The sequence below is a fragment of the Mytilus californianus genome, unplaced genomic scaffold, assembly GCF_021869535.1.
Source record: "Mytilus californianus isolate M0D057914Y unplaced genomic scaffold, xbMytCali1.0.p SCAF_1, whole genome shotgun sequence".
NCBI classification, from domain to species: domain Eukaryota; kingdom Metazoa; phylum Mollusca; class Bivalvia; order Mytilida; family Mytilidae; genus Mytilus; species Mytilus californianus.
In genome coordinates, this window is record NW_026262581.1 from 1 (window position 1) to 576,716 (window position 576,716).

A 576,716-nucleotide genomic window follows, 5' to 3' on the forward strand; every position below is an offset into this window, starting at 1 on the left:
CAAGGCTGCAGCTAAACCAAAGAAGGCAAAGACCCCAAAGAAGAAGTAAATGGAGGAAGCATATGATGCTTTTAAAGCTTAAACAGCCCTTTTAAGGGCTACCAAAATTTTTCAAAAAGAGTCTGAAATTGTTGCATGGTATATAACTTGGTTACAAATAAAATCAAGCTCGTCCCCATATTCCATATCTGTCTTTCTATTCTTGCATTTTTTTGTCTTCTCTAAAGTGCATGTGAACTTGTTAAGTTTTACTATCTTCCACTCTGGATCGTGTAGTTTATTTATATTTTTATACCTGATAATTTTCTTATTTTATACAAATTCTGTCAAGAAATGCTAAATACACGACTTTCGGCGGTTCCTAAATTTATATATCAATTTTTTTAGCACTTTAGTGTCTACGACCATATCACGTTGAAAACACCGGTTCTCGTCCGATCACCGAAGTTAAGCAACGTCGAGCTCGGTTAGTACTTGGATGGGTGACCGCCTGGGAATACCGGGTGTTGTAGACATTTTCTTCTTTTATTTTTTTTACTTATAATTTTTCACTTCTCCCAAACATACGTTCTATCTTTTTTATTTCTTTATATGGATGTCTGGGGATGTAACATTCAATATAATATATCTAACTTTTGAAGGAAACAGAAAATATATCATTCATAATTTAATTTTTTTCATTACCAACCTGGTGAAATCTTTTAAACTATTTTTAAAAATAAATGCAAATCCAGTAATGCACACGTCGGGCCATATATAAGCTTGAGAATTTCACTCTTTTCACATGCATGTGGCTCAAAAACTTAAAACGAAAATCTTAAAAATACTGTTATCCGCCATTTTTGTCCTTTGAACTCGTCTCTTCCTTTTTGACCAGGGCTTATATGATTCACAACATTTCTGAAAGGATTGTGATTATCAAATATTCATTTCAGCAAAAACAAATAAAAAACAATAAATACTAATTAAAGCTTGTAAAACTCAAGCAAAAAAGTCGACTATTTGAAACTTTGTTCCAACTCAGTCAAGGAAGTCCGGTTTCGAATTTTGTCATCTTGGTGTGCTTTCATATCCAAGGCAAAATTTAAATTTCTGTGAAGTCTCTTTATTTCTACGTATATCTGAAAACAAAAACATATTAAGAAATGATTTTACTTCAAATACATACCATTTTTATAGCACAATCTAGTTTTTGTGAATAATACAACACGTTTTCTGATGAAGAATCGCACGAGTGAAATTGACAAGTTGCACATTAATCGTAAATATTTCTTCACTTGTGATATTTTGTTTAATTTTAATCACATATTCTGAAAGAAAAATTCCTGCTGAACATTTTCGTATATGATTTATATATCAAAAAGTACAATTTATTTGAAACAAATGGTTAAAACTTGTCGAACAAGCACACAGAAATTCTTGTCGATTTGTTTGAAATAGATTGTCATGAAAGTTTAAGGGTGCTCTCGTCGAGGTCCGCGTTATGAGATTAACTACCCGCAAACCGCAATTTTGCACATCATTGTTATTTGTCGTTCAACTCGCACACATCTTTCAACAACCAAAGTCGCAAAATGTCTGATGCACCAGTAGTAGTCAAGACTCCAGCTAAGTCACCAAAGAAGAAAGCTGCAGCTAAACCAAAGAAAGTAGCTACTCATCCAAAATACAGCGAGATGGTAGGGAAAGCTATCTCTGCATTGAAAGAGCGCGGGGGCTCTAGCCGTCAAGCCATCCTTAAGTACATCATAGCAAACTTCAATGTTGGTAGCGATGCAAAAACAGTCAACACTCACTTGAAGTTAGCTTTGAAATCAGGAGTGAAGAGCAATAGCTTGAAACAGTCGAAGGGTACCGGCGCTTCTGGAAGTTTTAAGATAGGTGAAGTGGCTAAACCAGCTAAGAAGCCAGCAAAGAAAGCAGTTAAGCCTAAAGCCGCTAAACCAAAGAAGGCAAAGACACCTAAAAAGACTGCCACAAAGAAACCTGCAGCAAAGAAACCAGCTGGTGAAAAGAAAGCAGCTAAACCAAAAGCAAAGAAACCAGCTACCAAGAAACCTGCTGCAAAACCCGCTGCCAAATCAATCTGCAAAGAAAGCCACAAAATCACCAAAAAAGACCAAGGCTGCAGCTAAACCAAAGAAGGCAAAGACCCCAAAGAAGAAGTAAATGGAGGAAGCATATGATGCTTTTAAAGCTTAAACAGCCCTTTTAAGGGCTACCAAAATTTTTCAAAAAGAGTCTGAAATTGTTGCATGGTATATAACTTGGTTACAAATAAAATCAAGCTCGTCCCCATATTCCATATCTGTCTTTCTATTCTTGCATTTTTTTGTCTTCTCTAAAGTGCATGTGAACTTGTTAAGTTTTACTATCTTCCACTCTGGATCGTGTAGTTTATTTATATTTTTATACCTGATAATTTTCTTATTTTATACAAATTCTGTCAAGAAATGCTAAATACACGACTTTCGGCGGTTCCTAAATTATATATCAATTTTTTTAGCACTTTAGTGTCTACGACCATATCACGTTGAAAACACCGGTTCTCGTCCGATCACCGAAGTTAAGCAACGTCGAGCTCGGTTAGTACTTGGATGGGTGACCGCCTGGGAATACCGGGTGTTGTAGACATTTTCTTCTTTATTTTTTTTACTTATAATTTTTCACTTCTCCCAAACATACGTTCTATCTTTTTTATTTCTTTATATGGATGTCTGGGGATGTAACATTCAATATAATATATCTAACTTTTGAAGGAAACAGAAAATATATCATTCATAATTTAATTTTTTTCATTACCAACCTGGTGAAATCTTTTAAACTATTTTTAAAAATAAATGCAAATCCAGTAATGCACACGTCGGGCCATATATAAGCTTGAGAATTTCACTCTTTTCACATGCATGTGGCTCAAAAACTTAAAACGAAAATCTTAAAAATACTGTTATCCGCCATTTTTGTCCTTTGAACTCGTCTCTTCCTTTTTGACCAGGGCTTATATGATTCACAACATTTCTGAAAGGATTGTGATTATCAAATATTCATTTCAGCAAAAACAAATAAAAAACAATAAATACTAATTTAAAGCTTGTAAAACTCAAGCAAAAAAGTCGACTATTTGAAACTTTGTTCCAACTCAGTCAAGGAAGTCCCGGTTTCGAATTTTGTCATCTTGGTGTGCTTTCATATCCAAGGCAAAATTTAAATTTCTGTGAAGTCTCTTTATTTCTACGTATATCTGAAAACAAAAACATATTAAGAAAATGATTTTACTTCAAATACATACCATTTTTATAGCACAATCTAGTTTTTGTGAAATAATACAACACGTTTTCTGATGAAGAATCGCACGAGTGAAATTGACAAGTTGCACATTAATCGTAAATATTTCTTCACTTGTGATATTTTGTTTAATTTTAATCACATATTCTGAAAGAAAAATTCCTGCTGAACATTTTCGTATATGATTTATATATCAAAAAGTACAATTTATTTGAAACAAATGGTTAAAACTTGTCGAACAAGCACACAGAAATTCTGTCGATTTGTTTGAAATAGATTGTCATGAAAGTTTAAGGGTGCTCTCGTCGAGGTCCGCGTTATGAGATTAACTACCCGCAAACCGCAATTTTGCACATCATTGTTATTGTCGTTCAACTCGCACACATCTTTCAACAACCAAAGTCGCAAAATGTCTGATGCACCAGTAGTAGTCAAGACTCCAGCTAAGTCACCAAAGAAGAAAGCTGCAGCTAAACCAAAGAAAGTAGCTACTCATCCAAAATACAGCGAGATGGTAGGGAAAGCTATCTCTGCATTGAAAGAGCGCGGGGGGCTCTAGCCGTCAAGCCATCCTTAAGTACATCATAGCAAACTTCAATGTTGGTAGCGATGCAAAAACAGTCAACACTCACTTGAAGTTAGCTTTGAAATCAGGAGTGAAGAGCAATAGCTTGAAACAGTCGAAGGGTACCGGCGCTTCTGGAAGTTTTAAGATAGGTGAAGTGGCTAAACCAGCTAAGAAGCCAGCAAAGAAAGCAGTTAAGCCTAAAGCCGCTAAACCAAAGAAGGCAAAGACACCTAAAAAGACTGCCACAAAGAAACCTGCAGCAAAGAAACCAGCTGGTGAAAAGAAAGCAGCTAAACCAAAAGCAAAGAAACCAGCTACCAAGAAACCTGCTGCAAAACCCGCTGCCAAATCTGCAAAGAAAGCCACAAAATCACCAAAAAAGACCAAGGCTGCAGCTAAACCAAAGAGGCAAAGACCCCAAAGAAGAAGTAAATGGAGGAAGCATATGATGCTTTTAAAGCTTAAACAGCCCTTTTAAGGGCTACCAAAATTTTTCAAAAAGAGTCTGAAATTGTTGCATGGTATATAACTTGGTTACAAATAAAATCAAGCTCGTCCCCATATTCCATATCTGTCTTTCTATTCTTGCATTTTTTTGTCTTCTCTAAAGTGCATGTGAACTTGTTAAGTTTTACTATCTTCCACTCTGGATCGTGTAGTTTATTTATATTTTTTATACCTGATAATTTTCTTATTTTATACAAATTCTGTCAAGAAATGCTAAATACACGACTTTCGGCGGTTCCTAAATTTATATATCAATTTTTTTAGCACTTTAGTGTCTACGACCATATCACGTTGAAAACACCGGTTCTCGTCCGATCACCGAAGTTAAGCAACGTCGAGCTCGGTTAGTACTTGGATGGGTGACCGCCTGGGAATACCGGGTGTTGTAGACATTTTCTTCTTTTATTTTTTTTACTTATAATTTTTCACTTCTCCCAAACATACGTTCTATCTTTTTATTTCTTTATATGGATGTCTGGGGATGTAACATTCAATATAATATATCTAACTTTTGAAGGAAACAGAAAATATATCATTCATAATTTAATTTTTTTCATTACCAACCTGGTGAAATCTTTAAACTATTTTTAAAAATAAATGCAAATCCAGTAATGCACACGTCGGGCCATATATAAGCTTGAGAATTTCACTCTTTTCACATGCATGTGGCTCAAAAACTTAAAACGAAAATCTTAAAAATACTGTTATCCGCCATTTTTGTCCTTTGAACTCGTCTCTTCCTTTTTGACCAGGGCTTATATGATTCACAACATTTCTGAAAGGATTGTGATTATCAAATATTCATTTCAGCAAAAACAAATAAAAAACAATAAATACTAATTAAAGCTTGTAAAACTCAAGCAAAAAAGTCGACTATTTGAAACTTTGTTCCAACTCAGTCAAGGAAGTCCCGGTTTCGAATTTTGTCATCTTGGTGTGCTTTCATATCCAAGGCAAAATTTAAATTTCTGTGAAGTCTCTTTATTTCTACGTATATCTGAAAACAAAAACATATTAAGAAATGATTTTACTTCAAATACATACCATTTTTATAGCACAATCTAGTTTTTTGTGAAATAATACAACACGTTTTCTGATGAAGAATCGCACGAGTGAAATTGACAAGTTGCACATTAATCGTAAATATTTCTTCACTTGTGATATTTTGTTTAATTTTAATCACATATTCTGAAAGAAAAATCCTGCTGAACATTTTCGTATATGATTTATATATCAAAAAGTACAATTTATTTGAAACAAATGGTTAAAACTTGTCGAACAAGCACACAGAAATCTTGTCGATTTGTTTGAAATAGATTGTCATGAAAGTTTAAGGGTGCTCTCGTCGAGGTCCGCGTTATGAGATTAACTACCCGCAAACCGCAATTTTGCACATCATTGTTATTTGTCGTTCAACTCGCACACATCTTTCAACAACCAAAGTCGCAAAATGTCTGATGCACCAGTAGTAGTCAAGACTCCAGCTAAGTCACCAAAGAAGAAAGCTGCAGCTAAACCAAAGAAAGTAGCTACTCATCCAAAATACAGCGAGATGGTAGGGAAAGCTATCTCTGCATTGAAAGAGCGCGGGGGCTCTAGCCGTCAAGCCATCCTTAAGTACATCATAGCAAACTTCAATGTTGGTAGCGATGCAAAAACAGTCAACACTCACTTGAAGTTAGCTTTGAAATCAGGAGTGAAGAGCAATAGCTTGAAACAGTCGAAGGGTACCGGCGCTTCTGGAAGTTTTAAGATAGGTGAAGTGGCTAAACCAGCTAAGAAGCCAGCAAAGAAAGCAGTTAAGCCTAAAGCCGCTAAACCAAAGAAGGCAAAGACACCTAAAAAGACTGCCACAAAGAAACCTGCAGCAAAGAAACCAGCTGGTGAAAAGAAAGCAGCTAAACCAAAAGCAAAGAAACCAGCTACCAAGAAACCTGCTGCAAAACCCGCTGCCAAATCTGCAAAGAAAGCCACAAAATCACCAAAAAAGACCAAGGCTGCAGCTAAACCAAAGAAGGCAAAGACCCCAAAGAAGAAGTAAATGGAGGAAGCATATGATGCTTTTAAAGCTTAAACAGCCCTTTTAAGGGCTACCAAAATTTTTCAAAAAGAGTCTGAAATTGTTGCATGGTATATAACTTGGTTACAAATAAAATCAAGCTCGTCCCCATATTCCATATCTGTCTTTCTATTCTTGCATTTTTTTGTCTTCTCTAAAGTGCATGTGAACTTGTTAAGTTTTACTATCTTCCACTCTGGATCGTGTAGTTTATTTATATTTTTATACCTGATAATTTTCTTATTTTATACAAATTCTGTCAAGAAATGCTAAATACACGACTTTCGGCGGTTCCTAAATTTATATATCAATTTTTTAGCACTTTAGTGTCTACGACCATATCACGTTGAAAACACCGGTTCTCGTCCGATCACCGAAGTTAAGCAACGTCGAGCTCGGTTAGTACTTGGATGGGTGACCGCCTGGGAATACCGGGTGTTGTAGACATTTTCTTCTTTTATTTTTTTTACTTATAATTTTTCACTTCTCCCAAACATACGTTCTATCTTTTTTATTTCTTTATATGGATGTCTGGGGATGTAACATTCAATATAATATATCTAACTTTTGAAGGAAACAGAAAATATATCATTCATAATTTAATTTTTTTCATTACCAACCTGGTGAAATCTTTTAAACTATTTTTAAAAATAAATGCAAATCCAGTAATGCACACGTCGGGCCATATATAAGCTTGAGAATTTCACTCTTTTCACATGCATGTGGCTCAAAAACTTAAAACGAAAATCTTAAAAATACTGTTATCCGCCATTTTTGTCCTTTGAACTCGTCTCTTCCTTTTTGACCAGGGCTTATATGATTCACAACATTTCTGAAAGGATTGTGATTATCAAATATTCATTTCAGCAAAAACAAATAAAAAACAATAAATACTAATTAAAGCTTGTAAAACTCAAGCAAAAAAGTCGACTATTTGAAACTTTGTTCCAACTCAGTCAAGGAAGTCCCGGTTTCGAATTTTGTCATCTTGGTGTGCTTTCATATCCAAGGCAAAATTTAAATTTCTGTGAAGTCTCTTTATTTCTACGTATATCTGAAAACAAAAACATATTAAGAAATGATTTTACTTCAAATACATACCATTTTTATAGCACAATCTAGTTTTTGTGAAATAATACAACACGTTTTCTGATGAAGAATCGCACGAGTGAAATTGACAAGTTGCACATTAATCGTAAATATTTCTTCACTTGTGATATTTTGTTTAATTTTAATCACATATTCTGAAAGAAAAATTCCTGCTGAACATTTTCGTATATGATTTATATATCAAAAAGTACAATTTATTTGAAACAAATGGTTAAAACTTGTCGAACAAGCACACAGAAATTCTTGTCGATTTGTTTGAAATAGATTGTCATGAAAGTTTAAGGGTGCTCTCGTCGAGGTCCGCGTTATGAGATTAACTACCCGCAAACCGCAATTTTGCACATCATTGTTATTTGTCGTTCAACTCGCACACATCTTTCAACAACCAAAGTCGCAAAATGTCTGATGCACCAGTAGTAGTCAAGACTCCAGCTAAGTCACCAAAGAAGAAAGCTGCAGCTAAACCAAAGAAAGTAGCTACTCATCCAAAATACAGCGAGATGGTAGGGAAAGCTATCTCTGCATTGAAAGAGCGCGGGGGCTCTAGCCGTCAAGCCATCCTTAAGTACATCATAGCAAACTTCAATGTTGGTAGCGATGCAAAAACAGTCAACACTCACTTGAAGTTAGCTTTGAAATCAGGAGTGAAGAGCAATAGCTTGAAACAGTCGAAGGGTACCGGCGCTTCTGGAAGTTTTAAGATAGGTGAAGTGGCTAAACCAGCTAAGAAGCCAGCAAAGAAAGCAGTTAAGCCTAAAGCCGCTAAACCAAAGAAGGCAAAGACACCTAAAAAGACTGCCACAAAGAAACCTGCAGCAAAGAAACCAGCTGGTGAAAAGAAAGCAGCTAAACCAAAAGCAAAGAAACCAGCTACCAAGAAACCTGCTGCAAAACCCGCTGCCAAATCTGCAAAGAAAGCCACAAAATCACCAAAAAAGACCAAGGCTGCAGCTAAACCAAAGAAGGCAAAGACCCCAAAGAAGAAGTAAATGGAGGAAGCATATGATGCTTTTAAAGCTTAAACAGCCCTTTTAAGGGCTACCAAAATTTTTCAAAAAGAGTCTGAAATTGTTGCATGGTATATAACTTGGTTACAAATAAAATCAAGCTCGTCCCCATATTCCATATCTGTCTTTCTATTCTTGCATTTTTTTGTCTTCTCTAAAGTGCATGTGAACTTGTTAAGTTTTACTATCTTCCACTCTGGATCGTGTAGTTTATTTATATTTTTATACCTGATAATTTTCTTATTTTATACAAATTCTGTCAAGAAATGCTAAATACACGACTTTCGGCGGTTCCTAAATTTATATATCAATTTTTTTAGCACTTTAGTGTCTACGACCATATCACGTTGAAAACACCGGTTCTCGTCCGATCACCGAAGTTAAGCAACGTCGAGCTCGGTTAGTACTTGGATGGGTGACCGCCTGGGAATACCGGGTGTTGTAGACATTTTCTTCTTTTATTTTTTTTACTTATAATTTTTCACTTCTCCCAAACATACGTTCTATCTTTTTTATTTCTTTATATGGATGTCTGGGGATGTAACATTCAATATAATATATCTAACTTTTGAAGGAAACAGAAAATATATCATTCATAATTTAATTTTTTTCATTACCAACCTGGTGAAATCTTTTAAACTATTTTTAAAAATAAATGCAAATCCAGTAATGCACACGTCGGGCCATATATAAGCTTGAGAATTTCACTCTTTTCACATGCATGTGGCTCAAAAACTTAAAACGAAAATCTTAAAAATACTGTTATCCGCCATTTTTGTCCTTTGAACTCGTCTCTTCCTTTTTGACCAGGGCTTATATGATTCACAACATTTCTGAAAGGATTGTGATTATCAAATATTCATTTCAGCAAAAACAAATAAAAAACAATAAATACTAATTAAAGCTTGTAAAACTCAAGCAAAAAAGTCGACTATTTGAAACTTTGTTCCAACTCAGTCAAGGAAGTCCCGGTTTCGAATTTTGTCATCTTGGTGTGCTTTCATATCCAAGGCAAAATTTAAATTTCTGTGAAGTCTCTTTATTTCTACGTATATCTGAAAACAAAAACATATTAAGAAATGATTTTACTTCAAATACATACCATTTTTATAGCACAATCTAGTTTTTGTGAAATAATACAACACGTTTTCTGATGAAGAATCGCACGAGTGAAATTGACAAGTTGCACATTAATCGTAAATATTTCTTCACTTGTGATATTTTGTTTAATTTTAATCACATATTCTGAAAGAAAAATTCCTGCTGAACATTTTCGTATATGATTTATATATCAAAAAGTACAATTTATTTGAAACAAATGGTTAAAACTTGTCGAACAAGCACACAGAAATTCTTGTCGATTTGTTTGAAATAGATTGTCATGAAAGTTTAAGGGTGCTCTCGTCGAGGTCCGCGTTATGAGATTAACTACCCGCAAACCGCAATTTTGCACATCATTGTTATTTGTCGTTCAACTCGCACACATCTTTCAACAACCAAAGTCGCAAAATGTCTGATGCACCAGTAGTAGTCAAGACTCCAGCTAAGTCACCAAAGAAGAAAGCTGCAGCTAAACCAAAGAAAGTAGCTACTCATCCAAAATACAGCGAGATGGTAGGGAAAGCTATCTCTGCATTGAAAGAGCGCGGGGGCTCTAGCCGTCAAGCCATCCTTAAGTACATCATAGCAAACTTCAATGTTGGTAGCGATGCAAAAACAGTCAACACTCACTTGAAGTTAGCTTTGAAATCAGGAGTGAAGAGCAATAGCTTGAAACAGTCGAAGGGTACCGGCGCTTCTGGAAGTTTTAAGATAGGTGAAGTGGCTAAACCAGCTAAGAAGCCAGCAAAGAAAGCAGTTAAGCCTAAAGCCGCTAAACCAAAGAAGGCAAAGACACCTAAAAAGACTGCCACAAAGAAACCTGCAGCAAAGAAACCAGCTGGTGAAAAGAAAGCAGCTAAACCAAAAGCAAAGAAACCAGCTACCAAGAAACCTGCTGCAAAACCCGCTGCCAAATCTGCAAAGAAAGCCACAAAATCACCAAAAAAGACCAAGGCTGCAGCTAAACCAAAGAAGGCAAAGACCCCAAAGAAGAAGTAAATGGAGGAAGCATATGATGCTTTTAAAGCTTAAACAGCCCTTTTAAGGGCTACCAAAATTTTTCAAAAAGAGTCTGAAATTGTTGCATGGTATATAACTTGGTTACAAATAAAATCAAGCTCGTCCCCATATTCCATATCTGTCTTTCTATTCTTGCATTTTTTTGTCTTCTCTAAAGTGCATGTGAACTTGTTAAGTTTTACTATCTTCCACTCTGGATCGTGTAGTTTATTTATATTTTTATACCTGATAATTTTCTTATTTTATACAAATTCTGTCAAGAAATGCTAAATACACGACTTTCGGCGGTTCCTAAATTTATATATCAATTTTTTTAGCACTTTAGTGTCTACGACCATATCACGTTGAAAACACCGGTTCTCGTCCGATCACCGAAGTTAAGCAACGTCGAGCTCGGTTAGTACTTGGATGGGTGACCGCCTGGGAATACCGGGTGTTGTAGACATTTTCTTCTTTTATTTTTTTTACTTATAATTTTTCACTTCTCCCAAACATACGTTCTATCTTTTTTATTTCTTTATATGGATGTCTGGGGATGTAACATTCAATATAATATATCTAACTTTTGAAGGAAACAGAAAATATATCATTCATAATTTAATTTTTTTCATTACCAACCTGGTGAAATCTTTTAAACTATTTTTAAAAATAAATGCAAATCCAGTAATGCACACGTCGGGCCATATATAAGCTTGAGAATTTCACTCTTTTCACATGCATGTGGCTCAAAAACTTAAAACGAAAATCTTAAAAATACTGTTATCCGCCATTTTTGTCCTTTGAACTCGTCTCTTCCTTTTTGACCAGGGCTTATATGATTCACAACATTTCTGAAAGGATTGTGATTATCAAATATTCATTTCAGCAAAAACAAATAAAAAACAATAAATACTAATTAAAGCTTGTAAAACTCAAGCAAAAAAGTCGACTATTTGAAACTTTGTTCCAACTCAGTCAAGGAAGTCCCGGTTTCGAATTTTGTCATCTTGGTGTGCTTTCATATCCAAGGCAAAATTTAAATTTCTGTGAAGTCTCTTTATTTCTACGTATATCTGAAAACAAAAACATATTAAGAAATGATTTTACTTCAAATACATACCATTTTTATAGCACAATCTAGTTTTTGTGAAATAATACAACACGTTTTCTGATGAAGAATCGCACGAGTGAAATTGACAAGTTGCACATTAATCGTAAATATTTCTTCACTTGTGATATTTTGTTTAATTTTAATCACATATTCTGAAAGAAAAATTCCTGCTGAACATTTTCGTATATGATTTATATATCAAAAAGTACAATTTATTTGAAACAAATGGTTAAAACTTGTCGAACAAGCACACAGAAATTCTTGTCGATTTGTTTGAAATAGATTGTCATGAAAGTTTAAGGGTGCTCTCGTCGAGGTCCGCGTTATGAGATTAACTACCCGCAAACCGCAATTTTGCACATCATTGTTATTTGTCGTTCAACTCGCACACATCTTTCAACAACCAAAGTCGCAAAATGTCTGATGCACCAGTAGTAGTCAAGACTCCAGCTAAGTCACCAAAGAAGAAAGCTGCAGCTAAACCAAAGAAAGTAGCTACTCATCCAAAATACAGCGAGATGGTAGGGAAAGCTATCTCTGCATTGAAAGAGCGCGGGGGCTCTAGCCGTCAAGCCATCCTTAAGTACATCATAGCAAACTTCAATGTTGGTAGCGATGCAAAAACAGTCAACACTCACTTGAAGTTAGCTTTGAAATCAGGAGTGAAGAGCAATAGCTTGAAACAGTCGAAGGGTACCGGCGCTTCTGGAAGTTTTAAGATAGGTGAAGTGGCTAAACCAGCTAAGAAGCCAGCAAAGAAAGCAGTTAAGCCTAAAGCCGCTAAACCAAAGAAGGCAAAGACACCTAAAAAGACTGCCACAAAGAAACCTGCAGCAAAGAAACCAGCTGGTGAAAAGAAAGCAGCTAAACCAAAAGCAAAGAAACCAGCTACCAAGAAACCTGCTGCAAAACCCGCTGCCAAATCTGCAAAGAAAGCCACAAAATCACCAAAAAAGACCAAGGCTGCAGCTAAACCAAAGAAGGCAAAGACCCCAAAGAAGAAGTAAATGGAGGAAGCATATGATGCTTTTAAAGCTTAAACAGCCCTTTTAAGGGCTACCAAAATTTTTCAAAAAGAGTCTGAAATTGTTGCATGGTATATAACTTGGTTACAAATAAAATCAAGCTCGTCCCCATATTCCATATCTGTCTTTCTATTCTTGCATTTTTTTGTCTTCTCTAAAGTGCATGTGAACTTGTTAAGTTTTACTATCTTCCACTCTGGATCGTGTAGTTTATTTATATTTTTATACCTGATAATTTTCTTATTTTATACAAATTCTGTCAAGAAATGCTAAATACACGACTTTCGGCGGTTCCTAAATTTATATATCAATTTTTTTAGCACTTTAGTGTCTACGACCATATCACGTTGAAAACACCGGTTCTCGTCCGATCACCGAAGTTAAGCAACGTCGAGCTCGGTTAGTACTTGGATGGGTGACCGCCTGGGAATACCGGGTGTTGTAGACATTTTCTTCTTTTATTTTTTTTACTTATAATTTTTCACTTCTCCCAAACATACGTTCTATCTTTTTTATTTCTTTATATGGATGTCTGGGGATGTAACATTCAATATAATATATCTAACTTTTGAAGGAAACAGAAAATATATCATTCATAATTTAATTTTTTTCATTACCAACCTGGTGAAATCTTTTAAACTATTTTTAAAAATAAATGCAAATCCAGTAATGCACACGTCGGGCCATATATAAGCTTGAGAATTTCACTCTTTTCACATGCATGTGGCTCAAAAACTTAAAACGAAAATCTTAAAAATACTGTTATCCGCCATTTTTGTCCTTTGAACTCGTCTCTTCCTTTTTGACCAGGGCTTATATGATTCACAACATTTCTGAAAGGATTGTGATTATCAAATATTCATTTCAGCAAAAACAAATAAAAAACAATAAATACTAATTAAAGCTTGTAAAACTCAAGCAAAAAAGTCGACTATTTGAAACTTTGTTCCAACTCAGTCAAGGAAGTCCCGGTTTCGAATTTTGTCATCTTGGTGTGCTTTCATATCCAAGGCAAAATTTAAATTTCTGTGAAGTCTCTTTATTTCTACGTATATCTGAAAACAAAAACATATTAAGAAATGATTTTACTTCAAATACATACCATTTTTATAGCACAATCTAGTTTTTGTGAAATAATACAACACGTTTTCTGATGAAGAATCGCACGAGTGAAATTGACAAGTTGCACATTAATCGTAAATATTTCTTCACTTGTGATATTTTGTTTAATTTTAATCACATATTCTGAAAGAAAAATTCCTGCTGAACATTTTCGTATATGATTTATATATCAAAAAGTACAATTTATTTGAAACAAATGGTTAAAACTTGTCGAACAAGCACACAGAAATTCTTGTCGATTTGTTTGAAATAGATTGTCATGAAAGTTTAAGGGTGCTCTCGTCGAGGTCCGCGTTATGAGATTAACTACCCGCAAACCGCAATTTTGCACATCATTGTTATTTGTCGTTCAACTCGCACACATCTTTCAACAACCAAAGTCGCAAAATGTCTGATGCACCAGTAGTAGTCAAGACTCCAGCTAAGTCACCAAAGAAGAAAGCTGCAGCTAAACCAAAGAAAGTAGCTACTCATCCAAAATACAGCGAGATGGTAGGGAAAGCTATCTCTGCATTGAAAGAGCGCGGGGGCTCTAGCCGTCAAGCCATCCTTAAGTACATCATAGCAAACTTCAATGTTGGTAGCGATGCAAAAACAGTCAACACTCACTTGAAGTTAGCTTTGAAATCAGGAGTGAAGAGCAATAGCTTGAAACAGTCGAAGGGTACCGGCGCTTCTGGAAGTTTTAAGATAGGTGAAGTGGCTAAACCAGCTAAGAAGCCAGCAAAGAAAGCAGTTAAGCCTAAAGCCGCTAAACCAAAGAAGGCAAAGACACCTAAAAAGACTGCCACAAAGAAACCTGCAGCAAAGAAACCAGCTGGTGAAAAGAAAGCAGCTAAACCAAAAGCAAAGAAACCAGCTACCAAGAAACCTGCTGCAAAACCCGCTGCCAAATCTGCAAAGAAAGCCACAAAATCACCAAAAAAGACCAAGGCTGCAGCTAAACCAAAGAAGGCAAAGACCCCAAAGAAGAAGTAAATGGAGGAAGCATATGATGCTTTTAAAGCTTAAACAGCCCTTTTAAGGGCTACCAAAATTTTTCAAAAAGAGTCTGAAATTGTTGCATGGTATATAACTTGGTTACAAATAAAATCAAGCTCGTCCCCATATTCCATATCTGTCTTTCTATTCTTGCATTTTTTTGTCTTCTCTAAAGTGCATGTGAACTTGTTAAGTTTTACTATCTTCCACTCTGGATCGTGTAGTTTATTTATATTTTTATACCTGATAATTTTCTTATTTTATACAAATTCTGTCAAGAAATGCTAAATACACGACTTTCGGCGGTTCCTAAATTTATATATCAATTTTTTTAGCACTTTAGTGTCTACGACCATATCACGTTGAAAACACCGGTTCTCGTCCGATCACCGAAGTTAAGCAACGTCGAGCTCGGTTAGTACTTGGATGGGTGACCGCCTGGGAATACCGGGTGTTGTAGACATTTTCTTCTTTTATTTTTTTTACTTATAATTTTTCACTTCTCCCAAACATACGTTCTATCTTTTTTATTTCTTTATATGGATGTCTGGGGATGTAACATTCAATATAATATATCTAACTTTTGAAGGAAACAGAAAATATATCATTCATAATTTAATTTTTTTCATTACCAACCTGGTGAAATCTTTTAAACTATTTTTAAAAATAAATGCAAATCCAGTAATGCACACGTCGGGCCATATATAAGCTTGAGAATTTCACTCTTTTCACATGCATGTGGCTCAAAAACTTAAAACGAAAATCTTAAAAATACTGTTATCCGCCATTTTTGTCCTTTGAACTCGTCTCTTCCTTTTTGACCAGGGCTTATATGATTCACAACATTTCTGAAAGGATTGTGATTATCAAATATTCATTTCAGCAAAAACAAATAAAAAACAATAAATACTAATTAAAGCTTGTAAAACTCAAGCAAAAAAGTCGACTATTTGAAACTTTGTTCCAACTCAGTCAAGGAAGTCCCGGTTTCGAATTTTGTCATCTTGGTGTGCTTTCATATCCAAGGCAAAATTTAAATTTCTGTGAAGTCTCTTTATTTCTACGTATATCTGAAAACAAAAACATATTAAGAAATGATTTTACTTCAAATACATACCATTTTTATAGCACAATCTAGTTTTTGTGAAATAATACAACACGTTTTCTGATGAAGAATCGCACGAGTGAAATTGACAAGTTGCACATTAATCGTAAATATTTCTTCACTTGTGATATTTTGTTTAATTTTAATCACATATTCTGAAAGAAAAATTCCTGCTGAACATTTTCGTATATGATTTATATATCAAAAAGTACAATTTATTTGAAACAAATGGTTAAAACTTGTCGAACAAGCACACAGAAATTCTTGTCGATTTGTTTGAAATAGATTGTCATGAAAGTTTAAGGGTGCTCTCGTCGAGGTCCGCGTTATGAGATTAACTACCCGCAAACCGCAATTTTGCACATCATTGTTATTTGTCGTTCAACTCGCACACATCTTTCAACAACCAAAGTCGCAAAATGTCTGATGCACCAGTAGTAGTCAAGACTCCAGCTAAGTCACCAAAGAAGAAAGCTGCAGCTAAACCAAAGAAAGTAGCTACTCATCCAAAATACAGCGAGATGGTAGGGAAAGCTATCTCTGCATTGAAAGAGCGCGGGGGCTCTAGCCGTCAAGCCATCCTTAAGTACATCATAGCAAACTTCAATGTTGGTATCGATGCAAAAACAGTCAACACTCACTTGAAGTTAGCTTTGAAATCAGGAGTGAAGAGCAATAGCTTGAAACAGTCGAAGGGTACCGGCGCTTCTGGAAGTTTTAAGATAGGTGAAGTGGCTAAACCAGCTAAGAAGCCAGCAAAGAAAGCAGTTAAGCCTAAAGCCGCTAAACCAAAGAAGGCAAAGACACCTAAAAAGACTGCCACAAAGAAACCTGCAGCAAAGAAACCAGCTGGTGAAAAGAAAGCAGCTAAACCAAAAGCAAAGAAACCAGCTACCAAGAAACCTGCTGCAAAACCCGCTGCCAAATCTGCAAAGAAAGCCACAAAATCACCAAAAAAGACCAAGGCTGCAGCTAAACCAAAGAAGGCAAAGACCCCAAAGAAGAAGTAAATGGAGGAAGCATATGATGCTTTTAAAGCTTAAACAGCCCTTTTAAGGGCTACCAAAATTTTTCAAAAAGAGTCTGAAATTGTTGCATGGTATATAACTTGGTTACAAATAAAATCAAGCTCGTCCCCATATTCCATATCTGTCTTTCTATTCTTGCATTTTTTTGTCTTCTCTAAAGTGCATGTGAACTTGTTAAGTTTTACTATCTTCCACTCTGGATCGTGTAGTTTATTTATATTTTTATACCTGATAATTTTCTTATTTTATACAAATTCTGTCAAGAAATGCTAAATACACGACTTTCGGCGGTTCCTAAATTTATATATCAATTTTTTTAGCACTTTAGTGTCTACGACCATATCACGTTGAAAACACCGGTTCTCGTCCGATCACCGAAGTTAAGCAACGTCGAGCTCGGTTAGTACTTGGATGGGTGACCGCCTGGGAATACCGGGTGTTGTAGACATTTTCTTCTTTTATTTTTTTTACTTATAATTTTTCACTTCTCCCAAACATACGTTCTATCTTTTTTATTTCTTTATATGGATGTCTGGGGATGTAACATTCAATATAATATATCTAACTTTTGAAGGAAACAGAAAATATATCATTCATAATTTAATTTTTTTCATTACCAACCTGGTGAAATCTTTTAAACTATTTTTAAAAATAAATGCAAATCCAGTAATGCACACGTCGGGCCATATATAAGCTTGAGAATTTCACTCTTTTCACATGCATGTGGCTCAAAAACTTAAAACGAAAATCTTAAAAATACTGTTATCCGCCATTTTTGTCCTTTGAACTCGTCTCTTCCTTTTTGACCAGGGCTTATATGATTCACAACATTTCTGAAAGGATTGTGATTATCAAATATTCATTTCAGCAAAAACAAATAAAAAACAATAAATACTAATTAAAGCTTGTAAAACTCAAGCAAAAAAGTCGACTATTTGAAACTTTGTTCCAACTCAGTCAAGGAAGTCCCGGTTTCGAATTTTGTCATCTTGGTGTGCTTTCATATCCAAGGCAAAATTTAAATTTCTGTGAAGTCTCTTTATTTCTACGTATATCTGAAAACAAAAACATATTAAGAAATGATTTTACTTCAAATACATACCATTTTTATAGCACAATCTAGTTTTTGTGAAATAATACAACACGTTTTCTGATGAAGAATCGCACGAGTGAAATTGACAAGTTGCACATTAATCGTAAATATTTCTTCACTTGTGATATTTTGTTTAATTTTAATCACATATTCTGAAAGAAAAAATCCTGCTGAACATTTTCGTATATGATTTATATATCAAAAAGTACAATTTATTTGAAACAAATGGTTAAAACTTGTCGAACAAGCACACAGAAATTCTTGTCGATTTGTTTGAAATAGATTGTCATGAAAGTTTAAGGGTGCTCTCGTCGAGGTCCGCGTTATGAGATTAACTACCCGCAAACCGCAATTTTGCACATCATTGTTATTTGTCGTTCAACTCGCACACATCTTTCAACAACCAAAGTCGCAAAATGTCTGATGCACCAGTAGTAGTCAAGACTCCAGCTAAGTCACCAAAGAAGAAAGCTGCAGCTAAACCAAAGAAAGTAGCTACTCATCCAAAATACAGCGAGATGGTAGGGAAAGCTATCTCTGCATTGAAAGAGCGCGGGGGCTCTAGCCGTCAAGCCATCCTTAAGTACATCATAGCAAACTTCAATGTTGGTAGCGATGCAAAAACAGTCAACACTCACTTGAAGTTAGCTTTGAAATCAGGAGTGAAGAGCAATAGCTTGAAACAGTCGAAGGGTACCGGCGCTTCTGGAAGTTTTAAGATAGGTGAAGTGGCTAAACCAGCTAAGAAGCCAGCAAAGAAAGCAGTTAAGCCTAAAGCCGCTAAACCAAAGAAGGCAAAGACACCTAAAAAGACTGCCACAAAGAAACCTGCAGCAAAGAAACCAGCTGGTGAAAAGAAAGCAGCTAAACCAAAAGCAAAGAAACCAGCTACCAAGAAACCTGCTGCAAAACCCGCTGCCAAATCTGCAAAGAAAGCCACAAAATCACCAAAAAAGACCAAGGCTGCAGCTAAACCAAAGAAGGCAAAGACCCCAAAGAAGAAGTAAATGGAGGAAGCATATGATGCTTTTAAAGCTTAAACAGCCCTTTTAAGGGCTACCAAAATTTTTCAAAAAGAGTCTGAAATTGTTGCATGGTATATAACTTGGTTACAAATAAAATCAAGCTCGTCCCCATATTCCATATCTGTCTTTCTATTCTTGCATTTTTTTGTCTTCTCTAAAGTGCATGTGAACTTGTTAAGTTTTACTATCTTCCACTCTGGATCGTGTAGTTTATTTATATTTTTATACCTGATAATTTTCTTATTTTATACAAATTCTGTCAAGAAATGCTAAATACACGACTTTCGGCGGTTCCTAAATTTATATATCAATTTTTTTAGCACTTTAGTGTCTACGACCATATCACGTTGAAAACACCGGTTCTCGTCCGATCACCGAAGTTAAGCAACGTCGAGCTCGGTTAGTACTTGGATGGGTGACCGCCTGGGAATACCGGGTGTTGTAGACATTTTCTTCTTTTATTTTTTTTACTTATAATTTTTCACTTCTCCCAAACATACGTTCTATCTTTTTTATTTCTTTATATGGATGTCTGGGGATGTAACATTCAATATAATATATCTAACTTTTGAAGGAAACAGAAAATATATCATTCATAATTTAATTTTTTTCATTACCAACCTGGTGAAATCTTTTAAACTATTTTTAAAAATAAATGCAAATCCAGTAATGCACACGTCGGGCCATATATAAGCTTGAGAATTTCACTCTTTTCACATGCATGTGGCTCAAAAACTTAAAACGAAAATCTTAAAAATACTGTTATCCGCCATTTTTGTCCTTTGAACTCGTCTCTTCCTTTTTGACCAGGGCTTATATGATTCACAACATTTCTGAAAGGATTGTGATTATCAAATATTCATTTCAGCAAAAACAAATAAAAAACAATAAATACTAATTAAAGCTTGTAAAACTCAAGCAAAAAAGTCGACTATTTGAAACTTTGTTCCAACTCAGTCAAGGAAGTCCCGGTTTCGAATTTTGTCATCTTGGTGTGCTTTCATATCCAAGGCAAAATTTAAATTTCTGTGAAGTCTCTTTATTTCTACGTATATCTGAAAACAAAAACATATTAAGAAATGATTTTACTTCAAATACATACCATTTTTATAGCACAATCTAGTTTTTGTGAAATAATACAACACGTTTTCTGATGAAGAATCGCACGAGTGAAATTGACAAGTTGCACATTAATCGTAAATATTTCTTCACTTGTGATATTTTGTTTAATTTTAATCACATATTCTGAAAGAAAAATTCCTGCTGAACATTTTCGTATATGATTTATATATCAAAAAGTACAATTTATTTGAAACAAATGGTTAAAACTTGTCGAACAAGCACACAGAAATTCTTGTCGATTTGTTTGAAATAGATTGTCATGAAAGTTTAAGGGTGCTCTCGTCGAGGTCCGCGTTATGAGATTAACTACCCGCAAACCGCAATTTTGCACATCATTGTTATTTGTCGTTCAACTCGCACACATCTTTCAACAACCAAAGTCGCAAAATGTCTGATGCACCAGTAGTAGTCAAGACTCCAGCTAAGTCACCAAAGAAGAAAGCTGCAGCTAAACCAAAGAAAGTAGCTACTCATCCAAAATACAGCGAGATGGTAGGGAAAGCTATCTCTGCATTGAAAGAGCGCGGGGGCTCTAGCCGTCAAGCCATCCTTAAGTACATCATAGCAAACTTCAATGTTGGTAGCGATGCAAAAACAGTCAACACTCACTTGAAGTTAGCTTTGAAATCAGGAGTGAAGAGCAATAGCTTGAAACAGTCGAAGGGTACCGGCGCTTCTGGAAGTTTTAAGATAGGTGAAGTGGCTAAACCAGCTAAGAAGCCAGCAAAGAAAGCAGTTAAGCCTAAAGCCGCTAAACCAAAGAAGGCAAAGACACCTAAAAAGACTGCCACAAAGAAACCTGCAGCAAAGAAACCAGCTGGTGAAAAGAAAGCAGCTAAACCAAAAGCAAAGAAACCAGCTACCAAGAAACCTGCTGCAAAACCCGCTGCCAAATCTGCAAAGAAAGCCACAAAATCACCAAAAAAGACCAAGGCTGCAGCTAAACCAAAGAAGGCAAAGACCCCAAAGAAGAAGTAAATGGAGGAAGCATATGATGCTTTTAAAGCTTAAACAGCCCTTTTAAGGGCTACCAAAATTTTTCAAAAAGAGTCTGAAATTGTTGCATGGTATATAACTTGGTTACAAATAAAATCAAGCTCGTCCCCATATTCCATATCTGTCTTTCTATTCTTGCATTTTTTTGTCTTCTCTAAAGTGCATGTGAACTTGTTAAGTTTTACTATCTTCCACTCTGGATCGTGTAGTTTATTTATATTTTTATACCTGATAATTTTCTTATTTTATACAAATTCTGTCAAGAAATGCTAAATACACGACTTTCGGCGGTTCCTAAATTTATATATCAATTTTTTTAGCACTTTAGTGTCTACGACCATATCACGTTGAAAACACCGGTTCTCGTCCGATCACCGAAGTTAAGCAACGTCGAGCTCGGTTAGTACTTGGATGGGTGACCGCCTGGGAATACCGGGTGTTGTAGACATTTTCTTCTTTTATTTTTTTTACTTATAATTTTTCACTTCTCCCAAACATACGTTCTATCTTTTTTATTTCTTTATATGGATGTCTGGGGATGTAACATTCAATATAATATATCTAACTTTTGAAGGAAACAGAAAATATATCATTCATAATTTAATTTTTTTCATTACCAACCTGGTGAAATCTTTTAAACTATTTTTAAAAATAAATGCAAATCCAGTAATGCACACGTCGGGCCATATATAAGCTTGAGAATTTCACTCTTTTCACATGCATGTGGCTCAAAAACTTAAAACGAAAATCTTAAAAATACTGTTATCCGCCATTTTTGTCCTTTGAACTCGTCTCTTCCTTTTTGACCAGGGCTTATATGATTCACAACATTTCTGAAAGGATTGTGATTATCAAATATTCATTTCAGCAAAAACAAATAAAAAACAATAAATACTAATTAAAGCTTGTAAAACTCAAGCAAAAAAGTCGACTATTTGAAACTTTGTTCCAACTCAGTCAAGGAAGTCCCGGTTTCGAATTTTGTCATCTTGGTGTGCTTTCATATCCAAGGCAAAATTTAAATTTCTGTGAAGTCTCTTTATTTCTACGTATATCTGAAAACAAAAACATATTAAGAAATGATTTTACTTCAAATACATACCATTTTTATAGCACAATCTAGTTTTTGTGAAATAATACAACACGTTTTCTGATGAAGAATCGCACGAGTGAAATTGACAAGTTGCACATTAATCGTAAATATTTCTTCACTTGTGATATTTTGTTTAATTTTAATCACATATTCTGAAAGAAAAATTCCTGCTGAACATTTTCGTATATGATTTATATATCAAAAAGTACAATTTATTTGAAACAAATGGTTAAAACTTGTCGAACAAGCACACAGAAATTCTTGTCGATTTGTTTGAAATAGATTGTCATGAAAGTTTAAGGGTGCTCTCGTCGAGGTCCGCGTTATGAGATTAACTACCCGCAAACCGCAATTTTGCACATCATTGTTATTTGTCGTTCAACTCGCACACATCTTTCAACAACCAAAGTCGCAAAATGTCTGATGCACCAGTAGTAGTCAAGACTCCAGCTAAGTCACCAAAGAAGAAAGCTGCAGCTAAACCAAAGAAAGTAGCTACTCATCCAAAATACAGCGAGATGGTAGGGAAAGCTATCTCTGCATTGAAAGAGCGCGGGGGCTCTAGCCGTCAAGCCATCCTTAAGTACATCATAGCAAACTTCAATGTTGGTAGCGATGCAAAAACAGTCAACACTCACTTGAAGTTAGCTTTGAAATCAGGAGTGAAGAGCAATAGCTTGAAACAGTCGAAGGGTACCGGCGCTTCTGGAAGTTTTAAGATAGGTGAAGTGGCTAAACCAGCTAAGAAGCCAGCAAAGAAAGCAGTTAAGCCTAAAGCCGCTAAACCAAAGAAGGCAAAGACACCTAAAAAGACTGCCACAAAGAAACCTGCAGCAAAGAAACCAGCTGGTGAAAAGAAAGCAGCTAAACCAAAAGCAAAGAAACCAGCTACCAAGAAACCTGCTGCAAAACCCGCTGCCAAATCTGCAAAGAAAGCCACAAAATCACCAAAAAAGACCAAGGCTGCAGCTAAACCAAAGAAGGCAAAGACCCCAAAGAAGAAGTAAATGGAGGAAGCATATGATGCTTTTAAAGCTTAAACAGCCCTTTTAAGGGCTACCAAAATTTTTCAAAAAGAGTCTGAAATTGTTGCATGGTATATAACTTGGTTACAAATAAAATCAAGCTCGTCCCCATATTCCATATCTGTCTTTCTATTCTTGCATTTTTTTGTCTTCTCTAAAGTGCATGTGAACTTGTTAAGTTTTACTATCTTCCACTCTGGATCGTGTAGTTAATTTATATTTTTATACCTGATAATTTTCTTATTTTATACAAATTCTGTCAAGAAATGCTAAATACACGACTTTCGGCGGTTCCTAAATTTATATATCAATTTTTTTAGCACTTTAGTGTCTACGACCATATCACGTTGAAAACACCGGTTCTCGTCCGATCACCGAAGTTAAGCAACGTCGAGCTCGGTTAGTACTTGGATGGGTGACCGCCTGGGAATACCGGGTGTTGTAGACATTTTCTTCTTTTATTTTTTTTACTTATAATTTTTCACTTCTCCCAAACATACGTTCTATCTTTTTTATTTCTTTATATGGATGTCTGGGGATGTAACATTCAATATAATATATCTAACTTTTGAAGGAAACAGAAAATATATCATTCATAATTTAATTTTTTTCATTACCAACCTGGTGAAATCTTTTAAACTATTTTTAAAAATAAATGCAAATCCAGTAATGCACACGTCGGGCCATATATAAGCTTGAGAATTTCACTCTTTTCACATGCATGTGGCTCAAAAACTTAAAACGAAAATCTTAAAAATACTGTTATCCGCCATTTTTGTCCTTTGAACTCGTCTCTTCCTTTTTGACCAGGGCTTATATGATTCACAACATTTCTGAAAGGATTGTGATTATCAAATATTCATTTCAGCAAAAACAAATAAAAAACAATAAATACTAATTAAAGCTTGTAAAACTCAAGCAAAAAAGTCGACTATTTGAAACTTTGTTCCAACTCAGTCAAGGAAGTCCCGGTTTCGAATTTTGTCATCTTGGTGTGCTTTCATATCCAAGGCAAAATTTAAATTTCTGTGAAGTCTCTTTATTTCTACGTATATCTGAAAACAAAAACATATTAAGAAATGATTTTACTTCAAATACATACCATTTTTATAGCACAATCTAGTTTTTGTGAAATAATACAACACGTTTTCTGATGAAGAATCGCACGAGTGAAATTGACAAGTTGCACATTAATCGTAAATATTTCTTCACTTGTGATATTTTGTTTAATTTTAATCACATATTCTGAAAGAAAAATTCCTGCTGAACATTTTCGTATATGATTTATATATCAAAAAGTACAATTTATTTGAAACAAATGGTTAAAACTTGTCGAACAAGCACACAGAAATTCTTGTCGATTTGTTTGAAATAGATTGTCATGAAAGTTTAAGGGTGCTCTCGTCGAGGTCCGCGTTATGAGATTAACTACCCGCAAACCGCAATTTTGCACATCATTGTTATTTGTCGTTCAACTCGCACACATCTTTCAACAACCAAAGTCGCAAAATGTCTGATGCACCAGTAGTAGTCAAGACTCCAGCTAAGTCACCAAAGAAGAAAGCTGCAGCTAAACCAAAGACAGTAGCTACTCATCCAAAATACAGCGAGATGGTAGGGAAAGCTATCTCTGCATTGAAAGAGCGCGGGGGCTCTAGCCGTCAAGCCATCCTTAAGTACATCATAGCAAACTTCAATGTTGGTAGCGATGCAAAAACAGTCAACACTCACTTGAAGTTAGCTTTGAAATCAGGAGTGAAGAGCAATAGCTTGAAACAGTCGAAGGGTACCGGCGCTTCTGGAAGTTTTAAGATAGGTGAAGTGGCTAAACCAGCTAAGAAGCCAGCAAAGAAAGCAGTTAAGCCTAAAGCCGCTAAACCAAAGAAGGCAAAGACACCTAAAAAGACTGCCACAAAGAAACCTGCAGCAAAGAAACCAGCTGGTGAAAAGAAAGCAGCTAAACCAAAAGCAAAGAAACCAGCTACCAAGAAACCTGCTGCAAAACCCGCTGCCAAATCTGCAAAGAAAGCCACAAAATCACCAAAAAAGACCAAGGCTGCAGCTAAACCAAAGAAGGCAAAGACCCCAAAGAAGAAGTAAATGGAGGAAGCATATGATGCTTTTAAAGCTTAAACAGCCCTTTTAAGGGCTACCAAAATTTTTCAAAAAGAGTCTGAAATTGTTGCATGGTATATAACTTGGTTACAAATAAAATCAAGCTCGTCCCCATATTCCATATCTGTCTTTCTATTCTTGCATTTTTTTGTCTTCTCTAAAGTGCATGTGAACTTGTTAAGTTTTACTATCTTCCACTCTGGATCGTGTAGTTAATTTATATTTTTATACCTGATAATTTTCTTATTTTATACAAATTCTGTCAAGAAATGCTAAATACACGACTTTCGGCGGTTCCTAAATTTATATATCAATTTTTTTAGCACTTTAGTGTCTACGACCATATCACGTTGAAAACACCGGTTCTCGTCCGATCACCGAAGTTAAGCAACGTCGAGCTCGGTTAGTACTTGGATGGGTGACCGCCTGGGAATACCGGGTGTTGTAGACATTTTCTTCTTTTATTTTTTTTACTTATAATTTTTCACTTCTCCCAAACATACGTTCTATCTTTTTTATTTCTTTATATGGATGTCTGGGGATGTAACATTCAATATAATATATCTAACTTTTGAAGGAAACAGAAAATATATCATTCATAATTTAATTTTTTTCATTACCAACCTGGTGAAATCTTTTAAACTATTTTTAAAAATAAATGCAAATCCAGTAATGCACACGTCGGGCCATATATAAGCTTGAGAATTTCACTCTTTTCACATGCATGTGGCTCAAAAACTTAAAACGAAAATCTTAAAAATACTGTTATCCGCCATTTTTGTCCTTTGAACTCGTCTCTTCCTTTTTGACCAGGGCTTATATGATTCACAACATTTCTGAAAGGATTGTGATTATCAAATATTCATTTCAGCAAAAACAAATAAAAAACAATAAATACTAATTAAAGCTTGTAAAACTCAAGCAAAAAAGTCGACTATTTGAAACTTTGTTCCAACTCAGTCAAGGAAGTCCCGGTTTCGAATTTTGTCATCTTGGTGTGCTTTCATATCCAAGGCAAAATTTAAATTTCTGTGAAGTCTCTTTATTTCTACGTATATCTGAAAACAAAAACATATTAAGAAATGATTTTACTTCAAATACATACCATTTTTATAGCACAATCTAGTTTTTGTGAAATAATACAACACGTTTTCTGATGAAGAATCGCACGAGTGAAATTGACAAGTTGCACATTAATCGTAAATATTTCTTCACTTGTGATATTTTGTTTAATTTTAATCACATATTCTGAAAGAAAAATTCCTGCTGAACATTTTCGTATATGATTTATATATCAAAAAGTACAATTTATTTGAAACAAATGGTTAAAACTTGTCGAACAAGCACACAGAAATTCTTGTCGATTTGTTTGAAATAGATTGTCATGAAAGTTTAAGGGTGCTCTCGTCGAGGTCCGCGTTATGAGATTAACTACCCGCAAACCGCAATTTTGCACATCATTGTTATTTGTCGTTCAACTCGCACACATCTTTCAACAACCAAAGTCGCAAAATGTCTGATGCACCAGTAGTAGTCAAGACTCCAGCTAAGTCACCAAAGAAGAAAGCTGCAGCTAAACCAAAGAAAGTAGCTACTCATCCAAAATACAGCGAGATGGTAGGGAAAGCTATCTCTGCATTGAAAGAGCGCGGGGGCTCTAGCCGTCAAGCCATCCTTAAGTACATCATAGCAAACTTCAATGTTGGTAGCGATGCAAAAACAGTCAACACTCACTTGAAGTTAGCTTTGAAATCAGGAGTGAAGAGCAATAGCTTGAAACAGTCGAAGGGTACCGGCGCTTCTGGAAGTTTTAAGATAGGTGAAGTGGCTAAACCAGCTAAGAAGCCAGCAAAGAAAGCAGTTAAGCCTAAAGCCGCTAAACCAAAGAAGGCAAAGACACCTAAAAAGACTGCCACAAAGAAACCTGCAGCAAAGAAACCAGCTGGTGAAAAGAAAGCAGCTAAACCAAAAGCAAAGAAACCAGCTACCAAGAAACCTGCTGCAAAACCCGCTGCCAAATCTGCAAAGAAAGCCACAAAATCACCAAAAAAGACCAAGGCTGCAGCTAAACCAAAGAAGGCAAAGACCCCAAAGAAGAAGTAAATGGAGGAAGCATATGATGCTTTTAAAGCTTAAACAGCCCTTTTAAGGGCTACCAAAATTTTTCAAAAAGAGTCTGAAATTGTTGCATGGTATATAACTTGGTTACAAATAAAATCAAGCTCGTCCCCATATTCCATATCTGTCTTTCTATTCTTGCATTTTTTTGTCTTCTCTAAAGTGCATGTGAACTTGTTAAGTTTTACTATCTTCCACTCTGGATCGTGTAGTTTATTTATATTTTTATACCTGATAATTTTCTTATTTTATACAAATTCTGTCAAGAAATGCTAAATACACGACTTTCGGCGGTTCCTAAATTTATATATCAATTTTTTTAGCACTTTAGTGTCTACGACCATATCACGTTGAAAACACCGGTTCTCGTCCGATCACCGAAGTTAAGCAACGTCGAGCTCGGTTAGTACTTGGATGGGTGACCGCCTGGGAATACCGGGTGTTGTAGACATTTTCTTCTTTTATTTTTTTTACTTATAATTTTTCACTTCTCCCAAACATACGTTCTATCTTTTTTATTTCTTTATATGGATGTCTGGGGATGTAACATTCAATATAATATATCTAACTTTTGAAGGAAACAGAAAATATATCATTCATAATTTAATTTTTTTCATTACCAACCTGGTGAAATCTTTTAAACTATTTTTAAAAATAAATGCAAATCCAGTAATGCACACGTCGGGCCATATATAAGCTTGAGAATTTCACTCTTTTCACATGCATGTGGCTCAAAAACTTAAAACGAAAATCTTAAAAATACTGTTATCCGCCATTTTTGTCCTTTGAACTCGTCTCTTCCTTTTTGACCAGGGCTTATATGATTCACAACATTTCTGAAAGGATTGTGATTATCAAATATTCATTTCAGCAAAAACAAATAAAAAACAATAAATACTAATTAAAGCTTGTAAAACTCAAGCAAAAAAGTCGACTATTTGAAACTTTGTTCCAACTCAGTCAAGGAAGTCCCGGTTTCGAATTTTGTCATCTTGGTGTGCTTTCATATCCAAGGCAAAATTTAAATTTCTGTGAAGTCTCTTTATTTCTACGTATATCTGAAAACAAAAACATATTAAGAAATGATTTTACTTCAAATACATACCATTTTTATAGCACAATCTAGTTTTTGTGAAATAATACAACACGTTTTCTGATGAAGAATCGCACGAGTGAAATTGACAAGTTGCACATTAATCGTAAATATTTCTTCACTTGTGATATTTTGTTTAATTTTAATCACATATTCTGAAAGAAAAATTCCTGCTGAACATTTTCGTATATGATTTATATATCAAAAAGTACAATTTATTTGAAACAAATGGTTAAAACTTGTCGAACAAGCACACAGAAATTCTTGTCGATTTGTTTGAAATAGATTGTCATGAAAGTTTAAGGGTGCTCTCGTCGAGGTCCGCGTTATGAGATTAACTACCCGCAAACCGCAATTTTGCACATCATTGTTATTTGTCGTTCAACTCGCACACATCTTTCAACAACCAAAGTCGCAAAATGTCTGATGCACCAGTAGTAGTCAAGACTCCAGCTAAGTCACCAAAGAAGAAAGCTGCAGCTAAACCAAAGAAAGTAGCTACTCATCCAAAATACAGCGAGATGGTAGGGAAAGCTATCTCTGCATTGAAAGAGCGCGGGGGCTCTAGCCGTCAAGCCATCCTTAAGTACATCATAGCAAACTTCAATGTTGGTAGCGATGCAAAAACAGTCAACACTCACTTGAAGTTAGCTTTGAAATCAGGAGTGAAGAGCAATAGCTTGAAACAGTCGAAGGGTACCGGCGCTTCTGGAAGTTTTAAGATAGGGGAAGTGGCTAAACCAGCTAAGAAGCCAGCAAAGAAAGCAGTTAAGCCTAAAGCCGCTAAACCAAAGAAGGCAAAGACACCTAAAAAGACTGCCACAAAGAAACCTGCAGCAAAGAAACCAGCTGGTGAAAAGAAAGCAGCTAAACCAAAAGCAAAGAAACCAGCTACCAAGAAACCTGCTGCAAAACCCGCTGCCAAATCTGCAAAGAAAGCCACAAAATCACCAAAAAAGACCAAGGCTGCAGCTAAACCAAAGAAGGCAAAGACCCCAAAGAAGAAGTAAATGGAGGAAGCATATGATGCTTTTAAAGCTTAAACAGCCCTTTTAAGGGCTACCAAAATTTTTCAAAAAGAGTCTGAAATTGTTGCATGGTATATAACTTGGTTACAAATAAAATCAAGCTCGTCCCCATATTCCATATCTGTCTTTCTATTCTTGCATTTTTTTGTCTTCTCTAAAGTGCATGTGAACTTGTTAAGTTTTACTATCTTCCACTCTGGATCGTGTAGTTTATTTATATTTTTATACCTGATAATTTTCTTATTTTATACAAATTCTGTCAAGAAATGCTAAATACACGACTTTCGGCGGTTCCTAAATTTATATATCAATTTTTTTAGCACTTTAGTGTCTACGACCATATCACGTTGAAAACACCGGTTCTCGTCCGATCACCGAAGTTAAGCAACGTCGAGCTCGGTTAGTACTTGGATGGGTGACCGCCTGGGAATACCGGGTGTTGTAGACATTTTCTTCTTTTATTTTTTTTACTTATAATTTTTCACTTCTCCCAAACATACGTTCTATCTTTTTTATTTCTTTATATGGATGTCTGGGGATGTAACATTCAATATAATATATCTAACTTTTGAAGGAAACAGAAAATATATCATTCATAATTTAATTTTTTTCATTACCAACCTGGTGAAATCTTTTAAACTATTTTTAAAAATAAATGCAAATCCAGTAATGCACACGTCGGGCCATATATAAGCTTGAGAATTTCACTCTTTTCACATGCATGTGGCTCAAAAACTTAAAACGAAAATCTTAAAAATACTGTTATCCGCCATTTTTGTCCTTTGAACTCGTCTCTTCCTTTTTGACCAGGGCTTATATGATTCACAACATTTCTGAAAGGATTGTGATTATCAAATATTCATTTCAGCAAAAACAAATAAAAAACAATAAATACTAATTAAAGCTTGTAAAACTCAAGCAAAAAAGTCGACTATTTGAAACTTTGTTCCAACTCAGTCAAGGAAGTCCCGGTTTCGAATTTTGTCATCTTGGTGTGCTTTCATATCCAAGGCAAAATTTAAATTTCTGTGAAGTCTCTTTATTTCTACGTATATCTGAAAACAAAAACATATTAAGAAATGATTTTACTTCAAATACATACCATTTTTATAGCACAATCTAGTTTTTGTGAAATAATACAACACGTTTTCTGATGAAGAATCGCACGAGTGAAATTGACAAGTTGCACATTAATCGTAAATATTTCTTCACTTGTGATATTTTGTTTAATTTTAATCACATATTCTGAAAGAAAAATTCCTGCTGAACATTTTCGTATATGATTTATATATCAAAAAGTACAATTTATTTGAAACAAATGGTTAAAACTTGTCGAACAAGCACACAGAAATTCTTGTCGATTTGTTTGAAATAGATTGTCATGAAAGTTTAAGGGTGCTCTCGTCGAGGTCCGCGTTATGAGATTAACTACCCGCAAACCGCAATTTTGCACATCATTGTTATTTGTCGTTCAACTCGCACACATCTTTCAACAACCAAAGTCGCAAAATGTCTGATGCACCAGTAGTAGTCAAGACTCCAGCTAAGTCACCAAAGAAGAAAGCTGCAGCTAAACCAAAGACAGTAGCTACTCATCCAAAATACAGCGAGATGGTAGGGAAAGCTATCTCTGCATTGAAAGAGCGCGGGGGCTCTAGCCGTCAAGCCATTCTTAAGTACATCATAGCAAACTTCAATGTTGGTAGCGATGCAAAAACAGTCAACACTCACTTGAAGTTAGCTTTGAAATCAGGAGTGAAGAGCAATAGCTTGAAACAGTCGAAGGGTACCGGCGCTTCTGGAAGTTTTAAGATAGGTGAAGTGGCTAAACCAGCTAAGAAGCCAGCAAAGAAAGCAGTTAAGCCTAAAGCCGCTAAACCAAAGAAGGCAAAGACACCTAAAAAGACTGCCACAAAGAAACCTGCAGCAAAGAAACCAGCTGGTGAAAAGAAAGCAGCTAAACCAAAAGCAAAGAAACCAGCTACCAAGAAACCTGCTGCAAAACCCGCTGCCAAATCTGCAAAGAAAGCCACAAAATCACCAAAAAAGACCAAGGCTGCAGCTAAACCAAAGAAGGCAAAGACCCCAAAGAAGAAGTAAATGGAGGAAGCATATGATGCTTTTAAAGCTTAAACAGCCCTTTTAAGGGCTACCAAAATTTTTCAAAAAGAGTCTGAAATTGTTGCATGGTATATAACTTGGTTACAAATAAAATCAAGCTCGTCCCCATATTCCATATCTGTCTTTCTATTCTTGCATTTTTTTGTCTTCTCTAAAGTGCATGTGAACTTGTTAAGTTTTACTATCTTCCACTCTGGATCGTGTAGTTTATTTATATTTTTATACCTGATAATTTTCTTATTTTATACAAATTCTGTCAAGAAATGCTAAATACACGACTTTCGGCGGTTCCTAAATTTATATATCAATTTTTTTAGCACTTTAGTGTCTACGACCATATCACGTTGAAAACACCGGTTCTCGTCCGATCACCGAAGTTAAGCAACGTCGAGCTCGGTTAGTACTTGGATGGGTGACCGCCTGGGAATACCGGGTGTTGTAGACATTTTCTTCTTTTATTTTTTTTACTTATAATTTTTCACTTCTCCCAAACATACGTTCTATCTTTTTTATTTCTTTATATGGATGTCTGGGGATGTAACATTCAATATAATATATCTAACTTTTGAAGGAAACAGAAAATATATCATTCATAATTTAATTTTTTTCATTACCAACCTGGTGAAATCTTTTAAACTATTTTTAAAAATAAATGCAAATCCAGTAATGCACACGTCGGGCCATATATAAGCTTGAGAATTTCACTCTTTTCACATGCATGTGGCTCAAAAACTTAAAACGAAAATCTTAAAAATACTGTTATCCGCCATTTTTGTCCTTTGAACTCGTCTCTTCCTTTTTGACCAGGGCTTATATGATTCACAACATTTCTGAAAGGATTGTGATTATCAAATATTCATTTCAGCAAAAACAAATAAAAAACAATAAATACTAATTAAAGCTTGTAAAACTCAAGCAAAAAAGTCGACTATTTGAAACTTTGTTCCAACTCAGTCAAGGAAGTCCCGGTTTCGAATTTTGTCATCTTGGTGTGCTTTCATATCCAAGGCAAAATTTAAATTTCTGTGAAGTCTCTTTATTTCTACGTATATCTGAAAACAAAAACATATTAAGAAATGATTTTACTTCAAATACATACCATTTTTATAGCACAATCTAGTTTTTGTGAAAATAATACAACACGTTTTCTGATGAAGAATCGCACGAGTGAAATTGACAAGTTGCACATTAATCGTAAATATTTCTTCACTTGTGATATTTTGTTTAATTTTAATCACATATTCTGAAAGAAAAATTCCTGCTGAACATTTTCGTATATGATTTATATATCAAAAAGTACAATTTATTTGAAACAAATGGTTAAAACTTGTCGAACAAGCACACAGAAATTCTTGTCGATTTGTTTGAAATAGATTGTCATGAAAGTTTAAGGGTGCTCTCGTCGAGGTCCGCGTTATGAGATTAACTACCCGCAAACCGCAATTTTGCACATCATTGTTATTTGTCGTTCAACTCGCACACATCTTTCAACAACCAAAGTCGCAAAATGTCTGATGCACCAGTAGTAGTCAAGACTCCAGCTAAGTCACCAAAGAAGAAAGCTGCAGCTAAACCAAAGAAAGTAGCTACTCATCCAAAATACAGCGAGATGGTAGGGAAAGCTATCTCTGCATTGAAAGAGCGCGGGGGCTCTAGCCGTCAAGCCATTCTTAAGTACATCATAGCAAACTTCAATGTTGGTAGCGATGCAAAAACAGTCAACACTCACTTGAAGTTAGCTTTGAAATCAGGAGTGAAGAGCAATAGCTTGAAACAGTCGAAGGGTACCGGCGCTTCTGGAAGTTTTAAGATAGGTGAAGTGGCTAAACCAGCTAAGAAGCCAGCAAAGAAAGCAGTTAAGCCTAAAGCCGCTAAACCAAAGAAGGCAAAGACACCTAAAAAGACTGCCACAAAGAAACCTGCAGCAAAGAAACCAGCTGGTGAAAAGAAAGCAGCTAAACCAAAAGCAAAGAAACCAGCTACCAAGAAACCTGCTGCAAAACCCGCTGCCAAATCTGCAAAGAAAGCCACAAAATCACCAAAAAAGACCAAGGCTGCAGCTAAACCAAAGAAGGCAAAGACCCCAAAGAAGAAGTAAATGGAGGAAGCATATGATGCTTTTAAAGCTTAAACAGCCCTTTTAAGGGCTACCAAAATTTTTCAAAAAGAGTCTGAAATTGTTGCATGGTATATAACTTGGTTACAAATAAAATCAAGCTCGTCCCCATATTCCATATCTGTCTTTCTATTCTTGCATTTTTTTGTCTTCTCTAAAGTGCATGTGAACTTGTTAAGTTTTACTATCTTCCACTCTGGATCGTGTAGTTTATTTATATTTTTATACCTGATAATTTTCTTATTTTATACAAATTCTGTCAAGAAATGCTAAATACACGACTTTCGGCGGTTCCTAAATTTATATATCAATTTTTTTAGCACTTTAGTGTCTACGACCATATCACGTTGAAAACACCGGTTCTCGTCCGATCACCGAAGTTAAGCAACGTCGAGCTCGGTTAGTACTTGGATGGGTGACCGCCTGGGAATACCGGGTGTTGTAGACATTTTCTTCTTTTATTTTTTTTACTTATAATTTTTCACTTCTCCCAAACATACGTTCTATCTTTTTTATTTCTTTATATGGATGTCTGGGGATGTAACATTCAATATAATATATCTAACTTTTGAAGGAAACAGAAAATATATCATTCATAATTTAATTTTTTTCATTACCAACCTGGTGAAATCTTTTAAACTATTTTTAAAAATAAATGCAAATCCAGGAATGCACACGTCGGGCCATATATAAGCTTGAGAATTTCACTCTTTTCACATGCATGTGGCTCAAAAACTTAAAACGAAAATCTTAAAAATACTGTTATCCGCCATTTTTGTCCTTTGAACTCGTCTCTTCCTTTTTGACCAGGGCTTATATGATTCACAACATTTCTGAAAGGATTGTGATTATCAAATATTCATTTCAGCAAAAACAAATAAAAAACAATAAATACTAATTAAAGCTTGTAAAACTCAAGCAAAAAAGTCGACTATTTGAAACTTTGTTCCAACTCAGTCAAGGAAGTCCCGGTTTCGAATTTTGTCATCTTGGTGTGCTTTCATATCCAAGGCAAAATTTAAATTTCTGTGAAGTCTCTTTATTTCTACGTATATCTGAAAACAAAAACATATTAAGAAATGATTTTACTTCAAATACATACCATTTTTATAGCACAATCTAGTTTTTGTGAAATAATACAACACGTTTTCTGATGAAGAATCGCACGAGTGAAATTGACAAGTTGCACATTAATCGTAAATATTTCTTCACTTGTGATATTTTGTTTAATTTTAATCACATATTCTGAAAGAAAAATTCCTGCTGAACATTTTCGTATATGATTTATATATCAAAAAGTACAATTTATTTGAAACAAATGGTTAAAACTTGTCGAACAAGCACACAGAAATTCTTGTCGATTTGTTTGAAATAGATTGTCATGAAAGTTTAAGGGTGCTCTCGTCGAGGTCCGCGTTATGAGATTAACTACCCGCAAACCGCAATTTTGCACATCATTGTTATTTGTCGTTCAACTCGCACACATCTTTCAACAACCAAAGTCGCAAAATGTCTGATGCACCAGTAGTAGTCAAGACTCCAGCTAAGTCACCAAAGAAGAAAGCTGCAGCTAAACCAAAGAAAGTAGCTACTCATCCAAAATACAGCGAGATGGTAGGGAAAGCTATCTCTGCATTGAAAGAGCGCGGGGGCTCTAGCCGTCAAGCCATTCTTAAGTACATCATAGCAAACTTCAATGTTGGTAGCGATGCAAAAACAGTCAACACTCACTTGAAGTTAGCTTTGAAATCAGGAGTGAAGAGCAATAGCTTGAAACAGTCGAAGGGTACCGGCGCTTCTGGAAGTTTTAAGATAGGTGAAGTGGCTAAACCAGCTAAGAAGCCAGCAAAGAAAGCAGTTAAGCCTAAAGCCGCTAAACCAAAGAAGGCAAAGACACCTAAAAAGACTGCCACAAAGAAACCTGCAGCAAAGAAACCAGCTGGTGAAAAGAAAGCAGCTAAACCAAAAGCAAAGAAACCAGCTACCAAGAAACCTGCTGCAAAACCCGCTGCCAAATCTGCAAAGAAAGCCACAAAATCACCAAAAAAGACCAAGGCTGCAGCTAAACCAAAGAAGGCAAAGACCCCAAAGAAGAAGTAAATGGAGGAAGCATATGATGCTTTTAAAGCTTAAACAGCCCTTTTAAGGGCTACCAAAATTTTTCAAAAAGAGTCTGAAATTGTTGCATGGTATATAACTTGGTTACAAATAAAATCAAGCTCGTCCCCATATTCCATATCTGTCTTTCTATTCTTGCATTTTTTTGTCTTCTCTAAAGTGCATGTGAACTTGTTAAGTTTTACTATCTTCCACTCTGGATCGTGTAGTTTATTTATATTTTTATACCTGATAATTTTCTTATTTTATACAAATTCTGTCAAGAAATGCTAAATACACGACTTTCGGCGGTTCCTAAATTTATATATCAATTTTTTTAGCACTTTAGTGTCTACGACCATATCACGTTGAAAACACCGGTTCTCGTCCGATCACCGAAGTTAAGCAACGTCGAGCTCGGTTAGTACTTGGATGGGTGACCGCCTGGGAATACCGGGTGTTGTAGACATTTTCTTCTTTTATTTTTTTTACTTATAATTTTTCACTTCTCCCAAACATACGTTCTATCTTTTTTATTTCTTTATATGGATGTCTGGGGATGTAACATTCAATATAATATATCTAACTTTTGAAGGAAACAGAAAATATATCATTCATAATTTAATTTTTTTCATTACCAACCTGGTGAAATCTTTTAAACTATTTTTAAAAATAAATGCAAATCCAGTAATGCACACGTCGGGCCATATATAAGCTTGAGAATTTCACTCTTTTCACATGCATGTGGCTCAAAAACTTAAAACGAAAATCTTAAAAATACTGTTATCCGCCATTTTTGTCCTTTGAACTCGTCTCTTCCTTTTTGACCAGGGCTTATATGATTCACAACATTTCTGAAAGGATTGTGATTATCAAATATTCATTTCAGCAAAAACAAATAAAAAACAATAAATACTAATTAAAGCTTGTAAAACTCAAGCAAAAAAGTCGACTATTTGAAACTTTGTTCCAACTCAGTCAAGGAAGTCCCGGTTTCGAATTTTGTCATCTTGGTGTGCTTTCATATCCAAGGCAAAATTTAAATTTCTGTGAAGTCTCTTTATTTCTACGTATATCTGAAAACAAAAACATATTAAGAAATGATTTTACTTCAAATACATACCATTTTTATAGCACAATCTAGTTTTTGTGAAATAATACAACACGTTTTCTGATGAAGAATCGCACGAGTGAAATTGACAAGTTGCACATTAATCGTAAATATTTCTTCACTTGTGATATTTTGTTTAATTTTAATCACATATTCTGAAAGAAAAATTCCTGCTGAACATTTTCGTATATGATTTATATATCAAAAAGTACAATTTATTTGAAACAAATGGTTAAAACTTGTCGAACAAGCACACAGAAATTCTTGTCGATTTGTTTGAAATAGATTGTCATGAAAGTTTAAGGGTGCTCTCGTCGAGGTCCGCGTTATGAGATTAACTACCCGCAAACCGCAATTTTGCACATCATTGTTATTTGTCGTTCAACTCGCACACATCTTTCAACAACCAAAGTCGCAAAATGTCTGATGCACCAGTAGTAGTCAAGACTCCAGCTAAGTCACCAAAGAAGAAAGCTGCAGCTAAACCAAAGAAAGTAGCTACTCATCCAAAATACAGCGAGATGGTAGGGAAAGCTATCTCTGCATTGAAAGAGCGCGGGGGCTCTAGCCGTCAAGCCATTCTTAAGTACATCATAGCAAACTTCAATGTTGGTAGCGATGCAAAAACAGTCAACACTCACTTGAAGTTAGCTTTGAAATCAGGAGTGAAGAGCAATAGCTTGAAACAGTCGAAGGGTACCGGCGCTTCTGGAAGTTTTAAGATAGGTGAAGTGGCTAAACCAGCTAAGAAGCCAGCAAAGAAAGCAGTTAAGCCTAAAGCCGCTAAACCAAAGAAGGCAAAGACACCTAAAAAGACTGCCACAAAGAAACCTGCAGCAAAGAAACCAGCTGGTGAAAAGAAAGCAGCTAAACCAAAAGCAAAGAAACCAGCTACCAAGAAACCTGCTGCAAAACCCGCTGCCAAATCTGCAAAGAAAGCCACAAAATCACCAAAAAAGACCAAGGCTGCAGCTAAACCAAAGAAGGCAAAGACCCCAAAGAAGAAGTAAATGGAGGAAGCATATGATGCTTTTAAAGCTTAAACAGCCCTTTTAAGGGCTACCAAAATTTTTCAAAAAGAGTCTGAAATTGTTGCATGGTATATAACTTGGTTACAAATAAAATCAAGCTCGTCCCCATATTCCATATCTGTCTTTCTATTCTTGCATTTTTTTGTCTTCTCTAAAGTGCATGTGAACTTGTTAAGTTTTACTATCTTCCACTCTGGATCGTGTAGTTTATTTATATTTTTATACCTGATAATTTTCTTATTTTATACAAATTCTGTCAAGAAATGCTAAATACACGACTTTCGGCGGTTCCTAAATTTATATATCAATTTTTTTAGCACTTTAGTGTCTACGACCATATCACGTTGAAAACACCGGTTCTCGTCCGATCACCGAAGTTAAGCAACGTCGAGCTCGGTTAGTACTTGGATGGGTGACCGCCTGGGAATACCGGGTGTTGTAGACATTTTCTTCTTTTATTTTTTTTACTTATAATTTTTCACTTCTCCCAAACATACGTTCTATCTTTTTTATTTCTTTATATGGATGTCTGGGGATGTAACATTCAATATAATATATCTAACTTTTGAAGGAAACAGAAAATATATCATTCATAATTTAATTTTTTTCATTACCAACCTGGTGAAATCTTTTAAACTATTTTTAAAAATAAATGCAAATCCAGTAATGCACACGTCGGGCCATATATAAGCTTGAGAATTTCACTCTTTTCACATGCATGTGGCTCAAAAACTTAAAACGAAAATCTTAAAAATACTGTTATCCGCCATTTTTGTCCTTTGAACTCGTCTCTTCCTTTTTGACCAGGGCTTATATGATTCACAACATTTCTGAAAGGATTGTGATTATCAAATATTCATTTCAGCAAAAACAAATAAAAAACAATAAATACTAATTAAAGCTTGTAAAACTCAAGCAAAAAAGTCGACTATTTGAAACTTTGTTCCAACTCAGTCAAGGAAGTCCCGGTTTCGAATTTTGTCATCTTGGTGTGCTTTCATATCCAAGGCAAAATTTAAATTTCTGTGAAGTCTCTTTATTTCTACGTATATCTGAAAACAAAAACATATTAAGAAATGATTTTACTTCAAATACATACCATTTTTATAGCACAATCTAGTTTTTGTGAAATAATACAACACGTTTTCTGATGAAGAATCGCACGAGTGAAATTGACAAGTTGCACATTAATCGTAAATATTTCTTCACTTGTGATATTTTGTTTAATTTTAATCACATATTCTGAAAGAAAAATTCCTGCTGAACATTTTCGTATATGATTTATATATCAAAAAGTACAATTTATTTGAAACAAATGGTTAAAACTTGTCGAACAAGCACACAGAAATTCTTGTCGATTTGTTTGAAATAGATTGTCATGAAAGTTTAAGGGTGCTCTCGTCGAGGTCCGCGTTATGAGATTAACTACCCGCAAACCGCAATTTTGCACATCATTGTTATTTGTCGTTCAACTCGCACACATCTTTCAACAACCAAAGTCGCAAAATGTCTGATGCACCAGTAGTAGTCAAGACTCCAGCTAAGTCACCAAAGAAGAAAGCTGCAGCTAAACCAAAGAAAGTAGCTACTCATCCAAAATACAGCGAGATGGTAGGGAAAGCTATCTCTGCATTGAAAGAGCGCGGGGGCTCTAGCCGTCAAGCCATTCTTAAGTACATCATAGCAAACTTCAATGTTGGTAGCGATGCAAAAACAGTCAACACTCACTTGAAGTTAGCTTTGAAATCAGGAGTGAAGAGCAATAGCTTGAAACAGTCGAAGGGTACCGGCGCTTCTGGAAGTTTTAAGATAGGTGAAGTGGCTAAACCAGCTAAGAAGCCAGCAAAGAAAGCAGTTAAGCCTAAAGCCGCTAAACCAAAGAAGGCAAAGACACCTAAAAAGACTGCCACAAAGAAACCTGCAGCAAAGAAACCAGCTGGTGAAAAGAAAGCAGCTAAACCAAAAGCAAAGAAACCAGCTACCAAGAAACCTGCTGCAAAACCCGCTGCCAAATCTGCAAAGAAAGCCACAAAATCACCAAAAAAGACCAAGGCTGCAGCTAAACCAAAGAAGGCAAAGACCCCAAAGAAGAAGTAAATGGAGGAAGCATATGATGCTTTTAAAGCTTAAACAGCCCTTTTAAGGGCTACCAAAATTTTTCAAAAAGAGTCTGAAATTGTTGCATGGTATATAACTTGGTTACAAATAAAATCAAGCTCGTCCCCATATTCCATATCTGTCTTTCTATTCTTGCATTTTTTTGTCTTCTCTAAAGTGCATGTGAACTTGTTAAGTTTTACTATCTTCCACTCTGGATCGTGTAGTTTATTTATATTTTTATACCTGATAATTTTCTTATTTTATACAAATTCTGTCAAGAAATGCTAAATACACGACTTTCGGCGGTTCCTAAATTTATATATCAATTTTTTTAGCACTTTAGTGTCTACGACCATATCACGTTGAAAACACCGGTTCTCGTCCGATCACCGAAGTTAAGCAACGTCGAGCTCGGTTAGTACTTGGATGGGTGACCGCCTGGGAATACCGGGTGTTGTAGACATTTTCTTCTTTTATTTTTTTTACTTATAATTTTTCACTTCTCCCAAACATACGTTCTATCTTTTTTATTTCTTTATATGGATGTCTGGGGATGTAACATTCAATATAATATATCTAACTTTTGAAGGAAACAGAAAATATATCATTCATAATTTAATTTTTTTCATTACCAACCTGGTGAAATCTTTTAAACTATTTTTAAAAATAAATGCAAATCCAGTAATGCACACGTCGGGCCATATATAAGCTTGAGAATTTCACTCTTTTCACATGCATGTGGCTCAAAAACTTAAAACGAAAATCTTAAAAATACTGTTATCCGCCATTTTTGTCCTTTGAACTCGTCTCTTCCTTTTTGACCAGGGCTTATATGATTCACAACATTTCTGAAAGGATTGTGATTATCAAATATTCATTTCAGCAAAAACAAATAAAAAACAATAAATACTAATTAAAGCTTGTAAAACTCAAGCAAAAAAGTCGACTATTTGAAACTTTGTTCCAACTCAGTCAAGGAAGTCCCGGTTTCGAATTTTGTCATCTTGGTGTGCTTTCATATCCAAGGCAAAATTTAAATTTCTGTGAAGTCTCTTTATTTCTACGTATATCTGAAAACAAAAACATATTAAGAAATGATTTTACTTCAAATACATACCATTTTTATAGCACAATCTAGTTTTTGTGAAATAATACAACACGTTTTCTGATGAAGAATCGCACGAGTGAAATTGACAAGTTGCACATTAATCGTAAATATTTCTTCACTTGTGATATTTTGTTTAATTTTAATCACATATTCTGAAAGAAAAATTCCTGCTGAACATTTTCGTATATGATTTATATATCAAAAAGTACAATTTATTTGAAACAAATGGTTAAAACTTGTCGAACAAGCACACAGAAATTCTTGTCGATTTGTTTGAAATAGATTGTCATGAAAGTTTAAGGGTGCTCTCGTCGAGGTCCGCGTTATGAGATTAACTACCCGCAAACCGCAATTTTGCACATCATTGTTATTTGTCGTTCAACTCGCACACATCTTTCAACAACCAAAGTCGCAAAATGTCTGATGCACCAGTAGTAGTCAAGACTCCAGCTAAGTCACCAAAGAAGAAAGCTGCAGCTAAACCAAAGAAAGTAGCTACTCATCCAAAATACAGCGAGATGGTAGGGAAAGCTATCTCTGCATTGAAAGAGCGCGGGGGCTCTAGCCGTCAAGCCATTCTTAAGTACATCATAGCAAACTTCAATGTTGGTAGCGATGCAAAAACAGTCAACACTCACTTGAAGTTAGCTTTGAAATCAGGAGTGAAGAGCAATAGCTTGAAACAGTCGAAGGGTACCGGCGCTTCTGGAAGTTTTAAGATAGGTGAAGTGGCTAAACCAGCTAAGAAGCCAGCAAAGAAAGCAGTTAAGCCTAAAGCCGCTAAACCAAAGAAGGCAAAGACACCTAAAAAGACTGCCACAAAGAAACCTGCAGCAAAGAAACCAGCTGGTGAAAAGAAAGCAGCTAAACCAAAAGCAAAGAAACCAGCTACCAAGAAACCTGCTGCAAAACCCGCTGCCAAATCTGCAAAGAAAGCCACAAAATCACCAAAAAAGACCAAGGCTGCAGCTAAACCAAAGAAGGCAAAGACCCCAAAGAAGAAGTAAATGGAGGAAGCATATGATGCTTTTAAAGCTTAAACAGCCCTTTTAAGGGCTACCAAAATTTTTCAAAAAGAGTCTGAAATTGTTGCATGGTATATAACTTGGTTACAAATAAAATCAAGCTCGTCCCCATATTCCATATCTGTCTTTCTATTCTTGCATTTTTTTGTCTTCTCTAAAGTGCATGTGAACTTGTTAAGTTTTACTATCTTCCACTCTGGATCGTGTAGTTTATTTATATTTTTATACCTGATAATTTTCTTATTTTATACAAATTCTGTCAAGAAATGCTAAATACACGACTTTCGGCGGTTCCTAAATTTATATATCAATTTTTTTAGCACTTTAGTGTCTACGACCATATCACGTTGAAAACACCGGTTCTCGTCCGATCACCGAAGTTAAGCAACGTCGAGCTCGGTTAGTACTTGGATGGGTGACCGCCTGGGAATACCGGGTGTTGTAGACATTTTCTTCTTTTATTTTTTTTACTTATAATTTTTCACTTCTCCCAAACATACGTTCTATCTTTTTTATTTCTTTATATGGATGTCTGGGGATGTAACATTCAATATAATATATCTAACTTTTGAAGGAAACAGAAAATATATCATTCATAATTTAATTTTTTTCATTACCAACCTGGTGAAATCTTTTAAACTATTTTTAAAAATAAATGCAAATCCAGTAATGCACACGTCGGGCCATATATAAGCTTGAGAATTTCACTCTTTTCACATGCATGTGGCTCAAAAACTTAAAACGAAAATCTTAAAAATACTGTTATCCGCCATTTTTGTCCTTTGAACTCGTCTCTTCCTTTTTGACCAGGGCTTATATGATTCACAACATTTCTGAAAGGATTGTGATTATCAAATATTCATTTCAGCAAAAACAAATAAAAAACAATAAATACTAATTAAAGCTTGTAAAACTCAAGCAAAAAAGTCGACTATTTGAAACTTTGTTCCAACTCAGTCAAGGAAGTCCCGGTTTCGAATTTTGTCATCTTGGTGTGCTTTCATATCCAAGGCAAAATTTAAATTTCTGTGAAGTCTCTTTATTTCTACGTATATCTGAAAACAAAAACATATTAAGAAATGATTTTACTTCAAATACATACCATTTTTATAGCACAATCTAGTTTTTGTGAAATAATACAACACGTTTTCTGATGAAGAATCGCACGAGTGAAATTGACAAGTTGCACATTAATCGTAAATATTTCTTCACTTGTGATATTTTGTTTAATTTTAATCACATATTCTGAAAGAAAAATTCCTGCTGAACATTTTCGTATATGATTTATATATCAAAAAGTACAATTTATTTGAAACAAATGGTTAAAACTTGTCGAACAAGCACACAGAAATTCTTGTCGATTTGTTTGAAATAGATTGTCATGAAAGTTTAAGGGTGCTCTCGTCGAGGTCCGCGTTATGAGATTAACTACCCGCAAACCGCAATTTTGCACATCATTGTTATTTGTCGTTCAACTCGCACACATCTTTCAACAACCAAAGTCGCAAAATGTCTGATGCACCAGTAGTAGTCAAGACTCCAGCTAAGTCACCAAAGAAGAAAGCTGCAGCTAAACCAAAGAAAGTAGCTACTCATCCAAAATACAGCGAGATGGTAGGGAAAGCTATCTCTGCATTGAAAGAGCGCGGGGGCTCTAGCCGTCAAGCCATTCTTAAGTACATCATAGCAAACTTCAATGTTGGTAGCGATGCAAAAACAGTCAACACTCACTTGAAGTTAGCTTTGAAATCAGGAGTGAAGAGCAATAGCTTGAAACAGTCGAAGGGTACCGGCGCTTCTGGAAGTTTTAAGATAGGTGAAGTGGCTAAACCAGCTAAGAAGCCAGCAAAGAAAGCAGTTAAGCCTAAAGCCGCTAAACCAAAGAAGGCAAAGACACCTAAAAAGACTGCCACAAAGAAACCTGCAGCAAAGAAACCAGCTGGTGAAAAGAAAGCAGCTAAACCAAAAGCAAAGAAACCAGCTACCAAGAAACCTGCTGCAAAACCCGCTGCCAAATCTGCAAAGAAAGCCACAAAATCACCAAAAAAGACCAAGGCTGCAGCTAAACCAAAGAAGGCAAAGACCCCAAAGAAGAAGTAAATGGAGGAAGCATATGATGCTTTTAAAGCTTAAACAGCCCTTTTAAGGGCTACCAAAATTTTTCAAAAAGAGTCTGAAATTGTTGCATGGTATATAACTTGGTTACAAATAAAATCAAGCTCGTCCCCATATTCCATATCTGTCTTTCTATTCTTGCATTTTTTTGTCTTCTCTAAAGTGCATGTGAACTTGTTAAGTTTTACTATCTTCCACTCTGGATCGTGTAGTTTATTTATATTTTTATACCTGATAATTTTCTTATTTTATACAAATTCTGTCAAGAAATGCTAAATACACGACTTTCGGCGGTTCCTAAATTTATATATCAATTTTTTTAGCACTTTAGTGTCTACGACCATATCACGTTGAAAACACCGGTTCTCGTCCGATCACCGAAGTTAAGCAACGTCGAGCTCGGTTAGTACTTGGATGGGTGACCGCCTGGGAATACCGGGTGTTGTAGACATTTTCTTCTTTTATTTTTTTTACTTATAATTTTTCACTTCTCCCAAACATACGTTCTATCTTTTTTATTTCTTTATATGGATGTCTGGGGATGTAACATTCAATATAATATATCTAACTTTTGAAGGAAACAGAAAATATATCATTCATAATTTAATTTTTTTCATTACCAACCTGGTGAAATCTTTTAAACTATTTTTAAAAATAAATGCAAATCCAGGAATGCACACGTCGGGCCATATATAAGCTTGAGAATTTCACTCTTTTCACATGCATGTGGCTCAAAAACTTAAAACGAAAATCTGAAAAATACTGTTATCCGCCATTTTTGTCCTTTGAACTCGTCTCTTCCTTTTTGACCAGGGCTTATATGATTCACAACATTTCTGAAAGGATTGTGATTATCAAATATTCATTTCAGCAAAAACAAATAAAAAACAATAAATACTAATTAAAGCTTGTAAAACTCAAGCAAAAAAGTCGACTATTTGAAACTTTGTTCCAACTCAGTCAAGGAAGTCCCGGTTTCGAATTTTGTCATCTTGGTGTGCTTTCATATCCAAGGCAAAATTTAAATTTCTGTGAAGTCTCTTTATTTCTACGTATATCTGAAAACAAAAACATATTAAGAAATGATTTTACTTCAAATACATACCATTTTTATAGCACAATCTAGTTTTTGTGAAATAATACAACACGTTTTCTGATGAAGAATCGCACGAGTGAAATTGACAAGTTGCACATTAATCGTAAATATTTCTTCACTTGTGATATTTTGTTTAATTTTAATCACATATTCTGAAAGAAAAATTCCTGCTGAACATTTTCGTATATGATTTATATATCAAAAAGTACAATTTATTTGAAACAAATGGTTAAAACTTGTCGAATAAGCACACAGAAATTCTTGTCGATTTGTTTGAAATAGATTGTCATGAAAGTTTAAGGGTGCTCTCGTCGAGGTCCGCGTTATGAGATTAACTACCCGCAAACCGCAATTTTGCACATCATTGTTATTTGTCGTTCAACTCGCACACATCTTTCAACAACCAAAGTCGCAAAATGTCTGATGCACCAGTAGTAGTCAAGACTCCAGCTAAGTCACCAAAGAAGAAAGCTGCAGCTAAACCAAAGAAAGTAGCTACTCATCCAAAATACAGCGAGATGGTAGGGAAAGCTATCTCTGCATTGAAAGAGCGCGGGGGCTCTAGCCGTCAAGCCATTCTTAAGTACATCATAGCAAACTTCAATGTTGGTAGCGATGCAAAAACAGTCAACACTCACTTGAAGTTAGCTTTGAAATCAGGAGTGAAGAGCAATAGCTTGAAACAGTCGAAGGGTACCGGCGCTTCTGGAAGTTTTAAGATAGGTGAAGTGGCTAAACCAGCTAAGAAGCCAGCAAAGAAAGCAGTTAAGCCTAAAGCCGCTAAACCAAAGAAGGCAAAGACACCTAAAAAGACTGCCACAAAGAAACCTGCAGCAAAGAAACCAGCTGGTGAAAAGAAAGCAGCTAAACCAAAAGCAAAGAAACCAGCTACCAAGAAACCTGCTGCAAAACCCGCTGCCAAATCTGCAAAGAAAGCCACAAAATCACCAAAAAAGACCAAGGCTGCAGCTAAACCAAAGAAGGCAAAGACCCCAAAGAAGAAGTAAATGGAGGAAGCATATGATGCTTTTAAAGCTTAAACAGCCCTTTTAAGGGCTACCAAAATTTTTCAAAAAGAGTCTGAAATTGTTGCATGGTATATAACTTGGTTACAAATAAAATCAAGCTCGTCCCCATATTCCATATCTGTCTTTCTATTCTTGCATTTTTTTGTCTTCTCTAAAGTGCATGTGAACTTGTTAAGTTTTACTATCTTCCACTCTGGATCGTGTAGTTTATTTATATTTTTATACCTGATAATTTTCTTATTTTATACAAATTCTGTCAAGAAATGCTAAATACACGACTTTCGGCGGTTCCTAAATTTATATATCAATTTTTTTAGCACTTTAGTGTCTACGACCATATCACGTTGAAAACACCGGTTCTCGTCCGATCACCGAAGTTAAGCAACGTCGAGCTCGGTTAGTACTTGGATGGGTGACCGCCTGGGAATACCGGGTGTTGTAGACATTTTCTTCTTTTATTTTTTTTACTTATAATTTTTCACTTCTCCCAAACATACGTTCTATCTTTTTTATTTCTTTATATGGATGTCTGGGGATGTAACATTCAATATAATATATCTAACTTTTGAAGGAAACAGAAAATATATCATTCATAATTTAATTTTTTTCATTACCAACCTGGTGAAATCTTTTAAACTATTTTTAAAAATAAATGCAAATCCAGTAATGCACACGTCGGGCCATATATAAGCTTGAGAATTTCACTCTTTTCACATGCATGTGGCTCAAAAACTTAAAACGAAAATCTTAAAAATACTGTTATCCGCCATTTTTGTCCTTTGAACTCGTCTCTTCCTTTTTGACCAGGGCTTATATGATTCACAACATTTCTGAAAGGATTGTGATTATCAAATATTCATTTCAGCAAAAACAAATAAAAAACAATAAATACTAATTAAAGCTTGTAAAACTCAAGCAAAAAAGTCGACTATTTGAAACTTTGTTCCAACTCAGTCAAGGAAGTCCCGGTTTCGAATTTTGTCATCTTGGTGTGCTTTCATATCCAAGGCAAAATTTAAATTTCTGTGAAGTCTCTTTATTTCTACGTATATCTGAAAACAAAAACATATTAAGAAATGATTTTACTTCAAATACATACCATTTTTATAGCACAATCTAGTTTTTGTGAAATAATACAACACGTTTTCTGATGAAGAATCGCACGAGTGAAATTGACAAGTTGCACATTAATCGTAAATATTTCTTCACTTGTGATATTTTGTTTAATTTTAATCACATATTCTGAAAGAAAAATTCCTGCTGAACATTTTCGTATATGATTTATATATCAAAAAGTACAATTTATTTGAAACAAATGGTTAAAACTTGTCGAACAAGCACACAGAAATTCTTGTCGATTTGTTTGAAATAGATTGTCATGAAAGTTTAAGGGTGCTCTCGTCGAGGTCCGCGTTATGAGATTAACTACCCGCAAACCGCAATTTTGCACATCATTGTTATTTGTCGTTCAACTCGCACACATCTTTCAACAACCAAAGTCGCAAAATGTCTGATGCACCAGTAGTAGTCAAGACTCCAGCTAAGTCACCAAAGAAGAAAGCTGCAGCTAAACCAAAGAAAGTAGCTACTCATCCAAAATACAGCGAGATGGTAGGGAAAGCTATCTCTGCATTGAAAGAGCGCGGGGGCTCTAGCCGTCAAGCCATTCTTAAGTACATCATAGCAAACTTCAATGTTGGTAGCGATGCAAAAACAGTCAACACTCACTTGAAGTTAGCTTTGAAATCAGGAGTGAAGAGCAATAGCTTGAAACAGTCGAAGGGTACCGGCGCTTCTGGAAGTTTTAAGATAGGTGAAGTGGCTAAACCAGCTAAGAAGCCAGCAAAGAAAGCAGTTAAGCCTAAAGCCGCTAAACCAAAGAAGGCAAAGACACCTAAAAAGACTGCCACAAAGAAACCTGCAGCAAAGAAACCAGCTGGTGAAAAGAAAGCAGCTAAACCAAAAGCAAAGAAACCAGCTACCAAGAAACCTGCTGCAAAACCCGCTGCCAAATCTGCAAAGAAAGCCACAAAATCACCAAAAAAGACCAAGGCTGCAGCTAAACCAAAGAAGGCAAAGACCCCAAAGAAGAAGTAAATGGAGGAAGCATATGATGCTTTTAAAGCTTAAACAGTCCTTTTAAGGGCTACCAAAATTTTTCAAAAAGAGTCTGAAATTGTTGCATGGTATATAACTTGGTTACAAATAAAATCAAGCTCGTCCCCATATTCCATATCTGTCTTTCTATTCTTGCATTTTTTTGTCTTCTCTAAAGTGCATGTGAACTTGTTAAGTTTTACTATCTTCCACTCTGGATCGTGTAGTTTATTTATATTTTTATACCTGATAATTTTCTTATTTTATACAAATTCTGTCAAGAAATGCTAAATACACGACTTTCGGCGGTTCCTAAATTTATATATCAATTTTTTTAGCACTTTAGTGTCTACGACCATATCACGTTGAAAACACCGGTTCTCGTCCGATCACCGAAGTTAAGCAACGTCGAGCTCGGTTAGTACTTGGATGGGTGACCGCCTGGGAATACCGGGTGTTGTAGACATTTTCTTCTTTTATTTTTTTTACTTATAATTTTTCACTTCTCCCAAACATACGTTCTATCTTTTTTATTTCTTTATATGGATGTCTGGGGATGTAACATTCAATATAATATATCTAACTTTTGAAGGAAACAGAAAATATATCATTCATAATTTAATTTTTTTCATTACCAACCTGGTGAAATCTTTTAAACTATTTTTAAAAATAAATGCAAATCCAGTAATGCACACGTCGGGCCATATATAAGCTTGAGAATTTCACTCTTTTCACATGCATGTGGCTCAAAAACTTAAAACGAAAATCTTAAAAATACTGTTATCCGCCATTTTTGTCCTTTGAACTCGTCTCTTCCTTTTTGACCAGGGCTTATATGATTCACAACATTTCTGAAAGGATTGTGATTATCAAATATTCATTTCAGCAAAAACAAATAAAAAACAATAAATACTAATTAAAGCTTGTAAAACTCAAGCAAAAAAGTCGACTATTTGAAACTTTGTTCCAACTCAGTCAAGGAAGTCCCGGTTTCGAATTTTGTCATCTTGGTGTGCTTTCATATCCAAGGCAAAATTTAAATTTCTGTGAAGTCTCTTTATTTCTACGTATATCTGAAAACAAAAACATATTAAGAAATGATTTTACTTCAAATACATACCATTTTTATAGCACAATCTAGTTTTTGTGAAATAATACAACACGTTTTCTGATGAAGAATCGCACGAGTGAAATTGACAAGTTGCACATTAATCGTAAATATTTCTTCACTTGTGATATTTTGTTTAATTTTAATCACATATTCTGAAAGAAAAATTCCTGCTGAACATTTTCGTATATGATTTATATATCAAAAAGTACAATTTATTTGAAACAAATGGTTAAAACTTGTCGAACAAGCACACAGAAATTCTTGTCGATTTGTTTGAAATAGATTGTCATGAAAGTTTAAGGGTGCTCTCGTCGAGGTCCGCGTTATGAGATTAACTACCCGCAAACCGCAATTTTGCACATCATTGTTATTTGTCGTTCAACTCGCACACATCTTTCAACAACCAAAGTCGCAAAATGTCTGATGCACCAGTAGTAGTCAAGACTCCAGCTAAGTCACCAAAGAAGAAAGCTGCAGCTAAACCAAAGAAAGTAGCTACTCATCCAAAATACAGCGAGATGGTAGGGAAAGCTATCTCTGCATTGAAAGAGCGCGGGGGCTCTAGCCGTCAAGCCATTCTTAAGTACATCATAGCAAACTTCAATGTTGGTAGCGATGCAAAAACAGTCAACACTCACTTGAAGTTAGCTTTGAAATCAGGAGTGAAGAGCAATAGCTTGAAACAGTCGAAGGGTACCGGCGCTTCTGGAAGTTTTAAGATAGGTGAAGTGGCTAAACCAGCTAAGAAGCCAGCAAAGAAAGCAGTTAAGCCTAAAGCCGCTAAACCAAAGAAGGCAAAGACACCTAAAAAGACTGCCACAAAGAAACCTGCAGCAAAGAAACCAGCTGGTGAAAAGAAAGCAGCTAAACCAAAAGCAAAGAAACCAGCTACCAAGAAACCTGCTGCAAAACCCGCTGACAAATCTGCAAAGAAAGCCACAAAATCACCAAAAAAGACCAAGGCTGCAGCTAAACCAAAGAAGGCAAAGACCCCAAAGAAGAAGTAAATGGAGGAAGCATATGATGCTTTTAAAGCTTAAACAGCCCTTTTAAGGGCTACCAAAATTTTTCAAAAAGAGTCTGAAATTGTTGCATGGTATATAACTTGGTTACAAATAAAATCAAGCTCGTCCCCATATTCCATATCTGTCTTTCTATTCTTGCATTTTTTTGTCTTCTCTAAAGTGCATGTGAACTTGTTAAGTTTTACTATCTTCCACTCTGGATCGTGTAGTTTATTTATATTTTTATACCTGATAATTTTCTTATTTTATACAAATTCTGTCAAGAAATGCTAAATACACGACTTTCGGCGGTTCCTAAATTTATATATCAATTTTTTTAGCACTTTAGTGTCTACGACCATATCACGTTGAAAACACCGGTTCTCGTCCGATCACCGAAGTTAAGCAACGTCGAGCTCGGTTAGTACTTGGATGGGTGACCGCCTGGGAATACCGGGTGTTGTAGACATTTTCTTCTTTTATTTTTTTTACTTATAATTTTTCACTTCTCCCAAACATACGTTCTATCTTTTTTATTTCTTTATATGGATGTCTGGGGATGTAACATTCAATATAATATATCTAACTTTTGAAGGAAACAGAAAATATATCATTCATAATTTAATTTTTTTCATTACCAACCTGGTGAAATCTTTTAAACTATTTTTAAAAATAAATGCAAATCCAGTAATGCACACGTCGGGCCATATATAAGCTTGAGAATTTCACTCTTTTCACATGCATGTGGCTCAAAAACTTAAAACGAAAATCTTAAAAATACTGTTATCCGCCATTTTTGTCCTTTGAACTCGTCTCTTCCTTTTTGACCAGGGCTTATATGATTCACAACATTTCTGAAAGGATTGTGATTATCAAATATTCATTTCAGCAAAAACAAATAAAAAACAATAAATACTAATTAAAGCTTGTAAAACTCAAGCAAAAAAGTCGACTATTTGAAACTTTGTTCCAACTCAGTCAAGGAAGTCCCGGTTTCGAATTTTGTCATCTTGGTGTGCTTTCATATCCAAGGCAAAATTTAAATTTCTGTGAAGTCTCTTTATTTCTACGTATATCTGAAAACAAAAACATATTAAGAAATGATTTTACTTCAAATACATACCATTTTTATAGCACAATCTAGTTTTTGTGAAATAATACAACACGTTTTCTGATGAAGAATCGCACGAGTGAAATTGACAAGTTGCACATTAATCGTAAATATTTCTTCACTTGTGATATTTTGTTTAATTTTAATCACATATTCTGAAAGAAAAATTCCTGCTGAACATTTTCGTATATGATTTATATATCAAAAAGTACAATTTATTTGAAACAAATGGTTAAAACTTGTCGAACAAGCACACAGAAATTCTTGTCGATTTGTTTGAAATAGATTGTCATGAAAGTTTAAGGGTGCTCTCGTCGAGGTCCGCGTTATGAGATTAACTACCCGCAAACCGCAATTTTGCACATCATTGTTATTTGTCGTTCAACTCGCACACATCTTTCAACAACCAAAGTCGCAAAATGTCTGATGCACCAGTAGTAGTCAAGACTCCAGCTAAGTCACCAAAGAAGAAAGCTGCAGCTAAACCAAAGAAAGTAGCTACTCATCCAAAATACAGCGAGATGGTAGGGAAAGCTATCTCTGCATTGAAAGAGCGCGGGGGCTCTAGCCGTCAAGCCATTCTTAAGTACATCATAGCAAACTTCAATGTTGGTAGCGATGCAAAAACAGTCAACACTCACTTGAAGTTAGCTTTGAAATCAGGAGTGAAGAGCAATAGCTTGAAACAGTCGAAGGGTACCGGCGCTTCTGGAAGTTTTAAGATAGGTGAAGTGGCTAAACCAGCTAAGAAGCCAGCAAAGAAAGCAGTTAAGCCTAAAGCCGCTAAACCAAAGAAGGCAAAGACACCTAAAAAGACTGCCACAAAGAAACCAGCTGGTGAAAAGAAAGCAGCTAAACCAAAAGCAAAGAAACCAGCTACCAAGAAACCTGCTGCAAAACCCGCTGCCAAATCTGCAAAGAAAGCCACAAAATCACCAAAAAAGACCAAGGCTGCAGCTAAACCAAAGAAGGCAAAGACCCCAAAGAAGAAGTAAATGGAGGAAGCATATGATGCTTTTAAAGCTTAAACAGCCCTTTTAAGGGCTACCAAAATTTTTCAAAAAGAGTCTGAAATTGTTGCATGGTATATAACTTGGTTACAAATAAAATCAAGCTCGTCCCCATATTCCATATCTGTCTTTCTATTCTTGCATTTTTTTGTCTTCTCTAAAGTGCATGTGAACTTGTTAAGTTTTACTATCTTCCACTCTGGATCGTGTAGTTTATTTATATTTTTATACCTGATAATTTTCTTATTTTATACAAATTCTGTCAAGAAATGCTAAATACACGACTTTCGGCGGTTCCTAAATTTATATATCAATTTTTTTAGCACTTTAGTGTCTACGACCATATCACGTTGAAAACACCGGTTCTCGTCCGATCACCGAAGTTAAGCAACGTCGAGCTCGGTTAGTACTTGGATGGGTGACCGCCTGGGAATACCGGGTGTTGTAGACATTTTCTTCTTTTATTTTTTTTACTTATAATTTTTCACTTCTCCCAAACATACGTTCTATCTTTTTTATTTCTTTATATGGATGTCTGGGGATGTAACATTCAATATAATATATCTAACTTTTGAAGGAAACAGAAAATATATCATTCATAATTTAATTTTTTTCATTACCAACCTGGTGAAATCTTTTAAACTATTTTTAAAAATAAATGCAAATCCAGTAATGCACACGTCGGGCCATATATAAGCTTGAGAATTTCACTCTTTTCACATGCATGTGGCTCAAAAACTTAAAACGAAAATCTTAAAAATACTGTTATCCGCCATTTTTGTCCTTTGAACTCGTCTCTTCCTTTTTGACCAGGGCTTATATGATTCACAACATTTCTGAAAGGATTGTGATTATCAAATATTCATTTCAGCAAAAACAAATAAAAAACAATAAATACTAATTAAAGCTTGTAAAACTCAAGCAAAAAAGTCGACTATTTGAAACTTTGTTCCAACTCAGTCAAGGAAGTCCCGGTTTCGAATTTTGTCATCTTGGTGTGCTTTCATATCCAAGGCAAAATTTAAATTTCTGTGAAGTCTCTTTATTTCTACGTATATCTGAAAACAAAAACATATTAAGAAATGATTTTACTTCAAATACATACCATTTTTATAGCACAATCTAGTTTTTGTGAAATAATACAACACGTTTTCTGATGAAGAATCGCACGAGTGAAATTGACAAGTTGCACATTAATCGTAAATATTTCTTCACTTGTGATATTTTGTTTAATTTTAATCACATATTCTGAAAGAAAAATTCCTGCTGAACATTTTCGTATATGATTTATATATCAAAAAGTACAATTTATTTGAAACAAATGGTTAAAACTTGTCGAACAAGCACACAGAAATTCTTGTCGATTTGTTTGAAATAGATTGTCATGAAAGTTTAAGGGTGCTCTCGTCGAGGTCCGCGTTATGAGATTAACTACCCGCAAACCGCAATTTTGCACATCATTGTTATTTGTCGTTCAACTCGCACACATCTTTCAACAACCAAAGTCGCAAAATGTCTGATGCACCAGTAGTAGTCAAGACTCCAGCTAAGTCACCAAAGAAGAAAGCTGCAGCTAAACCAAAGAAAGTAGCTACTCATCCAAAATACAGCGAGATGGTAGGGAAAGCTATCTCTGCATTGAAAGAGCGCGGGGGCTCTAGCCGTCAAGCCATTCTTAAGTACATCATAGCAAACTTCAATGTTGGTAGCGATGCAAAAACAGTCAACACTCACTTGAAGTTAGCTTTGAAATCAGGAGTGAAGAGCAATAGCTTGAAACAGTCGAAGGGTACCGGCGCTTCTGGAAGTTTTAAGATAGGTGAAGTGGCTAAACCAGCTAAGAAGCCAGCAAAGAAAGCAGTTAAGCCTAAAGCCGCTAAACCAAAGAAGGCAAAGACACCTAAAAAGACTGCCACAAAGAAACCTGCAGCAAAGAAACCAGCTGGTGAAAAGAAAGCAGCTAAACCAAAAGCAAAGAAACCAGCTACCAAGAAACCTGCTGCAAAACCCGCTGCCAAATCTGCAAAGAAAGCCACAAAATCACCAAAAAAGACCAAGGCTGCAGCTAAACCAAAGAAGGCAAAGACCCCAAAGAAGAAGTAAATGGAGGAAGCATATGATGCTTTTAAAGCTTAAACAGCCCTTTTAAGGGCTACCAAAATTTTTCAAAAAGAGTCTGAAATTGTTGCATGGTATATAACTTGGTTACAAATAAAATCAAGCTCGTCCCCATATTCCATATCTGTCTTTCTATTCTTGCATTTTTTTGTCTTCTCTAAAGTGCATGTGAACTTGTTAAGTTTTACTATCTTCCACTCTGGATCGTGTAGTTTATTTATATTTTTATACCTGATAATTTTCTTATTTTATACAAATTCTGTCAAGAAATGCTAAATACACGACTTTCGGCGGTTCCTAAATTTATATATCAATTTTTTTAGCACTTTAGTGTCTACGACCATATCACGTTGAAAACACCGGTTCTCGTCCGATCACCGAAGTTAAGCAACGTCGAGCTCGGTTAGTACTTGGATGGGTGACCGCCTGGGAATACCGGGTGTTGTAGACATTTTCTTCTTTTATTTTTTTTACTTATAATTTTTCACTTCTCCCAAACATACGTTCTATCTTTTTTATTTCTTTATATGGATGTCTGGGGATGTAACATTCAATATAATATATCTAACTTTTGAAGGAAACAGAAAATATATCATTCATAATTTAATTTTTTTCATTACCAACCTGGTGAAATCTTTTAAACTATTTTTAAAAATAAATGCAAATCCAGTAATGCACACGTCGGGCCATATATAAGCTTGAGAATTTCACTCTTTTCACATGCATGTGGCTCAAAAACTTAAAACGAAAATCTTAAAAATACTGTTATCCGCCATTTTTGTCCTTTGAACTCGTCTCTTCCTTTTTGACCAGGGCTTATATGATTCACAACATTTCTGAAAGGATTGTGATTATCAAATATTCATTTCAGCAAACAATAAATACTAATTAAAGCTTGTAAAACTCAAGCAAAAAAGTCGACTATTTGAAACTTTGTTCCAACTCAGTCAAGGAAGTCCCGGTTTCGAATTTTGTCATCTTGGTGTGCTTTCATATCCAAGGCAAAATTTAAATTTCTGTGAAGTCTCTTTATTTCTACGTATATCTGAAAACAAAAACATATTAAGAAATGATTTTACTTCAAAATACATACCATTTTTATAGCACAATCTAGTTTTTGTGAAATAATACAACACGTTTTCTGATGAAGAATCGCACGAGTGAAAATTGACAAGTTGCACATTAATCGTAAATATTTCTTCACTTGTGATATTTTGTTTAATTTTAATCACATATTCTGAAAGAAAAATTCCTGCTGAACATTTTCGTATATGATTTATATATCAAAAAGTACAATTTATTTGAAACAAATGGTTTAAAAATTGTCGAACAAGCACACAGAAATTCTTGTCGATTTGTTTGAAAAGATTGTCATGAAAGTTTAAGGGTGCTCTCGTCGAGGTCCGCGTTATGAGATTAACTACCCGCAAACCGCAATTTTGCACCATCATTGTTATTTGTCGTTCAACTCGCACACATCTTTCAACAACCAAAGTCGCAAAATGTCTGATGCACCAGTAGTAGTCAAGACTCCAGCTAAGTCACCAAAGAAGAAAGCTGCAGCTAAACCAAAGAAAGTAGCTACTCATCCAAAATACAGCGAGATGGTAGGGAAAGCTATCTCTGCATTGAAAGAGCGCGGGGGGCTCTAGCCGTCAAGCCATTCTTAAGTACATCATAGCAAACTTCAATGTTGGTAGCGATGCAAAAACAGTCAACACTCACTTGAAGTTAGCTTTGAAATCAGGGAGTGAAGAGCAATAGCTTGAAACAGTCGAAGGGTACCGGCGCTTCTGGAAGTTTTAAGATAGGTGAAGTGGCTAAAACCAGCTAAGAAGCCAGCAAAGAAAGCAGTTAAGCCTAAAGCCGCTAAACCAAAGAAGGCAAAGACACCTAAAAAGACTGCCACAAAGAAACAGCTGGTGAAAAGAAAGCAGCTAAACCAAAAGCAAAGAAACCAGCTACCAAGAAACCTGCTGCAAAACCCGCTGACAAATCTGCAAAGAAAGCCACAAAATCACCAAAAAAGGACCAAGGCTGCTGCTAAACCAAAGAAGGCAAAGACCCCAAAGAAGAAGTAAATGGAGGAAGCATATGATGCTTTTAAAGCTTAAACAGCCCTTTTAAGGGCTACCAAATTTTTCAAAAAGAGTCTGAATTGTTGCATGGTATATAACTTTGTTACAAATAAAATCAAGTCTCGTCCCATATTCCATATCTGTCTTTCTATTCTTGCATTTTTTTGTCTTCTCTAAAGTGCATGTGAACTTGTTAAGTTTTACTATCTTCCACTCTGGATCGTGTAGTTTTATTTATATGTTTTATACCTGATAATTTTCTTATTTTAAACAAATTCTGTCAAGAAATGCATAAATACACGACTTTCGGCGGGTTCCTAAATTTATATATCAATTTTTTTAGCACTTTAGTGTCTACGACCATATCACGTTGAAAACACCGGTTCTCGTCCGATCACCGAAGTTAAGCAACGTCGAGCTGCGGTTAGTACTTGGATGGGTGACCGCCTGGGAATACCGGGTGTTGTAGACATTTTCTTCTTTTATTTTTTTTTACTTATAATTTTTCACTTCTCCCAAACATACGTTCTATCTTTTTTATTTCTTTATATGGATGTCTGGGGATGTAACATTCAATATAATATATCTAACTTTTGAAGGAAACAGAAAATATATCATTCATAATTTAATTTTTTTCATTACCAACCTGGTGAAATCTTTTAAAACTATTTTTAAAAATAATGCAAATCCAGTAATGCACACGTCGGGCCATATATAAGCTTGAGAATTTCACTCTTTTCACATGCATGTGGCTCAAAAACTTAAACGAAAATCTTAAAAATACTGTTATCCGCCATTTTTGTCCTTTGAACTCGTCTCTTCCTTTTTGACCAGGGCTTATATGATTCACAACATTTCTGAAAGGATTGTGATTATCAAATATTCATTTCAGCAAAAACAAATAAAAAAACAATAAAATACTAATTAAAGCTTGTAAAACTCAAGCAAAAAGTCGACTATTTGAAACTTTGTTCCAACTCAGTCAAGGAAGTCCCCGGTTTCGAATTTTGGTCATCTTGGTGTGCTTTCATATCCAAGGCAAAATTTAAATTTCTGTGAAGTCTCTTTATTTCTACGTATATCTGAAAACAAAAACATATTAAGAAATGATTTTACTTCAAATACATACCATTTTTATAGCACAATCTAGTTTTTGTGAAATAATACAACACGTTTTCTGATGAAGAATCGCACGAGTGAAATTGACAAGTTGCACATTAATCGTAAATATTTCTTCACTTGTGATATTTTGTTTAATTTTAATCACATATTCTGAAAGAAAAATTCCTGCTGAACATTTTCGTATATGATTTATATATCAAAAAGTACAATTTATTTGAAACAAATGGTTAAAACTTGTCGAACAAGCACACAGAAATTCTTGTCGATTTGTTTGAAAATAGATTGTCATGAAAGTTTAAGGGTGCTCTCGTCGAGGTCCGCGTTATGAGATTAACTACCCGCAAACCGCAATTTTGCACATCATTGTTATTTGTCGTTCAACTCGCACACATCTTTCAACAACCAAAGTCGCAAAATGTCTGATGCACCAGTAGTAGTCAAGACTCCAGCTAAGTCACCAAAGAAGAAAGCTGCAGCTAAACCAAAGAAAGTAGCTACTCATCCAAAATACAGCGAGATGGTAGGGAAGCTATCTCTGCATTGAAAGAGCGCGGGGGCTCTAGCCGTCAAGCCATTCTTAAGTACATCATAGCAAACTTCAATGTTGGTAGCGATGCAAAAACAGTCAACACTCACTTGAAGTTAGCTTTGAAATCAGGAGTGAAGAGCAATAGCTTGAAACAGTCGAAGGGGTACCGGCGCTTCTGGAAGTTTTAAGATAGGTGAAGTGGCTAAACCAGCTAAGAAGCCAGCAAAGAAAGCAGTTAAGCCTAAAGCCGCTAAACCAAAGAAGGCAAAGACACCTAAAAAGACTGCCACAAAGAAACCTGCAGCAAAGAAACCAGCTGGTGAAAAGAAAGCAGCTAAACCAAAAGCAAAGAAACCAGCTACCAAGAAACCTGCTGCAAAACCCGCTGCCAAATCTGCAAAGAAAGCCACAAAATCACCAAAAAAGACCAAGGCTGCAGCTAAACCAAAGAAGGCAAAGACCCCAAAGAAGAAGTAAATGGAGGAAGCATATGATGCTTTTAAAGCTTAAACAGCCCTTTTAAGGGCTACCAAAATTTTTCAAAAAGAGTCTGAAATTGTTGCATGGTATATAACTTGGTTACAAATAAAATCAAGCTCGTCCCCATATTCCATATCTGTCTTTCTATTCTTGCATTTTTTTTGTCTTCTCTAAAGTGCATGTGAACTTGTTAAGTTTTACTATCTTCCACTCTGGATCGTGAAGTTTATTTATATTTTTATACCTGATAATTTCTTATTTTATACAAATTCTGTCAAGAAATGCTAAATACACGACTTTCGGCGGTTCCTAAATTTATATATCAATTTTTTTAGCACTTTAGTGTCTCAGTGACGACCATATCACGTTGAAAACACCGGTTCTCGTCCGATCACCGAAGTTAAGCAACGTCGAGCTCGGTTAGTACTTGGATGGGTGACCGCCTGGGAATACCGGTGTTGTAGACATTTTCTTCTTTTTATTTTTTTTACTTATAATTTTTCACTTCTCCCAAACATACGTTCTATCTTTTTTATTTTCTTTATATGGATGTCTGGGGATGTAACATTCAATATAATATATCTAACTTTTGAAGGAAACAGAAAATATATCATTCATAATTTAATTTTTTTCATTACCAACCTGGTGAAATCTTTTAAACTATTTTTAAAAATAAATGCAAATCCAGTAATGCACACGTCGGGCCATATATAAGCTTGAGAATTTCACTCTTTTCACATGCATGTGGCTCAAAAACTTAAAACGAAAATCTTAAAAATACTGTTATCCGCCATTTTTGTCCTTTGAACTCGTCTCTTCCTTTTTGACCAGGGCTTATATGATTCACAACATTTCTGAAAGGATTGTGATTATCAAATATTCATTTCAGCAAAAACAAATAAAAAACAATAAATACTAATTAAAGCTTGTAAAACTCAAGCAAAAAAGTCGACTATTTGAAACTTTGTTCCAACTCAGTCAAGGAAGTCCCGGTTTCGAATTTTGTCATCTTGGTGTGCTTTCATATCCAAGGCAAAATTTAAATTTCTGTGAAGTCTCTTTATTTCTACGTATATCTGAAAACAAAAACATATTAAGAAATGATTTTACTTCAAATACATACCATTTTTATAGCACAATCTAGTTTTTGTGAAATAATACAACACGTTTTCTGATGAAGAATCGCACGAGTGAAATTGACAAGTTGCACATTAATCGTAAATATTTCTTCACTTGTGATATTTTGTTTAATTTTAATCACATATTCTGAAAGAAAAATTCCTGCTGAACATTTTCGTATATGATTTATATATCAAAAAGTACAATTTATTTGAAACAAATGGTTAAAACTTGTCGAACAAGCACACAGAAATTCTTGTCGATTTGTTTGAAATAGATTGTCATGAAAGTTTAAGGGTGCTCTCGTCGAGGTCCGCGTTATGAGATTAACTACCCGCAAACCGCAATTTTGCACATCATTGTTATTTGTCGTTCAACTCGCACACATCTTTCAACAACCAAAGTCGCAAAATGTCTGATGCACCAGTAGTAGTCAAGACTCCAGCTAAGTCACCAAAGAAGAAAGCTGCAGCTAAACCAAAGAAAGTAGCTACTCATCCAAAATACAGCGAGATGGTAGGGAAAGCTATCTCTGCATTGAAAGAGCGCGGGGGCTCTAGCCGTCAAGCCATTCTTAAGTACATCATAGCAAACTTCAATGTTGGTAGCGATGCAAAAACAGTCAACACTCACTTGAAGTTAGCTTTGAAATCAGGAGTGAAGAGCAATAGCTTGAAACAGTCGAAGGGTACCGGCGCTTCTGGAAGTTTTAAGATAGGTGAAGTGGCTAAACCAGCTAAGAAGCCAGCAAAGAAAGCAGTTAAGCCTAAAGCCGCTAAACCAAAGAAGGCAAAGACACCTAAAAAGACTGCCACAAAGAAACCTGCAGCAAAGAAACCAGCTGGTGAAAAGAAAGCAGCTAAACCAAAAGCAAAGAAACCAGCTACCAAGAAACCTGCTGCAAAACCCGCTGCCAAATCTGCAAAGAAAGCCACAAAATCACCAAAAAAGACCAAGGCTGCAGCTAAACCAAAGAAGGCAAAGACCCCAAAGAAGAAGTAAATGGAGGAAGCATATGATGCTTTTAAAGCTTAAACAGCCCTTTTAAGGGCTACCAAAATTTTTCAAAAAGAGTCTGAAATTGTTGCATGGTATATAACTTGGTTACAAATAAAATCAAGCTCGTCCCCATATTCCATATCTGTCTTTCTATTCTTGCATTTTTTTGTCTTCTCTAAAGTGCATGTGAACTTGTTAAGTTTTACTATCTTCCACTCTGGATCGTGTAGTTTATTTATATTTTTATACCTGATAATTTTCTTATTTTATACAAATTCTGTCAAGAAATGCTAAATACACGACTTTCGGCGGTTCCTAAATTTATATATCAATTTTTTTAGCACTTTAGTGTCTACGACCATATCACGTTGAAAACACCGGTTCTCGTCCGATCACCGAAGTTAAGCAACGTCGAGCTCGGTTAGTACTTGGATGGGTGACCGCCTGGGAATACCGGGTGTTGTAGACATTTTCTTCTTTTATTTTTTTTACTTATAATTTTTCACTTCTCCCAAACATACGTTCTATCTTTTTTATTTCTTTATATGGATGTCTGGGGATGTAACATTCAATATAATATATCTAACTTTTGAAGGAAACAGAAAATATATCATTCATAATTTAATTTTTTTCATTACCAACCTGGTGAAATCTTTTAAACTATTTTTAAAAATAAATGCAAATCCAGTAATGCACACGTCGGGCCATATATAAGCTTGAGAATTTCACTCTTTTCACATGCATGTGGCTCAAAAACTTAAAACGAAAATCTTAAAAATACTGTTATCCGCCATTTTTGTCCTTTGAACTCGTCTCTTCCTTTTTGACCAGGGCTTATATGATTCACAACATTTCTGAAAGGATTGTGATTATCAAATATTCATTTCAGCAAAAACAAATAAAAAACAATAAATACTAATTAAAGCTTGTAAAACTCAAGCAAAAAAGTCGACTATTTGAAACTTTGTTCCAACTCAGTCAAGGAAGTCCCGGTTTCGAATTTTGTCATCTTGGTGTGCTTTCATATCCAAGGCAAAATTTAAATTTCTGTGAAGTCTCTTTATTTCTACGTATATCTGAAAACAAAAACATATTAAGAAATGATTTTACTTCAAATACATACCATTTTTATAGCACAATCTAGTTTTTGTGAAATAATACAACACGTTTTCTGATGAAGAATCGCACGAGTGAAATTGACAAGTTGCACATTAATCGTAAATATTTCTTCACTTGTGATATTTTGTTTAATTTTAATCACATATTCTGAAAGAAAAATTCCTGCTGAACATTTTCGTATATGATTTATATATCAAAAAGTACAATTTATTTGAAACAAATGGTTAAAACTTGTCGAACAAGCACACAGAAATTCTTGTCGATTTGTTTGAAATAGATTGTCATGAAAGTTTAAGGGTGCTCTCGTCGAGGTCCGCGTTATGAGATTAACTACCCGCAAACCGCAATTTTGCACATCATTGTTATTTGTCGTTCAACTCGCACACATCTTTCAACAACCAAAGTCGCAAAATGTCTGATGCACCAGTAGTAGTCAAGACTCCAGCTAAGTCACCAAAGAAGAAAGCTGCAGCTAAACCAAAGAAAGTAGCTACTCATCCAAAATACAGCGAGATGGTAGGGAAAGCTATCTCTGCATTGAAAGAGCGCGGGGGCTCTAGCCGTCAAGCCATTCTTAAGTACATCATAGCAAACTTCAATGTTGGTAGCGATGCAAAAACAGTCAACACTCACTTGAAGTTAGCTTTGAAATCAGGAGTGAAGAGCAATAGCTTGAAACAGTCGAAGGGTACCGGCGCTTCTGGAAGTTTTAAGATAGGTGAAGTGGCTAAACCAGCTAAGAAGCCAGCAAAGAAAGCAGTTAAGCCTAAAGCCGCTAAACCAAAGAAGGCAAAGACACCTAAAAAGACTGCCACAAAGAAACCTGCAGCAAAGAAACCAGCTGGTGAAAAGAAAGCAGCTAAACCAAAAGCAAAGAAACCAGCTACCAAGAAACCTGCTGCAAAACCCGCTGCCAAATCTGCAAAGAAAGCCACAAAATCACCAAAAAAGACCAAGGCTGCAGCTAAACCAAAGAAGGCAAAGACCCCAAAGAAGAAGTAAATGGAGGAAGCATATGATGCTTTTAAAGCTTAAACAGCCCTTTTAAGGGCTACCAAAATTTTTCAAAAAGAGTCTGAAATTGTTGCATGGTATATAACTTGGTTACAAATAAAATCAAGCTCGTCCCCATATTCCATATCTGTCTTTCTATTCTTGCATTTTTTTGTCTTCTCTAAAGTGCATGTGAACTTGTTAAGTTTTACTATCTTCCACTCTGGATCGTGTAGTTTATTTATATTTTTATACCTGATAATTTTCTTATTTTATACAAATTCTGTCAAGAAATGCTAAATACACGACTTTCGGCGGTTCCTAAATTTATATATCAATTTTTTTAGCACTTTAGTGTCTACGACCATATCACGTTGAAAACACCGGTTCTCGTCCGATCACCGAAGTTAAGCAACGTCGAGCTCGGTTAGTACTTGGATGGGTGACCGCCTGGGAATACCGGGTGTTGTAGACATTTTCTTCTTTTATTTTTTTTACTTATAATTTTTCACTTCTCCCAAACATACGTTCTATCTTTTTTATTTCTTTATATGGATGTCTGGGGATGTAACATTCAATATAATATATCTAACTTTTGAAGGAAACAGAAAATATATCATTCATAATTTAATTTTTTTCATTACCAACCTGGTGAAATCTTTTAAACTATTTTTAAAAATAAATGCAAATCCAGTAATGCACACGTCGGGCCATATATAAGCTTGAGAATTTCACTCTTTTCACATGCATGTGGCTCAAAAACTTAAAACGAAAATCTTAAAAATACTGTTATCCGCCATTTTTGTCCTTTGAACTCGTCTCTTCCTTTTTGACCAGGGCTTATATGATTCACAACATTTCTGAAAGGATTGTGATTATCAAATATTCATTTCAGCAAAAACAAATAAAAAACAATAAATACTAATTAAAGCTTGTAAAACTCAAGCAAAAAAGTCGACTATTTGAAACTTTGTTCCAACTCAGTCAAGGAAGTCCCGGTTTCGAATTTTGTCATCTTGGTGTGCTTTCATATCCAAGGCAAAATTTAAATTTCTGTGAAGTCTCTTTATTTCTACGTATATCTGAAAACAAAAACATATTAAGAAATGATTTTACTTCAAATACATACCATTTTTATAGCACAATCTAGTTTTTGTGAAATAATACAACACGTTTTCTGATGAAGAATCGCACGAGTGAAATTGACAAGTTGCACATTAATCGTAAATATTTCTTCACTTGTGATATTTTGTTTAATTTTAATCACATATTCTGAAAGAAAAATTCCTGCTGAACATTTTCGTATATGATTTATATATCAAAAAGTACAATTTATTTGAAACAAATGGTTAAAACTTGTCGAACAAGCACACAGAAATTCTTGTCGATTTGTTTGAAATAGATTGTCATGAAAGTTTAAGGGTGCTCTCGTCGAGGTCCGCGTTATGAGATTAACTACCCGCAAACCGCAATTTTGCACATCATTGTTAATTGTCGTTCAACTCGCACACATCTTTCAACAACCAAAGTCGCAAAATGTCTGATGCACCAGTAGTAGTCAAGACTCCAGCTAAGTCACCAAAGAAGAAAGCTGCAGCTAAACCAAAGAAAGTAGCTACTCATCCAAAATACAGCGAGATGGTAGGGAAAGCTATCTCTGCATTGAAAGAGCGCGGGGGCTCTAGCCGTCAAGCCATTCTTAAGTACATCATAGCAAACTTCAATGTTGGTAGCGATGCAAAAACAGTCAACACTCACTTGAAGTTAGCTTTGAAATCAGGAGTGAAGAGCAATAGCTTGAAACAGTCGAAGGGTACCGGCGCTTCTGGAAGTTTTAAGATAGGTGAAGTGGCTAAACCAGCTAAGAAGCCAGCAAAGAAAGCAGTTAAGCCTAAAGCCGCTAAACCAAAGAAGGCAAAGACACCTAAAAAGACTGCCACAAAGAAACCTGCAGCAAAGAAACCAGCTGGTGAAAAGAAAGCAGCTAAACCAAAAGCAAAGAAACCAGCTACCAAGAAACCTGCTGCAAAACCCGCTGCCAAATCTGCAAAGAAAGCCACAAAATCACCAAAAAAGACCAAGGCTGCAGCTAAACCAAAGAAGGCAAAGACCCCAAAGAAGAAGTAAATGGAGGAAGCATATGATGCTTTTAAAGCTTAAACAGCCCTTTTAAGGGCTACCAAAATTTTTCAAAAAGAGTCTGAAATTGTTGCATGGTATATAACTTGGTTACAAATAAAATCAAGCTCGTCCCCATATTCCATATCTGTCTTTCTATTCTTGCATTTTTTTGTCTTCTCTAAAGTGCATGTGAACTTGTTAAGTTTTACTATCTTCCACTCTGGATCGTGTAGTTTATTTATATTTTTATACCTGATAATTTTCTTATTTTATACAAATTCTGTCAAGAAATGCTAAATACACGACTTTCGGCGGTTCCTAAATTTATATATCAATTTTTTTAGCACTTTAGTGTCTACGACCATATCACGTTGAAAACACCGGTTCTCGTCCGATCACCGAAGTTAAGCAACGTCGAGCTCGGTTAGTACTTGGATGGGTGACCGCCTGGGAATACCGGGTGTTGTAGACATTTTCTTCTTTTATTTTTTTTACTTATAATTTTTCACTTCTCCCAAACATACGTTCTATCTTTTTTATTTCTTTATATGGATGTCTGGGGATGTAACATTCAATATAATATATCTAACTTTTGAAGGAAACAGAAAATATATCATTCATAATTTAATTTTTTTCATTACCAACCTGGTGAAATCTTTTAAACTATTTTTAAAAATAAATGCAAATCCAGTAATGCACACGTCGGGCCATATATAAGCTTGAGAATTTCACTCTTTTCACATGCATGTGGCTCAAAAACTTAAAACGAAAATCTTAAAAATACTGTTATCCGCCATTTTTGTCCTTTGAACTCGTCTCTTCCTTTTTGACCAGGGCTTATATGATTCACAACATTTCTGAAAGGATTGTGATTATCAAATATTCATTTCAGCAAAAACAAATAAAAAACAATAAATACTAATTAAAGCTTGTAAAACTCAAGCAAAAAAGTCGACTATTTGAAACTTTGTTCCAACTCAGTCAAGGAAGTCCCGGTTTCGAATTTTGTCATCTTGGTGTGCTTTCATATCCAAGGCAAAATTTAAATTTCTGTGAAGTCTCTTTATTTCTACGTATATCTGAAAACAAAAACATATTAAGAAATGATTTTACTTCAAATACATACCATTTTTATAGCACAATCTAGTTTTTGTGAAATAATACAACACGTTTTCTGATGAAGAATCGCACGAGTGAAATTGACAAGTTGCACATTAATCGTAAATATTTCTTCACTTGTGATATTTTGTTTAATTTTAATCACATATTCTGAAAGAAAAATTCCTGCTGAACATTTTCGTATATGATTTATATATCAAAAAGTACAATTTATTTGAAACAAATGGTTAAAACTTGTCGAACAAGCACACAGAAATTCTTGTCGATTTGTTTGAAATAGATTGTCATGAAAGTTTAAGGGTGCTCTCGTCGAGGTCCGCGTTATGAGATTAACTACCCGCAAACCGCAATTTTGCACATCATTGTTATTTGTCGTTCAACTCGCACACATCTTTCAACAACCAAAGTCGCAAAATGTCTGATGCACCAGTAGTAGTCAAGACTCCAGCTAAGTCACCAAAGAAGAAAGCTGCAGCTAAACCAAAGAAAGTAGCTACTCATCCAAAATACAGCGAGATGGTAGGGAAAGCTATCTCTGCATTGAAAGAGCGCGGGGGCTCTAGCCGTCAAGCCATTCTTAAGTACATCATAGCAAACTTCAATGTTGGTAGCGATGCAAAAACAGTCAACACTCACTTGAAGTTAGCTTTGAAATCAGGAGTGAAGAGCAATAGCTTGAAACAGTCGAAGGGTACCGGCGCTTCTGGAAGTTTTAAGATAGGTGAAGTGGCTAAACCAGCTAAGAGGCCAGCAAAGAAAGCAGTTAAGCCTAAAGCCGCTAAACCAAAGAAGGCAAAGACACCTAAAAAGACTGCCACAAAGAAACCTGCAGCAAAGAAACCAGCTGGTGAAAAGAAAGCAGCTAAACCAAAAGCAAAGAAACCAGCTACCAAGAAACCTGCTGCAAAACCCGCTGCCAAATCTGCAAAGAAAGCCACAAAATCACCAAAAAAGACCAAGGCTGCAGCTAAACCAAAGAAGGCAAAGACCCCAAAGAAGAAGTAAATGGAGGAAGCATATGATGCTTTTAAAGCTTAAACAGCCCTTTTAAGGGCTACCAAAATTTTTCAAAAAGAGTCTGAAATTGTTGCATGGTATATAACTTGGTTACAAATAAAATCAAGCTCGTCCCCATATTCCATATCTGTCTTTCTATTCTTGCATTTTTTTGTCTTCTCTAAAGTGCATGTGAACTTGTTAAGTTTTACTATCTTCCACTCTGGATCGTGTAGTTTATTTATATTTTTATACCTGATAATTTTCTTATTTTATACAAATTCTGTCAAGAAATGCTAAATACACGACTTTCGGCGGTTCCTAAATTTATATATCAATTTTTTTAGCACTTTAGTGTCTACGACCATATCACGTTGAAAACACCGGTTCTCGTCCGATCACCGAAGTTAAGCAACGTCGAGCTCGGTTAGTACTTGGATGGGTGACCGCCTGGGAATACCGGGTGTTGTAGACATTTTCTTCTTTTATTTTTTTTACTTATAATTTTTCACTTCTCCCAAACATACGTTCTATCTTTTTTATTTCTTTATATGGATGTCTGGGGATGTAACATTCAATATAATATATCTAACTTTTGAAGGAAACAGAAAATATATCATTCATAATTTAATTTTTTTCATTACCAACCTGGTGAAATCTTTTAAACTATTTTTAAAAATAAATGCAAATCCAGTAATGCACACGTCGGGCCATATATAAGCTTGAGAATTTCACTCTTTTCACATGCATGTGGCTCAAAAACTTAAAACGAAAATCTTAAAAATACTGTTATCCGCCATTTTTGTCCTTTGAACTCGTCTCTTCCTTTTTGACCAGGGCTTATATGATTCACAACATTTCTGAAAGGATTGTGATTATCAAATATTCATTTCAGCAAAAACAAATAAAAAACAATAAATACTAATTAAAGCTTGTAAAACTCAAGCAAAAAAGTCGACTATTTGAAACTTTGTTCCAACTCAGTCAAGGAAGTCCCGGTTTCGAATTTTGTCATCTTGGTGTGCTTTCATATCCAAGGCAAAATTTAAATTTCTGTGAAGTCTCTTTATTTCTACGTATATCTGAAAACAAAAACATATTAAGAAATGATTTTACTTCAAATACATACCATTTTTATAGCACAATCTAGTTTTTGTGAAATAATACAACACGTTTTCTGATGAAGAATCGCACGAGTGAAATTGACAAGTTGCACATTAATCGTAAATATTTCTTCACTTGTGATATTTTGTTTAATTTTAATCACATATTCTGAAAGAAAAATTCCTGCTGAACATTTTCGTATATGATTTATATATCAAAAAGTACAATTTATTTGAAACAAATGGTTAAAACTTGTCGAACAAGCACACAGAAATTCTTGTCGATTTGTTTGAAATAGATTGTCATGAAAGTTTAAGGGTGCTCTCGTCGAGGTCCGCGTTATGAGATTAACTACCCGCAAACCGCAATTTTGCACATCATTGTTATTTGTCGTTCAACTCGCACACATCTTTCAACAACCAAAGTCGCAAAATGTCTGATGCACCAGTAGTAGTCAAGACTCCAGCTAAGTCACCAAAGAAGAAAGCTGCAGCTAAACCAAAGAAAGTAGCTACTCATCCAAAATACAGCGAGATGGTAGGGAAAGCTATCTCTGCATTGAAAGAGCGCGGGGGCTCTAGCCGTCAAGCCATTCTTAAGTACATCATAGCAAACTTCAATGTTGGTAGCGATGCAAAAACAGTCAACACTCACTTGAAGTTAGCTTTGAAATCAGGAGTGAAGAGCAATAGCTTGAAACAGTCGAAGGGTACCGGCGCTTCTGGAAGTTTTAAGATAGGTGAAGTGGCTAAACCAGCTAAGAAGCCAGCAAAGAAAGCAGTTAAGCCTAAAGCCGCTAAACCAAAGAAGGCAAAGACACCTAAAAAGACTGCCACAAAGAAACCTGCAGCAAAGAAACCAGCTGGTGAAAAGAAAGCAGCTAAACCAAAAGCAAAGAAACCAGCTACCAAGAAACCTGCTGCAAAACCCGCTGCCAAATCTGCAAAGAAAGCCACAAAATCACCAAAAAAGACCAAGGCTGCAGCTAAACCAAAGAAGGCAAAGACCCCAAAGAAGAAGTAAATGGAGGAAGCATATGATGCTTTTAAAGCTTAAACAGCCCTTTTAAGGGCTACCAAAATTTTTCAAAAAGAGTCTGAAATTGTTGCATGGTATATAACTTGGTTACAAATAAAATCAAGCTCGTCCCCATATTCCATATCTGTCTTTCTATTCTTGCATTTTTTTGTCTTCTCTAAAGTGCATGTGAACTTGTTAAGTTTTACTATCTTCCACTCTGGATCGTGTAGTTTATTTATATTTTTATACCTGATAATTTTCTTATTTTATACAAATTCTGTCAAGAAATGCTAAATACACGACTTTCGGCGGTTCCTAAATTTATATATCAATTTTTTTAGCACTTTAGTGTCTACGACCATATCACGTTGAAAACACCGGTTCTCGTCCGATCACCGAAGTTAAGCAACGTCGAGCTCGGTTAGTACTTGGATGGGTGACCGCCTGGGAATACCGGGTGTTGTAGACATTTTCTTCTTTTATTTTTTTTACTTATAATTTTTCACTTCTCCCAAACATACGTTCTATCTTTTTTATTTCTTTATATGGATGTCTGGGGATGTAACATTCAATATAATATATCTAACTTTTGAAGGAAACAGAAAATATATCATTCATAATTTAATTTTTTTCATTACCAACCTGGTGAAATCTTTTAAACTATTTTTAAAAATAAATGCAAATCCAGTAATGCACACGTCGGGCCATATATAAGCTTGAGAATTTCACTCTTTTCACATGCATGTGGCTCAAAAACTTAAAACGAAAATCTTAAAAATACTGTTATCCGCCATTTTTGTCCTTTGAACTCGTCTCTTCCTTTTTGACCAGGGCTTATATGATTCACAACATTTCTGAAAGGATTGTGATTATCAAATATTCATTTCAGCAAAAACAAATAAAAAACAATAAATACTAATTAAAGCTTGTAAAACTCAAGCAAAAAAGTCGACTATTTGAAACTTTGTTCCAACTCAGTCAAGGAAGTCCCGGTTTCGAATTTTGTCATCTTGGTGTGCTTTCATATCCAAGGCAAAATTTAAATTTCTGTGAAGTCTCTTTATTTCTACGTATATCTGAAAACAAAAACATATTAAGAAATGATTTTACTTCAAATACATACCATTTTTATAGCACAATCTAGTTTTTGTGAAATAATACAACACGTTTTCTGATGAAGAATCGCACGAGTGAAATTGACAAGTTGCACATTAATCGTAAATATTTCTTCACTTGTGATATTTTGTTTAATTTTAATCACATATTCTGAAAGAAAAATTCCTGCTGAACATTTTCGTATATGATTTATATATCAAAAAGTACAATTTATTTGAAACAAATGGTTAAAACTTGTCGAACAAGCACACAGAAATTCTTGTCGATTTGTTTGAAATAGATTGTCATGAAAGTTTAAGGGTGCTCTCGTCGAGGTCCGCGTTATGAGATTAACTACCCGCAAACCGCAATTTTGCACATCATTGTTATTTGTCGTTCAACTCGCACACATCTTTCAACAACCAAAGTCGCAAAATGTCTGATGCACCAGTAGTAGTCAAGACTCCAGCTAAGTCACCAAAGAAGAAAGCTGCAGCTAAACCAAAGAAAGTAGCTACTCATCCAAAATACAGCGAGATGGTAGGGAAAGCTATCTCTGCATTGAAAGAGCGCGGGGGCTCTAGCCGTCAAGCCATTCTTAAGAACATCATAGCAAACTTCAATGTTGGTAGCGATGCAAAAACAGTCAACACTCACTTGAAGTTAGCTTTGAAATCAGGAGTGAAGAGCAATAGCTTGAAACAGTCGAAGGGTACCGGCGCTTCTGGAAGTTTTAAGATAGGTGAAGTGGCTAAACCAGCTAAGAAGCCAGCAAAGAAAGCAGTTAAGCCTAAAGCCGCTAAACCAAAGAAGGCAAAGACACCTAAAAAGACTGCCACAAAGAAACCTGCAGCAAAGAAACCAGCTGGTGAAAAGAAAGCAGCTAAACCAAAAGCAAAGAAACCAGCTACCAAGAAACCTGCTGCAAAACCCGCTGCCAAATCTGCAAAGAAAGCCACAAAATCACCAAAAAAGACCAAGGCTGCAGCTAAACCAAAGAAGGCAAAGACCCCAAAGAAGAAGTAAATGGAGGAAGCATATGATGCTTTTAAAGCTTAAACAGCCCTTTTAAGGGCTACCAAAATTTTTCAAAAAGAGTCTGAAATTGTTGCATGGTATATAACTTGGTTACAAATAAAATCAAGCTCGTCCCCATATTCCATATCTGTCTTTCTATTCTTGCATTTTTTTGTCTTCTCTAAAGTGCATGTGAACTTGTTAAGTTTTACTATCTTCCACTCTGGATCGTGTAGTTTATTTATATTTTTATACCTGATAATTTTCTTATTTTATACAAATTCTGTCAAGAAATGCTAAATACACGACTTTCGGCGGTTCCTAAATTTATATATCAATTTTTTTAGCACTTTAGTGTCTACGACCATATCACGTTGAAAACACCGGTTCTCGTCCGATCACCGAAGTTAAGCAACGTCGAGCTCGGTTAGTACTTGGATGGGTGACCGCCTGGGAATACCGGGTGTTGTAGACATTTTCTTCTTTTATTTTTTTTACTTATAATTTTTCACTTCTCCCAAACATACGTTCTATCTTTTTTATTTCTTTATATGGATGTCTGGGGATGTAACATTCAATATAATATATCTAACTTTTGAAGGAAACAGAAAATATATCATTCATAATTTAATTTTTTTCATTACCAACCTGGTGAAATCTTTTAAACTATTTTTAAAAATAAATGCAAATCCAGTAATGCACACGTCGGGCCATATATAAGCTTGAGAATTTCACTCTTTTCACATGCATGTGGCTCAAAAACTTAAAACGAAAATCTTAAAAATACTGTTATCCGCCATTTTTGTCCTTTGAACTCGTCTCTTCCTTTTTGACCAGGGCTTATATGATTCACAACATTTCTGAAAGGATTGTGATTATCAAATATTCATTTCAGCAAAAACAAATAAAAAACAATAAATACTAATTAAAGCTTGTAAAACTCAAGCAAAAAAGTCGACTATTTGAAACTTTGTTCCAACTCAGTCAAGGAAGTCCCGGTTTCGAATTTTGTCATCTTGGTGTGCTTTCATATCCAAGGCAAAATTTAAATTTCTGTGAAGTCTCTTTATTTCTACGTATATCTGAAAACAAAAACATATTAAGAAATGATTTTACTTCAAATACATACCATTTTTATAGCACAATCTAGTTTTTGTGACATAATACAACACGTTTTCTGATGAAGAATCGCACGAGTGAAATTGACAAGTTGCACATTAATCGTAAATATTTCTTCACTTGTGATATTTTGTTTAATTTTAATCACATATTCTGAAAGAAAAATTCCTGCTGAACATTTTCGTATATGATTTATATATCAAAAAGTACAATTTATTTGAAACAAATGGTTAAAACTTGTCGAACAAGCACACAGAAATTCTTGTCGATTTGTTTGAAATAGATTGTCATGAAAGTTTAAGGGTGCTCTCGTCGAGGTCCGCGTTATGAGATTAACTACCCGCAAACCGCAATTTTGCACATCATTGTTATTTGTCGTTCAACTCGCACACATCTTTCAACAACCAAAGTCGCAAAATGTCTGATGCACCAGTAGTAGTCAAGACTCCAGCTAAGTCACCAAAGAAGAAAGCTGCAGCTAAACCAAAGAAAGTAGCTACTCATCCAAAATACAGCGAGATGGTAGGGAAAGCTATCTCTGCATTGAAAGAGCGCGGGGGCTCTAGCCGTCAAGCCATTCTTAAGTACATCATAGCAAACTTCAATGTTGGTAGCGATGCAAAAACAGTCAACACTCACTTGAAGTTAGCTTTGAAATCAGGAGTGAAGAGCAATAGCTTGAAACAGTCGAAGGGTACCGGCGCTTCTGGAAGTTTTAAGATAGGTGAAGTGGCTAAACCAGCTAAGAAGCCAGCAAAGAAAGCAGTTAAGCCTAAAGCCGCTAAACCAAAGAAGGCAAAGACACCTAAAAAGACTGCCACAAAGAAACCTGCAGCAAAGAAACCAGCTGGTGAAAAGAAAGCAGCTAAACCAAAAGCAAAGAAACCAGCTACCAAGAAACCTGCTGCAAAACCCGCTGCCAAATCTGCAAAGAAAGCCACAAAATCACCAAAAAAGACCAAGGCTGCAGCTAAACCAAAGAAGGCAAAGACCCCAAAGAAGAAGTAAATGGAGGAAGCATATGATGCTTTTAAAGCTTAAACAGCCCTTTTAAGGGCTACCAAAATTTTTCAAAAAGAGTCTGAAATTGTTGCATGGTATATAACTTGGTTACAAATAAAATCAAGCTCGTCCCCATATTCCATATCTGTCTTTCTATTCTTGCATTTTTTTGTCTTCTCTAAAGTGCATGTGAACTTGTTAAGTTTTACTATCTTCCACTCTGGATCGTGTAGTTTATTTATATTTTTATACCTGATAATTTTCTTATTTTATACAAATTCTGTCAAGAAATGCTAAATACACGACTTTCGGCGGTTCCTAAATTTATATATCAATTTTTTTAGCACTTTAGTGTCTACGACCATATCACGTTGAAAACACCGGTTCTCGTCCGATCACCGAAGTTAAGCAACGTCGAGCTCGGTTAGTACTTGGATGGGTGACCGCCTGGGAATACCGGGTGTTGTAGACATTTTCTTCTTTTATTTTTTTTACTTATAATTTTTCACTTCTCCCAAACATACGTTCTATCTTTTTTATTTCTTTATATGGATGTCTGGGGATGTAACATTCAATATAATATATCTAACTTTTGAAGGAAACAGAAAATATATCATTCATAATTTAATTTTTTTCATTACCAACCTGGTGAAATCTTTTAAACTATTTTTAAAAATAAATGCAAATCCAGTAATGCACACGTCGGGCCATATATAAGCTTGAGAATTTCACTCTTTTCACATGCATGTGGCTCAAAAACTTAAAACGAAAATCTTAAAAATACTGTTATCCGCCATTTTTGTCCTTTGAACTCGTCTCTTCCTTTTTGACCAGGGCTTATATGATTCACAACATTTCTGAAAGGATTGTGATTATCAAATATTCATTTCAGCAAAAACAAATAAAAAACAATAAATACTAATTAAAGCTTGTAAAACTCAAGCAAAAAAGTCGACTATTTGAAACTTTGTTCCAACTCAGTCAAGGAAGTCCCGGTTTCGAATTTTGTCATCTTGGTGTGCTTTCATATCCAAGGCAAAATTTAAATTTCTGTGAAGTCTCTTTATTTCTACGTATATCTGAAAACAAAAACATATTAAGAAATGATTTTACTTCAAATACATACCATTTTTATAGCACAATCTAGTTTTTGTGAAATAATACAACACGTTTTCTGATGAAGAATCGCACGAGTGAAATTGACAAGTTGCACATTAATCGTAAATATTTCTTCACTTGTGATATTTTGTTTAATTTTAATCACATATTCTGAAAGAAAAATTCCTGCTGAACATTTTCGTATATGATTTATATATCAAAAAGTACAATTTATTTGAAACAAATGGTTAAAACTTGTCGAACAAGCACACAGAAATTCTTGTCGATTTGTTTGAAATAGATTGTCATGAAAGTTTAAGGGTGCTCTCGTCGAGGTCCGCGTTATGAGATTAACTACCCGCAAACCGCAATTTTGCACATCATTGTTATTTGTCGTTCAACTCGCACACATCTTTCAACAACCAAAGTCGCAAAATGTCTGATGCACCAGTAGTAGTCAAGACTCCAGCTAAGTCACCAAAGAAGAAAGCTGCAGCTAAACCAAAGAAAGTAGCTACTCATCCAAAATACAGCGAGATGGTAGGGAAAGCTATCTCTGCATTGAAAGAGCGCGGGGGCTCTAGCCGTCAAGCCATTCTTAAGTACATCATAGCAAACTTCAATGTTGGTAGCGATGCAAAAACAGTCAACACTCACTTGAAGTTAGCTTTGAAATCAGGAGTGAAGAGCAATAGCTTGAAACAGTCGAAGGGTACCGGCGCTTCTGGAAGTTTTAAGATAGGTGAAGTGGCTAAACCAGCTAAGAAGCCAGCAAAGAAAGCAGTTAAGCCTAAAGCCGCTAAACCAAAGAAGGCAAAGACACCTAAAAAGACTGCCACAAAGAAACCTGCAGCAAAGAAACCAGCTGGTGAAAAGAAAGCAGCTAAACCAAAAGCAAAGAAACCAGCTACCAAGAAACCTGCTGCAAAACCCGCTGCCAAATCTGCAAAGAAAGCCACAAAATCACCAAAAAAGACCAAGGCTGCAGCTAAACCAAAGAAGGCAAAGACCCCAAAGAAGAAGTAAATGGAGGAAGCATATGATGCTTTTAAAGCTTAAACAGCCCTTTTAAGGGCTACCAAAATTTTTCAAAAAGAGTCTGAAATTGTTGCATGGTATATAACTTGGTTACAAATAAAATCAAGCTCGTCCCCATATTCCATATCTGTCTTTCTATTCTTGCATTTTTTTGTCTTCTCTAAAGTGCATGTGAACTTGTTAAGTTTTACTATCTTCCACTCTGGATCGTGTAGTTTATTTATATTTTTATACCTGATAATTTTCTTATTTTATACAAATTCTGTCAAGAAATGCTAAATACACGACTTTCGGCGGTTCCTAAATTTATATATCAATTTTTTTAGCACTTTAGTGTCTACGACCATATCACGTTGAAAACACCGGTTCTCGTCCGATCACCGAAGTTAAGCAACGTCGAGCTCGGTTAGTACTTGGATGGGTGACCGCCTGGGAATACCGGGTGTTGTAGACATTTTCTTCTTTTATTTTTTTTACTTATAATTTTTCACTTCTCCCAAACATACGTTCTATCTTTTTTATTTCTTTATATGGATGTCTGGGGATGTAACATTCAATATAATATATCTAACTTTTGAAGGAAACAGAAAATATATCATTCATAATTTAATTTTTTTCATTACCAACCTGGTGAAATCTTTTAAACTATTTTTAAAAATAAATGCAAATCCAGTAATGCACACGTCGGGCCATATATAAGCTTGAGAATTTCACTCTTTTCACATGCATGTGGCTCAAAAACTTAAAACGAAAATCTTAAAAATACTGTTATCCGCCATTTTTGTCCTTTGAACTCGTCTCTTCCTTTTTGACCAGGGCTTATATGATTCACAACATTTCTGAAAGGATTGTGATTATCAAATATTCATTTCAGCAAAAACAAATAAAAAACAATAAATACTAATTAAAGCTTGTAAAACTCAAGCAAAAAAGTCGACTATTTGAAACTTTGTTCCAACTCAGTCAAGGAAGTCCCGGTTTCGAATTTTGTCATCTTGGTGTGCTTTCATATCCAAGGCAAAATTTAAATTTCTGTGAAGTCTCTTTATTTCTACGTATATCTGAAAACAAAAACATATTAAGAAATGATTTTACTTCAAATACATACCATTTTTATAGCACAATCTAGTTTTTGTGAAATAATACAACACGTTTTCTGATGAAGAATCGCACGAGTGAAATTGACAAGTTGCACATTAATCGTAAATATTTCTTCACTTGTGATATTTTGTTTAATTTTAATCACATATTCTGAAAGAAAAATTCCTGCTGAACATTTTCGTATATGATTTATATATCAAAAAGTACAATTTATTTGAAACAAATGGTTAAAACTTGTCGAACAAGCACACAGAAATTCTTGTCGATTTGTTTGAAATAGATTGTCATGAAAGTTTAAGGGTGCTCTCGTCGAGGTCCGCGTTATGAGATTAACTACCCGCAAACCGCAATTTTGCACATCATTGTTATTTGTCGTTCAACTCGCACACATCTTTCAACAACCAAAGTCGCAAAATGTCTGATGCACCAGTAGTAGTCAAGACTCCAGCTAAGTCACCAAAGAAGAAAGCTGCAGCTAAACCAAAGAAAGTAGCTACTCATCCAAAATACAGCGAGATGGTAGGGAAAGCTATCTCTGCATTGAAAGAGCGCGGGGGCTCTAGCCGTCAAGCCATTCTTAAGTACATCATAGCAAACTTCAATGTTGGTAGCGATGCAAAAACAGTCAACACTCACTTGAAGTTAGCTTTGAAATCAGGAGTGAAGAGCAATAGCTTGAAACAGTCGAAGGGTACCGGCGCTTCTGGAAGTTTTAAGATAGGTGAAGTGGCTAAACCAGCTAAGAAGCCAGCAAAGAAAGCAGTTAAGCCTAAAGCCGCTAAACCAAAGAAGGCAAAGACACCTAAAAAGACTGCCACAAAGAAACCTGCAGCAAAGAAACCAGCTGGTGAAAAGAAAGCAGCTAAACCAAAAGCAAAGAAACCAGCTACCAAGAAACCTGCTGCAAAACCCGCTGCCAAATCTGCAAAGAAAGCCACAAAATCACCAAAAAAGACCAAGGCTGCAGCTAAACCAAAGAAGGCAAAGACCCCAAAGAAGAAGTAAATGGAGGAAGCATATGATGCTTTTAAAGCTTAAACAGCCCTTTTAAGGGCTACCAAAATTTTTCAAAAAGAGTCTGAAATTGTTGCATGGTATATAACTTGGTTACAAATAAAATCAAGCTCGTCCCCATATTCCATATCTGTCTTTCTATTCTTGCATTTTTTTGTCTTCTCTAAAGTGCATGTGAACTTGTTAAGTTTTACTATCTTCCACTCTGGATCGTGTAGTTTATTTATATTTTTATACCTGATAATTTTCTTATTTTATACAAATTCTGTCAAGAAATGCTAAATACACGACTTTCGGCGGTTCCTAAATTTATATATCAATTTTTTTAGCACTTTAGTGTCTACGACCATATCACGTTGAAAACACCGGTTCTCGTCCGATCACCGAAGTTAAGCAACGTCGAGCTCGGTTAGTACTTGGATGGGTGACCCCCTGGGAATACCGGGTGTTGTAGACATTTTCTTCTTTTATTTTTTTTACTTATAATTTTTCACTTCTCCCAAACATACGTTCTATCTTTTTTATTTCTTTATATGGATGTCTGGGGATGTAACATTCAATATAATATATCTAACTTTTGAAGGAAACAGAAAATATATCATTCATAATTTAATTTTTTTCATTACCAACCTGGTGAAATCTTTTAAACTATTTTTAAAAATAAATGCAAATCCAGTAATGCACACGTCGGGCCATATATAAGCTTGAGAATTTCACTCTTTTCACATGCATGTGGCTCAAAAACTTAAAACGAAAATCTTAAAAATACTGTTATCCGCCATTTTTGTCCTTTGAACTCGTCTCTTCCTTTTTGACCAGGGCTTATATGATTCACAACATTTCTGAAAGGATTGTGATTATCAAATATTCATTTCAGCAAAAACAAATAAAAAACAATAAATACTAATTAAAGCTTGTAAAACTCAAGCAAAAAAGTCGACTATTTGAAACTTTGTTCCAACTCAGTCAAGGAAGTCCCGGTTTCGAATTTTGTCATCTTGGTGTGCTTTCATATCCAAGGCAAAATTTAAATTTCTGTGAAGTCTCTTTATTTCTACGTATATCTGAAAACAAAAACATATTAAGAAATGATTTTACTTCAAATACATACCATTTTTATAGCACAATCTAGTTTTTGTGAAATAATACAACACGTTTTCTGATGAAGAATCGCACGAGTGAAATTGACAAGTTGCACATTAATCGTAAATATTTCTTCACTTGTGATATTTTGTTTAATTTTAATCACATATTCTGAAAGAAAAATTCCTGCTGAACATTTTCGTATATGATTTATATATCAAAAAGTACAATTTATTTGAAACAAATGGTTAAAACTTGTCGAACAAGCACACAGAAATTCTTGTCGATTTGTTTGAAATAGATTGTCATGAAAGTTTAAGGGTGCTCTCGTCGAGGTCCGCGTTATGAGATTAACTACCCGCAAACCGCAATTTTGCACATCATTGTTATTTGTCGTTCAACTCGCACACATCTTTCAACAACCAAAGTCGCAAAATGTCTGATGCACCAGTAGTAGTCAAGACTCCAGCTAAGTCACCAAAGAAGAAAGCTGCAGCTAAACCAAAGAAAGTAGCTACTCATCCAAAATACAGCGAGATGGTAGGGAAAGCTATCTCTGCATTGAAAGAGCGCGGGGGCTCTAGCCGTCAAGCCATTCTTAAGTACATCATAGCAAACTTCAATGTTGGTAGCGATGCAAAAACAGTCAACACTCACTTGAAGTTAGCTTTGAAATCAGGAGTGAAGAGCAATAGCTTGAAACAGTCGAAGGGTACCGGCGCTTCTGGAAGTTTTAAGATAGGTGAAGTGGCTAAACCAGCTAAGAAGCCAGCAAAGAAAGCAGTTAAGCCTAAAGCCGCTAAACCAAAGAAGGCAAAGACACCTAAAAAGACTGCCACAAAGAAACCTGCAGCAAAGAAACCAGCTGGTGAAAAGAAAGCAGCTAAACCAAAAGCAAAGAAACCAGCTACCAAGAAACCTGCTGCAAAACCCGCTGCCAAATCTGCAAAGAAAGCCACAAAATCACCAAAAAAGACCAAGGCTGCAGCTAAACCAAAGAAGGCAAAGACCCCAAAGAAGAAGTAAATGGAGGAAGCATATGATGCTTTTAAAGCTTAAACAGCCCTTTTAAGGGCTACCAAAATTTTTCAAAAAGAGTCTGAAATTGTTGCATGGTATATAACTTGGTTACAAATAAAATCAAGCTCGTCCCCATATTCCATATCTGTCTTTCTATTCTTGCATTTTTTTGTCTTCTCTAAAGTGCATGTGAACTTGTTAAGTTTTACTATCTTCCACTCTGGATCGTGTAGTTTATTTATATTTTTATACCTGATAATTTTCTTATTTTATACAAATTCTGTCAAGAAATGCTAAATACACGACTTTCGGCGGTTCCTAAATTTATATATCAATTTTTTTAGCACTTTAGTGTCTACGACCATATCACGTTGAAAACACCGGTTCTCGTCCGATCACCGAAGTTAAGCAACGTCGAGCTCGGTTAGTACTTGGATGGGTGACCCCCTGGGAATACCGGGTGTTGTAGACATTTTCTTCTTTTATTTTTTTTACTTATAATTTTTCACTTCTCCCAAACATACGTTCTATCTTTTTTATTTCTTTATATGGATGTCTGGGGATGTAACATTCAATATAATATATCTAACTTTTGAAGGAAACAGAAAATATATCATTCATAATTTAATTTTTTTCATTACCAACCTGGTGAAATCTTTTAAACTATTTTTAAAAATAAATGCAAATCCAGTAATGCACACGTCGGGCCATATATAAGCTTGAGAATTTCACTCTTTTCACATGCATGTGGCTCAAAAACTTAAAACGAAAATCTTAAAAATACTGTTATCCGCCATTTTTGTCCTTTGAACTCGTCTCTTCCTTTTTGACCAGGGCTTATATGATTCACAACATTTCTGAAAGGATTGTGATTATCAAATATTCATTTCAGCAAAAACAAATAAAAAACAATAAATACTAATTAAAGCTTGTAAAACTCAAGCAAAAAAGTCGACTATTTGAAACTTTGTTCCAACTCAGTCAAGGAAGTCCCGGTTTCGAATTTTGTCATCTTGGTGTGCTTTCATATCCAAGGCAAAATTTAAATTTCTGTGAAGTCTCTTTATTTCTACGTATATCTGAAAACAAAAACATATTAAGAAATGATTTTACTTCAAATACATACCATTTTTATAGCACAATCTAGTTTTTGTGAAATAATACAACACGTTTTCTGATGAAGAATCGCACGAGTGAAATTGACAAGTTGCACATTAATCGTAAATATTTCTTCACTTGTGATATTTTGTTTAATTTTAATCACATATTCTGAAAGAAAAATTCCTGCTGAACATTTTCGTATATGATTTATATATCAAAAAGTACAATTTATTTGAAACAAATGGTTAAAACTTGTCGAACAAGCACACAGAAATTCTTGTCGATTTGTTTGAAATAGATTGTCATGAAAGTTTAAGGGTGCTCTCGTCGAGGTCCGCGTTATGAGATTAACTACCCGCAAACCGCAATTTTGCACATCATTGTTATTTGTCGTTCAACTCGCACACATCTTTCAACAACCAAAGTCGCAAAATGTCTGATGCACCAGTAGTAGTCAAGACTCCAGCTAAGTCACCAAAGAAGAAAGCTGCAGCTAAACCAAAGAAAGTAGCTACTCATCCAAAATACAGCGAGATGGTAGGGAAAGCTATCTCTGCATTGAAAGAGCGCGGGGGCTCTAGCCGTCAAGCCATTCTTAAGTACATCATAGCAAACTTCAATGTTGGTAGCGATGCAAAAACAGTCAACACTCACTTGAAGTTAGCTTTGAAATCAGGAGTGAAGAGCAATAGCTTGAAACAGTCGAAGGGTACCGGCGCTTCTGGAAGTTTTAAGATAGGTGAAGTGGCTAAACCAGCTAAGAAGCCAGCAAAGAAAGCAGTTAAGCCTAAAGCCGCTAAACCAAAGAAGGCAAAGACACCTAAAAAGACTGCCACAAAGAAACCTGCAGCAAAGAAACCAGCTGGTGAAAAGAAAGCAGCTAAACCAAAAGCAAAGAAACCAGCTACCAAGAAACCTGCTGCAAAACCCGCTGCCAAATCTGCAAAGAAAGCCACAAAATCACCAAAAAAGACCAAGGCTGCAGCTAAACCAAAGAAGGCAAAGACCCCAAAGAAGAAGTAAATGGAGGAAGCATATGATGCTTTTAAAGCTTAAACAGCCCTTTTAAGGGCTACCAAAATTTTTCAAAAAGAGTCTGAAATTGTTGCATGGTATATAACTTGGTTACAAATAAAATCAAGCTCGTCCCCATATTCCATATCTGTCTTTCTATTCTTGCATTTTTTTGTCTTCTCTAAAGTGCATGTGAACTTGTTAAGTTTTACTATCTTCCACTCTGGATCGTGTAGTTTATTTATATTTTTATACCTGATAATTTTCTTATTTTATACAAATTCTGTCAAGAAATGCTAAATACACGACTTTCGGCGGTTCCTAAATTTATATATCAATTTTTTTAGCACTTTAGTGTCTACGACCATATCACGTTGAAAACACCGGTTCTCGTCCGATCACCGAAGTTAAGCAACGTCGAGCTCGGTTAGTACTTGGATGGGTGACCCCCTGGGAATACCGGGTGTTGTAGACATTTTCTTCTTTTATTTTTTTTACTTATAATTTTTCACTTCTCCCAAACATACGTTCTATCTTTTTTATTTCTTTATATGGATGTCTGGGGATGTAACATTCAATATAATATATCTAACTTTTGAAGGAAACAGAAAATATATCATTCATAATTTAATTTTTTTCATTACCAACCTGGTGAAATCTTTTAAACTATTTTTAAAAATAAATGCAAATCCAGTAATGCACACGTCGGGCCATATATAAGCTTGAGAATTTCACTCTTTTCACATGCATGTGGCTCAAAAACTTAAAACGAAAATCTTAAAAATACTGTTATCCGCCATTTTTGTCCTTTGAACTCGTCTCTTCCTTTTTGACCAGGGCTTATATGATTCACAACATTTCTGAAAGGATTGTGATTATCAAATATTCATTTCAGCAAAAACAAATAAAAAACAATAAATACTAATTAAAGCTTGTAAAACTCAAGCAAAAAAGTCGACTATTTGAAACTTTGTTCCAACTCAGTCAAGGAAGTCCCGGTTTCGAATTTTGTCATCTTGGTGTGCTTTCATATCCAAGGCAAAATTTAAATTTCTGTGAAGTCTCTTTATTTCTACGTATATCTGAAAACAAAAACATATTAAGAAATGATTTTACTTCAAATACATACCATTTTTATAGCACAATCTAGTTTTTGTGAAATAATACAACACGTTTTCTGATGAAGAATCGCACGAGTGAAATTGACAAGTTGCACATTAATCGTAAATATTTCTTCACTTGTGATATTTTGTTTAATTTTAATCACATATTCTGAAAGAAAAATTCCTGCTGAACATTTTCGTATATGATTTATATATCAAAAAGTACAATTTATTTGAAACAAATGGTTAAAACTTGTCGAACAAGCACACAGAAATTCTTGTCGATTTGTTTGAAATAGATTGTCATGAAAGTTTAAGGGTGCTCTCGTCGAGGTCCGCGTTATGAGATTAACTACCCGCAAACCGCAATTTTGCACATCATTGTTATTTGTCGTTCAACTCGCACACATCTTTCAACAACCAAAGTCGCAAAATGTCTGATGCACCAGTAGTAGTCAAGACTCCAGCTAAGTCACCAAAGAAGAAAGCTGCAGCTAAACCAAAGAAAGTAGCTACTCATCCAAAATACAGCGAGATGGTAGGGAAAGCTATCTCTGCATTGAAAGAGCGCGGGGGCTCTAGCCGTCAAGCCATTCTTAAGAACATCATAGCAAACTTCAATGTTGGTAGCGATGCAAAAACAGTCAACACTCACTTGAAGTTAGCTTTGAAATCAGGAGTGAAGAGCAATAGCTTGAAACAGTCGAAGGGTACCGGCGCTTCTGGAAGTTTTAAGATAGGTGAAGTGGCTAAACCAGCTAAGAAGCCAGCAAAGAAAGCAGTTAAGCCTAAAGCCGCTAAACCAAAGAAGGCAAAGACACCTAAAAAGACTGCCACAAAGAAACCTGCAGCAAAGAAACCAGCTGGTGAAAAGAAAGCAGCTAAACCAAAAGCAAAGAAACCAGCTACCAAGAAACCTGCTGCAAAACCCGCTGCCAAATCTGCAAAGAAAGCCACAAAATCACCAAAAAAGACCAAGGCTGCAGCTAAACCAAAGAAGGCAAAGACCCCAAAGAAGAAGTAAATGGAGGAAGCATATGATGCTTTTAAAGCTTAAACAGCCCTTTTAAGGGCTACCAAAATTTTTCAAAAAGAGTCTGAAATTGTTGCATGGTATATAACTTGGTTACAAATAAAATCAAGCTCGTCCCCATATTCCATATCTGTCTTTCTATTCTTGCATTTTTTTGTCTTCTCTAAAGTGCATGTGAACTTGTTAAGTTTTACTATCTTCCACTCTGGATCGTGTAGTTTATTTATATTTTTATACCTGATAATTTTCTTATTTTATACAAATTCTGTCAAGAAATGCTAAATACACGACTTTCGGCGGTTCCTAAATTTATATATCAATTTTTTTAGCACTTTAGTGTCTACGACCATATCACGTTGAAAACACCGGTTCTCGTCCGATCACCGAAGTTAAGCAACGTCGAGCTCGGTTAGTACTTGGATGGGTGACCGCCTGGGAATACCGGGTGTTGTAGACATTTTCTTCTTTTATTTTTTTTACTTATAATTTTTCACTTCTCCCAAACATACGTTCTATCTTTTTTATTTCTTTATATGGATGTCTGGGGATGTAACATTCAATATAATATATCTAACTTTTGAAGGAAACAGAAAATATATCATTCATAATTTAATTTTTTTCATTACCAACCTGGTGAAATCTTTTAAACTATTTTTAAAAATAAATGCAAATCCAGTAATGCACACGTCGGGCCATATATAAGCTTGAGAATTTCACTCTTTTCACATGCATGTGGCTCAAAAACTTAAAACGAAAATCTTAAAAATACTGTTATCCGCCATTTTTGTCCTTTGAACTCGTCTCTTCCTTTTTGACCAGGGCTTATATGATTCACAACATTTCTGAAAGGATTGTGATTATCAAATATTCATTTCAGCAAAAACAAATAAAAAACAATAAATACTAATTAAAGCTTGTAAAACTCAAGCAAAAAAGTCGACTATTTGAAACTTTGTTCCAACTCAGTCAAGGAAGTCCCGGTTTCGAATTTTGTCATCTTGGTGTGCTTTCATATCCAAGGCAAAATTTAAATTTCTGTGAAGTCTCTTTATTTCTACGTATATCTGAAAACAAAAACATATTAAGAAATGATTTTACTTCAAATACATACCATTTTTATAGCACAATCTAGTTTTTGTGACATAATACAACACGTTTTCTGATGAAGAATCGCACGAGTGAAATTGACAAGTTGCACATTAATCGTAAATATTTCTTCACTTGTGATATTTTGTTTAATTTTAATCACATATTCTGAAAGAAAAATTCCTGCTGAACATTTTCGTATATGATTTATATATCAAAAAGTACAATTTATTTGAAACAAATGGTTAAAACTTGTCGAACAAGCACACAGAAATTCTTGTCGATTTGTTTGAAATAGATTGTCATGAAAGTTTAAGGGTGCTCTCGTCGAGGTCCGCGTTATGAGATTAACTACCCGCAAACCGCAATTTTGCACATCATTGTTATTTGTCGTTCAACTCGCACACATCTTTCAACAACCAAAGTCGCAAAATGTCTGATGCACCAGTAGTAGTCAAGACTCCAGCTAAGTCACCAAAGAAGAAAGCTGCAGCTAAACCAAAGAAAGTAGCTACTCATCCAAAATACAGCGAGATGGTAGGGAAAGCTATCTCTGCATTGAAAGAGCGCGGGGGCTCTAGCCGTCAAGCCATTCTTAAGTACATCATAGCAAACTTCAATGTTGGTAGCGATGCAAAAACAGTCAACACTCACTTGAAGTTAGCTTTGAAATCAGGAGTGAAGAGCAATAGCTTGAAACAGTCGAAGGGTACCGGCGCTTCTGGAAGTTTTAAGATAGGTGAAGTGGCTAAACCAGCTAAGAAGCCAGCAAAGAAAGCAGTTAAGCCTAAAGCCGCTAAACCAAAGAAGGCAAAGACACCTAAAAAGACTGCCACAAAGAAACCTGCAGCAAAGAAACCAGCTGGTGAAAAGAAAGCAGCTAAACCAAAAGCAAAGAAACCAGCTACCAAGAAACCTGCTGCAAAACCCGCTGCCAAATCTGCAAAGAAAGCCACAAAATCACCAAAAAAGACCAAGGCTGCAGCTAAACCAAAGAAGGCAAAGACCCCAAAGAAGAAGTAAATGGAGGAAGCATATGATGCTTTTAAAGCTTAAACAGCCCTTTTAAGGGCTACCAAAATTTTTCAAAAAGAGTCTGAAATTGTTGCATGGTATATAACTTGGTTACAAATAAAATCAAGCTCGTCCCCATATTCCATATCTGTCTTTCTATTCTTGCATTTTTTTGTCTTCTCTAAAGTGCATGTGAACTTGTTAAGTTTTACTATCTTCCACTCTGGATCGTGTAGTTTATTTATATTTTTATACCTGATAATTTTCTTATTTTATACAAATTCTGTCAAGAAATGCTAAATACACGACTTTCGGCGGTTCCTAAATTTATATATCAATTTTTTTAGCACTTTAGTGTCTACGACCATATCACGTTGAAAACACCGGTTCTCGTCCGATCACCGAAGTTAAGCAACGTCGAGCTCGGTTAGTACTTGGATGGGTGACCGCCTGGGAATACCGGGTGTTGTAGACATTTTCTTCTTTTATTTTTTTTACTTATAATTTTTCACTTCTCCCAAACATACGTTCTATCTTTTTTATTTCTTTATATGGATGTCTGGGGATGTAACATTCAATATAATATATCTAACTTTTGAAGGAAACAGAAAATATATCATTCATAATTTAATTTTTTTCATTACCAACCTGGTGAAATCTTTTAAACTATTTTTAAAAATAAATGCAAATCCAGTAATGCACACGTCGGGCCATATATAAGCTTGAGAATTTCACTCTTTTCACATGCATGTGGCTCAAAAACTTAAAACGAAAATCTTAAAAATACTGTTATCCGCCATTTTTGTCCTTTGAACTCGTCTCTTCCTTTTTGACCAGGGCTTATATGATTCACAACATTTCTGAAAGGATTGTGATTATCAAATATTCATTTCAGCAAAAACAAATAAAAAACAATAAATACTAATTAAAGCTTGTAAAACTCAAGCAAAAAAGTCGACTATTTGAAACTTTGTTCCAACTCAGTCAAGGAAGTCCCGGTTTCGAATTTTGTCATCTTGGTGTGCTTTCATATCCAAGGCAAAATTTAAATTTCTGTGAAGTCTCTTTATTTCTACGTATATCTGAAAACAAAAACATATTAAGAAATGATTTTACTTCAAATACATACCATTTTTATAGCACAATCTAGTTTTTGTGACATAATACAACACGTTTTCTGATGAAGAATCGCACGAGTGAAATTGACAAGTTGCACATTAATCGTAAATATTTCTTCACTTGTGATATTTTGTTTAATTTTAATCACATATTCTGAAAGAAAAATTCCTGCTGAACATTTTCGTATATGATTTATATATCAAAAAGTACAATTTATTTGAAACAAATGGTTAAAACTTGTCGAACAAGCACACAGAAATTCTTGTCGATTTGTTTGAAATAGATTGTCATGAAAGTTTAAGGGTGCTCTCGTCGAGGTCCGCGTTATGAGATTAACTACCCGCAAACCACAATTTTGCACATCATTGTTATTTGTCGTTCAACTCGCACACATCTTTCAACAACCAAAGTCGCAAAATGTCTGATGCACCAGTAGTAGTCAAGACTCCAGCTAAGTCACCAAAGAAGAAAGCTGCAGCTAAACCAAAGAAAGTAGCTACTCATCCAAAATACAGCGAGATGGTAGGGAAAGCTATCTCTGCATTGAAAGAGCGCGGGGGCTCTAGCCGTCAAGCCATTCTTAAGTACATCATAGCAAACTTCAATGTTGGTAGCGATGCAAAAACAGTCAACACTCACTTGAAGTTAGCTTTGAAATCAGGAGTGAAGAGCAATAGCTTGAAACAGTCGAAGGGTACCGGCGCTTCTGGAAGTTTTTAGAAAGGTGAAGTGGCTAAACCAGCTAAGAAGCCAGCAAAGAAAGCAGTTAAGCCTAAAGCCGCTAAACCAAAGAAGGCAAAGACACCTAAAAAGACTGCCACAAAGAAACCTGCAGCAAAGAAACCAGCTGGTGAAAAGAAAGCAGCTAAACCAAAAGCAAAGAAACCAGCTACCAAGAAACCTGCTGCAAAACCCGCTGCCAAATCTGCAAAGAAAGCCACAAAATCACCAAAAAAGACCAAGGCTGCAGCTAAACCAAAGAAGGCAAAGACCCCAAAGAAGAAGTAAATGGAGGAAGCATATGATGCTTTTAAAGCTTAAACAGCCCTTTTAAGGGCTACCAAAATTTTTCAAAAAGAGTCTGAAATTGTTGCATGGTATATAACTTGGTTACAAATAAAATCAAGCTCGTCCCCATATTCCATATCTGTCTTTCTATTCTTGCATTTTTTTGTCTTCTCTAAAGTGCATGTGAACTTGTTAAGTTTTACTATCTTCCACTCTGGATCGTGTAGTTTATTTATATTTTTATACCTGATAATTTTCTTATTTTATACAAATTCTGTCAAGAAATGCTAAATACACGACTTTCGGCGGTTCCTAAATTTATATATCAATTTTTTTAGCACTTTAGTGTCTACGACCATATCACGTTGAAAACACCGGTTCTCGTCCGATCACCGAAGTTAAGCAACGTCGAGCTCGGTTAGTACTTGGATGGGTGACCGCCTGGGAATACCGGGTGTTGTAGACATTTTCTTCTTTTATTTTTTTTACTTATAATTTTTCACTTCTCCCAAACATACGTTCTATCTTTTTTATTTCTTTATATGGATGTCTGGGGATGTAACATTCAATATAATATATCTAACTTTTGAAGGAAACAGAAAATATATCATTCATAATTTAATTTTTTTCATTACCAACCTGGTGAAATCTTTTAAACTATTTTTAAAAATAAATGCAAATCCAGTAATGCACACGTCGGGCCATATATAAGCTTGAGAATTTCACTCTTTTCACATGCATGTGGCTCAAAAACTTAAAACGAAAATCTTAAAAATACTGTTATCCGCCATTTTTGTCCTTTGAACTCGTCTCTTCCTTTTTGACCAGGGCTTATATGATTCACAACATTTCTGAAAGGATTGTGATTATCAAATATTCATTTCAGCAAAAACAAATAAAAAACAATAAATACTAATTAAAGCTTGTAAAACTCAAGCAAAAAAGTCGACTATTTGAAACTTTGTTCCAACTCAGTCAAGGAAGTCCCGGTTTCGAATTTTGTCATCTTGGTGTGCTTTCATATCCAAGGCAAAATTTAAATTTCTGTGAAGTCTCTTTATTTCTACGTATATCTGAAAACAAAAACATATTAAGAAATGATTTTACTTCAAATACATACCATTTTTATAGCACAATCTAGTTTTTGTGACATAATACAACACGTTTTCTGATGAAGAATCGCACGAGTGAAATTGACAAGTTGCACATTAATCGTAAATATTTCTTCACTTGTGATATTTTGTTTAATTTTAATCACATATTCTGAAAGAAAAATTCCTGCTGAACATTTTCGTATATGATTTATATATCAAAAAGTACAATTTATTTGAAACAAATGGTTAAAACTTGTCGAACAAGCACACAGAAATTCTTGTCGATTTGTTTGAAATAGATTGTCATGAAAGTTTAAGGGTGCTCTCGTCGAGGTCCGCGTTATGAGATTAACTACCCGCAAACCACAATTTTGCACATCATTGTTATTTGTCGTTCAACTCGCACACATCTTTCAACAACCAAAGTCGCAAAATGTCTGATGCACCAGTAGTAGTCAAGACTCCAGCTAAGTCACCAAAGAAGAAAGCTGCAGCTAAACCAAAGAAAGTAGCTACTCATCCAAAATACAGCGAGATGGTAGGGAAAGCTATCTCTGCATTGAAAGAGCGCGGGGGCTCTAGCCGTCAAGCCATTCTTAAGTACATCATAGCAAACTTCAATGTTGGTAGCGATGCAAAAACAGTCAACACTCACTTGAAGTTAGCTTTGAAATCAGGAGTGAAGAGCAATAGCTTGAAACAGTCGAAGGGTACCGGCGCTTCTGGAAGTTTTTAGAAAGGTGAAGTGGCTAAACCAGCTAAGAAGCCAGCAAAGAAAGCAGTTAAGCCTAAAGCCGCTAAACCAAAGAAGGCAAAGACACCTAAAAAGACTGCCACAAAGAAACCTGCAGCAAAGAAACCAGCTGGTGAAAAGAAAGCAGCTAAACCAAAAGCAAAGAAACCAGCTACCAAGAAACCTGCTGCAAAACCCGCTGCCAAATCTGCAAAGAAAGCCACAAAATCACCAAAAAAGACCAAGGCTGCAGCTAAACCAAAGAAGGCAAAGACCCCAAAGAAGAAGTAAATGGAGGAAGCATATGATGCTTTTAAAGCTTAAACAGCCCTTTTAAGGGCTACCAAAATTTTTCAAAAAGAGTCTGAAATTGTTGCATGGTATATAACTTGGTTACAAATAAAATCAAGCTCGTCCCCATATTCCATATCTGTCTTTCTATTCTTGCATTTTTTTGTCTTCTCTAAAGTGCATGTGAACTTGTTAAGTTTTACTATCTTCCACTCTGGATCGTGTAGTTTATTTATATTTTTATACCTGATAATTTTCTTATTTTATACAAATTCTGTCAAGAAATGCTAAATACACGACTTTCGGCGGTTCCTAAATTTATATATCAATTTTTTTAGCACTTTAGTGTCTACGACCATATCACGTTGAAAACACCGGTTCTCGTCCGATCACCGAAGTTAAGCAACGTCGAGCTCGGTTAGTACTTGGATGGGTGACCGCCTGGGAATACCGGGTGTTGTAGACATTTTCTTCTTTTATTTTTTTTACTTATAATTTTTCACTTCTCCCAAACATACGTTCTATCTTTTTTATTTCTTTATATGGATGTCTGGGGATGTAACATTCAATATAATATATCTAACTTTTGAAGGAAACAGAAAATATATCATTCATAATTTAATTTTTTTCATTACCAACCTGGTGAAATCTTTTAAACTATTTTTAAAAATAAATGCAAATCCAGTAATGCACACGTCGGGCCATATATAAGCTTGAGAATTTCACTCTTTTCACATGCATGTGGCTCAAAAACTTAAAACGAAAATCTTAAAAATACTGTTATCCGCCATTTTTGTCCTTTGAACTCGTCTCTTCCTTTTTGACCAGGGCTTATATGATTCACAACATTTCTGAAAGGATTGTGATTATCAAATATTCATTTCAGCAAAAACAAATAAAAAACAATAAATACTAATTAAAGCTTGTAAAACTCAAGCAAAAAAGTCGACTATTTGAAACTTTGTTCCAACTCAGTCAAGGAAGTCCCGGTTTCGAATTTTGTCATCTTGGTGTGCTTTCATATCCAAGGCAAAATTTAAATTTCTGTGAAGTCTCTTTATTTCTACGTATATCTGAAAACAAAAACATATTAAGAAATGATTTTACTTCAAATACATACCATTTTTATAGCACAATCTAGTTTTTGTGAAATAATACAACACGTTTTCTGATGAAGAATCGCACGAGTGAAATTGACAAGTTGCACATTAATCGTAAATATTTCTTCACTTGTGATATTTTGTTTAATTTTAATCACATATTCTGAAAGAAAAATTCCTGCTGAACATTTTCGTATATGATTTATATATCAAAAAGTACAATTTATTTGAAACAAATGGTTAAAACTTGTCGAACAAGCACACAGAAATTCTTGTCGATTTGTTTGAAATAGATTGTCATGAAAGTTTAAGGGTGCTCTCGTCGAGGTCCGCGTTATGAGATTAACTACCCGCAAACCGCAATTTTGCACATCATTGTTATTTGTCGTTCAACTCGCACACATCTTTCAACAACCAAAGTCGCAAAATGTCTGATGCACCAGTAGTAGTCAAGACTCCAGCTAAGTCACCAAAGAAGAAAGCTGCAGCTAAACCAAAGAAAGTAGCTACTCATCCAAAATACAGCGAGATGGTAGGGAAAGCTATCTCTGCATTGAAAGAGCGCGGGGGCTCTAGCCGTCAAGCCATTCTTAAGTACATCATAGCAAACTTCAATGTTGGTAGCGATGCAAAAACAGTCAACACTCACTTGAAGTTAGCTTTGAAATCAGGAGTGAAGAGCAATAGCTTGAAACAGTCGAAGGGTACCGGCGCTTCTGGAAGTTTTAAGATAGGTGAAGTGGCTAAACCAGCTAAGAAGCCAGCAAAGAAAGCAGTTAAGCCTAAAGCCGCTAAACCAAAGAAGGCAAAGACACCTAAAAAGACTGCCACAAAGAAACCTGCAGCAAAGAAACCAGCTGGTGAAAAGAAAGCAGCTAAACCAAAAGCAAAGAAACCAGCTACCAAGAAACCTGCTGCAAAACCCGCTGCCAAATCTGCAAAGAAAGCCACAAAATCACCAAAAAAGACCAAGGCTGCAGCTAAACCAAAGAAGGCAAAGACCCCAAAGAAGAAGTAAATGGAGGAAGCATATGATGCTTTTAAAGCTTAAACAGCCCTTTTAAGGGCTACCAAAATTTTTCAAAAAGAGTCTGAAATTGTTGCATGGTATATAACTTGGTTACAAATAAAATCAAGCTCGTCCCCATATTCCATATCTGTCTTTCTATTCTTGCATTTTTTTGTCTTCTCTAAAGTGCATGTGAACTTGTTAAGTTTTACTATCTTCCACTCTGGATCGTGTAGTTTATTTATATTTTTATACCTGATAATTTTCTTATTCTATACAAATTCTGTCAAGAAATGCTAAATACACGACTTTCGGCGGTTCCTAAATTTATATATCAATTTTTTTAGCACTTTAGTGTCTACGACCATATCACGTTGAAAACACCGGTTCTCGTCCGATCACCGAAGTTAAGCAACGTCGAGCTCGGTTAGTACTTGGATGGGTGACCGCCTGGGAATACCGGGTGTTGTAGACATTTTCTTCTTTTATTTTTTTTACTTATAATTTTTCACTTCTCCCAAACATACGTTCTATCTTTTTTATTTCTTTATATGGATGTCTGGGGATGTAACATTCAATATAATATATCTAACTTTTGAAGGAAACAGAAAATATATCATTCATAATTTAATTTTTTTCATTACCAACCTGGTGAAATCTTTTAAACTATTTTTAAAAATAAATGCAAATCCAGTAATGCACACGTCGGGCCATATATAAGCTTGAGAATTTCACTCTTTTCACATGCATGTGGCTCAAAAACTTAAAACGAAAATCTTAAAAATACTGTTATCCGCCATTTTTGTCCTTTGAACTCGTCTCTTCCTTTTTGACCAGGGCTTATATGATTCACAACATTTCTGAAAGGATTGTGATTATCAAATATTCATTTCAGCAAAAACAAATAAAAAACAATAAATACTAATTAAAGCTTGTAAAACTCAAGCAAAAAAGTCGACTATTTGAAACTTTGTTCCAACTCAGTCAAGGAAGTCCCGGTTTCGAATTTTGTCATCTTGGTGTGCTTTCATATCCAAGGCAAAATTTAAATTTCTGTGAAGTCTCTTTATTTCTACGTATATCTGAAAACAAAAACATATTAAGAAATGATTTTACTTCAAATACATACCATTTTTATAGCACAATCTAGTTTTTGTGAAATAATACAACACGTTTTCTGATGAAGAATCGCACGAGTGAAATTGACAAGTTGCACATTAATCGTAAATATTTCTTCACTTGTGATATTTTGTTTAATTTTAATCACATATTCTGAAAGAAAAATTCCTGCTGAACATTTTCGTATATGATTTATATATCAAAAAGTACAATTTATTTGAAACAAATGGTTAAAACTTGTCGAACAAGCACACAGAAATTCTTGTCGATTTGTTTGAAATAGATTGTCATGAAAGTTTAAGGGTGCTCTCGTCGAGGTCCGCGTTATGAGATTAACTACCCGCAAACCGCAATTTTGCACATCATTGTTATTTGTCGTTCAACTCGCACACATCTTTCAACAACCAAAGTCGCAAAATGTCTGATGCACCAGTAGTAGTCAAGACTCCAGCTAAGTCACCAAAGAAGAAAGCTGCAGCTAAACCAAAGAAAGTAGCTACTCATCCAAAATACAGCGAGATGGTAGGGAAAGCTATCTCTGCATTGAAAGAGCGCGGGGGCTCTAGCCGTCAAGCCATTCTTAAGTACATCATAGCAAACTTCAATGTTGGTAGCGATGCAAAAACAGTCAACACTCACTTGAAGTTAGCTTTGAAATCAGGAGTGAAGAGCAATAGCTTGAAACAGTCGAAGGGTACCGGCGCTTCTGGAAGTTTTAAGATAGGTGAAGTGGCTAAACCAGCTAAGAAGCCAGCAAAGAAAGCAGTTAAGCCTAAAGCCGCTAAACCAAAGAAGGCAAAGACACCTAAAAAGACTGCCACAAAGAAACCTGCAGCAAAGAAACCAGCTGGTGAAAAGAAAGCAGCTAAACCAAAAGCAAAGAAACCAGCTACCAAGAAACCTGCTGCAAAACCCGCTGCCAAATCTGCAAAGAAAGCCACAAAATCACCAAAAAAGACCAAGGCTGCAGCTAAACCAAAGAAGGCAAAGACCCCAAAGAAGAAGTAAATGGAGGAAGCATATGATGCTTTTAAAGCTTAAACAGCCCTTTTAAGGGCTACCAAAATTTTTCAAAAAGAGTCTGAAATTGTTGCATGGTATATAACTTGGTTACAAATAAAATCAAGCTCGTCCCCATATTCCATATCTGTCTTTCTATTCTTGCATTTTTTTGTCTTCTCTAAAGTGCATGTGAACTTGTTAAGTTTTACTATCTTCCACTCTGGATCGTGTAGTTTATTTATATTTTTATACCTGATAATTTTCTTATTTTATACAAATTCTGTCAAGAAATGCTAAATACACGACTTTCGGCGGTTCCTAAATTTATATATCAATTTTTTTAGCACTTTAGTGTCTACGACCATATCACGTTGAAAACACCGGTTCTCGTCCGATCACCGAAGTTAAGCAACGTCGAGCTCGGTTAGTACTTGGATGGGTGACCGCCTGGGAATACCGGGTGTTGTAGACATTTTCTTCTTTTATTTTTTTTACTTATAATTTTTCACTTCTCCCAAACATACGTTCTATCTTTTTTATTTCTTTATATGGATGTCTGGGGATGTAACATTCAATATAATATATCTAACTTTTGAAGGAAACAGAAAATATATCATTCATAATTTAATTTTTTTCATTACCAACCTGGTGAAATCTTTTAAACTATTTTTAAAAATAAATGCAAATCCAGTAATGCACACGTCGGGCCATATATAAGCTTGAGAATTTCACTCTTTTCACATGCATGTGGCTCAAAAACTTAAAACGAAAATCTTAAAAATACTGTTATCCGCCATTTTTGTCCTTTGAACTCGTCTCTTCCTTTTTGACCAGGGCTTATATGATTCACAACATTTCTGAAAGGATTGTGATTATCAAATATTCATTTCAGCAAAAACAAATAAAAAACAATAAATACTAATTAAAGCTTGTAAAACTCAAGCAAAAAAGTCGACTATTTGAAACTTTGTTCCAACTCAGTCAAGGAAGTCCCGGTTTCGAATTTTGTCATCTTGGTGTGCTTTCATATCCAAGGCAAAATTTAAATTTCTGTGAAGTCTCTTTATTTCTACGTATATCTGAAAACAAAAACATATTAAGAAATGATTTTACTTCAAATACATACCATTTTATAGCACAATCTAGTTTTTGTGAAATAATACAACACGTTTTCTGATGAAGAATCGCACGAGTGAAATTGACAAGTTGCACATTAATCGTAAATATTTCTTCACTTGTGATATTTTGTTTAATTTTAATCACATATTCTGAAAGAAAAATTCCTGCTGAACATTTTCGTATATGATTTATATATCAAAAAGTACAATTTATTTGAAACAAATGGTTAAAACTTGTCGAACAAGCACACAGAAATTCTTGTCGATTTGTTTGAAATAGATTGTCATGAAAGTTTAAGGGTGCTCTCGTCGAGGTCCGCGTTATGAGATTAACTACCCGCAAACCGCAATTTTGCACATCATTGTTATTTGTCGTTCAACTCGCACACATCTTTTAACAACCAAAGTCGCAAAATGTCTGATGCACCAGTAGTAGTCAAGACTCCAGCTAAGTCACCAAAGAAGAAAGCTGCAGCTAAACCAAAGAAAGTAGCTACTCATCCAAAATACAGCGAGATGGTAGGGAAAGCTATCTCTGCATTGAAAGAGCGCGGGGGCTCTAGCCGTCAAGCCATTCTTAAGTACATCATAGCAAACTTCAATGTTGGTAGCGATGCAAAAACAGTCAACACTCACTTGAAGTTAGCTTTGAAATCAGGAGTGAAGAGCAATAGCTTGAAACAGTCGAAGGGTACCGGCGCTTCTGGAAGTTTTAAGATAGGTGAAGTGGCTAAACCAGCTAAGAAGCCAGCAAAGAAAGCAGTTAAGCCTAAAGCCGCTAAACCAAAGAAGGCAAAGACACCTAAAAAGACTGCCACAAAGAAACCTGCAGCAAAGAAACCAGCTGGTGAAAAGAAAGCAGCTAAACCAAAAGCAAAGAAACCAGCTACCAAGAAACCTGCTGCAAAACCCGCTGCCAAATCTGCAAAGAAAGCCACAAAATCACCAAAAAAGACCAAGGCTGCAGCTAAACCAAAGAAGGCAAAGACCCCAAAGAAGAAGTAAATGGAGGAAGCATATGATGCTTTTAAAGCTTAAACAGCCCTTTTAAGGGCTACCAAAATTTTTCAAAAAGAGTCTGAAATTGTTGCATGGTATATAACTTGGTTACAAATAAAATCAAGCTCGTCCCCATATTCCATATCTGTCTTTCTATTCTTGCATTTTTTTGTCTTCTCTAAAGTGCATGTGAACTTGTTAAGTTTTACTATCTTCCACTCTGGATCGTGTAGTTTATTTATATTTTTATACCTGATAATTTTCTTATTTTATACAAATTCTGTCAAGAAATGCTAAATACACGACTTTCGGCGGTTCCTAAATTTATATATCAATTTTTTTAGCACTTTAGTGTCTACGACCATATCACGTTGAAAACACCGGTTCTCGTCCGATCACCGAAGTTGAGCAACGTCGAGCTCGGTTAGTACTTGGATGGGTGACCGCCTGGGAATACCGGGTGTTGTAGACATTTTCTTCTTTTATTTAAAAATTTTACTTATAATTTTTCACTTCTCCCAAACATACGTTCTATCTTTTTTATTTCTTTATATGGATGTCTGGGGATGTAACATTCAATATAATATATCTAACTTTTGAAGGAAACAGAAAATATATCATTCATAATTTAATTTTTTTCATTACCAACCTGGTGAAATCTTTTAAACTATTTTTAAAAATAAATGCAAATCCAGTAATGCACACGTCGGGCCATATATAAGCTTGAGAATTTCACTCTTTTCACATGCATGTGGCTCAAAAACTTAAAACGAAAATCTTAAAAATACTGTTATCCGCCATTTTTGTCCTTTGAACTCGTCTCTTCCTTTTTGACCAGGGCTTATATGATTCACAACATTTCTGAAAGGATTGTGATTATTAAATATTCATTTCAGCAAAAACAAATAAAAAACAATAAATACTAATTAAAGCTTGTAAAACTCAAGCAAAAAAGTCGACTATTTGAAACTTTGTTCCAACTCAGTCAAGGAAGTCCCGGTTTCGAATTTTGTCATCTTGGTGTGCTTTCATATCCAAGGCAAAATTTAAATTTCTGTGAAGTCTCTTTATTTCTACGTATATCTGAAAACAAAAACATATTAAGAAATGATTTTACTTCAAATACATACCATTTTTATAGCACAATCTAGTTTTTGTGAAATAATACAACACGTTTTCTGATGAAGAATCGCACGAGTGAAATTGACAAGTTGCACATTAATCGTAAATATTTCTTCACTTGTGATATTTTGTTTAATTTTAATCACATATTCTGAAAGAAAAATTCCTGCTGAACATTTTCGTATATGATTTATATATCAAAAAGTACAATTTATTTGAAACAAATGGTTAAAACTTGTCGAACAAGCACACAGAAATTCTTGTCGATTTGTTTGAAATAGATTGTCATGAAAGTTTAAGGGTGCTCTCGTCGAGGTCCGCGTTATGAGATTAACTACCCGCAAACCGCAATTTTGCACATCATTGTTATTTGTCGTTCAACTCGCACACATCTTTCAACAACCAAAGTCGCAAAATGTCTGATGCACCAGTAGTAGTCAAGACTCCAGCTAAGTCACCAAAGAAGAAAGCTGCAGCTAAACCAAAGAAAGTAGCTACTCATCCAAAATACAGCGAGATGGTAGGGAAAGCTATCTCTGCATTGAAAGAGCGCGGGGGCTCTAGCCGTCAAGCCATTCTTAAGTACATCATAGCAAACTTCAATGTTGGTAGCGATGCAAAAACAGTCAACACTCACTTGAAGTTAGCTTTGAAATCAGGAGTGAAGAGCAATAGCTTGAAACAGTCGAAGGGTACCGGCGCTTCTGGAAGTTTTAAGATAGGTGAAGTGGCTAAACCAGCTAAGAAGCCAGCAAAGAAAGCAGTTAAGCCTAAAGCCGCTAAACCAAAGAAGGCAAAGACACCTAAAAAGACTGCCACAAAGAAACCTGCAGCAAAGAAACCAGCTGGTGAAAAGAAAGCAGCTAAACCAAAAGCAAAGAAACCAGCTACCAAGAAACCTGCTGCAAAACCCGCTGCCAAATCTGCAAAGAAAGCCACAAAATCACCAAAAAAGACCAAGGCTGCAGCTAAACCAAAGAAGGCAAAGACCCCAAAGAAGAAGTAAATGGAGGAAGCATATGATGCTTTTAAAGCTTAAACAGCCCTTTTAAGGGCTACCAAAATTTTTCAAAAAGAGTCTGAAATTGTTGCATGGTATATAACTTGGTTACAAATAAAATCAAGCTCGTCCCCATATTCCATATCTGTCTTTCTATTCTTGCATTTTTTTGTCTTCTCTAAAGTGCATGTGAACTTGTTAAGTTTTACTATCTTCCACTCTGGATCGTGTAGTTTATTTATATTTTTATACCTGATAATTTTCTTATTTTATACAAATTCTGTCAAGAAATGCTAAATACACGACTTTCGGCGGTTCCTAAATTTATATATCAATTTTTTTAGCACTTTAGTGTCTACGACCATATCACGTTGAAAACACCGGTTCTCGTCCGATCACCGAAGTTAAGCAACGTCGAGCTCGGTTAGTACTTGGATGGGTGACCGCCTGGGAATACCGGGTGTTGTAGACATTTTCTTCTTTTATTTTTTTTACTTATAATTTTTCACTTCTCCCAAACATACGTTCTATCTTTTTTATTTCTTTATATGGATGTCTGGGGATGTAACATTCAATATAATATATCTAACTTTTGAAGGAAACAGAAAATATATCATTCATAATTTAATTTTTTTCATTACCAACCTGGTGAAATCTTTTAAACTATTTTTAAAAATAAATGCAAATCCAGTAATGCACACGTCGGGCCATATATAAGCTTGAGAATTTCACTCTTTTCACATGCATGTGGCTCAAAAACTTAAAACGAAAATCTTAAAAATACTGTTATCCGCCATTTTTGTCCTTTGAACTCGTCTCTTCCTTTTTGACCAGGGCTTATATGATTCACAACATTTCTGAAAGGATTGTGATTATCAAATATTCATTTCAGCAAAAACAAATAAAAAACAATAAATACTAATTAAAGCTTGTAAAACTCAAGCAAAAAAGTCGACTATTTGAAACTTTGTTCCAACTCAGTCAAGGAAGTCCCGGTTTCGAATTTTGTCATCTTGGTGTGCTTTCATATCCAAGGCAAAATTTAAATTTCTGTGAAGTCTCTTTATTTCTACGTATATCTGAAAACAAAAACATATTAAGAAATGATTTTACTTCAAATACATACCATTTTTATAGCACAATCTAGTTTTTGTGAAATAATACAACACGTTTTCTGATGAAGAATCGCACGAGTGAAATTGACAAGTTGCACATTAATCGTAAATATTTCTTCACTTGTGATATTTTGTTTAATTTTAATCACATATTCTGAAAGAAAAATTCCTGCTGAACATTTTCGTATATGATTTATATATCAAAAAGTACAATTTATTTGAAACAAATGGTTAAAACTTGTCGAACAAGCACACAGAAATTCTTGTCGATTTGTTTGAAATAGATTGTCATGAAAGTTTAAGGGTGCTCTCGTCGAGGTCCGCGTTATGAGATTAACTACCCGCAAACCGCAATTTTGCACATCATTGTTATTTGTCGTTCAACTCGCACACATCTTTCAACAACCAAAGTCGCAAAATGTCTGATGCACCAGTAGTAGTCAAGACTCCAGCTAAGTCACCAAAGAAGAAAGCTGCAGCTAAACCAAAGAAAGTAGCTACTCATCCAAAATACAGCGAGATGGTAGGGAAAGCTATCTCTGCATTGAAAGAGCGCGGGGGCTCTAGCCGTCAAGCCATTCTTAAGTACATCATAGCAAACTTCAATGTTGGTAGCGATGCAAAAACAGTCAACACTCACTTGAAGTTAGCTTTGAAATCAGGAGTGAAGAGCAATAGCTTGAAACAGTCGAAGGGTACCGGCGCTTCTGGAAGTTTTAAGATAGGTGAAGTGGCTAAACCAGCTAAGAAGCCAGCAAAGAAAGCAGTTAAGCCTAAAGCCGCTAAACCAAAGAAGGCAAAGACACCTAAAAAGACTGCCACAAAGAAACCTGCAGCAAAGAAACCAGCTGGTGAAAAGAAAGCAGCTAAACCAAAAGCAAAGAAACCAGCTACCAAGAAACCTGCTGCAAAACCCGCTGCCAAATCTGCAAAGAAAGCCACAAAATCACCAAAAAAGACCAAGGCTGCAGCTAAACCAAAGAAGGCAAAGACCCCAAAGAAGAAGTAAATGGAGGAAGCATATGATGCTTTTAAAGCTTAAACAGCCCTTTTAAGGGCTACCAAAATTTTTCAAAAAGAGTCTGAAATTGTTGCATGGTATATAACTTGGTTACAAATAAAATCAAGCTCGTCCCCATATTCCATATCTGTCTTTCTATTCTTGCATTTTTTTGTCTTCTCTAAAGTGCATGTGAACTTGTTAAGTTTTACTATCTTCCACTCTGGATCGTGTAGTTTATTTATATTTTTATACCTGATAATTTTCTTATTTTATACAAATTCTGTCAAGAAATGCTAAATACACGACTTTCGGCGGTTCCTAAATTTATATATCAATTTTTTTAGCACTTTAGTGTCTACGACCATATCACGTTGAAAACACCGGTTCTCGTCCGATCACCGAAGTTAAGCAACGTCGAGCTCGGTTAGTACTTGGATGGGTGACCGCCTGGGAATACCGGGTGTTGTAGACATTTTCTTCTTTTATTTTTTTTACTTATAATTTTTCACTTCTCCCAAACATACGTTCTATCTTTTTTATTTCTTTATATGGATGTCTGGGGATGTAACATTCAATATAATATATCTAACTTTTGAAGGAAACAGAAAATATATCATTCATAATTTAATTTTTTTCATTACCAACCTGGTGAAATCTTTTAAACTATTTTTAAAAATAAATGCAAATCCAGTAATGCACACGTCGGGCCATATATAAGCTTGAGAATTTCACTCTTTTCACATGCATGTGGCTCAAAAACTTAAAACGAAAATCTTAAAAATACTGTTATCCGCCATTTTTGTCCTTTGAACTCGTCTCTTCCTTTTTGACCAGGGCTTATATGATTCACAACATTTCTGAAAGGATTGTGATTATCAAATATTCATTTCAGCAAAAACAAATAAAAAACAATAAATACTAATTAAAGCTTGTAAAACTCAAGCAAAAAAGTCGACTATTTGAAACTTTGTTCCAACTCAGTCAAGGAAGTCCCGGTTTCGAATTTTGTCATCTTGGTGTGCTTTCATATCCAAGGCAAAATTTAAATTTCTGTGAAGTCTCTTTATTTCTACGTATATCTGAAAACAAAAACATATTAAGAAATGATTTTACTTCAAATACATACCATTTTTATAGCACAATCTAGTTTTTGTGAAATAATACAACACGTTTTCTGATGAAGAATCGCACGAGTGAAATTGACAAGTTGCACATTAATCGTAAATATTTCTTCACTTGTGATATTTTTTTTAATTTTAATCACATATTCTGAAAGAAAAATTCCTGCTGAACATTTTCGTATATGATTTATATATCAAAAAGTACAATTTATTTGAAACAAATGGTTAAAACTTGTCGAACAAGCACACAGAAATTCTTGTCGATTTGTTTGAAATAGATTGTCATGAAAGTTTAAGGGTGCTCTCGTCGAGGTCCGCGTTATGAGATTAACTACCCGCAAACCGCAATTTTGCACATCATTGTTATTTGTCGTTCAACTCGCACACATCTTTCAACAACCAAAGTCGCAAAATGTCTGATGCACCAGTAGTAGTCAAGACTCCAGCTAAGTCACCAAAGAAGAAAGCTGCAGCTAAACCAAAGAAAGTAGCTACTCATCCAAAATACAGCGAGATGGTAGGGAAAGCTATCTCTGCATTGAAAGAGCGCGGGGGCTCTAGCCGTCAAGCCATTCTTAAGTACATCATAGCAAACTTCAATGTTGGTAGCGATGCAAAAACAGTCAACACTCACTTGAAGTTAGCTTTGAAATCAGGAGTGAAGAGCAATAGCTTGAAACAGTCGAAGGGTACCGGCGCTTCTGGAAGTTTTAAGATAGGTGAAGTGGCTAAACCAGCTAAGAAGCCAGCAAAGAAAGCAGTTAAGCCTAAAGCCGCTAAACCAAAGAAGGCAAAGACACCTAAAAAGACTGCCACAAAGAAACCTGCAGCAAAGAAACCAGCTGGTGAAAAGAAAGCAGCTAAACCAAAAGCAAAGAAACCAGCTACCAAGAAACCTGCTGCAAAACCCGCTGCCAAATCTGCAAAGAAAGCCACAAAATCACCAAAAAAGACCAAGGCTGCAGCTAAACCAAAGAAGGCAAAGACCCCAAAGAAGAAGTAAATGGAGGAAGCATATGATGCTTTTAAAGCTTAAACAGCCCTTTTAAGGGCTACCAAAATTTTTCAAAAAGAGTCTGAAATTGTTGCATGGTATATAACTTGGTTACAAATAAAATCAAGCTCGTCCCCATATTCCATATCTGTCTTTCTATTCTTGCATTTTTTTGTCTTCTCTAAAGTGCATGTGAACTTGTTAAGTTTTACTATCTTCCACTCTGGATCGTGTAGTTTATTTATATTTTTATACCTGATAATTTTCTTATTTTATACAAATTCTGTCAAGAAATGCTAAATACACGACTTTCGGCGGTTCCTAAATTTATATATCAATTTTTTTAGCACTTTAGTGTCTACGACCATATAACGTTGAAAACACCGGTTCTCGTCCGATCACCGAAGTTAAGCAACGTCGAGCTCGGTTAGTACTTGGATGGGTGACCGCCTGGGAATACCGGGTGTTGTAGACATTTTCTTCTTTTATTTTTTTTACTTATAATTTTTCACTTCTCCCAAACATACGTTCTATCTTTTTTATTTCTTTATATGGATGTCTGGGGATGTAACATTCAATATAATATATCTAACTTTTGAAGGAAACAGAAAATATATCATTCATAATTTAATTTTTTTCATTACCAACCTGGTGAAATCTTTTAAACTATTTTTAAAAATAAATGCAAATCCAGTAATGCACACGTCGGGCCATATATAAGCTTGAGAATTTCACTCTTTTCACATGCATGTGGCTCAAAAACTTAAAACGAAAATCTTAAAAATACTGTTATCCGCCATTTTTGTCCTTTGAACTCGTCTCTTCCTTTTTGACCAGGGCTTATATGATTCACAACATTTCTGAAAGGATTGTGATTATCAAATATTCATTTCAGCAAAAACAAATAAAAAACAATAAATACTAATTAAAGCTTGTAAAACTCAAGCAAAAAAGTCGACTATTTGAAACTTTGTTCCAACTCAGTCAAGGAAGTCCCGGTTTCGAATTTTGTCATCTTGGTGTGCTTTCATATCCAAGGCAAAATTTAAATTTCTGTGAAGTCTCTTTATTTCTACGTATATCTGAAAACAAAAACATATTAAGAAATGATTTTACTTCAAATACATACCATTTTTATAGCACAATCTAGTTTTTGTGAAATAATACAACACGTTTTCTGATGAAGAATCGCACGAGTGAAATTGACAAGTTGCACATTAATCGTAAATATTTCTTCACTTGTGATATTTTGTTTAATTTTAATCACATATTCTGAAAGAAAAATTCCTGCTGAACATTTTCGTATATGATTTATATATCAAAAAGTACAATTTATTTGAAACAAATGGTTAAAACTTGTCGAACAAGCACACAGAAATTCTTGTCGATTTGTTTGAAATAGATTGTCATGAAAGTTTAAGGGTGCTCTCGTCGAGGTCCGCGTTATGAGATTAACTACCCGCAAACCGCAATTTTGCACATCATTGTTATTTGTCGTTCAACTCGCACACATCTTTCAACAACCAAAGTCGCAAAATGTCTGATGCACCAGTAGTAGTCAAGACTCCAGCTAAGTCACCAAAGAAGAAAGCTGCAGCTAAACCAAAGAAACTAGCTACTCATCCAAAATACAGCGAGATGGTAGGGAAAGCTATCTCTGCATTGAAAGAGCGCGGGGGCTCTAGCCGTCAAGCCATTCTTAAGTACATCATAGCAAACTTCAATGTTGGTAGCGATGCAAAAACAGTCAACACTCACTTGAAGTTAGCTTTGAAATCAGGAGTGAAGAGCAATAGCTTGAAACAGTCGAAGGGTACCGGCGCTTCTGGAAGTTTTAAGATAGGTGAAGTGGCTAAACCAGCTAAGAAGCCAGCAAAGAAAGCAGTTAAGCCTAAAGCCGCTAAACCAAAGAAGGCAAAGACACCTAAAAAGACTGCCACAAAGAAACCTGCAGCAAAGAAACCAGCTGGTGAAAAGAAAGCAGCTAAACCAAAAGCAAAGAAACCAGCTACCAAGAAACCTGCTGCAAAACCCGCTGCCAAATCTGCAAAGAAAGCCACAAAATCACCAAAAAAGACCAAGGCTGCAGCTAAACCAAAGAAGGCAAAGACCCCAAAGAAGAAGTAAATGGAGGAAGCATATGATGCTTTTAAAGCTTAAACAGCCCTTTTAAGGGCTACCAAAATTTTTCAAAAAGAGTCTGAAATTGTTGCATGGTATATAACTTGGTTACAAATAAAATCAAGCTCGTCCCCATATTCCATATCTGTCTTTCTATTCTTGCATTTTTTTGTCTTCTCTAAAGTGCATGTGAACTTGTTAAGTTTTACTATCTTCCACTCTGGATCGTGTAGTTTATTTATATTTTTATACCTGATAATTTTCTTATTTTATACAAATTCTGTCAAGAAATGCTAAATACACGACTTTCGGCGGTTCCTAAATTTATATATCAATTTTTTTAGCACTTTAGTGTCTACGACCATATCACGTTGAAAACACCGGTTCTCGTCCGATCACCGAAGTTAAGCAACGTCGAGCTCGGTTAGTACTTGGATGGGTGACCGCCTGGGAATACCGGGTGTTGTAGACATTTTCTTCTTTTATTTTTTTTACTTATAATTTTTCACTTCTCCCAAACATACGTTCTATCTTTTTTATTTCTTTATATGGATGTCTGGGGATGTAACATTCAATATAATATATCTAACTTTTGAAGGAAACAGAAAATATATCATTCATAATTTAATTTTTTTCATTACCAACCTGGTGAAATCTTTTAAACTATTTTTAAAAATAAATGCAAATCCAGTAATGCACACGTCGGGCCATATATAAGCTTGAGAATTTCACTCTTTTCACATGCATGTGGCTCAAAAACTTAAAACGAAAATCTTAAAAATACTGTTATCCGCCATTTTTGTCCTTTGAACTCGTCTCTTCCTTTTTGACCAGGGCTTATATGATTCACAACATTTCTGAAAGGATTGTGATTATCAAATATTCATTTCAGCAAAAACAAATAAAAAACAATAAATACTAATTAAAGCTTGTAAAACTCAAGCAAAAAAGTCGACTATTTGAAACTTTGTTCCAACTCAGTCAAGGAAGTCCCGGTTTCGAATTTTGTCATCTTGGTGTGCTTTCATATCCAAGGCAAAATTTAAATTTCTGTGAAGTCTCTTTATTTCTACGTATATCTGAAAACAAAAACATATTAAGAAATGATTTTACTTCAAATACATACCATTTTTATAGCACAATCTAGTTTTTGTGAAATAATACAACACGTTTTCTGATGAAGAATCGCACGAGTGAAATTGACAAGTTGCACATTAATCGTAAATATTTCTTCACTTGTGATATTTTGTTTAATTTTAATCACATATTCTGAAAGAAAAATTCCTGCTGAACATTTTCGTATATGATTTATATATCAAAAAGTACAATTTATTTGAAACAAATGGTTAAAACTTGTCGAACAAGCACACAGAAATTCTTGTCGATTTGTTTGAAATAGATTGTCATGAAAGTTTAAGGGTGCTCTCGTCGAGGTCCGCGTTATGAGATTAACTACCCGCAAACCGCAATTTTGCACATCATTGTTATTTGTCGTTCAACTCGCACACATCTTTCAACAACCAAAGTCGCAAAATGTCTGATGCACCAGTAGTAGTCAAGACTCCAGCTAAGTCACCAAAGAAGAAAGCTGCAGCTAAACCAAAGAAACTAGCTACTCATCCAAAATACAGCGAGATGGTAGGGAAAGCTATCTCTGCATTGAAAGAGCGCGGGGGCTCTAGCCGTCAAGCCATTCTTAAGTACATCATAGCAAACTTCAATGTTGGTAGCGATGCAAAAACAGTCAACACTCACTTGAAGTTAGCTTTGAAATCAGGAGTGAAGAGCAATAGCTTGAAACAGTCGAAGGGTACCGGCGCTTCTGGAAGTTTTAAGATAGGTGAAGTGGCTAAACCAGCTAAGAAGCCAGCAAAGAAAGCAGTTAAGCCTAAAGCCGCTAAACCAAAGAAGGCAAAGACACCTAAAAAGACTGCCACAAAGAAACCTGCAGCAAAGAAACCAGCTGGTGAAAAGAAAGCAGCTAAACCAAAAGCAAAGAAACCAGCTACCAAGAAACCTGCTGCAAAACCCGCTGCCAAATCTGCAAAGAAAGCCACAAAATCACCAAAAAAGACCAAGGCTGCAGCTAAACCAAAGAAGGCAAAGACCCCAAAGAAGAAGTAAATGGAGGAAGCATATGATGCTTTTAAAGCTTAAACAGCCCTTTTAAGGGCTACCAAAATTTTTCAAAAAGAGTCTGAAATTGTTGCATGGTATATAACTTGGTTACAAATAAAATCAAGCTCGTCCCCATATTCCATATCTGTCTTTCTATTCTTGCATTTTTTTGTCTTCTTTAAAGTGCATGTGAACTTGTTAAGTTTTACTATCTTCCACTCTGGATCGTGTAGTTTATTTATATTTTTATACCTGATAATTTTCTTATTTTATACAAATTCTGTCAAGAAATGCTAAATACACGACTTTCGGCGGTTCCTAAATTTATATATCAATTTTTTTAGCACTTTAGTGTCTACGACCATATCACGTTGAAAACACCGGTTCTCGTCCGATCACCGAAGTTAAGCAACGTCGAGCTCGGTTAGTACTTGGATGGGTGACCGCCTGGGAATACCGGGTGTTGTAGACATTTTCTTCTTTTATTTTTTTTACTTATAATTTTTCACTTCTCCCAAACATACGTTCTATCTTTTTTATTTCTTTATATGGATGTCTGGGGATGTAACATTCAATATAATATATCTAACTTTTGAAGGAAACAGAAAATATATCATTCATAATTTAATTTTTTTCATTACCAACCTGGTGAAATCTTTTAAACTATTTTTAAAAATAAATGCAAATCCAGTAATGCACACGTCGGGCCATATATAAGCTTGAGAATTTCACTCTTTTCACATGCATGTGGCTCAAAAACTTAAAACGAAAATCTTAAAAATACTGTTATCCGCCATTTTTGTCCTTTGAACTCGTCTCTTCCTTTTTGACCAGGGCTTATATGATTCACAACATTTCTGAAAGGATTGTGATTATCAAATATTCATTTCAGCAAAAACAAATAAAAAACAATAAATACTAATTAAAGCTTGTAAAACTCAAGCAAAAAAGTCGACTATTTGAAACTTTGTTCCAACTCAGTCAAGGAAGTCCCGGTTTCGAATTTTGTCATCTTGGTGTGCTTTCATATCCAAGGCAAAATTTAAATTTCTGTGAAGTCTCTTTATTTCTACGTATATCTGAAAACAAAAACATATTAAGAAATGATTTTACTTCAAATACATACCATTTTTATAGCACAATCTAGTTTTTGTGAAATAATACAACACGTTTTCTGATGAAGAATCGCACGAGTGAAATTGACAAGTTGCACATTAATCGTAAATATTTCTTCACTTGTGATATTTTGTTTAATTTTAATCACATATTCTGAAAGAAAAATTCCTGCTGAACATTTTCGTATATGATTTATATATCAAAAAGTACAATTTATTTGAAACAAATGGTTAAAACTTGTCGAACAAGCACACAGAAATTCTTGTCGATTTGTTTGAAATAGATTGTCATGAAAGTTTAAGGGTGCTCTCGTCGAGGTCCGCGTTATGAGATTAACTACCCGCAAACCGCAATTTTGCACATCATTGTTATTTGTCGTTCAACTCGCACACATCTTTCAACAACCAAAGTCGCAAAATGTCTGATGCACCAGTAGTAGTCAAGACTCCAGCTAAGTCACCAAAGAAGAAAGCTGCAGCTAAACCAAAGAAAGTAGCTACTCATCCAAAATACAGCGAGATGGTAGGGAAAGCTATCTCTGCATTGAAAGAGCGCGGGGGCTCTAGCCGTCAAGCCATTCTTAAGTACATCATAGCAAACTTCAATGTTGGTAGCGATGCAAAAACAGTCAACACTCACTTGAAGTTAGCTTTGAAATCAGGAGTGAAGAGCAATAGCTTGAAACAGTCGAAGGGTACCGGCGCTTCTGGAAGTTTTAAGATAGGTGAAGTGGCTAAACCAGCTAAGAAGCCAGCAAAGAAAGCAGTTAAGCCTAAAGCCGCTTAACCAAAGAAGGCAAAGACACCTAAAAAGACTGCCACAAAGAAACCTGCAGCAAAGAAACCAGCTGGTGAAAAGAAAGCAGCTAAACCAAAAGCAAAGAAACCAGCTACCAAGAAACCTGCTGCAAAACCCGCTGCCAAATCTGCAAAGAAAGCCACAAAATCACCAAAAAAGACCAAAGCTGCAGCTAAACCAAAGAAGGCAAAGACCACAAAGAAGAAGTAAATGGAGGAAGCATATGATGCTTTTAAAGCTTAAACAGCCCTTTTAAGGGCTACCAAAATTTTTCAAAAAGAGTCTGAAATTGTTGCATGGTATATAACTTGGTTACAAATAAAATCAAGCTCGTCCCCATATTCCATATCTGTCTTTCTATTCTTGCATTTTTTTGTCTTCTCTAAAGTGCATGTGAACTTGTTAAGTTTTACTATCTTCCACTCTGGATCGTGTAGTTTATTTATATTTTTATACCTGATAATTTTCTTATTTTATACAAATTCTGTCAAGAAATGCTAAATACACGACTTTCGGCGGTTCCTAAATTTATATATCAATTTTTTTAGCACTTTAGTGTCTACGACCATATCACGTTGAAAACACCGGTTCTCGTCCGATCACCGAAGTTAAGCAACGTCGAGCTCGGTTAGTACTTGGATGGGTGACCGCCTGGGAATACCGGGTGTTGTAGACATTTTCTTCTTTTATTTTTTTTACTTATAATTTTTCACTTCTCCCAAACATACGTTCTATCTTTTTTATTTCTTTATATGGATGTCTGGGGATGTAACATTCAATATAATATATCTAACTTTTGAAGGAAACAGAAAATATATCATTCATAATTTAATTTTTTTCATTACCAACCTGGTGAAATCTTTTAAACTATTTTTAAAAATAAATGCAAATCCAGTAATGCACACGTCGGGCCATATATAAGCTTGAGAATTTCACTCTTTTCACATGCATGTGGCTCAAAAACTTAAAACGAAAATCTTAAAAATACTGTTATCCGCCATTTTTGTCCTTTGAACTCGTCTCTTCCTTTTTGACCAGGGCTTATATGATTCACAACATTTCTGAAAGGATTGTGATTATCAAATATTCATTTCAGCAAAAACAAATAAAAAACAATAAATACTAATTAAAGCTTGTAAAACTCAAGCAAAAAAGTCGACTATTTGAAACTTTGTTCCAACTCAGTCAAGGAAGTCCCGGTTTCGAATTTTGTCATCTTGGTGTGCTTTCATATCCAAGGCAAAATTTAAATTTCTGTGAAGTCTCTTTATTTCTACGTATATCTGAAAACAAAAACATATTAAGAAATGATTTTACTTCAAATACATACCATTTTTATAGCACAATCTAGTTTTTGTGAAATAATACAACACGTTTTCTGATGAAGAATCGCACGAGTGAAATTGACAAGTTGCACATTAATCGTAAATATTTCTTCACTTGTGATATTTTGTTTAATTTTAATCACATATTCTGAAAGAAAAATTCCTGCTGAACATTTTCGTATATGATTTATATATCAAAAAGTACAATTTATTTGAAACAAATGGTTAAAACTTGTCGAACAAGCACACAGAAATTCTTGTCGATTTGTTTGAAATAGATTGTCATGAAAGTTTAAGGGTGCTCTCGTCGAGGTCCGCGTTATGAGATTAACTACCCGCAAACCGCAATTTTGCACATCATTGTTATTTGTCGTTCAACTCGCACACATCTTTCAACAACCAAAGTCGCAAAATGTCTGATGCACCAGTAGTAGTCAAGACTCCAGCTAAGTCACCAAAGAAGAAAGCTGCAGCTAAACCAAAGAAAGTAGCTACTCATCCAAAATACAGCGAGATGGTAGGGAAAGCTATCTCTGCATTGAAAGAGCGCGGGGGCTCTAGCCGTCAAGCCATTCTTAAGTACATCATAGCAAACTTCAATGTTGGTAGCGATGCAAAAACAGTCAACACTCACTTGAAGTTAGCTTTGAAATCAGGAGTGAAGAGCAATAGCTTGAAACAGTCGAAGGGTACCGGCGCTTCTGGAAGTTTTAAGATAGGTGAAGTGGCTAAACCAGCTAAGAAGCCAGCAAAGAAAGCAGTTAAGCCTAAAGCCGCTAAACCAAAGAAGGCAAAGACACCTAAAAAGACTGCCACAAAGAAACCTGCAGCAAAGAAACCAGCTGGTGAAAAGAAAGCAGCTAAACCAAAAGCAAAGAAACCAGCTACCAAGAAACCTGCTGCAAAACCCGCTGCCAAATCTGCAAAGAAAGCCACAAAATCACCAAAAAAGACCAAGGCTGCAGCTAAACCAAAGAAGGCAAAGACCCCAAAGAAGAAGTAAATGGAGGAAGCATATGATGCTTTTAAAGCTTAAACAGCCCTTTTAAGGGCTACCAAAATTTTTCAAAAAGAGTCTGAAATTGTTGCATGGTATATAACTTGGTTACAAATAAAATCAAGCTCGTCCCCATATTCCATATCTGTCTTTCTATTCTTGCATTTTTTTGTCTTCTCTAAAGTGCATGTGAACTTGTTAAGTTTTACTATCTTCCACTCTGGATCGTGTAGTTTATTTATATTTTTATACCTGATAATTTTCTTATTTTATACAAATTCTGTCAAGAAATGCTAAATACACGACTTTCGGCGGTTCCTAAATTTATATATCAATTTTTTTAGCACTTTAGTGTCTACGACCATATCACGTTGAAAACACCGGTTCTCGTCCGATCACCGAAGTTAAGCAACGTCGAGCTCGGTTAGTACTTGGATGGGTGACCGCCTGGGAATACCGGGTGTTGTAGACATTTTCTTCTTTTATTTTTTTTACTTATAATTTTTCACTTCTCCCAAACATACGTTCTATCTTTTTTATTTCTTTATATGGATGTCTGGGGATGTAACATTCAATATAATATATCTAACTTTTGAAGGAAACAGAAAATATATCATTCATAATTTAATTTTTTTCATTACCAACCTGGTGAAATCTTTTAAACTATTTTTAAAAATAAATGCAAATCCAGTAATGCACACGTCGGGCCATATATAAGCTTGAGAATTTCACTCTTTTCACATGCATGTGGCTCAAAAACTTAAAACGAAAATCTTAAAAATACTGTTATCCGCCATTTTTGTCCTTTGAACTCGTCTCTTCCTTTTTGACCAGGGCTTATATGATTCACAACATTTCTGAAAGGATTGTGATTATCAAATATTCATTTCAGCAAAAACAAATAAAAAACAATAAATACTAATTAAAGCTTGTAAAACTCAAGCAAAAAAGTCGACTATTTGAAACTTTGTTCCAACTCAGTCAAGGAAGTCCCGGTTTCGAATTTTGTCATCTTGGTGTGCTTTCATATCCAAGGCAAAATTTAAATTTCTGTGAAGTCTCTTTATTTCTACGTATATCTGAAAACAAAAACATATTAAGAAATGATTTTACTTCAAATACATACCATTTTTATAGCACAATCTAGTTTTTGTGAAATAATACAACACGTTTTCTGATGAAGAATCGCACGAGTGAAATTGACAAGTTGCACATTAATCGTAAATATTTCTTCACTTGTGATATTTTGTTTAATTTTAATCACATATTCTGAAAGAAAAATTCCTGCTGAACATTTTCGTATATGATTTATATATCAAAAAGTACAATTTATTTGAAACAAATGGTTAAAACTTGTCGAACAAGCACACAGAAATTCTTGTCGATTTGTTTGAATTAGATTGTCATGAAAGTTTAAGGGTGCTCTCGTCGAGGTCCGCGTTATGAGATTAACTACCCGCAAACCGCAATTTTGCACATCATTGTTATTTGTCGTTCAACTCGCACACATCTTTCAACAACCAAAGTCGCAAAATGTCTGATGCACCAGTAGTAGTCAAGACTCCAGCTAAGTCACCAAAGAAGAAAGCTGCAGCTAAACCAAAGAAAGTAGCTACTCATCCAAAATACAGCGAGATGGTAGGGAAAGCTATCTCTGCATTGAAAGAGCGCGGGGGCTCTAGCCGTCAAGCCATTCTTAAGTACATCATAGCAAACTTCAATGTTGGTAGCGATGCAAAAACAGTCAACACTCACTTGAAGTTAGCTTTGAAATCAGGAGTGAAGAGCAATAGCTTGAAACAGTCGAAGGGTACCGGCGCTTCTGGAAGTTTTAAGATAGGTGAAGTGGCTAAACCAGCTAAGAAGCCAGCAAAGAAAGCAGTTAAGCCTAAAGCCGCTAAACCAAAGAAGGCAAAGACACCTAAAAAGACTGCCACAAAGAAACCTGCAGCAAAGAAACCAGCTGGTGAAAAGAAAGCAGCTAAACCAAAAGCAAAGAAACCAGCTACCAAGAAACCTGCTGCAAAACCCGCTGCCAAATCTGCAAAGAAAGCCACAAAATCACCAAAAAAGACCAAGGCTGCAGCTAAACCAAAGAAGGCAAAGACCCCAAAGAAGAAGTAAATGGAGGAAGCATATGATGCTTTTAAAGCTTAAACAGCCCTTTTAAGGGCTACCAAAATTTTTCAAAAAGAGTCTGAAATTGTTGCATGGTATATAACTTGGTTACAAATAAAATCAAGCTCGTCCCCATATTCCATATCTGTCTTTCTATTCTTGCATTTTTTTGTCTTCTCTAAAGTGCATGTGAACTTGTTAAGTTTTACTATCTTCCACTCTGGATCGTGTAGTTTATTTATATTTTTATACCTGATAATTTTCTTATTTTATACAAATTCTGTCAAGAAATGCTAAATACACGACTTTCGGCGGTTCCTAAATTTATATATCAATTTTTTTAGCACTTTAGTGTCTACGACCATATCACGTTGAAAACACCGGTTCTCGTCCGATCACCGAAGTTAAGCAACGTCGAGCTCGGTTAGTACTTGGATGGGTGACCGCCTGGGAATACCGGGTGTTGTAGACATTTTCTTCTTTTATTTTTTTTACTTATAATTTTTCACTTCTCCCAAACATACGTTCTATCTTTTTTATTTCTTTATATGGATGTCTGGGGATGTAACATTCAATATAATATATCTAACTTTTGAAGGAAACAGAAAATATATCATTCATAATTTAATTTTTTTCATTACCAACCTGGTGAAATCTTTTAAACTATTTTTAAAAATAAATGCAAATCCAGTAATGCACACGTCGGGCCATATATAAGCTTGAGAATTTCACTCTTTTCACATGCATGTGGCTCAAAAACTTAAAACGAAAATCTTAAAAATACTGTTATCCGCCATTTTTGTCCTTTGAACTCGTCTCTTCCTTTTTGACCAGGGCTTATATGATTCACAACATTTCTGAAAGGATTGTGATTATCAAATATTCATTTCAGCAAAAACAAATAAAAAACAATAAATACTAATTAAAGCTTGTAAAACTCAAGCAAAAAAGTCGACTATTTGAAACTTTGTTCCAACTCAGTCAAGGAAGTCCCGGTTTCGAATTTTGTCATCTTGGTGTGCTTTCATATCCAAGGCAAAATTTAAATTTCTGTGAAGTCTCTTTATTTCTACGTATATCTGAAAACAAAAACATATTAAGAAATGATTTTACTTCAAATACATACCATTTTTATAGCACAATCTAGTTTTTGTGAAATAATACAACACGTTTTCTGATGAAGAATCGCACGAGTGAAATTGACAAGTTGCACATTAATCGTAAATATTTCTTCACTTGTGATATTTTGTTTAATTTTAATCACATATTCTGAAAGAAAAATTCCTGCTGAACATTTTCGTATATGATTTATATATCAAAAAGTACAATTTATTTGAAACAAATGGTTAAAACTTGTCGAACAAGCACACAGAAATTCTTGTCGATTTGTTTGAAATAGATTGTCATGAAAGTTTAAGGGTGCTCTCGTCGAGGTCCGCGTTATGAGATTAACTACCCGCAAACCGCAATTTTGCACATCATTGTTATTTGTCGTTCAACTCGCACACATCTTTCAACAACCAAAGTCGCAAAATGTCTGATGCACCAGTAGTAGTCAAGACTCCAGCTAAGTCACCAAAGAAGAAAGCTGCAGCTAAACCAAAGAAAGTAGCTACTCATCCAAAATACAGCGAGATGGTAGGGAAAGCTATCTCTGCATTGAAAGAGCGCGGGGGCTCTAGCCGTCAAGCCATTCTTAAGTACATCATAGCAAACTTCAATGTTGGTAGCGATGCAAAAACAGTCAACACTCACTTGAAGTTAGCTTTGAAATCAGGAGTGAAGAGCAATAGCTTGAAACAGTCGAAGGGTACCGGCGCTTCTGGAAGTTTTAAGATAGGTGAAGTGGCTAAACCAGCTAAGAAGCCAGCAAAGAAAGCAGTTAAGCCTAAAGCCGCTAAACCAAAGAAGGCAAAGACACCTAAAAAGACTGCCACAAAGAAACCTGCAGCAAAGAAACCAGCTGGTGAAAAGAAAGCAGCTAAACCAAAAGCAAAGAAACCAGCTACCAAGAAACCTGCTGCAAAACCCGCTGCCAAATCTGCAAAGAAAGCCACAAAATCACCAAAAAAGACCAAGGCTGCAGCTAAACCAAAGAAGGCAAAGACCCCAAAGAAGAAGTAAATGGAGGAAGCATATGATGCTTTTAAAGCTTAAACAGCCCTTTTAAGGGCTACCAAAATTTTTCAAAAAGAGTCTGAAATTGTTGCATGGTATATAACTTGGTTACAAATAAAATCAAGCTCGTCCCCATATTCCATATCTGTCTTTCTATTCTTGCATTTTTTTGTCTTCTCTAAAGTGCATGTGAACTTGTTAAGTTTTACTATCTTCCACTCTGGATCGTGTAGTTTATTTATATTTTTATACCTGATAATTTTCTTATTTTATACAAATTCTGTCAAGAAATGCTAAATACACGACTTTCGGCGGTTCCTAAATTTATATATCAATTTTTTTAGCACTTTAGTGTCTACGACCATATCACGTTGAAAACACCGGTTCTCGTCCGATCACCGAAGTTAAGCAACGTCGAGCTCGGTTAGTACTTGGATGGGTGACCGCCTGGGAATACCGGGTGTTGTAGACATTTTCTTCTTTTATTTTTTTTACTTATAATTTTTCACTTCTCCCAAACATACGTTCTATCTTTTTTATTTCTTTATATGGATGTCTGGGGATGTAACATTCAATATAATATATCTAACTTTTGAAGGAAACAGAAAATATATCATTCATAATTTAATTTTTTTCATTACCAACCTGGTGAAATCTTTTAAACTATTTTTAAAAATAAATGCAAATCCAGTAATGCACACGTCGGGCCATATATAAGCTTGAGAATTTCACTCTTTTCACATGCATGTGGCTCAAAAACTTAAAACGAAAATCTTAAAAATACTGTTATCCGCCATTTTTGTCCTTTGAACTCGTCTCTTCCTTTTTGACCAGGGCTTATATGATTCACAACATTTCTGAAAGGATTGTGATTATCAAATATTCATTTCAGCAAAAACAAATAAAAAACAATAAATACTAATTAAAGCTTGTAAAACTCAAGCAAAAAAGTCGACTATTTGAAACTTTGTTCCAACTCAGTCAAGGAAGTCCCGGTTTCGAATTTTGTCATCTTGGTGTGCTTTCATATCCAAGGCAAAATTTAAATTTCTGTGAAGTCTCTTTATTTCTACGTATATCTGAAAACAAAAACATATTAAGAAATGATTTTACTTCAAATACATACCATTTTTATAGCACAATCTAGTTTTTGTGAAATAATACAACACGTTTTCTGATGAAGAATCGCACGAGTGAAATTGACAAGTTGCACATTAATCGTAAATATTTCTTCACTTGTGATATTTTGTTTAATTTTAATCACATATTCTGAAAGAAAAATTCCTGCTGAACATTTTCGTATATGATTTATATATCAAAAAGTACAATTTATTTGAAACAAATGGTTAAAACTTGTCGAACAAGCACACAGAAATTCTTGTCGATTTGTTTGAAATAGATTGTCATGAAAGTTTAAGGGTGCTCTCGTCGAGGTCCGCGTTATGAGATTAACTACCCGCAAACCGCAATTTTGCACATCATTGTTATTTGTCGTTCAACTCGCACACATCTTTCAACAACCAAAGTCGCAAAATGTCTGATGCACCAGTAGTAGTCAAGACTCCAGCTAAGTCACCAAAGAAGAAAGCTGCAGCTAAACCAAAGAAAGTAGCTACTCATCCAAAATACAGCGAGATGGTAGGGAAAGCTATCTCTGCATTGAAAGAGCGCGGGGGCTCTAGCCGTCAAGCCATTCTTAAGTACATCATAGCAAACTTCAATGTTGGTAGCGATGCAAAAACAGTCAACACTCACTTGAAGTTAGCTTTGAAATCAGGAGTGAAGAGCAATAGCTTGAAACAGTCGAAGGGTACCGGCGCTTCTGGAAGTTTTAAGATAGGTGAAGTGGCTAAACCAGCTAAGAAGCCAGCAAAGAAAGCAGTTAAGCCTAAAGCCGCTAAACCAAAGAAGGCAAAGACACCTAAAAAGACTGCCACAAAGAAACCTGCAGCAAAGAAACCAGCTGGTGAAAAGAAAGCAGCTAAACCAAAAGCAAAGAAACCAGCTACCAAGAAACCTGCTGCAAAACCCGCTGCCAAATCTGCAAAGAAAGCCACAAAATCACCAAAAAAGACCAAGGCTGCAGCTAAACCAAAGAAGGCAAAGACCCCAAAGAAGAAGTAAATGGAGGAAGCATATGATGCTTTTAAAGCTTAAACAGCCCTTTTAAGGGCTACCAAAATTTTTCAAAAAGAGTCTGAAATTGTTGCATGGTATATAACTTGGTTACAAATAAAATCAAGCTCGTCCCCATATTCCATATCTGTCTTTCTATTCTTGCATTTTTTTGTCTTCTCTAAAGTGCATGTGAACTTGTTAAGTTTTACTATCTTCCACTCTGGATCGTGTAGTTTATTTATATTTTTATACCTGATAATTTTTCTTATTTTATACAAATTCTGTCAAGAAATGCTAAATACACGACTTTCGGCGGTTCCTAAATTTATATATCAATTTTTTTAGCACTTTAGTGTCTACGACCATATCACGTTGAAAACACCGGTTCTCGTCCGATCACCGAAGTTAAGCAACACTTTATTTACTGAAATCAAAGACAATTATCAGTTAATTTTATGTTTCATTTTGTATTCTGCGTAGGTTTCTAATATAAATTGAATGATTGAGCTGCATGAAAGATTAGTGTGAGGTAGCATGATAGTATAGGGACTTGATGTTTTCATAAATATGTTGTAAATTGATGTAGAAGATAATAATGATTTGTGCAATAAATTTTATCAAGATAAAAAAAAAAAAACCGGTTCTCGTCCGATCACCGAAGTTAAGCAACGTCGAGCTCGGTTAGTACTTGGATGGGTGACCGCCTGGGAATACCGGGTGTTGTAGACATTTTCTTCTTTTATTTTTTTTACTTATAATTTTTCACTTCTCCCAAACATACGTTCTATCTTTTTTATTTCTTTATATGGATGTCTGGGGATGTAACATTCAATATAATATATCTAACTTTTGAAGGAAACAGAAAATATATCATTCATAATTTAATTTTTTTCATTACCAACCTGGTGAAATCTTTTAAACTATTTTTAAAAATAAATGCAAATCCAGTAATGCACACGTCGGGCCATATATAAGCTTGAGAATTTCACTCTTTTCACATGCATGTGGCTCAAAAACTTAAAACGAAAATCTTAAAAATACTGTTATCCGCCATTTTTGTCCTTTGAACTCGTCTCTTCCTTTTTGACCAGGGCTTATATGATTCACAACATTTCTGAAAGGATTGTGATTATCAAATATTCATTTCAGCAAAAACAAATAAAAAACAATAAATACTAATTAAAGCTTGTAAAACTCAAGCAAAAAAGTCGACTATTTGAAACTTTGTTCCAACTCAGTCAAGGAAGTCCCGGTTTCGAATTTTGTCATCTTGGTGTGCTTTCATATCCAAGGCAAAATTTAAATTTCTGTGAAGTCTCTTTATTTCTACGTATATCTGAAAACAAAAACATATTAAGAAATGATTTTACTTCAAATACATACCATTTTTATAGCACAATCTAGTTTTTGTGAAATAATACAACACGTTTTCTGATGAAGAATCGCACGAGTGAAATTGACAAGTTGCACATTAATCGTAAATATTTCTTCACTTGTGATATTTTGTTTAATTTTAATCACATATTCTGAAAGAAAAATTCCTGCTGAACATTTTCGTATATGATTTATATATCAAAAAGTACAATTTATTTGAAACAAATGGTTAAAACTTGTCGAACAAGCACACAGAAATTCTTGTCGATTTGTTTGAAATAGATTGTCATGAAAGTTTAAGGGTGCTCTCGTCGAGGTCCGCGTTATGAGATTAACTACCCGCAAACCGCAATTTTGCACATCATTGTTATTTGTCGTTCAACTCGCACACATCTTTCAACAACCAAAGTCGCAAAATGTCTGATGCACCAGTAGTAGTCAAGACTCCAGCTAAGTCACCAAAGAAGAAAGCTGCAGCTAAACCAAAGAAAGTAGCTACTCATCCAAAATACAGCGAGATGGTAGGGAAAGCTATCTCTGCATTGAAAGAGCGCGGGGGCTCTAGCCGTCAAGCCATTCTTAAGTACATCATAGCAAACTTCAATGTTGGTAGCGATGCAAAAACAGTCAACACTCACTTGAAGTTAGCTTTGAAATCAGGAGTGAAGAGCAATAGCTTGAAACAGTCGAAGGGTACCGGCGCTTCTGGAAGTTTTAAGATAGGTGAAGTGGCTAAACCAGCTAAGAAGCCAGCAAAGAAAGCAGTTAAGCCTAAAGCCGCTAAACCAAAGAAGGCAAAGACACCTAAAAAGACTGCCACAAAGAAACCTGCAGCAAAGAAACCAGCTGGTGAAAAGAAAGCAGCTAAACCAAAAGCAAAGAAACCAGCTACCAAGAAACCTGCTGCAAAACCCGCTGCCAAATCTGCAAAGAAAGCCACAAAATCACCAAAAAAGACCAAGGCTGCAGCTAAACCAAAGAAGGCAAAGACCCCAAAGAAGAAGTAAATGGAGGAAGCATATGATGCTTTTAAAGCTTAAACAGCCCTTTTAAGGGCTACCAAAATTTTTCAAAAAGAGTCTGAAATTGTTGCATGGTATATAACTTGGTTACAAATAAAATCAAGCTCGTCCCCATATTCCATATCTGTCTTTCTATTCTTGCATTTTTTTGTCTTCTCTAAAGTGCATGTGAACTTGTTAAGTTTTACTATCTTCCACTCTGGATCGTGTAGTTTATTTATATTTTTATACCTGATAATTTTTCTTATTTTATACAAATTCTGTCAAGAAATGCTAAATACACGACTTTCGGCGGTTCCTAAATTTATATATCAATTTTTTTAGCACTTTAGTGTCTACGACCATATCACGTTGAAAACACCGGTTCTCGTCCGATCACCGAAGTTAAGCAACACTTTATTTACTGAAATCAAAGACAATTATCAGTTAATTTTATGTTTCATTTTGTATTCTGCGTAGGTTTCTAATATAAATTGAATGATTGAGCTGCATGAAAGATTAGTGTGAGGTAGCATGATAGTATAGGGACTTGATGTTTTCATAAATATGTTGTAAATTGATGTAGAAGATAATAATGATTTGTGCAATAAATTTTATCAAGATAAAAAAAAAAAAACCGGTTCTCGTCCGATCACCGAAGTTAAGCAACGTCGAGCTCGGTTAGTACTTGGATGGGTGACCGCCTGGGAATACCGGGTGTTGTAGACATTTTCTTCTTTTATTTTTTTTACTTATAATTTTTCACTTCTCCCAAACATACGTTCTATCTTTTTTATTTCTTTATATGGATGTCTGGGGATGTAACATTCAATATAATATATCTAACTTTTGAAGGAAACAGAAAATATATCATTCATAATTTAATTTTTTTCATTACCAACCTGGTGAAATCTTTTAAACTATTTTTAAAAATAAATGCAAATCCAGTAATGCACACGTCGGGCCATATATAAGCTTGAGAATTTCACTCTTTTCACATGCATGTGGCTCAAAAACTTAAAACGAAAATCTTAAAAATACTGTTATCCGCCATTTTTGTCCTTTGAACTCGTCTCTTCCTTTTTGACCAGGGCTTATATGATTCACAACATTTCTGAAAGGATTGTGATTATCAAATATTCATTTCAGCAAAAACAAATAAAAAACAATAAATACTAATTAAAGCTTGTAAAACTCAAGCAAAAAAGTCGACTATTTGAAACTTTGTTCCAACTCAGTCAAGGAAGTCCCGGTTTCGAATTTTGTCATCTTGGTGTGCTTTCATATCCAAGGCAAAATTTAAATTTCTGTGAAGTCTCTTTATTTCTACGTATATCTGAAAACAAAAACATATTAAGAAATGATTTTACTTCAAATACATACCATTTTTATAGCACAATCTAGTTTTTGTGAAATAATACAACACGTTTTCTGATGAAGAATCGCACGAGTGAAATTGACAAGTTGCACATTAATCGTAAATATTTCTTCACTTGTGATATTTTGTTTAATTTTAATCACATATTCTGAAAGAAAAATTCCTGCTGAACATTTTCGTATATGATTTATATATCAAAAAGTACAATTTATTTGAAACAAATGGTTAAAACTTGTCGAACAAGCACACAGAAATTCTTGTCGATTTGTTTGAAATAGATTGTCATGAAAGTTTAAGGGTGCTCTCGTCGAGGTCCGCGTTATGAGATTAACTACCCGCAAACCGCAATTTTGCACATCATTGTTATTTGTCGTTCAACTCGCACACATCTTTCAACAACCAAAGTCGCAAAATGTCTGATGCACCAGTAGTAGTCAAGACTCCAGCTAAGTCACCAAAGAAGAAAGCTGCAGCTAAACCAAAGAAAGTAGCTACTCATCCAAAATACAGCGAGATGGTAGGGAAAGCTATCTCTGCATTGAAAGAGCGCGGGGGCTCTAGCCGTCAAGCCATTCTTAAGTACATCATAGCAAACTTCAATGTTGGTAGCGATGCAAAAACAGTCAACACTCACTTGAAGTTAGCTTTGAAATCAGGAGTGAAGAGCAATAGCTTGAAACAGTCGAAGGGTACCGGCGCTTCTGGAAGTTTTAAGATAGGTGAAGTGGCTAAACCAGCTAAGAAGCCAGCAAAGAAAGCAGTTAAGCCTAAAGCCGCTAAACCAAAGAAGGCAAAGACACCTAAAAAGACTGCCACAAAGAAACCTGCAGCAAAGAAACCAGCTGGTGAAAAGAAAGCAGCTAAACCAAAAGCAAAGAAACCAGCTACCAAGAAACCTGCTGCAAAACCCGCTGCCAAATCTGCAAAGAAAGCCACAAAATCACCAAAAAAGACCAAGGCTGCAGCTAAACCAAAGAAGGCAAAGACCCCAAAGAAGAAGTAAATGGAGGAAGCATATGATGCTTTTAAAGCTTAAACAGCCCTTTTAAGGGCTACCAAAATTTTTCAAAAAGAGTCTGAAATTGTTGCATGGTATATAACTTGGTTACAAATAAAATCAAGCTCGTCCCCATATTCCATATCTGTCTTTCTATTCTTGCATTTTTTTGTCTTCTCTAAAGTGCATGTGAACTTGTTAAGTTTTACTATCTTCCACTCTGGATCGTGTAGTTTATTTATATTTTTATACCTGATAATTTTCTTATTTTATACAAATTCTGTCAAGAAATGCTAAATACACGACTTTCGGCGGTTCCTAAATTTATATATCAATTTTTTTAGCACTTTAGTGTCTACGACCATATCACGTTGAAAACACCGGTTCTCGTCCGATCACCGAAGTTAAGCAACGTCGAGCTCGGTTAGTACTTGGATGGGTGACCGCCTGGGAATACCGGGTGTTGTAGACATTTTCTTCTTTTATTTTTTTTACTTATAATTTTTCACTTCTCCCAAACATACGTTCTATCTTTTTTATTTCTTTATATGGATGTCTGGGGATGTAACATTCAATATAATATATCTAACTTTTGAAGGAAACAGAAAATATATCATTCATAATTTAATTTTTTTCATTACCAACCTGGTGAAATCTTTTAAACTATTTTTAAAAATAAATGCAAATCCAGTAATGCACACGTCGGGCCATATATAAGCTTGAGAATTTCACTCTTTTCACATGCATGTGGCTCAAAAACTTAAAACGAAAATCTTAAAAATACTGTTATCCGCCATTTTTGTCCTTTGAACTCGTCTCTTCCTTTTTGACCAGGGCTTATATGATTCACAACATTTCTGAAAGGATTGTGATTATCAAATATTCATTTCAGCAAAAACAAATAAAAAACAATAAATACTAATTAAAGCTTGTAAAACTCAAGCAAAAAAGTCGACTATTTGAAACTTTGTTCCAACTCAGTCAAGGAAGTCCCGGTTTCGAATTTTGTCATCTTGGTGTGCTTTCATATCCAAGGCAAAATTTAAATTTCTGTGAAGTCTCTTTATTTCTACGTATATCTGAAAACAAAAACATATTAAGAAATGATTTTACTTCAAATACATACCATTTTTATAGCACAATCTAGTTTTTGTGAAATAATACAACACGTTTTCTGATGAAGAATCGCACGAGTGAAATTGACAAGTTGCACATTAATCGTAAATATTTCTTCACTTGTGATATTTTGTTTAATTTTAATCACATATTCTGAAAGAAAAATTCCTGCTGAACATTTTCGTATATGATTTATATATCAAAAAGTACAATTTATTTGAAACAAATGGTTAAAACTTGTCGAACAAGCACACAGAAATTCTTGTCGATTTGTTTGAAATAGATTGTCATGAAAGTTTAAGGGTGCTCTCGTCGAGGTCCGCGTTATGAGATTAACTACCCGCAAACCGCAATTTTGCACATCATTGTTATTTGTCGTTCAACTCGCACACATCTTTCAACAACCAAAGTCGCAAAATGTCTGATGCACCAGTAGTAGTCAAGACTCCAGCTAAGTCACCAAAGAAGAAAGCTGCAGCTAAACCAAAGAAAGTAGCTACTCATCCAAAATACAGCGAGATGGTAGGGAAAGCTATCTCTGCATTGAAAGAGCGCGGGGGCTCTAGCCGTCAAGCCATTCTTAAGTACATCATAGCAAACTTCAATGTTGGTAGCGATGCAAAAACAGTCAACACTCACTTGAAGTTAGCTTTGAAATCAGGAGTGAAGAGCAATAGCTTGAAACAGTCGAAGGGTACCGGCGCTTCTGGAAGTTTTAAGATAGGTGAAGTGGCTAAACCAGCTAAGAAGCCAGCAAAGAAAGCAGTTAAGCCTAAAGCCGCTAAACCAAAGAAGGCAAAGACACCTAAAAAGACTGCCACAAAGAAACCTGCAGCAAAGAAACCAGCTGGTGAAAAGAAAGCAGCTAAACCAAAAGCAAAGAAACCAGCTACCAAGAAACCTGCTGCAAAACCCCCTGCCAAACTGCAAAGAAAGCCACAAAATCACCAAAAAAGACCAAGGCTGCAGCTAAACCAAAGAAGGCAAAGACCCCAAAGAAGAAGTAAATGGAGGAAGCATATGATGCTTTTAAAGCTTAAACAGCCCTTTTAAGGGCTACCAAAATTTTTCAAAAAGAGTCTGAAATTGTTGCATGGTATATAACTTGGTTACAAATAAAATCAAGCTCGTCCCCATATTCCATATCTGTCTTTCTATTCTTGCATTTTTTTGTCTTCTCTAAAGTGCATGTGAACTTGTTAAGTTTTACTATCTTCCACTCTGGATCGTGTAGTTTATTTATATTTTTATACCTGATAATTTTCTTATTTTATACAAATTCTGTCAAGAAATGCTAAATACACGACTTTCGGCGGTTCCTAAATTTATATATCAATTTTTTTAGCACTTTAGTGTCTACGACCATATCACGTTGAAAACACCGGTTCTCGTCCGATCACCGAAGTTAAGCAACGTCGAGCTCGGTTAGTACTTGGATGGGTGACCGCCTGGGAATACCGGGTGTTGTAGACATTTTCTTCTTTTATTTTTTTTACTTATAATTTTTCACTTCTCCCAAACATACGTTCTATCTTTTTTATTTCTTTATATGGATGTCTGGGGATGTAACATTCAATATAATATATCTAACTTTTGAAGGAAACAGAAAATATATCATTCATAATTTAATTTTTTTCATTACCAACCTGGTGAAATCTTTTAAACTATTTTTAAAAATAAATGCAAATCCAGTAATGCACACGTCGGGCCATATATAAGCTTGAGAATTTCACTCTTTTCACATGCATGTGGCTCAAAAACTTAAAACGAAAATCTTAAAAATACTGTTATCCGCCATTTTTGTCCTTTGAACTCGTCTCTTCCTTTTTGACCAGGGCTTATATGATTCACAACATTTCTGAAAGGATTGTGATTATCAAATATTCATTTCAGCAAAAACAAATAAAAAACAATAAATACTAATTAAAGCTTGTAAAACCCAAGCAAAAAAGTCGACTATTTGAAACTTTGTTCCAACTCAGTCAAGGAAGTCCCGGTTTCGAATTTTGTCATCTTGGTGTGCTTTCATATCCAAGGCAAAATTTAAATTTCTGTGAAGTCTCTTTATTTCTACGTATATCTGAAAACAAAAACATATTAAGAAATGATTTTACTTCAAATACATACCATTTTTATAGCACAATCTAGTTTTTGTGAAATAATACAACACGTTTTCTGATGAAGAATCGCACGAGTGAAATTGACAAGTTGCACATTAATCGTAAATATTTCTTCACTTGTGATATTTTGTTTAATTTTAATCACATATTCTGAAAGAAAAATTCCTGCTGAACATTTTCGTATATGATTTATATATCAAAAAGTACAATTTATTTGAAACAAATGGTTAAAACTTGTCGAACAAGCACACAGAAATTCTTGTCGATTTGTTTGAAATAGATTGTCATGAAAGTTTAAGGGTGCTCTCGTCGAGGTCCGCGTTATGAGATTAACTACCCGCAAACCGCAATTTTGCACATCATTGTTATTTGTCGTTCAACTCGCACACATCTTTCAACAACCAAAGTCGCAAAATGTCTGATGCACCAGTAGTAGTCAAGACTCCAGCTAAGTCACCAAAGAAGAAAGCTGCAGCTAAACCAAAGAAAGTAGCTACTCATCCAAAATACAGCGAGATGGTAGGGAAAGCTATCTCTGCATTGAAAGAGCGCGGGGGCTCTAGCCGTCAAGCCATTCTTAAGTACATCATAGCAAACTTCAATGTTGGTAGCGATGCAAAAACAGTCAACACTCACTTGAAGTTAGCTTTGAAATCAGGAGTGAAGAGCAATAGCTTGAAACAGTCGAAGGGTACCGGCGCTTCTGAAAGTTTTAAGATAGGTGAAGTGGCTAAACCAGCTAAGAAGCCAGCAAAGAAAGCAGTTAAGCCTAAAGCCGCTAAACCAAAGAAGGCAAAGACACCTAAAAAGACTGCCACAAAGAAACCTGCAGCAAAGAAACCAGCTGGTGAAAAGAAAGCAGCTAAACCAAAAGCAAAGAAACCAGCTACCAAGAAACCTGCTGCAAAACCCGCTGCCAAATCTGCAAAGAAAGCCACAAAATCACCAAAAAAGACCAAGGCTGCAGCTAAACCAAAGAAGGCAAAGACCCCAAAGAAGAAGTAAATGGAGGAAGCATATGATGCTTTTAAAGCTTAAACAGCCCTTTTAAGGGCTACCAAAATTTTTCAAAAAGAGTCTGAAATTGTTGCATGGTATATAACTTGGTTACAAATAAAATCAAGCTCGTCCCCATATTCCATATCTGTCTTTCTATTCTTGCATTTTTTTGTCTTCTCTAAAGTGCATGTGAACTTGTTAAGTTTTACTATCTTCCACTCTGGATCGTGTAGTTTATTTATATTTTTATACCTGATAATTTTCTTATTTTATACAAATTCTGTCAAGAAATGCTAAATACACGACTTTCGGCGGTTCCTAAATTTATATATCAATTTTTTTAGCACTTTAGTGTCTACGACCATATCACGTTGAAAACACCGGTTCTCGTCCGATCACCGAAGTTAAGCAACGTCGAGCTCGGTTAGTACTTGGATGGGTGACCGCCTGGGAATACCGGGTGTTGTAGACATTTTCTTCTTTTATTTTTTTTACTTATAATTTTTCACTTCTCCCAAACATACGTTCTATCTTTTTTATTTCTTTATATGGATGTCTGGGGATGTAACATTCAATATAATATATCTAACTTTTGAAGGAAACAGAAAATATATCATTCATAATTTAATTTTTTTCATTACCAACCTGGTGAAATCTTTTAAACTATTTTTAAAAATAAATGCAAATCCAGTAATGCACACGTCGGGCCATATATAAGCTTGAGAATTTCACTCTTTTCACATGCATGTGGCTCAAAAACTTAAAACGAAAATCTTAAAAATACTGTTATCCGCCATTTTTGTCCTTTGAACTCGTCTCTTCCTTTTTGACCAGGGCTTATATGATTCACAACATTTCTGAAAGGATTGTGATTATCAAATATTCATTTCAGCAAAAACAAATAAAAAACAATAAATACTAATTAAAGCTTGTAAAACTCAAGCAAAAAAGTCGACTATTTGAAACTTTGTTCCAACTCAGTCAAGGAAGTCCCGGTTTCGAATTTTGTCATCTTGGTGTGCTTTCATATCCAAGGCAAAATTTAAATTTCTGTGAAGTCTCTTTATTTCTACGTATATCTGAAAACAAAAACATATTAAGAAATGATTTTACTTCAAATACATACCATTTTTATAGCACAATCTAGTTTTTGTGAAATAATACAACACGTTTTCTGATGAAGAATCGCACGAGTGAAATTGACAAGTTGCACATTAATCGTAAATATTTCTTCACTTGTGATATTTTGTTTAATTTTAATCACATATTCTGAAAGAAAAATTCCTGCTGAACATTTTCGTATATGATTTATATATCAAAAAGTACAATTTATTTGAAACAAATGGTTAAAACTTGTCGAACAAGCACACAGAAATTCTTGTCGATTTGTTTGAAATAGATTGTCATGAAAGTTTAAGGGTGCTCTCGTCGAGGTCCGCGTTATGAGATTAACTACCCGCAAACCGCAATTTTGCACATCATTGTTATTTGTCGTTCAACTCGCACACATCTTTCAACAACCAAAGTCGCAAAATGTCTGATGCACCAGTAGTAGTCAAGACTCCAGCTAAGTCACCAAAGAAGAAAGCTGCAGCTAAACCAAAGAAAGTAGCTACTCATCCAAAATACAGCGAGATGGTAGGGAAAGCTATCTCTGCATTGAAAGAGCGCGGGGGCTCTAGCCGTCAAGCCATTCTTAAGTACATCATAGCAAACTTCAATGTTGGTAGCGATGCAAAAACAGTCAACACTCACTTGAAGTTAGCTTTGAAATCAGGAGTGAAGAGCAATAGCTTGAAACAGTCGAAGGGTACCGGCGCTTCTGGAAGTTTTAAGATAGGGGTAAGGCTAAACCAGCTAAGAAGCCAGCAAAGAAAGCAGTTAAGCCTAAAGCCGCTAAACCAAAGAAGGCAAAGACACCTAAAAAGACTGCCACAAAGAAACCTGCAGCAAAGAAACCAGCTGGTGAAAAGAAAGCAGCTAAACCAAAAGCAAAGAAACCAGCTACCAAGAAACCTGCTGCAAAACCCGCTGCCAAATCTGCAAAGAAAGCCACAAAATCACCAAAAAAGACCAAGGCTGCAGCTAAACCAAAGAAGGCAAAGACCCCAAAGAAGAAGTAAATGGAGGAAGCATATGATGCTTTTAAAGCTTAAACAGCCCTTTTAAGGGCTACCAAAATTTTTCAAAAAGAGTCTGAAATTGTTGCATGGTATATAACTTGGTTACAAATAAAATCAAGCTCGTCCCCATATTCCATATCTGTCTTTCTATTCTTGCATTTTTTTGTCTTCTCTAAAGTGCATGTGAACTTGTTAAGTTTTACTATCTTCCACTCTGGATCGTGTAGTTTATTTATATTTTTATACCTGATAATTTTCTTATTTTATACAAATTCTGTCAAGAAATGCTAAATACACGACTTTCGGCGGTTCCTAAATTTATATATCAATTTTTTTAGCACTTTAGTGTCTACGACCATATCACGTTGAAAACACCGGTTCTCGTCCGATCACCGAAGTTAAGCAACGTCGAGCTCGGTTAGTACTTGGATGGGTGACCGCCTGGGAATACCGGGTGTTGTAGACATTTTCTTCTTTTATTTTTTTTACTTATAATTTTTCACTTCTCCCAAACATACGTTCTATCTTTTTTATTTCTTTATATGGATGTCTGGGGATGTAACATTCAATATAATATATCTAACTTTTGAAGGAAACAGAAAATATATCATTCATAATTTAATTTTTTTCATTACCAACCTGGTGAAATCTTTTAAACTATTTTTAAAAATAAATGCAAATCCAGTAATGCACACGTCGGGCCATATATAAGCTTGAGAATTTCACTCTTTTCACATGCATGTGGCTCAAAAACTTAAAACGAAAATCTTAAAAATACTGTTATCCGCCATTTTTGTCCTTTGAACTCGTCTCTTCCTTTTTGACCAGGGCTTATATGATTCACAACATTTCTGAAAGGATTGTGATTATCAAATATTCATTTCAGCAAAAACAAATAAAAAACAATAAATACTAATTAAAGCTTGTAAAACTCAAGCAAAAAAGTCGACTATTTGAAACTTTGTTCCAACTCAGTCAAGGAAGTCCCGGTTTCGAATTTTGTCATCTTGGTGTGCTTTCATATCCAAGGCAAAATTTAAATTTCTGTGAAGTCTCTTTATTTCTACGTATATCTGAAAACAAAAACATATTAAGAAATGATTTTACTTCAAATACATACCATTTTTATAGCACAATCTAGTTTTTGTGAAATAATACAACACGTTTTCTGATGAAGAATCGCACGAGTGAAATTGACAAGTTGCACATTAATCGTAAATATTTCTTCACTTGTGATATTTTGTTTAATTTTAATCACATATTCTGAAAGAAAAATTCCTGCTGAACATTTTACTATATGATTTATATATCAAAAAGTACAATTTATTTGAAACAAATGGTTAAAACTTGTCGAACAAGCACACAGAAATTCTTGTCGATTTGTTTGAAATAGATTGTCATGAAAGTTTAAGGGTGCTCTCGTCGAGGTCCGCGTTATGAGATTAACTACCCGCAAACCGCAATTTTGCACATCATTGTTATTTGTCGTTCAACTCGCACACATCTTTCAACAACCAAAGTCGCAAAATGTCTGATGCACCAGTAGTAGTCAAGACTCCAGCTAAGTCACCAAAGAAGAAAGCTGCAGCTAAACCAAAGAAAGTAGCTACTCATCCAAAATACAGCGAGATGGTAGGGAAAGCTATCTCTGCATTGAAAGAGCGCGGGGGCTCTAGCCGTCAAGCCATTCTTAAGTACATCATAGCAAACTTCAATGTTGGTAGCGATGCAAAAACAGTCAACACTCACTTGAAGTTAGCTTTGAAATCAGGAGTGAAGAGCAATAGCTTGAAACAGTCGAAGGGTACCGGCGCTTCTGGAAGTTTTAAGATAGGTGAAGTGGCTAAACCAGCTAAGAAGCCAGCAAAGAAAGCAGTTAAGCCTAAAGCCGCTAAACCAAAGAAGGCAAAGACACCTAAAAAGACTGCCACAAAGAAACCTGCAGCAAAGAAACCAGCTGGTGAAAAGAAAGCAGCTAAACCAAAAGCAAAGAAACCAGCTACCAAGAAACCTGCTGCAAAACCCGCTGCCAAATCTGCAAAGAAAGCCACAAAATCACCAAAAAAGACCAAGGCTGCAGCTAAACCAAAGAAGGCAAAGACCCCAAAGAAGAAGTAAATGGAGGAAGCATATGATGCTTTTAAAGCTTAAACAGCCCTTTTAAGGGCTACCAAAATTTTTCAAAAAGAGTCTGAAATTGTTGCATGGTATATAACTTGGTTACAAATAAAATCAAGCTCGTCCCCATATTCCATATCTGTCTTTCTATTCTTGCATTTTTTTGTCTTCTCTAAAGTGCATGTGAACTTGTTAAGTTTTACTATCTTCCACTCTGGATCGTGTAGTTTATTTATATTTTTATACCTGATAATTTTCTTATTTTATACAAATTCTGTCAAGAAATGCTAAATACACGACTTTCGGCGGTTCCTAAATTTATATATCAATTTTTTTAGCACTTTAGTGTCTACGACCATATCACGTTGAAAACACCGGTTCTCGTCCGATCACCGAAGTTAAGCAACGTCGAGCTCGGTTAGTACTTGGATGGGTGACCGCCTGGGAATACCGGGTGTTGTAGACATTTTCTTCTTTTATTTTTTTTACTTATAATTTTTCACTTCTCCCAAACATACGTTCTATCTTTTTTATTTCTTTATATGGATGTCTGGGGATGTAACATTCAATATAATATATCTAACTTTTGAAGGAAACAGAAAATATATCATTCATAATTTAATTTTTTTCATTACCAACCTGGTGAAATCTTTTAAACTATTTTTAAAAATAAATGCAAATCCAGTAATGCACACGTCGGGCCATATATAAGCTTGAGAATTTCACTCTTTTCACATGCATGTGGCTCAAAAACTTAAAACGAAAATCTTAAAAATACTGTTATCCGCCATTTTTGTCCTTTGAACTCGTCTCTTCCTTTTTGACCAGGGCTTATATGATTCACAACATTTCTGAAAGGATTGTGATTATCAAATATTCATTTCAGCAAAAACAAATAAAAAACAATAAATACTAATTAAAGCTTGTAAAACTCAAGCAAAAAAGTCGACTATTTGAAACTTTGTTCCAACTCAGTCAAGGAAGTCCCGGTTTCGAATTTTGTCATCTTGGTGTGCTTTCATATCCAAGGCAAAATTTAAATTTCTGTGAAGTCTCTTTATTTCTACGTATATCTGAAAACAAAAACATATTAAGAAATGATTTTACTTCAAATACATACCATTTTTATAGCACAATCTAGTTTTTGTGAAATAATACAACACGTTTTCTGATGAAGAATCGCACGAGTGAAATTGACAAGTTGCACATTAATCGTAAATATTTCTTCACTTGTGATATTTTGTTTAATTTTAATCACATATTCTGAAAGAAAAATTCCTGCTGAACATTTTCGTATATGATTTATATATCAAAAAGTACAATTTATTTGAAACAAATGGTTAAAACTTGTCGAACAAGCACACAGAAATTCTTGTCGATTTGTTTGAAATAGATTGTCATGAAAGTTTAAGGGTGCTCTCGTCGAGGTCCGCGTTATGAGATTAACTACCCGCAAACCGCAATTTTGCACATCATTGTTATTTGTCGTTCAACTCGCACACATCTTTCAACAACCAAAGTCGCAAAATGTCTGATGCACCAGTAGTAGTCAAGACTCCAGCTAAGTCACCAAAGAAGAAAGCTGCAGCTAAACCAAAGAAAGTAGCTACTCATCCAAAATACAGCGAGATGGTAGGGAAAGCTATCTCTGCATTGAAAGAGCGCGGGGGCTCTAGCCGTCAAGCCATTCTTAAGTACATCATAGCAAACTTCAATGTTGGTAGCGATGCAAAAACAGTCAACACTCACTTGAAGTTAGCTTTGAAATCAGGAGTGAAGAGCAATAGCTTGAAACAGTCGAAGGGTACCGGCGCTTCTGGAAGTTTTAAGATAGGTGAAGTGGCTAAACCAGCTAAGAAGCCAGCAAAGAAAGCAGTTAAGCCTAAAGCCGCTAAACCAAAGAAGGCAAAGACACCTAAAAAGACTGCCACAAAGAAACCTGCAGCAAAGAAACCAGCTGGTGAAAAGAAAGCAGCTAAACCAAAAGCAAAGAAACCAGCTACCAAGAAACCTGCTGCAAAACCCGCTGCCAAATCTGCAAAGAAAGCCACAAAATCACCAAAAAAGACCAAGGCTGCAGCTAAACCAAAGAAGGCAAAGACCCCAAAGAAGAAGTAAATGGAGGAAGCATATGATGCTTTTAAAGCTTAAACAGCCCTTTTAAGGGCTACCAAAATTTTTCAAAAAGAGTCTGAAATTGTTGCATGGTATATAACTTGGTTACAAATAAAATCAAGCTCGTCCCCATATTCCATATCTGTCTTTCTATTCTTGCATTTTTTTGTCTTCTCTAAAGTGCATGTGAACTTGTTAAGTTTTACTATCTTCCACTCTGGATCGTGTAGTTTATTTATATTTTTATACCTGATAATTTTCTTATTTTATACAAATTCTGTCAAGAAATGCTAAATACACGACTTTCGGCGGTTCCTAAATTTATATATCAATTTTTTTTAGCACTTTAGTGTCTACGACCATATCACGTTGAAAACACCGGTTCTCGTCCGATCACCGAAGTTAAGCAACGTCGAGCTCGGTTAGTACTTGGATGGGTGACCGCCTGGGAATACCGGGTGTTGTAGACATTTTCTTCTTTTATTTTTTTTACTTATAATTTTTCACTTCTCCCAAACATACGTTCTATCTTTTTTATTTCTTTATATGGATGTCTGGGGATGTAACATTCAATATAATATATCTAACTTTTGAAGGAAACAGAAAATATATCATTCATAATTTAATTTTTTTCATTACCAACCTGGTGAAATCTTTTAAACTATTTTTAAAAATAAATGCAAATCCAGTAATGCACACGTCGGGCCATATATAAGCTTGAGAATTTCACTCTTTTCACATGCATGTGGCTCAAAAACTTAAAACGAAAATCTTAAAAATACTGTTATCCGCCATTTTTGTCCTTTGAACTCGTCTCTTCCTTTTTGACCAGGGCTTATATGATTCACAACATTTCTGAAAGGATTGTGATTATCAAATATTCATTTCAGCAAAAACAAATAAAAAACAATAAATACTAATTAAAGCTTGTAAAACTCAAGCAAAAAAGTCGACTATTTGAAACTTTGTTCCAACTCAGTCAAGGAAGTCCCGGTTTCGAATTTTGTCATCTTGGTGTGCTTTCATATCCAAGGCAAAATTTAAATTTCTGTGAAGTCTCTTTATTTCTACGTATATCTGAAAACAAAAACATATTAAGAAATGATTTTACTTCAAATACATACCATTTTTATAGCACAATCTAGTTTTTGTGAAATAATACAACACGTTTTCTGATGAAGAATCGCACGAGTGAAATTGACAAGTTGCACATTAATCGTAAATATTTCTTCACTTGTGATATTTTGTTTAATTTTAATCACATATTCTGAAAGAAAAATTCCTGCTGAACATTTTCGTATATGATTTATATATCAAAAAGTACAATTTATTTGAAACAAATGGTTAAAACTTGTCGAACAAGCACACAGAAATTCTTGTCGATTTGTTTGAAATAGATTGTCATGAAAGTTTAAGGGTGCTCTCGTCGAGGTCCGCGTTATGAGATTAACTACCCGCAAACCGCAATTTTGCACATCATTGTTATTTGTCGTTCAACTCGCACACATCTTTCAACAACCAAAGTCGCAAAATGTCTGATGCACCAGTAGTAGTCAAGACTCCAGCTAAGTCACCAAAGAAGAAAGCTGCAGCTAAACCAAAGAAAGTAGCTACTCATCCAAAATACAGCGAGATGGTAGGGAAAGCTATCTCTGCATTGAAAGAGCGCGGGGGCTCTAGCCGTCAAGCCATTCTTAAGTACATCATAGCAAACTTCAATGTTGGTAGCGATGCAAAAACAGTCAACACTCACTTGAAGTTAGCTTTGAAATCAGGAGTGAAGAGCAATAGCTTGAAACAGTCGAAGGGTACCGGCGCTTCTGGAAGTTTTAAGATAGGTGAAGTGGCTAAACCAGCTAAGAAGCCAGCAAAGAAAGCAGTTAAGCCTAAAGCCGCTAAACCAAAGAAGGCAAAGACACCTAAAAAGACTGCCACAAAGAAACCTGCAGCAAAGAAACCAGCTGGTGAAAAGAAAGCAGCTAAACCAAAAGCAAAGAAACCAGCTACCAAGAAACCTGCTGCAAAACCCGCTGCCAAATCTGCAAAGAAAGCCACAAAATCACCAAAAAAGACCAAGGCTGCAGCTAAACCAAAGAAGGCAAAGACCCCAAAGAAGAAGTAAATGGAGGAAGCATATGATGCTTTTAAAGCTTAAACAGCCCTTTTAAGGGCTACCAAAATTTTTCAAAAAGAGTCTGAAATTGTTGCATGGTATATAACTTGGTTACAAATAAAATCAAGCTCGTCCCCATATTCCATATCTGTCTTTCTATTCTTGCATTTTTTTGTCTTCTCTAAAGTGCATGTGAACTTGTTAAGTTTTACTATCTTCCACTCTGGATCGTGTAGTTTATTTATATTTTTATACCTGATAATTTTCTTATTTTATACAAATTCTGTCAAGAAATGCTAAATACACGACTTTCGGCGGTTCCTAAATTTATATATCAATTTTTTTAGCACTTTAGTGTCTACGACCATATCACGTTGAAAACACCGGTTCTCGTCCGATCACCGAAGTTAAGCAACGTCGAGCTCGGTTAGTACTTGGATGGGTGACCGCCTGGGAATACCGGGTGTTGTAGACATTTTCTTCTTTTATTTTTTTTACTTATAATTTTTCACTTCTCCCAAACATACGTTCTATCTTTTTTATTTCTTTATATGGATGTCTGGGGATGTAACATTCAATATAATATATCTAACTTTTGAAGGAAACAGAAAATATATCATTCATAATTTAATTTTTTTCATTACCAACCTGGTGAAATCTTTTAAACTATTTTTAAAAATAAATGCAAATCCAGTAATGCACACGTCGGGCCATATATAAGCTTGAGAATTTCACTCTTTTCACATGCATGTGGCTCAAAAACTTAAAACGAAAATCTTAAAAATACTGTTATCCGCCATTTTTGTCCTTTGAACTCGTCTCTTCCTTTTTGACCAGGGCTTATATGATTCACAACATTTCTGAAAGGATTGTGATTATCAAATATTCATTTCAGCAAAAACAAATAAAAAACAATAAATACTAATTAAAGCTTGTAAAACTCAAGCAAAAAAGTCGACTATTTGAAACTTTGTTCCAACTCAGTCAAGGAAGTCCCGGTTTCGAATTTTGTCATCTTGGTGTGCTTTCATATCCAAGGCAAAATTTAAATTTCTGTGAAGTCTCTTTATTTCTACGTATATCTGAAAACAAAAACATATTAAGAAATGATTTTACTTCAAATACATACCATTTTTATAGCACAATCTAGTTTTTGTGAAATAATACAACACGTTTTCTGATGAAGAATCGCACGAGTGAAATTGACAAGTTGCACATTAATCGTAAATATTTCTTCACTTGTGATATTTTGTTTAATTTTAATCACATATTCTGAAAGAAAAATTCCTGCTGAACATTTTCGTATATGATTTATATATCAAAAAGTACAATTTATTTGAAACAAATGGTTAAAACTTGTCGAACAAGCACACAGAAATTCTTGTCGATTTGTTTGAAATAGATTGTCATGAAAGTTTAAGGGTGCTCTCGTCGAGGTCCGCGTTATGAGATTAACTACCCGCAAACCGCAATTTTGCACATCATTGTTATTTGTCGTTCAACTCGCACACATCTTTCAACAACCAAAGTCGCAAAATGTCTGATGCACCAGTAGTAGTCAAGACTCCAGCTAAGTCACCAAAGAAGAAAGCTGCAGCTAAACCAAAGAAAGTAGCTACTCATCCAAAATACAGCGAGATGGTAGGGAAAGCTATCTCTGCATTGAAAGAGCGCGGGGGCTCTAGCCGTCAAGCCATTCTTAAGTACATCATAGCAAACTTCAATGTTGGTAGCGATGCAAAAACAGTCAACACTCACTTGAAGTTAGCTTTGAAATCAGGAGTGAAGAGCAATAGCTTGAAACAGTCGAAGGGTACCGGCGCTTCTGGAAGTTTTAAGATAGGTGAAGTGGCTAAACCAGCTAAGAAGCCAGCAAAGAAAGCAGTTAAGCCTAAAGCCGCTAAACCAAAGAAGGCAAAGACACCTAAAAAGACTGCCACAAAGAAACCTGCAGCAAAGAAACCAGCTGGTGAAAAGAAAGCAGCTAAACCAAAAGCAAAGAAACCAGCTACCAAGAAACCTGCTGCAAAACCCGCTGCCAAATCTGCAAAGAAAGCCACAAAATCACCAAAAAAGACCAAGGCTGCAGCTAAACCAAAGAAGGCAAAGACCCCAAAGAAGAAGTAAATGGAGGAAGCATATGATGCTTTTAAAGCTTAAACAGCCCTTTTAAGGGCTACCAAAATTTTTCAAAAAGAGTCTGAAATTGTTGCATGGTATATAACTTGGTTACAAATAAAATCAAGCTCGTCCCCATATTCCATATCTGTCTTTCTATTCTTGCATTTTTTTGTCTTCTCTAAAGTGCATGTGAACTTGTTAAGTTTTACTATCTTCCACTCTGGATCGTGTAGTTTATTTATATTTTTATACCTGATAATTTTCTTATTTTATACAAATTCTGTCAAGAAATGCTAAATACACGACTTTCGGCGGTTCCTAAATTTATATATCAATTTTTTTAGCACTTTAGTGTCTACGACCATATCACGTTGAAAACACCGGTTCTCGTCCGATCACCGAAGTTAAGCAACGTCGAGCTCGGTTAGTACTTGGATGGGTGACCGCCTGGGAATACCGGGTGTTGTAGACATTTTCTTCTTTTATTTTTTTTACTTATAATTTTTCACTTCTCCCAAACATACGTTCTATCTTTTTTATTTCTTTATATGGATGTCTGGGGATGTAACATTCAATATAATATATCTAACTTTTGAAGGAAACAGAAAATATATCATTCATAATTTAATTTTTTTCATTACCAACCTGGTGAAATCTTTTAAACTATTTTTAAAAATAAATGCAAATCCAGTAATGCACACGTCGGGCCATATATAAGCTTTAGAATTTCACTCTTTTCACATGCATGTGGCTCAAAAACTTAAAACGAAAATCTTAAAAATACTGTTATCCGCCATTTTTGTCCTTTGAACTCGTCTCTTCCTTTTTGACCAGGGCTTATATGATTCACAACATTTCTGAAAGGATTGTGATTATCAAATATTCATTTCAGCAAAAACAAATAAAAAACAATAAATACTAATTAAAGCTTGTAAAACTCAAGCAAAAAAGTCGACTATTTGAAACTTTGTTCCAACTCAGTCAAGGAAGTCCCGGTTTCGAATTTTGTCATCTTGGTGTGCTTTCATATCCAAGGCAAAATTTAAATTTCTGTGAAGTCTCTTTATTTCTACGTATATCTGAAAACAAAAACGTATTAAGAAATGATTTTACTTCAAATACATACCATTTTTATAGCACAATCTAGTTTTTGTGAAATAATACAACACGTTTTCTGATGAAGAATCGCACGAGTGAAATTGACAAGTTGCACATTAATCGTAAATATTTCTTCACTTGTGATATTTTGTTTAATTTTAATCACATATTCTGAAAGAAAAATTCCTGCTGAACATTTTCGTATATGATTTATATATCAAAAAGTACAATTTATTTGAAACAAATGGTTAAAACTTGTCGAACAAGCACACAGAAATTCTTGTCGATTTGTTTGAAATAGATTGTCATGAAAGTTTAAGGGTGCTCTCGTCGAGGTCCGCGTTATGAGATTAACTACCCGCAAACCGCAATTTTGCACATCATTGTTATTTGTCGTTCAACTCGCACACATCTTTCAACAACCAAAGTCGCAAAATGTCTGATGCACCAGTAGTAGTCAAGACTCCAGCTAAGTCACCAAAGAAGAAAGCTGCAGCTAAACCAAAGAAAGTAGCTACTCATCCAAAATACAGCGAGATGGTAGGGAAAGCTATCTCTGCATTGAAAGAGCGCGGGGGCTCTAGCCGTCAAGCCATTCTTAAGTACATCATAGCAAACTTCAATGTTGGTAGCGATGCAAAAACAGTCCCAGGAAACCAGCTACCAAGAAACCTGCTGCAAAACCCGCTGCCAAATCTGCAAAGAAAGCCACAAAATCACCAAAAAAGACCAAGGCTGCAGCTAAACCAAAGAAGGCAAAGACCCCAAAGAAGAAGTAAATGGAGGAAGCATATGATGCTTTTAAAGCTTAAACAGCCCTTTTAAGGGCTACCAAAATTTTTCAAAAAGAGTCTGAAATTGTTGCATGGTATATAACTTGGTTACAAATAAAATCAAGCTCGTCCCCATATTCCATATCTGTCTTTCTATTCTTGCATTTTTTTGTCTTCTCTAAAGTGCATGTGAACTTGTTAAGTTTTACTATCTTCCACTCTGGATCGTGTAGTTTATTTATATTTTTATACCTGATAATTTTCTTATTTTATACAAATTCTGTCAAGAAATGCTAAATACACGACTTTCGGCGGTTCCTAAATTTATATATCAATTTTTTTAGCACTTTAGTGTCTACGACCATATCACGTTGAAAACACCGGTTCTCGTCCGATCACCGAAGTTAAGCAACGTCGAGCTCGGTTAGTACTTGGATGGGTGACCGCCTGGGAATACCGGGTGTTGTAGACATTTTCTTCTTTTATTTTTTTTACTTATAATTTTTCACTTCTCCCAAACATACGTTCTATCTTTTTTATTTCTTTATATGGATGTCTGGGGATGTAACATTCAATATAATATATCTAACTTTTGAAGGAAACAGAAAATATATCATTCATAATTTAATTTTTTTCATTACCAACCTGGTGAAATCTTTTAAACTATTTTTAAAAATAAATGCAAATCCAGTAATGCACACGTCGGGCCATATATAAGCTTGAGAATTTCACTCTTTTCACATGCATGTGGCTCAAAAACTTAAAACGAAAATCTTAAAAATACTGTTATCCGCCATTTTTGTCCTTTGAACTCGTCTCTTCCTTTTTGACCAGGGCTTATATGATTCACAACATTTCTGAAAGGATTGTGATTATCAAATATTCATTTCAGCAAAAACAAATAAAAAACAATAAATACTAATTAAAGCTTGTAAAACTCAAGCAAAAAAGTCGACTATTTGAAACTTTGTTCCAACTCAGTCAAGGAAGTCCCGGTTTCGAATTTTGTCATCTTGGTGTGCTTTCATATCCAAGGCAAAATTTAAATTTCTGTGAAGTCTCTTTATTTCTACGTATATCTGAAAACAAAAACGTATTAAGAAATGATTTTACTTCAAATACATACCATTTTTATAGCACAATCTAGTTTTTGTGAAATAATACAACACGTTTTCTGATGAAGAATCGCACGAGTGAAATTGACAAGTTGCACATTAATCGTAAATATTTCTTCACTTGTGATATTTTGTTTAATTTTAATCACATATTCTGAAAGAAAAATTCCTGCTGAACATTTTCGTATATGATTTATATATCAAAAAGTACAATTTATTTGAAACAAATGGTTAAAACTTGTCGAACAAGCACACAGAAATTCTTGTCGATTTGTTTGAAATAGATTGTCATGAAAGTTTAAGGGTGCTCTCGTCGAGGTCCGCGTTATGAGATTAACTACCCGCAAACCGCAATTTTGCACATCATTGTTATTTGTCGTTCAACTCGCACACATCTTTCAACAACCAAAGTCGCAAAATGTCTGATGCACCAGTAGTAGTCAAGACTCCAGCTAAGTCACCAAAGAAGAAAGCTGCAGCTAAACCAAAGAAAGTAGCTACTCATCCAAAATACAGCGAGATGGTAGGGAAAGCTATCTCTGCATTGAAAGAGCGCGGGGGCTCTAGCCGTCAAGCCATTCTTAAGTACATCATAGCAAACTTCAATGTTGGTAGCGATGCAAAAACAGTCAACACTCACTTGAAGTTAGCTTTGAAATCAGGAGTGAAGAGCAATAGCTTGAAACAGTCGAAGGGTACCGGCGCTTCTGGAAGTTTTAAGATAGGTGAAGTGGCTAAACCAGCTAAGAAGCCAGCAAAGAAAGCAGTTAAGCCTAAAGCCGCTAAACCAAAGAAGGCAAAGACACCTAAAAAGACTGCCACAAAGAAACCTGCAGCAAAGAAACCAGCTGGTGAAAAGAAAGCAGCTAAACCAAAAGCAAAGAAACCAGCTACCAAGAAACCTGCTGCAAAACCCGCTGCCAAATCTGCAAAGAAAGCCACAAAATCACCAAAAAAGACCAAGGCTGCAGCTAAACCAAAGAAGGCAAAGACCCCAAAGAAGAAGTAAATGGAGGAAGCATATGATGCTTTTAAAGCTTAAACAGCCCTTTTAAGGGCTACCAAAATTTTTCAAAAAGAGTCTGAAATTGTTGCATGGTATATAACTTGGTTACAAATAAAATCAAGCTCGTCCCCATATTCCATATCTGTCTTTCTATTCTTGCATTTTTTTGTCTTCTCTAAAGTGCATGTGAACTTGTTAAGTTTTACTATCTTCCACTCTGGATCGTGTAGTTTATTTATATTTTTATACCTGATAATTTTCTTATTTTATACAAATTCTGTCAAGAAATGCTAAATACACGACTTTCGGCGGTTCCTAAATTTATATATCAATTTTTTTAGCACTTTAGTGTCTACGACCATATCACGTTGAAAACACCGGTTCTCGTCCGATCACCGAAGTTAAGCAACGTCGAGCTCGGTTAGTACTTGGATGGGTGACCGCCTGGGAATACCGGGTGTTGTAGACATTTTCTTCTTTTATTTTTTTTACTTATAATTTTTCACTTCTCCCAAACATACGTTCTATCTTTTTTATTTCTTTATATGGATGTCTGGGGATGTAACATTCAATATAATATATCTAACTTTTGAAGGAAACAGAAAATATATCATTCATAATTTAATTTTTTTCATTACCAACCTGGTGAAATCTTTTAAACTATTTTTAAAAATAAATGCAAATCCAGTAATGCACACGTCGGGCCATATATAAGCTTGAGAATTTCACTCTTTTCACATGCATGTGGCTCAAAAACTTAAAACGAAAATCTTAAAAATACTGTTATCCGCCATTTTTGTCCTTTGAACTCGTCTCTTCCTTTTTGACCAGGGCTTATATGATTCACAACATTTCTGAAAGGATTGTGATTATCAAATATTCATTTCAGCAAAAACAAATAAAAAACAATAAATACTAATTAAAGCTTGTAAAACTCAAGCAAAAAAGTCGACTATTTGAAACTTTGTTCCAACTCAGTCAAGGAAGTCCCGGTTTCGAATTTTGTCATCTTGGTGTGCTTTCATATCCAAGGCAAAATTTAAATTTCTGTGAAGTCTCTTTATTTCTACGTATATCTGAAAACAAAAACGTATTAAGAAATGATTTTACTTCAAATACATACCATTTTTATAGCACAATCTAGTTTTTGTGAAATAATACAACACGTTTTCTGATGAAGAATCGCACGAGTGAAATTGACAAGTTGCACATTAATCGTAAATATTTCTTCACTTGTGATATTTTGTTTAATTTTAATCACATATTCTGAAAGAAAAATTCCTGCTGAACATTTTCGTATATGATTTATATATCAAAAAGTACAATTTATTTGAAACAAATGGTTAAAACTTGTCGAACAAGCACACAGAAATTCTTGTCGATTTGTTTGAAATAGATTGTCATGAAAGTTTAAGGGTGCTCTCGTCGAGGTCCGCGTTATGAGATTAACTACCCGCAAACCGCAATTTTGCACATCATTGTTATTTGTCGTTCAACTCGCACACATCTTTCAACAACCAAAGTCGCAAAATGTCTGATGCACCAGTAGTAGTCAAGACTCCAGCTAAGTCACCAAAGAAGAAAGCTGCAGCTAAACCAAAGAAAGTAGCTACTCATCCAAAATACAGCGAGATGGTAGGGAAAGCTATCTCTGCATTGAAAGAGCGCGGGGGCTCTAGCCGTCAAGCCATTCTTAAGTACATCATAGCAAACTTCAATGTTGGTAGCGATGCAAAAACAGTCAACACTCACTTGAAGTTAGCTTTGAAATCAGGAGTGAAGAGCAATAGCTTGAAACAGTCGAAGGGTACCGGCGCTTCTGGAAGTTTTAAGATAGGTGAAGTGGCTAAACCAGCTAAGAAGCCAGCAAAGAAAGCAGTTAAGCCTAAAGCCGCTAAACCAAAGAAGGCAAAGACACCTAAAAAGACTGCCACAAAGAAACCTGCAGCAAAGAAACCAGCTGGTGAAAAGAAAGCAGCTAAACCAAAAGCAAAGAAACCAGCTACCAAGAAACCTGCTGCAAAACCCGCTGCCAAATCTGCAAAGAAAGCCACAAAATCACCAAAAAAGACCAAGGCTGCAGCTAAACCAAAGAAGGCAAAGACCCCAAAGAAGAAGTAAATGGAGGAAGCATATGATGCTTTTAAAGCTTAAACAGCCCTTTTAAGGGCTACCAAATTTTTTCAAAAAGAGTCTGAAATTGTTGCATGGTATATAACTTGGTTACAAATAAAATCAAGCTCGTCCCCATATTCCATATCTGTCTTTCTATTCTTGCATTTTTTTGTCTTCTCTAAAGTGCATGTGAACTTGTTAAGTTTTACTATCTTCCACTCTGGATCGTGTAGTTTATTTATATTTTTATACCTGATAATTTTCTTATTTTATACAAATTCTGTCAAGAAATGCTAAATACACGACTTTCGGCGGTTCCTAAATTTATATATCAATTTTTTTAGCACTTTAGTGTCTACGACCATATCACGTTGAAAACACCGGTTCTCGTCCGATCACCGAAGTTAAGCAACGTCGAGCTCGGTTAGTACTTGGATGGGTGACCGCCTGGGAATACCGGGTGTTGTAGACATTTTCTTCTTTTATTTTTTTTACTTATAATTTTTCACTTCTCCCAAACATACGTTCTATCTTTTTTATTTCTTTATATGGATGTCTGGGGATGTAACATTCAATATAATATATCTAACTTTTGAAGGAAACAGAAAATATATCATTCATAATTTAATTTTTTTCATTACCAACCTGGTGAAATCTTTTAAACTATTTTTAAAAATAAATGCAAATCCAGTAATGCACACGTCGGGCCATATATAAGCTTGAGAATTTCACTCTTTTCACATGCATGTGGCTCAAAAACTTAAAACGAAAATCTTAAAAATACTGTTATCCGCCATTTTTGTCCTTTGAACTCGTCTCTTCCTTTTTGACCAGGGCTTATATGATTCACAACATTTCTGAAAGGATTGTGATTATCAAATATTCATTTCAGCAAAAACAAATAAAAAACAATAAATACTAATTAAAGCTTGTAAAACTCAAGCAAAAAAGTCGACTATTTGAAACTTTGTTCCAACTCAGTCAAGGAAGTCCCGGTTTCGAATTTTGTCATCTTGGTGTGCTTTCATATCCAAGGCAAAATTTAAATTTCTGTGAAGTCTCTTTATTTCTACGTATATCTGAAAACAAAAACATATTAAGAAATGATTTTACTTCAAATACATACCATTTTTATAGCACAATCTAGTTTTGGTGAAATAATACAACACGTTTTCTGATGAAGAATCGCACGAGTGAAATTGACAAGTTGCACATTAATCGTAAATATTTCTTCACTTGTGATATTTTGTTTAATTTTAATCACATATTCTGAAAGAAAAATTCCTGCTGAACATTTTCGTATATGATTTATATATCAAAAAGTACAATTTATTTGAAACAAATGGTTAAAACTTGTCGAACAAGCACACAGAAATTCTTGTCGATTTGTTTGAAATAGATTGTCATGAAAGTTTAAGGGTGCTCTCGTCGAGGTCCGCGTTATGAGATTAACTACCCGCAAACCGCAATTTTGCACATCATTGTTATTTGTCGTTCAACTCGCACACATCTTTCAACAACCAAAGTCGCAAAATGTCTGATGCACCAGTAGTAGTCAAGACTCCAGCTAAGTCACCAAAGAAGAAAGCTGCAGCTAAACCAAAGAAAGTAGCTACTCATCCAAAATACAGCGAGATGGTAGGGAAAGCTATCTCTGCATTGAAAGAGCGCGGGGGCTCTAGCCGTCAAGCCATTCTTAAGTACATCATAGCAAACTTCAATGTTGGTAGCGATGCAAAAACAGTCAACACTCACTTGAAGTTAGCTTTGAAATCAGGAGTGAAGAGCAATAGCTTGAAACAGTCGAAGGGTACCGGCGCTTCTGGAAGTTTTAAGATAGGTGAAGTGGCTAAACCAGCTAAGAAGCCAGCAAAGAAAGCAGTTAAGCCTAAAGCCGCTAAACCAAAGAAGGCAAAGACACCTAAAAAGACTGCCACAAAGAAACCTGCAGCAAAGAAACCAGCTGGTGAAAAGAAAGCAGCTAAACCAAAAGCAAAGAAACCAGCTACCAAGAAACCTGCTGCAAAACCCGCTGCCAAATCTGCAAAGAAAGCCACAAAATCACCAAAAAAGACCAAGGCTGCAGCTAAACCAAAGAAGGCAAAGACCCCAAAGAAGAAGTAAATGGAGGAAGCATATGATGCTTTTAAAGCTTAAACAGCCCTTTTAAGGGCTACCAAAATTTTTCAAAAAGAGTCTGAAATTGTTGCATGGTATATAACTTGGTTACAAATAAAATCAAGCTCGTCCCCATATTCCATATCTGTCTTTCTATTCTTGCATTTTTTTGTCTTCTCTAAAGTGCATGTGAACTTGTTAAGTTTTACTATCTTCCACTCTGGATCGTGTAGTTTATTTATATTTTTATACCTGATAATTTTCTTATTTTATACAAATTCTGTCAAGAAATGCTAAATACACGACTTTCGGCGGTTCCTAAATTTATATATCAATTTTTTTAGCACTTTAGTGTCTACGACCATATCACGTTGAAAACACCGGTTCTCGTCCGATCACCGAAGTTAAGCAACGTCGAGCTCGGTTAGTACTTGGATGGGTGACCGCCTGGGAATACCGGGTTGTGTAGACATTTTCTTCTTTTATTTTTTTTACTTTTAATTTTTCACTTCTCCCAAACATACGTTCTATCTTTTTTATTTCTTTATATGGATGTCTGGGGATGTAACATTCAATATAATATATCTAACTTTTGAAGGAAACAGAAAATATATCATTCATAATTTAATTTTTTTCATTACCAACCTGGTGAAATCTTTTAAACTATTTTTAAAAATAAATGCAAATCCAGTAATGCACACGTCGGGCCATATATAAGCTTGAGAATTTCACTCTTTTCACATGCATGTGGCTCAAAAACTTAAAACGAAAATCTTAAAAATACTGTTATCCGCCATTTTTGTCCTTTGAACTCGTCTCTTCCTTTTTGACCAGGGCTTATATGATTCACAACATTTCTGAAAGGATTGTGATTATCAAATATTCATTTCAGCAAAAACAAATAAAAAACAATAAATACTAATTAAAGCTTGTAAAACTCAAGCAAAAAAGTCGACTATTTGAAACTTTGTTCCAACTCAGTCAAGGAAGTCCCGGTTTCGAATTTTGTCATCTTGGTGTGCTTTCATATCCAAGGCAAAATTTAAATTTCTGTGAAGTCTCTTTATTTCTACGTATATCTGAAAACAAAAACATATTAAGAAATGATTTTACTTCAAATACATACCATTTTTATAGCACAATCTAGTTTTTGTGAAATAATACAACACGTTTTCTGATGAAGAATCGCACGAGTGAAATTGACAAGTTGCACATTAATCGTAAATATTTCTTCACTTGTGATATTTTGTTTAATTTTAATCACATATTCTGAAAGAAAAATTCCTGCTGAACATTTTCGTATATGATTTATATATCAAAAAGTACAATTTATTTGAAACAAATGGTTAAAACTTGTCGAACAAGCACACAGAAATTCTTGTCGATTTGTTTGAAATAGATTGTCATGAAAGTTTAAGGGTGCTCTCGTCGAGGTCCGCGTTATGAGATTAACTACCCGCAAACCGCAATTTTGCACATCATTGTTATTTGTCGTTCAACTCGCACACATCTTTCAACAACCAAAGTCGCAAAATGTCTGATGCACCAGTAGTAGTCAAGACTCCAGCTAAGTCACCAAAGAAGAAAGCTGCAGCTAAACCAAAGAAAGTAGCTACTCATCCAAAATACAGCGAGATGGTAGGGAAAGCTATCTCTGCATTGAAAGAGCGCGGGGGCTCTAGCCGTCAAGCCATTCTTAAGTACATCATAGCAAACTTCAATGTTGGTAGCGATGCAAAAACAGTCAACACTCACTTGAAGTTAGCTTTGAAATCAGGAGTGAAGAGCAATAGCTTGAAACAGTCGAAGGGTACCGGCGCTTCTGGAAGTTTTAAGATAGGTGAAGTGGCTAAACCAGCTAAGAAGCCAGCAAAGAAAGCAGTTAAGCCTAAAGCCGCTAAACCAAAGAAGGCAAATACACCTAAAAAGACTGCCACAAAGAAACCTGCAGCAAAGAAACCAGCTGGTGAAAAGAAAGCAGCTAAACCAAAAGCAAAGAAACCAGCTACCAAGAAACCTGCTGCAAAACCCGCTGCCAAATCTGCAAAGAAAGCCACAAAATCACCAAAAAAGACCAAGGCTGCAGCTAAACCAAAGAAGGCAAAGACCCCAAAGAAGAAGTAAATGGAGGAAGCATATGATGCTTTTAAAGCTTAAACAGCCCTTTTAAGGGCTACCAAAATTTTTCAAAAAGAGTCTGAAATTGTTGCATGGTATATAACTTGGTTACAAATAAAATCAAGCTCGTCCCCATATTCCATATCTGTCTTTCTATTCTTGCATTTTTTTGTCTTCTCTAAAGTGCATGTGAACTTGTTAAGTTTTACTATCTTCCACTCTGGATCGTGTAGTTTATTTATATTTTTATACCTGATAATTTTCTTATTTTATACAAATTCTGTCAAGAAATGCTAAATACACGACTTTCGGCGGTTCCTAAATTTATATATCAATTTTTTTAGCACTTTAGTGTCTACGACCATATCACGTTGAAAACACCGGTTCTCGTCCGATCACCGAAGTTAAGCAACGTCGAGCTCGGTTAGTACTTGGATGGGTGACCGCCTGGGAATACCGGGTTGTGTAGACATTTTCTTCTTTTATTTTTTTTACTTTTAATTTTTCACTTCTCCCAAACATACGTTCTATCTTTTTTATTTCTTTATATGGATGTCTGGGGATGTAACATTCAATATAATATATCTAACTTTTGAAGGAAACAGAAAATATATCATTCATAATTTAATTTTTTTCATTACCAACCTGGTGAAATCTTTTAAACTATTTTTAAAAATAAATGCAAATCCAGTAATGCACACGTCGGGCCATATATAAGCTTGAGAATTTCACTCTTTTCACATGCATGTGGCTCAAAAACTTAAAACGAAAATCTTAAAAATACTGTTATCCGCCATTTTTGTCCTTTGAACTCGTCTCTTCCTTTTTGACCAGGGCTTATATGATTCACAACATTTCTGAAAGGATTGTGATTATCAAATATTCATTTCAGCAAAAACAAATAAAAAACAATAAATACTAATTAAAGCTTGTAAAACTCAAGCAAAAAAGTCGACTATTTGAAACTTTGTTCCAACTCAGTCAAGGAAGTCCCGGTTTCGAATTTTGTCATCTTGGTGTGCTTTCATATCCAAGGCAAAATTTAAATTTCTGTGAAGTCTCTTTATTTCTACGTATATCTGAAAACAAAAACATATTAAGAAATGATTTTACTTCAAATACATACCATTTTTATAGCACAATCTAGTTTTTGTGAAATAATACAACACGTTTTCTGATGAAGAATCGCACGAGTGAAATTGACAAGTTGCACATTAATCGTAAATATTTCTTCACTTGTGATATTTTGTTTAATTTTAATCACATATTCTGAAAGAAAAATTCCTGCTGAACATTTTCGTATATGATTTATATATCAAAAAGTACAATTTATTTGAAACAAATGGTTAAAACTTGTCGAACAAGCACACAGAAATTCTTGTCGATTTGTTTGAAATAGATTGTCATGAAAGTTTAAGGGTGCTCTCGTCGAGGTCCGCGTTATGAGATTAACTACCCGCAAACCGCAATTTTCCACATCATTGTTATTTGTCGTTCAACTCGCACACATCTTTCAACAACCAAAGTCGCAAAATGTCTGATGCACCAGTAGTAGTCAAGACTCCAGCTAAGTCACCAAAGAAGAAAGCTGCAGCTAAACCAAAGAAAGTAGCTACTCATCCAAAATACAGCGAGATGGTAGGGAAAGCTATCTCTGCATTGAAAGAGCGCGGGGGCTCTAGCCGTCAAGCCATTCTTAAGTACATCATAGCAAACTTCAATGTTGGTAGCGATGCAAAAACAGTCAACACTCACTTGAAGTTAGCTTTGAAATCAGGAGTGAAGAGCAATAGCTTGAAACAGTCGAAGGGTACCGGCGCTTCTGGAAGTTTTAAGATAGGTGAAGTGGCTAAACCAGCTAAGAAGCCAGCAAAGAAAGCAGTTAAGCCTAAAGCCGCTAAACCAAAGAAGGCAAAGACACCTAAAAAGACTGCCACAAAGAAACCTGCAGCAAAGAAACCAGCTGGTGAAAAGAAAGCAGCTAAACCAAAAGCAAAGAAACCAGCTACCAAGAAACCTGCTGCAAAACCCGCTGCCAAATCTGCAAAGAAAGCCACAAAATCACCAAAAAAGACCAAGGCTGCAGCTAAACCAAAGAAGGCAAAGACCCCAAAGAAGAAGTAAATGGAGGAAGCATATGATGCTTTTAAAGCTTAAACAGCCCTTTTAAGGGCTACCAAAATTTTTCAAAAAGAGTCTGAAATTGTTGCATGGTATATAACTTGGTTACAAATAAAATCAAGCTCGTCCCCATATTCCATATCTGTCTTTCTATTCTTGCATTTTTTTGTCTTCTCTAAAGTGCATGTGAACTTGTTAAGTTTTACTATCTTCCACTCTGGATCGTGTAGTTTATTTATATTTTTATACCTGATAATTTTCTTATTTTATACAAATTCTGTCAAGAAATGCTAAATACACGACTTTCGGCGGTTCCTAAATTTATATATCAATTTTTTTAGCACTTTAGTGTCTACGACCATATCACGTTGAAAACACCGGTTCTCGTCCGATCACCGAAGTTAAGCAACGTCGAGCTCGGTTAGTACTTGGATGGGTGACCGCCTGGGAATACCGGGTTGTGTAGACATTTTCTTCTTTTATTTTTTTTACATTTAATTTTTCACTTCTCCCAAACATACGTTCTATCTTTTTTATTTCTTTATATGGATGTCTGGGGATGTAACATTCAATATAATATATCTAACTTTTGAAGGAAACAGAAAATATATCATTCATAATTTAATTTTTTTCATTACCAACCTGGTGAAATCTTTTAAACTATTTTTAAAAATAAATGCAAATCCAGTAATGCACACGTCGGGCCATATATAAGCTTGAGAATTTCACTCTTTTCACATGCATGTGGCTCAAAAACTTAAAACGAAAATCTTAAAAATACTGTTATCCGCCATTTTTGTCCTTTGAACTCGTCTCTTCCTTTTTGACCAGGGCTTATATGATTCACAACATTTCTGAAAGGATTGTGATTATCAAATATTCATTTCAGCAAAAACAAATAAAAAACAATAAATACTAATTAAAGCTTGTAAAACTCAAGCAAAAAAGTCGACTATTTGAAACTTTGTTCCAACTCAGTCAAGGAAGTCCCGGTTTCGAATTTTGTCATCTTGGTGTGCTTTCATATCCAAGGCAAAATTTAAATTTCTGTGAAGTCTCTTTATTTCTACGTATATCTGAAAACAAAAACATATTAAGAAATGATTTTACTTCAAATACATACCATTTTTATAGCACAATCTAGTTTTTGTGAAATAATACAACACGTTTTCTGATGAAGAATCGCACGAGTGAAATTGACAAGTTGCACATTAATCGTAAATATTTCTTCACTTGTGATATTTTGTTTAATTTTAATCACATATTCTGAAAGAAAAATTCCTGCTGAACATTTTCGTATATGATTTATATATCAAAAAGTACAATTTATTTGAAACAAATGGTTAAAACTTGTCGAACAAGCACACAGAAATTCTTGTCGATTTGTTTGAAATAGATTGTCATGAAAGTTTAAGGGTGCTCTCGTCGAGGTCCGCGTTATGAGATTAACTACCCGCAAACCGCAATTTTGCACATCATTGTTATTTGTCGTTCAACTCGCACACATCTTTCAACAACCAAAGTCGCAAAATGTCTGATGCACCAGTAGTAGTCAAGACTCCAGCTAAGTCACCAAAGAAGAAAGCTGCAGCTAAACCAAAGAAAGTAGCTACTCATCCAAAATACAGCGAGATGGTAGGGAAAGCTATCTCTGCATTGAAAGAGCGCGGGGGCTCTAGCCGTCAAGCCATTCTTAAGTACATCATAGCAAACTTCAATGTTGGTAGCGATGCAAAAACAGTCAACACTCACTTGAAGTTAGCTTTGAAATCAGGAGTGAAGAGCAATAGCTTGAAACAGTCGAAGGGTACCGGCGCTTCTGGAAGTTTTAAGATAGGTGAAGTGGCTAAACCAGCTAAGAAGCCAGCAAAGAAAGCAGTTAAGCCTAAAGCCGCTAAACCAAAGAAGGCAAAGACACCTAAAAAGACTGCCACAAAGAAACCTGCAGCAAAGAAACCAGCTGGTGAAAAGAAAGCAGCTAAACCAAAAGCAAAGAAACCAGCTACCAAGAAACCTGCTGCAAAACCCGCTGCCAAATCTGCAAAGAAAGCCACAAAATCACCAAAAAAGACCAAGGCTGCAGCTAAACCAAAGAAGGCAAAGACCCCAAAGAAGAAGTAAATGGAGGAAGCATATGATGCTTTTAAAGCTTAAACAGCCCTTTTAAGGGCTACCAAAATTTTTCAAAAAGAGTCTGAAATTGTTGCATGGTATATAACTTGGTTACAAATAAAATCAAGCTCGTCCCCATATTCCATATCTGTCTTTCTATTCTTGCATTTTTTTGTCTTCTCTAAAGTGCATGTGAACTTGTTAAGTTTTACTATCTTCCACTCTGGATCGTGTAGTTTATTTATATTTTTATACCTGATAATTTTCTTATTTTATACAAATTCTGTCAAGAAATGCTAAATACACGACTTTCGGCGGTTCCTAAATTTATATATCAATTTTTTTAGCACTTTAGTGTCTACGACCATATCACGTTGAAAACACCGGTTCTCGTCCGATCACCGAAGTTAAGCAACGTCGAGCTCGGTTAGTACTTGGATGGGTGACCGCCTGGGAATACCGGGTGTTGTAGACATTTTCTTCTTTTATTTTTTTTACTTATAATTTTTCACTTCTCCCAAACATACGTTCTATCTTTTTTATTTCTTTATATGGATGTCTGGGGATGTAACATTCAATATAATATATCTAACTTTTGAAGGAAACAGAAAATATATCATTCATAATTTAATTTTTTTTCATTACCAACCTGGTGAAATCTTTTAAACTATTTTTAAAAATAAATGCAAATCCAGTAATGCACACGTCGGGCCATATATAAGCTTGAGAATTTCACTCTTTTCACATGCATGTGGCTCAAAAACTTAAAACGAAAATCTTAAAAATACTGTTATCCGCCATTTTTGTCCTTTGAACTCGTCTCTTCCTTTTTGACCAGGGCTTATATGATTCACAACATTTCTGAAAGGATTGTGATTATCAAATATTCATTTCAGCAAAAACAAATAAAAAACAATAAATACTAATTAAAGCTTGTAAAACTCAAGCAAAAAAGTCGACTATTTGAAACTTTGTTCCAACTCAGTCAAGGAAGTCCCGGTTTCGAATTTTGTCATCTTGGTGTGCTTTCATATCCAAGGCAAAATTTAAATTTCTGTGAAGTCTCTTTATTTCTACGTATATCTGAAAACAAAAACATATTAAGAAATGATTTTACTTCAAATACATACCATTTTTATAGCACAATCTAGTTTTTGTGAAATAATACAACACGTTTTCTGATGAAGAATCGCACGAGTGAAATTGACAAGTTGCACATTAATCGTAAATATTTCTTCACTTGTGATATTTTGTTTAATTTTAATCACATATTCTGAAAGAAAAATTCCTGCTGAACATTTTCGTATATGATTTATATATCAAAAAGTACAATTTATTTGAAACAAATGGTTAAAACTTGTCGAACAAGCACACAGAAATTCTTGTCGATTTGTTTGAAATAGATTGTCATGAAAGTTTAAGGGTGCTCTCGTCGAGGTCCGCGTTATGAGATTAACTACCCGCAAACCGCAATTTTGCACATCATTGTTATTTGTCGTTCAACTCGCACACATCTTTCAACAACCAAAGTCGCAAAATGTCTGATGCACCATGTAGTAGTCAAGACTCCAGCTAAGTCACCAAAGAAGAAAGCTGCAGCTAAACCAAAGAAAGTAGCTACTCATCCAAAATACAGCGAGATGGTAGGGAAAGCTATCTCTGCATTGAAAGAGCGCGGGGGCTCTAGCCGTCAAGCCATTCTTAAGTACATCATAGCAAACTTCAATGTTGGTAGCGATGCAAAAACAGTCAACACTCACTTGAAGTTAGCTTTGAAATCAGGAGTGAAGAGCAATAGCTTGAAACAGTCGAAGGGTACCGGCGCTTCTGGAAGTTTTAAGATAGGTGAAGTGGCTAAACCAGCTAAGAAGCCAGCAAAGAAAGCAGTTAAGCCTAAAGCCGCTAAACCAAAGAAGGCAAAGACACCTAAAAAGACTGCCACAAAGAAACCTGCAGCAAAGAAACCAGCTGGTGAAAAGAAAGCAGCTAAACCAAAAGCAAAGAAACCAGCTACCAAGAAACCTGCTGCAAAACCCGCTGCCAAATCTGCAAAGAAAGCCACAAAATCACCAAAAAAGACCAAGGCTGCAGCTAAACCAAAGAAGGCAAAGACCCCAAAGAAGAAGTAAATGGAGGAAGCATATGATGCTTTTAAAGCTTAAACAGCCCTTTTAAGGGCTACCAAAATTTTTCAAAAAGAGTCTGAAATTGTTGCATGGTATATAACTTGGTTACAAATAAAATCAAGCTCGTCCCCATATTCCATATCTGTCTTTCTATTCTTGCATTTTTTTGTCTTCTCTAAAGTGCATGTGAACTTGTTAAGTTTTACTATCTTCCACTCTGGATCGTGTAGTTTATTTATATTTTTATACCTGATAATTTTCTTATTTTATACAAATTCTGTCAAGAAATGCTAAATACACGACTTTCGGCGGTTCCTAAATTTATATATCAATTTTTTTAGCACTTTAGTGTCTACGACCATATCACGTTGAAAACACCGGTTCTCGTCCGATTACCGAAGTTAAGCAACGTCGAGCTCGGTTAGTACTTGGATGGGTGACCGCCTGGGAATACCGGGTGTTGTAGACATTTTCTTCTTTTATTTTTTTTACTTATAATTTTTCACTTTTCCCAAACATACGTTCTATCTTTTTTATTTCTTTATATGGATGTCTGGGGATGTAACATTCAATATAATATATCTAACTTTTGAAGGAAACAGAAAATATATCATTCATAATTTAATTTTTTTCATTACCAACCTAGTGAAATCTTTTAAACTATTTTTAAAAATAAATGCAAATCCAGTAATGCACACGTCGGGCCATATATAAGCTTGAGAATTTCACTCTTTTCACATGCATGTGGCTCAAAAACTTAAAACGAAAATCTTAAAAATACTGTTATCCGCCATTTTTGTCCTTTGAACTCGTCTCTTCCTTTTTGACCAGGGCTTATATGATTCACAACATTTCTGAAAGGATTGTGATTATCAAATATTCATTTCAGCAAAAACAAATAAAAAACAATAAATACTAATTAAAGCTTGTAAAACTCAAGCAAAAAAGTCGACTATTTGAAACTTTGTTCCAACTCAGTCAAGGAAGTCCCGGTTTCGAATTTTGTCATCTTGGTGTGCTTTCATATCCAAGGCAAAATTTAAATTTCTGTGAAGTCTCTTTATTTCTACGTATATCTGAAAACAAAAACATATTAAGAAATGATTTTACTTCAAATACATACCATTTTTATAGCACAATCTAGTTTTGGTGAAATAATACAACACGTTTTCTGATGAAGAATCGCACGAGTGAAATTGACAAGTTGCACATTAATCGTAAATATTTCTTCACTTGTGATATTTTGTTTAATTTTAATCACATATTCTGAAAGAAAAATTCCTGCTGAACATTTTCGTATATGATTTATATATCAAAAAGTACAATTTATTTGAAACAAATGGTTAAAACTTGTCGAACAAGCACACAGAAATTCTTGTCGATTTGTTTGAAATAGATTGTCATGAAAGTTTAAGGGTGCTCTCGTCGAGGTCCGCGTTATGAGATTAACTACCCGCAAACCGCAATTTTCCACATCATTGTTATTTGTCGTTCAACTCGCACACATCTTTCAACAACCAAAGTCGCAAAATGTCTGATGCACCAGTAGTAGTCAAGACTCCAGCTAAGTCACCAAAGAAGAAAGCTGCAGCTAAACCAAAGAAAGTAGCTACTCATCCAAAATACAGCGAGATGGTAGGGAAAGCTATCTCTGCATTGAAAGAGCGCGGGGGCTCTAGCCGTCAAGCCATTCTTAAGTACATCATAGCAAACTTCAATGTTGGTAGCGATGCAAAAACAGTCAACACTCACTTGAAGTTAGCTTTGAAATCAGGAGTGAAGAGCAATAGCTTGAAACAGTCGAAGGGTACCGGCGCTTCTGGAAGTTTTAAGATAGGTGAAGTGGCTAAACCAGCTAAGAAGCCAGCAAAGAAAGCAGTTAAGCCTAAAGCCGCTAAACCAAAGAAGGCAAAGACACCTAAAAAGACTGCCACAAAGAAACCTGCAGCAAAGAAACCAGCTGGTGAAAAGAAAGCAGCTAAACCAAAAGCAAAGAAACCAGCTACCAAGAAACCTGCTGCAAAACCCGCTGCCAAATCTGCAAAGAAAGCCACAAAATCACCAAAAAAGACCAAGGCTGCAGCTAAACCAAAGAAGGCAAAGACCCCAAAGAAGAAGTAAATGGAGGAAGCATATGATGCTTTTAAAGCTTAAACAGCCCTTTTAAGGGCTACCAAAATTTTTCAAAAAGAGTCTGAAATTGTTGCATGGTATATAACTTGGTTACAAATAAAATCAAGCTCGTCCCCATATTCCATATCTGTCTTTCTATTCTTGCATTTTTTTGTCTTCTCTAAAGTGCATGTGAACTTGTTAAGTTTTACTATCTTCCACTCTGGATCGTGTAGTTTATTTATATTTTTATACCTGATAATTTTCTTATTTTATACAAATTCTGTCAAGAAATGCTAAATACACGACTTTCGGCGGTTCCTAAATTTATATATCATTTTTTTTAGCACTTTAGTGTCTACGACCATATCACGTTGAAAACACCGGTTCTCGTCCGATCACCGAAGTTAAGCAACGTCGAGCTCGGTTAGTACTTGGATGGGTGACCGCCTGGGAATACCGGGTGTTGTAGACATTTTCTTCTTTTATTTTTTTTACTTATAATTTTTCACTTCTCCCAAACATACGTTCTATCTTTTTTATTTCTTTATATGGATGTCTGGGGATGTAACATTCAATATAATATATCTAACTTTTGAAGGAAACACTGAGAAAATATATCATTCATAATTTAATTTTTTTCATTACCAACCTGGTGAAATCTTTTAAACTATTTTTAAAAATAAATGCAAATCCAGTAATGCACACGTCGGGCCATATATAAGCTTGAGAATTTCACTCTTTTCACATGCATGTGGCTCAAAAGCTTAAAACGAAAATCTTAAAAATACTGTTATCCGCCATTTTTGTCCTTTGAACTCGTCTCTTCCTTTTTGACCAGGGCTTATATGATTCACAACATTTCTGAAAGGATTGTGATTATCAAATATTCATTTCAGCAAAAACAAATAAAAAACAATAAATACTAATTAAAGCTTGTAAAACTCAAGCAAAAAAGTCGACTATTTGAAACTTTGTTCCAACTCAGTCAAGGAAGTCCCGGTTTCGAATTTTGTCATCTTGGTGTGCTTTCATATCCAAGGCAAAATTTAAATTTCTGTGAAGTCTCTTTATTTCTACGTATATCTGAAAACAAAAACATATTAAGAAATGATTTTACTTCAAATGCATACCATTTTTATAGCACAATCTAGTTTTTGTGAAATAATACAACACGTTTTCTGATGAAGAATCGCACGAGTGAAATTGACAAGTTGCACATTAATCGTAAATATTTCTTCACTTGTGATATTTTGTTTAATTTTAATCACATATTCTGAAAGAAAAATTCCTGCTGAACATTTTCGTATATGATTTATATATCAAAAAGTACAATTTATTTGAAACAAATGGTTAAAACTTGTCGAACAAGCACACAGAAATTCTTGTCGATTTGTTTGAAATAGATTGTCATGAAAGTTTAAGGGTGCTCTCGTCGAGGTCCGCGTTATGAGATTAACTACCCGCAAACCGCAATTTTGCACATCATTGTTATTTGTCGTTCAACTCGCACACATCTTTCAACAACCAAAGTCGCAAAATGTCTGATGCACCAGTAGTAGTCAAGACTCCAGCTAAGTCACCAAAGAAGAAAGCTGCAGCTAAACCAAAGAAAGTAGCTACTCATCCAAAATACAGCGAGATGGTAGGGAAAGCTATCTCTGCATTGAAAGAGCGCGGGGGCTCTAGCCGTCAAGCCATTCTTAAGTACATCATAGCAAACTTCAATGTTGGTAGCGATGCAAAAACAGTCAACACTCACTTGAAGTTAGCTTTGAAATCAGGAGTGAAGAGCAATAGCTTGAAACAGTCGAAGGGTACCGGCGCTTCTGGAAGTTTTAAGATAGGTGAAGTGGCTAAACCAGCTAAGAAGCCAGCAAAGAAAGCAGTTAAGCCTAAAGCCGCTAAACCAAAGAAGGCAAAGACACCTAAAAAGACTGCCACAAAGAAACCTGCAGCAAAGAAACCAGCTGGTGAAAAGAAAGCAGCTAAACCAAAAGCAAAGAAACCAGCTACCAAGAAACCTGCTGCAAAACCCGCTGCCAAATCTGCAAAGAAAGCCACAAAATCACCAAAAAAGACCAAGGCTGCAGCTAAACCAAAGAAGGCAAAGACCCCAAAGAAGAAGTAAATGGAGGAAGCATATGATGCTTTTAAAGCTTAAACAGCCCTTTTAAGGGCTACCAAAATTTTTCAAAAAGAGTCTGAAATTGTTGCATGGTATATAACTTGGTTACAAATAAAATCAAGCTCGTCCCCATATTCCATATCTGTCTTTCTATTCTTGCATTTTTTTGTCTTCTCTAAAGTGCATGTGAACTTGTTAAGTTTTACTATCTTCCACTCTGGATCGTGTAGTTTATTTATATTTTTATACCTGATAATTTTCTTATTTTATACAAATTCTGTCAAGAAATGCTAAATACACGACTTTCGGCGGTTCCTAAATTTATATATCAATTTTTTTAGCACTTTAGTGTCTACGACCATATCACGTTGAAAACACCGGTTCTCGTCCGATCACCGAAGTTAAGCAACGTCGAGCTCGGTTAGTACTTGGATGGGTGACCGCCTGGGAATACCGGGTGTTGTAGACATTTTCTTCTTTTATTTTTTTTACTTATAATTTTTCACTTCTCCCAAACATACGTTCTATCTTTTTTATTTCTTTATATGGATGTCTGGGGATGTAACATTCAATATAATATATCTAACTTTTGAAGGAAACACTGAGAAAATATATCATTCATAATTTAATTTTTTTCATTACCAACCTGGTGAAATCTTTTAAACTATTTTTAAAAATAAATGCAAATCCAGTAATGCACACGTCGGGCCATATATAAGCTTGAGAATTTCACTCTTTTCACATGCATGTGGCTCAAAAACTTAAAACGAAAATCTTAAAAATACTGTTATCCGCCATTTTTGTCCTTTGAACTCGTCTCTTCCTTTTTGACCAGGGCTTATATGATTCACAACATTTCTGAAAGGATTGTGATTATCAAATATTCATTTCAGCAAAAACAAATAAAAAACAATAAATACTAATTAAAGCTTGTAAAACTCAAGCAAAAAAGTCGACTATTTGAAACTTTGTTCCAACTCAGTCAAGGAAGTCCCGGTTTCGAATTTTGTCATCTTGGTGTGCTTTCATATCCAAGGCAAAATTTAAATTTCTGTGAAGTCTCTTTATTTCTACGTATATCTGAAAACAAAAACATATTAAGAAATGATTTTACTTCAAATGCATACCATTTTTATAGCACAATCTAGTTTTTGTGAAATAATACAACACGTTTTCTGATGAAGAATCGCACGAGTGAAATTGACAAGTTGCACATTAATCGTAAATATTTCTTCACTTGTGATATTTTGTTTAATTTTAATCACATATTCTGAAAGAAAAATTCCTGCTGAACATTTTCGTATATGATTTATATATCAAAAAGTACAATTTATTTGAAACAAATGGTTAAAACTTGTCGAACAAGCACACAGAAATTCTTGTCGATTTGTTTGAAATAGATTGTCATGAAAGTTTAAGGGTGCTCTCGTCGAGGTCCGCGTTATGAGATTAACTACCCGCAAACCGCAATTTTGCACATCATTGTTATTTGTCGTTCAACTCGCACACATCTTTCAACAACCAAAGTCGCAAAATGTCTGATGCACCAGTAGTAGTCAAGACTCCAGCTAAGTCACCAAAGAAGAAAGCTGCAGCTAAACCAAAGAAAGTAGCTACTCATCCAAAATACAGCGAGATGGTAGGGAAAGCTATCTCTGCATTGAAAGAGCGCGGGGGCTCTAGCCGTCAAGCCATTCTTAAGTACATCATAGCAAACTTCAATGTTGGTAGCGATGCAAAAACAGTCAACACTCACTTGAAGTTAGCTTTGAAATCAGGAGTGAAGAGCAATAGCTTGAAACAGTCGAAGGGTACCGGCGCTTCTGGAAGTTTTAAGATAGGTGAAGTGGCTAAACCAGCTAAGAAGCCAGCAAAGAAAGCAGTTAAGCCTAAAGCCGCTAAACCAAAGAAGGCAAAGACACCTAAAAAGACTGCCACAAAGAAACCTGCAGCAAAGAAACCAGCTGGTGAAAAGAAAGCAGCTAAACCAAAAGCAAAGAAACCAGCTACCAAGAAACCTGCTGCAAAACCCGCTGCCAAATCTGCAAAGAAAGCCACAAAATCACCAAAAAAGACCAAGGCTGCAGCTAAACCAAAGAAGGCAAAGACCCCAAAGAAGAAGTAAATGGAGGAAGCATATGATGCTTTTAAAGCTTAAACAGCCCTTTTAAGGGCTACCAAAATTTTTCAAAAAGAGTCTGAAATTGTTGCATGGTATATAACTTGGTTACAAATAAAATCAAGCTCGTCCCCATATTCCATATCTGTCTTTCTATTCTTGCATTTTTTTGTCTTCTCTAAAGTGCATGTGAACTTGTTAAGTTTTACTATCTTCCACTCTGGATCGTGTAGTTTATTTATATTTTTATACCTGATAATTTTCTTATTTTATACAAATTCTGTCAAGAAATGCTAAATACACGACTTTCGGCGGTTCCTAAATTTATATATCAATTTCTTTAGCACTTTAGTGTCTACGACCATATCACGTTGAAAACACCGGTTCTCGTCCGATTACCGAAGTTAAGCAACGTCGAGCTCGGTTAGTACTTGGATGGGTGACCGCCTGGGAATACCGGGTTGTGTAGACATTTTCTTCTTTTATTTTTTTTACTTATAATTTTTCACTTTTCCCAAACATACGTTCTATCTTTTTTATTTCTTTATATGGATGTCTGGGGATGTAACATTCAATATAATATATCTAACTTTTGAAGGAAACAGAAAATATATCATTCATAATTTAATTTTTTTCATTACCAACCTGGTGAAATCTTTTAAACTATTTTTAAAAATAAATGCAAATCCAGTAATGCACACGTCGGGCCATATATAAGCTTGAGAATTTCACTCTTTTCACATGCATGTGGCTCAAAAACTTAAAACGAAAATCTTAAAAATACTGTTATCCGCCATTTTTGTCCTTTGAACTCGTCTCTTCCTTTTTGACCAGGGCTTATATGATTCACAACATTTCTGAAAGGATTGTGATTATCAAATATTCATTTCAGCAAAAACAAATAAAAAACAATAAATACTAATTAAAGCTTGTAAAACTCAAGCAAAAAAGTCGACTATTTGAAACTTTGTTCCAACTCAGTCAAGGAAGTCCCGGTTTCGAATTTTGTCATCTTGGTGTGCTTTCATATCCAAGGCAAAATTTAAATTTCTGTGAAGTCTCTTTATTTCTACGTATATCTGAAAACAAAAACATATTAAGAAATGATTTTACTTCAAATGCATACCATTTTTATAGCACAATCTAGTTTTTGTGAAATAATACAACACGTTTTCTGATGAAGAATCGCACGAGTGAAATTGACAAGTTGCACATTAATCGTAAATATTTCTTCACTTGTGATATTTTGTTTAATTTTAATCACATATTCTGAAAGAAAAATTCCTGCTGAACATTTTCGTATATGATTTATATATCAAAAAGTACAATTTATTTGAAACAAATGGTTAAAACTTGTCGAACAAGCACACAGAAATTCTTGTCGATTTGTTTGAAATAGATTGTCATGAAAGTTTAAGGGTGCTCTCGTCGAGGTCCGCGTTATGAGATTAACTACCCGCAAACCGCAATTTTGCACATCATTGTTATTTGTCGTTCAACTCGCACACATCTTTCAACAACCAAAGTCGCAAAATGTCTGATGCACCAGTAGTAGTCAAGACTCCAGCTAAGTCACCAAAGAAGAAAGCTGCAGCTAAACCAAAGAAAGTAGCTACTCATCCAAAATACAGCGAGATGGTAGGGAAAGCTATCTCTGCATTGAAAGAGCGCGGGGGCTCTAGCCGTCAAGCCATTCTTAAGTACATCATAGCAAACTTCAATGTTGGTAGCGATGCAAAAACAGTCAACACTCACTTGAAGTTAGCTTTGAAATCAGGAGTGAAGAGCAATAGCTTGAAACAGTCGAAGGGTACCGGCGCTTCTGGAAGTTTTAAGATAGGTGAAGTGGCTAAACCAGCTAAGAAGCCAGCAAAGAAAGCAGTTAAGCCTAAAGCCGCTAAACCAAAGAAGGCAAAGACACCTAAAAAGACTGCCACAAAGAAACCTGCAGCAAAGAAACCAGCTGGTGAAAAGAAAGCAGCTAAACCAAAAGCAAAGAAACCAGCTACCAAGAAACCTGCTGCAAAACCCGCTGCCAAATCTGCAAAGAAAGCCACAAAATCACCAAAAAAGACCAAGGCTGCAGCTAAACCAAAGAAGGCAAAGACCCCAAAGAAGAAGTAAATGGAGGAAGCATATGATGCTTTTAAAGCTTAAACAGCCCTTTTAAGGGCTACCAAAATTTTTCAAAAAGAGTCTGAAATTGTTGCATGGTATATAACTTGGTTACAAATAAAATCAAGCTCGTCCCCATATTCCATATCTGTCTTTCTATTCTTGCATTTTTTTGTCTTCTCTAAAGTGCATGTGAACTTGTTAAGTTTTACTATCTTCCACTCTGGATCGTGTAGTTTATTTATATTTTTATACCTGATAATTTTCTTATTTTATACAAATTCTGTCAAGAAATGCTAAATACACGACTTTCGGCGGTTCCTAAATTTATATATCAATTTCTTTAGCACTTTAGTGTCTACGACCATATCACGTTGAAAACACCGGTTCTCGTCCGATTACCGAAGTTAAGCAACGTCGAGCTCGGTTAGTACTTGGATGGGTGACCGCCTGGGAATACCGGGTTGTGTAGACATTTTCTTCTTTTATTTTTTTTACTTATAATTTTTCACTTTTCCCAAACATACGTTCTATCTTTTTTATTTCTTTATATGGATGTCTGGGGATGTAACATTCAATATAATATATCTAACTTTTGAAGGAAACACTGAGAAAATATATCATTCATAATTTAATTTTTTTCATTACCAACCTGGTGAAATCTTTTAAACTATTTTTAAAAATAAATGCAAATCCAGTAATGCACACGTCGGGCCATATATAAGCTTGAGAATTTCACTCTTTTCACATGCATGTGGCTCAAAAACTTAAAACGAAAATCTTAAAAATACTGTTATCCGCCATTTTTGTCCTTTGAACTCGTCTCTTCCTTTTTGACCAGGGCTTATATGATTCACAACATTTCTGAAAGGATTGTGATTATCAAATATTCATTTCAGCAAAAACAAATAAAAAACAATAAATACTAATTAAAGCTTGTAAAACTCAAGCAAAAAAGTCGACTATTTGAAACTTTGTTCCAACTCAGTCAAGGAAGTCCCGGTTTCGAATTTTGTCATCTTGGTGTGCTTTCATATCCAAGGCAAAATTTAAATTTCTGTGAAGTCTCTTTATTTCTACGTATATCTGAAAACAAAAACATATTAAGAAATGATTTTACTTCAAATGCATACCATTTTTATAGCACAATCTAGTTTTTGTGAAATAATACAACACGTTTTCTGATGAAGAATCGCACGAGTGAAATTGACAAGTTGCACATTAATCGTAAATATTTCTTCACTTGTGATATTTTGTTTAATTTTAATCACATATTCTGAAAGAAAAATTCCTGCTGAACATTTTCGTATATGATTTATATATCAAAAAGTACAATTTATTTGAAACAAATGGTTAAAACTTGTCGAACAAGCACACAGAAATTCTTGTCGATTTGTTTGAAATAGATTGTCATGAAAGTTTAAGGGTGCTCTCGTCGAGGTCCGCGTTATGAGATTAACTACCCGCAAACCGCAATTTTGCACATCATTGTTATTTGTCGTTCAACTCGCACACATCTTTCAACAACCAAAGTCGCAAAATGTCTGATGCACCAGTAGTAGTCAAGACTCCAGCTAAGTCACCAAAGAAGAAAGCTGCAGCTAAACCAAAGAAAGTAGCTACTCATCCAAAATACAGCGAGATGGTAGGGAAAGCTATCTCTGCATTGAAAGAGCGCGGGGGCTCTAGCCGTCAAGCCATTCTTAAGTACATCATAGCAAACTTCAATGTTGGTAGCGATGCAAAAACAGTCAACACTCACTTGAAGTTAGCTTTGAAATCAGGAGTGAAGAGCAATAGCTTGAAACAGTCGAAGGGTACCGGCGCTTCTGGAAGTTTTAAGATAGGTGAAGTGGCTAAACCAGCTAAGAAGCCAGCAAAGAAAGCAGTTAAGCCTAAAGCCGCTAAACCAAAGAAGGCAAAGACACCTAAAAAGACTGCCACAAAGAAACCTGCAGCAAAGAAACCAGCTGGTGAAAAGAAAGCAGCTAAACCAAAAGCAAAGAAACCAGCTACCAAGAAACCTGCTGCAAAACCCGCTGCCAAATCTGCAAAGAAAGCCACAAAATCACCAAAAAAGACCAAGGCTGCAGCTAAACCAAAGAAGGCAAAGACCCCAAAGAAGAAGTAAATGGAGGAAGCATATGATGCTTTTAAAGCTTAAACAGCCCTTTTAAGGGCTACCAAAATTTTTCAAAAAGAGTCTGAAATTGTTGCATGGTATATAACTTGGTTACAAATAAAATCAAGCTCGTCCCCATATTCCATATCTGTCTTTCTATTCTTGCATTTTTTTGTCTTCTCTAAAGTGCATGTGAACTTGTTAAGTTTTACTATCTTCCACTCTGGATCGTGTAGTTTATTTATATTTTTATACCTGATAATTTTCTTATTTTATACAAATTCTGTCAAGAAATGCTAAATACACGACTTTCGGCGGTTCCTAAATTTATATATCAATTTCTTTAGCACTTTAGTGTCTACGACCATATCACGTTGAAAACACCGGTTCTCGTCCGATTACCGAAGTTAAGCAACGTCGAGCTCGGTTAGTACTTGGATGGGTGACCGCCTGGGAATACCGGGTTGTGTAGACATTTTCTTCTTTTATTTTTTTTACTTATAATTTTTCACTTTTCCCAAACATACGTTCTATCTTTTTTATTTCTTTATATGGATGTCTGGGGATGTAACATTCAATATAATATATCTAACTTTTGAAGGAAACAGAAAATATATCATTCATAATTTAATTTTTTTCATTACCAACCTGGTGAAATCTTTTAAACTATTTTTAAAAATAAATGCAAATCCAGTAATGCACACGTCGGGCCATATATAAGCTTGAGAATTTCACTCTTTTCACATGCATGTGGCTCAAAAACTTAAAACGAAAATCTTAAAAATACTGTTATCCGCCATTTTTGTCCTTTGAACTCGTCTCTTCCTTTTTGACCAGGGCTTATATGATTCACAACATTTCTGAAAGGATTGTGATTATCAAATATTCATTTCAGCAAAAACAAATAAAAAACAATAAATACTAATTAAAGCTTGTAAAACTCAAGCAAAAAAGTCGACTATTTGAAACTTTGTTCCAACTCAGTCAAGGAAGTCCCGGTTTCGAATTTTGTCATCTTGGTGTGCTTTCATATCCAAGGCAAAATTTAAATTTCTGTGAAGTCTCTTTATTTCTACGTATATCTGAAAACAAAAACATATTAAGAAATGATTTTACTTCAAATGCATACCATTTTTATAGCACAATCTAGTTTTTGTGAAATAATACAACACGTTTTCTGATGAAGAATCGCACGAGTGAAATTGACAAGTTGCACATTAATCGTAAATATTTCTTCACTTGTGATATTTTGTTTAATTTTAATCACATATTCTGAAAGAAAAATTCCTGCTGAACATTTTCGTATATGATTTATATATCAAAAAGTACAATTTATTTGAAACAAATGGTTAAAACTTGTCGAATAAGCACACAGAAATTCTTGTCGATTTGTTTGAAATAGATTGTCATGAAAGTTTAAGGGTGCTCTCGTCGAGGTCCGCGTTATGAGATTAACTACCCGCAAACCGCAATTTTGCACATCATTGTTATTTGTCGTTCAACTCGCACACATCTTTCAACAACCAAAGTCGCAAAATGTCTGATGCACCAGTAGTAGTCAAGACTCCAGCTAAGTCACCAAAGAAGAAAGCTGCAGCTAAACCAAAGAAAGTAGCTACTCATCCAAAATACAGCGAGATGGTAGGGAAAGCTATCTCTGCATTGAAAGAGCGCGGGGGCTCTAGCCGTCAAGCCATTCTTAAGTACATCATAGCAAACTTCAATGTTGGTAGCGATGCAAAAACAGTCAACACTCACTTGAAGTTAGCTTTGAAATCAGGAGTGAAGAGCAATAGCTTGAAACAGTCGAAGGGTACCGGCGCTTCTGGAAGTTTTAAGATAGGTGAAGTGGCTAAACCAGCTAAGAAGCCAGCAAAGAAAGCAGTTAAGCCTAAAGCCGCTAAACCAAAGAAGGCAAAGACACCTAAAAAGACTGCCACAAAGAAACCTGCAGCAAAGAAACCAGCTGGTGAAAAGAAAGCAGCTAAACCAAAAGCAAAGAAACCAGCTACCAAGAAACCTGCTGCAAAACCCGCTGCCAAATCTGCAAAGAAAGCCACAAAATCACCAAAAAAGACCAAGGCTGCAGCTAAACCAAAGAAGGCAAAGACCCCAAAGAAGAAGTAAATGGAGGAAGCATATGATGCTTTTAAAGCTTAAACAGCCCTTTTAAGGGCTACCAAAATTTTTCAAAAAGAGTCTGAAATTGTTGCATGGTATATAACTTGGTTACAAATAAAATCAAGCTCGTCCCCATATTCCATATCTGTCTTTCTATTCTTGCATTTTTTTGTCTTCTCTAAAGTGCATGTGAACTTGTTAAGTTTTACTATCTTCCACTCTGGATCGTGTAGTTTATTTATATTTTTATACCTGATAATTTTCTTATTTTATACAAATTCTGTCAAGAAATGCTAAATACACGACTTTCGGCGGTTCCTAAATTTATATATCAATTTCTTTAGCACTTTAGTGTCTACGACCATATCACGTTGAAAACACCGGTTCTCGTCCGATTACCGAAGTTAAGCAACGTCGAGCTCGGTTAGTACTTGGATGGGTGACCGCCTGGGAATACCGGGTTGTGTAGACATTTTCTTCTTTTATTTTTTTTACTTATAATTTTTCACTTTTCCCAAACATACGTTCTATCTTTTTTATTTCTTTATATGGATGTCTGGGGATGTAACATTCAATATAATATATCTAACTTTTGAAGGAAACAGAAAATATATCATTCATAATTTAATTTTTTTCATTACCAACCTGGTGAAATCTTTTAAACTATTTTTAAAAATAAATGCAAATCCAGTAATGCACACGTCGGGCCATATATAAGCTTGAGAATTTCACTCTTTTCACATGCATGTGGCTCAAAAACTTAAAACGAAAATCTTAAAAATACTGTTATCCGCCATTTTTGTCCTTTGAACTCGTCTCTTCCTTTTTGACCAGGGCTTATATGATTCACAACATTTCTGAAAGGATTGTGATTATCAAATATTCATTTCAGCAAAAACAAATAAAAAACAATAAATACTAATTAAAGCTTGTAAAACTCAAGCAAAAAAGTCGACTATTTGAAACTTTGTTCCAACTCAGTCAAGGAAGTCCCGGTTTCGAATTTTGTCATCTTGGTGTGCTTTCATATCCAAGGCAAAATTTAAATTTCTGTGAAGTCTCTTTATTTCTACGTATATCTGAAAACAAAAACATATTAAGAAATGATTTTACTTCAAATGCATACCATTTTTATAGCACAATCTAGTTTTTGTGAAATAATACAACACGTTTTCTGATGAAGAATCGCACGAGTGAAATTGACAAGTTGCACATTAATCGTAAATATTTCTTCACTTGTGATATTTTGTTTAATTTTAATCACATATTCTGAAAGAAAAATTCCTGCTGAACATTTTCGTATATGATTTATATATCAAAAAGTACAATTTATTTGAAACAAATGGTTAAAACTTGTCGAACAAGCACACAGAAATTCTTGTCGATTTGTTTGAAATAGATTGTCATGAAAGTTTAAGGGTGCTCTCGTCGAGGTCCGCGTTATGAGATTAACTACCCGCAAACCGCAATTTTGCACATCATTGTTATTTGTCGTTCAACTCGCACACATCTTTCAACAACCAAAGTCGCAAAATGTCTGATGCACCAGTAGTAGTCAAGACTCCAGCTAAGTCACCAAAGAAGAAAGCTGCAGCTAAACCAAAGAAAGTAGCTACTCATCCAAAATACAGCGAGATGGTAGGGAAAGCTATCTCTGCATTGAAAGAGCGCGGGGGCTCTAGCCGTCAAGCCATTCTTAAGTACATCATAGCAAACTTCAATGTTGGTAGCGATGCAAAAACAGTCAACACTCACTTGAAGTTAGCTTTGAAATCAGGAGTGAAGAGCAATAGCTTGAAACAGTCGAAGGGTACCGGCGCTTCTGGAAGTTTTAAGATAGGTGAAGTGGCTAAACCAGCTAAGAAGCCAGCAAAGAAAGCAGTTAAGCCTAAAGCCGCTAAACCAAAGAAGGCAAAGACACCTAAAAAGACTGCCACAAAGAAACCTGCAGCAAAGAAACCAGCTGGTGAAAAGAAAGCAGCTAAACCAAAAGCAAAGAAACCAGCTACCAAGAAACCTGCTGCAAAACCCGCTGCCAAATCTGCAAAGAAAGCCACAAAATCACCAAAAAAGACCAAGGCTGCAGCTAAACCAAAGAAGGCAAAGACCCCAAAGAAGAAGTAAATGGAGGAAGCATATGATGCTTTTAAAGCTTAAACAGCCCTTTTAAGGGCTACCAAAATTTTTCAAAAAGAGTCTGAAATTGTTGCATGGTATATAACTTGGTTACAAATAAAATCAAGCTCGTCCCCATATTCCATATCTGTCTTTCTATTCTTGCATTTTTTTGTCTTCTCTAAAGTGCATGTGAACTTGTTAAGTTTTACTATCTTCCACTCTGGATCGTGTAGTTTATTTATATTTTTATACCTGATAATTTTCTTATTTTATACAAATTCTGTCAAGAAATGCTAAATACACGACTTTCGGCGGTTCCTAAATTTATATATCAATTTCTTTAGCACTTTAGTGTCTACGACCATATCACGTTGAAAACACCGGTTCTCGTCCGATTACCGAAGTTAAGCAACGTCGAGCTCGGTTAGTACTTGGATGGGTGACCGCCTGGGAATACCGGGTTGTGTAGACATTTTCTTCTTTTATTTTTTTTACTTATAATTTTTCACTTTTCCCAAACATACGTTCTATCTTTTTTATTTCTTTATATGGATGTCTGGGGATGTAACATTCAATATAATATATCTAACTTTTGAAGGAAACACTGAGAAAATATATCATTCATAATTTAATTTTTTTCATTACCAACCTGGTGAAATCTTTTAAACTATTTTTAAAAATAAATGCAAATCCAGTAATGCACACGTCGGGCCATATATAAGCTTGAGAATTTCACTCTTTTCACATGCATGTGGCTCAAAAGCTTAAAACGAAAATCTTAAAAATACTGTTATCCGCCATTTTTGTCCTTTGAACTCGTCTCTTCCTTTTTGACCAGGGCTTATATGATTCACAACATTTCTGAAAGGATTGTGATTATCAAATATTCATTTCAGCAAAAACAAATAAAAAACAATAAATACTAATTAAAGCTTGTAAAACTCAAGCAAAAAAGTCGACTATTTGAAACTTTGTTCCAACTCAGTCAAGGAAGTCCCGGTTTCGAATTTTGTCATCTTGGTGTGCTTTCATATCCAAGGCAAAATTTAAATTTCTGTGAAGTCTCTTTATTTCTACGTATATCTGAAAACAAAAACATATTAAGAAATGATTTTACTTCAAATGCATACCATTTTTATAGCACAATCTAGTTTTTGTGAAATAATACAACACGTTTTCTGATGAAGAATCGCACGAGTGAAATTGACAAGTTGCACATTAATCGTAAATATTTCTTCACTTGTGATATTTTGTTTAATTTTAATCACATATTCTGAAAGAAAAATTCCTGCTGAACATTTTCGTATATGATTTATATATCAAAAAGTACAATTTATTTGAAACAAATGGTTAAAACTTGTCGAACAAGCACACAGAAATTCTTGTCGATTTGTTTGAAATAGATTGTCATGAAAGTTTAAGGGTGCTCTCGTCGAGGTCCGCGTTATGAGATTAACTACCCGCAAACCGCAATTTTGCACATCATTGTTATTTGTCGTTCAACTCGCACACATCTTTCAACAACCAAAGTCGCAAAATGTCTGATGCACCAGTAGTAGTCAAGACTCCAGCTAAGTCACCAAAGAAGAAAGCTGCAGCTAAACCAAAGAAAGTAGCTACTCATCCAAAATACAGCGAGATGGTAGGGAAAGCTATCTCTGCATTGAAAGAGCGCGGGGGCTCTAGCCGTCAAGCCATTCTTAAGTACATCATAGCAAACTTCAATGTTGGTAGCGATGCAAAAACAGTCAACACTCACTTGAAGTTAGCTTTGAAATCAGGAGTGAAGAGCAATAGCTTGAAACAGTCGAAGGGTACCGGCGCTTCTGGAAGTTTTAAGATAGGTGAAGTGGCTAAACCAGCTAAGAAGCCAGCAAAGAAAGCAGTTAAGCCTAAAGCCGCTAAACCAAAGAAGGCAAAGACACCTAAAAAGACTGCCACAAAGAAACCTGCAGCAAAGAAACCAGCTGGTGAAAAGAAAGCAGCTAAACCAAAAGCAAAGAAACCAGCTACCAAGAAACCTGCTGCAAAACCCGCTGCCAAATCTGCAAAGAAAGCCACAAAATCACCAAAAAAGACCAAGGCTGCAGCTAAACCAAAGAAGGCAAAGACCCCAAAGAAGAAGTAAATGGAGGAAGCATATGATGCTTTTAAAGCTTAAACAGCCCTTTTAAGGGCTACCAAAATTTTTCAAAAAGAGTCTGAAATTGTTGCATGGTATATAACTTGGTTACAAATAAAATCAAGCTCGTCCCCATATTCCATATCTGTCTTTCTATTCTTGCATTTTTTTGTCTTCTCTAAAGTGCATGTGAACTTGTTAAGTTTTACTATCTTCCACTCTGGATCGTGTAGTTTATTTATATTTTTATACCTGATAATTTTCTTATTTTATACAAATTCTGTCAAGAAATGCTAAATACACGACTTTCGGCGGTTCCTAAATTTATATATCAATTTTTTTAGCACTTTAGTGTCTACGACCATATCACGTTGAAAACACCGGTTCTCGTCCGATCACCGAAGTTAAGCAACGTCGAGCTCGGTTAGTACTTGGATGGGTGACCGCCTGGGAATACCGGGTGTTGTAGACATTTTCTTCTTTTATTTTTTTTACTTATAATTTTTCACTTCTCCCAAACATACGTTCTATCTTTTTTATTTCTTTATATGGATGTCTGGGGATGTAACATTCAATATAATATATCTAACTTTTGAAGGAAACACTGAGAAAATATATCATTCATAATTTAATTTTTTTCATTACCAACCTGGTGAAATCTTTTAAACTATTTTTAAAAATAAATGCAAATCCAGTAATGCACACGTCGGGCCATATATAAGCTTGAGAATTTCACTCTTTTCACATGCATGTGGCTCAAAAACTTAAAACGAAAATCTTAAAAATACTGTTATCCGCCATTTTTGTCCTTTGAACTCGTCTCTTCCTTTTTGACCAGGGCTTATATGATTCACAACATTTCTGAAAGGATTGTGATTATCAAATATTCATTTCAGCAAAAACAAATAAAAAACAATAAATACTAATTAAAGCTTGTAAAACTCAAGCAAAAAAGTCGACTATTTGAAACTTTGTTCCAACTCAGTCAAGGAAGTCCCGGTTTCGAATTTTGTCATCTTGGTGTGCTTTCATATCCAAGGCAAAATTTAAATTTCTGTGAAGTCTCTTTATTTCTACGTATATCTGAAAACAAAAACATATTAAGAAATGATTTTACTTCAAATGCATACCATTTTTATAGCACAATCTAGTTTTTGTGAAATAATACAACACGTTTTCTGATGAAGAATCGCACGAGTGAAATTGACAAGTTGCACATTAATCGTAAATATTTCTTCACTTGTGATATTTTGTTTAATTTTAATCACATATTCTGAAAGAAAAATTCCTGCTGAACATTTTCGTATATGATTTATATATCAAAAAGTACAATTTATTTGAAACAAATGGTTAAAACTTGTCGAACAAGCACACAGAAATTCTTGTCGATTTGTTTGAAATAGATTGTCATGAAAGTTTAAGGGTGCTCTCGTCGAGGTCCGCGTTATGAGATTAACTACCCGCAAACCGCAATTTTGCACATCATTGTTATTTGTCGTTCAACTCGCACACATCTTTCAACAACCAAAGTCGCAAAATGTCTGATGCACCAGTAGTAGTCAAGACTCCAGCTAAGTCACCAAAGAAGAAAGCTGCAGCTAAACCAAAGAAAGTAGCTACTCATCCAAAATACAGCGAGATGGTAGGGAAAGCTATCTCTGCATTGAAAGAGCGCGGGGGCTCTAGCCGTCAAGCCATTCTTAAGTACATCATAGCAAACTTCAATGTTGGTAGCGATGCAAAAACAGTCAACACTCACTTGAAGTTAGCTTTGAAATCAGGAGTGAAGAGCAATAGCTTGAAACAGTCGAAGGGTACCGGCGCTTCTGGAAGTTTTAAGATAGGTGAAGTGGCTAAACCAGCTAAGAAGCCAGCAAAGAAAGCAGTTAAGCCTAAAGCCGCTAAACCAAAGAAGGCAAAGACACCTAAAAAGACTGCCACAAAGAAACCTGCAGCAAAGAAACCAGCTGGTGAAAAGAAAGCAGCTAAACCAAAAGCAAAGAAACCAGCTACCAAGAAACCTGCTGCAAAACCCGCTGCCAAATCTGCAAAGAAAGCCACAAAATCACCAAAAAAGACCAAGGCTGCAGCTAAACCAAAGAAGGCAAAGACCCCAAAGAAGAAGTAAATGGAGGAAGCATATGATGCTTTTAAAGCTTAAACAGCCCTTTTAAGGGCTACCAAAATTTTTCAAAAAGAGTCTGAAATTGTTGCATGGTATATAACTTGGTTACAAATAAAATCAAGCTCGTCCCCATATTCCATATCTGTCTTTCTATTCTTGCATTTTTTTGTCTTCTCTAAAGTGCATGTGAACTTGTTAAGTTTTACTATCTTCCACTCTGGATCGTGTAGTTTATTTATATTTTTATACCTGATAATTTTCTTATTTTATACAAATTCTGTCAAGAAATGCTAAATACACGACTTTCGGCGGTTCCTAAATTTATATATCAATTTTTTTAGCACTTTAGTGTCTACGACCATATCACGTTGAAAACACCGGTTCTCGTCCGATCACCGAAGTTAAGCAACGTCGAGCTCGGTTAGTACTTGGATGGGTGACCGCCTGGGAATACCGGGTGTTGTAGACATTTTCTTCTTTTATTTTTTTTACTTATAATTTTTCACTTCTCCCAAACATACGTTCTATCTTTTTTATTTCTTTATATGGATGTCTGGGGATGTAACATTCAATATAATATATCTAACTTTTGAAGGAAACAGAAAATATATCATTCATAATTTAATTTTTTTCATTACCAACCTGGTGAAATCTTTTAAACTATTTTTAAAAATAAATGCAAATCCAGTAATGCACACGTCGGGCCATATATAAGCTTGAGAATTTCACTCTTTTCACATGCATGTGGCTCAAAAACTTAAAACGAAAATCTTAAAAATACTGTTATCCGCCATTTTTGTCCTTTGAACTCGTCTCTTCCTTTTTGACCAGGGCTTATATGATTCACAACATTTCTGAAAGGATTGTGATTATCAAATATTCATTTCAGCAAAAACAAATAAAAAACAATAAATACTAATTAAAGCTTGTAAAACTCAAGCAAAAAAGTCGACTATTTGAAACTTTGTTCCAACTCAGTCAAGGAAGTCCCGGTTTCGAATTTTGTCATCTTGGTGTGCTTTCATATCCAAGGCAAAATTTAAATTTCTGTGAAGTCTCTTTATTTCTACGTATATCTGAAAACAAAAACATATTAAGAAATGATTTTACTTCAAATACATACCATTTTTATAGCACAATCTAGTTTTTGTGAAATAATACAACACGTTTTCTGATGAAGAATCGCACGAGTGAAATTGACAAGTTGCACATTAATCGTAAATATTTCTTCACTTGTGATATTTTGTTTAATTTTAATCACATATTCTGAAAGAAAAATTCCTGCTGAACATTTTCGTATATGATTTATATATCAAAAAGTACAATTTATTTGAAACAAATGGTTAAAACTTGTCGAACAAGCACACAGAAATTCTTGTCGATTTGTTTGAAATAGATTGTCATGAAAGTTTAAGGGTGCTCTCGTCGAGGTCCGCGTTATGAGATTAACTACCCGCAAACCGCAATTTTGCACATCATTGTTATTTGTCGTTCAACTCGCACACATCTTTCAACAACCAAAGTCGCAAAATGTCTGATGCACCAGTAGTAGTCAAGACTCCAGCTAAGTCACCAAAGAAGAAAGCTGCAGCTAAACCAAAGAAAGTAGCTACTCATCCAAAATACAGCGAGACGGTAGGGAAAGCTATCTCTGCATTGAAAGAGCGCGGGGGCTCTAGCCGTCAAGCCATTCTTAAGTACATCATAGCAAACTTCAATGTTGGTAGCGATGCAAAAACAGTCAACACTCACTTGAAGTTAGCTTTGAAATCAGGAGTGAAGAGCAATAGCTTGAAACAGTCGAAGGGTACCGGCGCTTCTGGAAGTTTTAAGATAGGTGAAGTGGCTAAACCAGCTAAGAAGCCAGCAAAGAAAGCAGTTAAGCCTAAAGCCGCTAAACCAAAGAAGGCAAAGACACCTAAAAAGACTGCCACAAAGAAACCTGCAGCAAAGAAACCAGCTGGTGAAAAGAAAGCAGCTAAACCAAAAGCAAAGAAACCAGCTACCAAGAAACCTGCTGCAAAACCCGCTGCCAAATCTGCAAAGAAAGCCACAAAATCACCAAAAAAGACCAAGGCTGCAGCTAAACCAAAGAAGGCAAAGACCCCAAAGAAGAAGTAAATGGAGGAAGCATATGATGCTTTTAAAGCTTAAACAGCCCTTTTAAGGGCTACCAAAATTTTTCAAAAAGAGTCTGAAATTGTTGCATGGTATATAACTTGGTTACAAATAAAATCAAGCTCGTCCCCATATTCCATATCTGTCTTTCTATTCTTGCATTTTTTTGTCTTCTCTAAAGTGCATGTGAACTTGTTAAGTTTTACTATATATCTTCCACTCTGGATCGTGTAGTTTATTTATATTTTTATACCTGATAATTTTCTTATTTTATACAAATTCTGTCAAGAAATGCTAAATACACGACTTTCGGCGGTTCCTAAATTTATATATCAATTTTTTTAGCACTTTAGTGTCTACGACCATATCACGTTGAAAACACCGGTTCTCGTCCGATCACCGAAGTTAAGCAACGTCGAGCTCGGTTAGTACTTGGATGGGTGACCGCCTGGGAATACCGGGTGTTGTAGACATTTTCTTCTTTTATTTTTTTTACTTATAATTTTTCACTTCTCCCAAACATACGTTCTATCTTTTTTATTTCTTTATATGGATGTCTGGGGATGTAACATTCAATATAATATATCTAACTTTTGAAGGAAACACTGAGAAAATATATCATTCATAATTTAATTTTTTTCATTACCAACCTGGTGAAATCTTTTAAACTATTTTTAAAAATAAATGCAAATCCAGTAATGCACACGTCGGGCCATATATAAGCTTGAGAATTTCACTCTTTTCACATGCATGTGGCTCAAAAACTTAAAACGAAAATCTTAAAAATACTGTTATCCGCCATTTTTGTCCTTTGAACTCGTCTCTTCCTTTTTGACCAGGGCTTATATGATTCACAACATTTCTGAAAGGATTGTGATTATCAAATATTCATTTCAGCAAAAACAAATAAAAAACAATAAATACTAATTAAAGCTTGTAAAACTCAAGCAAAAAAGTCGACTATTTGAAACTTTGTTCCAACTCAGTCAAGGAAGTCCCGGTTTCGAATTTTGTCATCTTGGTGTGCTTTCATATCCAAGGCAAAATTTAAATTTCTGTGAAGTCTCTTTATTTCTACGTATATCTGAAAACAAAAACATATTAAGAAATGATTTTACTTCAAATGCATACCATTTTTATAGCACAATCTAGTTTTTGTGAAATAATACAACACGTTTTCTGATGAAGAATCGCACGAGTGAAATTGACAAGTTGCACATTAATCGTAAATATTTCTTCACTTGTGATATTTTGTTTAATTTTAATCACATATTCTGAAAGAAAAATTCCTGCTGAACATTTTCGTATATGATTTATATATCAAAAAGTACAATTTATTTGAAACAAATGGTTAAAACTTGTCGAACAAGCACACAGAAATTCTTGTCGATTTGTTTGAAATAGATTGTCATGAAAGTTTAAGGGTGCTCTCGTCGAGGTCCGCGTTATGAGATTAACTACCCGCAAACCGCAATTTTGCACATCATTGTTATTTGTCGTTCAACTCGCACACATCTTTCAACAACCAAAGTCGCAAAATGTCTGATGCACCAGTAGTAGTCAAGACTCCAGCTAAGTCACCAAAGAAGAAAGCTGCAGCTAAACCAAAGAAAGTAGCTACTCATCCAAAATACAGCGAGATGGTAGGGAAAGCTATCTCTGCATTGAAAGAGCGCGGGGGCTCTAGCCGTCAAGCCATTCTTAAGTACATCATAGCAAACTTCAATGTTGGTAGCGATGCAAAAACAGTCAACACTCACTTGAAGTTAGCTTTGAAATCAGGAGTGAAGAGCAATAGCTTGAAACAGTCGAAGGGTACCGGCGCTTCTGGAAGTTTTAAGATAGGTGAAGTGGCTAAACCAGCTAAGAAGCCAGCAAAGAAAGCAGTTAAGCCTAAAGCCGCTAAACCAAAGAAGGCAAAGACACCTAAAAAGACTGCCACAAAGAAACCTGCAGCAAAGAAACCAGCTGGTGAAAAGAAAGCAGCTAAACCAAAAGCAAAGAAACCAGCTACCAAGAAACCTGCTGCAAAACCCGCTGCCAAATCTGCAAAGAAAGCCACAAAATCACCAAAAAAGACCAAGGCTGCAGCTAAACCAAAGAAGGCAAAGACCCCAAAGAAGAAGTAAATGGAGGAAGCATATGATGCTTTTAAAGCTTAAACAGCCCTTTTAAGGGCTACCAAAATTTTTCAAAAAGAGTCTGAAATTGTTGCATGGTATATAACTTGGTTACAAATAAAATCAAGCTCGTCCCCATATTCCATATCTGTCTTTCTATTCTTGCATTTTTTTGTCTTCTCTAAAGTGCATGTGAACTTGTTAAGTTTTACTATATATCTTCCACTCTGGATCGTGTAGTTTATTTATATTTTTATACCTGATAATTTTCTTATTTTATACAAATTCTGTCAAGAAATGCTAAATACACGACTTTCGGCGGTTCCTAAATTTATATATCAATTTTTTTAGCACTTTAGTGTCTACGACCATATCACGTTGAAAACACCGGTTCTCGTCCGATCACCGAAGTTAAGCAACGTCGAGCTCGGTTAGTACTTGGATGGGTGACCGCCTGGGAATACCGGGTGTTGTAGACATTTTCTTCTTTTATTTTTTTTACTTATAATTTTTCACTTCTCCCAAACATACGTTCTATCTTTTTTATTTCTTTATATGGATGTCTGGGGATGTAACATTCAATATAATATATCTAACTTTTGAAGGAAACACTGAGAAAATATATCATTCATAATTTAATTTTTTTCATTACCAACCTGGTGAAATCTTTTAAACTATTTTTAAAAATAAATGCAAATCCAGTAATGCACACGTCGGGCCATATATAAGCTTGAGAATTTCACTCTTTTCACATGCATGTGGCTCAAAAACTTAAAACGAAAATCTTAAAAATACTGTTATCCGCCATTTTTGTCCTTTGAACTCGTCTCTTCCTTTTTGACCAGGGCTTATATGATTCACAACATTTCTGAAAGGATTGTGATTATCAAATATTCATTTCAGCAAAAACAAATAAAAAACAATAAATACTAATTAAAGCTTGTAAAACTCAAGCAAAAAAGTCGACTATTTGAAACTTTGTTCCAACTCAGTCAAGGAAGTCCCGGTTTCGAATTTTGTCATCTTGGTGTGCTTTCATATCCAAGGCAAAATTTAAATTTCTGTGAAGTCTCTTTATTTCTACGTATATCTGAAAACAAAAACATATTAAGAAATGATTTTACTTCAAATGCATACCATTTTTATAGCACAATCTAGTTTTTGTGAAATAATACAACACGTTTTCTGATGAAGAATCGCACGAGTGAAATTGACAAGTTGCACATTAATCGTAAATATTTCTTCACTTGTGATATTTTGTTTAATTTTAATCACATATTCTGAAAGAAAAATTCCTGCTGAACATTTTCGTATATGATTTATATATCAAAAAGTACAATTTATTTGAAACAAATGGTTAAAACTTGTCGAACAAGCACACAGAAATTCTTGTCGATTTGTTTGAAATAGATTGTCATGAAAGTTTAAGGGTGCTCTCGTCGAGGTCCGCGTTATGAGATTAACTACCCGCAAACCGCAATTTTGCACATCATTGTTATTTGTCGTTCAACTCGCACACATCTTTCAACAACCAAAGTCGCAAAATGTCTGATGCACCAGTAGTAGTCAAGACTCCAGCTAAGTCACCAAAGAAGAAAGCTGCAGCTAAACCAAAGAAAGTAGCTACTCATCCAAAATACAGCGAGATGGTAGGGAAAGCTATCTCTGCATTGAAAGAGCGCGGGGGCTCTAGCCGTCAAGCCATTCTTAAGTACATCATAGCAAACTTCAATGTTGGTAGCGATGCAAAAACAGTCAACACTCACTTGAAGTTAGCTTTGAAATCAGGAGTGAAGAGCAATAGCTTGAAACAGTCGAAGGGTACCGGCGCTTCTGGAAGTTTTAAGATAGGTGAAGTGGCTAAACCAGCTAAGAAGCCAGCAAAGAAAGCAGTTAAGCCTAAAGCCGCTAAACCAAAGAAGGCAAAGACACCTAAAAAGACTGCCACAAAGAAACCTGCAGCAAAGAAACCAGCTGGTGAAAAGAAAGCAGCTAAACCAAAAGCAAAGAAACCAGCTACCAAGAAACCTGCTGCAAAACCCGCTGCCAAATCTGCAAAGAAAGCCACAAAATCACCAAAAAAGACCAAGGCTGCAGCTAAACCAAAGAAGGCAAAGACCCCAAAGAAGAAGTAAATGGAGGAAGCATATGATGCTTTTAAAGCTTAAACAGCCCTTTTAAGGGCTACCAAAATTTTTCAAAAAGAGTCTGAAATTGTTGCATGGTATATAACTTGGTTACAAATAAAATCAAGCTCGTCCCCATATTCCATATCTGTCTTTCTATTCTTGCATTTTTTTGTCTTCTCTAAAGTGCATGTGAACTTGTTAAGTTTTACTATCTTCCACTCTGGATCGTGTAGTTTATTTATATTTTTATACCTGATAATTTTCTTATTTTATACAAATTCTGTCAAGAAATGCTAAATACACGACTTTCGGCGGTTCCTAAATTTATATATCAATTTTTTTAGCACTTTAGTGTCTACGACCATATCACGTTGAAAACACCGGTTCTCGTCCGATCACCGAAGTTAAGCAACGTCGAGCTCGGTTAGTACTTGGATGGGTGACCGCCTGGGAATACCGGGTGTTGTAGACATTTTCTTCTTTTATTTTTTTTACTTATAATTTTTCACTTCTCCCAAACATACGTTCTATCTTTTTTATTTCTTTATATGGATGTCTGGGGATGTAACATTCAATATAATATATCTAACTTTTGAAGGAAACAGAAAATATATCATTCATAATTTAATTTTTTTCATTACCAACCTGGTGAAATCTTTTAAACTATTTTTAAAAATAAATGCAAATCCAGTAATGCACACGTCGGGCCATATATAAGCTTGAGAATTTCACTCTTTTCACATGCATGTGGCTCAAAAACTTAAAACGAAAATCTTAAAAATACTGTTATCCGCCATTTTTGTCCTTTGAACTCGTCTCTTCCTTTTTGACCAGGGCTTATATGATTCACAACATTTCTGAAAGGATTGTGATTATCAAATATTCATTTCAGCAAAAACAAATAAAAAACAATAAATACTAATTAAAGCTTGTAAAACTCAAGCAAAAAAGTCGACTATTTGAAACTTTGTTCCAACTCAGTCAAGGAAGTCCCGGTTTCGAATTTTGTCATCTTGGTGTGCTTTCATATCCAAGGCAAAATTTAAATTTCTGTGAAGTCTCTTTATTTCTACGTATATCTGAAAACAAAAACATATTAAGAAATGATTTTACTTCAAATACATACCATTTTTATAGCACAATCTAGTTTTTGTGAAATAATACAACACGTTTTCTGATGAAGAATCGCACGAGTGAAATTGACAAGTTGCACATTAATCGTAAATATTTCTTCACTTGTGATATTTTGTTTAATTTTAATCACATATTCTGAAAGAAAAATTCCTGCTGAACATTTTCGTATATGATTTATATATCAAAAAGTACAATTTATTTGAAACAAATGGTTAAAACTTGTCGAACAAGCACACAGAAATTCTTGTCGATTTGTTTGAAATAGATTGTCATGAAAGTTTAAGGGTGCTCTCGTCGAGGTCCGCGTTATGAGATTAACTACCCGCAAACCGCAATTTTGCACATCATTGTTATTTGTCGTTCAACTCGCACACATCTTTCAACAACCAAAGTCGCAAAATGTCTGATGCACCAGTAGTAGTCAAGACTCCAGCTAAGTCACCAAAGAAGAAAGCTGCAGCTAAACCAAAGAAAGTAGCTACTCATCCAAAATACAGCGAGACGGTAGGGAAAGCTATCTCTGCATTGAAAGAGCGCGGGGGCTCTAGCCGTCAAGCCATTCTTAAGTACATCATAGCAAACTTCAATGTTGGTAGCGATGCAAAAACAGTCAACACTCACTTGAAGTTAGCTTTGAAATCAGGAGTGAAGAGCAATAGCTTGAAACAGTCGAAGGGTACCGGCGCTTCTGGAAGTTTTAAGATAGGTGAAGTGGCTAAACCAGCTAAGAAGCCAGCAAAGAAAGCAGTTAAGCCTAAAGCCGCTAAACCAAAGAAGGCAAAGACACCTAAAAAGACTGCCACAAAGAAACCTGCAGCAAAGAAACCAGCTGGTGAAAAGAAAGCAGCTAAACCAAAAGCAAAGAAACCAGCTACCAAGAAACCTGCTGCAAAACCCGCTGCCAAATCTGCAAAGAAAGCCACAAAATCACCAAAAAAGACCAAGGCTGCAGCTAAACCAAAGAAGGCAAAGACCCCAAAGAAGAAGTAAATGGAGGAAGCATATGATGCTTTTAAAGCTTAAACAGCCCTTTTAAGGGCTACCAAAATTTTTCAAAAAGAGTCTGAAATTGTTGCATGGTATATAACTTGGTTACAAATAAAATCAAGCTCGTCCCCATATTCCATATCTGTCTTTCTATTCTTGCATTTTTTTGTCTTCTCTAAAGTGCATGTGAACTTGTTAAGTTTTACTATCTTCCACTCTGGATCGTGTAGTTTATTTATATTTTTATACCTGATAATTTTCTTATTTTATACAAATTCTGTCAAGAAATGCTAAATACACGACTTTCGGCGGTTCCTAAATTTATATATCAATTTTTTTAGCACTTTAGTGTCTACGACCATATCACGTTGAAAACACCGGTTCTCGTCCGATCACCGAAGTTAAGCAACGTCGAGCTCGGTTAGTACTTGGATGGGTGACCGCCTGGGAATACCGGGTGTTGTAGACATTTTCTTCTTTTATTTTTTTTACTTATAATTTTTCACTTCTCCCAAACATACGTTCTATCTTTTTTATTTCTTTATATGGATGTCTGGGGATGTAACATTCAATATAATATATCTAACTTTTGAAGGAAACACTGAGAAAATATATCATTCATAATTTAATTTTTTTCATTACCAACCTGGTGAAATCTTTTAAACTATTTTTAAAAATAAATGCAAATCCAGTAATGCACACGTCGGGCCATATATAAGCTTGAGAATTTCACTCTTTTCACATGCATGTGGCTCAAAAACTTAAAACGAAAATCTTAAAAATACTGTTATCCGCCATTTTTGTCCTTTGAACTCGTCTCTTCCTTTTTGACCAGGGCTTATATGATTCACAACATTTCTGAAAGGATTGTGATTATCAAATATTCATTTCAGCAAAAACAAATAAAAAACAATAAATACTAATTAAAGCTTGTAAAACTCAAGCAAAAAAGTCGACTATTTGAAACTTTGTTCCAACTCAGTCAAGGAAGTCCCGGTTTCGAATTTTGTCATCTTGGTGTGCTTTCATATCCAAGGCAAAATTTAAATTTCTGTGAAGTCTCTTTATTTCTACGTATATCTGAAAACAAAAACATATTAAGAAATGATTTTACTTCAAATACATACCATTTTTATAGCACAATCTAGTTTTTGTGAAATAATACAACACGTTTTCTGATGAAGAATCGCACGAGTGAAATTGACAAGTTGCACATTAATCGTAAATATTTCTTCACTTGTGATATTTTGTTTAATTTTAATCACATATTCTGAAAGAAAAATTCCTGCTGAACATTTTCGTATATGATTTATATATCAAAAAGTACAATTTATTTGAAACAAATGGTTAAAACTTGTCGAACAAGCACACAGAAATTCTTGTCGATTTGTTTGAAATAGATTGTCATGAAAGTTTAAGGGTGCTCTCGTCGAGGTCCGCGTTATGAGATTAACTACCCGCAAACCGCAATTTTGCACATCATTGTTATTTGTCGTTCAACTCGCACACATCTTTCAACAACCAAAGTCGCAAAATGTCTGATGCACCAGTAGTAGTCAAGACTCCAGCTAAGTCACCAAAGAAGAAAGCTGCAGCTAAACCAAAGAAAGTAGCTACTCATCCAAAATACAGCGAGATGGTAGGGAAAGCTATCTCTGCATTGAAAGAGCGCGGGGGCTCTAGCCGTCAAGCCATTCTTAAGTACATCATAGCAAACTTCAATGTTGGTAGCGATGCAAAAACAGTCAACACTCACTTGAAGTTAGCTTTGAAATCAGGAGTGAAGAGCAATAGCTTGAAACAGTCGAAGGGTACCGGCGCTTCTGGAAGTTTTAAGATAGGTGAAGTGGCTAAACCAGCTAAGAAGCCAGCAAAGAAAGCAGTTAAGCCTAAAGCCGCTAAACCAAAGAAGGCAAAGACACCTAAAAAGACTGCCACAAAGAAACCTGCAGCAAAGAAACCAGCTGGTGAAAAGAAAGCAGCTAAACCAAAAGCAAAGAAACCAGCTACCAAGAAACCTGCTGCAAAACCCGCTGCCAAATCTGCAAAGAAAGCCACAAAATCACCAAAAAAGACCAAGGCTGCAGCTAAACCAAAGAAGGCAAAGACCCCAAAGAAGAAGTAAATGGAGGAAGCATATGATGCTTTTAAAGCTTAAACAGCCCTTTTAAGGGCTACCAAAATTTTTCAAAAAGAGTCTGAAATTGTTGCATGGTATATAACTTGGTTACAAATAAAATCAAGCTCGTCCCCATATTCCATATCTGTCTTTCTATTCTTGCATTTTTTTGTCTTCTCTAAAGTGCATGTGAACTTGTTAAGTTTTACTATCTTCCACTCTGGATCGTGTAGTTTATTTATATTTTTATACCTGATAATTTTCTTATTTTATACAAATTCTGTCAAGAAATGCTAAATACACGACTTTCGGCGGTTCCTAAATTTATATATCAATTTTTTTAGCACTTTAGTGTCTACGACCATATCACGTTGAAAACACCGGTTCTCGTCCGATCACCGAAGTTAAGCAACGTCGAGCTCGGTTAGTACTTGGATGGGTGACCGCCTGGGAATACCGGGTGTTGTAGACATTTTCTTCTTTTATTTTTTTTACTTATAATTTTTCACTTCTCCCAAACATACGTTCTATCTTTTTTATTTCTTTATATGGATGTCTGGGGATGTAACATTCAATATAATATATCTAACTTTTGAAGGAAACAGAAAATATATCATTCATAATTTAATTTTTTTCATTACCAACCTGGTGAAATCTTTTAAACTATTTTTAAAAATAAATGCAAATCCAGTAATGCACACGTCGGGCCATATATAAGCTTGAGAATTTCACTCTTTTCACATGCATGTGGCTCAAAAACTTAAAACGAAAATCTTAAAAATACTGTTATCCGCCATTTTTGTCCTTTGAACTCGTCTCTTCCTTTTTGACCACGGCTTATATGATTCACAACATTTCTGAAAGGATTGTGATTATCAAATATTCATTTCAGCAAAAACAAATAAAAAACAATAAATACTAATTAAAGCTTGTAAAACTCAAGCAAAAAAGTCGACTATTTGAAACTTTGTTCCAACTCAGTCAAGGAAGTCCCGGTTTCGAATTTTGTCATCTTGGTGTGCTTTCATATCCAAGGCAAAATTTAAATTTCTGTGAAGTCTCTTTATTTCTACGTATATCTGAAAACAAAAACATATTAAGAAATGATTTTACTTCAAATACATACCATTTTTATAGCACAATCTAGTTTTTGTGAAATAATACAACACGTTTTCTGATGAAGAATCGCACGAGTGAAATTGACAAGTTGCACATTAATCGTAAATATTTCTTCACTTGTGATATTTTGTTTAATTTTAATCACATATTCTGAAAGAAAAATTCCTGCTGAACATTTTCGTATATGATTTATATATCAAAAAGTACAATTTATTTGAAACAAATGGTTAAAACTTGTCGAACAAGCACACAGAAATTCTTGTCGATTTGTTTGAAATAGATTGTCATGAAAGTTTAAGGGTGCTCTCGTCGAGGTCCGCGTTATGAGATTAACTACCCGCAAACCGCAATTTTGCACATCATTGTTATTTGTCGTTCAACTCGCACACATCTTTCAACAACCAAAGTCGCAAAATGTCTGATGCACCAGTAGTAGTCAAGACTCCAGCTAAGTCACCAAAGAAGAAAGCTGCAGCTAAACCAAAGAAAGTAGCTACTCATCCAAAATACAGCGAGATGGTAGGGAAAGCTATCTCTGCATTGAAAGAGCGCGGGGGCTCTAGCCGTCAAGCCATTCTTAAGTACATCATAGCAAACTTCAATGTTGGTAGCGATGCAAAAACAGTCAACACTCACTTGAAGTTAGCTTTGAAATCAGGAGTGAAGAGCAATAGCTTGAAACAGTCGAAGGGTACCGGCGCTTCTGGAAGTTTTAAGATAGGTGAAGTGGCTAAACCAGCTAAGAAGCCAGCAAAGAAAGCAGTTAAGCCTAAAGCCGCTAAACCAAAGAAGGCAAAGACACCTAAAAAGACTGCCACAAAGAAACCTGCAGCAAAGAAACCAGCTGGTGAAAAGAAAGCAGCTAAACCAAAAGCAAAGAAACCAGCTACCAAGAAACCTGCTGCAAAACCCGCTGCCAAATCTGCAAAGAAAGCCACAAAATCACCAAAAAAGACCAAGGCTGCAGCTAAACCAAAGAAGGCAAAGACCCCAAAGAAGAAGTAAATGGAGGAAGCATATGATGCTTTTAAAGCTTAAACAGCCCTTTTAAGGGCTACCAAAATTTTTCAAAAAGAGTCTGAAATTGTTGCATGGTATATAACTTGGTTACAAATAAAATCAAGCTCGTCCCCATATTCCATATCTGTCTTTCTATTCTTGCATTTTTTTGTCTTCTCTAAAGTGCATGTGAACTTGTTAAGTTTTACTATCTTCCACTCTGGATCGTGTAGTTTATTTATATTTTTATACCTGATAATTTTCTTATTTTATACAAATTCTGTCAAGAAATGCTAAATACACGACTTTCGGCGGTTCCTAAATTTATATATCAATTTTTTTAGCACTTTAGTGTCTACGACCATATCACGTTGAAAACACCGGTTCTCGTCCGATCACCGAAGTTAAGCAACGTCGAGCTCGGTTAGTACTTGGATGGGTGACCGCCTGGGAATACCGGGTGTTGTAGACATTTTCTTCTTTTATTTTTTTTACTTATAATTTTTCACTTCTCCCAAACATACGTTCTATCTTTTTTATTTCTTTATATGGATGTCTGGGGATGTAACATTCAATATAATATATCTAACTTTTGAAGGAAACAGAAAATATATCATTCATAATTTAATTTTTTTCATTACCAACCTGGTGAAATCTTTTAAACTATTTTTAAAAATAAATGCAAATCCAGTAATGCACACGTCGGGCCATATATAAGCTTGAGAATTTCACTCTTTTCACATGCATGTGGCTCAAAAACTTAAAACGAAAATCTTAAAAATACTGTTATCCGCCATTTTTGTCCTTTGAACTCGTCTCTTCCTTTTTGACCAGGGCTTATATGATTCACAACATTTCTGAAAGGATTGTGATTATCAAATATTCATTTCAGCAAAAACAAATAAAAAACAATAAATACTAATTAAAGCTTGTAAAACTCAAGCAAAAAAGTCGACTATTTGAAACTTTGTTCCAACTCAGTCAAGGAAGTCCCGGTTTCGAATTTTGTCATCTTGGTGTGCTTTCATATCCAAGGCAAAATTTAAATTTCTGTGAAGTCTCTTTATTTCTACGTATATCTGAAAACAAAAACATATTAAGAAATGATTTTACTTCAAATACATACCATTTTTATAGCACAATCTAGTTTTTGTGAAATAATACAACACGTTTTCTGATGAAGAATCGCACGAGTGAAATTGACAAGTTGCACATTAATCGTAAATATTTCTTCACTTGTGATATTTTGTTTAATTTTAATCACATATTCTGAAAGAAAAATTCCTGCTGAACATTTTCGTATATGATTTATATATCAAAAAGTACAATTTATTTGAAACAAATGGTTAAAACTTGTCGAACAAGCACACAGAAATTCTTGTCGATTTGTTTGAAATAGATTGTCATGAAAGTTTAAGGGTGCTCTCGTCGAGGTCCGCGTTATGAGATTAACTACCCGCAAACCGCAATTTTGCACATCATTGTTATTTGTCGTTCAACTCGCACACATCTTTCAACAACCAAAGTCGCAAAATGTCTGATGCACCAGTAGTAGTCAAGACTCCAGCTAAGTCACCAAAGAAGAAAGCTGCAGCTAAACCAAAGAAAGTAGCTACTCATCCAAAATACAGCGAGACGGTAGGGAAAGCTATCTCTGCATTGAAAGAGCGCGGGGGCTCTAGCCGTCAAGCCATTCTTAAGTACATCATAGCAAACTTCAATGTTGGTAGCGATGCAAAAACAGTCAACACTCACTTGAAGTTAGCTTTGAAATCAGGAGTGAAGAGCAATAGCTTGAAACAGTCGAAGGGTACCGGCGCTTCTGGAAGTTTTAAGATAGGTGAAGTGGCTAAACCAGCTAAGAAGCCAGCAAAGAAAGCAGTTAAGCCTAAAGCCGCTAAACCAAAGAAGGCAAAGACACCTAAAAAGACTGCCACAAAGAAACCTGCAGCAAAGAAACCAGCTGGTGAAAAGAAAGCAGCTAAACCAAAAGCAAAGAAACCAGCTACCAAGAAACCTGCTGCAAAACCCGCTGCCAAATCTGCAAAGAAAGCCACAAAATCACCAAAAAAGACCAAGGCTGCAGCTAAACCAAAGAAGGCAAAGACCCCAAAGAAGAAGTAAATGGAGGAAGCATATGATGCTTTTAAAGCTTAAACAGCCCTTTTAAGGGCTACCAAAATTTTTCAAAAAGAGTCTGAAATTGTTGCATGGTATATAACTTGGTTACAAATAAAATCAAGCTCGTCCCCATATTCCATATCTGTCTTTCTATTCTTGCATTTTTTTGTCTTCTCTAAAGTGCATGTGAACTTGTTAAGTTTTACTATCTTCCACTCTGGATCGTGTAGTTTATTTATATTTTTATACCTGATAATTTTCTTATTTTATACAAATTCTGTCAAGAAATGCTAAATACACGACTTTCGGCGGTTCCTAAATTTATATATCAATTTTTTTAGCACTTTAGTGTCTACGACCATATCACGTTGAAAACACCGGTTCTCGTCCGATCACCGAAGTTAAGCAACGTCGAGCTCGGTTAGTACTTGGATGGGTGACCGCCTGGGAATACCGGGTGTTGTAGACATTTTCTTCTTTTATTTTTTTTACTTATAATTTTTCACTTCTCCCAAACATACGTTCTATCTTTTTTATTTCTTTATATGGATGTCTGGGGATGTAACATTCAATATAATATATCTAACTTTTGAAGGAAACAGAAAATATATCATTCATAATTTAATTTTTTTCATTACCAACCTGGTGAAATCTTTTAAACTATTTTTAAAAATAAATGCAAATCCAGTAATGCACACGTCGGGCCATATATAAGCTTGAGAATTTCACTCTTTTCACATGCATGTGGCTCAAAAACTTAAAACGAAAATCTTAAAAATACTGTTATCCGCCATTTTTGTCCTTTGAACTCGTCTCTTCCTTTTTGACCAGGGCTTATATGATTCACAACATTTCTGAAAGGATTGTGATTATCAAATATTCATTTCAGCAAAAACAAATAAAAAACAATAAATACTAATTAAAGCTTGTAAAACTCAAGCAAAAAAGTCGACTATTTGAAACTTTGTTCCAACTCAGTCAAGGAAGTCCCGGTTTCGAATTTTGTCATCTTGGTGTGCTTTCATATCCAAGGCAAAATTTAAATTTCTGTGAAGTCTCTTTATTTCTACGTATATCTGAAAACAAAAACATATTAAGAAATGATTTTACTTCAAATACATACCATTTTTATAGCACAATCTAGTTTTTGTGAAATAATACAACACGTTTTCTGATGAAGAATCGCACGAGTGAAATTGACAAGTTGCACATTAATCGTAAATATTTCTTCACTTGTGATATTTTGTTTAATTTTAATCACATATTCTGAAAGAAAAATTCCTGCTGAACATTTTCGTATATGATTTATATATCAAAAAGTACAATTTATTTGAAACAAATGGTTAAAACTTGTCGAACAAGCACACAGAAATTCTTGTCGATTTGTTTGAAATAGATTGTCATGAAAGTTTAAGGGTGCTCTCGTCGAGGTCCGCGTTATGAGATTAACTACCCGCAAACCGCAATTTTGCACATCATTGTTATTTGTCGTTCAACTCGCACACATCTTTCAACAACCAAAGTCGCAAAATGTCTGATGCACCAGTAGTAGTCAAGACTCCAGCTAAGTCACCAAAGAAGAAAGCTGCAGCTAAACCAAAGAAAGTAGCTACTCATCCAAAATACAGCGAGATGGTAGGGAAAGCTATCTCTGCATTGAAAGAGCGCGGGGGCTCTAGCCGTCAAGCCATTCTTAAGTACATCATAGCAAACTTCAATGTTGGTAGCGATGCAAAAACAGTCAACACTCACTTGAAGTTAGCTTTGAAATCAGGAGTGAAGAGCAATAGCTTGAAACAGTCGAAGGGTACCGGCGCTTCTGGAAGTTTTAAGATAGGTGAAGTGGCTAAACCAGCTAAGAAGCCAGCAAAGAAAGCAGTTAAGCCTAAAGCCGCTAAACCAAAGAAGGCAAAGACACCTAAAAAGACTGCCACAAAGAAACCTGCAGCAAAGAAACCAGCTGGTGAAAAGAAAGCAGCTAAACCAAAAGCAAAGAAACCAGCTACCAAGAAACCTGCTGCAAAACCCGCTGCCAAATCTGCAAAGAAAGCCACAAAATCACCAAAAAAGACCAAGGCTGCAGCTAAACCAAAGAAGGCAAAGACCCCAAAGAAGAAGTAAATGGAGGAAGCATATGATGCTTTTAAAGCTTAAACAGCCCTTTTAAGGGCTACCAAAATTTTTCAAAAAGAGTCTGAAATTGTTGCATGGTATATAACTTGGTTACAAATAAAATCAAGCTCGTCCCCATATTCCATATCTGTCTTTCTATTCTTGCATTTTTTTGTCTTCTCTAAAGTGCATGTGAACTTGTTAAGTTTTACTATCTTCCACTCTGGATCGTGTAGTTTATTTATATTTTTATACCTGATAATTTTCTTATTTTATACAAATTCTGTCAAGAAATGCTAAATACACGACTTTCGGCGGTTCCTAAATTTATATATCAATTTTTTTAGCACTTTAGTGTCTACGACCATATCACGTTGAAAACACCGGTTCTCGTCCGATCACCGAAGTTAAGCAACGTCGAGCTCGGTTAGTACTTGGATGGGTGACCGCCTGGGAATACCGGGTGTTGTAGACATTTTCTTCTTTTATTTTTTTTACTTATAATTTTTCACTTCTCCCAAACATACGTTCTATCTTTTTTATTTCTTTATATGGATGTCTGGGGATGTAACATTCAATATAATATATCTAACTTTTGAAGGAAACAGAAAATATATCATTCATAATTTAATTTTTTTCATTACCAACCTGGTGAAATCTTTTAAACTATTTTTAAAAATAAATGCAAATCCAGTAATGCACACGTCGGGCCATATATAAGCTTGAGAATTTCACTCTTTTCACATGCATGTGGCTCAAAAACTTAAAACGAAAATCTTAAAAATACTGTTATCCGCCATTTTTGTCCTTTGAACTCGTCTCTTCCTTTTTGACCAGGGCTTATATGATTCACAACATTTCTGAAAGGATTGTGATTATCAAATATTCATTTCAGCAAAAACAAATAAAAAACAATAAATACTAATTAAAGCTTGTAAAACTCAAGCAAAAAAGTCGACTATTTGAAACTTTGTTCCAACTCAGTCAAGGAAGTCCCGGTTTCGAATTTTGTCATCTTGGTGTGCTTTCATATCCAAGGCAAAATTTAAATTTCTGTGAAGTCTCTTTATTTCTACGTATATCTGAAAACAAAAACATATTAAGAAATGATTTTACTTCAAATACATACCATTTTTATAGCACAATCTAGTTTTTGTGAAATGATACAACACGTTTTCTGATGAAGAATCGCACGAGTGAAATTGACAAGTTGCACATTAATCGTAAATATTTCTTCACTTGTGATATTTTGTTTAATTTTAATCACATATTCTGAAAGAAAAATTCCTGCTGAACATTTTCGTATATGATTTATATATCAAAAAGTACAATTTATTTGAAACAAATGGTTAAAACTTGTCGAACAAGCACACAGAAATTCTTGTCGATTTGTTTGAAATAGATTGTCATGAAAGTTTAAGGGTCCTCTCGTCGAGGTCCGCGTTATGAGATTAACTACCCGCAAACCGCAATTTTGCACATCATTGTTATTTGTCGTTCAACTCGCACACATCTTTCAACAACCAAAGTCGCAAAATGTCTGATGCACCAGTAGTAGTCAAGACTCCAGCTAAGTCACCAAAGAAGAAAGCTGCAGCTAAACCAAAGAAAGTAGCTACTCATCCAAAATACAGCGAGATGGTAGGGAAAGCTATCTCTGCATTGAAAGAGCGCGGGGGCTCTAGCCGTCAAGCCATTCTTAAGTACATCATAGCAAACTTCAATGTTGGTAGCGATGCAAAAACAGTCAACACTCACTTGAAGTTAGCTTTGAAATCAGGAGTGAAGAGCAATAGCTTGAAACAGTCGAAGGGTACCGGCGCTTCTGGAAGTTTTAAGATAGGTGAAGTGGCTAAACCAGCTAAGAAGCCAGCAAAGAAAGCAGTTAAGCCTAAAGCCGCTAAACCAAAGAAGGCAAAGACACCTAAAAAGACTGCCACAAAGAAACCTGCAGCAAAGAAACCAGCTGGTGAAAAGAAAGCAGCTAAACCAAAAGCAAAGAAACCAGCTACCAAGAAACCTGCTGCAAAACCCGCTGCCAAATCTGCAAAGAAAGCCACAAAATCACCAAAAAAGACCAAGGCTGCAGCTAAACCAAAGAAGGCAAAGACCCCAAAGAAGAAGTAAATGGAGGAAGCATATGATGCTTTTAAAGCTTAAACAGCCCTTTTAAGGGCTACCAAAATTTTTCAAAAAGAGTCTGAAATTGTTGCATGGTATATAACTTGGTTACAAATAAAATCAAGCTCGTCCCCATATTCCATATCTGTCTTTCTATTCTTGCATTTTTTTGTCTTCTCTAAAGTGCATGTGAACTTGTTAAGTTTTACTATCTTCCACTCTGGATCGTGTAGTTTATTTATATTTTTATACCTGATAATTTTCTTATTTTATACAAATTCTGTCAAGAAATGCTAAATACACGACTTTCGGCGGTTCCTAAATTTATATATCAATTTTTTTAGCACTTTAGTGTCTACGACCATATCACGTTGAAAACACCGGTTCTCGTCCGATCACCGAAGTTAAGCAACGTCGAGCTCGGTTAGTACTTGGATGGGTGACCGCCTGGGAATACCGGGTGTTGTAGACATTTTCTTCTTTTATTTTTTTTACTTATAATTTTTCACTTCTCCCAAACATACGTTCTATCTTTTTTATTTCTTTATATGGATGTCTGGGGATGTAACATTCAATATAATATATCTAACTTTTGAAGGAAACAGAAAATATATCATTCATAATTTAATTTTTTTCATTACCAACCTGGTGAAATCTTTTAAACTATTTTTAAAAATAAATGCAAATCCAGTAATGCACACGTCGGGCCATATATAAGCTTGAGAATTTCACTCTTTTCACATGCATGTGGCTCAAAAACTTAAAACGAAAATCTTAAAAATACTGTTATCCGCCATTTTTGTCCTTTGAACTCGTCTCTTCCTTTTTGACCACGGCTTATATGATTCACAACATTTCTGAAAGGATTGTGATTATCAAATATTCATTTCAGCAAAAACAAATAAAAAACAATAAATACTAATTAAAGCTTGTAAAACTCAAGCAAAAAAGTCGACTATTTGAAACTTTGTTCCAACTCAGTCAAGGAAGTCCCGGTTTCGAATTTTGTCATCTTGGTGTGCTTTCATATCCAAGGCAAAATTTAAATTTCTGTGAAGTCTCTTTATTTCTACGTATATCTGAAAACAAAAACATATTAAGAAATGATTTTACTTCAAATACATACCATTTTTATAGCACAATCTAGTTTTTGTGAAATAATACAACACGTTTTCTGATGAAGAATCGCACGAGTGAAATTGACAAGTTGCACATTAATCGTAAATATTTCTTCACTTGTGATATTTTGTTTAATTTTAATCACATATTCTGAAAGAAAAATTCCTGCTGAACATTTTCGTATATGATTTATATATCAAAAAGTACAATTTATTTGAAACAAATGGTTAAAACTTGTCGAACAAGCACACAGAAATTCTTGTCGATTTGTTTGAAATAGATTGTCATGAAAGTTTAAGGGTGCTCTCGTCGAGGTCCGCGTTATGAGATTAACTACCCGCAAACCGCAATTTTGCACATCATTGTTATTTGTCGTTCAACTCGCACACATCTTTCAACAACCAAAGTCGCAAAATGTCTGATGCACCAGTAGTAGTCAAGACTCCAGCTAAGTCACCAAAGAAGAAAGCTGCAGCTAAACCAAAGAAAGTAGCTACTCATCCAAAATACAGCGAGATGGTAGGGAAAGCTATCTCTGCATTGAAAGAGCGCGGGGGCTCTAGCCGTCAAGCCATTCTTAAGTACATCATAGCAAACTTCAATGTTGGTAGCGATGCAAAAACAGTCAACACTCACTTGAAGTTAGCTTTGAAATCAGGAGTGAAGAGCAATAGCTTGAAACAGTCGAAGGGTACCGGCGCTTCTGGAAGTTTTAAGATAGGTGAAGTGGCTAAACCAGCTAAGAAGCCAGCAAAGAAAGCAGTTAAGCCTAAAGCCGCTAAACCAAAGAAGGCAAAGACACCTAAAAAGACTGCCACAAAGAAACCTGCAGCAAAGAAACCAGCTGGTGAAAAGAAAGCAGCTAAACCAAAAGCAAAGAAACCAGCTACCAAGAAACCTGCTGCAAAACCCGCTGCCAAATCTGCAAAGAAAGCCACAAAATCACCAAAAAAGACCAAGGCTGCAGCTAAACCAAAGAAGGCAAAGACCCCAAAGAAGAAGTAAATGGAGGAAGCATATGATGCTTTTAAAGCTTAAACAGCCCTTTTAAGGGCTACCAAAATTTTTCAAAAAGAGTCTGAAATTGTTGCATGGTATATAACTTGGTTACAAATAAAATCAAGCTCGTCCCCATATTCCATATCTGTCTTTCTATTCTTGCATTTTTTTGTCTTCTCTAAAGTGCATGTGAACTTGTTAAGTTTTACTATCTTCCACTCTGGATCGTGTAGTTTATTTATATTTTTATACCTGATAATTTTCTTATTTTATACAAATTCTGTCAAGAAATGCTAAATACACGACTTTCGGCGGTTCCTAAATTTATATATCAATTTTTTTAGCACTTTAGTGTCTACGACCATATCACGTTGAAAACACCGGTTCTCGTCCGATCACCGAAGTTAAGCAACGTCGAGCTCGGTTAGTACTTGGATGGGTGACCGCCTGGGAATACCGGGTGTTGTAGACATTTTCTTCTTTTATTTTTTTTACTTATAATTTTTCACTTCTCCCAAACATACGTTCTATCTTTTTTATTTCTTTATATGGATGTCTGGGGATGTAACATTCAATATAATATATCTAACTTTTGAAGGAAACAGAAAATATATCATTCATAATTTAATTTTTTTCATTACCAACCTGGTGAAATCTTTTAAACTATTTTTAAAAATAAATGCAAATCCAGTAATGCACACGTCGGGCCATATATAAGCTTGAGAATTTCACTCTTTTCACATGCATGTGGCTCAAAAACTTAAAACGAAAATCTTAAAAATACTGTTATCCGCCATTTTTGTCCTTTGAACTCGTCTCTTCCTTTTTGACCAGGGCTTATATGATTCACAACATTTCTGAAAGGATTGTGATTATCAAATATTCATTTCAGCAAAAACAAATAAAAAACAATAAATACTAATTAAAGCTTGTAAAACTCAAGCAAAAAAGTCGACTATTTGAAACTTTGTTCCAACTCAGTCAAGGAAGTCCCGGTTTCGAATTTTGTCATCTTGGTGTGCTTTCATATCCAAGGCAAAATTTAAATTTCTGTGAAGTCTCTTTATTTCTACGTATATCTGAAAACAAAAACATATTAAGAAATGATTTTACTTCAAATACATACCATTTTTATAGCACAATCTAGTTTTTGTGAAATAATACAACACGTTTTCTGATGAAGAATCGCACGAGTGAAATTGACAAGTTGCACATTAATCGTAAATATTTCTTCACTTGTGATATTTTGTTTAATTTTAATCACATATTCTGAAAGAAAAATTCCTGCTGAACATTTTCGTATATGATTTATATATCAAAAAGTACAATTTATTTGAAACAAATGGTTAAAACTTGTCGAACAAGCACACAGAAATTCTTGTCGATTTGTTTGAAATAGATTGTCATGAAAGTTTAAGGGTGCTCTCGTCGAGGTCCGCGTTATGAGATTAACTACCCGCAAACCGCAATTTTGCACATCATTGTTATTTGTCGTTCAACTCGCACACATCTTTCAACAACCAAAGTCGCAAAATGTCTGATGCACCAGTAGTAGTCAAGACTCCAGCTAAGTCACCAAAGAAGAAAGCTGCAGCTAAACCAAAGAAAGTAGCTACTCATCCAAAATACAGCGAGATGGTAGGGAAAGCTATCTCTGCATTGAAAGAGCGCGGGGGCTCTAGCCGTCAAGCCATTCTTAAGTACATCATAGCAAACTTCAATGTTGGTAGCGATGCAAAAACAGTCAACACTCACTTGAAGTTAGCTTTGAAATCAGGAGTGAAGAGCAATAGCTTGAAACAGTCGAAGGGTACCGGCGCTTCTGGAAGTTTTAAGATAGGTGAAGTGGCTAAACCAGCTAAGAAGCCAGCAAAGAAAGCAGTTAAGCCTAAAGCCGCTAAACCAAAGAAGGCAAAGACACCTAAAAAGACTGCCACAAAGAAACCTGCAGCAAAGAAACCAGCTGGTGAAAAGAAAGCAGCTAAACCAAAAGCAAAGAAACCAGCTACCAAGAAACCTGCTGCAAAACCCGCTGCCAAATCTGCAAAGAAAGCCACAAAATCACCAAAAAAGACCAAGGCTGCAGCTAAACCAAAGAAGGCAAAGACCCCAAAGAAGAAGTAAATGGAGGAAGCATATGATGCTTTTAAAGCTTAAACAGCCCTTTTAAGGGCTACCAAAATTTTTCAAAAAGAGTCTGAAATTGTTGCATGGTATATAACTTGGTTACAAATAAAATCAAGCTCGTCCCCATATTCCATATCTGTCTTTCTATTCTTGCATTTTTTTGTCTTCTCTAAAGTGCATGTGAACTTGTTAAGTTTTACTATCTTCCACTCTGGATCGTGTAGTTTATTTATATTTTTATACCTGATAATTTTCTTATTTTATACAAATTCTGTCAAGAAATGCTAAATACACGACTTTCGGCGGTTCCTAAATTTATATATCAATTTTTTTAGCACTTTAGTGTCTACGACCATATCACGTTGAAAACACCGGTTCTCGTCCGATCACCGAAGTTAAGCAACGTCGAGCTCGGTTAGTACTTGGATGGGTGACCGCCTGGGAATACCGGGTGTTGTAGACATTTTCTTCTTTTATTTTTTTTACTTATAATTTTTCACTTCTCCCAAACATACGTTCTATCTTTTTTATTTCTTTATATGGATGTCTGGGGATGTAACATTCAATATAATATATCTAACTTTTGAAGGAAACAGAAAATATATCATTCATAATTTAATTTTTTTCATTACCAACCTGGTGAAATCTTTTAAACTATTTTTAAAAATAAATGCAAATCCAGTAATGCACACGTCGGGCCATATATAAGCTTGAGAATTTCACTCTTTTCACATGCATGTGGCTCAAAAACTTAAAACGAAAATCTTAAAAATACTGTTATCCGCCATTTTTGTCCTTTGAACTCGTCTCTTCCTTTTTGACCAGGGCTTATATGATTCACAACATTTCTGAAAGGATTGTGATTATCAAATATTCATTTCAGCAAAAACAAATAAAAAACAATAAATACTAATTAAAGCTTGTAAAACTCAAGCAAAAAAGTCGACTATTTGAAACTTTGTTCCAACTCAGTCAAGGAAGTCCCGGTTTCGAATTTTGTCATCTTGGTGTGCTTTCATATCCAAGGCAAAATTTAAATTTCTGTGAAGTCTCTTTATTTCTACGTATATCTGAAAACAAAAACATATTAAGAAATGATTTTACTTCAAATACATACCATTTTTATAGCACAATCTAGTTTTTGTGAAATAATACAACACGTTTTCTGATGAAGAATCGCACGAGTGAAATTGACAAGTTGCACATTAATCGTAAATATTTCTTCACTTGTGATATTTTGTTTAATTTTAATCACATATTCTGAAAGAAAAATTCCTGCTGAACATTTTCGTATATGATTTATATATCAAAAAGTACAATTTATTTGAAACAAATGGTTAAAACTTGTCGAACAAGCACACAGAAATTCTTGTCGATTTGTTTGAAATAGATTGTCATGAAAGTTTAAGGGTGCTCTCGTCGAGGTCCGCGTTATGAGATTAACTACCCGCAAACCGCAATTTTGCACATCATTGTTATTTGTCGTTCAACTCGCACACATCTTTCAACAACCAAAGTCGCAAAATGTCTGATGCACCAGTAGTAGTCAAGACTCCAGCTAAGTCACCAAAGAAGAAAGCTGCAGCTAAACCAAAGAAAGTAGCTACTCATCCAAAATACAGCGAGATGGTAGGGAAAGCTATCTCTGCATTGAAAGAGCGCGGGGGCTCTAGCCGTCAAGCCATTCTTAAGTACATCATAGCAAACTTCAATGTTGGTAGCGATGCAAAAACAGTCAACACTCACTTGAAGTTAGCTTTGAAATCAGGAGTGAAGAGCAATAGCTTGAAACAGTCGAAGGGTACCGGCGCTTCTGGAAGTTTTAAGATAGGTGAAGTGGCTAAACCAGCTAAGAAGCCAGCAAAGAAAGCAGTTAAGCCTAAAGCCGCTAAACCAAAGAAGGCAAAGACACCTAAAAAGACTGCCACAAAGAAACCTGCAGCAAAGAAACCAGCTGGTGAAAAGAAAGCAGCTAAACCAAAAGCAAAGAAACCAGCTACCAAGAAACCTGCTGCAAAACCCGCTGCCAAATCTGCAAAGAAAGCCACAAAATCACCAAAAAAGACCAAGGCTGCAGCTAAACCAAAGAAGGCAAAGACCCCAAAGAAGAAGTAAATGGAGGAAGCATATGATGCTTTTAAAGCTTAAACAGCTCTTTTAAGGGCTACCAAAATTTTTCAAAAAGAGTCTGAAATTGTTGCATGGTATATAACTTGGTTACAAATAAAATCAAGCTCGTCCCCATATTCCATATCTGTCTTTCTATTCTTGCATTTTTTTGTCTTCTCTAAAGTGCATGTGAACTTGTTAAGTTTTACTATCTTCCACTCTGGATCGTGTAGTTTATTTATATTTTTATACCTGATAATTTTCTTATTTTATACAAATTCTGTCAAGAAATGCTAAATACACGACTTTCGGCGGTTCCTAAATTTATATATCAATTTTTTTAGCACTTTAGTGTCTACGACCATATCACGTTGAAAACACCGGTTCTCGTCCGATCACCGAAGTTAAGCAACGTCGAGCTCGGTTAGTACTTGGATGGGTGACCGCCTGGGAATACCGGGTGTTGTAGACATTTTCTTCTTTTATTTTTTTTACTTATAATTTTTCACTTCTCCCAAACATACGTTCTATCTTTTTTATTTCTTTATATGGATGTCTGGGGATGTAACATTCAATATAATATATCTAACTTTTGAAGGAAACAGAAAATATATCATTCATAATTTAATTTTTTTTCATTACCAACCTGGTGAAATCTTTTAAACTATTTTTAAAAATAAATGCAAATCCAGTAATGCACACGTCGGGCCATATATAAGCTTGAGAATTTCACTCTTTTCACATGCATGTGGCTCAAAAACTTAAAACGAAAATCTTAAAAATACTGTTATCCGCCATTTTTGTCCTTTGAACTCGTCTCTTCCTTTTTGACCAGGGCTTATATGATTCACAACATTTCTGAAAGGATTGTGATTATCAAATATTCATTTCAGCAAAAACAAATAAAAAACAATAAATACTAATTAAAGCTTGTAAAACTCAAGCAAAAAAGTCGACTATTTGAAACTTTGTTCCAACTCAGTCAAGGAAGTCCCGGTTTCGAATTTTGTCATCTTGGTGTGCTTTCATATCCAAGGCAAAATTTAAATTTCTGTGAAGTCTCTTTATTTCTACGTATATCTGAAAACAAAAACATATTAAGAAATGATTTTACTTCAAATACATACCATTTTTATAGCACAATCTAGTTTTTGTGAAATAATACAACACGTTTTCTGATGAAGAATCGCACGAGTGAAATTGACAAGTTGCACATTAATCGTAAATATTTCTTCACTTGTGATATTTTGTTTAATTTTAATCACATATTCTGAAAGAAAAATTCCTGCTGAACATTTTCGTATATGATTTATATATCAAAAAGTACAATTTATTTGAAACAAATGGTTAAAACTTGTCGAACAAGCACACAGAAATTCTTGTCGATTTGTTTGAAATAGATTGTCATGAAAGTTTAAGGGTGCTCTCGTCGAGGTCCGCGTTATGAGATTAACTACCCGCAAACCGCAATTTTGCACATCATTGTTATTTGTCGTTCAACTCGCACACATCTTTCAACAACCAAAGTCGCAAAATGTCTGATGCACCAGTAGTAGTCAAGACTCCAGCTAAGTCACCAAAGAAGAAAGCTGCAGCTAAACCAAAGAAAGTAGCTACTCATCCAAAATACAGCGAGATGGTAGGGAAAGCTATCTCTGCATTGAAAGAGCGCGGGGGCTCTAGCCGTCAAGCCATTCTTAAGTACATCATAGCAAACTTCAATGTTGGTAGCGATGCAAAAACAGTCAACACTCACTTGAAGTTAGCTTTGAAATCAGGAGTGAAGAGCAATAGCTTGAAACAGTCGAAGGGTACCGGCGCTTCTGGAAGTTTTAAGATAGGTGAAGTGGCTAAACCAGCTAAGAAGCCAGCAAAGAAAGCAGTTAAGCCTAAAGCCGCTAAACCAAAGAAGGCAAAGACACCTAAAAAGACTGCCACAAAGAAACCTGCAGCAAAGAAACCAGCTGGTGAAAAGAAAGCAGCTAAACCAAAAGCAAAGAAACCAGCTACCAAGAAACCTGCTGCAAAACCCGCTGCCAAATCTGCAAAGAAAGCCACAAAATCACCAAAAAAGACCAAGGCTGCAGCTAAACCAAAGAAGGCAAAGACCCCAAAGAAGAAGTAAATGGAGGAAGCATATGATGCTTTTAAAGCTTAAACAGCCCTTTTAAGGGCTACCAAAATTTTTCAAAAAGAGTCTGAAATTGTTGCATGGTATATAACTTGGTTACAAATAAAATCAAGCTCGTCCCCATATTCCATATCTGTCTTTCTATTCTTGCATTTTTTTGTCTTCTCTAAAGTGCATGTGAACTTGTTAAGTTTTACTATCTTCCACTCTGGATCGTGTAGTTTATTTATATTTTTATACCTGATAATTTTCTTATTTTATACAAATTCTGTCAAGAAATGCTAAATACACGACTTTCGGCGGTTCCTAAATTTATATATCAATTTTTTTAGCACTTTAGTGTCTACGACCATATCACGTTGAAAACACCGGTTCTCGTCCGATCACCGAAGTTAAGCAACGTCGAGCTCGGTTAGTACTTGGATGGGTGACCGCCTGGGAATACCGGGTGTTGTAGACATTTTCTTCTTTTATTTTTTTTACTTATAATTTTTCACTTCTCCCAAACATACGTTCTATCTTTTTTATTTCTTTATATGGATGTCTGGGGATGTAACATTCAATATAATATATCTAACTTTTGAAGGAAACAGAAAATATATCATTCATAATTTAATTTTTTTCATTACCAACCTGGTGAAATCTTTTAAACTATTTTTAAAAATAAATGCAAATCCAGTAATGCACACGTCGGGCCATATATAAGCTTGAGAATTTCACTCTTTTCACATGCATGTGGCTCAAAAACTTAAAACGAAAATCTTAAAAATACTGTTATCCGCCATTTTTGTCCTTTGAACTCGTCTCTTCCTTTTTGACCAGGGCTTATATGATTCACAACATTTCTGAAAGGATTGTGATTATCAAATATTCATTTCAGCAAAAACAAATAAAAAACAATAAATACTAATTAAAGCTTGTAAAACTCAAGCAAAAAAGTCGACTATTTGAAACTTTGTTCCAACTCAGTCAAGGAAGTCCCGGTTTCGAATTTTGTCATCTTGGTGTGCTTTCATATCCAAGGCAAAATTTAAATTTCTGTGAAGTCTCTTTATTTCTACGTATATCTGAAAACAAAAACATATTAAGAAATGATTTTACTTCAAATACATACCATTTTTATAGCACAATCTAGTTTTTGTGAAATAATACAACACGTTTTCTGATGAAGAATCGCACGAGTGAAATTGACAAGTTGCACATTAATCGTAAATATTTCTTCACTTGTGATATTTTGTTTAATTTTAATCACATATTCTGAAAGAAAAATTCCTGCTGAACATTTTCGTATATGATTTATATATCAAAAAGTACAATTTATTTGAAACAAATGGTTAAAACTTGTCGAACAAGCACACAGAAATTCTTGTCGATTTGTTTGAAATAGATTGTCATGAAAGTTTAAGGGTGCTCTCGTCGAGGTCCGCGTTATGAGATTAACTACCCGCAAACCGCAATTTTGCACATCATTGTTATTTGTCGTTCAACTCGCACACATCTTTCAACAACCAAAGTCGCAAAATGTCTGATGCACCAGTAGTAGTCAAGACTCCAGCTAAGTCACCAAAGAAGAAAGCTGCAGCTAAACCAAAGAAAGTAGCTACTCATCCAAAATACAGCGAGATGGTAGGGAAAGCTATCTCTGCATTGAAAGAGCGCGGGGGCTCTAGCCGTCAAGCCATTCTTAAGTACATCATAGCAAACTTCAATGTTGGTAGCGATGCAAAAACAGTCAACACTCACTTGAAGTTAGCTTTGAAATCAGGAGTGAAGAGCAATAGCTTGAAACAGTCGAAGGGTACCGGCGCTTCTGGAAGTTTTAAGATAGGTGAAGTGGCTAAACCAGCTAAGAAGCCAGCAAAGAAAGCAGTTAAGCCTAAAGCCGCTAAACCAAAGAAGGCAAAGACACCTAAAAAGACTGCCACAAAGAAACCTGCAGCAAAGAAACCAGCTGGTGAAAAGAAAGCAGCTAAACCAAAAGCAAAGAAACCAGCTACCAAGAAACCTGCTGCAAAACCCGCTGCCAAATCTGCAAAGAAAGCCACAAAATCACCAAAAAAGACCAAGGCTGCAGCTAAACCAAAGAAGGCAAAGACCCCAAAGAAGAAGTAAATGGAGGAAGCATATGATGCTTTTAAAGCTTAAACAGCCCTTTTAAGGGCTACCAAAATTTTTCAAAAAGAGTCTGAAATTGTTGCATGGTATATAACTTGGTTACAAATAAAATCAAGCTCGTCCCCATATTCCATATCTGTCTTTCTATTCTTGCATTTTTTTGTCTTCTCTAAAGTGCATGTGAACTTGTTAAGTTTTACTATCTTCCACTCTGGATCGTGTAGTTTATTTATATTTTTATACCTGATAATTTTCTTATTTTATACAAATTCTGTCAAGAAATGCTAAATACACGACTTTCGGCGGTTCCTAAATTTATATATCAATTTTTTTAGCACTTTAGTGTCTACGACCATATCACGTTGAAAACACCGGTTCTCGTCCGATCACCGAAGTTAAGCAACGTCGAGCTCGGTTAGTACTTGGATGGGTGACCGCCTGGGAATACCGGGTGTTGTAGACATTTTCTTCTTTTATTTTTTTTACTTATAATTTTTCACTTCTCCCAAACATACGTTCTATCTTTTTTATTTCTTTATATGGATGTCTGGGGATGTAACATTCAATATAATATATCTAACTTTTGAAGGAAACAGAAAATATATCATTCATAATTTAATTTTTTTTCATTACCAACCTGGTGAAATCTTTTAAACTATTTTTAAAAATAAATGCAAATCCAGTAATGCACACGTCGGGCCATATATAAGCTTGAGAATTTCACTCTTTTCACATGCATGTGGCTCAAAAACTTAAAACGAAAATCTTAAAAATACTGTTATCCGCCATTTTTGTCCTTTGAACTCGTCTCTTCCTTTTTGACCAGGGCTTATATGATTCACAACATTTCTGAAAGGATTGTGATTATCAAATATTCATTTCAGCAAAAACAAATAAAAAACAATAAATACTAATTAAAGCTTGTAAAACTCAAGCAAAAAAGTCGACTATTTGAAACTTTGTTCCAACTCAGTCAAGGAAGTCCCGGTTTCGAATTTTGTCATCTTGGTGTGCTTTCATATCCAAGGCAAAATTTAAATTTCTGTGAAGTCTCTTTATTTCTACGTATATCTGAAAACAAAAACATATTAAGAAATGATTTTACTTCAAATACATACCATTTTTATAGCACAATCTAGTTTTTGTGAAATAATACAACACGTTTTCTGATGAAGAATCGCACGAGTGAAATTGACAAGTTGCACATTAATCGTAAATATTTCTTCACTTGTGATATTTTGTTTAATTTTAATCACATATTCTGAAAGAAAAATTCCTGCTGAACATTTTCGTATATGATTTATATATCAAAAAGTACAATTTATTTGAAACAAATGGTTAAAACTTGTCGAACAAGCACACAGAAATTCTTGTCAATTTGTTTGAAATAGATTGTCATGAAAGTTTAAGGGTGCTCTCGTCGAGGTCCGCGTTATGAGATTAACTACCCGCAAACCGCAATTTTGCACATCATTGTTATTTGTCGTTCAACTCGCACACATCTTTCAACAACCAAAGTCGCAAAATGTCTGATGCACCATGTAGTAGTCAAGACTCCAGCTAAGTCACCAAAGAAGAAAGCTGCAGCTAAACCAAAGAAAGTAGCTACTCATCCAAAATACAGCGAGATGGTAGGGAAAGCTATCTCTGCATTGAAAGAGCGCGGGGGCTCTAGCCGTCAAGCCATTCTTAAGTACATCATAGCAAACTTCAATGTTGGTAGCGATGCAAAAACAGTCAACACTCACTTGAAGTTAGCTTTGAAATCAGGAGTGAAGAGCAATAGCTTGAAACAGTCGAAGGGTACCGGCGCTTCTGGAAGTTTTAAGATAGGTGAAGTGGCTAAACCAGCTAAGAAGCCAGCAAAGAAAGCAGTTAAGCCTAAAGCCGCTAAACCAAAGAAGGCAAAGACACCTAAAAAGACTGCCACAAAGAAACCTGCAGCAAAGAAACCAGCTGGTGAAAAGAAAGCAGCTAAACCAAAAGCAAAGAAACCAGCTACCAAGAAACCTGCTGCAAAACCCGCTGCCAAATCTGCAAAGAAAGCCACAAAATCACCAAAAAAGACCAAGGCTGCAGCTAAACCAAAGAAGGCAAAGACCCCAAAGAAGAAGTAAATGGAGGAAGCATATGATGCTTTTAAAGCTTAAACAGCCCTTTTAAGGGCTACCAAAATTTTTCAAAAAGAGTCTGAAATTGTTGCATGGTATATAACTTGGTTACAAATAAAATCAAGCTCGTCCCCATATTCCATATCTGTCTTTCTATTCTTGCATTTTTTTGTCTTCTCTAAAGTGCATGTGAACTTGTTAAGTTTTACTATCTTCCACTCTGGATCGTGTAGTTTATTTATATTTTTATACCTGATAATTTTCTTATTTTATACAAATTCTGTCAAGAAATGCTAAATACACGACTTTCGGCGGTTCCTAAATTTATATATCAATTTTTTTAGCACTTTAGTGTCTACGACCATATCACGTTGAAAACACCGGTTCTCGTCCGATTACCGAAGTTAAGCAACGTCGAGCTCGGTTAGTACTTGGATGGGTGACCGCCTGGGAATACCGGGTGTTGTAGACATTTTCTTCTTTTATTTTTTTTACTTATAATTTTTCACTTCTCCCAAACATACGTTCTATCTTTTTTATTTCTTTATATGGATGTCTGGGGATGTAACATTCAATATAATATATCTAACTTTTGAAGGAAACAGAAAATATATCATTCATAATTTAATTTTTTTCATTACCAACCTGGTGAAATCTTTTAAACTATTTTTAAAAATAAATGCAAATCCAGTAATGCACACGTCGGGCCATATATAAGCTTGAGAATTTCACTCTTTTCACATGCATGTGGCTCAAAAACTTAAAACGAAAATCTTAAAAATACTGTTATCCGCCATTTTTGTCCTTTGAACTCGTCTCTTCCTTTTTGACCAGGGCTTATATGATTCACAACATTTCTGAAAGGATTGTGATTATCAAATATTCATTTCAGCAAAAACAAATAAAAAACAATAAATACTAATTAAAGCTTGTAAAACTCAAGCAAAAAAGTCGACTATTTGAAACTTTGTTCCAACTCAGTCAAGGAAGTCCCGGTTTCGAATTTTGTCATCTTGGTGTGCTTTCATATCCAAGGCAAAATTTAAATTTCTGTGAAGTCTCTTTATTTCTACGTATATCTGAAAACAAAAACATATTAAGAAATGATTTTACTTCAAATACATACCATTTTTATAGCACAATCTAGTTTTTGTGAAATAATACAACACGTTTTCTGATGAAGAATCGCACGAGTGAAATTGACAAGTTGCACATTAATCGTAAATATTTCTTCACTTGTGATATTTTGTTTAATTTTAATCACATATTCTGAAAGAAAAATTCCTGCTGAACATTTTCGTATATGATTTATATATCAAAAAGTACAATTTATTTGAAACAAATGGTTAAAACTTGTCGAACAAGCACACAGAAATTCTTGTCGATTTGTTTGAAATAGATTGTCATGAAAGTTTAAGGGTGCTCTCGTCGAGGTCCGCGTTATGAGATTAACTACCCGCAAACCGCAATTTTGCACATCATTGTTATTTGTCGTTCAACTCGCACACATCTTTCAACAACCAAAGTCGCAAAATGTCTGATGCACCAGTAGTAGTCAAGACTCCAGCTAAGTCACCAAAGAAGAAAGCTGCAGCTAAACCAAAGAAAGTAGCTACTCATCCAAAATACAGCGAGATGGTAGGGAAAGCTATCTCTGCATTGAAAGAGCGCGGGGGCTCTAGCCGTCAAGCCATTCTTAAGTACATCATAGCAAACTTCAATGTTGGTAGCGATGCAAAAACAGTCAACACTCACTTGAAGTTAGCTTTGAAATCAGGAGTGAAGAGCAATAGCTTGAAACAGTCGAAGGGTACCGGCGCTTCTGGAAGTTTTAAGATAGGTGAAGTGGCTAAACCAGCTAAGAAGCCAGCAAAGAAAGCAGTTAAGCCTAAAGCCGCTAAACCAAAGAAGGCAAAGACACCTAAAAAGACTGCCACAAAGAAACCTGCAGCAAAGAAACCAGCTGGTGAAAAGAAAGCAGCTAAACCAAAAGCAAAGAAACCAGCTACCAAGAAACCTGCTGCAAAACCCGCTGCCAAATCTGCAAAGAAAGCCACAAAATCACCAAAAAAGACCAAGGCTGCAGCTAAACCAAAGAAGGCAAAGACCCCAAAGAAGAAGTAAATGGAGGAAGCATATGATGCTTTTAAAGCTTAAACAGCCCTTTTAAGGGCTACCAAAATTTTTCAAAAAGAGTCTGAAATTGTTGCATGGTATATAACTTGGTTACAAATAAAATCAAGCTCGTCCCCATATTCCATATCTGTCTTTCTATTCTTGCATTTTTTTGTCTTCTCTAAAGTGCATGTGAACTTGTTAAGTTTTACTATCTTCCACTCTGGATCGTGTAGTTTATTTATATTTTTATACCTGATAATTTTCTTATTTTATACAAATTCTGTCAAGAAATGCTAAATACACGACTTTCGGCGGTTCCTAAATTTATATATCAATTTTTTTAGCACTTTAGTGTCTACGACCATATCACGTTGAAAACACCGGTTCTCGTCCGATCACCGAAGTTAAGCAACGTCGAGCTCGGTTAGTACTTGGATGGGTGACCGCCTGGGAATACCGGGTGTTGTAGACATTTTCTTCTTTTATTTTTTTTACTTATAATTTTTCACTTCTCCCAAACATACGTTCTATCTTTTTTATTTCTTTATATGGATGTCTGGGGATGTAACATTCAATATAATATATCTAACTTTTGAAGGAAACAGAAAATATATCATTCATAATTTAATTTTTTTCATTACCAACCTGGTGAAATCTTTTAAACTATTTTTAAAAATAAATGCAAATCCAGTAATGCACACGTCGGGCCATATATAAGCTTGAGAATTTCACTCTTTTCACATGCATGTGGCTCAAAAACTTAAAACGAAAATCTTAAAAATACTGTTATCCGCCATTTTTGTCCTTTGAACTCGTCTCTTCCTTTTTGACCAGGGCTTATATGATTCACAACATTTCTGAAAGGATTGTGATTATCAAATATTCATTTCAGCAAAAACAAATAAAAAACAATAAATACTAATTAAAGCTTGTAAAACTCAAGCAAAAAAGTCGACTATTTGAAACTTTGTTCCAACTCAGTCAAGGAAGTCCCGGTTTCGAATTTTGTCATCTTGGTGTGCTTTCATATCCAAGGCAAAATTTAAATTTCTGTGAAGTCTCTTTATTTCTACGTATATCTGAAAACAAAAACATATTAAGAAATGATTTTACTTCAAATACATACCATTTTTATAGCACAATCTAGTTTTTGTGAAATGATACAACACGTTTTCTGATGAAGAATCGCACGAGTGAAATTGACAAGTTGCACATTAATCGTAAATATTTCTTCACTTGTGATATTTTGTTTAATTTTAATCACATATTCTGAAAGAAAAATTCCTGCTGAACATTTTCGTATATGATTTATATATCAAAAAGTACAATTTATTTGAAACAAATGGTTAAAACTTGTCGAACAAGCACACAGAAATTCTTGTCGATTTGTTTGAAATAGATTGTCATGAAAGTTTAAGGGTCCTCTCGTCGAGGTCCGCGTTATGAGATTAACTACCCGCAAACCGCAATTTTGCACATCATTGTTATTTGTCGTTCAACTCGCACACATCTTTCAACAACCAAAGTCGCAAAATGTCTGATGCACCAGTAGTAGTCAAGACTCCAGCTAAGTCACCAAAGAAGAAAGCTGCAGCTAAACCAAAGAAAGTAGCTACTCATCCAAAATACAGCGAGATGGTAGGGAAAGCTATCTCTGCATTGAAAGAGCGCGGGGGCTCTAGCCGTCAAGCCATTCTTAAGTACATCATAGCAAACTTCAATGTTGGTAGCGATGCAAAAACAGTCAACACTCACTTGAAGTTAGCTTTGAAATCAGGAGTGAAGAGCAATAGCTTGAAACAGTCGAAGGGTACCGGCGCTTCTGGAAGTTTTAAGATAGGTGAAGTGGCTAAACCAGCTAAGAAGCCAGCAAAGAAAGCAGTTAAGCCTAAAGCCGCTAAACCAAAGAAGGCAAAGACACCTAAAAAGACTGCCACAAAGAAACCTGCAGCAAAGAAACCAGCTGGTGAAAAGAAAGCAGCTAAACCAAAAGCAAAGAAACCAGCTACCAAGAAACCTGCTGCAAAACCCGCTGCCAAATCTGCAAAGAAAGCCACAAAATCACCAAAAAAGACCAAGGCTGCAGCTAAACCAAAGAAGGCAAAGACCCCAAAGAAGAAGTAAATGGAGGAAGCATATGATGCTTTTAAAGCTTAAACAGCCCTTTTAAGGGCTACCAAAATTTTTCAAAAAGAGTCTGAAATTGTTGCATGGTATATAACTTGGTTACAAATAAAATCAAGCTCGTCCCCATATTCCATATCTGTCTTTCTATTCTTGCATTTTTTTGTCTTCTCTAAAGTGCATGTGAACTTGTTAAGTTTTACTATCTTCCACTCTGGATCGTGTAGTTTATTTATATTTTTATACCTGATAATTTTCTTATTTTATACAAATTCTGTCAAGAAATGCTAAATACACGACTTTCGGCGGTTCCTAAATTTATATATCAATTTTTTTAGCACTTTAGTGTCTACGACCATATCACGTTGAAAACACCGGTTCTCGTCCGATCACCGAAGTTAAGCAACGTCGAGCTCGGTTAGTACTTGGATGGGTGACCGCCTGGGAATACCGGGTGTTGTAGACATTTTCTTCTTTTATTTTTTTTACTTATAATTTTTCACTTCTCCCAAACATACGTTCTATCTTTTTTATTTCTTTATATGGATGTCTGGGGATGTAACATTCAATATAATATATCTAACTTTTGAAGGAAACAGAAAATATATCATTCATAATTTAATTTTTTTCATTACCAACCTGGTGAAATCTTTTAAACTATTTTTAAAAATAAATGCAAATCCAGTAATGCACACGTCGGGCCATATATAAGCTTGAGAATTTCACTCTTTTCACATGCATGTGGCTCAAAAACTTAAAACGAAAATCTTAAAAATACTGTTATCCGCCATTTTTGTCCTTTGAACTCGTCTCTTCCTTTTTGACCAGGGCTTATATGATTCACAACATTTCTGAAAGGATTGTGATTATCAAATATTCATTTCAGCAAAAACAAATAAAAAACAATAAATACTAATTAAAGCTTGTAAAACTCAAGCAAAAAAGTCGACTATTTGAAACTTTGTTCCAACTCAGTCAAGGAAGTCCCGGTTTCGAATTTTGTCATCTTGGTGTGCTTTCATATCCAAGGCAAAATTTAAATTTCTGTGAAGTCTCTTTATTTCTACGTATATCTGAAAACAAAAACATATTAAGAAATGATTTTACTTCAAATACATACCATTTTTATAGCACAATCTAGTTTTTGTGAAATAATACAACACGTTTTCTGATGAAGAATCGCACGAGTGAAATTGACAAGTTGCACATTAATCGTAAATATTTCTTCACTTGTGATATTTTGTTTAATTTTAATCACATATTCTGAAAGAAAAATTCCTGCTGAACATTTTCGTATATGATTTATATATCAAAAAGTACAATTTATTTGAAACAAATGGTTAAAACTTGTCGAACAAGCACACAGAAATTCTTGTCGATTTGTTTGAAATAGATTGTCATGAAAGTTTAAGGGTGCTCTCGTCGAGGTCCGCGTTATGAGATTAACTACCCGCAAACCGCAATTTTGCACATCATTGTTATTTGTCGTTCAACTCGCACACATCTTTCAACAACCAAAGTCGCAAAATGTCTGATGCACCAGTAGTAGTCAAGACTCCAGCTAAGTCACCAAAGAAGAAAGCTGCAGCTAAACCAAAGAAAGTAGCTACTCATCCAAAATACAGCGAGATGGTAGGGAAAGCTATCTCTGCATTGAAAGAGCGCGGGGGCTCTAGCCGTCAAGCCATTCTTAAGTACATCATAGCAAACTTCAATGTTGGTAGCGATGCAAAAACAGTCAACACTCACTTGAAGTTAGCTTTGAAATCAGGAGTGAAGAGCAATAGCTTGAAACAGTCGAAGGGTACCGGCGCTTCTGGAAGTTTTAAGATAGGTGAAGTGGCTAAACCAGCTAAGAAGCCAGCAAAGAAAGCAGTTAAGCCTAAAGCCGCTAAACCAAAGAAGGCAAAGACACCTAAAAAGACTGCCACAAAGAAACCTGCAGCAAAGAAACCAGCTGGTGAAAAGAAAGCAGCTAAACCAAAAGCAAAGAAACCAGCTACCAAGAAACCTGCTGCAAAACCCGCTGCCAAATCTGCAAAGAAAGCCACAAAATCACCAAAAAAGACCAAGGCTGCAGCTAAACCAAAGAAGGCAAAGACCCCAAAGAAGAAGTAAATGGAGGAAGCATATGATGCTTTTAAAGCTTAAACAGCCCTTTTAAGGGCTACCAAAATTTTTCAAAAAGAGTCTGAAATTGTTGCATGGTATATAACTTGGTTACAAATAAAATCAAGCTCGTCCCCATATTCCATATCTGTCTTTCTATTCTTGCATTTTTTTGTCTTCTCTAAAGTGCATGTGAACTTGTTAAGTTTTACTATCTTCCACTCTGGATCGTGTAGTTTATTTATATTTTTATACCTGATAATTTTCTTATTTTATACAAATTCTGTCAAGAAATGCTAAATACACGACTTTCGGCGGTTCCTAAATTTATATATCAATTTTTTTAGCACTTTAGTGTCTACGACCATATCACGTTGAAAACACCGGTTCTCGTCCGATCACCGAAGTTAAGCAACGTCGAGCTCGGTTAGTACTTGGATGGGTGACCGCCTGGGAATACCGGGTGTTGTAGACATTTTCTTCTTTTATTTTTTTTACTTATAATTTTTCACTTCTCCCAAACATACGTTCTATCTTTTTTATTTCTTTATATGGATGTCTGGGGATGTAACATTCAATATAATATATCTAACTTTTGAAGGAAACAGAAAATATATCATTCATAATTTAATTTTTTTCATTACCAACCTGGTGAAATCTTTTAAACTATTTTTAAAAATAAATGCAAATCCAGTAATGCACACGTCGGGCCATATATAAGCTTGAGAATTTCACTCTTTTCACATGCATGTGGCTCAAAAACTTAAAACGAAAATCTTAAAAATACTGTTATCCGCCATTTTTGTCCTTTGAACTCGTCTCTTCCTTTTTGACCAGGGCTTATATGATTCACAACATTTCTGAAAGGATTGTGATTATCAAATATTCATTTCAGCAAAAACAAATAAAAAACAATAAATACTAATTAAAGCTTGTAAAACTCAAGCAAAAAAGTCGACTATTTGAAACTTTGTTCCAACTCAGTCAAGGAAGTCCCGGTTTCGAATTTTGTCATCTTGGTGTGCTTTCATATCCAAGGCAAAATTTAAATTTCTGTGAAGTCTCTTTATTTCTACGTATATCTGAAAACAAAAACATATTAAGAAATGATTTTACTTCAAATACATACCATTTTTATAGCACAATCTAGTTTTTGTGAAATAATACAACACGTTTTCTGATGAAGAATCGCACGAGTGAAATTGACAAGTTGCACATTAATCGTAAATATTTCTTCACTTGTGATATTTTGTTTAATTTTAATCACATATTCTGAAAGAAAAATTCCTGCTGAACATTTTCGTATATGATTTATATATCAAAAAGTACAATTTATTTGAAACAAATGGTTAAAACTTGTCGAACAAGCACACAGAAATTCTTGTCGATTTGTTTGAAATAGATTGTCATGAAAGTTTAAGGGTGCTCTCGTCGAGGTCCGCGTTATGAGATTAACTACCCGCAAACCGCAATTTTGCACATCATTGTTATTTGTCGTTCAACTCGCACACATCTTTCAACAACCAAAGTCGCAAAATGTCTGATGCACCAGTAGTAGTCAAGACTCCAGCTAAGTCACCAAAGAAGAAAGCTGCAGCTAAACCAAAGAAAGTAGCTACTCATCCAAAATACAGCGAGATGGTAGGGAAAGCTATCTCTGCATTGAAAGAGCGCGGGGGCTCTAGCCGTCAAGCCATTCTTAAGTACATCATAGCAAACTTCAATGTTGGTAGCGATGCAAAAACAGTCAACACTCACTTGAAGTTAGCTTTGAAATCAGGAGTGAAGAGCAATAGCTTGAAACAGTCGAAGGGTACCGGCGCTTCTGGAAGTTTTAAGATAGGTGAAGTGGCTAAACCAGCTAAGAAGCCAGCAAAGAAAGCAGTTAAGCCTAAAGCCGCTAAACCAAAGAAGGCAAAGACACCTAAAAAGACTGCCACAAAGAAACCTGCAGCAAAGAAACCAGCTGGTGAAAAGAAAGCAGCTAAACCAAAAGCAAAGAAACCAGCTACCAAGAAACCTGCTGCAAAACCCGCTGCCAAATCTGCAAAGAAAGCCACAAAATCACCAAAAAAGACCAAGGCTGCAGCTAAACCAAAGAAGGCAAAGACCCCAAAGAAGAAGTAAATGGAGGAAGCATATGATGCTTTTAAAGCTTAAACAGCCCTTTTAAGGGCTACCAAAATTTTTCAAAAAGAGTCTGAAATTGTTGCATGGTATATAACTTGGTTACAAATAAAATCAAGCTCGTCCCCATATTCCATATCTGTCTTTCTATTCTTGCATTTTTTTGTCTTCTCTAAAGTGCATGTGAACTTGTTAAGTTTTACTATCTTCCACTCTGGATCGTGTAGTTTATTTATATTTTTATACCTGATAATTTTCTTATTTTATACAAATTCTGTCAAGAAATGCTAAATACACGACTTTCGGCGGTTCCTAAATTTATATATCAATTTTTTTAGCACTTTAGTGTCTACGACCATATCACGTTGAAAACACCGGTTCTCGTCCGATCACCGAAGTTAAGCAACGTCGAGCTCGGTTAGTACTTGGATGGGTGACCGCCTGGGAATACCGGGTGTTGTAGACATTTTCTTCTTTTATTTTTTTTACTTATAATTTTTCACTTCTCCCAAACATACGTTCTATCTTTTTTATTTCTTTATATGGATGTCTGGGGATGTAACATTCAATATAATATATCTAACTTTTGAAGGAAACAGAAAATATATCATTCATAATTTATTTTTTTTCATTACCAACCTGGTGAAATCTTTTAAACTATTTTTAAAAATAAATGCAAATCCAGTAATGCACACGTCGGGCCATATATAAGCTTGAGAATTTCACTCTTTTCACATGCATGTGGCTCAAAAACTTAAAACGAAAATCTTAAAAATACTGTTATCCGCCATTTTTGTCCTTTGAACTCGTCTCTTCCTTTTTGACCAGGGCTTATATGATTCACAACATTTCTGAAAGGATTGTGATTATCAAATATTCATTTCAGCAAAAACAAATAAAAAACAATAAATACTAATTAAAGCTTGTAAAACTCAAGCAAAAAAGTCGACTATTTGAAACTTTGTTCCAACTCAGTCAAGGAAGTCCCGGTTTCGAATTTTGTCATCTTGGTGTGCTTTCATATCCAAGGCAAAATTTAAATTTCTGTGAAGTCTCTTTATTTCTACGTATATCTGAAAACAAAAACATATTAAGAAATGATTTTACTTCAAATACATACCATTTTTATAGCACAATCTAGTTTTTGTGAAATAATACAACACGTTTTCTGATGAAGAATCGCACGAGTGAAATTGACAAGTTGCACATTAATCGTAAATATTTCTTCACTTGTGATATTTTGTTTAATTTTAATCACATATTCTGAAAGAAAAATTCCTGCTGAACATTTTCGTATATGATTTATATATCAAAAAGTACAATTTATTTGAAACAAATGGTTAAAACTTGTCGAACAAGCACACAGAAATTCTTGTCGATTTGTTTGAAATAGATTGTCATGAAAGTTTAAGGGTGCTCTCGTCGAGGTCCGCGTTATGAGATTAACTACCCGCAAACCGCAATTTTGCACATCATTGTTATTTGTCGTTCAACTCGCACACATCTTTCAACAACCAAAGTCGCAAAATGTCTGATGCACCAGTAGTAGTCAAGACTCCAGCTAAGTCACCAAAGAAGAAAGCTGCAGCTAAACCAAAGAAAGTAGCTACTCATCCAAAATACAGCGAGATGGTAGGGAAAGCTATCTCTGCATTGAAAGAGCGCGGGGGCTCTAGCCGTCAAGCCATTCTTAAGTACATCATAGCAAACTTCAATGTTGGTAGCGATGCAAAAACAGTCAACACTCACTTGAAGTTAGCTTTGAAATCAGGAGTGAAGAGCAATAGCTTGAAACAGTCGAAGGGTACCGGCGCTTCTGGAAGTTTTAAGATAGGTGAAGTGGCTAAACCAGCTAAGAAGCCAGCAAAGAAAGCAGTTAAGCCTAAAGCCGCTAAACCAAAGAAGGCAAAGACACCTAAAAAGACTGCCACAAAGAAACCTGCAGCAAAGAAACCAGCTGGTGAAAAGAAAGCAGCTAAACCAAAAGCAAAGAAACCAGCTACCAAGAAACCTGCTGCAAAACCCGCTGCCAAATCTGCAAAGAAAGCCACAAAATCACCAAAAAAGACCAAGGCTGCAGCTAAACCAAAGAAGGCAAAGACCCCAAAGAAGAAGTAAATGGAGGAAGCATATGATGCTTTTAAAGCTTAAACAGCCCTTTTAAGGGCTACCAAAATTTTTCAAAAAGAGTCTGAAATTGTTGCATGGTATATAACTTGGTTACAAATAAAATCAAGCTCGTCCCCATATTCCATATCTGTCTTTCTATTCTTGCATTTTTTTGTCTTCTCTAAAGTGCATGTGAACTTGTTAAGTTTTACTATCTTCCACTCTGGATCGTGTAGTTTATTTATATTTTTATACCTGATAATTTTCTTATTTTATACAAATTCTGTCAAGAAATGCTAAATACACGACTTTCGGCGGTTCCTAAATTTATATATCAATTTTTTTAGCACTTTAGTGTCTACGACCATATCACGTTGAAAACACCGGTTCTCGTCCGATCACCGAAGTTAAGCAACGTCGAGCTCGGTTAGTACTTGGATGGGTGACCGCCTGGGAATACCGGGTGTTGTAGACATTTTCTTCTTTTATTTTTTTTACTTATAATTTTTCACTTCTCCCAAACATACGTTCTATCTTTTTTATTTCTTTATATGGATGTCTGGGGATGTAACATTCAATATAATATATCTAACTTTTGAAGGAAACAGAAAATATATCATTCATAATTTAATTTTTTTCATTACCAACCTGGTGAAATCTTTTAAACTATTTTTAAAAATAAATGCAAATCCAGTAATGCACACGTCGGGCCATATATAAGCTTGAGAATTTCACTCTTTTCACATGCATGTGGCTCAAAAACTTAAAACGAAAATCTTAAAAATACTGTTATCCGCCATTTTTGTCCTTTGAACTCGTCTCTTCCTTTTTGACCAGGGCTTATATGATTCACAACATTTCTGAAAGGATTGTGATTATCAAATATTCATTTCAGCAAAAACAAATAAAAAACAATAAATACTAATTAAAGCTTGTAAAACTCAAGCAAAAAAGTCGACTATTTGAAACTTTGTTCCAACTCAGTCAAGGAAGTCCCGGTTTCGAATTTTGTCATCTTGGTGTGCTTTCATATCCAAGGCAAAATTTAAATTTCTGTGAAGTCTCTTTATTTCTACGTATATCTGAAAACAAAAACATATTAAGAAATGATTTTACTTCAAATACATACCATTTTTATAGCACAATCTAGTTTTTGTGAAATAATACAACACGTTTTCTGATGAAGAATCGCACGAGTGAAATTGACAAGTTGCACATTAATCGTAAATATTTCTTCACTTGTGATATTTTGTTTAATTTTAATCACATATTCTGAAAGAAAAATTCCTGCTGAACATTTTCGTATATGATTTATATATCAAAAAGTACAATTTATTTGAAACAAATGGTTAAAACTTGTCGAACAAGCACACAGAAATTCTTGTCGATTTGTTTGAAATAGATTGTCATGAAAGTTTAAGGGTGCTCTCGTCGAGGTCCGCGTTATGAGATTAACTACCCGCAAACCGCAATTTTGCACATCATTGTTATTTGTCGTTCAACTCGCACACATCTTTCAACAACCAAAGTCGCAAAATGTCTGATGCACCAGTAGTAGTCAAGACTCCAGCTAAGTCACCAAAGAAGAAAGCTGCAGCTAAACCAAAGAAAGTAGCTACTCATCCAAAATACAGCGAGATGGTAGGGAAAGCTATCTCTGCATTGAAAGAGCGCGGGGGCTCTAGCCGTCAAGCCATTCTTAAGTACATCATAGCAAACTTCAATGTTGGTAGCGATGCAAAAACAGTCAACACTCACTTGAAGTTAGCTTTGAAATCAGGAGTGAAGAGCAATAGCTTGAAACAGTCGAAGGGTACCGGCGCTTCTGGAAGTTTTAAGATACACTGTAAAAACAAGTGTAATTTTAAAAACATTTCAAACACTTGTAAGAAAATCGCAAATGTTTTATTTTAGACGCAAGTGTTTTAGAATAAACATGTGTGCTTTTGACAAATTTCTTCTGTTTATCGTTAAACACTCGTGTTTTATTTTAAACAGTTTATAATGACGGTAAAGAAATAGCCCCAATTTATTGTTTAGCGATTTATCAACATAAAGTCGAGTGATCAGCTTCAATAGCAAAGCCGGACACTTTAAATAGTAAAAAACGTCATGTAACTAAAGCTTTAAACCATGCAATTCAGATAAAGAAAAGTAATTCCTGGTCTTTTTTGTATATGATTTTCTGTGGATTATAATTGAAATTTGGTTGAAAAAAACTATAAGTACTGAAAAAGGGTAAAATTAAACAAATACTAGACATGATCATCCGGGGGTGCAGCAATAAATATTGACAGAGGGTCATCGCTCAGATATTGTCAAAACGGATAAGCGTTTTTGACATATGAAAACGAAACACACAGAAAAACACTCGCGTTTTCGTAATATGATACACACGTGACCATCCTTTAATACCGCCAAAGGTATCCAGTGTCCTAGCTGCAGCTGAGAGGGAAATGTACACAGGGCTAGAAGAATCATGATTACAATCTGGATTAAAAGGTACGTTTAATTGTTATAAAAATTATTGTCATCTAATTCGTGTTTTACTTTTCTTGTTTAATTTCATTGTGGAATTATCCTCGGACAAGCAAATTAGTATTAATATTTTAACCGATGTGGAATGTTTTGGTCGAAAGCCGCATCCCAGATTAATTTGGCGGCAATTTATTTACAAATGCTTTTTCGTTTTTTTTTTTTTGTTTTTTTTTTGTTTTTTTTTTTATCTCATTGTTTGTATTGTATTATGAAAAATTATTGATGTTGTAATGTTTATGCCCTTTGGGGCCCATAATTGGAAATAAAAAAAAAATATCTTATCTTTACACGACTGACATAAGCGTTATACTATTTAATCCTAATATTTAATATAACTCTTTCTTTTGTGATCATTTAAATAAAATTGTTTTAAGTTAGGCTTAACTGCTGGGGTACAGCAAGGATTTTCATAGTAGTAAATTCTTCGTTTAGCGAGGATAAACAGTATATCTTCCCATGTGATATAGTGATATAAGCCTGACTAGTTTTCGTATGTGTATTCACAAAAGAAAATCTAAGAAACGACTGATATACGAACGACAATACTCGACAAATTGTATTTTTGTTCATCTGAAAATCACCCCATTTAGGACCCCAATATATTTAGCAAGATAAGTTTTCTCCCTTGAAAGCAATCTTCTGTATTATTTTCCCGTAGTTTTTCAACAGACACACAAGTCACAACAAAGATGTTAGTTAATTTTTATAAGACTATAATATTAACAATAAGATTACAAAATGTAAATTATGCTTCTTAATTGATATCTCATAATCAATAGAAAAAATACATGACATCATGTCGGGTTAACTTAAGGTGTTTCACTGTTTATGTTCCTGTGTCGATGTGTGTGTAATCAGGGACTTTCTATAGTAAGTACTTAGTATAGAAAGTCCCTGGTGTAATACTAATCATGCTAATAATGTAGTTTGTTGATTTGTGGGTATGTATGTGTATGTGTCTTTTGCATGTAAACTGTTATTAAAATTGAAAGAAAACAAATGAAAATCGAGATATCTACTGACAGTACAGTAGCAAATAGAGACAATTTCAGTGGCGGATCCAGAAATTTTCATAAGGGTGGGGAACTGACTGCCTAAGAGGGGGCCCGCTCCAGTCATGCTTCAGTGATTCCTTAGATAATCAACCAACAAATGGGGGCCCCCTACCCCCCCCCCCCCCCCCCCCCCCCCTAAATCCGCCTCTGTTTTTTACACCTGAGACTATACATGTACTGTTATAGATTTATATAGTCTCATTTCATATGTACATTCTGTAGCAAGGACTAGGTCATGCTAGTGATTTAAATATTTATATTGAAAAAAAATCATGATTATGTTGCAACAATTAACCTGTTAACTGAACAAATATAAAATTTTCAGGATAAAATGTACTTCTGTCTTCAGAATTCCATTTTATTTAGTATAAGTTGTTGTACAAATGTAAGACTTTACAAGGAGGTAGAATATCAGGCTAAAGTTAAAGATTGTAAGACAAATTAGGTTTATGGCCTGCAATCATAATTGTGTTGCCTATCCAATTTAACTACCTCATTTGTCTATTATATTTTATCATATTTTATTTTACTGTTTTTCAGCAGTGAGTACATTGGACAGCATTCAAAAGAAAAAAATGAAGAACACAGAAACAGGCAAAAGAAAAAAAAAAGAAAAAGAAGAAACACCTGAAATCATGGTATGTTATTTTTATGCCCCGGCCATAAGTGGCAGGGGCATATAGTGCTACCTATGTCTATCCTTCTGTGACTTCAATATTTCCAAACAAAACAGTTGTCTTGACTTTGTTTTGAATAATGAAACATAAATGTACATATACTGAGTCATGTTAATATACATGCATAAGAAAAACAATAGTTTTTAGATATTTGTATTTGTGTGTTGCAGTCCATATTATCAGGGTCTACCTTTTAATTTAAAGTCAACATTTTAACCAGAGCATTACATGTTAGCTTAAGGGTCCTCATATGACCATGATTTCATTGAGAAGAAAACAGAAAAAAACATTGAAAATACAAACTTAGATTTATTGGTAGAGTCATGCCAAACAAAATAATATGTGTTTCAGGTTTCAGTCATTTTGTCGGTATTGATTACAAAAATGGGATGTAGGTACATATAAGAATAAAATGTAGTATGATTGCCAATTAGATAACTCTCCATCAGAGACCAAATGATGTAGAAGTAAGCAACTATAGGGTACTGTATGGCCTTCAACAATGAGCAAAACCCATAACCAAAAGTGCAAATGCAAGCTATCAATTCAAACAATGTACATTTTCGTACATTGTACATATAAATTATACGATTGCAGACTAAATATCATGAAAAAAAATATTTCTGTTCCAGATATTGGATGAATGTTAATTTATCAAGATGCTGAAGTATAAATGAATATGAAGGTTATAGGAAGTAAACCTGAAAAAGTTCTGAGGTGTCTTACCAAAGATAAAAAAAAAAAGAATTGAAGGTATGACTAGATTTACATAGTAACATGTATTTTTCAAGCAACTCCTATCTATAAAATCATTTTTATTCGTTTAAGATATTAACAAGATATGATAATTCATTTTTTATGACAGATATCATCAATATTTTGAGTATTATAATGAAAATAAACTGGTGTCATATATATTACCATTAAAAATTCAATATGACATAATATCTGTACATCAACATATATGTAGATACATTTCGGGGTCTAAGACCGGCTTTTATAGCTGACTATGCGCATAGTCAGCTATAAAAGCCGGTCTTAGACCCCGAAATGTATCTACTGTGGACTTTATTTATAAGAGTAATATGATTGGTTGCTTATTAATAGAATGGTGTAACTAAAAAGATGTATGATGTTAACCCCATATGAAAGTACAGCTGAATAATTGCTTATCAGTTAACCCTTTTATAATGGAAAAGTGAGGTTTATCACTGATCTGTTAACCATTATTATCAGGGAACAGTGCAGCAATTCTCAGATTTGTTTACTTTCTTTTTTTGCGCACTCAGTCTTAACATTTGTCCATTAGTTTTCAAGGTTAAGGTTTTTTTTTCTCTCCAGAAAATCACTTTGAACACAACAAATTTGGTATCTGTTGATTTTTAATGAACTTTACACATATATCTGCATATGTTTTGTAATTAACTGTGCAATGTATAAATAGATTTTATTTAGAATGACAATATATCAACTCACAATTATTTTCAAGAAAAGGGGCATCTAGATTCAAGTATATTAGGTAGTAAAAATTCACTTTTAAGTTATAATTTAAACTTTATTACCTTCAAAGGCCATACATAAATGAATTGAACAATATTTCAGGAGGCAGAGTACAAATTTCTTCCTGAAACTGGATACTCATAGGCAAAGGGAAGAAGTCGACTACTTTCATATCCATACATGAAAATGTTGTTGAAAACGAAGTGGATAAGTACACAAAAAGCCACCATGAGGAGGGACTCAGATCAGCTTTATATTTGAAAGGGACAAGAACAATTAGAAATGTCAGATATAGCGACTGAAACTTTATATTATTTTACATGTTACATCTATTATACTGTATCAATCTTGGAAAATATTTGTGATTTTATAAAGAATAATTGCAATGAATAAAATTTCATACATTTTTTTTTATTTCTCAGTATTTATGATGCCTATACAAAATTTTATATTAGTGTAGGAGATTACTCTTGGTATAACATGTACCTTGTTTTGGAAACAAACAACTGGTTGCACTATGCAGGGTATTTTTTAGTTCGAACATTAATGAGTAAATAATGACAAAATACTCCAGTCATGAAACCTGACAAGTTTAAAATATTTGGGGTATAGGAAACTGCAAAGGACAAATTTTAGTGGTAAGATTTTCTATACAAGCCAATGATACAGATCTTGTCATTTGAAGAGCAAAAGGAACAATACTAATGCTTAGCTAAAACACATTTTAAAAACACACATTTCAAAACATACAATGCAAAAACACTTGCGGTGTACACAAAAAATCACACATGTGTTTAAACAAAAACATATCTCATTTATAAACACTTAAAAGTGTTTTAAAAGTGTGTCTCCTTCATAAACACTTAAAAGTGTTTTATATTAAACGCTGAAGTGTTTTATGTAAAACATCATAGTGTTATTGACAAAACATGTGTGTTTTGAAGGAAAACATTAGTGATTACTGTATAAAACATTTTAAACGTTTTATATAAAACACAAGTGCTTAAAACTAAACACTTAAAAGTGTTTTAAAACTGTGTCTGATATGTGTTTTAAAAGTGTTTTATTTTGAAACACTTGTTTTTACAGTGTAGGTGAAGTGGTTAAACCAGCTAAGAAGCCAGCAAAGAAAGCAGTTAAGCCTAAAGCCGCTAAACCAAAGAAGGCAAAGACACCTAAAAAGACTGCCACAAAGAAACCTGCAGCAAAGAAACCAGCTGGTGAAAAGAAAGCAGCTAAACCAAAAGCAAAGAAACCAGCTACCAAGAAACCTGCTGCAAAACCCGCTGCCAAATCTGCAAAGAAAGCCACAAAATCACCAAAAAAGACCAAGGCTGCAGCTAAACCAAAGAAGGCAAAGACCCCAAAGAAGAAGTAAATGGAGGAAGCATATGATGCTTTTAAAGCTTAAACAGCCCTTTTAAGGGCTACCAAAATTTTTCAAAAAGAGTCTGAAATTGTTGCATGGTATATAACTTGGTTACAAATAAAATCAAGCTCGTCCCCATATTCCATATCTGTCTTTCTATTCTTGCATTTTTTTGTCTTCTCTAAAGTGCATGTGAACTTGTTAAGTTTTACTATCTTCCACTCTGGATCGTGTAGTTTATTTATATTTTTATACCTGATAATTTTCTTATTTTATACAAATTCTGTCAAGAAATGCTAAATACACGACTTTCGGCGGTTCCTAAATTTATATATCAATTTTTTTAGCACTTTAGTGTCTACGACCATATCACGTTGAAAACACCGGTTCTCGTCCGATCACCGAAGTTAAGCAACGTCGAGCTCGGTTAGTACTTGGATGGGTGACCGCCTGGGAATACCGGGTGTTGTAGACATTTTCTTCTTTTATTTTTTTTACTTATAATTTTTCACTTCTCCCAAACATACGTTCTATCTTTTTTATTTCTTTATATGGATGTCTGGGGATGTAACATTCAATATAATATATCTAACTTTTGAAGGAAACAGAAAATATATCATTCATAATTTAATTTTTTTCATTACCAACCTGGTGAAATCTTTTAAACTATTTTTAAAAATAAATGCAAATCCAGTAATGCACACGTCGGGCCATATATAAGCTTGAGAATTTCACTCTTTTCACATGCATGTGGCTCAAAAACTTAAAACGAAAATCTTAAAAATACTGTTATCCGCCATTTTTGTCCTTTGAACTCGTCTCTTCCTTTTTGACCAGGGCTTATATGATTCACAACATTTCTGAAAGGATTGTGATTATCAAATATTCATTTCAGCAAAAACAAATAAAAAACAATAAATACTAATTAAAGCTTGTAAAACTCAAGCAAAAAAGTCGACTATTTGAAACTTTGTTCCAACTCAGTCAAGGAAGTCCCGGTTTCGAATTTTGTCATCTTGGTGTGCTTTCATATCCAAGGCAAAATTTAAATTTCTGTGAAGTCTCTTTATTTCTACGTATATCTGAAAACAAAAACATATTAAGAAATGATTTTACTTTAAATACATACCATTTTTATAGCACAATCTAGTTTTTGTGAAATAATACAACACGTTTTCTGATGAAGAATCGCACGAGTGAAATTGACAAGTTGCACATTAATCGTAAATATTTCTTCACTTGTGATATTTTGTTTAATTTTAATCACATATTCTGAAAGAAAAATTCCTGCTGAACATTTTCGTATATGATTTATATATCAAAAAGTACAATTTATTTGAAACAAATGGTTAAAACTTGTCGAACAAGCACACAGAAATTCTTGTCGATTTGTTTGAAATAGATTGTCATGAAAGTTTAAGGGTCCTCTCGTCGAGGTCCGCGTTATGAGATTAACTACCCGCAAACCGCAATTTTGCACATCATTGTTATTTGTCGTTCAACTCGCACACATCTTTCAACAACCAAAGTCGCAAAATGTCTGATGCACCAGTAGTAGTCAAGACTCCAGCTAAGTCACCAAAGAAGAAAGCTGCAGCTAAACCAAAGAAAGTAGCTACTCATCCAAAATACAGCGAGATGGTAGGGAAAGCTATCTCTGCATTGAAAGAGCGCGGGGGCTCTAGCCGTCAAGCCATTCTTAAGTACATCATAGCAAACTTCAATGTTGGTAGCGATGCAAAAACAGTCAACACTCACTTGAAGTTAGCTTTGAAATCAGGAGTGAAGAGCAATAGCTTGAAACAGTCGAAGGGTACCGGCGCTTCTGGAAGTTTTAAGATAGGTGAAGTGGCTAAACCAGCTAAGAAGCCAGCAAAGAAAGCAGTTAAGCCTAAAGCCGCTAAACCAAAGAAGGCAAAGACACCTAAAAAGACTGCCACAAAGAAACCTGCAGCAAAGAAACCAGCTGGTGAAAAGAAAGCAGCTAAACCAAAAGCAAAGAAACCAGCTACCAAGAAACCTGCTGCAAAACCCGCTGCCAAATCTGCAAAGAAAGCCACAAAATCACCAAAAAAGACCAAGGCTGCAGCTAAACCAAAGAAGGCAAAGACCCCAAAGAAGAAGTAAATGGAGGAAGCATATGATGCTTTTAAAGCTTAAACAGCCCTTTTAAGGGCTACCAAAATTTTTCAAAAAGAGTCTGAAATTGTTGCATGGTATATAACTTGGTTACAAATAAAATCAAGCTCGTCCCCATATTCCATATCTGTCTTTCTATTCTTGCATTTTTTTGTCTTCTCTAAAGTGCATGTGAACTTGTTAAGTTTTACTATCTTCCACTCTGGATCGTGTAGTTTATTTATATTTTTATACCTGATAATTTTCTTATTTTATACAAATTCTGTCAAGAAATGCTAAATACACGACTTTCGGCGGTTCCTAAATTTATATATCAATTTTTTTAGCACTTTAGTGTCTACGACCATATCACGTTGAAAACACCGGTTCTCGTCCGATCACCGAAGTTAAGCAACGTCGAGCTCGGTTAGTACTTGGATGGGTGACCGCCTGGGAATACCGGGTGTTGTAGACATTTTCTTCTTTTATTTTTTTTACTTATAATTTTTCACTTCTCCCAAACATACGTTCTATCTTTTTTATTTCTTTATATGGATGTCTGGGGATGTAACATTCAATATAATATATCTAACTTTTGAAGGAAACAGAAAATATATCATTCATAATTTAATTTTTTTCATTACCAACCTGGTGAAATCTTTTAAACTATTTTTAAAAATAAATGCAAATCCAGTAATGCACACGTCGGGCCATATATAAGCTTGAGAATTTCACTCTTTTCACATGCATGTGGCTCAAAAACTTAAAACGAAAATCTTAAAAATACTGTTATCCGCCATTTTTGTCCTTTGAACTCGTCTCTTCCTTTTTGACCAGGGCTTATATGATTCACAACATTTCTGAAAGGATTGTGATTATCAAATATTCATTTCAGCAAAAACAAATAAAAAACAATAAATACTAATTAAAGCTTGTAAAACTCAAGCAAAAAAGTCGACTATTTGAAACTTTGTTCCAACTCAGTCAAGGAAGTCCCGGTTTCGAATTTTGTCATCTTGGTGTGCTTTCATATCCAAGGCAAAATTTAAATTTCTGTGAAGTCTCTTTATTTCTACGTATATCTGAAAACAAAAACATATTAAGAAATGATTTTACTTCAAATACATACCATTTTTATAGCACAATCTAGTTTTTGTGAAATAATACAACACGTTTTCTGATGAAGAATCGCACGAGTGAAATTGACAAGTTGCACATTAATCGTAAATATTTCTTCACTTGTGATATTTTGTTTAATTTTAATCACATATTCTGAAAGAAAAATTCCTGCTGAACATTTTCGTATATGATTTATATATCAAAAAGTACAATTTATTTGAAACAAATGGTTAAAACTTGTCGAACAAGCACACAGAAATTCTTGTCGATTTGTTTGAAATAGATTGTCATGAAAGTTTAAGGGTGCTCTCGTCGAGGTCCGCGTTATGAGATTAACTACCCGCAAACCGCAATTTTGCACATCATTGTTATTTGTCGTTCAACTCGCACACATCTTTCAACAACCAAAGTCGCAAAATGTCTGATGCACCAGTAGTAGTCAAGACTCCAGCTAAGTCACCAAAGAAGAAAGCTGCAGCTAAACCAAAGAAAGTAGCTACTCATCCAAAATACAGCGAGATGGTAGGGAAAGCTATCTCTGCATTGAAAGAGCGCGGGGGCTCTAGCCGTCAAGCCATTCTTAAGTACATCATAGCAAACTTCAATGTTGGTAGCGATGCAAAAACAGTCAACACTCACTTGAAGTTAGCTTTGAAATCAGGAGTGAAGAGCAATAGCTTGAAACAGTCGAAGGGTACCGGCGCTTCTGGAAGTTTTAAGATAGGTGAAGTGGCTAAACCAGCTAAGAAGCCAGCAAAGAAAGCAGTTAAGCCTAAAGCCGCTAAACCAAAGAAGGCAAAGACACCTAAAAAGACTGCCACAAAGAAACCTGCAGCAAAGAAACCAGCTGGTGAAAAGAAAGCAGCTAAACCAAAAGCAAAGAAACCAGCTACCAAGAAACCTGCTGCAAAACCCGCTGCCAAATCTGCAAAGAAAGCCACAAAATCACCAAAAAAGACCAAGGCTGCAGCTAAACCAAAGAAGGCAAAGACCCCAAAGAAGAAGTAAATGGAGGAAGCATATGATGCTTTTAAAGCTTAAACAGCCCTTTTAAGGGCTACCAAAATTTTTCAAAAAGAGTCTGAAATTGTTGCATGGTATATAACTTGGTTACAAATAAAATCAAGCTCGTCCCCATATTCCATATCTGTCTTTCTATTCTTGCATTTTTTTGTCTTCTCTAAAGTGCATGTGAACTTGTTAAGTTTTACTATCTTCCACTCTGGATCGTGTAGTTTATTTATATTTTTATACCTGATAATTTTCTTATTTTATACAAATTCTGTCAAGAAATGCTAAATACACGACTTTCGGCGGTTCCTAAATTTATATATCAATTTTTTTAGCACTTTAGTGTCTACGACCATATCACGTTGAAAACACCGGTTCTCGTCCGATCACCGAAGTTAAGCAACGTCGAGCTCGGTTAGTACTTGGATGGGTGACCGCCTGGGAATACCGGGTGTTGTAGACATTTTCTTCTTTTATTTTTTTTACTTATAATTTTTCACTTCTCCCAAACATACGTTCTATCTTTTTTATTTCTTTATATGGATGTCTGGGGATGTAACATTCAATATAATATATCTAACTTTTGAAGGAAACAGAAAATATATCATTCATAATTTAATTTTTTTCATTACCAACCTGGTGAAATCTTTTAAACTATTTTTAAAAATAAATGCAAATCCAGTAATGCACACGTCGGGCCATATATAAGCTTGAGAATTTCACTCTTTTCACATGCATGTGGCTCAAAAACTTAAAACGAAAATCTTAAAAATACTGTTATCCGCCATTTTTGTCCTTTGAACTCGTCTCTTCCTTTTTGACCAGGGCTTATATGATTCACAACATTTCTGAAAGGATTGTGATTATCAAATATTCATTTCAGCAAAAACAAATAAAAAACAATAAATACTAATTAAAGCTTGTAAAACTCAAGCAAAAAAGTCGACTATTTGAAACTTTGTTCCAACTCAGTCAAGGAAGTCCCGGTTTCGAATTTTGTCATCTTGGTGTGCTTTCATATCCAAGGCAAAATTTAAATTTCTGTGAAGTCTCTTTATTTCTACGTATATCTGAAAACAAAAACATATTAAGAAATGATTTTACTTCAAATACATACCATTTTTATAGCACAATCTAGTTTTTGTGAAATAATACAACACGTTTTCTGATGAAGAATCGCACGAGTGAAATTGACAAGTTGCACATTAATCGTAAATATTTCTTCACTTGTGATATTTTGTTTAATTTTAATCACATATTCTGAAAGAAAAATTCCTGCTGAACATTTTCGTATATGATTTATATATCAAAAAGTACAATTTATTTGAAACAAATGGTTAAAACTTGTCGAACAAGCACACAGAAATTCTTGTCGATTTGTTTGAAATAGATTGTCATGAAAGTTTAAGGGTCCTCTCGTCGAGGTCCGCGTTATGAGATTAACTACCCGCAAACCGCAATTTTGCACATCATTGTTATTTGTCGTTCAACTCGCACACATCTTTCAACAACCAAAGTCGCAAAATGTCTGATGCACCAGTAGTAGTCAAGACTCCAGCTAAGTCACCAAAGAAGAAAGCTGCAGCTAAACCAAAGAAAGTAGCTACTCATCCAAAATACAGCGAGATGGTAGGGAAAGCTATCTCTGCATTGAAAGAGCGCGGGGGCTCTAGCCGTCAAGCCATTCTTAAGTACATCATAGCAAACTTCAATGTTGGTAGCGATGCAAAAACAGTCAACACTCACTTGAAGTTAGCTTTGAAATCAGGAGTGAAGAGCAATAGCTTGAAACAGTCGAAGGGTACCGGCGCTTCTGGAAGTTTTAAGATAGGTGAAGTGGCTAAACCAGCTAAGAAGCCAGCAAAGAAAGCAGTTAAGCCTAAAGCCGCTAAACCAAAGAAGGCAAAGACACCTAAAAAGACTGCCACAAAGAAACCTGCAGCAAAGAAACCAGCTGGTGAAAAGAAAGCAGCTAAACCAAAAGCAAAGAAACCAGCTACCAAGAAACCTGCTGCAAAACCCGCTGCCAAATCTGCAAAGAAAGCCACAAAATCACCAAAAAAGACCAAGGCTGCAGCTAAACCAAAGAAGGCAAAGACCCCAAAGAAGAAGTAAATGGAGGAAGCATATGATGCTTTTAAAGCTTAAACAGCCCTTTTAAGGGCTACCAAAATTTTTCAAAAAGAGTCTGAAATTGTTGCATGGTATATAACTTGGTTACAAATAAAATCAAGCTCGTCCCCATATTCCATATCTGTCTTTCTATTCTTGCATTTTTTTGTCTTCTCTAAAGTGCATGTGAACTTGTTAAGTTTTACTATCTTCCACTCTGGATCGTGTAGTTTATTTATATTTTTATACCTGATAATTTTCTTATTTTATACAAATTCTGTCAAGAAATGCTAAATACACGACTTTCGGCGGTTCCTAAATTTATATATCAATTTTTTTAGCACTTTAGTGTCTACGACCATATCACGTTGAAAACACCGGTTCTCGTCCGATCACCGAAGTTAAGCAACGTCGAGCTCGGTTAGTACTTGGATGGGTGACCGCCTGGGAATACCGGGTGTTGTAGACATTTTCTTCTTTTATTTTTTTTACTTATAATTTTTCACTTCTCCCAAACATACGTTCTATCTTTTTTATTTCTTTATATGGATGTCTGGGGATGTAACATTCAATATAATATATCTAACTTTTGAAGGAAACAGAAAATATATCATTCATAATTTAATTTTTTTCATTACCAACCTGGTGAAATCTTTTAAACTATTTTTAAAAATAAATGCAAATCCAGTAATGCACACGTCGGGCCATATATAAGCTTGAGAATTTCACTCTTTTCACATGCATGTGGCTCAAAAACTTAAAACGAAAATCTTAAAAATACTGTTATCCGCCATTTTTGTCCTTTGAACTCGTCTCTTCCTTTTTGACCAGGGCTTATATGATTCACAACATTTCTGAAAGGATTGTGATTATCAAATATTCATTTCAGCAAAAACAAATAAAAAACAATAAATACTAATTAAAGCTTGTAAAACTCAAGCAAAAAAGTCGACTATTTGAAACTTTGTTCCAACTCAGTCAAGGAAGTCCCGGTTTCGAATTTTGTCATCTTGGTGTGCTTTCATATCCAAGGCAAAATTTAAATTTCTGTGAAGTCTCTTTATTTCTACGTATATCTGAAAACAAAAACATATTAAGAAATGATTTTACTTCAAATACATACCATTTTTATAGCACAATCTAGTTTTTGTGAAATAATACAACACGTTTTCTGATGAAGAATCGCACGAGTGAAATTGACAAGTTGCACATTAATCGTAAATATTTCTTCACTTGTGATATTTTGTTTAATTTTAATCACATATTCTGAAAGAAAAATTCCTGCTGAACATTTTCGTATATGATTTATATATCAAAAAGTACAATTTATTTGAAACAAATGGTTAAAACTTGTCGAACAAGCACACAGAAATTCTTGTCGATTTGTTTGAAATAGATTGTCATGAAAGTTTAAGGGTCCTCTCGTCGAGGTCCGCGTTATGAGATTAACTACCCGCAAACCGCAATTTTGCACATCATTGTTATTTGTCGTTCAACTCGCACACATCTTTCAACAACCAAAGTCGCAAAATGTCTGATGCACCAGTAGTAGTCAAGACTCCAGCTAAGTCACCAAAGAAGAAAGCTGCAGCTAAACCAAAGAAAGTAGCTACTCATCCAAAATACAGCGAGATGGTAGGGAAAGCTATCTCTGCATTGAAAGAGCGCGGGGGCTCTAGCCGTCAAGCCATTCTTAAGTACATCATAGCAAACTTCAATGTTGGTAGCGATGCAAAAACAGTCAACACTCACTTGAAGTTAGCTTTGAAATCAGGAGTGAAGAGCAATAGCTTGAAACAGTCGAAGGGTACCGGCGCTTCTGGAAGTTTTAAGATAGGTGAAGTGGCTAAACCAGCTAAGAAGCCAGCAAAGAAAGCAGTTAAGCCTAAAGCCGCTAAACCAAAGAAGGCAAAGACACCTAAAAAGACTGCCACAAAGAAACCTGCAGCAAAGAAACCAGCTGGTGAAAAGAAAGCAGCTAAACCAAAAGCAAAGAAACCAGCTACCAAGAAACCTGCTGCAAAACCCGCTGCCAAATCTGCAAAGAAAGCCACAAAATCACCAAAAAAGACCAAGGCTGCAGCTAAACCAAAGAAGGCAAAGACCCCAAAGAAGAAGTAAATGGAGGAAGCATATGATGCTTTTAAAGCTTAAACAGCCCTTTTAAGGGCTACCAAAATTTTTCAAAAAGAGTCTGAAATTGTTGCATGGTATATAACTTGGTTACAAATAAAATCAAGCTCGTCCCCATATTCCATATCTGTCTTTCTATTCTTGCATTTTTTTGTCTTCTCTAAAGTGCATGTGAACTTGTTAAGTTTTACTATCTTCCACTCTGGATCGTGTAGTTTATTTATATTTTTATACCTGATAATTTTCTTATTTTATACAAATTCTGTCAAGAAATGCTAAATACACGACTTTCGGCGGTTCCTAAATTTATATATCAATTTTTTTAGCACTTTAGTGTCTACGACCATATCACGTTGAAAACACCGGTTCTCGTCCGATCACCGAAGTTAAGCAACGTCGAGCTCGGTTAGTACTTGGATGGGTGACCGCCTGGGAATACCGGGTGTTGTAGACATTTTCTTCTTTTATTTTTTTTACTTATAATTTTTCACTTCTCCCAAACATACGTTCTATCTTTTTTATTTCTTTATATGGATGTCTGGGGATGTAACATTCAATATAATATATCTAACTTTTGAAGGAAACAGAAAATATATCATTCATAATTTAATTTTTTTCATTACCAACCTGGTGAAATCTTTTAAACTATTTTTAAAAATAAATGCAAATCCAGTAATGCACACGTCGGGCCATATATAAGCTTGAGAATTTCACTCTTTTCACATGCATGTGGCTCAAAAACTTAAAACGAAAATCTTAAAAATACTGTTATCCGCCATTTTTGTCCTTTGAACTCGTCTCTTCCTTTTTGACCAGGGCTTATATGATTCACAACATTTCTGAAAGGATTGTGATTATCAAATATTCATTTCAGCAAAAACAAATAAAAAACAATAAATACTAATTAAAGCTTGTAAAACTCAAGCAAAAAAGTCGACTATTTGAAACTTTGTTCCAACTCAGTCAAGGAAGTCCCGGTTTCGAATTTTGTCATCTTGGTGTGCTTTCATATCCAAGGCAAAATTTAAATTTCTGTGAAGTCTCTTTATTTCTACGTATATCTGAAAACAAAAACATATTAAGAAATGATTTTACTTCAAATACATACCATTTTTATAGCACAATCTAGTTTTTGTGAAATAATACAACACGTTTTCTGATGAAGAATCGCACGAGTGAAATTGACAAGTTGCACATTAATCGTAAATATTTCTTCACTTGTGATATTTTGTTTAATTTTAATCACATATTCTGAAAGAAAAATTCCTGCTGAACATTTTCGTATATGATTTATATATCAAAAAGTACAATTTATTTGAAACAAATGGTTAAAACTTGTCGAACAAGCACACAGAAATTCTTGTCGATTTGTTTGAAATAGATTGTCATGAAAGTTTAAGGGTGCTCTCGTCGAGGTCCGCGTTATGAGATTAACTACCCGCAAACCGCAATTTTGCACATCATTGTTATTTGTCGTTCAACTCGCACACATCTTTCAACAACCAAAGTCGCAAAATGTCTGATGCACCAGTAGTAGTCAAGACTCCAGCTAAGTCACCAAAGAAGAAAGCTGCAGCTAAACCAAAGAAAGTAGCTACTCATCCAAAATACAGCGAGACGGTAGGGAAAGCTATCTCTGCATTGAAAGAGCGCGGGGGCTCTAGCCGTCAAGCCATTCTTAAGTACATCATAGCAAACTTCAATGTTGGTAGCGATGCAAAAACAGTCAACACTCACTTGAAGTTAGCTTTGAAATCAGGAGTGAAGAGCAATAGCTTGAAACAGTCGAAGGGTACCGGCGCTTCTGGAAGTTTTAAGATAGGTGAAGTGGCTAAACCAGCTAAGAAGCCAGCAAAGAAAGCAGTTAAGCCTAAAGCCGCTAAACCAAAGAAGGCAAAGACACCTAAAAAGACTGCCACAAAGAAACCTGCAGCAAAGAAACCAGCTGGTGAAAAGAAAGCAGCTAAACCAAAAGCAAAGAAACCAGCTACCAAGAAACCTGCTGCAAAACCCGCTGCCAAATCTGCAAAGAAAGCCACAAAATCACCAAAAAAGACCAAGGCTGCAGCTAAACCAAAGAAGGCAAAGACCCCAAAGAAGAAGTAAATGGAGGAAGCATATGATGCTTTTAAAGCTTAAACAGCCCTTTTAAGGGCTACCAAAATTTTTCAAAAAGAGTCTGAAATTGTTGCATGGTATATAACTTGGTTACAAATAAAATCAAGCTCGTCCCCATATTCCATATCTGTCTTTCTATTCTTGCATTTTTTTGTCTTCTCTAAAGTGCATGTGAACTTGTTAAGTTTTACTATCTTCCACTCTGGATCGTGTAGTTTATTTATATTTTTATACCTGATAATTTTCTTATTTTATACAAATTCTGTCAAGAAATGCTAAATACACGACTTTCGGCGGTTCCTAAATTTATATATCAATTTTTTTAGCACTTTAGTGTCTACGACCATATCACGTTGAAAACACCGGTTCTCGTCCGATCACCGAAGTTAAGCAACGTCGAGCTCGGTTAGTACTTGGATGGGTGACCGCCTGGGAATACCGGGTGTTGTAGACATTTTCTTCTTTTATTTTTTTTACTTATAATTTTTCACTTCTCCCAAACATACGTTCTATCTTTTTTATTTCTTTATATGGATGTCTGGGGATGTAACATTCAATATAATATATCTAACTTTTGAAGGAAACACTGAGAAAATATATCATTCATAATTTAATTTTTTTCATTACCAACCTGGTGAAATCTTTTAAACTATTTTTAAAAATAAATGCAAATCCAGTAATGCACACGTCGGGCCATATATAAGCTTGAGAATTTCACTCTTTTCACATGCATGTGGCTCAAAAACTTAAAACGAAAATCTTAAAAATACTGTTATCCGCCATTTTTGTCCTTTGAACTCGTCTCTTCCTTTTTGACCAGGGCTTATATGATTCACAACATTTCTGAAAGGATTGTGATTATCAAATATTCATTTCAGCAAAAACAAATAAAAAACAATAAATACTAATTAAAGCTTGTAAAACTCAAGCAAAAAAGTCGACTATTTGAAACTTTGTTCCAACTCAGTCAAGGAAGTCCCGGTTTCGAATTTTGTCATCTTGGTGTGCTTTCATATCCAAGGCAAAATTTAAATTTCTGTGAAGTCTCTTTATTTCTACGTATATCTGAAAACAAAAACATATTAAGAAATGATTTTACTTCAAATGCATACCATTTTTATAGCACAATCTAGTTTTTGTGAAATAATACAACACGTTTTCTGATGAAGAATCGCACGAGTGAAATTGACAAGTTGCACATTAATCGTAAATATTTCTTCACTTGTGATATTTTGTTTAATTTTAATCACATATTCTGAAAGAAAAATTCCTGCTGAACATTTTCGTATATGATTTATATATCAAAAAGTACAATTTATTTGAAACAAATGGTTAAAACTTGTCGAACAAGCACACAGAAATTCTTGTCGATTTGTTTGAAATAGATTGTCATGAAAGTTTAAGGGTGCTCTCGTCGAGGTCCGCGTTATGAGATTAACTACCCGCAAACCGCAATTTTGCACATCATTGTTATTTGTCGTTCAACTCGCACACATCTTTCAACAACCAAAGTCGCAAAATGTCTGATGCACCAGTAGTAGTCAAGACTCCAGCTAAGTCACCAAAGAAGAAAGCTGCAGCTAAACCAAAGAAAGTAGCTACTCATCCAAAATACAGCGAGATGGTAGGGAAAGCTATCTCTGCATTGAAAGAGCGCGGGGGCTCTAGCCGTCAAGCCATTCTTAAGTACATCATAGCAAACTTCAATGTTGGTAGCGATGCAAAAACAGTCAACACTCACTTGAAGTTAGCTTTGAAATCAGGAGTGAAGAGCAATAGCTTGAAACAGTCGAAGGGTACCGGCGCTTCTGGAAGTTTTAAGATAGGTGAAGTGGCTAAACCAGCTAAGAAGCCAGCAAAGAAAGCAGTTAAGCCTAAAGCCGCTAAACCAAAGAAGGCAAAGACACCTAAAAAGACTGCCACAAAGAAACCTGCAGCAAAGAAACCAGCTGGTGAAAAGAAAGCAGCTAAACCAAAAGCAAAGAAACCAGCTACCAAGAAACCTGCTGCAAAACCCGCTGCCAAATCTGCAAAGAAAGCCACAAAATCACCAAAAAAGACCAAGGCTGCAGCTAAACCAAAGAAGGCAAAGACCCCAAAGAAGAAGTAAATGGAGGAAGCATATGATGCTTTTAAAGCTTAAACAGCCCTTTTAAGGGCTACCAAAATTTTTCAAAAAGAGTCTGAAATTGTTGCATGGTATATAACTTGGTTACAAATAAAATCAAGCTCGTCCCCATATTCCATATCTGTCTTTCTATTCTTGCATTTTTTTGTCTTCTCTAAAGTGCATGTGAACTTGTTAAGTTTTACTATCTTCCACTCTGGATCGTGTAGTTTATTTATATTTTTATACCTGATAATTTTCTTATTTTATACAAATTCTGTCAAGAAATGCTAAATACACGACTTTCGGCGGTTCCTAAATTTATATATCAATTTTTTTAGCACTTTAGTGTCTACGACCATATCACGTTGAAAACACCGGTTCTCGTCCGATCACCGAAGTTAAGCAACGTCGAGCTCGGTTAGTACTTGGATGGGTGACCGCCTGGGAATACCGGGTGTTGTAGACATTTTCTTCTTTTATTTTTTTTACTTATAATTTTTCACTTCTCCCAAACATACGTTCTATCTTTTTTATTTCTTTATATGGATGTCTGGGGATGTAACATTCAATATAATATATCTAACTTTTGAAGGAAACACTGAGAAAATATATCATTCATAATTTAATTTTTTTCATTACCAACCTGGTGAAATCTTTTAAACTATTTTTAAAAATAAATGCAAATCCAGTAATGCACACGTCGGGCCATATATAAGCTTGAGAATTTCACTCTTTTCACATGCATGTGGCTCAAAAACTTAAAACGAAAATCTTAAAAATACTGTTATCCGCCATTTTTGTCCTTTGAACTCGTCTCTTCCTTTTTGACCAGGGCTTATATGATTCACAACATTTCTGAAAGGATTGTGATTATCAAATATTCATTTCAGCAAAAACAAATAAAAAACAATAAATACTAATTAAAGCTTGTAAAACTCAAGCAAAAAAGTCGACTATTTGAAACTTTGTTCCAACTCAGTCAAGGAAGTCCCGGTTTCGAATTTTGTCATCTTGGTGTGCTTTCATATCCAAGGCAAAATTTAAATTTCTGTGAAGTCTCTTTATTTCTACGTATATCTGAAAACAAAAACATATTAAGAAATGATTTTACTTCAAATACATACCATTTTTATAGCACAATCTAGTTTTTGTGAAATAATACAACACGTTTTCTGATGAAGAATCGCACGAGTGAAATTGACAAGTTGCACATTAATCGTAAATATTTCTTCACTTGTGATATTTTGTTTAATTTTAATCACATATTCTGAAAGAAAAATTCCTGCTGAACATTTTCGTATATGATTTATATATCAAAAAGTACAATTTATTTGAAACAAATGGTTAAAACTTGTCGAACAAGCACACAGAAATTCTTGTCGATTTGTTTGAAATAGATTGTCATGAAAGTTTAAGGGTGCTCTCGTCGAGGTCCGCGTTATGAGATTAACTACCCGCAAACCGCAATTTTGCACATCATTGTTATTTGTCGTTCAACTCGCACACATCTTTCAACAACCAAAGTCGCAAAATGTCTGATGCACCAGTAGTAGTCAAGACTCCAGCTAAGTCACCAAAGAAGAAAGCTGCAGCTAAACCAAAGAAAGTAGCTACTCATCCAAAATACAGCGAGATGGTAGGGAAAGCTATCTCTGCATTGAAAGAGCGCGGGGGCTCTAGCCGTCAAGCCATTCTTAAGTACATCATAGCAAACTTCAATGTTGGTAGCGATGCAAAAACAGTCAACACTCACTTGAAGTTAGCTTTGAAATCAGGAGTGAAGAGCAATAGCTTGAAACAGTCGAAGGGTACCGGCGCTTCTGGAAGTTTTAAGATAGGTGAAGTGGCTAAACCAGCTAAGAAGCCAGCAAAGAAAGCAGTTAAGCCTAAAGCCGCTAAACCAAAGAAGGCAAAGACACCTAAAAAGACTGCCACAAAGAAACCTGCAGCAAAGAAACCAGCTGGTGAAAAGAAAGCAGCTAAACCAAAAGCAAAGAAACCAGCTACCAAGAAACCTGCTGCAAAACCCGCTGCCAAATCTGCAAAGAAAGCCACAAAATCACCAAAAAAGACCAAGGCTGCAGCTAAACCAAAGAAGGCAAAGACCCCAAAGAAGAAGTAAATGGAGGAAGCATATGATGCTTTTAAAGCTTAAACAGCCCTTTTAAGGGCTACCAAAATTTTTCAAAAAGAGTCTGAAATTGTTGCATGGTATATAACTTGGTTACAAATAAAATCAAGCTCGTCCCCATATTCCATATCTGTCTTTCTATTCTTGCATTTTTTTGTCTTCTCTAAAGTGCATGTGAACTTGTTAAGTTTTACTATCTTCCACTCTGGATCGTGTAGTTTATTTATATTTTTATACCTGATAATTTTCTTATTTTATACAAATTCTGTCAAGAAATGCTAAATACACGACTTTCGGCGGTTCCTAAATTTATATATCAATTTTTTTAGCACTTTAGTGTCTACGACCATATCACGTTGAAAACACCGGTTCTCGTCCGATCACCGAAGTTAAGCAACGTCGAGCTCGGTTAGTACTTGGATGGGTGACCGCCTGGGAATACCGGGTGTTGTAGACATTTTCTTCTTTTATTTTTTTTACTTATATTTTTTCACTTCTCCCAAACATACGTTCTATCTTTTTTATTTTTTTATATGGATGTCTGGGGATGTAACATTCAATATAATATATCTAACTTTTGAAGGAAACAGAAAATATATCATTCATAATTTAATTTTTTTCATTACCAACCTGGTGAAATCTTTTAAACTATTTTTAAAAATAAATGCAAATCCAGTAATGCACACGTCGGGCCATATATAAGCTTGAGAATTTCACTCTTTTCACATGCATGTGGCTCAAAAACTTAAAACGAAAATCTTAAAAATACTGTTATCCGCCATTTTTGTCCTTTGAACTCGTCTCTTCCTTTTTGACCAGGGCTTATATGATTCACAACATTTCTGAAAGGATTGTGATTATCAAATATTCATTTCAGCAAAAACAAATAAAAAACAATAAATACTAATTAAAGCTTGTAAAACTCAAGCAAAAAAGTCGACTATTTGAAACTTTGTTCCAACTCAGTCAAGGAAGTCCCGGTTTCGAATTTTGTCATCTTGGTGTGCTTTCATATCCAAGGCAAAATTTAAATTTCTGTGAAGTCTCTTTATTTCTACGTATATCTGAAAACAAAAACATATTAAGAAATGATTTTACTTCAAATACATACCATTTTTATAGCACAATCTAGTTTTTGTGAAATAATACAACACGTTTTCTGATGAAGAATCGCACGAGTGAAATTGACAAGTTGCACATTAATCGTAAATATTTCTTCACTTGTGATATTTTGTTTAATTTTAATCACATATTCTGAAAGAAAAATTCCTGCTGAACATTTTCGTATATGATTTATATATCAAAAAGTACAATTTATTTGAAAAAAATGGTTAAAACTTGTCGAACAAGCACACAGAAATTCTTGTCGATTTGTTTGAAATAGATTGTCATGAAAGTTTAAGGGTGCTCTCGTCGAGGTCCGCGTTATGAGATTAACTACCCGCAAACCGCAATTTTGCACATCATTGTTATTTGTCGTTCAACTCGCACACATCTTTCAACAACCAAAGTCGCAAAATGTCTGATGCACCAGTAGTAGTCAAGACTCCAGCTAAGTCACCAAAGAAGAAAGCTGCAGCTAAACCAAAGAAAGTAGCTACTCATCCAAAATACAGCGAGATGGTAGGGAAAGCTATCTCTGCATTGAAAGAGCGCGGGGGCTCTAGCCGTCAAGCCATTCTTAAGTACATCATAGCAAACTTCAATGTTGGTAGCGATGCAAAAACAGTCAACACTCACTTGAAGTTAGCTTTGAAATCAGGAGTGAAGAGCAATAGCTTGAAACAGTCGAAGGGTACCGGCGCTTCTGGAAGTTTTAAGATAGGTGAAGTGGCTAAACCAGCTAAGAAGCCAGCAAAGAAAGCAGTTAAGCCTAAAGCCGCTAAACCAAAGAAGGCAAAGACACCTAAAAAGACTGCCACAAAGAAACCTGCAGCAAAGAAACCAGCTGGTGAAAAGAAAGCAGCTAAACCAAAAGCAAAGAAACCAGCTACCAAGAAACCTGCTGCAAAACCCGCTGCCAAATCTGCAAAGAAAGCCACAAAATCACCAAAAAAGACCAAGGCTGCAGCTAAACCAAAGAAGGCAAAGACCCCAAAGAAGAAGTAAATGGAGGAAGCATATGATGCTTTTAAAGCTTAAACAGCCCTTTTAAGGGCTACCAAAATTTTTCAAAAAGAGTCTGAAATTGTTGCATGGTATATAACTTGGTTACAAATAAAATCAAGCTCGTCCCCATATTCCATATCTGTCTTTCTATTCTTGCATTTTTTTGTCTTCTCTAAAGTGCATGTGAACTTGTTAAGTTTTACTATCTTCCACTCTGGATCGTGTAGTTTATTTATATTTTTATACCTGATAATTTTCTTATTTTATACAAATTCTGTCAAGAAATGCTAAATACACGACTTTCGGCGGTTCCTAAATTTATATATCAATTTTTTTAGCACTTTAGTGTCTACGACCATATCACGTTGAAAACACCGGTTCTCGTCCGATCACCGAAGTTAAGCAACGTCGAGCTCGGTTAGTACTTGGATGGGTGACCGCCTGGGAATACCGGGTGTTGTAGACATTTTCTTCTTTTATTTTTTTTACTTATAATTTTTCACTTCTCCCAAACATACGTTCTATCTTTTTTATTTCTTTATATGGATGTCTGGGGATGTAACATTCAATATAATATATCTAACTTTTGAAGGAAACAGAAAATATATCATTCATAATTTAATTTTTTTCATTACCAACCTGGTGAAATCTTTTAAACTATTTTTAAAAATAAATGCAAATCCAGTAATGCACACGTCGGGCCATATATAAGCTTGAGAATTTCACTCTTTTCACATGCATGTGGCTCAAAAACTTAAAACGAAAATCTTAAAAATACTGTTATCCGCCATTTTTGTCCTTTGAACTCGTCTCTTCCTTTTTGACCAGGGCTTATATGATTCACAACATTTCTGAAAGGATTGTGATTATCAAATATTCATTTCAGCAAAAACAAATAAAAAACAATAAATACTAATTAAAGCTTGTAAAACTCAAGCAAAAAAGTCGACTATTTGAAACTTTGTTCCAACTCAGTCAAGGAAGTCCCGGTTTCGAATTTTGTCATCTTGGTGTGCTTTCATATCCAAGGCAAAATTTAAATTTCTGTGAAGTCTCTTTATTTCTACGTATATCTGAAAACAAAAACATATTAAGAAATGATTTTACTTCAAATACATACCATTTTTATAGCACAATCTAGTTTTTGTGAAATAATACAACACGTTTTCTGATGAAGAATCGCACGAGTGAAATTGACAAGTTGCACATTAATCGTAAATATTTCTTCACTTGTGATATTTTGTTTAATTTTAATCACATATTCTGAAAGAAAAATTCCTGCTGAACATTTTCGTATATGATTTATATATCAAAAAGTACAATTTATTTGAAACAAATGGTTAAAACTTGTCGAACAAGCACACAGAAATTCTTGTCGATTTGTTTGAAATAGATTGTCATGAAAGTTTAAGGGTGCTCTCGTCGAGGTCCGCGTTATGAGATTAACTACCCGCAAACCGCAATTTTGCACATCATTGTTATTTGTCGTTCAACTCGCACACATCTTTCAACAACCAAAGTCGCAAAATGTCTGATGCACCAGTAGTAGTCAAGACTCCAGCTAAGTCACCAAAGAAGAAAGCTGCAGCTAAACCAAAGAAAGTAGCTACTCATCCAAAATACAGCGAGATGGTAGGGAAAGCTATCTCTGCATTGAAAGAGCGCGGGGGCTCTAGCCGTCAAGCCATTCTTAAGTACATCATAGCAAACTTCAATGTTGGTAGCGATGCAAAAACAGTCAACACTCACTTGAAGTTAGCTTTGAAATCAGGAGTGAAGAGCAATAGCTTGAAACAGTCGAAGGGTACCGGCGCTTCTGGAAGTTTTAAGATAGGTGAAGTGGCTAAACCAGCTAAGAAGCCAGCAAAGAAAGCAGTTAAGCCTAAAGCCGCTAAACCAAAGAAGGCAAAGACACCTAAAAAGACTGCCACAAAGAAACCTGCAGCAAAGAAACCAGCTGGTGAAAAGAAAGCAGCTAAACCAAAAGCAAAGAAACCAGCTACCAAGAAACCTGCTGCAAAACCCGCTGCCAAATCTGCAAAGAAAGCCACAAAATCACCAAAAAAGACCAAGGCTGCAGCTAAACCAAAGAAGGCAAAGACCCCAAAGAAGAAGTAAATGGAGGAAGCATATGATGCTTTTAAAGCTTAAACAGCCCTTTTAAGGGCTACCAAAATTTTTCAAAAAGAGTCTGAAATTGTTGCATGGTATATAACTTGGTTACAAATAAAATCAAGCTCGTCCCCATATTCCATATCTGTCTTTCTATTCTTGCATTTTTTTGTCTTCTCTAAAGTGCATGTGAACTTGTTAAGTTTTACTATCTTCCACTCTGGATCGTGTAGTTTATTTATATTTTTATACCTGATAATTTTCTTATTTTATACAAATTCTGTCAAGAAATGCTAAATACACGACTTTCGGCGGTTCCTAAATTTATATATCAATTTTTTTAGCACTTTAGTGTCTACGACCATATCACGTTGAAAACACCGGTTCTCGTCCGATCACCGAAGTTAAGCAACGTCGAGCTCGGTTAGTACTTGGATGGGTGACCGCCTGGGAATACCGGGTGTTGTAGACATTTTCTTCTTTTATTTTTTTTACTTATAATTTTTCACTTCTCCCAAACATACGTTCTATCTTTTTTATTTCTTTATATGGATGTCTGGGGATGTAACATTCAATATAATATATCTAACTTTTGAAGGAAACAGAAAATATATCATTCATAATTTAATTTTTTTCATTACCAACCTGGTGAAATCTTTTAAACTATTTTTAAAAATAAATGCAAATCCAGTAATGCACACGTCGGGCCATATATAAGCTTGAGAATTTCACTCTTTTCACATGCATGTGGCTCAAAAACTTAAAACGAAAATCTTAAAAATACTGTTATCCGCCATTTTTGTCCTTTGAACTCGTCTCTTCCTTTTTGACCAGGGCTTATATGATTCACAACATTTCTGAAAGGATTGTGATTATCAAATATTCATTTCAGCAAAAACAAATAAAAAACAATAAATACTAATTAAAGCTTGTAAAACTCAAGCAAAAAAGTCGACTATTTGAAACTTTGTTCCAACTCAGTCAAGGAAGTCCCGGTTTCGAATTTTGTCATCTTGGTGTGCTTTCATATCCAAGGCAAAATTTAAATTTCTGTGAAGTCTCTTTATTTCTACGTATATCTGAAAACAAAAACATATTAAGAAATGATTTTACTTCAAATACATACCATTTTTATAGCACAATCTAGTTTTTGTGAAATAATACAACACGTTTTCTGATGAAGAATCGCACGAGTGAAATTGACAAGTTGCACATTAATCGTAAATATTTCTTCACTTGTGATATTTTGTTTAATTTTAATCACATATTCTGAAAGAAAAATTCCTGCTGAACATTTTCGTATATGATTTATATATCAAAAAGTACAATTTATTTGAAACAAATGGTTAAAACTTGTCGAACAAGCACACAGAAATTCTTGTCGATTTGTTTGAAATAGATTGTCATGAAAGTTTAAGGGTGCTCTCGTCGAGGTCCGCGTTATGAGATTAACTACCCGCAAACCGCAATTTTGCACATCATTGTTATTTGTCGTTCAACTCGCACACATCTTTCAACAACCGAAGTCGCAAAATGTCTGATGCACCAGTAGTAGTCAAGACTCCAGCTAAGTCACCAAAGAAGAAAGCTGCAGCTAAACTAAAGAAAGTAGCTACTCATCCAAAATACAGCGAGATGGTAGGGAAAGCTATCTCTGCATTGAAAGAGCGCGGGGGCTCTAGCCGTCAAGCCATTCTTAAGTACATCATAGCAAACTTCAATGTTGGTAGCGATGCAAAAACAGTCAACACTCACTTGAAGTTAGCTTTGAAATCAGGAGTGAAGAGCAATAGCTTGAAACAGTCGAAGGGTACCGGCGCTTCTGGAAGTTTTAAGATAGGTGAAGTGGCTAAACCAGCTAAGAAGCCAGCAAAGAAAGCAGTTAAGCCTAAAGCCGCTAAACCAAAGAAGGCAAAGACACCTAAAAAGACTGCCACAAAGAAACCTGCAGCAAAGAAACCAGCTGGTGAAAAGAAAGCAGCTAAACCAAAAGCAAAGAAACCAGCTACCAAGAAACCTGCTGCAAAACCCGCTGCCAAATCTGCAAAGAAAGCCACAAAATCACCAAAAAAGACCAAGGCTGCAGCTAAACCAAAGAAGGCAAAGACCCCAAAGAAGAAGTAAATGGAGGAAGCATATGATGCTTTTAAAGCTTAAACAGCCCTTTTAAGGGCTACCAAAATTTTTCAAAAAGAGTCTGAAATTGTTGCATGGTATATAACTTGGTTACAAATAAAATCAAGCTCGTCCCCATATTCCATATCTGTCTTTCTATTCTTGCATTTTTTTGTCTTCTCTAAAGTGCATGTGAACTTGTTAAGTTTTACTATATATCTTCCACTCTGGATCGTGTAGTTTATTTATATTTTTATACCTGATAATTTTCTTATTTTATACAAATTCTGTCAAGAAATGCTAAATACACGACTTTCGGCGGTTCCTAAATTTATATATCAATTTTTTTAGCACTTTAGTGTCTACGACCATATCACGTTGAAAACACCGGTTCTCGTCCGATCACCGAAGTTAAGCAACGTCGAGCTCGGTTAGTACTTGGATGGGTGACCGCCTGGGAATACCGGGTGTTGTAGACATTTTCTTCTTTTATTTTTTTTACTTATAATTTTTCACTTCTCCCAAACATACGTTCTATCTTTTTTATTTCTTTATATGGATGTCTGGGGATGTAACATTCAATATAATATATCTAACTTTTGAAGGAAACAGAAAATATATCATTCATAATTTAATTTTTTTCATTACCAACCTGGTGAAATCTTTTAAACTATTTTTAAAAATAAATGCAAATCCAGTAATGCACACGTCGGGCCATATATAAGCTTGAGAATTTCACTCTTTTCACATGCATGTGGCTCAAAAACTTAAAACGAAAATCTTAAAAATACTGTTATCCGCCATTTTTGTCCTTTGAACTCGTCTCTTCCTTTTTGACCAGGGCTTATATGATTCACAACATTTCTGAAAGGATTGTGATTATCAAATATTCATTTCAGCAAAAACAAATAAAAAACAATAAATACTAATTAAAGCTTGTAAAACTCAAGCAAAAAAGTCGACTATTTGAAACTTTGTTCCAACTCAGTCAAGGAAGTCCCGGTTTCGAATTTTGTCATCTTGGTGTGCTTTCATATCCAAGGCAAAATTTAAATTTCTATGAAGTCTCTTTATTTCTACGTATATCTGAAAACAAAAACATATTAAGAAATGATTTTACTTCAAATACATACCATTTTTATAGCACAATCTAGTTTTTGTGAAATAATACAACACGTTTTCTGATGAAGAATCGCACGAGTGAAATTGACAAGTTGCACATTAATCGTAAATATTTCTTCACTTGTGATATTTTGTTTAATTTTAATCACATATTCTGAAAGAAAAATTCCTGCTGAACATTTTCGTATATGATTTATATATCAAAAAGTACAATTTATTTGAAACAAATGGTTAAAACTTGTCGAACAAGCACACAGAAATTCTTGTCGATTTGTTTGAAATAGATTGTCATGAAAGTTTAAGGGTGCTCTCGTCGAGGTCCGCGTTATGAGATTAACTACCCGCAAACCGCAATTTTGCACATCATTGTTATTTGTCGTTCAACTCGCACACATCTTTCAACAACCAAAGTCGCAAAATGTCTGATGCACCAGTAGTAGTCAAGACTCCAGCTAAGTCACCAAAGAAGAAAGCTGCAGCTAAACCAAAGAAAGTAGCTACTCATCCAAAATACAGCGAGATGGTAGGGAAAGCTATCTCTGCATTGAAAGAGCGCGGGGGCTCTAGCCGTCAAGCCATTCTTAAGTACATCATAGCAAACTTCAATGTTGGTAGCGATGCAAAAACAGTCAACACTCACTTGAAGTTAGCTTTGAAATCAGGAGTGAAGAGCAATAGCTTGAAACAGTCGAAGGGTACCGGCGCTTCTGGAAGTTTTAAGATAGGTGAAGTGGCTAAACCAGCTAAGAAGCCAGCAAAGAAAGCAGTTAAGCCTAAAGCCGCTAAACCAAAGAAGGCAAAGACACCTAAAAAGACTGCCACAAAGAAACCTGCAGCAAAGAAACCAGCTGGTGAAAAGAAAGCAGCTAAACCAAAAGCAAAGAAACCAGCTACCAAGAAACCTGCTGCAAAACCCGGTGCCAAATCTGCAAAGAAAGCCACAAAATCACCAAAAAAGACCAAGGCTGCAGCTAAACCAAAGAAGGCAAAGACCCCAAAGAAGAAGTAAATGGAGGAAGCATATGATGCTTTTAAAGCTTAAACAGCCCTTTTAAGGGCTACCAAAATTTTTCAAAAAGAGTCTGAAATTGTTGCATGGTATATAACTTGGTTACAAATAAAATCAAGCTCGTCCCCATATTCCAGATCTGTCTTTCTATTCTTGCATTTTTTTGTCTTCTCTAAAGTGCATGTGAACTTGTTAAGTTTTACTATATATCTTCCACTCTGGATCGTGTAGTTTATTTATATTTTTATACCTGATAATTTTCTTATTTTATACAAATTCTGTCAAGAAATGCTAAATACACGACTTTCGGCGGTTCCTAAATTTATATATCAATTTTTTTAGCACTTTAGTGTCTACGACCATATCACGTTGAAAACACCGGTTCTCGTCCGATCACCGAAGTTAAGCAACGTCGAGCTCGGTTAGTACTTGGATGGGTGACCGCCTGGGAATACCGGGTGTTGTAGACATTTTCTTCTTTTATTTTTTTTACTTATAATTTTTCACTTCTCCCAAACATACGTTCTATCTTTTTTATTTCTTTATATGGATGTCTGGGGATGTAACATTCAATATAATATATCTAACTTTTGAAGGAAACAGAAAATATATCATTCATAATTTAATTTTTTTCATTACCAACCTGGTGAAATCTTTTAAACTATTTTTAAAAATAAATGCAAATCCAGTAATGCACACGTCGGGCCATATATAAGCTTGAGAATTTCACTCTTTTCACATGCATGTGGCTCAAAAACTTAAAACGAAAATCTTAAAAATACTGTTATCCGCCATTTTTGTCCTTTGAACTCGTCTCTTCCTTTTTGACCAGGGCTTATATGATTCACAACATTTCTGAAAGGATTGTGATTATCAAATATTCATTTCAGCAAAAACAAATAAAAAACAATAAATACTAATTAAAGCTTGTAAAACTCAAGCAAAAAAGTCGACTATTTGAAACTTTGTTCCAACTCAGTCAAGGAAGTCCCGGTTTCGAATTTTGTCATCTTGGTGTGCTTTCATATCCAAGGCAAAATTTAAATTTCTGTGAAGTCTCTTTATTTCTACGTATATCTGAAAACAAAAACATATTAAGAAATGATTTTACTTCAAATACATACCATTTTTATAGCACAATCTAGTTTTTGTGAAATAATACAACACGTTTTCTGATGAAGAATCGCACGAGTGAAATTGACAAGTTGCACATTAATCGTAAATATTTCTTCACTTGTGATATTTTGTTTAATTTTAATCACATATTCTGAAAGAAAAATTCCTGCTGAACATTTTCGTATATGATTTATATATCAAAAAGTACAATTTATTTGAAACAAATGGTTAAAACTTGTCGAACAAGCACACAGAAATTCTTGTCGATTTGTTTGAAATAGATTGTCATGAAAGTTTAAGGGTGCTCTCGTCGAGGTCCGCGTTATGAGATTAACTACCCGCAAACCGCAATTTTGCACATCATTGTTATTTGTCGTTCAACTCGCACACATCTTTCAACAACCAAAGTCGCAAAATGTCTGATGCACCAGTAGTAGTCAAGACTCCAGCTAAGTCACCAAAGAAGAAAGCTGCAGCTAAACCAAAGAAAGTAGCTACTCATCCAAAATACAGCGAGATGGTAGGGAAAGCTATCTCTGCATTGAAAGAGCGCGGGGGCTCTAGCCGTCAAGCCATTCTTAAGTACATCATAGCAAACTTCAATGTTGGTAGCGATGCAAAAACAGTCAACACTCACTTGAAGTTAGCTTTGAAATCAGGAGTGAAGAGCAATAGCTTGAAACAGTCGAAGGGTACCGGCGCTTCTGGAAGTTTTAAGATAGGTGAAGTGGCTAAACCAGCTAAGAAGCCAGCAAAGAAAGCAGTTAAGCCTAAAGCCGCTAAACCAAAGAAGGCAAAGACACCTAAAAAGACTGCCACAAAGAAACCTGCAGCAAAGAAACCAGCTGGTGAAAAGAAAGCAGCTAAACCAAAAGCAAAGAAACCAGCTACCAAGAAACCTGCTGCAAAACCCGCTGCCAAATCTGCAAAGAAAGCCACAAAATCACCAAAAAAGACCAAGGCTGCAGCTAAACCAAAGAAGGCAAAGACCCCAAAGAAGAAGTAAATGGAGGAAGCATATGATGCTTTTAAAGCTTAAACAGCCCTTTTAAGGGCTACCAAAATTTTTCAAAAAGAGTCTGAAATTGTTGCATGGTATATAACTTGGTTACAAATAAAATCAAGCTCGTCCCCATATTCCATATCTGTCTTTCTATTCTTGCATTTTTTTGTCTTCTCTAAAGTGCATGTGAACTTGTTAAGTTTTACTATATATCTTCCACTCTGGATCGTGTAGTTTATTTATATTTTTATACCTGATAATTTTCTTATTTTATACAAATTCTGTCAAGAAATGCTAAATACACGACTTTCGGCGGTTCCTAAATTTATATATCAATTTTTTTAGCACTTTAGTGTCTACGACCATATCACGTTGAAAACACCGGTTCTCGTCCGATCACCGAAGTTAAGCAACGTCGAGCTCGGTTAGTACTTGGATGGGTGACCGCCTGGGAATACCGGGTGTTGTAGACATTTTCTTCTTTTATTTTTTTTACTTATAATTTTTCACTTCTCCCAAACATACGTTCTATCTTTTTTATTTCTTTATATGGATGTCTGGGGATGTAACATTCAATATAATATATCTAACTTTTGAAGGAAACAGAAAATATATCATTCATAATTTAATTTTTTTCATTACCAACCTGGTGAAATCTTTTAAACTATTTTTAAAAATAAATGCAAATCCAGTAATGCACACGTCGGGCCATATATAAGCTTGAGAATTTCACTCTTTTCACATGCATGTGGCTCAAAAACTTAAAACGAAAATCTTAAAAATACTGTTATCCGCCATTTTTGTCCTTTGAACTCGTCTCTTCCTTTTTGACCAGGGCTTATATGATTCACAACATTTCTGAAAGGATTGTGATTATCAAATATTCATTTCAGCAAAAACAAATAAAAAACAATAAATACTAATTAAAGCTTGTAAAACTCAAGCAAAAAAGTCGACTATTTGAAACTTTGTTCCAACTCAGTCAAGGAAGTCCCGGTTTCGAATTTTGTCATCTTGGTGTGCTTTCATATCCAAGGCAAAATTTAAATTTCTGTGAAGTCTCTTTATTTCTACGTATATCTGAAAACAAAAACATATTAAGAAATGATTTTACTTCAAATACATACCATTTTTATAGCACAATCTAGTTTTTGTGAAATAATACAACACGTTTTCTGATGAAGAATCGCACGAGTGAAATTGACAAGTTGCACATTAATCGTAAATATTTCTTCACTTGTGATATTTTGTTTAATTTTAATCACATATTCTGAAAGAAAAATTCCTGCTGAACATTTTCGTATATGATTTATATATCAAAAAGTACAATTTATTTGAAACAAATGGTTAAAACTTGTCGAACAAGCACACAGAAATTCTTGTCGATTTGTTTGAAATAGATTGTCATGAAAGTTTAAGGGTGCTCTCGTCGAGGTCCGCGTTATGAGATTAACTACCCGCAAACCGCAATTTTGCACATCATTGTTATTTGTCGTTCAACTCGCACACATCTTTCAACAACCAAAGTCGCAAAATGTCTGATGCACCAGTAGTAGTCAAGACTCCAGCTAAGTCACCAAAGAAGAAAGCTGCAGCTAAACCAAAGAAAGTAGCTACTCATCCAAAATACAGCGAGATGGTAGGGAAAGCTATCTCTGCATTGAAAGAGCGCGGGGGCTCTAGCCGTCAAGCCATTCTTAAGTACATCATAGCAAACTTCAATGTTGGTAGCGATGCAAAAACAGTCAACACTCACTTGAAGTTAGCTTTGAAATCAGGAGTGAAGAGCAATAGCTTGAAACAGTCGAAGGGTACCGGCGCTTCTGGAAGTTTTAAGATAGGTGAAGTGGCTAAACCAGCTAAGAAGCCAGCAAAGAAAGCAGTTAAGCCTAAAGCCGCTAAACCAAAGAAGGCAAAGACACCTAAAAAGACTGCCACAAAGAAACCTGCAGCAAAGAAACCAGCTGGTGAAAAGAAAGCAGCTAAACCAAAAGCAAAGAAACCAGCTACCAAGAAACCTGCTGCAAAACCCGCTGCCAAATCTGCAAAGAAAGCCACAAAATCACCAAAAAAGACCAAGGCTGCAGCTAAACCAAAGAAGGCAAAGACCCCAAAGAAGAAGTAAATGGAGGAAGCATATGATGCTTTTAAAGCTTAAACAGCCCTTTTAAGGGCTACCAAAATTTTTCAAAAAGAGTCTGAAATTGTTGCATGGTATATAACTTGGTTACAAATAAAATCAAGCTCGTCCCCATATTCCATATCTGTCTTTCTATTCTTGCATTTTTTTGTCTTCTCTAAAGTGCATGTGAACTTGTTAAGTTTTACTATCTTCCACTCTGGATCGTGTAGTTTATTTATATTTTTATACCTGATAATTTTCTTATTTTATACAAATTCTGTCAAGAAATGCTAAATACACGACTTTCGGCGGTTCCTAAATTTATATATCAATTTTTTTAGCACTTTAGTGTCTACGACCATATCACGTTGAAAACACCGGTTCTCGTCCGATCACCGAAGTTAAGCAACGTCGAGCTCGGTTAGTACTTGGATGGGTGACCGCCTGGGAATACCGGGTGTTGTAGACATTTTCTTCTTTTATTTTTTTTACTTATAATTTTTCACTTCTCCCAAACATACGTTCTATCTTTTTTATTTCTTTATATGGATGTCTGGGGATGTAACATTCAATATAATATATCTAACTTTTGAAGGAAACAGAAAATATATCATTCATAATTTAATTTTTTTCATTACCAACCTGGTGAAATCTTTTAAACTATTTTTAAAAATAAATGCAAATCCAGTAATGCACACGTCGGGCCATATATAAGCTTGAGAATTTCACTCTTTTCACATGCATGTGGCTCAAAAACTTAAAACGAAAATCTTAAAAATACTGTTATCCGCCATTTTTGTCCTTTGAACTCGTCTCTTCCTTTTTGACCAGGGCTTATATGATTCACAACATTTCTGAAAGGATTGTGATTATCAAATATTCATTTCAGCAAAAACAAATAAAAAACAATAAATACTAATTAAAGCTTGTAAAACTCAAGCAAAAAAGTCGACTATTTGAAACTTTGTTCCAACTCAGTCAAGGAAGTCCCGGTTTCGAATTTTGTCATCTTGGTGTGCTTTCATATCCAAGGCAAAATTTAAATTTCTGTGAAGTCTCTTTATTTCTACGTATATCTGAAAACAAAAACATATTAAGAAATGATTTTACTTCAAATACATACCATTTTTATAGCACAATCTAGTTTTTGTGAAATAATACAACACGTTTTCTGATGAAGAATCGCACGAGTGAAATTGACAAGTTGCACATTAATCGTAAATATTTCTTCACTTGTGATATTTTGTTTAATTTTAATCACATATTCTGAAAGAAAAATTCCTGCTGAACATTTTCGTATATGATTTATATATCAAAAAGTACAATTTATTTGAAACAAATGGTTAAAACTTGTCGAACAAGCACACAGAAATTCTTGTCGATTTGTTTGAAATAGATTGTCATGAAAGTTTAAGGGTGCTCTCGTCGAGGTCCGCGTTATGAGATTAACTACCCGCAAACCGCAATTTTGCACATCATTGTTATTTGTCGTTCAACTCGCACACATCTTTCAACAACCAAAGTCGCAAAATGTCTGATGCACCAGTAGTAGTCAAGACTCCAGCTAAGTCACCAAAGAAGAAAGCTGCAGCTAAACCAAAGAAAGTAGCTACTCATCCAAAATACAGCGAGATGGTAGGGAAAGCTATCTCTGCATTGAAAGAGCGCGGGGGCTCTAGCCGTCAAGCCATTCTTAAGTACATCATAGCAAACTTCAATGTTGGTAGCGATGCAAAAACAGTCAACACTCACTTGAAGTTAGCTTTGAAATCAGGAGTGAAGAGCAATAGCTTGAAACAGTCGAAGGGTACCGGCGCTTCTGGAAGTTTTAAGATAGGTGAAGTGGCTAAACCAGCTAAGAAGCCAGCAAAGAAAGCAGTTAAGCCTAAAGCCGCTAAACCAAAGAAGGCAAAGACACCTAAAAAGACTGCCACAAAGAAACCTGCAGCAAAGAAACCAGCTGGTGAAAAGAAAGCAGCTAAACCAAAAGCAAAGAAACCAGCTACCAAGAAACCTGCTGCAAAACCCGCTGCCAAATCTGCAAAGAAAGCCACAAAATCACCAAAAAAGACCAAGGCTGCAGCTAAACCAAAGAAGGCAAAGACCCCAAAGAAGAAGTAAATGGAGGAAGCATATGATGCTTTTAAAGCTTAAACAGCCCTTTTAAGGGCTACCAAAATTTTTCAAAAAGAGTCTGAAATTGTTGCATGGTATATAACTTGGTTACAAATAAAATCAAGCTCGTCCCCATATTCCATATCTGTCTTTCTATTCTTGCATTTTTTTGTCTTCTCTAAAGTGCATGTGAACTTGTTAAGTTTTACTATCTTCCACTCTGGATCGTGTAGTTTATTTATATTTTTATACCTGATAATTTTCTTATTTTATACAAATTCTGTCAAGAAATGCTAAATACACGACTTTCGGCGGTTCCTAAATTTATATATCAATTTTTTTAGCACTTTAGTGTCTACGACCATATCACGTTGAAAACACCGGTTCTCGTCCGATCACCGAAGTTAAGCAACGTCGAGCTCGGTTAGTACTTGGATGGGTGACCGCCTGGGAATACCGGGTGTTGTAGACATTTTCTTCTTTTATTTTTTTTACTTATAATTTTTCACTTCTCCCAAACATACGTTCTATCTTTTTTATTTCTTTATATGGATGTCTGGGGATGTAACATTCAATATAATATATCTAACTTTTGAAGGAAACAGAAAATATATCATTCATAATTTAATTTTTTTCATTACCAACCTGGTGAAATCTTTTAAACTATTTTTAAAAATAAATGCAAATCCAGTAATGCACACGTCGGGCCATATATAAGCTTGAGAATTTCACTCTTTTCACATGCATGTGGCTCAAAAACTTAAAACGAAAATCTTAAAAATACTGTTATCCGCCATTTTTGTCCTTTGAACTCGTCTCTTCCTTTTTGACCAGGGCTTATATGATTCACAACATTTCTGAAAGGATTGTGATTATCAAATATTCATTTCAGCAAAAACAAATAAAAAACAATAAATACTAATTAAAGCTTGTAAAACTCAAGCAAAAAAGTCGACTATTTGAAACTTTGTTCCAACTCAGTCAAGGAAGTCCCGGTTTCGAATTTTGTCATCTTGGTGTGCTTTCATATCCAAGGCAAAATTTAAATTTCTGTGAAGTCTCTTTATTTCTACGTATATCTGAAAACAAAAACATATTAAGAAATGATTTTACTTCAAATACATACCATTTTTATAGCACAATCTAGTTTTTGTGAAATAATACAACACGTTTTCTGATGAAGAATCGCACGAGTGAAATTGACAAGTTGCACATTAATCGTAAATATTTCTTCACTTGTGATATTTTGTTTAATTTTAATCACATATTCTGAAAGAAAAATTCCTGCTGAACATTTTCGTATATGATTTATATATCAAAAAGTACAATTTATTTGAAACAAATGGTTAAAACTTGTCGAACAAGCACACAGAAATTCTTGTCGATTTGTTTGAAATAGATTGTCATGAAAGTTTAAGGGTGCTCTCGTCGAGGTCCGCGTTATGAGATTAACTACCCGCAAACCGCAATTTTGCACATCATTGTTATTTGTCGTTCAACTCGCACACATCTTTCAACAACCAAAGTCGCAAAATGTCTGATGCACCAGTAGTAGTCAAGACTCCAGCTAAGTCACCAAAGAAGAAAGCTGCAGCTAAACTAAAGAAAGTAGCTACTCATCCAAAATACAGCGAGATGGTAGGGAAAGCTATCTCTGCATTGAAAGAGCGCGGGGGCTCTAGCCGTCAAGCCATTCTTAAGTACATCATAGCAAACTTCAATGTTGGTAGCGATGCAAAAACAGTCAACACTCACTTGAAGTTAGCTTTGAAATCAGGAGTGAAGAGCAATAGCTTGAAACAGTCGAAGGGTACCGGCGCTTCTGGAAGTTTTAAGATAGGTGAAGTGGCTAAACCAGCTAAGAAGCCAGCAAAGAAAGCAGTTAAGCCTAAAGCCGCTAAACCAAAGAAGGCAAAGACACCTAAAAAGACTGCCACAAAGAAACCTGCAGCAAAGAAACCAGCTGGTGAAAAGAAAGCAGCTAAACCAAAAGCAAAGAAACCAGCTACCAAGAAACCTGCTGCAAAACCCGCTGCCAAATCTGCAAAGAAAGCCACAAAATCACCAAAAAAGACCAAGGCTGCAGCTAAACCAAAGAAGGCAAAGACCCCAAAGAAGAAGTAAATGGAGGAAGCATATGATGCTTTTAAAGCTTAAACAGCCCTTTTAAGGGCTACCAAAACTTTTCAAAAAGAGTCTGAAATTGTTGCATGGTATATAACTTGGTTACAAATAAAATCAAGCTCGTCCCCATATTCCATATCTGTCTTTCTATTCTTGCATTTTTTTGTCTTCTCTAAAGTGCATGTGAACTTGTTAAGTTTTACTATCTTCCACTCTGGATCGTGTAGTTTATTTATATTTTTATACCTGATAATTTTCTTATTTTATACAAATTCTGTCAAGAAATGCTAAATACACGACTTTCGGCGGTTCCTAAATTTATATATCAATTTTTTTAGCACTTTAGTGTCTACGACCATATCACGTTGAAAACACCGGTTCTCGTCCGATCACCGAAGTTAAGCAACGTCGAGCTCGGTTAGTACTTGGATGGGTGACCGCCTGGGAATACCGGGTGTTGTAGACATTTTCTTCTTTTATTTTTTTTACTTATAATTTTTCACTTCTCCCAAACATACGTTCTATCTTTTTTATTTCTTTATATGGATGTCTGGGGATGTAACATTCAATATAATATATCTAACTTTTGAAGGAAACAGAAAATATATCATTCATAATTTAATTTTTTTCATTACCAACCTGGTGAAATCTTTTAAACTATTTTTAAAAATAAATGCAAATCCAGTAATGCACACGTCGGGCCATATATAAGCTTGAGAATTTCACTCTTTTCACATGCATGTGGCTCAAAAACTTAAAACGAAAATCTTAAAAATACTGTTATCCGCCATTTTTGTCCTTTGAACTCGTCTCTTCCTTTTTGACCAGGGCTTATATGATTCACAACATTTCTGAAAGGATTGTGATTATCAAATATTCATTTCAGCAAAAACAAATAAAAAACAATAAATACTAATTAAAGCTTGTAAAACTCAAGCAAAAAAGTCGACTATTTGAAACTTTGTTCCAACTCAGTCAAGGAAGTCCCGGTTTCGAATTTTGTCATCTTGGTGTGCTTTCATATCCAAGGCAAAATTTAAATTTCTGTGAAGTCTCTTTATTTCTACGTATATCTGAAAACAAAAACATATTAAGAAATGATTTTACTTCAAATACATACCATTTTTATAGCACAATCTAGTTTTTGTGAAATAATACAACACGTTTTCTGATGAAGAATCGCACGAGTGAAATTGACAAGTTGCACATTAATCGTAAATATTTCTTCACTTGTGATATTTTGTTTAATTTTAATCACATATTCTGAAAGAAAAATTCCTGCTGAACATTTTCGTATATGATTTATATATCAAAAAGTACAATTTATTTGAAACAAATGGTTAAAACTTGTCGAACAAGCACACAGAAATTCTTGTCGATTTGTTTGAAATAGATTGTCATGAAAGTTTAAGGGTGCTCTCGTCGAGGTCCGCGTTATGAGATTAACTACCCGCAAACCGCAATTTTGCACATCATTGTTATTTGTCGTTCAACTCGCACACATCTTTCAACAACCAAAGTCGCAAAATGTCTGATGCACCAGTAGTAGTCAAGACTCCAGCTAAGTCACCAAAGAAGAAAGCTGCAGCTAAACCAAAGAAAGTAGCTACTCATCCAAAATACAGCGAGATGGTAGGGAAAGCTATCTCTGCATTGAAAGAGCGCGGGGGCTCTAGCCGTCAAGCCATTCTTAAGTACATCATAGCAAACTTCAATGTTGGTAGCGATGCAAAAACAGTCAACACTCACTTGAAGTTAGCTTTGAAATCAGGAGTGAAGAGCAATAGCTTGAAACAGTCGAAGGGTACCGGCGCTTCTGGAAGTTTTAAGATAGGTGAAGTGGCTAAACCAGCTAAGAAGCCAGCAAAGAAAGCAGTTAAGCCTAAAGCCGCTAAACCAAAGAAGGCAAAGACACCTAAAAAGACTGCCACAAAGAAACCTGCAGCAAAGAAACCAGCTGGTGAAAAGAAAGCAGCTAAACCAAAAGCAAAGAAACCAGCTACCAAGAAACCTGCTGCAAAACCCGCTGCCAAATCTGCAAAGAAAGCCACAAAATCACCAAAAAAGACCAAGGCTGCAGCTAAACCAAAGAAGGCAAAGAGCCCAAAGAAGAAGTAAATGGAGGAAGCATATGATGCTTTTAAAGCTTAAACAGCCCTTTTAAGGGCTACCAAAATTTTTCAAAAAGAGTCTGAAATTGTTGCATGGTATATAACTTGGTTACAAATAAAATCAAGCTCGTCCCCATATTCCATATCTGTCTTTCTATTCTTGCATTTTTTTGTCTTCTCTAAAGTGCATGTGAACTTGTTAAGTTTTACTATCTTCCACTCTGGATCGTGTAGTTTATTTATATTTTTATACCTGATAATTTTCTTATTTTATACAAATTCTGTCAAGAAATGCTAAATACACGACTTTCGGCGGTTCCTAAATTTATATATCAATTTTTTTAGCACTTTAGTGTCTACGACCATATCACGTTGAAAACACCGGTTCTCGTCCGATCACCGAAGTTAAGCAACGTCGAGCTCGGTTAGTACTTGGATGGGTGACCGCCTGGGAATACCGGGTGTTGTAGACATTTTCTTCTTTTATTTTTTTTACTTATAATTTTTCACTTCTCCCAAACATACGTTCTATCTTTTTTATTTCTTTATATGGATGTCTGGGGATGTAACATTCAATATAATATATCTAACTTTTGAAGGAAACAGAAAATATATCATTCATAATTTAATTTTTTTCATTACCAACCTGGTGAAATCTTTTAAACTATTTTTAAAAATAAATGCAAATCCAGTAATGCACACGTCGGGCCATATATAAGCTTGAGAATTTCACTCTTTTCACATGCATGTGGCTCAAAAACTTAAAACGAAAATCTTAAAAATACTGTTATCCGCCATTTTTGTCCTTTGAACTCGTCTCTTCCTTTTTGACCAGGGCTTATATGATTCACAACATTTCTGAAAGGATTGTGATTATCAAATATTCATTTCAGCAAAAACAAATAAAAAACAATAAATACTAATTAAAGCTTGTAAAACTCAAGCAAAAAAGTCGACTATTTGAAACTTTGTTCCAACTCAGTCAAGGAAGTCCCGGTTTCGAATTTTGTCATCTTGGTGTGCTTTCATATCCAAGGCAAAATTTAAATTTCTGTGAAGTCTCTTTATTTCTACGTATATCTGAAAACAAAAACATATTAAGAAATGATTTTACTTCAAATACATACCATTTTTATAGCACAATCTAGTTTTTGTGAAATAATACAACACGTTTTCTGATGAAGAATCGCACGAGTGAAATTGACAAGTTGCACATTAATCGTAAATATTTCTTCACTTGTGATATTTTGTTTAATTTTAATCACATATTCTGAAAGAAAAATTCCTGCTGAACATTTTCGTATATGATTTATATATCAAAAAGTACAATTTATTTGAAACAAATGGTTAAAACTTGTCGAACAAGCACACAGAAATTCTTGTCGATTTGTTTGAAATAGATTGTCATGAAAGTTTAAGGGTGCTCTCGTCGAGGTCCGCGTTATGAGATTAACTACCCGCAAACCGCAATTTTGCACATCATTGTTATTTGTCGTTCAACTCGCACACATCTTTCAACAACCAAAGTCGCAAAATGTCTGATGCACCAGTAGTAGTCAAGACTCCAGCTAAGTCACCAAAGAAGAAAGCTGCAGCTAAACCAAAGAAAGTAGCTACTCATCCAAAATACAGCGAGATGGTAGGGAAAGCTATCTCTGCATTGAAAGAGCGCGGGGGCTCTAGCCGTCAAGCCATTCTTAAGTACATCATAGCAAACTTCAATGTTGGTAGCGATGCAAAAACAGTCAACACTCACTTGAAGTTAGCTTTGAAATCAGGAGTGAAGAGCAATAGCTTGAAACAGTCGAAGGGTACCGGCGCTTCTGGAAGTTTTAAGATAGGTGAAGTGGCTAAACCAGCTAAGAAGCCAGCAAAGAAAGCAGTTAAGCCTAAAGCCGCTAAACCAAAGAAGGCAAAGACACCTAAAAAGACTGCCACAAAGAAACCTGCAGCAAAGAAACCAGCTGGTGAAAAGAAAGCAGCTAAACCAAAAGCAAAGAAACCAGCTACCAAGAAACCTGCTGCAAAACCCGCTGCCAAATCTGCAAAGAAAGCCACAAAATCACCAAAAAAGACCAAGGCTGCAGCTAAACCAAAGAAGGCAAAGACCCCAAAGAAGAAGTAAATGGAGGAAGCATATGATGCTTTTAAAGCTTAAACAGCCCTTTTAAGGGCTACCAAAATTTTTCAAAAAGAGTCTGAAATTGTTGCATGGTATATAACTTGGTTACAAATAAAATCAAGCTCGTCCCCATATTCCATATCTGTCTTTCTATTCTTGCATTTTTTTGTCTTCTCTAAAGTGCATGTGAACTTGTTAAGTTTTACTATCTTCCACTCTGGATCGTGTAGTTTATTTATATTTTTATACCTGATAATTTTCTTATTTTATACAAATTCTGTCAAGAAATGCTAAATACACGACTTTCGGCGGTTCCTAAATTTATATATCAATTTTTTTAGCACTTTAGTGTCTACGACCATATCACGTTGAAAACACCGGTTCTCGTCCGATCACCGAAGTTAAGCAACGTCGAGCTCGGTTAGTACTTGGATGGGTGACCGCCTGGGAATACCGGGTGTTGTAGACATTTTCTTCTTTTATTTTTTTTACTTATAATTTTTCACTTCTCCCAAACATACGTTCTATCTTTTTTATTTCTTTATATGGATGTCTGGGGATGTAACATTCAATATAATATATCTAACTTTTGAAGGAAACAGAAAATATATCATTCATAATTTAATTTTTTTCATTACCAACCTGGTGAAATCTTTTAAACTATTTTTAAAAATAAATGCAAATCCAGTAATGCACACGTCGGGCCATATATAAGCTTGAGAATTTCACTCTTTTCACATGCATGTGGCTCAAAAACTTAAAACGAAAATCTTAAAAATACTGTTATCCGCCATTTTTGTCCTTTGAACTCGTCTCTTCCTTTTTGACCAGGGCTTATATGATTCACAACATTTCTGAAAGGATTGTGATTATCAAATATTCATTTCAGCAAAAACAAATAAAAAACAATAAATACTAATTAAAGCTTGTAAAACTCAAGCAAAAAAGTCGACTATTTGAAACTTTGTTCCAACTCAGTCAAGGAAGTCCCGGTTTCGAATTTTGTCATCTTGGTGTGCTTTCATATCCAAGGCAAAATTTAAATTTCTGTAAAGTCTCTTTATTTCTACGTATATCTGAAAACAAAAACATATTAAGAAATGATTTTACTTCAAATACATACCATTTTTATAGCACAATCTAGTTTTTGTGAAATAATACAACACGTTTTCTGATGAAGAATCGCACGAGTGAAATTGACAAGTTGCACATTAATCGTAAATATTTCTTCACTTGTGATATTTTGTTTAATTTTAATCACATATTCTGAAAGAAAAATTCCTGCTGAACATTTTCGTATATGATTTATATATCAAAAAGTACAATTTATTTGAAACAAATGGTTAAAACTTGTCGAACAAGCACACAGAAATTCTTGTCGATTTGTTTGAAATAGATTGTCATGAAAGTTTAAGGGTGCTCTCGTCGAGGTCCGCGTTATGAGATTAACTACCCGCAAACCGCAATTTTGCACATCATTGTTATTTGTCGTTCAACTCGCACACATCTTTCAACAACCAAAGTCGCAAAATGTCTGATGCACCAGTAGTAGTCAAGACTCCAGCTAAGTCACCAAAGAAGAAAGCTGCAGCTAAACCAAAGAAAGTAGCTACTCATCCAAAATACAGCGAGATGGTAGGGAAAGCTATCTCTGCATTGAAAGAGCGCGGGGGCTCTAGCCGTCAAGCCATTCTTAAGTACATCATAGCAAACTTCAATGTTGGTAGCGATGCAAAAACAGTCAACACTCACTTGAAGTTAGCTTTGAAATCAGGAGTGAAGAGCAATAGCTTGAAACAGTCGAAGGGTACCGGCGCTTCTGGAAGTTTTAAGATAGGTGAAGTGGCTAAACCAGCTAAGAAGCCAGCAAAGAAAGCAGTTAAGCCTAAAGCCGCTAAACCAAAGAAGGCAAAGACACCTAAAAAGACTGCCACAAAGAAACCTGCAGCAAAGAAACCAGCTGGTGAAAAGAAAGCAGCTAAACCAAAAGCAAAGAAACCAGCTACCAAGAAACCTGCTGCAAAACCCGCTGCCAAATCTGCAAAGAAAGCCACAAAATCACCAAAAAAGACCAAGGCTGCAGCTAAACCAAAGAAGGCAAAGACCCCAAAGAAGAAGTAAATGGAGGAAGCATATGATGCTTTTAAAGCTTAAACAGCCCTTTTAAGGGCTACCAAAATTTTTCAAAAAGAGTCTGAAATTGTTGCATGGTATATAACTTGGTTACAAATAAAATCAAGCTCGTCCCCATATTCCATATCTGTCTTTCTATTCTTGCATTTTTTTGTCTTCTCTAAAGTGCATGTGAACTTGTTAAGTTTTACTATATATCTTCCACTCTGGATCGTGTAGTTTATTTATATTTTTATACCTGATAATTTTCTTATTTTATACAAATTCTGTCAAGAAATGCTAAATACACGACTTTCGGCGGTTCCTAAATTTATATATCAATTTTTTTAGCACTTTAGTGTCTACGACCATATCACGTTGAAAACACCGGTTCTCGTCCGATCACCGAAGTTAAGCAACGTCGAGCTCGGTTAGTACTTGGATGGGTGACCGCCTGGGAATACCGGGTGTTGTAGACATTTTCTTCTTTTATTTTTTTTACTTATAATTTTTCACTTCTCCCAAACATACGTTCTATCTTTTTTATTTCTTTATATGGATGTCTGGGGATGTAACATTCAATATAATATATCTAACTTTTGAAGGAAACAGAAAATATATCATTCATAATTTAATTTTTTTCATTACCAACCTGGTGAAATCTTTTAAACTATTTTTAAAAATAAATGCAAATCCAGTAATGCACACGTCGGGCCATATATAAGCTTGAGAATTTCACTCTTTTCACATGCATGTGGCTCAAAAACTTAAAACGAAAATCTTAAAAATACTGTTATCCGCCATTTTTGTCCTTTGAACTCGTCTCTTCCTTTTTGACCAGGGCTTATATGATTCACAACATTTCTGAAAGGATTGTGATTATCAAATATTCATTTCAGCAAAAACAAATAAAAAACAATAAATACTAATTAAAGCTTGTAAAACTCAAGCAAAAAAGTCGACTATTTGAAACTTTGTTCCAACTCAGTCAAGGAAGTCCCGGTTTCGAATTTTGTCATCTTGGTGTGCTTTCATATCCAAGGCAAAATTTAAATTTCTGTGAAGTCTCTTTATTTCTACGTATATCTGAAAACAAAAACATATTAAGAAATGATTTTACTTCAAATACATACCATTTTTATAGCACAATCTAGTTTTTGTGAAATAATACAACACGTTTTCTGATGAAGAATCGCACGAGTGAAATTGACAAGTTGCACATTAATCGTAAATATTTCTTCACTTGTGATATTTTGTTTAATTTTAATCACATATTCTGAAAGAAAAATTCCTGCTGAACATTTTCGTATATGATTTATATATCAAAAAGTACAATTTATTTGAAACAAATGGTTAAAACTTGTCGAACAAGCACACAGAAATTCTTGTCGATTTGTTTGAAATAGATTGTCATGAAAGTTTAAGGGTGCTCTCGTCGAGGTCCGCGTTATGAGATTAACTACCCGCAAACCGCAATTTTGCACATCATTGTTATTTGTCGTTCAACTCGCACACATCTTTCAACAACCAAAGTCGCAAAATGTCTGATGCACCAGTAGTAGTCAAGACTCCAGCTAAGTCACCAAAGAAGAAAGCTGCAGCTAAACCAAAGAAAGTAGCTACTCATCCAAAATACAGCGAGATGGTAGGGAAAGCTATCTCTGCATTGAAAGAGCGCGGGGGCTCTAGCCGTCAAGCCATTCTTAAGTACATCATAGCAAACTTCAATGTTGGTAGCGATGCAAAAACAGTCAACACTCACTTGAAGTTAGCTTTGAAATCAGGAGTGAAGAGCAATAGCTTGAAACAGTCGAAGGGTACCGGCGCTTCTGGAAGTTTTAAGATAGGTGAAGTGGCTAAACCAGCTAAGAAGCCAGCAAAGAAAGCAGTTAAGCCTAAAGCCGCTAAACCAAAGAAGGCAAAGACACCTAAAAAGACTGCCACAAAGAAACCTGCAGCAAAGAAACCAGCTGGTGAAAAGAAAGCAGCTAAACCAAAAGCAAAGAAACCAGCTACCAAGAAACCTGCTGCAAAACCCGCTGCCAAATCTGCAAAGAAAGCCACAAAATCACCAAAAAAGACCAAGGCTGCAGCTAAACCAAAGAAGGCAAAGACCCCAAAGAAGAAGTAAATGGAGGAAGCATATGATGCTTTTAAAGCTTAAACAGCCCTTTTAAGGGCTACCAAAATTTTTCAAAAAGAGTCTGAAATTGTTGCATGGTATATAACTTGGTTACAAATAAAATCAAGCTCGTCCCCATATTCCATATCTGTCTTTCTATTCTTGCATTTTTTTGTCTTCTCTAAAGTGCATGTGAACTTGTTAAGTTTTACTATATATCTTCCACTCTGGATCGTGTAGTTTATTTATATTTTTATACCTGATAATTTTCTTATTTTATACAAATTCTGTCAAGAAATGCTAAATACACGACTTTCGGCGGTTCCTAAATTTATATATCAATTTTTTTAGCACTTTAGTGTCTACGACCATATCACGTTGAAAACACCGGTTCTCGTCCGATCACCGAAGTTAAGCAACGTCGAGCTCGGTTAGTACTTGGATGGGTGACCGCCTGGGAATACCGGGTGTTGTAGACATTTTCTTCTTTTATTTTTTTTACTTATAATTTTTCACTTCTCCCAAACATACGTTCTATCTTTTTTATTTCTTTATATGGATGTCTGGGGATGTAACATTCAATATAATATATCTAACTTTTGAAGGAAACAGAAAATATATCATTCATAATTTAATTTTTTTCATTACCAACCTGGTGAAATCTTTTAAACTATTTTTAAAAATAAATGCAAATCCAGTAATGCACACGTCGGGCCATATATAAGCTTGAGAATTTCACTCTTTTCACATGCATGTGGCTCAAAAACTTAAAACGAAAATCTTAAAAATACTGTTATCCGCCATTTTTGTCCTTTGAACTCGTCTCTTCCTTTTTGACCAGGGCTTATATGATTCACAACATTTCTGAAAGGATTGTGATTATCAAATATTCATTTCAGCAAAAACAAATAAAAAACAATAAATACTAATTAAAGCTTGTAAAACTCAAGCAAAAAAGTCGACTATTTGAAACTTTGTTCCAACTCAGTCAAGGAAGTCCCGGTTTCGAATTTTGTCATCTTGGTGTGCTTTCATATCCAAGGCAAAATTTAAATTTCTGTGAAGTCTCTTTATTTCTACGTATATCTGAAAACAAAAACATATTAAGAAATGATTTTACTTCAAATACATACCATTTTTATAGCACAATCTAGTTTTTGTGAAATAATACAACACGTTTTCTGATGAAGAATCGCACGAGTGAAATTGACAAGTTGCACATTAATCGTAAATATTTCTTCACTTGTGATATTTTGTTTAATTTTAATCACATATTCTGAAAGAAAAATTCCTGCTGAACATTTTCGTATATGATTTATATATCAAAAAGTACAATTTATTTGAAACAAATGGTTAAAACTTGTCGAACAAGCACACAGAAATTCTTGTCGATTTGTTTGAAATAGATTGTCATGAAAGTTTAAGGGTGCTCTCGTCGAGGTCCGCGTTATGAGATTAACTACCCGCAAACCGCAATTTTGCACATCATTGTTATTTGTCGTTCAACTCGCACACATCTTTCAACAACCAAAGTCGCAAAATGTCTGATGCACCAGTAGTAGTCAAGACTCCAGCTAAGTCACCAAAGAAGAAAGCTGCAGCTAAACCAAAGAAAGTAGCTACTCATCCAAAATACAGCGAGATGGTAGGGAAAGCTATCTCTGCATTGAAAGAGCGCGGGGGCTCTAGCCGTCAAGCCATTCTTAAGTACATCATAGCAAACTTCAATGTTGGTAGCGATGCAAAAACAGTCAACACTCACTTGAAGTTAGCTTTGAAATCAGGAGTGAAGAGCAATAGCTTGAAACAGTCGAAGGGTACCGGCGCTTCTGGAAGTTTTAAGATAGGTGAAGTGGCTAAACCAGCTAAGAAGCCAGCAAAGAAAGCAGTTAAGCCTAAAGCCGCTAAACCAAAGAAGGCAAAGACACCTAAAAAGACTGCCACAAAGAAACCAGCTGGTGAAAAGAAAGCAGCTAAACCAAAAGCAAAGAAACCAGCTACCAAGAAACCTGCTGCAAAACCCGCTGCCAAATCTGCAAAGAAAGCCACAAAATCACCAAAAAAGACCAAGGCTGCAGCTAAACCAAAGAAGGCAAAGACCCCAAAGAAGAAGTAAATGGAGGAAGCATATGATGCTTTTAAAGCTTAAACAGCCCTTTTAAGGGCTACCAAAATTTTTCAAAAAGAGTCTGAAATTGTTGCATGGTATATAACTTGGTTACAAATAAAATCAAGCTCGTCCCCATATTCCATATCTGTCTTTCTATTCTTGCATTTTTTTGTCTTCTCTAAAGTGCATGTGAACTTGTTAAGTTTTACTATCTTCCACTCTGGATCGTGTAGTTTATTTATATTTTTATACCTGATAATTTTCTTATTTTATACAAATTCTGTCAAGAAATGCTAAATACACGACTTTCGGCGGTTCCTAAATTTATATATCAATTTTTTTAGCACTTTAGTGTCTACGACCATATCACGTTGAAAACACCGGTTCTCGTCCGATCACCGAAGTTAAGCAACGTCGAGCTCGGTTAGTACTTGGATGGGTGACCGCCTGGGAATACCGGGTGTTGTAGACATTTTCTTCTTTTATTTTTTTTACTTATAATTTTTCACTTCTCCCAAACATACGTTCTATCTTTTTTATTTCTTTATATGGATGTCTGGGGATGTAACATTCAATATAATATATCTAACTTTTGAAGGAAACAGAAAATATATCATTCATAATTTAATTTTTTTCATTACCAACCTGGTGAAATCTTTTAAACTATTTTTAAAAATAAATGCAAATCCAGTAATGCACACGTCGGGCCATATATAAGCTTGAGAATTTCACTCTTTTCACATGCATGTGGCTCAAAAACTTAAAACGAAAATCTTAAAAATACTGTTATCCGCCATTTTTGTCCTTTGAACTCGTCTCTTCCTTTTTGACCAGGGCTTATATGATTCACAACATTTCTGAAAGGATTGTGATTATCAAATATTCATTTCAGCAAAAACAAATAAAAAACAATAAATACTAATTAAAGCTTGTAAAACTCAAGCAAAAAAGTCGACTATTTGAAACTTTGTTCCAACTCAGTCAAGGAAGTCCCGGTTTCGAATTTTGTCATCTTGGTGTGCTTTCATATCCAAGGCAAAATTTAAATTTCTGTGAAGTCTCTTTATTTCTACGTATATCTGAAAACAAAAACATATTAAGAAATGATTTTACTTCAAATACATACCATTTTTATAGCACAATCTAGTTTTTGTGAAATAATACAACACGTTTTCTGATGAAGAATCGCACGAGTGAAATTGACAAGTTGCACATTAATCGTAAATATTTCTTCACTTGTGATATTTTGTTTAATTTTAATCACATATTCTGAAAGAAAAATTCCTGCTGAACATTTTCGTATATGATTTATATATCAAAAAGTACAATTTATTTGAAACAAATGGTTAAAACTTGTCGAACAAGCACACAGAAATTCTTGTCGATTTGTTTGAAATAGATTGTCATGAAAGTTTAAGGGTGCTCTCGTCGAGGTCCGCGTTATGAGATTAACTACCCGCAAACCGCAATTTTGCACATCATTGTTATTTGTCGTTCAACTCGCACACATCTTTCAACAACCAAAGTCGCAGAATGTCTGATGCACCAGTAGTAGTCAAGACTCCAGCTAAGTCACCAAAGAAGAAAGCTGCAGCTAAACCAAAGAAAGTAGCTACTCATCCAAAATACAGCGAGATGGTAGGGAAAGCTATCTCTGCATTGAAAGAGCGCGGGGGCTCTAGCCGTCAAGCCATTCTTAAGTACATCATAGCAAACTTCAATGTTGGTAGCGATGCAAAAACAGTCAACACTCACTTGAAGTTAGCTTTGAAATCAGGAGTGAAGAGCAATAGCTTGAAACAGTCGAAGGGTACCGGCGCTTCTGGAAGTTTTAAGATAGGTGAAGTGGCTAAACCAGCTAAGAAGCCAGCAAAGAAAGCAGTTAAGCCTAAAGCCGCTAAACCAAAGAAGGCAAAGACACCTAAAAAGACTGCCACAAAGAAACCTGCAGCAAAGAAACCAGCTGGTGAAAAGAAAGCAGCTAAACCAAAAGCAAAGAAACCAGCTACCAAGAAACCTGCTGCAAAACCCGCTGCCAAATCTGCAAAGAAAGCCACAAAATCACCAAAAAAGACCAAGGCTGCAGCTAAACCAAAGAAGGCAAAGACCCCAAAGAAGAAGTAAATGGAGGAAGCATATGATGCTTTTAAAGCTTAAACAGCCCTTTTAAGGGCTACCAAAATTTTTCAAAAAGAGTCTGAAATTGTTGCATGGTATATAACTTGGTTACAAATAAAATCAAGCTCGTCCCCATATTCCATATCTGTCTTTCTATTCTTGCATTTTTTTGTCTTCTCTAAAGTGCATGTGAACTTGTTAAGTTTTACTATCTTCCACTCTGGATCGTGTAGTTTATTTATATTTTTATACCTGATAATTTTCTTATTTTATACAAATTCTGTCAAGAAATGCTAAATACACGACTTTCGGCGGTTCCTAAATTTATATATCAATTTTTTTAGCACTTTAGTGTCTACGACCATATCACGTTGAAAACACCGGTTCTCGTCCGATCACCGAAGTTAAGCAACGTCGAGCTCGGTTAGTACTTGGATGGGTGACCGCCTGGGAATACCGGGTGTTGTAGACATTTTCTTCTTTTATTTTTTTTACTTATAATTTTTCACTTCTCCCAAACATACGTTCTATCTTTTTTATTTCTTTATATGGATGTCTGGGGATGTAACATTCAATATAATAAATCTAACTTTTGAAGGAAACAGAAAATATATCATTCATAATTTAATTTTTTTCATTACCAACCTGGTGAAATCTTTTAAACTATTTTTAAAAATAAATGCAAATCCAGTAATGCACACGTCGGGCCATATATAAGCTTGAGAATTTCACTCTTTTCACATGCATGTGGCTCAAAAACTTAAAACGAAAATCTTAAAAATACTGTTATCCGCCATTTTTGTCCTTTGAACTCGTCTCTTCCTTTTTGACCAGGGCTTATATGATTCACAACATTTCTGAAAGGATTGTGATTATCAAATATTCATTTCAGCAAAAACAAATAAAAAACAATAAATACTAATTAAAGCTTGTAAAACTCAAGCAAAAAAGTCGACTATTTGAAACTTTGTTCCAACTCAGTCAAGGAAGTCCCGGTTTCGAATTTTGTCATCTTGGTGTGCTTTCATATCCAAGGCAAAATTTAAATTTCTGTGAAGTCTCTTTATTTCTACGTATATCTGAAAACAAAAACATATTAAGAAATGATTTTACTTCAAATACATACCATTTTTATAGCACAATCTAGTTTTTGTGAAATAATACAACACGTTTTCTGATGAAGAATCGCACGAGTGAAATTGACAAGTTGCACATTAATCGTAAATATTTCTTCACTTGTGATATTTTGTTTAATTTTAATCACATATTCTGAAAGAAAAATTCCTGCTGAACATTTTCGTATATGATTTATATATCAAAAAGTACAATTTATTTGAAACAAATGGTTAAAACTTGTCGAACAAGCACACAGAAATTCTTGTCGATTTGTTTGAAATAGATTGTCATGAAAGTTTAAGGGTGCTCTCGTCGAGGTCCGCGTTATGAGATTAACTACCCGCAAACCGCAATTTTGCACATCATTGTTATTTGTCGTTCAACTCGCACACATCTTTCAACAACCAAAGTCGCAAAATGTCTGATGCACCAGTAGTAGTCAAGACTCCAGCTAAGTCACCAAAGAAGAAAGCTGCAGCTAAACCAAAGAAAGTAGCTACTCATCCAAAATACAGCGAGATGGTAGGGAAAGCTATCTCTGCATTGAAAGAGCGCGGGGGCTCTAGCCGTCAAACCATCCTTAAGTACATCATAGCAAACTTCAATGTTGGTAGCGATGCAAAAACAGTCAACACTCACTTGAAGTTAGCTTTGAAATCAGGAGTGAAGAGCAATAGCTTGAAACAGTCGAAGGGTACCGGCGCTTCTGGAAGTTTTAAGATAGGTGAAGTGGCTAAACCAGCTAAGAAGCCAGCAAAGAAAGCAGTTAAGCCTAAAGCCGCTAAACCAAAGAAGGCAAAGACACCTACAAAGACTGCCACAAAGAAACCTGCAGCAAAGAAACCAGCTGGTGAAAAGAAAGCAGCTAAACCAAAAGCAAAGAAACCAGCTACCAAGAAACCTGCTGCAAAACCCGCTGCCAAATCTGCAAAGAAAGCCACAAAATCACCAAAAAAGACCAAGGCTGCAGCTAAACCAAAGAAGGCAAAGACCCCAAAGAAGAAGTAAATGGAGGAAGCATATGATGCTTTTAAAGCTTAAACAGCCCTTTTAAGGGCTACCAAAATTTTTCAAAAAGAGTCTGAAATTGTTGCATGGTATATAACTTGGTTACAAATAAAATCAAGCTCGTCCCCATATTCCATATCTGTCTTTCTATTCTTGCATTTTTTTGTCTTCTCTAAAGTGCATGTGAACTTGTTAAGTTTTACTATCTTCCACTCTGGATCGTGTAGTTTATTTATATTTTTATACCTGATAATTTTCTTATTTTATACAAATTCTGTCAAGAAATGCTAAATACACGACTTTCGGCGGTTCCTAAATTTATATATCAAATTTTTTAGCACTTTAGTGTCTACGACCATATCACGTTGAAAACACCGGTTCTCGTCCGATCACCGAAGTTAAGCAACGTCGAGCTCGGTTAGTACTTGGATGGGTGACCGCCTGGGAATACCGGGTGTTGTAGACATTTTCTTCTTTTATATTTTTTACTTATAATTTTTCACTTCTCCCAAACATACGTTCTATCTTTTTTATTTCTTTATATGGATGTCTGGGGATGTAACATTTAATATAATATATCTAACTTTTGAAGGAAACAGAAAATATATCATTCATAATTTATTTTTTTTCATTACCAACCTGGTGAAATCTTTTAAACTATTTTTAAAAATAAATGCAAATCCAGTAATGCACACGTCGGGCCATATATAAACTTGAGAATTTCACTCTTTTCACATGCATGTGGCTCAAAAACTTAAAACGAAAATCTTAAAAATACTGTTATCCGCCATTTTTGTCCTTTGAACTCGTCTCTTCCTTTTTGACCAGGGCTTATATGATTCACAACATTTCTGAAAGGATTGTGATTATCAAATATTCATTTCAGCAAAAACAAATAAAAAACAATAAATACTAATTAAAGCTTGTAAAACTCAAGCAAAAAAGTCGACTATTTGAAACTTTGTTCCAACTCAGTCAAGGAAGTCCCGGTTTCGAATTTTGTCATCTTGGTGTGCTTTCATATCCAAGGCAAAATTTAAATTTCTGTGAAGTCTCTTTATTTCTACGTATATCTGAAAACAAAAACATATTAAGAAATGATTTTACTTCAAATACATACCATTTTTATAGCACAATCTAGTTTTTGTGAAATAATACAACACGTTTTCTGATGAAGAATCGCACGAGTGAAATTGACAACTTGCACATTAATCGTAAATATTTCTTCACTTGTGATATTTTGTTTAATTTTAATCACGTATTCCGAAAGAAAAATTCCTGCTGAACATTTTCGTATATGATTTATATATCAAAAAGTACAATTTATCTGAAACAAATGGTTAAAACTTGTCGAACAAGCACACAGAAATTCTTGTCGATTTGTTTGAAATAGATTGTCATGAAAGTTTAAGGGTGCTCTCGTCGAGGTCCGCGTTATGAGATTAACTACCCGCAAACCGCAATTTTGCACATCATTGTTATTTGTCGTTCAACTCGCACACATCTTTCAACAACCAAAGTCGCAAAATGTCTGATGCACCAGTAGTAGTCAAGACTCCAGCTAAGTCACCAAAGAAGAAAGCTGCAGCTAAACCAAAGAAAGTAGCTACTCATCCAAAATACAGCGAGATGGTAGGGAAAGCTATCTCTGCATTGAAAGAGCGCGGGGGCTCTAGCCGTCAAGCCATCCTTAAGTACATCATAGCAAACTTCAATGTTGGTAGCGATGCAAAAACAGTCAACACTCACTTGAAGTTAGCTTTGAAATCAGGAGTGAAGAGCAATAGCTTGAAACAGTCGAAGGGTACCGGCGCTTCTGGAAGTTTTAAGATAGGTGAAGTGGCTAAACCAGCTAAGAAGCCAGCAAAGAAAGCAGTTAAGCCTAAAGCCGCTAAACCAAAGAAGGCAAAGACACCTAAAAAGACTGCCACAAAGAAACCTGCAGCAAAGAAACCAGCTGGTGAAAAGAAAGCAGCTAAACCAAAAGCAAAGAAACCAGCTACCAAGAAACCTGCTGCAAAACCCGCTGCCAAATCTGCAAAGAAAGCCACAAAATCACCAAAAAAGACCAAGGCTGCAGCTAAACCAAAGAAGGCAAAGACCCCAAAGAAGAAGTAAATGGAGGAAGCATATGATGCTTTTAAAGCTTAAACAGCCCTTTTAAGGGCTACCAAAATTTTTCAAAAAGAGTCTGAAATTGTTGCATGGTATATAACTTGGTTACAAATAAAATCAAGCTCGTCCCCATATTCCATATCTGTCTTTCTATTCTTGCATTTTTTGTCTTCTCTAAAGTGCATGTGAACTTGTTAAGTTTTACTATCTTCCACTCTGGATCGTGTAGTTTATTTATATTTTTATACCTGATAATTTTCTTATTTTATACAAATTCTGTCAAGAAATGCTAAATACACGACTTTCGGCGGTTCCTAAATTTATATATCAATTTTTTTAGCACTTTAGTGTCTACGACCATATCACGTTGAAAACACCGGTTCTCGTCCGATCACCGAAGTTAAGCAACGTCGAGCTCGGTTAGTACTTGGATGGGTGACCGGGTGTTGTAGACATTTTCTTCTTTTATTTTTTTTACTTATAATTTTTCACTTCTCCCAAACATACGTTCTATCTTTTTTATTTCTTTATATGGATGTCTGGGGATGTAACATTTAATATAATATATCTAACTTTTGAAGGAAACAGAAAATATATCATTCATAATTTAATTTTTTTCATTACCAACCTGGTGAAATCTTTTAAACTATTTTTAAAAATAAATGCAAATCCAGTAATGCACACGTCGGGCCATATATAAGCTTGAGAATTTCACTCTTTTCACATGCATGTGGCTCAAAAACTTAAAACGAAAATCTTAAAAATACTGTTATCCGCCATTTTTGTCCTTTGAACTCGTCTCTTCCTTTTTGACCAGGGCTTATATGATTCACAACATTTCTGAAAGGATTGTGATTATCAAATATTCATTTCAGCAAAAACAAATAAAAAACAATAAATACTAATTAAAGCTTGTAAAACTCAAGCAAAAAAGTCGACTATTTGAAACTTTGTTCCAACTCAGTCAAGGAAGTCCCGGTTTCGAATTTTGTCATCTTGGTGTGCTTTCATATCCAAGGCAAAATTTAAATTTCTGTGAAGTCTCTTTATTTCTACGTATATCTGAAAACAAAAACATATTAAGAAATGATTTTACTTCAAATACATACCATTTTTATAGCACAATCTAGTTTTTGTGAAATAATACAACACGTTTTCTAAAGAAGAATCGCACGAGTGAAATTGACAAGTTGCACATTTATCGTAAATATTTCTTCACTTGTGATATTTTGTTTAATTTTAATCACATATTCTGAAAGAAAAATTCCTGCTGAACACTTTCGTATATGATTTATATATCAAAAAGTACAATTTATTTGAAACAAATGGTTAAAACTTGTCGAACAAGCACACAGAAATTCTTGTCGATTTGTTTGAAATAGATTGTCATGAAAGTTTAAGGGTGCTCTCGTCGAGGTCCGCGTTATGAGATTAACTACCCGCAAACCGCAATTTTGCACATCATTGTTATTTGTCGTTCAACTCGCACACATCTTTCAACAACCAAAGTCGCAAAATGTCTGATGCACCAGTAGTAGTCAAGACTCCAGCTAAGTCACCAAAGAAGAAAGCTGCAGCTAAACCAAAGAAAGTAGCTACTCATCCAAAATACAGCGAGATGGTAGGGAAAGCTATCTCTGCATTGAAAGAGCGCGGGGGCTCTAGCCGTCAAGCCATCCTTAAGTACATCATAGCAAACTTCAATGTTGGTAGCGATGCAAAAACAGTCAACACTCACTTGAAGTTAGCTTTGAAATCAGGAGTGAAGAGCAATAGCTTGAAACAGTCGAAGGGTACCGGCGCTTCTGGAAGTTTTAAGATAGGTGAAGTGGCTAAACCAGCTAAGAAGCCAGCAAAGAAAGCAGTTAAGCCTAAAGCCGCTAAACCAAAGAAGGCAAAGACACCTAAAAAGACTGCCACAAAGAAACATGCAGCAAAGAAACCAGCTGGTGAAAAGAAAGCAGCTAAACCAAAAGCAAAGAAACCAGCTACCAAGAAACCTGCTGCAAAACCCGCTGCCAAATCTGCAAAGAAAGCCACAAAATCACCAAAAAAGACCAAGGCTGCAGCTAAACCAAAGAAGGCAAAGACCCCAAAGAAGAAGTAAATGGAGGAAGCATATGATGCTTTTAAAGCTTAAACAGCCCTTTTAAGGGCTACCAAAATTTTTCAAAAAGAGTCTGAAATTGTTGCATGGTATATAACTTGGTTACAAATAAAATCAAGCTCGTCCCCATATTCCATATCTGTCTTTCTATTCTTGCATTTTTTTGTCTTCTCTAAAGTGCATGTGAACTTGTTAAGTTTTACTATCTTCCACTCTGGATCGTGTAGTTTATTTATATTTTTATACCTGATAATTTTCTTATTTTATACAAATTCTGTCAAGAAATGCTAAATACACGACTTTCGGCGGTTCCTAAATTTATATATCAATTTTTTTAGCACTTTAGTGTCTACGACCATATCACGTTGAAAACACCGGTTCTCGTCCGATCACCGAAGTTAAGCAACGTCGAGCTCGGTTAGTACTTGGATGGGTGACCGCCTGGGAATACCGGGTGTTGTAGACATTTTCTTCTTTTATTTTTTTTACTTATAATTTTTCACTTCTCCCAAACATACGTTCTATCTTTTTTATTTCTTTATATGGATGTCTGGGGATGTAACATTCAATATAATATATCTAACTTTTGAAGGAAACAGAAAATATATCATTCATAATTTAATTTTTTTCATTACCAACCTGGTGAAATCTTTTAAACTATTTTTAAAAATAAATGCAAATCCAGTAATGCACACGTCGGGCCATATATAAGCTTGAGAATTTCACTCTTTTCACATGCATGTGGCTCAAAAACTTAAAACGAAAATCTTAAAAATACTGTTATCCGCCATTTTTGTCCTTTGAACTCGTCTCTTCCTTTTTGACCAGGGCTTATATGATTCACAACATTTCTGAAAGGATTGTGATTATCAAATATTCATTTCAGCAAAAACAAATAAAAAACAATAAATACTAATTAAAGCTTGTAAAACTCAAGCAAAAAAGTCGACTATTTGAAACTTTGTTCCAACTCAGTCAAGGAAGTCCCGGTTTCGAATTTTGTCATCTTGGTGTGCTTTCATATCCAAGGCAAAATTTAAATTTCTGTGAAGTCTCTTTATTTCTACGTATATCTGAAAACAAAAACATATTAAGAAATGATTTTACTTCAAATACATACCATTTTTATAGCACAATCTAGTTTTTGTGAAATAATACAACACGTTTTCTGATGAAGAATCGCACGAGTGAAATTGACAAGTTGCACATTAATCGTAAATATTTCTTCACTTGTGATATTTTGTTTAATTTTAATCACATATTCTGAAAGAAAAATTCCTGCTGAACATTTTCGTATATGATTTATATATCAAAAAGTACAATTTATTTGAAACAAATGGTTAAAACTTGTCGAACAAGCACACAGAAATTCTTGTCGATTTGTTTGAAATAGATTGTCATGAAAGTTTAAGGGTGCTCTCGTCGAGGTCCGCGTTATGAGATTAACTACCCGCAAACCGCAATTTTGCACATCATTGTTATTTGTCGTTCAACTCGCACACATCTTTCAACAACCAAAGTCGCAAAATGTCTGATGCACCAGTAGTAGTCAAGACTCCAGCTAAGTCACCAAAGAAGAAAGCTGCAGCTAAACCAAAGAAAGTAGCTACTCATCCAAAATACAGCGAGATGGTAGGGAAAGCTATCTCTGCATTGAAAGAGCGCGGGGGCTCTAGCCGTCAAGCCATCCTTAAGTTCATCATAGCAAACTTCAATGTTGGTAGCGATGCAAAAACAGTCAACACTCACTTGAAGTTAGCTTTGAAATCAGGAGTGAAGAGCAATAGCTTGAAACAGTCGAAGGGTACCGGCGCTTCTGGAAGTTTTAAGATAGGTGAAGTGGCTAAACCAGCTAAGAAGCCAGCAAAGAAAGCAGTTAAGCCTAAAGCCGCTAAACCAAAGAAGGCAAAGACACCTAAAAAGACTGCCACAAAGAAACATGCAGCAAAGAAACCAGCTGGTGAAAAGAAAGCAGCTAAACCAAAAGCAAAGAAACCAGCTACCAAGAAACCTGCTGCAAAACCCGCTGCCAAATCTGCAAAGAAAGCCACAAAATCACCAAAAAAGACCAAGGCTGCAGCTAAACCAAAGACGGCGAAGACCCCAAAGAAGAAGTAAATGGAGGAAGCATATGATGCTTTTAAAGCTTAAACAGCCCTTTTAAGGGCTACCAAAATTTTTCAAAAAGAGTGAAATTGTTGCATGGTATATAACTTGGTAACAAATAAAATCAAGCTCGTCCCCATATTCCATATCTGTCTTTCTATTCTTGCATTTTTTTGTCTTCTCTAAAGTGCATGTGAACTTGTTAAGTTTTACTATCTTCCACTCTGGATCGTGTAGTTTATTTATATTTTTATACCTGATAATTTTCTTATTTTATACAAATTCTGTCAAGAAATGCTAAATACACGACTTTCGGCGGTTCCTAAATTTATATATCAAATTTTTTAGCACTTTAGTGTCTACGACCATATCACGTTGAAAACACCGGTTATCGTCCGATCACCGAAGTTAAGCAACGTCGAGCTCGGTTAGTACTTGGATGGGTGACCGCCTGGGTATACCGGGTGTTGTAGACATTTTCTTCTTTTATTTTTTTTACTTATAATTTTTCACTTCTCCCAAACATACGTTCTATCTTTTTTATTTCTTTATATGGATGTCTGGGATGTAACATTTAATATAATATATCTAACTTTTGAAGGAAACAGAAAATATATCATTCATAATTTAATTTTTTTCATTACCAACCTGGTGAAATCTTTTAAACTATTTTTAAAAATAAATGCAAATCCAGTAATGCACACGTCGGGCCATATATAAGCTTGAGAATTTCACTCTTTTCACATGCATGTGGCTCAAAAACTTAAAACGAAAATCTTAAAAATACTGTTATCCGCCATTTTTGTCCTTTGAACTCGTCTCTTCCTTTTTGACCAGGGCTTATATGATTCACAACATTTCTGAAAGGATTGTGATTATCAAATATTCATTTCAGCAAAAACAAATAAAAAACAATAAATACTAATTAAAGCTTGTAAAACTCAAGCAAAAAAGTCGACTATTTGAAACTTTGTTCCAACTCAGTCAAGGAAGTCCCGGTTTCGAATTTTGTCATCTTGGTGTGCTTTCATATCCAAGGCAAAATTTAAATTTCTGTGAAGTCTCTTTATTTCTACGTATATCTGAAAACAAAAACATATTAAGAAATGATTTTACTTCAAATACATACCATTTTTATAGCACAATCTAGTTTTTGTGAAATAATACAACACGTTTTCTGATGAAGAATCGCACGAGTGAAATTGACAAGTTGCACATTAATCGTAAATATTTCTTCACTTGTGATATTTTGTTTAATTTTAATCACATATTCTGAAAGAAAAATTCCTGCTGAACATTTTCGTATATGATTTATATATCAAAAAGTACAATTTATTTGAAACAAATGGTTAAAACTTGTCGAACAAGCACACAGAAATTCTTGTCGATTTGTTTGAAATAGATTGTCATGAAAGTTTAAGGGTGCTCTCGTCGAGGTCCGCGTTATGAGATTAACTACCCGCAAACCGCAATTTTGCACATCATTGTTATTTGTCGTTCAACTCGCACACATCTTTCAACAACCAAAGTCGCAAAATGTCTGATGCACCAGTAGTAGTCAAGACTCCAGCTAAGCCACCAAAGAAGAAAGCTGCAGCTAAACCAAAGAAAGTAGCTACTCATCCAAAATACAGCGAGATGGTAGGGAAAGCTATCTCTGCATTGAAAGAGCGCGGGGGCTCTAGCCGTCAAGCCATCCTTAAGTACATCATAGCAAACTTCAATGTTGGTAGCGATGCAAAAACAGTCAACACTCACTTGAAGTTAGCTTTGAAATCAGGAGTGAAGAGCAATAGCTTGAAACAGTCGAAGGGTACCGGCGCTTCTGGAAGTTTTAAGATAGGTGAAGTGGCTAAACCAGCTAAGAAGCCAGCAAAGAAAGCAGTTAAGCCTAAAGCCGCTAAACCAAAGAAGGCAAAGACACCTAAAAAGACTGCCACAAAGAAACCTGCAGCAAAGAAACCAGCTGGTGAAAAGAAAGCAGCTAAACCAAAAGCAAAGAAACCAGCTACCAAGAAACCTGCTGCAAAACCCGCTGCCAAATCTGCAAAGAAAGCCACAAAATCACCAAAAAAGACCAAGGCTGCAGCTAAACCAAAGAAGGCAAAGACCCCAAAGAAGAAGTAAATGGAGGAAGCATATGATGCTTTTAAAGCTTAAACAGCCCTTTTAAGGGCTACCAAAATTTTTCAAAAAGAGTCTGAAATTGTTGCATGGTATATAACTTGGTTACAAATAAAATCAAGCTCGTCCCCATATTCCATATCTGTCTTTCTATTCTTGCATTTTTTTGTCTTCTCTAAAGTGCATGTTAACTTGTTAAGTTTTACTATCTTCCACTCTGGATCGTGTAGTTTATTTATATTTTTATACCTGATAATTTTCTTATTTTATACAAATTCTGTCAAGAAATGCTAAATACACGACTTTCGGCGGTTCCTAAATTTATATATCAAATTTTTTAGCACTTTAGTGTCTACGACCATATCACGTTGAAAACACCGGTTCTCGTCCGATCACCGAAGTTAAGCAACGTCGAGCTCGGTTAGTACTTGGATGGGTGACCGCCTGGGAATACGGGGTGTTGTAGACATTTTCTTCTTTTATTTTTTTTACTTATAATTTTTCACTTCTCCCAAACATACGTTCTATCTTTTTTATTTCTTTATATGGATGTCTGGGGATGTAACATTTAATATAATATATCTAACTTTTGAAGGAAACAGAAAATATATCATTCATAATTTAATTTTTTTCATTACCAACCTGGTGAAATCTTTTAAACTATTTTTAAAAATAAATGCAAATCCAGTAATGCACACGTCGGGCCATATATAAGCTTGAGAATTTCACTCTTTTCACATGCATGTGGCTCAAAAACTTAAAACGAAAATCTTAAAAATACTGTTATCCGCCAGTTTTGTCCTTTGAACTCGTCTCTTCCTTTTTGACCAGGGCTTATATGATTCACAACATTTCTGAAAGGATTGTGATTATCAAATATTCATTTCAGCAAAAACAAATAAAAAACAATAAATACTAATTAAAGCTTGTAAAACTCAAGCAAAAAAGTCGACTATTTGAAACTTTGTTCCAACTCAGTCAAGGAAGTCCCGGTTTCGAATTTTGTCATCTTGGTGTGCTTTCATATCCAAGGCAAAATTTAAATTTCTGTGAAGTCTCTTTATTTCTACGTATATCTGAAAACAAAAACATATTGAGAAATGATTTTACTTCAAATACATACCATTTTTATAGCACAATCTAGTTTTTGTGAAATAATACAACACGTTTTCTGATGAAGAATCGCACGAGTGAAATTGACAAGTTGCACATTAATCGTAAATATTTCTTCACTTGTGATATTTTGTTTAATTTTAATCACATACGTATTCTGAAAGAAAAATTCCTGCTGAACATTTTCGTATATGATTTATATATCAAAAAGTACAATTTATTTGAAACAAATGGTTAAAACTTGTCGAACAAGCACACAGAAATTCTTGTCGATTTGTTTGAAATAGATTGTCATGAAAGTTTAAGGGTGCTCTCGTCGAGGTCCGCGTTATGAGATTAACTACCCGCAAACCGCAATTTTGCACATCATTGTTATTTGTCGTTCAACTCGCACACATCTTTCAACAACCAAAGTCGCAAAATGTCTGATGCACCAGTAGTAGTCAAGACTCCAGCTAAGTCACCAAAGAAGAAAGCTGCAGCTAAACCAAAGTAAGTAGCTACTCATCCAAAATACAGCGAGATGGTAGGGAAAGCTATCTCTGCATTGAAAGAGCGCGAAGGCTCTAGCCGTCAAGCCATCCTTAAGTACATCATAGCAAACTTCAATGTTGGTAGCGATGCAAAAACAGTCAACACTCACTTGAAGTTAGCTTTGAAATCAGGAGTGAAGAGCAATAGCTTGAAACAGTCGAAGGGTACCGGCGCTTCTGGAAGTTTTAAGATAGGTGAAGTGGCTAAACCAGCTAAGAAGCCAGCAAAGAAAGCAGTTAAGCCTAAAGCCGCTAAACCAAAGAAGGCAAAGACACCTAAAAAGACTGCCACAAAGAAACCTGCAGCAAAGAAACCAGCTGGTGAAAAGAAAGCAGCTAAACCAAAAGCAAAGAAACCAGCTACCAAGAAACCTGCTGCAAAACCCGCTGCCAAATCTGCAAAGAAAGCCACAAAATCACCAAAAAAGACCAAGGCTGCAGCTAAACCAAAGAAGGCAAAGACCCCAAAGAAGAAGTAAATGGAGGAAGCATATGATGCTTTTAAAGCTTAAACAGCCCTTTTAAGGGCTACCAAAATTTTTCAAAAAGAGTCTGAAATTGTTGCATGGTATATAACTTGGTTACAAATAAAATCAAGCTCGTCCCCATATTCCATATCTGTCTTTCTATTCTTGCATTTTTTTGTCTTCTCTAAAGTGCATGTGAACTTGTTAAGTTTTACTATCTTCCACTCTGGATCGTGTAGTTTATTTATATTTTTATACCTGATAATTTTCTTATTTTATACAAATTCTGTCAAGAAATGCTAAATACACGACTTTCGGCGGTTCCTAAATTTATATATCAAATTTTTTAGCACTTTAGTGTCTACGACCATATCACGTTGAAAACACCGGTTCTTGTCCGATCACCGAAGTTAAGCAACGTCGAGCTCGGTTAGTACTTGGATGGGTGACCGCCTGGGAATACCGGGTGTTGTAGACATTTTCTTCTTTTATTTTTTTTACTTATAATTTTTCACTTCTCCCAGACATACGTTCTATCTTTTTTATTTCTTTATATGGATGTCTGGGGATGTAACATTTAATATAATATATCTAACTTTTGAAGGAAACAGAAAATATATCATTCATAATTTATTATTTTTCATTACCAACCTGGTGAAATCTTTTAAACTATTTTTAAAAATAAATGCAAATCCAGTAATGCACACGTCGGGCCATATATAAGCTTGAGAATTTCACTCTTTTCACATGCATGTGGCTCAAAAACTTAAAACGAAAATCTTAAAAATACTGTTATCCGCCATTTTTGTCCTTTGAACTCGTCTCTTCCTTTTTGACCAGGGCTTATATGATTCACAACATTTCTGAAAGGATTGTGATTATCAAATATTCATTTCAGCAAAAACAAATAAAAAACAATAAATACTAATTAAAGCTTGTAAAACTCAAGCAAAAAAGTCGACTATTTGAAACTTTGTTCCAACTCAGTCAAGGAAGTCCCGGTTTCGAATTTTGTCATCTTGGTGTGCTTTCATATCCAAGGCAAAATTTAAATTTCTGTGAAGTCTCTTTATTTCTACGTATATCTGAAAACAAAAACATATTGAGAAATGATTTTACTTCAAATACATACCATTTTTATAGCACAATCTAGTTTTTGTGAAATAATACAACACGTTTTCTGATGAAGAATCGCACGAGTGAAATTGACAAGTTGCACATTAATCGTAAATATTTCTTCACTTGTGATATTTTGTTTAATTTTAATCACATATTCTGAAAGAAAAATTCCTGCTGAACATTTTCGTATATGATTTATATATCAAAAAGTACAATTTATTTGAAACAAATGGTTAAAACTTGTCGAACAAGCACACAGAAATTCTTGTCGATTTGTTTGAAATAGATTGTCATGAAAGTTTAAGGGTGCTCTCGTCGAGGTCCGCGTTATGAGATTAAAGGGAAACTTCGCAAAAAAATGAAAAATTGATATTATGTCCATTCTGTATAAAAAAGCTCAAATTCATAAATATTAAAATTTTATTCTGCTAGATAAGAGATCACCATCGATTTTAAATTTAGAGTATCAATTCTCTGCGTGCGGCCATTTTGACATCTTCTCGGTTTAGAAACCACGATATATCTATAAACCACAAAGGACCAAAACCAGCAGTAACCTAATGTAGTCGTAATTACGTGTCGATATCTTGTCAATCGTACGGTTGTTTTATCCGACTAACTAACTTGATACGGAAAATGTAATTATTTGTTAAATAACTACGGTCTGTCGGTTTTTAAACTGTTTATATGGGAATTAGTTAAAAAGTCAAAGTTCAAAGTCATAAATAAGTGTTCCGTGTAAAATTGTTTTCGAAAATCTTATTTGTTCATAATTCTTTTATGTAATAAACTTATTTAAATAAATTCGGACCTTCCCTTATCTGATCACCAGCATGGCTTAAGGTATTAGTCCCAAAGGTATTGTGAGGTGACACGTCCAGGTATTCAAGCGATTTCCTGTCGGGCTTAAAAACTCTTATTACACAATTACATAAAGCAAGTTCATGCATCGTCTCACTTCTGAGAGTATTGATCAGTGTACACGGCCGATAACTTGTAACTTTCCATTTTGAAACTATCAGGTGTATAATATACATCTCTGTCTTGCGTGCCGATAGTGATATACTAGTCATTACCAGAGACATCTCTGTCATTACTAAACTCATACGTTTGTTTATAAATAACATTTCTGGTGTAAAGAATACTATTTATGAAAATCTAAATAATTCCAAAAAAAGATTTGATAAAATAAAAATCTATTTACAAATTTTTTTCCAAGGGTAAATTGGGGAAAATGTAAGTATATACTCGTTGTCAATAATGATGGACATTTTGAAACATACAAGAAATATTGATTTAACAAAAATGTACGCACTTGTCGATCATTGGTTTATACGCCTGGATAGAAAGTTACGGAACTATAGATAGTCGCAATTTAAAATATATACATGTATATTGAATATAAGAAAGAAACATCCAGAACAATTTGATTTAAATACAGGTCGATATCTAACTTGCTTTGGTTCATCGAAGTTATGGACATAGTAAAATCACAGATTTATATTTCAATTAGATTGTTCTCGAACAGTTGAAGAAATTCATCATCATCACTATTGTTGGGTATAATCATGGAAGTAATATTTAATATTACTTCCATTGTATAATGTATAATAAAGTGAACATGGTTCTGAAAGTACCTTATGTCAATTTTCCTGTTCCGACATGCGTGTAATATATGCCACTGGACGTACACTAATGATCCAAAAAAGTCTATTTGAAGAAATAAAGAAACTTCACTTCGGATAGACTGATAGTAGTTGTACAAAAAATAAATTAACGAGTACCGTATTAACGTCTGACCAGCAAGAGGGTTGATTAATTTATTACGTTAGATTGTGGGTGAATAAACCATTCCCAATATTGCACTTAGTATGCATAAAATATTAAATAAGAGCATAGATATAATAGCCAGCTATTACATCTATGATAAGAGAAACATGAGAAAAAATATAAATACGAAAAGTCGCATATCTGGTAAAAAAAGTCTCACCATCTATAGGATTTCACGTACAATTGTTATGAAATAACGGACAGTCATTCACATGAATGACGGTACGCTTTGATAAAAAGGGGTGCCGTATATTATTCATCATCAATCTATTTTTTTCAAGTTTATACTTTCCTGTTATTCTTATCAATTAACGCAGAGACATGTCACTATGCACTGATCTCTAGTTAACGACAATCAACTATATAAATATCTGAATCTGATGTGAAATACCGTTCATCTCTTTCTTTCTTTTTTCTTCTTTTGGGGGGGGGGGGATTTGGGGGTGTCTTCCTCGAATGCCAACATTTTATATGTTACCTATTCCTTGAACGCCAACAAAAATATTTCAATAGATGTTTATATAATAGCAATAGGTGTTTTTATAACTATTTAAATGTTTTTATAAGTATTAAACTGTTAGACTTCTTAATGGAAAAGAAAGTAAAATTTGTGTTATATTATACAAACTTGTATTTTTATATTATAATGATAACGGTTTAGAAACTAAGTGGATATCATATGTTAAAAATATTTTTGATAATTGTGGTATGTCCAATATATGGAATGCACAGTTTGTTGATAAATGGGTGACACAATGTATTGAGCAAAAACTCAAAGACCAGTTCCAACAAGAATGCTTTGCTTTTGTTGCAGACTCGCCTAAAACTATATGTTATCGTATTTTTAAAAAGAATTTTCAATTTGAAAAATATTTTTCTTCTTTGCCTTACAAATTTATTCATAAATTTTGCAAATATAGATGTGGAAGTCACCACTTGCCGATTGAGTCTGGAAGGTGGCAGGGTATACCGAGAGAAGACAGAATCTGCCGTCTCTGTGACTCAAACGACATTGGTGACGAGTATCATTACATCATGAATTGTGGAACATTTAATTTGGAAAGAAAGAAATTTTTACCGAAATACTGTTTGTCAAACCCTAATATCTATAAATTTGATCAACTGTTTAATTCATCAAATATTGTAATATTAGAAAAACTATGTAAATTTATCAAAGTTATAAATGTGAAAGTCAGTCCTCCAAGTTAATTTTATTGTATTGTTCGCACATGCATGCAAAAATTGTACTTTATAGTTATATTCATGTATGTTCTCTATAACTATGTAATTGTAGTTTTATGAGAAATAAAGTATTCGTATAAGTATTCGTTAAAAATAATTAGTGAACTTGATAAAATTTAAACATTTTATCACTTTTTGATAAGAAAAAATAGTAGATTTTGGGGTTAAAATTATTATGAATTTTAAAGAAATAAAGAAAATTTAAACATTTTTATTACTTTTTATTAAAAAAAAAAGATATTTTGGGAATGGCAAATTTTAATAACGTAAGACATATAAGAAATTTTAGTTAAATACAATTATTACAAACTAAAAAATGTGTATGGATGAGCTGATATGAAGCATTTTTTCAAGTTATTACATATATGTATAGTCTTGTTATGTGCTGAGAGTGATTTTATTCAGAAAGACGGACGGACCTATAACCTAGAAAGTTGTACATACATTATGACACACCCTCTAGTGTTGGTTAATATACAAGTATAAACTTTGAAATCATAACCGTTCCCAAGATATAGAGTGGACACGATCTTTACCATAGGACATGGGGTTGTCAACTGAAACCAAAGTTTTTGACCTTGACATTTAACCTGGGAAGTTGTACTTACATTATGACACACCCTCTAGTGTTGGTTAATATACAACTATAAACTTTGAAATCATAACCGTTCTCTAGATATAGAGTGGACACGATCTTTACCATAGGACATGGGGTTGTCAACTGAAACCAAAGTTTTTGATCTTGACCTTTGACCTGGGAGTTGTACATACATTATGACGCACCCTCTAGTGTTGGTTGATATACATGTCAAGTATAAACTTTAAAATCATAACAGTTCTCTATATATAGAGCGGATACAATTTGTCGGACGGACGGACAGACTGATTACAATAGGGCGAACCGCCACTAGGCGGGGCCCTAATTACACATAGTAATCTTACACGAGATACAAAGTTTCAAGAAATTCCATCAAGTAATATGGGCGGATATTACAGCACACACAACTATAGAAATATTGAAAAGCAACATCAAAGTTTAAAGAGTCTAATGTAGAATTTGTGCAAACGGGAATTTCTGAAAATATGCACAAGTTAAATTTGTGAAGCAACACTTTTCAAAGTTTCATTTTAAGAGAATCCATATTTGTGCAGTAGCAGCAAAAAATGATTTTTAACAACTTGACAAACATAAACTAGATTTAGCTACCTGTAATTTACCTATCTGTTTAATTAGTATGATTGTTTTGATAAGCATGCACTTTTGTTGTGATAACTACTTACACCTATTCCTTGAACGCCAACATAATTTTACAGGTAAATTGTCGGTAGATCAAAGGATGTTGGCATTCAAGGAATAAACCGATTTGGGCAGGGACATAAACATTGTTAGATGTAATTAGGGTTCCCAGGTTGTTGTTTTTTTTTGGGGGGGAGGGGGCGTGTTGGAGGTCAGGTCTATCGAAAGTTACAAAATAAGAGCGTTTTATTTATGAATTTACAAGAAGAATTCTGTTCTTGGACGTACTTTTCTCTTTTTTTTTTAGTTCAGTGATTTAAATTGAGAAAAAATCTAGTCAGAATTTAAATCGTTTCGGCAATCCCCATCTAAGACTACTTTAAAATCATGAATGGCCATGCTTCACAATCATGAGAATTTTCTTTGCATTGGTACATTATGTATCGGTAGTGATTAACCATGACATTTCCGGGTATAACAGAGCTTCTTGTATATTACCTGTATGTGGTTAGGTGTCGTCCTATGAGGTCTTGCGTATACAGGTTCACATTTATAATGGTTTGTGATATAACAAGGTTTTATGACATTCACACGTCTGCATGTTCTGTTTACCACATTCTTATCTTATTTTCAGACCGAAAGAGGAAATGAATAATTTCCAGGAAAAATATTGAGTATCAAAGTATCAAATTAATTTCGGGATTTTTTTCTTTCTTGGTATTAAATAACAGAAATTTAAAGAATAAACTGCTTTTCCGCTTTGAGGTATTCTTGCCAGTTAAAACAGACATATAATTATATATGTATATATGTCTCTGGTATAGACATGGTTTATGAATGAATTATAAGTCTTGCAAAGGTACACGATATAAAGGACATTGAAAATTGATTCCGCCGGTCTGTCTCCATTCAAAAAAAGGAAGGTTGACGTTAGATTGATTCTGTCATTTTTTTAAAACATCGTTGGTCAAATAGCTAAAGTATTTATACGTTGTGAGACTTAGAATATTTTAATAAGGACATTCCTGATTAGGTATCCTTTTTTTTAAAAGTTTTTCACACCTGAAAAGAATATTTGCTTGTAATTATTTGATTCCATTCCAAGAATTTCCTGTCAAATTTTTAAACATCTTTTTTCAAATAGCTGAAGTATTTTTACGTTGTGACAGAGACAGATTTAAAATATTTTGATGAGAACATTAATTCATGAATATGTAAATAAAGATCGCTTTGGACGGACCAAATTATATAATTACAATTGGTAATTATCTATTTTAAATAATAAAGGTTACCGATTCTAATTTGAAATAGTACAATTTTTAGTTCATACACTCGTGTTTAGAAGGCCATTATTATTTATAAATCTATTAAATTAAATCAATTCAGTATTTCATGGTTACACAAACAGTGACAGCGGTCATAATTCATTTTAAACTGAGCTTACGCAAAATATAAAAATATACCACGACTATCCAGTTATTGTGCAACCTTATTACTCCCCCAAAATAATTATATTTCTTTTTTATATTTCTGATTATAAAACTATCACACCCGTTTATCATTCATACAAAATGTTGTTCACACCTGGAACGGTGAACCGTGACGGCTAAGATTCACTGAGTGAAGATCAAAAGATTAGAATTACAGAATGCTAATATTTTAATTACCTTGAGTTTAACCACGCATTCAACAGTCACTAAGTGTCACAGTACATTACACATTGTATTTACACAGTACTAGCTGGAAATGTTTGCTAGACTTAAGTAAAAGGTCAGAATACAAACATGCATTTTTAATACATTATCAATCATGTCAGTTATATATGTTTGTTCAAAATATTCGTAGGAAAAAATATCATAAAAATGTTCTATTGTATGATTTACTTTTATTACTATAATCATATCAGAAATCCTTAAAACATAAATCCTACAATTTAATTTTACTGATCACTTTACTTTCTTAATTTTTAGTTGGTTAATAGCTACACCAAAAGTCGTCGATGCGCTTTAAATCGCGTTATTAGATGGTTAACGAACAAGACTTAAATGAGATTAATTCCACTCCCGGCATGCAAAAAGACTTAAACTACGTCACAGAAGTCAGGAAGTTTGAATAAATAAAATTAATAATTCCCAATTTTCTTCTTTATTAGTTTTCATATCCAAATAAAACTTGGTGAATATGTTTTTATTGGTATTATGAACATAATAAGATGATAAGTAAAAAATCGCGAATTTTCCCTTTAACTACCCGCAAACCGCAATTTTGCACATCAGATAATCAACCAATCAAATTCCAGAAACATGTCAAATTTCTTGGTCTCATATTTGATAGACAGTTAACTTGGAATAAACACGTAAACTATTTACAAGAAAGATCTAAAGCAATATTAAACGTACTCAGGTATGTTCAAGCAAACAATTATGGCATGGGTACTGATTCTCTTCTCATGCTATATAAATCACTACTTAGATCGGTACTTGACTATGGATGTCAAGCGTATAATTCAGCATCAATAACTGTAAAATCTAAATTAGATATAATACAAGCTAAAGGTCTTCGCATAGTGTTAGGGGCCCACAAATCGACCCCGCTAGAAACAATACTAGCCGAGTCTGGCGAAATGCCATTACAATTAAGAAGAGACCACCTTTCTCTTAAATATTATGCTCGTACTAAACAAAATCCATCAAATCCAGCCAATCAATTAGTAGATGACTGTATTGAATATCAAATTTATAATCATAAATGGAATGACCATAACATACCCTATGGATTCAGAGTCCAAAATCTACTTAAAGATAACGACCTAGACAAAATAAAGTTGGTAACTAAAAATATTCAAGATCCACCACCATGGATTATAGGTCAAGCAAAAATATCTAGTAACATCAAAGACAGCATCAGTAAAAAAGAAAATCCGCATATCATTAAGGCTAAAGCGTTAGAGTACATTGACAATGCTTATAAAAATCATTTAAAAATTTACACCGATGGCTCAAAAGACCCAGCTTCGGGTAAAACTGGATACGCCTTTCTTATACCATCAAAGTTGATTGCAAGCTATAAACGAACGTCGGACAATCTTACCGTGTACACCACAGAATTGACGGTCATTTATCAATCATTAAAGTGGCTATTTTCCAATCAACAAGCAGGGCAAAAAGTTGTTATTCTCACTGACTCATATAGTGCAATCCAATCTATACAAAATAATGTATCAAGTAGACCAGATATCCTAGAACCAATTCAAATACTAGCTTGCCGTCTAAATAAAAAGAAATATAGAAGTAACCATAGAATGGATACCAGCGCATGTTGGTATCCTAGGTAATGAACAGGTTGACAAACTAGCTAAATTAGCGCTAAGTAATGATAAAATTGACCTTAACCTGAGTCTTAGTGCAAACGAATTCATTGCAATTACAACAGCATTATATAAGAAAAAGTGGCAAGCTAGATGGGATAACACATGCTCCCTATGGAGTCGTTCTATAAATAATACAGTAAATAAAAAATCCACCTTTTATCAAGGTAATCGATATCATGCTAAAACAATAACTAGACTTAGGTTGGGTACTACTTTATTACCCGGTCAGCTAGGACAGCACATCCGCAATGTATCTCCAATATGCAATACATGCGGCATTAAAGAGGATATAGAACGCGTACTAGTTAACTGTATTAAACACTCACAAGCCAGACAAAATTTACAATCAAACTTGGATAAGGTTCAAATACAAAATGTTAACACCAAAATATTGCTAGATTCTCCTAAAGATAAACAACAATATGTCTGGTCGTGCTTGGTTCAATATTTAACAGAAATTGATTACCATAAATTTATATAAGTATTAAAAAAAATAAAAGTAATATAAATAAAATAAATAAAATACACTGCAAGAGTTATCCGGGTCAGTGACTCAGAAATGGAGTCAGGCCGTAACCGGCAGTACAGCAGGCTCTTCAAGACGGCTTAACAACACATCGGTAAGAAGACCAACTGTACTGCAAGAGTTATCCGGGTCAGTGACTCAGAAATGGAGTCAGGCCGTAACCGGCAGTACAGCAGGCTCTTCATGACGGCTCAACAAAACATCGTTAAGAAGATCAACTACACTGCAAGAGTTATCCGGGTCAGTGACTCAGAAATGGAGTCAGGCCGTAACCGGCAGTACAGCAAGCTCTTCAAGACGAATTAAAATCGAAATAAATTTTTAACCTAAAAAAATGTTTGAAATAATTAAACATATTTAAAATTAGTCAAAATATATTTAGTGCTACGTAAATTAAACTATTGAAATTATGCTAACTAAACAGTAACTCACGATAACCTTTGGCTTTTTTTTTCCAAATTCGCGGCATACAAATTTTTTTTTGTGTCTACTTTTGGTCCTTATATAAATTTTCCATATCATTAAGCCGCAAGTCAAATCTAAGACTAAAAAAATGGTACTTCGCAAGATCTGGTTTGCGCTAACCCAGTTTTAATTAGCGTGGGGCGCTGTCTTCCTGCGGGCAGCGTTCCAGTGTACTAGCACTATAAAGTCTCAATATAAGTAGCACTAGCACAAAGCAGTCAAAATTATACATACACCCTTTGGTTTTTTATTTATTTTATTTTAATTGTACTTAATTCTCTTTTTTTTTTTTTATAGTACATACAAAACATCTTACTAATTATTTTTGCAAAACTCGCATACACAAATTTAGGCATCTTTCGGTTTATACAAAATATTTGGCAAATAAATTCACATACACAATTTGGCATATCAAAATTTTCCGCTCTTTACTTGGCTGCTTGTGTACCGGGACAACGTTGCTGCCGTTCACTGCTGTTTGCTTGGCCTAGCTTTCCTCCTGTTCCTACTTCTGGTGGCTCCGTGTTTATTAATTATTTATTTTTATGTATATATTTCTTTTTTATTTTTTTTAATTTTATTTTATGTTTCATATAAAAATTTCATTTCATTTTTATATTAGTTTATTTTATTTATTTTTATATTCTTTTCTTTTCTTTATTTATTAACTTATTCATCAATTTATTTATTCATTTAGTTATTAAAATTTTTACTCTATATTTTTTTTAATAATTTTCTTTTTTGTCATTCTAAATTATATCAATTACCATATGGTAAAAATTAAATTATTTAATGCCCAAAAAGGCGCAAGCCAGGGCCGACCGTGCAAGGGCTGTATAGCCAGTCAAGGTCGTTAAAAACTTCCATTTGTTGTTTGCACATCACATTCATTACAGTCACGTCTCAGTCATTACAACTGAACGGACGTGCTGGGTCAGCTCTCCTTTACCCGCTATCTTCGATGAGGGTTTACAGTTAGATGGATCAACGACTTACTACTTTCGATGACAGAAACCAATCCAACGCTGTACAGACTACGTTAGGCTATAATCCGCGTAGGGGCAAATTCCCGCGTCAACTTACACTCCAAAACCCATTATGGATGGGGGAGTGGTATGCCGAGTGACGTCCGAGGGCTGTATCCTAGGTGTTAGATGATGGACCGCCATTTCACTGTCACACGACTTTGGTCCTGATAATGCTTCCTGTCATCGTTAATACTACGTCCGAGACTCATCTACCAGTACTCCATCATCGAGGTTAGCGGGCTGCCAAGCTGACCAATATGGCCCTGAAAGCAGCCGTTGTGAAGACATAACATCAAAATAGTCAACAAAAGAAAAACCAAAACAACTCACAAAACCAAGATGGCGGCCTACCAAAATGGCGTCCTCCACCTGTTCCTGACCGATGGCACAAAATTATTTAAACGCTCACCAAACGCCTTCGGGCACCGTGCCGACCGTGCAAGGGCTGTATAGCCAGTCAAGGTCGTTAAAAACTTCCATTTGTTGTTTGCACATCATTGTTATTTGTCGTTCAACTCGCACACATCTTTCAACAACCAAAGTCGCAAAATGTCTGATGCACCAGTAGTAGTCAAGACTCCAGCTAAGTCACCAAAGAAGAAAGCTGCAGCTAAACCAAAGAAAGTAGCTACTCATCCAAAATACAGCGAGATGGTAGGGAAAGCTATCTCTGCATTGAAAGAGCGCGGGGGCTCTAGCCGTCAAGCCATCCTTAAGTACATCATAGCAAATTTCAATGTTGGTAGCGATGCAAAAACAGTCAACACTCACTTGAAGTTAGCTTTGAAATCAGGAGTGAAGAGCAATAGCTTGAAACAGTCGAAGGGTACCGGCGCTTCTGGAAGTTTTAAGATAGGTGAAGTGGCTAAACCAGCTAAGAAGCCAGCAAAGAAAGCAGTTAAGCCTAAAGCCGCTAAACCAAAGAAGGCAAAGACACCTAAAAAGACTGCCACCAAGAAACCTGCAGCAAAGAAACCAGCTGGTGAAAAGAAAGCAGCTAAACCAAAAGCAAAGAAACCAGCTACCAAGAAACCTGCTGCAAAACCCGCTGCCAAATCTGCAAAGAAAGCCACAAAATCACCAAAAAAGACCAAGGCTGCAGCTAAACCAAAGAAGGCAAAGACCCCAAAGAAGAGGTAAATGGAGGAAGCATATGATGCTTTTAAAGCTTAAACAGCCCTTTTAAGGGCTACCAAAATTTTTCAAAAAGAGTCTGAAATTGTTGCATGGTATATAACTTGGTTACAAATAAAATCAAGCTCGTCCCCATATTCCATATCTGTCTTTCTATTCTTGCATTTTTTTGTCTTCTCTAAAGTGCATGTGAACTTGTTAAGTTTTACTATCTTCCACTCTGGATCGTGTAGTTTATTTATATTTTTATACCTGATAATTTTCTTATTTTATACAAATTCTGTCAAGAAATGCTAAATACACGACTTTCGGCGGTTCCTAAATTTATATATCAATTTTTTTAGCACTTTAGTGTCTACGACCATATCACGTTGAAAACACCGGTTCTCGTCCGATCACCGAAGTTAAGCAACGTCGAGCTCGGTTAGTACTTGGATGGGTGACCGCCTGGGAATACCGGGTGTTGTAGACATTTTCTTCTTTTATTTTTTTTACTTATAATTTTTCACTTCTCCCAAACATACGTTCTATCTTTTTTATTTCTTTATATGGATGTCTGGGGATGTAACATTCAATATAATATATCTAACTTTTGAAGGAAACAGAAAATATATCATTCATAATTTAATTTTTTTCATTACCAACCTGGTGAAATCTTTTAAACTATTTTTAAAAATAAATGCAAATCCAGTAATGCACACGTCGGGCCATATATAAGCTTGAGAATTTCACTCTTTTCACATGCATGTGGCTCAAAAACTTAAAACGAAAATCTTAAAAATACTGTTATCCGCCATTTTTGTCCTTTGAACTCGTCTCTTCCTTTTTGACCAGGGCTTATATGATTCACAACATTTCTGAAAGGATTGTGATTATCAAATATTCATTTCAGCAAAAACAAATAAAAAACAATAAATACTAATTAAAGCTTGTAAAACTCAAGCAAAACAGTCGACTATTTGAAACTTTGTTCCAACTCAGTCAAGGAAGTCCCGGTTTCGAATTTTGTCATCTTGGTGTGCTTTCATATCCAAGGCAAAATTTAAATTTCTGTGAAGTCTCTTTATTTCTACGTATATCTGAAAACAAAAACATATTAAGAAATGATTTTACTTCAAATACATACCATTTTTATAGCACAATCTAGTTTTTGTGAAATAATACAACACGTTTTCTGATGAAGAATCGCACGAGTGAAATTGACAAGTTGCACATTAATCGTAAATATTTCTTCACTTGTGATATTTTGTTTAATTTTAATCACATATTCTGAAAGAAAAATTCCTGCTGAACATTTTCGTATATGATTTATATATCAAAAAGTACAATTTATTTGAAACAAATGGTTAAAACTTGTCGAACAAGCACACAGAAATTCTTGTCGATTTGTTTGAAATAGATTGTCATGAAAGTTTAAGGGTGCTCTCGTCGAGGTCCGCGTTATGAGATTAACTACCCGCAAACCGCAATTTTGCACATCATTGTTATTTGTCGTTCAACTCGCACACATCTTTCAACAACCAAAGTCGCAAAATGTCTGATGCACCAGTAGTAGTCAAGACTCCAGCTAAGTCACCAAAGAAGAAAGCTGCAGCTAAACCAAAGAAAGTAGCTACTCATCCAAAATACAGCGAGATGGTAGGGAAAGCTATCTCTGCATTGAAAGAGCGCGGGGGCTCTAGCCGTCAAGCCATCCTTAAGTACATCATAGCAAACTTCAATGTTGGTAGCGATGCAAAAACAGTCAACACTCACTTGAAGTTAGCTTTGAAATCAGGAGTGAAGAGCAATAGCTTGAAACAGTCGAAGGGTACCGGCGCTTCTGGAAGTTTTAAGATAGGTGAAGTGGCTAAACCAGCTAAGAAGCCAGCAAAGAAAGCAGTTAAGCCTAAAGCCGCTAAACCAAAGAAGGCAAAGACACCTAAAAAGACTGCCACAAAGAAACATGCAGCAAAGAAACCAGCTGGTGAAAAGAAAGCAGCTAAACCAAAAGCAAAGAAACCAGCTACCAAGAAACCTGCTGCAAAACCCGCTGCCAAATCTGCAAAGAAAGCCACAAAATCACCAAAAAAGACCAAGGCTGCAGCTAAACCAAAGACGGCAAAGACCCCAAAGAAGAAGTAAATGGAGGAAGCATATGATGCTTTTAAAGCTTAAACAGCCCTTTTAAGGGCTACCAAAATTTTTCAAAAAGAGTGAAATTGTTGCATGGTATATAACTTGGTAACAAATAAAATCAAGCTCGTCCCCATATTCCATATCTGTCTTTCTATTCTTGCATTTTTTTGTCTTCTCTAAAGTGCATGTGAACTTGTTAAGTTTTACTATCTTCCACTCTGGATCGTGTAGTTTATTTATATTTTTATACCTGATAATTTTCTTATTTTATACAAATTCTGTCAAGAAATGCTAAATACACGACTTTCGGCGGTTCCTAAATTTATATATCAAATTTTTTAGCACTTTAGTGTCTACGACCATATCACGTTGAAAACACCGGTTATCGTCCGATCACCGAAGTTAAGCAACGTCGAGCTCGGTTAGTACTTGGATGGGTGACCGCCTGGGTATACCGGGTGTTGTAGACATTTTCTTCTTTTATTTTTTTTACTTATAATTTTTCACTTCTCCCAAACATACGTTCTATCTTTTTTATTTCTTTATATGGATGTCTGGGATGTAACATTTAATATAATATATCTAACTTTTGAAGGAAACAGAAAATATATCATTCATAATTTAATTTTTTTCATTACCAACCTGGTGAAATCTTTTAAACTATTTTTAAAAATAAATGCAAATCCAGTAATGCACACGTCGGGCCATATATAAGCTTGAGAATTTCACTCTTTTCACATGCATGTGGCTCAAAAACTTAAAACGAAAATCTTAAAAATACTGTTATCCGCCATTTTTGTCCTTTGAACTCGTCTCTTCCTTTTTGACCAGGGCTTATATGATTCACAACATTTCTGAAAGGATTGTGATTATCAAATATTCATTTCAGCAAAAACAAATAAAAAACAATAAATACTAATTAAAGCTTGTAAAACTCAAGCAAAAAAGTCGACTATTTGAAACTTTGTTCCAACTCAGTCAAGGAAGTCCCGGTTTCGAATTTTGTCATCTTGGTGTGCTTTCATATCCAAGGCAAAATTTAAATTTCTGTGAAGTCTCTTTATTTCTACGTATATCTGAAAACAAAAACATATTAAGAAATGATTTTACTTCAAATACATACCATTTTTATAGCACAATCTAGTTTTTGTGAAATAATACAACACGTTTTCTGATGAAGAATCGCACGAGTGAAATTGACAAGTTGCACATTAATCGTAAATATTTCTTCACTTGTGATATTTTGTTTAATTTTAATCACATATTCTGAAAGAAAAATTCCTGCTGAACATTTTCGTATATGATTTATATATCAAAAAGTACAATTTATTTGAAACAAATGGTTAAAACTTGTTGAACAAGCACACAGAAATTCTTGTCGATTTGTTTGAAATAGATTGTCATGAAAGTTTAAGGGTGCTCTCGTCGAGGTCCGCGTTATGAGATTAACTACCCGCAAACCGCAATTTTGCACATCAGCTGGTTTACGCTCCATCTGAAACAATAAGGCGCAAAATACTTGGCTTAAATAAACTAGGTAAGTTTCAAATAAAAGTGTCTAAATTTGATACGGACCACAAAAACAAAATAACCATTGAAGCAGCTGCTACAAAAGAAAAAAACGAAAATAAGGTTACTAAAAATAGAGTCTATAAAGTTATACCTAAACCTGTTGGTACTGAAATCCTAAATATTAAAAAGCAGGAAAATATGCTAAGACAAACAGGGGTAGATATCAAAATTGTAAAACAATTAGGTAAAGCTGGGTATCTTTTAGTTACGCTATCTGATAAACATGCACACATTAAATCTATTCCCTTAACCACTCAGGGACAAGAGTATGATTTACTGCCATATAAGCCGAACCCTAAATTTTGTACTAAATGCGCAAGTTTAGGTCACTATGCCAAACAATGCAGAAAATCAAGCAATACATGTATTAAATGTGCTGGTAAACATGCCACCAAAAACTGTAATGATAAAACCATAAAATGTAACAACTGTGGCGGTAAACATCAGGCAATAGATAAATCATGCCCCAAATATATATTCCAAAAACAGGTATTGGAAAATATGTACAGTTATAAAATGTCATTTGAACAAGCTAAACAAAGGGCACAACAAAAAGGTGAAACCATACCTTAAATAATTAGTTCCCCAGTGTCAGAAAATGAAACCATACCTAAAATAATTAGTACATCAAATGTCACACCTGGTAAATCATATGCTGACAGTGTTAAATCAAAAGTAATTAATAATGACACCGATATAATTAGCGACACTGAAGCCAATATGTCACCGGTAGATAATTCAGAAATAAACATAGATCAAAATTTTGATATTGAAACAGAGAATACACAAATAGAAGATCAAACACCCAGTATTCCTAATAAAGATAGAAAAAACATGTCAGATATACGCAAAACTATAATTGAACCACCAAGTAAAGACGTAAATGATCGCAAAAACTGGGAAACCCTAATTACAGGGATACGGAATATTGCGGACTATCAAAGTGATATCTCTGTTCCCATCATGCGCCTCTTTGCAACCTTTATCAGAGAGCAATTTTGCAAAGAAATAATGGTCGACGTCATTTAAAGAAATAATAAACAACAAGTAATTTAAACAATTAATTAACTGTAATGGGGTTACACATATTACAGTGGAATGCGCGATCACTTTATGCGAACGCAAATTCCCTCAAACATTATTTAGACACACATAATAACCCAGAAATTATTTGTGTACAAGAAACTCACTTTAAAGATAATAGGTACGTAAAACTACAAGGCTACCATCCACCAATCATTCGAAATAGAAAGATACCGATTCAACCTAAAGGTAAAAATAAAAAGAGACCTCAAATAGGAGGAGGAGTAGCCATTTATGTTTCGATTCAAGTTAATTTCTCACAACTTAATTTTAATACTGATAACATAGAAGTAGTAGGCGTATCTGTAAACTGTCAAAATAATAAGATAAATATAGTTAATGTGTATAGACCCCCCAATCAAGATATTAAATTTAATGACTATCAAGAAGTTCTGCATAATTTATCAGATAATATAGTGCTACTTGGAGATTTTAATAGTAGATCCTCGATGTGGGGGTCTAGCACAACAGATAGCAATGGTAACATTATTGAAAAGGTCATAGACCAAAATAACATGATAATTTTAAACGACGGTACAGGTACATTTCAAACTGTAACAGGCAACCGAACACAAATAGACCTAACATTAGTCTCCGCCTCGATAGCCAATGACAGTCAATGGTCAGTGTTAGATGATAAACTAGGCTCTGATCACTTCCCAGTACTCACCGTATTAAATGCAAAACCGGTAAAAAATCAAGTCTGCACTCCACAAAGATGGATTTACGATAAAGCAGACTGGCACAGGTTCACTACTCTTTGTAACGAAATAAATGTAGATAATATAAAACATGACGATATTGAAATTTTTAATCAAAATCTATGTGAAGTTGTGACTAAAATCGCAGACGAAACAATCCCCAAAACTAGTGGTACAGTACATACAAGAAAAAACTGTCCCTAGTGGAACGATGATTGTACAAATGCAAAAAAAAATAAGCGTCATAAACATAGAGTATATGATAAATCAAAATCAGAAGAAAATCATGAATTGTATAAAACCGCAGTTAAGGAGTTCAAACGTATCACTGATAAGGCAAAAACTGACTACTGGCAAAATTTCTGTGTCAAACTAAATTATAAAACTAACGTAAAAACAGTTTGGAACACAGTTAAAGGTCTTAAAGGGGCAAAATCATCCACCCTACCTACACTTATTAATGACACCAAACAAGCGGTATCAAATGTAGATAAAGCAAACATGCTCGCCGGAACTTTTGCCGAAGCATCCAGTGACAATAATTTAGATCCTACATTCAGAACCCATAAAATAAAAACCGAAATAGAAAATCCAATTAATAGGGACGATGATGAGCAACATAATAGGTCAAAGTTTAATATACCATTCAACAAAAACGAACTATATAAGGTGCTTAAGACCAAAAAGACAACTGCGCCCGGTGATGACCGTATAACATATGAAATGTTCAAACATATGCCTGAAAGTATGATCGATATTATGTTGCAATTAATAAATAAAGTGTGGGTAACTGGTCAACTACCACAAAGCTGGAAACATGCAAATGTAATCCCTATACTAAAACCTAATAAAAATAAATCGGACCCTAAATCCTATAGGCCTATTTCTCTTACATCAAATTTTTGTAAACTAATGGAAAGCATGGTTAATGTTAGACTTAAATATCTTCTAACGGAGAAAAATATAATAAATGAAACACAAAGTGGGTTTCGTGAAGGTCGCTCCACATAAGACCATTTACTGCGACTCGAAACAGACATTAAAAAAGCTAAAGTACGTAAACAATTTCTACTAGCCATATTTCTTGATATTGAAAAGGCATTTGACTTAGTATGGCGTTTTGGTTTGCTAAAAAAGTGCAAAGATTACGGTATAAATGGTAGGTTATTTAACTTCATAAAAGACTTTCTGCAAGGTAGAAAAATTCAAGTAAAAGTAAATCAAGAAGCCTCAGACGAATATGATCTTAACAATGGTATTCCGCAAGGTAGCGTCATCAGCCCCACATTATTTAATATCATGATTAATGATTTAGTAGGTCTAGCAAAAAAACCCGCAGTAATGTCACAATTTGCCGACGACAGTGCTATGTGGTACCGAGGTGGAAATATTAAATATCTTACAAAAAAAATGCAAGAAACCCTTAATAACATAAGTGCATGGTCTAAAAAATGGGGTTTTAAAATTTCTAAAACCAAAACAATAGGAGTTATATTTGGAGATCGTCAAAACTATTTACAAGAAAGATCTAAAGCAATATTAAACGTACTCAGGTATGTTCAAGCAAACAATTATGGCATGGGTACTGATTCTCTTCTCATGCTATATAAATCACTACTTAGATCGGTACTTGACTATGGATGTCAAGCGTTTAATTCAGCATCAATAACTGTAAAATCTAAATTAGATATAATACAAGCTAAAGGTCTTCGCATAGTGTTAGGGGCCCACAAATCGACCCCGCTAGAAACAATACTAGCCGAGTCTGGCGAAATGCCATTACAATTAAGAAGAGACCACCTTTCTCTTAAATATTATGCTCGTACTAAACAAAATCCATCAAATCCAGCCAATCAATTAGTAGATGACTGTATTGAATATCAAATTTATAATCATAAATGGAATGACCATAACATACCCTATGGATTCAGAGTCCAAAATCTACTTAAAGATAACGACCTAGACAAAATAAAGTTGGTAACTAAAAATATTCAAGATCCACCACCATGGATTATAGGTCAAGCAAAAATATCTAGTAACATCAAAGACAGCATCAGTAAAAAAGAAAATCCGCATATCATTAAGGCTAAAGCGTTAGAGTACATTGACAATGCTTATAAAAATCATTTAAAAATTTACACCGATGGCTCAAAAGACCCAGCTTCGGGTAAAACTGGATACGCCTTTCTTATACCATCAAAGTTGATTGCAAGCTATAAACGAACGTCGGACAATCTTTCCGTGTACACCACAGAAATGACGGCCATTTATCAATCATTAAAGTGGCTATTTTCTAATCAACAGCCAGGGCAAAAAGTTGTTATTCTCACTGACTCATATAGTGCAATCCAATCTATACAAAATAATGTATCAAGTAGACCCGATATCCTAGAACCAATTCAAATACTAGCTTGCCGCCTAAAACAAAAAAATATAGAAGTAACCATAGAATGGATACCAGCGCATGTTGGTATCCTAGGTAATGAACAGGTTGACAAACTAGCTAAATTAGCGCTAAGTAATGATAAAATTAACCTTAACCTGAGTCTTAGTGCAAACGAATTCATTGCAATTACAACAGCATTATATAAGAAAAAGTGGCAAGCTAGATGGGATAACACATGCTCCCTATGGAGTCGTTCTATAAATAATACAGTAAATAAAAAACCCACTTTTTATCAAGGTAATCGATATCATGCAAAAACAATAACTAGACTTAGGTTGGGTACTACTTTATTACCTGGTCAGCTAGGACAGCACATCCGCAATGTATCTCCAATATGCAATACATGCGGCATTAAAGAGGATATAGAACACGTACTAGTTAACTGTATTAATCACTCACAAGCCAGACAAAATTTACAATCAAACTTGGATAAGGTTCAAATACAAAATGTTAATACCAAAATATTGCTAGATCCTCATAAAGATAAACAACAATATGTCTGGTCGTGCTTGGTTCAATATTTAACAGAAATTGATTACCATAAATTTATATAAGTATTAAAAAAATAAATAAAAGTAATATAAATAAAATAAATTAAAATACACTGCAAGAGTTATCCGGGTCAGTGACTCAGAAATGGAGTCAGGCCGTAACCGGCAGTACATCAGGCTCTTCAAGACGGCTTAACAACACATCGGTAAGAAGACCAACTGCACTGCAAGAGTTATCCGGGTCAGTGACTCAGAAATGGAGTCAGGCCGTAACCGGCAGTACAGCAGGCTCTTCAAGACGGCTTAACAACACATCGGTAAGGAGACCAACTGCACTGCAAGAGTTATCCGGGTCAGTGACTCAGAAATGGAGTCAGGCCGTAACCGGCAGTACAGCAGGCTCTTCAAGACGGCTTAACAACACATCGGTAACAAGACCAACTGCACTGCAAGAGTTATCCGGGTCAGTGACTCAGAAATTGAGTCAGGCCGTAACCGGCAGTACAGCAGGCTCTTCAAGACGGCTCAACAAAACATCGTTAAGAAGATGAACTACACTGCAAGAGTTATCCGGGTCAGTGACTCAGAAATGGAGTCAGGCCGTAACCGGCAGTACAGCAAGCTCTTCAAGACGAATTAAAATCGAAATAAATTTTTAACCTAAAAAAATGTTTGAAATAATTAAACATATTTAAAATTAGTCAAAATATATGTAGTGCTAAGTAAATTAAACTATTGAAACTATGCTAACTAAACAGTAACTCACGATAACCTTTGGCTTTTTTTTTTCCAAATTCGCGGCATCCAAATTATTTTTGTGTCTACTTTTGGTCCTTATATAAATTTTCCATATCATTAAGCCGCAAGTCAAATCTAAGACTTAAAAAATGGTACTTCGCAAGATCTGGTTTGCGCTAACCCAGTTTTAATTAGCGTGGGGCGCTGTCTTCCTGCGGGCAGCGTTCCAGTGTACTAGCACTATAAAGTCTCAATATAAGTAGCACTAGCACAAAGCAGTCAAAATTATACATACACCCTTTGGTTTTTTTATTTATTTTATTTTTATTGTACTTAATTCTCTTTTTTTTTTTTTTATAGTACATACAAAACATCTTACTAATTATTTTTGCAAAACTCGCATACACAAATTTAGGCATCTTTCGGTTTATAAAAAATATTTGGCAAATAAATTCACACACACAATATGGCATATCAAAATTTTCCGCTCTTTACTTGGCTGCTGGTGTTCCAGGACAACGTTGCTGCCGTTCACTGCTGTTTGCTTGGCCTAGCTTTCCTCCTGTTCCTACTTCTGGTGGCTCCGTGTTTATTAATTATTTATTTTTACGTATATATTTTTTATTTATTTTTATTTTATTTTATGTTTCATATAAAAATTTCATTTTTATATTAGTTTATTTTATTTATTTTTATATTCTTTTCTTTTCTTTATTTATTAACTTATTCATCAATTTATTTATTCATTTAGTTATTTAAATTTTACTCTATATTATTTTTTTAATAATTTTTTTTTTTTTTTTTTTGTCATTCTAAATTATATCAATTACCATATGGTAAAAATTAAATTATTTAATGCCCAAAAAGGCGAAAGCCAGGGCCGACCGTGCAAGGGCTGTATAGCCAGTCAAGGTCGTTATAAACTTCCATTTGTTGATCATGATCATGATCATGTGTTATTTATTGTGAATCTATTACATATGATTGAAGTTGTAATCTTACATGCTTATATTGTGATAATGTGAATTTTCAGGAGTATAGCCTGATTATTCTTTTTATATGTATTATTTAAATAAAATTTTATCAAGAGAAAAAAACCGGTTCTCGTCCGATCACCGAAGTTAAGCACATTCGAGCTCGGTTCGTACTTGGATGGGTGACCGCCTGGGAATACCGGGTGTTGTAGACATTTTCTTCTTTTATTTTTTTTCTTATAATTTTTCACTTCTCCCAAACATACGTTTTATCTTTTTTATTTCTTTATATGGATGTCTGGGGATGTAACATTTAATATAATATATCTAACTTTTGAAGGAAACAGAAAATATATCATTCATAATTTTATTTTTTTCATTACCAACCTGGTGAAATCTTTTAAACTATTTTAAAAAATAAATGCAAATCCAGTAATGCACACGTCGGGCCATATATAAGCTTGAAAATTTTACTCTTTTCACATGCATATGGCTCAAAAACTTAAAACGAAAATCTTAAAAATACTGTTATCCGCCATTTTTGTCCTTTGAACTCGTCTCTTCCTTTTTGACCAGGGCTTATATGATTCACAACATTTCTGAAAGGATTGTGATTAACAAATATTCATTTCAGCAAAAACAAATAAAAAACAATAAATACTAATTAAAGCTTGTAAAACTCAAGCAAAAAAAGGTCGACTATTTGAAACTTTGTTCCAACTCACTCAAGGAAGTCCCGGTTTCGAATTTTGTCATCTTGGTGTGCTTTCATATCCAAGGCAAAATTTAAATTTCTGTGAAGTCTCTTTATTTCTGCGTATATCTGAAAACAAAAACATATTTAGAAATGATTTTACTTCAAATACATACCATTTTTATAGCACAATCTAGTTTTTGTGAAATAATACAACACGTTTTCTGATGAAGAATCGCACGAGTGAAATTGACAAGTTGCACATTAATCGTAAATATTTCTTCACTTGTGATATTTTGTTTAATTTTAATCACATATTCTGAAAGAAAAATTCCTGCTGAACATTTTCGTATATGATTTATATATCAAAAAGTACAATTTATTTGAAACAAATGGTTAAAACTTGTCGAACAAGCACACAGAAATTCTTGTCGATTTGTTTGAAATAGATTGTCATGAAAGTTTAAGGGTGCTCTCGTCGAGGTCCGCGTTATGAGATTAACTAGCCGCAAACCGCAATTTTTGCACATCATTGTTATTTGTCGTTCAACTCGCACACATCTTTCAACAACCAAAGTCGCAAAATGTCTGATGCACCAGTAGTAGTCAAGACTCCAGCTAAGTCATCAAAGAAGAAAGCTGCAGCTAAACCAAAGAAAGTAGCTACTCATCCAAAATACAGCGAGATGGTAGGGAAAGCTATCTCTGCATTGAAAGAGCGCGGGGGCTCTAGCCGTCAAGCCATCCTTAAGTACATCATAGCAAACTTCAATGTTGGTAGCGATGCAAAAACAGTCAACACTCACTTGAAGTTAGCTTTGAAATCAGGAGTGAAGAGCAATAGCTTGAAACAGTCGAAGGGTACCGGCGCTTCTGGAAGTTTTAAGATAGGTGAAGTGGCTAAACCAGCTAAGAAGCCAGCAAAGAAAGCAGTTAAGCCTAAAGCCGCTAAACCAAAGAAGGCAAAGACACCTAAAAAGACTGCCACAAAGAAACCTGCAGCAAAGAAACCAGCTGGTGAAAAGAAAGCAGCTAAACCAAAAGCAAAGAAACCAGCTACCAAGAAACCTGCTGCAAAACCCGCTGCCAAATCTGCAAAGAAAGCCACAAAATCACCAAAAAAGACCAAGGCTGCAGCTAAACCAAAGAAGGCAAAGACCCCAAAGAAGAAGTAAATGGAGGAAGCATATGATGCTTTTAAAGCTTAAACAGCCCTTTTAAGGGCTACCAAAATTTTTCAAAAAGAGTCTGAAATTGTTGCATGGTACATAACTTGGTTACAAATAAAATCAAGCTCGTCCCCATATTCCATATCTGTCTTTCTATTCTTGCATTTTTTTGTCTTCTCTAAAGTGCATGTGAACTTGTTAAGTTTTACTATCTTCCACTCTGGATCGTGTAGTTTATATATATTTTTATACCTGATAATTTTCTTATTTTATACAAATTCTGTCAAGAAATGCTAAAAACACGACTTTCGGCGGTTCCTAACTTTATATATCAAATTTTTTAGCACTTTAGTGTCTACGACCATATCACGTTGAAAACACCGGTTCTCGTCCGATCACCGAAGTTAAGCAACGTCGAGCTCGGTTAGTACTTGGATGGGTGACCGCCTGGGAATACCGGGTGTTGTAGACATTTTCTTCTTTTATTTTTTTTACTTATAATTTTTCACTTCTCCCAAACATACGTTCTATCTTTTTTATTTCTTTATATGGATGTCTGGGGATGTAACATTTAATATAATATATCTAACTTTTGAAGGAAACAGAAAATATATCATTCATAATTTTATTTTTTTCATTACCAACCTGGTGAAATCTTTTAAACTATTTTTAAAAATAAATGCAAATCCAGTAATGCACACGTCGGGCCATATATAAGCTTGAAAATTTTACTCTTTTCATATGCATGAGGCTCAAAAACTTAAAACGAAAATCTTAAAAATACTGTTATCCGCCATTTTTGTCCTTTGAACTCGTCTCTTCCTTTTTGACCAGGGCTTATATGATTCACAACATTTCTGAAAGGATTGTGATTAACAAATATTCATTTCAGCAAAAACAAATAAAAAACAATAAATACTAATTAAAGCTTGTAAAACTCAAGCAAAAAAAGGTCGACTATTTGAAACTTTGTTCCAACTCAGTCAAGGAAGTCCCGGTTTCGAATTTTGTCATCTTGGTGTGCTTTCATATCCAAGGCAAAATTTAAATTTCTGTGAAGTCTCTTTATTTCTGCGTATATCTGAAAACAAAAACATATTTAGGAATGATTTTACTTCAAATACATACCATTTTTATAGCACAATCTAGTTTTTGTGAAATAATACAAGGGTACGTCTAAACACTGCTCAGGACCTCCTGAGTGCACTCAGGACATACAAAGTGCACTCAGGACCCTTTATAGGCATCGTATTTGCAAACAGGATGGCTGTATATATTCGTTACATGCTACTTATTTAAGAGTTAAATTTTGGTAGAATTTGAAATCGAACTTAGATAGATATGTCAATTCTTATAAAATAATGAGGGCACGTGTCACTGATTACACAACTACTGAGCCGTGAATTATTCAATCAACAAAATTGATTGGATTATCTTTATTGTTGTTTATGAATTGTGTTGTTAGTACAGTGTTACGTTTAAAATTAATAACACGATGTTTTAAGTTTTTAGGGATTGTTTAATGTAGTTAAATTTAAATTATGCATAGTAAATTTTACGTTTATGGAGAAAAAAAAAAAAAAAAATTCTATGGATAACTATGGATCTTCAGAACGCTGGCACTGTTGTACCATATTATATTCTGCTCTACTTCATCATTGTTGTATTTAATTGTATTTAAATTATCATATTTGGGTATTATTTCGATGTTCTTTTTCAGTTTATTTTTCATGATGACGGCTAAATTAATTTTGTTGTGGTCTGCAGTTCATGCATAAAGAAAATTAAAAAATCGTGTTATTTTATGGTTGCCGTTTTTCTGTAACAAGTTATATTTTTGTTTTTCTTTGGGATTTTTTTTTCTCTCTCTCCAAATCAACTTAATAAACAAAAACAATGTTTACTGAATATCAAATTTTATTGAATTTGTATATCTTTATTCTCAATAAACCATATACATTGGTATAGAGAAGACAATTATGTACAATATTTACAATGCAAATATTTAGATGAATTTATTTATATGATTCGGTAAGTCTAATATCTTGGCTGCGTACATGCTGCCCTTGGTCTTTTTCTTTGGTTTGGCTTACGAGCAAGTTTCTGGGGTTTTGACTCTTTAAAATATGTGCACGAAGACTTAGTCGTGGTTTGGACGGATTTCGTGTCAATCAACAGTCTCCGAAATAGTCTTTCTCGCTGTTCTTTTGTTTTCGAAAACCAACATTGAAAGGATACATCATGTTTTTTGTACGGACCGAAATGTTCATAATTTTTTTTCAGTAAAATACCAAAATATGATAAATGGCGAGAGTTCAATATACGATAGCACTTATTTAGGACAGTAAACTGACAAAATAAACATGGGAAGAACTGAGAAACAAAATTTAATATTTTTTTCATTTGTTTTACCATAAAAAAATCATTTTTTTTAATTTAGTTTAGCATCATACTACAATCTTACTTACAAAATGTTTAGAAATAATACCCAAATATGATAATTTTCAGAAAACGGAGACAAATATGATAATTTTCAGAAAACGGAGACAAATTCATTTTTTTCAGAATTTATTTACATATCGAAATTCGTTCTAGGCTTGTATTACTGCATGGACTAGAACGATTTATTTGAGAAATAAAATCTTACTAAATGCTGATTTGTTAAACATTCGTATTACTCAGAAATAAAATTTAGACATTTTCTTTTCACTGTTTTACAACAAATCATTCTTCAGAATTTACTTTTACATTAAAACTGCTCAAGGAATCTTAATACTGGATCAATGTAAAATCAAATCTTACTACATGAAATAATCGCCACATTTTGCAATAATTTATATCTATATTTTTGAACGTTTTCAAATGAAATAAATTGAATTAAAATTTCCCAACTATATGTAGATTTCTCATATTTCTCAAATGGCTTCAATTATTAGAAACAAAACGAAAAGTTTATTTAACATTTTTTTCTAAAACAATATATCTTCATTGTTCTTTATTTTTCAAAAGACATCTTGGTTTTGTTTGTTTGCCAAGCTTACTTGTATGAGGTTAGTACCATTACTAATCACTCCTAATTATTAAAGATCAAACGACCTAATCAACATGATAATTGATATTCAATATAATCATCGGTCATGCCTGACATATTTCATAAAATCGGCGCGTGCCAATGAAAACTTCAATAACTTCTTAAATATTAAATTGATTTTATCAAAACAAAAATTATATGATGGAGAATTAAATTATCTATCGAATGCATACCTTCACTACTCACTAAAACAACTATTTCATGTCCTGAGTGCACTTTGTATGTCCTGAGTGCACTCAGGAGGTCCTGAGCGGTGTTTAGACGTACCGATAATACAACACGTTTTCTGATGAAGAATCGCACGAGTGAAATTGACAAGTTGCACATTAATCGTAAATATTTCTTCACTTGTGATATTTTGTTTAATTTTAATCACATATTCTGAAAGAAAAATTCCTGCTGAACATTTTCGTATATGATTTATATATCAAAAAGTACAATTTATTTGAAACAAATGGTTAAAACTTGTCGAACAAGCACACAGAAATTCTTGTCGATTTGTTTGAAATAGATTGTCATGAAAGTTTAAGGGTGCTCTCGTCGAGGTCCGCGTTATGAGATTAACTAGCCGCAAACCGCAATTTTGAACAACACACACACACCATTCCTTCGCTTGTCACCGTCGAGTCAACATCGTACGCGTCGATTTCAAAGCAATTACAGGAGAAGATTACGGTCTGTTGTTTTTTGTTCAATTGTTTAGTTAGCATATAAAACATTTTCTATTTTCACTTAAGATTATTTTCATTTCTTTTTATAAATTTTTTGTAAGTTTATATAAATTTTATTTTTAATCTTTAGGTTTTAAACTTTTGCTTTTGCTAAATAAGTTTATTATAATAAGTTAAACAAAGTTTATACTATTGTTGCTTTTAAAAAAAAAACCAAAACTTAACTAAATTAAATTAAAAGTTCAGATAAAAAGAAATATGAGCAATATGAACAACAATAAAAGAAAAATTGACTCAAGAAGTCCACAACAAGGGGAATCACCTGATTCCAAAGTTTACAAACATAGTGAAGGCAATTCGCCACAAATACAATATGCAAAAAGGCAAGAGTTAAGCCCAAATAAAACTAAAACTAAAAGACCTGAGTCACACAATGAAAAGGGCAAAAAAATGTTTCCCCCGAGTGAAACACTGATTATTAGCTCAAGGGCAAAACAGTTCCTCTTACTGACCCTTAATTCACTTCATTATCTAATTATTACTATGATAGGAAGTGTAAATGATCAGGCTATAGAGATCAAACCACTTAAGAACAGTGTGCTGGTTTACGCTCCATCTGAAACAATAAGGCGCAAAATACTTGGCTTAAATAAACTTGGTAAGTTTCAAATAAAAGTGTCTAAATTTGATACGGACCACAAAAACAAAATAACCATTGAAGCAGCTGCTACAAAAGAAAAAAACGAAAATAAGGTTACTAAAAATAGAGTCTATAAAGTTATACCTAAACCTGTTGATACTGAAATCCTAAATATTAAAAAGCAGGAAAATATGCTAAGACAAACAGGGGTAGATATCAAAATTGTAAAACAATTAGGTAAAGCTGGGTATCTTTTAGTTACGCTATCTGATAAACATGCACACATTAAATCTATTCCCTTAACCACTCAGGGACAAGAGTATGATTTACTGCCATATAAGCCTAACCCTAAATTTTGTACTAAATGCGCAAGTTTAGGTCACTATGCCAAACAATGCAGAAAATCAAGCAATACATGTATTAAATGTGCTGGTAAACATGCCACCAAAAACTGTAATGATAAAACCATAAAATGTAACAACTGTGGCGGTAAACATCAGGCAATAGATAAATCATGCCCCAAATATATATTCCAAAAACAGGTATTGGAAAATATGTACAGTTATAAAATGTCATTTGAACAAGCTAAACAAAAGGCACAACAAAAAGGTGAAACCATACCTAAAATAATTAGTTCCCCAGTGTCAGAAAATGAAACCGTACCTAAAATAATTAGTACATCAAATGTCACACCTGGTAAATCATATGCTGACAGTGTTAAATCAAAAGTAATTAATAATGACACCGATATTATTAGCGACAATGAAGCCAATATGTCACCGGTAGATAATTCAGAAATAAACATAGATCAAAATTTTGATATTGAAACAGAGAATACACAAATAGAAGATCAAACACCCAGTATTCCTAATAAAGATAGAAAAAACATGTCAGATATACGCAAAACTATAATTGAACCACCAAGTAAAGACGTAAATGATCGCAAAAACTGGAAAACCCTAATTACAGGGATACGGAATATTGCGGACTATCAAGGTGATATCTCTGTTCCCATCATGCGCCTCTTTGCAACCTTTATCAGAGAGCAATTTTGCAAAGAAATAATGGTCGACGTCATTTAAAGAAATAATAAACAACAAGTAATTTAAACAATTAATTAACTGTAATGGGGTTACACATATTACAGTGGAATGCGCGATCACTTTATGCGAACGCAAATTCCCTCAAACATTATTTAGACACACATAATAACCCAGAAATTATTTGTGTACAAGAAACTCACTTTAAAGATAATAGGTACGTAAAACTACAAGGCTACCATCCACCAATCATTCGAAATAGAAAGATACCGATTCAACCTAAAGGTAAAAATAAAAAGAGACCTCAAATAGGAGGAGGAGTAGCCATTTATGTTTCGATTCAAGTTAATTTCTCACAACTTAATTTTAATACTGATAACATAGAAGTAGTAGGCGTATCTGTAAACTGTCAAAATAATAAGATAAATATAGTTAATGTGTATAGACCCCCCAATCAAGATATTAAATTTAATGACTATCAAGAAGTTCTGCATAATTTATCAGATAATATAGTGCTACTTGGAGATTTTAATAGTAGATCCTCGATGTGGGGGTCTAGCACAACAGATAGCAATGGTAACATTATTGAAAAGGTCATAGACCAAAATAACATGATAATTTTAAACGACGGTACAGGTACATTTCAAACTGTAACAGGCAACCGAACACAAATAGACCTAACATTAGTCTCCGCCTCGATAGCCAATGACAGTCAATGGTCAGTGTTAGATGATAAACTAGGCTCTGATCACTTCCCAGTACTCACCGTATTAAATGCAAAACCGGTAAAAAATCAAGTCTGCACTCCACAAAGATGGATTTACGATAAAGCAGACTGGCACAGGTTCACTACTCTTTGTAACGAAATAAATGTAGATAATATAAAACATGACGATATTGAAATTTTTAATCAAAATCTATGTGAAGTTGTGACTAAAATCGCAGACGAAACAATCCCCAAAACTAGTGGTACAGTACATACAAGAAAAAACTGTCCCTAGTGGAACGATGATTGTACAAATGCAAAAAAAAATAAGCGTCATAAACATAGAGTATATGATAAATCAAAATCAGAAGAAAATCATGAATTGTATAAAACCGCAGTTAAGGAGTTCAAACGTATCACTGATAAGGCAAAAACTGACTACTGGCAAAATTTCTGTGTCAAACTAAATTATAAAACTAACGTAAAAACAGTTTGGAACACAGTTAAAGGTCTTAAAGGGGCAAAATCATCCACCCTACCTACACTTATTAATGACACCAAACAAGCGGTATCAAATGTAGATAAAGCAAACATGCTCGCCGGAACTTTTGCCGAAGCATCCAGTGACAATAATTTAGATCCTACATTCAGAACCCATAAAATAAAAACCGAAATAGAAAATCCAATTAATAGGGACGATGATGAGCAACATAATAGGTCAAAGTTTAATATACCATTCAACAAAAACGAACTATATAAGGTGCTTAAGACCAAAAAGACAACTGCGCCCGGTGATGACCGTATAACATATGAAATGTTCAAACATATGCCTGAAAGTATGATCGATATTATGTTGCAATTAATAAATAAAGTGTGGGTAACTGGTCAACTACCACAAAGCTGGAAACATGCAAATGTAATCCCTATACTAAAACCTAATAAAAATAAATCGGACCCTAAATCCTATAGGCCTATTTCTCTTACATCAAATTTTTGTAAACTAATGGAAAGCATGGTTAATGTTAGACTTAAATATCTTCTAACGGAGAAAAATATAATAAATGAAACACAAAGTGGGTTTCGTGAAGGTCGCTCCACATAAGACCATTTACTGCGACTCGAAACAGACATTAAAAAAGCTAAAGTACGTAAACAATTTCTACTAGCCATATTTCTTGATATTGAAAAGGCATTTGACTTAGTATGGCGTTTTGGTTTGCTAAAAAAGTGCAAAGATTACGGTATAAATGGTAGGTTATTTAACTTCATAAAAGACTTTCTGCAAGGTAGAAAAATTCAAGTAAAAGTAAATCAAGAAGCCTCAGACGAATATGATCTTAACAATGGTATTCCGCAAGGTAGCGTCATCAGCCCCACATTATTTAATATCATGATTAATGATTTAGTAGGTCTAGCAAAAAAACCCGCAGTAATGTCACAATTTGCCGACGACAGTGCTATGTGGTACCGAGGTGGAAATATTAAATATCTTACAAAAAAAATGCAAGAAACCCTTAATAACATAAGTGCATGGTCTAAAAAATGGGGTTTTAAAATTTCTAAAACCAAAACAATAGGAGTTATATTTGGAGATCGTCAAAACTATTTACAAGAAAGATCTAAAGCAATATTAAACGTACTCAAGTATGTTCAAGCAAACAATTATGGCATGGGTACTGATTCTCTTCTCATGCTATATAAATCACTACTTAGATCGGTACTTGACTATGGATGTCAAGCGTTTAATTCAGCATCAATAACTGTAAAATCTAAATTAGATATAATACAAGCTAAAGGTCTTCGCATAGTGTTAGGGGCCCACAAATCGACCCCGCTAGAAACAATACTAGCCGAGTCTGGCGAAATGCCATTACAATTAAGAAGAGACCACCTTTCTCTTAAATATTATGCTCGTACTAAACAAAATCCATCAAATCCAGCCAATCAATTAGTAGATGACTGTATTGAATATCAAATTTATAATCATAAATGGAATGACCATAACATACCCTATGGATTCAGAGTCCAAAATCTACTTAAAGATAACGACCTAGACAAAATAAAGTTGGTAACTAAAAATATTCAAGATCCACCACCATGGATTATAGGTCAAGCAAAAATATCTAGTAACATCAAAGACAGCATCAGTAAAAAAGAAAATCCGCATATCATTAAGGCTAAAGCGTTAGAGTACATTGACAATGCTTATAAAAATCATTTAAAAATTTACACCGATGGCTCAAAAGACCCAGCTTCGGGTAAAACTGGATACGCCTTTCTTATACCATCAAAGTTGATTGCAAGCTATAAACGAACGTCGGACAATCTTTCCGTGTACACCACAGAAATGACGGCCATTTATCAATCATTAAAGTGGCTATTTTCTAATCAACAGCCAGGGCAAAAAGTTGTTATTCTCACTGACTCATATAGTGCAATCCAATCTATACAAAATAATGTATCAAGTAGACCCGATATCCTAGAACCAATTCAAATACTAGCTTGCCGCCTAAAACAAAAAAATATAGAAGTAACCATAGAATGGATACCAGCGCATGTTGGTATCCTAGGTAATGAACAGGTTGACAAACTAGCTAAATTAGCGCTAAGTAATGATAAAATTAACCTTAACCTGAGTCTTAGTGCAAACGAATTCATTGCAATTACAACAGCATTATATAAGAAAAAGTGGCAAGCTAGATGGGATAACACATGCTCCCTATGGAGTCGTTCTATAAATAATACAGTAAATAAAAAACCCACTTTTTATCAAGGTAATCGATATCATGCAAAAACAATAACTAGACTTAGGTTGGGTACTACTTTATTACCTGGTCAGCTAGGACAGCACATCCGCAATGTATCTCCAATATGCAATACATGCGGCATTAAAGAGGATATAGAACACGTACTAGTTAACTGTATTAATCACTCACAAGCCAGACAAAATTTACAATCAAACTTGGATAAGGTTCAAATACAAAATGTTAATACCAAAATATTGCTAGATCCTCATAAAGATAAACAACAATATGTCTGGTCGTGCTTGGTTCAATATTTAACAGAAATTGATTACCATAAATTTATATAAGTATTAAAAAAATAAATAAAAGTAATATAAATAAAATAAATTAAAATACACTGCAAGAGTTATCCGGGTCAGTGACTCAGAAATGGAGTCAGGCCGTAACCGGCAGTACATCAGGCTCTTCAAGACGGCTTAACAACACATCGGTAAGAAGACCAACTGCACTGCAAGAGTTATCCGGGTCAGTGACTCAGAAATGGAGTCAGGCCGTAACCGGCAGTACAGCAGGCTCTTCAAGACGGCTTAACAACACATCGGTAAGGAGACCAACTGCACTGCAAGAGTTATCCGGGTCAGTGACTCAGAAATGGAGTCAGGCCGTAACCGGCAGTACAGCAGGCTCTTCAAGACGGCTTAACAACACATCGGTAACAAGACCAACTGCACTGCAAGAGTTATCCGGGTCAGTGACTCAGAAATTGAGTCAGGCCGTAACCGGCAGTACAGCAGGCTCTTCAAGACGTCTCAACAAAACATCGTTAAGAAGATGAACTACACTGCAAGAGTTATCCGGGTCAGTGACTCAGAAATGGAGTCAGGCCGTAACCGGCAGTACAGCAAGCTCTTCAAGACGAATTAAAATCGAAATAAATTTTTAACCTAAAAAAATGTTTGAAATAATTAAACATATTTAAAATTAGTCAAAATATATGTAGTGCTAAGTAAATTAAACTATTGAAACTATGCTAACTAAACAGTAACTCACGATAACCTTTGGCTTTTTTTTTTCCAAATTCGCGGCATCCAAATTATTTTTGTGTCTACTTTTGGTCCTTATATAAATTTTCCATATCATTAAGCCGCAAGTCAAATCTAAGACTTAAAAAATGGTACTTCGCAAGATCTGGTTTGCGCTAACCCAGTTTTAATTAGCGTGGGGCGCTGTCTTCCTGCGGGCAGCGTTCCAGTGTACTAGCACTATAAAGTCTCAATATAAGTAGCACTAGCACAAAGCAGTCAAAATTATACATACACCCTTTGGTTTTTTTATTTATTTTATTTTAATTGTACTTAATTCTCTTTTTTTTTTTTTTATAGTACATACAAAACATCTTACTAATTATTTTTGCAAAACTCGCATACACAAATTTAGGCATCTTTCGGTTTATAAAAAATATTTGGCAAATAAATTCACACACACAATATGGCATATCAAAATTTTCCGCTCTTTACTTGGCTGCTGGTGTTCCAGGACAACGTTGCTGCCGTTCACTGCTGTTTGCTTGGCCTAGCTTTCCTCCTGTTCCTACTTCTGGTGGCTCCGTGTTTATTAATTATTTATTTTTACGTATATATTTTTTATTTATTTTTATTTTATTTTATGTTTCATATAAAAATTTCATTTTTATATTAGTTTATTTTATTTATTTTTATATTCTTTTCTTTTCTTTATTTATTAACTTATTCATCAATTTATTTATTCATTTAGTTATTTAAATTTTACTCTATATTATTTTTTTAATAATTTTTTTTTTTTTTTTTTTGTCATTCTAAATTATATCAATTACCATATGGTAAAAATTAAATTATTTAATGCCCAAAAAGGCGAAAGCCAGGGCCGACCGTGCAAGGGCTGTATAGCCAGTCAAGGTCGTTATAAACTTCCATTTGTTGATCATGATCATGATCATGTGTTATTTATTGTGAATCTATTACATATGATTGAAGTTGTAATCTTACATGCTTATATTGTGATAATGTGAATTTTCAGGAGTATAGCCTGATTATTCTTTTTATATGTATTATTTAAATAAAATTTTATCAAGAGAAAAAAACCGGTTCTCGTCCGATCACCGAAGTTAAGCACATTCGAGCTCGGTTCGTACTTGGATGGGTGACCGCCTGGGAATACCGGGTGTTGTAGACATTTTCTTCTTTTATTTTTTTTACTTATAATTTTTCACTTCTCCCAAACATACGTTTTATCTTTTTTATTTCTTTATATGGATGTCTGGGGATGTAACATTTAATATAATATATCTAACTTTTGAAGGAAACAGAAAATATATCATTCATAATTTTATTTTTTTCATTACCAACCTGGTGAAATCTTTTAAACTATTTTAAAAAATAAATGCAAATCCAGTAATGCACACGTCGGGCCATATATAAGCTAGAAAATTTTACTCTTTTCACATGCATATGGCTCAAAAACTTAAAACGAAAATCTTAAAAATACTGTTATCCGCCATTTTTGTCCTTTGAACTCGTCTCTTCCTTTTTGACCAGGGCTTATATGATTCACAACATTTCTGAAAGGATTGTGATTAACAAATATTCATTTCAGCAAAAACAAATAAAAAACAATAAATACTAATTAAAGCTTGTAAAACTCAAGCAAAAAAAGGTCGACTATTTGAAACTTTGTTCCAACTCACTCAAGGAAGTCCCGGTTTCGAATTTTGTCATCTTGGTGTGCTTTCATATCCAAGGCAAAATTTAAATTTCTGTGAAGTCTCTTTATTTCTGCGTATATCTGAAAACAAAAACATATTTAGAAATGATTTTACTTCAAATACATACCATTTTTATAGCACAATCTAGTTTTTGTGAAATAATACAACACGTTTTCTGATGAAGAATCGCACGAGTGAAATTGACAAGTTGCACATTAATCGTAAATATTTCTTCACTTGTGATATTTTGTTTAATTTTAATCACATATTCTGAAAGAAAAATTCCTGCTGAACATTTTCGTATATGATTTATATATCAAAAAGTACAATTTATTTGAAACAAATGGTTAAAACTTGTCGAACAAGCACACAGAAATTCTTGTCGATTTGTTTGAAATAGATTGTCATGAAAGTTTAAGGGTGCTCTCGTCGAGGTCCGCGTTATGAGATTAACTAGCCGCAAACCGCAATTTTTGCACATCATTGTTATTTGTCGTTCAACTCGCACACATCTTTCAACAACCAAAGTCGCAAAATGTCTGATGCACCAGTAGTAGTCAAGACTCCAGCTAAGTCATCAAAGAAGAAAGCTGCAGCTAAACCAAAGAAAGTAGCTACTCATCCAAAATACAGCGAGATGGTAGGGAAAGCTATCTCTGCATTGAAAGAGCGCGGGGGCTCTAGCCGTCAAGCCATCCTTAAGTACATCATAGCAAACTTCAATGTTGGTAGCGATGCAAAAACAGTCAACACTCACTTGAAGTTAGCTTTGAAATCAGGAGTGAAGAGCAATAGCTTGAAACAGTCGAAGGGTACCGGCGCTTCTGGAAGTTTTAAGATAGGTGAAGTGGCTAAACCAGCTAAGAAGCCAGCAAAGAAAGCAGTTAAGCCTAAAGCCGCTAAACCAAAGAAGGCAAAGACACCTAAAAAGACTGCCACAAAGAAACCTGCAGCAAAGAAACCAGCTGGTGAAAAGAAAGCAGCTAAACCAAAAGCAAAGAAACCAGCTACCAAGAAACCTGCTGCAAAACCCGCTGCCAAATCTGCAAAGAAAGCCACAAAATCACCAAAAAAGACCAAGGCTGCAGCTAAACCAAAGAAGGCAAAGACCCCAAAGAAGAAGTAAATGGAGGAAGCATATGATGCTTTTAAAGCTTAAACAGCCCTTTTAAGGGCTACCAAAATTTTTCAAAAAGAGTCTGAAATTGTTGCATGGTACATAACTTGGTTACAAATAAAATCAAGCTCGTCCCCATATTCCATATCTGTCTTTCTATTCTTGCATTTTTTTGTCTTCTCTAAAGTGCATGTGAACTTGTTAAGTTTTACTATCTTCCACTCTGGATCGTGTAGTTTATATATATTTTTATACCTGATAATTTTCTTATTTTATACAAATTCTGTCAAGAAATGCTAAAAACACGACTTTCGGCGGTTCCTAACTTTATATATCAAATTTTTTAGCACTTTAGTGTCTACGACCATATCACGTTGAAAACACCGGTTCTCGTCCGATCACCGAAGTTAAGCAACGTCGAGCTCGGTTAGTACTTGGATGGGTGACCGCCTGGGAATACCGGGTGTTGTAGACATTTTCTTCTTTTATTTTTTTTACTTATAATTTTTCACTTCTCCCAAACATACGTTCTATCTTTTTTATTTCTTTATATGGATGTCTGGGGATGTAACATTTAATATAATATATCTAACTTTTGAAGGAAACAGAAAATATATCATTCATAATTTTATTTTTTTCATTACCAACCTGGTGAAATCTTTTAAACTATTTTTAAAAATAAATGCAAATCCAGTAATGCACACGTCGGGCCATATATAAGCTTGAAAATTTTACTCTTTTCATATGCATGAGGCTCAAAAACTTAAAACGAAAATCTTAAAAATACTGTTATCCGCCATTTTTGTCCTTTGAACTCGTCTCTTCCTTTTTGACCAGGGCTTATATGATTCACAACATTTCTGAAAGGATTGTGATTAACAAATATTCATTTCAGCAAAAACAAATAAAAAACAATAAATACTAATTAAAGCTTGTAAAACTCAAGCAAAAAAAGGTCGACTATTTGAAACTTTGTTCCAACTCAGTCAAGGAAGTCCCGGTTTCGAATTTTGTCATCTTGGTGTGCTTTCATATCCAAGGCAAAATTTAAATTTCTGTGAAGTCTCTTTATTTCTGCGTATATCTGAAAACAAAAACATATTTAGGAATGATTTTACTTCAAATACATACCATTTTTATAGCACAATCTAGTTTTTGTGAAATAATACAAGGGTACGTCTAAACACTGCTCAGGACCTCCTGAGTGCACTCAGGACATACAAAGTGCACTCAGGACCCTTTATAGGCATCGTATTTGCAAACAGGATGGCTGTATATATTCGTTACATGCTACTTATTTAAGAGTTAAATTTTGGTAGAATTTGAAATCGAACTTAGATAGATATGTCAATTCTTATAAAATAATGAGGGCACGTGTCACTGATTACACAACTACTGAGCCGTGAATTATTCAATCAACAAAATTGATTGGATTATCTTTATTGTTGTTTATGAATTGTGTTGTTAGTACAGTGTTACGTTTAAAATTAATAACACGATGTTTTAAGTTTTTAGGGATTGTTTAATGTAGTTAAATTTAAATTATGCATAGTAAATTTTACGTTTATGGAGAAAAAAAAAAAAAAAAATTCTATGGATAACTATGGATCTTCAGAACGCTGGCACTGTTGTACCATATTATATTCTGCTCTACTTCATCATTGTTGTATTTAATTGTATTTAAATTATCATATTTGGGTATTATTTCGATGTTCTTTTTCAGTTTATTTTTCATGATGACGGCTAAATTAATTTTGTTGTGGTCTGCAGTTCATGCATAAAGAAAATTAAAAAATCGTGTTATTTTATGGTTGCCGTTTTTCTGTAACAAGTTATATTTTTGTTTTTCTTTGGGATTTTTTTTTCTCTCTCTCCAAATCAACTTAATAAACAAAAACAATGTTTACTGAATATCAAATTTTATTGAATTTGTATATCTTTATTCTCAATAAACCATATACATTGGTATAGAGAAGACAATTATGTACAATATTTACAATGCAAATATTTAGATGAATTTATTTATATGATTCGGTAAGTCTAATATCTTGGCTGCGTACATGCTGCCCTTGGTCTTTTTCTTTGGTTTGGCTTACGAGCAAGTTTCTGGGGTTTTGACTCTTTAAAATATGTGCACGAAGACTTAGTCGTGGTTTGGACGGATTTCGTGTCAATCAACAGTCTCCGAAATAGTCTTTCTCGCTGTTCTTTTGTTTTCGAAAACCAACATTGAAAGGATACATCATGTTTTTTGTACGGACCGAAATGTTCATAATTTTTTTTTCAGTAAAATACCAAAATATGATAAATGGCGAGAGTTCAATATACGATAGCACTTATTTAGGACAGTAAACTGACAAAATAAACATGGGAAGAACTGAGAAACAAAATTTAATATTTTTTTCATTTGTTTTACCATAAAAAAATCATTTTTTTTAATTTAGTTTAGCATCATACTACAATCTTACTTACAAAATGTTTAGAAATAATACCCAAATATGATAATTTTCAGAAAACGGAGACAAATATGATAATTTTCAGAAAACGGAGACAAATTCATTTTTTTCAGAATTTATTTACATATCGAAATTCGTTCTAGGCTTGTATTACTGCATGGACTAGAACGATTTATTTGAGAAATAAAATCTTACTAAATGCTGATTTGTTAAACATTCGTATTACTCAGAAATAAAATTTAGACATTTTCTTTTCACTGTTTTACAACAAATCATTCTTCAGAATTTACTTTTACATTAAAACTGCTCAAGGAATCTTAATACTGGATCAATGTAAAATCAAATCTTACTACATGAAATAATCGCCACATTTTGCAATAATTTATATCTATATTTTTGAACGTTTTCAAATGAAATAAATTGAATTAAAATTTCCCAACTATATGTAGATTTCTCATATTTCTCAAATGGCTTCAATTATTAGAAACAAAACGAAAAGTTTATTTTAACATTTTTTTCTAAAACAATATATCTTCATTGTTCTTTATTTTTCAAAAGACATCTTGGTTTTGTTTGTTTGCCAAGCTTACTTGTATGAGGTTAGTACCATTACTAATCACTCCTAATTATTAAAGATCAAACGACCTAATCAACATGATAATTGATATTCAATATAATCATCGGTCATGCCTGACATATTTCATAAAATCGGCGCGTGCCAATGAAAACTTCAATAACTTCTTAAATATTAAATTGATTTTATCAAAACAAAAATTATATGATGGAGAATTAAATTATCTATCGAATGCATACCTTCACTACTCACTAAAACAACTATTTCATGTCCTGAGTGCACTTTGTATGTCCTGAGTGCACTCAGGAGGTCCTGAGCGGTGTTTAGACGTACCGATAATACAACACGTTTTCTGATGAAGAATCGCACGAGTGAAATTGACAAGTTGCACATTAATCGTAAATATTTCTTCACTTGTGATATTTTGTTTAATTTTAATCACATATTCTGAAAGAAAAATTCCTGCTGAACATTTTCGTATATGATTTATATATCAAAAAGTACAATTTATTTGAAACAAATGGTTAAAACTTGTCGAACAAGCACACAGAAATTCTTGTCGATTTGTTTGAAATAGATTGTCATGAAAGTTTAAGGGTGCTCTCGTCGAGGTCCGCGTTATGAGATTAACTAGCCGCAAACCGCAATTTTGAACAACACACACACACCATTCCTTCGCTTGTCACCGTCGAGTCAACATCGTACGCGTCGATTTCAAAGCAATTACAGGAGAAGATTACGGTCTGTTGTTTTTTGTTCAATTGTTTAGTTAGCATATAAAACATTTTCTATTTTCACTTAAGATTATTTTCATTTCTTTTTATAAATTTTTTGTAAGTTTATATAAATTTTATTTTTAATCTTTAGGTTTTAAACTTTTGCTTTTGCTAAATAAGTTTATTATAATAAGTTAAACAAAGTTTATACTATTGTTGCTTTTAAAAAAAAAACCAAAACTTAACTAAATTAAATTAAAAGTTCAGATAAAAAGAAATATGAGCAATATGAACAACAATAAAAGAAAAATTGACTCAAGAAGTCCACAACAAGGGGAATCACCTGATTCCAAAGTTTACAAACATAGTGAAGGCAATTCGCCACAAATACAATATGCAAAAAGGCAAGAGTTAAGCCCAAATAAAACTAAAACTAAAAGACCTGAGTCACACAATGAAAAGGGCAAAAAAATGTTTCCCATGAGTGAAACACTGATTATTAGCTCAAGGGCAAAACAGTTCCTCTTACTGACCCTTAATTCACTTCATTATCTAATTATTACTATGATAGGAAGTGTAAATGATCAGGCTATAGAGATCAAACCACTTAAGAACAGTGTGCTGGTTTACGCTCCATCTGAAACAATAAGGCGCAAAATACTTGGCTTAAATAAACTTGGTAAGTTTCAAATAAAAGTGTCTAAATTTGATACGGACCACAAAAACAAAATAACCATTGAAGCAGCTGCTACAAAAGAAAAAAACGAAAATAAGGTTACTAAAAATAGAGTCTATAAAGTTATACCTAAACCTGTTGATACTGAAATCCTAAATATTAAAAAGCAGGAAAATATGCTAAGACAAACAGGGGTAGATATCAAAATTGTAAAACAATTAGGTAAAGCTGGGTATCTTTTAGTTACGCTATCTGATAAACATGCACACATTAAATCTATTCCCTTAACCACTCAGGGACAAGAGTATGATTTACTGCCATATAAGCCTAACCCTAAATTTTGTACTAAATGCGCAAGTTTAGGTCACTATGCCAAACAATGCAGAAAATCAAGCAATACATGTATTAAATGTGCTGGTAAACATGCCACCAAAAACTGTAATGATAAAACCATAAAATGTAACAACTGTGGCGGTAAACATCAGGCAATAGATAAATCATGCCCCAAATATATATTCCAAAAACAGGTATTGGAAAATATGTACAGTTATAAAATGTCATTTGAACAAGCTAAACAAAAGGCACAACAAAAAGGTGAAACCATACCTAAAATAATTAGTTCCCCAGTGTCAGAAAATGAAACCGTACCTAAAATAATTAGTACATCAAATGTCACACCTGGTAAATCATATGCTGACAGTGTTAAATCAAAAGTAATTAATAATGACACCGATATTATTAGCGACAATGAAGCCAATATGTCACCGGTAGATAATTCAGAAATAAACATAGATCAAAATTTTGATATTGAAACAGAGAATACACAAATAGAAGATCAAACACCCAGTATTCCTAATAAAGATAGAAAAAACATGTCAGATATACGCAAAACTATAATTGAACCACCAAGTAAAGACGTAAATGATCGCAAAAACTGGAAAACCCTAATTACAGGGATACGGAATATTGCGGACTATCAAGGTGATATCTCTGTTCCCATCATGCGCCTCTTTGCAACCTTTATCAGAGAGCAATTTTGCAAAGAAATAATGGTCGACGTCATTTAAAGAAATAATAAACAACAAGTAATTTAAACAATTAATTAACTGTAATGGGGTTACACATATTACAGTGGAATGCGCGATCACTTTATGCGAACGCAAATTCCCTCAAACATTATTTAGACACACATAATAACCCAGAAATTATTTGTGTACAAGAAACTCACTTTAAAGATAATAGGTACGTAAAACTACAAGGCTACCATCCACCAATCATTCGAAATAGAAAGATACCGATTCAACCTAAAGGTAAAAATAAAAAGAGACCTCAAATAGGAGGAGGAGTAGCCATTTATGTTTCGATTCAAGTTAATTTCTCACAACTTAATTTTAATACTGATAACATAGAAGTAGTAGGCGTATCTGTAAACTGTCAAAATAATAAGATAAATATAGTTAATGTGTATAGACCCCCCAATCAAGATATTAAATTTAATGACTATCAAGAAGTTCTGCATAATTTATCAGATAATATAGTGCTACTTGGAGATTTTAATAGTAGATCCTCGATGTGGGGGTCTAGCACAACAGATAGCAATGGTAACATTATTGAAAAGGTCATAGACCAAAATAACATGATAATTTTAAACGACGGTACAGGTACATTTCAAACTGTAACAGGCAACCGAACACAAATAGACCTAACATTAGTCTCCGCCTCGATAGCCAATGACAGTCAATGGTCAGTGTTAGATGATAAACTAGGCTCTGATCACTTCCCACTACTCACCGTATTAAATGCAAAACCGGTAAAAAATCAAGTCTGCACTCCACAAAGATGGATTTACGATAAAGCAGACTGGCACAGGTTCACTACTCTTTGTAACGAAATAAATGTAGATAATATAAAACATGACGATATAGAAATTTTTAATCAAAATCTATGTGAAGTTGTGACTAAAATCGCAGACGAAACAATCCCCAAAACTAGTGGTACAGTACATACAAGAAAAAACTGTCCCTTGTGGAACGATGATTGTACAAATGCAAAAAAAAAAATAAGCGTCATAAACATAGATCATATGATAAATCAAAATCTGAAGAAAATCATGAATTATATAAAACCGCAGTTAAGGAGTTCAAACGTATCACTGATAAGGCAAAAACTGACTACTGGCAAAATTTCTGTGTCAAACTAAATTATAAAACTAACGTAAAAACAGTTTGGAACACAGTTAAAGGTCTTAAAGGGGCAAAATCATCCACCCTACCTACACTTATTAATGACACCAAACAAGCGGTATCAAATGTAGATAAAGCAAACATGCTCGCCGGAACTTTTGCCGAAGCATCCAGTGACAATAATTTAGATCCTACATTCAGAACTCATAAAATAAAAACCGAAATAGAAAATCCAATTAATAGGGACGACGATGAGCAACATAATAGGTCAAAGTTTAATATACCATTCAACAAAAACGAACTATATAAGGTGCTTAAGACCAAAAAGACAACTGCGCCCGGTGATGACCGTATAACATATGAAATGTTCAAACATATGCCTGAAAGTATGATCGATATTATGTTGCAATTAATAAATAAAGTGTGGGTAACTGGTCAACTACCACACAACTGGAAAAATGCAAATGTAATCCCTATACTAAAACCTAATAAAAATAAATCGGACCCTAAATCCTATAGGCCTATTTCTCTTACATCAAATTTTTGTAAACTTATGGAAAGCATGGTTAATGTTAGACTTAAATATCTTCTAACGGAGAAAAATATAATAAATAAAACACAAAGTGGGTTTCGTGAAGGTCGCTCCACATTAGACCATTTACTGCGACTCGAAACAGACATTAAAAAAGCTAAAGTACGTAAACAATTTCTACTAGCCATATTTCTTGATATTGAAAAGGCATTTGACTTAGTATGGCGTTTTGGTTTGCTAAAAAAGTGCAAAGATTACGGTATAAATGGTAGGTTATTTAACTTCATAAAAGACTTTCTGCAAGGTAGAACAATTCGAGTAAAAGTAAATCAAGAAGCCTCAGACGAATATGATCTTAACAATGGTATCCCGCAAGGTAGCGTCATCAGCCCCACATTATTTAATATCATGATTAATGATTTAGTAGGTCTAGCAAAAAAACCCGCAGTAATGTCACAATTTGCCGACGACAGTGCTATGTGGTACCGAGGTGGAAATATTAAATATCTTACAAAAAAAATGCAAGAAACCCTTTATAACATAAGTGCATGGTCTAAAAAATGGGGTTTTAAAATTTCTAAAACCAAAACAATAGGAGTTATATTTGGAGTTCGTCAAGTTTATTCAGTTAACCTAATGCTAGATAATCAACCAATCAAATTCCAGAAACATGTCAAATTTCTTGGTCTCATATTTGATAGACAGTTAACTTGGAATAAACACGTAAACTATTTACAAGAAAGATCTAAAGCAATATTAAACGTACTCAGGTATGTTCAAGCAAACAATTATGGCATGGGTACTGATTCTCTTCTCATGCTATATAAATCACTACTTAGATCGGTACTTGACTATGGATGTCAAGCGTTTAATTCAGCATCAATAACTGTAAAATCTAAATTAGATATAATACAAGCTAAAGGTCTTCGCATAGTGTTAGGGGCCCACAAATCGACCCCGCTAGAAACAATACTAGCCGAGTCTGGCGAAATGCCATTACAATTAAGAAGAGACCACCTTTCTCTTAAATATTATGCTCGTACTAAACAAAATCCATCAAATCCAGCCAATCAATTAGTAGATGACTGTATTGAATATCAAATTTATAATCATAAATGGAATGACCATAACATACCCTATGGATTCAGAGTCCAATATCTACTTAAAGATAACGACCTAGACAAAATAAAGTTGGTAACTAAAAATATTCAAGTTCCACCACCATGGATTATAGGTCAAGCAAAAATATCTAGTAACATCAAAGACAGCATCAGTAAAAAAGAAAATCCGCATATCATTAAGGCTAAAGCGTTAGAGTACATTGACAATGCTTATAAAAATCATTTAAAAATTTACACCGATGGCTCAAAAGACCCAGCTTCGGGTAAAACTGGATACGCCTTTCTTATACCATCAAAGTTGATTGCAAGCTATAAACGAACGTCGGACAATCTTTCCGAGTACACCACAGAAATGACGGCCATTTATCAATCATTAAAGTGGCTATTTTCCAATCAACAGCCAGGGCAAAAAGTTGTTATTCTCACTGACTCATATAGTGCAATCCAATCTATACAAAATAATGTATCAAGTAGACCCGATATCCTAGAACCAATTCAAATACTAGCTTGCCGTCTAAAACAAAAAAATATAGAAGTAACCATAGAATGGATACCAGCGCATGTTGGTATCCTAGGTAATGAACAGGTTGACAAACTAGCTAAATTAGCGCTAAGTAATGATAAAATTGACCTTAACCTGAGTCTTAGTGCAAACGAATTCATTGCAATAACAACAGCATTATATAAGAAAAAGTGGCAAGCTAGATGGGATAACACATGCTCCCTATGGAGTCGTTCTATAAATAATACAGTAAATAAAAAACCCACTTTTTATCAAGGTAATCGATATCATGCAAAAACAATAACTAGACTTAGGTTGGGTACTACTTTATTACCTGGTCAGCTAGGACAGCACATCCGCAATGTATCTCCAAAATGCAATACATGCGGCATTAAAGAGGATATAGAACACGTACTAGTTAACTGTATTAATCACTCACAAGCCAGACAAAATTTACAATCAAACTTGGATAAGGTTCAAATACAAAATGTTAATACCAAAATATTGCTAGATCCTCCTAAAGATAAACAACAATATGTCTGGTCGTGCTTGGTTCAATATTTAACAGAAATTGATTACCGTAAATTTATATAAGTATTAAAAAAAATAAAAGTAATATAAATAAAATAAATAAAATACACTGCAAGAGTTATCCGGGTCAGTGACTCAGAAATGGAGTCAGGCCGTAACCGGCAGTACAGCAGGCTCTTCAAGACGGCTTAACAACACATCGGTAAGAAGACCAACTGCACTGCAAGAGTTATCCGGGTCAGTGACTCAGAAATGGAGTCAGGCCGTAACCGGCAGTACAGCAGGCTCTTCATGACGGCTCAACAAAACATCGTTAAGAAGATCAACTACACTGCAAGAGTTATCCGGGTCAGTGACTCAGAAATGGAGTCAGGCCGTAACCGGCAGTACAGCAAGCTCTTCAAGACGAATTAAAATCGAAATAAATTTTTAACCTAAAAAAATGTTTGAAATAATTAAACATATTTAAAATAAGTCAAAATATATTTAGTGCTAAGTAAATTAAACTATTGAAATTATGCTAACTAAACAGTAACTCACGATAACCCTTGGCTTTTTTTTTTCAAATTCGCGGCATCCAAATTATTTTTGTGTCTACTTTTGGTCCTTATATAAATTTTCCATATCATTAAGCCGCAAGTCAAATCTAAGACTAAAAAAATGGTACTTCGCAAGATCTGGTTTGCGCTAACCCAGTTTTAATTAGCGTGGGGCGCTGTCTTCTTGCGGGCAGCGTTCCAGTGTACTAGCACTATAAAGTCTCAATATAAGTAGCACTAGCACAAAGCAGTCAAAATTATACATACACAATTGTTTTTTTATTTATTTTATTTTTATTGTACTTAATTCTCTTTTTTTTTTATAGTACATACAAAACATCTTACTAATTATTTTTGCAAAACTCGCATACACAAATTTAGGCATCTTTCGGTTTATACAAAATATTTGGCAAATAAATTCACATACACAATTTGGCATATTAAAATTTTCCGCTCTTTACTTGGCTGCTGGTGTACCAGGACAACGTTGCTGCCGTTCACTGCTGTTTGCTTGGCCTAGCTTTCCTCCTGTTCCTACTTCTGGTGGCTCCGTGTTTATTAATTATTTATTTTTACGTATATACTTTTTTATTTATTTTTATTTTATTTTATGTTTCATATAAAAATTTCATTTTTATATAAGTTTATTTTATTTATTTTTATATTCTTTTCTTTTCTTTATTTATTAACTTATTCATCAATTTATTTATTCATTTAGTTATTAAAATTTTTTACTCTATATTATTTTTTAATAATTTTGTTTTTGTCATTGTAAATTATATCAATTACCATATGGTAAAAATTAAATTATTTAATGCCCAAAAAGGCGCAAGCCAGGGCCGACCGTGTAAGGGCTGTATAGCCAGTCAAGGTCGTTAAAAACTTTCATTTGTTGTTTGAACATTATTGTTATTTGTCGTTCAACTCGCACACATCTTTCAACAACCAAAGTCGCAAAATGTCTGATGCACCAGTAGTAGTCAAGACTCCAGCTAAGTCACCAAAGAAGAAAGCTGCAGCTAAACCAAAGAAAGTAGCTACTCATCCAAAATACAGCGAGATGGTAGGGAAAGCTATCTCTGCATTGAAAGAGCGCGGTGGCTCTAGCCGTCAAGCCATCCTTAAGTACATCATAGCAAACTTCAATGTTGGTAGCGATGCAAAAACAGTCAACACTCACTTGAAGTTAGCTTTGAAATCAGGAGTGAAGAGCAATAGCTTGAAACAGTCGAAGGGTACCGGCGCTTCTGGAAGTTTTAAGATAGGTGAAGTGGCTAAACCAGCTAAGAAGCCAGCAAAGAAAGCAGTTAAGTCTAAAGCCGCTAAACCAAAGAAGGCAAAGACACCTAAAAAGACTGCCACAAAGAAACCTGCAGCAAGGAAACCAGCTGGCGAAAAGAAAGCAGCTAAACCAAAAGCAAAGAAACCAGCTACCAAGAAACCTGCTGCAAAACCCGCTGCCAAATCTGCAAAGAAAGCCACAAAATCACCAAAAAAGACCAAGGCTGCAGCTAAACCAAAGAAGGCAAAGACCCCAAAGAAGAAGTAAATGGAGGAAGCATATGATGCTTTTAAAGCTTAAACAGCCCTTTTAAGGGCTACCAAAATTTTTCAAAAAGAGTCTGAAATTGTTGCATGGTACATAACTTGGTTACAAATAAAATCAAGCTCGTCCCCATATTCCATATCTGTCTTTCTATTCTTGCATTTTTTTGTCTTCTCTAAAGTGCATGTGAACTTGTTAAGTTTTACTATCTTCCACTCTGGATCGTGTAGTTTATATATATTTTTATACCTGATAATTTTCTTATTTTATACAAATTCTGTCAAGAAATGCTAAATACACGACTTTCGGCGGTTCCTAAATTTATATATCAAATTTTTTAGCACTTTAGTGTCTACGACCATATCACGTTGAAAACACCGGTTCTCGTCCGATCACCGAAGTTAAGCAACGTCGAGCTCGGTTAGTACTTGGATGGGTGACCGCCTGGGAATACCGGGTGTTGTAGACATTTTCTTCTTTTATTTTTTTTACTTATAATTTTTCACTTCTCCCAAACATACGTTCTATCTTTTTTATTTCTTTATATGGATGTCTGGGGATGTAACATTTAATATAATATATCTAACTTTTGAAGGAAACAGAAAATATATCATTCATAATTTAATTTTTTTCATTACCAACCTGGTGAAATCTTTTAAACTATTTTTAAAAATAAATGCAAATCCAGTAATGTACACGTCGGGCCATATATAAGCTTGAGAATTTCACTCTTTTCACATGCATGTGGCTCAAAAACTTAAAACGAAAATCTTAAAAATACTGTTATCCGCCATTTTTGTCCTTTGAACTCGTCTCTTCCTTTTTGACCAGGGCTTATATGATTCACAACATTTCTGAAAGGATTGTGATTATCAAATATTCATTTCAGCAAAAACAAATAAAAAACAATAAATACTAATTAAAGCTTGTAAAACTCAAGCAAAAAAGTCGACTATTTGAAACTTTGTTCCAACTCAGTCAAGGAAGTCCCAGGGACTTCCGGTTTTGGATTTGGATAACGAAGACGTGCCTTCTAAACCAGAGAAAAATCTGTTAAGTTTGTGTTGTGTGACTAGCCATCCGTTGATGGTTAGTCAATATTATTTCATATATTGTTTTAGTAGAACTATTTGTGGCCATATTTTGTGCATTTTTGACACTTATTAAGACTTTCACACCTCCCTTCACCATGTCTGGTGGAAGGGGGGATGGTCGTTCCATCAAGGAAAAAACTGTGTTAGTGGATGTAGGTGACAATCGGACTATAAAAGCTGTCGATGTCATCGCTAATGTGGAAAAAGAAGTTGGTGAGGGAACAGTCCTTGCATGTGTTCCAAAAAGTGGTAATAGTTATGAACTTACGTTGTCTGATAAAGATGCTTTAGATTTGATTGTGGATACAGGTTTTAAGGTTAAGAACTCAAATTTTAAACCCAGAGCTATTTTTTTCGCGTGATAAAGTTGTCAGTTTTTTCAACGTTTCACACTATGTGCCCGACTCTGAAATACGAGAGAAATTGCAGGAGTTTGGTGTAACACTCAAGTCGCCCATTAAGCGGAAAATGTATCCTGGTACTGACGTCGCTAATGGTACACGGTATGTAGTAGTTAGATTTTCCCCTGAACGACAAAGTTTACCATATACATTGAAACTATCAACTGGTGTGAGCTCATTTGAATATATAAGAGTAGTTCATGACGAACAAAAGAGAGTCTGTACCCAGTGTTTTGAGACAAGTCATGTTTATGCAAACTGTCCGGATAATATTTGCTATAAGTGTAAACGCTTCGGACATCTAGCAAGAGCTTGTCAAACTCCACCGTGTGAAACATGTCATAAAGTGTTACCATACTGTCGGTGTGAGCCGGTTTGGAACAGGGATAGAAATGAAAAAAATGAAAATGAATCAAATAATGATAACACAGAAAATGATATAAATGCTAACAATCCAGAAAATGAAACAAATTCTGACATTCCTGGACATGAAACAAACACTGAACATCAAGAAAATGATGATATGAACGAGAATGAAGCTGAAGACGAGCACACGGATGGAGTCAATGGTGATGATGATAACATGGAGCAAAGTGATGTTGACGATGATAACACGGAGAAAAGTGACGGTGGCGATGATACCATGGAGGAAAGTGATGTTGACAATGATGACAAAGATGAACATTTCAATGAAAACGCTAAAAATGACAATGATGTTACAGATTCCAATGAACAACAAACGTCTGGTGTTGACAATGATGTTCTAGATTTGATGACTGATGCTGAACATTCAAACAAACAAGAGGCAGTAATTGTTGATAATAAAATGCATAAAAAAGGGGGGTCTAGCCCATCAAAATTAGAGCCACAGCCAGTTCCTCGTGGGCCTAATTTGACTGATTCTGTTGGTAAAAATACAGGAGTTGATGAATCTAAGGTAGTTGATATTGAAATGACCGACGAGGAATTGGCTGCGAATATGAGTAAAATTAGGAGGAAGCGTTTAGTTACATCTCCAAAATTTACTTCAGATGAGCTTAAAAAATTTAGGAGGGAACCCCGGAATAAAGTATCAAGTTCAAGTTCATAGATATAAAGTTATTTTCTTTCTTACTTTTTGTACAGATGGTTAATATTGTATCTATAAATGCTAATGGTTTGAGGGATCAGTCAAAATTCCAAAAGTTTTGTTCTTTTTGTTCGGAAAATTATTATGATGTTGTAGCTATCCAAGAAACTTTTTGGTCAGATGATGTAGTTACTAGTTTTTCTAAGTTTTGGAATGGTAAAATATTTTACTCGTGTGCTGAAACACATAGACAAGGTGTTGCCTTTTTGATAAGTAAAAAGGTTGAACATGAAGTAAATTATATACAAAGTTTTGACGGTAGATGTGTACATATTCAATTACAACAAGATGAAAAATTAATAAATATTGTTAATTGTTATGCACCTAATTCGGTTCTTGAGAGAACTACATTTTTCGAAAACTTGAGTGGAAAATTGATAAACACAGAAAACATTATTTTGTTGGGTGATATGAACACATCTATGTCAAAACTTGACAGGTGCGGAAAAACACAACACACAGAAGACAAATCATACAAGTCAATTAATCAGTTGTGCGAAAATTTTAATATCTATGATATATGGCGAGCAAGAAATCCAACGTCACGAATATTCTCTTGGCGTCGAGTTGTACAAAATAATCTAATTCAGAGTAGATTGGATTTTATATTTATTCCAAAATCCTTTTCTGTATTTGTGAAGAACGTTTATTATAAACATAATGCGTTCAGCGACCATTCTTTTGTAAATCTGAATATAGATTTTAGTGAAATTGAGAGAGGCCCGGGTTTATGGATATTTAATAATAAATTGTTAGATGACGAAGAGTTTGTGAATAAAATTAATAAATTAATTGGAACTGAAAAACAATGTCCTCTTTATGACGAAGAACCTTTGGTTTGGTATGATAATTTAAAATATAAAATAAAACAACTAGCAAAAGTTATTGCGCAAGATAAATCCCGTGCCGAAAAATCGGAATATTTTAAAATTCAAAGAGAATTTGAAAAAATTTCATTAGCCGTAGCTAATAATGAAATTGTTGATTTAAATAAATTTGAGGAAATTAAATTGAAATTAAAATGTCATGAAGAAAACATTTGTAAAGGCGCGATTTTGCGTTCTAAAGCCCATTGGGCAATAGATGGTGACAAGAACTCTAAATATTTTTTACAGCTTGAAAAATATAAACAAAACTGTAATGTTATAAAAGAATTAAAAAATAGTGATAATAATATAGTCACATCTACGGAGGCAATTCTTGATGAAGTTCATAAATTTTATAAAGATTTATACTCTTGTACATCAATAAACAAAGATAAAGCAAATGAAATTTTAAATTTTATTTCGGAAAAAGTTTCTGAAGATGATATGGAAAATTTAGAAGCGGAATTTAGTTTGGATGACATAAAAGCTGCTTTATTTAGTATGCCTAAAAATAAATCTCCCGGTCCCGATGGACTAACTGTTGAATTCTTTTGTCATTTTTTCCATTCGTTCGGAGAAATATTTTTAAAAAGTTTTAAAGCCATTGAAGATGAAAAACTTATGACAAGATCTATGCGACACGGCATAATTACTTAGTCTATAAAAATAAAGGGGACAAAAATATGTTAAAAAACTTTAGACCCATTTCATTATTATGTGTGGATTATAAAATAATGGCTAGAATAATGTCCAACAGACTAAAATTTGTTTTGCCGAAATTGATTTCTATTTATCAAACGTGTTGTATTCCTGGACGAGATATTGCAGATACAACTGCAAGCATTCGAGATTTAATTGAAATTATTGAAAACGATGATTTAGAAGCTTTTCTTATAAAAGTTGACCAGGAAAAGGCTTTTGACAAAGTTGATCATGATTATTTATATTTAGTTTTAGAAAAATTTGGCTTTGGTCCAAAATTCATTCAGTGGATAAAAATATTTTATAAAAATGTAAACAGTAGCGTAAAATGTAATGGCTTTTTAACAAAATATGTTAAACTAAATAATTCAATAAAACAAGGATGTCCCGTTTCTGCTCTCCTTTACGTTTTAGTTGCAGAACCATTAGGGCAGGCCATAATAAAGAATAAAAATATTAAAGGTGTTGTTATTCCGAATTCAAATAAAGAGGCAAAAATTTTTCAACATGCAGATGATACGAATATTTTTACTGCCGACAAAAATTCTATAAAAGAAACTTTTAAAATTTTGAATCTATATAGTGAGGCGTCAGGTGCTAAAATTAATAAACAAAAATCTGAAATTTTATGCTTAGGTTCTGGTAGCATAAATGATCAAGAACTAAATACATTGCAAATTCAACGTTGTGAAACTGTAACTAAAGTCCTAGGTATTTATGTTGGTAAAGATAAACAGTTATGCGAATTATTGAATTGGAAAGATAAAATTAAAAAAATAAAAACAATTTTATTTTTTTGGAATAAAAGAGATCTAACACTACCTGGTAGAGCAGTTGTTCTTACTTCACTTATAATGTCTAGATTTTATTATACTTTAACAGTATGTCCGCTACCAGAAAACGTAAAAAACGAAATTCGATTAATAGTTTTAAAATTTCTTTGGCAACATAAATCTCACCTTGTAAAGTATCAAACAATAATTGGTCAAAAGTTAGCAGGAGGTTTAAATATTCCAGATATTTTTCTAAAAATGCAAGCTTTTAGATTAAAATTCCTTAGAAAATATCTTGACCCGAATTGCCAATCAATTTGGAAAAGTGCGCTTGATTATTTCATAAATAAAATTGAAAATATGGATTTAAAACAAAATATTGTGTTCACGTATTTAAATTCCAAACATCTAAAACACTTACCACTTTATTATCAAGAAATGTTTAATGCCTATTATAGAATAAAATCCAAGCTAAAATTTGAAATTGAAATTCAACATGTGTACGATAATCCTATTTTTTGTAATCCAAATATAAAGCTAAACGGTAAAATGCTTCTTTTCGAAAAATTCATTCACTCAGGTTTGATCCAGATAAAAGACATCTGTTATGAATTTATTCCCGTTTTTTTTACTTCCGGTTCGATTGTAGAAATAATCCAACAAAATTTTCCTGACGAAAAACCACACGAAATAAAAATTGCATACGACAAGATTTTAAGAGGTATTCCTGAAACGTGGAAAATTTTACTGAAATCCATAAACCCGTTAAATACCGAGAGTATTCCGAAATTACGTATTTGTCTAGAAAACGACAGAGAAGTTCCTTTTCTAGGGGCAGTTACAAATTTTTTTTACAAACTCTTACTGTCAGAAATGTTTGAAACGCCCACAGCTGAAAAGCATTGGGCGGAGAAATATCCGTCGATCAATTTTACTAAATTATATTCAGTAACCAATCAGAATGGTCTATCTCCTGACTGTCGTTGTCTGAACTACAGGATTGTACACAGGGCTATTTTTACCTTAGAAAAGTTGTTTAAATTTGGTCAAGTGGACAGCGACACATGCAAAGCGTGCGGCCTATATACAGAAAACTTGTTACACCTGTTTGCCTTATGTCCGAAGTTGACCCCGATACATAACTTTCTGAAAGATATGTTACACAACATTTTTATTGATTATCCCCCTGATGTTGTGAATTTGATAAATTATGAGGAACTGATGATATTTGGGTACCTTGGTCGTTCAAAGATTGTGAACACATATTTTTTGAACTTTTTTGTGAGTGTAGCTAGATTATGCATCTTCAAAACACGCAATCTTAAAGTGTTTCATGATAAAGATATAGATACAGTGAGACTATTCAAATTTACAATTAGAAAATATATAGAATATGCATACACTTATCACAAAATAAAACACCAACAACAGATCTTCGATAAATATTTTTTACGCAATAATTCCTTACTGCGTATTGAAAACGACAAAATAATTTTATTTTTTTAAACACCTGAAATCCATATCAAACTGATTACAATATTAATTAGTTGTTTCTGAATATTTTATTTTGAATCTTAAACAGAACAATACAATTTAAAAAAAAAGAAAGGTTGTCCGTCAAATGAATGACCAAAGGGTGTGTTTGACTTTTGCAAAAACATATTAGAGTTATCTCTCTTTGGGTATACAGTGAATCATTAATTGTTTTATAAACACATGTTTGTCTTTTAAAAAATATATCTAGATGGAAATCAATACTAACAAAAAGGTTAATACTAACAACTCTGTACATACCAAAGATGGCACCAAAGAGGTTTGTCTCTTGGTGTTTTTATGTAAATAGTAAATAAATAATTTTAATGATAAAAAAAAAAAACCGGTTCTCGTCCGATCACCGAAGTTAAGCAACGTCGAGCTCGGTTAGTACTTGGATGGGTGACCGCCTGGGAATACCGGGTGTTGTAGACATTTTCTTCTTTTATTTTTTTTACTTATAATTTTTCACTTCTCCCAAACATACGTTCTATCTTTTTTATTTCTTTATATGGATGTCTGGGGATGTAACATTTAATATAATATATCTAACTTTTGAAAGAAACAGAAAATATATCATTCATAATTTTATTTTTTTCATTACCAACCTGGTGAAATCTTTTAAACTATTTTTAAAAATAAATGCAAATCCAGTAATGCACACGTCGGGCCATATATAAGCTTGAAAATTTTACTCTTTTCACATGCATGTGGCTCAAAAACTTAAAACGAAAATCTTACAAATACTGTTATCCGCCATTTTTGTCCTTTGAACTCGTCTCTTCCTTTTTGACCAGGGCTTATATGATTCACAACATTTCTGAAAGGATTGTGATTAACAAATATTCATTTCAGCAAAAACAAATAAAAAACAATAAATACTAATTAAAGCTTGTAAAACTCAAGCAAAGAAAGGTCGACTATTTGAAACTTTGTTCCAACTCAGTCAAGGAAGTCCCGGTTTCGAATTTTGTCATCTTGGTGTGCTTTCATATCCAAGGCAAAATTTAAATTTCTGTGAAGTCTCTTTATTTCTGCGTATATCTGAAAACAAAAACATATTTAGAAATGATTTTACTTCAAATACATACCATTTTTATAGCACAATCTAGTTTTTGTGAAATAATACATCACGTTTTCTGATGAAGAATCGCACGAGTGAAATTGACAAGTTGCACATTAATCGTAAATATTTCTTCACTTGTGATATTTTGTTTAATTTTAATCACATATTCTGAAAGAAAAATTCCTGCTGAACATTTTCGTATATGATTTATTTATCAAAAAGTACAATTTATTTGAAACAAATGGTTAAAACTTGTCGAACAAGCACACAGAAATTCTTGTCGATTTGTTTGAAATAGATTGTCATGAAAGTTTAAGGGTGCTCTCGTCGAGGTCCGCGTTATGAGATTAACTAGCCGCAAACCGCAATTTTGCACATCATTGTTATTTGTCGTTCAACTCGCACACATCTTTCAACAACCAAAGTCGCAAAATGTCTGATGCACCAGTAGTAGTCAAGACTCCAGCTAAGTCACCAAAGAAGAAAGCTGCAGCTAAACCAAAGAAAGTAGCTACTCATCCAAAATACAGCGAGATGGTAGGGAAAGCTATCTCTGCATTGAAAGAGCGCGGGGGCTCTAGCCGTCAAGCCATCCTTAAGTACATCATAGCAAACTTCAATGTTGGTAGCGATGCAAAAACAGTCAACACTCACTTGAAGTTAGCTTTGAAATCAGGAGTGAAGAGCAATAGCTTGAAACAGTCGAAGGGTACCGGCGCTTCTGGAAGTTTTAAGATAGATGAAGTGGCTAAACCAGCTAAGAAGCCAGCAAAGAAAGCAGTTAAGTCTAAAGCCGCTAAACCAAAGAAGGCAAAGACACCTAAAAAGACTGCCACAAAGAAACCTGCAGCAAGGAAACCAGCTGGCGAAAAGAAAGCAGCTAAACCAAAAGCAAAGAAACCAGCTACCAAGAAACCTGCTGCAAAACCCGCTGCCAAATCTGCAAAGAAAGCCACAAAATCACCAAAAAAGACCAAGGCTGCAGCTAAACCAAAGAAGGCAAAGACCCCAAAGAAGAAGTAAATGGAGGAAGCATATGATGCTTTTAAAGCTTAAACAGCCCTTTTAAGGGCTACCAAAATTTTTCAAAAAGAGTCTGAAATTGTTGCATGGTACATAACTTGGTTACAAATAAAATCAAGCTCGTCCCCATATTCCATATCTGTCTTTCTATTCTTGCATTTTTTTTGTCTTCTCTAAAGTGCATGTGAACTTGTTAAGTTTTACTATCTTCCACTCTGGATCGTGTAGTTTATATATATTTTTATACCTGATAATTTTCTTATTTTATACAAATTCTGTCAAGAAATGCTACATACACGACTTTCGGCGGTTCCTAACTTTATATATCAAATTTTTTAGCACTTTAGTGTCTACGACCATATCACGTTGAAAACACCGGTTCTCGTCCGATCACCGAAGTTAAGCAACGTCGAGCTCGGTTAGTACTTGGATGGGTGACCGTCTTGGAATACCGGGTGTTGTAGACATTTTCTTCTTTTATTTTTTTTACTTATAATTTTTCACTTCTCCCAAACATACGTTCTATCTTTTTTATTTCTTTATATGGATGTCTGGGGATGTAACATTTAATATAATATATCTAACTTTTGAAGGAAACAGAAAATATATCATTCATAATTATATTTTTTTCATTACCAACCTGGTGAAATCTTTTAAACTATTTTTAAAAATAAATGCAAATCCAGTAATGCACACGTCGGGCCATATATAAGCTTGAAAATTTTACTCTTTTCACATGCATGTGGCTCAAAAACTTAAAACGAAAATCTTAAAAATACTGTTATCCGCCATTTTTGTCCTTTGAACTCGTCTCTTCCTTTTTGACCAGGGCTTATATGATTCACAACATTTCTGAAAGGATTGTGATTAACAAATATTCATTTCAGCAAAAACAAATAAAAAACAATAAATACTAATTAAAGCTTGTAAAACTCAAGCAAAGAAAGGTCGACTATTTGAAACTTTGTTCCAACTCAGTCAAGGAAGTCCCGGTTTCGAATTTTGTCATCTTGGTGTGCTTTCATATCCAAGGCAAAATTTAAATTTCTGTGAAGTCTCTTTATTTCTGCGTATATCTGAAAGCAAAAACATATTTAGAAATGATATTACTTCAAATACATAGTATTACCATTTTTATAGCACAATCTAGTTTTTGTGAAATAATACAACACGTTTTCTGATGAAGAATCGCACGAGTGAAATTGACAAGTTGCACATTAATCGTAAGTATTTCTTCACTTGTGATATTTTGTTTAATTTTAATCATCACATATTCTGAAAGAAAAATTCCTGCTGAACATTTTCGTATATGATTTATATATCAAAAAGTACAATTTATTTGAAACAAATGGTTAAAACTTGTCGAACAAGCACACATAAATTCTTGTCGATTTGTTTGAAATAGATTGTCATGAAAGTTTAAGGGTGCTCTCGTCGAGGTCCGCGTTATGAGATTAACTACCCGCAAACCGCAATTTTGCACATCATTGTTATTTGTCGTTCAACTCGCACACATCATTGAACAATCAAAGTCGCAAAATGTCTGATGCACCAGTAGTAGTCAAGACTCCAGCTAAGTCACCAAAGAAGAAAGCTGCAGCTAAACCAAAGAAAGTAGCTACTCATCCAAAATACAGCGAGATGGTAGGGAAAGCTATCTCTGCATTGAAAGAGCGCGGGGGCTCTAGCCGTCAAGCCATCCTTAAGTACATCATAGCAAACTTCAATGTTGGTAGCGATGCAAAAACAGTCAACACTCACTTGAAGTTAGCTTTGAAAACAGGAGTGAAGAGCAATAGCTTGAAACAGTCGAAGGGTACCGGCGCTTCTGGAAGTTTTAAGATAGGTGAAGTGGCTAAACCAGCTAAGAAGCCAGCAAAGAAAGCAGTTAAGCCTAAAACCGCTAAACCAAAGAAGGCAAAGACACCTAAAAAGACTGCCACAAAGAAACCTGCAGCAAAGAAACCAGCTGGTGAAAAGAAAGCAGCTAAACCAAAAGCAAAGAAACCAGCTACCAAGAAACCTGCTGCAAAACCCGCTGCCAAATCTGCAAAGAAAGCCACAAAATCACCAAAAAAGACCAAGGCTGCAGCTAAACCAAAGAAGGCAAAGACCCCAAAGAAGAAGTAAATGGAGGAAGCATATGATGCTTTTAAAGCTTAAACAGCCCTTTTAAGGGCTACCAAAATTTTTCAAAAAGAGTCTGAAATTGTTGCATGGTACATAACTTGGTTACAAATAAAATCAAGCTCGTCCCCATATTCCATATCTGTCTTTCTATTCTTGCATTTTTTTGTCTTCTCTAAAGTGCATGTGAACTTGTTAAGTTTTACTATCTTCCACTCTGGATCGTGTAGTTTATATATATTTTTATACCTGATAATTTTCTTATTTATACAAATTCTGTCAAGAAATGCTAAATACACGACTTTCGGCGGTTCCTAACTTTATATATCAAATTTTTTAGCACTTTAGTGTCTACGACCATATCACGTTGAAAACACCGGTTCTCGTCCGATCACCGAAGTTAAGCAACGTCGAGCTCGGTTAGTACTTGGATGGGTGACCGCCTGGGAATACCGGGTGTTGTAGACATTTTCTTCTTTTATTTTTTTTACTTATAATTTTTCACTTCTCCCAAACATACGTTCTATCTTTTTTATTTCTTTATATGGATGTCTGGGGATGTAACATTTAATATAATATATCTAACTTTTGAAGGAAACAGAAAATATATCATTCATAATTTTATTTTTTTCATTACCAACCTGGTGAAATCTTTTAAACTATTTTTAAAAATAAATGCAAATCCAGTAATGCACACGTCGGGCCATATATAAGCTTGAAAATTTTACTCTTTTCACATGCATGTGGCTCAAAAACTTAAAACGAAAATCTTAAAAATACTGTTATCCGCCATTTTTGTCCTTTGAACTCGTCTCTTCCTTTTTGACCAGGGCTTATATGATTCACAACATTTCTGAAAGGATTGTGATTAACAAATATTCATTTCAGCAAAAACAAATAAAAAACAATAAATACTAATTAAAGCTTGTAAAACTCAAGCAAAAAAAGGTCGACTATTTGAAACTTTGTTCCAACTCAGTCAAGGAAGTCCCGGTTTCGAATTTTGTCATCTTGGTGTGCTTTCATATCCAAGGCAAAATTTAAATTTCTGTGAAGTCTCTTTATTTCTGCGTATATCTGAAAGCAAAAACATATTTAGAAATGATTTTACTTCAAATACATACCATTTTTATAGCACAATCTAGTTTTTGTGAAATAATACAACACGTTTTCTGATGAAGAATCGCACGAGTGAAATTGATACGGACCACAAAAACAAAATAACCATTGAAGCAGCTGCTACAAAAGAAAAAAACGAAAATAAGGTTACTAAAAATAGAGTCTATAAAGTTATACCTAAACCTGTTGATACTGAAATCCTAAATATTAAAAAGCAGGAAAATATGCTAAGACAAACAGGGGTAGATATCAAAATTGTAAAACAATTAGGTAAAGCTGGGTATCTTTTAGTTACGCTATCTGATAAACATGCACACAATAAATCTATTCCCTTAACCACTCAGGGACAAGAGTATGATTTACTGCCATATAAGCCTAACCCTAAATTTTGTACTAAATGCGCAAGTTTAGGTCACTATGCCAAACAATGCAGAAAATCAAGCAATACATGTATTAAATGTGCTGGTAAACATGCCACCAAAAACTGTAATGATAAAACCATAAAATGTAACAACTGTGGCGGTAAACATCAGGCAATAGATAAATCATGCCCCAAATATATATTCCAAAAACAGGTATTGGAAAATATGTACAGTTATAAAATGTCATTTGAACAAGCTAAACAAAAGGCACAACAAAAAGGTGAAACCATACCTAAAATAATTAGTTCCCCAGTGTCAGAAAATGAAACCGTACCTAAAATAATTAGTACATCAAATGTCACACCTGGTAAATCATATGCTGACAGTGTTAAATCAAAAGTAATTAATAATGACACCGATATTATTAGCGACAATGAAGCCAATATGTCACCGGTAGATAATTCAGAAATAAACATAGATCAAAATTTTGATATTGAAACAGAGAATACACAAATAGAAGATCAAACACCCAGTATTCCTAATAAAGATAGAAAAAACATGTCAGATATACGCAAAACTATAATTGAACCACCAAGTAAAGACGTAAATGATCGCAAAAACTGGGAAACCCTAATTACAGGGATATGGAATATTGCGGACTATCAAGGTGATATCTCTGTTCCCATCATGCGCCTCTTTGCAACCTTTATCAGAGAGCAATTTTGCAAAGAAATAATGGTCGACGTCATTTAAAGAAATAATAAACAACAAGTAATTTAAACAATTAATTAACTGTAATGGGGTTTCACATATTACAGTGGAATGCGCGATCACTTTATGCGAACGCAAATTCCCTCAAACATTATTTAGACACACATAATAACCCAGAAATTATTTGTGTACAAGAAACTCACTTTAAAGATAATAGGTACGTAAAACTACAAGGCTACCATCCACCAATCATTCAAAATAGAAAGATACCGATTCAACCTAAAGGTAAAAATAAAAAGAGACCTCAAATAGGAGGAGGAGTAGCCATTTATGTTTCGATTCAAGTTAATTTCTCACAACTTAATTTTAATACTGATAACATAGAAGTAGTAGGCGTATCTGTAAACTGTCAAAATAATAAGATAAATATAGTTAATGTGTATAGACCCCCAAATCAAGATATTAAATTTAATGACTATCAAGAAGTTCTGCATAATTTATCAGATAATATAGTGCTACTTGGAGATTTTAATAGTAGATCCTCGATGTGGGGGTCTAGCACAACAGATAGCAATGGTAACATTATTGAAAAGGTCATAGACCAAAATAACATGATAATTTTAAACGACGGTACAGGTACATTTCAAACTGTAACAGGCAACCGAACACAAATAGACCTAACATTAGTCTCCGCCTCGATAGCCAATGACAGTCAATGGTCAGAGTTAGATGATAAACTAGGCTCTGATCACTTCCCAGTACTCACCGTATTAAATGCAAAACCGGTAAAAAATCAAGTCTGCACTCCACAAAGATGGATTTACGATAAAGCAGACTGGCACAGGTTCACTACTCTTTGTAACGAAATAAATGTAGATAATATAAAACATGACGATATTGAAATTTTTAATCAAAATCTATGTGAAGTTGTGACTAAAATCGCAGACGAAACAATCCCCAAAACTAGTGGTACAGTACATACAAGAAAAAACTGTCCCTGGTGGAACGATGATTGTACAAATGCAAAAAAAAATAAGCGTCATAAACATAGAGTATATGATAAATCAAAATCAGAAGAAAATCATGAATTATATAAAACCGCAGTTAAGGAGTTCAAACGTATCACTGATAAGGCAAAAACTGACTACTGGCAAAATTTCAATGACAAACTGAATTATAAAACTAACGTAAAAACAGTTTGGAACACAGTTAAAGGTCTTAAAGGGGCAAAATCATCCACCCTACCTACACTTATTAATGACACCAAACAAGCGGTATCAAATGTAGATAAAGCAAACATGCTCGCCGGAACTTTTGCCGAAGCATCCAGTGACAATAATTTAGATCCTACATTCAGAACTCATAAAATAAAAACCGAAATAGAAAATCCAATTAATAGGGACGATGATGAGCAACATAATAGGTCAAAGTTTAATATACCATTCAACAAAAACGAACTATATAAGGTGCTTAAGACCAAAAAGACAACTGCGCATGGTGATGACCGTATAACATATGAAATGTTCAAACATATGCCTGAAAGTATGATCGATATTATGTTGCAATTAATAAATCAAGTGTGGGTAACTGGTCAACTACCACACAGCTGGAAACATGCAAATGTAATCCCTATACTAAAACCTAATAAAAATAAATCGGACCCTAAATCCTATAGGCCTATTTCTCTTACATCAAATTTTTGTAAACTAATGGAAAGCATGGTTAATGTTAGACTTAAATATCTTCTAACGGAGAAAAATATAATAAATGAAACACAAAGTGGGTTTCGTGAAGGTCGCTCCACATTAGACCATTTACTGCGACTGGAAACAGACATTAAAAAAGCTAAAGTACGTAAACAATTTCTACTAGCCATATTTCTTGATATTGAAAAGGCATTTGACTTAGTATGGCGTTTTGGTTTGCTAAAAAAGTGCAAAGATTACGGTATAAATGGTAGGTTATTTAACTTCATAAAAGACTTTCTGCAAGGTAGAAAAATTCAAGTAAAAGTAAATCAAGAAGCCTCAGACGAATATGATCTTAACAATGGTATCCCGCAAGGTAGCGTCATCAGCCCCACATTATTTAATATCATGATTAATGATTTAGTAGGTCTAGCAAAAAAACCCGCAGTAATGTCACAATTTGCCGACGACAGTGCTATGTGGTACCGAGGTGGAAATATTAAATATCTTACAAAAAAAATGCAAGAAACCCTTAATAACATAAGTGGATGGTCTAAAAAATGGGGTTTTAAAATTTCTAAAACCAAAACAATAGGAGTTATATTTGGAGATCGTCAAGTTTATTCAGTTAACCTAATGCTAGATAATCAACCAATCAAATTCCAGAAACATGTCAAATTTCTTGGTCTCATATTTGATAGACAGTTAACTTGGAATAAACACATAAACTATTTACAAGAAAGATCTAAAGCAATATTAAACGTACTCAGGTATGTTCAAGCAAACAATTATGGCATGGGTACTGATTCTCTTCTCATGCTATATAAATCACTACTTAGATCGGTACTTGACTATGGATGTCAAGCGTTTAAATCAGCATCAATAACTGTAAAATCTAAATTAGATATAATACAAGCTAAAGGTCTTCGCATAGTGTTAGGGGCCCACAAATCGACCCCGCTAGAAACAATACTAGCCGAGTCTGGCGAAATGCCATTACAATTAAGAAGAGACCACCTTTCTCTTAAATATTATGCTCGTACTAAACAAAATCCATCAAATCCAGCCAATCAATTAGTAGATGACTGTATTGAATATCAAATTTATAATCATAAATGGAATGACCATAACATACCCTATGGATTCAGAGTCCAAAATCTACTTAAAGATAACGACCTAGACAAAATAAAGTTGGTAACTAAAAATATTCAAGATCCACCACCATAGATTATAGGTCAAGCAAAAATATCTAGTAACATCAAAGACAGCATCAGTAAAAAAGAAAATCCGCATATCATTAAGGCAAAAGCGTTAGAGTACATTGACAATGCTTATAAAAATCATTTAAAAATTTACACCGATGGCTCAAAAGACCCAGCTTCGGGTAAAACTGGATACGCCTTTCTTATACCATCAAAGTTGATTGCAAGCTATAAACGAACGTAGGACAATCTTTCCGTGTACACCACAGAAATGACGGCCATTTATCAATCATTAAAGTGGCTATTTTCCAATCAACAGCCAGGGCAAAAAGTTGTTATTCTCACTGACTCATATAGTGCAATCCAATCTATACAAAATAATGTATCAAGTAGACCCGATATCCTAGAACCAATTCAAATACTAGCTTGCCGTCTAAAACAAAAAAATATAGAAGTAACCATAGAATGGATACCAGCGCATGTTGGTATCCTAGGTAATGAACAGGTTGACAAACTAGCTAAATTAGCGCTAAGTAATGATAAAATTGACCTTAACCTGAGTCTAAGTGCAAACGAATTCATTGCAATAACAACAGCATTATATAAGAAAAAGTGGCAAGCTAGATGGGATAACACATGCTCCCTATGGAGTCGTTCTATAAATAATACAGTAAATAAAAAACCCACTTTTTATCAAGGTAATCGATATCATGCAAAACAATAACTAGACTTAGGTTGGGTACTACTTTATTACCCGGTCAGCTAGGCCAGCACATCCGCAATGTATCTCCAATATGCAATACATGCGGCATTAAAGAGGATATTGAACACGTACTAGTTAACTGTATTAATCACTCACAAGCCAGACAAAATTTACAATCAAACTTGGATAAGGTTCAAATACAAAATGTTAATACCAAAATATTGCTAGATCCTCCTAAAGATAAACAACAATATGTCTGGTCGTGCTTGGTTCAATATTTAACAGAAATTGATTACCATAAATTCATATAAGTATTAAAAAAAAATAAAAGTAATATAAATAAAATAAATAAAATACACTGCAAGAGTTATCCGGGTCAGTGACTCAGAAATGGAGTCAGGCCGTAACCGGCAGTACAGCAGGCTCTTCAAGACGGCTTAACAACACATCGGTAAGAAGACCAACTGCACTGCAAGAGTTATCCGGGTCAGTGACTCAGAAATGGAGTCAGGCCGTAACCGGCAGTACAGCAGGCTCTTCAAGACGGCTTAACAACACATCGGTAAGAAGACCAACTGCAATGCAAGAGTTATCCGGTACAGTGACTCAGAAATGGAGTCAGGCCGTAACCGGCAGTACAGCAGGCTCTTCATGACGGCTCAACAAAACATCGTTAAGAAGATCAACTACACTGCAAGAGTTATCCGGTACAGTGACTCAGAAATGGAGTCAGGCCGTAACCGGCAGTACAGCAAGATCTTCAAGACGAATTAAAATCGAAATAAATTTTTAACCTAAAAAAATGTTTGAAATAATTAAACATATTTAAAATTAGTCAAAATATATGTAGTGCTAAGTAAATTAAACTATTGAAATTATGCTAACTAAACAGTAACTCACGATAACCTTTGGCTTTTTTTTCCAAATTCGCGGCATCCAAATTATTTTTGTGTCTACTTTTGGTCCTTATATAAATTTTCCATATCATTAAGCCGCAAGTCAAATCTAAGACTAAAAAAATGGTACTTCGCAAGATCTGGTTTGCGCTAACCCAGTTTTAATTAGCGTGGGGCGCTGTCTTCTTGCGGGCAGCGTTCCAGTGTACTAGCACTATAAAGTCTCAATATAAGTAGCACTAGCACAAAGCAGTCAAAACTATACATACACCCTTTGGTTTTTTATTTATTTTATTTTTATTGTACTTAATTGTGTCTTTTTTTTTATAGTACATACAAAACATCTTACTAATTATTTTTGCAAAACTCGCATACACAAATTTAGGCATCTTTCGGTTTATACAAAATATTTGGCAAACAAATTCACATACACAATTTGGCATATCAAAATTTTCCGCTCTTTACTTGGCTGCTGGTGTACCAGGACAACGTTGCTGTTTGCTTGGCTTTGCTTTCCTCCTGTTCCTACTTCTGGTAGCTCCGTGTTTATTAATTATTTATTTTTACGTATATATTTTTTATTTATTTTTATTTTATTTTATGATTCATATAAAAATTTCATTTTTATATTAGTTTAGTTTATTTTATTTATTTTTATATTCTTTTCTTTTCTTTATTTATTAACTTATTCATCAATTTATTTATTCATTTAGTTATTAAAATTTTAACTCTATATTATTTTTTAATAATTTTTTTTTTTTTTGTCATTTTAAATTATATCAATTACCATATGGTAAAAATTAAATTATTTAATGCCCCAAAAGGCGCAAGCCAGGGCCGACCGTGCAAGGGCTGTATAGCCAGTCAAGGTCGTTAAAAACTTCCATTTGTTGTTTGCACATCATTGTTATTTGTCGTTCAACTCGCACACATCTTTCAACAACCAAAGTCGCAAAATGTCTGATGCACCAGTAGTAGTCAAGACTCCAGCTAAGTCACCAAAGAAGAAAGCTGCAGCTAAACCAAAGAAAGTAGCTACTCATCCAAAATACAGCGAGATGGTAGGGAAAGCTATCTCTGCATTGAAAGAGCGCGGGGGCTCTAGCCGTCAAGCCATCCTTAAGTACATCATAGCAAACTTCAATGTTGGTAGCGATGCAAAAACAGTCCACACTCACTTGAAGTTAGCTTTGAAATCAGGAGTGAAGAGCAATAGCTTGAAACAGTCGAAGGGTACCGGCGCTTCTGGAAGTTTTAAGATAGGTGAAGTGGCTAAACCAGCTAAGAAGCCAGCAAAGAAAGCAGTTAAGCCTAAAGCCGCTAAACCAAAGAAGGCAAAGACACCTAAAAAGACTGCCACAAAGAAACCTGCAGCAAAGAAACCAGCTGGTGAAAAGAAAGCAGCCAAACCAAAAGCAAAGAAACCAGCTACCAAGAAACCTGCTGCAAAACCCGCTGCCAAATCTGCAAAGAAAGCCACAAAATCACCAAAAAAGACCAAGGCTGCAGCTAAACCAAAGAAGGCAAAGACCCCAAAGAAGAAGTAAATGGAGGAAGCATATGATGCTTTTAAAGCTGAAACAGCCCTTTTAAGGGCTACCAAAATTTTTCAAAAAGAGTCTGAAATTGTTGCATGGTACATAACTTGGTTACAAATAAAATCAAGCTCGTCCCCATATTCCATATCTGTCTTTCTATTCTTGCATTTGTTTGTCTTCTCTAAAGTGCATGTGAACTTGTTAAGTTTTACTATCTTCCACTCTGGATCGTGTAGTTTATATATATTTTTATACCTGATAATTTTCTTATTTTATACAAATTCTGTCAAGAAATGCTAAATACACGACTTTCGGCGGTTCCTAACTTTATATATCAAATTTTTTAGCACTTTCGTGTCTACGACCATATCACGTTGAAAACACCGATTCTCGTCCGATCACCGAAGTTAAGCAACGTCGAGCTCGGTTAGTACTTGGATGGGTGACCGCCTGGGAATACCGGGTGTTGTAGACATTTTCTTCTTTTATTTTTTTTACTTATAATTTTTCACTTCTCCCAAACATACGTTCTATCTTTTTTATTTCTTTATATGGATGTCTGGGGATGTAACATTTAATATAATATATCTAACTTTTGAAGGAAACAGAAAATATATCATTCATAATTTTATTTTTTTCATTACCAACCTGGTGAAATCTTTTAAACTATTTTTAAAAATAAATGCAAATCCAGTAATGCACACGTCGGGCCATATATAAGCTTGAAAATTTTACTCTTTTCACATGCATGTGGCTCAAAAACTTAAAACGAAAATCTTAAAAATACTGTTATCCGCCATTTTTGTCCTTTGAACTCGTCTCTTCCTTTTTGACCAGGGCTTATATGATTCACAACATTTCTGAAAGGATTGTGATTAACAAATATTCATTTCAGCAAAAACAAATAAAAAACAATAAATACTAATTAAAGCTTGTAAAACTCAGGCAAAAAAAGGTCGACTATTTGAAACTTTGTTCCAACTCAGTCAAGGAAGTCCCGGTTTCGAATTTTGTCATCTTGGTGTGCTTTCATATCCAAGGCAAAATTTAAATTTCTGTGAAGTCTCTTTATTTCTGCGTATATCTGAAAACAAAAACATATTTAGAAATGATTTTACTTCAAATACATACCATTTTTATAGCACAATCTAGTTTTTGTGAAATAATACAACACGTTTTCTGATGAAGAATCGCACGAGTGAAATTGACAAGTTGCACATTGATCGTAAATATTTCTTCACTTGTGATATTTTGTTTAATTTTAATCACATATTCTGAAAGAAAAAATCCTGCTGAACATTTTCGTATATGATTTATATATCAAAAAGTACAATTTATTTGAAACAAATGGTTAAAACTTGTCGAACAAGCACACAGAAATTCTTGTCGAATTGTTTGAAATAGATTGTCATGAAAGTTTAAGGGTGCTCTCGTCGAGGTCCGCGTTATGAGATTAATTAGCCGCAAACCGCAATTTTGCACATCACAAAATTTCATTCATTCCTTCGCTTGTCATCGTCGATCGAGTCAACATCGTACGCGTCGATTTCAAAGCAATTACAGGAGAGGATTACGGTCTGTTGTTTTTTGTTCAATTGTTTAGTTAGCATATAAAACAATTTCTATTTTCACTTAAGATTATTTTCATTTCTTTTTATAATTTTTTGTAAGTTTATATAAATTTTATTTTTAATCTTTAGGTTTTAAACTTTTGATTTTGCTAAATAAGTTTATTATAATAAGTTAAACAAAGTTTATACTATTTTTGCTTTAAAAAAAAAAAAAAAACCAAAACTTAACTAAATTAAATTAAAAGTTCAGATAAAAAGAAATATGAGCAATATGACCAACAATAAAAGAAAAATTGACTCAAGAAGTCCACAACAATAAGGGGAATCACCTGATTCCAAAGTTTACAAACATAGTGAAGGCAATTCGCCACAAATACAATATGCAAAAAGGCAAAAGTTAAGCCCAAATAAAACTAAAACTAAAAGACCTGAGTCAAACAATGAAAAGGGCAAAAAAATGTTTCCCCCGAGTGAACCACTGATTATTACCTCAAGGGCAAAACAGTTCCTCTTACTGACCCTTAATTCACTTCATTATCTAATTATTACTATGTTAGGAAGTGTAAATGATCAGGCTATAAAGATCAAACCACTTAAGAACAGTGTGCTGGTTTACGCTCCATCTGAAACAATAAGGCGCAAAATACTTGGCTTAAATAAACTTGGTAAGTTTCAAATAAAAGTGTCTAAATTTGATACGGACCACAAAAACAAAATAACCATTGAAGCAGCTGCTACAAAAGAAAAAAACGAAAATAAGGTTACTAAAAATAGAGTCTATAAAGTTATACCTAAACCTGTTGATACTGAAATCCTAAATATTAAAAAGCAGGAAAATATGCTAAGACAAACAGGGGTAGATGTTAAAATTGTAAAACAATAAGGTAAAGCTGGGTATCTTTTAGTTACGCTATCTGATAAACATGCACACATCAAATCTATTCCCTTAACCACTCAGGGACAAGAGTATGATTTACTGCCATATAAGCCTAACCCTAAATTTTGTACTAAATGCGCAAGTTTAGGTCACTATGCCAAACAATGCAGAAAATCAAGCAATACATGTATTAAATGTGCTGGTAAACATGCCACCAAAAACTGTAATGATAAAAACCATAAAATGTAACAACTGTGGCGGTAAACATCAGGCAATAGATAAATCATGCCCCAAATATATATTCCCAAAACAGGTATTGGAAAATATGTACAGTTATAAAATGTCATTTGAACAAGCTAAACAAAGGGCACAACAAAAAAGTGAAACCATACCTAAAATAATTAGTTCCCCAGTGTCAGAAAATGAAACCATACCTAAAATAATTAGTACATCAAATGTCACACCTGGTAAATCATATGCTGACAGTGTTAAATCAAAAGTAATTAATAATGACACCGATATAATTAGCGACAATGAAGCCAATATGTCACCGGTAGATAATTCAGAAATAAACATAGATCAAAATTTTGATATTGAAACAGAGAATACACAAATAGAAGATCAAACACCCAGTATTCCTAATAAAGATAGAAAAAACATGTCAGATATACGCAAAACTATAATTGAACCACCAAGTAAAGACGTAAATGATCGCAAAAACTGGGAAACCCTAATTACAGGGATACGGAATATTGCGGACTATCAAGGTGATATCTCTGTTCCCATCATGCGCCTCTTTGCAACCTTTATCAGAGAGCAATTTTGCAAAGAAATAATGGTCGACGTCATTTAAAGAAATAATAAACAACAAGTAATTTAAACAATTAATTAACTGTAATGGGGTTACACATATTACAGTGGAATGCGCGATCACTTTATGCGAACGCAAATTCCCTCAAACATTATTTAGACACACATAATAACCCAGAAATTATTTGTGTACAAGAAACTCACTTTAAAGATAATAGGTACGTAAAACTACAAGGCTACCATCCACCAATCATTCGAAATAGAAAGATACCGATTCAATTTAAAGGTAAAAATAAAAAGAGACCTCAAATAGGAGGAGGAGTAGCCATTTATGTTTCGATTCAAGTTAATTTCTCACAACTTAAATTTAATACTGATAACATAGAAGTAGTAGGCGTATCTGTAAACTGTAAAAATAATAAGATAAATATAGTTAATGTGTATAGACCCCCCAATCAAGATATTAAATTTAATGACTATCAAGAAGTTCTGCATAATTTATCAGATAATATAGTGCTACTTGGAGATTTTAATAGTAGATCCTCGATGTGGGGGTCTAGCACAACAGATAGCAATGGTAACATTATTGAAAAGGTCATAGACCAAAATAACATGATAATTTCAAACGACGGTACAGGTACATTTCAAACTGTAACAGGCAACCGAACACAAATAGACCTAACATTAGTCTCCGCCTCGATAGCCAATGACAGTCAATGGTCAGTGTTAGATGATAAACTAGGCTCTGATCACTTCCCAGTACTCACCGTATTAAATGCAAAACCGGTAAAAAATCAAGTCTGCACTCCACAAAGATGGATTTACGATAAAGCAGACTGGCACAGGTTCACTACTCTTTGTAACGAAATAAATGTAGATAATATAAAACATGACGATATTGAAATTTTTAATCAAAATCTATGTGAAGTTGTGACTAAAATCGCAGACGAAACAATCCCCAAAACTAGTGGTACAGTACATACAAGAAAAAACTGTCCCTGGTGGAATGATGATTGTACAAATGCAAAAAAAATAAGCGTCATAAACATAGAGTATATGATAAATCAAAATCAGAAGAAAATCATGAATTATATAAAACCGCAGTTAAGGAGTTCAAACGTATCACTGATAAGGCAAAAACTGACTACTGGCAAAATTTCTGTGACAAACTAAATTATAAAACTAACGTAAAAACAGTTTGGAACACAGTTAAAGGTCTTAAAGGGGCAAAATCATCCACCCTACCTACACTTATTAATGACACCAAACAAGCGGTATCAAATGTAGATAAAGCAAACATGCTCGCCGGAACTTTTGCCGAAGCATCCAGTGACAATAATTTAGATCCTACATTCAGAACTCATAAATTAAAAACCGAAATAGAAAATCCAATTAATAGGGACGATGATGAGCAACATAATAGGTCAAAGTTTAATATACCATTCAACAAAAACGAACTATATAAGGTGCTTAAGACCAAAAAGACAACTGCGCCCGGTGATGACCGTATAACATATGAAATGTTCAAACATATGCCTGAAAGTATGATCGATATTATGTTGCAATTAATAAATAAAGTGTGGGTAACTGGTCAACTACCACACAGCTGGAAACATGCAAATGTAATCCCTATACTAAAACCTAATAAAAATAAATCGGACCCTAAATCCTATAGGCCTATTTCTCTTACATCAAATTTTTGTAAACTAATGGAAAGCATGGTTAATGTTAGACTTAAATATCTTCTAACGGAGAAAAATATAATAAATGAAACACAAAGTGGGTTTCGTGAAGGTCGCTCCACATTAGACCATTTACTGCGACTGGAAACAGACATTAAAAAAGCTAAAGTACGTAAACAATTTCTACTAGCCATATTTCTTGATATTGAAAAGGCATTTGACTTAGTATGGCGTTTTGGTTTGCTAAAAAAGTGCAAAGATTACGGTATAAATGGTAGGTTATTTAACTTCATAAAAGACTTTCTGCAAGGTAGAAAAATTCAAGTAAAAGTAAATCAAGAAGCCTCAGACGAATATGATCTTAACAATGGTATCCCGCAAGGTAGCGTCATCAGCCCCACATTATTTAATATCATGATTAATGATTTAGTAGGTCTAGCAAAAAAACCCGCAGTAATGTCACAATTTGCCGACGACAGTGCTATGTGGTACCGAGGTGGAAATATTAAATATCTTACAAAAAAATGCAAGAAACCCTTAATAACATAAGTGGATGGTCTAAAAAATGGGGTTTTAAAATTTCTAAAACCAAAACAATAGGAGTTATATTTGGAGATCGTCAAGTTTATTCAGTTAACCTAATGCTAGATAATCAACCAATCAAATTCCAGAAACATGTCAAATTTCTTGGTCTCATATTTGATAGACAGTTAACTTGGAATAAACACGTAAACTATTTACAAGAAAGATCTAAAGCAATATTAAACGTACTCAGGTATGTTCAAGCAAACAATTATGGCATGGGTACTGATTCTCTTCTCATGCTATATAAATCACTACTTAGATCGGTACTTGACTATGGATGTCAAGCGTTTAATTCAGCATCAATAACTGTAAAACCTCAATTAGATATAATACAAGCTAAAGGTCTTCGCATAGTGTTAGGGGCCCACAAATCGACCCCGCTAGAAACAATACTAGCCGAGTCTGGCGAAATGCCATTACAATTAAGAAGAGACCACCTTTCTCTTGAATATTATGCTCGTACTAAACAAAATCCATCAAATCCAGCCAATCAATTAGTAGATGATTGTATTGAATATCAAATTTATAATCATAAATGGAATGACCATAACATACCCTATGGATTCAGAGTCCAAAATCTACTTAAAGATAACGACCTAGACAAAATAAAGTTGGTAACTAAAAATATTCAAGATCCACCACCATGGATTATAGGTCAAGCAAAAATATCTAGTAACATCAAAGACAGCATCAGTAAAATAGAAAATCCGCATATCATTAAGGCTAAAGCGTTAGAGTACATTGACAATGCTTATAAAAATCATTTAAAAATTTACACCGATGGCTCAAAAGACCCAGCTTCGGGTAAAACTGGATACGCCTTTCTTATACCATCAAAGTTGATTGCAAGCTATAAACGAACGTCGGACAATCTTTCCGTGTACACCACAGAAATGACGGCCATTTATCAATCATTAAAGTGGCTATTTTCCAATCAACAGCCAGGGCAAACAGTTGTTATTCTCACTGACTCATATAGTGCAATCCAATCTATACAAAATAATGTATCAAGTAGACCCGATATCCTAGAACCAATTCAAATACTAGCTTTTTTCCGGGAAAAAGAGTAATATATAACGTCACAATTAAATAACGCCATATTGCGTCGTCGCCGCCGCTAACGATGGCGGAACCAATAGATTTGAACACCATTTTATATAGATTTTTTTTATATGTAGAATGTAAATCAAAAACAGATATTTTACACGGGGCTCACATATTTTTACAAACAAATACACAGGGAAACACTTTCCGCTTTCCCTCTAGAACAATTTGCCGATGGTGTGACCTTTTATTCAGAGGAGGGACAATATGTGCTGTATCGTCCGTATCCCGCGATGAAGAAAGGCACCGCTGTTTTAGTAGTGGATATTTTAGGAAAGGAGTTATAGTAAATATGTTAGCGTCTATGGCTGGCAAAGTATATAAAGTGAGAGATGAAATTACAGGATATACCACTTTGACTTAAATCGTCATCAGTTAAAAAAGATTGATTAACGCTCAAATAAATATAATTTTGAAAAGTCAAGCTGTTTAATTCTTTTTATAAAAAACTGCTTTCTTGTTTGTTAAGGGACTTCCATTTTTACTAGTTGGTTTAATGAATGGGCTTAACAGGTACCATGCACAGATTAGAAAATAATTATTTTTATGGGGCACATCATTTCAATCCCGAAGTCTGTATTATGGTATATCACTGCTACACTTAGGACATTTTATGGTTGCCATCACGATTTGGTTGAACATTATGGAATGTTTATTTCACAAATGTTTATAGACATGCTCACGTTGTCGTACATTTCGACTTGTTTAAGACAAGTCATTGATCGTATATTTTCTGCCTTGATCTCCATTTGCACAAAATCTGCCATAGATTTGAAAACAACAAAAATCCGCCATAGATTAGGAAATAACAAAAACTTGCCATAGATTAGGATTTAAAAAAATCTGCCATAGATTTGGGATGGCATGACGTCATATTTACCATAGATTCGGAATCTGCCATAGATCTGGAACCCACCATAGATTTGAGTCCTACATATATAAATATACTAAATAAATAAATGATTTGGAAAATACGTTGAAGGTATAAAAAGTCATGAGAATTCTGAATGCAAAATACGTTGAAGGTATAAAAAGTCATGAGAACTCCGAATGCAATTAGGTAAATTTCCGTTAATATATACTAAATAAATAAATGATTTGGAAAATACGTTGAGGTATAAAAAGTCATGAGAATTCTGAATGCAAAATACATTGAAGGTATAAAAAGTCATGAGAATTCCGAATGCAATTAGGTAATTTTCCGTTAATATGTTAACATGTTGAACTTCGACCCCGGGTTCAACCGGGGTTAATAAACCAATTGACAAATAGAGATCTCCTTGCGCTCAAATGTAATTCTTAGTGAAGACTACTGGCAACTTCTTTTACAGAAATATATACACATTTTATCATTAATATATTGTCATGCTTCTGCATATTCACTTTTGTTTACGCTGAACTTTAGTTAAATTTGATTCTATACAAATTTTATTACGTCAAGCAATAGGAGTATGAATATTCTTTCGCGCCAAAATAACCTGCATCACTGGCTGCATCAGTATTCTATCGTAATCTGTCTGACATTTCATTTAAATAGCGTTTAATAATATAGAGTAATTTTGGTAAGTATTACTTATTAATGTTAAGGTTCTCCAGAGGTGGTTCTCTAAACCTTCTTGACGGTTAGTTTAATCCCATTTATCAATTATCCCCGATGACAGAAATGTTAACCCAGTCCGGCAGTCGATTTGTGTCATGAGTGAAAAGCTTATCGATTTGATGAATTAATTTCTTCATTAACTGTACATGCGATATTTTTGTATTATTTGACAACCAATTACATTCACTTTGCATGATAAATGGGCTATGTATGTGTGAATTGTGTAGTGTATTGTAAGGGCGATGCAAATTTGTGACGTCAGTGCGCGATCACGTGACATTATTATTTGTAAACAAACCGGCTCCCCATGTAACACGTGTGGGAATGATCCATACAAAGTGCAATCAATCTTATATTTCACTATTTTATGATATTTTTGTGTCTGTTTGTAGGTTTGCAGATCAGTAGTCAAAGTAAAATAGACATAGACATAGTGTTATTGTTCAGGCTGTTCTGAGTTGTGATTTTTTTATATATCCCGGATAGAAGGTAAGTACATTAGTCATTATTTAACTTAAGTCTGAAATATATATAAATATACTAAATAAATAAATGATTTGGAAAATACGTTGAAAGTATAAAAAGTCATGAGAATTCTGAATGCAAAATACGTTGAAGGTATAAAAAGTCATGAGAATTCCGAATGCAATTAGGTAAATTTCCGTTAATATATACTAAATAAATAAATGATTTGGAAAATACGTTGAGGTATAAAAAGTCATGAGAATTCTGAATGCAAAATACATTGAAGGTATAAAAAGTCATGAGAATTCCGAATGCAATTAGGTAATTTTCCGTTAATATGTTAACATGTTGAACTTCGACCCCGGGTTCAACCGGGGTTAATAAACCAATTGACAAATAGAGATCTCCTTGCGCTCAAATGTAATTCTTAGTGAAGTATACTGGCAACTTCTTTTACAGAAATATATACACATTTTATCATTAATATATTGTCATGCTTCTGCATATTCACTTTTGTTTACGCTGAACTTTAGTTAAATTTGATTCTATACAAATTTTATTACGTCAAGCAATAGGAGTAAGAATATTTTTTCGCGCCAAAATAACCTGCATCACTGGCTGCATCAGTATTCTATCGTAATCTGTCTGACATTTCATTTAAATAGCGTTTAATAATATAGAGTAATTTTGGTAAGTATTACTTATTAATGTTAAGGTTCTCCAGAGGTGGTTCTCTAAACCTTCTTGACGGTTAGTTTAATCCCATTTATCAATTATCCCCGATGACAGAAATGTTAACCCAGTCCGGCAGTCGATTTGTGGCATGAGTGAAAAGCTTATCGATTTGATGAACTAATTTCTTCATTAACTGTACATGCGATATTTTTGTATTATTTGACAACCAATTACATTCACTTTGCATGATAAATGGGCTATGTATGTGTGAATTGTGTAGTGTATTGTAAGGGCGATGCAAATTTGTGACGTCAGTGCGCGATCACGTGACATTATTATTTGTAAACAAACCGGCTCCCCATGTAACACGTGTGGGAATGATCCATACAAAGTGCAATCAATCTTATATTTCACTATTTTATGATATTTTTGTGTCTGTTTGTAGGTTTGCAGATCAGTAGTCAAAGTAAAATAGACATAGACATAGTGTTATTGTTCAGGCTGTTCTGAGTTGTGATTTTTTTATATATCCCGGATAGAAGGTAAGTACATTAGTCATTATTTAACTTAAGTCTGAAAAGATGACCCAACTTCCCTGTAATTTTTCCTCAATTTTTGAAACACGCCAAATTTAAAGAGCATTTGCTTCCCTTGAACACTATTTGACCCCCTCTACTCCCCATTTCCCTCCAAATTTGCTCAAAAGTCATACTCATAGTCCAACGGCTGTTTTGTGATTTTGACATGTTAACTATTAATTTCATATTGAACACATTCAACCATTCAGCTTCCATGTATTTGCATCTTATATGAACGAGGTGTTAGGTCATGTTTTCCTATACACCTTATTTTTATTTGTCTGCCATTACTGGACATCACCCAGGTTCCTGTAAAATTTTGATGTCACAATACAAAATATCTGATGCCACAATTGAAAAATGATTGTTGCATGACATCAATATTTCAAGCAGGACAGATTATCAGTTCAGCTTTCATGTATTCGCATCTTATATGAACGAGGTGTTAGTATTATAACATTAAACATTTCAGCATCTCCGGAAAATGAAGCTTTGAGGTAAATATCTTCTCATTTAAATTATTTTGACATTGGAAACTAGACAAAGATAGAATCTTATGATATTTCCATAAACCTAGATATACAGTATATCGCACATCCTTTTCTTTTTAAATCAGTCGGAAAGAAACTGTCAGTTTCATTTATTTTTTACCACTCATCCCTTATTTCCGTCTATATTTTTCTAGAAGTTTTATCTACACCAAATTAGGACATGGTAACTGGTTCAACATCTGGGTTGTTTGGTTATAGAAACCCAACTTCTTGTTTCTCTCCGGGTTCTTTTCTAATATTCCTGTTGAACTTTGAGAAGATATCCGCAAGTATCCGAATAAAGAGATAAAGTAGGTCCAAGACGCTTTCTTACCTTGTTTTATATCATTTATACATTCCAGCATCGCTGGAAAATGAAGCTGTAAGGTAAATGCCTTCTCATTTTAATTATTTAACATGGGAAACTGGACAAAAATATAACATCGTATGCATCTTAATTAACTCAAATATACATGTTCAGTATATCTAACATCCGTTTTTAGAATCAGAGTCATTCCGTTTTCATTTATTTTTCACTACTCATTCCTCATTTCCGTCAATATTTTTCTGAGAAGTTTTAAAAAGGCAGTGTCTGCGCGTACCCGCATGCGGGTACGAATAGTCAAATTTCCATTCATAGGCTACGCGTACCCACATCCGGTTTTATAATAAAATGCCATCGGATCGGGAATGAAACGTGAAATATATACGGAAATTATCGATAATATGGGGATTTCGTGTAGAACGAGCGAAGAGTATGAAAAATAATATTTTCAAGTTGTATTTATTAGATAATGATACATAATAAACATTGCAAATTAAATGCACACTGATGGAAAATGAAACTGTACAGTCCCTGTAAAAAAAAACATGATAAAAATTAATACTATTATAAAATGTAAATGCAAATTTAAAGAATAAAATTTTACTGATTACGAAAAATACCCATATGAGATTCAAAAATATTCTTTTAGTAAAATGTAAAACAGAAACTGAAATTTTAAAATATCTTAAACGACTAGCTGCAATTGACTCCGAGTTTCTTTTATACAATTGTATAATTAATCGCAGTCTGATAGTTCTGAACAAATTGTTCCAATTCATGATAACTTTGAAATGTCTTCCCCACATGTATATCACTCTCTTCCATTTTAAGAATATTTATTAACTGAGAAAAACTGTTCACTTACCTAAATAGTATATATAAATATTTATAAAAATTCTGAGTAGTTTTAAACAATTTATTCACTAATCGCGACAAATTCCGTTTATATTTTACGTTTCATTCCCGATCCGATGGCATTTTATTATAAAACCGGGTGTGGGTACGCGTAGCCTATGAATGGCAATTTGACTATTCGTACCCGTATGCGGGTACGCGCAGACACTGCCTTTTAAAAACACTGATTAGGACATGTCGTTCATTTGGCCAATGATATGTGCATATAGCACTTCGATCCTTTTGTGGTAGCGGTGAGCATCTGGGACATCCATTTCCCTTTTCATATATTTTTAAAATATGTATCCTATCATGCTATGCGGGATTAAGCTGTTCCGCAGAGAAATAAATAGATTTGACAAAAATCTGATGCACATGACACCAAATCCAAGACTATGTCTCTAATTACGATTAACCACAAGCCCTACTGCCATGGCCAATATAAAAATCAGTCAGGTAAATTAATTTGTTCACCACTAGCCATATAACCTACACCAGTAAATTTCATCAATGGTAAGAGGCCTTACAAGTTACAATTTTAATACAGGCAATGTATAAGAATTTGATTTAAGATTGATTTTCGGTCTAGAAAGTCAAGAAGCTTTTCAAAGACTGAATTCACCCTGAAAAAAATGCCTCACAAAAAAAAGCTATATAAACGAAAAGAAATTCCATGAATTACTGATTTTCGGGTTTGTAAGGGAGAATTTTCCTCGTATCGTAGACAATAGACCATATCGCTAATTGAATATCAGAACACTTGACCAGAAATGACAGACAAATAGCGATAAGGTCTATCCAGTTTACCAGAAAGTTGAATATGCTGTTCGCATCTTAATTGCACAGGTCTGAAGGGAACAAGAATTTGAAATTCTTTGTGGGGGAGGGGGGGGGGGGGGGGGAATTTATCTGACAACATTCATTTTCACCAGCTTACCTTAAAGTCTGATAATACTGTGCTCATCTAGCAAGTTGGTTGATTTAATAGTTCATATCATTAAAACTGAGGGTCGAATCAAATCACAAGGATCATATGTGTCATGATTCAGGGGTGGATCCAGCCATTTTTAAACGACCGCAAAAAAATTTTTGTGGTCGTATACTGGTATGACGTTGGCGTCGTCGTCGTCCGGCGTCGTCGTCCGAAGACACATTAGTTTTCGCACTTTAACTTTAGTTTAAGTGAATGGATCTCTATGAAATTTTACCATAAGGTTCAATACCACAAAAGGAAGGTGGGGATTGATTTTGGGGGTTATGGTACCAACAGTTAAGGAATTAGGGGCCAAAAAGGGGCCAAAAATAAGCATTTTCTAGTTTCCAGACAATAACTGTGGAACGGTGTATGGATCTCTCTGAAATTATACTACAAGTTTCCATACCACAAAGGGATGGTTAGGATTTGCTTTGGGGGGTTATTGCTCAACCCGTTTAAGAATTAGGGGCAAAAAAAGGGGGAAAAACAAGGTTGTCCTCATTAATGGACAAATACTTTAGTACAAAACATAATTTAAAGCAGTGTAAGGGAGATAAATCAAATACATCATTGAAATTATCTCCCTTACACTGCTTTTAAATTATGTATAAAGTAATGGTTAATGAACAATTAAGATAATTTAAAACAGTGTAAGGGAGGTAATCCAAAAACAACGTTTTGGTTACTTCCCTTACACTGCTTTAAAAATTATGTTTAAAGAAATGCATATTTATAAAGGAAGACCAGTATGGCGCATTAGATTTGTAAAATCTTTGACCACATTTATTTATTTGTTATGACGAATCTAACCGTGTATTTAGATTTTTAATTTTGGGTCCAGTTTTCAAATTGGTCTACATTAAGGTCCAAAGGGTCCAAAATTAAACTTTGTTTGATTTTAACAAAAATTGAATATATGGGGTTCTTTGATATGCTGAATCTAAACATGTATTTAGATTTTTGATTTTTGGCCCAGTTTTCAAGTTGGTCCAAATTGGGATCCAAAATTAAACTTTGTTTGATTTCAACAAAAATTGAATATATGGGGTTCTTTGATATGCTGAATCTTACCATGTATTTAGATTTTTTATTTGTGGGCCCGCTATCAAATTGGTTCATATTGAGGTCAAAAGGGTCCAAAATTAAACTTTGTTTGATTTCATCAAAAATTGAATTATTGGGGTTCTTTGATATGCCAAATCTAACCGTGTATTTAGATTTTTAATTTTGGGTCCCGTTTTTTAAATTGGTCTACATTAAGGTCAAAAGGGTCCAAAATTAAACTTAGTTTGATTTTAACAAAAATTGAATTCTTGGGGTTCTTTGATATGCTGAATCTAAAAATGTGTTTAGATTTTTGATTATGGGCCCAGTTTTCAAGTTGGTCCAAATTGGGGTCCAAAATTAAACTTTGTTTGATTTCAACATAAATTGAATATATGGGGTTCTTTGATATGCTGAATCTTACCATGTATTTAGATTTTTTATTTGTGGGCCCGCTATCAAATTGGTTCATATTGAGGTCAAAAGGGTCCAAAATTAAACTTTGTTTGATTTCATCAAAAATTGAATTATCGGGGTTCTTTGATATGCCAAATCTAACCGTGTATTTAGATTTTTAATTTTGGGTCCCGTTTTTTAAATTGGTCTACATTAAGGTCCAAAGGGTCCAAAATTAAACTTAGTTTGATTTTAACAAAAATTGAATTCTTGGGGTTCTTTGATATGCTGAATCTAAACATGTGTTTAGATTTTTGATTATGGGCCCAGTTTTCAAGTTGGTCCATGTTGGGGTCCAAAATTAAACTTTGTTTGATTTCAACAAAAAATGAATATATGGGGTTCTTTGATATGCTGAATCTAAACATGTATTTAGATTTTAGATTTTTGGCCCAGTTTTCAAGTTGGTCCAAATTGGGGTCCAAAATTAAACTTTGTTTGATTTCAACAAAAATTGAATATGTGGGGTTCTTTGATATGCTGAATCTTACCATGTATTTAGATTTTTTATTTGTGGGCCCGCTATCAAATTGGTTCATATTGAGGTCAAAAGGGTCCAAAATTAAACTTTGTTTGATTTCATCAAAAATTGAATTATTGGGGTTCTTTGATATGCCAAATCTAACCGTGTTTTTAGATTTTTAATTTTGGGTCCCGTTTTTTAAATTGGTCTACATTAAGGTCCAAAGGGTCCAAAATTAAACTTTGTTTGATTTCATCAAAAATTGAATTATTGGGGTTCTTTGATATGCCAAATCTAACCGTGTATTTAGATTTTTAATTTTGGGTCCCGTTTTTTAAATTGGTCTACATTAAGGTCCAAAGGGTCCAAAATTAAACTTAGTTTAATTTTAACAAAAATTGAATTCTTGGGGTACTTTGATATGCTGAATCTAAAAATGTGTTTAGATTTTTGATTATGGGCCCAGTTTTCAAGTTGGTCCATGTTGGGGTCCAAAATTAAACTTTGTTTGATTTCAACAAAAAATGAATATATGGGGTTCTTTGATATGCTGAATCTAAACATGTATTTAGATTTTTGATTTTTGGCCCAGTTTTCAAGTTGGTCCAAATTGGGGTCCAAAATTAAACTTTGTTTGATTTCAACATAAATTGAATATATGGGGTTCTTTGATATGCTGAATCTTACCATGTATTTAGATTTTTTATTTGTGGGCCCGCTATCAAATTGGTTCATATTGAGGTCAAAAGGGTCCAAAATTAAACTTTGTTTGATTTCATCAAAAATTGAATTATCGGGGTTCTTTGATATGCCAAATCTAACCGTGTATTTAGATTTTTAATTTTGGGTCCCGTTTTTTAAATTGGTCTACATTAAGGTCCAAAGGGTCCAAAATTAAACTTAGTTTGATTTTAACAAAAATTGAATTCTTGGGGTTCTTTGATATGCTGAATCTAAACATGTGTTTAGATTTTTGATTATGGGCCCAGTTTTCAAGTTGGTCCATGTTGGGGTCCAAAATTAAACTTTGTTTGATTTCAACAAAAAATGAATATATGGGGTTCTTTGATATGCTGAATCTAAACATGTATTTAGATTTTAGATTTTTGGCCCAGTTTTCAAGTTGGTCCAAATTGGGGTCCAAAATTAAACTTTTTTTGATTTCAACAAAAATTGAATATATGGGGTTCTTTGATATGCTGAATCTTACCATGTATTTAGATTTTTTATTTGTGGGCCCGCTATCAAATTGGTTCATATTGAGGTCAAAAGGGTCCAAAATTAAACTTTGTTTGATTTCATCAAAAATTGAATTATTGGGGTTCTTTGATATGCCAAATCTAACCGTGTTTTTAGATTTTTAATTTTGGGTCCCGTTTTTTAAATTGGTCTACATTAAGGTCCAAAGGGTCCAAAATTAAACTTAGTTTGATTTTAACAAAAATTGAATTCTTGGGGTACTTTGATATGCTGAATCTAAACATGTGTTTAGATTTTTGATTATGGGACCAGTTTTCAAGTTTGTCCAAGTTGGGGTCCAAAATTAAACTTTGTTTGATTTCAACAAAAATTGAATATATGGGGTTCTTAGATATGCTGAATCTAACCATGTATTTTGATTTTGGACATTGGACATTAATAGGTAAATTAAAAAAATTGAAGTTCTTAGACCACATTCTTTCTGTGTCAGAAACCTATGCTGTGTCAAATATTTAATCACAATCCAAATTCAGAGCTGTATCAAGCTTGAATGTTGTGTCCATACTTGCCCCAACTGTTCAGGGTTCGACCTTTGCGGTCGTATCAAGCTGCGCCCAGCGAAGCATTTTATTAAAAGGGGGGTTCCCAACCCAGGATAAAGGGGGGTTCCAACTATATGTCCCCATTCAAATGCATTGATCGTAAAAAAAAAAGGCGGGGTTCCACCCACCCCCTAGATCCGCCACTGCGATTCCACAGCTAATACAAATGTTGAAAAGGACCCAAATCAGTTAAGGAACCAGAGCTACAGCATATATAATAATAAGAAGATGTGGTATGATTGCCAATGAGACAACTCTCCACCAGCCTGAGACCATATGTCATTGAAGTTAACAACTACATGTATAGTATACCGCGTACGGTCTTCAACAATGAGCAAAACATTTACTGCATTGTCATGTATGAATATTAAAGGGTGAATGTCACTATGAATACTATGTAAATAATGTTTAAGAAAGGAGCACATATAGATTTATCGACTTAAAATAAAATTTACTCTAATACATATATTTTTGTACTTGAAGAAATAAATTTGCTACGTGTTTTAGTCCTATATATATATATATATATGCCTTTGCGTCATCTTTTCATTAGGGCCCCGCCGAATGGCGGACTCCCTATAGTGATCAGTCTGTCCCTCTGTCCGTCCGTCCGTCCTTAACAAATTGTGTCCGCTCTATAGAGAACCGTTATGATTTCAAAGTTTATACTTGACATGTATATTAACCAACACCAGAGGGTGTGTCATAATGTATGTACAACTTCCTAGGTCAAAGGTCAAGGTCAAAAACTTTGGTTTTAGTTGACAACCCCATGTCCTATGGTAAAGATCGTGTCCGCTCTATATCTTGAGAACCATTATGATTTCAAAGTTTATACTTGACATGTATATAAACCAACACCAGAGGGTGTGTCATAATGTATGTACAACTTCCTAGGTCAAAGGTCAAGGTCAAAAACTTTGGTTTTAGTTGACAACCCCATGTCCTATGGTAAAGATCATGTCCGCTCTATATCTTGAGAACCATTATGATTTCAAAGTTTATACTTGACATGTATATAAACCAACACCAGAGGGTGTGTCATAATTTATGTACAACTTCCTAGGTCAGAGGTCAAGGTCATAAACTTCGGTTTCAGTTGACAATCCCATGTCCAATGATAAAGGTACAAATTTTTTACCACACATTATTCATAACGGGGCCCACAGAGATGGCTCCCATCTCAATGATATCTAGTTATTTAGTGTTTTTAAAGGGGCATTAGCTGTCAAATTCATGTTCACCGATATGACTCAAATTCTCATATTTGATTTATAACATACTTAAACTTATATCCCAATTTAAAAAAAAGTCTTAAATATACAATTTGCAATATATGAACTCGATAATATGTATCAGAATTTCGTGTGTATTTTAGTCTAGACGCCTCTAATTAACCATCGAGGTGACCTCCAAGACTGCCGACGGTCATGTAACCTGATATAAACATAAATACAGATACAAATAGATAGCAAACTCGTGCAATTGGATTTTTCTTGGTCTGTTTGATTTCATATTGTAGGTTAAAAAAATATGTTAATCATCGTTTTTTCCTGTATAAGAATGAGTTTTTGTTGATCGAATCGGTCAACCAAATGGTTTAGTTTTAGTTTCACTTTTTGAGTTTCAATGTTGACATTCTTTTCCTTTTATTAGCTGAACATGCCTAGTTTATGCCTAATCAATCTCTAGCTAAGGGGTTTTATTGAAGGTCACATAAAAATGGATTTAATGAGGTCGAATTATTCACTTGCAAGTGAATAATTAATCAGCGATGTTTCTTAGCTTATTTTGACAAAATTGGACCAAACTGGCTGCTAAAAGCGAATTATCATTTCACTATTTCACTTTCATTAATGATTGAACAAAATGGAAAAGTATTTTATCCATATCTCGTAGCTCATGCCTCTTTAAAGCTGATATTTTCATTTCTTGCTTTTTTTTTTAATTTTGAAGATCGTGACAGCTTGATTATAAAAGTTGAAAATAGCAAATAGCAAAATGAATGAAAAAGAAAATACGAAAAAATTAAAGAAAATGTAAATATTTGTGTTTTAGGACTAGGGTCAAGCAAAAAACGGAACATAAATTAAGATGTAAAATGAATCTACCCACCGGATTGCAATTTCATGAAATATCTCCAAATAGGGTATATTTCTCCAAAACGAATGACATTGATGAAATTGCACCCTTTTTATACGCCCGTTTACGGGACGTATTATAGTATAATGTTGTCCATCCGTCGTCAACATGTCCGACAATAACTCAAAAACGCTTTAAACAATTTGCATGAAACTTTGATGAATTGTTTACATCTGTTAACGTGAGCTCCTTTTCGTTTTTTTATAAATTTTAGATATTAACTTTCCAAGTTATGGGGTTTTATTCATTAAAAAGGTGGATTTTCCAGTTTTCATAAAAAAAACTCAAAAACACTTTCACCAATTTGTAAAAAACTTTATTGAATTGTTTATATCTATTGATGTAAGCTCCATTTCGATTATTATAAATTTTAGATTTTACGTTTCAGAGTTATGGGATTTTATTCATAAAAAAGGGATGATTTTCCAGTTTTCAGACAATATCTTTAAAGTGCTTTGATGAGTTTTCATGAAACTTTGGTGACTGGTTTATATCTATTAAGATAACCTCCCTTTATTTTTTCATAAATTTCTGATATGACATTGAGAAGTTATTGAACTTTATTCTTTTAAAAAGCGACGGGCGTATCATGCGCTCATGGCGCAGCTGTTTATTTGATAGTGTATAGATCTGAGTGTTGTTCCATAATTATAATTCGATTTAATTAGTGGTTCAGATGTTTTTTTTTAATAGATTTATCTGTGACTACGCAGAAGCACCAGGCTTGGTATGGAAATCTTTGGTAAAGTGAAGTTTAAATGGAGGTTTTCTTCAAACAATCATGCATTTTCTTGGGGGTGGAAAAGGATGGGAGGGTGTAAGTAGTTTTTTTTTGCAACCACGAGTAGTCATTTTGAACATTGGGAGGAAAGCAATATATTTTTAACACTATATTCTACATGAATATCTACTTTAAAAGTATTGTGATGTTACAACAAAAACTTATTGTTGACAATCTTTCATATATTTGCAAGATTTTATATGAAGAATATAGAATCAATGATTGCTTGAGGCCAGTTTATATTTAACTGTGAATGTAAAACCAAATTGTCGTGGATGAAAGACGAAAGCAACAGGAAACTCATTTTAAGCAATTTCTTTAAACATTTATATTGGTCAGAATATTTATCTGTATTAAAAATATACTGTTTTTATTTCTCGTTTCAGTGTTTTTTAAGCAATGGCTGTACCTTTCCGGTTACTATTCATGTGTTGTGTATTATGTATCGTAACACTTTATAGTTACTGGACAGGTTGAATTTAGGCGACAAAACATCCAAACAGCATCAGATCATTATGATCATTTGCGATTCCAGCTGATTTCAGATAAGTAATAAATGATAAAAGAAAGTTAGAAAGCTCTAGTTCATGTAACCGATTTTATTAGATGATTGATAAATATTGAATACAGAAAAAAGCTTAACAATGATCGTAATACTGAAAATGTAAGTTTTGTGATTGAAATGAAAGTAGATCATGACATGATGTGCCTACGCATGGGAAGTTGCATACAGCAAGTCTAGTGATATTGGCAATATCCAGTACGTATAATTAAAATTTAAATTTAAAAGATTTTGCATTGTTATCAAAGTGGTACATGCATGACATGTATTATTGTATGAAGGCAACTGGGGAAAACAGATCTCCTTGTGAAATGAAAACAGGTCATGACATGATGTGCATATAGCAAGTCCAGTGATATTGACAATATCCAGTACGTACAGATGAAAGAGACCAGTACTGATAATTAAAATAAAAATTTAAAAGATTTTGCATTGTTATTAAACCAGTACTGTGTTATTGTATGCAGGCAACTAGGGAAGACAGATCTCCTTATGATATCTTATATATTTAATGCCAATATATAGTTTAATTAAAAATGGGGGTTTGTCATAGACACAAAATTATAACGCAGGCTTACAGACTTCATATGAAGCACCTTAATAAAGTGCAGTCACCAATCTGAATAGTAGAGTGTATGTCTATGATATCATTTCAGCAGGCTATCATGAGGTTAAGCTCACTTTCAGTAACCCCAAACACTCTTTAATACAATATAATATTGTATATTACTGTTTCGTTTTATTTGTATTTTTGTAATTCATCACAATAAAAGTCACCAGTTTTAGATTTATGCGCTTTTCCTATATATTTTTTATATACCGTAAATAATAAACAAACACCAAATATGTGATTTTTTTTTTTAAAAGATAAAAGACTTTTACTTTTCAATTGAGCGATTAAACTTAAGTCACCTGGTCAAATATATAAAGAAACATATAATGCAAAGATGTCAGCCTTTAAACAAAACGGCCACCGGCTTTCACAGAAACAGATGCCAGCATCCAAAGGAAATGACTGTCAGCATTCAATTTATAATGTGTTGAGACAACTTTTACTTACAACTGGGATTCCAGCATCCCTGAGATTAAGGATGAACATCCAATTTTTTTCATGGGATGACAGCATCCAAAGAGAAAGTTGAGTCTGCATGCATATACATGTAATTGGGATGCCAGCATCCAAACAAAAGGTATATCAAAGTCTATATATATGTAAGATGCCAGCATCCACATGATGGTGTGTTCAATATGGAACTTTATAAAGTCATATCAGCATCCTGCAAAGATGAAGATGCTATTTCCATATTTTTATGCCCCCGCCAAAGTGGAGGGGGCATTTAGTTTTACCCTTGTCCGTCTGTACGTACGTACGTCCGTAAGTCCCGCATTTGGTTTCCTTTCTCTAACTTAAGTTTGCCTCAAACAAACTTATATACAATGCTTATTACCACAAAACACAGATCAAGTTTGAATTTTGGTGGCGTCACTATAACCTTTCTAGAGTTATGCCCCTATATAAATGGAAAAATTGCAAAATTTTTAATTTCCGTTCTCTGACTTAAGTTTGCATCAACCAAATGTTATGAAACTTATACACAATGCTTATCACCACAATACACAGATCAAGTTTGAATTATGGTGGCGTCATTTTTACTGTTCTAGAGTTATGCCCCTTTACAATAGCAATTTTTCATTTTTTTCAAAAAATATCAATGATGCCATTGTTCAAGTAATTTTTATACGACCGCAAAAACATTTTGCTGCTGTATATTGGTATGACGTTGGCGGCGTCGTCGTCCGAAGACACATTGGTTTTCACACTCTAACTTTACTTTAAGTGAATGGATCTCTATGAAATTTTACCATAAGGTTCAATACCACAAAAGGAAGGTTGGGATTGATTTTGGGGGGTTATGGTACCAACAGTTTAGGAATTAGGGGCCAAAAATAAGCATTTTTGTAACTTCCAGACATAACTTGTGTGTTAGTGTATGGATCTCTCTGACATTGTACCACAAGGTTTCATATCACAAAGGGAATGCTGGGATTGATTTTGGGGGTAATTGCCTCCAAAATTTAGGAATTAGGGGCAAAAAAAGGGGCAAAAAACAAGCATTTTTCTAGTTTCATGACAATAACTTGTGTGTAAGTGTATGGATCTTTATGAAATTGTACTACAAGGTTCCATATCACAAAAGGAAAGCTGGAATTGAGTTTGGGGGTAATTGCGGAAAAAGTTTAGGAAATTGGGGCCAAAAAGGGGCCAAAAAAACAAGCATTTTTCTAGTTTCCAGACAATAACTTGTGTTCAAGTGTATGGATCTCTCTGAAATTGTACTGCAAGGTACCATACCACAAAGGGAAGGCTGGGGTTGAGTTTGGGGGTGATGAATCATAAGGGGGTTCAAAAAATTTGGAGGGGGGATTTGTTTTCCTTAAAATTTTCCATTTTAAATTGGTTATTTCTGATTTATATATAAAAGCAAATAATAATGATATGGTTTGAATAGGTAAATTAAAATTTTTTAAGTTCTTAGACCACATTCATTCTGTGTCAGAAACCTATGCTGTGTCAAATATTTAATTACAATCCAAATTCAGTGCTGTATCAAGCTTGAATGTTGTGTCCATACTTGCTCCAACTGTTCAGGGTTCGACCTCTGCGGTCGTATCAAGCTGCGCCCAGCGGAGCATTTTATTAAAATTGGAGTTATCTTCCTTTGTCCATGATTATAGTTGAATCAACTACAATCAATGCTTTATACAATGCAATGTTTAATTTTGCCTTCCACTGATAAAACACAGATCAAGTTGAATTTGGGTAGTGTCACTTTAACCATTATTGAGTGATGCCCCTTTATATAAATCGAAAAATTGCAAAATTTTGAGGTTTCCGTTCTGTAACTTAAGTTTGCCCAAACCAAACATGAAACCTATACACAATACTTATTACCACAAAACTAAGATCAAGTACAAATTTGGGTAGCGTCACTTTTATTGTTCTTGAGTTATGTCCCTTTATAATGTATGCAAGCAGGGTCATCATCTGTGTCCATGGAGACACATTCTCCATTTATTTTGTAAAATCCGCCAACACATTTTTAAAATATCCTGTATACAAAAATAATTGTTGTTAATTGAATTAAACAACCTCTCAACTACAAAAGGCAATGAAAGAATTATATAGGCATCCGATATTTTTTAAAACCAATAAAATTTGTTCAGCAGAATCTGCTACCCATAGAGATGAAATGAATCCGTATGCTTGAAGTAAGATTAGCATATGTTGATACTATATTATCATACATGAAATTGAATATTATGTCCAGAACAATGCAAGACATAGAGGTGTATACGAATGAAAGTTATGATAGATCCGAATTTTAATCAGAATGCACCAATAAGAAACCGTAGTTTTCTTCAATTCATTTACCTAAAACTATTATATCAGCTGCAAAATTATTATTATATGTACGCCTACATTGCACAACACAATGGAAATTAACAATATATATTTATATAAACGATCAAACTTGTAATGCAGTAAATAAAAAACCCACTTTTTATCAAGGTAATCGATATCATGCAAAAACAATAACTAGACTTAGGTTGGGTACTACTTTATTACCTGGTCAGCTAGGACAGCACATCCGCAATGTATCTCCAATATGCAATACATGCGGCATTAAAGAGGATATAGAACACGTACTAGTTAACTGTATAAATCACTCACAAGCCAGACAAAATTTACAATCAAACTTGGATAAGGTTCAAATACAAAATGTTAATACCAAAATATTGCTAGATTCTCCTAAAGATAAACAACAATATGTCTGGTCGTGCTTGGTTCAATATTTAACAGAAGTTGATTACCATAAATTTATATAAGTATTAAAAAAAATAAAAGTAATATAAATAAAATAAATTAAAATACACTGCAAGAGTTATCCGGGTCAGTGACTCAGAAATGGAGTCAGGCCGTAACGGCAGTACAGCAGGCTCTTCAAGACGGCTTAACAACACATCGGTAACAAGACCAACTGCACTGCAAGAATTATCCGGGTCAGTGACTCAGAAATGGAGTCAGGCCGTAACCGGCAGTACAGCAGGCTCTTCAAGACGGCTCAACAAAACATCGTTAAGAAGATGAACTACACTGCAAGAGTTATCCGGGTCAGTGACTCAGAAATGGAGTCCGGCCGTAACCGGCAGTACAGCAAGCTCTTCAAGACGAATTAAAATCGAAATAAATTTTTAACCTAAAAAAATGTTTGAAATAATTAAACATATTTAAAATTAGTCAAAATATATGTAGTGCTAAGTAAATTAAACTATTCAAATTATGCTAACTAAACAGTAACTCACGATAACCTTTGGCTTTTTTTTCCAAATTCACGGCATCCAAATTATTTTTGTGTCTACTTTTGGTCCTTATATAAATTTTCCATATCATTAAGCCGCAAGTCAAATCTAAGACTTAAAAAATGGTACTTCGCAAGATCTGGTTTGCGCTAACCCACTTTTAATTAGCGTGGGGCGCTGTCTTCCTGCGGGCAGCGTTCCAATGTACTAGCACTATAAAGTCTCAATATAAGTAGCACTAGCACAAAGCAGTCAAAATTATACATACACCCTTTGGTTTTTTATTTATTTTATTTTTATTGTACTTAATTCTCTTTTTTTTTTTTTAGTACATACAAAACATCTTACTAATTATTTTTGCAAAACTCGCATACACAAATTTAGGCATCTTTCGGTTTATACAAAATATTTGGCAAATAAATTCACATACACAATTTGGCATATCAAAATTTTCCGCTCTTTACTTGGCTGCTGGTGTACCAGGACAACGTTGCTGCCGTTCACTGCTGTTTGCTTGGCCTAGCTTTCCTCCTGTTACTACTCTGGTGGCTCCGTGTTTATTAATTATTTATTTTTACGTATATAGTTTTTATTTATTTTTATTTTATTTTATGTTTCATATAAAAATTTCATTTTTATATTAGTTTATTTTATTTATTTTTATATTCTTTTCTTTTCTTTACTTATTTACTTATTCATCAATTTATTTATTCATCTAGTTATTCAAATTTTTACTCTATATTATTTTTTAATAAATTTTTTTTTTGTCATTCTAAATTATATCATTTACCATATGGTAAAAATTAAATTATTTAATGCCCAAAAAGGCGCAAGCCAGGGCCGACCGTGCAAGGGCTGTATAGCCAGTCAAGGTCGTTAAAAACTTCCATTTGTTGTTTGCACATCATTGTTATTTGTCGTTTAACTCGCACACATCTTTCAACAACCAAAGTCGCAAAATGTCTGATGCACCAGTAGTAGTCAAGACTCCAGCTAAGTCACCAAAGAAGAAAGCTGCAGCTAAACCAAAGAAAGTAGCTACTCATCCAAAATACAGCGAGATGGTAGGGAAAGCTATCTCTGAATTGAAAGAGCGCGGGGGCTCTAGCCGTCAAGCCATCCTTAAGTACATCATAGCAAACTTCAATGTTGGTAGCGATGCAAAAACGGTCAACACTCACTTGAAGTTAGCTTTGAAATCAGGAGTGAAGAGCAATAGCTTGAAACAGTCGAAGGGTACCGGCGCTTCTGGAAGTTTTAAGATAGGTGAAGTGGCTAAACCAGCTAAGAAGCCAGCAAAGAAAGCAGTTAAGCCTAAAGCCGCTAAACCAAAGAAGGCAAAGACACCTAAAAAGACTGCCACAAAGAAACCTGCAGCAAAGAAACCAGATGGTGAAAAGAAAGCAGCTAAACCAAAAGCAAAGAAACCAGCTACCAAGAAACCTGCTGCAAAACCCGCTGCCAAATCTGCAAAGAAAGCCACAAAATCACCAAAAAAGACCAAGGCTGCAGCTAAACCAAAGAAGGCAGAGACCCCAAAGAAGAAGTAAATGGAGGAAGCATATGATGCTTTTAAAGCTTAAACAGCCCTTTTAAGGGCTTCCAAAATTTTTCAAAAAGAGTCTGAAATTGTTGCATGGTACATAACTTGGTTACAAATAAAATCAAGCTCGTCCCCATATTCCATATCTGTCTTTCTATTCTTGCATTTTTTTGTCTTCTCTAAAGTGCATGTGAACTTGTTAAGTTTTACTATCTTCCACTCTGGATCGTGTAGTTTATATATATTTTTATACCTGATAATTTTCTTATTTTATACAAATTCTGTCAAGAAATGCTAAATACACGACTTTCGGCGGTTCCTAACTTTATATATCAAATTTTTTAGCACTTTCGTGTCTACGACCATATCACCGGGTGTTGTAGACATTTTCTTCTTTTATTTTTTTTACTTATAATTTTTCACTTCTCCCAAACATACGTTCTATCTTTTTTATTTCTTTATATGGATGTCTGGGGATGTAACATTTAATATAATATATCTAACTTTTGAAGGAAACAGAAAATATATCATTCATAATTTTATTTTTTTCATTACCAACCTGGTGAAATCTTTTAAACTATTTTTAAAAATAAATGCAAATCCAGTAATGCACACGTCGGGCCATATATAAGCTTGAAAATTTTACTCTTTTCACATGCATGTGGCTCAAAAACTTAAAACGAAAATCTTAAAAGTACTGTTATCCGCCATTTTTGTCCTTTGAACTCGTCTCTTCCTTTTTGGTGGGTCTCATTGGGGTCTAAGCGTGACGCGGGATTGGCCGATTTTTGTAAGCGTGACATGTGAAAGTCAAATTATTGTCCGTGAAAACGGGAAATAAAGTCGGGCGGGACACGTGAAATTACCAAAAAATGAGCCGGGAATCCGGGAAAATCATCATTTTATTAAGCGTGAATCAAAATTTTTTGTCAAAAAAGGAAAAAAAAGGGATGTGGATTGACTGCCAATGAGACAGATGTCCACCAAAGTTCAAATGAAGTGGATATAAAGCCCCCATCACACTAGACCAAGACCATGAATAAGGAGTTGACCTCATACTTGAGTGATTTACTAACTAAAATAGATAAGATTGCAGTGAGATCGTGGTATGGTTGGCTTGAATATTCATTAATTTATTTCATAGTTTTCACGTTGATGCTGCGATCTTGCTATGATCCTGATAAGATCCTGCTACGATTTCGCTACGACAGTAACTCTTCTATAGTAACTATCTTGTCACGACCTTACCACGACTTACACGATCTCTGAACGCTTCTTCCAAAACTTTCCCGATCGCATTACGATTTCAATACGTGTCTACTACGATCGAAAAACGACTCCACTTCGTTGTCACTACGCTCTTCGTCCCTATAAATATCGGATCTTGACTTTCCCATTGTACACATCAGTTTCCTGGAGATAACTTTCCACTAAAGGTATTAAAAACACTTAGAGATCGGGGTGCTAAATAAAAAGCAGAGTTCTCAAAAAAGGTATGCAATTTTGAAATTTCCGATTTGCAAATTAGGAAATATAACACAATTCTCGTGGCTAGGACGTAGTAGAATCGTAGTGATTTGGACGAGGACGACAAGGGCAAAGTAGCTGCGCATAATTGTCTTCCTCATCGTAGAATAATCGAATCAATATTGTAGAAGCGTAATTAAGACGTATAGTGAAATCGGGATAGTCGCAGTGAAATCTTATAGGCCTACTTAAGGTTGCAGCGAAATATTTTCCATTGGCTACCCCGATTGCACCACGTTTCCAATACGATGCTTCTACGCCCATCCAGATCTAACTACGTCCTTACTACGACTGAGTTCATACGGTTCTACTTCAACTAGTTTTGGCCATGACTACACCACGAATCATTTGAGCTTATTCAAAGCTCCACGATCATGAAGACTTGGCATGTCCTTACCACGATCTTACTATGACTTTCAAAATTTTATAATTTCTGAGATCGTAGTGGGATCGTGGTCCTAGTGTGATGGGGATATAAGTAATTTTTGTTTTTTTATCATATCAAATGTATTCCGTTTTTTCTCAATATAATCTTATGACAGTCAGGGGCGTAGCTGCCGTTAGGCACTTAAGGCACGTTCCTATACACATATTTTTTTCACAAATATTTTTTTTATATACAAAAAATAAAAATAACATTATCTGTAGATACATGTGAACTCGGTAAAACTCTTTAATTATCAAATGTCATTTGTACACAAGTCTATCATCCTTAGTGAAATGAGGATTGGATAGAATGTCATTATATTCCACCTTATATAAACTAAAAACCAGATCTTTGGTTCAGATCATTTCATTTCTATCAACAAATACTTGAATTAGCCTCATCATGCTCAAAACCCTGCCTTTTTTATATACATGATTTATTTTTTATTAATTGTTGTTGACTTTCAACTAGCTTTCCACTTGGTCCTTATCCGACCTACAATAAAATCCTTGCCGAAGTTAGGCGTTCGTTTGGTTGTGCGTAATGTATAATTACGCAGTCACGTCTGGTCAGAATGGGGACGTTAAATCCGATGCCGCTAGTGTAGAGAGAATGCCACGCTCTCTACACGTTAAGCAACTTGCAACAACTCTTTGAGGGGTTCGTAGGTGGTCTACTGAAAGGCAAAATCTATGTTCCTATCCAAGAAAACCACATTTTCTATGCATTTCATTTCTAAAATTCCAGACCTTCATCCTCGACGATCAGGATCTAGCTACCTGTTGTATTTATTGTAAATTTGTTTTTGTCCTGAACAATCATGAACTTAATGCCATTTTTAGCAATTAATCAGTCAATCAATCAATCAACAAGCTTTCAGCAACTTCGAGTACTCTCAAATCTACCCTAGACCTGCTGGGTGCATTCAGCGGCCCCAGATCCCCTGTCGCAATTTTTACCCACAGTTTATTGGACATGTAGTTATACGCTTCTCACAGTCTTGGCGCCCAGAGTACCACCCACCTTTGGCGAGTCACTGACAAACTTTTTGTATCATTCCTAAATTTGTGACACCAGTAAGCCATTTATCGGTTCCCTGATATCTTTCCAATGGTAATGCAAGTGTGATATACCGATAGGAGGGCTCTTGCAAGGCGACTTCTTATAGAATTAAAAATATAAGCGGGAAACGGGAAACTAAAAAAAATGATAAGCGGGATACGGGAGTCTGACAAAACAATTAGCGGGATCCGGGATTAGACCCCCCAATGAGACCCCCTATAAAGAGAGCACCTGTTCTACATATGAAAATATGGTTCCTTTACAAAGGGGGTTTAAAGATAAGTTAGATTAGATTAGATTAGATTGCATCTGTAAAAACAATAAACGTTTGTTTTCGGATACTTATAATATAATCAGAAACCTTATCAGATCTTATCATGCATTTAATATAAATTATCATATATTATGAAAAAAATGACCATTTTCGGTGATTTTGGTTCTTTCTCTTCATAATCTTTTCGGTATACGGAATGCTAGTCAATTCGTTCCAAGTCCGATTCGTTCCAAGCCAGTTCGTTCCAGATTTGGACAATTCGTACCAAGTCAATTGTCAATTCGTACCAAGTCAATGGTCAATTCGTTCCAACTAATTTAGTTCATTGTTAATCAGACTTAACAATTTGTTCCAACTTTTTTTTAATGTATATGTCCGTATATCACTGGATTTGTGTAAATTAACCTACAGTGCACGGCAAAAATCGGCAATTCCATGTACATTGTTTCTGTATATTTCATATAAAAGGTCATTTTTCAATAATAACTTTGGAGGCATTTATGGTTTGATTTTAACAAAAAATTGTGTTGAAAAACGCAGATTTATGTGTACTATACATGTATATGTTTATTCAGTCATACATTCTTTTGGGTTGTCTTTGTTCGTTTTTTTTTTCCTTTTGTCAACCTTTATCATAATTCGGGATAATCTTGTCTTATGCAATTAAAACTAAGATGGAGGTTTACAAGTTTATTTGATATGTATGGCATTGACACATGATAATAACAACATACAACAATAACAGTTCATAACAGTTCATAGATAATATTGTTCAATATTCAGACATCAGTATTTCATTTTACTTTCTTACTGGTCAACGCATGGCACAACGATCAGTGCAACAGATGTCATCAGCTGGGTAACTGTAATTTGCTGACTTCTATAGCTGTCCCAAAGCTCCATCAACTTGGACTGTGATGTCTTTGTGGCTGCTCTTTGGTAGCGGGTGAGTTTGTGTTCCGACACCAACTGGATCTGCATGGGCAGGTACCTGGCTTCATCGCTAAGAACTTTCAGCATGACATAAAAGTGAAGGCTTGCACCCTTGGCCTTGCGGTTGAGTCTGTTGTGCCAGCCTTCGACATCGTTGTTTGTGCGAATAGGTTGTCCAAACACAGTCCAAGCGCTGATAGGAAAGATGGTGCTGTTTATCCATCTGCGTTCAAGGTAGGTCAGCAGGCGATACATCCGGTTGTTAGGCTGTACACGACTTTTCAGCTTTTGGAAGGCTGCTGGAATGTGCTCTTTTGGCAGGTAGGGAAGAGCCATCAGTTGACGAATAAACCGGTGCACGTTGTCTTGCTTAGAATAGGCGACCTATAAAGATTAAAGAACATGTTAAGTACAGAACATAAGTATGAATGTATATATTTACTATAAATATAAGCACAACAATGTTAATTCTGCAAATTTGCGTAAGTACATTATATATGTATAATATTACAAGGCTCCGTGCTGAAGACCGTACTTTGACCTATCATAATGGTTTACTTTTACAAATTGTGACTTGGATGGAGACTTGTTTTTTTTTAATATACTAGTATACTCAAACATCATGCATTTTAACTTGTGTAAATATAATCACTAACTCTGACTCTTATTCTTATGATTTTTAAGAATGTGTAATACATACAAATATATTGCTCATTGTTGAAGGCAGTACTTGTTAACGTCTGTGTCATTTTATCTTACCAATATTGTATACATTTTTTTTAATATACTAGTATACTCAAACATCATGCATTTTAACTTGTGTAAATATAATCACTAACTCTGACTGTTATTCTTATGATTTTTAAGAATGTGTAATACATACAAATATATTGCTCATTGTTGAAGGCCATACTTGTTAACGTCTGTGTCACTTGCTAAATTCTGAAGAGATGTCTCATTGTAAATCCTACCATAAGCTAGGCGTTATATATATTTGAAATAAAGAATATGAAATTAATGATATACCTTCTTAGTGAATGAGTAACCCCTGTTGTCCACTAGCTTGTCTCTGCCCTTTTCTGTACCACGGTTGATGACTGTGTAGGCGATTACTAGCTCTTCTGCAGGTACATCGTTAAAGGTGTTGTCGGCCACGATGGTGCTCTCGTTGACTACACTCGGTTCCTGGAACGATCTGCTTGTCAAGTCGAACGATATAGCTGCTGGCACACTATCGTCTGTGGAGTCGTCGTCACTGGAACCTGTTGGTGATGGTGGTGGTGATGGACCGGCTGGTGAAGAGAGCATTGGTCTTGCCCTAACAAACATTCCCCTTGGTTCGTCGTCGTCGTCGGAAGATGAACCTGTTGGTGATGGTGGTGGTGATGGACCAGCTGGTGAAGAGAGTACTGGTCTTACCCTAACAAACATTCCTGTTGGTGATGGAGGGGGGATGTTACAAAGCCCATACTAAAGTTGCCAAGTTCACCGTTGTCAATGGAGGAAGCAAGTCTTGTACTTTCACCCACTGGTGTACACTTCTCACATACATAGCTTATGTTGGTACTAGAGCGTACTGCTTCTCTGTAGACTGCTATACTGACACCTATAACAATACAAAGAAAATACAGTGAGAAATATTTTACTGTTCAAAATATTGAATTAAACTTATTAAGAACAATTTCATAAAAGACTTGTCGATAAAAGTAAATTTGTTTAATAATTGATTTAATTTTCTGATTCACTTATTGGTTTGCAAGAAAATGGACATTCAGTTAATATTTTTATAATTGGATTAACTTGTTAATTGTGACACGTGTACGGGTTTAGTGTTAAGGGCATGACCTTTTGTAATATTGCGTAATATATAAATTAGTTTTTCTTGAAATTGCAAGCTTTACAAAACGTGAAAAAGATCAATACAAAACATTCATTGCTTAATTGCTTAACCGAATAAAAAACAATAAGCCATCTGTAATTTAAATTCTTAAGTACTTTAAAGGTTTTATACACAAAATTACACTTTATCTGTCCTGTATTTTTCTTATTTAAAGCTGATTTTTTGTCAAAGGTACATGAAATCAGAAAACGTCAACAACATTGTGCGTAACGTCATAACAATATAAATCACGCATGTAATACCTCATTAAACAAAATGTCGATACCCGTAATTGGATTAATTAACTTGTTAATTGTGACACGCGTACAGGTTTATGGCACGTGCATGCATGGCTTATATATCGATAGAATTAATAAATAGATAATATATGAATGAATACTTTATTGCAAAAAGCATATATATGCATATGGTAGAGCAACGCAGTTTTTATGTAAAACAGACTTTAATTTAAATAAATACTGTAATTTAGTAATGTTTGGCCAAGAACAATAGAAATTGGACAAATATTTAGGCCTAATTGATCTATAGACAGGGCATGCTAATAAAAAGTGGTATTCGTTTTCAACACACTACATATTACAACATTGTTAAAGGCCGTACAGTGACCTATCGTTGTTAATTTCTGTGTCATTTGGTTTCTGGTGAAGAGTTGCCTCATTGGCAATCATACCACATCTTTTTCTTTTATATAAGGTACAAAAAGCTGAGCAATTAGAAATGTAATGGTATTCGTCGCCATGAGTAATTATATTGTTAAAAACTGTTAAGTTTACAGTAACTATGGACTATTGTTATATTAATCTATAGAAAACAAAAACAATTTAACTTACCAGTTCCACAGGTTCTGTGAGTCCAAGCATCACATAAGTCACAAGACAAAGCATGTTGGCGAACACGAACAAAACGATGACAAACAACACACGAAGATTCCATGATGGAATATAAAAATAATATATGGAATTAGGAATCTTTTATAATATCTATGTTTCAAAATTTATTTTTCATTGGTTTGAAAGAAGTTGACCTATCAAAAAATAGGTATTATAATTCCACACCTCCAAGCCCATACTTTTGTTTCTTTTGTTTTCCATCTTTCTTTGAAGTTACTTTTTTCGGTTTCGTACAAGGAAACTGAGTAAAATTTTATATTGTAAAACATACACAACCACTGCTAATGAGTAGTAACGATGCACGTAAGAAAAACATAGTAAATGTGGTATGGCTTCAATTTTTATTTACAAGCATTTATGACCCAAGCTTTGACCCAAGCTAAGTACGGCATTATTCTTTTGATGAATGCATAAACAACTATTCTGTGCATATCATTGAAATACAATAATCAATTATAATGATAACGATTTCCTTGAAAATCACACTAGTTAGTACTTTATTCAGATTTAAAATATTAAATTGTCATGAAATACTAACCTAATATCATTCCCAATATCTCTTTCTTCCCAATTAATAAACCATAGAATTTTTTTTAGATAACTATTTCTATACATTTTATATAAATACAGCATTAAAAATTAAAATAATAAGGCTATTTAAATGGTTAATATTGTTTAATACTGTTCTTGAAAAAGTTGGAACGAACTGACCAAGCAACTTGGGACGAATTGGTTGGTACGAATCGGAGTTGGAACGAATCATCCAGATACCTACTGGTGTACTCTGCAGAAGAGTAATGTTTAGGCAGAAAGTAAATGTACAGAACCATTTTTAATATGTCAGTTCTTAACAAAATTATTTGGAGCAAGAAATCACCAAAACGTAACATTAAAAGGACCACTTTTCTACGCCTAAATATAAAATATATTCAGAGATGTTTTGTTCTGTTTTACTCCGTTATACATTTTCTGAAATTTGTATATTCTGGGTCATTGTTTGTATAAAAATGTCTGTATTTGATGATCAGTTTCATTTATGGATGTTGTTGTTTGTTGCTTTTGAAAGTTAGGAAAAGTACTTATTGATATTATAGATGTTTCAATAAGGGAATTTTCTCACGAAGATTTATCAGGTGAAAATTCTTTGGATACCACATTTTCATCGACGAGTACATACGAAATTATGCTACTTACCGGTTAAAGAGGAAGAGGTCCGTATTTGAATGTTTTAAAATTGAATATAAGCTAAATAACACGAGACAGGTGCATGTGTTTTTAAAATACATAGGGACATTCCATCACAAGCGAACTAGACTGGGGAGAACACATCAACAACATTACCAATACCAGCAAAGCCAGCAGAAGCCTTGGTTTCCTCCACCGAAACCTACACGTCGGCTCTAAAAGCACCAAAGAGCAAGCATACAAAACTCTTGTAAGGCCCCAACTAGAATACGCCACAACAGTATGGGACCCATATCATCAAAAACATATTGTCCCATATTGACCAAATTGAAAAAGTTCAAAGGAGGGCTGCGCGATACGTCACCAAGTGCCACAGAAACAGATCATGTGTCACGGACATGATTAACAAATTTTAGTTGGAAAAGCCTCCAAGAACAACGCAGAGAGGCCAGGCTTGCAATGATGTATAAGATCGTCAACGACAAAGTAGCCATCAACAAAGACATGTACCTCCAAAAAACAACTAGACTATCCAGACACACACAACAGCATGGATACATAGTACAAACAGCAACCAAAGACTGCAGGAAATGGTCCTTCTTTGTGAACACCACCAAAGACTGGAACAAGCTTCCCCTGGAGATCGCCACAGCACAGTCATTTGAGAAATTCAAATCTCAAATGACCAACCTTACAAACTAAAGATGAACATTTGCTTTTATCCTGTTTTTAACCATGCTGAACCAAATTTGCCAGTATATTCAGAAAGTTGAATGTGGGCAGTATATGGAAGAAGAAGAAGAAGAAGATTTTGTAAACTGGTAAGCCACACCTCTTTTATTCACTAGGAATGGGGGAGTGGGCCTTACTGGTCATTGCATGAATCATGTGTCTGTGGTTTTACTGTTTAATACCTAAGATATGATCATTAGTGAGGGGTGAAATGGGAATGCTCATTTCCAAATTCTGCTTTTCTGACTGTAATATTTTTGGTGACATCCTGTTAGTCCAACAACCATTATTCTGACATCCCATTATTCCGACAGCCCATTACTTCGACATCTCATTACTCCGACATCCCATTATTTTGACATCCCATTATTCTGACAGCTCATATAATCCCAACAATGCATCTGTCATAAGTGTATGGGTCAATTTTCTCCAAAAGACCAACTCAGTTCTCGATAATATTTGTGGTTGTCCGTTTAGATTCCAATTATTCTTCTCATGTGGGATATTTGTCTCAATGCCTTGGAGTTGATACACATGTTTATTGGAACTGCTGAGTCCTTATCCTCGTCCCCCCTTTTTTTGTTTTACGTGTCCGGGTACTTTATTTGTCTTTTATTTTGGCGTTTGTGTGTTCATCATCATGATCATGTTCATTGTCTTTCTGTGCTGTTCTAGTCCCAAGTTTTGTTTATGTCTCTTGAGTTTACCTTCTTTTTACCAGATCTTCGGTTCCCCCCTTTCTTATCAAGGAAGTGAGGTTTCGCTACTATTAACTACATGAATAAATATATCAGAGTTGGATAATCCTACCTGCCCTCTTTGGTTGTAACACTTTCAACCCTGTGTATCACTCAACTCAGTTTTATTTAATTTTGTCATGGAAAATGGCGAGAAATGAAACATCAGTTAAAGATGAGGAAAATCACGAGACAAATACAAACCCAGAGAAGAGAAAAAAACATGACAAATAGGATGAAGTAGGTGTTCCGAAAAGATTAGCAATTCCTGCTTCTACCAAGACACCCACTGTGGGTTTGATGAATGTCATTTTCGGGAACATGAATCCACGAAATACGTAGACAGTACATGGCACTTCCAAGGATGGGGTAAAAACGTTTAAGATTTACTTCCTTCTCAATGATTCTAGTTCCATTTCAAACACACACAAATGTAAATGATTAAAACGAAACCTGATCAGAAGCTAGGGAGTTGTCGAAGGACAACAAGATACACTCGAACAATTGTATGCTCAACAGGGATAGCAAATAGTCCCTTGTGGGCGAGGGTCCTGATGAAGAGAGTGTAAAATAACAAGATATTAAAGCTGAAGATGTGCATGGAAAATAACAATACAAACACAAGTAAAACATAAAAGAGTTTGATGTATTCTGTAGTTTTTTATAGGCCTTTCACCATCTTTGTGAACGTTTCAAACAATATTCATGACTCGCATGTAGTTTCTACTTCCTCTGGAAATTTCAGGACTGTAGATCTGTTATATTTTTCCTAAAATTGATTGTATGCAGTCATGGCAGTGATCATGGTGATCCCCTGATAATGCAAATTTTATGGCAACAGAAATCATCATAAATAAAATGTTTTTTTCTTAATTAAAATTGAGAATGGAAATGAGGAATGTGTCAAAGAGACAGCAACCCGACCATAGAACAGACAACAGCAGAAGGTCACCAACAGGTCTTCAATGCAGCGAGAAATTCCCACACCCGGAGGCGTCCTTCAGCTGGCCCCTAAACAAATATATATACTAGTTCAGTGATAATGAATGCCATACTAAACTCCAAATTGTACACAAGAAACTAAAATTAAAAATAATACAAGACTAACAAAGGCTAGAGGCTCCTGACTTGGGACAGGTGCAAAAATGCGGCGGGGTTAAACATGTTTATGAGATCTCAACCCTCCCCCTATACCTCTGGCCAATGTAGAAAAGTAAACGCATAACAATACGCACATTAAAATTCAGTTCAAGAGAAGTCCAAGTCTGATGTCAGAAGATGTAACCCAAGAAAATAAACAAAATGACATTAATACATAAATAACAACAGACTACTAGCAGTTAACTGACATGCCAGCTCCAGACTTCAATTAAACTGATTGAAAGATTATGTCTTCATCATATGAATATCAGGCACAATCCTTCCCGTTAGGGGTTTAGTATCATACCATCATAACATATATGAGAAGAACATAACCCGTTTCATGCCAACAACTGGTTTTTAAATAAATGTGTTTAGTTCCGATGCAAAGACCCTATAAGTGAATCAATATTAACGCCAAAATATGCAATCTTTAATGACCTGACAACAGTATCGTAACTATATCCCTTCTTAATAAGTCTATTTAAAGGTTTTGTTAGCTTCAGAGGTGAATACTGACATTTTTGTGCTTTATAAAGAATATTTCCATAAAAAATTGGATGTGAAATACCTGAACGTATAAGAAGTCTGCATGTAGAGCTATATTTACGAATGATGTCCTTATACCGATGATAAAATTTAGTAAATGTTTTGACTAGTTTGTGATATCGAAAACCCTGGTGTAATAATTTTTCTGTAATACATAAATTTCTCTCGTTAAAATCTAAAACATTGTTACATACACGAGCGAATCGAACAAGTTGAGATATATAAACACCGTAAGATGGTGACAAGGGAACGTCACCATCTAAAAATGGATAATTAACGATAGGAAATGAAAAATCATATCTTTTATCATATATTTTAGTATTAAGCTTTCTGTTAATGATATAGATATCAAGATCGAGGAAAGGGCAGTGGTCATTGTAAATATTAGCTTTATTTAAAGTAAGTTCAACAGGATAAATTTCTTTAGTATACATACTGAAGTCGTCATTGTTTGATTTAAATAAAATTATTTGATTCATAAATAAAGCCCCAAAAAGTGTATAATTTGAACACTGTGTATCCATGGTATCTGTTGAATAAATACTGTTTCTAAAAAAATATTATTTTCTTGAAATAATTTGAAAAAAAGTTTGCTTCTGCTAACTATAAAACCTTTTTTAGTCCTCACTGACGAAGTCGAAGGGGACTTTAGGTTTGCATTCCGTCCGTCTGTCTGTCCGTCTGTCTGTCTGTCTGTCCTTCTGTCAGTCCGGCAAATCAGTTTTCCACACTTTTTTTCTTCATGCTTGAAGATATTGATTTGATATTTGTTATATTGTTTTATCATGACAAGTTACAGATCAAATTCGAATTTTGTTCCGGTCTGATAATTTTGTGCAGAGTTATGGTCCTTGGACTTGGAAAATTCACTCAAATATTCAGTTTTCCACACTTTTTTTCGTCATTCTTGAAGATATTGATTTAATAATTGGTACATTATTTAATCATGACCAGTTACAGATCAAGTTCGAATTTTGTTCCAGTCTGATAATTTTGTGCAGAGTTATGGTCCTTGGACTTAGAAAATTCACTCAAATAATCAGTTTTCCGCACTTTTTTTCGTCATGCTGGAAGATATTGATTTGATAATTGGTATATAGTTTTATCATGACAAGTGACAGACCAAGTTTGAATTTTGTTTAGGTTTGATGATTTTTTTGCAGAGTTATGGTCCTTGGATTTAGAAAATTCACTTAAATTAACAGTTTTCCGCACTTTATTTCGTCATGCTTGAAGATATTGACTTGATATTTGTTATATAGTTTACACCATGATAAGTTATAGATCAAGTTAGCATTTTGTTCCAGTACAATTAATTTTTAACCGGTAGGGGACTTATGTATTGCCATGCAATACTCTCAGACAAGGTTGGGTGGTAAATACCGCCCCGGACAATACTCCTCAAGTGGTCAATACTGGCAAATACTGGTCGATTGAAATTTTCATGGTGGTTTTTCTATTTATTGAAATAAAAAAATGATAAAAAGTAAGATATATTTAAACTTTTATCTTTTGGCATGTTTCAGCTGATATAAATGAATGAATTTGATATGTTTTATTAATTTTTACCACTTATACCTACTAATTTAGTCCTTATAAGTTATGATATTACATATTTTAGATATATATAAAGAATTGACAAATTAATTATTACAACATTTTTCAATCAAGATATTTTTTATTGAAAATGCATAATTCTTACAGGTACATAAAACTACAGGTAAATGAAGTTACAGGTGTGAAAATTTAATTACTATAAAAACAACAGCCCCCAATAAATGATGAAAAAACATGGTTGAAAGTAATAAAAGTGATATTTGAAGACTCACTTAAACAATAAAATATTTCCTGTCTATTAAATAAGAGACAAAAATCATCTTTATGCAGGAATAGGAAGGTATGAAGGACCTTTACTCTTATGGCTGAACTGTAATTTATGTTTTAAACCTAAAAATATAAAATGTAGTATAAATTTTACCTTTACATAATCAATATTTACATGATTTACATACACATAGTACAACCATCTTGACTTTAAGCACCAAACTGAAACATGAAGACCCTATTTGGAACTTCTATACAATATAAGACAACAACAAAACCAGTGCAAAATGTAATGATTGCAATGCTATAGTCAGTACGTGCAAAAGCCACCTGATGAGTTTCCTTGCCAGGGACGAAACATTTTTATCTTATGTACTAATAAATCATTGTAAATCACTGTTTATTAAGAATTTACAATACAAATAGAAATGAGAACATTTAAAATGACTTTAACACTTTCATTATTTCATTACTAAAAGTAATTGACCAGATAAAGAGTGGTTTTTATAGTAATGTCCACTCAAAATTTCAATCGACCAGTATTTGCCAGTATTTCCCGGTATTTACCGCTGGCATGGTCAATACTAGTATTGACCGCTTTTTTGCCAACCTTGCTCTCAGAATGTTTGTTTGTTTTGTATTTTTAATGGAAAAAATAGACTCTAGAAAAAAACTGTGTATCTGTGTGTGTCTTTATTGTGCTGTGTTTGTCTTTGTCAAATGATTTCCCTTCTCTTGGACTAACGCTTGGTTTGTCTACCATTATTTGTTAGGTCAAGAAAATTGTTGAGGCAAAATGACTGTGCATAACACTAATGTATAGATTTTTGTTTTGATTTTGGAGTAAACTTGCATAAATGTCTTAAAAAAGTGTCAAAAATTGCTGAAGGTCAATTTGAAAATGCAAATATTGAGAAAACAAATATAACTATTATTGACAATATCTTGTAAAATGTACAGATGTTAATGCATCACAATACAGGGCCCCAGTAGAATACCCCCCTTAGGTCGCTTTAAAAAAAATGCACCAGTTATCCTCACTTTTAAGCAAATTTAAGATTTTTTTTAAAAAGTTGTAGGTTGTTTTAAATGAGACGCAAAGTCGCCCACTTAATCCCTAAGGTGGCGAGTTGGTTTTGGCCATATTGGAGCCACATAATATCCAATATACAGAATAGATTCCGTATTTTATGAAGCAAATCATGTTCTGACCCCACCTAATTTTTTGAAAATAGTTTGATGATAATCTGTATAAATAATTCCATCCATATGGAAATAGTTCTGTATATCCGTTTTTTGAATTCTGTAAATACATAAATGATATCTGTATATATATACGAAAAGGCGCGAAAATACATAGTTTAATAATCATACCTCTATACACAAATTTTGATTACGTATATACAGATTTCGAATTAAGTATGTAAAAAGTATTCAAACTACCTATATAATATATACGGAATTATTTCTGTACAAATGTAATAACATATACGTTATAATACAGACAGCCATATTTTTTTTACCCTGATACCGCGCAATAAATATTTTCAAGTGTCAGACTAATGGGTTGTCGGCTTATCGGGCTTTCGGAGCAATGGGTTATCGGATTATTGGGTTGTCGGAACAATGGGCTGTCGGAATAATGGCGTGTAACCATATTTTTACCACTTCCAACTTTTTTTTACCCCTATTAATACATGTAAATCCCATATGCCCACTTTTTTTACCCACTATATCCAGAATCTGGGTTGGTTTGCCCAAAATCATGTTCTCTCCAATTAACGTTCGCACCCTTTTTATTGGTTTTGTGTTGAATAATTGTTTAAGGTTCATCATAACCTTTTGGCTAATATGGCCGTATTTACACAGACAAACCTGTGCACCTGGAAAAGTTTTAAGGCATGGCAGGAACTAGATGATTAAATTTTAAATGCATTTTACGTTTTAGAAAATTATAAACTTTTCTGGATTTTGCTATTCATTTTTTTCCATTCCTGCAGAAGGTGCCAAAATAAACCTTTTTTATATAGATTAGACCATTGGTTTTCCCGTTTGAATGGTTTTACACTAGTAATTTTTGGGGCCCTTTATAGCTTGCTGTTCGGTGTGAGCCAAGGCTCCGTGTTGAAGACCGTACTTTGACCTTTAATGGTTTACTTTTATAAATTTTGACTTGGATGGAGAGTTGTCTCCACAATAACATGAAAACGCTTTAACAAATTTTTTTCAAATTTAAATATGTTGTTTCCTGGGACTAAATGAAGGTCTAGTTCAATTTTCAAGATTTTAGTATTTCTCCTTTTTGAGTTATCACCATTTTTAATATCCAAAAGTGGAATTTTTAAATATTTTACTCTTGTTATCATGTTATGATTTGTCTTATCTGACAATAAAAATTGGAGTGACAGATTTATTTGAAAATTATCTATTTCCTAAGTGGTAATGATTATAAGCTATAATTAGACATTTTGAAGATTATTACATTATTAATTATTATATATGTAATGTTAGAGTACTATGTTAAACCACTAATATTTCAGTATATGATAATGATTTATTTTCATTATTAATTAGATCTTGGAAATATTTTAGCATATGATAATCATTGGAGTGACAGATTTATTTGAAAATTTTCTGTTTTCTGATAAGATCTGTAGGACTGTATATATAAAGTTTGAAACTTACTAGTAGGACTGTATAAATGAAGATTGAAATTTACTGTTCATTATTAGAAATTTTGTAGATAATTAAGTGTCCCTAAATCATTCATATTCTGACCCCAGCCCCCCCTTCAATTTGAGAATGTGCTTTTATCATGTAAACGGTCGAAATTCCCACCCCTAAACCATATATATTCTTGTATGGGACAATAAAACAAATCAAACAGGCCTCTACAATGACTTTTTTTTCAACTTGTCCAGTAGGACAAGTACATACCAAAATTAACTTGTCCGAATGAAATTGTAACTTGTCCAAAAAAAATCTTAATTATAACCTTTTTTGCATTTTAAGTTGATTCAAGGAACAAAATGAATTAAAACAATAGAACAGAATTTGATTTATATCTTTTGAAATACTTTTCAAAAATATGAGTCAAGAACAACTGAATCTAGACATACAGGACTTAGGTTCTAGTTATTATCAATGCCAAAGTCTCATCAGACTCTGCACATGAGGCACGGTCTGATAGGCCTGTCAATTGGACTCATTGGATTTGTATACTGTTTTTTTAAGTTGAAAAAAGTTTATTCAAATGCAATAGAAAAAAGATGATGAGGTATGATTGCCAATTAGACAACTCTCTGCAAGGGACCAAATGACACAGAAATTAACAACTTTAGGTCACCGTATTGCAAGTATTGTTTTTTTTCTACATATATGATGAAAAATGATTTTGTGAATTATGTGGTAAATAATTTCTTCATTCTTATTTAAAAAATAGTTTTGTTAAAAAAAATTACCGGAATGGTATTTATTATAAAGCAATGGAAAAAGGTAGGAAAACGAGGTACTAATTTGTCTTGGTCCCGAAAAGTCTCCTGCTGTGCAAATTTGTCTAATATGAGGCAGGCGTTACCTGTGAAAGGGGAGGAAGTCTGTATGAATTATTTTGTTTTAATTCAAACATATTTTAACTTCAAAATCTGTTCAAAAAAAGAAACGTAAATACCCTTACGTTTCCGATTTTGGTTCTGTTGTTCGTTATTTTAGTTGTGACGTTATTTTAGTTATGACGTCATATTCAATGTAAACAAAGAAACGCTATCATCAGGTAACGTTTTTTTTCATATCAAAGAATAATTAGAAATGAAATTGTTATTGTGTTCCTTCCTATATTTTACTGGACTGATATATATTTCACTCAAAGTCTCATGACAAACGAGACCGGAAGAAGTAGATTTCTGCGCAAATGCGGGAATTAAAAAAAATTACAAAAAAAAAGTTAACGATTTTGAGTTCATTAGTACAATGAAAATTTCGGGAAATTTTCCCGATTTTTTTTTTTTTTTTTTTTTTTTATTGATTTTTCTACTGTTATACAATGAAAATTTCGGGAAATTTTCCCGATTTTTTTTTTTTTTTTTTTTTTTTATTGATTTTTCTACTGTTATAGGGGACTTCGTCCCCTTATTAATCATGTCTATTAAGTATGTCTCCTACGGTGCCAAACTGTCTAATAAACTTGGAGCCGAATCGTTTCGAGCTGGTGACGAACTGTCTTGTAAAGTTACCTTATCTACAAAGCGCATCGCTGATTCGGATCAGTAAGACTGGTTTCCGAGAATGGGTCCTACTAAAAAGCGCCATGGAGCGCCCGTGTGAAGAAAAAGCGTCCGTGGAAAAGAAAAGGCGCCCGGGGAAAATATATAGGTATTGTATTGCCATGAGACAACTTTGTGTCGATGAAATAAGTTATGCACCATAGGCGGATTTGGGGGGGGGGGGGGGGGGGGGGGGGCTGCGGGGCCCGGGACCCCCTTTTATGGGAAAAATTTGGTTGATTATATAGGGAATCACTGAAGCATGACTGTATCGGCCCCTCCCTTAGGTCAGTCAGCGCCCCCATTATAAAATGTTGGACATCAAAAGACATGTTTTTCAATAAATAAAACACTTTAACATGTAAGTTTTGCAAATATTCAAAGTCAATGGACCATGACTGAAGGTACATAGCTGAACAATCTCCACGGAAATGAGATGTGCCAATGCTAATACAACTGCATACCAAATACCATTGACTTATCATAGGTAGTTCCCTCAAACAAACCTTAACACAAACTAATACATGTAAACTAAGCAAAAGTTTCAAAGTCAATAGACCATGACTGAGGGGGCCGGGCCATATAATCTCCATGGAAATGACATATGCCAACACTTATACAACTGCATACCAATTATCATTAACTTACCACTAGTGGTTCTCCATAAACTGACCTAATCACAAACTAATACATTTAAACTAAGCAAAGTTTCAAAGTCAATAGACCATAACTGAGGGGGCGGGGCCAAATAATCTCCATGGTAATGAGATGTGCCAATGCTAATACAACTGCATACCAAATATCATTGACCTACCACTAGTGGTTCACCATAAACTAGACCTAATCACAAACTAATACATTGTTGACATTGTGGGTAGCATTCCCTTTTCTCTTTTACTGCAAAATCGTAGGTACAATGTAATTAAATCCCTTTTCACCAGCCTGAAAGTAATCCATTTCTTTATAAATACCAGATATGAAATACGAACAAATGGTTTGTATATTAACCGATTGTGGTTAATCGGATTACCGTAATCAGCATGTGGTGTGTACAGTTAACGATTGTTAATTAGTCTTATCTTATTATATACATATATGATTGTTAAAAAATGAAAACGGTGGTAGAATAATGAAATATTAAAATTCCATTAGCGTACCTTTTGGCTGAGCAAAAAGTTTTATTATTTTCTCTCTATCATTTATATAATATATTACAAATCTCACAGTCTGCCAATTCCAGCTCTTCGCATCGTAGATGGTACCACGTATCACGATTGTCGCAGCAGATGCTTTCAATTTTACAATTTTTAACGGCATATTCCACAAGGCCAGAATATCATATTTGCTTTAGCAGTGGGTTTAACTTTTCTTAGTGGCAGGCATGTTGAAACCCTTCCACGATCTTCCACCGTCAATTCAAGTGTGTCCCAGACGCAGCTACTGTATTCAAGCTTAGGTCTGACCAGTGATGTATATGCTCTTTCTTTTACTATTTTGGAATTGACCTTTAGATTTCTCTTGATAAAGTTTAGCTTTTGTGTCGCTGAAGCTGTCATATTATTAATATGTTTGTTCCATTTTAAATCTGTTTGTATTGTTACGCCAAGATATTTTGTGGATTTTTCTTTTTGCAGTATATGATGGTGGAGAGTGTAATCAAAATTTATTGGGTTTTTCTTTGTTGTTATCTGAAGGATTGAGCACTTGTCTGGATGGAATGACATGAGCCAGTCCTTCTCCCATTTTGCTGCTGATGTTAGATCTTCTTGCAGTTTTTGAGTGTCTTCTTTGTTTCTTAATGTTTTATAAATTATGCTGTCATCTGCAAATAATCGTAAGGTGCTATGTTTCATATATTCTTATTGCACCGCGGGTAAATTAACACGTTGTGATTGGTTTAACGCCGTCACGTGGTGACCCCCCTATGGATCTGTATGGGGTTAGTAAATTTCATAGGGGGTTCATGACGTCACGTCTACTGTTAATGGTGACGTCATCTATTAATGTTGTTGTGTTTCATTGTTTATTTTTCTACAAAATACAGCAGAAAAAGTCCCGCGTGCGATAAATTCGTTATACGGTTCACTACTGACCCCCTACGGACCATGGAGGGTGAATAAAATCCATAGGAGATTCGGCCTTCGGCCTCACCCCCTATGGATTTTACTAACCCTTTATGGATCCGTAGGGGGTTAGTAGCGAACCATATAACTTATAATGGAAGTCATTTATGTACACAAGGAACAGGATAGGACCCAAAACGGTGCCTTGGGGAACGCCAGATGTTACATTTAGTTTGTCAGACTGTGCACCATCAATAATGACTGTTTGTGTACGGGATGTAAGGAAATCTTCTATCCATTTTAAGGTGTTGTATTCAATGCCATAATATTTTAGTTTAATAAGGGCCAAAAAGAGCATTTTTCTAGTTTCCAGACAAAAACTTGTGTGTAAGTGTATGGATCTCTCTGAAAATGTACTACAAGGTACAATACCACAAAGGGAGGCTGGGATTGATTTTGGGGGTAATTGCCTCAAAATTTTAAGAATTAAGGGCCAAAAAGGGGCAAAAAATAAGCATTTTTCTAGTTTCAGGACAGTAACTTGTGTGTGTGAGTGTATGGATCTTTATGAAATTGTACTACAAGGTTCCATATCACAAAGGGAAAGCTGGGTTTGAGTTTGGGGGTAATTGCCCTAAACGTGTAGGAATTTGGGGCAAAAAGGGGCAAAAAAAACAAGCATTTTTCTAGTTTCCAGACAATAATTGTGTTCAAGTGTATGGATCTCTCTGAAATTGTACTGCAAGGTACCATACCATAAAGGGAAGGCTTAGATTGAGTTTGGGGATGATGAATCATAAGGGGGTTCAAAAAATTTTAAGGTTAAGGAATTAGGGGCCGAAAGGGGCCAAAAATAAGCATTTTTGTAACTTCCAGACATAACTTATGTGTTAGTTTATGGATCTCTCTGACATTGTACAACAGGGTTCCATATCACAAAGGGAATGCTGGGATTGAGTTTGGGGGTAATTGCCCAAAACGTTTAGGAATAAGGGGCCAAAAATAAGCATTTTTCTAGTTTCCAGACAATAACTTGTGTTCAAGTGTATGGATCTCTCTGAAATTGTACTGCAAGGTACCATACTACAAAGGGAAGGCTGGGATTGATTTTTGGGGTAATTGCCTCAAAATTGTAGGAATTAGGGGCAAAAAAAGGGGCAAAAAAAAAGCATTTTTCTAGTTTCATGACAATAACTTGTGTGTTAGTGTATGGATCTTTCTGGAATTGTACTACAAGGTTCCATATCACAAAGGGAAAGCTGGAATTGAGTTTGGGGGTAATTGCCCAAAACGTTTAGGAAAAAGGGGCCAAAAAGGGCCAAAAATGAGCATTTTTCTAGTTTCCAGACAAAAACTTGTGTGTAAGTGTATGGATCTCTGAAATTGTACTACAAGGTACAATACCACAAAGGGAGGCTGGGATTGAATTTGGGGGTAATTGCCTCAAAATTTTAAGAATTAGGGGCCAAAAAGGGGCAAAAAATAAGCATTTTTCTAGTTTCAGGACAGTAACTTGTGTGTGTGAGTGTATGGATCTTTATGAAATTGTACTACAAGGTTCCATATCACAAAGGGAAAGCTGGGTTTGAGTTTGGGGGTAATTGCCCTAAACGTGTAGGAATTTTGGGCAAAAAGGGGCAAAAAAACCAAGCATTTTTCTAGTTTCCAGACAATAATTGTGTTCAAGTGTATGGATCTCTCTGAAATTGTACTGCAAGGTACCATACCATAAAGGGAAGGCTTAGATTGAGTTTGGGGATGATGAATCATAAGGGGGTTCAAAAAATTTGGGGGGAGGGATTTTTTTCTTTAAAATTTTCCATTTTAAATTGGTTATTTCTGATTTATATGTAAAAGCAAACAATAATGATATGGTTTGAATAGGTAAATTAATAATTTATAAGTTCTTAGACCACATTCATTCTGTGTCGAATATTTAATCACAATCCAAAGTCAGTGTGTATCAAGCTTGAATGTTGTGTCCATACTTGCCCCAACTGTTCAGGGTTCGACCTCTGCGGTCGTATCGAGCTGCGCCCAGCGGAGCATTTTATTTGAATACGGGACAAAAATTTGCGTGTTTCCAATCGTCTGGGATTTTTCCTGTGTCTAGTGATTTCTGAAATATGTATGTAATTGCGGTTGAGATGTCATTACTTAGCTCTTTTAGCACTTTTCCGCAGATTTGGTCTGGGCCAGTTGCTTTATTTGGGTTAATCTTGTTCAATAATTTTATGACACCGTTTTTGTCGAGCCTGCGACTTTTGTCGCAGAAAGCTCGACATAGGGATAGTGATCCGGCGGCGGCGGCGGCGGCGGCGTTAGCTAACTTCTTAAAAGCTTTATATTTTAGAAGGTGGAAGGTCTGGATGCTTCATACTTTGTATATGGATGCCTCATGTTACGAAGTTTCTGTCAGTCACATGTCCAATGTCCTTGACCTCATTTTCATGGTTCAGAGACTACTTGAAAAAAAAGTTCAGATTTTTTGTAATGTTAGATTCTCTCTTATTATAAGTAATAGGATAACTATATTTGGTATGTGCGTACCTTGCAAGGTCCTCATGCCCGTCAGACAGTTTTCACTTGACCTCGACCTCATTTTATGGATCAGTGAACAAGGTTAAGTTTTGGTGGTCAAGTCCATATCTCAGATACTATAAGTAATAGGTCTTGTATATTCGGTGTATGGAAGGACTGTAAGGTGTACATGTCCAACTGGCAGGTGTCATCTGACCTTGACCTCATTTTCATGGTTCAGTGGTTATAGTTAAGTTTTTGTGTTTTGGTCTGTTTTTCTTATACTGTATGCCATAGGTCTACTATATTTGGTGTATGGAATGATTGTAAGGTGTACATGTCTAGCGGGCAGGTGTCATCTGACCATGACCTCATTTTCATGGTTCAGTGGTCAAAGTTAAGTTTTTTTAGTTTTGGTCTTTTATTCTAATACTATATGCAATAGTTCAACTATATTTGGTGTATGGAAATATTTTATGATCTATTTGGCAGTCACGCAGGTTTTATTTGACCTTGACCTCATTTTCAAGGTTCATTGCTCAGTGTTAAGTTTTTGTGTTTTGGTCTGTTTTTCTTAAACTATAAGCAATAGGTCAACTATATTTGTTGTATGGAAGAATTGTTAGCTGTACATGCCTGCCTAGCATGGTTCATCTGACCTTGACCTCAATTTCATGGTTCATTGGTCAATGTTTAGTTTACTTGGTTAATGTTAAGTTTATGTGACAGTTGTAATGAAGCTTTATATTTAGGACTATCAACATAATATCAATGATTAGTAAAGAAGGCGAGACATTTCAGCGTGTGCACTCTTGTTTGAAATAGTGATGTTTTTCATATTTGGATATGATGATTTCCCCTTATCCGGTATGGGCTCACTTGATGTTTCTTCGGAGAATGCCTTTTGAAACTGACTGTTTAAGATGTTAGCTTTTTCTGATGTGATGTCTGTTAGTTTGCCATCTTTTTTTAGTGCAGAGATACCTGTGTTGTCATTTTTCATGCTTTTAATGTATGTATACAAGTTCTTTGGTTGTTTTTGTCTGATGTTGTTATCTGGTTCTTCTACTGGTAGGTCAAATATAATTTTTTCAATGTAGTTCCAGTAGGCATTACGCATTTTTCGTTGTAATGTTCTTTTCAGGTTTTTATATTTTTTCATTTGTTCTGGACCATTTTTGCTCTTTTTATGTAGTCTTTTAACATTATTAAGTCTCCCAAACGAAGTTTGGGAAGACTTATTGTTTTTGCTCAGTTCTTATTATTATTATTATGTCACCCGATCGACAATGTCGGGTGACATATTGCTTTTCCTCTGTTTCTTTTTCCCTATTATTATTATTATTATTATTATTATTTTTCTTCCACCTAATTTTGTCCGCCCGCTTTCTCAGAGCCAAAGGAACCAATCTGAATGATGGTTCACTATAACAAGGAAACCTGACTTTCGAGTTGCAGTGCAACTTTGGAACTAAAAAATGGCTGCCATCACCATGGAAACTAAAAAATGGTGAAAAAATATAATTTTGGAGTTCGTTGAATTATTTGAGAATGCTTAAACTTAAAATCAATAGATTTTAATACAATGTAGGTGCCCACTATATACTGGTTTCGGATGATTTTGGCAATCATTGGAACTACTATATGTTGCCATGGAAACTACACCAAAAATTTCAAAAATATCAAAATGCTCCAAACTTAATGAAACTTCACAGTAACGATGAGCAACATTGGTAGATTTGGATTTGGCGTTGGAATTTCGAAAATGTCTGCCGTTACCATGGAAACAATGCAAAACAGGTCAAAATGCTCAAAAACCTTAAAGTAGCATTTACTTTCTTAAAATGGTAGGTCAAATCGATTGAAACTTTGATGGTATGTTCCCTCCCATGTACCAATGTGGTATCTGCCATTAAATTTTGGGAATGGTATCTGTTACCATAGGAACCATCACGAATGTCAAAAATTTCAAAAATTTCAAAAACCTCCAAAATTGATGAAACTTAATATGATTGTTGACTGGCAAGGTGGATGAGACTTTTGACTTTGGAATTTCCAAAATGGCCACCGTTGCCATGGAAACGGCAAAAATGTCAAAAATTTTCAAAATGCTTTGAACTTAATGAAACTTGATTTTATTGTTAACTGGCAAGTAAAGATGAGACTTTTGACTTTGAAATTTTCAAAATGGCTGCCGTTGCCATGGAAACGACAAAAATGTGAACATTTTTAAAATGCTCTCAATGTACTGAAAATTTACAGAATGATGTATAGCCATGCATATATGTGCATTCACTGTTAAAATGTTTTGAAATGGCTGCCGCTTAGTGGCAATGGGGGAAGGGTGACATCCGCTATTGCTTGCAATGGCAAATCTAGTTATTCTTCTTCTTCTTCCGCCGCTTTTAAATTTGAACTTGTCCGCACCCGTTCTCCAAAACCGCTCGTCAGATTAACTTAGGGTTTCACAATATGTTAGACTAACATGTCTAGTGGTGCAATCAGGGTTTTGTTTTTGCAATGGGGTTTATAAAGGGGTACTTTGAGGGGCAAAAAGAAAGGAGGGTTTTACTATAGAACCCTATGAGATTTTATTTTTTTAAATTTTCAAATGATTATTAATTGAAAACCGTTTGTGGTAGACACAATCTTTTTAATTAAAAATGTTCTAAATGATAAAGCACATAAAATGAAATACAGGGTTAGTCCCCAGGGGTCACCCCCACCCCCTGCCATTTAAGAAAGTTCTAATATCTTGTAAATGGTCGAGATCCCTACCCCTAAACCATATATATTCTGGTTTGTAATGCTAAGATGGTTTGAATGATATACAGGGTTAGTCCCCAGGGGTCATCCCAACCCCCTGCCATTTGAGAAAGTTCTAATATCTTGTAAATGGTCGAGATCCCCACCCCTAAACCATGTATATTCTGGTTTGTCATGATAAAGCACATCAAATGAAATACAGGGTTAGTCCCCAGGGGTCACCCCACCCCCTCCCATTTAAGAAAGTTCTAATATCTTGAAAATGGTCGAGATCCCCACCCCTAAACCATATATATTCTGGTTTGTCATGCGAAGATGGTTTGAATGATATACAGGGTTAGTCCCCAGGGGTCACCCCCACCCCCTGCTATTTAAGAAAGTTCTAATATCTTGTAAATGGTCAAGATCCCCACCCCTAAACCATATATATTCTGGTATGTCATACAAAGATGGTTTGCATGATATACAGGGTTAGTCCCCAGGGGTCATCCCTACCCCCTGCCATTTGAGAAAGTTCTAATATCTTGTAAATGGTCGAGATCCCCACCCCTAAACCATATATATTCCTGTTCGTCATGTCTCAAACATTTGAATGACGTATAGGGTCAGTCCCCAGGGGTTCCCCCCACCCCCAATGTTCTAGTATCTTGTAAATGGTCGAGATCCCCACCCCTAAACCATATATATTCTGGTTTGTCATGCAAAGATGATTTGAATGATATACAGGGTTAGTCCCCAGGCATCACTAATGCATATAACTTTACTGGACCAAACCAATTTTCACTGGACTTTGTCCAATGTCAGGCGACCCTGGGAATTACGAATTATGGGAGCTTCGTTTGGGAGACTTCGTAACAGCATCCTGTTACAATCATTTCTTGTTTATCATAGTTTTTAATTTGTTATCAACCCAGGGTAGTTTTTAAGCAGTTAAGCTGCTTTATGCGAGCACCCTAGATTTGTGTTCTACCCAATAAATGCTGAAATATGTGCCATTGTTATTATCTGGCTGGCTATTATGTTATTTATAACTAATTGAACACTTTTTTCATACTTTTAATTCTGGAATACAAAAAATATGACCAGAAAAACCTTAAATGATCGTCGAACCACCCAAAAGTTTTGAAGTTGCACATAGGAAGTAGTGCTCAATAGAAATCCTTATGTAGTTTATTATCCCCTGTGCTTTTGGCCAAGATGTCAAAGAACAATTGCATGAATTATTTCATCGCCGAAAATCTCTAATTACAAGTCGTTTACAGTTGCCAAATGGCACAAAGCGCAGGAATATTGTATAACGGCTGTGACTAATATGACACGGAGTTGAAGTCTCAGTTGGCGGTAATTTTAACTTCGTCGACAATACGTAAATCAAGGACGTTTTAAATTTGGTGATTTCTGATAATAATCATTTTGTTCAACCGCTAGCTTTATACCGAAAATCGCCAACATGTTATGTGTAAATCCGAGTAAATCGTATCTGACTGACAAAAACAACATCGAAAAACAATGGATGCCATAAACCGGAAATGAAGACAATTATAATACCGGATCTAATTCCGGGGGAGGATAAGGGAAAATCCGGGTTTGCCGATCAAATACAATAAAAATATAATAATTCCAGGCATGAGACAAAATACATCTATCATGATGAAATATAAACTCTAGAATTGAAAACCAAAGATATATTGAAAAGAAAGAAAAAGCAGGAAATATTTTATACAGAAACTCAAAATTACTTTTAGTTCACAAATTTTCATGTCAAAAACCAATAAAATGTGACAGTATTTTCCTTATCATTAATAAATATTGATATTACATGTAGATGTTTTTATTGTTTAAACATATTACTACAATTCCATGAGGTAATTTCTTCTCAATTTTAAAGGGCCTATAAAAATCTGGAAGTTTCTTACTTTATTTTCACAGAGGAACTAGCTAATATAATATATAGTGCAACTAGATATGATACACTTAAACAGTTTTGAATTTGAACTGTTTAATATAATGGTATAATTAGTAATAAATAATCAATTGTTGAGACAACACATCCACCCACAGTGATACCCTCAGCCTCCCTCAGCCTTCCTAATACAAAAAAAAAGATTATTTGAATTCATAAATTAATATACAAGACAATTACATTTATTATTAAACAAATTAAACGACAGTGACACTGACAATGAAACAAGCTAACTTAACACCAAAAGCACATTAAAGTATCTTACTGAGTTATGAACTATTTCAAGTAAAAGCAGGACCTGGAATTTAGGTTGTGGACCTTTCAGTTTGGAGTGTCAAAGGTCCTGGACTGTCCAGTACCAAATGTTAATTTTAACCCCTGCATTCACAGTAAAGCGATTTTGACGTGTATTGCAATTCCAAGTAGAATTTACTTTTGGACATTAAACGTTTCGAATGCGTATTAAACTAATTCAAATCAGTTAATAATGTGAATCGAATTCGAATTATGTGTGAACGCAGCATTGATATATCTAAGAAATGAAGAATATTAAAAAAAGATGGACAAAATATTTGTATTCATTTTGTTGCAATTTTTGTCTTGCCTTGACAGAGTCAAAAAGTGAGACATATATATATATATATAGGCATGCTGTTTTGGCGGAATCAACAATGTATTAGTTTGTGATTTTGTGATAAGGTCTGGTTTCTGGTAGGTCAATGACATTTTGTAAGTAGTTGTGTTAGCATAGGCACATCTCATTACCATAGAGAATATTTGGCCCCACTCCCTTAGTCATGGTCTATTGACTTTGACACTTTGCATAGTTTACATGTATATGTTTGTGATTAGGTCAGTTTAGGGGGAACCACTAGTGGTAGGTCAATGATATTTGGTGTGCAGTTGTATAAACTTTTTCATTTCTAATTTCCATTGAGATTATTTGGCCCCGCCCCCTCAATCATGCTCTTTTTACTTGAAAACTTATGTTACTTTGAAATTTCATTTATTAGTTTTCGATTAGGTTAGTATTAGGGAAACCAATAGTGGTAGGTCAATGATAATTGGCATGTAGGTGTAGAAGCATTAGTACGTCTCATTTCCATAGAGGATATTTGGTCCTCACCCCTCAGTCATATGCATGATCTATTGACTTTGAAACTTTTACTTAGTTTACATGAATGAGTTTGTGATTATTATGATTATGTCAGTTTAAAATTACCAGTAATCTTAAGTCAAAGCTATTTGTTATGCGAATGTATTGGTATTCAAAAGTTTCATTTCAATGGATATTATATAACCCCACCCCCTCATTATGGTTCATTGACTTAGAAATTGAATTTGTGTTAAGGTTTGTTTAAAGGGAACGACTTATGAAAAGTCAATGGTATTTGGTTTGCAGTTGAACAAGCATTGGCACCTTTCATTTCCATAGAGATTGTTTAGCCTTGTACCTTCAGTCATGGTTCATTGACTTTGAATATCACTTACATGTTAAAGTATTACTATTTTAAGTGTAACATTTGCATTATCAAAATAACAAATAGGCAAAACATTACGTTGTGTTAATAGCTTATTATAGATTAGACATGTGTAATTATTATAAAAATAGGGGGAGATGTGGTATGATTGCCAATGAGACAACTATCCACCAAAATTCAAATGAAGTGGATGTAAGCAATTACAGGCAACCGTACAGCCTTCAAAAATATATGTTGCATCATTGCTAGGCCATTATAACAACATCAGCATTTCTTGTAATACTAGTATACAAGAAAATTACACCATTTCAGATAGTTTCAGGTATGATTTGATAATTGTGCATAGTGGCACCAGCTGATCCAACTAAAAGCGCTAATATGGCATATTCAAACTCTAGAACATAGTGGAATTAAACCATACACCACTGTTGGACACCATAATTGAAATTATTATTCTGAAAAGAATATTCCTCCATGCAGCCTGCAACAATTAGCAAAACCTATACTGCATAGTAAGATATAAACGACCACGAAATGACAAATGTAAAACAATAAAACTAAAGCAGCCTGATTTATGTACAAAACAATTATGAAAAATAAATATGATATACAGCAACAATCAACAATCACCAAATTACTGGGTCCTCACTATGGACAGGTACATACAGAATGTGGCGGGTTAAACATGTTAGCTGGCACAAAACTCTCCCCTAACATGGGACAGTGTATGTGCATAATCTCAGACATTGAATCTTTAAAAAATAAATTGGAAATAACTTTTGAAAGTGGTAGGATTGGATAGCAGAAACATTACGGTACAAACATTATTTGATACTTGAGAAATAGCTGAGATATATAGATTCTACCACTGCATCGAGTGTGATACGATATTTATCCACTCGAGACAGTCAATGACAGTTAAATTTTCAAATTTAAAACGCGAGGCTCGCCGAGCGTTTTAAATATTTTTTTTTAAAATTTAACTGTCGAGAGTGGATAAATATCGTATTACACGAGATTTGGTGGTGGAATCTGTTTCTCTAATGATTTTCAAACAATATTCAGGCAAACTTATTCCGTTTTTTCGAATAATCTGTAAAAAGATGTGTTCTTTCTATGTGACGTCATCAGACATGGTCGCCTTTTTTCATGCCGTCACAATAGGAAATTCAGAGGAAAGCAAGTAAATTCGACGTCATAATCGGATTTTAACCAATGAAGAACTGAGATCAAACGAACCACACGTTGATTAAATTTTTTGTATACAATGGGTGCAGAAAGGGATAAATTGACGAAGAATTAGAGAAAAATATTTTCATCCATTCTTCCGCTATATTCATCTTAACTTCTGCCAAGTTTACCTTTGATTTTTTTAATTAACTGCCTATAGCGCCTTTGGTGCTTTGATTTCTTGTTTGTGATTGTCTTCCGGGGAATGTTTTTCTTGACTGATGTAAGTAGTCTGTCAGTGAATGTTTTCCAGAGGTCATTAGTGGATGAACTATGGTAATGACCTTTACTATCTTGTGTTAGTTTATTCACGTCTTCCTTGATGTTTTCCCAGTAAGTTTTTTTTTATACTGGTTTGTTTTTCTGGTTATTTTCTTATTTCGTTTCAAAGATAGTGCACATTCTGCATAGACGATATCGTGGTCTGCATTTCCGATAGGGCGTATAGTTTCCACTTTGTTTACTAAATATGCTTGGTATGTTTATATTTTTTCTTTACTTTTGTAAATTGTAAATTGTTTGTTATTCTGTAAAAACTAATTTTCTGAATGCTATATATATATTTTTGATTAGGTGAACTCCTTTCAAAACTTAGCTTATATTGTCTATTAATAAACATATATTTAGATTTCTGATTTTGGGCCCCGTTTTCAAGTTGGTCCAAATCAGGGTCCAAAATTAAACTTAATGTTTGATTTCAACATAAATTGAATATATATAGGGTTCTTTAAAATGCTGAATCTAAACCTGCATTTATTTTCATTATTAGTTAGATAATACCACATCGAGGTACTAAGGGTCCTAAATTAAACTTTTGTTTAATCAACAATTGAATTCTTGGGTTCTTTGATATGCTGATTTTAACAATGTTTGAGTGTTAAATCATATCTAATTAAAGAGAACTTAGTCATCACTGGTTGTTGTTATATAATATTATTGATTATAATTTGAAAAATTAAATCATATCTAATTTTATAGAACTTAGTCATCACTTTATTCATTATAATCATATCTATTTATCAAGTTTGAGTTATTTCCCCTTGCACAGAAAATATACGGATAAAACTAAATTGTGTTTCATTTCAACTTAAATTAAATATATATATAGTTCTTTCAAATGCTGAATCTAAACCTGTATTTAAATATTAGATTTTTGGGCCCAGTTTTCAAGTTGGTCCAAATCAGGGTCCAAAATTAAACTAAATGTTTGATTCACAAAAATTGAATTTATGTGGTTCCTTGAAATGCTGAATCTTACCATGTATTGAGAGATTTTGGATTGTGAGCTCCTGTGTCAAATTGGTCCACATTGTGGTCCAAAGGGTCCTAAATTAAACTTATGTTTGATTTCATTAAAAAATGAATTTTTGGAGTTCTTTGATATGCTGATTCTGACAATGTACTTAGATTTTGGATATTGGACCATAATAGGTAAATGTCCAATTTCAAATATTTCAGTTCTTTGACCACATTCATTTTGTGTCACAAACCTATGCTGTGTCAAATATTCAACCACAATCCAAATTCAGAGCATTTTTAAGCTTAAATGAAGTGTCCATACTTGCTCAACTGTTCAGGGTTTGACCTCTGCAGGAAAATCCGGTTTGCTGTCACTCTGACAGCCTCTTGTCTGAAACATAGACTACATATAACTTTTATATATCTAGGTCCTGCCATGCATTAAAACTTTCCTAGATACACCAGTTTGTCTGTACTCATAATAGATTTTGTGGTGTAAATACGTCCATATTTTTCAATTCCTTTTTGATGAACCTTATTCGTGTATAAGTTAGGCCACACCAATTTGATTAACAGTTCATTGGACAAAAGCTCCGAAAAAATATTTAGGTTTATTTTATTTTATAAATTTAATGGTAACAATAGCTTCCCTGGTGCATCGAGGCCGATAGTAATTTACGAGTTACGTCCCTTAGTTTGACACTCTCATAATCAAACTATTATTATATTAAGCACCATATGCTGTTATTTACATGAGGATATTATTAAAATAATTTTATTGAATATATTTTGATACTAAAGACATGTGCCAAAAAATTAGCGAAACACATTTTATCACTTTTCAGAACTCAGTCTCAGTGAAATACTCAAATAGGCCCTATGTCAGTATGTGCCATATTATTATTCCAAGAGTTAATTTAATATTTATATTTTGGTAAGTATTTATACTGCTGTAACCAAATTATTTCAACACAGAAATAAATTTCTACTTTAACCATACAAAGGGTAGCCAAAATATTCATGAATAATGGATCAAGACAGGATTAAAATAATCAAATACAGGAACTCCTTTTCATTACTGATACCTGATCCTACCTTTTTCACTTAAACTTAAACGAGACCATAATGAAAGTATTCTGAATGTAAATTCTTCATTATTTGAAATAAAAGGAAATTAGTTTGCAATTCTTGTATGAACAAACTAAATATAACAATAAATTTTGTCTCACTGATTCCATGCAGATTCTAATGAATGGACTCAAATTATAAAAAAAAAACACTAAACCAATAAATAAATGGTTCTAATCATGAACTTGAAAAAGATAAAAAAAAAAAGACTGGGTCTAATTTGTTCTTCTTCTATTTCATTTTTTTTAACAATTATGCATTTTTATATTTATATAAAAGTTACTTCAGAGCAGATTCTAAGTGCTAAGTCAACAATATACATTTATTTCCCTTGATTGAGGGAAATATGAAGATTTGTTCACCCTCGAAAAGTCATATTTCCCGAGGGCATCGCCCGAGGGAAATATGACTTTTCGAGGGTGAACAAATCTTCATATTTCCTGAAGGCAAGGGAAATGAATGTTTTATTCCACTATCTACATTTAATTTGTCTTCCTGAAATGGAATATGAAAACAATGAAAATAGTACAACAATAAAAGATAACTGCAACTTTTTATTTCAACAATAACAACAAAACAAAATAAAAAGTTATAACAAATACATGTGTATGATTGTCATGTAATAAAGTATGTGAATACTGGAGTATTAAATGTTTTTGCTACATGTGCATGTATGTTTATGAGTAATTGAAAAAAGTGATAAAGTGTCAAAAGGTATTGTTTTTTTTTTTTTAACAATTTTTAACAATTTTTGAAATTTTCCATGGATAAGCTTCACTTAGTTGGCTTGAAAATTGTTCACTGTAACATTAACAGAACAGTTTTCAAATTTTGGAACAAAGGAAAAAAATCCTCTTGACCCACAACACTCAACCTGATTGGTTTTATTCATTTGGACATTCATGCATCTTTCTTGCAATGGTTGTGTACGATTGTCTTTCATATCACATGATTTATTAATTGTGTTCAAACCATGCATTAGATTCAAATCACTCAAGACATTTTCATTAACTTCTTCCAGTTGCATATCATTTGAAAACAGTTCTAAAAGTTCCTGTGGTGGAATAGGCTGCAGTACTTCAGAAGTTTTTTCAACAACTACATTTTCAATTTCTGATGAATGCTCCTGTTTATTTGTAGAGATTGCCTTGCTCAAAATATCAGATATTTCCCTCTTTTTTTTATCACTAACACGGTTTGAGTAGGATTTTAATGAATTTTCACTTCTGTGACCAGACACCATCATTATGTGACGACCTGTTACCCCTCCTACATCCATTACTGTGATGCTGGTAGCTCTAATGGAATGGTTGGTATATGCCATAGACAATAAAGCAATATGAGATATTTCAGACATCATACCAGCCAGAGTGTTTTTCCCAAGAGGAGATTTGCAATACCATGTAGATTCACCCACATCAAAGGATGCTTTTGGTCTTTGCCATAAAGCTTCAAGATCTGGACACAATTTTGAAATATAATTTTCAAAAGAAGCTACTGGACATTTCAAATCACCTGAAAAATTTAATAAAAATATTAAATACTAGATTTTGTTTGTTTTTTTTCTCTCTGATAGCAATTTAATAAAGTATATTAGACATTAAAACTACAATGAATGCAATTTCATTAGAAACCATCTGACAAAATTTATGTAATTTTACTGATTCTGTATGTTAATTATCTTTTGACAGTTATACATGTATTTAAATAAATTTTCTGCAATTTCTTTATTTTGAAATATCATAATTGACATGATTGAATTGAATTTATAGACTCTGTGATGAAAAACCGCAGTCAAAGATCTCTTCTAATGTTTTTATTTTAATATTCTTGTGCGCGTATAGTAATTTTTCTTCAGCAATAATGCATTTTTCATGTATTTTATGCCAATTCATATATAAAGTATATTTGTTTTTTTATTCTATTCATAAATTTATACATTTTGTTACTAAATAATATATCTACCAAGCAAGGATTATTCTGCAGTATGGGTTCTGCTTATTGTTGAAGGTCGTACAGTTACCTATAGTTGTAAACTTCTATTTTGTTTGGTCGCTGAGTGGAGATTGGACATACCACATCTTCTTACAAATGTCTTATAATACATGTATATATGCACAAAAATAATAAGAAATAGCAAGATGGAAAATTACCTTTCTTCTCGTACATCCTTCCTTCTGTAACTGAGTCAGATGGATCAGTGTTGGCCCTATGATTTTTGTCTAGTTCATCCTTGTTTTGGTAAACATATTTCATACCACTTGCATCTTTTTTCACACGAAATGTATCTTTGGTCATTGTACGTAAATTTTCCTGACCTCTTCTACACAGGAAAAGCATTAACTCAAACCAAACTTTGAACTGGAGACCATAAGGAGTATTGACGTAAAGTTTCTGTAAATCCTCCTCAGAAATATCAGGATAATGATCAACTTTAGCAAAGCCCTTGCGCTTTAAATCAACCTTAACTGCTTGGAATATCAAATTGCTCTTGGTAAATTCATTGTCCTTGTTTATGTCAATGTTTCTTTTTTCATGTAGGTATCTTTTTAATCCGTATTTGACATTTTGAATAGCCGATTTCTTGAACAAACTTCCGTCAGATTTACGAGCACCAGCATAAAAACTCTTCAGTGCAACGTCGAGTTCTGAAAGTTCATACTCCTCAAATTTTATGTTTTCCCTCCCCCTCTCCTCAAGAAATTGTCGGAAACATTTAACTGCAACTGCAGTACTTTTTTTTGTGTTTAGTGAATCTTTGTTTTGTAACAATTCTTCAATTTCATCGTCGTCTGCCACATGAAATCGTTTGGCCATTTTTGTTTACAAACAAATTGCGTTTACAAACAAAAATATTCGGAAGCTCTCTAGACTTTTCGATTCATTATTTTTTGTTCAAAGAAGGATAACTCTAGTATAATCTTGAGAAATTCGAAAAAGGGGAATATGACAATTGAATATGATTTTCAGAGGGGAATATGATGTTTTGTTAAATATCACATGGGACAGTCTCAACCAATGAAATGTTCGTTTAGCTATCAATATTTACATATAGTGGAATAATATGTTTTAGATCACAAGTCATAAGTAAGTCACACTTCATGTCAGTATGAACCTGTTTTGAATAAGAGTGATTAAAATGCTAGTCTGAAAGAGATTGTTTTAAGTTCATATTTAGGACTAGACTTTTTCATTTACCTTTGGCAGTTTTGCAGGATTACTTCATCACAATTTTTTTTATAATGTTATAAACGATGAATGAGTTTTGGTTAAGGTTGTGTAAAGACAGTATACGATTTCCTTACCTTATTTTAGTTAAGTCAAACAATTCACTGACTTAAAGAGAATAATTAATCCAGTCAAATATTCACAGCTGAACTCGCCATTGCTTTTTCAAACAAACACTAAATGTGTGTACATTGTGGAAAGATGCTAGTTGACATCGATATGTAAGATAAAAAAACTACAATGTCAAAAAATGTCTTTCGTTTGGAATTTAGTTCGAACGGGGTTTCCTAAGGGGTGATAGAACGTTAGACTTCATTTTTGTTTTAACTTTGAGATACTTATTATTAATTTTTTATATAGTTTGTATATTCTTTGTTTATCTGGAAAAAAAAAGAAGAAAAAAATAACAGACAATTTCGCATAATTCTTAAACGACAATCAAAGGCATTACGTTATTGTTAAAAGACGGACAATTTATAACATGTTTAAGTATTATTTTCTTTGATAATAAGAACCATGCTTTAAAAATCGAAAGAAATCTATTTCTGACCCTAATGGCAAGTAAGAAACAGAAAAAAGAAAAAATTCCAAATTGGCGCCAAATTATTTTTTCCGCGAAATTAACGCAATTTCAGAATGGCGGGTTTTAATATCAGTCCCATTGTTGTCTTAAGAAAGTAGCAACAACGGTCGTTTCTAAGGGCTTGCTTTCCGACTGCACAACACGTGGTCTAAAGATTAAATAATGGTGAGACACATGTATTGCTGAATAAATATAGCATATAATATATACCCAGGTAGCACAAAACATTTTCACAACATTTTTATAAGGTTGTATAAATGTCGTCTCAAAACGTTGTCGAAAAAATATTTTCGTGATGTTATGTAGATATTTTTTCTTGTATTTTAAAAACATTTATTTAAAACATTTTTTGAAAATGTTTTTACAATGATGTAAGAATATTCATGAAAATGTTTTCAATGACATTTTTTAAGATATTTTGTTTGAATGTTTTATAAATGTTCAGAAGATATGTACGTTCTACCTCTGAAAAACATTTTAAAAGCATATGAGTAAAACATTCTTAACAATATTGCTGCGATGTTTTTAAAACATTTTCTACATATGTTTTATGAAATGTTTTAATAACATGCCTTTAAGATATTTTAACAACATTTCTTCATAATATTTGATGAAAACATTTTAAAAACGTTACGCATTTAATATTGAGAAAATGAATTTATAAAACATTTTGTTACTAATATTTTAACAACATTTTAAAATAATATTATGAATACATTTACCCAAAAACATTTAAAAAACGTTACGCATTTAATATTGAGAAAATGAATTTATAAAACATTTTGTTGCTAATATTTTAACAACATTTTAAAAAAAATATTATGAATACATTTACCTAAAAACATTTAATAGAAAATGTTTAAACAATATTTTGCAAACATTAATTTAGGTTATGGAAGAAAAACTTTATTTCATCAAATGACAGTGATTGTTTTTATTCAAAGCGGTACTTCCCATATATAGCCTTTTACAGTGCACGTATTGCTATTTTCCGGATTTTCTGTTCCAGTACCGACAACAAAAGTTTACACATTTAAAATCTAACTGTTCCGGATGACCAACGAATATGATCCGAAGCAATTTTGGAAACCAGTAACCGGAAGTTTTATTACCATGCTGTAAACAAAGACAAAGGAAACGTACAAAATAAAGAATAACCTTATCATGCGTTAAAACTGGTAAGATATGACACTAGTTCACATTTATAAAACATTGTTATGCTTCTGGAAATATCTTGGTTAATTTGATTAATATATTCCAAGAATTAATACGAGTGTAAGCAAGCACAATGCAAAAAGGGGGTGATGATTTAGTCTACCTAGATGTTATGATGTTTATGTCCAGTGAACATTACGAATTATAGAAAAGGGGTTAAACTAAAGGGTTATTTATATGATTTTAAAATTCGTAACCAGTGAGCATGTCTGAAAAGTTCTGTGTTACAAGTCCGCCCTTTGACGCTTTGTTGGCTTTAACAGACTGAGCTATTTAAGCAGTACTTCCTTAGCTCAATCGCTGGCTACGTATCTACTAGTCAAAGAATCTCAAACACGCAATGGTTAGCTATAAACACACAATATATAACGCATACCAGTCGACTGGCATATATTTCCACCCCAAAATATCTATGATACGCGCCCCTGTGCTATAATATATTTTTTATGTAACTTGTACATTTGTGTTTAGCCCTACAGCCCAGCCCAAGGCCAGATAATTATTTATGTGCCGGTCCCAAGACAGAAGTTTGATTTAGTAGTTGTCGGTTCATTTCTGACATATTTGTTTTATAAATTATGCCATTAGTTTCATTGTTTGAATTGTCTTTAATTATACGCCCGTTTACGGGACTTATTATGGTATACCGTTGTCCGTATGTCTGTCGTCAACATGTCGGACATTAACTCATAAATGCTTTAACCAGTTTGAATAAAACTTTTTAAATTTTAGATTTTACGTTTCCGAGTTCTGGAGTTTTATTCATTAAAATAGCGTGGATTTTCTAGTTTTCGGACAATAACTCAAAAACGCTTTCAGCAGTTCTCTTTAAACTTTAGTGAATATTTTATATCTATTGACTAAAGCTCCCTTTCAATTTTCATGAATTTCTGATTTGACATTGAGAAATGATCGACTTTTTTCTTCGAAAAATGCAACGGGCGTATCATGCGCTCATGGCGCAGCTGTTTATTTTTGAATGTTGTGGCCTTTGTAGCTGACTAATACAATGTGACTTTTTCTTACCTGTATTTTATTTATTTTGTTTATTTTAACTTTTGTAGGATCAATTAGCATGATTAGACGTACCAAAATTTAGGATAGATTTTCAGAAATGCAGATTAAAATTGAGAATGGAAATGGGGATTAAATAGAAGAATATAAGCTTAGAAATGATTCAAACCATCCTGGACGAGCAAATTTTATGAAGGTATTTATTCTTTAAAATCCTCAATCTATAGTACATGTATTTGTGCTAAAATATACAATAACCATTACGAAACTTGGTTTTTTTGTAAGACCAAGAAAATGTTACAGGCCCTACACGGCTGGCTACTCTAAGTTGAGAAAATTGTAGTGTACAGTATATATGTCTTATTTTATAAACTGGTGAAATCTACCGTTACACTTTTGTAATAATAATACACCCCTAACTCTACAGATGTATAAAGTAGCTACAGTTGTTGCTTCTGAATCCATTAACACTGATTAGATGACACTTTTCAATATATTTTTCTGAAAACACTGGATTAAATTGAAGAAAAATAGTTTATTGTGTAATTCAATGAAATTAGCTGAATTTCCACTCGTTTAATCACTAAACAGAAGGACTTGTTTACACTTTATTTTACAGAAGCCAGCAGATGTCAAAAGAAATAAAAAGAATGGAACAAAAGAAACTTTGAAAAAGAACAGTGATACGAAAATATTGAATAAATGTTTTGCATTTATAATTGTAATTCTATCTTGTATAGTGTTGACTAAGGCAGCAAAGAAAACAGTCAAAAAACTTCAGAAAAAAAATGTCCGATGCTACATGTGATCAAACATGAGATCGAGAGATACTTCTCAAAAAAATGCACTAAGATTAAAATCAGAAAAAAACCATGACAAATTATTACGTGTTCAAGGTATTACAAAAAATAGGGTTATGTCAATGATACATCAATCCGACAAAAGTAAACAAAATATATGTAGATTCAACTGTAATCAACAAACAATTGTAAAAGGAGATGTGGGGTAAAGATCAGTATGACAGCAGTTGTTTTTCAGATGCAGATCCAGGATTATGAAAAGAGGGGTCACAGGCTCTAAATTAGACAAAGTTTGAGTGAAATAGTAGGAATTAGATTAACCATAATTGTAGCTCCATAAGGGGACCCAGGACCCCCCTCCCCACCCCCAGATCAAACATGATTAAAATGTTTTTTGAATATTTTATAAAACATTTGAATGATGATGTAAGAAAACATTTTTCTAATGATATTCATATAACATTTAAATGATGTTTTGAGAATATGAACATTATTAAAACATTTTGTGAAATGTTTTTTGAACATTTTCACAACATTTTATCCTACAAAAACATTTTTTTTATGTTTTAAAAATGTTTCAAGGATATTTTATAAACATGCATATTTAAAACATTTACAAAACATTTTACAAATATTGTCAACAAAATTCAGAAACGTGTTAATGATGTTTTAAAAATATCCTGGACATGTTATGGGAAATGTTTTGAAAATATTTTTAGCGCCATACATTTTAATGTGATTTTGATATTTTCTACGATATTTTCACAACATTTTTCAAAATGTTTTTAAAACATAAACACAATGTTTTTGTGTTAACTGGGTATGCATAGAATAATAATTATATGTACAAGTTTATTTCTTTCAAAATGTTACCATGTTTAACTCTTGTTAGTGTCGAAATATTTAAATAGTACAAAAAATCTTTTTTGAACAGGGCATATGCATCAAGATTTGTAGTTTTATAATTTGAAATGTGAGTGCACTTGTGGATGGAAAATGCAATGAGTGTAACCAAAGATTTATGTCATAATAATTGATGTCACAGATTTTATATCCTACTATGAGATTTCTGTAGTTTAGGATATGATGACCAATTTTAACTTTATTTAATAGTATTTTGATCTTTTCCCAAAAAGCTTTAAAGTATTGACATTCCAGAAAAAAATGTTTATAATCTTCTGTTTCATTACATAAGTCACATTTACTGTCTTCTTTTATCTTCCATTGAAAGAGCAGTTATTTACAAGGAAGGATATGATGCAACAATTTCCATTTAAATATTTTTAATCTGTTATCTTTTAAATAAGTAAATACAAATTTTAGCATTGATTTAATTGGGATTAAAGAATCTAAATTTAGTACACGTTTCCATTTTAAGAAACCTGGAGGTATGTCTTCATTTCTACTATTAATATGTGTGTATATCTGTTTTGTTTCCATTGCTTGTAAATTTGTTATCTTATTTTTTTCTTTTGTCTTAATGCAAAGGTTAAGTTTATTTTTTACTTTTGATTTTATTGATTGATCTGATTTAAGTGTCTTGAGCCATTCATTTGGTATAGCATATTTAATTTTTGAAATTTCAAACATTAAATTGGATTTTGAGAAAATTTTATTAGATATTATATCTTGAGAGATGTTACTATTCTGGTCAATAATATCATTAACATACATAATACCTTCTTTTATCCATTTTATAAAAACTAAACACTTTCCTTGAAACTTTATCATTTTGTTTCCCCATAAGATTTGTTGTCTAATGTTTTTAAAATTCATCGTGAGTTTGGTGTTATTTAAATTTTGTACTTTGAACCAGGATTTTACAATTTCTAAGTAAAATTTTGGTAAAGTTTTATGTAGGTTTTGTATGCAGTAAATGTTATCTGGATTCATGTAAAGTAACATGAAATTAGCACCAAATTTATTAAAGTAAAATGTCGGAATCACTTTCCAGTTAGCAAAATTATCTGCAGTTAGTCTTTTAATCCATGCTATTTGTAGTGCAGTTATATAATTGTCTATATCTGTCATCTTAAGACCTCCATCTGTAGTATCTTTGCTTAATATGGTTCGTTTTCATTTTTCTTGTTTACCATCCCATATAACATTATAAATAAGGGTTTTAAACTGTTGAATAAATTCATGTGGTAGGTTTGTGACTGAAGCCAAATATGTAAGGTTTGGTATAAGAAGAGATTTTACAATTGTTATTTTACCTATCATTGTAAGATTTCTTTTTTTCCAATTACTTATTAATTTGTTACATTTTTGTATTATTTTTTCAGTATTAAGCTTATCACATTCAGCTCGATTTGTTCCAAAATAAACTCCTAGACTTTTTATTGGTTCTTTATTCCATTTTATGTCTTCAAACTTATCTTTACAATTTTTTTATTTTCCTAACCAAATGCCCTCTGTTTTTGATCTGTTAAGTTTTAAACCTGATAGTGTTCCAAAGATTTCAATAATATTAAGAGTGTGACGTACTTCATTTTTTGATTTTAGAAAAAGTTTTGTGTCGTCAGCTAATTGTGAGTTCTTTAAACTATTCTTATACAGAGTTTTAACCCATTTTATAAAAGGATTTGGAATTCCAAATTTCTTTAGTGCTTCATACATAAATGGCCATTCCAATGAGTCAAAAGCTTTGGAAAAATCTATGAAGAGCAATGCTCCTTCAATATTATAGTATTCTGCATGGTCTATTATGTCTTGAATCTGACGAATGTTGAAACCTATATACCTATTTTTTATGTAACCATTTTGGTCACTATGGATAATTTTAGTTAGTATTGGCTTAAGACGTAATGCTAAAGAATATGTAATAAGTTTTGTGTCAACATTGAGTAAAGTAATTGGTCTATAGTTGTCCAAAAGAAGAGGTTTTCCTTTTTTATATAATAAAGAAACTACCCCTATTTTTTGTAGTGTGCTCATTTCTTCTTTTTGATAGCATATGTTAAATACTTTTACAACAATTTCTTTTAAATTTGTCCAGAAGGTTCGATAAAATTCTACACTGAGCCCGTCAATACCTGGTGATTTATTTAATTTCATGGATTTAATAGCTTCTGTACATTCATTTATAGTAAGCCCCCTTTCTAGATTTTGAGTTTCCTCCTGAGAAAGAGTTTTATCTACTTTTGTTTCTTTTATATATTTTTTATTTCATTTTCATTAGGATTTGTACTTTTATATAAATTTTCATAAAAGTTTTTTCTAACTTTAAAATTTCAGATGAATCTGTTATAGTTTCTCCTTTTTCATTTGTAAGGGCAGAAATATTTTTACGAGTATGTCTGGATTTTTCAAGGCCTATAAAAAATTTTGTGTTTTTTTCTCCTTCTTCTGTCCATTTTACACGCGATCTAACCTGAGCTCCCTTTGCTTCATTTATGTAAAGGTTTTCTAGTTTTTTCTCAACATTGTTTATTTTATTTTGAACATTATTATCCTGGAAGTTTTCTACATTTTCATTCAATTTTTTTAATGACAGTTCTAATTTAATTATTTCATTTTTATTTTTAGCTTGTTTTTGCCTGCAGTATTTAATGGTTATGTCCCTTACTTCAGCTTTAAAAACATCCCACTTAACTCGAGGATCTACAGCCTTTGTAAGTATTTTTTTTTGTAAGTTTGAATCAAATTATTAATGAGATTTTGATATTGTATGTCGTTCAGTATACTATTATTAATTTTAAAGTAACCTCTGCCTCTGCTTTGTGCTTTGTGTCTTAACTTTAACGAAATTGCTTGATGATCAGTGTAAGAAATAGCAGCTGGTCTAACATCTGCTGCTGTAATATGTGGCCTTATGTCGGAGCTGATAAGAAAATAATCTATCCTGTTGCTATGTTAAAGTTATTTTTCCTTCTCCAGGTAAACTGTCTTTTATTTGGGTTAACTTCTCTCCATATATCAATTAACTTATGTTTCTTTATTAACTGTTTTAAACTATTTACAGGTTTATTAAATTTTTGTGTACTCGTACTTTTTCTGTCCTTTTCAGTCAGACTTTCGTTTATATCCCCTCCAAGTATTAAAATACCTAATCTTTTATTCTCAATTAAGTTGCTTATTTTTTTAAAGAAAGAATTTCTATTTCTTTTTATGTTTGGTGCATATACATTTACTAAAGTGAAGATGTTATTATCGAGTTCTACATTAATTAAAATAAACCTACCCTCTTCATCTTTAGTTTCATTTATTATTTTGTGATTTATGTTATCTTTAATTAAAATTGAAACGCCTCTAGATTGGGAATTGCCAAAGCTATGGTATATCTTACTTTTAGTTTCACTGTTTATTGTATTTATGTTTTTATCAATGAAATGAGATGTTTCTTTCATGTCTTTCTACATTATCAGTGACAGCTACAGATCACTCTGCATGTATCTGAAAAAAATAATGAAACTTGGTTAAAAAAATGGTGGCAGAATAATCATCAGGAGGATTTTGGAGACAATTAACAGGAAAAAAGAAAAGATTATATCAATCATTTTTAACATTAATACTCCAGACTTGTTTATGATTTTTTCCTGCTTCTACTTGCCTGATAAGTCTTCGTCAGACAACAAACAAGGTTATCTAGCTACTATTTTTTCAGCTGATCAGAAATGTTAAGATAGAATTGACAACGTCTCAATCCAAAAAGAGCTGATGGGCATGACTTTATATTTTTGGTGCCAGAAAGCTATGACAGCTTATGCAGCTCTGTCACCTTGCCATGTTATAGTTATAAATTATCATTATTAAAATCAGATATTCAAATTTGATTGTCATAGCATATTATAGACTGAACAGTAATTGTTATATACAGCAGATATGGGAAATAAAGTAATCATAGATACCAGGATTAAAATTTTGTACACCTTGTAAACAGACAATTGTAATGTCACCTACAAAAAATTCATACCTACTTTAAAAAGAGACAACTAAATTTATGCAAAAGGTATAAAATTTCTGAAATTTCGTGTGACAACAATGTTTATTTTATCATATTTGATTGTTTGATTGTCATGATTGAAGCTTAAAGAACAAGAGACACACCTGTGCCTGTTTCACTCACCTGGGCTGGTGAAAAAATAGCCAGTTTGCTATTTAGGACTTTTATATGCATGTACTATAGTTATTCCTTGTGTTACTGATCATATTTGCAAATCAGCACTTCTGTGTTGACATAAATTATCATTGATAATAATAAATCAACTGCTTACAAAACTTAGAATTTTTCGAAATACTAAGAATTTGCAACCCCAGGAAAAGATTACCTTAGCTGTATTTGGTAAAACCTTAAGTAATTTTGGGTCCTCGGTGCTCTTCAACTTCATACTTTATTTGGCCTTTTTAACTTTTTTTTATTCTAGCGTCCCTGTTGATAAGGCTTTGTTTTTGGCGTATCAGGTATTTATGATGAGTTTACTTACATGTTTAACCTAGTTCTGATCAGTTTCTATAGATAACAGCCATAACTGCAAAAAATGGTAACAATCAACATTTCTGGGGTAAAAACTCCAAAATGAGGTCAAAATATCGTGGAAAGATCTTGTCATGCTGATAATTTTTTTCAGTTTTCAGTTAGCTCCAATATTTTTGAAAATAACAACCAAAAAAAAGAATGAAAAAATTTGGAAAAAAAATCCATATTTCAGGGGCAATAACTCCAAAAATAGGTTTACAGATTTTTCTCCAATTTTCAAGGTGGATACATCTTGTAATGCTTTTTTTGCAATGTACACTTTTTACCTAGCTCCTATAGTTGTTTAAACAATGACAAGGAAATGCCAAAAAAAGGTACAGATCAACAGTTCAGCGGCAATAACTCAAAATAGGAGGATAGATTTTGTGCTGGTCATTTTTATCCTGTCAGTTTTTCTCTAATTGCTATAGTTTTAGAGAAATTAGCAAAAGTTATAGTTTTGACCTCTATTTTTAGACACAGTGACAGTCAACCTGGACGAAAATCACAAACTTTATAGAAGAGGGACGAAAGATACCAGAGGGACAGTCAAACTCATAGATCGAAAACAAACTAACAACGCCATGGCAAAAAATAAAAAGACAAACAGACAAACAATATTACAGATGACACAACATAGAAAACCAAAGACTAAGCAACACGAACCCCACCAAAAACTGGGGGTGATCTCAGGTGTTTCGGAAGGGTAAGCAGATCCCGATCCACATGTGGCACCCGTCGTGTTGCTTATGTTATTACAAATCCGGTAAATAGTCTAATTCGGTAAGTCACATTCGCGAAAAGGGAGGGTATTGTAGTTACGACATAAGGAACATATCCGATATCATCTGTGAAACGGTTATTCCATAACGGTCAACCAACTCGTGATGGCGTCCGTAAAATTTACGAATGGATGACTTCAACTTCACCATTTGGAACTCTTGGTTTAATAGCTTCCTTGTGAGCAGCAATCCTCTATCAAGGAAATCATGATAGGAAACACAAGCCCGGGAATATCGTATCAATTGGGAGATATATACTCCGTATGCAGGTGCTGCTGGAATGTTGCTACATAGAAATTGAAAGTTCACAATTCGGAAGCTGAAATCATTTCTTTTGTCGTAAAGTTTTGTTTTCAACCGACCCTCATTGTCAATTTCTAGATGTAAGTCAAGATATGAGGCAGACTTAACTGTATCTGCAGTATCCTTTATCTCTAGTTCGATGGGATAGATTATAGATGACATGTATCCTAAAAATGAAGCAGACCAACTTTTTATACGACTGCAAAAAAAATTTTGTGGTCGTATATTGTTATGACGTTGGCGTCGCCGTCGTCGTCGTCCGAAGACACATTAGTTTTCGCACTCTAACTTTAGTTTAAGTTAATGGATCTCAATGCAATTTTACCTTAAGGTTCAATACCACAAAAGGAAGGTGGGGATTGATTTTGGGGGTTATGGTACCAACAGTTAAGGAATTAGGGGCCAAAAATAAGCATTTTTGTAACTTCCAGACATAACTTGTGTGTAAGTGTTTGGATCTCTCTGACATTGTACCACAAGGTTCCATATCACAACTGGGATTGATTTTGGGGGTAATTGCCTCCAAATTTTAGGAATTAGGGGCCAAAAATGGGCAAAACACAAGCATTTTTCTAGTTTCATGACAATACATACACCTTTCCATTATCTACTTGTATGCCCCGCCCCCCTTAGAAACACATGGCAACCCAGCATCCTAGGTCAAGCTAATCAACAAAATGGCGGTTATTATGAACATTGAATGATAACAAAGTAAAGAATTTGTTATAAACAAATATAAATAAAAGGAATATGTTGTTCATATATTTGTTTTTGTGTTGAAATATGATGAAATAGTTACTCCTGAAGGGTTGAGAGATAAATTTAAGATATTTTGAAGAAATTATTTCCATTTATACTGAATAAAAGAAATAATTAAAATATTGCAAATTTGAAGCTATTGGATTACCCTCATTCCCCAAAAATGTAGTTTAACACCAAGATATAGAATATTATATTGCATGATTGATACGATATATTATGATGATAAATTACAGGTTTAATTAAGCATGGCTAATGAATGCTGATAAGTGTGTTTACTGTGTAGACAAACACAGTATGTGTCAACTTGTAAAACAAGCATTATTGCTCCAGTATCTATTGATTGTTTATCAAATAACATTAAACAGGTTTTCTTTTTTTATATCCATAGATAACTTAATGATATTAAAATTCCTATCACTAAGTAAAATATAAAGAACAAAAGAAAATAAATTGATTATGTGCTTACATGGATATTTGGTCATTGTAGTTCGTCTTTGTTTTAAATTTTTACATACCTCTTGTCCTTAACATGAATCTTTGCACATTGTACTCACCCTTTTTTTCAAATTAAGAAAATAAAATGTATACAATACCTCTCACTTCTTTTCTTTTTTTGTTTTTGTAAATTATACTTAAAATTTTGAAAAAAGGTCAAGTACAATCAGCAAATTCTCCCACAGTAGACCAAAGTCATATCAAAATTAAACATTATCTTACTTTTTATGAAGCATCTATTGAAATATAGTTTTTTATTATTATATGAGTTTCCCCTCTGCCTTTTAACGATTAAGGAAATGCTAGCGATGAGGGCAGTACAAACATAAATACTTTCATTTTTATACATTTTGTACACAAAAAGACTACAAATATCTAATTCACTACATCATTTCATTCCATGCAGACTTTCAGATCAGTAAAGTTAATTTCCATCTCATTCCAATGAAGTTGTATATAATTTCTCCTCCAGATTGATTGTAAGGTACTACCTCTACAATAATTTGATCGTCAAAGAACATGGAATAGTTCTTGTACAAATATTATACTGGAAAATTGAAATTTTGTTAATCTGTCCATCCAAAAGATGACAGATATCCTGTAGTTTTCAATTTAAACAGCTTCCAAGTATAAATATTTAAACATTTGAATAAGTCAGGGATAATTCTTTTTAATCGAAATGGGAAAGGTGTCAATTCTTTTGTTGCTGAATCTTTACTATATGATATATAATTGTAATATCCAGAAATTATACATACTAACTTGCATGTTTTATTGTATAAATCTTTTAAATAAATGAAAAAAAATATCAATTTCAATCAACTTGTACACCAATTCAAATCTCGTGTTTCAGAATTTTTTTTTTTTTTTTTTTTTTAAATAGCATGTAAACAATATTTTTATAGCAATAATCACTGCCATCATATTACTTTTTAATTGATTTAATTAATAACTGTCATTCATTAAAAAATCTTTTTTTGTTGTTTCAAGTTGACTACTTGACCTTCCTCTACCCTCTTACATTGATTCCTTTCCCAAAAACAATATTTTGGACAATTTAATTGTTAGTTCAAATTAACTGTTAAGATAAGAATGTTTGACCGAGGTTATGGCCGACAACACGTGCTGCTATCAAATGTTTACACATGTGGTAAATTAACCACATGTGATTGGTCAATTTACTGATGATTGACAGGAGAGTGGAAAGGTGTATAACTTGTGTGTAAGTGTATGGATCTCTCTGACATTGTACTGCAAGGTACCATACCACAAAGGGAAGGCTGGGATTGATTTTGGGGGGTAATTCCCTCAAATTTTAGTAATTAGGGGCCATAAAAGGGCAAAAAAAACATGCATTTTTCTAGTTTCAGGACAATAACTTGTGTGTAAGTGTATGGATCTTTATGAAATTGTACTGCAAGGTTCCATATCACAAAAGGAAAGCTGGGTTTGAGTTTGGGGGTAATTGCCCTAAACGTTTAGGAAGTTGGGTCCAAAAATAGGCCCAAAAACAAGCATTTTTCTAGTTTCCAGATAATAACTTGTGTTCAAGTGTATGGATCTCTCTGAAATTGTACTGCAAGGTACCATACCACAAAGGGAAAACTGGGATTGAGTTTGGGGGTGATGAATCATAAGGGGGTTCAAAAAATTTGGGGGGGGATTTTTTTTTCCTTTTTTTTTCTTAAAAATTTTCCATTTTAAATTGGTTATTTCTGATTTATATATAAAAGCAAATAATAATGATATGGTTTGAATAGGTAAATTAAAAATTTTTAAGTTCTTAGACCACTTTCATTCTGTGTGAGAAACCTATGCTGTGTCAAATATTTAATTACAATCCAAATTCAGTGCTGTATCAAGCTTGAATGTTGTGTCCATACTTGCCCCAACTGTTCAGGGTTCGACCTCTGCGGTCGTATCAAGCTGCGCCCCAGCGGAGCATTTTATTTTATTCTATTGAGCAGTTTCAGAAGAAAAAATTTTTATAGAAAAGTTTACGGACAACAGACAACTGACCAAAGTGGTGGCGAGCTAAATAAAATACACTTACACACAAGTTATTGTCCTGAAACTAGAAAAATGCTTGTTGTTTTGCCCCTTTATGGCCCCTAATTCCTCAAATTTTGAGGGAATTACCCCCAAAATCAATCCCAGCCTTCCCTTTGTGGTATGGTACCTTGCAGTACAATTTCAGAGAATCCGTACACTTGAACACAAATTATTGTCTGGAAACTAGAAAAATGCTTATTTTTGGTCCCTTTTTGGCCCCTTATTCCTAAACGTTTTGGGCAATTACCCCCGAACACAATTGCAGCTTTCCCTTTGTGATATGGAACCTTGTAGTACAATTTCATAAAGATCCATACACTTACACACAAGTTATTGTTATGAAACTAGAAAAATGCTTGTTTTTTGCCACTTTTTGGCCCCTAATTCCATAAACTTGAAGGCAATTACCCCCAAAATCAATCCCAGCATTCCCTTTGTGATATGTCTTGTATATCTACTTCATTTCATTAGATAGCTTTGCCATGATCGACTTTTTAAAAAATTCTGCTTTTTCTGTGCGTAAAAATACATATAAACATAACCCATTATAGTTGGAAAAGTACAAGTTTGTATACACATGACTACTGGTATTAATTGAGGCCAAAAAAGAAGAAAGTTGTATGATTGCCAAAGTCTTCACCAGACTTTTTTTTCTTGGTCATTTGTTCACAAAGTACATGCCGTTTAATCGTGTAGGAATTTTATAGTTTTATCAATTATGAATGAATTCTTAAGAGCTTATCTTCACATGTGATTGCATTCTAGTATAAAATCTCATTTCAGCTGCAGAACTAGACACACTACAGATTCCAGTTGGAGGAGATCAGCTTACCAGGGTCAGATTCCAAGGGGCAAAGACACTAAGAGCTGGAGCACATACTAAGCAAGAAAGATTTGACCAGTTATACCCAATAGTAATTGAGTTGTTCCACACTCTTCAAGACTTTCTAGAGGTATTTTAAATATATAAACCATTCTGTCAAAAGTGACTTACATGTAAATAGTAGAAAACAAATCCTATAAATGAAAAATGCTTAACATGGACAATTTATCATTTATATAACTAAAACATGCAATGATACCACTAAGAAACTATAAAACATTTTAATGTATTAAAGCTTTATCTTCATAAAAATTCATATTTCTCAGAATAACTAGCTACTGGCTTGAAAATGTAATCAATACAATCATTGAAACATTAAAGAAATGTATGGATACTAAGAAAATAAACTGTTAAGCATTAACTAATGGATAATTAGTCCTGATGTTTTGCTGTATATCACCTAAAAGACTTTTAGGAAATTTTAAATTGTTTTATTTGTGATGTAACAAATAGGAGAGAGAGTAAATGTAGATGGGACACAATGGCACACAATACATAGAAAAATACAAATTATCAATGAACATAATAGCTTTTATCGTGTTTATTTCTGTTCTTCATCTTGACAGTTATGAAGGGTCTTCAACAATGAAAGAATCATTCATACCCTACAACAATGTCAAAAAAGACGGTTGTATATGAGTACCAGTCAAAAGAAATAAGGAAACAAGGGCCATTCTACAGTTTAATTTGTAGAATGGTAATCTTTCAGTGCCTTTTTGTAACTTTTACATCATTTGGTCTCTGTTCATGCTGTGGGAGAGTTGTCTCATTGGTAATATCATACAACATCTTTTTTTATTTTCACATGTACATTATGCTTATATATTTTATTTATTTTTAAGAAACTATGCAAAAGATTTCTGAAATTAGGTAACAGCAGAGACCAGGGAACTTTAGCTAACCTGAAGATTTTGATTCAGAGGTCAAATGTCAATGGAAAGGTGAAAAGTAGATTTAAGGTATGTGAGGATACTGTTCAGGTACTTTTTAAAATGGATCTTAAAATGAAAACCAAATTTATCTACAATTAATTTTAGTCTGCGTTAATTTTAGAATGTGTACATCAATGAAATATGAGAAAAATTGGTGAACATAAGTTCGACAGCAAAATGCTAAAGAGAACATTTTTTGTTTGTTTGGTGATATAAAAAAGAAGATGTGGTATGCTTGCCAATGAGACTAATTTCCACAAGAGACCAACATGACACAGAAATTAACAACTATAGGTCAATGTATGGCCTTCAACAATAAGCAAAGCCCATACTGCATAGTAAGCTATAAAAGGCCCCGAAATGACAATGTAAAACAATTCAAACGAAAAAACTAACAGCCCAATTTATGTACAAAAAATGAATGAAAAACAAATATGTAACAGATAAACAAACAACAACCACTAAATTACAGGCTAATGACTTTGGACAGACACATACATGTATGCATTCATGTTATTAGTAAAACTCTTTAATTTTACAGCATCATAGCAATCAACACAATTTCAGGTTCATTGTTTTATTTCCTCTTGATAACAAAATTACATGTATAAATTTGCCAAATAATATTCAACTTTTTTGTTTAAAAAATAACCTGGTTCAAAGTATTTTTTTACATAAAATACTGTGTTATTATTTATTTTAGTTTGTTTTTTTAGGCCCATGAAGACTTTGTCCTTACTGTAGGGCATTCTTACTTCCTTGAATATGCGATGAAAAAATTTGATATGAAAGACTTGGACGACACACCAACCCACAAACTGTTACCTGAAAATGTTAAACAGTTACATGCTCCTTCAAAACAGAAGAGTTTTGATGCCATTATGGAGGAAGTGATAGCAGACATTTATATACCTTATGAAACTCAGGTATTTATGAATAGAATTCTACAAACACTTCTCAGTTAAACCATTATTTTTGGGGTAATTACATTGCATCCATAAAAAAAATTATTTCATTATTGGAAATTACCTATATTTTTCTTTAATTTCACATTCTAATAGTTGAAGTTAACTATGACTACTTAAATTTGTTTTTCAGATCATAGTTTGGTATGTCGTCATCATAGTTGTCTTGTACATTTTTTGTTAATGAAACAGCAATCTTACAGTACATGAATTTACATATCAGTCACATCGGGATGATAACTTTACTTTCTATTGGTCAAAAGACAAAATAATTCTGGAATCACAAGTTTCATAAAATAATTTACACAAAATGTATCACCATTTATTGTTGGCTTCGTCATGTCAAAAGTGAAGTAATATATACAAATAAGATGTGATATGAAAGCCAAAAGATCTAATGTAGTAAATATAATCAATTATAGATCACAATACAGTCTTGTATATTGCAGACAGTTTTTTTTAGTTTATGAAACAAATGTTCATTTATACCACAGATTTTTTTATTCATATTGTCTATACATGTATATACTAATTTCAGGCACCCAAAAAAATGGATCTAAAACTACTGATAGCCAACCAGGCATACCAATGCTCTGCATCATTAAACAATAACACAGCAGTAGTACCACTCTTGTTTAATGGTAGACAGACTATCATACAAGTTCCTGTTCCTAGACTACAAGACTGCTGCAGCATAAATGTGAATGGCATTACAATTTTTATTCAGGAAGTGAAAAAGGGACAAGATGACCTGTTTAATTATGTTCACAATTTTCTTCAATGGTATTTTATTATTTTGCAAATGCAAGATGCTATTCATGAAGGAGATATGGTTAGAACAAATGTAATCATTAAGACAATGATTCCATTTTTTTTCTCACACTCAGTTCTTTCTAAGTATTTTACCGAATGTATTGACTTCATTCTAAAAACTGAGTTCACTTTGCCACCTCATGTTGCTGCAGAAGTGAGGGCTGCATCTGTTAACGTTCATGGTGGTATTGGGAAAAACAAGGCTGCAGACATGCACAAGGAAAATGAGGTTATGTTCTAAATTCACTGTGTTCAAACGAACATAAAGTATTTATGTGCATAATCTCTCTAGATTTTTGTATAGCATACATATCTGAGCACATTCAGATATGTACCTTTATACGATAAAGGCATAATAGAAAAGTAAATACATATTTAGGTACTGTTAGGCGCAATGACCATCTCGATTACTGTTAGGCGCAATGACCATCTCAATTTTAATAAGATCCAGAGATCACAATATTTTATCAAACATAAATAACAGCTCATGTTTTGAATACGGAAACCATGCACATCTACGCAAAAAAGTCCTTTATAAACATCACAAAATCTCAATTTGATCAACAATACCGGTAAAAGACAGCAATCAAACATCTACAAAATATATACAAAACATATTAATTCTTTACGTACAACTTCAATACATTAAAAAACAGAATTCTTAATGAAAATTAGACTTCAACACAAAAGAAACGTACGACAATGGTCACTGCCCAAACCTCGATAATTAAAATTCGTGCAAACTTTCTTTATATACTGACCGCCAAAACCGGTTTACAACTATTGTGAAAACACAATAGAATAAATTACATACTTCAAAAATCATACCCGAACTGCACATAAATATATCTATGTTCTAAATTCACTGTGTTCAAACGAACATAAAGTATTTATGTGCTAAATCTCTCTAGATTTTTGTATAGCATACATATCTGAGCACATTCAGATATGTACCTTTATACGATAAAGGCATAATAGAAAAGTAAATACATATTTAGGTACTGTTAGGCGCAATGACTATCTCGACGCACAAAGAAAGCAAACTTACATATCATATACCAAGATTTTGAGATACTGACAAACGCTTCTGTAAACTTTCTTATACATAGCCGTCTTTAGCTTGATCGGATTTCCACCGACTGTGTATTTTAAATAACCTATCTGAAATATTGTTTTGAGCGGCAGCTGTGGCACCACCCGATCTAAAACTATGCAGACCAAAATCTTTAGAGTTACAACCAATCTCTGATAATGCACATTTAACCAATTCTCTCGCTCTGGTATACGACAAACTATAGTTTTTCTTCCTAAGAACAAAATTCTGTGTTTTCTTCAAAAATGACAAAGGTCTAAATATATACATATCTGAAGACAAATCAATATTTGCTGACCTTAAATAGCAGTCTAATATTGTACATGGACATTGTGGAGTGTCAAGCTTTGATATCAATACATGTCTGCCTTTCCTGTAACAGTCTGTTTTACTCTTCTCAATAAAAATGTCTATATATTGATTACAAAATGAAATGTGCTTTGCTTTTATACTACAAAGTTCTTGATACCTTAAAAATCCGGTATAAGATAGTGCACACATTGTTAATAACCGTAAATCTTTAAGAGAACGACCAACTGAATTGTACTTTGAAAATAATTTGATCATAATATCAGAAGTAACTGGACTCTTTTTCTCTATAGGTCTGTTCAATTTTCTTCTTGATGCTTCTACGATCAATCTAACCATTTCAGAATCACATGGATTAGCTACCCCAGCAAGATTATGTGCCCATTTAATTCCATAAAAAGCGGATTCTATAACGCTATAATGATTAGCTGATTGCATTAAATTTTGTAAATATAGACCTACATATAATTCTTGACAGGGTAAAAGTTAAAACACATTTAATTTCAGAGTATTTTTCAGCCCATTTAACGAATATTTTAAAATATCCAGCATATTTTTCTACTGTAGATTTTACACGAGCATCAAGAATGATTGAAGATAAACTATTAAACAATGATCTAAGTTCAGGATGTTTAATCTGTTCGTTCTGTGACCAAAATCCAACAGAAAATATTGTCTGCAAAATATATATACAATCGGTAGAATAAAGTTATAAATATAAAATACAGTACCTTGAAACTATATCCATACTAGTCCAGTGACTTGGTCAAATAATAATACAATCTATAACAATAGTCCAGCGACCAATAAGATGAGGGTCCAGTGACCAAAAAAGGCAGTCCAATGTGTGTACACAGTAACACCGTAGCAAAACGCAATACCCAGTGGTAATATAAATCTGTAAAATAAATATACATATTACACAACCGAAGCATTTAAATGTACAGCTAATATTTCCCCGTGAAATTTACCATTAGCAAACAAAGAGTTTAAATTGTTACCAGCAACAAAAATTCTTTCCACTTCATGAAATTCTAAAACATCAACAACATAACAAGCGTATTCCAAGTTCTGTTTAAAAATCAAAGGCCAAAATGCAGCAGACTGCCATTTAGGAACAACAAGTGTACCCTCTGCTACACAAGAGACTAAATGGTTAATACAGTTACTAACTAGACTAATTGGCGGAACTAACCAGTTGTTCTCGCCATTCCAGTTGCAAGTGAATGCATCTATCGCTGATGTTGTAGGATTCCAATATTTCGAATTAAACCTAGTCAGCTTAGTATTATGCATGTTAGCAAACCTGTCAACAGTGAATGGTCCCCAGATGCTATTCAAGAAATCGAAAAATTCAAAAGATATGCCCCAATCATCAATGTCAATAATTCTACTCAAAGCATCAGCCTTTTCGTTTTCCTCTCTAGGAATCCACTGTGCATATAATGAAATATTACGCGACACACAAGTATTAAAAATTGATAAAGCTAAACCTTGCAAGTGTGGTAATTTGCTTCCTTTCTTAATGATACTAACAGCATTTTGATTATCTGTGAAAAAAGTAACTGAACTGTGTTCTAATACTTTCGCAAAACTATCTAAAGATAATTCAATGGCTTTCACCTCTCTCCAAGTGGAGCTTTTTGTTGCCTCTGTCACAGACCATTGCCTGTGTGCAATATAATCAGTACCTTGTAAATAACCTCCTGCACCTATATCACTAGCATCAGTGAAAACATTAAATTCAGAATTATTCCGTAATAAAGGTAATGGCTTCAAGCAGTGAATATTTTGTTTCCAAAACAAAATTTCTTGAATACTATCTGAATGGTGTCTCAAATCAACGTACTGATCCCAGTCTTGTTTTAAATTTATAACAGAAAAAGTACACCTTGTCATAATTTGAGTAACATTTCCAATAGCTGGCGAAAAGGAAATTATTTTTCCACATAATTTAGCTAATAACCTAATTTTAACTTTAAAAGCTTTAGACAGAATTACATCAATCAAATGGATAAAATTATCTATTTTAATTAACGGCAACTCCATCAAAGAACTTTTCAAATTCCAAATGAAAACAAGCCAAACTAAAGTTTGAACAGGTGTCCATATACACTTGTCCTTGTTTGGAACAAAACCTCACAATATCAAATCGTTTTTGACCCTCACTGATTGTCCGCAACATAGCTTTTCAGTCTCCGCTAAACACAAGCCATCATCTAAATACGCTGTAATTTTGATACCACCTTTGCGCCAGTGAGCAATTAAAGGTCTTACAACTTTAGTGAATACGTATCCCGCTGAATAGAGGCCAAACGGCAAAACTGTAAAAACAAAATATTTTACCGTTTCACCAAACTTCCAAGAAAACCCCAAATACTTCTGATGATTAAGGAAAATGTTTATGTGATGATAGCCTGATTTTAAATCAAAGGCAAAACCAAAACAATCGTTTGTCGAAAACTGACTGGCAGTTTTCCAGTCCTCAAACTTAATTTTACTATAAACAACTTGCTTGTTTACGTGTCTCAAGTCTAAAATTAAGCGACCTTTACCTGATGAATTAATCGATACAGTTAACGGGTTAACAACATGCGGTCTGTTCGATACCTCTTTTATCAAGCTAGCATCAATCAATTCTTGAACTGCCTTTTCTACAAAATCTTTATGGTCTAAAGCAGATTTATTATTTCTTAGCAAAACGCTCTCTGGTTCATTAATCAAAGGTATTTTATAACCATTCTCAATTAAATCTAAAATAAACTTTGAAGCATTAATATTTTTCCAAAAATCTAAAGAATTTTTCAGTCAATTTTTAACATTTATACAAGAAGTACCAGATTCATAATCATAAAAAGAGTCAAAATTTTCTACATTCTGTACCTTAAGAATATCTGGAGATCTCTCAGTATGGTGCTCCTCTGGAAGCTGCTGAATTTCCCCCTTTTTTACAGTCTTTAGCCCAATGTCCATACAGACCACAGTTGTAACAGATGTCCCTAGCTCTGTTACGACGAGATGTGATGGGGGCGGAGGCCCCCGCGACAAGAAAGGGCTGTTGCTGTGAAAAACCACCATTATTACCATTGTGAGCAATACTAGATGGACCACCAGCAGATTCCGCGGGTCTTTTCTTTATGTTTTGACGCTTATCCTGCTTCACGGTTTTCAATTTCTTCACTGCTCTGCCATCAGCCGCCCGAATGCGCTTCTCATCCTCTGAGTCACTAGCCACGTCATCAGACAAATACTCGTCTACAGTTTTCCAACCACCTTCGGATTTATCTGCTATTCGAATCAGCTTATTCCTTTTCTTCAAAGATTTACCAGATTCTAACAGCACTTTGACGGCCTTCTCATATCTCCGGTGCTCTATACAGTCTACAGCAATATCAATATTATCTAACATCAGAATTTAAGTCAAACTTAACTTTGTTACCCTTGAACTTGAAGGAACTCTCAGATTTCTGTACCTTTCGTGCAAGATCATGTGTGGTATCTGCAAAATTTCTCTCAATTCCCGTCAACTTTCTGGTAAAATAGGTTTTCATCAACGACAACAAATCAGCATTTGTAATTTCATCAGAATCAGCTTGACACGGCAGCTCTACACCTTCCATATCAGGTAGTTGATCAGGCTCGATATCAGACATAACGAAAATAGACAATACAAAAGAAACGTTCGACAATGGTCACTGCCCAAACCTCGATAATTAAAATTCGTGCAAACTTTCTTTATATACTGACCGCCAAAACCGGTATACAACTATTGTGAAAACACAATAGAATAAATTACATACTTCAAAAATCATACCCGAACCGCACATAAATATATTGAAGTTAGTTAAAGATTTGATCAAAGGTCTTTGGGCAAACAAGACCGAAAAATCTATTATTGCAATGTCAAAAGCAGCACCAGTTATAAACGATGTAACAACAAACTTTGACAAAATGTTGAAATTGAACGAATTCAAAACAAAACATAAAAAGAGATCATCGGAGGAAGACATTGGTACTCTAGTTAAGAAGCTAAAAGATCTTGATCTTTGGAATTTTCATGAAAACAGAGCACTAACATTGTTCAGTGGTATAAGTCAATCACCTTTCAACTTTGATACTGATGTGTTTTTTAGGAATATGAAATCAACCATATTCAGACCGCAAAGGGATTTGCCATGTGAGGCAGATGATGATAACAATGATGATGATGACAATGAGCAAAGTGACCTGGAAGATTAATTAAAACATATACATGTACTTGCATTTCATTAATTTACTGGTCATACATACGGTTGATAAAAATCCAAAAAGAAAAATAAAAAAAATCTGTTCTTGATGTTTAAATAAATTAATATAAAGTAGAAAGGTGAATGACTTGTACTCTTTTAAAAAGACTAAATTTCTGTATAAAGTCAATAGTTTGTTTAAAATTTTAAGCCCAAACTGTATTGCTTTTACAATGCTAATGAGTGTTTGGAAAAATATGTCTAAATGTCAAAGCAGACTTACTTCTTCGCATTTTTTTCATGATAAAAATTAGGCTATTAAATGCTGAAATAAATTTAACACAAGTCACCACATCAACACAATGTAAAACAGTGAGTTGTCTTATAAAAAAAATATTGTGTATTTTTCACTAAAATTTTTGCTATTTAAATCTTAAGTAAAGCAAATTGAAAGTCAAAATATAATCAATCTACTCATGTTAGATCATGAAAAGGTAATTTGATCAAAATAAGGCCGGATTTGTCCACCTCACAAAACCTTGTTGTGGGCTATAGTGAAAACATTATTCAAAATAAAATAATATGTACGGTTATATTTATAAGAGAACATTTCAAATGTGTTGCATTTTAATCTTTGTCACTTTTGTTTACTGTAACTGCCTGCAGTAACTGCAACATTCATACATTGGTCCATTAAATTTTGTTTTATTGAAGCCAAAGTATTGTAGTAGCTGAAGTCTTAGACATTTATCTTTTGTCTTGCAGTACTGCACCATAGCGTCCGATAAACCCTTACGATTTTTCGCTAGATCATTGTTATTAAAGTACATCAAAGCCTCAGCTTTCTGACCCTTTCTCCCAGCTCTTCCAACCTCCTGAAAATATTTCTCCAATGTAGTTGGGGGCCTACAATGTATTATTCTAGTAATTCCAGGTTCATCCAGACCCATACCCAATGCCACAGTTGCCAAAACCAACCTTAGTTTCGGTTCCTCTTTCCGTAGTTCAAAGAGTATGTGCTGTTTCATTTGTGATGTGTAATCTTTGTGAAACTGGCCAAAAATTCTATTTTCAGGAACTGCCTCACCTATGTACTGCTCCTCTTTTAGCTCATAATTTATGAATTGGTAGAAATACCCCAATGCTTCTAGACTTTCAACATACACTATTGTTAATGGGAACTTGTCCCTCTTAGTTTTAAGTTCTTGTGCTAGAGGAACAACAATGTCATCATACTTGTTAAACTTCTCGAGGTTTGACAATCTTGTTTTTATTTCGAGGAACAAATTTGGTCGGTCTGGGTTAACTTGAATTATAGTTGGGTTGATATATTGAAGTGTTTTGGAAAGAAATTGTATAGAACTTGGTGTGGCAGTTGCTGTTACAGCTAGGTGAGCAGCATTAGGAAAAAGGGCTGTTAGTTCTCCAATCTGTTTAAACTTTGGTCTGAAATCTTCTCCCCTGCAATTTTAATAATGTGAAATTTGACAGCAGAAAAGAAATCAGTAAAGGGTATGACTTTTTTTTCAGAAAGTAACATAACAAAACCTCCAAATAACATCACCTAAATATTAAATCTAAGTTTTAAATCATAATTTCAGACTCATTAACAAGAGCAAGTCACTGCATGATCGTCATGAGGTGTAATGATTTTGATGTTATGTAAATTAGTATGATTGGAAAAAAGACATGTCTAAAATTTATAAATTTTTTGTATGCCAATATTTTGAAGTATTTGCATTGTTGTTTATCACTGTACATATGTTGGGTTCTATCAATAAAATAGTTTTTATCTTGAATAACTTGAATGAAATGATTAAAACATGTAGATGTCTTTAGATCAGAAACTCATTAAATAGATTTTAAGATGAAAATTAAAAAAAGTTATGAACTTTACTAAAACTAGATATTCTCAAAATTTCTAACAAACAACCAATAATTTTGAAGTTATTTTTCTCAATCTTTTTAAAATAAGGTATTGGTAATCATTCTGAATCTTTTAAATTAATCTATATTTTCATGAGCTTATATGTTTATATATATACGAAATGTAACATTGTATAACATCATTGTAAAATTCAAACGAGACATAATATATATCATTTGTATACATGTATAATATATTTGCAAATCATGTAAATAAATAATAAATGAAGTTCACTTAACATCCAAATCAGTGTTATATTGATTACTAACTGTAATACAGAATGGAAAACCCCTACATGTATATATGTGACATTCAATTGCATGTGTTTTATTTTATTTAAGACTATTTGCAACATAGAAAATAAAGGATATGAAGTAATGGGACAAAATATCACACAATGCATGGACAAAGAAAAAAATTATCAATGAACAGAGTTTTGATTCTTGTTCTTCATCTTGACAGATAATTTAGGGTCTTCAGCAATTTATATATATATGGTGATTATGTACAGTATATATATCCATTCCAATATAGTAATTGCTCCGGGTCCCCAGGGCTCAAACCTTGTGTCTTACTAAAAGAAGAAAGACAGCACTAAAAAACCCTCATTATGCAATTGGAGGACATCTATATATGTAAAGAAATCACCATTTCAACTTAGAACTTGGTACACATGTAAAAAAGATCACACAGAATTATCTAAAATAAAGAAGCGTATTATTGTGTTTTTTCTGATCTTCAAACTTAAGTTTTGTTTGATAACAAGTGCCTCTATTCTGGTCTTTTCTTTATTCAATCGCTTTGGTATCTTCATTTTTTTAAAATACTCACCACTCCTCAATCATGTGAACTTCATCAACTGCAATGCAGCACACCTTTTGCTGAAAGACTTTGCTGCACAGTATTCTGCTCAAAACTGGCGTAAACATAGCCTCAGGATGGCTGTACAAAATCTCAATATCCCCACTTCTAATCATTTCCATATCGGTCATTGTTACCTACGTTTGAAAATATTTAAGGGTCATTTTGAGAGGATTTACTGAATTATTGATAAGACATTTTAATTGGTAAAACTAATTTCATTACAAGAAAAATTTGGACTGTGAATTCAGAAATTATTGCAAAAATGTGACATGTGTGACAGGGTTGTAATCATAGTAATTTGAACTCGCATTTTGGAATTTTGGATTATATGAATGAAGCAGAATTTTTCTCAATAACACTAAAATAAAAATCGCATTTTGATTTAAAAAGACAAAAACCAACTAAAAAATGCTTGCAATAATTTCTGATTTTACAGTAATAACATTTTAACACCAGATGCACATTTCAGCAAAGCTGTCTCTTCAGTAATGGCCAATGCAAAAACAATCTGAAAATCAAAACATTACAAAATAAAATGCTCCGCTGGGCCCAGCTTGATACGACCACAGAGGTCGAACCCTGAATAGTTGGGGCAAGTATGGACACAACATTCAAGCTTGATACAGCACTGAATTTGGATTGTGATTAAATATTTGACACAGCATAGGTTTTTGACACAGAATGAATGTGGTCTAAGAACTTAAAAAATTTTAATTTACCTACTCAAACCATATCATTATTATTTGCTTGTTTATATAAATCAGAAATAACCAATTTAAAATGGAAAATTTTAAAGAAAAAAAAATCCCTCCCCCAAATTTTTTGAACCCCCTTATGATTCATCACCCCCAAAATCAATCCCAGCCTTCCCTTTGTGGTATGGTACCTTGCAGTACAATTTCAGAGAGATCCATACACTTGAACACAAGTTATTGTCTGGAAACTAAAAAATGCTTGTTTTTAGGCCCCTTTTTGGCCCCAAATTCCTAATAGTTTTGGGCAATTACCCCCAAACTCAAACCCAGCTTTCCCTATGTGATATGGAACCTTGTAGTACAATTTCATAAAGATCCATACACTTACACACAAGTTATTGTCCTGAAATTAGAAAAATGCTTGTTTTTTGCCCCTTTTTGGCCCCTAATTCTTAAAATTTTGAGGCAATTACCCCCAAAATCAACCCCAGCCTTCTCTTTGTGGTATGGTACCTTGCAGTACAATTTCAGAGAGATCCATACACTTGAACACAAGTTATTGTCTGGAAACTAGAAAAATGCTTATTTTTGGCCCCTTTTTGGCCTTCCTGAACGATTTGGGCAATTACCCCCAAAATCAATCCCAACCTTCCTTTTGTGGTATTGAACCTTATGGTAAAATTTCATAGAGATCCATTCACTTAAACTAAAGTTAGAGTGCAAAAACCAATGTGTCTTCGGACGACGACAACGCCAACGTCATACCATGCAATGCAAATTTTTTTGCGGTCGTATAAAAAAAGATGAATAGCTTATCAATAAAAAATAAACAGCTGCGCCATGCGTCTTGTGTGTGAATTTTTATGCAATAAGCATAAATAGTTTCTGACATGCGAAAACCCCCCTTTTTCTTTTACAAAAAACTAAATATCTCTTAAATAAAATTTTGAATCAAAACCAAAAAATAAACAGATCTTTAGATTAATATAACTAAGAAGTGTGTAAAATTTTAAGCAATAATCATAAATCGTTTTTGAGATACAGCGCGACATGTGAAAAACCCCTCCCCCTTTTTTTACAAAATACTCAATAACTCAAAAATAAAATTTTGAATCATCACCAAAAAGTATACAGATCTTAAGGTTAATATAACTAAGAAGTGTGTAAAGTTTTAAGCAATAATCATAAATTGTTTTTGAGATACGGCGTGACATGTGAAAAACCCCTCCCCTTTTTTAACAAAATACTCAATTGCTCTAAAATTAAATTTTGAATCATCACCAAAAAGTATACAGATCTTAAGATTAATATAACTAAGAAGTGTGTAAAGTTTTAAGCAATAATCATAAATTGTGTTTGAGATACGGCGCGACGTGAAAAAAAACACACACCTGTTTTAGTTACTAAGTCCCGTAACTCAAAAAGTTTTAATCTTATTTTCACCTAAAAGTATACAGATCGTTTGACCATCATAATAAAACAAATATGTTAAGTTTCATGAAATTTGGATAAGTCATTCTCAAGTTGCGGTGCGACATGTTTACGCCGGTCAGACAGACGGACGGACGCCGGACATTTGTATACCATAATACGTCCCGTCAAAAATTGACGGGCGTATAAAAAAGTGTAGCTGCAGGGCTCGCCATGATCTGTTTAATGTTGGAGGTGCTCCATAGATGGTCTGTTCCTAATCCTGAATTCACTCAAACCAGATATTGTGTTGAATAGCTTTTTATGAAAAATATTTATTAATTTACATTTTCTGAAATAGAAGTACCTATTCTAAAGTAACTTTGGGAGCTCATCAACTTGGACCGTCTATGAAGAAAACTTGGACCGTCAATACATGCAAGACAACTTGTAATAAGTATAAAATAAGACTTTTGATGAACTTAGTCCACATATTTAAAGTTGACAATTATATGACTATTAAAGTACAAATGTACATATATGATTGCCAATTAGACAACTTTCCAGACAATTACAAGTCACCACGTATTTAAAGTTGACAACTATATGACTATTAAAGTACACATGTACATGTATGGCCTTCAACATGGAGCCTCGGCTCACACAGGAAAGCAATAGATAGAATAGTAACATAACATTGATTTATTGATTGAATGTTGTCTTTGTTAAGTTCCAATGACAGATATTCCATACAATTGTTGGCACCCGCATTAACTAAATTAATTTTTTTTTGTAATACCATAGATGTATAAACCCATAGATAAAGCTCGTCAACAGTTCCCTACTGTTCTCTATTGTTAGATAAAAAGAACCATGACCAAATTGACTGTCTTTGATGTTTCATGTGTGTTGTCCTCAATCAAGTAACTTAACTACATCTCTTATCTGTTGATCTGTATTGACCAGTACAGCAGAATAGATTTTCTTAATTGTCTTCTCGAGTTATGTCCCTTCTGTTGTGAGAGTATGTCTATTTTCATCGCACTGGACAGACAAATAAAATCGTGAAAAAATGGATGAAATCGGTCAGAAATTGCGCATTTTACAAGGGAAATATTGAACTAAATTTAAAAATGTTTTTTAAGGCTTGTATCTTTATATTTTATAAAAACTATGTTCCTGTTAGTTCCTGACAATGGGAATAGCACGTTGTTGAACTTCTAAAATAAACCTTTTCTTTGATATGCTTCATTAAGGTGTCGAACTGCGTCGAATTTGGGAAAAAATTAATAAGAAAGTACATTCTTTTCTTTATTTCATCAGTTTTTCTACATTTTTAGAAGAGAAATTGTCTTTTTAAATCATTTTTATATTTTTACGAATAGGTTACTAAATATAGATGTATTTTATACATCTATGGCTAAATTATAATAAGTTTAAGCAGGTTTATACATCTATGGTTTAAGTAAAGAGTTTTAGTTTACTACCAAAACATTCCATGTAAAGCATGGTAAATAAATATTATGGAGCATATATTCAACTTTTTCTATGCTTTCTATTAATTATATTTTTAATAGACTCGTTTATAATAGTTAACATACATTGTTTAAATAAAGTTAAATTGTGATAAAAGATATAAAATCTAAAAATGTAAATATGATGAAAACATTAGTTCTGGCTAAAAAAAAAATATCCGCATTTATTCATTTCTTTTCGAGAATAATTTGTAGAGTGAGAGACCCATATTCGCCGCATAATTCGCTCATTTCCACTTACATCCGACCTACATTCGAATATTTGGAACTTTTTATGAAGGTTTCAGAAATTTAACTATATGAAAAAAATGTTTGATAAAGAAATTATCTTCAAAACATTGGTTAATTGTTCTAAAAATTCGTAAGGGTTCCGCGGAACCCAGTGTCTCGCCTACTTTTGCTGTTAATCGCAGGCTCAACATAAATAAGGAAAAAAATTAATAAAAATATTCCTCTCTATACTATCTATTGATTGTAAGTAGCTTCTGTCCAAGTTTGGTAAAAATCCAGGATGGTTTTTGAATCTAATAAATGATTTTAAAACTTTAACTGCAGACTGTATGTTAAGTTAACTGGAAGAAAAACTAAGTCCATTTATAAGTAAAATACGGAAAAAATGGAATTTTTTTTTTACAAAATTTACCTCTGGATACTATCTTATGATCATAAACAAGCTTCTTTCCAAGTTTGGTAGAAATCCAGGATAGTTTAAGAAAGTTATTAAAATTTCAAAAACTTTAACCACAGAGTGAATGTAATGTTAACTGGCAGAAAAACTAAGTCCATTTATAAGTAAAATACGGAAAAAAAGGAATTTTTTTTTTACAAAATTTACTTTTGAATATAATCTTATGATCATAAACAAGCTTCTGTCCAAGTTTGGTAGAAATCCAGGATAGTTTAAGAAAGTTATTAAAATTTCAAAAACTTTAACCACAGAGTGAATATTTGTGGACGCCGCCGACGACAACGACGACGACGACGACGACGCCGACGGAATGTAGGATCGCTATGTCTCGCTTTTTCGACAAAAGTCGAAGGCTCGACAAAAACGAACGCAAACTCAAGAGGAAATCAAGTTGTTCGTGTACCATGGGGGACACATTTTCGCCGTAAAGTATGATATGACAATCCTCATTATCCTGGTATATTATTAAAAAGGAATTAATGTTTGTAATAACATGAACTAGCTTGAGAGATCATTCCTATACGATTTTTCTCACAAATATTTACTTTAAGACTGCGCATGATTGCCATATAAATCTTACATAGTTTCCAAAATCATTTAAAAACACCTGCGTATTTCTAAATATGTGCGAATAACCTTGGAAATCGGGTAAAGAGGAATATCAATAGTTGTAACATTACAAACAGCCTTTATCATCTATTTAGGCAAGTATTGGGTAAAGGCACACAAATTTTACAGAAAAAATAGCAAAACGGCGAAAATGTGTCCAAGGCGAATATGCGCCACCCACTCTAATATTGTTTTACCTACAAGAACATTATTTTTTCATAACCAAGTCATTCTAAAATATATAATGAGATTTTCGAAACGACCCAGGACTAATACTGTAAACGATCAAATTAAATAAATACAACGGCGACTTTGAACATCCTCGGATATAACTTTCAAAACTGTTGAAACGGAAAACTGACCGTCTGTTTAAGTTATCGTTTTACGATGATTTTCATCTGAGGATGTTGCGTAATCACTCAGCTGATTTGTTTTATTTTTATTACCTACACGAGTTGATCAATTTTACTATTCGGTAGGTAAAGGGTGGGAATTAACGGTAGATTTATTATATTCATTGAATAAAAATTGAAATATAAAAGGTAGAAAGACAGCTGATAGATAATGTGATTGCAAACGTACGACACTCGACCAGATTGTGATCAACAGTGGATTTTTTCTCATGACCACTTAGTTGATATGGATGATATTTTTAAAAAATGATAGAAATTAGCTCTTTATCGGATAATTAACTTGAGATTGAAAGATATTTTCATTTATAGACTTACAATCTTTAACGATAATCTCAATTTACTACAACTAACATAAATGTCCTGGACATTCAATAATGTTTTACAAAACAATGACAAGTGGTGTTATAAATTAAATTCCCAGTCATGTGAAATTCGTCATATTTTTCTGGAGTTTTAAAAATAAATTGAGGCAGATGCACATGAATTCAATGCATCATAATCTTGATAATATTACTAGGCTACTCCCTCATGTCCCAATCAACAAATTTTATTTAGAACACATTATGGTATCAATAAATGAATAACAACTATGTATTGTCTAAACCTTTTTATTAAGAACTTTCTATATATACATTGTGTACAATACCATATGAAAAAAACTGCAAGTACATCTTTTATTGAATATAAAACAATTTCCTTAGTGATAAGCTTGAAAACACGATGCAACCGAAACGGTAATGGAATCTCACTTCTCCAAGAAGTTGACCACTTCTCCCTTCTCTCTCATGAAAGGAGAAGTCACTTCTCCCTCTTCAAAATCCTAGATTAGGCCCTGCATCTATGGTAATACTCACAGTTTGCGGCTTGGATTCATCGGAGTCCTCATTATCACTGCTGTAACTGTAAGCTATGTACAGTTCCTTGGAGATTTACAAATGAAGCCCGGATACCTTTTTCTTTCAGTGTCATCACTTGATCCTGCATGATTGAAGTCAGTGGACAAATAACAATAACGATCCCAGTTTCCTCTTTCATAAAATAAGGACTCATGGCAGCATTTGAAAGATCAAACTTTTCCCGTATCCAGTCGGTAGAATGCTAATACAATCATTCCCAAGATGTAAAGCCTGTAAAGTATCTATTTGTTTGTCTTTTAATGGATAAGTTATCTTGAGTTTTTCTCTAGCGAGGCGCGAGGTTTATTTTCGACTCCATCTTAGATTGGTTTCACTTCCGAGGAAGGGTCTCACTAATTAGCGATAAGAAGCGTCCAGAAGCGACAAGAAGCGTCAAGAAGCGACAAGAAGAATAAATTTAGCGACAAGAAGCGACAAGAAGACTATTTAGCGACAAGAAAACTTAAAAAAAATATTATTAGAATAAATATACAGTCCGCCAAAAGTTAAGCACCACCTAAATATAACTGGCAATATTTTTTTAACTATTGCGAAAAAAAAATTTATGTTTGGAGTTATGAATTGCCTATAACATACACTAAGAAAATTCATTACGACCAAAACAAATAAACTCCGATAAACACGCCAAGCAATTTTTTATTAAAGGTCATCTGCACTTTTTCGAATACACTGTTTCGATGCCTTTAAATCATCTTTTTACTGTCCCGCGTACAGGTGCAATTTGACCTTCACCGAGTCTGTGAAATATGGCAAGGGGTAAGTTATATGTGACTGAACCTTGACAAGCAATTGACATGTCAAATGCCGGTAGGACTAGTTGCATAGGTAACCATTTCAATGTTAAACACACCATCATTGTCAGATTTTTACAACGTCATGTTGACACAGGAACTGTAAATGACAGACCAAGGTCCGGAAGACCCCGTTTAACTACCGATCGTGATGACAGACTCCTTATTGCTTGTGCTAAAGCCAACTCATTTACTCCTGCCCCACAACTTAGACATCACTGGCGTCAAGGTGGTCATGTTAGTGTTCGAACATTGGTCCGTCGACTTCATAGAGGCTACATAAGAGCACGTCGTGTTGTCAAGAGACCTGCCCTAACAGCCAGGCACCGTATAATCAGGTTTCAAAGGGCTAATGACAATCGACGCTGGAACATGAGAAGCTTGCAAAATGTTCATTGGTCAAATGAGAGTCAGTTTCTGTTACGACCAATAGACTGCAGAATACGAGTTTGTTGTGGAAATAAAACTGTTAATGACCAAAAACAACATTTGCCCAACGACTGCATACGTTGCTGGTGCATGGTGTTACAGTATGGGGTGTCTTCTCATACTGTTGTAAGGTGGGTATGCATATTCTGCAGGGTAACATGAACGGACAGACATACAGGGATTTGGCGCTTAGAAACATTGTAGTCCGTCATTTTGATAATCCTCTACTTGCTGCAAGACCCTTGTGCATGTACGACAATGCTATACCACACAGGGCAAAGATTGTAACCGAGTACAAAGAGTACAAAGAGCAAGAAGCAATTGACACTATCTTTTGGCCTTCCATGTCTCCTGAACCCTATCGAACATGTCTGGGATGCTATTGGCAGAAATCTCAATCGCAGAGATCCACCTTTGCAAAATCTTAGCGATTTAAGAAGCGCAATTATTGCTGAATGGAATAAATTTGCTCAACTAAAGTTCAGAAGGCTTGTACAGAGTATGAGACTCCGTGTTATGGAACTGTACCGGAAGAGAGAGTGTTACACATCATATTGACTCAAATATTGACTTTAAATTTGCCGAACATACCAAAGATTATTTGTAGAGACTTTTAATGATATTGGGCGATTAATTGTTGTAAAAAAATTAAATCACAGTGAAACTTAAATTCCGTTTCTGATTTGTGTAATTTTCACTATTTCTATGAACGCAAATTTCAAATGCATAGAAACTGCATACGTGAACAAACTTAAGTCTACGGTTTGTTTATGGTATATGTTAGCAAAATTGCTACATGAATGTTTTCTCTTTTTCGAGGATTAACTGATTTTTTTAAATGAAAAAAAATTCGATGCAATAAAAATAGGTGGTGCTTAACTTTTGGCGGACTGTATATATTAAAAAAAATATGCATTAACAGCAATAAAGAGATTTTCATTTTTTTTTATTATATTGATAGATGAAGAAATTAATGAGTCAAGCTAACATTTGGAGGTTTGCCTGTGATCTGAACAATTTCTTTCAAAGAATTTAATATTGGTGACAGCTTGCATATATCATCAGCAATATTTTGTTTGTTAAATAGGATAGGTACCTATGTATTCTGCTATTGCTTTATTCATGGTTTCAAGAGAATGGCCAGGCATTTTTTTTTGAACCGGCTGATTATTTTCTTGTAAGAATTACTTCTTTTCATAGAAGCATAATGACGCTTAAGGATGAACAAATTAGAATCATGGTTGGAGTACTACTACTACTAAATAGAGTTTAATGGCGATTACCCTTGCGGGTATTGCGCCAGATTACCTTATATAAAAACATTTCAAATAAATGTTTTAAAATTTATTATTATTTAGGAATTAACCTGTATTATATATTCATATTATAGTAAATTGTGAGTTTTTTTTTTTTTTTTCCCTAAATTTAATCTTTATATTTAAATCTGAACTATGGTGTGTATTTTAATTATCTTAATTATCTTGTGGTTAATTTATAGTGAGAAGAAAAATTTTTGTGGTCTTATTTTTCTGTTATTTGTAACTTAGCCTGCTTTGTTTATAAATATTAAATGATTTGGTAAGTAGGTGTGTTTGTTGTTTATACATGAGAACTGTAAGTATCAAATAATCTTGGATAGACATATCTGACTTTTCCAAATATGCAAATCCTAGAAGGGGTCTGACATATTCCCGTACATGGTATATACATTAATACAAGTATACCGCGGCTCGTACGTCCTTGGTAAATTGTGATTCTCTGTATATTGAATTTGACTAAAGATAGCACCTTCACTTATAGTATAAAAGATTCTTAAACTTACGTTCTAGAAGAAAAATATATATAGTATTACCGTGTTTGTATAATTAGGATCTATAAGATTAATGTATTGTTTTGACATTTTTGTGTGTAATAAATTGTAAGTGTTCATGTTTTGCAGTTATGTACAGTATAGATACCAGAGAGTGCTATCTTGGTAGTACTTGATTTAGTGTACTACTTTAAAAAAAAAAAACTTTCGTAAAAGTTTTAGTGTATATTGTCAAATTCAACGGGGTTATATTTCTAATATTTAGAAATCATAAACTGATAAATGATACCTTCCAGCTCTGTTACAACTATTAAAAAGCCAATATTTAGAAATAAAAAAAAACTAAAAAAGGTAAATAATATATATCTACCAAATTATTTGTTTTTGGTGTCGCCCGTTTAGACTGGAGTTGTTTCCCTTGCACTGTAAAGAAATAAACATTGTAGGTAAATACTTGCAGCCGTGAAGCTACCACTACGTGGTAACCATGTGCTTTAAGCAGACACGGCGAGGAGGCTGTGAGCAAACAGTTCCAGCCCTAACGGATGATTTAGCAGCCGTGAATAGTAATGATAGACAATAATACTTTAAATACAAGGTTAGTATTTACACGGTGCTTTGTTTTTGGTCGTTGTAAAATGTCCTGGTTGGTTCTTAAAATCATCATATCACAAGGACCGGAGTTCTGGCAAGCCAGTGCCCTCAAAGAAAAATATCCCACAATAAGATAACTCATCTCGTCCGTCGACCCCATGTATAACCCTATCAATATTTTAGCTACGGTGTCAATAGTTTATCCATTGACAGCAGCTGAATCACATTCCTCATAGTGTTAGTTAGGTACATATATATACATGCAGTTAATTCTTGTTGTGAGGTTTGTGTCCCCAATTTGATTTGGGATGGACCGACGAGAGATTGATTGTGATTGATGATTTCTGGGAGATATGTCAGACTCCTGTGGCATGATATTTTACATATGATCACATAGATATAGGAAGATGTGGTATGAGTGCCAATGTACATGTATTTATAAGAAAATTATAATAAAATCTACTTAATGCTAATTAAATTAATCAATTTTATTTTCATTTCCTTACATAGATTTTTTCATATCAAGAGTTCAATTAATCAGTTGTTACAAATGTAATTAGTATTTTGAATACTTGATACTTCTTGTCATACTTGTTAAAATCCATGGATTGTTGTCCAGTGACTAATATTTCATGTTTTGTTAAAAGTAATTTTACTAATGATTTACAAGTCCTAAAGTGTTTTTCATTTCTGTTTACCTATACTGATAATATCTGTAGGTATTCTCACCCTGACCATAGGTATCCTATTAAAATAATTATAAGCATGTTTTTACAAAGTTTAAACTAGAAACTAGAAATATATAGCTAGCTTTTTAGTATATTGATATTCTGAATAATTTTACTTTTATCGCATACCCGTGTTTATTAAATAATCCCATATTGGGATTAGTGTCTGTGAATATCCTGAGAATAAATTTTTATATGAGAGATCTTTTACACCTGTTGATTCAAACTTTTCCATCATTTTTTGTCTTTGTGGTATGTACTTCCTACAGTTAAACAGGTAGTGTTGCATGTCGTCCACTACTAAACATGTGTCACACAGTTCACTATTACATTTACCCATTGTGTATTTGAATTTATTAGTGAATATATAACTTGATCTAAGTTTAAATAGATTTCTTTCTCTTTCTCTAGTACTCTTTGGTATAGTAATACAAAAGTTAACATTATTTTGAATAGTGTGTAGTTGTTTACTTTTTGTGTTATTTTCCCAGTATTGTTGCCACATTTTCTTTAGTAAATTTTTACATAAACATTTGATATCTTCTTTGTAAAGCGGTATATTAGTTATACATGTCTCTATTGATAGAGCCTTTTTAGCTGCTGTGTCTGCCATTTCATTACCACTTAAACCCACATGACTGGGTATCCATTCTAAAAGGATATTCAAACCTAATTTGGAAAGTTTACTATATATATATTGAATGTCATATATTATTTGTGTTTTAACTTTGAATATACTTCCTGTGATAGCTTTTAGTGCTGACAGTGAATCTACAAATATTACAGTATTTTCTGGTTGAAATTCTTCTAACCAATATAAAGATAAAAGTATGGCTGTCAATTCACACATAAATATTGAAACATGGTTTTGCAATTTAAAACCTTTATTTACTTTAAGTTCTGGTACTACAAAAGCACATGCATTTGTGTTGTTTTCTAGATTCTTAGATCCATCTGTATATATTTTTAAAAAATTACTATACTTGTTATCAATGAGGATATTTCCTTCACTTTTAATGAGGTGAGGACTATCCTTTTTAGTAATAATTTTTGTAAGTTCAGTTCTGACCTGTGGTTTTAGAACATGCCATGGTGGAGTTGGGAACTCTTTACATTTGTATACAGTATTAGTATCTACATTAAATTTATTCATAGTATCATGTGCAGTAACACAATATGGTTTTTGATTTTCCTTAATTTTTTCCTTATTAAATTCATATATAGCGTTTTCTTGTAAACTCTTTTTAGTTGGGTTTGTGTCATTGAGACTAAATATATTCATAAAAGACTTAGTAATAAGACTTTTTCTTCTCAACTCATATGGGGGGTCACCAATTTCAGTCTGTAATCCACTTATACTAGCAGTTTTATGAGCACCTGCACATATTCTTAATGCTTGGGCTTGTATACTATCTAGTTTTTTCTTGACAGAGTGGGAGGCTGAGTTATACACTTCACAGCCATAATCAATCTTTGCACCCCATTTGGTACCAGTTAATAATTTCATGCAGTTCAACACTCTTGAACATCTACTTTCTATATATTGTACATGTTTTAACCATGTTAGCTTTGAATCAAACATCATACCTAGAAACTTGACTTCTTTAACAAATGACAATATGGTTTCTCCAAGTTTAAGTTTAATACAAGGGGAACTACTCTTACTAAATATCATAGCTACAGTTTTTGTTTGTGATATGAGGAAACCCCATGTATCACACCAAGTACTAATTGTATCTATATCCTCTTGTATTCTTTTTTGTAGATATTTAGTGCTTTTACCAGATAACCATATGGCACTGTCATCAGCAAACTGTGACATAGCACAGTACTTTAAATTATTGGATATATCATTCACCATGATGTTAAATAGTGTAGGACTTATACAACTACCCTGTGGTGTACCATTCTGAATTATAAATATTTCAGAGTAAGTATTATTAACTTTAACTTGTATTGTTCTATCACTAAGAAAATCCTTTACCCATCCCAACATATTACCCCTTATACCTAGTGAAGCCATTTTTATTAATAACCCATTTTTCCAAAGCATATCAAATGCCTTTTGGAAGTCTATAAATACACCAACTGTGAAATGTTTTTTGAGAAATGCTTTGTGAATATCATTATCAATTCTAATTATCTGTTCCATAGTATTTCTATTTTTCCTAAATCCACTCTGATTTGGTGTGTAGAAATTATTTTTTTCTAGATACCACCGTAGTCTATTATTAACCATTTTCTCCATTATTTTTACAAAATTAGATGTAAGGGCTATTGGTCTATATGACTGTGGGTCTGTGGGTTTTTTTCCAGGTTTAAGTACTGGTGATATAATAGAATGTTTCCATTCACTTGGTAGTTTTTGTAAAAACAATACTCTATTAAATGACAGTGATTTGTCTGTAAATTGTTTAAACATAGAATATGTAATTTTATCTTTTCCAGGGGAGGTATCAGATGTAACACTGATAGCATCTTTTAATTCTTGTATAGTATATGGTTCATTATAACTATCAGAGTTATCCTTATAATAGTGTAATAATTTACAGTACTCCTTTTGTTCTAAATCTTGTTTCTGAATTTTAAATTTTTTAGAGTAATTATCATCACTACTGACTTGGGCATAATTTGTAGCAAGTATATCAGCTTTGTCTTGAGTACATTCATATTTGGTGTTGTTATATAACAGGGTTGGTAAGTTTAATTTTTTAAAAGTTTTACCCAACATTGATTTTACTTTTTTCCATACATCTGATAATTTAGTATCATTATTGAGCGAGTTACAGTAGCTCTCCCAATACATAGCTTGTGCAGCTTTAATAGTTTTTCTGCATGCTCTTTCTTTTCTCTATATGTAGTGAAATCAGTACCAAGACCTGTATGTTGGGCACGATTTTTACAAATGTTCCTTTCTTTTACATATTTAGTGCATTCAGGTGTCCACCATGGTACTTGTGGTTTTTTAGGTTTATTATTTTTTAATTTGACTGGGATGCACTCCCCAGCTATTTGGAGTATTTTGTTTGTTAATCTTGAACATGTTTCTTCTATATTGTCAGAAATCATGTCAGGACTCAAATGTTCATTACATTTGCTGGAGAATGCCTCCCAGTCTGCTTTCTTATAATTATATACAGATTCAGTTTCATCAGTTTGCATTTGTTTATGACTAAAATTAATATTTACAACATGATGGTCACTTCCATAAGAACTAGTGAGGTCAACTGACCATGTTATTTTACTAGCTCGACTATAACTACAAAAAGACAAATCAATAGGTGCCAGTTCTAATGTACTGGGATTACACCTTGTACCTGTACCATCATTAAGAAGTACTATATCTTTATACTCAAGGAAAGAGAACAACTCTCTTCCCTTAGTATCTGTGTGTTTACCACCCCACATAGTGTGGTGGGCATTAAAGTCTCCACATAATAAAAATTTTCCCTCTATTTGGTCAAATATATTGTTATATTGTGGTAATTTGGTATCTGATGCTGTGTCATAAAGATTGACCAGTGTAATATTATTATTGTCAAAGTTAAATTTAATACATGATATTTCTAAATCACTATCAATATTATTTTTCAGATATGGGAGGTTTTCTCTGACATATATTGCTGTACCTCCATGTGATTTAGTATTAGGTACAGAAAAATCAGCCAATTTATAACCTATTACATGTGGATGGTCTTGTTCGTTTTTGCACCATGTTTCCTGGAAGCAAATTATATCAGGCTTTATTTGCGACATAGCTATATACTCGGCAGCATTATTGTGAATACCACGACAGTTCCAATGAACAATGCTAAACATGATGTTGTATATTAGTAAACTAGTAAAATTAGCCATTATAAGCACAGATATAACATATAACATTACTACTGTTACTATTTTATGATTTGTATAATACATTATAGCATTTCTGTTGTTACTCTATTGGCCAATTGGAGACCTTTCGAAACATCGTAATCAAATCCAAACATTTGTTTGGTTGCCATTGATACGAAACCAATAACTTTTTCTAAATTTAGTTCACTTGGTGGGGTTTGGGATGTAAGTATGTTAAGCATTGCAACATTTATAATTGGAATTACTTGGTCTATTATATTGGTGTTTTTATAACTTTTTTTAATATCAGTATGTTCAACTACTTGTTGCTGAACAACAGGTTTTGCTTTAGCATTAGCTTTAGCTTTTACTTGTTTATTTGCTTCATGCAAGGTGATGTTGTCTCTTTTAACTACCTTGAGAGCTTGTTTTTGTTGCTCCCTTGAGGGACAAAGTTTATAATTCGATGAATGGTCACCTTTACAATTAACACACTTCGGGGATTCAGTGTTACATTCGTTGGATTGGTGGTCATCACCACATTTCCTACATTTTCTTTTATTACTGCAATTACCTGCCATATGCCCATATCCCTGACATTTATAACATTGGATGGGATTTGGTACATACAGCTTAATTTTATAAGTATTAAATCCAATATTTATGGTTTGGGGTAGTATTGGTACATCAAAGATCAGTTTGACTGATCTTGACGTTTTTCTTGTATTACTAGTTTTGTCATAGTATGTTGTGTCGCCTTGCAAACTTTTTGACTTTTCATGACTGATTTTAAGTCTTCATCCTCGATGTCGAGGTCAAGCGGTACGTTGTATATCACTCCAGCTGATGATGTAGTCGATTTGGGCAAACTTGTCCTAATCGACCTTCACCAATGGTGGTTCTTTGTTGAATCGCTTTCCATTGATGTTTATCTTGGCACTCGATTAGTAAATTGCCGTTTGCAAGTTGCTTTAGATTTTTTGCAACTCCAACCGAATCCGATAGAGCCTTTTGAATTTTAATTGGATTTTGCCTTCCAAGTTTAATAGATGGGTTAATACTAGCTATTATGAGCAAGTATTTGTTGGGGACATTTTGGAGGGAGGGTACTCTGATAACAGTGGTGTTCTGAGTGGTAGCGGGCGAACCTGTTGTTACTCTCTTACGTTTTTTTACTTGGGTTGTCCACGAGTGTTGACTTTCATTGTCAGTTGTTTCTAGGTCACTACTACTCAAAGCATTATAAAAATCCTCAGTTTGGAACTGAGTATTTTCTGACTCGTCCATAATGGTTAGAGTAAAGGACGTGTGTCCCTTATTGTATTGCTACAATAACATTCAATTAACACCTTTAACTTTGTACACGCGTCAGATTATACAACTACACGCGCCAGAATATCATGTGACAGTAATTGTGAATAGTGAGCAACTGTTGAACACTCAACATTGTCTTTAATTACCTTTAATCTTCAATCAACTTTAAACTATGCATAAACATCATACATATCGTTTGATAAGTCATTACCCAAATAAAATATTCACGTTTTAGTAACATTATCTTTTCTGGACACTGATTCACGTATAATGCCTTTTGCATGCAGTCAGTTTATTATATTTTAGCCAAAGAGCGTGTTAAAAAATTTATAAAATAAATATATTATTGTTCTGAAACACAAGAACATGTAAAAATTAATATCATACTATGACAAGGAAATTTCTATGTTTATCAAATTTAAAAAAAAATGAAAATCACTTTACTTTCCGTATATTAAAATAAAAATGTCAATGCATATTTTTTTAATATATTTATTTTAATAATATTTTTATTAAGTTTTCTTGTCGCTAAATAGTCTTCTTGTTGCTAAATTTATTCTTCTTGTCGCTTCCTGACGCTTCTTGTCGCTAAAATTCTTCTTCTCGCTAATTAGTGAGACCGCCGAGGAACTATATTTTAAAGCGAGGGGATATTTACTTCCGGCAAACAATATAAGAAGATTTTCTCCGTAGTGCATACGAGGTTGTTCACATTCTTCAATATACGATCACGAGATTGATGCCGTGCAGTCGTGTTGTGTGACATTTTTGTTTACAGTTTTCAGATTACCTCTATAAATCAGTATTGCTTAATCATGTTGCCTTAATAATCGGGATAAGGTGAGAAAGGTTCCGAATAATTTTGGCGGGAAGAGGCTCGCAAGGGTAAAAAAGGAATATCCAAAATGGCAAATACCACGGCATAGAGGGAAATTTGAGGCATATTCACCGGCAGTGGTGAAAAACAGGCAAATTCGTTTGAAATGAGGAAAAAATGTTAGAATATGCGAAAAAAACACTTGCTACCAACCAATCAAAATCCGACATTCTTATATAAGGTGTAGTTTTAAATTGAATATAGGGTTAGGTCCGTTGTTAACCAAATCATGATATTGAACATGTATTTCATATTCATGTAGGATGAATAAATCCGATGATATATAAATGATAAGTAATGTTTAAATTAAACCTAAAGGAGAAGTTATTAAAATCAAAATATTTTTTTTTATTTGATCAGTTTAAAAGCGAAGAAACAATCTTGATAAAAAAAAAAAAAAATGGTGTATCTAAAGCGCGTTTGATTTACCTTATACGGTTAAAAAGTGTACGGAAACACTCTAATCTAAATATTTGAAATCTTGGTATGTGTTACCTGGCCAACAGGTGTTTAATCAATATCGGAAACCATCTAAAGTCAACTTTGCCTATGTAGAACGGAACCGAAAAAAATACATGGTTTGCCATGGAAATTTTTTAATAATTTTGCTTCAATGTAAATATGCACATATATAAAACATTCGTATATACTAGTATAAACATGTATATAACCTCGTTCACACGGTGAACAAAAACGAAATCACTCAAAATCATTCAACACCGAAGTAAGTTTTAGATAATAAACGGGTGCTCTTTTGGTGGAACGTGGCTGTATCTATCCGTTCTTCAGGCTACTTCAGCTAACGATCTTCTTTTTTTTTTATCCAATAGGACAAAATGTTTTTGATTTCCGAAATCTTTTATTATTCAAAACTGTAAGATATTCATTGTTTAAGAAAAAAACCACTGTAGCTGTATTACAATCAACTTCAAAATGAGGAGGAGTTTACTTTGGTAATAAAAAGGGAAATTTTCATGATTCGAAAGGGTTATATTTGATATTTATTCAATTCTAAGTCTCGAATATAAATAGAAAATAAAACTGCAAAGGTGGGTGTAATTATAAATGTTTTAAGGTCGGCTGAAACGTGTCAATCATATATTATTCAGTGGAAGAAAACGTTTTTCAATGTGCTTTATATCTTGTACCTTTGAAAAACTTGTCATTCGTATTCTTCAGTAGGACACATTATTCCCACTCTAAACAGACAAGAATACTCGGACAAGCAGTGGTATTTTAAAATTTTTGTGATTTAATACCAAGTAAAAAACACCGAAATAATTAATTTGATACTCAATATGCTTCCGTGAAAATAAACATATTCTCAATCCGTCTGAAAATTAAACATGAATTTGGTATACAGAACATTTAGAAGTGTGAATGTCATAAAATATTGTTATATCAGAAAAAGGTATTGAACGCCATTATAAACGTGAACCTGTATACGTAAGACATCATGGGACGGCACCTTACCATATACAGGTAATATACATGTAGTTCTGTAATACCAGGAAATGTCAAGGTAAATCACTACCTATACAGAATGTACGTACCATGTCGAAAGAATGTTCCATGATTGTAAAACATGACCAGTCATGATTTAAGAGTGTCCTGGGTGGGGGAATGATTTAAATTGTGCCTATTTTTTTTTCTCAACTTATATCACTAGACTAAAAAAAAATTAAATTACATCCAGGAACAAATTTTTTTTGTCAATTCATAGAATACTTCTTAATATCGACTACAGTACTTTGTGGACAAGCAGTATTTTTAAATTTCGATGATTTAATACTACGTTAAAAACACCGAAATTAATTTGATAGTCAATATGTTTCCTTTAAAAATTACATATCCTCATTCGGTCTGAAAATAAAATATGAATTTGGTATACAGGACATGCAGAATTGTGAATGTCATAAAACCTTATTATCATAAGTAGGCATTGAACGCCAATATAAATATAAACCTGGTATATACGTGAGACGTCATTGGATGGCACCCTACCATATACAGCTAATATACATGAAGCTCCGCTGTAATACCCGAAAATGTCAATGCAAATCACTACCTAAACAGAATGTACCATGTCACAGAAATTATCACGATTGTAAAGCATCACCAGTCATCTTTTAAAAGGTGTCCTAGGTGGGTTAAATGGTTTAATTTCTGACTAAACATTTTTTTTCTCAACTTAAATCACAAAACTAAAATTAAGTTTTTAAAATACATCTAGGAACTAATTTTTGTGTGTAAATTTACGTTTTTCATCTGTAACTTTCGATAGAAGTGAGTTGTTTTTTAAATTCCCTTTTGGAACAATGCTTTTTTTAGCAAAATTAAAATTATAAATTGACTCTACAATTAAACAATGTATAACATCCCCCAAAAAAAAGAGATAAAAAAGGGGGAAAAAAGATGAACGGTAAGTCACATCAAATTCAAATATTGAAACATTCTTTTGTTGTTAACCAGATATATATATATATATATATATATATATATATATATATATATATATACATGTCTCTGAGTTAACCTATAAAAATGACAGAAATAAACTGGAAATAGATTTATGGTGTGTACTTTGCAACTGTGGCTATATAAAATTAAGAAGATATGGTATAATTGCCAATGAGACAACTCTCCACAAGAGACCAAATGACACAAAAATCAGAGACATACAATAAATTGTATTATATGTCTTTGCAGAAATTAACAAATATAGGCCTTCAACAATGACACATTTTCTAGGAAGTTGAACAACCACTACTAATCACAGCGTACATGCACATAGTTTTAAATGACTCCTTCCATCATTTAAACCAAGAATGACAAAAATATATAGTTAAATGCTATAGTTGTTGAGACTTTATTTTCTAGAAGATGTGTGAATTCTTATATTTATATACCAAATGTGTGTATTTTTCCCCTACAACATTTGAGAAATTTTTCGTTTATCCGTTCCTATAATGTACAGAAATATGCTAAATGTATGCAATTTATATGATTCTTTTCACTCTTATTTTCAATATATATTTTGAATTGTGCCTATATATAGTTCCGTAACTTTCTAGCTGTATAAACCAATGATCGACAAGTGCATACATTTTTGTGAAATAAATATATATAGGCTATGTTTCAAATTTTCCATAATTATTGACAACGAGTATATACTTACATTTTTCTAAATTTTACCCTACGAAGTACCAAAAAGAAATTATTTCCTCAAATCTTTAGCTGGAATTATTTAGATTTTCATAAATATCATTCTTTACACCCAAAATGTCATTCATAAACAAGTGGTAGTAAAATTGTATACACGTATGAATTTAGCAATGACTAGTATATCACTGTCGGACTCAAGACAAAAAATGTACACATGATGTAAAATATTACTTCTGATAGTTTTTAAATGGAAAGTTCCAAGCGTGTACATTGATACGCTCAGTAGTGAAGCGATATATGAACCTGCATCATGTAATTGTGTAATCAAGAGTTTTTTTTCCCGACAGGAAATCGCTTGAATACCTGGACGTGTCACCTCACAATACCTCTGACAATAATTCCTTAAGCCATGGTGATGATCAAATTAGAGCAGGACTAACTGCATAAAAGACTTATGACTAAATTAGATTTTTGAAAACAATTTTACACGGAACACCGCTAGTCAAGTATGACTTTAAACTTTGAGAGAACCAATAAAAGTAATTGCTCTAAAGTAATTCCCCTATATATTTACTTGTTCCAAAAACTTAGTAAAAAAATAACAGTTTAAAAACGACAGACCATAGTTATTTAGGAAAAATTAGATGTCCAATCGGCCAACTTTTCCGACTCTTAAACCTTTTTTTAAACCTTGTTCCGTATCAAGTTAGTTTAAAAAGTTTGCCGATAGGTAATACAACAATGTTTGATATAATTCTATTTTTTTTGGATACGGGAAACTGTGATTGCTTTTGTTATTACCTTGTCGGGTTAAAACAACCGTACGCCTAACAAGTGATTTCGACACTGAATTACGACTACGTGAGTCCCTGCTTGTTTTGGTACTTTGTGGTTTATAGATATTACGTGGTATTTTAAGATTGAAATAAACAATTAATTTCCCCATAGGCGACAATGATAGCCTTTTTCGAGATACAGACTTCAGAAAGTTGATTTTTTTAACGAAACCTTGCTAGAATTAAAGAAAAGTTATTAGGACAGTATTTTTTGGTCCCAAAAATATAGGTTCGCTTGCTTTTCTTAGCGTAATTTGTACTTATCTCCCATGCCTATCAATTTTGCACTTAAAAAAACGTGTCTCATCCTAGCGTTTAAAAGACATCTCAGTTCCGTTAGGGCTAAGGAAAATAATTTATTTGGCCTTTGGTATAATGCAGAATGCACGAAGTCTCTAATAACAAAAAATAACGGGCGCACATATCAACCAATCAGGATTAGCTATACTCTTAATTCTGAATACCATGTTATGCTCATAAAATGGCTGCGCCCATAAAATCTAATGGTGTATTGTAACCTATACGGTATTTAATACTTTCTAGAATCATGCAATTCATAGTTCGTTAGATGCACAAATATATATGCCACACAAAAATCATCTTCAAAACGTTCTGGCATTACTCTCTGAATTTTCGCAATTTTTTATCAGAGGTGACCCCAGTCAAAAAATGGGGAAAAAAAATTTCAGATCTTTTGAGTAAATGCGGTACTGCTAAAAAGGGCCTGACGATAATGTCCACTTTCTCCAATGATTCTTTGTATGTCATCAAGTACTGGTTATATTGATACCAAAACTGATCCAATATGTAACTACTACGGTGAATTTTGAACAACAGTTTTAAATGAAACCACTTTCGTATAAAAGTACATTTTTGAAACAGACTATAGCATTTCAAAATATGAAAAATGTGTAAATATTTGCGTTTAAACATCGAATATTATTCGTTAACTACAAAATGTCATGCCTATTGTTTTTTTTTATAGTCTGTCATTCGAGTGAACATTTCAATGTTCGAAGGGGATAATTTCTGTACATTTTCACTGAATTTGGGAATTTCAATAACAGCACTTGGATCGAGATTGTCATGTTTAAAAATCGATTTGTATATCCAAACTCTAGACGTGTACGTGCTTTTTTCAAACAAATCAGCAGAAGATCAGAAAATGACATATTCTCTCCACAGTAAGTCCAAAGTCGAACCCACCCTTGTTTCTAAGGTAAAACGCAATACAAAAATGAAACAGACTATAGCTTAAAAACTAGTTAATCAATAATTGATTTGTCACCAAAAAATACGGTTTCACATCAAATATCAAGTAAAATTACTGTTTTTTGACACTTTTTGAGCACTATGATAAAGAAATGTCGACGCTGTATACGGTATTTAATACTTTATAGAATCATGCAATTCATAGTTCGTTAGATGCACAAATATATATGCCACACAAAAATCATCTTCAAAACGTTCTGGCATTACTCTCTGAATTTTCGCAATTTTTTATCAGAGGTGACCCCAGTCATAAAATGGGAAAAAAAAATTTCAGATCTTTTGAGTAAATGCGGTACTGCTAAAAAGGGCCTGACGATAATGTCCACTTTCTCCAATGATTCTTTGTATGTCATCAAGTACTGGTTATATTGATACCAAAACTGATCCAATATGTAACTACTACGGTGAATTTTGAACAACAGTTTTAAATGAAACCACTTTCGTATAAAAGTACATTTTTGAAACAGACTATAGCATTTCAAAATATGAAAAATGTGTAAATATTTGCGTTTAAACATCGAATATTATTCGTTAACTACAAAATGTCATGCCTATTGTTTTTTTTTTATAGTCTGTCATTCGAGTGAACATTTCAATGTTCGAAGGGGATAATTTCTGTACATTTTCACTGAATTTGGGAATTTCGATAACAGCACTTGGATCGAGATTGTCATGTTTAAAAATCGATTTGTATATCCAAACTCTAGACGTGTACGTGCTTTTTTCAAACAAATCAGCAGAAGATCAGAAAATGACATATTCCTCCACAGTAAGTCAAAAGTCGAACCCACCCTTGTTTCTAAGGTAAAACGCAATACAAAAATGAAACAGACTATAGCTTAAAAACTAGTTAATCAATAATTCATTTGTCACCAAAAAATACGGTTTCACATCAAATATCAAGTAAAATTACTGTTTTTTGACACTTTTTGAGCACTATGATAAAGAAATGTCGACGCTGTCTACGGTATTTAATACTTTCTAGAATCATGCAATTCATAGTTCGTTAGATGCACAAATATATATGCCACACAAAAATCATCTTCAAAACGTTCTGGCATTACTCTCTGAATTTTTCGCAATTTTTTATCAGAGGTGACCCCAGTCAAAAAATGGGAAAAAAAAATTTCAGATCTTTTGAGTAAATGCGGTACTGCTAAAAAGGGCCTGACGATAATGTCCACTTTCTCCAATGATTCTTTGTATGTCATCAAGTACTGGTTATATTGATACCAAAACTGATCCAATATGTAACTACTACGGTGAATTTTGAACAACAGTTTTAAATGAAACCACTTTCTTATAAAAGTACATTTTTGAAACAGACTATAGCATTTCAAAATATGAAAAATGTGTAAATATTTGCGTTTAAACATCGAATATTATTCGTTAACTACAAAATGTCATGCCTATTGTTTTTTTTTTATAGTCTGTCATTCGAGTGAACATTTCAATGTTCGAAGGGGATAATTTCTGTACATTTTCACTGAATTTGGGAATTTCGATAACAGCACTTGGATCGAGATTGTCATGTTTAAAAATCGATTTGTATATCCAAACTCTAGACGTGTACGTGCTTTTTTCAAACAAATCAGCAGAAGATCAGAAAATGACATATTCTCTCCACAGTAAGTCAAAAGTCGAACCCACCCTTGTTTCTAAGGTAAAACGCAATACAAAAATGAAACAGACTATAGCTTAAAAACTAGTAAATCAATAATTCATTTGTCACCAAAAAATACGGTTTCACATCAAATATCAAGTAAAATTACTGTTTTTTGACACTTTTTGAGCACTATGATAAAGAAATGTCGACGCTGTATACGGTATTTAATACTTTATAGAATCATGCAATTCATAGTTCGTTAGATGCACAAATATATATGCCACACAAAAATCATCTTCAAAACGTTCTGGCATTACTCTCTGAATTTTCGCAATTTTTTATCAGAGGTGACCCCAGTCAAAAAATGGGAAAAAAAAATTTCAGATCTTTTGAGTAAATGCGGTACTGCTAAAAAGGGCCTGACGATAATGTCCACTTTCTCCAATGATTCTTTGTATGTCATCAAGTACTGGTTATATTGATACCAAAACTGATCCAATATGTAACTACTACGGTGAATTTTGAACAACAGTTTTAAATGAAACCACTTTCGTATAAAAGTACATTTTTGAAACAGACTATAGCATTTCAAAATATGAAAAATGTGTAAATATTTGCGTTTAAACATCGAATATTATTCGTTAACTACAAAATGTCATGCCTATTGTTTTTTTCTATAGTCTGTCATTCGAGTGAACATTTCAATGTTCGAAGGGGATAATTTCTGTACATTTTCACTGAATTTGGGAATTTCGATAACAGCACTTGGATCGAGATTGTCATGTTTAAAAATCGATTTGTATATCCAAACTCTAGACGTGTACGTGCTTTTTTCAAACAAATCAGCAGAAGATCAGAAAATGACATATTCCTCCACAGTAAGTCAAAAGTCGAACCCACCCTTGTTTCTAAGGTAAAACGCAATACAAAAATGAAACAGACTATAGCTTAAAAACTAGTTAATCAATAATTCATTTGTCACCAAAACATACGGTTTCACATCAAATATCAAGTAAAATTACTGTTTTTTGACACTTTTTGAGCACTATGATAAAGAAATGTCGACGCTGTATACGGTATTTAATACTTTCTAGAATCATGCAATTCATAGTTCGTTAGATGCACAAATATATATGCCACACAAAAATCATCTTCAAAACGTTCTGGCATTACTCTCTGAATTGTCGCAATTTTTTATCAGAGGTGACCCCAGTCAAAAAATGGGGAAAAAAAATTTCAGATTTTTTGAGTAAATGCGGTACTGCTAAAAAGGGCCTGAAGATAATGTCCACTTTCTCCAATGATTCTTTGTATGTCATCAAGTACTGGTTATATTGATACCAAAACTGATCCAATATGTAACTACTACGGTGAATTTTGAACAACAGTTTTAAATGAAACCATTTTCGTATAAAAGTACATTTTTGAAACAGACTATAGCATTTCAAAATATGAAAAATGTGTAAATATTTGTGTTTAAACATCGAAGACTATTCGTTAACTACAAAATGTCATGCTTATTGTTTTTTTTATAGTCTGTCATTCGAGTGAACATTTCAATGTTCGAAGGGGATAATTTCTGTACATTTTCACTGAATTTGGGAATTTCGATAACAGCACTTGGATCGAGATTGTCATGTTTAAAAATCGATTTGTATATCCAAACTCTAGACGTGTACATGCTTTTTTCAAACAAATCAGCAGAAGATCAGAAAATGACATATTCTCTCCACAGTAAGTCAAAAGTCGAACCCACCCTTGTTTCTAAGGTAAAACGCAATACAAAAATGAAACAGACTATAGCTTAAAAACTAGTTAATCAATAATTCATTTGTCACCAAAAAATACGGTTTCACATCAAATATCAAGTAAAATTACTGTTTTTTGACACTTTTTGAGCACTATGATAAAGAAATGTCGACGCTGTATACGGTATTTAATACTTTCTAGAATCATGCAATTCATAGTTCGTAAGATGCACAAATATATATGCCACACAAAAATCATCTTCAAACGTTCTGGCATTACTCTCTGAATTGTCGCAATTTTTTATCAGAGGTGACCCCAGTCAAAAAATGGGGAAAAAAAATTTCAGATTTTTTGAGTAAATGCGGTACTGCTAAAAAGGGCCTGAAGATAATGTCCACTTTCTCCAATGATTCTTTGTATGTCATCAAGTACTGGTTATATTGATACCAAAACTGATCCAATATGTAACTACTACGGTGAATTTTGAACAACAGTTTTAAATGAAACCATTTTCGTATAAAAGTACATTTTTGAAACAGACTATAGCATTTCAAAATATGAAAAATGTGTAAATATTTGTGTTTAAACATCGAAGACTATTCGTTAACTACAAAATGTCATGCCTATTCTTTTTTTTATAGTCTGTCATTCGAGTGAACCTTTCAATGTTCGAAGGGGATAATTTCTGTACATTTTCACTGAATTTGGGAATTTCGATAACAGCACTTGGATCGAGATTGTCATGTTTAAAAATCGATTTGTATATCCAAACTCTAGACGTGTACGTGCTTTTTTCAAACAAATCAGCAGAAGATCAGGAAATGACATATTCTCTCCACAGTAAGTCAAAAGTCGAACCCACCCTTGTTTCTAAGGTAAAACGCAATACAAAAATGAAACAGACTATAGCTTAAAAACAAGTTAATCAATAATTCATTTGTCACCAAAAAATACGGTTTCACATCAAATATCAAGTAAAATTACTGTTTTTTGACACTTTTTGAGCACTATGATAAAGAAATGTCGACGCTGTATAGATTGAAATAAACAATTAATTTCCCCATAGGCGACAATGATAGCCTTTTTCGAGATACAGACTTCAGAAAGTTGATTTTTTTAACGAAACTTTGCTAGAATTAAAGAAAAGTTATTAGGACAGTATTTTTTGGTCCAAAAAATATAGGTTCGCGTTGCTTTTCTTAGCGTAATTTGTACTTATCTCCCATGCCTATCAATTTTGCACTTAAAAATGCGTGTATCATCCTAGTGTTTAAAGACATCTCAGTTCCGTTAGGGCTAAGGAAAATAATTTATTTGGCCTTTGGTATAATGCAGAATGCACGAAGTCTCTAATAACAAAAAATAACGGGCGCACATAGCAACCAATCAGGATTAGCTATACTCTTAATTCTGAATACCATGTTATGCTCATAAAATGGCTGCGCCCATAAAATCTAATGGTGTATTGTAACCTATACGGTATTTAATACTTTCTAGAATCATGCAATTCATAGTTCGTTAGATGCACAAATATATATGCCACACAAAAATCACCTTCAAAACGTTCTTGCATTACTCTCTGAATTGTCGCAATTTTTTATCAGAGGTGACCCCAGTCAAAAAATGGGAAAAAAAAATTTCAGATTTTTTGAGTAAATGCGGTACTGCTAAAAAGGGCCTGAAGATAATGTCCACTTTCTCCAATGATTCTTTGTATGTCATCAAGTACTGGTTATATTGATACCAAAACTGATCCAATATGTAACTACTACGGTGAATTTTGAACAACAGTTTTAAATGAAACCATTTTCGTATAAAAGTACATTTTTGAAACAGACTATAGCATTTCAAAATATGAAAAATGTGTAAATATTTGTGTTTAAACATCGAATATTATTCGTTAACTACAAAATGTCATGCCTATTCTTTTTTTTATAGTCTGTTATTCGAGTGAACATTTCAATGTTCGAAGGGGATAATTTCTATACATTTTCACTGAATTTGGGAATTTCGATAACAGCACTTGGATCGAGATTGTCATGTTTAAAAAATCGATTTGTATATCCAAACTCTAGACGTGTACGTGCTTTTTTCAAACAAATCAGCAGAAGATCAGAAAATGACATATTCTCTCCACAGTAAGTCAAAAGTCGAACCCACCCTTGTTTCTAAGGTAAAACGCAATACAAAAATGAAACAGACTATAGCTTAAAAACAAGTTAATCAATAATTCATTTGTCACCAAAAAATACGGTTTCACATCAAATATCAAGTAAAATTACTGTTTTTTGACACTTTTTGAGCACTATGATAAAGAAATGTCGACGCTGTATACGGTATTTAATACTTTCTAGAATCATGCAATTCATAGTTTGTTAGATGCACAAATGTATATGCCACACAAAAATCATCTTCAAAACGTTCTTGCATTACTCTCTGAATTGTCGCAATTTTTTATCAGAGGTGACCCCAGTCAAAAAATGGGAAAAAAAAATTTCAGATTTTTTGAGTAAATGCGGTACTGCTAAAAAGGGCCTGAAGATAATGTCCACTTTCTCCAATGATTCTTTGTATGTCATCAAGTACTGGTTATATTGATACCAAAACTGATCCAATATGTAACTACTACGGTGCATTTTGAACAACAGTTTTAAATGAAACCATTTTCGTATAAAAGTACATTTTTGAAACAGACTATAGCATTTCAAAATATAAAAAGTGTGTAAATATTTGTGTTTAAACATCGAAGACTATTCGTTAACTACAAAATGTCATGCTTATTGTTTTTTTTATAGTCTGTCATTCGAGTGAACATTTCAATGTTCGAAGGGGATAATTTCTGTACATTTTCACTGAATTTGGGAATTTCGATAACAGCACTTGGATCGAGATTGTCATGTTTAAAAATCGATTTGTATATCCAAACTCTAGACGTGTACGTACTTTTTTCAAACAAATCAGCAGAAGATCAGAAAATGACATATTCTCTCCACAGTAAGTCAAAAGTCGAACCCACCCTTGTTTCTAAGGTAAAACGCAATACAAAAATGAAACAGACTATAGCTTATAAACTAGTTAATCAATAATTCATTTGTCACCAAAAAATACGGTTTCACATCAAATATCAAGTAAAATTACTGTTTTTTGACACTTTTTGAGCACTATGATAAAGAAATGTCGACGCTGTATACGGTATTTAATACTTTCTAGAATCATGCAATTCATAGTTCGTTAGATGCACAAATATATATGCCACACAAAAATCATCTTCAAAACGTTCTGGCGTTACTCTCTGAATTGTCGCAATTTTTTATCAGAGGTGACCCCAGTCAAAAAATGGGGAAAAAAATTTTCAGATTTTTTGAGTAAATGCGGTACTGCTAAAAAGGGCCTGAAGATAATGTCCACTTTCTCCAATGATTCTTTGTATGTCATCAAGTACTGGTTATATTGATACCAAAACTGATCCAATATGTAACTACTACGGTGAATTTTGAACAACAGTTTTAAATGAAACCATTTTCGTATAAAAGTACATTTTTGAAACAGACTATAGCATTTCAAAATATGAAAAATGTGTAAATATTTGTGTTTAAACATCGAAGACTATTCGTTAACTACAAAATGTCATGCCTATTCTTTTTTTTATAGTCTGTCATTCGAGTGAACCTTTCAATGTTCGAAGGGGATAATTTCTGTACATTTTCACTGAATTTGGGAATTTCGATAACAGCACTTGGATCGAGATTGTCATGTTTAAAAATCGATTTGTATATCCAAACTCTAGACGTGTACGTGCTTTTTTCAAACAAATCAGCAGAAGATCAGAAAATGACATATTCTCTCCACAGTAAGTCAAAAGTCGAACCCACCCTTGTTTCTAAGGTAAAACGCAATACAAAAATGAAACAGACTATAGCTTAAAAACAAGTTAATCAATAATTCATTTGTCACCAAAAAATACGGTTTCACATCAAATATCAAGTAAAATTACTGTTTTTTGACACTTTTTGAGCACTATGATAAAGAAATGTCGACGCTGTATACGGTATTTAATACTTTCTAGAATCATGCAATTCATAGTTCGTTAGATGCACAAATATATATGCCACACAAAAATCATCTTCAAAACGTTCTGGCATTACTCTCTGAATTGTCGCAATTTTTTATCAGAGGTGACCCCAGTCAAAAAATGGGGAAAAAAATTTTCAGATTTTTTGAGTAAATGCGGTACTGCTAAAAAGGGCCTGAAGATAATGTCCACTTTCTCCAATGATTCTTTGTATGTCATCAAGTACTGGTTATATTGATACCAAAACTGATCCAATATGTAACTACTACGGTGAATTTTGAACAACAGTTTTAAATGAAACCATTTTCGTATAAAAGTACATTTTTGGTACAGACTATAGCATTTCAAAATATAAAAAATGTGTAAATATTTGTGTTTAAACATCGAAGACTATTCGTTAACTACAAAATGTCATGCCTATTGTTTTTTTTATAGTCTGTCATTCGAGTGAACCTTTCAATGTTCGAAGGGGATAATTTCTATACATTTTCACTGAATTTGGGAATTTCGATAACAGCACTTGGATCGAGATTGTCATGTTTAAAAAATCGATTTGTATATCCAAACTCTAGACGTGTACGTGCTTTTTTCAAACAAATCAGCAGAAGATCAGAAAATGACATATTCTCTCCACAGTAAGTCAAAAGTCGAACCCACCCTTGTTTCTAAGGTAAAACGCAATACAAAAATGAAACAGACTATAGCTTATAAACTAGTTAATCAATAATTCATTTGTCACCAAAAAATACGGTTTCACATCAAATATCAAGTAAAATTACTGTTTTTTGACACTTTTTGAGCACTATGATAAAGAAATGTCGACGCTGTATACGGTATTTAATACTTTCTAGAATCATGCAATTCATAGTTCGTTAGATGCACAAATATATATGCCACACAAAAATCATCTTCAAAACGTTCTGGCGTTACTCTCTGAATTGTCGCAATTTTTTATCAGAGGTGACCCCAGTCAAAAAATGGGGAAAAAAATTTTCAGATTTTTTGAGTAAATGCGGTACTGCTAAAAAGGGCCTGAAGATAATGTCCACTTTCTCCAATGATTCTTTGTATGTCATCAAGTACTGGTTATATTGATACCAAAACTGATCCAATATGTAACTACTACGGTGAATTTTGAACAACAGTTTTAAATGAAACCATTTTCGTATAAAAGTACATTTTTGAAACAGACTATAGCATTTCAAAATATGAAAAATGTGTAAATATTTGTGTTTAAACATCGAAGACTATTCGTTAACTACAAAATGTCATGCCTATTCTTTTTTTTATAGTCTGTCATTCGAGTGAACCTTTCAATGTTCGAAGGGGATAATTTCTGTACATTTTCACTGAATTTGGGAATTTCGATAACAGCACTTGGATCGAGATTGTCATGTTTAAAAATCGATTTGTATATCCAAACTCTAGACGTGTACGTGCTTTTTTCAAACAAATCAGCAGAAGATCAGAAAATGACATATTCTCTCCACAGTAAGTCAAAAGTCGAACCCACCCTTGTTTCTAAGGTAAAACGCAATACAAAAATGAAACAGACTATAGCTTAAAAACAAGTTAATCAATAATTCATTTGTCACCAAAAAATACGGTTTCACATCAAATATCAAGTAAAATTACTGTTTTTTGACACTTTTTGAGCACTATGATACAGAAATGTCGACGCTGTATACGGTATTTAATACTTTCTAGAATCATGCAATTCATAGTTCGTTAGATGCACAAATATATATGCCACACAAAAATCATCTTCAAAACGTTCTGGCATTACTCTCTGAATTGTCGCAATTTTTTATCAGAGGTGACCCCAGTCAAAAAATGGGGAAAAAAATTTTCAGATTTTTTGAGTAAATGCGGTACTGCTAAAAAGGGCCTGAAGATAATGTCCACTTTCTCCAATGATTCTTTGTATGTCATCAAGTACTGGTTATATTGATACCAAAACTGATCCAATATGTAACTACTACGGTGAATTTTGAACAACAGTTTTAAATGAAACCATTTTCGTATAAAAGTACATTTTTGGTACAGACTATAGCATTTCAAAATATAAAAAATGTGTAAATATTTGTGTTTAAACATCGAAGACTATTCGTTAACTACAAAATGTCATGCCTATTGTTTTTTTTATAGTCTGTCATTCGAGTGAACCTTTCAATGTTCGAAGGGGATAATTTCTATACATTTTCACTGAATTTGGGAATTTCGATAACAGCACTTGGATCGAGATTGTCATGTTTAAAAAATCGATTTGTATATCCAAACTCTAGACGTGTACGTGCTTTTTTCAAACAAATCAGCAGAAGATCAGAAAATGACATATTCTCTCCACAGTAAGTCAAAAGTCGAACCCACCCTTGTTTCTAAGGTAAAACGCAATACAAAAATGAAACAGACTATAGCTTAAAAACAAGTTAATCAATAATTCATTTGTCACCAAAAAATACGGTTTCACATCAAATATCAAGTAAAATTACTATTTTTTGACACTTTTTGAGCACTATGATAAAGAAATGTCGACGCTGTATACGGTATTTAATACTTTCTAGAATCATGCAATTCATAGTTCGTAAGATGCACAAATATATATGCCACACAAAAATCATCTTCAAAACGTTCTGGCATTACTCTCTGAATTGTCGCAATTTTTTATCAGAGGTGACCCCAGTCAAAAAATGGGGAAAAAAAATTTCAGATTTTTTGAGTAAATGCGGTACTGCTAAAAAGGGCCTGAAGATAATGTCCACTTTCTCCAATGATTCTTTGTATGTCATCAAGTACTGGTTATATTGATACCAAAACTGATCCAATATGTAACTACTACGGTGAATTTTGAACAACAGTTTTAAATGAAACCATTTTCGTATAAAAGTACATTTTTGAAACAGACTATAGCATTTCAAAATATGAAAAATGTGTAAATATTTGTGTTTAAACATCGAAGACTATTCGTTAACTACAAAATGTCATGCCTATTCTTTTTTTTATAGTCTGTCATTCGAGTGAAGCTTTCAATGTTCGAAGGGGATAATTTCTGTACATTTTCACTGAATTTGGGAATTTCGATAACAGCACTTGGATCGAGATTGTCATGTTTAAAAATCGATTTGTATATCCAAACTCTAGACGTGTACGTGCTTTTTTCAAACAAATCAGCAGAAGATCAGAAAATGACATATTCTCTCCACAGTAAGTCAAAAGTCGAACCCACCCTTGTTTCTAAGGTAAAACGCAATACAAAAATGAAACAGACTATAGCTTAAAAACAAGTTAATCAATAATTCATTTGTCACCAAAAAATACGGTTTCACATCAAATATCAAGTAAAATTACTGTTTTTTGACACTTTTTGAGCACTATGATAAAGAAATGTCGACGCTGTATACGGTATTTAATACTTTCTAGAATCATGCAATTCATAGTTCGTTAGATGCACAAATATATATGCCACACAAAAATCATCTTCAAAACGTTCTGGCATTACTCTCTGAATTGTCGCAATTTTTTATCAGAGGTGACCCCAGTCAAAAAATGGGGAAAAAAATTTTCAGATTTTTTGAGTAAATGCGGTACTGCTAAAAAGGGCCTGAAGATAATGTCCACTTTCTCCAATGATTCTTTGTATGTCATCAAGTACTGGTTATATTGATACCAAAACTGATCCAATATGTAACTACTACGGTGAATTTTGAACAACAGTTTTAAATGAAACCATTTTCGTATAAAAGTACATTTTTGGTACAGACTATAGCATTTCAAAATATAAAAAATGTGTAAATATTTGTGTTTAAACATCGAAGACTATTCGTTAACTACAAAATGTCATGCCTATTGTTTTTTTTATAGTCTGTCATTCGAGTGAACCTTTCAATGTTCGAAGGGGATAATTTCTATACATTTTCACTGAATTTGGGAATTTCGATAACAGCACTTGGATCGAGATTGTCATGTTTAAAAAATCGATTTGTATATCCAAACTCTAGACGTGTACGTGCTTTTTTCAAACAAATCAGCAGAAGATCAGAAAATGACATATTCTCTCCACAGTAAGTCAAAAGTCGAACCCACCCTTGTTTCTAAGGTAAAACGCAATACAAAAATGAAACAGACTATAGCTTAAAAACAAGTTAATCAATAATTCATTTGTCACCAAAAAATACGGTTTCACATCAAATATCAAGTAAAATTACTATTTTTTGACACTTTTTGAGCACTATGATAAAGAAATGTCGACGCTGTATACGGTATTTAATACTTTCTAGAATCATGCAATTCATAGTTCGTAAGATGCACAAATATATATGCCACACAAAAATCATCTTCAAAACGTTCTGGCATTACTCTCTGAATTGTCGCAATTTTTTATCAGAGGTGACCCCAGTCAAAAAATGGGGAAAAAAAATTTCAGATTTTTTGAGTAAATGCGGTACTGCTAAAAAGGGCCTGAAGATAATGTCCACTTTCTCCAATGATTCTTTGTATGTCATCAAGTACTGGTTATATTGATACCAAAACTGATCCAATATGTAACTACTACGGTGAATTTTGAACAACAGTTTTAAATGAAACCATTTTCGTATAAAAGTACATTTTTGAAACAGACTATAGCATTTCAAAATATGAAAAATGTGTAAATATTTGTGTTTAAACATCGAAGACTATTCGTTAACTACAAAATGTCATGCCTATTCTTTCTTTTATAGTCTGTCATTCGAGTGAACCTTTCAATGTTCGAAGGGGATAATTTCTGTACATTTTCACTGAATTTGGGAATTTCGATAACAGCACTTGGATCGAGATTGTCATGTTTAAAAATCGATTTGTATATCCAAACTCTAGACGTGTACGTGCTTTTTTCAAACAAATCAGCAGAAGATCAGAAAATGACATATTCTCTCCACAGTAAGTCAAAAGTCGAACCCACCCTTGTTTCTAAGGTAAAACGCAATACAAAAATGAAACAGACTATAGCTTAAAAACAAGTTAATCAATAATTCATTTGTCACCAAAAAATACGGTTTCACATCAAATATCAAGTAAAATTACTGTTTTTTGACACTTTTTGAGCACTATGATAAAGAAATGTCGACGCTGTATAGATTGAAATAAACAATTAATTTCCCCATAGGCGACAATGATAGCCTTTTTCGAGATACAGACTTCAGAAAGTTGATTTTTTTAACGAAACTTTGCTAGAATTAAAGAAAAGTTATTAGGACAGTATTTTTTGGTCCAAAAAATATAGGTTCGCGTTGCTTTTCTTAGCGTAATTTGTACTTATCTCCCATGCCTATCAATTTTGCACTTAAAAATGCGTGTATCATCCTAGTGTTTAAAGACATCTCAGTTCCGTTAGGGCTAAGGAAAATAATTTATTTGGCCTTTGGTATAATGCAGAATGCACGAAGTCTCTAATAACAAAAAATAACGGGCGCACATAGCAACCAATCAGGATTAGCTATACTCTTAATTCTGAATACCATGTTATGCTCATAAAATGGCTGCGCCCATAAAATCTAATGGTGTATTGTAACCTATACGGTATTTAATACTTTCTAGAATCATGCAATTCATAGTTCGTTAGATGCACAAATATATATGCCACACAAAAATCACCTTCAAAACGTTCTTGCATTACTCTCTGAATTGTCGCAATTTTTTATCAGAGGTGACCCCAGTCAAAAAATGGGAAAAAAAAATTTCAGATTTTTTGAGTAAATGCGGTACTGCTAAAAAGGGCCTGAAGATAATGTCCACTTTCTCCAATGATTCTTTGTATGTCATCAAGTACTGGTTATATTGATACCAAAACTGATCCAATATGTAACTACTACGGTGAATTTTGAACAACAGTTTTAAATGAAACCATTTTCGTATAAAAGTACATTTTTGAAACAGACTATAGCATTTCAAAATATGAAAAATGTGTAAATATTTGTGTTTAAACATCGAATATTATTCGTTAACTACAAAATGTCATGCCTATTCTTTTTTTTATAGTCTGTTATTCGAGTGAACATTTCAATGTTCGAAGGGGATAATTTCTATACATTTTCACTGAATTTGGGAATTTCGATAACAGCACTTGGATCGAGATTGTCATGTTTAAAAAATCGATTTGTATATCCAAACTCTAGACGTGTACGTGCTTTTTTCAAACAAATCAGCAGAAGATCAGAAAATGACATATTCTCTCCACAGTAAGTCAAAAGTCGAACCCACCCTTGTTTCTAAGGTAAAACGCAATACAAAAATGAAACAGACTATAGCTTAAAAACAAGTTAATCAATAATTCATTTGTCACCAAAAAATACGGTTTCACATCAAATATCAAGTAAAATTACTGTTTTTTGACACTTTTTGAGCACTATGATAAAGAAATGTCGACGCTGTATACGGTATTTAATACTTTCTAGAATCATGCAATTCATAGTTTGTTAGATGCACAAATGTATATGCCACACAAAAATCATCTTCAAAACGTTCTTGCATTACTCTCTGAATTGTCGCAATTTTTTATCAGAGGTGACCCCAGTCAAAAAATGGGAAAAAAAAATTTCAGATATTTTGAGTAAATGCGGTACTGCTAAAAAGGGCCTGAAGATAATGTCCACTTTCTCCAATGATTCTTTGTATGTCATCAAGTACTGGTTATATTGATACCAAAACTGATCCAATATGTAACTACTACGGTGCATTTTGAACAACAGTTTTAAATGAAACCATTTTCGTATAAAAGTACATTTTTGAAACAGACTATAGCATTTCAAAATATAAAAAGTGTGTAAATATTTGTGTTTAAACATCGAAGACTATTCGTTAACTACAAAATGTCATGCTTATTGTTTTTTTTATAGTCTGTCATTCGAGTGAACATTTCAATGTTCGAAGGGGATAATTTCTGTACATTTTCACTGAATTTGGGAATTTCGATAACAGCACTTGGATCGAGATTGTCATGTTTAAAAATCGATTTGTATATCCAAACTCTAGACGTGTACGTACTTTTTTCAAACAAATCAGCAGAAGATCAGAAAATGACATATTCTCTCCACAGTAAGTCAAAAGTCGAACCCACCCTTGTTTCTAAGGTAAAACGCAATACAAAAATGAAACAGACTATAGCTTATAAACTAGTTAATCAATAATTCATTTGTCACCAAAAAATACGGTTTCACATCAAATATCAAGTAAAATTACTGTTTTTTGACACTTTTTGAGCACTATGATAAAGAAATGTCGACGCTGTATACGGTATTTAATACTTTCTAGAATCATGCAATTCATAGTTCGTTAGATGCACAAATATATATGCCACACAAAAATCATCTTCAAAACGTTCTGGCGTTACTCTCTGAATTGTCGCAATTTTTTATCAGAGGTGACCCCAGTCAAAAAATGGGGAAAAAAATTTTCAGATTTTTTGAGTAAATGCGGTACTGCTAAAAAGGGCCTGAAGATAATGTCCACTTTCTCCAATGATTCTTTGTATGTCATCAAGTACTGGTTATATTGATACCAAAACTGATCCAATATGTAACTACTACGGTGAATTTTGAACAACAGTTTTAAATGAAACCATTTTCGTATAAAAGTACATTTTTGAAACAGACTATAGCATTTCAAAATATGAAAAATGTGTAAATATTTGTGTTTAAACATCGAAGACTATTCGTTAACTACAAAATGTCATGCCTATTCTTTTTTTTATAGTCTGTCATTCGAGTGAACCTTTCAATGTTCGAAGGGGATAATTTCTGTACATTTTCACTGAATTTGGGAATTTCGATAACAGCACTTGGATCGAGATTGTCATGTTTAAAAATCGATTTGTATATCCAAACTCTAGACGTGTACGTGCTTTTTTCAAACAAATCAGCAGAAGATCAGAAAATGACATATTCTCTCCACAGTAAGTCAAAAGTCGAACCCACCCTTGTTTCTAAGGTAAAACGCAATACAAAAATGAAACAGACTATAGCTTAAAAACAAGTTAATCAATAATTCATTTGTCACCAAAAAATACGGTTTCACATCAAATATCAAGTAAAATTACTGTTTTTTGACACTTTTTGAGCACTATGATAAAGAAATGTCGACGCTGTATACGGTATTTAATACTTTCTAGAATCATGCAATTCATAGTTCGTTAGATGCACAAATATATATGCCACACAAAAATCATCTTCAAAACGTTCTGGCATTACTCTCTGAATTGTCGCAATTTTTTATCAGAGGTGACCCCAGTCAAAAAATGGGGAAAAAAATTTTCAGATTTTTTGAGTAAATGCGGTACTGCTAAAAAGGGCCTGAAGATAATGTCCACTTTCTCCAATGATTCTTTGTATGTCATCAAGTACTGGTTATATTGATACCAAAACTGATCCAATATGTAACTACTACGGTGAATTTTGAACAACAGTTTTAAATGAAACCATTTTCGTATAAAAGTACATTTTTGGTACAGACTATAGCATTTCAAAATATAAAAAATGTGTAAATATTTGTGTTTAAACATCGAAGACTATTCGTTAACTACAAAATGTCATGCCTATTGTTTTTTTTATAGTCTGTCATTCGAGTGAACCTTTCAATGTTCGAAGGGGATAATTTCTATACATTTTCACTGAATTTGGGAATTTCGATAACAGCACTTGGATCGAGATTGTCATGTTTAAAAAATCGATTTGTATATCCAAACTCTAGACGTGTACGTGCTTTTTTCAAACAAATCAGCAGAAGATCAGAAAATGACATATTCTCTCCACAGTAAGTCAAAAGTCGAACCCACCCTTGTTTCTAAGGTAAAACGCAATACAAAAATGAAACAGACTATAGCTTAAAAACAAGTTAATCAATAATTCATTTGTCACCAAAAAATACGGTTTCACATCAAATATCAAGTAAAATTACTATTTTTTGACACTTTTTGAGCACTATGATAAAGAAATGTCGACGCTGTATACGGTATTTAATACTTTCTAGAATCATGCAATTCATAGTTCGTAAGATGCACAAATATATATGCCACACAAAAATCATCTTCAAAACGTTCTGGCATTACTCTCTGAATTGTCGCAATTTTTTATCAGAGGTGACCCCAGTCAAAAAATGGGGAAAAAAAATTTCAGATTTTTTGAGTAAATGCGGTACTGCTAAAAAGGGCCTGAAGATAATGTCCACTTTCTCCAATGATTCTTTGTATGTCATCAAGTACTGGTTATATTGATACCAAAACTGATCCAATATGTAACTACTACGGTGAATTTTGAACAACAGTTTTAAATGAAACCATTTTCGTATAAAAGTACATTTTTGAAACAGACTATAGCATTTCAAAATATGAAAAATGTGTAAATATTTGTGTTTAAACATCGAAGACTATTCGTTAACTACAAAATGTCATGCCTATTCTTTCTTTTATAGTCTGTCATTCGAGTGAACCTTTCAATGTTCGAAGGGGATAATTTCTGTACATTTTCACTGAATTTGGGAATTTCGATAACAGCACTTGGATCGAGATTGTCATGTTTAAAAATCGATTTGTATATCCAAACTCTAGACGTGTACGTGCTTTTTTCAAACAAATCAGCAGAAGATCAGAAAATGACATATTCTCTCCACAGTAAGTCAAAAGTCGAACCCACCCTTGTTTCTAAGGTAAAACGCAATACAAAAATGAAACAGACTATAGCTTAAAAACAAGTTAATCAATAATTCATTTGTCACCAAAAAATACGGTTTCACATCAAATATCAAGTAAAATTACTGTTTTTTGACACTTTTTGAGCACTATGATAAAGAAATGTCGACGCTGTATAGATTGAAATAAACAATTAATTTCCCCATAGGCGACAATGATAGCCTTTTTCGAGATACAGACTTCAGAAAGTTGATTTTTTTAACGAAACTTTGCTAGAATTAAAGAAAAGTTATTAGGACAGTATTTTTTGGTCCAAAAAATATAGGTTCGCGTTGCTTTTCTTAGCGTAATTTGTACTTATCTCCCATGCCTATCAATTTTGCACTTAAAAATGCGTGTATCATCCTAGTGTTTAAAGACATCTCAGTTCCGTTAGGGCTAAGGAAAATAATTTATTTGGCCTTTGGTATAATGCAGAATGCACGAAGTCTCTAATAACAAAAAATAACGGGCGCACATAGCAACCAATCAGGATTAGCTATACTCTTAATTCTGAATACCATGTTATGCTCATAAAATGGCTGCGCCCATAAAATCTAATGGTGTATTGTAACCTATACGGTATTTAATACTTTCTAGAATCATGCAATTCATAGTTCGTTAGATGCACAAATATATATGCCACACAAAAATCACCTTCAAAACGTTCTTGCATTACTCTCTGAATTGTCGCAATTTTTTATCAGAGGTGACCCCAGTCAAAAAATGGGAAAAAAAAATTTCAGATTTTTTGAGTAAATGCGGTACTGCTAAAAAGGGCCTGAAGATAATGTCCACTTTCTCCAATGATTCTTTGTATGTCATCAAGTACTGGTTATATTGATACCAAAACTGATCCAATATGTAACTACTACGGTGAATTTTGAACAACAGTTTTAAATGAAACCATTTTCGTATAAAAGTACATTTTTGAAACAGACTATAGCATTTCAAAATATGAAAAATGTGTAAATATTTGTGTTTAAACATCGAATATTATTCGTTAACTACAAAATGTCATGCCTATTCTTTTTTTTATAGTCTGTTATTCGAGTGAACATTTCAATGTTCGAAGGGGATAATTTCTATACATTTTCACTGAATTTGGGAATTTCGATAACAGCACTTGGATCGAGATTGTCATGTTTAAAAAATCGATTTGTATATCCAAACTCTAGACGTGTACGTGCTTTTTTCAAACAAATCAGCAGAAGATCAGAAAATGACATATTCTCTCCACAGTAAGTCAAAAGTCGAACCCACCCTTGTTTCTAAGGTAAAACGCAATACAAAAATGAAACAGACTATAGCTTATAAACTAGTTAATCAATAATTCATTTGTCACCAAAAAATACGGTTTCACATCAAATATCAAGTAAAATTACTGTTTTTTGACACTTTTTGAGCACTATGATAAAGAAATGTCGACGCTGTATACGGTATTTAATACTTTCTAGAATCATGCAATTCATAGTTTGTTAGATGCACAAATATATATGCCACACAAAAATCATCTTCAAAACGTTCTGGCATTACTCTCTGAATTGTCGCAATTTTTTATCAGAGGTGACCCCATTCAAAAAATGGGGAAAAAAAATTTCAGATTTTTTGAGTAAATGCGGTACTGCTAAAAAGGGCCTGAAGATAATGTCCACTTTCTCCAATGATTCTTTGTATGTCATCAAGTACTGGTTATATTGATACCAAAACTGATCCAATATGTAACTACTACGGTGAATTTTGAACAACAGTTTTAAATGAAACCATTTTCGTATAAAAGTACATTTTTGAAACAGACTATAGCATTTCAAAATATGAAAAATGTGTAAATATTTGTGTTTAAACATCGAATATTATTCGTTAACTACAAAATGTCATGCCTATTCTTTTTTTTATAGTCTGTTATTCGAGTGAACATTTCAATGTTCGAAGGGGATAATTTCTGTACATTTTCACTGAATTTGGGAATTTCGATAACAGCACTTGGATCGAGATTGTCATGTTTAAAAATCGATTTGTATATCCAAACTCTAGACGTGTACGTGCTTTTTTCAAACAAATCAGCAGAAGATCAGAAAATGACATATTCTCTCCACAGTAAGTCAAAAGTCGAACCCACCCTTGTTTCTAAGGTAAAACGCAATACAAAAATGAAACAGACTATAGCTTAAAAACAAGTTAATCAAAAATTCATTTGTCACCAAAAAATACGGTTTCACATCAAATATCAAGTAAAATTACTGTTTTTTGACACTTTTTGAGCACTATGATAAAGAAATGTCGACGCTGTATAGATTGAAATAAACAATTAATTTCCCCATAGGCGACAATGATAGCCTTTTTCGAGATACAGACTTCAGAAAGTTGATTTTTTTAACGAAACTTTGCTAGAATTAAAGAAAAGTTATTAGGACAGTATTTTTTGGTCCAAAAAATATAGGTTCGCGTTGCTTTTCTTAGCGTAATTTGTACTTATCTCCCATGCCTATCAATTTTGCACTTAAAAATGCGTGTATCATCCTAGTGTTTAAAGACATCTCAGTTCCGTTAGGGCTAAGGAAAATAATTTATTTGGCCTTTGGTATAATGCAGAATGCACGAAGTCTCTAATAACAAAAAATAACGGGCGCACATAGCAACCAATCAGGATTAGCTATACTCTTAATTCTGAATACCATGTTATGCTCATAAAATGGCTGCGCCCATAAAATCTAATGGTGTATTGTAACCTATACGGTATTTAATACTTTCTAGAATCATGCAATTCATAGTTCGTTAGATGCACAAATATATATGCCACACAAAAATCACCTTCAAAACGTTCTGGCATTACTCTCTGAATTTTCGCAATTTTTTTATCAGAGGTGACCCCAGTCAAAAAATGAGAAAAAAAATTTCAGATTTTTTGAGTAAATGCGGTACTGCTAAAAAGGGCCTGAAGATAATGTCCACTTTCTCCAATGATTCTTTGTATGTCATCAAGTACTGGTTATATTGATACCAAAACTGATCCAATATGTAACTACTACGGTGAATTTTGAACAACAGTTTTAAATGACCCCAGTCAAAAAATGAGAAAAAAAATTTCAGATTTTTTGAGTAAATGCGGTACTGCTAAAAAGGGCCTGAAGATAATGTCCACTTTCTCCAATGATTCTTTGTATGTCATCAAGTACTGGTTATATTGATACCAAAACTGATCCAATATGTAACTACTACGGTGAATTTTGAACAACAGTTTTAAATGAAACCATTTTCGTATAAAAGTACATTTTTGAAACAGACTATAGCATTTCAAAATATAAAAAGTGTGTAAATATTTGTGTTTAAACATCGAAGACTATTCGTTAACTACAAAATGTCATGCTTATTGTTTTTTTTATAGTCTGTCATTCGAGTGAACATTTCAATGTTCGAAGGGGATAATTTCTGTACATTTTCACTGAATTTGGGAATTTCGATAACAGCACTTGGATCGAGATTGTCATGTTTAAAAATCGATTTGTATATCCAAACTCTAGACGTGTACGTACTTTTTTCAAACAAATCAGCAGAAGATCAGAAAATGACATATTCTCTCCACAGTAAGTCAAAAGTCGAACCCACCCTTGTTTCTAAGGTAAAACGCAATACAAAAATGAAACAGACTATAGCTTATAAACTAGTTAATCAATAATTCATTTGTCACCAAAAAATACGGTTTCACATCAAATATCAAGTAAAATTACTGTTTTTTGACACTTTTTGAGCACTATGATAAAGAAATGTCGACGCTGTATACGGTATTTAATACTTTCTAGAATCATGCAATTCATAGTTCGTTAGATGCACAAATATATATGCCACACAAAAATCATCTTCAAAACGTTCTGGCATTACTCTCTGAATTGTCGCAATTTTTTATCAGAGGTGACCCCAGTCAAAAAATGGGGAAAAAAAATTTCAAATTTTTTGAGTAAATGCGGTACTGCTAAAAAGGGCCTGAAGATAATGTCCACTTTCTCCAATGATTCTTTGTATGTCATCAAGTACTGGTTATATTGATACCAAAACTGATCCAATATGTAACTACTACGGTGAATTTTGAACAACAGTTTTAAATGAAACCATTTTCGTATAAAAGTACATTTTTGGTACAGACTATAGCATTTCAAAATATAAAAAATGTGTAAATATTTGTGTTTAAATATCGAAGACTATTCGTTAACTACAAAATGTCATGCCTATTGTTTTTTTTTATAGTCTGTCATTCGAGTGAACCTTTCAATGTTCGAAGGGGATAATTTCTATACATTTTCACTGAATTTGGGAATTTCGATAACAGCACTTGGATCGAGATTGTCATGTTTAAAAAATCGATTTGTATATCCAAACTCTAGACGTGTACGTGCTTTTTTCAAACAAATCAGCAGAAGATCAGAAAATGACATATTCTCTCCACAGTAAGTCAAAAGTCGAACCCACCCTTGTTTCTAAGGTAAAACGCAATACAAAAATGAAACAGACTATAGCTTAAAAACAAGTTAATCAATAATTCATTTGTCACCAAAAAATACGGTTTCACATCAAATATCAAGTAAAATTACTGTTTTTTGACACTTTTTGAGCACTATGATAAAGAAATGTCGACGCTGTATACGGTATTTAATACTTTCTAGAATCATGCAATTCATAGTTTGTTAGATGCACAAATGTATATGCCACACAAAAATCATCTTCAAAACGTTCTTGCATTACTCTCTGAATTGTCGCAATTTTTTATCAGAGGTGACCCCAGTCAAAAAATGGGAAAAAAAAATTTCAGATTTTTTGAGTAAATGCGGTACTGCTAAAAAGGGCCTGAAGATAATGTCCACTTTCTCCAATGATTCTTTGTATGTCATCAAGTACTGGTTATATTGATACCAAAACTGATCCAATATGTAACTACTACGGTGAATTTTGAACAACAGTTTTAAATGAAACCATTTTCGTATAAAAGTACATTTTTGAAACAGACTATAGCATTTCAAAATATGAAAAATGTGTAAATATTTGTGTTTAAACATCGAATATTATTCGTTAACTACAAAATGTCATGCCTATTCTTTTTTTTATAGTCTGTTATTCGAGTGAACATTTCAATGTTCGAAGGGGATAATTTCTGTACATTTTCACTGAATTTGGGAATTTCGATAACAGCACTTGGATCGAGATTGTCATGTTTAAAAATCGATTTGTATATCCAAACTCTAGACGTGTACGTGCTTTTTTCAAACAAATCAGCAGAAGATCAGAAAATGACATATTCTCTCCACAGTAAGTCAAAAGTCGAACCCACCCTTGTTTCTAAGGTAAAACGCAATACAAAAATGAAACAGACTATAGCTTAAAAACAAGTTAATCAAAAATTCATTTGTCACCAAAAAATACGGTTTCACATCAAATATCAAGTAAAATTACTGTTTTTTGACACTTTTTGAGCACTATGATAAAGAAATGTCGACGCTGTATACGGTATTTAATACTTTCTAGAATCATGCAATTCATAGTTTGTTAGATGCACAAATGTATATGCCACACAAAAATCATCTTCAAAACGTTCTTGCATTACTCTCTGAATTGTCGCAATTTTTTATCAGAGGTGACCCCAGTCAAAAAATGGGAAAAAAAAATTTCAGATTTTTTGAGTAAATGCGGTACTGCTAAAAAGGGCCTGAAGATAATGTCCACTTTCTCCAATGATTCTTTGTATGTCATCAAGTACTGGTTATATTGATACCAAAACTGATCCAATATGTAACTACTACGGTGAATTTTGAACAACAGTTTTAAATGAAACCATTTTCGTATAAAAGTACATTTTTGAAACAGACTATAGCATTTCAAAATATGAAAAATGTGTAAATATTTGTGTTTAAACATCGAATATTATTCGTTAACTACAAAATGTCATGCCTATTCTTTTTTTTTATAGTCTGTTATTCGAGTGAACATTTCAATGTTCGAAGGGGATGATTTCTGTACATTTTCACTGAATTTGGGAATTTCGATAACAGCACTTGGATCGAGATTGTCATGTTTAAAAATCGATTTGTATATCCAAACTCTAGACGTGTACGTGCTTTTTTCAAACAAATCAGCAGAAGATCAGAAAATGACATATTCTCTCCACAGTAAGTCAAAAGTCGAACCCACCCTTGTTTCTAAGGTAAAACGCAATACAAAAATGAAACAGACTATAGCTTAAAAACAAGTTAATCAAAAATTCATTTGTCACCAAAAAATACGGTTTCACATCAAATATCAAGTAAAATTACTGTTTTTTGACACTTTTTGAGCACTATGATAAAGAAATGTCGACGCTGTATAGATTGAAATAAACAATTAATTTCCCCATAGGCGACAATGATAGCCTTTTTCGAGATACAGACTTCAGAAAGTTGATTTTTTTAACGAAACTTTGCTAGAATTAAAGAAAAGTTATTAGGATAGTATTTTTTGGTCCAAAAAATATAGGTTCGCGTTGCTTTTCTTAGCGTAATTTGTACTTATCTCCCATGCCTATCAATTTTGCACTTAAAAATGCGTGTATCATCCTAGTGTTTAAAGACATCTCAGTTCCGTTAGGGCTAAGGAAAATAATTTATTTGGCCTTTGGTATAATGCAGAATGCACGAAGTCTCTAATAACAAAAAATAACGGGCGCACATAGCAACCAATCAGGATTAGCTATACTCTTAATTCTGAATACCATGTTATGCTCATAAAATGGCTGCGCCCATAAAATCTAATGGTGTATTGTAACCTATACGGTATTTAATACTTTCTAGAATCATGCAATTCATAGTTCGTTAGATGCACAAATATATATGCCACACAAAAATCACCTTCAAAACGTTCTGGCATTACTTTCTGAATTTTCGCAATTTTTTATCAGAGGTGACCCCAGTCAAAAAATGGGAAAAAAAAATTTCAGATTTTTTGAGTAAATGCGGTACTGCTAAAAAGGGCCTGAAGATAATGTCCACTTTCTCCAATGATTCTTTGTATGTCATCAAGTACTGGTTATATTGATACCAAAACTGATCCAATATGTAACTACTACGGTGAATTTTGAACAACAGTTTTAAATGAAACCATTGTCGTATAAAAGTACATTTTTGAAACAGACTATAGCATTTCAAAATATAAAAAGTGTGTAAATATTTGTGTTTAAACATCGAAGACTATTCGTTAACTACAAAATGTCATGCTTATTGTTTTTTTTATAGTCTGTCATTCGAGTGAACATTTCAATGTTCGAAGGGGATAATTTCTGTACATTTTCACTGAATTTGGGAATTTCGATAACAGCACTTGGATCGAGATTGTCATGTTTAAAAATCGATTTGTATATCCAAACTCTAGACGTGTACGTGCTTTTTTCAAACAAATCAGCAGAAGATCAGAAAATGACATATTCTCTCCACAGTAAGTCAAAAGTCGAACCCACCCTTGTTTCTAAGGTAAAACGCAATACAAAAATGAAACAGACTATAGCTTAAAAACTAGTTAATCAATAATTCATTTGTCACCAAAAAATACGGTTTCACATCAAATATCAAGTAAAATTACTGTTTTTTGACACTTTTTGAGCACTATGATAAAGAAATGTCGACGCTGTATACGGTATTTAATACTTTCTAGAATCATGCAATTCATAGTTAGTTAGATGCACAAATATATATGCCACACAAAAATCATCTTCAAAACGTTCTGGCATTACTCTCTGAATTGTCGCAATTTTTTATCAGAGGTGACCCCAGTCAAAAAATGGGGAAAAAAAATTTCAGATTTTTTGAGTAAATGCGGTACTGCTAAAAAGGGCCTGAAGATAATGTCCACTTTCTCCAATGATTCTTTGTATGTCATCAAGTACTGGTTATATTGATACCAAAACTGATCCAATATGTAACTACTACGGTGAATTTTGAACAACAGTTTTAAATGAAACCATTTTCGTATAAAAGTACATTTTTGAAACAGACTATAGCATTTCAAAATATAAAAAATGTGTAAATATTTGTGTTTAAACATCGAAGACTATTCGTTAACTACAAAATATCATGCCTATTGTTTTTTTTTATAGTCTGTCATTCGAGTGAACCTTTCAATGTTCGAAGGGGATAATTTCTATACATTTTCACTGAATTTGGGAATTTCGATAACAGCACTTGGATCGAGATTGTCATGTTTAAAAAATCGATTTGTATATCCAAACTCTAGACGTGTACGTGCTTTTTTCAAACAAATCAGCAGAAGATCAGAAAATGACATATTCTCTCCACAGTAAGTCAAAAGTCGAACCCACCCTTGTTTCTAAGGTAAAACGCAATACAAAAATGAAACAGACTATAGCTTAAAAACAAGTTAATCAATAATTCATTTGTCACCAAAAAATACGGTTTCACATCAAATATCAAGTAAAATTACTGTTTTTTGACACTTTTTGAGCACTATGATAAAGAAATGTCGACGCTGTATACGGTATTTAATACTTTCTAGAATCATGCAATTCATAGTTTGTTAGATGCACAAATGTATATGCCACACAAAAATCATCTTCAAAACGTTCTTGCATTACTCTCTGAATTGTCGCAATTTTTTATCAGAGGTGACCCCAGTCAAAAAATGGGAAAAAAAAATTTCAGATTTTTTGAGTAAATGCGGTACTGCTAAAATGGGCCTGAAGATAATGTCCACTTTCTCTAATGATTCTTTGTATGTCATCAAGTACTGGTTATATTGATACCAAAACTGATCCAATATGTAACTACTACGGTGAATTTTGAACAACAGTTTTAAATGAAACCATTTTCGTATAAAAGTACATTTTTGAAACAGACTATAGCATTTCAAAATATGAAAAATGTGTAAATATTTGTGTTTAAACATCGAATATTATTCGTTAACTACAAAATGTCATGCCTATTCTTTTTTTTATAGTCTGTTATTCGAGTGAACATTTCAATGTTCGAAGGGGATAATTTCTGTACATTTTCACTGAATTTGGGAATTTCGATAACAGCACTTGGATCGAGATTGTCATGTTTAAAAATCGATTTGTATATCCAAACTCTAGACGTGTACGTGCTTTTTTCAAACAAATCAGCAGAAGATCAGAAAATGACATATTCTCTCCACAGTAAGTCAAAAGTCGAACCCACCCTTGTTTCTAAGGTAAAACGCAATACAAAAATGACACAGACTATAGCTTAAAAACAAGTTAATCAAAAATTCATTTGTCACCAAAAAATACGGTTTCACATCAAATATCAAGTAAAATTACTGTTTTTTGACACTTTTTGAGCACTATGATAAAGAAATGTCGGCGCTGTATAGATTGAAATAAACAATTAATTTCCCCATAGGCGACAATGATAGCCTTTTTCGAGATACAGACTTCAGAAAGTTGATTTTTTTAACGAAACTTTGCTAGAATTAAAGAAAAGTTATTAGGACAGTATTTTTTGGTCCAAAAAATATAGGTTCGCGTTGCTTTTCTTAGCGTAATTTGTACTTATCTCCCATGCCTATCAATTTTGCACTTAAAAATGCGTGTATCATCCTAGTGTTTAAAGACATCTCAGTTCCGTTAGGGCTAAGGAAAATAATTTATTTGGCCTTTGGTATAATGCAGAATGCACGAAGTCTCTAATAACAAAAAATAACGGGCGCACATAGCAACCAATCAGGATTAGCTATACTCTTAATTCTGAATACCATGTTATGCTCATAAAATGGCTGCGCCCATAAAATCTAATGGTGTATTGTAACCTATACGGTATTTAATACTTTCTAGAATCATGCAATTCATAGTTCGTTAGATGCACAAATATATATGCCACACAAAAATCACCTTCAAAACGTTCTTGCATTACTCTCTGAATTGTCGCAATTTTTTATCAGAGGTGACCCCAGTCAAAAAATGGGAAAAAAAAATTTCAGATTTTTTGAGTAAATGCGGTACTGCTAAAAAGGGCCTGAAGATAATGTCCACTTTCTCCAATGATTCTTTGTATGTCATCAAGTACTGGTTATATTGATACCAAAACTGATCCAATATGTAACTACTACGGTGAATTTTGAACAACAGTTTTAAATGAAACCATTTTCGTATAAAAGTACATTTTTGAAACAGACTATAGCATTTCAAAATATGAAAAATGTGTAAATATTTGTGTTTAAACATCGAATATTATTCGTTAACTACAAAATGTCATGCCTATTCTTTTTTTTATAGTCTGTTATTCGAGTGAACATTTCAATGTTCGAAGGGGATAATTTCTGTACATTTTCACTGAATTTGGGAATTTCGATAACAGCACTTGGATCGAGATTGTCATGCTTAAAAATCGATTTGTATATCCAAACTCTAGACGTGTACGTGCTTTTTTCAAACAAATCAGCAGAAGATCAGAAAATGACATATTCTCTCCACAGTAAGTCAAAAGTCGAACCCACCCTTGTTTCTAAGGTAAAACGCAATACAAAAATGAAACAGACTATAGCTTAAAAACAAGTTAATCAATAATTCATTTGTCACCAAAAAATACGGTTTCACATCAAATATCAAGTAAAATTACTGTTTTGACACTTTTTGAGCACTATGATAAAGAAATGTCGACGCTGTATACGGTATTTAATACTTTCTAGAATCATGCAATTCATAGTTCGTTAGATGCACAAATATATATGCCACACAAAAATCATCTTCAAAACGTTCTGGCATTACTCTCTGAATTGTCGCAATTTTTTATCAGAGGTGACCCCAGTCAAAAAATGGGGAAAAAAAAATTCAGATTTTTTGAGTAAATGCGGTACTGCTAAAAAGGGCCTGAAGATAATGTCCACTTTCTCTAATGATTCTTTGTATGTCATCAAGTACTGGTTATATTGATACCAAAACTGATCCAATATGTAACTACTACGGTGAATTTTGAACAACAGTTTTAAATGAAACCATTTTCGTATAAAAGTACATTTTTGAAACAGACTATAGCATTTCAAAATATAAAAAATGTGTAAATATTTGTGTTTAAACATCGAAGACTATTCGTTAACTACAAAATATCATGCCTATTGTTTTTTTTTATAGTCTGTCATTCGAGTGAACCTTTCAATGTTCGAAGGGGATAATTTCTATACATTTTCACTGAATTTGGGAATTTCGATAACAGCACTTGGATCGAGATTGTCATGTTTAAAAAATCGATTTGTATATCCAAACTCTAGACGTGTACGTGCTTTTTTCAAACAAATCAGCAGAAGATCAGAAAATGACATATTCTCTCCACAGTAAGTCAAAAGTCGAACCCACCCTTGTTTCTAAGATAAAACGCAATACAAAAATGAAACAGACTATAGCTTAAAAACAAGTTAATCAATAATTCATTTGTCACCAAAAAATACGGTTTCACATCAAATATCAAGTAAAATTACTGTTTGTTGACACTTTTTGAGCACTATGATAAAGAAATGTCGACGCTGTATAGATTGAAATAAACAATTAATTTCCCCATAGGCGACAATGATAGCCTTTTTCGAGATACAGACTTCAGAAAGTTGATTTTTTTAACGAAACTTTGCTAGAATTAAAGAAAAGTTATTAGGATAGTATTTTTTGGTCCAAAAAATATAGGTTCGCGTTGCTTTTCTTAGCGTAATTTGTACTTATCTCCCATGCCTATCAATTTTGCACTTAAAAATGCGTGTATCATCCTAGTGTTTAAAGACATCTCAGTTCCGTTAGGGCTAAGGAAAATAATTTATTTGGCCTTTGGTATAATGCAGAATGCACGAAGTCTCTAATAACAAAAAATAACGGGCGCACATAGCAACCAATCAGGATTAGCTATACTCTTAATTCTGAATACCATGTTATGCTCATAAAATGGCTGCGCCCATAAAATCTAATGGTGTATTGTAACCTATACGGTATTTAATACTTTCTAGAATCATGCAATTCATAGTTCGTTAGATGCACAAATATATATGCCACACAACAATCACCTTCAAAACGTTCTGGCATTACTCTCTGAATTTTCGCAATTTTTTATCAGAGGTGACCCCAGTCAAAAAATGGGAAAAAAAATTTCAGATTTTTTGAGTAAATGCGGTACTGCTAAAAAGGGCCTGAAGATAATGTCCACTTTCTCCAATGATTCTTTGTATGTCATCAAGTACTGGTTATATTGATACCAAAACTGATCCAATATGTAACTACTACGGTGAATTTTGAACAACAGTTTTAAATGAAACCATTGTCGTATAAAAGTACATTTTTGAAACAGACTATAGCATTTCAAAATATAAAAAGTGTGTAAATATTTGTGTTTAAACATCGAAGACTATTCGTTAACTACAAAATGTCATGCTTATTGTTTTTTTTATAGTCTGTCATTCGAGTGAACATTTCAATGTTCGAAGGGGATAATTTCTGTACATTTTCACTGAATTTGGGAATTTCGATAACAGCACTTGGATCGAGATTGTCATGTTTAAAAATCGATTTGTATATCCAAACTCTAGACGTGTACGTGCTTTTTTCAAACAAATCAGCAGAAGATCAGAAAATGACATATTCTCTCCACAGTAAGTCAAAAGTCGAACCCACCCTTGTTTCTAAGGTAAAACGCAATACAAAAATGAAACAGACTATAGCTTAAAAACAAGTTAATCAATAATTCATTTGTCACCAAAAAATATTGTTTTACATCAAATATCAAGTAAAATTACTGTTTTTTGACACTTTTGGAGCACTATGATAAAGAAATGTCGACGCTGTATACGGTATTTAATACTTTCTAGAATCATGCAATTCATAGTTTGTTAGATGCACAAATGTATATGCCACACAAAAATCATCTTCAAACGTTCTTGCATTACTCTCTGAATTGTCGCAATTTTTTATCAGAGGTGACCCCAGTCAAAAAATGGGAAAAAAATTTTCAGATTTTTTGAGTAAATGCGGTACTGCTAAAAAGGGCCTGAAGATAATGTCCACTTTCTCCAATGATTCTTTGTATGTCATCAAGTACTGGTTATATTAATACCAAAACTGATCCACTATGTAACTACTACGGTGAATTTTGAACAACAGTTTTAAATGAAACCATTTTCGTATAAAAGTACATTTTTGAAACAGACTATAGCATTTCAAAATATGAAAAATGTGTAAATATTTGTGTTTAAACATCGAAGACTATTCGTTAACTACAAAATGTCATGCTTATTGTTTTTTTTTATAGTCTGTCATTCGAGTGAACATTTCAATGTTCGAAGGGGATAATTTCTGTACATTTTCACTGAATTTGGGAATTTCGATAACAGCACTTGGATCGAGATTGTCATGTTTAAAAATCGATTTGTATATCCAAACTCTAGACGTGTACGTGCTTTTTTCAAACAAATCAGCAGAAGATCAGAAAATGACATATTCTCTCCACAGTAAGTCAAAAGTCGAACCCACCCTTGTTTCTAAGGTCAAACGCAATACAAAAATGAAACAGACTATAGCTTAAAAACAAGTTAATCAATAATTCATTTGTCACCAAAAAATACGGTTTCACATCAAATATCAAGTAAAATTACTGTTTTTTGACACTTTTTGAGCACTATGATAAAGAAATGTCGACGCTGTATACGGTATTTAATACTTTCTAGAATCATGCAATTCATAGTTTGTTAGATGCACAAATGTATATGCCACACAAAAATCATCTTCAAAACGTTCTTGCATTACTCTCTGAATACTCTAGTTCAGGGAAAGCTTGTTCGCGACCTAGAATTCTGAGTGGGCCAAGCGTTTAATTAAAATTCATGCGAGAATATGCGAGATTTGGATGAACTGGGGGCAAAGTCATTTGGTACAAATCAATATTCGATGTTAAGGATGTCCGCCGCTTTCCCGTTTACCTGTGAAATCGTTGAGTGTCATCTGTTTTTTTGTTTATGTTTATGTTTAATAAAGTAAAAAAAATATTATGTAGAATTTCGAGACCTAGTGTTTGAAAATTAAGGGAGAAAATTGGGAAAGAAATTTGAAGGAAACTTGAAATTTACCTTGCAAATAATCAAAACGAAATGTTTGATAAAGAAGGAACGAGGGCCTATAAGTCCCTGGAAGCTTCCAAGAACTTCGAGGAAGTTTATGTGCAAAAACATCATCTTTGGAGATTTTCCTGATACATGCTGACGTAATGGCATTAATTGATAAAACAGTATATCATTCAACAGTGACACTGCATAATTTATTCTCTTTGGCTTGTGTCGGTCGGATATAGATAAACAATTTAAACCATATGATTGTCATGTAAAACGGAGCTTTTTGAAAAGTTGTTTCTTGTCATAACACAACTTGAAGCTAGTCGATATCATGAATGATATTATGCGAAGTATTCAATAAACTATAACCATGGCTTCATAAATGTTATGTTTTCAATATTGTATAAATAGCCTGATCGTTTAACCTTGGAATAATATATACGTTCCTTGTTCAACCCATAATAAAAAAAAGTTCCCTTAAAAACAAACAGCTATGTACAGTTCGTCGTATGGAATTAAACTCTTAGCAAATAAGCCACACCCACTAATAAGCTATACAATGTCTTTACTCGGACTGTTGCATTTTGTACAAACAAGTGAAAAGTCCAGTGCAATGTAGAACAAAACAGTTTCAACATTCATATATCATTATCATGATCTTGACCTGCATGGATATGCATTTAACTTGCAACTGGACGATTAAACAAAACGGTTATTGATGACTGTATGAACAACTTTAACCTTAGACAAAACCTGAATTTAACTGTTAAGGAAAAAACGAAGTCCATTTAGAAATAAAATACGGAAAAATGAAAATAAATATTTGCAAAATTTTGTCCTGGATACTGTATTTTGGTCATAAAGAAGCTTCTGTCCCAATTTCTCGAAATTCCATTATGTTTGACAAAGATTTTGATGTAAAACAAAACTTTAACCACAGACTGAACCTAAATGCTGACGCAGCCGGCGTTAACGCTGACGACGGAATCTAGGATCGCCAAGTCTCGCTTTCGCGAAATAAATTTCTGAAGCTTGACAAAAAGAAGGATGTATGTCAACAGATCCAAGAAGGCAGTTATTTCACTCATAAATCTTGAAGATCTCCTTGCTTTCGACAAGACGACAATCATTGGTTTTTTTTTTTGTCTAGGGGGAGGGGGGGTACTTTTTTTCTAAATTAATTGTAATATAACAATATTTTTTTTCACATTTATTATCATTTTTCTACCTATTAACGTGAATTTTCTGACACAAAAATAAATATACAACAGAACTGTTCTTTAAAAGTATGTAATCAAATGCCAAACTATATATATATATGTGAAAATTTACTTTCTGAAGATATAAAAAATATATAAAGTATCTTTTATTCTGTTTAAGATCTTATAAAATCTCATTGAAATTAATTAGATATTCTGCATACTATATTATGTATGCTTCACGATAAGGGAGCTACCATTTGATTTTTATGGTGGGGGGGGGGGGGGGGGGGGGGGGGGGGGGGGCTAGGATGAAAAATTTTGTCCTGCATTTTTTTTTAGTTGTAATCTCTGTCCTGCCTTTTTATTTTTCACTCTATTCGGTCCTGCCTTTTTTTTTTTAGTTTATCCTGACTTTTTTTTACATAAATTGTCATCCTACCTTTTTTTTGGCAAAGTGTCTCATCCTGCCTTTTTTTTTTACTCAAAACTCCTGTCCTGCCTATTTTTTTTAAATTTCATCCTAGCCCCACTCCCCCCCCCCCCCCCGCCATGAAAATCAAATGGTAGCTCCCTAAGACAAGATAAAATGCTGAACGACCCAGATCCCCCTCCTTTCAAAATTGTCAATATCTGATGCATTTGAATTAAGCACGATACCTTTATGTAAATTTAATACACTCATGCAATCAGGGCTAGTATTTTGAACATATGTTTGAACGGTAACTGTCAGAACATGATTATAATTATTAAGAGTATATTAATTTTGTCCAACTGTCGCCTGGTGAGATACATAGTTTAAAGTAAAACTTCATGATACCATATGGCCTAGGTGTTGATTGACTTTTATTTTTGTGACCTAAGATATGGTAATGAAATAGCACCCGTAACTTGTTGAATATATCTGCTAAGTGAACATCACGTCATGAATCTGTCCATTTTTGCGTGAAGGTGACACGCAAAGTCAGGTGACATATCAAACCGTTTCTTTTGTAATTAAGATTAATTAACATATAACAGTCAACATAGTCTGTTTTAATCTGTCAGTGTAATCAATCACTTTTCATAAATAATCTGATTACAGTAATAACGATGCCGATCTGATAAATCAATAAACTGATAATGCCCCCAGTTCATCAAATCTCGTATCTAATCAGTCGATAACGCAAAATCACGACCGATCTTGCACATGCGCATTGTTTCCCTGAACTAGAGTATTGTCGCAATTTTTTTATCATAGGTGACCCCAGTCAAAAAATGGGAAAAAAAATTTTCAGATTTTTTGAGTAAATGCGGTACTGCTAAAAAGGGCCTGAAGATAATGTCCACTTTCTCCAATGATTCTTTGTATGTCATCAAGTACTGGTTATATTGATACCAAAACTGATCCAATATGTAACTACTACGGTGAATTTTGAACAACAGTTTTAAATGAAACCATTTTCGTATAAAAGTACATTTTTGAAACAGACTATAGCATTTCAAAATATGAAAAATGTGTAAATATTTGTGTTTAAACATCGAAGACTATTCGTTAACTACAAAATGTCATGCCTATTCTTTTTTTTATAGTCTGTTATTCGAGTGAACATTTCAATGTTCGAAGGGGATAATTTCTGTACATTTTCACTGAATTTGGGAATTTCGATAACAGCACTTGGATCGAGATTGTCATGTTTAAAAAATCGATTTGTATATCCAAACTCTAGACGTGTACGTGCTTTTTTCAAACAAATCAGCAGAAGATCAGAAAATGACATATTCTCTCCACAGTAAGTCAAAAGTCGAACCCACCCTTGTTTCTAAGGTAAAACGCAATACAAAAATGAAACAGACTATAGCTTAAAAACAAGTTAATCAATAATTCATTTGTCACCAAAAAATACGGTTTCACATCAAATATCAGGTAAAATTACTGTTTTTTGACACTTTTTGAGCACTATGATAAAGAAATGTCGACGCTGTATAGATTGAAATAAACAATTAATTTCCCCATAGGCGACAATGATAGCCTTTTTCGAGATACAGACTTCAGAAAGTTGATTTTTTTAACGAAACTTTGCTAGAATTAAAGAAAAGTTATTAGGATAGTATTTTTTGGTCCAAAAATATAGGTTCGCGTTGCTTTTCTTAGCGTAATTTGTACTTATCTCCCATGCCTATCAATTTTGCACTTAAAAATGCGTGTATCATCCTAGTGTTTAAAGACATCTCAGTTCCGTTAGGGCTAAGGAAAATAATTTATTTGGCCTTTGGTATAATGCAGAATGCACGAAGTCTCTAATAACAAAAAATAACGGGCGCACATAGCAACCAATCAGGATTAGCTATACTCTTAATTCTGAATACCATGTTATGCTCATAAAATGGCTGCGCCCATAAAATCTAATGGTGTATTGTAACCTATACGGTATTTAATACTTTCTAGAATCATACAATTCATAGTTCGTTAGATGCACAAATATATATGCCACACAAAAATCACCTTCAAAACGTTCTGGCATTACTCTCTGAATTTTCGCAATTTTTTATCAGAGGTGACCCCAGTCAAAAATGGGAAAAAAAATTTCAGATCTTTTGAGTAAATGCGGTACTGCTAAAAAGGGCCTGACGATAATGTCAACTTTCTCCAATGATTCTTTGTATGTCATCAAGTACTGGTTATATTGATACCAAAACTGATCGAATATGTAACTACTACGGTGAATTTTGAACAACAGTTTTAAATGAAACGACTTTCGTATAAAAGTACATTTTTGAAACAGACTATAGCATTTCAAAATATGAAAAATGTGTAAATATTTGTGTTTAAACATCGAATATTATTCGTTAACTACAAAATGTCATGCCTATTGTTTTTTTTTATAGTCTGTCATTCGAGTGAACATTTCAATGTTCGAAGGGGATAATTTCTGTACATTTTCACTGAATTTGGGAATTTCGATAACAGCACTTGGATCGAGATTGTCATGTTTAAAAATCGATTTGTATATCCAAACTCTAGACGTGTACGTGCTTTTATCAAACAAATCAGCAGAAGATCAGAAAATGACATATTCTCTCCACAGTAAGCCAAAAGTCGAACCCACCCTTGTTTCTAAGGTAAAACGCAATACAAAAATGAAACAGACTATAGCTTAAAAACTAGTTAAGCAATAATTCATTTGTCACCAAAAAATACGGTTTCACATCAAATATCAAGTAAAATTACTGTTTTTTGACACTTTTTGAGCACTATGATAAAGAAATGTCGTCGCTGTATACGGAATTTAATACTTTCTAGAATCATGCAATTCATAGTTCGTTAGATGCACAAATATATATGCCACACAAAAATCATCTTCAAAACGTTCTGGCATTACTCTCTGAATTTTCGCAATTTTTTATCAGAGGTGACCACAGTCAAAACATGGGAAAAAAACATTTCAGGTTTTTTGAGTAAATGCGGTACTGCTAAAAAGGGCCTGAAGATAATGTCCACTTTCTCCAATGATTCTTTGTATGTCATCAAGTACTGGTTATATTGATACCAAAACTGATCCAATATGTAACTACAACGGTGAATTTTGAACAACAGTTTTAAATGAAACCATTTTCGTATAAAAGTACATTTTTGAAACAGACTATAGCATTTCAAAATATAAAAAATGTGTAAATATTTGTGTTTAAACATCGAAAACTATTCGTTAACTACAAAATGTCTAGCCTATTGTTTTTTTTATAGTCTGTTATTCGAGTGAACATTTCAATGTTCGAAGGGGATAATTTCTGTACATTTTCACTGAATTTGGGAATTTCGATAACAGCACTTGGATCGAGATTGTCATGTTTAAAAATCGATTTGTATATCCAAACTCTAGACGTGTACGTGCTTTTTTCAAACAAATCAGCAGAAGATCAGAAAATGACATATTCTCTCCACAGTAAGTCAAAAGTCGAACCCACCCTTGTTTCTAAGGTAAAACGCAATACAAAAATGAAACAGACTATAGCTTAAAAACTAGTTAAGCAATAATTCATTTGTCAAGAGACCAATGTCCAGCTGTCCATTCCACATTTTTTATTTCAGCCCGTGGTCATTTTGGCATTATTTTAGGGGGTCAATTTTTATGGAACATTCTAGAACAATAGTCATGTGATTAATCATATGATAGTGTTGAATTATTCCTATGTACTTTTTATGTTATATGATGATAGATTATTACAGGTAACACCATTTGTAGCTGTAATTTGACTTTGGAATTTTTAAAATGGCCGCCGTTACCACGGCAACTGCAAAAATGTGAAATTTTTTAAAATGCTTCAAATTTAATGAAATTTTACAGAGATGTTAACGAGTGTATGAAGATTTGGAATTTGACTTTGGAATTTCCAAAATGGCCGCCGTTGCCATGGAAACAATAAAAATGCGAAAAATCTAGATTTGGTATAATCTTAATGAAACTTGACAGTAATGTGACCTGTCATGTGTAGATGTGCCATCCGACTTTGAAATTTTCAAAATGGCTGCCGTTACCATGGAAACTGCAATTACAAATCTGGTTGTCATTGTTCTAGTGTTTGTGTTCATTCTTATTTAATAAATAAAATATATAGAAGGAACATCGACCACCTTGTTATATTTGAAAAAAAAAATCAGTTAAATGGACAATTTAAGTTGTCACCAACATGTAAGGTAAATAATACAAATGTACATTAGAACTTCATAAATGTGCCTTGTTTAAAAGTCTATGGTATATGGATTGTGTAGGACTTTGATCAAGTGGCAAAAGTATTTCATATCGGCCTAAATTAATTCATACAGAAATGGAACTTTCTGATCTTTATAAATGTATGTTTGCCTTCCAATTTCTCTTTTATTATTGCCATTATTCTAGTGTTTGTGTTCATTTTCATTAAATAAATAAATATATAGAAGGAAAATTGACCAATATACATATATATATATATATATATATATATATATATATTTATATATCTTTAGACAATTCTAAATATTACTGAAAAGACTTTAATTGTCGACATCCGGATATGGTGTACTAATTTTTGCACATTTTGATTGCCGTATACCATCTTTTCCGCAAGTTTATTGTTTTCTGTTTGATATTAAATTAATAATTAGATCCATTTTGTTACATCTGGTGATCCGTTTATTTGGCAATCGCCAATGACAGTCAACAGGGTTTTAGAACATCCGTTGTTCGACCTGCTAGTCAAATGCGTTTTGTTAAAATATACTTTTTCACTTTTTTGGTCTTTTGGAAAATGTTGTTTGTGCTGTATTTAAACCCCTCTACCACGAAATTTGTATGCATGTACACATATAAAAATTGCGGTTTTTATCTAACGCAATCATAGGTTTGAACGTTGTTTTCAATTTAGACTTGTTTATATTTTTTCGTTTGGCCTTGTATTATATTTGCCTTAGGGTTTATATGATCCGTTCATCCTATTTCGACTCTTCAAGATTCAGGAGTCTATCCAAAAATGAGATAAATTATATGGCCTTCCAAATACCGTTTCGATTCCTTACATTACTGAAGAGACATAAATTGTCGAAATCCGGATATGGTGTACTAATTTTTGCACCTTTAGTTTGCGGTATACCAATTTTTTCGCAAGTTTATTGTTTTCTGTTTGGTATTAAATTAATAATTAGATCCATTTTAGTACATCTGGTGATCCGTTTATTTGGCAATCGCCAATGGCAGTCAGCAGGGTTTAAGAAAATTCGTTGTTCGACCTGCTAGTCAAATGCGTTTTGTTAAAATATACTTTTTTACTTTTTTGGTCTTTTGGAAAATGTTGTTTGGGCTGTATTTAAACCCCTCTACCACGAAATTTGTATGCATGTACACGCACAAAAATTGCAGTTTTTATCCAACACAATCATAGGTTTGAACGTTGTTTTCAATTTAGACTTGTTTATATTTTTTTGTTTGGCCTTGTATTAAATTTGCCTTAGGGTTTATATGATCCGTTCATCCTATTTCGACCTCTTCAAAACTCAAAGAGTTTATCCAAAAATGAGATAAATTATATGGCCTTCCAAATACCGTTTCGATTCCTTACATTACTGAAGAGACATTAATTGTCGAAATCCGGATATGGTGTACTAATTTTTGCACCTTTTGTTTGCCGTATACCAATTTTTTCGCAAGTTTATTGTTTCTGTTTGGTATTAAATTAATAATTAGATCTATTTTGTTACATCTGGTGATCCGTTTATTTGGCAATTGCCAATGGCAGTCAGCAGGGTTTAAGAACATCCGTTGTTCGACCTGCTAGTCAAATGCGTTTTGTTAAAATATACTTTTTCACTTTTTTGGTTTTTTGGAAAATGTTGTTTGGGCTGTATTTAGACCCCTCTACCAAGAAATTTGTATGCAAGCACACGTATAAAAATTGCAGTTTTTATCCAACACAATCATAGGTTTGAACGTTGTTTTCAATTTAGACTTGTTTATATCTTTAGACTTATATATATCAATAACAAATCTCTTTAAAAAAACATTGTTCGTTTCTTTGTTGCCTGTCTGATATCTTTTTATTAAAATTATTAAACAGTATTTAAAGAACCACAAATTAAAAGAAATTAACATATTCTAGATTGATCTTCAAATGGTGGGGGAGGGGGTGGCGCACTGGTTTTACATTGTTCCTCTTTAATTAATCATCCACTTGTCATGTCTTCGAGAAACAATAGAACTTCAATTGTCTCTAAAACATTTATGTTCAGACTGGTCAGTCGATGTTTTTCAACTGCACACATCAACATCATACTGAATTGTCTGAAAAACAACTGAACAGTACAGAATTGACCTCAGTGGATAAGTCTGATATTTGACTGAGAAACTGAACATGACTTCATTATTTATTGTTCAGATTTTACAGATGATATTAAGATCAAAATGACCGTTTAAGACTAAAATTCATTTACTAGTGTTGCATACGACCTTCAGCTAATGTCGTGAATACTTTGTGTGTTTGCTGGTTTATCATTAATAAAGTTCAAAATTTATCAAACGCTGAGACTAGGTTTTGTTAGAACATACCGGGAAAACGTTCTTTAAATAGATTTAAATACATAATTTTGCTTGCTTCACTGATGGTTGAAACATTTAATTGCTGAAATTCTTTTTTTTATGCGAACAAATGAAAACATACATACAAATTTATTATTTTCTTCATATCAAATGTTTTCTGATACAAAAGAAATATTTAAATTCATAAGTCGTACCTACTCCTACTCATTTCATCTTCCTAACTTAAGGAAACATTGGTCGTAAAGCAAATTTTCCTGTGGTTACCATAATTAAATGTTTGTAATATTAAGATTCAGAGATGCAAACAAATAGATATTGGAAATTCTTATGCTGATTATCTGCACTTAGACGAAATCAGACGCGAGGACTGTCGGTCCGTGACATGTTTTGTTTTCATCAATTTTAGCATACGGCAATCAACGTATGTGCTGACAAGTATCCAAGAAACACGTGTTAATTGAAAATAGATCTAAATAAAAACCGGCATAACTACTAGAGAAATGTTATTTCCGAGAGTTATGCAACCTAATAAATAGATAAATATTTTGATCCACGTTAGTGAAATATTCATTTTAAAAAGTATAATTTAGATTATATAATTATTCATACATATGTTGTTCACTTATTATCCAGTGATACTCAAAAGATATGGTTGTGTGGTATGGTCTATGACACTGCTGTTTTTGAATAGGCATTACACTAAATGAGTAAAAAGTAATCATCAAGGATTTATGTATGAATTAAATATGTTTCATGAATATGTACCTTACCGAAGAAGTACATAGCATTTGTATTCGTTATTTTGCAAATAATGTATTGTACAAGTCAAAAAAAAGGTCTGATTTAAACTGATTGGTCAAATATAACAAGCCTTTTCCCCAAAATATTTAATTTAGAAACAATCGAATTATGTAGTTTGACCCAACTGGTTTCGAATCCATGACCTTCCGCATTCGAGGCGTGCAAATTACCACAATTCCACCGAGGCGGTAGTAAAATCGGTTGTTTTTTGTGAGATATTTTATATAATTTGAGAATTATAGGTTTGCAGTTCTTAAAACAATTACCGGAATTGATAAAGGGCACAATGTTGGTTTTCTTTTTATTGACAATCAAGTCGTGACGGATGGGTAAACTAAATGGATGGAAAGGCAGTATACAAAGTCTATTTCGTTTGACTGTGTGATCTCAATTCAATATGATAACATATTACATAACAATAGAACAACGTTAACAAAAGATATATTGACGTTAACAACGGTTAAAATAGAACGGCGCTAAAAGTTATGTAAAAGTTTGAAGCAAATTAAACTGTCTCTAAAAAATGAAAACAGCTAATAATGTCATGCGTCCGAATCGCTTTTCTGGATTTACCTTCATCAGGAACGCTCAAAGTCGAATATTTGAAATAAATTGATGCTCTCTTTCACGTCCGCAAACCGGGTCATTATATAGGTCTCTATACTTTGCATACATACTAAATACATATGGTTTTGGAAGGCGGCCTATTTATATATATAAATATATAGTAACTGCGCCTTAAATTCATAAAACATGTTCATATACGTGTATATGCATTTTATGTGTAGCCTACATACCTTCATTCTTCAATATGGTTTTAGTATTACTGTTAGAAATTTTCACGCGAGAGAAGGGGGGGATGTCTCAACATGAGTTTTTGAGTACAGTACCCATTCATATATTCCTCAGATACCACATATTTTATTAGATGTTAACTTGATTATAAACGATATCTCGAGATTTATACAAAAATCTAATCGAAAGATGAAAATTACTGACCCATTGACATATTACCTTGGTGAAATCGCAACCCATTGATATATTTGACGTATCAAAAAAGTGACCCTTTCCAGCGGCACATATGTATATACCTTAATATAGGAAGAGACCCCCCTCCCGTTTACATTTTGGCGAGTAATTATATGAACTATGATGGACAGGTCGACTAATTTACTTTATAGTATAAAAGCAAAAAAAAAAAAAATCAAAAACAGCCAAAAACAAATTGAAAAGAAAAAATAACCAAAGCAAAAAAAAAAAAAAAAAAACCAACCAACCAAAAACATATGATAGTTCCTAATGAAACGTAAATTATTAACTAATAGATATTTTTTGATGTCATGATATTGTTAAGAAATTGTATCATAACGTTCACCTTGTGTCGTGCGTGATATAATTATAAAATTTAAGCATATCTTGATAAAACATTAGAATATCGGTCAACTTTTTGAAAGATTTTTAGGTAAAATCCTACTTTTAATTTTGGATGTCTACACTTTATCCTACTAAATTTTTTGCGGTAGTTTCAAAGAAGTGCAGTCGGAAGGAACAATAACAATTCCCATTGTTTCTCCCGACCTGCTCCGGACTAGAAATATAACGGGTGTAAGGATAATTTAGTATTTAAGATTAATGATTATTGGCGAATAAGAACTGAATATGGTCCCTAAATTACCCTCCCGGTAGGCTATTCCAGCGAGAAACGTGTGCCAGTATAATGCTACCAATGCAAAGACGTCTCCCACGATTGATATAGCTGATAAGGAATCCTTAAAAGAATTTAGATTTTATTGCCGTTCATTTCCCATAACAGTCGTGTATATTATTCCGAATAACATTCCAAAGACATACTGGTATTTAGTGATTCCTCCGTCCCAGACGAGGAAAAAAAACATTTCTGTCACCAGAGGCGTATTAGGAGGGGACAAGGTGGCCCTCCCCCTCTTATCTGGGACTTTGTTTTCAAATTAACACGGATTTTTGGCAAAATTTGGTCCTAGCCCAACAACCCCCTCCGCCCCTCGTCCTATCCAACTGCTTATAGAACCAAAATATGTAGCGCCCTCCGCTTTTAAAAAATTCTGGTTCCGCCACTGGTCATTGACTGAGAAATCACTAATACCTACACCCTTTATCGCCTATTTAAATATATATATATAATAAATATAGAAACCAAAAAACAAATATAAGAATGTTCGCTTCTCAGTTTCAAAATAACAAGCTTTTCATTACCCTGCTATTTATTGATAGGGGATTAATAAAGGAGCAAAAAGAGAGAAAAAAATATAGGTCCGTGTGTTTGTTTTCGAGATATTAGCCAATGAAATGTTGGCAGGAAAAATGTTCTCTCTTCATTTTCATATCTTATATCTTTATCATTGACACGTTTTAGTTCTCAAAAAGTATTAAAATATAACAAGGATTTTACAAATAGCTTATTATCCTTGTCATATCTTAATACATTTTGACAACTAAAATGTGTCTATGATATATTGTACATGTAAAAACTTTTAAAAAGAAAACTGGGAGTTAGCGGGCAAATTTTTTATGGCACTTAAACGGATAAAACAAGAGAATTCCGAAATTCTAACAAAATTTCCAAAACATGACAAGCGAATATCCTTACTTTGTAATCAGTAGCAAGAAAGGAAATAAGAATGGTATCTTTTCTTTCCGTCTTTTGAATCTGTCTCAGTCTTCTTTTCTTTAAATATGTGCATTTTTTAAAAGAATTTTTCCAAAATATTTCGTCGATTTCAAGGCGATCCAGATTTCATAAATTTAAGAGATTTCGGCCTTGTAGGATAATTTTGGATTGAATCATATGGACTAACTACCGCGCTAGCAATTCTTTAACGGCAACCGAGAAAGGGGGGACCGAAATTTCTAAAAGTTGGCAATATTTAACGGAAACTGTCAAACCAATGTATATTTTAGAATGAATACATGTAGATCCAAGAGAATATATTTGTATGAAATTTATGATAATCAGATTTCTCAGATGTGCAGCAAATCCCTTATATGAAAAGTTGAATACAAATGTGTATTTAGCTAAATTTATCAAACCATTCGCGTTCATAACTTAACGCATTGAAGCTAACCGTTAATACCGTATCTGGCAATAATATTCATTGAATTTATGACTCTCCGTTCGGAAAAGTACGTAGATGTTTCAAATTTAAACAACGATATTCGTTGAAATGATGAACAAAAGATATTTTCATATCAACAACGGGGGAATAATGTATTGATTATATATAAGCGATTTATTGATTTCGTAGTTAAACGAATGAAATAATTTAACTGCAACCTTTTTTCTAAAAACAGTAACAAGAATTTTTTCTCTTAAAGTCCCCGTAAAGTTTACGATCGCACAACGAGTGAGCTAAGAATCTTTCAGAGGGTAACAAGAACCATTCTTTCCTCGCTCATTTCTTTCTCTTGATGTGTCGTTTAAGAAAACCTTTAAAACATTCTTATTAAAAGCACACTTACTAACTTTCGGACTTTTTTTCTTTGCTTTATTAATGCCAAATAAAAATCTCTCGTTGGTTTTGTAGTAAAAGTATTTCAGATGGCATCGTCTGCTTGTTAATTAATCATGTAAATAAAAACGTTAACTACATTGTACGTGGGAAAATGAAGAGCAAAAGACCAAGAAAACAAAATTTAAGGTATTATTAGGAAATGTTCCTATATTACAACAAATGAAAGAAAGAAAATAAAGTAAAATGACCAAAATACCGAACTCAAATGACTATTCAAAATGAAAAATTACAAAAACCTTGCAAAACGTAACTAAAAAAACACCACCCAACGTAACGACTGTAAAACAACTGTCATATTCCTGACTTTGTACATGCATTCCCGCAGAAAAGGGTGGGTTAAACCTTGTTTTACAGCTTGTTTGCAAATAACGCAATAGGTATTTGCACATAACGTTAAAGCTATTTGCACACAATGTAATAGGTGTTTGCACATAATGTAATAGGTGTTTGCACATAACATAATAGGTGTTTGCACATTACGCAATAGATGTTTGCACATATCGTAATAGGTGTTTGCAAATAACGTAATAGGTATTTACACAAAACGTAATAGTTGTTTGCACATAACGTAATAGGTGTTTGCACATAATGTAATAGGTGTTTGCACATAATGTTATACGTGTTTGCACATAACGTACCGGTAGATTGACATAAAATATTGGTCTTTAAATGAAAGAATCAATTGCTTGGCATAACGCATATAAGCTATATCATGACATATAACATTGTTCACAGAAGATACACATGAATAAACACAACATCAAGCCATTTTAATATAATATCATGCGGATTAGAACGTTTAGAACATTCAACATAACAAACCCATTTGAGACAGGACGCAATTATTAATTGACATACTGTAAGAAAGAATAGACACAACATAGAGGAAAAGTAAAAGAACGTAGAGGTGGTTGATCATACAGTTTAGAGGTACTTACAGAACAGACAACAGTAACAACATAATGTAATGCATATTGCACATACCAACGAATAGCAATTACATATCATACAATTGTTTGACAAAACAAATAAGTAATTTGACATAACACAGAGATACAGCGTCAGGCAATACAGGCACTTACACAGTACATAAAGAAGAAATGACAGGACGTAAAGAAAAAGCGGCATCACACATTAAATATCTGCACTATAAGACAGTTACGGCATTCTATAGTTTTGGGTGCGAATTTTTTTTCAACAATTCGTTGTGCTCATTTGAGTTCGATTTGGGATGAATTATCATTCAACACTATTACTCAGAATATTTCTCATATATTTTCTAGAATTGCAAAGTCGTAAAATTTCGCGTGATACAACTTTTAACGTTAGCGAATTGTCTGATATCATTATTGTCGGCACTGAACATCGACTTACAAATCTCTGGAAACATAATGAAAAGGTTAAGTAATTCCAGATGTATAGCTCGAGTGACAGCACATAAATAGGCAAATGTAAGCCTTCGATTCCTCGTTGTGTCTATTCCGTATCGTTAGCGCCGGTAACAGATATGGAAACTTGACTGCTTCTGCAACTGTTGCATTGGTACTTCGGTGTCCACCACACCGTAATATTTTCCTTTTGTCTAGAAACAGCATTAATTGTTTTTTTTTCAAATTCATTGAGACTTTGAAGAAGAAAAGGTACATTCTTACACAACTGGAAAGTGTTATTCTAGAGGAGATAACTGAGGAAAACATGGATGCTTAGATGAAAGTCGCGGATCGGTATGTTTCAGATATAGAAAGTGTTTTGACAAAAGTACTCAATTCATCAAGCTCAAACAATAAAACAAATCAAAAGAAACTAACTGTAATCAGACCTTAAATCCAAATGCAGTAGATTTCGTATTTATCAACTCTACATGCAATACCCCACATCCCATGCAGAATATTGATATGCACTACAGATCGTCAATGAACACAACAAAGTATAGCATTTATCGCAAGCTACATATTTTAATGGCACTTTGTTAAACTGGCAACTTTTCTGGGATGTGTATCAATAAACAATGCATGATAACCAAACATTAGAAGAAGTACAAAAGTTATCGTATTTGCAAAATCTAATTCAGGGCATAGCTGCACAATGTATCGCCGGATTCCCTCTCATAAGTACAAATTTCTAGCAAATCCTAAAAGATAGTTTTGGTCAGAACCATAAAATCACGAACCCATATAATAAAAATTTGAATGAGTTGACTGCGCCGAGGTCAAACTTAGATAGCGTGAGAAACTTTTCAGACATACCTGAGTGTAGCATACAAGGTTTAGAATCATCAGGAACAAATGAAAGCACATTTGGAACCATTCTTACTCCTATAATATACAATAAGCGTCCGTCCGATGTACGAAAAACATAACTGGAGACATTGGAAACGACGACTGGGACATCGAATCATTGAGGTAGCAATGAAGAGGGAAGAATGTGTTCAGGTCACAAGACAATATATAGGTGTTAGTCACGAATAATCAGAAATTTTACCGACCGCTTCGTTTATTGCAGGAACGATTAACGAAAAGAACGGATAACACTTTCAGTCGATGACACGTAAGAAATGCTTGTATTGTGAGAAATCTCACAATCCGAATTCGTGTAAAAAAAGTGAAAGAAGTCGAAAAACGCATAGGAATTGTGAAGCGAAAAAAGTATGTTTTAATTGTTTCGGAAATCAAAGAGTAGCTGAACGTAAATCTAAATTTAAATGCCGACAGTGCAGAAAGGGACATCACACGAGTATACATGTACATGTACATAACACAGAATCAAAGTTTGGTTCGATAATTGATGGATTATGACGAATATTTTACTTGATGAGGGAGCACTGAACTCATGTATGACAGAAAAATTAGAAATTGAGTCCAACGAAAAGATTGCACTGGATTCGGCGAAACGAAGGACAGGTTCGACATCTTGATAAAGCAAAAATAGCGATTGAAACAGTTGGTGTATAGAAGTTAAAGTAATCATCGTACCGGAAATTGCCGATTCTATTCAGACGGAATCACGGAAGGAAATCAAAGCACTACCATACTTACATGGATTACGACTCGCACATCCGATATCAACAGAGGACAAATTCAACATAGCCTTGTTGATTGGCGCAGATTATTACTGGTCTGTTATTGAAGATGAAATAATTAGAGGAGATCGACCGACCGCAGTAAAATCGAGAATTGGTGATCTCTTGTCGAGACCCGTAATGACTAAGAACTAAAGTAATTCAAACCAATCTTCCATAATGCATATTTTAACTGATCACAGAGCCGATGTTTGCGACTTGGGAAAGTTTTGGAGCTTACAATCGTTGTAAGTTTCAGGAAGCGATCACATAAAGAGTCAGTCGGAAGTTGTAAGGGAATACGGAGAACAGTATAACACTCGAAAATGGAAAGTACACAGCTAAGTTACCAAGGAAACCAGACTTCCGTCCGCTGCTGCATAACATGGAATTGGTTAAACAAAGGACACATTATTAGTATACAATTGAATGCTTAAACGGACAAGGGACAAGTTGTTATAGTACTATATATAAACTTCGAAATAGACGAAAAGGGAAACTGACACAACGATGTATTATGCGACAATTATCCAAGATTTTCGATCAATTTGAATTATTAAGCCAAGTAGTTGTAAAATCAAAAATCTTTATGCAATCACTTTGCAAGCTAAATTTTGAGTGGAACGAAATATTACCGGATGATATTCAATCGAAATGGATATTAATCTCACGAGATCTTGCATCGAACTTAGAAACGGAGATCAATCGAGATAACACAACATAAAACGAGATTAACACAAAATTACCAACTCTACATGTATTTACCGATGCATCAATTCATGCTTACGGCGCATGCTCATACATCATGTACGACAGAAAACCAACAATAGTGATGGCACAGTTGCGCCTATCAAACTTAGACTATTACTTTACCAAAATTAGAGCGCATGGGTACTGTTATCTGGACAAGACCTGATAATCATATCTGCAAAAAACATTCCTGGAACTTTCCGTGAAATTCAAGTTTGAATTAACAGTAAAATCGTACTAAAATGGCGTAAAATAACAGAGACAATTTATTAGAAATAGAATTGATGAAATTAAAAGTGTGTGTAGAAACAATGTATGGAGGTACTGCCCTATAAAGGTCAATCAGATATGCTAACCCGTGGTATAACATCTGTTGAACTGAAACATAAAGTATGTTTCAGTGGACCTAAATAGTTGAACAGCAAAAAAAATTGGCCAACATGGAACAGAAATAATGTGACGTAGCATATGTACAACAATGTCGGGGGACGATGACAAAATTGGAACAACGAATACCGATCAAATTGTGGGTATAGGAGAAATCATAGATATCGAACTGTACAATTCTTATGAAAATTAACCCTCATTAACGCATAATGGTGAGATTCGCAGCAAACTGCAGAGAAACGGAACACTCACAGGAAAAATATTTGTTACAAATTGATGAAATTGAAAATGCAAAGTATCTATGGAGTAGATATACACAACGCAAAATATTAAGAGACGAAATAAATGGTATAGATAATTCTACAAAACGTAAAACACTCCTACAACAATAAAAGCTCTTTCTAGACGAAAAAAACTATTTCAATGTGGTGGACACCAAATAGACAATGCGAAAGTTGCAGAAAGAGTCAAGTTTTCATATCTGTAACCGTCAAAAGATTAAACTACTCGTTAGATAGTGTTAGAAGCACACGAGAACACTCTGCCTTCAGGTATAAATGTTACTCTAGCTTACATACAACAAACGTTTTGGATTCTGAAATTAAGACAGAGCGTGAAATTTATATTAACTAAATCTGTTACAGTACACACTGGGACATAGTCTGAAAAATGCTGGGCATTTTTGTATGTCTGACATGCTAGGCATTTAGGTCAATGGTCAGACCACCTGTTGTGATTAGGGGAATAGGTGACAAAAAAGAAAAAAAAACACGTTATAAATATAATGTGTCCGAAACGCTTTTCTGGATTAACCTTCACCAGGAACGCTTAAAGCCGAATATTTGAAAGCCAAGGATGTATAAACAGATGTGATAAAATTGTTAGGTAATAATTAAGTGTAATAAAATACAAAAGGGATTAAAACATAAAATTACAGGTAAAATTTAAGTGAATTTCAAACAAATGAAATTTATTAGTTATAATATTATTAGTAAGCAAGGTAATATTAAATCATTATCATTTATTATACTTTAGACTTTATTTTCTGTTAATCATTATACTTATTATACTTTAGACTTTATTGTCTGTTAATCATTATACTTATTATACTTTAGACTTTATTTTCTGTTAATCATTATACTTATTATACTTTAGACTTTATTGTCTGTTAATCATTATACTTATTATACTTTAGACTTTATTTTCTGTTAATCATTATACTTATTATACTTTAGACTTTATTTTCTGTTAATCATTATACTTAATAATAATGACATGAACAATAAAGCTGTGACTCTTATTGTTTCACATGTATAGTGAGAATCTTTTATTTTTATTGATTAAAAATACAAATTTTAATGATTTTGTTTTAAATGTGTTTGTTAGATTTTATTTTCCTAATTTAACAAATAAAAAAACCAAAATTAATTTGGAAGATACATTTTTTGTTAATCAACGAAAACTATCTCAAAACACAGTTGTGAGTTTTTGTTCTGTGACTTTCTGTCGTACATTTGTTAAACAGCAGTGTATAATCTTTAATTAGTGAAGGAAATCCTCAAAAAAATTCTATCTAAACTTGACTTCCAATGAATGTTGTCATTTGCCATGTGATTTAATTAATGTTCATAACACATACAAAAGGACAACAGGAATTCTTTACACTGTACAACAGACAACATCATTTTTTTAATATTTGACTTTATGTTATGGCATTTGTCTAATTTTTTGATAACCTTAAACCTAAGCCCTTTCAATTTGAATACATGTCGGTGTGAGTTAAGGCTCCGTGTTGAAGGCCGTACTTTGACCTATAATGGTTTTCATTTACAAATTGTGACTTGGATGGAGAGTTGTCTCACTGGCACTCATGCCAAATCTTCTTATATCTATATATATTATAAAATGAATATAATTTGATTGATAATAATTTTGATCATTTTGGAGTAATAAAAATAAAGATAGTATTTACCAGTTACTTCATATAATTTTTGAAAAATGTACAATTTAATCAATATCTTCTGTAACCATACAAAAGATAAATATTTTTTTATTTCCTGTTTTATTGATATTTTACAGGAAAAACAAAGGTAAATACGAACGTTTGCAGGAACAAAATATGAAACAAAATTACCAGCCTGTGGCAGTAAAATTACAGACCTGAATAAGCACCTGTTAATTGGCCAAGCAGGTAGGCATATTTAACTTCCCTAGCAGTCCATGGTTTATGACCCCCAAAAAATGCATGACATCCAATGTCAGACATAGAAGATGTTGATGATCTATCAGACTATATGTCCCAATGTGAACTGTACATGCTAAAAGTAAAAGAGCGAGTTCAAGATGCTCCACTTTTAGAATCACGGGTGTAGACTTCGCCGGAGCGCTAACGATCAAGAACCGACACAACGAAGAATCGAAGGCTTACATTTGCCCATCTACATGTGCCGTCACTGGAGCTGTACATTAGGAATTAATTTACGTACTCAGCAAAAAATAGTTATTATTGTCTTTCCAGAGAGTTATAAGTCAATGTTCAGTGCCAAAAATAAAAATGCCAGACAATGCACTAACGTTCAAAGTTGAATCAAGCAACATTTCACGATTTTGCACATGAATAGTTTAATTCATCCCAAATAGAGCGCCATGGTTCGAAGGCTAATGGGAAAGGATGATTGTCTTGACCAAAACATCACTAAAGAAAATATAAAGTTGTGTACATGTCAACGATGAGACTTTAAGGACTGCATTTACAGAGATCGACGTCACGCTCAATGACCGACCAAATATCGACACAAGTATTTGTTTTTTTTTCAAAATTAGATATCTAGGTACTTCGGGATGAGTTGTTTTAGATAAAACAAATGTGTATAAATGTACAAAATTCTATTTGTATTATTTTTCTACAAAATAGTAATCCAGGCATTGGCAATAAGTAGTCTTGGCATCACAGGGTCAATGATACTGCATAAAATGATTAATATTATTAAGTGTAAAATTGCTAAATGTATCGAGTGCCAATTCTTCTTCTTTATACTGAATATCAATAGAATATACCTTAGAAATCGGAAAGCCGTTTCTACGTACCAAAGGATTGATTGTTTTACATAATGTGTAAATATTTCCGGAAGTGTCAAAAGCTGATGATCTTAAATGTTCATATATTTCACTTTAATCAGATATTATTTGAAAATATTTGATTTGAATAGGTCTCTGTCAAATTCAAAAAAAAAAAAGTTAAGCAGTCTATATATTGATAATTTATGACATTCTTTTTTTCTGACTAAAGAATATTAATTTGGAAAAAAATCTACCATCATATATATTCTGAAATGATTACGTTAAAACCACAATATTTGATAACCAGGACCGGTTTTCCTTTCCTATTTATAACTTTGCTTTTCTTTATGTTGATGTTCCATTGGCCCCGTCCTTTGCAGTGTACAATTCGAAGCTTGGAATTTTGCGCGTGATAATAGAAAAGTCTCAGATTTCAATGCAGGTAGTATTTTTAATTTCTTAAAAAAAAAGCGCGAATGTAGGCTTTCATGAACTAAAAAACTTTATTGAAAAAAAAATTGAACTGACGGACAAATGGCGTCTCAGATATCCCAACAAAAACAATACACATTTTCAAGTGGTAAATCATACTCGAGAATATATTATATATTCACTAGTGAGAATATCGATTGTAGATTAAACAATGCAAAAATTGTTTATTTCCCGTTCAGTGATCAAGACGGCGTAACAATTACTATGAACATCAACGAACCAGAGGGAGATCAGAGTTATTGGAAAATGAAAAATACTGTAATGAAAACCGACCTATTTTAAAATATATTTGAATCATTCTGGAAATCTTGGAAAAATAACACGAATAAATCTAAAAAAAAGGAGTTCTGGGATCTAACAAAAACTGATATAAAGGACATTACAATAACTATTTCAAAGAAACTTATGTTAAATGAAAATGAGGTTAAAAGTGGGAACATAAATTAGAGACTCAAAAAAGACGAAACGCTACAAAATCTAAATGAGGTTGAAAAACTAATAAATGATATATATAAATATCACGAACGAAAAGCAGAAGCAAAAATAAATAGGAATGAAAAGGTGAAAAATCCTAAAACTATTTTTTTTTTTTTAGATTAGAACAAAAAGAGGACATGAAAAAAGCATGGTCAAAAAGTAAAAACCGAAAATGGAATATACAAAACAAAAAAAAATATAAATGAAATCTTAGGCGAATAATTAAAATATTATGAGTAACTCTTTACCTCGGGGGGTTGGAATTGAGAGGCTGGGGAAAATCATTGCAAAATACAAATGAAAACTCTCTCTGAAGCAGAAAAACATTTATGTGATAGTGAAATTTCGAAAGATAACATTTTCAAAGCAATTAAATTAATGAAAAGGGAAAAATCACAAGGGCAAGATGGCATAACTGCAGAATTTTATCAAGAGTATTGATTTTTGATACAAAATGAGCCTACTCAAATAATAAAAAAAACTTTTTTTTTGATAAAACGCTTTCCGAATCGCAAAGACTTGTAATGATAACCTTATTATATAAAAGTGGGGAGAGGGGGAATATTAAGAACTGGCGACCAATAACATTATTAAATGTAGACTAAAAAATTGGCTAAACAATTCTGGCTGAACGTTTGAAAATGTTTTACCAACAATTATAGAAACAGACCAAACAAGCTAATAGAATGATGCAAGATTTTTTCGAATATATAAATATGGAAATTGAGGAAGGATCAATAATTTCCCTTGATTAAACAAAAGCTTTTGATTATGCAGAATGGGAATGGTTAAATGCATGTTTAGAAAATTTCAATTTGTGGAAATTTTCCGGGAATGGATAAAAATGTTATAGATTTTACAAACAGAGCCGATGGAAGCCACAACTAGGACTAATCCAAAAATTCAAGGAATTAACTTACCTCAACCCAAACACAAAAATTGGAAACAAAGAAGTTAAAATAAACATGTTTGCAGACAATACACATTTTTAAAATAGAACAGAGGAATCAATCGAGGAAACATTTAAGATTTTAGAAATATACGAGAAAGCATCGGGAGCTAAGATGAATTATGAAAATACTGTAGGGGTATATTTGGGTCGCTGGAAAAATAAAACACCAAAATATAAAAAAAAAAAAAAAAATAGGAGGTCAAGTGAACCAATTACAACATTAGGAGTTATTAGATATAAGAAGATGTGGTATGAGTGCCAATGAGACAACTCTCCATCCAAGTCAAAATTTATGAAAGTAAACCATTATAGGTCAAAGTACGGTCTTCAACATGGAACATTGGTTCACACCGAACAGCAAGATATAAAGGACCCCAAAATTACTAGTTTAAAACCATTCGAACGGGAAAACTAACGATCTAGTCTATATGAAAAACGAGAAACGAGAAACACTTATGAACCACATCAACAAACGACAACTAATGAACATCAGATTCCTTAGGACAGATGCTCACAATTGCAGCGGGTTTAAACGTTTTATTGGTACCAAACCTTCACCATTTGCTGACACAAATAGTGTAACATCACAACATAAAAAGACAAACTATAAAATATCAATTGAAATGGCCTAACTCAATCAAAAGACATATTAACACGAGTAAACATACACTGAACAAATAAATTTGATCTATGATTCTATGTAAATACAAAATAAATAAACTAAGGGAAGAATAATTAAAGTAACAAGTTATACCGCTGTGAAATGTTAAACAATTTAAGAAAAACAATATGCTTGAACAAAAATATCAGCCATTTGCAATTACTTTAAACACAGGTAAATGAAATTAATTTTGTTGTTAGGTATACGTGAACAGTTCAAATAGAGAAAGGAAATATTTTTACAAAATAAATAATTTTGATGTTCATAGTAAGAAGAAGTGAAAATATATAGTAATACCAAACACTTATCAAAGCTGGTATATAGACCAGATATAACCCTGAATAAGTAAACATTAAATAACAAAAAAAAACATTACAATTAGTATCAACAGGTCAAATAAACAAGTAAATACGATTTGTGAGTACTCGCAGTTACTGACTGCTAGTGAAAAGCCAAACACAATTGATAATTAAAATTCATGCATCAGAGACTAAAATCAACTAAAACACATCCCAGGGATTTAGTATTTTAACGTCATGGACAGTCAAAGAAGACATGACCTGTGCAATGCCAAAAATAAATGTATCGACAGGCAGTAGGATAGTTAGGAGTTAACCTCTTTATAGATCAAAATGTGAACGTTTATGTGTCTTTATATATACCGTTTGAAAAGAATACAAATTTAATTATGTTTTAATTTGCTGATAACAAAATCGATAATAATGCCAATGTAAACTATATTCAAAGATCTAATTACAACATTGGTAAGATAACCTTTACTAATAAGTTTGTTTAAAGGTTTGATGAGTTTACACGGATCACATAGTGATTTCTGCGCTTTGAATACAATATAACCGTAAAATTTATGATGTTAACAACCAATTCTAATCAGTGTTCTACATTTACAGCCAAATTTACTAACTTTGTATCTATGAATTTAGTAAAAGTTTTACGTAATCTATGGTAACGAAATCCCTGACTTAATAATTTACCAGTGGTGCATTGATTACGTTCGTTAAAATGTATGACATCACTACACACGCGGGCATAACGAACGAGTTGGGATATATAAACACCGTATGATTGAGCCAAAAGAACATCGCCGTCTAAAAAAGGAAAATTAACAATAGGGAATGAAAAGTTGTCTCTATTGTCGTAAATTTTAGTATGATGATTTCCTTTAGAGATTAAAATGTCCAAATCTAGAAAAGGACAACTACTGCTGTTTATGTTAGATTAAATTAAATAAGTAAGTTCTTTTGGGTAAATTCCGGTAGAATATATGTATAGAAAACTCTGAATTATTTAACGAACAATATCATCCAGATAACGGAAAGTATTGTTGAATGTTTCAACCAAATGTAACAATGACGTGTCTTTACTGAGTTTAGTCATAAACTGAGATTCATAGCAATGCAGGAATAAATCTGCTATTAAAGGGGCGCAGTTAGTGCCCATAGGAATACCTACTACTTGTCGATACACTTTATTGCCGAAACGCACATATATGTTGTTCCGGAGAAAATTGAAGCTTCAATCATATCTTCACATTTCCAGTAAGTGTATCTAGCATACATTCTTTTTTCGTTACAGAAAAGGCTTTAAACGAGTTACAACAGATTTTTCAAAAGACCATTTAATTAAATATGAAAACGTTTTCTTGATAAGATTGTGTGGAAGTGTAGTATAGAGAGTAGAAAAATCATAACTGTCAACAGAATTAAAAGGACCATTAAAAGCATGTATTTTATCTAAAACCTCTACAAAATTTTTAGCACTACAAAAATAATTAATACCATTATTTTCAATAGCTGTATTACAAAAGTTAATAACAAGTTCTTTGATAGAAGTAAGGGAGATAGTTAGAAGCATGAATACAATGTTAATGTAGAAGCTATATGGTTCGAAAAAATAAAGAAAACTAAAAAATACAATATCCTTAAAGATAAAGTTAACTGGATTTCGGAATGGACAAGATTGAAATCAGCAATTCAAAATCGTTCAAGGACAGGCAAAAAGACGTCAACCTACAACCCGAACCAGAAAATATTGATTATTACGTTATAAATACTTTTGAATTTTACGATAAACGGAATAAGTTAGTTATCTTAAATGAAACATCTTTGAAATTAATCCAATATTCGTTAAATTTAGATATAGTTCCAAATTGTGAAATAAAATGGAATATTCAGTATAATTTGGAATTACCTTGGAAAAAGATACGGAGAAATTTGAATAAAAATATGTCAAACTGCGAGCTACTGCTCACTGATGATACCCCCGCCCGCCCAGGAAGTTGTTGAGTGATGAATCTGAAAACGCATCGCACGGTATAGCTGACTTATATTAACCCTGAAACCAAATTTCAGAAATCCTTATGATGAAGTTCCTGAGAAAGATGCGACGAAAAATATTCATGGGACGGATGTCCGGACTGACGGATAGACGGATCGAGGGAGGGACGGACGGACAGACAGAGGTAAAATAGTATACCCCACGTTTTTAAAGCGGGGGTATAAATATGTCCTCTAGAAAAGCAAATCAAATTAGCTGGAAAATTGTTCATAACATTATCCACACGGAGCAAAAACTATTTAGAATGGGCATATCCAATAATTGTAAAAGCCATTTTTGTAAAACAGAAAATGAAACCCTCACACATTTTTTTCACAGTTTTAACATTATAAAAGTTGTAGGGAACATATTTTAGATTGTTTCAAAGTTTATAATGTGCTGAATAATACAGCAGATATCCCCATGAGGGAAGAACATATCATACTAGGAATGTACGATAACAACAAAAAATATAATGTCATAACCAATACGATTCTGAATACAGTTAAATGGATTATTTGGAAATGTAGGAATATAATCAAATATCCGTCTAAAAGCTTTACTTCCAGCCAATTGATTTTATAAGCAAAACGGGAACTGGGCAGTTTAAATGAATCTATGGATATATCATTATCTTCAGAAAAAGAAAAATATGCAGCTGAAATAAAACTTACTGCAAACCTTATATTTTAAATAAATAACTTATAATTTTGTACTTACATTCTTTCCTATTTGCAACATTAAACATCCACCAACAGAAATATAGTATAACAACGTCGAGCATGTGACCTATCAAAATCACTGACCGACACATTACAATGTAATCTGGTGTTAAAAGTACAAATTTTAAATGTCAATTATAAGTAAAGGTAATGTGTAGATTATAACAAGTGTGTTATTCGGTGTATTTTATGTAATATATAATGTTATACTGTTTGATCGCAGTTTTTGTCTGTGTAATGAATAAGAATGTAACCTATGTGCTAAACATAGAAAATAGTTTTTTTTTATATTGGAGTCCACCGTTTATCCATGGACGATGGAACATTGTGTATACTTCCCTGGGTTATACAAAGTAAATCATATCCAGGTGTTTTTTCAATAAATGTATTTCAATTAAGGATGTACTTAGGTGATCTAAGGTAAAATTAAATAAATCAAGAATTCAAAATTGATACTTTAAGATGGAAGAGTATTAGTTAAGGATCAAAATAAGCTAAAAATATTGATAGGTCATGGAGCTCCTTTTCGAGATATTTGATTTATGAAATATGGCGGGAAGAGGCTGACTCTGACTTTTACCTTATATTTGCATTGGTATTATTTGGGTCTCAAATCAGAAGAAAGAAAATCAAGAATCTGCTTAAATTTTGTCAAATGACCTTTTATGAGCTATTAATTCTTATGTTAAAAGATAAATAGGTGTTATGAGGCAAAATATTTTACCTTATATTGTATGGAAAAAAACCGAGGAGTCCGAACATTTAACACAAATTCCAAAACCTCACCTAAGTACAACCTTAAGTCTTGAAAAAACTAAATTCTTAAAAAAAAGCTACATGTAATAAAGTATCATAAATTGGTCAAAAATGGTCCACCTGCAATTATGTATTATTTGAAGCGTACATTGTTCTGTAAAACTTCATTTTTTATGGCAAAAAGGGCATGGTGCATCTATTCTTTTAAGGTAATGTTTCACATGTTGCACATTTACTTTAGTATGCTTGAACGATTTAGTTGAAACCTTACAATGTTGTGGTGATTGGAGAAAGTAAATTTCCTTTAATTTCGATATTTTCCAGATTGTTACATTTATTGCAGATTAATCTGTGATAATTATAATGCACTGCTACACTAGAGAAAATTTTAAGAACGCTATCACGATTTGGTTGACCGTTATGGAATAACTGTTGCATAAATAACGACTGTTATGTTCTGTTTCTATTGTTGATATCATCTCAGGTTTTTGGTGTTTTTTTGTTGCTCAGTCTTGAGTTTTCTATATTGTGTTTTGTATACTGTTGTTTGTCTGTTAATCTGTTTTGTATTTTGCCATGGCGTTGTCAGTTTATTTTTGACTCGTGTGTTTAAATGTTCCTGTGGTATCTGTCGCCTCTCACCTAGAGACAATCATCAAATACAGTATAAATTTTAATTTAATTTTCAATAGTACATGTATATATATGGCTGTTTTGTTGAAGATATCAATTTGGATAATGGTAAAACTGATCTATTTCAGGATGATAAACAAATAAAATCTAAGCCATTACAATAATAATTCTGTAATCTCCAGGAAAAAAAAACTATAGGATTTTCAAATTATTGAAGAAATCAAATAAGTATTTTGAGTCAACATTTCACTCAAAACTTATCAAGTGAAGAGGAAAGAAAACGGGGGAGGCAGAGTCTTATACAATTTACAAGGGGAAGCGATTAATATAATTGACCAACTGAATCTTAAAAAGCGGGAATTTGATTGATCGAATTAATATAAAATGAAAATTGCACTCTATATATTTTGTTCGATTGGAGCGCGTTTTGGATTTTACAACACATTACCGTTAAAACCCCCAAATATGAAAGTCAAGGATGTACAGATATCCTTGACTTGATTATATATATAATTGCATTTTATACCTTGTTTTATTGTTGTGATACTATTCATTGTCAGATTGTATAAGCTGCGATTTTAGAGGATTTTTCTTACCTAAAGCTAAGATCGATAAAATTTTATCAAAGAAGAAATCTTGGTATCATTTAGTAACAAAACGGAAGTATTTAAAGCGTAGAATGAAACTATTTAATGTATACATTTTATCAAATCTTAGTTTTATGTTTATATTTCTTTCTCAACCGCGTACAATACATGATTTCGTGAAAACAACAGAGTACAAAAAAAATCATAAATCATAATATACACACCTTAAGAAATTTCCGCCTCTGCTTTAAGACGAGTTTGATTTTGTGACAATGACACTTGATTTAAAGACATGTGTTAAACTTAATCATCCACAAAAACAAAAATATTTGATGTACAACGTATCCTTAATGGTGCGTTTATCTAATGGCTTATGACACTGTTTTCTCAGTACTTTACTTGTCTGTCTCGTGTTATTACGTATCTCAATGTTCTAAATTCACCTGTTCTACCGAACATAAACTATTTATGTGCAAAACGGTATTAATATTCTGAAGCCTACAATTAAACCTAATCTATATTCTACATCAACTAGATCCAAGGTATATGTAAATGAATCTTATTTTTTTTAAATTTTCAATATTGGAAAACATTTAAGTTTTCATTCCAGTACATGCTTTATCATGACACATGATTTTAGATATGTATTTAGGAATTAATTGGACTTTAACTGTCAAGGGGCAGGGTTCAATAGTGGTCTTATTTGGCCTTTTTGTTTACTGAAATTTGAACATACATCGTAATTTTTCAATGTAAGTCAGTTTTAATGTTTAGGTTTGGTGAAAATATAAACCAAGAGTGTTTTATTCATAATGTCACAATACATGTAGTATAGAAGTCAGGAAAAAAAATCCTTCTACGTTTTTTGGTGAAAAATATAATGATTTTGGTATTTTTAGTACAGTTTTGGACACACAAATATAGAGCGCATTCAAGTAGCAACTATATAATTAACCACAATGTTTGTCTATATAAACAAAACCTTTCACGTAATATTTTATATTTTAGGGGTAAAATAATTGGAATTTTGCTATCTTCAGACTACTAACTATCTGTAAATAATAATGATATTTTAAAGATATTACATTTCAAACTTAGCTCATACTTAAAGATTATTTTAAAGCATAAATCACATTATTCTGTAAAACTTCATTTTGTAGGGCAAAAAGGGCCCAAAGTGCACCTACTCTTTTAGGGTAATGTTTCACATGTTGCACATTTACTTTAGTATGCATGAACGATTTAGTTGAAACTTACAATGTTGTGGTGATTGGAGAAAGTAAGTTTCCGTTAATTTCGATATTTTCCAGATTGTCTTTTCCTAGTTATAGGATCTCAATTTGCATAAAAAAAAATCCTGAAATCCTGGCACTCCTGCCTACTTTTATTGCAGATAAATCTGTGATAATTATAATGCACTGATACACTAGAAAACAATTTAAGGACGTTATCACGATTTGGTTGACTGTTATGGAATAACTGTTACACAGATAACGACTAGGTTAGTACTTGAGCAATACGACGAATGCCACATGTGGAGCCGGACCTGCTTACCTTTTCGGAGCACCGGATATCATCCCAGGTTTTTGGTGGTTTTTTTTGTTGCTCAGTCTTTAGTTTGCTTTGTTATGTTTTATATACTATTGTTTGTCTTTTGGTCTTATTCGTATTTTTCCATGGCGTTGTCAGTTAATTTTCGACTTATGAGTTTGAATGTCCATTTGGTATGCCCTAGAGACATCATCAAATACAGTATAAATTTTAATAACATTTTCAATAGTATGGCTATTGTTCAACTTGGCAAAATGTCTGTTTCAGGATAATAAACAAATAACATCAAAGGCATTACAATAATTATTCCGTAATTTCCAGGAAAAGAAACTATAGGGTTTTTGTAATTATTGAAAAAATCAAACAAGTATTTTGAGTCAACATTTCACTCAAAATTTATCAAGTGAAATTTTTCACTTAGAAAATTTATTATCAGAATTTTTACTAAGATCGGCAACATGAAATGTTTTAAAATCATATTTGTATGAAACGTATAAATTTCTTGTTTGATTCCCACTACAACTCCAAATAGTTCTTTTGATCCGGCTTATTTATAAATCTATTGTTTAGAATTCATGGTTTTTTTTCTTTATACCATTTATTTCACATCTTTGTCCTTAACTGTTATAGCGGGTCAGTGGTCATAAAGCTTTGAAATTCTTATATCGGTAAACCACTATAACTATCCTCGTGTTCTTATCTTTTATAAATCAGGAACGTGCATATCTTACAAAATGTCTACCATCAAAAGTCATTAGCGGTACATAACATTGACATAAATATTTTTTCTGTGGGTCTTGAATATAGAAAATAACAAAAAAAAGATAGAATTGAAAGTTTGATTCAATGTTGTTGTTTGTATATTGCTATACCTTTATGGAATGTTTGTTTCAAATAGAAGCAATGTTGAAATACCGCTAATCAGAAACCAAGCAGTAGTTTGTAGCATTTGTTTTTTAGGCAATATTTTTTTTTACCTTGATATTTCAAATTTATTAGCTAAATGTCTGAGATTGTTTTGACGAATACATTAAACATATTAAATCAATGCATGATATTACTCTATTCAGACATTGCACAACACTTACAAGTGAATTGGGCATACTTCTGTTTAACATATACGTTTATTAATAAACCTGAAGCTACCAAAAAGAGAAAATTTATATGACAAATAAAAGATCAATAACAAAACACTGTATAAAAGACATCTAGTTATTATTAAATTCTTAATAATAAAATACTCGTTAATGCAATATATGAGTTAAAACATCTGAAACTGCTAAACGAATGATTTTTCATCAAAACATATTTAACGATATTGTACACCAGCATTTATATATTAAGAAAGACCTTTCGTCATGTGGTCATACATTATCGTTTTAGGAACTGTATAAATTACCAGCGGATTAAACCACAAATTGAGCATTAAACAAAAAAACTATAAAGCAATGTGCACTGGTGGATATTTTAATATAATACTATAAGCGTATTATGCAATTTACCCGTGGAAGCGATTTGTATAGTTTACCTACTGAATTTTAAAAAGCTGGAAATTTATTTCAAAAATAGTTGTTGACTGTCATTAAAAGCTGTCCAACATAATCAACACCACAAATGAACAATTTTTTCTAATCTATATTTGACATGAAAATATTTGGCCATTTACTGTCTCTATGCAAAATCCTTCTAATCCATGTTGATTCAAGTGCTGTGATAAACATATTGAAATCAAGCATTTTCAAACCTCCCTCAGAATAATCTTTGATTTGAATATCATTCTTTACTCTATGTATAGGTAAGTTCGATATGTACTTATAAATAAGTTCATTTATTTTCTTTACAATATCATCTGAAGGGTTTTGTCGAGAGATAATGAGATGGTTTACAATAGAGAAGACTAGACATTTAATCACAGTTATTCTACTTTTTACAGTCAAATTCCTTTTAGACCATAGATTATAAGTATTTTTAATCAGTACAATTCTTTCAGAATAATTTATCTTAACAATATTTTCAAGATCTTCATCAAAATTAATACCTAGTTATTTGAAAGTAGTTTCAACCCAAGACAGTTTTCTGTCAGGAAATATTGTATCTGTACTATATTTTTTGCTCCCAAACCAAATAACTTGTGTTTTCGATAAGTTAATATTCATTCCAGATAATTTTGCAACCCAGTCTAAAAATGTTTCCTGTAGGGATTTTTCAATCCAATCAAAAATCAAAGAGGTGCAATCAGCAAATTATGACAATTCATGTTCAACCCGTGTGACCTTGATACTACTTATGTCACTATTTCCCTTTATTTTCAATGCATGAATCTCAACACATAAAATGAAAAGGTATGGAGACAGCGAGTCTGCTTGTCTACAACCCCTTCCATATTTCAAAACATTTATAAAAAAATCCCATGATATGGAATTGAAAGCTTTTTCGAAATCTATCAATAGTAAAAGCCCTGGTATTTCACGTTCTTCTGTATATTGCAATATATCATAAATGAGTCTTATATTTTTCACAGTATACCTACCACTAATAAAACCAGTCTGATCAACATTGATTAATTTATCAAGGACACTCTTAAATCTGTTTGCAATAACTGCTGATCCTATTTTATACACAGTACTCAGTAAAGATATTGGGCGCCAGTTTTTTTAAAAAGTGGCAGGGTTTATTCCCTTTCGGTAGGCAAGTAATAATCACTTGTTTTGTGTAACAAATAGTTCTCCTGTTTTTGCACCATAATTTACAGAATTACAATAAAAATGTGAAGATCCCTCCTACATTTTTTATAGAACTCTGCAGAAAAAACATCAGTTCCATGAGTTTTGTTGTTTTTCATTTTCTAATGCTTCTCCAACTTCTTTAACAGTAATTATACTTTCCAAGCTTTCTTTTTCCTGAGATGAAAGTAAAGGAACACTTAAATTTTTTCAAGTCTTTTTTCAGATCGCTTAAAGTACTTTTGGTAACTCTTTTTCTTTTATAATGATTGTCATAAAAATATCTTACTTCTTTTAATATATTTTTCTGGACTGTTATAATTTCCCCATTATCGATCGATGGCTTGAAAGTACATTACAATTTTTGAGACTGTTTCAGAAAGTTTTGAGTGAGAAGAACAAAGTTTAATCTAGCCTATTGAAAAGGATTTCTCTTCCTCCTAGTGTATCACTGAACATCTGGAAAAAGTTATTTACATTCACGTAGTTGCAATAATTTATACATGGGTTTTGGACGATATTAAAATCACCACAAATAACATAGTATTTATTTTCAAAATCATCGATAACAGACATAATATTGTAAAAAAAATCTGGATTGTCTGTACATGGTCCATATAGAAATACAAGAGTTATCTTTCTATTTTCTATAAGAATATCTAAAATTAAATAGTTTCCATTTATATCTTTTTTTTCTTTTAATTTGCATTCTAAATTATTATTAAACAAAATAGCCACACCTATAGAGTTTGAGCTTACAGATGAAAAGTAACAGTTATAACCCAACATAGATCTCACCATATGTTCTATATCATTTGTAAAATGAGTATCCTGAATACAATACATATTACAGTCTTTTTACTTCAGCATATCATATACATCTTTTCTATTTGATATATTCCGAAGGCCTTGACAGTTAACAGACAAAATTTTCAATGAGCGCATTGTTCATAAAATGTTTGAATCCAAATTACACCTAGAAGTTAAATGAAAGAAACAAAAATAATTTGCAAATCATGATGTAATCCCAGAGACGTAATTAGAATGGAGATGTCAAACAGGATAATTTTCAAAAGATGTTATGAACATAAATGGGAAAAAAGAGAACGATGAATGTTAAAAAGTTTCAAAAATATTCAATTGATTGAATATGACAATTGTGATAACTTTTTTTCATAATTATGAACAATGGATCCCACGTTTTCAGTTTATACTGAATAAAATCTATACATTATCATTGACTATACGTGTCTCTTATATTTGTGTAGTGTGAGTAGTAATATATATATATACAAAAAATGAAAACAACACGTTATAAATTTCATGCATGTTCAATTATAAATATATTAGAAATTAGTGATTCAAGGGAGATAGCAAACTTACGCATTGAGTCAATTTCAATATAAGTAGTGAAATTGTTTCTAAGTCGACATATATTTTTGTATAACTTTATAAAAACTAATTAAGATGTCAAATGAGGACTTGTAAAACAGTTTCTAGTGATTTCAGTTATAAAACACAAGAATTTCAATACATTTTGTCTATTTTCTATGTTGTAACCTTGTCCTAATATTATCACATATGTTAAGCTTGAGTTGCAAACTATCTTCTGTTCTGCCATATACTCCAGAGTTGTAAAACCTACAGTTTCGAAACAGTTCATGTCTTTCAGTCTACTAATTAGCTGCATGTTTCTCCAGGTAACGTCATCACTTATGCGTACACTGTAATTCAAGTTTTTTTTTTCTATTTACCATCACTTTTCTTTTAACATCACTATTGAAAAGTCTTACAATCAGTGGTTTTGTTCTAGGTTTGTCTGATGGCTAGCGGTGAATATCAACAACATCCCTCTGTTTAAGGTGTACTTCTCTGGTTCGGTCAAATTGCTTTCTGAGTTCTTCATTCTGTATTGATAGGGCTTCAAAACTTGTTTTGCATCTCTTGCATTTTATTGCTGTACTATTGATACTTAAGTATGTAGTGTCTTATCTATGATCGATTCAAATTTTTGAAAGAGTTTGGTCACAATAGAGATTACAATTACTTCTAAATCATGAGTTATTTTGTTAGTATATCAAGATCAACTCTTTTAGTTATCCCCTGAAGGTTCGTTTTTATTTCATCAAGGTCCCTTCAAAGACTTTTTAATCTATTTGTGTCCATACTATTATCTGACTCACTATACTACTCTGAATAAGTTCTCTTTGGTAATTAAGCTTGTGTGCTGGCTTTTGTTTTACCTAAATCTTTTCTTGCTGACAGTAGTGTTTGAACAGTATCAGTGTTTGTAGATTTCCTTACTTTTGGATTTTGTCAAGTTTTATTACTTTGTGAAGAATTGCCTCCAGTCATAATGAAGTTAGTCAGTATAACTGCTCACAACAGAAAATCAATCAATCAATTCTAAAATTCCAAATGGAAAATCTTTAGTATGTGTCTTGTTTTGATAGACTGCAGGTTGAACAGTTATTGATAGGTTTTGGCACTGGAAAGAACTTCCGAATTATTTCAATGGATTATGCCTTGTTCTAAGACCATTTAAATCGAACGTTTTATCACTGTTCCATGCCGAAACCGGTTGTGACACAGTGTCGCCTCTTTCTTAGAAGGGTAAGAAAACAGCCTGGGACACATGGTCCGTATATGAGGAATTGTCAGGAACATTTGTACAGTTTATTGAAAATCCAAATGAAGTAAAAATATTAAAAGTAGTTAAAATTATAGATTTGTATGTTGTTCTTCTGTATGCTCGGTCTAGTTCATTTAATACAGTGAATGAATTAAGAAAACATTTAATCACACAAAAAATAAGAACAATTGACAATATTCCTCCGGCACCAGATGCACTACCCTAACATACGGAACGTGTAGCTTAACAAGGTAGTGTTATTTGGGTTAATTGTTTAGTTGCAAATCATGTTATGCCATCACCAGATTTATTTGATTGGCAAAAATTTGATGGTACATGGGTACCATTCTGGTCGGGGCTTGCAAAAGCTGCAATGTCATGTTAAGAGCTCATCAACTGTGGCTGTAAGAAAGGATGTCGAGAGGCATTTAAATGCTTGAAACAGCATTGAAATGCACAGAATTATGTAACTGCTAACCGGACTGTGATAGAGAGACTGATTAAGACTATGCTAAATTTTGATTATCCTGCATTTGGATCTTAGTTTAATTATCAAAAACTTAAAGCAATATAAGCCTTTAAAATCACGACTTTTTTTGTCCATGAATTTTAAACGAGAATCTGATTAAATGTGTGTTTAAAAACGCAATTTTACTCGTTAAACGATTCAAAATATCTTCTTTTTGAAGTTTTATACCAAAAATGTTCGCCTTGAGTAATTTGTCTTCCCGACATATATAATTTTGATTGTAATGTCAGTATTGAATGACCTCTTAGATGACCTCTTTCTTTAATTCCGTTGCGCATGCGTAATATCTCCGGCGCACGTGGAAATGTCTGACACCAATGTTTTGAAGCGAGGGAGAAAGCCAATATTGACTGATTTAGCTAGAAAACGACGACGTACAGCAGCAGTAAATGCAAAATGTAACAAGAATAGAATATATCTTGGTGCCCAGTATGATCGCTGGAGTGAGCTAAAGTGTACTCTTCGTTTGCAAACACACGCTGAAGTGGCGAAGATTTTGCTGGATAGGTAAGTTTGCTCGTGGTCGTGTTTATACTTACATTTCATTGTTATTAGTATCTTAATCGTAATTTTGTGATCAATACTCAATATAAAATAAATTAAGGGACAGGAGCTAACCATTTAATCCTATAGAGACCCTTTACTTTCTCGTGTTTTGGCCAGTTGTTCACAGAAACGCAACGCGAAATTTAAGGGGCTCACGGAGGGATAATTTGTAATATAACATCGTTTATATATACTTTTCAGACAATTATTAGATCTGTCTTTCTGTTTTTGAATATTCTTCAACTTATAAATTATAAAATTTCTTCAAATAAATAAATATCCAGAAACGAAATTATGTAGCAACTATATAATAAATTATACAGCAGGCAACTGACCTTTTAGAAAATAATACCAAGATGTGTTAAGTTTATAGCTATTGCTACTCTTCTTAAAAAAGAATGGTTGACAATATGGTTATTTACTTATCAAGTGTTTGACCTATTTTATACAGGTTTGAAAACCATACTCAGACTGACCAAGAAAACCCTAATATTAATGATGTCAACACTGTCAGTGAAAAACCAACCAGCCCTGCACCAAATATTAATGATGTCAACACTGCCGGTGAAAAGTCAACCATCCCTGCACCTACATGTAGTGCAATGTTAAAAGAGACATATTCTGCCAGTACACTTGTAACAACATCTACCCCTGGACCAGTGCAATCTAAATTGCAAAAGAGTTCTGTACATTTATCTGATGTGTCCGAAATATCATCACCAAAAAGAGAACATGAAACGAGATATGTGTAAGCACTAACATACATTATATCAAGTATTTTGATTGCAAGAGGTAAGACAGTAACTTGTCATTTGTACATCAATGATGTTCTATTAAACACCATTAATTCAGATTAAAATGTTCTGTACATAGTTATATATGTATATATACAAGTTTCTATGTAACAGTGACATCAGTATATCATATTTGAACGTCATTTAGAATACAGCCTTTTTTCAGAATAATCAAATGTGCATTGAACGTATTTGAACTGTATTTCAGGGAACAGAGCCAGATGTCTTGAATAGAGGAAATTGGTAGAAAAACAGACTCTCTGTGGAAGAGTGCACAAAGCAGCTTTGTAAATCCATTGGAGTAAGCATAAACTATACATGTATTAAATTGAAGTTGTAATCTTAATTGATAATGAAACAAGCACTTCTCATTTTAATTTGAGGTTGACTACAGAAGTTCAAAATGCGCTCATTATTTATTAAAGGAAATACTTATGCTTATCAAAGGAAAGGATGGGGGGGATCATAGTGATAGAAAAAAGTGCTAATTTTTTACTTGATTTAAACTCTAAATTGGTATTGAATCACAGTGACTGTTGTTATACTAGTAACTATTTTCTTGTCCTAAATATTTATATCAATTTCAAATTAAAATATAAAATTCAAAGCAATTACATTTTAATAAGAATTAACAGCAACAACTTATTTTTTCTTTTCTTCAGTCTAACCGTTACTGTTTCTGAGGGTAACTATGATGTTGATGATAATTATTCTCATGAAGACTATGAACCAAGATCTGATGCTACTTATAGGTAATTCTGACTTTCATTATAATTTCCTAATGACATGTACATCATTGTACATGTACTGTTGGTATTTACAGAACAATTTATTTTTTTAATGCCCCACTTACTATATAAGGAGGGAGGGGGGGCATTATGTTCAGTCTGTGTATCTTTCTGTTCATTCGTCCGTCCTGTTAAGTTTTAGGTCAAGTAAGTTTTGGATTAACTTGAAGTCTAATATACTTTAAATTTAGTTCACATGTTACCTATGATATGCATTTTTTAATTAAAAGCTAAAATAGAGTTTTGACTCAAATTTTATGGTTCACTGAATGGGGATTTAAGAAATATTTTCTTATAGATGAAGAATGATGTCCTGCATACAATACTTGAGAATGGGGGTTTTTGAGTTTACTCATCCTTGTGTCCATTAGTTATGTTAGTCTGTCCCAAATGAGATTAACTTTTTTGGTTAAGGAAGTCTAACAAGATTTGAAATTTTTAGTATGAATTATAATTATATCAGGTACATTTTTTTTATAGACAAGACCATGGTGTTGAATCAGAGTCAGAAACTGAAGGATCTGAAGACGAATCAGCAGACCCTTCTGATCAACAGGAAGAAGACCTAAGTCCAAATATAAGAAAGATCAGGAGCGAGACTGAAGTAGATACCTTTTTTAGATGACAGACCACTTATTGTTTATATGAGCTCAATCTTTAGCTTAGCTAAAACGCATATACCACCTATATGTGAAGTAAAAGGTTGCAGATTGCCTTTAATAATTAAGATGGAATTGATTTCTTCAGCTTTATACTTAAAATGGGTTAGTTTATTATAATATTAACGAGATGTGATAATATTGTCAATGAAAACTAGCTTGCCAACTAAAGGATGTTGCTTTGATATTTTAAAAGTTGGTAGAGGCAAGTTCCATCCATGTGCTTGTAAATACAAATTCATATAGAGACTAAAGCTGGATCAAATGTAAAGAGTTGTCTATTGGTAATTATACCACATTTTTATATTTTTATAAGAAAAAGCAGCTGCACTCATTTTATACATGTAAATGTAACACAAACTTGTAAAGATTTATTCTTTGATCGACATTCTTTTAATAAAAAACAAAATTGACTTTTTCAGGTTTGTCAAAGTAAACATCTTGCCCACATGTGGTGTTTATTTGCTGTAACTCGTTTAAAGCCTTTTTCTGTGACGAAAAAGGAAAGTATGCTAGATACACTTACTGGAAATGTGAGGATATGATTGAAGCTTTAAATTTTCTCCTAGATAACATATATGTACGTTTCGGCGATAAAGTGTATCGTCAGGTAGTAGGTATTCCTATGGGCACTAACTGCGCCCCTTTAATAGCGGATTTATTCCTGTATTGCTATGAATCTCAGTTTATGACCAAACTCAGTAGAGACACATCATTGTTACATTTGGTTGATACATTCAACAATACCTACCGTTATCTGGATGATATTTTTTCGTTAAATAATCCAGAGTTCTCTAAATATACTACCGAAGTTTACCCAAAGAACTTACTTTAACTAAATATAACATAAACAGCAGCAGTTGTCCTTTTCCAGATTTAGACATTTCAATTTCTAAAGGGAAACTCCATACTAAAATTTACGACTAAAGAGACGATTTTTCATTCCCTATTGTTAATTTTTTTTTTGGACGGCTATGTGCCTTTGGCTCCATCATACGGTGTTTATATATCCCAACTCGTTCGGTATGCCCGTGTGTGTAGTGATGTCATAGATTTTAACGAACGTAATCAATGCATCACTGGTAAATTATTAAGTCAGGGATTTCGTTACCATAAATTACTTAAAACTTTTACTAAATTCTTTCATAGATACAAAGATTTGATTAGTAAATTTGGCTGTACCTGTAGAAAACTTATTAAAAATGGTATTTCACATCCTAAATTTTATGGTAATATTGTACTTAAAGCGCGGAATTCATTATGTGATCCGTGTAAACTCATCGAACCTTTAAACAAACTTATTAGTAACAACCTGGGATTGTACCCAAAAGCTATCAATTGATGGCACCAGGTAAGTTCTTTGTATCTTCAAGAATGTTGAATTGCATAGAATTGGTAACCTGATAAACTTGGCCAAGTCTGCAATTTTCTGATAATTGTTCCCAGATAGTTAATCTTATGTCAGTACAAAAAATATAATAACTTTCTAAAGACCTTATGGCCCTGTACTTTTTGTTCAGGCTAAAACATAGTATTTGGCACATGTATAAAATCAAGTTTTGATCATCTGTCAAATGAGTGAAATCCAGTGCAAATGCCAATTATTGATTTTTAATTTCAGTTTATCAACCTAAAAAAATATGAAGATTAGCCTTGGTGCCTCTGTGAATATCGTATCTCTGGGGTTGATCATTGTATCAACCTCATCAAAAGTCAATAGTTGTATAATATAATAATAAATGTAATATTTTTCCTCAGAGGATAATGGTTTGGGATCATGCACCATACTGTGAATAAGCATCAATGGATGATAGCATATAGTGACACAGCCGGAAATGAATGCAAACATGGACCGTTGTCGTCTAAACGTGAAAAGGGGTGGTTGACAGGTGCAACTCCTCCTCATGATGCGTTGATAAAGATAGTGATGGACAAACGTTTTCTTAGAAAAATACCATAATATCTAAATTGCAGGTAATTTAATAATAGACGAATAATGATTTGTGATTGGAAACTAGGCTACTTTGCCTTTCTTGGTCATTTATTACATGTTTTGCCGTGTATATAAAAAGTAAGGAGATGTGGTATGATTGCCAATAAGACAACTATCCCCCAAAGCTCAAATGAAGTGAATTTTTTCGTTCATTTTTTGTACATAAATTATGCCGTTAGTTTTCTCGTTTGAATTGTTTTACATTGTCATTTCGGGGCCTTTTATAGCTGACTGTGCAGTATGGGCCTTGCTCATTGTTGAAGGCCGTACGGTGACCTATAGTTGTAATAAAAATTTATTTGATTTTGAAGCCACATATGTGCAATTGAATTTAAAAGTATTTCAAAGTCTTCATCAGAGATTGCTGTTGACAATGATTTTAAATATTAAGTTTAAGATTGGTGCACTTCCTACAATGATCTAATAGTGATGTGATTCTGAAATATGCCCCTTAACGCCATTCTTATGGTCTATCAACATATAATGCCAGGAATCAGCTAGCAGCTGTTGACCACAATGCCCACTGCTTAAGAAAAGTTGTTACAAACAAGGCTGGGACTAAAAGGTAAGTATATAGCTGCAGATACGTTTCAAGTCAGGATTCAGTAATTAACTGGTTGTAATTTGTGTTTCATTGTTTTGTATATGAATTGGGCAATTGTTTTTTGTTTTAAGTATTTGACCCTGGCCGTTTTGTGGGTCTAAAGACCGGCCTGTATGGCTTACTTAGCAGTGTGCGCTTAGGCTCAGTGTTGAAGGCCGAACTGTAACATTTAATTTCTTACATTAACAACATTTGGGTTTGGATTAGTTGTCTAATTGACAATCATATCACATCTAATTTATATATATTCTGATATAATTATTTAAAAATGAAGACAATGTTACGAAATGTAAAATTTCATGTTTGAGTGTTGTTTAAGTTGATAGATTGTTGTCTATTTGACATATACACCATATCTGATGTTTTTTTATGACTTGTGATATCTCTTATTCAATTTCAGACTTCAAAGGTAATACAGTAAGAAAGGGGGAAGGTGGACTGATACTGAAGTGAAGACACCAAAACAATATAACTACATTCCAGAATTAATGAAGCATATACATGTATTAATGAAAAGGCTGTCCGGTGATATCGGTATGAGCAGGAGAGTGGTTTTAGATCCGTCAGCAACCATTGCTTTTGTTCCATGTCCCCCTACACAAGAATTGATGGCTGCCAAAATTTCGAGATTTAACAGGGAAGATCTGGACAAGACCTTAGACTACGATTTTGACCAGACAATAGACTACGATTGGCCGACTAACTAACTGTTAATGAGAAAAACAAATAAAATTGTAATAAAATTTATTCCTTCTCAACCAAAACGTCCTCCAATGAATCCAACATATTGGCCAGATTGGTCTGGGAATCTGTCCCTTATAGCCCAAACACAGCAACTTGGAATAACTTGTCAGTTCCCAGCTCCAAGATATCCATGGATCCACAGAACATATTGGCGGTATGCAGTATGTCTGTGGCATCTATTGTAGTCCTGGTCTAGAGGCTGCGCAATCATGTCAATCCTGTATCTCATTGCAACCTCCAGAACCAAATGGTCCAATACAACATTATTAAAATCCTAAAATTAAAAAAAAAAAAGGAATAAGTGGAAATTGTAAACAGACCATGATTTTTTTTCAATACAGCTCTTTGATGCGGAGGGTTGTCAATGTTGTATCTACTTTTTAGGTTTTAAAAAGTAGTTTAAACCTTGCAATGTCTGATTTATAGTTTGAAGTTTACATTGAACCATATCATTCAAAGTAACAACCATGAGTATTGTTTTGTGTATCAAATGTGATTTCTTCTTTTTTTTGGCAAAATGAATTGAAGCAACCAAATCTTTTTAACTTCTCATGTACATTTGTTTACTGTTCTCATTGTTTGAGAAAAATCACTAGGATTATAAAAACATACTATGAGGACGCTGCCATATAAATAATCAACTGAATAGAATGAAAATTATAAGTAAGTCTCTAGTTAAACATCAAAATATAAAGAATTATATAAGATGAGATAACAGTCATGCCAACTCTAATATGAGTAAACAAAGAATGATACTTACATGTAGTATAGAGTGGCAGTTTTGTGGTATTTGGTTGCAGCATCTTTTTTCAACTTCACTTGGCATTTCCCTGCAATTGTTGCACCGACACCAAGTTGGAACGTCTCCTGAAGGTGTTGGTGTTGGTTCTGGCTTTGGTGGAGTCTCACTTGCAGATCACCCCAGTTTTTGGTGGGGTTCGTGTTGCTTAGTCTTTAGTTTTCTATGTTGTGTCATCTGTACTATTATTTGTCTGTTTGTCTTTTTATTTTTGGCCATGACGTTGTCAGTTTGTTTTCGATCTATGAGTTTGACTGTCCCTCTGGTATCTTTCGTCCCTCTTTTGCAGCACACTGTTGGTTTACTGCTTCCAAAACTCGGAAAAGAAAACTAAGCTGATCTCTGTATGTGGTCATCATGACAAATTTCATTTGATCTGCAGATAGGCCATCAATCCGTTCCTGAAAAATAAAGTACTTATGCAAATTTAAAGGCAAATCACACAGCACTTCTTTCAGTAAAATGTTGCATTGAATGAAGAAAATAATGAAACTGGAATGAAACAATTAAAGTTTACCGATTTATAAATGCATCAGTAAATGTTGGATAGTTTACCCGCATCTGACGATCTCTTTCTTTCCTGACCTGTGCCGCTACTTCGGCCCTATTTACAGGTTCTTATAGTCTGTTATGGCCTCTTCTGCCTCTGCCTCTGCCACCTCTCGCCCTATTTCTCCCCCGCGCTGTCCGTCTTCTATTACTCCTACCACGAATGGGTCTTTCTCCATCAGAAGTAAGAACTTCAGGTGTTGTAGACCTGCTTCTGGTATCTGAAATCTAAGTAATGTAATGTGGTCAGTTAGAAATTTCTCAAATATATAATTTTCTATGCTTGACGTATATTTTGTTATCACAAGACTATCATTATAGCTACGGGACTGTATGAAGCATAAAAACCTAAATTCACATGTTTTTTTTTTTCAAAACGCCACCTTCTCATGGTAACTTAACTTTTGAAAGAATCGATCATCTAGTATGACAAAGAAAGAAGATGTGGTATGATTGCCAATGAGACAACTCTCCACAAGAGACTAAAAAACACATGCAGAAATTAACAACCATAGGTCACCGTATGGCCTTCAACAATGTGTTAAACCTATACCGCATAGTTGGCTATAAAAGACCTTGAAATTACAAATGCAACACAAATCTAAAGAGAAAACTAACTGCCTGAGTTATGTATATAATCATGAAGAAAAAAAAAATATGATATACAGCAACAAACAACAACCACTGAATTAGAGCCTCCTGACTGGGCACAGACACATACAGAATGTGGCGGGGTTGAACTAGTTTGAACACCCCCCCCCTTTTTTCCCCATCACACTGGAACAGAAGTGTAAAATCAACATACAAATCAGTTGAAAAGGGCTTAACTCATCAGATCGATTCAAATCAATAGAAATACATCTAACAAAATATAGAGTGGACGTGGCAGTTTTCTTGTACATCCCCACAAAAAAAACCATACTAACGGTACAATAGAATACATTTATATGAGAGCACTAGCAGTTTATACTGGCAGCTCAAAGCCAATAACTAATAAAAAATATCATGCATCTAAGATTGAAATAGCTGGGGGTTTTTTGCAACAAAGAAATCAATGTTTGAAAATAAAACTTGCGGTACCTTTTACCTCTACGAACTATGTTTTTTTTTATTCCACATCGATCTTTTGATCATTGATGTTGTCCAAAGGCCAAATAATGCACAAAAGTTGGGAACACTGAAAGAAAGTGAACACAAAATTATCGTCACTTTCATATTCAAGTCTAGTATATATATATGTCCTTGTTATATTGCAAATACGTATATTTGTTTATTTCTTCCTTTGCATCAAATGCATCGTAACTCTTCCGAGGTATTCATGCCAAGATATATACCAACTTTTGATATCCCAGAAAATTTATGATTTGTCGTTTCTATTTCTTATTCATTCACTGAAAAACATCGTTTGTACATGAAACAAATGTCTGTATATTATAGTATATTAGTGTACCGAAAAACTTGACTTGAATAATTTTGTAAACAAAACACGCATACTATCGGCGATTCCCTAATTGGACCCCCAACTGGGGATTCTATCAATATTAGGTTATTTTCTTTGCAAGTGAGACCAGAAATTAGTTCTTATTAAAATATCAGAATAAATCACTTTTATTGGGACTTAAACATAAACATAAATATAAACACCATCGTCAGCAATGCAATACTTATGAATAACTACGAAGATTTACATGCAACATCTTACCTCTTCGTCTATTTTTGTTGACCCAGATCAGCAGCACACGCATTCTTATCAGCATCGGCAATCTTCGGAATTGGTGTCGAAAGTTAATAAGCTGCCATTTGCACTGGTCAAACGGAATGATGAGGAATATATTTTCAACTTAAACAGTAACATTAAGGATTTATAGGACGTGAAAGTGTATGCAAACCTTTTAATTCAATAATCGTTTTTTATTTCACCTCTTTTATAGCATTTTAAAAAATCGCGATTTTGATTGCTTATATTGCTTTAAATGTGTTCTATAAAGTTGGTATGCCAAATAGTTACTTTTGAGGCGCCATTTTTATTTTCGCTCCCATTTAAAAAAAAAAAAAGAAATACTTGGCTTGTATCTTTGTAGGGTTGCATACATATTTTTCATTGCTAGTAAATCGAAATTTTTTTCTGACTGCATGTGAACAATAACTATAACTGTGTAAATTTATACCGGGTCAGAGACGCCATTTTGAATTATAGTGGCAATTTTCATTTCATAGTTTATGTCACCTCTTCCAATAAAATAACATGCTGTTTTGCATTTGTGTTAAACAGAATGTTTCGTTATTTTTGATTCATTTTATTTCACATTATTACAAAAACCCGTCAAATTTTGACATTTTTGACGGCGACATTTTGAATTTTGCAGCCATTTTGAAAACATAATATATGTTCCCTGGTTTTTTTTAATAAATTGTAGGACTGTGTCCACATCAGAATATCAGTTTCACATATTTGTTAACTTTCTATACCACATTGATAGTGTAAATGTATCAATACCGTTAAACTCTGACATTTCCGACGGTGCCATTATGAGAAAACTATGTATTTTTTAAGTTGAAAAAATAAGCATTCGCATATCTTAAATGTATTTCCTTAAATTTGTAATATCTACTGAACTCTTGCATATAGTAGCATGTTTATTTATTGTCAGAAAAATTCATAATATCAAATAAAATAGATTTGGCTACCTAAGTCCTTATAATTGAATAAAGTAACATTCATTTTTAGTGGACAATTGTTTTAACGTTTATTAAGCTCTAATAAAAAATTGTTTGCTAGCCCCTCTTTGTGATTAATGTAAGATAACTCTGGTTAATTTTCCCAACATTTTATCATTATGGGGAGATAATATTATTCGGTTTTCATGTATAGTCTTTTTCCAAAAAATTCAAATGCTTTATGTAGGTTCCAATCATAATTTCTCACTTAAGCATTTGACATGAGTTTTCTGTTTTTGTGTTTGTGCGTATAAGAATCTTGTGTGTGTTTATGTAAAAGGGGGGAGGGGGTACACATCATACATGTATTTGTCTTTAGGGAATCAAGTAATGCAGATAAAGTAAGACAATATGTCTTCTTCATTTGAATTCTGACATAATTACATACACCATATTTAATCAATAAATGCTTTTACAAGTAGCAGGATTATTGCCTTTTGAGGTTTGATGATGCGGACAACTACTTAAAACAGTGTATTCTTGACAGCAGAATGAAACATGTGTTATTCACTTGAATAATTTACCTCACATAAAAAGTAGACAGATTACTATTTATATAATGTCTTACCATAATACAGCTTTAAAAGTAAACAATTCCAGGATTAGTTTGAGGCAGATTCACTTACTGTACTCTCAAAAGTAGATTGATTCATCAAACAAAGTAACTTAATATGTATTTAAATAATGTTTATAAAATTATGAAAGGTTCTTTATATTGGTATATAATAATTTTTAACATTTCAAAACAAATAAATAGAATTATAGATATACATAAAGATCTTTAATAAACCAATAATAAATACTAAGATCTATTAAATTTATAAATGTTGTAATGATTTAAAATTAAATCAAATAACTAAACTTAAAAATTAAATTATAAACCTGTTCAAGGGAGACAATAAACGCATTGATTCGATAGACTTTTTGGAAATGAACCATAGTACAAAGAGATGTCACTCTTGCATACAAATGACACATCAAACGAATTAATTAACACAAAATTCGTGTTCCAGCTTCAAAGAAGATTCTAAATTATCAATATAACCAACAGTTGTTAATCTATATGATAGTGACTGCTCACGAATGCTTACGCGCAGTAAAGTATATTTGTTTGAATTATTTTTAAACCTACTTAGAAAAATGCACGAACTACTTGACTTTCATAGCTCATAATTAACGTGTTTACACATTAATATAATATGTTCGTTAAACATTATTTGGCTCTAACAGTATAAGACACAATACAGATCGTAAGTTTGCATCAATTTACCCAAATAAAGATTTAATTAAAGCCTTAACATTTTGACATTGTTTTTTTTTCCTTTTATCCGTGTCGGCTTTTTAATATTATCACAACTTCCTGTTAAGATTTGACTAAATACCAATATCCCGATTTCGTCAGATAAATATGCTACATATAGGTAGACTTCGTCAAGGGTATGATGTTGTATTACCAGTACCTTATGTCAACAATCTTTAATGTGGCGGCCATAATTGATTTTTTTCGTGGCTCCATATCTGAATTTTTTTTATACCTCTTAATCTTTCACTTTGCCAAGTTTCATGCTTTTCCCATAAAGTAATCAATTATTCGTATATCCGCTGGACTAAAACCGCAATGTGTTTTGCAAATAAATGTTTGTATTTGAATTACACATTACAACATTCCCGTTAGAAGGATTACATATTTTGGTAGAGTAAGTAAACTGAGATAATTTGGTAACAAAGCGCACTTTTCATTTTAAAACAATTGCACCGAGAAATTACCCATCCATAGTATTGTAGTATCAAAATATTTCAATGATAAAAGGTCGAATATATATCGTCCTGCATAACCTTTCTAATATGTTTAAGGAGTACCATACCATGGTAAATACCTGACAAGATGGTAATTAACAATTACACAACTCAAATATGGAAAGATTGGCGAATAATGGTTCATTGCAACCTTACGTATGATTATCAAAATGATAATATAATGTAAACACGGTCATGACACGAACTTTTTGACATTTAACATTTAAATATAATTAATTTAATGAATTTTGAAATGAATGTATATATACATATATATTAAACATGCAACAAAATGATGAAATTCCTTAATATCTTTAAAAACATAAAAGCTAACATATTCTCACTTATATTTCAGAGGTGGAAGCTATGCTATACAAAGACTTATTTCATTCTATCAGTAATTTGTAATTTGTAACTGGGTATTTACATAATCAACAGTCGAGGCAAATAGGAAATTGCATAATATTATGAAATATCCTAATTTAACACATTATTATGAAACTTCATAATATTAGATAATCGGCTAATTTTGTAACTATATTATGGGATTTCGTAATTCATAAAATTATGGAAATACATAAGATAAGAAAAATTTTATAATTTTAAATATTTTTTTCGGTCGTTTTTTGGACCCCGTGACTAATTTTGGGAAATTTCTAGAAAAAAAAAGTTATTTTTGAGTGGCGTTTATACCAGGTCATAATGAACAACTGGCAGATTTTCATCGACACGCCTTAAATTCTCCCGACACCACCCTCTTTATTTGTTGTAAATAATTTAACAAAGGGAGACAACTAGTATCGGTTTAAAATACAACTTGCGGTTATAGTTCTTTGATAAATCGATCTTTTTATTGCTAATCTAAGGTTGAAGATGTGTTTTTGTTATATTGCATGTGATTTACAGCTGCATATTTCATTTTCATTGTTGAAATCTTGAATTATCTAGTTTAAGACGTTTGAAATGAATATACTTGAAATAAATTTTAAAGGTTTATCTAAACAATTGTCTGTTGTCATATGCATGTTGAAACAATAAAATATCAAAACACCAAATAAAATATTATCTATCAAAGTTTATTTAATGCATAACGATGTATTTGTTAACTAAAATAATGCCAAATAACAAAATTATTTAACAACTAAAATCATATGTCTGATCTTAATTTTGTAAATAGCGATATTTTCTTTACCGCGTGTAGAAACTTTATATTTCATTTAATTTTAGAATTATTTTTTAAATATTTTTCAGTGTTCTTTTGTTGATTTAGGTACTATTAATTGGATCATGGAAGTATTATATTGTCAATAAACTACTTCCATGATCGGATAATTATGATAAGATTAAATCGTAAGATACGGCATTTAAGTGCATAACGATGTATCATGGTTTATTTTCATCACTGCTGTCAAGATATGTAGCGTGTACAACATGTAATAACAACTCATCTTGGTATGATTCAACCACAAAAGTTACTGTTTACAAAAGAAACGATTGTAGAAAATTTATGTTGTAAAAAGGAGTATTTGTTTTAATAACACACATTTGTACATATTTTTAACGAAACAATTGCTATATTACGCACACGTTTTGATTTAAATGATTCATTAAGTTTTGAATATTTTATAATTAAAAACTTTTTTATTGAATTTAAATTTTATGTTTTTTTATTTGATTTGAAAGTGGTGTTTTGTAAACATCTGCATTTGCATGTCCGTATGCCTGTTTGTGATTTAGTTAAGAAAGAGAGCATAAAAATCAAACAAACTCATAATAATAAATATACATAAGAATAAAGGAATACTTGTATCACAATTATACAAAAATTAAGAAATATTTTTGTATCAGAAAATTATTAACGTGAAAATTGATATGGAATAGAACAATTGTAATTGAAAGACTACGCTTTCGATAATTTTAATTTACAGGGAAGTGGCAAAGTAGGGAAGAGCAACAAAAAAGTTCATACAATTGCGAAACTCTCGAGTCAAGTAGACAAAACGATCTTTCGGCTTCAAAATGATTTACTTTGAAGAAGAAAAAAAAATAGTGCTGTTTTACGAAATCGTTTATCGAATTTCAGTATATGATAAAGTTTCTTTAATTGACAAAAATATGGGGATTTTGAACTTCAATCTAGTAAGGTGATTATTTAAGATGCTTGCGTAGAAAATTATTATAGACTACATAATTATGATAATAAGAAATCGTCATATTATACATTTATTTCAATATGGTAGTTTGTAAAGATCTAACCAATCTTTCACAATGCTCAAACAAGCGCTTACTTTGGAAGTGTTTTTTTTTCGGCTACATTAACAGGGACCCCAAAGGGTGACTGGGGGATAGAAGTATGGTCACGTAGTCTTCTTTCGACCGGCAGTAAAACGCTTGACAAAGTCCTTTTGGCTGTGCGGGATGTACGTAATTGCAGTCACATCCAGTCAGAATGGGGACGTTAAGTCTGATGCCTCATGTAAAGAGAGTGTAACGCTATCAGTAAGTTAAGAACCCTGAAAACAACTCTTTGAGGGGTCCGTAGGTGGCCTGTTGCAAGGCAAAATTTCTGTCCCTATCCAAAATACTCTCATTTTACAGTGCCAGTCCAAATTTCCCCGACCTTCATCCTGGATGGCCACTTATACAAGACCTGCCTATATTGTATTTATTGTTAACTTGTTCTCGTCCTAAACATGCATTAAATATTTTTCACTGGACGTTAAGCAACGAAAAATCAATCAATCAATAATTACCAGTTTATATATATATATAAAGGTTTATTCTTCTCCTCATTGTTATGCAATGATATGTACATAACACTCGGCATTTTACTTTGCAGTAAGTACACAGGGTGGTTAATTTTAATACATGTACCTTTCTTTATTTACAACAGCTTATTCCCTTAAATCTAACATAAGAAATAGAAATAAAAAATAATGTTTGCGTTATATCGCACAGGTTTGCCTTATTTCGCAAATGTTTGCGTTAGTTCGCAAAGGTTCGCATTATACTCAATTGTTTGTGTTATTTCGCAAAGGTTTGCATTATAACGCAAACATTAGGAGACATATAAGAAAACAAATGTATGGGACTTTTACGCTTCCGTAAAATAACGACAAAAACGAAGTTAAATCTTAAATGACATTGCCTATTTATCTATTTTTATTCATGGGTAGATCAAAACATTTTTTTTAAGACTCATCGTTAAAGGCCATACGGTGACTGTTAGTTCTTATCCTCTACGTATTTTGGTCTATAGTGGACTGTTGTCTCATTGGCAGTCTTACAGCATTTTCGTTTTATAGTTATTATATGAATATCTTTCGACAAAACCGTATTAATATATAATAGATATCTACCCAGTATATAATACTGCTTCCTGTTTGTTTTCATTAGAAATACGAGATTGCAAGTGTCGTCCGTATCATACTTATTTATTATGACATTCTTCTATTGAGTATTTATACCTTGTTATGAATCCAGGAGTTTCGTACATATTGTGCCGAATGTAGGTTTATAATTTATTATAATTACTTACCATACACCACTAGATCGGTATAAACATTGTTTTACCTTTTTAGTTTAATGTTATTTCTATTTCTTTCGAATGTAAAATGGTAGAAAGAAAAACAGTTGATGAAACCCATTTGAATAACGTATACAGGATGTACAATGATATATTAAAATGTCTATAGAAGTTGGATCTTTGAACGTGTAGTTGCATATACATTGTACACAAAGATACTGTTAAATGAAATTAGATATCCTGCATTTATCATGCTTTTCAATTATATATGGTCGAATCGCAGAAAGATCCCTCCTTTAAAGTATTGACAACTACAAATCTGCATTGACAATAATATATTGGTGTACATTAGATACACCTATTTGGACTAACGCCCACAAGGTGTATATAAAACAAAAAAGTATAAATTAATGTCTACAGAAATGGAAATAATACATGTACATGTAACTGTGCGTATTGCTTTTTGTTTCTTTATTCTACATTGGCTAGAGGTATAGGGGAAGGGTTGAGATCACACAAAACTTGTTTAACCCGGCCGCATTTTTGCGCCTGTCCCAAGTCAGGAGTCTCTGGCCTTTGTTAGTCTTGTATGTTTTTTAATTTTAGTTCACTTATATGTTTTGGAGTTTAGTGTGACGTCCATTTTCACTGAACTAGCACACAATTTTAGTTAGGAGCCAGCTGAGGACCACCTCCGGGTGCGGGATTTTCTGCATTGAAGACCTATTGGTGGACTTCGGCTGTTGTCTGCACTTTGGTCGGGTTGTTGTCTCTTTGACATATTCCCCATTTTCATTCTCATGTATGTGTCACACATGGTTAGAAGATGTCAGGAATTATGTACAATTGATCCATAATAGCTTAATATTCGATGAAGTTGAAATTAAAATTGCGAAAAAAAGGACGGATGTCAAATGATAAGTTGAACAGTCACAATAGTCAGAAAAATAAAAATATAACTATGATGAATATAAACAATAATAAAATATTGATACAAACAATATTTTCTCTTAATTCAAAAACGATAAAATCCATATATCATGTGTTTATATTCTACATTATGAGTAAACAGGACATCTGAAAACATACCATATAGCTTTGATTTATCGAAAAATACAAGATTGTGCATTATGTTTTTTAATACAAACTGGGAACCTGTCTACAATCTAAATTATGCAAGAAAAAAGAAGCATAACAAAAAAAGCAGCGTATTTGTTAACGAATGATAATCTTCTGAATATTCGACATTCTTCACAATCTATATTATAATCTAATCAGATTTGGGAGACACACTCCTGTAGAAAAACGTTCTGTATGATAAGCTTGCAATTATAGCATAATACTTAGCTACATTATTAGAAACAGATGTTTGCGATGATTATTAAAGGGACATTAGTTACTATTCTTATCGTTATGAAAGTGTTAAAACTTTGCTATTCAAAACTATTTACTTAATTAAAGATTAGAAGGGATATTGAGCAATAATTTGAAAAAAACACAGTATATCATCGATATAAAGCATTTGATATATCATTGTTATAATTTATTTATTGTGTACATGTATCGTTAATGATACAGTGCCCTCGTTAGAAAGGTCGTTGGCAAATATCTAGACGTTTTATACATATTGTGAAAATTGATCTAGAAAAAAAAAAACAAATGTTAAACTCTTTAAATAAATTTATTTTCAACTTGTTATATGACGTAATTGGAATCTTATTTTCACAAAGTCTTTCATTTTTTGACTACTCAGTTTTTCAAGCACACCGGTCTATTCACTTTCGTTTAAACTTTTAATATATTAAAATATTGAAATGTCTAGGTGAATATTATAAATTAACTAAGTGTGATCAGGGGCGTTGTTTATCGAAGCTGTCTTAGGATCTGTCCTAAGATCTATCTTTGAAATAAATTAAGTTTATTTTGAGTACCGACTTACTGTATATCGAAGCTATCTTAGCTAGGATGTGGCCTCACCACTTTTCTAAGTGTTACAGATAAGAAAACTGGGACTTAAACAAAATTTGTTTTTAGAATGCATCGAATTTCACCTGTAGTAATACATTCTAAGATTAAGTGTCCGATTCCCCAAAACGTGTCTATTCTCCCCAAACGTGTTCGTAATATTCAATTGCCCAAACGTGTCCGATAATTGTTATCGCCAAAACGTGTCCACTGTTAAACGCCAGAACGTCTCACGTCTTTTAGCACTAATACATGTATGTCCTTAAATTTTGACTGAAATTGCTTATTGTTCAGTTTCAATTATTTCATGCTCATTTGGAGCGAACATACAAACAGTTCTAGTGTAGTTGAATTAATCGTTTACTATGTAAATTAAGTGTTACTAATAAACTCTGATGATGCCTTTTATATTAATCCCACGGCGGGCCTTCAGCAGACTTTACTACCTGTTATCAACAGTTCTGGTATTTTAAAAACCGTTCAAATCAAAAACTGTTATCAGGGTTTTTTAATAAATTTTAGGTTTCGAGCATCACTAACGGCACACAAACAAGAGCCATAACGTCCAGTGCCAAATATGTCATGCATTATTTCAACGACATTATGTTAACAATAAATACTGTAGATAGCGTGATTGGTATGATTGCCAATTAGACAAATCTCTACAACAGACAAATGACACAGAAATTAACTACTATAGATCACCGTACTGCCTTCAACAATGAGCAAAGCCCATATCGCATAGTCAGCTATTAGAGGCTCCGAAATGACAATGTAAAACAATTCAAACGAGAAAACTAACGGCCTGATTTATGTACAAAAAAAAAACCGAAAAACAAATAAGTATCACATAAACAAACGACAACCACTGAATTACAGGCTCCAGACTTGGGACAGGCACAAACATGCATAATGTGGCGGGGTTAAACATGTAAGCGGGATCCCAACCATCCTCCAAACCTTGAACAGTAGTGTCACAGTACAACATTAGAACAAACTATAAAAATCAGTTGAAAAAATCTTAACTCGTCAGATGGATATAAATACAAATACAACTGTACACAGAGTGGACGTGGCAGGGTACTTGTACATCCCAACAACAAAAAGACAATATAAGTACAGATCTGAGAGTACTCGCAGTAACTGACAGCTAGTCCAAAGCCACTAGCAACTAATAAAAAAAATCATGCATCTAATACTAAATCTATAGGCGGGTTCTTGTCTCTTTGACACATTCCCCATTTCCATGCATAATTTTATACAATACTTTCACGAATGTTTAATACAATTTAGTTCAGACTAAAACAATTTACTCTGTAATAACGCGTTAATTTCACATTATGTAAAAATTAAACTATGTTAAAATATAATGTTATACCTAAAAAAAATTGCAGTTAATGAAAGTATAAGCCTGAAGATTCCATACGTTTCAGCCATTGGCCTTTTTATTGGAATTAAATAAATTACAATCATAAAGCTTATATTCATTACGTATAACTACAACTTTACCACGCTTTTTCTCTTTTAATTTTTTTTTATCGTTTGTACACATTGTTAAGTCTGTCAGGTCCTCACGTTTTTATTTATTTTATTCGAAGGTCTTTTTAGTTTTTTGATAAATTGCTGTGCCAAATACTCTTTTTTTTTGCAGTGACTTTTAGATTTTTCATTTATTCTGGAATGATGTAGCAATATTAGTTTGAATCAAATCATGTTTTCATACGAATGTCGGTTATTTCAAAGACTGTCCACTATACATCATTTTTATTTTGAAATATTCTATAAACATGCTTAACTATCAAATCTTCTATTTTTACTTGCAGCTTGACTCTTTCAAATCGCACTTTACTTTCGAATCTCGCAACTCGAATTTCTATAAATAAGAAATGTAGAATTTTTTTCAGTTCGATAATGACTTTCTTTAAATTTGTTGCCTAACAATGTAAATTTGTGGTTGTATTTTTTACTTTCAAACTTTACGTCTTTAGGAAATTTAATCAATTTTTAATAAAGTCATCTATATCTGTCATAATTCAATAGAAACCCTTCAAAAGAATACGGGAATTCAAGGCTTTTTACCAGAGATACCGCTATGAATATAGAAAGATGTGAGAACAGAGGGCTATGAAATTAATAAACAATATTTGGTGTGCTAATGATATCGTTAGGTACCAACCTTCATTATTTTTTTACTTGATCTGTACGCAGCAGTAATACTAGGACTGATAGTTGATGGTTTACGTCCAGTGTCAAATATGTCATGCATGTACAGGATGCGATATGTTGATTTTAAAAGAAAGGGCTGTTCCGTTTGAAGGTTAGGAATTGGAGACAGCCACTGCTAGGGTATTGATAAGGACAGTTATTTATCTAGCAATATTTCACCAGCATGTCAACCCTCAGGAACATATAGACATAAAGCATCCATCCAAGTTCCGATCGAACGTGGCTGCGTATTTATACATCCCGCACAGTTAAACGGACGTCCATCTCAAGCAAAGGTTACGATACCAGAATATAAAACGTTCAGCAGTTTTATTCAGAAAATAGACTAAAGTGTGAACAAAATCGATTGCTATTAGGAAATATTAATACGAATTGGAAATTTAAGACACTAGGCAATTTCAAACACGGACTTAATTAAGTCCGATTGAAAATTTAAATGCATCTCAAAATGTATATGTACATATACGTGCACACATTGACACATTCTCAATATAAAAACACTAATACCCTTTCATTGAACAATTATGTCCTGCTAGTTAATCAACTCATAAAATCTATTTTCTTATTTTTATAAATGTACATTGTAGCATACTGTTTGAAAGCGGCAAACATACATTTGTATATATTCAATCGTACGGTCTTGAACTATGAGCAATACCAGTAGAGTGTAGTTTACTTTAAAAAGACACTGGTACAACATAATGTGAAATATTCTTTTCAAAAGAGCAAACCAACGATCAAATATATGTTAAAAACTATAAAATAAAAAAAAAAAGTAATTAACGACCACTGCTAGTTTCGGAGACATAATAAATATTATAACAGGTTTAATCATATTTTGAACGCTTAATCCTCCCTCATCTAGTGACAGGCGTGTTGTGGCAGTACTCTTGTCATGCTTTAAGTTTAAAATAAATCATATTCTATAAACCGCTATACAGTATGGGTTTTCCTCAATGTTAAAGGCCGTGGTGTTGACTATATATATATATATATATATATATATATATATACCCCTCTACCAAGAAATTTGTTTTGCATGCACATGTATAAAAATTGCGGTTTTTATCCAACGCAATCATAGGTTTGAACGTTGTTTTCAATTAAGACTTGTTTATATTTTTTCGTTTGGGCTTGTATTATATTTGCCTTCGGGTTTATATGATCCGTTCATCCTATTTTGACTCTTTCAAAATTCAAGAGTCTATCCTAAATTGAGGTAAATTATATGGCCTTCCAAATACCGTTTCGATTCCTAACATCACTGAAGAGACATTAATTGTCGAAATCCGGATATGGTGTACAAATTTTTGCACCTCATGTTTGCGGTATACCATCTTTTCCGCAAGTTTATTGTTTTCTGTTTGGTAATAATTTAATAATAAGATCTGTTTTGTTACAACTTGTGATCCGTTTATTTGGCAATCGCCAATGGCAGTCAGCAGGGTTTAAGAACATCAGTTGTTCGACCTGCTAGTCAAATGCGTTTTGTTAAAATATACTTTTTCACTCATTTGGTCTTTTGGAAAATGTTGTTTGTGCTGTATTTAGACCCCTCTACCAAGAAATTTGTTTTGCATGCACATGTATAAAAATTGCGGTTTTTATCCAACGCAATCATAGGTTTGAACGTTGTTTTCAATTTAGACTTGTAAATTTACTATGTACCGGATCGTCTAGAATAGACGATACTGTGCAGATAAGGAAAAAATTATAAGAGTCTAGAGATTTGCACAACGATACTAATATAAGATGGTATTATACGAAGATGTTGTTATTAAATCGTGTTGACAAATATTTCGGCTTAACAAATATTATATATATATTTTTACAAAACGCATTTGGATAACAGGTCGAACAACAAATGTTCTTAAACCCTGCTGACTGCCATTGGCGATTGCCAAATAAACGGATCACCGATGTAATAAATGGATCTTAATCAAAAATTTAATACTAAACAGAAAACAATAAACTTGCGGAAAAGATAATATACCGCAAACATGAGGTGCAAAGGTTTTTGTACACCATATCCGGATTTCGACAATTAATGTCTCTTCAGTGATGTTAGGAATCGAAACGGTATTTGGAATGCCATATAATTTACCTCAATTTAGGATAGACTCTTGAATTTTGAAAGAGTCAAAATATGATGAACGGATCATATAAACCCGAAGGCAAATATAATTCAAGCCCAAACGAAAAAATATAAACAAGTCTTAATTGAAAACAACGTTCAAACCTATGATTGCGTTGGATAAAAACGCAGTTTTTATACGTGTGCATGCAAAACAAATTTCTTGGTAGAAGGGTCTAAATACAGCACAAACAACATTTTCCGAAAGACCAAATGAGTGAAAAAGTAAATTTTAACAAAACGCATTTGACTAGCAGGTCGAACAACTGATGTTCTTAAACCCTGCTGACTGCCATTGGCGATTGCCAAATAAACGGATCACAAAATGTAACAACATAGATCTTATTATTAATTTATTACCAAACAGAAAACAATAAACTTGCGGAAAAGATGGTATACCGCAAACATGAGGTGCAAAAATTTGTACACCATATCCGGATTTCGACAATTAATGTCTCTTTAGTGTATATACATATACAACTCGTCTAAACATCAGCCCAACAATGTATGTGAAGCCAAGGTGGTCGAGGGGATTTAGCGCGTCGGATACAGTGCAGGCGATTTGGTGTCACAATATTTCAGTAGCATGAGTTCGAATTCCGGCGAGGGAAGAACAAAAAAATTGCGAAAGCAAATTTACAGATCTAACCTAGATGGGCTGATGTTTAGACGAGTTGTATATACAGAATGTACAGTAACACAGCCATATATCACCATCACTGCTGGTGATCCGATGAATAAATCTGTTGTAGAGTTGTCACTTGTTCAGACGTACTTATGTATATATAAATATATAATTGCATGCATGTTCTTTGTTTCAAGCTCGTTAGAAGTTTTCTTGAATACATGTAATGTTTAATAAATGAGGTTAACCAATCAAATCACTCAAATTGCATTCCGATGACGTTTTCATTTGGTCAACAGGCTATAAATTGCCAAATCGTCCTACTTTTTTTTTCACTTGCGGACAAAAAAACTGATTTTTTAAGAACATTAATTGACATTTATTTTGCGTCCAACTTATATCTTAAAGAGATGCATAAGCGTTCAATATTTTTAGATGTCAATTTGCCTGTTTTAGATGACTCCATCTTGCGATAGTTAAAATTGTGTAGCTAGACAAATGTCTGAAATTGTTTACCAACATACCTTAGCAAAATACGTATATCGGTAAAAAAAATGACTTTAGTTCAATGTAATGTATTTCCTTTTAAGGTTTCTTGTATTCATTCAGTCAATTGGAATTTAGAAATATTTGTTCTCCTTTTTGTATAAAAAAATAATGACCTGTTTTGCAGACATAACTGCACCCCCTTCCCCTCCCCCTTAAAACAAAGGAAAGGAGACAACGTACGTCTAGTTCACAAAGGATACACAAATGTATGTTCCTCAATATATGAATGATTGTTGGTTGCACAACGTCCAGTGGCAAATATTGCATGCATATTTAGGACGATTTCTTGTCCTTTTTTACTAAGAACAACATTGATAGTACTATTGCTTTTATAAGCAAGTAAAAAAGAAAACAAACCATTGTAGTTTCCTACATATATTAACTGTATAATTAATCTGCAATCTGGTCATTTGTCAATTTTTTTGTCATTGAGTTACTGTCTTGTTGATGCATACGACATTTTCTTTTTATTCATATTTAAAGTCTGTCCTTGATGACACTTTGTTTTCATAATATTTGCTTAATATAAAAGGACGACCATTTGATTTCCTCTGGGGATAAAGGAGGATTAAGAAAATGATATCAAATGTTCGTCCCCTCTCTGTAAGTGTCCAAATTAAAAAGTATGATTTAACAATAAGAGGAAAACACAAGAATAATTTTAAAGATAATATGTTCACAGCAGCTATGATAATAATACATTACATGAATGAATTTGTACGAAAGCATTACAAAAATATCTACTTTTTAGACATAATATAAACAAATCATTATATATATATATATATATAACGAGATCTACTCTTACATCGTTAGGTTGATTTTCTAGGCACTTTATACATGTATATACATATATAATTATATCCGAAATATCTGAAATTTGTTCATGATTTAATAATTTTTTTTGTGATGTTGTACCCTTTTAGACTTGTTATATATATATATATATTATATAGTTTGTTCTACTGAATAAAAATAAAGATCCCGCCAGAATTTTTAGATCAAGGATAGGCTTGGCATTTGATATCTTTGTGGTTAGAAAACCCCATTCATGCATTTACAACAGTTTTGACATGATTAATTTGATGTAATCAAGATAAACTGCTGACTTCTATATTCCCAGACTATAAGTACATGTGTAACATTTAATCGGTATAGTATTGAAAACACACAAATGATATATTTTGCAGTCGCACTTGATTTATACAACGAATCCTATCTTACAAAAGTCTTGGCTTGATAATTGATGCAAAATAGTTTGAATGATACATCCACTTCGCTTTCTTTCTCTCTTTCTCTCTCTTGAATTTAAAAAAAATAGATTGCATTTAAAAAGATGAATTTATGGCAGACAAAAGTTTCGAAAAGGATACCTATATAATTAACTTTTTAAATAAAATGGTTGAAACTATCGTTTTAAAATTATTCGTTTATTTAATTACTTTTAATATTAATTGGAATTGGGGTTCGCGTGAAGAGGTAATGAGTAGATAGCATTTTTTTTAGATGAGGGGGGGGGGGGGGGGGGGGGGGGGGGGATGATGAAAATGATATAACGGTTGCCTATAGCTATAATATATACCTTTTATTTCAAACACTAAGATTTTAGAATAAATACCGTGTAATTATAAATAGTTTTACAAAAGACAGATGCAATGCCATTCAGTGATATTACAATTTAATTAGATGATCTATAGGAAGATGAGAATATCAGATGACTTAAAAAATGTATAACCTATTCCAGCGGCACGTCCTATCACCTTGTATGTAGAACGTATCCCCCCTTTTTTTCAAGTCAACCGACTGATTTAATGAGGGGGGAGTGAAAATAAATATACTGCTGGCCTGGTAAGAACTGTTGATAAATAATCTGACACAAGGTGGGATTAGAATATTTTGCAACACAAAATGCAGGAAACAATAGTGAACAGAAGGTTAAGCTTTTCTCTGACTGTCAACGCAGTCTTTGTACTAAAACCAAGGTGAATGTGTTCTGATTGATATTTAAGGGCATACAATACAGTTTCGATCCCACAATGAATACATTTTACCAAAATTTGCATACAAGTTATTTTACAATTCAATTATGTAATAAAAAGTATACCTTATTATAGAATTAAATTATACGAAAAGAACCTCAGCGGCATCCCCTGTCACTGAATTAAGTATTTTAGTACCCCCCCCCCCCCCCTTCCCTAATCTACGAAGTAAGTTACACACAAATTGATTACAAACTATTGACTGGATATTGTTCTGTAAATATAAACATGCAAAAATTAGTTAGGGAACGACAATTTAACTTCAAAAGAGATTTTTTTTTCTTTAAAAAAACAATATGAAGCCAAGATTACAAAATTATCTTTTCTTCCAATAGGAAAATAATGTAAAAAACAATCTTACTGAGGGCAAAAGAATAGCATGAAATTGTAATAATTAGAAAAATAGTTAATCTAGAGGAAGCGGGATAATAACCTTTACCGTTGGTCACTAAATAAGCATAACTCATAGAAAAGATCTGAAAAAAAACAACATTTTAGTCCACTCAAACATTTTTGTGTGTGTCTTTTAATGCTTTTAGTCTCTATCGCATGTTCAGGAGGATATATACAGCACAGAACATGCGGTATGTGGTTAAATAAAGATAACAAAAATTGAATCCATTCATCTATATGTTAAAATGTTTTAATTTGTGTGTGTATGTGTCTGGTGGGCTATACATATACTTCTTTATATTTTTGTTGTTTTTTCATATTCTTTCTTCTGAATACAAATATAATTATATATAAGCACACCAGTATTCTCTTTTCTTTTGACATATTTACCTCTACCCTTTATGTTTTTGCCTTTTATCCACTTTTTGTGTGCCCTATACTCTCTATTTCTGCCCATAATTCTGTATTTTGTTAACCCAATCAAGCCTCTTTTCTTTTTTGTCACATACAAATATATTTCCTACATTTTAGCTTAATTTTAGACTTGAACAAATGTAATGAAGAAAAATGCACTTTTCAATTTGTTTGGTTGTTATTATTATGAAACACCGAAAATAGTACCTCAACTACATTTTATAACGAAACTGGATTTAAAAAAAAAACAAAATGACTGATATGAAAGATTTTGAAGAGCTTCCATGAATATCAAAATTACAAATATGCTACAATTTAATTACAGTTCCATGTAAACGCCTATTGGTTTGTAGAAATGAATGACTAGTAATAACTATTTCCCAATTGTATAGAGCATGACATATTGTATAGACTATTGTTCAGTGTATGTTCACTGGTGTTAATATGTCCTTTGATTGAGTTAAGCTATTTCAGTTGATATTTTATAGTGTGTCTTTCTATGTTGTGATGTTACACTATTGTTTCAGAAAAAGGGTGAAGGATTGGTACCATTAAAACGTTTAAACCCGCTGCATTTGTTTGTACCTGTCCTAAGTCAGAATCTGATGTTCAGTAGTTGTCGTTTGTTGATGTGGTTAATAAGTGTTTCTCGTTTCTCGTTTTTTATATAGATTAGACCGTTGGTTTTCCCGTTTGAATGGTTTTACACTAGTAATTTTTGGGGCCCTTTATAGCTTACTTGTTCGGTGTGAGCCAAGGCTCCGTTTTGAAGACCGTACTTTGACCCCAAATGGTTTACTTTTATAAATGTTGACTTGGATGGAGAGTTGTCTCATTGGCACTCATACCACATCTTCTTATATCTATGTATTGAAAACCATTTGCTATAGATAGTTTTTGGATTGTGAGTTGTTGTATTTTTTGCCTTTTGGGTATTATATTGTTTTCTTATTACATATAATTCATCTTCCTCAAATCTTATTTAAGTCATACTCTGAAATCTACAGATTTTAGACACCAAAGAGCACTTTTGCAACTCTATGATTGATTGATAGATTGTTGGTAATTAACGCCACATTCATCACTATTGGCTCTTTATATTGATGAAGGAGCCGGCATTCCAGGAGAGAACAACCGACCTCCGGCAAGAAAACTGGCATGCAATTCTATTCAATTAAGATGAGAGTCAAACGCAAATGTTTCATGGGGGTTTGAACTCACAATCTCAAATTGACAGTACAGCCGAGTCCAACCAAAGATTTGAACATTGCTATTTGATGCGTCTTAATTGAGTACGTGTCCTTTAGGAGTAGGAGCAAACACTATTCGGATCGGAGTCAGAGTAACGTGTTACACATGTAATGTTTACTGTCTTCCAATCGATTTATTTGTTTCTATATTTTTTTAATGAACTACTCTGTTATAGCGGGAAAATGTTCTTACAATTGAAGAGTTCCGTTTTAGAGTGTTTACAAATTGTCTCATGATTGGGAAATTTCAACCTTGTCTTAAAAAAATTGCCTCATTTTACGGATTGAATTTACACCTACAAATATAATGCATTTAATAACTTATATAACAATCACTGACGAGAAAGCGACCCTTCATGGAGACGCTTGATCAAGTGTGCGCTTTATTAAATACGACTCTATCCTAAGGCAATTACTCTATTACCTTCACGGAGACGCTTGATCAACTGTGCGCTTTATTAAATACGACTCTATCCTATGGCAAATACTCTATTACCCTTCACGGAGACGCTTGATCAAGTGTGCGCTTTATTAAATACGGATGGTTGTTATGTACAAGACGCCATAGTTTATTACTTTGAATTTGAAATTTAATCGACAGTAATAACAGAACATTCAGTATAATAAATTAAATAACACATATCTGAGAGGGTGATAGAGCAGATTGTTACCCCTCGAAAAGACATTGTCAACCTTGGCTTCGCCTCAGTTGACAATGTTTTCTCGGGGTAACAATCTGCTCTATCACCCTCTCAGCTATGTGTTATTTATATAATGTCAAGCGATGCCGACCCATGGGTAATAAAGAACGTAAACACGATGATTACCTACAAATTCATTTAAAGAAGCACATATATGCTGTTCTTTTTTTATGAAACAAAAATAATCTGGCCTATTCAGTTGCTAAAAAATATTATGACTTCATCTACAGCAAGTATGACATGTATGATGTTATTTTTTCTTCGCTCGCTAAAAAGATTATCCACACATTGTCAGATTGTAGTGTACTAGTACCTCACTTTCAAGATCTATGGACAAACCGACATACCATACAGGACACACTTGTTAAACCTTAACTGAACACTTAAACAAATATTTACATAGAAGACATTTATGATAAAATATCGAAAGGACAAAATAGAAAAAGAATTTAAAAATCAAATGCTAAGAGTGTGTATATATAGGATTGGTTCATTCAAATGTTGAAAAAAAATATTCTTGCTTTGGATTGACTGAAAAAAATATTCTTGCTCGGTTTGCATGATAAAAAAAATCTGGCTTGATATAAGAAAGAAAGTCAAATGGTCCATGTCTAATTGAATGAAAAAAAATCTAATGGTTTTTCATATATATATAGGATTGGTTCATTCACATGTTGAAAAAAAATATTCTTGCTTTGGATTGACTGAAAAAAATATTCTTGCTCGGTTTGCATGATAAAAAAAATCTGGCTTGATATAAGAAAGAAAGTCAAATGGTCCATGTCTAATTGAATGAAAAAAAATCTAATGGTTTTTCATGAGTTAGATCATTATACCAAAACTTCAATCAAAAACTCATTAAAACTATGTATGTAAATAGTAAATAATAAGTCAGTGTTTGAAATATTTGTTAGAAATTTCAAACTTTTTGTTAGTAGGAATGAGCAGCTGAGACGCCAAGTACCCAACCCTTTTCATATATTTTGTTAAAAAAATATATACCTTATCATACACAATTAACAAAAAAAACCAGACCTATACAGCTTACTGTTTGGTGTGAGCCAAGGCACCGTGTTAAAGACCGTACGTTGACTAGACTTGCTACATGTCCCTTCCTTATTATTTTTATTTTCAATTTTCTCCTTTAACAATTTTACTACTACAACTAAGAGATTACCATCATACTGACATTTGCAGAGAAAGGTCTGTTTCTAAGGACAATCAGTATACTGACAGTTTTCAGTAAATATATAGATTAGTAAGAAAGAAATAAAAGAAAGGGAATTGTAGCAAGTCTATTTTTTGGCCTATAATGGTTTACTTTTACAAATTGTGACTTAGATGGAGAGTTGTCTCATTGGCACTCATACCACATCTTCTTATATCTATAGATATATTTGGATATATTTCATCTTCTGGTACATAACTATGTAGATTTTTTGGGGTTCCGCTCATCGTCAGGTTCTTGTTTAGAAGCAACGCAGTCGTAATACTAGACGTGTTACGAAAAGGTATATACTCGACGCTGAGGTTGGCAAATAAGACTTAAAATGAGGAGACTGTGTCAAAACATTGATTATCGATTAAAACAGGTAAAATTCAATTTGAGTTATGTTAACCGGGTATCCTACACACAAGTCTTGATTCATTAAAAGTTATACAAATTGAGTATAATCAGTTTCTGATATCATTGCTTTGGATAGATCATAGGATGGGCAAGGTTTGAGTATTTGTGTGTGTGTTGGGGGGGGGGGGGGGGGGGGGGGGGGGGATTTTTTTACTTTATTCATCACGATATCAATCTGTCACTCCACTACTGTACCTCGTTCCGAAAAGCATGAAATATTTGTAACTGGACCAAAACATCCAAACAACATTCAATATAATATAATAAATCTAGGCAAAACCCGCATAAAGCTCTACAGTCTGATTGAATTGTTTTCGGATGTCTCCATAGGCTTCCACCGATTTTGGAAGTTGAAAAAGCATGAAATATTTGTCACTGGACGAAAAAAACAAACAACTTTCAATCAATCTCTGCAAAACTTGTACAAAATTATACAGTCTAGTTGATTTTTTTTCAGATTTCTTCATAGGCTTCCACTGAATTTTTCAGCGTCTAATAGCGTGTTTCAAGTATACCTTACACCCGAACGATAATTGCAAGTTTATTTTTTACATTATATTTTTTCTGCTCTTGTTCTACACGTAGCTCTAAGTTGATGGCGCCAATAGAGGATAACGAACGGAGAACGACATGCGGTATTTCTATTTTACCTAATATGACTAAATTCCAGGGAAATCTTATTTCATACGTGGCAAATAAAAGGCAGTATATTAAATTGTTGAAAATCATCCTGTTGATATAAGAAACTACTCCGTGTGAACATGATATGATTTCTAGTGTCCACAACGGATCGAACCAGTCACATTTTACATGAATATAAGATAAAGGAAATTAATTCCTGTGTAGGTATTAACAGATTAGTATATATAAAATCATTTCCAATGTCCAATAAGGGCTACTGAGGCACTAGAGATTAGGAGTTTATTGCTCAAAACGGGTTCCCTCTTCTCCTGCTCGACTGCATGTCAGCCCGCCCGCCAGCTAAATTTCGTAATATTGTATCAGTCAGTTTTGCATTCAGTACAACCCGTCCAAAAGTTCTGAACACGGGTAAACACACCTTTAATGAAATGTTCGTCACTATTGAGTTCGAAAAAAAAGAAATAGCAAGTTGCTTTATTTTTTATGGATTAGCGAGGATTTTTTTTCTCCCATCCATTAATACTCCTTTTTTCTCGAATTTTAAATCCTTTCTGCAATACCCTCTCCTCCTGTCAGTGTCCCAAAATACAAAATAGGAAGAATAATTATGTTGTAGATTATAATTATATTCTTCACGAAATAATTACTATTGAGTATTTATTCCAAATATAACACCTTGCTTTTCAAATAAATTCGTCATTTCTTTAACACTTTTCTCTATTACCCCTTTTATATCTTTTATTATGAAGAAATTTTAATTTCAAAAGACAATTAAAGATGTTTGATCAGATAAATGAATTAACAGCCCAGACAGTAGCTAACACTTTCATTGAGTTTAATATTAATGAAAAACGGATAAAAAGTTACTTTGCCGTTCCCTCTTAAAGATTGAAATAAACAATTAATTTCCCCATAGGCGACAATGATAGCCTTTTTCGAGATACAGGCTTTAGAAAGTTGATTTTTTTTAACGAAACCTTGCTAGAATTAAAGAAAAGTTATTAGGACAGTATTTTTTGGTCCAAAAAATATAGGTTCGCGTTGCTTTTCTTAGCGTAATTTGTACATATCTCCCATGCCTATCAATTTTGCACTTAAAAATACGTGTCTCATCCTAGCGTTTAAAAGACATCTCAGTTCCGTTATGGCTAAGGAAAATAATTTATTTGGCCTTTGGATTAATGCAGAATGCACGAAGTCTCTAATAACAAAAAATAACTAGTGTCAAGCTATCCAGCAATTCTCATCCTGCAATTCTCTTTATAAACATCTATCCTGCAATTCGTCATCCTGCAATTGCGTTTGGAAAACTACTTGAGCGACAATTTTATTTTTCTTTAAAACCATAGTTTTTGACTTTTTCGTTCGAAAACAAGATTTATATAGAAAATCAAAGACTTTTATATCCCATTAACAAAATTCTAAATTTAGTTTGCAAATTTCTAACTCATATTTACGGTTTTGTAATTAGCATTTACAATACTATCATGATGACGATTCAAACAAAGTATTATCCGTTAATAAGTCCAGTATGTGATTCGTATAAACCCATGTTAAACCCAAATTTGCGATTTTCGAAACTCATATTAACGACTAAAAATACAGAATTTTGATGTAAAAAGATTTGTTTTCATGGTATACATACAACACAACTTCTATTTAAAACTGGGTCACCCACTTGTTCAAAACCATTGCCCCGGCAGTTCTGTATGGCTAGGGGTTATAGATTCTGCTCTAATAAATAGCTTTTGGGTAGTACTACAACGAGGGGCCAAAGAATTTCTGGGGTAAGCATTCCTAGAGGACGAAAATTGCGTCCGAAACATGGAAATAAAGCCCAATTCGATAAAATACTCATTGGGGGCACCCACTTTCCGACCCATTGTCTCGGTAGTTCTTTATGGCTAGGCATTATAGACGCTGCCCTAAGGAATAGCTATTGGATAGTACTACAACGTGAGGGTAAAGAATTTCTGGGGTAAGCATTCTTAAAGGCCGAAAATTTCGTCCGTAACACGGAAAAAAGTCATATTTGATAAAATATGCACTGGATTCAACTAGAACGGGATAGTGCGTCATAAGTCAAATTAATTTTTTTTTTCTTTGCTTGCCATACATTGATTACAAAAAATAAACCATCGTATTAAATTCAAGCGCAAGCTACTTGCACGAAAAATGTGTAATACACTTTTTCTGCTTTGTTTTACAAGACATTTGCTATAATACAGATAATATCAGTTACTCATTCAACATAGACATATTGTTATTTTTTCGGAACTACTTTAAAGAATGCCGAGAGTATGGAGGGCCATTTCACAGTATGACTGCCAAAATGAATATAGTGAAAAAGTTATTAGATAACACTACATTAAGATATAATCGGATTTTTTGGCGTATACATTCCTTAGATGCGAACATTCGAATCTGAAATATTGTTTGTGTTTGATGAAGATCTAGCACATTAAATGACATTAAAGTGGTCTAAGAGATATGGGACGCACGATCGGTCTTATTCGTTTACTGTCAACGAAACAATGAACAGTGCCGAATGTTGGTACTGTATGATGTATGTTCTTCTTTAATAAATAAATCATTTATTTACTGATTCACATATGAAGTTGACACACTATAGTAATGACTACCCAGATAATTGGTTGGAAATTGGGTGACCCTAGAGCGTATTTTATCGAATTTTGCTTATTTCCATGTTTCGGACGACATTTTGGCCTGTAAGAATGCTTACCCCAGAAATTCTTTACTCTCCCGTTGTAGTAATATCAAATAGCTATTCATTAGAGCAGAGTCTCTAATCCCTAGCCACAAAGAACTACAGAATTAATGGGTCGGAAAGTGCGTACCCCAATGCGTATTTTATAGAATTTGGCTTTTTTCCATGTTTCGAACGAAATTTTGGGCTTTTAAGAATGCTTACCCCAGAGATTATCTACTATCCCAATGTAGTACTATAGAATAGCTGTTCATTGAAGCAGAGTTTTTAATCCCTAGCCATAAAGAACTACCCAGACAATTGGTTGGAAAGTGGGTGACCCTAGAGCGTATTTTGTCGAATTTGGCTTTATTTCCGTGTTTCGAACGAAATGTTGGGCCTTTAAGAAAGCGTACCCCATAAATTCTTTACCCTCCCGTTGTAGTACTATCCAATAGCTATTTATCAGAGCAGAGTCTATAATCCCTAGCCATAAAGAACTACCAAATTAATGGGTCGGAAAGTGGGTACCTCAATGCGTATTTCATCGAATTTGGCTTTTTTCCGTGTTTCGAACGAAATTTTCGGCCTTTAAGAATGCTTACCCCAGAAATTCACTACTATCCCAATGTAGTACTTTATAATACCGGTAGCTATTCATTGAAGCAGATTCTATAATCCCTAGCCATTAAGAACTAGCCAGATGATTGGTTGGAAAGTGTGTGATCCTAGAGCGTATTTTATCGAATTTGGCTTTATTTCCATATTTCGGACGAAATTTTCGGCCTTAAAGAATGCTTACTTAAAAAATTCTTTACCCTCCCGATGTAGTACTATATAATAGCTATTCATCGAAGCAGAGTTTCTAATCCCTAGCCAGTAAGAACTACAGAAACAATGGGCCTGAAAGTGGGTACCCCAATGCGTATTTCATAAAATTTGGCTTTTTTCCGTGTTTGGAACGAAATTTTTGGCCTTTAAAATAGCTTACCCCAAAAATTCTCTACTATACCGATGTAGTACTATATAATAGCTATTCATTGAAGCAGAGTCTCTAATCACTAGCCATTAAGAACTACCCAGACAATTTGTTGAAAAGTGGGTGACCATTGAGCGTATTTTATCGAATTTGGCTTTATTTCCGTGTTTCGAACGATATTTTGGCCCTTTAATAAAGCTAACCCCAGAAATTCTTTACCTTCCCGTTGTAGTACTACTCAATAGCTATTCATTGAAGAAGGGTTTATAATCCCTACTCATTAAGAACTACCAAGATAATTGGTTGGAAAGTGGGTGACCCTAGAGCGTATTTTATCGAATTTGGCTTTTTTCCGTGTTTCGAACGAAATTTTCGGCTTTAAGAATGTTTACCCCAGAAATTCTCTACTATTCCAATGTAGTACTATATAATAGCTAACCATTGAAGCAGAGTCTATAATCCCTAGCCATTAAGAACTACCCAGATAATCGGTTGGAAAGTGGGTGACCCTAGAGCGTATTTTATCGAATTTTGCTTATTTCCATGTTTCGGACGACATTTTCGGCCTTTAAGAAAGCGTACCCCATAAATTCTTTACCCTCCCGTTGTAGTACTATCCAATAGCTATTTATCAGAGCAGAGTCTATAATCCCTAGCCATAAAGAACTACCAAATTAATGGGTCGGAAAGTGGGTACCTCAATTCGTATTTCATCGAATTTGGCTTTTTTCCGTGTTTCGAACGAAATTTTCGGCCTTTAAGAATGCTTACCCCAGAAATTCACTACTATCCCAATGTAGTACTTTATAATACCGGTAGCTATTCATTGAAGCAGATTCTATAATCCCTAGCCATAAAAAACTACCAAAACAATGGGTCGGAAAGTGGGTACCGAAATGCGTATTATATCGTATTTGGCTTTATTTGCATATTTCGGACGAACTTTTCGGCCTTTAAGAAAGCTTACCCCAAAAATTCGTTACCTTCCCGTTGTAGTACTATATAATAGCTGTTGATTGAAGCAGAGTCTTTAATCCCTAGCCATAAGGAACTACCCAGACAATTGGTTGGAAAGTGGGTGACCCTAGAGCGTATTTTATCGAATTTGGCTTTATTTCCGTGTTTCGAACGAAATTTTGGGCCTTTAAGAAAGCTTACCCAAGAAATTCTTAAACATGCATAAAAACGAAACCATATCCGGGACTTCACAGATATATATCTCTTTTTGAATCGTCATGATTTTTCTAATTGTAAATTCTAGTTATAGACCGTAAAGATGAGTTAGAAATTTGTTAACTGAAGCTAGAAATTTGTGAATGGGATATAAAAAACTTTATATTTATCTTTTTTTTCAAACAAAACAAGTCAAAAACCATGATTTTGAAAAAAATAAAATTGTCACTCAAGTTGTTTTTCGAACGCAATTGCAGGATGACGAATTGCAGGATAGCTTTATCGCAAAAGAATTGCAGGATGCGAATTGCTGGATAGCTTGACACTAGTCAAAAAATAACGGGCGCACATATCAACCAATCATGATTAGCTATACACTTAATTCTGAATACCAAGTTATGCTCATAAAACGGCTGCGCCCCTAAAATCTAATGGTTTATTGTAACCTATACGGTATTTAATACTTTCTAGAATCATGCAATTCATAGTTCGTTAGATGCACAAATATATATGCCACACAAAAATCATCTTCAAAACGTTCTGGCATTTCTCTCTGAATTTTCACAATTTTTAATCAGAGGTGACCCCAGTCAATAATTTAAAATCTAATGGTTTATTGTAACCTATAGGACGCTAGCTGTCACAAAGGAATTTCTTTAAATAATTGTTATCATATTTCATGTAAACAAACCTTTAATGTGAATTAGGTGCACATATCAAAATGATCGGATTTATTGCATCTATAAATAGCATCAGTGGAAATACCAGATTTCAGTAAATAGAGTTTAATTGGTTTGACAAATAGCTGATGTATTTACGGCAGCCGCATCAAAAATAAATACGGACATATAATTAGTATCAGATACTTATGATATAATCAAGCAAGTGATTATATCAACCTATCGATCGCGATGTATTCAATCTGATTTTCTCACCCTTTTCATGAAATAGTGACCTATTTTAGCTCATCACTACCACTCATTACATAGTAAGTGGCCCCGAGATCTTCAGATCTACCTTTTTAAACGCATTTAAGTAACATATGTATAATTGTGTGTGTTTTATCAATAGCTAATACTGTGGTATTATCTTTGTGGCGTTATCAACCATGTAATTACGCATGCTATTCTATGCATCGGTTTCCAATGTTTGAATGAGTTTACAAAAATTATTACTTGATATTGACCTTCAAGACAAAACCACAACCTTGATAAAGGTAGAATTTTGCGAAAGACTGTAATTATTTGTGGTACCGCTTTTAACAAACAGGATGTTTGATTATGATAAGGAAGAATTGAAGCTCCATTATGTTGTGTCAAAACTTTAAAGAATCCAGAGTGTAACAAAACTCCACTTAACTTAATAGTCATTTCATCATAAAGTTTATAACACAATTCCGTCTGTTGAACACGTACGGTTTCTACATTTTCCATTTTTTTTTACATAAAACTACATATCACACATACAGAGAAAAGTATATTTAATTCTAGGTATCTATTTAAACTTAGGCCTACATATTATTTCTTGTTAATATCTCTTACTCATTTTTTTAGTTCGTAATACACTATACAATATAAAAAAGAAGATGTGGTATGATTTCAAAAGAGACAACTCTCCACAAGAGACAAAATAACACAAAAAAATAACTGCTAAAGGTGACACCGTACGGCCTTCAACAATGAACCCAAACCTAATAGTTAATAAACTTCACTTTCTTATCTGTTTTGGGACCTTATATCAAATTATCACTAACATTGGTTATAAAGATAATTTGTGTTGTTAGTTGATTTACAAAATTCAACTCCGACATTTGGTTTAAGTCTTAATGTTCTTTATCTTATATTATTGAATATATATATATTGAAGTTTTAAGTTTTGTCCACGCTGTGCATAAAAAAGGGGAAAAATTAAGGCTGAAAATGCACCAAGTATTTATATTCAATTCATCCATGAGTATTTGTTAAGCAGTGAAACCAGTAGAATTCTATTGGAACATTTTTCAACAATTTGATGTTTGAATAGACAAAATGTGAATATTCGTATTGAATATGAATATATCGTGCATTTTCACCCTTATTTTTCCTATATTTTTTTTACCTATATATATATACTTTGTCTATCCAACGCAATTATAATTTTGAACGTTGTTTTCAATTTAGATTTGTATAGTAGCATGAGTTCGAATCCCGGCGAGGGAAGAACAAAAAATTTGCGAAAGCAAATTTACAGATCTAACATTGTTGGGCTGATGTTTAGACGAGTTATATATATATAAATACTTAAAATTGAATTCTCCGTCCACACTAGTAGAAAAAGAAATAAAATTAAATTTCAAAATGCTCTTAAAGTCCTTAAATTTAATCTTCTACATTTTTTCACCAACCGGTTTCACATCTTTGTATTAATCATGGATGATAATGAATATATATATATAGTGAGGCCAACAATGCTGGATCTGTAAATTTTTGTTCTTCCCTGGTCGGGATTAGACTTCATGCTACTGAGATATCGTGGCACCAAATCTCCTTGCACTATGCAATATTTTCTGAATTACAATCAATTCCAACAAATGTTATTGTACGAGAAAAAAACAGACAGAAATTTGTTTATGCATATAATGATAATAATAATAAAATAAACACGAGGGTTTTGCCGTTTTACCACTGATAAGATTTACCGATAGCGTCAAAGAATTATACAACAAAAACATGCAATTGTGAATAAAAATGGAAACATAATATGATTGGAACGCGAGATTAAACATTGTAAACTATAACCTATGCAAAGATTTAAGTTATAAAAATCATGATAATTCGATAAAGTCTTATCAATTCATAAATTGGTACAAAAATAAATCATTGTAAAACAGATATGGAATGGATATATGGATTATCAAACTTGATAAGTATTACAAATTTATGTTGTATCCTAATTATACTTATGATACTATTAAGTTATCTTCCTTACAACTTCCTTTAAGACAAAAGTTGTTATCTCCCATGTCTTAATTGTCAGGGTGAGTCTAAGAAAGATAACTCAAATTTGCCACAAGATGTAAGTAGAATTATGCTTTTTCATAATATTATGGTATTTCCTATTTGCCTCGACTGATCAACATCAACATATTCCAAGGTATGTACTTTGAGTAAAGGGGAAAGATGATATTTGTCCAAATAATGCTTTATTTATCTAAGGATCACAAATACAAGAAAAATTAGGAGATATGGTACGATTGACAAGGATAAGTCTATCCATCAGACCACAGGGCATACCGATGTGCAAAATTATAAGTCATCGTAGGCTTTTTAGTCATGATCAAAACAAATACTGTAAAAGGATATATAAAAAATTACAAAATGGAGAAATATTGCAAAGGGAAAAATAGAATTTTGATAAAAACTGCAACAGAAAGAGTAAACAACTTTACTAAATATTATTGTTATACATATGCATATTCACGGTTCTGCGATCTGTAGATACCTATACTTTGGCATTGCACAAGATTTGACAGTTAATGACATCTTTACACAAACTCCATTGATTGTTGGATGTGTACTGATTGATATTTCAGTCTTATATACATGATTGTTTTACTAGTTGTAATTGAACAGGCTGTCAGTAACTGGGAGTACTCTTAGGTCTGTAATTTGCATCTTTTTTGTAAGGAGGGATGTATACATTCTCTCCCATCCCGTCTCAGGTTTTGTTAGATGTGTTTTTCTACTTTATATCGATCTGATGAGTAAGCACTTTTCAACTGATTTTATAGTTTGTTCTTATGTTGTATTGTAACACCACTGTCTGAGATTAGGGGAGGGTGTGGCGCCAGCATACATGTTTAACCCCGCCACATTTTGTATATGCCTGTCCCTAGTCAGGTGCCTATATTTCCAATGTTATCGTTGGGTCATGTCTGTCATATTTGTTTTTCGTACTTGTTTTGATATGAATAAGGCCGTTAGTTTTCTCAATTGAATTGTTTCATATTTTATATGTCGAGGCCTTTTATAGCAGACTATTCGGTATGGCTTTTTCTCATTGTTGAAGGCCGTACGATTGCCTACAATGGCTTACATCCACTTTATTTGAACTTTGGTGGTTAGTTGTATCATTGGTAATTATATCAAATTTCCTTATTTGTATATAGTCAGCGCCCAACGAAATCTATTGAAATATTTTATCCTGGCTCTGGACAGGCAAATTATAAATGGCGTGGGGTTTATTATATTCGGGAGAGCGTAACCCTCTCCTTAATATGGTCAGCGGTGTAACAACATACAAACTGTCAAATCAATTTTAAAGACCTAGACTTATCAAATTGGCACAAATCACCAAACAACCCAAAGGACACAAAATTAAAAGACACACAGTACTGATCTTAGAATTTTCGGAATAACTGAATGCGACTCCAAAGCCTAATTTCAACTGATATATTCAATAAACCATTTTATTCCAGACTAAAACACACTTATTATATGTCAAAGCATAAACAAGATGTTCAACTTTCGCAAATATATCGAGATCGTGAAATAGTTTGACAGCCGGGATGGTGGGAATGGTTTTTCATTCGCTATGAAATGCGCTTCTTTCTCTACAATTATCTTTTTATTGTGAATTTGCACATCGCATTTCAGTTATCGTTTGCGTCAAATGGAGTCACATATTTATCGTTAACAATTACCTAAGCAAATCGTACCTTTATTTGTGATAATAAATTTTAAAATAAGAAGATGTGGTATGATTGCCAAAAAGACCGCTTAATGTATGCACATTTGTATAATCATTCAAAAACTGGCACTAATTTTCGGATTATCGGGTATCGTTCCGATATTAAAATTATATACAATCACAAGTTTATAAAATATGATAGCGTGTTACCTTGTTGAAATGTTTAACTTATATTTTACTTTTTATCTGTACAATATGCCCTGTTGGCTGTGAATTAATTTCATTGGTAATGATGTTTATTTAGAAACACACAACTGATTTTAGAATGAAAGATTCTAGTTTCAAAATCTAGTTAAAACAAAATTAAATATGTATATGCATTGGTTATCGCATATGAGATATAATTGATAAACTGAGCTTAAGGAACATCACATATGACACCGTATGTTTTTTATTTGTCTCAATAATAAGTCCGTCACTCTTATTCTCGTTTAAATCCTACTACCGAAAACAAGTCATATCCGTGAAGAACATGAATTTTATTTGATTCTTCTTTTTCCTTCATTACTGTTATGCGTAGTGTTCTGTTGTCTTATATTTGAAAAAAGAATATAATGTAACGAGAAAGCATGGATTAGTAAAACCTTAATGTTTAGAATAACTTATAATTTGATAAATAGTTACTTAACTGAAATGACTTAAATTGTAAACTTATTTTTAGTAAAATGCATTTCATACAACGTTAATACTATCTCATCTATTTTCAATACTTAATCATTAAAATTAACAAAAAAATTTTAAATTGAGCTATTTACCTTTAACCTCACATTCAAAGGTTGTGGCACTTTTTTTGTAGTCTACAACCGAGTGAAAAAAAACCTTATCTATTATTTAAAATATTGATGAAGTAATATTGTTCCATTAGAGCCATAAAGTCTTGTCACCCGACTTTGATATTCAACTGCAAGTGCAAAAACGATGGTACATTAGTAAAGAAATTAAACTTAAAAAAAAGTTGAATAATACGGTAAAATGTCACTACAAATCCATTTGCACTGATCCTATCCCAACTAGAAATAATAAATAGATTGGTTTAACATGACGTCTTGGCGATATACCATTTTAAGAGGTAACGAGGAAATTGAATTCGCCTGGTCGCGTTAATAAGGTAAGCGTTCTCTGTTTCCAGACATTGAAAATATAGCGAAATGAAATCTGTTAATTTACATATCAGAAGAATATTCCGGTATCCAACACTCCCCGATTCGTGCAATTTCCCAACTTATACTTGTCCCCTTTAAACCATATTCTATACAATAGCATGAATTACACAATACAATATACCTTTTACTAATTGAATAAAACATGATACAAATCATTCAAAAGTATTTGCCAAAAACGCCTGCGATTACCAACAATGTTTATTTTTAATAAAAAATTCATAACGGAGGTGTTAAACTTTTCACTGATATTCCACCGCATGATACACAATTTACCGCTACACAATACACAATACCAATCATGAGTCACCTCTTAAAACGGCATTCTTTCGAGACAACCTTTTAAACAATTAAGGTCATCTAAAATTATTTCTAACAGAGGTAACCGATGCACAAGTGCCAATCATTTGTGCAGGTCACTATTTACCTTCGTGTACTCATAAGTCGAGGACAAATTGAAAACGCCATGGCAAAACCGAAAACGACCAAAAGACAAACAACACAGTTTACGAAACACAACTTTGAAAACTAAAGACAGAGCATCATGAATCCCAATAGAGATTAGGGTGATCTCAGGTTCTGTATAAGGGTAAGCAGATTCACCACTTGGAACTCTTGGTTTTCTTGCTACAAGCAACCATCAAAATTGGTAATGAAAATAGGTCCACCCAGTATACTACACAAACATAGAAACATTGGCGAAAATGGTGCATGCATAATTATAATATGGCAGCATTAATATGTTTCAGATGTCAAGCACAAAATGGAAATTCAATTGTCGGGTCATGCAAATCAAGTACACAGCGTCAATGGAAACGAATAAACATTAGTTACAGCTTATTTTAACATAAGGTCATTTAAAAAAACTCCAAATTTAATTTTTTCTAAAAGCACATATAACAATTGGATGAAAGGCTTTCAGTCAGTGAACAACTGTGTTATTCTTTATACGGATCAAATTGATTTATCAGTGCAGTTCAAATTATATCGTAGACATTTCCCAATCCATATGACTAAGGCATTCATTTTGAATCAAACAAGTCTTTGGGCTTTTGGTTTGCAACCACGAATCAAAGAGATTTACAACCAAAAAGGATACCCAATTCCGGGTCGACCCGCTTATTCATCTGCAATGCATGCTAAGTATGAATTGACCGGAAGAGTAATACAAGAACAAATATTTACGACGAAATATCTTGCATGGATTGATATAGGCTATCTTAGAAGAATGAGACCTGACTACTTTCAAATGAAACCGCCAAAAAGTATGAAAGATGATCATATTTCATTTTCGCAAGTAGCTTTTTTCAATTCAAACTTAACTCTCAAGGACATTATGTATCAAACTAAATATTATATAGCTGATGGACTTTTCATTGGAAGACCAGAATATCTTTCATTGTTCATAGAGGATTATAAAATGGCCGTAGAAAGTTTACTTAAAATGAAATTGATGAACTCTGATCAGCAAATCTTGTATGCAATGTATTCAGCAAAATTATTTTTTCAGCCAAGAATACGAATTCAAACATTCTTTGACGATAAAAGTTTGAGAACAGCGAGACCTAAGCGATGGTTTTATCTAGGTAATCTATGTTCAGAAGTCAATAAACCGAATGTCAGTGAAGAAAAATGCATTTTTAATTAGATTTTATTTTATTCATTCTTTTTTACATATAAATTAAAGGTGATGTGGTATGATCGCCAATGAGACAACTATCCGCCGGATAGGCAAAGGACAATAATTACGATACATTAGAGGCAAGTTTATTGATATTGAATTAAAAAAAAAATAATTCTGAACCTTACATCTATGTTATAACACAAAACCGTTGGGAACTAAAATAATCCCAAAAGGAGCAAGGTAATTAGATACATGGTACCAATATTATTATACCAGAGCTTTGCTTGAGGGAGATACATTCATTAATCTAAAAAAAAAATCAACAATTTTTACTAGCAATTTTCACTAAACAAATGTCCGCTTTTTCACCGTCTTCAACTACACATGCAACAAACATAACCGAATCCAAGCTCAGTCAAAATGTGACAGTAGCAAATAGGACATAGTCGGTAAATCAAACGAATAAATGGGAAACAAATACTGCAGACTTTAACTAACGACAACTAATAAATTACAGACTGCTGATTAAGAACATACAGAATTATGCCAGAGGTAATCATGTTTGAGAGCACTGAACACATCCCCTACACTAGGAAAATGGCCACCAACACCACAAAAGACCCAAATATTAAAATCACTGGGACAAGACTTGGCTTATCAGATTGTCGTGAAACACAAACCACAATAAACAAAAAAAAAAAAAACAACAGTAACACAAATAATTGAACTAAGAGTAGTCGTGGTTACTGAAATCTGGTTTATAGCATCTTAGAAATAAGGAACAAGTCATATTTCCCCAGATTATCAATCAAACCACATCCTACAGTTTGAGTGGACAACAACTTCGATCACATTTTCTGTTATCCTTTACCAGCATGATCGTGATTCGGCATATTCTGTAAAACGTTTACATCGAAAATGTACTTAATTTCTACAACTTGATGGTTAACTTCCTTAACCAGCAATTATAACCTGTCACGTATTATCATATTACCATGATCAGTCAACCAATAATTCTGGGTCAAAATTCTAATATTTTGTTTAACATTCTCATCATCATGAACATGTGCACTCATTGTCAAGCTAATTTGACCACGATTGGATAACGCAATGTCAACGTGCTATCGACTGGAAGGTACAACAAGACATACTATCACTTTTCTACAGGAAAAATGTTTATGCCAAATGGAATTCCAATGATTAGCGAAACGTGACAACCACGTTATTTCAAAATTATATTAAAAAATAAATATGTATGCTAGTCAACTATTAAATAAATGGCCATGCGAAAGATAGTGTTCTTATGTAAATATTCCCAAATTTTCGAAAATATGAAATGTTCATATAGTATTACACATTAAAGTGTGTCGCTTAGATTTATATTTATATAACGAACATGTGTTAGAAGAAGCCTCAGTTTAAGCTGATGTCCTGGAAACTAATACTTAAATGACACTATAACGATTGCTTTTCCTAACCATATGCTGTCAAAATAATTACACAAATGTATACGTCCATTAAACATTCAAAATGAATCAGATATAATTAAACTGTTTTGTAAGCTAACTTTAAAACGAATAATTATGAGTTCAATTGGAGCAATTCAGTACAAGATGCATTAACAAATTCATTTTGACCATTACATTTATTACCACAATACTGAGATCAAAGATTTTTACAAAGTTTATTCATTCCTTTTTCTTTTGATTTAACTTATCTTTTTTATCAAACATTTCAGTAGGGAATATTCATTTAGATTAAATAATCAATCAACAATTACATTATAGCATTACACAAATGTTTTATAATGTACTACTGAGAAGTTATATTTATAATCATGTTTTTTTTTTATATAATGGCAAAAAGTGTATTGCGAAACTAGTATATCTTAGTTATTCGGTCTTTGAAAGGTAGTTGTTTTATTTACACATGCTACAATCATACATAATCTTTGTTTTATATCTGAGGGCAATTACAAATTATGTGATAAGTCTTATTCGGTGATATTATAATCGAAAGGCAGGATTGTGGTTACGACAATTAGGACATATCATTGTCATCTGTGATAGAAATCTTTCACAACGGTCAACCAAATCATGTTTTAATCAATAAAACTTTTAATGTTTTCCACTCTACCACTTGGAATTCTTGGTTCATTATCTTTATTGTAAGCTGTTTAGTAAACCAATTTTGGACTGACACGGCCATTTTGATATGAAAAACTCTTTTAAGACTGAAAAATACATTATTTAGTCACGTTCACTCCATTTCCATAACAATTTGCAGGAGGTAAATCAAGATCTGTTCAGCCTATTTACAGACTCTTCCGTATTCGTTACTTCCCTTTGCCAAAAAAAAAACCATACTGAATTGAAGGCTTCTGAGCAATATTGGATTGACTTGATATCTGTCTGAACAGATCTGAATTTACAAACAAGAAAATATCCAGTAAATAACTTATACTCTTAACATCTTTGGTTTTAGACATTTCAGATGATGTAAAGATAAAAAAAAAGCCGCTTAGGACTAAAATCTATTTACTAGTGCAACAACCCTGTCATAGAAATCCTGACATAAATAGCGAAATATTGCGTGAATATATAAAATATAACAATCATTTTTATAACACTCATTAGCGTGTTGAAGTTACATTCTTAGGCATTTATTATATTTATATAAATACATATATGACTACTTGTGATCCTTTATCCTGTCGACACTGTTTACTTATAGTTTGGCATTGCACTAGGTCGTGCGTATCTCAAACTGTTTATGACGTCTTTACACTAAATCCGTTGGATGTGTAGTGATTGATACTTTTGAAGAACGTGATTTATCTTTTAGTTGTATTTGGCTTTGAACTAGCTTTTAGTGATTGCGAGTATTCTTAATTCGGTGCTTTGTGTCTATTGTTTTTATGTTAGTGGTTTTTGTTGCTCGTACTGATCTTCAGATTTAAGTCAATTGCAACGATTTTTACAATTTGTTCTTATGTTGTGGTGTTACAACGCTGACCGGGGGGGAAGGGGGGGGGGGGGGGGGGCTCGGTGGCCGAGTGGTATAAGTAGTTACTACTGTAATCACTAGCCAGTCAACACTGAGGTTGTGAGTTCGAACCCCGCTCGTGCGGGTGCACTCGACTCCAATCTTAATTGACTAGGATTGTCAGAAGGTCGGTGGTTTTCTCCGGGCACACCGGCTTCCTCCGCCAATAAAAACTGGCCGCCGCGAAATAGCCCAAAAGCGGTGCTTAAAAGTGGCGTTAAAACACCAAAAATCAAAATCAAATCGCTGTCCCGGATCAGGAACATGTATTGAATTGGTTGTTGTTGGTTCATGTCTCTCAAATTGTATTTTTGTAAATTGGTTTGTTACAAATTATGCCGTTAGTTTTTTCATTTGAACTGTTACGCGTTTTTTCATGCCGGGGCCGTTAATTGCCGGTGTATGAAGGACGTACGGTGGCCTATGATTAATTACTACCACTTTAATTCAACTCCCATAGTTTACATACATGTATTTGAATATCAAGTACAATTGTTTTACCTGATAATCATCATCGTAATACATAATAATATCGTATATCCAGTTCATTGACTACCATGTGTTAATTTAATAGGGACGACATCAAAAGATCGATGTCGGATAAAAAACATAATTCAAATAGTTTGGGGGTAGGGGGCCTGGGTGGGGTAAAAATCAATGCAAGTTTTGTTATCCAACATCGATTTTTGGATTGAAAAATACGGATTCAAATTCGGCCATAAGATATGTTCGGACTTTTAAAGCAAATAAAAGTAATTAAATCGTACCGGAAAGTAAATATTTTGGCCGAGTATTGGAGCGAAATCAATTATAGTATCTACGTCCTTTTAACGCTTTATCGATTGTCAATTTTGAATAATATGAAACCATATACAGATAAACACAGATTGTTTTGGTGCTATTACATTTCCTTTGAACTGTTTTTAATAACCAAATGAAAGTTGAAATCTGAAATAAAAATAAAAATTTGAAAGTTATATAGAATTTATTGAGACAGTAGAAAAATATGACAGAGGTCAACAGACCTTGAATAGACATTACGTAGATCATATCACATCCACTATATTCATTTGGGATTGTGCTTTTCACTCTCTCTACAGTTTGAACAAATGCACTGCCCTCTTAGCACAATACATGTCAATAGACTACTATTTAGTCTAAAGTTTTATATTTAATATGAAACAATGACCTGTTTTATATTCATTTGAAAAAAGAAACAAAGAACAATCAAAATCATAAACCCACTATTTATCCATGCCATCAGTGGAATGATGAAAAATGCAGAATTCATGAAGACTGTTGTGTTTATAAAATTATAATTTAAGTGACTTTTTTGATGCATACTAAAATACACATCACTTTTTTCCAATATTTTTTTAAAAATGATGTCCAAGTTAATATACAGAACAAATATACATTGTTGGGTAAAAACAGACCCATGACACAAAAAAAGTGATAATCTGAATTGAAATTATTGATGTGATTGACACAAATTAAGTATTAAATCTGGTATATAACCATGTATGGGTGATAAAACAATAAAGAACGTGTGGTAAGTACTAGAGTACAATGTAGTATGAAGCATTATATATGTGGCAATTTACTAATATACATAATACTGCACATATGCACAGACATTAATTAATAAATATCGATTACAATAAGAATATAAGAAGTGTTCTTTCTGTAAAAAGTATCTAAATAACTTTCAACAAGTTTTCCCTAAGATACAATAAGTTAAGATTATTTCATATGGAATAGAACACACCTTTTAGCTTAAGGCAGTAGAACTAAATATCCTTTCCCATGTTTTCTTGATAAAGATTTCAATTGTCACGCTGCATATATACTCCATATCCAAGCGTAGCAAGAGTACGTTAAATGCAATTTCAGCAAAGCTTGTACAGACTGCATATTAAGTTTAATTTGATCGAATATGCACGGAAAATTTGTGACCTTTGTTTTTATCGTTTCTCCCGTAATGACTAAACTATTGGGTCATTTGCTGTTGTTCAGTATTTTATTTTTCAGAAACTCAAACCTTTGGTCTGAGACGCAACTGCTACTGGCTATCTATGAACAAAATTGACATACACACGGTAAATAGAATCATGCGATTTTACTGTTACTACTGGGTTTTAGCCTCTGCTATTTTATTAGAAATCTGTTAGAGCAGTTTTTATGCAAGAAGCACACTCCTGCAAATGAAGTCTGTAAAGTGTGAAAATGTACAAGCGTTACGTATCAATTGAAATAGTTCAATGCCATACCTTTGCGCGGAGGGTAAGTTACTGCTTGCTTGGAAATGGGAGAGTTGACACTTGAAAAATTGAAATCATCACATTTGTCATAAATTCTAGTTTGAATACATATCCATGTAGTCATCTTTTCATATTCAATATATTATCAGAACTTTCATTAGTTTAAAAATACCACAGTGTGACTATATTTATTTGCATTGGTGTATAGTTATTTTCTGTTATTAAGCTTATTCAAATTTCAAATCGCCAGTTTCTTGCAACTCGTATCTTCGTCAAACCTAATTTATAGTACATATCCAATCTTTGTATGGGGTGTCCCCTGTTTACTTGAAATTTTACATTGAAACTCATCGAATAAGTTCAGAAGAAGACGCATTTCAACTAGTCTTGACGAACTGAATATGTATTTTTATATGACACTTAATTTCATTAACAGTGTGGTCTGGCCACTCAATAGATTTCTGAGGTTCTATTGTCAGACACCTTAAAATGTAAAGCATGATTTAGCAAGCAGATGGTGAAAGCTTTACATTATGAAAACAACACGTTCTTATGGATGATTTTAGACTGTACATAAAAGTCATAAGGACAGACTTATTAAGCTAGTTTTCTTTATGAATTAATTGTTTCCTATTTTTTATGTCGGGGCCTTTTATAGCCGACTATACTGTATGTTTTTTTTCTCATTATAGAAGGCCGTACGGTCGCCTATAATTGCTTACATTCACTTCATTTGAACTTGGGTGGATAGTTGTCTCATTGGCAATCATACCACATCTCCTTATTTTTATATTAACTAGTCAAATGTATACGTTACAGTCATGTTTTGGCAATGTTGGCAGGCCTTTCCGGCTTCATTCAATCCATAAACCAGAAGTATTAACTTTCCTTCATTTTATTTGGACTAAAACATAAACACACAAAAAAAAACAACAGTAATTTGAACAGCCTTTTACTTATATATTTGAAAATTTGAAATACAAATATATATTATTTTTTTTTTCTATTATCAGTCATTTCTTATATAAATGAGGACTCGTACTTAGCCATGACTCATCTGCCTGTGACAGAAATTTTAGGGGCTAGATAATGGCTTTATCATATCCCACACTTTTAAGTTAATAAATAATATGTCTGTACTTACAGCTTGGAAAATTTTGTTGCCTCTTTAGACTCGGTTTGTTTTTGTTCGTTCAAATGTTTTATGTAATAGTATTTGGATTTACACTCATATTACCTACATTCTACCTGACACACTTACGTGATCATCGAAAGCGGTTTTATTTGTGTATCGTGGCTTAATAAAGGTAGATTTTTGACCGTGTAAATTCTATCCATTAATTTCAAGATCTCTTTTAAATGACTGTACCAAGGCAGGAATATGCCTGTTGTTTTCCATTCGTTTGATGTGTTTGAGCTTTTGATTTACCATTTGACAAATGCCTTTCCGTTTTTAATTTTCCTTGGAGTTCGGTATTTTTGCTATCTTACTTTTTTTTTAAGTCTTTCTAATTCATTCATTTATTTTCAAGAATTTGCAAGACGCGAGCAATTTAGAGCTTGACAAAATGAAAAGACAATTTTTTATTGTTGAATAATTGTCGTTTACTGTGAGTTACAACAAGGGAGTAGGAACTAGAATGTTTACCTGGTAACGACATTTTCGTTTGAAGACTGCATGCTGATCTCTAGGTTTCTAATGACATGTTTGTGTTGTTGGGTTGCTGTCTTATTAACTTATACCGTCACATCTCACTCTATTTACGGAGAAAAGTAAATACAGAATACAATTAGGGTTTTCCATCAAATAAAGTCTACAAAGAAAATGAATAGCAATAGTATGACAATATCGCAGGGAAACATTTCTCTAGTTGGCACAAAATGTATTGGATTTTAATGACTATTAACACAAATTAAGAATGCCGACAAAAGCCCGGCCACTTTATAGATACTTCTATAATAATCGTAAAACTTAAAATATCATATTAGAAATAAAACTGTTTATGCTTAATTGTGGCTTTTAATTTCTAATGCATGTCCTGAATTCACCTTTTACGCACCAAGATGTAATGATAATTTCGGTATATTTGGAATTGATGTTCTTTTTAGCAGAGTATTTACAGGCGGAATAAAGGTTTATTTAGTGGTAAAAGACATGTTTAAGGAACAATCGTTAATATAGAAATAATAAACTGGGGTATTATTGTTAGTGAGACAACTTTCCAACAGAGGCCAAATGACGTAGAGGCTAGCAACTATACGTCTCCGTACGTTCAACAACAATGGTCAAAATTCATTCCACACAGAAAGCTATAAAAGGCCCTGCTTTGACGAAAGAAAAAACAAATCAAACAAGAACGCTTACGGCATGATGTATGTACACCACAATAAACGAAAAACAATATGATATACAGCAACAAACTACAACCAATTATTGTAGGCTCTGAACTTGGAACAGGAACATACACAATGTAGCGGATTTAAACATGTTTTCGTGCGCCCAATCATCACTTTAATTTGGGACAGTGCTGATACAGCACAACATAAGTACAAACAATAAATGTCAGTTGAAAAGGCTTAACTCATCAAAACAATACAAAACCACAAAAGACAGAAAATAAAGATCTTAGAGTACTTGCAGTTACTGAAAGGTATTTCAAAGGAAAAGCATCACGTATCTAAGACTAAACTATCGATCAGTATAAATACAAAATCCAATGGATTTAGTGTAAAAACGTTAGAAAAAATTATGGCCGTGTACAATGGCAAAATATAGGTATCGACAAAATGTAAGACCGTGAATGTTCATAGGCGTATAGTAATAATTAGTTGGGTTTTATTTTATTGACAACAAAATCAATATTTATACCGATAAAACAATATTCAAAGATCTAATTACAGTGTTAAATTTGTAACCTTTTATAATTTTTTTAAAAGGATATATAAGTTAAGCCGAACCGTATCTTAATTTACGGGCTCGATAAACAACATCACCGTAAAAAAAGGATGTGCTTCCCCGTTTGTGATAAATTTTCTACTGTGTACATAGACAGCCAAACTTCCATCCAAATTTAAAAAGAAAAAAATTTAGTAAAGGTTTGAAGTAATTGGTAACGAAATCCTTGACTTAATAATTTACCAGTAATACATAAATTACGCTCACTAAAATCCCCAAAAAATCACTTCAGATACGAGCAAAGCGATCGGATTGGGAAACATAAAACACAGTAAAATGGGACAAAACATCTACAACGTAATATAACTACTGAAGAAATAGCGCGTAGCTAGTGAAATTGGAATCATCCAGTACTCACCATGTGGTAAACGTAGTCAAAGCAGAAGCAAGTACCCTTACATTGACAAAAGGCTTGGTGACCATAAACAGAGACAACAGAATAACAATATAACACATGTATGTGCGCAGATGCAGCTTCATATCTTTTGCATATTAAGTAGTGTATGACATTTGTAATAATCAAGGTCAACTGTGTCTTATTCTGGGTATGAGTCATTATTGTAGGATTCAAAAGTGTATATAATTTACAAGTAAGTATATATGAAATCTATGTTGAAATAGTGCTATGGTCAGTATGTCCAATGCCATGTATTTGAAGAAATTTACTTACATTATCATTTAATATTTCGCTCATATATTGTATGATATTCATAAGAATGATACTGATATTTTTTCTGAATGAATGAGTATTACTTTAATACAATTAATCCTTATTTTGAATTGTTTTATCACAACTCATAATCCAAAAGAGATCATCAGCACATAAAATTAGCTTCAATTTCACTATCACTTATAACAAAAACGGTTTTCAAGACACTTAAACTGGTTGTAAATTGATAAGCCCATTGTCAATTTATGTTTTATTTCAGTTAATCTGTGCATATATTTTTCAACCTATATAGATATAAGAAGATGTGGTATGAGTGCCAATGATGTCTACATTTTTCATACAATTTTATATCGTAATTTCAAAATGTCTGCATAGGTTGAATGAACGCGTCCAAAGTACAAGATACTTTTTACTGACTTGGTTAAACAGAAGTTATTGTTAATCTTCAATAATTACTTATAGCCATTCGTATTTCATCAAAAAAGAAAAAGACCAACAGACAAACAACAGTACGCAAAACACAACATAGAAAACTAAAGACTGAGCAACACGAATCCCGTGGAAATCTGGGGGTGCTCTCAGGTGCTCCGGAAGGGTAAGCAGATCCTGCTCCACATGTGGCACCCGTCGTGTTGCTCATGTTAGTAAATACCCGGTAATTAGTCTAATTCGGTAGGTCACATTCGGGAAAAAGGGGACGGGATTGTAGTTACGACAATTGGAACATATTCGCTATCATCTGTGAAACGGATATTTCATAACGGTCAACCAACTCGTGTTGGCGTCCGTCAAATTTACGATTGGATGATTTCAACTTCACCTGTTGGAACTTTTGGTTTGATAGCTTCCTTGTGAGCAGCAACCCTCTATCAAGGAAATCATGATAGTAAATGTGAAGGAGAATAAAACCTGTTGGGTAGTTTGTGAAACACCATTTTTATTTTGTTAACATCATAACGAATTTTAGTTCGACACAGGTTGCCAGTATACAAACCAAGGATAAATCAAATAACAATAACTAACTACTCTCATCAACGTTTGATATGGCATTTGCAAATATACTTTAACATCCACAATTCCATCAACCAATCAATGTTGTGCAGATTGACTTAAATACAGTTATCAAATATGATGCCAATTTCAAGGAACACCTTAGTAGCTTCCTGAAAAAAAAACCGCTTTCATCAAAATCACAGTACTACATAAATGCTATCAATCACAAACACAAAAACAGTCACCAAATAATTTTTTTACCTAAATTGAAAAATTGTCTTGGTAATTGGAATCAAGCGTAACTAATTTCATTTGTTTCGTTTAATCTATCACATTTTTATATGTGCTGAAACGATGTCACAGAAGCGTGTCTTCAAATCCCGCTAAGGGAAGAACAAATATCAATTACCGCAAATTTGCAGATCGTACATTGTTTTGTCCTACTTTAAAGTATATATCTTTGTATAACGAAGTATATAAAGACTAAAGAAGACAACCAACCAGCATATTTGATTGATATTACAACAAAAACAAAAACACAGGAAAACATGTCAAATGAACATGTCTAAAGCGAAAAGATTATTATTCAATATGTTCAGCACTAACTAGAAGATCTGGAACCGAAAACAGAATTGAACTTTTCCTTGTGCAACCAAAGAATATCAATTACAGAAAAGATGTAGAATTTCCTGAATTAGCGCAACATATTAAGAGACTAAGCCGTAAAACGCATTCAAAATCTTGGTTCGAACCGAGGACAAGTTGAGCCGGTATTATTTCACTGATGCCTTAGATGACGCGGATACACGTTTGAGTATACATCAAGCTCACCAAAAAATCAATAGATGATGCAGTTAGGTTAGCAGTTGAGCTTGAGGCGTTTTACATCGTGAATAAACAGAGGGACAAACATTCAAGTGATCGAAATTTTGCTGCTTAAGAACTTTTAGAAGTATCTGGTGCAGTTAAAACACTATCTGAAGTCGTAGAGGAACTTCGAGGTGAACTTCAGTTTCTTAGGCGCGGTATGAATCAGCTGAAACGCGGATTAAATAACAATTACAACAAGCCGAGAAAAAGGAATGTTGGACTTGCGGAAAGACAGACCATATTAGAAGAAATTGCCTGCAGGAAGATAAAACTAACAACAATTATCAGCAAGAAGACAGAGTCAGAACTGGTCGCGTAACGAGCGGCGATGGACGAATGTATATATCTGGTAAATTTCAAGGACAAAACGATCAATGTTCAATAGATACAGGTGCAAATGTGATACTTTTGAACGTTAATGTATACAATTCCCTGTACGATGGATACAGAGTGATGTTGCATCCAACACATGCAAACCTTAAACTTACGGACGGTAAATACGTGCAAGTAAGAGGAATTTGTAGAATGAACATTGAAATTGGGGAGACACTTGAGTTAAAACCGGTCGCGTAGCGAGCAGCGATGGAAGAATGTATACAAATGGTAAATGTCAAGGACAAAATTATCAATGTTTAATAGATACAGGTTCAAATGTGATATTTTAGGTTTGCGGACGGTTAATTCGTGCAAGTAAGAGGTATAGGTAGAATGAGTAGCTGCTATAAATAAAGATGTTTTGTCTTTATGAAGCAAAACAGGAGTTGCATTGATGTGACCAACAGTACAATGGCTGTCAACACAGACGATTTTTCTTGTGTAGTATTGATACTATAACTGCCCTTGAATTTTTACTGGATAACATATTTGTTCGCTTTGGAGATTCCGTATATCGTCAGGTTATCGGAATTCCCATGGGGACTTACTGTGCACCACTTATTGCGGACCTGTTTCTGTATTGTTATGAGTTACAATTTATGACTAAAATCAGCAAAGACCCATCAAAACAACATCTGATTCAAAAATTTAATAAGACTTTTAGATATTTAGATGATGTATTGGCTCTCAATAATGACGACTTCAGTCAAAAATTCAAAAAAGTCAGCACAAAAATGTCGGCATTCACCTCAAAAGCTAACCAAACCTTTAAACAGACCTATTCGGAAGGAAATAGTTACGATACTGTTGTCAAATCATTAAGGATTGCATATGTTGGTATTAATATTGATTCACTCATAGGGTCTTTGCATCGGAAACACATTTATTCTAAAACCAGTTGTTGGCATGATACGGGTTATGTTCTTCTCATATATTTTATGATGGTATGATACTAAACACCTAACGGGAGGGATTGTATTTTCATATGATGAAGACATAATCTTTCAATCAGTTTAATTGAGGTCTGGAGCTGGCATGTCAGT

At 33.9% G+C, this 576,716-nt stretch overlaps 6 protein-coding genes, 2 long non-coding RNA genes, 136 other non-coding genes and 4 pseudogenes across 147 annotated transcripts; 144 read left to right on the top strand and 4 right to left on the bottom strand.

The window, feature by feature from the left end:
- The first annotated feature begins 396 nt into the window (after positions 1-396).
- LOC127715832 (5S ribosomal RNA) lies at positions 397-515 on the top strand. The gene has a single exon (XR_007988657.1). It is a non-coding gene; the product is annotated as a 5S ribosomal RNA (ribosomal RNA).
- A 2,000-nt stretch (positions 516-2,515) lies between these two features.
- LOC127716489 (5S ribosomal RNA) lies at positions 2,516-2,634 on the top strand. Its single transcript, XR_007988948.1, has one exon. It is a non-coding gene; the product is annotated as a 5S ribosomal RNA (ribosomal RNA).
- Positions 2,635-4,633: 1,999 nt separating this feature from the next.
- On the top strand, positions 4,634-4,752 carry LOC127716907 (5S ribosomal RNA). The gene has a single exon (XR_007989137.1). It is a non-coding gene; the product is annotated as a 5S ribosomal RNA (ribosomal RNA).
- A 1,995-nt stretch (positions 4,753-6,747) lies between these two features.
- Positions 6,748-6,866, top strand: LOC127714569 (5S ribosomal RNA). Its single transcript, XR_007987798.1, has one exon. It is a non-coding gene; the product is annotated as a 5S ribosomal RNA (ribosomal RNA).
- Positions 6,867-8,865: 1,999 nt separating this feature from the next.
- LOC127714643 (5S ribosomal RNA) lies at positions 8,866-8,984 on the top strand. The gene has a single exon (XR_007987844.1). It is a non-coding gene; the product is annotated as a 5S ribosomal RNA (ribosomal RNA).
- Positions 8,985-10,983: 1,999 nt separating this feature from the next.
- On the top strand, positions 10,984-11,102 carry LOC127714714 (5S ribosomal RNA). Its single transcript, XR_007987892.1, has one exon. It is a non-coding gene; the product is annotated as a 5S ribosomal RNA (ribosomal RNA).
- A 1,999-nt stretch (positions 11,103-13,101) lies between these two features.
- On the top strand, positions 13,102-13,220 carry LOC127714791 (5S ribosomal RNA). Its single transcript, XR_007987939.1, has one exon. It is a non-coding gene; the product is annotated as a 5S ribosomal RNA (ribosomal RNA).
- Positions 13,221-15,219: 1,999 nt separating this feature from the next.
- On the top strand, positions 15,220-15,338 carry LOC127714864 (5S ribosomal RNA). The gene has a single exon (XR_007987968.1). It is a non-coding gene; the product is annotated as a 5S ribosomal RNA (ribosomal RNA).
- A 1,999-nt stretch (positions 15,339-17,337) lies between these two features.
- LOC127714940 (5S ribosomal RNA) lies at positions 17,338-17,456 on the top strand. Its single transcript, XR_007988010.1, has one exon. It is a non-coding gene; the product is annotated as a 5S ribosomal RNA (ribosomal RNA).
- Positions 17,457-19,455: 1,999 nt separating this feature from the next.
- LOC127714997 (5S ribosomal RNA) lies at positions 19,456-19,574 on the top strand. The gene has a single exon (XR_007988055.1). It is a non-coding gene; the product is annotated as a 5S ribosomal RNA (ribosomal RNA).
- Positions 19,575-21,573: 1,999 nt separating this feature from the next.
- LOC127715068 (5S ribosomal RNA) lies at positions 21,574-21,692 on the top strand. Its single transcript, XR_007988108.1, has one exon. It is a non-coding gene; the product is annotated as a 5S ribosomal RNA (ribosomal RNA).
- A 1,999-nt stretch (positions 21,693-23,691) lies between these two features.
- On the top strand, positions 23,692-23,810 carry LOC127715126 (5S ribosomal RNA). The gene has a single exon (XR_007988146.1). It is a non-coding gene; the product is annotated as a 5S ribosomal RNA (ribosomal RNA).
- Positions 23,811-25,809: 1,999 nt separating this feature from the next.
- On the top strand, positions 25,810-25,928 carry LOC127715183 (5S ribosomal RNA). Its single transcript, XR_007988210.1, has one exon. It is a non-coding gene; the product is annotated as a 5S ribosomal RNA (ribosomal RNA).
- Positions 25,929-27,927: 1,999 nt separating this feature from the next.
- On the top strand, positions 27,928-28,046 carry LOC127715262 (5S ribosomal RNA). The gene has a single exon (XR_007988260.1). It is a non-coding gene; the product is annotated as a 5S ribosomal RNA (ribosomal RNA).
- Positions 28,047-30,045: 1,999 nt separating this feature from the next.
- On the top strand, positions 30,046-30,164 carry LOC127715326 (5S ribosomal RNA). The gene has a single exon (XR_007988301.1). It is a non-coding gene; the product is annotated as a 5S ribosomal RNA (ribosomal RNA).
- A 1,999-nt stretch (positions 30,165-32,163) lies between these two features.
- On the top strand, positions 32,164-32,282 carry LOC127715382 (5S ribosomal RNA). The gene has a single exon (XR_007988371.1). It is a non-coding gene; the product is annotated as a 5S ribosomal RNA (ribosomal RNA).
- A 2,000-nt stretch (positions 32,283-34,282) lies between these two features.
- On the top strand, positions 34,283-34,401 carry LOC127715445 (5S ribosomal RNA). The gene has a single exon (XR_007988423.1). It is a non-coding gene; the product is annotated as a 5S ribosomal RNA (ribosomal RNA).
- A 1,999-nt stretch (positions 34,402-36,400) lies between these two features.
- LOC127715501 (5S ribosomal RNA) lies at positions 36,401-36,519 on the top strand. The gene has a single exon (XR_007988454.1). It is a non-coding gene; the product is annotated as a 5S ribosomal RNA (ribosomal RNA).
- A 1,999-nt stretch (positions 36,520-38,518) lies between these two features.
- Positions 38,519-38,637, top strand: LOC127715557 (5S ribosomal RNA). The gene has a single exon (XR_007988473.1). It is a non-coding gene; the product is annotated as a 5S ribosomal RNA (ribosomal RNA).
- Positions 38,638-40,636: 1,999 nt separating this feature from the next.
- On the top strand, positions 40,637-40,755 carry LOC127715624 (5S ribosomal RNA). Its single transcript, XR_007988506.1, has one exon. It is a non-coding gene; the product is annotated as a 5S ribosomal RNA (ribosomal RNA).
- Positions 40,756-42,754: 1,999 nt separating this feature from the next.
- On the top strand, positions 42,755-42,873 carry LOC127715654 (5S ribosomal RNA). The gene has a single exon (XR_007988523.1). It is a non-coding gene; the product is annotated as a 5S ribosomal RNA (ribosomal RNA).
- A 1,999-nt stretch (positions 42,874-44,872) lies between these two features.
- Positions 44,873-44,991, top strand: LOC127715719 (5S ribosomal RNA). Its single transcript, XR_007988568.1, has one exon. It is a non-coding gene; the product is annotated as a 5S ribosomal RNA (ribosomal RNA).
- A 1,999-nt stretch (positions 44,992-46,990) lies between these two features.
- LOC127715787 (5S ribosomal RNA) lies at positions 46,991-47,109 on the top strand. The gene has a single exon (XR_007988642.1). It is a non-coding gene; the product is annotated as a 5S ribosomal RNA (ribosomal RNA).
- Positions 47,110-49,108: 1,999 nt separating this feature from the next.
- Positions 49,109-49,227, top strand: LOC127715878 (5S ribosomal RNA). Its single transcript, XR_007988671.1, has one exon. It is a non-coding gene; the product is annotated as a 5S ribosomal RNA (ribosomal RNA).
- A 1,999-nt stretch (positions 49,228-51,226) lies between these two features.
- On the top strand, positions 51,227-51,345 carry LOC127715965 (5S ribosomal RNA). Its single transcript, XR_007988687.1, has one exon. It is a non-coding gene; the product is annotated as a 5S ribosomal RNA (ribosomal RNA).
- A 1,984-nt stretch (positions 51,346-53,329) lies between these two features.
- On the top strand, positions 53,330-53,448 carry LOC127716028 (5S ribosomal RNA). The gene has a single exon (XR_007988713.1). It is a non-coding gene; the product is annotated as a 5S ribosomal RNA (ribosomal RNA).
- Positions 53,449-55,447: 1,999 nt separating this feature from the next.
- LOC127716114 (5S ribosomal RNA) lies at positions 55,448-55,566 on the top strand. The gene has a single exon (XR_007988767.1). It is a non-coding gene; the product is annotated as a 5S ribosomal RNA (ribosomal RNA).
- A 1,979-nt stretch (positions 55,567-57,545) lies between these two features.
- Positions 57,546-57,665, top strand: LOC127716568 (5S ribosomal RNA). The gene has a single exon (XR_007989010.1). It is a non-coding gene; the product is annotated as a 5S ribosomal RNA (ribosomal RNA).
- A 2,008-nt stretch (positions 57,666-59,673) lies between these two features.
- LOC127716668 (5S ribosomal RNA) lies at positions 59,674-59,791 on the top strand. Its single transcript, XR_007989065.1, has one exon. It is a non-coding gene; the product is annotated as a 5S ribosomal RNA (ribosomal RNA).
- A 2,001-nt stretch (positions 59,792-61,792) lies between these two features.
- Positions 61,793-61,911, top strand: LOC127716165 (5S ribosomal RNA). The gene has a single exon (XR_007988789.1). It is a non-coding gene; the product is annotated as a 5S ribosomal RNA (ribosomal RNA).
- A 1,999-nt stretch (positions 61,912-63,910) lies between these two features.
- On the top strand, positions 63,911-64,029 carry LOC127716235 (5S ribosomal RNA). The gene has a single exon (XR_007988826.1). It is a non-coding gene; the product is annotated as a 5S ribosomal RNA (ribosomal RNA).
- A 1,999-nt stretch (positions 64,030-66,028) lies between these two features.
- LOC127716280 (5S ribosomal RNA) lies at positions 66,029-66,147 on the top strand. Its single transcript, XR_007988843.1, has one exon. It is a non-coding gene; the product is annotated as a 5S ribosomal RNA (ribosomal RNA).
- Positions 66,148-68,146: 1,999 nt separating this feature from the next.
- LOC127716343 (5S ribosomal RNA) lies at positions 68,147-68,265 on the top strand. The gene has a single exon (XR_007988874.1). It is a non-coding gene; the product is annotated as a 5S ribosomal RNA (ribosomal RNA).
- A 1,999-nt stretch (positions 68,266-70,264) lies between these two features.
- On the top strand, positions 70,265-70,383 carry LOC127716402 (5S ribosomal RNA). The gene has a single exon (XR_007988903.1). It is a non-coding gene; the product is annotated as a 5S ribosomal RNA (ribosomal RNA).
- A 1,999-nt stretch (positions 70,384-72,382) lies between these two features.
- LOC127716455 (5S ribosomal RNA) lies at positions 72,383-72,501 on the top strand. Its single transcript, XR_007988937.1, has one exon. It is a non-coding gene; the product is annotated as a 5S ribosomal RNA (ribosomal RNA).
- Positions 72,502-74,500: 1,999 nt separating this feature from the next.
- On the top strand, positions 74,501-74,619 carry LOC127716521 (5S ribosomal RNA). Its single transcript, XR_007988976.1, has one exon. It is a non-coding gene; the product is annotated as a 5S ribosomal RNA (ribosomal RNA).
- Positions 74,620-76,618: 1,999 nt separating this feature from the next.
- LOC127716585 (5S ribosomal RNA) lies at positions 76,619-76,737 on the top strand. The gene has a single exon (XR_007989015.1). It is a non-coding gene; the product is annotated as a 5S ribosomal RNA (ribosomal RNA).
- A 1,999-nt stretch (positions 76,738-78,736) lies between these two features.
- LOC127716476 (5S ribosomal RNA) lies at positions 78,737-78,855 on the top strand. Its single transcript, XR_007988945.1, has one exon. It is a non-coding gene; the product is annotated as a 5S ribosomal RNA (ribosomal RNA).
- A 1,999-nt stretch (positions 78,856-80,854) lies between these two features.
- LOC127716482 (5S ribosomal RNA) lies at positions 80,855-80,973 on the top strand. The gene has a single exon (XR_007988947.1). It is a non-coding gene; the product is annotated as a 5S ribosomal RNA (ribosomal RNA).
- A 1,999-nt stretch (positions 80,974-82,972) lies between these two features.
- LOC127716494 (5S ribosomal RNA) lies at positions 82,973-83,091 on the top strand. The gene has a single exon (XR_007988949.1). It is a non-coding gene; the product is annotated as a 5S ribosomal RNA (ribosomal RNA).
- A 1,999-nt stretch (positions 83,092-85,090) lies between these two features.
- Positions 85,091-85,209, top strand: LOC127716647 (5S ribosomal RNA). Its single transcript, XR_007989061.1, has one exon. It is a non-coding gene; the product is annotated as a 5S ribosomal RNA (ribosomal RNA).
- A 1,999-nt stretch (positions 85,210-87,208) lies between these two features.
- On the top strand, positions 87,209-87,327 carry LOC127716686 (5S ribosomal RNA). The gene has a single exon (XR_007989080.1). It is a non-coding gene; the product is annotated as a 5S ribosomal RNA (ribosomal RNA).
- A 1,999-nt stretch (positions 87,328-89,326) lies between these two features.
- Positions 89,327-89,445, top strand: LOC127716741 (5S ribosomal RNA). Its single transcript, XR_007989117.1, has one exon. It is a non-coding gene; the product is annotated as a 5S ribosomal RNA (ribosomal RNA).
- Positions 89,446-91,444: 1,999 nt separating this feature from the next.
- Positions 91,445-91,563, top strand: LOC127716851 (5S ribosomal RNA). Its single transcript, XR_007989132.1, has one exon. It is a non-coding gene; the product is annotated as a 5S ribosomal RNA (ribosomal RNA).
- Positions 91,564-93,562: 1,999 nt separating this feature from the next.
- Positions 93,563-93,681, top strand: LOC127716862 (5S ribosomal RNA). The gene has a single exon (XR_007989133.1). It is a non-coding gene; the product is annotated as a 5S ribosomal RNA (ribosomal RNA).
- Positions 93,682-95,680: 1,999 nt separating this feature from the next.
- On the top strand, positions 95,681-95,799 carry LOC127716873 (5S ribosomal RNA). Its single transcript, XR_007989134.1, has one exon. It is a non-coding gene; the product is annotated as a 5S ribosomal RNA (ribosomal RNA).
- Positions 95,800-97,797: 1,998 nt separating this feature from the next.
- Positions 97,798-97,916, top strand: LOC127716553 (5S ribosomal RNA). The gene has a single exon (XR_007988996.1). It is a non-coding gene; the product is annotated as a 5S ribosomal RNA (ribosomal RNA).
- Positions 97,917-99,919: 2,003 nt separating this feature from the next.
- LOC127716884 (5S ribosomal RNA) lies at positions 99,920-100,038 on the top strand. The gene has a single exon (XR_007989135.1). It is a non-coding gene; the product is annotated as a 5S ribosomal RNA (ribosomal RNA).
- Positions 100,039-102,037: 1,999 nt separating this feature from the next.
- LOC127716896 (5S ribosomal RNA) lies at positions 102,038-102,156 on the top strand. The gene has a single exon (XR_007989136.1). It is a non-coding gene; the product is annotated as a 5S ribosomal RNA (ribosomal RNA).
- A 1,999-nt stretch (positions 102,157-104,155) lies between these two features.
- On the top strand, positions 104,156-104,274 carry LOC127716567 (5S ribosomal RNA). Its single transcript, XR_007989008.1, has one exon. It is a non-coding gene; the product is annotated as a 5S ribosomal RNA (ribosomal RNA).
- A 1,999-nt stretch (positions 104,275-106,273) lies between these two features.
- Positions 106,274-106,392, top strand: LOC127716918 (5S ribosomal RNA). Its single transcript, XR_007989138.1, has one exon. It is a non-coding gene; the product is annotated as a 5S ribosomal RNA (ribosomal RNA).
- Positions 106,393-108,391: 1,999 nt separating this feature from the next.
- LOC127716929 (5S ribosomal RNA) lies at positions 108,392-108,510 on the top strand. Its single transcript, XR_007989139.1, has one exon. It is a non-coding gene; the product is annotated as a 5S ribosomal RNA (ribosomal RNA).
- Positions 108,511-110,509: 1,999 nt separating this feature from the next.
- LOC127716940 (5S ribosomal RNA) lies at positions 110,510-110,628 on the top strand. The gene has a single exon (XR_007989141.1). It is a non-coding gene; the product is annotated as a 5S ribosomal RNA (ribosomal RNA).
- Positions 110,629-112,627: 1,999 nt separating this feature from the next.
- On the top strand, positions 112,628-112,746 carry LOC127716951 (5S ribosomal RNA). Its single transcript, XR_007989142.1, has one exon. It is a non-coding gene; the product is annotated as a 5S ribosomal RNA (ribosomal RNA).
- A 1,999-nt stretch (positions 112,747-114,745) lies between these two features.
- LOC127716962 (5S ribosomal RNA) lies at positions 114,746-114,864 on the top strand. Its single transcript, XR_007989143.1, has one exon. It is a non-coding gene; the product is annotated as a 5S ribosomal RNA (ribosomal RNA).
- Positions 114,865-116,863: 1,999 nt separating this feature from the next.
- Positions 116,864-116,982, top strand: LOC127714534 (5S ribosomal RNA). Its single transcript, XR_007987775.1, has one exon. It is a non-coding gene; the product is annotated as a 5S ribosomal RNA (ribosomal RNA).
- Positions 116,983-123,731: 6,749 nt separating this feature from the next.
- On the top strand, positions 123,732-123,850 carry LOC127714543 (5S ribosomal RNA). The gene has a single exon (XR_007987777.1). It is a non-coding gene; the product is annotated as a 5S ribosomal RNA (ribosomal RNA).
- Positions 123,851-125,848: 1,998 nt separating this feature from the next.
- On the top strand, positions 125,849-125,967 carry LOC127714549 (5S ribosomal RNA). The gene has a single exon (XR_007987778.1). It is a non-coding gene; the product is annotated as a 5S ribosomal RNA (ribosomal RNA).
- Positions 125,968-127,966: 1,999 nt separating this feature from the next.
- LOC127714555 (5S ribosomal RNA) lies at positions 127,967-128,085 on the top strand. The gene has a single exon (XR_007987780.1). It is a non-coding gene; the product is annotated as a 5S ribosomal RNA (ribosomal RNA).
- A 1,998-nt stretch (positions 128,086-130,083) lies between these two features.
- On the top strand, positions 130,084-130,202 carry LOC127714561 (5S ribosomal RNA). The gene has a single exon (XR_007987791.1). It is a non-coding gene; the product is annotated as a 5S ribosomal RNA (ribosomal RNA).
- Positions 130,203-132,201: 1,999 nt separating this feature from the next.
- Positions 132,202-132,320, top strand: LOC127714579 (5S ribosomal RNA). The gene has a single exon (XR_007987801.1). It is a non-coding gene; the product is annotated as a 5S ribosomal RNA (ribosomal RNA).
- A 2,000-nt stretch (positions 132,321-134,320) lies between these two features.
- LOC127714584 (5S ribosomal RNA) lies at positions 134,321-134,439 on the top strand. The gene has a single exon (XR_007987802.1). It is a non-coding gene; the product is annotated as a 5S ribosomal RNA (ribosomal RNA).
- Positions 134,440-136,438: 1,999 nt separating this feature from the next.
- LOC127714588 (5S ribosomal RNA) lies at positions 136,439-136,557 on the top strand. The gene has a single exon (XR_007987803.1). It is a non-coding gene; the product is annotated as a 5S ribosomal RNA (ribosomal RNA).
- Positions 136,558-138,556: 1,999 nt separating this feature from the next.
- LOC127714594 (5S ribosomal RNA) lies at positions 138,557-138,675 on the top strand. Its single transcript, XR_007987807.1, has one exon. It is a non-coding gene; the product is annotated as a 5S ribosomal RNA (ribosomal RNA).
- A 1,752-nt stretch (positions 138,676-140,427) lies between these two features.
- LOC127714602 (5S ribosomal RNA) lies at positions 140,428-140,546 on the top strand. Its single transcript, XR_007987819.1, has one exon. It is a non-coding gene; the product is annotated as a 5S ribosomal RNA (ribosomal RNA).
- A 1,999-nt stretch (positions 140,547-142,545) lies between these two features.
- Positions 142,546-142,664, top strand: LOC127714610 (5S ribosomal RNA). The gene has a single exon (XR_007987820.1). It is a non-coding gene; the product is annotated as a 5S ribosomal RNA (ribosomal RNA).
- Positions 142,665-144,663: 1,999 nt separating this feature from the next.
- On the top strand, positions 144,664-144,782 carry LOC127714615 (5S ribosomal RNA). Its single transcript, XR_007987821.1, has one exon. It is a non-coding gene; the product is annotated as a 5S ribosomal RNA (ribosomal RNA).
- A 1,999-nt stretch (positions 144,783-146,781) lies between these two features.
- On the top strand, positions 146,782-146,900 carry LOC127716579 (5S ribosomal RNA). The gene has a single exon (XR_007989012.1). It is a non-coding gene; the product is annotated as a 5S ribosomal RNA (ribosomal RNA).
- Positions 146,901-148,899: 1,999 nt separating this feature from the next.
- LOC127716591 (5S ribosomal RNA) lies at positions 148,900-149,018 on the top strand. Its single transcript, XR_007989023.1, has one exon. It is a non-coding gene; the product is annotated as a 5S ribosomal RNA (ribosomal RNA).
- Positions 149,019-151,017: 1,999 nt separating this feature from the next.
- Positions 151,018-151,136, top strand: LOC127716593 (5S ribosomal RNA). Its single transcript, XR_007989028.1, has one exon. It is a non-coding gene; the product is annotated as a 5S ribosomal RNA (ribosomal RNA).
- Positions 151,137-153,135: 1,999 nt separating this feature from the next.
- Positions 153,136-153,254, top strand: LOC127714621 (5S ribosomal RNA). The gene has a single exon (XR_007987825.1). It is a non-coding gene; the product is annotated as a 5S ribosomal RNA (ribosomal RNA).
- A 2,001-nt stretch (positions 153,255-155,255) lies between these two features.
- Positions 155,256-155,374, top strand: LOC127716502 (5S ribosomal RNA). Its single transcript, XR_007988951.1, has one exon. It is a non-coding gene; the product is annotated as a 5S ribosomal RNA (ribosomal RNA).
- A 1,999-nt stretch (positions 155,375-157,373) lies between these two features.
- On the top strand, positions 157,374-157,492 carry LOC127714631 (5S ribosomal RNA). The gene has a single exon (XR_007987837.1). It is a non-coding gene; the product is annotated as a 5S ribosomal RNA (ribosomal RNA).
- A 2,003-nt stretch (positions 157,493-159,495) lies between these two features.
- LOC127714637 (5S ribosomal RNA) lies at positions 159,496-159,614 on the top strand. Its single transcript, XR_007987840.1, has one exon. It is a non-coding gene; the product is annotated as a 5S ribosomal RNA (ribosomal RNA).
- A 2,003-nt stretch (positions 159,615-161,617) lies between these two features.
- LOC127716617 (5S ribosomal RNA) lies at positions 161,618-161,736 on the top strand. Its single transcript, XR_007989045.1, has one exon. It is a non-coding gene; the product is annotated as a 5S ribosomal RNA (ribosomal RNA).
- A 1,999-nt stretch (positions 161,737-163,735) lies between these two features.
- LOC127716623 (5S ribosomal RNA) lies at positions 163,736-163,854 on the top strand. Its single transcript, XR_007989046.1, has one exon. It is a non-coding gene; the product is annotated as a 5S ribosomal RNA (ribosomal RNA).
- Positions 163,855-165,857: 2,003 nt separating this feature from the next.
- Positions 165,858-165,976, top strand: LOC127716629 (5S ribosomal RNA). Its single transcript, XR_007989054.1, has one exon. It is a non-coding gene; the product is annotated as a 5S ribosomal RNA (ribosomal RNA).
- Positions 165,977-167,975: 1,999 nt separating this feature from the next.
- LOC127716638 (5S ribosomal RNA) lies at positions 167,976-168,094 on the top strand. Its single transcript, XR_007989059.1, has one exon. It is a non-coding gene; the product is annotated as a 5S ribosomal RNA (ribosomal RNA).
- Positions 168,095-170,093: 1,999 nt separating this feature from the next.
- On the top strand, positions 170,094-170,212 carry LOC127716650 (5S ribosomal RNA). Its single transcript, XR_007989062.1, has one exon. It is a non-coding gene; the product is annotated as a 5S ribosomal RNA (ribosomal RNA).
- A 2,003-nt stretch (positions 170,213-172,215) lies between these two features.
- On the top strand, positions 172,216-172,334 carry LOC127714649 (5S ribosomal RNA). The gene has a single exon (XR_007987845.1). It is a non-coding gene; the product is annotated as a 5S ribosomal RNA (ribosomal RNA).
- Positions 172,335-174,337: 2,003 nt separating this feature from the next.
- On the top strand, positions 174,338-174,456 carry LOC127714654 (5S ribosomal RNA). Its single transcript, XR_007987850.1, has one exon. It is a non-coding gene; the product is annotated as a 5S ribosomal RNA (ribosomal RNA).
- A 2,003-nt stretch (positions 174,457-176,459) lies between these two features.
- On the top strand, positions 176,460-176,578 carry LOC127714659 (5S ribosomal RNA). The gene has a single exon (XR_007987851.1). It is a non-coding gene; the product is annotated as a 5S ribosomal RNA (ribosomal RNA).
- Positions 176,579-178,585: 2,007 nt separating this feature from the next.
- On the top strand, positions 178,586-178,704 carry LOC127714663 (5S ribosomal RNA). The gene has a single exon (XR_007987852.1). It is a non-coding gene; the product is annotated as a 5S ribosomal RNA (ribosomal RNA).
- Positions 178,705-180,707: 2,003 nt separating this feature from the next.
- Positions 180,708-180,826, top strand: LOC127714669 (5S ribosomal RNA). Its single transcript, XR_007987862.1, has one exon. It is a non-coding gene; the product is annotated as a 5S ribosomal RNA (ribosomal RNA).
- Positions 180,827-182,825: 1,999 nt separating this feature from the next.
- On the top strand, positions 182,826-182,944 carry LOC127714678 (5S ribosomal RNA). The gene has a single exon (XR_007987868.1). It is a non-coding gene; the product is annotated as a 5S ribosomal RNA (ribosomal RNA).
- Positions 182,945-184,947: 2,003 nt separating this feature from the next.
- On the top strand, positions 184,948-185,066 carry LOC127714684 (5S ribosomal RNA). The gene has a single exon (XR_007987869.1). It is a non-coding gene; the product is annotated as a 5S ribosomal RNA (ribosomal RNA).
- A 1,999-nt stretch (positions 185,067-187,065) lies between these two features.
- On the top strand, positions 187,066-187,184 carry LOC127714690 (5S ribosomal RNA). Its single transcript, XR_007987870.1, has one exon. It is a non-coding gene; the product is annotated as a 5S ribosomal RNA (ribosomal RNA).
- Positions 187,185-189,183: 1,999 nt separating this feature from the next.
- LOC127714695 (5S ribosomal RNA) lies at positions 189,184-189,302 on the top strand. Its single transcript, XR_007987871.1, has one exon. It is a non-coding gene; the product is annotated as a 5S ribosomal RNA (ribosomal RNA).
- A 1,999-nt stretch (positions 189,303-191,301) lies between these two features.
- Positions 191,302-191,420, top strand: LOC127714704 (5S ribosomal RNA). Its single transcript, XR_007987881.1, has one exon. It is a non-coding gene; the product is annotated as a 5S ribosomal RNA (ribosomal RNA).
- Positions 191,421-193,419: 1,999 nt separating this feature from the next.
- Positions 193,420-193,538, top strand: LOC127714717 (5S ribosomal RNA). The gene has a single exon (XR_007987904.1). It is a non-coding gene; the product is annotated as a 5S ribosomal RNA (ribosomal RNA).
- Positions 193,539-195,537: 1,999 nt separating this feature from the next.
- Positions 195,538-195,656, top strand: LOC127714724 (5S ribosomal RNA). Its single transcript, XR_007987906.1, has one exon. It is a non-coding gene; the product is annotated as a 5S ribosomal RNA (ribosomal RNA).
- A 1,999-nt stretch (positions 195,657-197,655) lies between these two features.
- Positions 197,656-197,774, top strand: LOC127714730 (5S ribosomal RNA). Its single transcript, XR_007987915.1, has one exon. It is a non-coding gene; the product is annotated as a 5S ribosomal RNA (ribosomal RNA).
- A 1,999-nt stretch (positions 197,775-199,773) lies between these two features.
- On the top strand, positions 199,774-199,892 carry LOC127714738 (5S ribosomal RNA). Its single transcript, XR_007987916.1, has one exon. It is a non-coding gene; the product is annotated as a 5S ribosomal RNA (ribosomal RNA).
- Positions 199,893-201,892: 2,000 nt separating this feature from the next.
- On the top strand, positions 201,893-202,011 carry LOC127714743 (5S ribosomal RNA). The gene has a single exon (XR_007987918.1). It is a non-coding gene; the product is annotated as a 5S ribosomal RNA (ribosomal RNA).
- A 1,999-nt stretch (positions 202,012-204,010) lies between these two features.
- Positions 204,011-204,129, top strand: LOC127714749 (5S ribosomal RNA). The gene has a single exon (XR_007987922.1). It is a non-coding gene; the product is annotated as a 5S ribosomal RNA (ribosomal RNA).
- A 2,001-nt stretch (positions 204,130-206,130) lies between these two features.
- Positions 206,131-206,249, top strand: LOC127716505 (5S ribosomal RNA). The gene has a single exon (XR_007988953.1). It is a non-coding gene; the product is annotated as a 5S ribosomal RNA (ribosomal RNA).
- Positions 206,250-208,248: 1,999 nt separating this feature from the next.
- LOC127714759 (5S ribosomal RNA) lies at positions 208,249-208,367 on the top strand. Its single transcript, XR_007987928.1, has one exon. It is a non-coding gene; the product is annotated as a 5S ribosomal RNA (ribosomal RNA).
- A 1,999-nt stretch (positions 208,368-210,366) lies between these two features.
- LOC127714768 (5S ribosomal RNA) lies at positions 210,367-210,485 on the top strand. The gene has a single exon (XR_007987932.1). It is a non-coding gene; the product is annotated as a 5S ribosomal RNA (ribosomal RNA).
- A 1,999-nt stretch (positions 210,486-212,484) lies between these two features.
- Positions 212,485-212,603, top strand: LOC127714775 (5S ribosomal RNA). The gene has a single exon (XR_007987933.1). It is a non-coding gene; the product is annotated as a 5S ribosomal RNA (ribosomal RNA).
- Positions 212,604-214,602: 1,999 nt separating this feature from the next.
- On the top strand, positions 214,603-214,721 carry LOC127714782 (5S ribosomal RNA). The gene has a single exon (XR_007987934.1). It is a non-coding gene; the product is annotated as a 5S ribosomal RNA (ribosomal RNA).
- Positions 214,722-216,720: 1,999 nt separating this feature from the next.
- On the top strand, positions 216,721-216,839 carry LOC127714799 (5S ribosomal RNA). Its single transcript, XR_007987940.1, has one exon. It is a non-coding gene; the product is annotated as a 5S ribosomal RNA (ribosomal RNA).
- Positions 216,840-218,751: 1,912 nt separating this feature from the next.
- LOC127725912 (uncharacterized) lies at positions 218,752-222,548 on the top strand. The gene is made up of 4 exons (XR_007993282.1): positions 218,752-218,866; positions 220,498-220,595; positions 221,267-221,387; positions 222,237-222,548. It is a non-coding gene; the product is annotated as an uncharacterized LOC127725912 (long non-coding RNA).
- Positions 222,549-223,859: 1,311 nt separating this feature from the next.
- On the top strand, positions 223,860-223,978 carry LOC127714804 (5S ribosomal RNA). The gene has a single exon (XR_007987948.1). It is a non-coding gene; the product is annotated as a 5S ribosomal RNA (ribosomal RNA).
- Positions 223,979-225,977: 1,999 nt separating this feature from the next.
- Positions 225,978-226,096, top strand: LOC127714813 (5S ribosomal RNA). The gene has a single exon (XR_007987952.1). It is a non-coding gene; the product is annotated as a 5S ribosomal RNA (ribosomal RNA).
- A 1,999-nt stretch (positions 226,097-228,095) lies between these two features.
- On the top strand, positions 228,096-228,214 carry LOC127714818 (5S ribosomal RNA). The gene has a single exon (XR_007987953.1). It is a non-coding gene; the product is annotated as a 5S ribosomal RNA (ribosomal RNA).
- A 1,999-nt stretch (positions 228,215-230,213) lies between these two features.
- Positions 230,214-230,332, top strand: LOC127714824 (5S ribosomal RNA). Its single transcript, XR_007987956.1, has one exon. It is a non-coding gene; the product is annotated as a 5S ribosomal RNA (ribosomal RNA).
- Positions 230,333-232,331: 1,999 nt separating this feature from the next.
- On the top strand, positions 232,332-232,450 carry LOC127714832 (5S ribosomal RNA). The gene has a single exon (XR_007987958.1). It is a non-coding gene; the product is annotated as a 5S ribosomal RNA (ribosomal RNA).
- Positions 232,451-234,449: 1,999 nt separating this feature from the next.
- LOC127714839 (5S ribosomal RNA) lies at positions 234,450-234,568 on the top strand. The gene has a single exon (XR_007987959.1). It is a non-coding gene; the product is annotated as a 5S ribosomal RNA (ribosomal RNA).
- A 2,003-nt stretch (positions 234,569-236,571) lies between these two features.
- On the top strand, positions 236,572-236,690 carry LOC127714843 (5S ribosomal RNA). Its single transcript, XR_007987961.1, has one exon. It is a non-coding gene; the product is annotated as a 5S ribosomal RNA (ribosomal RNA).
- A 2,003-nt stretch (positions 236,691-238,693) lies between these two features.
- LOC127714852 (5S ribosomal RNA) lies at positions 238,694-238,812 on the top strand. The gene has a single exon (XR_007987965.1). It is a non-coding gene; the product is annotated as a 5S ribosomal RNA (ribosomal RNA).
- Positions 238,813-240,811: 1,999 nt separating this feature from the next.
- Positions 240,812-240,930, top strand: LOC127714858 (5S ribosomal RNA). The gene has a single exon (XR_007987967.1). It is a non-coding gene; the product is annotated as a 5S ribosomal RNA (ribosomal RNA).
- A 1,999-nt stretch (positions 240,931-242,929) lies between these two features.
- Positions 242,930-243,048, top strand: LOC127714870 (5S ribosomal RNA). Its single transcript, XR_007987969.1, has one exon. It is a non-coding gene; the product is annotated as a 5S ribosomal RNA (ribosomal RNA).
- Positions 243,049-245,051: 2,003 nt separating this feature from the next.
- LOC127714876 (5S ribosomal RNA) lies at positions 245,052-245,170 on the top strand. The gene has a single exon (XR_007987970.1). It is a non-coding gene; the product is annotated as a 5S ribosomal RNA (ribosomal RNA).
- Positions 245,171-247,173: 2,003 nt separating this feature from the next.
- Positions 247,174-247,292, top strand: LOC127714881 (5S ribosomal RNA). The gene has a single exon (XR_007987977.1). It is a non-coding gene; the product is annotated as a 5S ribosomal RNA (ribosomal RNA).
- Positions 247,293-249,295: 2,003 nt separating this feature from the next.
- LOC127714890 (5S ribosomal RNA) lies at positions 249,296-249,414 on the top strand. The gene has a single exon (XR_007987983.1). It is a non-coding gene; the product is annotated as a 5S ribosomal RNA (ribosomal RNA).
- A 1,999-nt stretch (positions 249,415-251,413) lies between these two features.
- On the top strand, positions 251,414-251,532 carry LOC127714899 (5S ribosomal RNA). Its single transcript, XR_007987988.1, has one exon. It is a non-coding gene; the product is annotated as a 5S ribosomal RNA (ribosomal RNA).
- Positions 251,533-253,531: 1,999 nt separating this feature from the next.
- LOC127714905 (5S ribosomal RNA) lies at positions 253,532-253,650 on the top strand. Its single transcript, XR_007987995.1, has one exon. It is a non-coding gene; the product is annotated as a 5S ribosomal RNA (ribosomal RNA).
- Positions 253,651-255,649: 1,999 nt separating this feature from the next.
- On the top strand, positions 255,650-255,768 carry LOC127714912 (5S ribosomal RNA). The gene has a single exon (XR_007987996.1). It is a non-coding gene; the product is annotated as a 5S ribosomal RNA (ribosomal RNA).
- Positions 255,769-257,767: 1,999 nt separating this feature from the next.
- LOC127714920 (5S ribosomal RNA) lies at positions 257,768-257,886 on the top strand. The gene has a single exon (XR_007988001.1). It is a non-coding gene; the product is annotated as a 5S ribosomal RNA (ribosomal RNA).
- A 1,999-nt stretch (positions 257,887-259,885) lies between these two features.
- On the top strand, positions 259,886-260,004 carry LOC127714926 (5S ribosomal RNA). Its single transcript, XR_007988003.1, has one exon. It is a non-coding gene; the product is annotated as a 5S ribosomal RNA (ribosomal RNA).
- Positions 260,005-262,007: 2,003 nt separating this feature from the next.
- On the top strand, positions 262,008-262,126 carry LOC127714935 (5S ribosomal RNA). The gene has a single exon (XR_007988009.1). It is a non-coding gene; the product is annotated as a 5S ribosomal RNA (ribosomal RNA).
- A 2,003-nt stretch (positions 262,127-264,129) lies between these two features.
- LOC127714947 (5S ribosomal RNA) lies at positions 264,130-264,248 on the top strand. The gene has a single exon (XR_007988011.1). It is a non-coding gene; the product is annotated as a 5S ribosomal RNA (ribosomal RNA).
- Positions 264,249-266,232: 1,984 nt separating this feature from the next.
- Positions 266,233-266,351, top strand: LOC127714952 (5S ribosomal RNA). Its single transcript, XR_007988013.1, has one exon. It is a non-coding gene; the product is annotated as a 5S ribosomal RNA (ribosomal RNA).
- Positions 266,352-268,350: 1,999 nt separating this feature from the next.
- Positions 268,351-268,469, top strand: LOC127714958 (5S ribosomal RNA). Its single transcript, XR_007988015.1, has one exon. It is a non-coding gene; the product is annotated as a 5S ribosomal RNA (ribosomal RNA).
- Positions 268,470-270,468: 1,999 nt separating this feature from the next.
- Positions 270,469-270,587, top strand: LOC127714965 (5S ribosomal RNA). The gene has a single exon (XR_007988016.1). It is a non-coding gene; the product is annotated as a 5S ribosomal RNA (ribosomal RNA).
- A 1,998-nt stretch (positions 270,588-272,585) lies between these two features.
- On the top strand, positions 272,586-272,691 carry LOC127716677 (5S ribosomal RNA; annotated as a pseudogene).
- Positions 272,692-274,690: 1,999 nt separating this feature from the next.
- On the top strand, positions 274,691-274,809 carry LOC127714970 (5S ribosomal RNA). Its single transcript, XR_007988017.1, has one exon. It is a non-coding gene; the product is annotated as a 5S ribosomal RNA (ribosomal RNA).
- A 1,997-nt stretch (positions 274,810-276,806) lies between these two features.
- On the top strand, positions 276,807-276,925 carry LOC127716607 (5S ribosomal RNA). The gene has a single exon (XR_007989043.1). It is a non-coding gene; the product is annotated as a 5S ribosomal RNA (ribosomal RNA).
- A 1,998-nt stretch (positions 276,926-278,923) lies between these two features.
- LOC127716549 (5S ribosomal RNA) lies at positions 278,924-279,042 on the top strand. The gene has a single exon (XR_007988990.1). It is a non-coding gene; the product is annotated as a 5S ribosomal RNA (ribosomal RNA).
- Positions 279,043-281,045: 2,003 nt separating this feature from the next.
- Positions 281,046-281,164, top strand: LOC127716539 (5S ribosomal RNA). The gene has a single exon (XR_007988988.1). It is a non-coding gene; the product is annotated as a 5S ribosomal RNA (ribosomal RNA).
- An 11,826-nt stretch (positions 281,165-292,990) lies between these two features.
- Positions 292,991-293,109, top strand: LOC127714974 (5S ribosomal RNA). Its single transcript, XR_007988018.1, has one exon. It is a non-coding gene; the product is annotated as a 5S ribosomal RNA (ribosomal RNA).
- A 1,997-nt stretch (positions 293,110-295,106) lies between these two features.
- LOC127716612 (5S ribosomal RNA) lies at positions 295,107-295,225 on the top strand. The gene has a single exon (XR_007989044.1). It is a non-coding gene; the product is annotated as a 5S ribosomal RNA (ribosomal RNA).
- Positions 295,226-304,976: 9,751 nt separating this feature from the next.
- On the top strand, positions 304,977-305,095 carry LOC127714980 (5S ribosomal RNA). Its single transcript, XR_007988019.1, has one exon. It is a non-coding gene; the product is annotated as a 5S ribosomal RNA (ribosomal RNA).
- Positions 305,096-317,728: 12,633 nt separating this feature from the next.
- LOC127714982 (5S ribosomal RNA) lies at positions 317,729-317,847 on the top strand. The gene has a single exon (XR_007988021.1). It is a non-coding gene; the product is annotated as a 5S ribosomal RNA (ribosomal RNA).
- Positions 317,848-329,098: 11,251 nt separating this feature from the next.
- Positions 329,099-329,217, top strand: LOC127714988 (5S ribosomal RNA). The gene has a single exon (XR_007988022.1). It is a non-coding gene; the product is annotated as a 5S ribosomal RNA (ribosomal RNA).
- Positions 329,218-330,766: 1,549 nt separating this feature from the next.
- Positions 330,767-331,333, top strand: LOC127711003 (secreted acidic protein 1B-like). The gene has a single exon (XM_052216945.1). It carries the CDS (start codon positions 330,767-330,769, stop codon positions 331,331-331,333), a length of 567 nt encoding a protein of 188 aa, XP_052072905.1.
- A 6,350-nt stretch (positions 331,334-337,683) lies between these two features.
- LOC127716544 (5S ribosomal RNA) lies at positions 337,684-337,802 on the top strand. Its single transcript, XR_007988989.1, has one exon. It is a non-coding gene; the product is annotated as a 5S ribosomal RNA (ribosomal RNA).
- Positions 337,803-339,811: 2,009 nt separating this feature from the next.
- On the top strand, positions 339,812-339,930 carry LOC127714996 (5S ribosomal RNA). The gene has a single exon (XR_007988037.1). It is a non-coding gene; the product is annotated as a 5S ribosomal RNA (ribosomal RNA).
- Positions 339,931-348,037: 8,107 nt separating this feature from the next.
- LOC127716560 (5S ribosomal RNA) lies at positions 348,038-348,156 on the top strand. The gene has a single exon (XR_007989007.1). It is a non-coding gene; the product is annotated as a 5S ribosomal RNA (ribosomal RNA).
- Positions 348,157-381,666: 33,510 nt separating this feature from the next.
- On the top strand, positions 381,667-427,152 carry LOC127726061 (uncharacterized). 3 transcript variants are annotated; one of them, XM_052233429.1, is made up of 6 exons: positions 381,667-382,527; positions 415,709-415,794; positions 422,816-422,985; positions 423,758-423,874; positions 424,564-424,773; positions 425,351-427,152. In XM_052233429.1, exons 1-6 carry the CDS (start codon positions 382,442-382,444, stop codon positions 425,864-425,866), a joined length of 1,185 nt encoding a protein of 394 aa, XP_052089389.1. In that variant the 5' UTR covers positions 381,667-382,441; the 3' UTR covers positions 425,867-427,152. The 3 variants fall into 3 exon arrangements, with proteins under 3 accessions (XP_052089389.1, XP_052089418.1, XP_052089483.1); XM_052233458.1 differs by lacking the exon at positions 425,351-427,152 and having other exon boundaries at positions 424,564-425,329; XM_052233523.1 differs by lacking the exon at positions 425,351-427,152 and having other exon boundaries at positions 424,551-424,697.
- Positions 405,881-408,212, bottom strand: LOC127725987 (uncharacterized). The gene is made up of 2 exons (XM_052233320.1): positions 407,494-408,212; positions 405,881-406,855 (listed from the first exon to the last, which is right to left on the bottom strand). Exons 1-2 carry the CDS (start codon positions 408,155-408,157, stop codon positions 406,119-406,121), a joined length of 1,401 nt encoding a protein of 466 aa, XP_052089280.1. The 5' UTR covers positions 408,158-408,212; the 3' UTR covers positions 405,881-406,118.
- Positions 410,235-412,099, top strand: LOC127726367 (uncharacterized). Its single transcript, XR_007993512.1, has 3 exons — positions 410,235-410,329; positions 411,431-411,576; positions 412,000-412,099. It is a non-coding gene; the product is annotated as an uncharacterized LOC127726367 (long non-coding RNA).
- LOC127726267 (uncharacterized) lies at positions 426,147-430,956 on the bottom strand. 2 transcript variants are annotated; one of them, XR_007993502.1, is made up of 3 exons: positions 429,911-430,956; positions 427,759-427,925; positions 426,147-426,219 (listed from the first exon to the last, which is right to left on the bottom strand). XR_007993502.1 is itself a non-coding variant. In XM_052233615.1 (2 exons), exon 1 carries the CDS (start codon positions 429,074-429,076, stop codon positions 427,946-427,948), a length of 1,131 nt encoding a protein of 376 aa, XP_052089575.1. In that variant the 5' UTR covers positions 429,077-430,956; the 3' UTR covers positions 426,147-426,219; positions 427,759-427,945. The 2 variants fall into 2 exon arrangements, 1 of the variants encoding a protein (XP_052089575.1); XM_052233615.1 differs by having other exon boundaries at positions 427,759-430,956.
- Positions 430,957-431,900: 944 nt separating this feature from the next.
- Positions 431,901-514,874, bottom strand: LOC127698167 (ATP-dependent DNA helicase Q1-like). Its single transcript, XM_052224168.1, has 3 exons — positions 514,840-514,874; positions 434,012-434,178; positions 431,901-432,714 (listed from the first exon to the last, which is right to left on the bottom strand). The coding sequence occupies exons 2-3, from the start codon at positions 434,170-434,172 to the stop codon at positions 431,901-431,903; spliced, it is 975 nt and encodes a 324-aa protein (XP_052080128.1). The 5' UTR covers positions 434,173-434,178; positions 514,840-514,874.
- A 7,480-nt stretch (positions 514,875-522,354) lies between these two features.
- LOC127723942 (uncharacterized) lies at positions 522,355-523,695 on the top strand (annotated as a pseudogene).
- Positions 523,696-526,178: 2,483 nt separating this feature from the next.
- LOC127731941 (uncharacterized) lies at positions 526,179-528,141 on the top strand (annotated as a pseudogene).
- Positions 528,142-528,188: 47 nt separating this feature from the next.
- Positions 528,189-531,223, bottom strand: LOC127698168 (P2X purinoceptor 7-like; annotated as a pseudogene).
- Positions 531,224-560,101: 28,878 nt separating this feature from the next.
- LOC127706699 (uncharacterized) lies at positions 560,102-564,527 on the top strand. The gene is made up of 2 exons (XM_052214883.1): positions 560,102-560,123; positions 563,629-564,527. The coding sequence occupies exon 2, from the start codon at positions 563,787-563,789 to the stop codon at positions 564,525-564,527; it is 741 nt and encodes a 246-aa protein (XP_052070843.1). The 5' UTR covers positions 560,102-560,123; positions 563,629-563,786.
- Positions 564,528-576,716: the final 12,189 nt, after the last annotated feature.

Bases quoted from the DNA above. Each gene is read 5' to 3' on its own strand.
- LOC127711003 (XM_052216945.1), top strand. From the start codon at position 330,767: ATGAACGAGAATGAAGCTGAAGACGAGCACACGGATGGAGTCAATGGT.
- LOC127726061 (XM_052233429.1), top strand. From the start codon at position 382,442: ATGCTGAACCAAATTTGCCAGTATATTCAGAAAGTTGAATGTGGGCAG. The intron at 415,795-422,815 runs GTAAGTATTTTT...ATCTCATTTCAG, and splicing joins CTCGAGGATCTACAGCCTTT to CTGCAGAACTAGACACACTA. The intron at 423,875-424,563 runs GTATGTGAGGAT...TTGTTTTTTTAG, and splicing joins AGGTGAAAAGTAGATTTAAG to GCCCATGAAGACTTTGTCCT.
- LOC127725987 (XM_052233320.1), bottom strand. From the start codon at position 408,157: ATGGCCAAACGATTTCATGTGGCAGACGACGATGAAATTGAAGAATTG. The intron at 406,856-407,493 runs GTAATTTTCCAT...TAAATTTTTCAG, and splicing joins AAGGATGTACGAGAAGAAAG to GTGATTTGAAATGTCCAGTA.
- LOC127726267 (XM_052233615.1), bottom strand. From the start codon at position 429,076: ATGGAGTTGCCGTTAATTAAAATAGATAATTTTATCCATTTGATTGAT.
- LOC127698167 (XM_052224168.1), bottom strand. From the start codon at position 434,172: ATGACCGATATGGAAATGATTAGAAGTGGGGATATTGAGATTTTGTAC. The intron at 432,715-434,011 runs GTGAGTATTTTA...TTAAAATTGCAG, and splicing joins GTTCACATGATTGAGGAGTG to GGGAGAAGATTTCAGACCAA.
- LOC127706699 (XM_052214883.1), top strand. From the start codon at position 563,787: ATGAAAGGCTTTCAGTCAGTGAACAACTGTGTTATTCTTTATACGGAT.